General features: G+C 41.8%; 2 protein-coding genes, 1 long non-coding RNA gene and 1 pseudogene across 8 annotated transcripts; 1 reads left to right on the top strand and 3 right to left on the bottom strand.

Annotated features, from left to right (window-relative positions):
• SLC25A26 (solute carrier family 25 member 26) lies at positions 110,652-277,086 on the top strand. Of its 6 annotated transcripts, none has more exons than XM_021069195.1 (11): positions 110,652-110,928; positions 127,745-127,901; positions 131,593-131,702; positions 159,981-160,085; positions 162,076-162,123; positions 237,039-237,083; positions 261,970-262,039; positions 264,249-264,324; positions 268,977-269,041; positions 270,075-270,148; positions 274,354-274,516. In XM_021069195.1, the coding sequence occupies exons 1-11, from the start codon at positions 110,896-110,898 to the stop codon at positions 274,357-274,359; spliced, it is 789 nt and encodes a 262-aa protein (XP_020924854.1). In that variant the 5' UTR covers positions 110,652-110,895; the 3' UTR covers positions 274,360-274,516. The 6 variants fall into 6 exon arrangements, 5 of the variants coding, with proteins under 5 accessions (XP_020924854.1, XP_020924852.1, XP_020924853.1 ...); XM_021069193.1 differs by lacking the exon at positions 274,354-274,516 and adding an exon at positions 274,998-275,390 and having other exon boundaries at positions 110,654-110,928; XR_002337625.1 differs by lacking the exon at positions 264,249-264,324 and adding an exon at positions 274,998-275,390 and having other exon boundaries at positions 110,657-110,928; positions 274,354-274,522.
• LOC100623791 lies at positions 254,508-255,275 on the bottom strand (annotated as a pseudogene).
• LRIG1 (leucine rich repeats and immunoglobulin like domains 1) lies at positions 276,178-394,572 on the bottom strand. Its single transcript, XM_005669717.3, is given in 20 exon segments — positions 276,178-277,852; positions 277,963-278,250; positions 278,854-279,003; positions 279,614-279,739; positions 280,278-280,697; positions 281,278-281,559; positions 282,928-283,248; positions 287,326-287,489; positions 291,590-291,661; positions 292,423-292,494; positions 300,463-300,543; positions 302,550-302,693; positions 305,849-305,992; positions 308,476-308,619; positions 310,272-310,415; positions 312,366-312,393; positions 312,396-312,502; positions 342,817-342,891; positions 352,042-352,113; positions 393,713-394,572. Coding segments are annotated over 20 exon segments (3,321 nt in total). The 5' UTR covers positions 393,940-394,572; the 3' UTR covers positions 276,178-277,592.
• Positions 536,484-569,773, bottom strand: LOC110256263. The gene is made up of 3 exons (XR_002337626.1): positions 566,048-569,773; positions 565,270-565,355; positions 536,484-536,599 (listed from the first exon to the last, which is right to left on the bottom strand). It is a non-coding gene; the product is annotated as an uncharacterized LOC110256263 (long non-coding RNA).

Raw genomic sequence — 569,988 nt, forward strand, 5'->3', positions numbered from 1 at the left:
GGGAGTTCCCATTGTGGTTCAGCGGGTTAAGAACCCGACTAGTATCCATGAGGATGTGGGTTCAATCCCTGGACTCGCTCAGTGGGTTAAGGATCTGGCATTGCCATGTGGTCACAGATGCACCTTGGATCTTACATTGCTGTGGCTGTGGTGTAGGCTGGCAGCTGCAGCTCCAGTTAGACCCCTAGCCTGGGAACTTCCATATGCCAAGGGTGTGGCCCTTAAAAAGAAAAAAATAAGGTAGGGGGAGAGGTAGGTACCAACATCTCCTTCAACTTCTTTGTCATTAAAAAAAATCAATGAAATAAAAATCCCACAGTGTCTGCCAATTACAAGTGCCCTGGAAATGCTGAATTGGGCTGTGAATTTAATATGTGGTATCTCTCCTGGGGACTTGGTGTACTCATTGATAACACCATGTCAATAAATAGGACATTTCTGGATATTAGGAACCCAGCACAATGCAAATCACTGAGCATGTTTATCACTTTTACTTGGTTAAAGTTGATTGGATTCTTTTTTAAAAACACTTTTAAAAAATAGGAATAATAGGAGTTCCCGTCGTGGCGCAGTGGTTAACGAATCTGACTAGGAACCATGAGGTTGCGGGTTCAGTCCCTGCCCTTGCTCAGTGGGTTAATGATCTGGCGTTGCCGTGAGCTGTGGTGTAGGTTGCAGACTCGGCTCGGATTCCGCGTTGCTGTGGCTCTGGCGTAGGCCGGTGGCTACAGCTCCGATTCAACCCCTAGCCTGGGAACCTCCATATGCCGCGGGAGCGGCCCAAGAAATAGCAACAACAACAACAACAAAAGACAAAAAGACAAAAAAAAAAAAAAAAAAAAAGGAATAATATATCTATGGCAAAATGCATAAATCAGAAGCATAATGTCAGGGAAATTTAAATATGCATGCAGTCAAGTATCCCTAGCCAGGATCAAGACAGATATCCAATACCCCAAGTTACCTCATACCCCCTCCAGGTTGGTTCTTCTCCTGAGGGGAGCCAATAATCTTTTATGTTTTTTGTAACTTCGCATTTTGAAATAATCTCATCTTTACAAAAAAATTGCAAAAGTGGGACAAAGAATTCTTGCCTGTCACCCACTTTTCCCAAGTGATAGCATATTTCCTAATCAGGGACAGTTATCAAAAACCGGAAATGCACATTGATGCAATACTCTTAACTATTCCACCGGCCTTATCTCGATTATTTCACTCATGTTCTTTTTCTGGCCCAGGATCCAAGCCAGGTTCACACATTGTATCCTGCTGCCATCTCTCTTTAGTCTCTACCCCAGTCTGAGACAGTTCCTCTGTCTTTCCTGACGTTTTAAGAGACTGGTCCATTATTCTGTACAATGTCCCTCAATTTAGGTCTGTGGGATGGTTCCTCATGATTAAGTTCAGATTATGTGTTTTTGGCAAGAATGCCACAGAAATGATGTGGTGCCCCTGTTAGTGCTTTCTGATGGTCGCTGCGTAATAATGGCTCCTTATTAGTGAGATAATCCTCCAACACATGCTAAAGGTAGTATCTCCCACATTTCTCAACTGTAAAGTTATTTTCTCTTCTAATTAATGATTATCTTATTGGAGATATTTTGAGACCATGCAAATACCTCATTACTCATCAGACATTTACCCTCTCATTTGCCAAATGGTGGTTTTCTTTTTTTATCACTCCTTTTTTTTTTTTTTTTTTTTTTTTGCTTTTTAGGGCCGCACTTGCAGCATATGGAGTTTGCCAGGATAGGGGTCTAATTGAAGCTACAGCTGCCGGCCTACACTTCAGCCACAGCGACCTGGGACCTTAGCCTTGCCTGCAACCTACACCACAGTGCACAGCAGTGCTGGATCCTTAACCCACTGAGAGAGGCTAGGGATGAAACCCACATCCTCATGGATCCTAGTTGTGTTCATTAACCACTGAGCCATGAAGAGAACTCCCCTTCTACATTTATGAATTGAAATTCCACTGCACAGAAGAGGGTTCCCTTCTCCTCCATTTATTTCTTCACGTAATTGTTTATTAATATCCGTCTATACTCATGGAGATTTATTTTATTTCAAGTGTTATAATTCATTACTATCAGTATTCATTTATTTATTTATTTTGTCTTTTTAGGGCTTCACCTGCAGTATATGGAAGCTCCCAGACTAGGGGTCAAATCTGAACTACAGCTCTGGGCCTACACCACAGTCACAGCAACTCAGGATCTGAGCCTCGTCTGCAACCTATACCACAGCTCACCCCCACACTGGATCCTTTGCCCACTGAGTGAGGCCAGGGATCAAACCCACATCCTCATGGATACTAGTTGGGATCGTTACCACTGAACCACGATGGGAACTCCAGTGTTTATTTTTATTCTTGAATTGACCACTGGGCAGCTGAGGCCAGTGGAAGTGTCTTCATGTTGGCTTCTGTGTCCTTTAAACATGCCCTGTTATCTTTTTCAGAAGTTTCTTATTTTCTAAAACCATAAGAAGCTCCAAGCTCATCTTGTGTTTTCCTTGCCCCAGATCTGGAATTAATCATGTCTCTAAAAGTCCTGGTTCCTTTTATCAGGGAATGGCATAAAGAGAGGGATCTGGGAATTACATATGCTCATTGCCACTGAATGTCATTGTTTTCATTGCTTCATGATACACTCAGCAGAACATAATAGGGAATATATGTGTGTGTGTGTGTGTGTGTGTGTGTGACATATTAACACATACACACACATACATCTATTTCTCCATCTATTGTATAACTGTGTATATGTATGCATATACATACACACACACACACACACACACAGACATACCCCATGGTTTCATATCCACAACTAGTGCCAACCCAACACCACATTGGATTGGCATTATTCCTATTTTTCTTAGCTGTAACTCTTCTCTGACAGTGAGAAACCCATATCTTATCTATAATATATTCACTAACTTACTCAATCCTTGAATACACACAGATAGCTTCAGAATTGCTAACCATAACCCTGTTTAAAATGGTTCTTTAGTGCTTCAACATATAGTGAAAATGTTCTTTTCTAAAGTTACTTTGGGAGTTCCCATCATGGCTCAGTGGTTAATGAATCCAACTAGGAACCATGAGGTTGCGGGTTTGATCCCTGGCCTCGCTCAGTGGGTTAAGGATCCTGCGTTGCCGTGAGCTGTGGTGTAGGTTGCAGACATGGCTCCGATCCTGCATTGCTGTGGCTCTAGAGCAGGCCAGTGGCTACAGCTCCGATGAGACCCCCAACCTGGGAACCTCCACATGCTGAGGGTGCAGCCCTAAAAAGACAAAAAAATAAAATAAATAAAGTTATTTTATTTAAAAATTTTTTTATCATTATTTCCCCAATACAATTTTTTTTTCTACTGTACAGCATGGTGACTCAGTTACACATACATGTATACATTCTTTTTTCTCACATTATTATGCTCCATCATAAGTGACTAGACATAGTTCCCAGTGCTACACAGCAGGATCTCATTGATAATCCATTCCAAAAGCAATAGTATGGATTAGGAAGATGTGGTATATATAAACAATGGAATACTACTCAGCCATAAAAAAACACTTTAAAAATTATTTTATTTTTGTCTTTTTTTTTTTTTTTTAGGGCCGCACCTGTGTCATATGGAGGTTCCCAGGCTAGGGGTCCAATGGAGCAGCAGCTGCCACCTACACCAGAGCCACAGCAATGCCAGATCCAAGCCAAGTCTGTGACCTACACCTCAGTTCATGGCAACACTGGATCCTTAACCCACTGAGTGAGGCCAGGGATCAAACCTGTGTCCTCATGGACCCTAGTCAGATTCGTTTCCACTGAGCCATGACGGGAACTCCTCTAAAGTTACTTTAAAAAAAAATTTCATGGAGTTCCCATTGTGGTGCAGTGGAAACGAATCTGACTAGGAACCATGAGGTTTTGGGTTCGATCCCTGCCCTCGCTCAGTGGGTTAAGGGTCTGGCATTACTTTAACCTGTGGTGTAGGTCATAGACACGGCTTGGATCTGGCATTGCTGTGGCTCTGGTGTAGGCTGGCAGCTGTAGCTCCGATTAGACCTCTAGCCTGGGAACCTCCACATACTGCAGGTGTGGCTCTAAAAAGACAAAAACACACACACACACACACAAAATTTCACATGCCCCTCACTCCCAGCCATTCTGTTATGCAGTTGTAACATGGGTTGTTATTGTCTGTACTGTGTTTGGGTTCCACCACTTCCTGGTTGATTTGAATTATATGTTTATTTTCAAGAATACAAAATATTAGCATGGTTGCCAGATCCAGAGCTGTATGTACTCAGTCATGTCGTTCCTTTTGTGTTTCTTCCAGCCCCTTCCCTTTTCCCCATTTTTTCTACTCTGTTCTTACTCATCTCCTGTAAAGAGTCATTTTCAATAGTTTCCACTTTATCTTTCCTGTGTTTCTTTTATACAAGTGAGCAGACACATGTATGTTGTCTTTTATCTCCTTTGTTATGTGAAAGGGGGTAAGCTACAGATACCCTTTTTCACATTGCATTTTTCACTGAAAGCATACTCTGGAAATCATTTTACATCTGTTCATGGAGACCGTCCTCATTCCTTTCCTTCATTGCAACACGGCACTGTGCTGAGTGAGTGCACCTGGGCTCTTCATCCTGTCTCCTGTCTGGGGGCACATAGATAGTTTCCAATATTTTCCAAGTCCAAACAGGGCTGTAAGAAATAACTTGCATCTATGTGTTTTTGTATTCTTGGAGATGGAGCGTCCATGGAAATTCCTAGACAGGGGTTTGTTAGGTCCCCGGCATAAGCTTTTTGTCAGATGTTTCCAAATTCCCCTCTACAGGGCTGGTAGCAATGGACAGTCCCACCAGTGCTGCATGAACACCTACTTCCCCGCAACCCAGTCTTGCTGACAGAATGAGTTGTCATCACTTTCAGCTTTCACAAATGGACAGGTAAGAAATAGTACTTCACTGCTGTTTTAATTAATATTTAACTTGTTATCTAATTAGAAAGGAGTTTGAACATCATTTCATAAGTTTAAGGACTGATTGTATGTGTGTATTTCTGTGTATGTGTGTGTGTTTGTATGGTCGGTTCATGTGTCTTTTCCCTTGTTTTGTTAGGTTTTTTTTTTTTTTTTTTGGTCTTTCTGTCTTTTTAGGGCTGCGCCCATGGCATATGGGAGTTCCCAGGCTAGGGGTCCAATTGGAGCTGTAGCTGCCGGCCTACACCACAGCAACTCCAGATCAGAGCTGTGTCTGTGACCTACAACACAGCTCACCGCAATGCCAGATCCTTAACCCACTGAGTGAGGTCAGGGATCAAACCCAAGGCCTCACGGATTCTATTTGGGTTCGCTAACTTCTGACCCATGATGGGAACTCCTGCTTCTTTTTTTTTTGTTTTTTTTTGTTTTTTTTTTACATTACAAAATTTTATTAACAAGTTATGTCATCTTGTTGATAAGATAATTATTTTGTTTGGGTTTTTAAAAATTTTTGTTTTTTATTAAAGTATAGTTATTTAGAATATTGTGTTAATTTCAGGTATACAGTAAATTAATTCAGTTATACACATACATATATTCATTCTTTTTCAGATTCTTTTCCCATATAGATTTGTTACAGAATATTTGTGTGCTGTACAGTAGGTCCTAGTTGATTATCTACTCTGGATATAGTAGTGTGTATATGTTAATCCCAAATTCCTAATTTATCCCTCCCCCCTCAACTTTCCCCTTTGATAACAATAATTTTTCTGTTGAAGTCTGAGCCTGCTTCTGTTTTGTAAATAAGTTCTTCTTATCATTTTTTAGATTCTACATATAAGTGATATCATATAAAATTTGTTTTTCTCTGAATTACTTCACTTAGTTTGATAATCTCTAGGTCCATCCATGTTGCTGCAAATGGCATTATTTCATTCTTTTTTATGGCTGAGTAATATTCCATTGCATAGATGTACCATATCTTCTTTATCCATTTCTCTGTTGATGTTTAGGTTGCTTCCATGTCTTGGCTATTGGAAGTAGTGTTGTGGTGAACAATAGGGTGTATGCATCTTTTAAAAAAATTTTTAATCCCTATGTTTTTCTTCTGCCTTTAAAAAATTTTTATTGGAGTATAGTTGATTTACAGTGTTGTATTAGCTTTAGGTTTATAGCAAAGTGAATCAGTTATACGTATACATATATCTATTCTTTTTTCCCATGTAGGTTATTACAGAACATTGAGCAGGGCTCCCTGAGTTATGCAGTAGCTTCCTGTTAGTTGTCTACCCTATATATAGTAGTGTGTATGTGTCAATCCCATCCTCCCAATTGATCCCTCCCGCCACTGTTTCCCCTTTGGTAACTCTGAGTTTGACCTTGAATTCTGAGTCTGTTTCTGCTCTACAAATAAGATCTTTTGTATCATTTTTAAAATTAGATTCTACATATTAGTGATATCATATGATATTTGTCTTTCTCTGTCCAGCTTACTTCACTTAATATGATAATCTCTATGTCCATCCATGTTGCTGCAAATGGTATTATTTTGTTCTTTTTTATGGTTGAATAATATTCCATTATATAGATGTACCACATTTTTATGCAGTTCTCTGTTGATGGACATTTAGGTTGTTCCCATGTCTTGGCTATTGTAAATAGTGCTTCAATGTGGGGCTCATGTATCTTTTCAAATTATGCTTTTCTCTGAATATATGCCCAGGAGTGGGATTCGATCACTGGATCATATGGTGACTCTATTTTTAGTTTTTTAAGGAATTTCCATACTGTTCTCCACAGTGGTTGTACCAATTTACATTTCCACCTTCACTGTAGAAGGGTTCTCTTTTCTCCACACCCTCTCCAACATTTATTGTTTGTAGACTTTTTGATGATGGCCATTCTGACTAGTGTAAGGCAATTCCTCGTTGCAGCTTGGATTTGCATTTCTCTAATAATTAATAATGCTGAGCATCTTTTCATGTGCTTTTTGGCCATCTGTATGTCTTCTTTAGAGAAATATGTCTTTAGAGCTGCTACCCATTTTTTGATTGAGTTACTTTTTATAATATCGAGCTGCATGAGCTTTTTTTATATTTTGAAGATTAATCCCTTGTTGGTTGCTTCATTTGCAAATATTTTCTTCTAAACTGTGGGTTGTGTTTTTGTTTTGTTTATGGTTTCCTTTGCTGTGCAAAAACTTTTAAGTTCAGTTAGGTTCTGTTGCTGTGATTTATGTCAAAGTATGTTCTGCCTATGTTTTCCTGTGAGAGTTTTATAGAATCTGGTTTTACATTTAGATCTTTAATCTTTTTTTTTTTTGTCTTTTTAGGGCCACCCCTGGACCATATGGAAGTTCCCAGGCTAGGGGTTGAATCGGGAATGCAGCTGCCAGCCTATACCACAGCCACAGCAATGCTGGATTGTTAACCCATTGAGTGATGCCAGGGACTAAACTGCGTCCTCATGGATACTGGTCAGGTTCATTACCAAGTATTGGGCCACAACAGAAACTCCCTTTAACCCCTTTTGAGTTTATTTTTGTGTATGGTATATTTTGTTAGGTTTGATTATGATCTTTACCTTTCCATTTTTCCATTGGGCTCTCTAATCCATTTGAAGCTTTTTCTTATATATGGTGTAAATGATATTAAATTTTATCTTTTACAATTGGCTACTCAGTTGTCTCACCACTGTCTATTACACAATTATCTTCTGCCCTAGTGATTTGAGATGCCACTGTTATATGCTAAAATGTCATATGTCTTCAGTCTATGTGGAGGCTTTCTATTCTATTCTACAGGGCTATGTGTCTTTTCATTTGCAAGTACAACACTATTTTAATTATAAAGGCTATTTATCTGATAAAGCAGACCACACTTGAATTTCTTTCTAGTGTGGGTAGGAACTATTCTGACTACTAACACTGTAGATTAATTTTGCCAGTTTTTCATATTCATATAAAGTCACTGTATAGTGTGTATTATTTTGTGTCTGACTTCTTTCACTTAATCTTATAACTGTGAGATGCATCTACATTTTTGGAAGCATCAGTAGCTTGTTTATTTTCATTGTCTTTAGTATTTCTTTGTATGCCTTTGCCACAATTGCCTTAATCATTCTTCTTGATAGACATGTGGATTGTTTTCAGTTTGAAAGCTGCTGTGAACATTCTTATGCCTGTTCACCCACACATCTCTTTGGAATCCCAAGGAGTAAAATTGCTAAGTCATAAAAGAAATATATTTTCAGCCATAGTAGACCCTGCAAAATAGTTTTCAGAGTGTTTATATCGATTTGTATTCCTACCGGCAACGTATGAGATTTCTAGTTGCTCCACAGCCTTGTTAGCACTCAATATTGTTAGTCATTTAAGTTACCTTAAAGGAAAAGAAAGGAAAAGAAAAAACCTTCCATGATATATCCTTCTTCTTGACACTCAGGAGCTGATTCCAAAGCAAGGAATGCCTGAGATAGAGAACACACCACCTATACGGGTACCCCACCACCACCACAGCAGGCCCCATATCTCATCTCACCTGACAGTTTCCTCATGGCAGTGATGAATAATTCAGTTTTATAGAAAGCATAAAGTAGTTGTTAGCCTAGATTCAGTGTAGCACACAGTTTGTTGCCTTATTCCAAAGTCATTTCTTCTCTTCCTCCTTATTAGCAGGACCTCAATTTTGTTCAGTGGCCATCCTTCCTGGAAGGATGCATCACTATCTCAGGGGTGCATCCTGACCAAGCCAATCATGGCTTCCCTACTCCGCTCGTACCAGTAATTAGCTGAGGAATGAGCATGTGACTCATGTCTTGTCAATGAGAAAGGAATAAAGGTCAGCTAAGGGAGTGAGGGAGCCCTAGGAAAGATTTCCTTACTGTTAAGCAGGGGCTTCCAGAAGACATGAATCTCCCCCCCTTTTTCTTTTTCTTTTTTTTAAATTAAAGTATAGTTGACAATGTCACAGCAATTTCTGATGTACAGCAGTGACCCAGTCATACATATATATATATACACATTCCCTTTCTTAAATTATCTTCCATCATGGTCTATCCCAGGAGATTGAATATAGTTCTCTGTGCTGTATAGTAGGACCTCATTGCTTATCCATTCTAAATGTAATAGTTTGCATCTACTAACTCAAACTCTCTGTCCATCCCACTCTCTCCTCCCTCCCCCTTGGCAACCACAAGTCTGTTCTCCATGTCTGTGAGTCTGTTTCTGTTTTGTGTATAGGTTCCTTTGTGCCACATTTTATATTCCACATGTAAATGATGTCATATGGTATTTGTCTTTCTCTTTCTGTCTTACCTCACTTAGTATGAGAATTTCTAGTTGTATTCATGTTGCTGTAAATTTGCATTATTTTGTTCCTTTTTATGGCTGAGTAGTATTCCATTGTACCTCATCTTCTTCATCCATTCATCTCTTGATGGACATTTAGGCTGTTTCCATGTCTTGGCTACTGTGAATATAGCTGCTATAAACTTAGTGGTGCATGTGTCTTTTCAAAAATGCAATCCCTTTTTGCCTCTGGATGTGGTATATCTGGGTGCAATTGCAACAGCCATCTGACTGAGAGGCTGAAAAATGAAGCACATACATGAAAGAATCACAAGAAATGGAGACAAAACCTTAAATATAGGTCCTGGATCCTGCCTTATCCAAGTTCATGTGAAGTAGTAAGTTTACTTATGATTTAAGACCATGAGGGCTGAGTTTTTCTATTACCAGCCACTGTAACCATGGTATAGGGCTGTGTTAGAATAACAAAGGGATTCTCTTACTCATCCCTTACAATGAGGTTATAGCAACCTCCTCTTTGTCTAGATCAGTGGTTCTCAGTCTTTAGCATGCATTAGAATCACCCGTAAGATTTATTAAAACAGCTTGTTGGAATCCATTAAAGAATTTGTGATTTAGTAGGTCTGAAATAGGGCATTTTCCAAGTGATGCTGATGCTTCTGGTCCAGGGACCACACTTTAAGAACTGCTGTCTTGGAGTTCCCGTTGTGGCGCAGTGGTTAACGAATCCGACTAGGAACCATGAGGTTGTGGGTTCGGTCCCTGGCCTTGCTCAGTGGGTTAAGGATCCGGCGTTGCCGTGAGCTGTGGTGTAGGTTGCAGACAAGGCTCGGATCCTGCGTTGCTGTGGCTCTGGCCGCCACAACTCCGATTCAACCCCTAGCCTGGGAACCTCCACATGCTGTGGAAGCAGCCCAAGAAATGGCAAAAAGACCACAAAAAAAAAAAAAAAAAAAAAGGAGGCTCTGTGGAGATTTCATGGGTCACCTGCACATTGAAATGTTCCCCCTGTCCAGTGAAGCTTTCTGATGCTCTGGTTTGAAAGGATCACACCTAACATTCAGAATTCACCCTCTATCTTAACTTAAAAACAACAACAATACAACAATTCCTACCTCATGTTAACAGAATTCATTAGGGCAAAAATCCTGTGGACTTGTTCATTGCTGGTGTATGTCATTAATCAGTTTGCTTACATTTGGTCTAGGGTAATTTGTCAGTTATAAAGTCTATTTATTGGTTTCCTTAATTTTTTTTTTTATGACCACACTCATGGCATATGAAAGTTCCTGCGCTAGGGATCGAATTCGAGCCACAGCTGTAATCTACTCCACAGCCTTGGCAACATCAGATCCTTAACCCGCTGGGCCTCTCCAGGGACTCCTGTTCATTGGTTTTCAACAGAAACCAGGAGCATATCCTATAAATTCTGCAGCTGTGGAACTAAGGACATAGAGCTCTGCCTTCATTTTTTGGAGCATATATCACTGCAGTGGCTCCTCACCCCTCCACTTCAGGATAGATATATTATGTATGGAGTGCACATCCCATAAACAAAGTGTCTTACTTTCTTGACTCAGCAATCATTAGCTGCTAAGACAATGATTCATCTGGTCAATGCCAGCTTCCATGTGAGAAGGAAAAAAAGACAGCACATTAGGAAGATTTTCTCATAGGCTCTCTCTTACCATTTCTCCTCTGAGTCTACTCTTATAAAACCACTGGGTTCCAGAATCAGAATCTATGAGTCTGACCTTTCTAGGTCTTGACCCTCAAAGAAGTCAAAAGTGAAACCAGAGTCCTTTGAAGAGAATAATGAGGAAGGTGAGGTTGACTCATCTGAAGTTGTAGATGAATGAACAGGCTGGCTTCTGCCGAGCTATCAGACCACTCCTCTTAACTCACTGCCTCTCCCACCCTCCAGTCCAACTAGACTGCTCTCCTTACACCCATCAAATATTCAAGTTCTTTCATGATGACCTGAAACTCTTCACCCCAGATCTTCTCATGCCTGGCACTTTCTCAATGCAATGATCACTTCTTCAGAGAAGCTGCCCCAATCACCCAGCTGAAAGGAGTCCCCCACCTCACCCCCAAAATATTCTTTTTTTAAATTTTATGCCTTATACATGTGTATTTTTTCTCTCTTTTAAAAAAATTACAGTCAATTTACAATGTTGTGCCAATTTCTGCTGTATAGCAATGTGAGCCAGTCATACATGTATGTGTAGATTCTTTTTCTCATACTATCTTCTATCAGGTTCTATCACAAGCAATTGGATATAGTTTTCTGTGCTGTATTGTAGGACCTAATTGCTTATCCACTCCAAATGCAATACTTTGCATCTACTAACCACAAACTCCCTGTCCATTCCACTCTCTCCCATCCCCTGGCAACCACAAGTCTATTCTTCATTTCTGGTGATGTTTCTGTTTTGTATATAGGTTCACTTATGCCATATTTTAGATTCAACACACAAGTGATATCATAAGGTATTTGTCTTTCTCTTTCTGACTTACTTCATTTAGTATGATAATCTCTACTTCCATTCATGTTGCTGCAAATGGCATTATTTTGTTCTTTTTTATGGCTGAGTAGTAGTCCATTGTATATATGTACCATATCTTCTTGATCCATTCATCTATCAGTGGATATTTAGGTTGTTTCCATGTCTTGGCTATTGTGAGTAGTGCTGCAGTGAACATAGGGGTGCATGTATTTTTTTATTATTATTACTCAATGAATTTATTACATTTATAGTTGTACAGCAATCATCACAATCCAATTTTATAGGATTTCCATGCCACAAACCCAGTGTATTCCCCTGCCCCCCAGACTGTCTCCTTTGGAAACCATAAGTTTTTCAAAGTCTGTGAGTCAGTATCTGTTCTACAAAGAAGTTCAATTTGTCCTTTTTTTCAGATTCCACATGTCAGTGAAAGCATTTGATGTTGGTATCTCATTATCTGACTGACTTCACTCAGTGTGATAATTTCTATGTCCATCCATATTGCTAAAATTGCTGGTATTTTGTTCCTTTTAATGGCTGAGTAATATTCCATTGTGTATATGTACCATGTCTTCTTGATCCACTCCTCTGTTGATAGACATTTAGGTTGTTTCCATGTCTTGGCTATTGTAAACAGTGCTGCAAAGAACACTGGAGTACATGTGTCTTTTTGAGTCACTGCTTTCTCTGGATAGATGCCCAGGGGTGGGATTGCTGGATCAAATGGTAATTCTATGTTTAGTTTTCTGAGGCGTCTCCATACTGTTTTCCACAGTGGTTGCACCAAGTTACAATCCCACCAACAGTGTACTAGGGTTCCTTTTTCTCCACCCCCTCTCCAGCACTTATTGTTTGTAGACTTTTTGATGATGGCCATTCTGGCTGGTGTAAGGTGGTACCTCAGAGTGGTTTTGATTTGCATTTCTCTAATAATGAGTGATGTTGAACGTCTTTTCATGTGTTTTTTGGCCATCTGTATGTCTTTGGAAAATCATCTGTTTAAATCTTCTGCCCATTTTTTGATAGGCTTGTTTGTTTTTTTTGTATGGAGCTGCAGAAGGTGTTTATAACTTTTGGAGATTAATCCCTTGTCAGTTGATTCACTGGCAAAGATTTTCTCCCATTCTGTGGGTTGTCTTTTTGTTTTGTTTAGGGTTTCCTTTGCTGTGCAGAAACTTTTAAGTTTAATTAAGTCCCATTTGTTTATTTTTGTTTTTATTGTCATTACTCTAAGAGGTGGATCTGAGAAGATGTTGCTGTCATTTATGTCGGAGAGTGTTTGGCCAATGTTTTCCTGTAAGAGTTTTATACTGTCTGGTCTTATATCTAGGTCTTTAATCCATTTGGAGTTTATTTTTTTGAATGGTGTTAGGGAGTGTTCTAATTTCATTCTTTTCCATGTGTCTGTCCAGTTTTCCCAGCACCACTTATTGAAGGGACTGTCTTTTCTCCATTGTATGTTCTTGCCACCTTTGTCAAAGATCAGTTGGCTATAGGTACATGGGTTTAATTCTGGGCTTTCTATCCTGTTCCACTGATCTACATTTCTGTCTTTGTGCCAGTTACCATATGGTTTTGATGATTGTTGCTTTGTAGTAGAGTCTGAAGTCTGGGAGCCTGATTCCTCTAGCTCCATTTTTCTTTTTCAGGATGTCTTTGGCTATTCTCGGTCTTTTGTGCTTCCAAACAAACTTTAAAATATTTTGTTAGAGTTCGTGAAAAATGTCCTTGGTCATTTGATAGGGATTGCATTGAATCTGTAGATTGCCTTAGGTAGTATAGACATTTTGATAAAATTGACTCTTCCAATCCATGAGCATGGTATGTCTTTCTATCTATTTGTGTCATCTTTGATTTCTTTCATCAGTGTCTTACAGTTTTCAGAGTGCAGGTCTTTTGTCTCTTTAGGTAGGTTTACTCCTAGGTATTTTATTCTTTTTGATGCGATGGTAAATGGGATTGCTTCCCTAATTTCTCTTTTTGCTCTTTCATTGTTAGTATATAGAAATGCCATCAACTTCTGTGTATTAATTTTGTATCCTGCAACTTTGCCAAATTCATGGATGAGCTCTAACAGTTTTCTGGTAGAGTCTTTAGGGTTCTCTAGGTATAGTCTCATGTCATCTGCAAATAGCGATAGTTTTGCTTCTTCCTTTCCAATTTGGATTCCTTTTATTTCTTCTACTTCTCTGATTGCTGTGGCTAGGACTTCCAAAACTATGTTGAATAGTAGTGGTGAGAGTGGGCATCCTTGTCTTGTTCCTGATCTCAGTGGAAATTCTTTCAGCTTTTCACCATAGAGAATGATGTTAGCTCTGGGTTTGTCATATATGGCCTTTATCATGTTGAGGTAGATTCCCTCTATGCCCACTCTCTGAAGGGTTTCTATCAGAAATGGGTGTTGGATTTTTTCAAAGGCTTTTTCTGCATCTATTGAGAGGACCATATGGTTTTTATTCTTCAGTTTGTTAATGTGGTGTATCACACTGATGGATTTGCGGATATTAACTTTTGCTTTCCTGGGATAAATCCCACTTGATCATGATGTACAATCCTTTTAATGTATTGTTGGATGCGGTTTGCTAGTATTTCATTGAGCATTTTTGCATCAATGTTTATCAGTGAAATTGGCCTATAGTTTTCTTTTTTTGTGGAGTCTTTGTCTGGTTTTGGTACCAGGGTGATGGTGGCCTCATAGAATGAGTTCTGGAGTATCCCTTCCTCTGCAATTTTTTTGAAATAGTTTCGGAAGGAGAGGTGTTAGCTCTTCTCTAAATGTTTGGTAAAATTCACCTGTGAAGCCATCTGGTCCTGGGCTTTTGTTTGTTGGAAGTTTTCTAATCACAGTTTTAATTTCAGTTCTTGTGATTGGTCTAGTCATCTTTTCTATTTCATCTTGGTTTAGTCTTGGAAGATGGTACTTTTCTAAGAATTTCTCCATTTCTTCTAGGTTTTCCACTTCATTGGCATGTAGTTGCATATAGTAGTCTCTTATGATCCTTTGTATCTCTGTGATGTCTGTTGTTACTTCTCCTTCTTCATTTCTAATTTTATTGAGTTGAGTCTTTTTTTCTTGATAAGTCTGGCTAAGGGTTTATCAATTTTGTTAATATTTTCAAAGAACCAGCTTTTCATTTCATTGATCTTTTCTATGGTTTTCTTTGTTTCTATTTCATTGATTTCTGCTCTGATCTTTATGATTTCTTTCCTTCTACTAACTTTAGGTCTTGTCTGTTCTTCTCTCTCGAGCTGCGTGAGATGTAAAGTTAGCTTGTTTATTTGAGCTTTTTCTTGTTTCCTGAGGTGGGCTTGTATTGCTATAAACTTCCTCTTAGAATGGCTTTTGCTGCACTCCCATAGGTTTTGGAGTGTCATATCTTCATTGTCATTTGCTGCTGGGTATTTTTTAATTTTCTCTTTGATTTCTTCAGTGATCCATTGGTTGCTTAGTAGCATGTTTTTTATGACCACGTGTTTGTGTTTTTTGCAGTCTTTTTTCTTGTTGTTGATTTCCAGTTGTATAGCGTTATGGTCGGAAAAGATGCTTGATAGGATTTCCATTTTCTTAAAGTTAGTGAGGTTGGATCTGTAGCCCAGGATATGATCAGTCTTAGAGGATGTTCCATGTGCGCTTGAGAAGAATGTGTATCCTATTGCTTTTGGATGAAATGTCCTATAAATATCTATTAAATCCATCTGGTGTAATGCTTCATTCAGGGTCTGTGTCTCCTTATTGATTTTCTGTCTGGATGATCTGTCCATTGCTATAAGTAGGGTGTTAAAGACCCCCTGCTATTATTGCGTTAGTGTCAATTTCTCCTTTTAAGATTGTTAGCAATTGCCTTATGTATTTTGGCAAACTTAGGTTGGGTGCGTAGATATTTAAAATTGTTATATCTTCTTCTTGGATTGATCCTTTGATCATTATGTAGAGACCTTCCTTGTCCCTTAAAATATTCTTCATTTTAAAGTCTATTGTGGAGTTCCCGTCGTGGCGCAGTGGTTAAGGAATCCGACTAGGAACCATGAGGTTGCGGGTTCGGTCCCTGCCCTTGCTCAGTGGGTTAACGATCCGGCGTTGCCGTGAGCTGTGGTGTAGGTTGCAGACGCGGCTCGGATACCGCGTTGCTGTGGCTCTGGCGTAGGCCGGTGGCTGCAGCTCCGATTCAACCCCTAGCCTGGGAACCTCCATATGCCGCGGGAGCGGCCCAAGAAATAGCAACAACAACAACAAGACAAAAGACAAAAAAAAAAAAAAAAAATAAAGTCTATTGTGTCTGTTATGAGTATTGCTACTCCAGCTTTCTTTTGATTCCCGTTTGTATGGAGTATTTTCTTCCATCCTCTCACTTTCAATTTGTATGTGTCCCTGGAAATGAAGAGGTTCTCTTGAAGACAGCATACATGTGGATCTTGTTTTTGTATCCATTCAGCCAGTCTATGTCTTTTGTTTGGGGCTTTTAGTCCATTAATATTTAAGGTAAGTATTGATATTTATGTTCTTATTGCCATTTTATTCATTGCTTTGGATTTGTTTTGGTTGTTCTTTTTCATTTGTTGTGGTTTGATGACTATATTTAGTGTTGTATTTGAGTTGATTTTTCTTATTTGTTTGTGTATCAATTGTAGATTTTTGGTTTGCAGTTATTCTGAAGTTTTGATATAAGATTCTATATATATACAAGATTGTTTTAAGTTATTGGTCTCTTGATTGCAAGTGCATCTCCAGTGTCCTGCATTTGTACCCTCCTCTTCTCACAATTTCTGATTTTGGTGGCATAATGTGTGTGGATAATTTTGTATCTTTATGGTATATATACTTTTACTGGTGAGCCTTGTCATTTGTGGTATTTTTGTTTCTTGTTGTGGCCTTTTATTTTCTGTCTACAGAAGTTCCTTTAGTATTTGCTGTAAAGCTGGTTTAGTGTTGCTGAATTCTCTTAGCTTTTGCTTATCTGTGAAGCTTTTGATTTCTCTTTCAAATTTGAATGAGAGCCTTGCTGGGTAAAGTAACCTTGGGTGGAGGTTTTTCCTTTCATTGCATAAGTATATCATGCCACTCCCTTCTGGCCTGCAGAATTTCTGCTGAATAATCTGCCAATAACCTTATCGGGGTTCTCTTGTATGTTATTTGTTTCTTTTCCCTAGCTGCTTTCAAGATATTCTCTTTGTCTTTAATTTTGGTCAGTTTGCTTAGTATGTGTCTCGGGGTATTCCTCCTTGGGTTTATTTTATATGGTACTCATTGCACTTCCTGGATTTGAGTGAGTGGTTCCTTTCCCATGTTAGGGAAGTTTTCAGCTATTATCTCTTGGAATATTTTTTCTGTCCCCTTCTCTCCCTCTTCTCCTTCTGGATGCTGGTGCATTTAACATTGTCACAGAGTCCTCTAAGCCTCTCTTCATTTTTTTTCAATCTTTTTTCTCTTTTCTGATCTGCATCCGTAATTTCTACTAATCTGTCCTCCACCTCGCTTATTCGTTCTTCTGCCTCCTGTATTCTGCTGTTGGCTGCTTCTAGTGAATTTTTTATTTTGGTTATTGCATTTTTTTTTTTTTGCCTTTTCTGGGGCCACTCTTGTGGCATATAGAGGTTCTTAAGCTAGGGGTCCAATCGGAGCTGTATCCACCAGCCTACACCAGAGCCATAGCAACTCGGGATCCAACCCACGTCTGAGACCTACACCACAGCTCCTGGCAATGCTGGATCCTTAACCCACTGAGAGAGGCCAGGGATTTAACCTGCAATGTCATGGTTCCTAGTCAGATTTGTTAACCACTGCACCACAACGGGAACTCCTCGGTTATTTTGTTTTGCATCTCTTCTTGTTTAAGTTTTATATCTTGTATCTTTGCTCAGTGTTTCCTGTAAGTTATCCATCTTTGCCTCCAGTTTATTTCCAATGTCTTGCATCATCTTCAGTATCAACAGTCTAAAGTCTTTTCCTGGAGGCTGAGGATCTCCTGATCACTTAGCTGATTTTCCAGGTTTTTTTCTTTCTCCCTCATCTGAGTTATAGTTCTCTGTCTTTTCATGTTTGTAGGTTTTTTGTGTGGTGGCCTATTTATAGATAATAGAGTCATAGCCTCTTTTACTTTTGGTGTCTGCCCCCCTTGTGACTGAGATTGATGCAGGGGCTTGCTGTAGGCTTCCTGATGGGAGGGACTGATGCCTGCCCACTTGTCGGTGGAGCTGATTTCTATCCCTCTGGTGGGTGTGCCTTTTCTTTGGGTGAGATTAGAGGTGGCTGTGTGCATGGGGGGTCTTTAGGCTGCTTGTTTAGTGATGGGTGGAGCTGTCATCCCACCTGGATTGTTGTTTGGCCTGGGGCTTCTCAGCTCTGACTGGTGGGGCCAGATTTTCCCAAAATAGCCTCCTCCAGAGAAAGGCATGCTGCTGATTATTCTCAAGAGCTTTGCTTCCAATATCCTTCCCCAACAACAAGCCACATTCACCCCTGTTTTCCCAGGAGGTCCTCCAACAACTGCAGTCAAGTTTGACCCAGATTCCTATGGAGACTTTGCTTTGCCTTGGGACCCAGTACATGTGAAAGTCTGTGTGCACCTTTTAAGAATGGGGTCTCTGTTTCCCCCAGTCCTGTGGAGCTCCTGCACACAAGCCCCACTGGCCTTCAAAGCCAGCTGCTCCAGGGGCTCTTTCTCCCAGTGCCAGATCCCCACACGTGGGTGTTTGATGTGGGGCTCAAAACTCTCACTCCTGTAGGTGAGTCTCTGTGAACCAGTTAGTTTCCAGTCTGTGGGGCCTTCCCATCTGGGAGGTATGGGGTTGCTTATATCATGTAATCGCCCTTCCTACCTCTTGATGTGGCCTCCTCTTTGTCTTCTGGAGTAGGATATCGTTTTGAAAGTTTCTGGTCCATTTGGTTGAAGATTGCTCAGCATTTGGTTGTAAACTTTATTGTTTCTAGGAGAGAAGTTGAGCTCCAGTCCTTCTATTCTGCCATCTTAATCCAGGGGTGCATGTATCTTTTTGAAAAGTTTTGTCTGGATACCTGCCCAGGAGTGGGATTGCTGGATCATATGGTAGTTCTATGTTTAATTTTCTGAGGCACTCCATACTGTTTTCTATAGTGGTTATGCCAATTTTCACACCCACCAACAGCTGTAGGAGGGTTCTTTCTTCTCGCCACCAGTTCCAGCATTTCCCAACAATAGTCTTATAACACTTTACCCTGTTTTATTGTTTTCCTTATCCATCAGACTATCTGAAATTATGGCTTATTCACTTACCAGTTTGTTTATTTGATATCTTTCCCATCTACTATGTAAGGCCCACGAGATCAAGACCTCTGGTGCCTTGTTTACCACTCCATCCTCAGGTCCTGGAAGAGACCTTAGTCCTTAGTAGGTGCAAAGAGCACTTGGCAGGGGGTCAGATGATTTGGGTGACGTTTCCAGCAGTGGGAAAACTTGGTTAACCTCCTCATCTTCCCAAGCCTCCTTCCTTCTTCTGTAAATTGAGATAAAATGCCTACCTCAGAGAGTACTTGAGAAGACCATTGGAACAATGATCCTGAAAAATATATGTTTTTTAACCTGTTAGTATTACAAGTGGGAGAGATACCAGGCTTTCCTAAAGGAGCTTGGTTAGTGAAGGGATGAATGAAATCTCATGGTACTGGGAAGTGGGAGTCTTACCCTTTGAGACAGGTAAAATGTTAGATGCCTATCCTACTCAGAACAACAAAAAACTGGAAGTATCTACATCAAGAGACAACATTGATTGGAAGTGTCCTTTGTGGCTCAGTAGGTTAGGAACCCAATATAGTGTCCATGAAGATGCAGGTTCAATCCCTGGCCTCACTCAGTGGGTTAAGGATCCCATGTTGCCATGAGCTGTGGTGTAGGTCCCAGTTGCAGCTCAGATCCCACATTGCTGTGGCTGTGGTTTAGGCCAGCAGCTACAGCTCCAATTTGACCCCTAGCCTGGGAACTTCTATATGCCATGGGTGTGGCCCTAAAAAGACCAAAAAAAAAAAGGGGGGGGGTTCTGTCAATTCCTGCTGTTCATCAAAATGACCCAGTCATACATGGATATACATTCTCTTTCTCATATTATTTTCCATTATGTTCTGTCAGAAATTTGGGTATAATTCCCTGTGATATACAGCAGGACTCAAGTGATTTTTAGACTTGGATTTCTGGAGCCCTGGGGTCTTCTTGGAACCCTTTTGGGAGTCTCAGTGTGGCAGAGGGGAAGTTGCAAGGAAAGGGAGCCTGAGTTGACAGGAATCCATGACCCTTTTCCCCTAATTCAGTCTGAGTAACTCCATTCTCATATTTTTTGCATTGTCTGAGAAGCTCGTTACTTATTGCTCAATCTTCACCCCCTCCTTCCTTCCTACACCCTGATTTTGTGTGCAGTGGCACCAGGCCCAACCTCAAGCTGTGGGATATGATCAAAGTCATTCATGACAATCCTGTCCCTCAATTCCTAGTCTTGATGATGGCTTACGACCCAGCTTGGCCCATGAAACATGAGAAGTCCCTGATGCCACAGCTTTGGGGAAACTTTGATTTCCTTACAAGAAAGGGACATCTGTGGCTGGTACTGACCTTGCTTTTTTCCCTCCCCTTCCCTTCACTGCCAATATCATATCTGCTGTTTCATCAGCAATCTTATCCCCATGTGGCCATAAGCATGATGGGAATGCCTGGAATCACAGAGACAGGGAATTTGACCTCAATGAGCTACTGAACCAATGCCAGCAAACATCTGGCTCCAGAATTTTTGCCATGTGAGGAAAGGACCCCACTATTGTCTAAGTGACTTCATTTGGGTTTTTGTCCCTTGCCTCCAAAAAAGCATCCCTAGCAGATAGATAGGCACATATTGATAGGATTTTGGATAGGATTTTGTTGGACCAAGGAGTCTGAGGCTAAGAAGAATTTGAGACCATTTTGCTCTTGTCTCTTTTTCTCATCTGAATGATAACGAAAGAATTTTAACTGGCTATTGCTGAAGAACAGCTACTTTAAAGCATAGAGATTTAAAACAATAAGACTTCTGTTATCTCTTACAATTCTGTGCCTGACTGGGCTCAGCCAGACAGTTCTGCTGCTCCTAGTGACATCTGCTGGGCTACAGTTATCTGGGGACTCCACAGATTTACTTGTCAGCCTTGACAGGTACAGCTGGCTCAGCTGGGACCCTGGGTCTCTCTTGCAAATCTCAGAGCCTCTCCCTCACCACCTGGCCTCGCCATGTAGCCTCTTCTTTTGATCTCTAGGGCCAGGTGGGTGGATTTCTTATATGGCACCTTAGGGTGCCCCAAAGCACAAAATCAGAAACCACCAAGCCTTCCCAAAGCTTAGCATAGACCATAGGCTTCCCACGACCTGGCATAATGTCGCATTTGTCACACTGGTGACAGTGAGTCATGGGGCCATTTAGATTCAAGGGTAGAGAACACACCAGCAAATGTGCTTTACTGGGGACAATCTGCATGTTTTCTACCCAGACTGTGAAAGCTAGTGATCTAAGCTGCTAGAGTCATAACTCTTTAACTAAGTAGATCACTGAAATGCTGAGTGATGTGTAGTGAGATGGAATAGGTCCAGCTGGGGAGGACAGTGGGAAGGTACTTATCCCTAATCCAGGATTTTTTAAAAAATTAAAGATAATTGATTTACAGTGTTGTGCCAATTTCTGCTGTATAGCAAAGTGACCCAGTCATACATATATATACTCTTTTTCTTATATCATCTTCTTTCATGGTCTATCCCAAGAGAATGGATACAGTTCCCTGTGCTATACAGTAGGACCTCATTGCTTATCCATTCTAAATATTGCATCTACTAGCCCCAAACTCCCAGTCCATCCTATTCCTTCCCACCTCCTGCTTGGCAACCACAAGTCTGGTCTCCTTGTCCATGAGTCTGTTTCTGTTTTGTATATAGGTTCATTTATGCCATAATTTAGATTTCACATATAAGTGATAAATCATGTGTATTTGTTTCTCTTTCTGACTTACTTCACTTTGTATGATAATCTGTAGGTCCATCCATGTTGCTGAAAATGGCATAATTTTGTTCTAAAAAGAACAAAGGCCAAGTAAGTTTCCATTGTATATATATATACCGCATCTTAACCCACTCATCTGTTGATGGCATTTAGATAGTTTCCATGTCTTGGCTATTGTCCTAGTCCAGGGTTTTTCAGCCTCAGAGCTTTTGATATTTAGGACCAAATAATTCTTTGCGGTGGGGGCTGCCCTGTGCATTTTAGGCTGTCCCTGGTCACTACCTACTACATGTCAATAGCACCTCTCCTCTAGTTTGTAACAACAAAAAATGTTTCCAGATATTGTCAAATGTACCCTGGGGATGACAGAGCTGCCGCTGAGGACAGTGGCACTAGCCTTAGTGGTGTTTAGATGTTCCATGACTTCAGTGAAACCCAGTTGGGCTGGAGAAGCTGATTTTACATGTGGGCCAGTGGAGTACATTTATATTCTTAAATTCTACCTGTGGGAAATGTCTTTATGTGATAGAGAAAGATGGGACAATCAGTTTCACACACCAGGCTGCTTCTTTGTGAAGTCTTTGCTGTAGATAAAGGCTTTTTAATTTCTGCTATAAGTTCACCAGGGGTACTTTTAAGACTCTATCCCAGGGGATTTCCCTTCGTGGCTCAGCAGTTAATGGACCCAACTAGTATCCATGAGATGCTGCTTGGATCCCTGGCCTTGCTCAGTGGGTTAAGGATCCAGCGTTGCTGTGAGATGTGGTATAGGTCACAGATGTGGCTTGGATCTGGTGTTGCTGTGACTGGCATAAGCTGGTGGCTACAGCTCTGATTCGACCCCTAGCCTGGAAACCTCCATATGCCACTGGTGTGGGCCTAAAAAGCAAAAAGCAAAAAGCAAAAAAAAAAAAAGTTTGTATCCTCTGGCAAAATCTGAGGTGGTAATCTTCACTGCCACTACATAGTCTAAGCCAGTCTCTTTCTCTGTTTCCTTTCCCTTTACTGAGGGGTGTCCACAAATACATAGGTGGATTTTAAAGCCATGGAACTGGGTGAGATCAGCTAGAGAAGCAGGCAGATGAAGGAAGAGGAAAAGGTGGTGGCCTTTGCCAGGATCTACCCTGAGTCCTTTCAACATTTAAATGTGGGAAAAAAAGAAAGAAAAACAGAAGAATGTTTACACACACACACACACACACACACACATACATATACCTATACATACATATGTACAAATACATAGTACATATTTTTATATGCACATGTCTAAATTCTTCTATTCATTGGAAACCAATCAACTATATAAAGTAAAAGGGAAGAATCTAAAATAATTCTAGGTCACACCTAGATAAGGCAAATGAATCAGTCTATTCACTGCCAAGTCCAGACTTGTTTCTACCTCCTCTAGAACATCAGGGATCATATTTATGAGCTCTGTAAAACTTGCCTGTCTTGCTCACTCCTGTGTCCACAGTGCCTGGAAAAGTGCCTCACATGGAGTAGGTGTTTGTAATGTTTGTTGAATGAATATGTGTCTGTACTGGAAGGCACAACAAGAGCGCTAACACAGAGCCAGATGTCTGTTTGTTGAATAAATACGGTCTGTGCTGGAAAGCAAAGTGTTCATGATACGTTTTTTGAATGAATATGTGTTTGTGCTGGAAGGCACAATAAGAGCTCTAACACAGAGAGCCAGATGCCTTGGGTCATAGGTACAGTTCTGTGTGATGTCCCTGCAGTCTATGCTCTTGGTGCGCTGCGTACATCCCCTTTGCCCAGATGGGAGACTGTCTTCCCATGGCTGCACGCATTGGCTTCATCTGAGTGAGGGAAGATGATGACTTGGATCAGGGTGCTGTCAGTAGAAGTGTTAGAAAGGATCAGATTCTGGATTGAATTGTTTCTCTGTTTAAGTTCTTTATATGTTATGATATTTTTGACATCTTTAAAAAACCTTTCTGGGGAACGAGACTAGTATCCACGAGGATGTGTGTTCGATCCCTGGCCTCACTCAGTGGGTTAAGGATTCGGTGTTGCCATGAGCTGTGGTGTAGGTCACAGATGCAGCTCAGATCCCGTGTTGCTATGGCTGTACTGTAGGCTGGCAACAGCAGCTCTGATTTGACCCCTAGCCTGGGAACTTCCATATGTTGCAGGTGTGGCCCTAGAAAGACAAAAAAAAAAAAAAAAAACTTTCTGGCTGGGAAAAGACGGACCCTTCCAGGGCTTACCAAATTCTTGGAGTAAAGGGCTCAGCATGCCTTTGATATGCACATTAACCAATCCAGAGCCAGACCTCCTCTCTGTGGGCCCTGCCTGCTTCCTGGGAGACAATATTCCTCTGCCTTAATCATCCCAAAGCTAGATGCCAGGCAACTACACACCATCATTCTAGCTTAAAGTTCAGAGAAATTATTCAAAGTACCCAGTCCTAAGCTGGTTGTCCTACGCTGTCCTGCAGAAACTTCAGTAAAGGCTCTGGCCTAGATTTGCCCTCCTTCCTGTCTTCTTCCCCTTGACCCAAACCCAGAGTTCCTCCCAGGCCCCTAGGTGGCCTGCTCCACCGCCGCCTGTTTCTAAGACCTGTGAGGATATTAAATCCTGTTTTCCTGAGCCTCTCCTATGTCTATTCTTGGGACCATGCCTGACTGACCACCTCATAAAAGAACACAGGCCTGGGATACATTCTGATGATAGCCAACAGGATTTCCTGGTGGATGAGTTATGGAAAGTGAGACAAAGATCGCAGACAAGGATGAATCCAGGGCTTCTGGCCAGAGCAAATGGATAGAGGAAATGGAAATTTGCTGTGATATAGAAGACTGCATAGGGAACAAGTCAGCAGTGGGGTGGAGGAACAGAAGTTAAGTCTGCGTATTTCAACACAGCCCTTAGCAGTCCAAGAGGAGAAATTTAGTAGCAGTTGAAAATTGAGTCTGAAATTTAGAAAAAAGATCTGAGTGAGAGCTCCTGTTGTGGCTCGGTAGTATCCATGAGGATGTGGATTCCATTCCCTGGCCTCGCTCAGTCAAAGTATCTGGAGTTGCCTTGAGCTATGGTGTAGGTCACAGACGTGGCTTGGATATGGTGTTGCTCTGGCTGTGGTGTAGGCTGGCAGCTGTAGGTCCAATTCAATCCCTAGCCTGGCAACTTCCATATGTTGTAGGTGCAACCCTAAAAAAGACAAAAAAAAAAAAAAAAAAAAAATCTGAGCTAGAGATATAATTTGGGTGTTATTGGCATATAGGTGATATTTAAAGCCATGAGACTGAAAGAAATCACCCACGGACTGAGTATTTAGAGAAGCACTGAGGACCAAGGACTGAGATTTTAGATCATCAAAGGTTAAAGGTTTGTCCCAGTGGTTCTGTAAGGTTCATTTCCATTGTCTTATCCTATATTCACATGGCTACTAAGTTTCTCAGGCTCTTCCCAAATTCCACGTATTTCTTTTTAATTATTCATCATCTTAAGCCAGTTGTCACTGTTATCTCTTGCTGTACCCCAAGCTTCACCAAAACAGTGACATAAAACAACAATATTTTGGAGTTCCCATTGTGGTTCAGCATGTTAAGAAGTTGATTAGTGTCCATGAAGACACAGATTCAATCCCTGGCCTCACTCATTGGTTTAAGAATCTGGGGTTGTCAAAAGCTGTGAGCTGTGGTGTAGGTTGCTGAGGCAGCTCAGATCTGGCCCGGCTATGGCTGTGGCATAGACCAGCAGCTGCAGCTCCGATTGGACCCCTAGCTTGGGAACTTCTATATGCCGTAGGTACAGACCTAAAAAGCAAAAACATACAAAAAACAAAGAAACGAACAAACAAAAAAACCAGCATAATTTTATTATATCTCAGGATTTTGTGATAGGGGCTGCCTGGTTCTGATGCCGGTGGGGTAGCTGGAGGTCTGCCAGTGGTACTCAGCTGGGGGATAAGCTAATATTTCATTGAGGACAGATGTGAATTGGATCTTGCAGCCAAGAATGTAAGAGCCGATAAAAATAAGTTACACTGGAGTGTGCAAGAAAAGAGGGTGGGCACTGCCGGAGAGAAGACTGAAATCTTGTCAGCCCCTAGGGCTCTTCTAGAAGTTGGGGGAAATGACTAGAAGTTTGGTAAACTGCAGCATAAATAAGAAGAGACAACTTTCCCCTTGTACAGAAGAAGCCAAATCCCACCAGAGCGTGGGCCTTCCTCTGCTCGTCACTCTCATTTCACTTAATTGAGCCTTGACTTCATGACCTACGGTCCTTGAGCAGAAGCCACTGTTTGACGTGCTTCTCAGAGAATGATTTCCAGATTCCTCCAGGCAGAAGCTGTTGTTTGTTCTGCTGTGTCCCTGTAGTGCTTTGCACCCACAGGAGGTCTTCCTTATCTGAGGGAAACTGACACCAGACAAAAACTTCAAATGAGGTGGAAACTTTAGTGTATATTAATATTTGGTGTGAGGGCCGGCCTAGCAGGACTTGACCTTGAAAGAAATTATAAAAAGAAAATATCTCTAATTCAATAAAATGTTACTTCCAATGGCAACTACCTACACACAAGAAGTGAAGAATGAATCAAGCATTTATAGTTTTGCTTGGCATGCAGTTTTAATAAATAAAATTGCATGATAAAAGGTAAGACAAAGAGTTCCTGTTGTGGCTTAGTGGTAACAAACCCAACTAGTATTCATGAGGATGCAGGTTCCATCCCTGACCTTGTTCAGCAGGTTAAGTATCTGGTGTTGCTGTGAACTGTGGTGTAGGTTGCAGATGCAGACACGGCTTGGATTCCCCATTGCTGTGGCTATGGCATAGGCCAGCAGCTGCAATTTCCATTTGACCCCCAGCCTGGGAACTTCCATATGCCCCAGGTGCAGCCCTTAAAAGAAAAAAAGGTAATAATTTTTAAAAGGCAAGACAAGTCATCCTTTATCCAAGTGCCACTTTTTTTTGGCCAAATACAAAAAAAAAAAAAAAAAAAAAGATTTTTGCATGTGTATAGGCACACCTGTTATGTATATATAATGTTTTAGAGCTTCAATATTTTAAACTTTTCTGGTCTATAATGTACTTACGGAAGAGTCCACAACTTCTAAGTATACATCTCTGTGAATTTTCATTTTCTTTTCTTTTTTTTCGCTGCTCCCGCAGCATATGCAAATTCCCAGGACAGGGACCGAATGCATGCCATAGCCAGTGACTCAAGCTGCTGCAGTGACAGTTGGATCCTTAACCCACTGCGCCACACAGGAACTCTGATTTTTTTCATTTTTATAGACTCTTCACACCCAGGTAGGCAGCACCAACTCCAGAAACAGAACTTTCCTAGCACGCTGAATACTCCTATTGTGCCTAAAGCCAGTTATCCACTGCCCACATCCCTTCCGCAAGAAGTAACTCTCCTGTCTTCTGACAGCATAGGTGAGGTCTGCTGGTTCTTGATCTTCATATATATAAAATTATATTTTTTATCTGCCTTCTTTTTCTCCACGTTATGTCTGTCATTATATTTGTCAGTGCTGGTAGTGGTTTATTCATACTTATTGATTCCTGCGTATTTCATAAATGCACATTCTGAAACTTATCCATTCCACCACCAAAGGATATTTCAGAGGCTTGTAGGAAGAGGGTTACTGCAGATGTTTTAGTACCTGAGTTTTGGGTACACACAAGTGTGCATTTCTTTTGGGTCATGATGTAGGTGTTCTTACCTGTGAATCTGTTAGTTGGTCCTATCTGTTCAACACTGTTGCTCTAGCAACATTTTGTGCAATTGCTGAACTACACGTGTTGGGATTCACTGACATGCGATATACTTTACGAAAGAGCACATCATGATTTAGAATTAAAATTACACAGTTTTTGTGGATACAGGAACAGGGTAGCAGGGTGCAAAATGATGTGACTGAAACAAATATGCATCCAGGGAGGATTACATCAATTCTTTTAAATATTTGTCGAAGGGACCTAAGAAGACAGGTCCCTCAAGGAGGCAAAGCTGTCATCACACTCAAGTTCAGGAAGCATTGCCCATCTCACATCAAGCCATGCTGCTGAAGGAAGAAGTTGCGAATTTCCTTGAAAGAGACAAAAGTATCGTGTCCTGGTGTCATGGGGGACTGTCATTGAGGCCTAGGGTCATCGTTTGATTGGCAGTCTTTTCACTCTTTCTTGGAGGTAGATGAATAACAATGCATTTACTAACAATGGTGTCTTATAGTTTGATGATATCTGGTGATTAGAATGATAAGATTAGAGCTGTAATTTACTAGCCCAAACAATTGCACTTTGAAAATTCAAAAAACTGTTTTCAAACATCCTCTCCTTTAATTTGATCCTCCCAGCAGCCCTATGTCGTAGGTAGTATTTTCAGCCCTAGAGAAATTAGGTACCTTGTGCAAAGCTGCAGTGGTAGTATGTGAGGGAGCCAGGACTCCAACCCAGGCATGCGGGGCTTACTGAATGCTGACTCTGCCCAGAGCCGGGAGGTTTGCGGTTTTCCAGCTGCTCTACTTGGAGGATAAGTTCATCTAAGGTGCGGAGGACAGGAAGATTACTTTGGCTCCATATCTAGGCAGTATTCTTCACTCCACCTTAACAGCCATAAAGCTCCCGCTCTGGTCCTTGCTCTCATCATCTGTTACCTGTCTGAGTTGTAATAATTTCCTGCTAAGTCTCCCCACTTCCAGTATTAGCTCTTCCTAAAATCCATTCTCAACACAGCAGCTGAGTGAGCATTAAGACATCAGTTACAACACGTCACCCCTCTACCTCCAACCCTCCAACGGCTTCCTATCTCTGTTGGTGTAAAATCTGAGCATCCTCCAGGCTTCGTGCCATGTGACTTGACTTGTTCTCTGACCTCCTCTCTTGTCACTCCCTTTGCTCCCTCCCTACAGCGATATCAGCCTCCTTACCTGCCCACGGGGGTTTTTCTGGTTGTGTCCCCCAGGAGCTGACTCAGAGACAAGGATTTGAGAATAAATTATTTATTTGGGGGAAGCAAAGGAAATACCTGTAGGATGCCAGAAAGGGAGATAGCAAAGGGAAGACTCCTAACACAGGCTGTAATTAAGCCAGCTACCACTGTGGATGACTGATCTCTGTCTACTGGAAAAGTCTGGAAGCAGTGTACAACAGACACCTCAGCTTAGCCCTCCTGAGGGGCAAGGGACCTGGGGGGAGGTGGTGAACACCCTGAACTCTCTCCTGTCTTTGGCAGGTGTCGATCTCACCATTGCCAGCCAGGTGCGTGTGTGTGTGTCTGTGTGTGTGTGTGCTCGTGCGTGTCTGTTGAGGGGTGGGGGAGCATAGTAGGTTCCAGTGCCCAGAGAAAGCCTTCAGGCAAAAAGGATACAAATGCTGGTAATTTGACTTCCGACTGACACTCAAGAAATAAAGCCTGAGGCTTGTGGGCAAAACCCTGGACATATCCACTATTGGCCCATGCGTTTGCCGTTTCCTCTGTCTAGAACACTCTTCCCTCTGATATTCGCATTTTCACCTTTTAAGTCTTCACTCAAATGATACCTTTTCTGATCACCTTTAAATTGTCACCCAACTTCTAACACACACGTTTCTTGTTCATTGTCTTTCTTTTGCCACTACACAGAGGCACCACAAGGGCAGGATTTTGATCAGCTCCATTTGCAGCTTTATCTCCAATACTTAGCATGGTGGCTGGTACATAGGAGGTATTCAATAAATATTAAATTAATGGGGGAAATGTCATTTTAAAAAGTTTCTATTTGTCTCCTGTGTCTATTTGTCAATTGACTTGTAATCTCCAGAGATGGAAAAAATATGATTAATCAGCATCTACAAACACCGCTGTATACCTATTAGGACCTAATGAGGAATGGCCTTAAACAGCCCTCACGTTCTCACTTTCAAAAATGTTGACTGTCTACCACATTCCAGGCACCATTTAAAGGACTAGGAATACCACTGTACAGCAGCTAGGAATGGCTGTTGGCAGGAAGTGGCAGGAACACCAAAAGCAAGTCAGGGTTTTATTTTTCTCATGTAATTAGAAGTCTAGACATAGGCAGTACAGGGCTCCGACAGCTGCTCCAAGGGCCATCAGGGACTCTGTCTGCTTCCACCTTATCCTCGTGGTCCCAACTTGGCTGTTTCGACTCTGGCAGTGTCTGCATTCCAGGCGAGAAGAGGGAAATGGTGAAAGAATAGTGTGTGTTCCAGAGGATTCCTCATCCTATGATCATTCCTTCCTGAAAAGTTCCACTGCACAATCCCAGCTTGCCTCTTCTTACCCATCTCTTGGCCACTAGCAGCAGCAGAGCTGAGAAACATAGAGTTTTGTTTGATTTGTTTTTGTTAGTTGGTTTTCTTTGGGGAGGCTACTTGCTTCTATATACGACATTGGGAAAGAAAGCTACATGCATCCTTGATTAAATGCATCCTTGAGTAAGGGGCCAGCAATTATCTGGTGCCCTGAGATCTGTAAGAACCACACTCTCTTGAAGCTGTCACGGCTGTGCAAGTGAACAGAAAACCAGAGGTTAAACACACCCACTAATACATACATACCCACTAGCAAAAAAAAAAAAAAAAAAAAAAAAAAAAAAAAAAAGCCAAATAGCCACAAGTGCTGTGCAAAGTAGTAACTCAGAGTGATTCAGAATCTGCATTGTACCCAAAAGTTAGGGAAGCAGCTCTCCCAAGAGGTGACATTGCAGCTGACCTCTGAATGATGAAACAGAGGCCACCTTGCCAAGATCAATTGCAATTTTACCAATCCTTTCTTGGCTATAATTTAATCTAGGACAAGAAAGCTATAACCATGTCTGCCTAGTCCTATAAGTCCAGCTTTCAAGATATGGGATAAATCATCATTACTTTTCCTGAACATTCTCTCAAGGCTGCTATGAGTCCCTTCCTCTTTTTCAATATTCTTTTTCATCTCTCTTTTCTTTTCCCTGACACACAGAGCAAAAATGCTGCCATTATTGATAATATTGGTAAATGATCATGAGGTGGAGAGGTTGAAGGGAGATTTTTTTTGTTTGGTTTGTTTTTTTTTTTTTAAAGCCCAATAAGGGCTAATGCCAGGGGAAAAATTCCATAAAACAAGCCATATGTGGGCAATTTGTAAGACTGGGAGTAATTTGTAATTCTAAAGAAATTCTGTTCAAACTGTAAGTCAGTCTGGTGAATGCAGGTAATACTAAAGAAGATGAATTTTGAGAGTTCCATGTTTTAGCTTCAAGAACCTAAGATATTTGGTGAAACTCTCCTTTGCATTAGATTCTAAATCACACACAGCCTTAGAAATGTTCTCCAGCGTTCATGTGATATAAGACAGTTGTTATGTAGAAATGTGATTTGTACATCTAGAAGGTCTGCTGGCCACAATAATGGATTGAAATGTTATCAGATTTATTTTTTTCAGGAGACTCTGCTGACGTATGGTCTCTTGCAGCCAGTTCTTTTTTCCTAATCCTTTTTTATGCTATAATTGCACCTTTGTGCATGTTGACAACTATAGCACCTAAGACTCCTCACCTGACCCAAATCAGCAGGTGAGTTGAAGTCCACTTTCAAGAGCATCAACAGGGAGAAGGGTGGGAAAGTGTTAGTGAACACTAAGGCTCCAACATGGCTCTAACATACTACCTTCCTTACGTTCACCGGTGACTCTTGATCCTTTGCATTGAAATGTTTAAAACGCTTTCTATCACATTTCATGTTTAGGTTGCAGTTTTGTTGTGCTGTGTCTTGTACTCTTCTACCCCAGATTTTCCCAAGATTGCCCAGATGATTCAGCACATCTACAAAACTGCCACATCTAGATGATTTTTCATTCTTTATCTGGATGTTTTGGCACTGTGTAAATGCTGCCTAAGTGAAAAGTTTTCCTCTTTAATTGTGAGAAATCTGTACTGTAGTGGATTCAGACCCGCTAATATTTTTAGCACGTATTACTTTTGGGGGGTAATGATCTTCTCTTTACAGGAAGTCGCTGCTGTCTTTCTGTTGTACTTGCAACCGCTGACAACAAAACCCTATGCTCTTAGTTTCTGAATTCCATAGCTTCTTCAGGTACTAATTGCACTTACAGAATAAACATGTAAGGTGAAAGATTTTGATAATCAAAATGATTTTAACACATTATTTGACTGGTTTAAACAAAATGGTACATTAATACAAAGGAATTTGCAATGATTGGCAACAATGTTCTTGAAATATTAATCAGAAAGTGATGTTAATAGCATATTGAATAAAATAATGTAATTACTGGATCACCCCAATCTTGTAAGATGCAGAAAAAACTGGGAAACAAAATATTTATGTATTAATCATTGTATGGTGGGAGTCTGAGTAATTTTTCCTTCATTATTTTGCTTTTTATTGCGTAGTTTGAATTATTTTCATAAGGAACGGGTAAAAGCAATTGTAAAAGGCTTATCAATTTATTTTTTAGTGAGGAGGCAATGGATGAGGGAAAAAGAACATCAATTTAGGAACTGAATAGACGTGGGTTCAAATCCAACTGACCATTTATTGCATGTGCAGCCTAAACCTCTAAGCTTCAACATCTTTCCTCAGTAAGCCCAGGAGAGGATGAGTGGTTCTCCAAAGCCATGTCTTTTTCAATAAATATAAAGATGGAGGGTTGAAATGATAGTTGCTAGACTCCTAAAGAGAAGATGGTAGAAGAATCTGTGAGAGGGCATGAACATCAGATGAGACACAGAGAGGGGGATCAACATGAAGTCTTGGTGACGTCCATGGTCCCAGACCACCATCAGCACAGGCTTACTGTCTCTGTTTGCAGAGTGAAAATGAACACTCTATACAGATCGTGAGGTGATGCCAGTAAGACAATAACAGTGCAAGTATTTTTTTTTTTAGCACCGCACCTGCAGCATATGGAAGTTCCCAGGCTAGGGGTCGAATCAGAGCTGCAGCTGCAGGCTGTGGTGTACATAGCCACAGGCATGCCAACATGGGATCCAAGCTGCATCTTTGACCTACACCACAGCTCTTGGCAACACTGGATCCTTAACCCACTGAGCAAGGCCAGAGATCAAATCTGTGATCTCAGGGATGCTAGCTGTGTTTGTTACCACTGAGCTACCACAGGAACTCCTAGAATTGCTATATTCTAATGTTTGCTCTTGTTCCCCCACTGCCCCTCCCCTCCTACCCCCAACTGGAAGTAAAGAAGGGCTGAACATTAAAATTACCATTGGAGCTGGGATGGCAGCTGTAGGTATTTAGAAGTCTATTTTAGCAGACTTCCCTCCACTTGGAAAACAAAACAGGGATAACTCCCTTGACTTTGTCTCTTTATCTCTTGCCATTTAAACACAGATATCCTGTTGTGATAACCTCTGACACTTTATTACATGGCTACGGTAAATAACAACTGCTCCCATTTTCTATGTCATTCCTGGTTAAACAGTGCCATTAATTACTGAACATAAAAGTTGAAGTTTTTCTGAATAGAAGGAAATGTCATTTGGACTCCATTGCTTTGTTCACTAAATTTATTTGAGGGCTTGGGTGGTTTAAATGGCTAAGAAAGAATCATTGACTTGTTGATCTGTCACTGAGAACTGCCCCAACATTGACCATAGAACCAGCCAATTTGGGGGCCATGGTGATATGTTAGAGGACTGACAGAGCTTCCTTGGAAATCTGAGTTGACTGTGAAATTAAGGAATTAATAAAATTGAGAAATCAGCTTCCAAATATTTTCAAGCTACCTTAATTGCTTAGAATATGTATCTTGAGCTACCTTTTATACTGTATAAAACGACACTCTTTGTAATTGAAACAGTGTTTGAGAACTTACAAAGGAAGTAAGTTTAAAATATACAAAAGTAAGTGAGTTTAAAAATATTATAGGTTACTTAGAAGAAATCTTGGAAATTGTTTTACCATAAATTTCTGTATTGATCAGAACTTTGAGTTAGAGCTTTTGTCATCTCTCATTTTTGATAGTGTCAGTCTTTGTCATTCCTTTTTATTGTCTTTTGTCTTTTTAGGGCCATACCCGTGGCATGTGGAGGTTCCCAGGCTAGGGGTCGAGTCGAAGCTACAGCTGCTGGCCTACACCACAGCCACAGCAAAGTGGGATCTAAGCCATGTCTGTAACCTACACTACAGCTCATGGCAACGCCAGACCCTTAACCCATTGAATGAGGCCAGGGATGGAACCCGCAACCCCGTGGTTACTAGGTGGCTTCGTTAACCACTGAGCCATGACTGACAGGAACTCCTCCTTTTTTCTTAGAGCCGAAACCATGGCATATGGAGATTCCCAGGCTAGGGGCTGAATTGGAACTGTAGCTGTTGGCCTACACCACAGCTCATTGCAATGCTGGATCCTTAACTCACTGAGCAAGGCCAGGGATTGAACCTGTGTCCTCATGGATACTAGTCAGATTTGTTTCCTCTGAGCCACGACAGGAACTCCTTTGTCAGTATTTCTTAAATAAAGAAAAGCCTGGGATTGGATAAATCAGATTTTATTGAAAGTTGTTTTAATTTTGTTTTTCTATTATCAACTCAGTTTTTTCTTGACTTACATTTAACTTCAGAAAATATTTTTATTTCAGATTGATTTCTTTTTTAAAATGTGAATCTGGTGACATAATACACTGAAGTGTTTATCATCTTTTTCTTAATACAATTTTTAAACATTATACTCCATTTACAAAATGTTGGTTATATTCTCCATGTTGTGTATTACATCCTTGTAGCCTTATACCCAAATAGTTCATGCCTTTCACTCTCACTTACTCCTATATTGCTCTTGCCCTCCATCTCCCCACTGTAACCACTACTTTGTCCTCTACATCTGTAAGTCTGTTTCTTTTCTATTTTATTCTCTAGTTTGTTGTATTTTTTAGATTTCCACATATACCTGATATCATGCAGTATATGATATCATATACCTGCATGATTCGCTTCACTTAGCATCATGCCCGCCAAGTCATCCATGTTGCTGCACATGGCAAAATTGTGTTCTTTTCTGTGGCCGAGTAGTCTTCCATTGCATATATGTGCCGCATCTTTTTATCTGTTCATCTGTTGATGGACATTTCAAATTAGTGTTTTCTTTCTTCCTTCCTTCCTTTCTTTTTCTTTCTTTCTTTCTTTCTTTCTTTCTTTCTTTTGGATTTATACTCAGAAGTGGAATTTCTGGGTCATATGGTAGTTCTGTTTTTACTTTTTTGAGTAACCTCCATACTGTTTTCCACAGTGGCTCCATCAGGTTGATTTTCAGTTTCTGCCTAACTTTTTTGAAACTTAGCTTTCATAAAACATCAGTAAACATTGTGAACTGGTAGATGATAGGACCCCTGAAATTTAAGATTTGGAAGGGGGCTTTTCTGTTCCAGCTTTCCCATTAGTTAGATGATTACTATAGAATCATTAATATTGGTGATATTTTAAAGGTGAACAGTGTTTTACCCTACATCATCTATTTTGTATCTACATCTGCTATTTTCAAAAGTGGTGTTCATTTCTACAGATCAGGTCTGGACATAAGTGTAAGGAAAAATTTAAGACTGGGATAAACTAAAGGGCTGATTGGATGGTCTTTTCATCAAAGTGCTGAAGTCTCTGGGGATTACACACTCCCACAGGAACAGACATCTTTGTGACTAAGCTCTTTTACAAATCTGTTGAGATAAACGTCAGCCTAAAGACTGTATGACTATCAATCTCTGTATTGACCAGGAAAATTCAGAAGTTGACGAGAATACTGAAGTAATGCAAATAACTCTTGTCCGTAGACAGGCAAAGAAATTCTGTCCTGTGGATGGTCAATTGATTTTCTTCTCCCATTGTGGAAGCAGACAGCTTTGCGTCCATTTGTAAATAGAGTGTATATAGCCTTCTTAACTCTACATTGCTTCCCTCTTTGACTTCTTTGAATGGGTTGTCACATTTCAGTGATTCTCACTGGTAATGTGATAAATAAAATATTTAGCAGGTATTCATTTTATATTCGTATGAGAGTCTTGATTTTACCTTTTTGAGAAATTATCCTTTAACTTAAGGTGTTACACAAATGGCCCTTGCATCATAGAACACCACTTATCCTTCTCCCTAGGATTATCGATAAAGACACTGAGGCTTGCAGAAACTCAGTATACATATATACAGATATATATGTAAAAAATACACACATATATATGTATAGCTCATATATATGTAATAAATTGCTGAGCTGGATTTGAATCCACATCTATTCAGTTTCTAAACTGATGTTCCTTCCATCTCATAGCACTACCTTCTCATTAAGAAATATACTTGTATTCTTTAAGAATTGCTTTTTTTTTCATGTTCCAATTGAGGCTGATATTGGAAGTCAACAATTTGTTATCCAAAATAAAAGGGGGGCAGTTCTCATCATGGCGCAGTGGTTAACAAATCCGACTAGGAACCATGAGGTTGCGGGTTCGATCCCTGGCCTTGCTCATTGGGTTAATGATCTGGCGTTGCCGTGAGCTGTGGTGCGGGTCGCAGATGCAGCTCGGATCCCATGTTGCTGTGGCTGTGGTGCAGGCCAGCAGCTACAGCTCTGACTGGACCCCTAGCCTGGGAACCTCCATATGCCATGGGAGCAGCCCTAGAAAAGGCAAAAAGACAAAATAAATAAATAAATAAATAAAATTAAAGTGGGGATATTCTCATAATGTTGAGATTCATGGTAGTAAAATTTGATTTATATCATCTTAGACTTCAGCTTTGTCACTTTGTTTTTCTGACTGCTAGGTTTCTCTGTTCTGCGCTGGCGGGGATATTTTTCTTGGCTTTGCATCAAGTAATACCATATTTCTCAAAGCCTCGGTTGGTTTCACTGAAGGTATGCAGTAAATTGCATACATAGCTACTCCCACTCAGTGCTTGCTCAGGCCTTTTGATTATGTTGAGAAGAAAGCCTCAGTGAGGTGGCCATGTGTCTGTAACATCTCTCATTCTTGCCTTGCTCCTCCTTACAACAAAGAGAGAGCCTCAGAGCCCCACCAGCAGGGTCAGCATATAATTTGTTTTGGTTGTCTTTACTGTGCTTATTTAATGGTTATCTTTTATTTATGGAAACTCATTCTGTTTTGCATTTACATTCATAGTATAAAGCTTCCTTTAGAATAGGGTGCTGTTAAAAAAATTGAGGGAGTTCCCCAACTAGTATCCAAAAAGATGCAGGTTCTATCCCTGGCTTCGCTAAGTGGTAAGGATCCGGCGTTATACCACACCATGAGCTGTGGTGTAGGTCATAGACTAGGCTCAGATCCCAGGTTGCTGTGGCTGTGGTGTAGATTGGCAGCTGTACCTCCAATTTGACCCCTAGCCTGGGAACTTCCATATGCCGCACATACAGCTCCAACAAGCAAAAAAATATTAAGTGAGGATGATAGTTATGAGCTACGAGATGGCAAAAACTATGACTCTAATGCCTCAAATTTGAGATGGAGGAGAGTCTTTGGAGGTGGAAAATCCGGGACTGTTCCAATCAGCCATGTCCTGGTTAAGTGGCCCTGGGTCACTTACCTATACTAACCTATCCATCGAACTGAGAATACTACTGTCTACCCACAGATTCTTTGTGACAAGGAAATAAGATACTAAAGGTGAGTATAAGCTTCCCAAGGTTACAGAGTCTATAGAGTATATCTAGTTCATCTTTTTATCCTTCAGCTTTTGATACAGTCCTTAGCACATAGAACTCAGAGCTCATTTTGTTCTTTCCTTCTGTGGTGCTACTTAGTGTGATTACATATTATAAAGCAGAGGATATTACCTATGACCATATAAAATATATCCAAGCATTTCCAATCTTTTATTTTTCCCTGTGATTGTCCGTGTATACGCTGTATACATTGACTGCACACAGAATATACATTTGAAGTGTAGGAATAGATTATAAAGCAAGAAAAAAATTCCCTTCTTAAATCTCACCTCGTGATACTTACACATCACCCCTTGAAGTCAACCAGTCTTAACTTGACAAACTTCTATTTTTTTCTATAATTAAAAAAATGTGTATACTTGAGATACCTCTATAAACACAGCTTTATAACCTGTTATTTTCGCTTAATGTTAGATCATAAACCTTTTTATTCAGTGTTCAGAATTCTTTCATTCGGGTTTGTTTGTTTGTTTGTTTGTTTGTTTGTCTTTTGTCTATTTAGGGCCACACCTGCAACATATGGACGTTTCCAGTCTAGGGGTCAAATTGGAGCTGTAGCTGCTGGCCCACACTGCAGCCACAGACAGCAACCGGATTCTGAGCTGCTGTCTACCACCTGCACCACAGCTCACTCCAACAAGGGGATCCTTAACCCACTGAACAAGACCAGGGATCGAACTTGCATCCTCATGGATACTAATCGGGTTCATTAACCACTGAGCCACGAGGGAACTCCTGGAGTGATTTTTAATGTTTGAGGCACAGTGGGTCCTTCTTTTCTCCATCGTGGGATCTACCAGGAGAATGTCAGTCTGGGAATTCTTTGGTAGAATGTTTCCAAATGATCTGGGTGGCGAGGGCAGAGCTGTTTTGGAGGCGGGGTAGGGAAAGTGGGGAGATGGGGGAAGTGGGTAGGAAAGGAGGCTTGGGAGACAGAGTCACCTGCTCAAACTAGAGTGGGAGGCCCTGCAGAAGGGACAGGGTGGTGGCTGTGGTGAGGCTTGGAACCACCCATTAATCTTGTGCTCCCTCTGCTGGCTTCGCTGAATACATTCACCACCTGAAGAACGTGAGCAGGCACTACAGAGGAGCCAAGTCCTTTGAAATCACTTGTGACAGACGGAGGAGAAATGGCCACCCTTTTTGCAATTTTTAGAAGATCAAAGTTTACATCAACACTGATGGACTGATTGATTGTGCTTATTCAATTGAAACAAGTTGGACTCTGTCACCACTACTCCCTTGTCCCCAGGGTAATGGAATTCTAAAGGTCTCCCCTTTTCTTTCCAAGATCCTTATTATTCTCCTGCCAGGTCTCCGGTGATCTCTTTGGTCGTTTCTCTTAACGGTATCTTGCTGTTGCTTTTCTCAGTGTTTTTCCTCCTCTTGCCCCGCCCCGCCCCCTTGCTGGTGCCATTTGTGAATGAAAAAGTAATGGTAAAGCCCTGCCTTTGCTTTGCAAAGCAGGTCTCAGTTAGCTGCTCTAATTGTGCAGCCTGTTATTTCTCCATTTGTGCTTAATTCAAAGCTGTAAAAAGCTTTTCAAAATAGGTGTGTGCTCTCCTTGGCAGTTGTGCTAAAACAATGCCTCCAATAAAAAGAAAGCAAGACATGTTGGCAATTTCCTTTTCCATAATTTATAGTGATTTAGCTCCCCCCATCAGGAGATAAGAATTTCTTTGGGAACAATTTTCTTTTAATAGCACCATCTGAAGCAGCCAACATTTCTTTTGCAGTCATTAGAGCTCCTAGCCTCCAAAACAGTGACTGAAGATTGAATTAGGATTTAGAGAGTGGCTGCTTGCATCACATAAATAAACAATGTGGGCCCTGAACATTTCATTACAGAACTTAAATAATCAGTACAGATGGCCAGCTGCAGCGTTACACACGCATAACCCATTTAAAAGATGACATTGTGGGGTCAGGAGCGTTCATGTGCTCCCAGCGCTCTTCATTTACTCTACTTGGGTTACTTCTTTTACACTAAGCACCAAAGCCTGGGTCAGGCAAATTATTGCAAGCAGTAATGCAGACAGATGAGAAGATAAGGGAATTGTTGAACAATGAGAGGACAAGCACTAAATTAGCTTAAGGATTTATAGCCCCAAGCTTAGCCTAATAAATGTTATTTGCCTCAGTCCTTCTTGCTGAGTTGCAAGTGAACAACAAAAAAACAAAAAACAAAAAACAAAAACCAAAAAACCCCAAAAAAACTAAACCTCAAAAAAATTTAAGTACACGTAGAAAGGTTATTTATTATCAGCTTCAGATATAGCTGGTTCTAGACCCTCAGGTAAGGTTGTTAAGGCTGCTCCCTTCCATGCTGGCTTCATTTCTAGCATGATGCCGTTGCTGGTGTTCTCTGATGCTCCAGGCCTGTGTATTAACACCTCCAATTCTATGGAAAGTGATTCCTGGAGTTTCCATTCTGGCTCAGCAGTAATGAACCTGACTACTATCCATGAGGATGTAGGTTTAATCCCTGGCCTGGCTCAGTGGCTTAAAGACCTTGCATTGCCATGAGCTGCGGTGTAGGTTGCAGATGTAGCTGAGATCCCGAGTGCCTGTGGCTATGGTGTGGGCCAGCAGCTGCAGCTCTGATTCGACCCCTTGTCTGGGAATTTTCATGTGCTGTAGGTGCGGCCCTAAAAAAAAAAAGAAAGAGAGAGATTCTTTGTCCTAATCATTATAGGACGAGATTATTGTATCTCTTTAACATATTTTGAATATGTTTTGAATGCATGCATTTTCTGAACAGTCATTGTGTCTAGAAGAGTAGAATGCTTTGATGGAGTCCTTTCAGCAAGCCATGATTAGGGAGTGGGGGACAGGGGTGTGCTGTGGGAAAAAAGGGGGTTTGTGCATAGTTCCACCAAAAGAACTAGACTAGGGGAGGAAGTGAGTGGCCCTTCAAAGGAAAAATCTATGTGATGGAAGGGGTGTCAACTAGGAAAAGGAGATGTCTACTCCTTCAACCAAGGCAATATAGAAAGGAACATTCACTAGGACTTCCTAATGAATTCAGTTAACACAGAGAATAGACCCTACCATCATTACTGGCAAATGCCAAGTCTGTTTATTTGCCTGAGGTTCCAATTCCAAGTGTACATTTATTAGCAGGCTGATCTAGCAAGTGTTCTGTATAAGTAAAAACAATCTTACGAGCATCTTTTCTATGCTACCACTCCGGGTTTGCCAACTTTTTAAGTTTTCCATTTTCTCAAATGAAAGAAGAATGGCTTACTGAACACCATCCTCAGTCTGTTGAATTAACCAAAATGTGCTGCAGCTCTTCTGAGAATCCTAGTGCTGAAAGGGTCAAGCGAATGTAAATAAGGTACGGTTGAACTAACAGGTTCCAGACTGCTAAACTCCTGTTAAGACTTTAGAAATGTTTCTTTCTTTTAACTTGTTCTTGGGGCCATTTACTTGTGGTTATTCTGCTGGTGCCACAATCTCTCTGGAATGTTTTACTAGTCAACAGACTATAATAATACTAAAAGGAACTGTTGTTACATTTCTGTATAGAAACAGGACACAAACACACAACACACACACACACACACACACAACACACACACCCACCCACCCCCCACACACAAATGACTACATAGAAAACCATTGAATCTGAATGAGATGGATTGTATCAATATCGATTTCCTGGTTGTGATATTGTCTACATTTGTAGGATGTTACCATTGGGAGAAAGTGGGGGAAGGAACACAGGAGCTCTCTATATAATTTCTTTATAACTGCATATACATCTACAACTGTCTTAAAAAATTTTTATAGGAGTTCCCATCATGGCTCAGTGGTTAACAAATCCGACTAGGAACCATGAGGTTGCGGGTTCCATCCCTGGCCTTGCTCAGTGGGTTGGGGATCCAGTGTTGCCATGAGCTATGGTGGAGGTCGAAGACACGGCTTAGATCCCATGTTCCTGTGGCTCTGGCGTAGGCTGATGGCTACAGCTCCGATTCGACTCCTAGCCTGGGAACCTCCATGTGCTGCAGGAGAAGCCCTAGAAAAGGCAAAAAGACCAAAAAAAAAAAAATTTATAAAGAATTTAAAAAATAAAAATAAGACCAACAAACCCCCCCCAAAATAGCGAAGTGTTGACATTATGATAATATCCTGTGTTGTCTTCATGGAAGTAAACATGTGAAATACTTTTCCAAATAATGGTGTGAATGTGTCCTTATCTTCATGCAGACTGAAAAGTTTTGGACTGAAATTGTTGAAGCCATAGGCTGGCATACAAATACGGTGGACTTTGTTGTGGAAAGAGTTCTGGCACACAAGTTCTGTAAATATGTATTCATTCAACAAATATTTATTTATTTATTTATTTATTTTTTAATTGCAGTAAGGAAGTTCCTATTGTGGCTTAGAGGGTTAAGAACCCAGCTAGTATCCATGAGGATGTGGGTTTGATCCCTGGCCTCGCTCAGTGGGATAAGGATCTGGCATTGCCACAAGCTGTGGTATAGGTGGCACATGCGGCTCAGATCTCTTGTTGTGTGGCTGTGGTGTTGGCTGGCAGCTACAGCTCCAATTCGACCCTAGCCTGGGAACTTCCATATGCCGCAAGTGCATTTCTGAAAAGAAAAATAATTGCAGTTAAATTCACATAATATAAAATTAATCATTTTAAAACAAAAGCAGCTGTTTTGAAGCAAACAGTTCTAGTACACACATAATGATGTGTAATCACCATCCCTATCCATTTCTAACCATTTTTATCAAACCAAAATATTTAGCACTTACTTTCCATCTCTCCTCCCTCCTCTGCACCCTCTAGGTTCTGGCAGCCACCAATCTGCTTCCTGTCTCTACACATCTGTTTGTGGATATTTCATAAGATGGAATTATAAATGTGTGAACTTTTGTATCTGATTTCTTTAGCTTAGCATAATGTTTTGGTAAGGAAAACATTCATCAATGTTGTGGCATGTGTCAGTACATCATTCTTTTTCCTGGTTGAATAATATTCTGTTGTATTGATATAGCACATGGCTTATTCATTCAACAGCTGATGACCATTTGGGCTGTTTTCCCCCTTTGGGTTAGTGTGACTAGTGCCACTATAACGTATACAAGTATTTGCTTGAATATCTGCCGTCAGTGCTTTTGGGAATTTACCTAGGAGTGAAGTTGCTGGGTCACATAAAAATCCTTTGTTAAACTTGTCAAGTATTTATTGAACCACCAAAGTATTCCCTGTAGTATTCTAAGTGATGACAACACAATAGTGAACCAAAGACATGAAGATCCTCCTGTCCTGGGGCTTATAACTTAAGCTAGTGAAGACAAAAAACAGCAAGCAGGAGAGGTGTATAATTTGTAGTACAAAATGAAAATGCAGGTCTTCTTGGAAAAAAATGATTAAAAATTTCAAAACAGCAGAGTTCCCATTGTGGCTCAGCAATAAAGAACCTGACTAGTATCCATTATGATGTGGAAATTGATCCCTATCCTTGCTCAGTGGGTTAAAGGATTTGATGTTGCTGTGAGCTATGGTGTAGGTTGCAGACACAGCTTGGATCCCACATTGCTGTGGCTGTGGTATAGGCTGGCAGCTGTAGCATTTTGACCCCTAGCCTGGGAACTTCCAAATGCTACCAGTATGGCCCTAAAAAAGACAAACACACAAAGAATTTCAAGACGGCAGCAACAGAGCATTAAACTACATGTAGGACCCTTCTAAATATGAGGCCCTGAGATACTTTACATGTCACTCACCCTGAAGCTGACTCTGACAATAAAGCCATAAATATAGTAATTTCAGATGCTGAGCACCCACAAGTACACAAAATAGGGTCACATGATAAGAACAACTGGGAATGTGTGAGCTGCTTTGGATAGGTGGGGAGAAAGGCCTCTGTGAGAAGGTCATGTTCAACTGAGACCTGGATGATGAGAAAGAAGCAACTTATCAAGGTCTAGGGGCAGAGCATTCAGGCAGAGGGAACAGGATGAATAAAGCCCCCAAGGTATGAATGTTCTCTGGTTAGCTAAGGATGAAAACAACAGAACAAGGCTGGTGTGGCTGGAGCCTGGTGATTTCAGCCTGTATCTAAGTATGACTTCTTTTTCTTTTCTTTTCTTCTTCTTTTTTTTTTTTTTTTTTTTTTTTTTTTTTTTTTTTTTGGCTACATCATGCAGTGGCTTGATGTGAGATCTCAGTTCCCGGACGAGGGGTTGAATCTGGGCTGTAGCAGTTAAAGCGTCAAATCCTAACCACTAGACCACCAGGGAACTCCCAAAATGTTATTTCTAACATTATGCTCCTTGAAGAATGCCCCCAAGTTTTCACATTCCTAATCAATAAAAAGTGGGGCCTGGGGAGTTTCCACTGTGGCACACTGGGTTAAGAATCTGACTGCAGTGGCTCTGGTTGCTGCAGAGTCATGGATTTTATCCCCAGTCCCATGCAGTGGATTAAAGGATCCAGCATTGCCACAGCTGAGGTGTAGGTCACAGATGCAGCTCGGATTCAATCCGTGGCCCAGGGAACTTCCATACACCATGAGTATAGACATTAAAAAAAAAAAAAGTGGGGCTTGTTCTTTAGAACGAAGCCAGCAAAGCTGCCTTGGTAACCTCAGGATCTGGACCCATGGTTCTCAAGGAGCAGAGCACAGCACATGGGTGTTCCCTGGAGGACCCCATATTTTGCTGAATGTGTAAAATTTATGCTGCTTCATGAAGAATGCCTAGCATATGTGGGAGTTCTGAGCTGGGGGGTGACTGGATATGGTTTGTGTGGGGGACAATTTGATGCAAAAAAATGATAAGAAGCATACCATCATGTCCAAGACTGTCCCCTGGGATGTACTGAAAATGTGGGATTCTCAGGCACCAATGGTCAATTAATCATTGACAAAGGAGGCAAGGATATAAAATGGGAAAAAGACAGTCTCTTCAGCAAGTGGTGCTGGGAAAACTAGACAGCTGTATGTAAATCAATGAAGCTAGAATACACCCTTACGCCATGTACAAAAAGCAACTCAAAATGGCTTAAAGACTTAAACATAATACAAGACACCATAAAACTCCTAGAACAGAACATTTTTTTTAGGTCCGCACCCACAGCATATGGAAGTTTCTGGGTTAGGGGTCGCCATGGAGCTACAGCTGCCGGCCTATGCCACAGCTCATGGCAATGCCAGATCCTTAACCCAATGAGCAAGACCAGGGATGGAACCCTGGTCCTCAAGATACTAGTCGGGTTCATTGCTGCTGAGCCACGGTGGGAACTCCCACAAAACATTCTTTGACATCAACCATACAAATGTTTTCTTAGGTAGTCTCTCAAGGCAATCGAAATAAAAACAAAAATACACCCACGCGATCTATCAAACTTAGAAATTTTGTATAGCAAAGGAAACCATAAAAAAAAGAAAAGACAACCTGGGAGTAAATAGTTGGAAACGATGCAACCGACAAGGGCTTAATCTCCAAAATATGGGAGTCCCCGTCATGGCTCAGCAGAAACGAATCTGACTAGTAGCCATAAGGATGCAGGTTCCATCTTGGCCTCACTCACTGGGTTAAGGATCCAGTATTGCTGTGAACTGTGGTGTAGGTCACAGACATAGCTTGGATCTGGCATTGCTGTGCCTGTGGTGTAGGCCAGCAACTACTGTTCCAATTCAACCCCTAGCCTGGGAACCTCCATATGCCTCAGGTGCAGCCCTAAAGAGCCAAAAAAAAAAAAAAAAATCTCCAAAATATGCAAACACTTCATGCAATTCAATAACAAAGAAACAATCCAACTGAAAAATGGGGAGAGGACTGAATAGACATTTCTCCAAAGAAGACATAAGGATGGGCAACAGGCCCATGAAAAAAATGTCTAACATCACTAATTATTAGAGAAAGGCAAATCAAAACTGCAAGGAGGTATCATCTTACAGGGGTCAGAATGGCTCTCATTGATAAGACTACAAAAAACAAATGCTGGAGAGGGTATGGAGAAAATGGAACTCTCCTGCACTGTTGGTGGGAATGTAAATTGGAACAAGCTCTATGGAAAACCGTGTGGAGGTTCCTCAGAAAACTATAGATCTGTGGTAGGATCCAGCGATCCCACTCCTGGGCATGTGTCCAGACAAAACTTTCATTCAAAAAGATACATGTACCCCTGTGTTCACTGCAACACTATTTACAATACCCAAGACTGTGTTCACTGCAACACTATTTACAATACCCAAGACATGGAAACAACCTAAATGTCCATTGACAGTTGAATGGATTAAGAAGATGTGGTACATATACACACTGGAATACTACTCAACATAAAAGAGAACAAAATAATGTCATTTGCAGCAACATGGCTGCAGCTAGAGATTCTCATACTAAGCAAAGTCAGAAAAACAAATACCATATGATATCATTTATTTGTGGAATCTAAACTATGGCTCAGATGAACCTATCTACAGAACAGAAATAGTCTCACAGACATAGAGGGCAGACTTGCAATTGCCAAGGGGTTGGGGGAGGGAGTGGGATGGACTGGGATTTGGATGTGAATAGATGCAAACTATTACATTTAGAATGGATAAGCAATGAGGACCTGCTGTATAGCACAGGGAACTATATCCAATCACATGTGATAGAACGTGATAGAGGATAATGTGAGAAAAGTGTGTATATATGTATGACTGGGTCACTTTGCTATACAGCATAAATTGATAGAACATTGTAAATCAACTATAATAATAATAATAAAAAGAGTGTGGGTTCCTAACAGCAGAGTCCTGGAAGTAAAGGAGCCTGAACTGAGGCCAAGAGCTTAGAGTGATTTTTGTGCATACTCTGGTAGACACTGCCAGATATGGTTAAATGGAAGTAGACTGCATTGCCATCACTGCTGATAGCTTCCATGTCTTTCTATCTCTCTTAGGATGCCTTCAGAAGCTCAGTACTCATAAAGTTCTGGGAACTGGAAAAAACGTAGAGAAGATGACTCCAGACAACGCTTACAAGGGGTGAAAGTCATATGCCTGGCTGCCCTAGCAGTTCTTTCTGCAACCGGGGAACCCCAGCCCAAGAAGCAAGCCTCACACTCACGCCAAGAATTGTCTGGAGCCATAAAGGCAGTTGGGGGTGAGTCAGAGAGATGATACAGTCCAGGAGGAATCTTTTAGGAATTACTGTAAAATCAATGGTGTAACAGCCTAATTAAATGAGGCTGGAGACCGACTATTAGAAAGGAAAAAAAACCCTTATATTTGCACGTGTTCCCTAAGCAGTGTTAGAAATGATGAAAGAAGAGTGATGAATATCTAAAAGGAGAAAATGAAGATGTCAGATCACAGAAATGATTGAGTGGAGATGTAAATGCTTCATAAGGTTTGCAAGAGTAAATGTTGCCTAGTTCTTTTTGGTGGATAAATTCTGTGTTATCTTCGATCACTCTGAATAGCTTGGATCTATAAACGTGGTCATATTCCTTTTAAAGGATGCAGTCTTGGTCCGCTGACCTGCAATAACAAACGACTCTAGACCGAGTAACTTAAAAAACAAACATTTCTTTTTCACACTTCTGCAGGCTGGGGATCTGGAATGGGAGGGCAACACCTTGGGTTTTGGTGAGAGAGCCCTTTTCTGGGCTACAAACTGCTGTAATTCTCACTGCATCCTCACACGATGGAAAGAAGGTGAGAGAGCTCTCTGGGGTCCTTTTTATAAGGGCACCAATCCTATTCATGAGGGTTCCGCCTTCATGAACTAATTGCCTCCCCAAATCCCATCCCCTCTGCCCCCCAACTAATACCATCATATTGAGGGTTAGGATTTCAACATATGAATTTGGAGGGAGACAGATGAATTCAGCTCATTGTAGACCACATTGGCTTCTGAAATGGGGTTCATATTCATTGCCTTTGTGGAAGTACTGTCTGGTGAGAACATTTTGAGTTGTTTCAGCCATGCTTGGGGGTCCAGCTATAAGACAATTCTCTGCAAAATACAAAATCCCAAACTCTTTGGCCATGTTTAGCAGGCATTGCTGAATCTGCATTCCATTCAGATTGTACAACACATACCTTTTATTTTTTAAAAAATGCTCATCATTTGGCAGGTTTTTTTTTTTTTTAATATATTCTTTGAAAGCGAAGTACCTAGGGAAAATGTTATATTCTCATTTCAAGCTAAATATAACCCCTCCAGATGGAAATAGAAATTAGAAAAAGTTCCATCTCATCTCAAGTAGTTCTTTTTTTCCTCTCTGCTATGATAATAGAAAAAAGTCACTGAAAACCAGCTACATAAAAAAACATTCCCCACATATCTTTTTCCTAGTCTGAGTCAAATTTGAAAGTTAAGTCACTTCTTTATATGTGAGAACTCTGAAAATAATTATTTTGTAATTGTTGGAAAAAAAGTGAAGTTACAATAATTGTAATAATGTTCTACAAATATAAAGTTAATATTTGTATGACTGAAGTTTAATCTGAGAACATTGGCTTCCTATGACCTGTTTTAATAGGAAGGGTAGACTTTTCATTTTTGAGAACCTTCTACTTAAAAATTGAGTTCCCATCATGGCTCAGCAGTAACAAACCTGACTAGTATCCATGAGGACCTGTGTTCAATTCTTGGCCTCTCTTGGTGGGTTAAGGATCCAGCAACTCCTATTTGACGCCTAGCCTGGGAAATTCCATATGCCACAGGTGTGGCCCTAAACAACAACAACAAACCCCAAAAAGAATAATCAGGAGTTCCCTGGTGGCCTAGAAGTTAAGGATCCAGAATTGTCACTGCTGTGGCTTGTGTCACTCCTATGGCCCAGGTTTGATCCCTGGCCAGGGAACTTCTGCATGCTGCAGGTGCCACCAAAAAAAAAAAAAAAAACAAACCAACAAATAAGAACTTGAATAATCATTCCACTTTTGTTTCAAAAATTGCATGCATATGTATTCACATGCAAAAAAATAGAATATGGAAGAATATGTCCCAAAATGTATGTAATCATCACATCTAGGGGTAAGATAAAGTGTGACTTTTTCTTTTTTTGTATTTTCACATCTTTTACGATGACATTTATTATTTATTTAATATGCGGGGGAAGAGAAAACTAACATGGGCAAACTAGGGGTCGGAGTCTTGGCAATAAGCAGATGGCATACTCAAGAGTTTCAGCAAAGAAAGCTGAACTGAATTTAATCACTTTGTGGAGAGGAGCTGGCAGGGTTAGGAAACCAATAGTTCACACGATCAAGTACCTAAGGATGCCACGTGGGAAGGTGTCACCACCCTTACAAAAGGCCAAAGTGGGAGAAACTTGATTCCAGAGCCTGAAGAAAACTTGAGGCTGACAGGCACTGGCAAGGCGGAGGCAGAGCTGGGAGAAACAATCACCCTCGTCCTCATTTCTTTCCCTGATCTGATCCCAGTGGAACCCAGGTTAGGCCCTCCTAAGAGGTTGGTCTCAAGGACACAGAGTAGTGCTGGTGTCACCTGTAGTCACTGTCATGGTAGCCTTCACAGCAAAGAAGATGTAGAAATGGATTCAATCTAAGTCTGCCTGACCCAGGGCTCCGTCTGCCCCTCAGTCCCAAATAACAAGGGCGGTGTGAACATGCTAAGCTTTGCTGGTCCGCTCTCCTGGGTGAAAAGGAAAGGAGGGGGAAGGACAAGAACAAAAGGTGTTTAGACAAGGGTTCAAACTGTGCACATTCTCAGTTGATAAGCTGTGCTATCTGGGAAAGCGCTGTATTTCAAGTGCATCGGTGACTTCCTGCTCAGTAAAGGAAACCACCAGTAGAGCACAAAGAGTCCTGTGGAATGGGAGAAAATACCTGCAAACCACATATTTGATAGAGAAAAAAAAATTTTTTAAGCTGCATGTGTGGCATATGGAATTTCCCAGGCTAGGGGTCAAAGAAATACAGCTGCCAGCCTACACCACAGCCACAGAAACGCCAGAACCAAGCCACATCTGCAACCTATACCACAGCTCACAGCAATGCTGGATCTTCAACCCACAGAGCAAGGCCAGGAATTAAACCCAAATCCTCATGGATGTTCATCGGGTTCGTTAACCACTGAGCCACAACAGTAACTCCAGATTCTGCATTTCTGTCACACTCCTAGGTGATGCTGAGTCTGCTGGTTCAAGGACCACTCTTTGTGTAGCAATTCTTGTCAATCTAAGAAAGAAATAGAAATTTTTTATTCAGGATAACCTAAGGATTATAACCTGGAAGACAGTCTCTAAGAAATCTCTGAGGACTGTTCTACCTATTAGAGGTCTAAGCATAATTATATATGTTTTTGAGATAAAGGGTTATACATCAAACTAACATATTGACAGTTTACATAGTTCAAGGCAAGTAATGGGTCACTGTAACTCCTTACAAGGTTGAGAATGGAATGTTATCTCCTAAGGAGTTAACTTGCTGGTGCCAGGAGGAAATTTCCCTTTTTTTTTTTTCCCAAGTAGGCATTCCTGTGTCTTCTAAGAGGACCTGGTTAATGTATAATGCAGATGTACAATTCACACTAAAGAGAAGGCAGGAGTGACTTAAAAGGCTGAGAAATTCTTATGTTAATTTTTTTTTCTTGTCCTGCCTTAAAAATATTTTTTAAAATCAGCTTTAAGCAATATACTATATTGAGATCTTCCTCAACTTACGACGATGTTATTTCTGATAGACCTATTGCAAGTGGAAAATACCACAAGTTGAAAATGCCTTTAATACATCTAACCTGCTGAGCATGATAGCCTAGCCTACCTCAGACAGGCTCAGAACACTTATATTAGTCTACAGTTGGGCAAGATCATCTAATGCAAAAAGCCTATTTTAAGAGTTCCCATCGTGGCTCAGTGGTTAACGAATCCCACTAGGAACAATGAGGTTGCGGGTTTGATCTCTGATCTCGCTCAGTGGGTTAAGGATCTGGCATTGCCATGAGCTGTGGTGTAGGTCACAGATGCGGCTGGGCTTCTGCATTGCAGTGGCTCTGGTATAGGCTGGCTTCTACAGCTCCAATTAGACCCCTATGCCATGGGTGCGGCCCTAGATTAAAAAAAAAAGACCAAAAAAAAAAATCCTATTTTATAATAAAGTGTTGACTATCTCAGGCAATTTATTGAATACTATGCTGAAAGTGAAAAACAGAATGGTTCTTTGGGTACAGAATGGTTTTAAATGCATCTGTTGTTTACTCTTGTGATCACATGGCTGACTGGGAGCTGTGCTTGCTGTCTTGCCCAGCATCACAAGAAAGTATACTGCATATTGCTAGCCTGGAAAAGATCAAAATTCAATGTACAGTTTCTACTGAACATGTATGGCTTTTATAACATTGTAAAATTAAAAATCGTAAGTCAAACTTGTAAGTTGGGAACCATCTGTAGTTGCAAGAGAATACTGGCGTTGGTACATCAGTTAGGATGCTTTTGGTTGCAGGTAACAGAAAACCCACCTCAAGCTGGCTCACTTAAAAAAATAAAGATGGGCGTTCCCATTGTGGCTCAGCAGGTTACAGACCCAACGTAGTCTCTGTGAGGATATGTGTTCAAGCCCTGGCCTCCCTCAGTAGGTTGGGGATCCAGCATTGCCACAAGCTGTAGCTTAGGTCACAGATTGGACTTGCATCTGCTGTTGCCATGGCTGTGGTGTAGGCTTGCAGCTGCAACTCTGATTCGACCTCAAGCCCGGGACCTTCCATATGCTGCAGGTGCAGCCATTAAAATTAAATTAAATTAAATTAAATTAAAGATGATTTATATTGTCATGTAACTAAAGATGACTGTGATGGGGTGGAATTCAGGCACAATTTGATCAAGGTTCTAGCTCTGTTTCTCTGTGATTCTCTTGGCGTTGCCCTCCTCTATATGCTCTTTTTGGTTGACTTCCTCATGGCAAAATGACTGCAGTTTTTTCAGCTGTCCTATCTCTGTATTTTACCATCCAGTAGAAAAGAGGTTATCTGTTTTCCTAGCCATCAAGAAAAGTTCTATTCTTCACACTGATTTGACCAATTCAGGTTCTTTATGGGGTGAGGCGGGAGGAATTTATAATGTATTTGGCTAAAGTTGTCTGTTTGTTAGTTTCATAAGAGCTGGCTCATGTTGTCCTGAGTGCCTAGTCCTGATGATACATAGATGTTCAAATAATCTACCTTCCATGAAGTCACAGGTGGACCCGTGTCTCCAGTGTCTACCTAGAGCAGTGATTCTAAACTCTCCCACATAAGAATTATTTGGGAAACTTTAAAAACACAGATGCCTAGACTTCTACCCCAGATCAAATAGATAAGAGTTTCTTAGGGAAAAGCCTAAAAATCCCAGTTTTACGTAGATCTAATGTGCAGTGATTCCAAGGATTGGAAACCCCTTACTTAGAGCAGTGTCTCTCAGTAAGAGGGAAGGAGGAGGGTTCTGCCCCCAGAAGACTTTTGTCATTTGTCATTGACATTCTATTGATGTTTGTAGCTGTTTTTGGTTGTCACAGCTGGAGAGGAGTTGCTACTGGTATCTGGTAGGATGGTATGAAACATCTTTTAATGCACAGGACAACCCCCTCCCTCAAACATAAACTACCCAGCCCAAATGTTGATAGTATGGAGGCTGAGAACTGTTGACCCAGAGGGACAAGATGTTAGAGCCAACAGTTTATTTGCAACACATTCTGGCACACAGATGGGGGACATATAATATGGAATGGTAGTTTTCAGGCTTTATTAAGAATTAGCAGGAGTGCTTATTTATTTATTTATTTTTATTTTTGTGTTTTGGGCCCACACATTTGGTATATGGAAGTTCCCAGGCTAGGAGTCAAATCAGAGCCACAGCTACCAGCCTACACCACAGCCACAGCAACACCAGATCCTTAATCTACTGAGTGAGGCCAGGGATTGAACCTGCATTCTCTTGGATACTAGTCAGATTCGTTACCACTGAGCCACAACGGGAACTCCAGGAGTACTTGTTTAAAATGAAGCTTCCTGGGTCTCAGGCTCTTAAGTATTAATTCACCCAATCTGGAATGAGGTCCAGTCAATTGAACACTTATTCTAATAGAGTTGATTTAGATGTGGGTGTTCCACGGAGCACACCTTGAGAAGCAATAACAGAACATGCCCACCTACATCTCACGTTGTGCAGTCAGGTATGAACCCAGGCTGAGCCCAGAAATAGCCTCAGGAAAGGTGACGTCTGGAGCCAGGAATGCCCGCCTGCTGGTGGAATAGCTTGTGTCCACAGTAGATGGAGAGATCTCTGGAGCTGCTGAGGCCCTGGCAGTGACCCTTACTGTTCTTGGCTGGGCTTGGTCTTGTAAAGTCAAATGAAATCCCCAGTCAGTTCATGGTCTCATCTTCCTTGAAGGAAAAATCATCTGCAGACGGGATTGCTGCTTCCAGTGCAACGAGAAAGCTCTCAGGGTTTCCTGACGCTTGTTTTTAGAGCTCCAAGGGGTTATTTCTATCCTTTCTGTGAATGTTGTGAGATAGGTTGGAAAGAAAACAAGATTCTCCTCAGGAGTAGACAGTTTATTCAAATCTTTTCATGTAATTGTGATGAGCCTGGTCTAGAAGCTCCATGGCCAGGCTGTGTTTATCGTCTCACTGTGGTGCCTGAAAGTGAAACCTGGGTGCCAGATCCTGGCTGCCTGGGAGATCTGGGGAGGATACAGAAGGTCTGACAAACTTCAGCCATCCACTGGGTCTCCAGGGGGGCTGTGGGCTTCTGTCAGAGATCCAGCTCTGGGGACAGACCCACTCCCTTGGCAGAGACGGCTGACAAGATGCCTCTTCCCTTGGCTGCCTGCTACTGTTGTAGCAGCATTTATCCTAAAAATAGCACAGCCAAGTCCTGCCTGGATGCCTTCTGCGTGAAGTTTCCTCAGGCTTGTACAGTGTATAGGGTTCTTCCACACTTGCCACCTCATGGGGAGAGGCAACATTTCGTAAGAGGAGGGAAAACCAAAACAACAACCAAAAAACCCCCCAAACCACTGGCTTTGGAAACCGAAGACAGACGTTAAGTACTGGCTCTGCCTCTGACCAGCCTCATTGGCTTTGACCACCCCCTCACCCTGTAGGTGTGGCTCACTTTTACAAACATACCTATAAAATGGTCATCCTGTAAGACCAATCTTGTGAAATCAGTCCAAGGATTCAAATCAGATGAAACGGTTATTAGCTCTTTGATAAAGAGCTACACAGGGGTCCTCATTCTGAGCAGAGTGTGGCCCCCTTAACACTGATGATGACTTAAGTGTCGCTGTATAGCCTGTACCAGGTCATGTGTTAAAGTCACTATTTCTCTTTTCTTCATTTGGTTAATGGCTGTCTCCCAACCAGGCAGGGACAGTGTCTAACTTTTGGCATACCTGTTCACCTCTACTTCCTAGGCCAGGGCTCAGCTCAATAAATATCTGTTGAGGAAGTGAACAAATGAATGAGTGAATGAAAAATGAAGTCAAATCTGCAAAGATTTTGAGGATGCCTCCCACGTACTAGGGTTTGATGGTTAGGAATTATATGTGGGCAAGAAAGAGAAACATGACCAAACTAATGTGACCTCAAAGAAATAACCAGGAATTACACCCAGGTCTTGAGGGATGAGATGAAAAACCGGAAAATCAGCGAGTTCACTTGTCCAGACTGTCTTTCCATCCTTACCCCACTCCACTCTCATCTCCTCTCTTCCTCTCTGCAGTGTGTTTTATTCTCTCTACCTTCAGACTGGTTCCTTCTACTTTTTTTTTTTTTTTTTTGCTTTTTAGGCTATAGAGGTTCCCAGGCTAGGGGTCAAATTGGAGCTGCAGCTGCCACTCTACACCACAGCAGTGCTGGATCCTTACCCACTGAGTGAGGCCAGGGATGGAAATCGCATCCTCATGGATACTATTCGTGTTCATTACCACTGGGCCACACCGGGAACTCCTTGGCTCCTTCTACTTTGATCAAACCAGAGACCAGACCTCTCCAGCCTCTCGTTTTAAGCACCACCTTTATTTATTTATTTATTTGCTTTTTTAGGGCCACACCCTCAGCATATGGAGGTTCCCAGGCTAGGGGTCAAATTGGAGCTACAGCTGCTGGCCTACACCACAGCCACAGCAATGCCAGATCTGAGCTGCGTCTGTGACCTACACCACAGCTCACGGCAACATTATATCTTTAACCCACTGAGTGGGGCCAGGGATCAAACCCACAACCTCATGTTCCTAGTCAGATTCATTTCTATTGCACCACGACGGGAACTCCATCAGCACCTCCTTTTATTAATCAGAATCTCTGAGTGCCAAACCCTAACTTCCCAGAGCAAAATTAGGAGTGTCTCAGCTTAGAGAAAGGAGATACCACCTCAGGTCTAGTCAGCCATGATGGCCCAGGCAGTGTGTAGTGGGGGAGGCCCTCTGTGGAAGGGCCCCAGAAGCAGGGGTGCAGAGGGAAGGGGGAGTGGAGCTGAGCAGTGATTACTGGTAGAGGCCTGTCTAGAACACAGACACTGTGCTGGGTGCTGGGGAAGGACCATTCCTTCATTCCAGAAATAATAGTCACTGGTTGCCTACTATGTTGTTGTCACTGTTCCAAGTACTGGGGATCCAGCAGTGACAAGGAAGACAGACAAGAACTTTGCCCTCCTGGAACTCTCATTCTACAAGACAAACGATTGTACTTCACAGCAAACATGAACAGGAGCAGGATAACTTCAGTGGTGGTCAGTGCATGGAGAAACTGGCAATATGATTTAGGGTGGTGGGGCAAAAGGTGGGAAGGTTATTTTTAGTTGCCATTTAGAGTGTTCTATTCTGAAGTATTGGCCAAAATTCCCAAAATAATAGTGCTAAGATCTGTTTGTTCTATTTACAAAGAAGGAGGTAAGATTCCAGAAAGTTCCATGCGGTTCTCTCCGTGCTTGTCATGATATGAGGCATGATTAGGCCAAAACAAGCTTTGGATTAGGGACAACCAGCCTGGGAGTCAGCCTCTCTAATCCTCTTTTGGGACATATAACACAGCTCTGAGTGACTCAGGGTGTACCACATTTCAAGAGCCATCTGCCTCTGCTTGATTTGGGGGCCTGCCTGGTGCAGGCTTTAGGAGAAGTAGAGGTTGATAGAGTGGGAGAGCTATTCATCTGTTTATCTGAATTTCAAGCCACTTGGACTTTTCCCAAGTCTTTCATAGAAAGGATGGGATCTATTCTATAGCCATTCTCAGAAATAACAACAGCTAAGGTTTACTGAATGCTTAACATATGTGAGGCAATTAAGCATTCTGGTCACCAATATCAGAGTGAGGGAGGGTACCTCACACCACCAAGCAATTCAGACACCAGATGGATGTCCTACAATGCAATTCAGTTCTGACACTCTCTACCAAAGAATAGCACCAACTTCCAAAGGTTAAGGGCTCAATCCCACAATCACATTAACATAAAAAAGACACCTTTGTCACTCTTATCACTTAGGAGCTCTGTGTCAGAAATAGAGTTGAAGACAGAATATATATTTCTTAGTATAAATCACAATATCACAGCTATGTGCCAAAATCTCTACATACATTAACTTAATTTCTACAATTAGACCATGAGCTAGATAATGTTATAAGTCCCATTTTACAGTTGAGGAGATCAAGGCAGAGAAAGCTTAGATACCTTGGTCAAAGTCATGTAGTAGAACTAAACTTCAAATCTAGGCATTCCAGCTCCCAAATCCATGATTCTTACAAATAATATCTGGTCCCAGCTGACACAGACCCTGGTCTCTGGCTTACCTCAAAGTAAGTATTGAACAACTAAATGACTGCATCAACCTTACTGTCTCCATTGCTATATAAGTGCCATATGCATGTCCAATATCTTTCAAAACTCGTATTCAAATACAGAAAGGGAGAGGGAAAAATCATGGCTATCTACTCAAATGCAGAACAAGTTTTGTTTTTTTGTTGTTTTTTTTGCAACTTTTCCATCAAACCATTATAGTCTGAAACCTATCGAGGGAAGAAAGTATTGTAATACACTTGTCTTCATTTAGAGGTGAGATTAGACCCAGAGATTGTGCCCCAGGTATGGAGAGTAAGAGTGAAGTATTAAAATACTTTGACTAAAATTTAACCACAGTAGAGTTTCAGACACCAGTGTGTAGTCAGGAAAGTATTTGGAGGCAGGCAGCTTTTTGACGCTTCTAACCTAACTGCAATCCTTGGTAAATGTGGTGGAATTGATCAGTTGAGTCCAAGTCTGCTTCTGCTAGAAGGAACTGGAAACACTTTTCTGTTTCTCACTTAAGAAAAATTTTTTTTAATTGCAATCTAATTCACATACTGTAAAGTTAACCTTTTAAGGTCTAGTATTTCACAGAATTGAACAGCCGTCACTATGATCTAATTCCAGAACATTCTCTTCACTCCAAAAAAGATAACCATTAGCTGTCACTCCCTCTTCCCCCCTTCTCTGGCAACTACCAGTCAACTTTCTGTCTGTCTGGATTTACCTATTCTGGACTTTACATACAACTGGGAATCAGACAATATGTAGGTTTTACGTTTGGCTTCTTTCACTGAATGTAAGTGTAAGATTCATCCATGTTGTAATATGTATCTATACTTCATTACTTTCTGTTGCATAGTGATATTCTGTTACATGAATGAAACCCATTTTATTTATCCATTCATCAATTGATGGGCATTTTTTGACTGTTATGAATAATATTGCTATCAACATGTAGGTATAAGTTTTTGTGTGGATTTTTTTTTTTTTTGGTCTTTTTTATGGCTGCTCCTGAGGCATATGGAGGTACCCAGGCTAGGGGTCAAATCGGAGCTGCAGCCTCTGTCCTACACCACAGCCACAGCAACACAGGATCTGAGGTGCATCTTCAACCTACACCATAGCTCATGACAACACCGGATCCTTAACCCACTGAGCAATGCCAGGGATCATACCTTTGTCCTCATGGATGCTGTTCAGATTTGCTTCCACTGAGCCATGACAGAAACTCCTGGATGTTTGTTTTTAATTCCCTTGAGTATGAACTTCAATGGTATTGTTCCTCTTTTTGGCTATTGGCTGTTGATTCTTATAGGTAATTGGTTCACAAATTGTTATATCAGGTGGATTTTATTTTATTGGCTAAAGGACAGTAAGGATTTATTTCTCTCTTTATATGTGGAGAGGCAGGGGGAGAAGGGAGAGGTAGGGATGATACAGAGTTTTGTCATCTAACCTTGTCTAGTGAATTGGTCTTGAGTCTCAGAATAGAAATGAAGTAGGTAGGAGCCTAAGCAGTTCCTAAAACGCCTGGTAAAACTGTACACCATCAGGATGTTTTGGGACCCAAGGGACCAGGTTCAACATGGTGGGGACCTTCTCCCCGTATTGATACTGGAATGAGGGTCAATGGGGAGGGGCTAAGGGGTATGAGCTGGTGGGCAGTCCAGGATGTGAGGAGGCCAGGATGCAAGGACATACAGTTACAAGTCCTGCTTTGTGAGTCAGGCTGATTTGGAAATGACTGTTTCACCCCCAGTTTGGCAACCTCCAGACCATGTCTGTGTGGCCCTACCTCAAAGGCCCAGTGCAAACTGGGGTTGTTGCTTTTTGCCTTTCAGGGAATTTGAGACCTGACAAGTATAAGTAGCTTTGACCCTAATAAAAAAAGGAAAGATGGGAGCATCCATGACCTTTTAAATCCTCATGTTTCTACAAAGCCTGGTGTTCCTCATGAGTGTTTTACAGCCTGGAAGAAAATAGATTTTGTGTTGTGTAAATTATTTTGAGTTTACGGTCTCCAGCGGGAAAGCCAGGGCAGAGTCGTCAGAGTATGTTTTACGCCATCCATTAGAATGAGATCCTTATTGATGAACCAATAAAGCATGCCCTGCCTGAGCCTTGTGATGGAATCTCCTAATTCATAATTAGTATTCAGAAAAAGAACCACCACATTAATCTGATTTCCCTTCTTTGGTAATTGGTGTTTAATTTCTATTTTATTAGCCAAGATTGGTTAAATCTTGGGAGCTTCTGGTTCCAAGGGTTTACCCTGAAAGTCTGCAGTGTCCTTTAGCATTTCTAAGTTAATGATACCTTGCAGCAAACAAGTAATGTGGAAATGTTACCTTGTTTAACTTTCAAGAAGCCCCCTTCCATGATCTGATGTGGGCCATGTGCCCCCTCGGGAAAGTAGAATGAGGTAGGTATCATGAACCCCCATTTTAACTCATGAGGAAACTGAGGCTTCAGAAGGATCTTCAAGAATTCCCATGTGTGGCTCAGCAGGTTAAGACCTGAACATAGTCTCCCTGAGGAGGCGGTTTTGATCCCTGGCTTTACTCAGTGGGTTAAGGATCCAATGTTGCTGCAAGCTTCGGTGTAGTTCACAGACGCTTCTTGGATCTGGTGTTGCCGTGACTGTGGGGTAGGCCTGCAGGTGCAACTCTGATTCTACCCCTAGCCTGGGAACTTCCATATGCTGCAGGTGTAGCCCTAAAAAGAAAAAAAAAAGGGTCTTCCGTGGCAAAAAATGCCTTGATTCTAATTCTCTCAATTCTACACAAGCTTTGTGCCACATTTATCAGATACTAATAATGAAACTTGTAAGGTGGTTTTATTGACTTAACTTGTCAAATCAGTTCTGGCTCCTGTTTCTCCCCCTCCCCTTGCCCCTCAAAGCCAGTGTGTAAATAGAGTGCTTGAGAAGCCAATGCTGGGAGCCAAAACACTGTCAGGATGACAAATCCATTCAGTTAAAAGAAAATAAAGTTCTGCCCAAGCAAAATGACTTTTAAAATCAGACACTTATGTGTAAGGGAGATGCATTTATTCCCATTACACTTGGCCTCCCCTCCCCTCCAAGACCGCAGAAAATGCATTACTCCTCATGCACAGTAGTCTGTGACAAACTTGAATTGACATATTGGGTTAATAAACTATTATGAAAATCAATAGCAATTAAAGGGAACACTTCGCTGACAGAGTTGACAGAATGGAATGTATTTGCAAGTTCTTAATTTTCTTTTTTCTCCTAATTGTTCCCTCTGGCTGTCGTGGCTTTCAATTGTTCATTATCCAAATATCAAGAAAGCTGATCTGGTCTGGGTATTATTGGGTGATTTCAACTACCAGAAGCGCAAATTGGGATTTTTATTTTCTAAAGAACTTCTCTAATCTTGGGTTTATTCCTTTAAGCTCTTTATCATTCCGTGCTATGATTGGTGTTTACATAGAAAGCGGAGGCCAACTGCTTACCTGTGGAATCAGTATAAATGGATTTAGGCCCCAGCTGGAGATGTCCAGGTTGACACTCAGGAGTTACTCAACAGTTTCTAGACTGTGGATTCCTAAATGCACCAAGAACATCTTTTCCTTTCCATTTTCTCCCCTCATCACGACTTGACTTCTATGGGGAATGTGAGTGGAACAGATGGCGAGACACAGAAGCAAGATAAATAATGGAAAATCCACCAAAAAGTTTTCTTTGACTACCAGTGACTCTAGGACCAAATTTGGGGAACACTGGAAATGTATCACTTGATAGATCTAGAGAGGTATGGATACTTTTATTAGAAATTAGTGAATTTAGGTAAACTGAGCAGGAAAATGCCACTCCATGTCTTTTCTTCAATGAGTTTTTTGTTTACTTAAATTATCTGGATAACATGATTTTTTCATTCATATCCATCCATCCCTCTATGGAAAACATACTATATGCCTGCAGGCATTCAGGCAGGTCTCTCTCTCTCTTTTTTTTATCTTTCTTTCTTTTTAGGGCCTTACCTGTAGCATATGGAAGTTTCCAGACTGGGGTCCAATTGGAGCTGCAGCTGCTGTCCTATGCCACAGCCACAGTGACACTGGATCTGAGCCACATCTGCGACCTACACCACATCTTGTGGCAATGGCAGATCCTTAACTCACTGAGCAAGGCCAGGGACCAAACCTACATCCTCATGGAGACTATGTTGGGTTCTTAACCCACTGAGCCACAGTGGGAACTCTCTAAGTAGGTCTTCATGATATGGAAACACACAATCCCTGACCTCAAGACCTTCAGTCATCCACCCTTCAATCTGACCCATAAACCTCCACACACTCACACATTAAGGAGACAGAATGTAAAAAGGAGATAATTCAATGGGATAGGTGTTTGGAAAAGGAAAATCATGGAAGCTTCCTGGGGTATATTTGTTTGCTGGGGTTGCCATAACGAAGCATTGCAGACTGGGTGGCTTAAACAACAGAAATTAATCTCATAGTTCTACAGGCCAGAAGTCCACAATCAAGGTGTTATCAGGGTCAATGTCTCCTTGGCTTGCCGCCATCTTCACATGGGCTTCCCTCTGTGTATGTCTGTGTCCTAATCTCGTCTTAGAGGACATTATCCATATTGGATCAGGGTCCACCCACATGACCTCATTCCATCTTGATTACCACTGTAAAGGTCCTATCACCAGAAATGCACATTCTGAGAACTGGGAGTTAGGACTTCAACAAGTGAATTAGGGCTTCAACACGTGAATTTGAGGGGAAACACAATTCAGCCCATAACACAGGGGAGGTGACTTTTAAACTGGGACTTGGAAAAAAAGTAGGATTTAGTCAGGTGAGGAACTGGATACGGGGGAGAATGTTCTGTGCCAAACGTATCTATTTGTCAAGGCAAGTGAGAGAAAGTGGCAGATGCTTCAAGCTGTTTGTTCTTTGGGGTGACTAGCACCTAGATGTGCCATGGAAGGCAATAAGATTTGAGGCTGGAGCATGAAAAGGGCTGGAATGGGGACGTCCTTTCCGCCCAAGGTAAGGTTGGGACAATGCAGTACATGGGAGGATTTTTAAGCAAAAGACTGAGGACCCGCTTTATAGTAATTCATATCTAGAGGTTACTGATGAGAGCATGGGCACAGAGCACAAGCCTTGCGCAAGCAGTCTTGAGGCTGTTCATAGAAGGACATAAGTTGTGGAGATGATGAGGATAATAATCCTCCTTACATATGTAGGTGCAGTTAAGATATTTTTGTTCACCCTCCAAATTCACACCTGAGAAAACCAAGGCTCAGAGAGATGGAAGAATCTGCCTACCGGAGGTCACAAAGCTAGCTTGTGGGAAGCCTGGACTGGAACTTCAGCCTCTCACCTCTTTGCCCAGGCTCTTTCTAGGAAATCAGCCTCCTTTCTGAGTGGGCAAACTACCATCTCTGGCCTCCCTTTCAAAAAGCCCTGCAGTGCATATTTCTTTGTGGTCTACTCAACAGCCTTGTTAAAATGTTCACCCTTTTAAGGAAGAAAGAAAGCTGTCATTTGAGAAGCATTTACTGCCATAATTACAGATGCCATTTGGTGACGCTGAGCGAGAAAACCCCAATGACTTAAAAGACAAACCACACTCCATCTGCCACAATCTGTCAGGGGCCAGCATTTGACAGAAAACGTTTTGATGAAAACTCTTCTGCTGTATTTTCAAAAGAGATAGGCGTGTGGCAGGGAACCACCCTGATACAATGATTTTTTCTCATTATGTGTTTTTTTGTTTTGTTTTGTTTTTTGTTTTTGTCTTTTGTCTTTTTAGGCTGTACCTGCAGCATATGGAGGTTCCCAGGCTAGGGGTCTAATCAGAGCTGTAGCCACCGGCCTATACCACAGCCACAGCAACGCCAGATCCGAGCTACATCCGCAACCTACACCACAGCTCACGGCAACACCGGATCCTTAACCCACTGAGCGAGGCCAGGGATCGAACTCGAAACCTCGTGGTTCCTAGTCAGATTCATTTCTGCTGTGCCACGACAGGAATTCCTAATTATGGGGTAGTGATTTTTTAACCATTTTTTATGTGCTACCTCCTACTCTCCCCTTTAACCTAAGCCCATCCTTTATCCTTTGCGCCAATGGGCACAGCTTCCCTGAACCCTGGGAATCTCATTCCCAGCTTTCCTTAAAGGAAAGATTGCATTTCTTTCTTTTCATCTTTGTCATCAGAACTTTTGTGGCCCCAAGAGCGTTTTGTCTAGGACCCAGACCAAGGAACTTTTCTTATTATGCTCCAATGACTCCCACACAACAGAAAGGATCAGAAGAGGAAATGGAATGGTTATCTCTGTGCTCTGCCAGCTGGAGACACAGCCAAATTTCTGCAGTGCTTACCTCCCTCCTCTTCCTTTGTCTTTATGGTTCCCTCTTGCCCTCTCAATGTACCCATTGTCTCCAAGTCCTCTCTGCCTTGACCAGAGTCTGACTGAACCCCCATTTAATTGAAAGTTTTGCATAGTGAATCATTTATGCTGGAAATGAACATCCTGAGAATCATCCCATAAGATCAGTGGTTCTCAATCAGGAGTGACTTTGTCCTCTAGGGGACATTTGGAAATGTCTGTCACAACTTAAGGGAAAGGGTATTAGTAAAATCTAATGGGTGGAGGCTAAGGATGCAGCTAAACATCCTACAATCCATGGGACATCCCCCACAACAAAGAATTATTCTGACCCCAATTGTCATTAGTGCTGAGGTTAAGGAACCATAATTTTGACAGCTGATACTTCACACTTTATTCTATGGCAGGCCTTATTATAGAAATAAAGGGTTCTTAGACAACCATGCATTTTTTCCCCCTACAAGTTCACTGTCTAGAGGGGTATATATATAATTTACTGTGTTTTTAGCTGCAAGTAACAAGATTCCCAAAGATTGGCTTAAAGATAGTTTTAATTTTCTCATGTAACCAAAAGATGGAAGTAAGTTGTCTTACTATTATTTAACTGAGCAATTCAACAATGTCAGGTATGGGTCAGCTTCTCCAGAATATTTTTGGCTTTCCCCTCATGGTTACAAAATGGCTGTCACAGCTCTAGTGTCACAACCTCCAAGACAGGATAGATGAAAAGATATATGGGACTTCCTCTGATGCATTGATTTTTTTTTTCTTATGAAGGAGTAAAAAAAAAAAAAATTCCAGAAGCTCCCAAGCCCAGTAGTCTTTCTTGTTATCCTTCGTGCCAGAATTGAGATACTTGCCTGTTCTTAAACCCTTCAAGGAAAGTTTGAAATGAGATTACCATCAGTGACTTAGACCAGGAATTGGAAAACTTTTCCTGTAAAGGGACATGTAGAAAATATTTTAGGCTTTGTATGCAATGTATGATCTGTGTTGCATTGTCTTCTTTTAATTTTTATAACCTTTAAAATGTTAAAACTATTCTTAGCTCATTGGGTCATGGTTTGCTGATCCCTGGAAAAACTGCTTTCTAATACCTGAATAAAATCAAGTTTCTGTTATCAAGGAGAATGGGGACAATGACTCTTGGTAGGCAGACAACTGTGTATGTCACAGAAGGTCTGCAGGTAGAAGGTAATTATAATACATTGAGACAAGTGCTACAATAAGAATGTGTAAAAAAGGCTGTGGCCATTGGCCAGCCTCCAAGATGGCCTCCAGTGATCCATGCCTCCTGGTATTGATACCCGTATATTAGGTTGGTTTGTTGGATTAAGATAAATGACAGTATTTGACTTTAGAGCCTAGGTCATTAAAGACACTGCTGCTCCTACCTCATTCTTTTGAAGTGTCCATTCTAGGGGAACCAGGTGCTATGCTGTGAGAACAATGTAAATAAACTGTTGAGAGGCCCACATAGTGAGGGGCTGAGGCTTTCCACCCACTACCAGCTCCAGCTTGTCAGCCCTGTGAAGGAACCTCCTTGGAAGCAGCTCCTTCAACCCCAGACAAGTTTTCATTCGACAGATCCTCTGGCTGAGTTTGACTGTAATCTCATTGAGAAATCCTGAACCAGAACTTCTCAGCTAAGGTGCTCTGAACTCCTGACCTACAGGAATTGGAAAATAATAATAATACTTGTTTATTGTTTTAAGTCCCTTGGTTTTGATTGAGGTGGTTAGTTACTCAGTCATAGATAACACAGGCATCTAAGGGGGTGGATGGCAATGCTTTAGTCTTAAAACTTTTGGAATGGAATTTTCAAATATTAGTGACACAGTAAGGTATGGTGGTGGTGGTTGTGGGGGCTGTGGAAACCCAACAGCCTAGGATTCAGGAGATCTGGGACCTCTAATTCATTTGTGAACTTGGGGCAAATTTGTTAGCACAAGTTCCATATATGTGCCTGACGCACAGTGCGTCCAAACAAACTGAAACATCAGAATATGGAACAGAGAAAGGTTTAGTGCAGGGCCATGTAAGGAGGAGGGTGGCTATGCTCCTAAAATATCCCGAACTCCGAACTCTGGGAACAAAAATTGCAAAGCATTGTTTAAAGGCAAGGTGAGGAAGGGGCATGGTTGATTGTTGCAGACTTCTTGGTGCAGAAATCCTTTGTTCTTGTAGCTGTCCACAGAGGTCAGGTCACCATGTTCCTGTAAACCTCCAACATGTTACATGTATACATGTTATACTTCAGAGAGGAGCTAAAGCAGAGGATATGGGGGAAGAGTCTGCTCCCTGAAGGCCCCATACAAATGTATTCACTATGGGGAGCACAAGCACATCCTGGTAAGGAGAGGGTAATAACTATGAGAAAATTAAAAAATTAAATTAAATTAAAAAATTATCAGAAGTTTGTACCATAACCTATATATTATGATACAAGTTTCATTTCTTTTCTCTGAGATAGTAAATAACTTATTGCCCCCCTTCCCGCCCCACCCCATGCATTTTGAAAACAAAATTACAGAAACACCCCTAGTACCTGGAGAGGTTGGGTCCTACATTAGGAAAAGCCAGTCGTCAATGAAGCATGGTTCAGAACCAAGGACAGTAGCCTATATACCTCTGCCATTTCCCCCCACAGAAAATTTGGGGCTCGATATGCATTTTCTGGCATCCATTCTCTGATGTATAAAATTAGAGGAGTTGAATCATATGCTATTTAAAACTCAGCTATAGTCTGTAAACTCATGCTTTCAGCTTATTTGCATTGCTCTCAAATCCCTGTCAAACACCTTCAGTTTCTGCCAATGCAGAAGGTCAGTCCTGTCTATTGGATGGACATAGCATGGGGGGTGATATATTTAACTCCCATCAACTTACCAAGGAAAAGAAGCCAAGGGTGCTAATTTATTTCTCTTTATCTGGCTCACATTGACTGCTGTTTGCCCTCACTTGCCAAGCCCTGCAGGGGATAAAGGAGGGATGTCACAGATTCCTCAAAAAGTCTGCAGCCTAGAGGGGAAGTGACAAGGACTCAAATAACTGTCTTTACTGTGTTTCTCCTTCCTCCTTCATATATACACTGTACTTGTCTCCCTACATAGGACTGATTCTCAGACAGGGACTTTAAACTTCTTACTTCCATGTAAGTATTGCTGTGTACTTTAAACCTCATCTCTCTTATGGAATGAAGGCTAATGATTTACAGACATTTTTTAATTTGGTCAAGACCACTGTTAAAATTTGTTCATCTGCAAAATGGGACTAAGGGTTTTGGCTCTGCCTATTTGTGACTTTTGTCATCCCATCACTCCTCTTTCCATTGCAGCTTTGGCTGGACTGTCAATCGCACCTACTGTCAGGTCACTGTACTGGCCATAGACTTGAGCCCAGCCAATAGTGGTAAACTGCTCCATCGTTCATAGAAGTTGGCTCAAGGGATGTGTACGTGGCAAAGCAGGGCCACTTAGGATCTCTTCACATGATCTTATTTCTGTTTCATTTGCAAAGATGATGTAAGCTTTAGCTGCCTGTAGGAAGCCATCTACAGTCAGAGGAGATAACACTAATGCATTGAAGAAGAATGAAGCCAAGGTACAGAGAGAGGAGGAGTAAGAGAGACTGAGGAAGAATAATGAGACAGAGGGAGAGAGAGAGGTTGCTTGGTCTCTGGATCTAGTCAGGCCTGAATATAGCACTTTTTATCTATGCCAATACATTCTCTCTTATGCTTAAGATGTATTTTTCACTTACATCCTAAAAGAATCCTGACTAACATGCTAACTCTAAGAGTTATTATGAGGACCAAGAAAAATATTTGAAAGCCTTTTGTCAAACACAAAATATAAAAACTGCAGTAATACTCTCTGGAACTAATCCTTTAATTGCTTCACGTGTCCTTAAGTGCATAATAAATACTGTTCCTTCAATTCTGTCCTGCAGCCTTGATGCCCTGATGATGGGAAAAATGTTTAGTTCTCCTTCCTGTGATATTAACCTAATGTGTTTCACTTATTAAATTTCTCAATGAACTAAATAATAACCTGAAAGATCTCTGTGGTCTTTCCACATGGGTTAAAAAATGTATAGCTACCCAGAGTTAAGTGCAAACAGCTTTTTGCATTACTTTATAACAAGAACCTTAAGGAAACCAGGGCTCTCTTGATGTTTTGCTGAAATTGCAGTGAAATGGCTGCCACTGTGGATGATGGAACACTCCACCCCTCACTGCCCTTGATTTCATCTGCACTAGGATGAATCCATTACAGTGACATTCCTAAAATTCTGAGGCAGGGCAAAAACTTTTGCAGATGTTTTCTCAAATTAACTTCTTTTGGAAGGGGGTTTGCTCTTTAGAAAAACTTGCATTTCTAAAGCATTTTTAGGAAGGTCCTTCTGGAGCCTTGACTTAGAGTCAGAATTGTAATTAGTCTTATTTTTTCTCCAAACTTAAAATATCTCTGCTGGAAACACAAGATTTTGTCTTTTCTCTAATCATAGGACATTTTGGAGTATAATTTAGAGATATGGAAGTTTTGATGGTTGAAGTGAAAGCAGGGATCTAAAAATTTGGTGGATCTGAGCTTCCAGCCCTTAAGAAGCCATCCGGTTCAGTAATTTCTAAAAACTGATCTTTAGCTCATAAGTCTTCCTGATATGGTATTTAATCATTGAAAAAACGCTGGTCTTTTTTGAATTTTTACAAGGACTTTTGGTTTCCTAGATTTCAGATCTATTCCTGAAGACCTATTGGATAGTTACTAAGCAGTCATTAATGCTTACTCAAATTCGATATCCAGAAACTAAGCTTATTGCACTACTAGAGTTGCTGAGGCCTCAAATTTGGTGTTATTTTACTATATGCCACCTACGCTGGTCCCATCTCTATTCGTCAGTAAGACCACATTCATTGCCTAGGCAGTGAATTGCCTTTGCGCTTGCTATTTCCTTTGGTTTGGAGTGCAGTTTCTTAGTTCTTCAAACATTTGGCTCCACTGTGCCACTTAGGTATCAACTCAAATGACATCTAAGCACCTTCCCTGCCCACCCCATTAAAATAGCTACCCCCAGTCACCCTTGGCTATTTTATTCCATTTTGTTCTATTTGTTGCTTTTTATGTTTATTGTCAATCTTTCCCTTGGAATTTCAGCTCCTTGAGGACAAGGGCCTTATTTGCCTCCTCATCTTTATCACCAGCCTCTAGGAATTATGTCAGATACATGATAGGCACTCAATAAATATTAGCTGGATGAAAAAAATCTGGCTTCCACCCAACTTTACACACTGGCGTGCAGTTGTTAGATTCCTACTAGACATTGGGAGCAGGAGGCCTGGGTGTGCCTGTATGACTCAAGCATTTCAACCATTGCTTCTACTGTCAACCTTCAGTATGTCTGAGATTTTGGCCCTGAAGTCAGATGGATTTCTGTGCAAATTCAAGGCCAGTTGCTTTGTGCCACCAAGCACAGGCTCCTCTCAATGGACCTCAGTTTCAGCATCACAAAATGATGCACTAGCCTTGTAGGATTATGTTGAGGATCAGGTGGTACAATATACCAAGCACTATTTTAGCTACTTTAGATATAAAACTGGGTAATATAATTTAATCCTCATAAGAATTCTCATAATATAATCCTCATAAGAAGAAGAGATAGGGTGTTTAAAAAACACTGCCACTGTACAGAATGGAAGATTGATGCACAGAGGAGTTAAGTAACCTGACCAAGGACACATAGCTATTAAATATCCTAGTAGTATACAAACCCTATATGCTTCTCCATACATGTACAAATTCACTGTGTCTGACACATGGTGGGCACATCACATGGCCTCTGGCATTGCTGGAATGACTAAATAGGAGGATGAACATGGTATGGGGAGCCCAGCACAGAGCAAGAATTTAATTGATGTTACTGTTTCACTGAAAGCAATCTTTCTTGTCGAAATAGCTGGCAGCAGAGCTACCCCAAATGCAGCCCAGTTCCTGAAGACACTGACTATTTCAATTTTGTGGACCAGGATGGAGTACAGTAAACCAAGCTTGGACTGCAAAGTGTTTGTAAAATTTTCTCTCTGTCCTCAGTGACAGTAGCAGCAGAGCCCTCACATCTAGTTTTGTGGGATGATTTTGATGATGGTCCTGCCTGCTTGCTCTGGTCAGATTCTCTAGTCATCTCAGCAGTTATTTGATTTGTCCAGTATCCTTTTAATAAACCTTTGTTTTTGTTAAACACATACTATTGCTTGCAACTAAGACTCTGAGATTCTCATTTCACTCATTCGTCACATATTTACGGAGCAACCTACAGGTGCTGGAGATGCAGCATGAACCACACAGAAAACATTCCTGCTCTCATGGAGCCTATATGAAATAACCTTCGCCCTTTACTTCCTCCCTGTAAACTGCCATTCTCCAGCTCCAGCTCTTCACCTTCTCCTAGCTGCACAGTATTAGTCCCTTCACCACCCTGGTCCCCCTCCTCTAATGCTCTAAGAGGTTGACGGAGTATTTGTGAGGAATCTTAAGTACCAAGTGCTCAAAACACAATCATACTAGATTAAATTAAAATATATTGATTCAGGAAACAGAAAATTCTAGGGTGGGTCAACTTTAGGCAAGACTGGTCAGTGGCTCTCTATTAGTGTGCTATAGGGTAGCCATGATAATGTACTCCCTGCTGGGTGGCTTTCAACAACAGCTAATATTTTAGTTACTTTATTGAAGTATAGTTGATTTACAATGTTGTGTTAATTTCTGCTGTAGAGAAAAGTGATTCAGTTATATATGCATATATATATTTAATAGCTGAATATTAAATATATTGGGGAGATATATATATATATGAAATATTTTTCATATTCTTTTCCATTATGGTTTATCACAGCATACTGAATATTGTTCCCTGTGCTATACAGTAGGACCTTGTTGTTTATCCACCCTATATATACTAGCTTGTATCTGCTAATCCCAAACTCCCAGTCCATCCTTCCACCACTCTTCCTCTCCCTTGACAACATGTTCTCTGCATAGGTGAATCTGTTTCTCTTTGGTAGATAAGTTTATTTGTGTCACAGTTGAGATTCCAAATATAAGTCATATCATATGGTATTTGTCTTCCTCTTTCTGATTCACTTCACTTACTATAATAATCTCTAGATCCATCATGTTCTGCAAATGACATTATTTCATTCTTTTTTATGGCTGAGTAATACTCCATCTTTTTTATGGCTGATGTAATATATATCTCACATCTTCTTTATCCATTCCTCTGTTTATGGACATTTAGGTTAAACAACAGATAATTATTGTTAAGTCTTGGGTGCTATAAGTCCAAGATCAAGGGGTAGGCAGGGTTGGTTCCTTCTGAGGCTGTGGAGGAGAGTCTGTTCCTTTCCTTTCTCTTAGCTTCTGGTGTTTTGCTGGCAGTTTTTGGAATATCAAGTAGCAGAGAACAAACAGGGTGCTGCTATTCACTAGTCTACAGAATGAGACTTATGTAATTCTTCTATGACAAAGTTCTTAGCTGAATGACTCTCCCCAGAAAACTCAAGGTCTCCCCAAATTCATCAGAAATAAGGAGCAGTTTAGGAAGTTACACTTAAGTTATGGATCCCAGTGCACTCATGACTCCACACTTTAGCATTTATATCCTCATTTCTATCTTGAACCAACTTTCTAGAAGCTCTCTCACTCATGTAATAAGACTTTCATAAGAAAAGACATTGTGCCTTGAGCAGTTATTAATATTCATTATTATTTCTAAATGAAAACCAAAATGAGATGATGTTGTCAGGCTTATGAAAATGCATTATGAAAAAGTCACCAAATACTGCTATGCGGAGCATGCCACTCAAAGCTTTAAAGATACAGTCAGTACACTTTGGTTTACCTAGCATCCTACCTTGGTCAATCCAGAAAGTGAATTGAATTGCATGGGGGTTTCTTTGTTAAATGAAACTAATTGATACACTGAGCACACAGCTACCATCTGCAAACCTGGCCCTGGCTTTTGAATCAGAACAGAACTAGTTCTCATCCCAGCTCCAGCCCTTTTACTCTATAGGCAAGTAACTGAACTGCTCCAATTCAGTTTCCTCATCTACAATATGGACATAAATATACTTGGCTCTTAAGGTCGTTTTGAGGATTAAATAAGTCAACCTATGAAATCACAGCCTACGCTTAGACAGATCCTTAGCATCTGTTAAGGAAAGCACTCAGCAAAATGGCAACCATTGTGAAGTTAAAAAAAAAAAAAAAGCAAATCTTTCCTTTAGTAATTAGAAAACTATAAGTGCCCTTGATCCTTTGGCTTGAATATAATGTTTAAATAAATTGAATCTTTGAAAGACACACCTGGATAATTTTGTTTCCATCTCCAAAGAGATGCCCTATCAAATCGCATAGGGAGCATTTCATTGGGTATTTAGTCTGTGGTTTGTTACGCCTCCAAGTACTTGTTTTGAAAAGCCATCTATGCTTACATAGAGCACAGAGTACTTTAAGGAAAAAACTAGAGCAGATATTCTGGCATTTTCAGTCAAACCTGAGAAAAGTGGTGAGGTGCTATATAAGCACAAAAAACTAGGAATGATGTACGTCATTACAGCCAGAACGGGGAAGCATGGAGGGAGCTGGCGGATGGTGGCATCCTTTACAAGTGACAGTCCTTGTTCCTGTAATACACTGCTCTAATATAAATTCAGAGGATGCCTTGGAGCTTAGTAAATCAAAAATAGATTTGAAACTCATTGATTAAATAAAAAAAATCAAATCAGTCTTCTCCTGAAACCTTATTTGCAGTTACAGGATATTGCCTGAAATTTGAGATTACTAAGGAAAAAGCATCAGCCAAACACAGGGTGTTTGGCTGAGTTCAGAAGGTCTCAGACTTCTGTATTTATTTAACTCACCATTTCCAAGTCTAATATCACATTATATCTAACCAATAAAATAACTGGTGTTACTGTGGGCAGGAATCAAAGGACACCTGATATTGTCCTTTTTCTTTTCTTTTTAATTGAATTATCACTGACACACAATATTATATTATTTTCAGGTGCACACCATAGTGATTTTATCTTTTTATACATTAGGAAGTGATTACAATGACAAGTCTAGTTACCATCTGTCACTATACAGAGTTATCACAATGTTATTGATTTTGCTTCCTTCTTGTACACCACATCCTTGTGACTTATTTATTTTATAGCTGGACATTTTTACCTCTTAATCCTCTTCACTTCTTTCTCCCATCCCCCCACCTGCACTGTCCTATTTTCCTAAAGATCCCCCCATAATTTTTAGGATCTGATGAGGATTTCATCTTTGACTGCTTCAACTGGGGAAGCAGTGAAAGGTGGTAAAAGATGGAGCTGGGGGAGGATACTGAGAAATCCACTTCCCCCTATTCACAAAGCATGAAAAGAAAGAGGTGTCTGATATCGTTTTGTACCAGATAACTGAGCTTATTATCCTGATGATTAATGGCCTTCTTAGATCTCTTTCTAGCCCTATAATTTTGTAATTCCAAAGTCTCCCTCTAACTATCAAGGCCATTAAGGTAAGGATCACACTTCGGCAAAAGCGAGATTACGGCGAGAGTCATCCAGATAATTACTATAATCCTGGGCCTCCCTTTGGCACTGGAAGTCTGGCATAATTAGTCAAAAGACTGGCCCTCTTGATTGAGTGGACAGATGGATAGCAAAGTCTGCTGAAAAGGGCATACACGCTGGTACCACAGTGAGGGTCAGCTGACGTGATCTTTGCCTTCAGAATTTTGGAAGAGTTTACATAGCTGAACCCAGTAGATTGTCTTCAGGTTTGGACAATCTTAGTGATGACAAGGAACAAGAAGGCTCTGAACAGAGAAGTTATTCCAAAAACCACTCAAATAAATTGCCTTTGACAGGAGTTCCTGTTGTGGTGCGGAAACAAATCCAACTAGGAACCATGAGGTTGCAGGTTCGATCCCTGACCTCGCTCAGTGGGTTAAGGATTTGACGTTGCCGTGAGCTGTGGTGTAGGTTGCAGACTAGGCTCGGATCCCACATTGCTGCGGCTGTGGTGTAGACTGGCAGCTACAGCTCCGATTGGACTCTTAGCCTGGGAAGCTCTATATGTCATGGGTGTGGCCCTAAAAAAAAGACAAAAAGAAAAAAAAAATAAAAACAAAAATAACTTGCCTTTGACAAAAGGGAATACCCTGAGCAAAGTCGTGAAGATACAGAGAAATTTTTTCAGCAAGAATTCACAACCCTTCCTGGAGTAGCTCTCGCCCTTTGAGCTACTGACCCTTCCTAGCCAGCATCTCCTCTCTCCTCCACCTTATGGTGAATCCCCACTAATGCCTTTGGACCTATGTAGAGCCAATGCTATGGATCCCTTTATTTCTCTGTGATATGATCGCTCAGGAGATGGGAAGCAGGAGATCAATGGGTGACCTGGATGGTGTATGAAACCATCAGGTTATACACTTAATCCCTTGGGGAGTCCTGCTAAGTAAAGCTGGCCTTTTAGGCCCAAGGTGGGGTCAGCAGTTCAGAGACATTTCCTGAGAGTCTACTATGCGCTGGAGTTTTAGAAACAGCTGTGGTTCATTCCCTTTAACTCTAGTCTAGATGAGGCCTGCAAGGAATATATTATTGACTTTCTCACACTATCAGGCAGCTATTCTTTCATGCTACTTATGGAAAGGCAAGTGGTAAGATGAGTGGACTAAACAGAATTGATTTTGGCGGGTTGGCTTTTTGGGCTATATGAGACAAGTGACTTCAAAGACAGTGACCTCATGATTGGAATTTTCTGGCTGAGACTGCTCTTGAGAATTAGAAAACTTGCTTTTCCCGACAAGTGTTGAATTTGAGGAAGCAACCTACTCTCTCAAAGAGTTCCCAAGCTAGGAGTCTAATTGGAGCTGCAGCAGAGGCCTACACCACAGCCACAACAACGCCAGATCTGAGCTGCGTCTGCTACCTATGCTGCAGTTTGCAGCAATGCCAGATCCTTAACCCACTGAGCCAGGCCAGGGATTGAACCTTCATCCTCATGGATACTAGTTGGGTTCTTAACCCGCTGAGCAACAACAGGAAATACTAAAATTCTCATAAATATTTTATAAATGCCAGCAAGTCACAGGAGGAAAGACCTTAAGAAAGCATAATAAGAATGCAAAATTAAGTTGAAGACGGATATGGTAAGATGTATATGCAATTGTTTAAGGACATGCAAAGCAGTATCTTACATAATTGATGGACCACATATGCCTATGACTGAAGGATGCATTACAAATTCATGGTGGTGCCTACCACTGAGGAAGGAAACAGAAAAAAGGAGTTTTCAAGGACTACAGAGAGGATTTCAACTTATGTAATTTTGGTCATGTATTTTATTTATTTATTTATGGAGGTTCTCAGGCTAGAGGTCAAATCAGAGCTATAGCTGCTGGCCTACGCCACAGCCACAGCAACAATGGATCTGAGCTGTGTCTTCGACCTACACCACAGCTCATGGCAACGCCCGCCGGATCCTTAACCCACTGAACAAGGCCAGGGATCGAATCTGCATCCCCATGGATACTAGTCAGATTTGTTTCCGCTGAGCCATGATGGGAACTCCTTTTTTTGTTTTTCTTTGTTTGTTTGTTTTTTCAGGGCTGCACCTGTGCCATATGGAGGTTCCCAGGTTAGGAGTTGAACTGGAGTTGAATCTGCCAGAGTATACCACAGCCATAGCAATGCCACATCAGCAACCCACTGAGCAAAGCCAGGGATTGAACCCTCATCTTCATGGATACTAGTTGGGTTTGTAACCTGCTGAGCCACAACAGGAACTCCTGGTCATGTATTTTAAAGAAAATGTTGTGAAAAACTAACAAAATGTTTGGAGTTCCTGCTGTGGCACAGCAGGTTAAGGATCCAGTGTTGTCTCTGCAGAGATACAGATTTGATACACTGCCTGGTGTAGTGTATTAAGGATCTGGCGTTGCCATAGTAGAGGCATAGGTCATAGCTACAGCTCGAATTTAAAGAAGTTAACATTTGTTCATTTTGGTTGGGAAGTATGCACACTTTTATTATATCTTTCTGTATTATGTATTTTAAAAGTTTTACAAATTAAAAAGTTAAAGCAGTTTTAAATGTTTTCTAATAAGTCAGTGAATTCAAAGCTTTAAAAAAGAGTTAAGATGACCTACTTAAACTCAGCTCGAAGCAACAACCAGTATTGCCAATTTGATATATATTCCTCCAGATTCTTTTCTAATTTACAACTTGACTTGAAATACAGCTATTAGTCTTCTTTCTTCAGAAGCTCAGAACTTCTCTTGCTGACTATGGTAACCAGGGAGGCAGCCCTGCTAACAGAAAAATTTTTTAAATATAGTAATTTTGGAGTTTCTCTTGGGGCTCAGTGAGTTAAGAATCCAACCAGTATCCATAAAGATTCGAGTTCAATCCCTGGCCTCACTCAGTGGGTTAAGGATCCAGCATTGCCATGAGCTGCGGTGTTGGTCACTGACGGCTCGGATTCCCAGTTGCTGTGGCTGTGGTGTAAGCTGGCAGCTACAGCTCTGATTCAACCCCTAGCCTGGGAACTTCCATACACTGTGGGTGCAGCCCTAAAAAGATCAAATATATATGTATTAATTTATTTTCCAGAAAATGTGAGATTAGCACCACGAGAGTAAAGATGGAGTGTGACTTATTAATGGACAAAGTTCCTAGAGTAAAAAACGTTTGTTCTTGCCCCCAATGCCTAAACATCCGATCCATAATTTTTACTGGAAAGAAATCAAATTCAACTCTATTTCTAGCCTTCCTCTATCATTCGCCTATAAAAACTGTAACATATAAGCTTTGCTCTATCTTCCATAAGCACTTCTGATTACCAGGCCATTTTTTTTCTTCTTCTTCTTATGATTACAAATAACCTTCATTAAATGTGCAAACTGAACTTACTGTTTGGAATCGCCTGCCTGGCTGCAACTTAGAATTATTCAGTATTTTTTTTTTTTTATTAATCTATGTGTTGGGAGACAAGAGAACATTTTGATAAATACTCATGAAATGTGCCAGATCGTTGCATACTGAGAGTATCTATTTGCACAAAGCATTGACGTGAACATATGGCTCACAAGTTCTGAAGCCCGATCCTGTTAGATAGATAGATGCTGGTAATTCATCATGTGCCGCCAGGAGTAGGGAGATGAATCGTAAAACCCGTTAATGGGTTCTGGCATCCAGGCAACAATCCTTTCTGGCCTTTCTCTCATTGCCTTCGGACTCATCAGCATCTCTCTGAAGTAGGATTCAAGGATGAAGTGCTCAACAAGAAAACTTGTTCTCTAAGTTTTAAGGAACATTCAGGGAGGGCTTGGTTATGAGCAGGCCTAAAAGAGAAAACACTTCAGAGATAAAACCACGTGGTCTCTTCCTCTGAGGAATTTTTTTTTTTTTTTAAAGGACTTGTAGCTTCACATACTACAAATCTTTCTTTCCCATTTTATCCCCTTCTCCCCTCTCCCACTCCCATGGGAACCAGGAATAATACTTCCTAACGGCCCAGAAGTGGGTGGGAAGACAGGCTGCAAAGCCATGGAAGTGCTCTGGAAACTCTTGACTCCTTCAGACTCGCCAGAACCAGAAACTATAAATAGCAATGCCTGGCAAGAGGGGAACAAGGGACAGACCGTTCACTTCTTCAGAATACTTTTGAGCAGGAGGGAGGGAGAATGCCGGAACGTTTTACATATTTTGCAGAAAACCTGCGTCACTCCTTTCAAAGTGGAGCTGCTTGGCAATGTGGGAGAGCATTTATCTGGGCAGGACTCAAAGCTGAGGAATTCTGCAGTGGCTGCCATTGATCTTATGGGATTTTAGAAAATTCCTCCTTGAGAAGAAAAAGCCAACAGAGTATTATTTATTTATTTTTTTGGAGTGTGTGTCTATGATATGCCTATTATGGGCTGAATTATGTCCTCCCCAAATTCATATGTTGAAATCCTGACCCCCAACCTTCCTGTATTTGGAGGTAGGGTCTTTAGAGAGGTGATAAATGTTAACTGAGGTGCTAAGGGTGGGTCCCTGATCTAAGGGACTGGTGTCCTTGTAAGAAGAGGAAGAGCCACCAGAGAGGCCACTCTCTCTCCACACATGCAGAGAAAAGGCCCCGTGAAGACCCAGAAACAAGCTGGCTCCCTGCAAGCTAGGAAGCGAGCTCCCACCAGAAACCAACCCTATAGGCACCTTGATCTTGGGCTTCCAACCCCAGCACTAGAAGGGAATACACTTCTGTTGTTTAAGCTACCTGGCCTATGGTCTTCTGTTGCGGCAGCTTGAGCTGATTCATTCGATGTCGGCTAACACTGGGAGGTGGATTTCATCTCATTTAGGTATGTTAAATGACTCCAGATACACATTAAGGTCTGAGAGGTAGCAGCATCATTAAGAGAATTGGTTGTTGGATGGAGGCAATCCTTGTTCAAATCCCGCTTAACCACTTCCTAGGTGTGTGACCTCTGACAAATGATCATCCCTCTGCACCATTTCCTCATCCGTAGAAGAGGAATAATAATAGTTTATATCTACAAGATTGTTGTGAGGTTAAACTCATTACTGAGTGCAGAGCATGTCACAGTGGCTGGCAAACAACACTGCAAAATGCTAGCTCTGACAAGGAGGCTGAGAGCCCTGTGTGTTGACAGTATTTTTAGTTTACAAAGAACTTCCATAACCATGATTACGCTGGATTTTTATAGCCATCTAATGAGATTAGTTGGAAAGGAAATGTTACACCCACTCGAGGGAAGAGAAAACTCAAATTCAGAGAAGCCAAGAAACTTTCCCAAGATCGAATTTCTAATACACCTAATAAATCAAGCAGAGCCAGGCTTCAGATGAAGGTCCCCTGACTCCTAGTTCCATGCTTTCTGAACTAAATTTGCTATGTCTCTGAATTCCCCCCCCCCATTCCCTCTTCTCTGGTCTTTTTTTCACCAAACATATATTGAGTTTCTATTATGTTGCTAACATTTCCCATCTTTCCTTGGACCTGTGTTTCTTTTCACTTTATTCATTTTGACCTGCATGCTAAGTGGCTGCTGTGTGTGCATGTGCATGCGCACGCCTGCCTGGGGACACATCTGTGCCCCCACGCTGGTGCAGCCCATACCATCATCTTCTTGGGGGTGACCCTCTGCCTTGTGTTGCTCCTCTTAATCTGCCAGTTTTTTTAGCTCTAAGAAGACAGCACTCAGCTTTCAAGGACATATTATAAATAGAGCCTTAACAAGACTCTCTTTTCTTATCTGAAAACTGACACCAAACACAGGCAACCAGGACAAAAAGAAAGAGAACAGGGTAGTGGTAGAGCAGATAATCAATATCTTTAAATGATATGAGAGCAGAGATTCCCAAAAGGGAGGTGAAAAGAGATCCGAAAATGACAGCTTGAGACGGCTTGCTAGGCTCTTCTAAGAGAGTGAGGGATAGGGTGTCCTTTGAAAAAGCAGATTTCATATCGCAATTTGGAGAAAATGTCAAAAATATCTCTTATTCTCATAGCACAAGCTATAGAAATAAAAGCTCCACAGAATATCTGTGACCCCTGAAACTGTGTAGGAGGTGGACTCTCAATTGTGAGGTGAGGTCACTAGCCGGGGTTTGGGGCCATTTGGGATGCAAATTTTAAAAGTTGGGAAACATTATTCTGGAGTCTTTAGAAGAAAAGCAGGACCTGGAAGTTAGGAGTCAATGCCTGAAAGGCTCCCGTGGAGTTTGAAAAAACCATCAAATCCAAATTCCTATTTTACAGATGAGGCAACTAAGGCACAGGGAGACATCTCTAGCTGCAGGGCTAGGGGTTACAATGCCTCACCAAGCACTTGATTCGCCCTGAAGGTGGCGGATATCAGAGAAAGGCCAGGGAACTCCTAAGCAGCCATGCTTTAATTCTAATGTGGAGAAGTCAAACATGCTTGGAGGAGGTTGGGACCTATCCTGGGGCATTAAAGGAAGCCATTGCAATGGAGGGCTGTAGGAACACAAAAGCAGATTCTTCTTGCTGTTCTGGATGGGTTCTAAGACTCCACAGTTCTTCAGGTAGGTCTTCCCAAAGACCTGAAGTAGTAGATTGCACAGTAAAGGATGTAGCGGATCATGATGTAGTTATTGGCTTTCCGTGCATAAATAATGTCCTCTAAGGAACAGGGTTCTTATCCTGGAAAATCAACCACCCCCGAAGCAATGGCGATCCTTACCTTCACACTTACCTTGACTCAGATCCACACCCTGACCTTTAGCTTGAAGTTGAACTGAATCCTTTCCCTGATCCTTCCCCTAAGTCTGCCTCTGATCTTCACCATGTCTGAGCCTGACTCTGACCCAGACTCTCATCTTAATCCTGACCTTACACTGATTGATTCTCATCTTCACCCTCACATTGAACTTGTCCCATACACTGGCCTTGACCCTGAGGTTGACCCAACCCTCACCTTGAATCTGATCCTAATCTTGACCCTGAAACTTACTTGACCCCCACCTCCACCCTGATCAGGATCTTGAATCTTATTCTAACCCTGACCCTTACTGTGTCCCTCAGCCTGACTGTAACCCTTATACTGACCCTGACCCTATCCTGATAATGACCCTAAACCTTTCCTTGACATTTCCTCTGAATCTGATCCTAATCCTCAGAGTCACAAAAACTTAGATCCTGACCCTCACCAAAATCCTGACCCTGATCTTATTTTTTTTTTAATTTACCTTTTATTTATTTATTTTTTTCTACTGTACAGCATGGTGACCCAGTTACACATACATGTATGCATTCTTTTTTCTCACATTATCATGCTCCATCACAAGTGACTAAACATAGTTTCCAGTGCTACACAGCAGGATCTCATCATTAATAGATTCCAAAGGCAATAAATAGTCTGCATCCATTAACCCCAAGCTCCCAATCCATTCCACTTCCTCCCCATTCCCCTCTCCATTGGCAACCACAAATCTATTCTCCAAGCCCATGATTTTCTTTTCTGTGGAAAGGTTTATTTGTGCCTTATATTAGGTTCCAGATATAAGTGATATCATATGGTATTTGTCTTTTTCTTTCTGACTTGCTTCACTCAGGATGAGAGTCTCTAGTTCCATCCATGTTGCTGTGAATGGCATTATTTTGTTCTTTTTATGGCTGAGGGGTATTCCATTGTGTATATATACCACATATTCCTAATCCAATTGTCTGTAGATGGACATTAGGTTTTTTCCATGTCCTGGCTATTGTGAATAGTGCTGCAATGAACATTCAGGTGCATGTGCCTTTTTTAAGGAAAGTTTTGTCCGGATATATGCCCAAGAGTGGGATTTCTGGGTCATATGGTAGTTCTATGTATAGTTTTCTAGGGTACATCCATACTGTTCTCCATAGTGGTTGTACCAGCTTACCTTCCCACCAACAGTGCAGGAGGGTTCCCTTTTCTCCACATGCTCTCCAGCATTATTTGTGGACTTATTAGTGATGGCCATTCTGACTGGTGTAAGGTGGTATCTCATGGTAGTATTGATTTGCATTTCTTTAATAATCAGGGATGTTGAGTATTGTTTCAAGTGCTTGTTGGCCATCTGTATACTTTCCTTGGAGAAATGTCTCTTCAGGTCTTTTGCCCATTTTGCCAGTGGGTTGTTGGCTTTTTTGCTGTTGAGTTGTGTAAGTTGTTTGTATATTTTAGAGACGAAGCCCTTGTGAGTTGCATCATTTGACACCATTTTCTCCCATTCTGTAAGTTGTCTTTTTGTTTTCTTTTTGGTTTCCTTTGCTGTGCTAAACCTTGTCAGTTTGATTAGGTCCCATTGATTTATTTTTGCTTTTATTTTTGTTGTTTTGGGAGGTGTTTTGTTTTGTTTTGGGGCTGCATCTCTGGCATATGGAAGTTCCAAGGCTAGGAGTTGAATTGGAGCTGCAGCTACCAGCCTACACTACAGCCACAGCAACATGGGGTCCAAGCCAAGTCTGTGATCTATACCACAGCTCATGGCAATGCCAGATCTGTAACCTACTGACTAAGATCAGGGATCAAACCTGAGTCCTCATGGATGCTACTTGGGTTCATTACCACTGAGCCATGACAGGAACTCCCCTGACCCTGATCGTGACCTAGATACTCAATGCAAATCTCTTCCTGATTGAACTCTGACCTTTAACTTGAATCTCACACTGACCCTCATCATAACCTTGGGTTTGAATGTGAACCTGACTCTCACCCTGACCCTATATTAATCCTGACCATCGCTTTGACCTTTATCTGACACTTAACCTCACTCTCTTCCTGAACCTTACTTTTATTTTATGGGTACAATATTAAAAATTGAGGTATAACTGACATAACATTATATTAGTTTCAAGTATACAATGCAATGATTCAGTATTTGTATACATTGTGAAATGATCACCACGATAAGTCTGGTTAACACCATACATAGTTACAAAAATTTTATTTTCTCAAGATGAGAACTTTTAAGATCTATTCTTTTAGCCACTTTCAAATATCACAATACAGTCACCAGGCTGTACATTATATTCCTGTGACTTACTTATATTGTAACAGGAAATACATACCTTTTGATCCCTTTCACTCGTTTCATCCACCCTCAACCCTCACCTTTGGCAACCACTACTCTGTACTCTGAATTTATAAGTTCAATTTGTTGTTACTGTTGTTTAGAGTCAATATATGAGTGAGATCATGCATATTTGTCTTTCTCCTAAACCTTACTTTTTTAGGAGGAGAAGGAAGTTTGGCCAGGCCCATGGCATACAGAAGTTCCCAGGCCAGGGATTGAACCCACACCATAGCAGGAACACAAGCCATAGCAGTGACATCACTGGATCCTTAACCTGCTGAGCCACAGGAGAACTTCTCCTAAATCTTACTTTGAACCTGACATTCATCAAACCTTGATCCTGACCCCTGCTTACACTCTACACAGACTCTTATCTTGATGCTGACACTTACCCTCACTTTGACTCTGACATTGACTCTGAGCCTCACCCTGAGCGTTAACCTTCACAAGACCCTGACAAACATGCTGGTCATGACTGAAACTCTAAATCTGATGCTCATAAAGAGTCTGATCTTCATCCACAGTCTCACCATTGATATGACGCTTACTCTGATCCTTACTCTCACCCTCACTTTGTCCCTAACACTAAAGCTGACTCTGACATTGAACCTTATCCTAACTCTGACACTTAGATTATCCCACCCTCACCATGACCCTGACCATAATGTGATAAATGTAAGACCCAGACCCTAACCATGACCATCACCCTAACACGACAGACTTGATCTTGATCTAGACCATCACCCTATCATACTGACCTGAAGTTCATCCTCACCCTGAGCATCTCCTGAGTCCTGACATTCATCTTTATCCTGATCATGATTATCTTCACTCTTACCTTAACCCTGATTCGACTCTCAGGAAGACCCTGGCATTTGTGGTGACCATCAACTGACTGCAACTTCATTGTGACCCTAATCTTTATTCTGAACCTTACCTGACCCTGTCCTTTACCCTGACCTTAACACTGACCCTTAATCCGATCCTTACCATGAACCTCACTCCATCATGATCCTGACCCTTATATTCTCACTGAGCTAGACCCTTACCTTCACCAAGACCTTGCCTCACCCTCCTAATTCTTACCTTGAATTTATTGTACCCTCAACTAAGCCCTCACTCTGAATCTGACTTTTATTCTGACACCCTGAAATTGGCTCTCCCTTGCCCTGACTCTCATCTTCATCATGACCTTAAAACTATCTCTGACTCTGATTATCACCTGACATTGACTCTGACCTCCCTGCCACTAAGAAGTTACACTGACATTGAACTTCAGCATGCCCTGATCCACACTAAAACCGTGCTTATGACTCTGATCAACAACTTGACCTTGACCCTGTTCTGGACCCTCAATCTGACAATGACTGCAGCTCTCACAAAGACCTCTACATTCACACTGACAATCAACCTAACACTACCCTGATCTGACTTTAAAATATGGTAACAAACACATAATATTCACCATCTCAGCCATTTTTAAGTATATGGTTCAGTTGTGTTAGGTACATTCTTATTGTTGTACAACCAATATCCAGAAGTCCTTTCATTTTACAAAATTGAAATTCTGCAACCAATAAACAATAATTCCCCATTTCCTCCTCCCCCAGCCTCTAGCAACAATCCTTATAACTTTTGTCCCTATGAATTTGACTACTCTAGGTACTTCATGTAAACCAAATCATAGAGTCAAAGACATAGAGAATTTGTCTTTTGTGACTGGCTTATTTCACTGAGCATAATACTGTCAAAGTTCATCTATTGTAGCATATGATGGGATTTCTTTCTTTTTAAGGCTGAATAATATTCTATACTACATTTTGTTTATCCATTCCTCTGTTAATGAACATTTGGGTTGCTTTTATCACTTGGCTGTTGTGAATGTTATGAACATGGACTTACAATATCTCTTTGAGACACTATTTTCAATTCTTTTGGGTATATAACCAGAAGTGAGATTTCTGGATCATAAGGTAATTTTCAGTTTTTTTTTTTGGACCGCACCTGTACCATATGGAGGTTTCCAGGCTAGGGGTTGAATCAGAGCTGTGGTCGCTGGCCTACACCACAGCCACAGCAATACCAGATCAGAGCCATGTCTGTGACCTACACCACAGCTCATGACAATGCCAGATCTTTAACCCACTGAGCGAGGCCAAGGATCGAACCTGAGTCCTCGTGGATGCTAGTCAGATTAGTTTCCACTGAACCACGACAGGAACTCCAGTAATTTTTAGTTTTTTGAGAAACTACCATACTGCTTTCTATACCAGCTATGATTCTGATTTTTTTGTTAACATGTATATGATCCTGTTCTTCATCCTGACCTTGGTACTGAAACTTAACCTGATGTTTAACCTGAACTTCACCCTGAATCTGAACCTGAAACTTATCTTACTGTGTCTTTCATACTGACCTTAACATTAATCCTCAACCTGGTCCTTAGCTGAACCTCATCCCGAACCTAATCATCATGCTGACCCTAACCATGACAAAGTCAATGATCTTCACTATGTCCCTAAACTGTACCCAGAGCCAGACCATGACTCTCACTCCATATCTCATACACATCCTTACATTCACCCTGACATTTACTGCCTCTGACTATGATTTAGACCCATATTAGTATAAACAAGCTCAGTCTCAGACATTCTTCTCAAAATAACTCTGTATTGCTTTTCTGAGTAAAGCAAGATAAACATAAGGACAGCAAAACATTTTGAAAGGCAATTCTTATTAAAAAGAAAAAAAAAAGATAAAAATATACTGTTTTTTAAACAATTTTAAGTTGGCCCTTTATTTTTCAAGTGTCCATGGATTAAAAAAAAATAGGAGTTCCCATTGTGGCTCACTGGGTTAAGAACCCAACATAGTGTCCATGAGGATGTGGGTTTGATCCTTGGCCTTCCTCGGTGGGTTAAGGATCTGTCATCACCACAAGCTACAGCATTGGTCACAGACACACCTTGAATCCAGTGTTGCCATGGCTGTGGCATAGATCACAGCTGCAGGTCCAATTCCACCCCTGGTCTGGGAGCTTCCATATGCCGCAGATGTGGCCATAAAAAGGAAAAAAAAAAAAAAAAACCAACAGCCTTTTAAATAAAAATAAAAATGCTATCACAGAGTTAAAATCATACTTTAGACAGACAACTTTCAGAAATTAAGTCAGTTCAGATGGCTGGCATAATTGTCCTCATTCGGGTTTGACAGCTCACAAAAAATAAAAGTGCAAATATTTATACCAGCAAATGTGCTCTCAATGTAACTCACAAATTCAAAATCATTTAGAAACAAATGTGTTTCTAACCTTGAAACACCAAAATAAATTGGACAACACATTAAAGATCTGATGCTTTTGTTTGTTTGTTTTTGTCTTTTTAGAGCCACACCAGCGGCATATGGAGGTACCCAGGCTAGAGGTCCAATTGGAGCTGTGGCTGCAAGCCTATACCAGAGCCATAGCAACTCAGGATCCGAGCCTCGACTGTGACCTACACCACAGCTCACAGCAATGCCGGATCCTTAACCCATTAAGCAAGGCCAGGGATTGAATCAGCATCCTCATGGATGCTAGTCAGGTTCCTTAACAGCTGAGCCACGATGGGAACTCTGTAAGATCTGATGCTTTTTTGTTACCTAAGAAAAAAGCTATAACAAGAAATAAAAGGTCAAAGGCAAAGACTTAGAATCTCACAGTAATCCTTCAGCTGATCACTACTATGTTAAAAAATGTTAACCTAAATAAATACTGTCATAATCATACAGAAAAGAAAAGTCTTGGAGAAATTCAAAGAATGTCAGAAACAAGTCCCTAATTCGACTTAGGATGTTCATTACATTAAGTTTCTGGATGGCCGATTATGCCAAAACACTTGCAAATGGAGATTAACAACAATTCTTCATGACATTGCCCATGAAGCAGAGATAAATCAGCAACAATATTAAACCAGCACTAGTGGCCTAATTTTATTTTATTTTTATTTATATTTGGGGGGGGCCTTTTTGCCTTTTCTAGGGCTGCACCCATGGCACGTGGAGGTTCCCAGGCTAGGGGTCCAATCAGAGTTGTAGCCACGGGCCTATGCCAGAGCCACAGCAACTCAGAATCCGAGCCACATCTACGACCTACACCACAACTCATGGCAACGCCAGATCCTTAACCCACTGATCGAGGCCAGGGATCAAACCCACAACCTCATGGTTCCTAGTCAGATTCATTAACCACTGAGCCACAACAGGAACTCCAAGTGGCCTAATTTTAGAGGAAGACACCAAGGATGTTTCCAAAGCAAGTCTTACCTGCCAACCACACAATCCTGATAAAAACTGTCAAGGTGAGTCATGGGCAGGAACCAAGGACCCTAGACCACTTTAAATACCTCCAAATGGACTTCATACAAATGCTTTTTGCAGTGATTGGAAATTTGTTCCGTCTATTGTGTATTTATGATCAGGATATGCATAACTTTATCCTTGCTAGAGAGTTATGCCCTTACTTAGAGGAGGGAGCTTGGTTTTGTTTTCCCACCAAGTGAATGCCCCCTTACTCCTCTAATGACTGAGCCACTCAATTTACTATTACTCTAAGTACTTTTATACAGAAACTCCACTTTCCTTATCACCTATGAGTCTTTGAGAACAATCCAGAGAATTAGTGGATTTTTAAAACTAAAATGAACAAAGCTCAGAGTTCCCATTGCGGCTCAACGGTAATGAACCCTACTAGTATCCATGAGGATGAGGGTTTGATCCCTGAACTCTCTCAGTGGGTTAAGGATCCAGTGCTGCTGTGAGCTATGGTGTAGGTTGCAGACACTGCTAGGATCCAGTGTTGCTGTGGCTATGGTGTAGGCCTCAGCGGCAGCTCTGATTGGACTCCCTAGCCTGGGAACCTCCATACGCGGGGGGTGTGGTCCTAAAAAGAAAGAAAAATAAATAAATTAAAATTAAAAAAATAAAATGAACAACGCTCTCAAAAACTCTTGAAACACCACCACCCTAGATACCACTAGCTTTCAAATCTGTAGGCTTTCTTGGAACCTCATGTTTGTCCCAATTCTGCAAGGATGACAATTTCTTAAAAGGACAAACGGTTGGGTCCCATGGTCTAGCTGGGGTCCCAGTCCTGCTTCTAAAGCATTCACTCCTTGGGGGAAGGGATGGAGCTGCCACAGACCTTTCTTGCTTATCCCAAACCCACCTTCTTTACTCTTGACCCAGTGAAGAGCTGCAGGTTTTTACATTACCTGGTATCCTTCTGCAACTTAATTCTTTTGGTCTTCTTTTGGCCTAAGTCACCTGCCCACTGCTTTTCAACACATGTGCATACCAGGAGGCAGGCAGGACTGTGGTTTCTGGCCGGATTTGCAAGGAGAAGCCCCCGCCCCTGGACATTTTACTCAGAACCCGGGGAGGTCAGGACTCACTGTGCTGAGAAATGCCTGCTGCAATCCCCTTGACCCCGCCATGACTGACCTTAGAGGAAAAGTCCCGTCCGACTAATTGGCTGCCAAATTTGTCTTTGCGAAGTTCAAGCGCGAGGGAGCCCTCTGCAGCCCTTAGGAGTGCCTGCTGCGGAGGCCCCTCGGGGACAGGGGTTAGCGGGGAGATCTGTTGCATCTTCCTCTTTCCTCAAAAGAAAGAACGACACAGGAGGCAGGGACCACTGGGTTCAGATAAACATCCGACTGCGACCACCAGTTCCTTCAAGAGCGTGCCCTTGCTCTGGGCAAGCCCCAGGGCACAACTCAAAGGGTGAGGCTTTCCCGCCAGATTCACCCGTGCGCGGTGTCTCCACCTGCTGTTACAGTGGTCCATGTTTTAGGGGTGAGCTAAAAAGTGCGACGGCTTTAAAAAACATTTAACAAAATTAGATCAGAACTACCCAAGGGAATCTCAAAAGAGTAGCTGAAGGGTATGCATAAAGCATTGAGAATTAACAATAATTTGGTGACAAAAGGAATCTCTTGATCAGGGTACAAAATAATTTTTGCGTGAAAGACCTAAATTCTCGTTTATTCCTTTGAAATATTATATAACAAATTTTAGTAAAGGGTCTATTGATATACACTTATTTGTATGAATTTAATCATACATAGATATGCAGACATATAAATAGGTGGTAATTTAAAGTTTCTGACAATGGCTTTAAAATACAATTATCCTGCATAGAGACCTGTATGTCTGTGAAATTCTTGTACCTAGTATAATGAACATTTATATTAGTATCTTTAAGTATAGTAAGCAACCCTTTCTTTTTTTCTTTAGAGCTAAAAGATAGACAGAGGAAAAAAATTTAAAGCCATTCAGCTTTTTTAAAAATAGTAAGTATTTATCTCATATTATTTTAACATTTTGAAATTGCAAAAAAACACAAGGTACTCTAACCCTGGCCAACCTTGACTCCACAGGTCCTGTGTCCATGTGTACATTTGATTTGTCAGTGCCCTTGAGTCATTGACTCCTGGAACATACCTGTGACTGAATAAATTGGACTATTATTGATTGCACTGAGAGACAGTGCACAGCACTAGTATGCCAGGGGTTTTCTCAGAAAGAGACTGTTAGAAAATAACTATTATAGAATTTGGTCCTCTGTTGGGTGATTTGGGGAAAGTCTAAGGAAGTGAAGGGTTTGCTTTAGATTGGGTGTCATTAGAAAGTGGGGCCAATTCTATGAATGGGTTTTTTGTTGGACACATAAACATAATTAGTTAATGATTTAAAGTTTATACCTATAGCTTTAGAAGATAACTTAGAGAGTTCCTGTTGTGGCTCAGCGGAAACGAATCTGACTAGTGTCCATGAGGATGTAGATTCAATCCCTGGCCTCACTCAGTGGGTTAAGGATCTGGCATTGCTGTGAGTTGTGGTATAGTTCGCAGACACAGCTCGGATCTGGCAGGTATAGTTCTGATTCGACCCCTAGCCTGGGAACTTCCATGTGCCACAGGTACAACCCTAAAAAGACTAAATAAATAAATAAATAAATAAAATACAATTGTCAGTTTATTAAATAAAACAGTATATAGGTCATATTAAATTTATTATGTGAGTGAACTGCAAAAAAATTTTAAGCAAAGAGAAAATCAAGCAGAAACTATCTATATATATTAATTACCATCTTTAATTGAAGTGATCATTCTTTTCTTTCTTTTTCTATAGGCATAAGTGACACCTAGAGGACAGAAAGTTAAAAACTATCCACGTAATTTTTTGTGTGAGCGTTATCTCATATTAATTAAAAATATTGAGAAGGCAAATGCAAATATATATGTATTATCATCTGAAGGCATTTTCATATTTAAATTACTGATAATTTGAGAACTAAGTCAATTAAAATCTGTTTTTTTTAATGTTTATAGCAGGTTTTTTTTAGTTTTATTGGAATATGGTTGACTTCCAATGTTGTGTTAATTTTAGGTGTACAGCAAAGTTAATCAATTATATATATATATACAGATATACATAATATATATGTAATAATATACATGTATGTGTATATATATATATGTATATATATATATATATCCATTCTTTTTCAGATTCTTTTCCCCTATAAGCAGGCTGTCACAGAGTTCTGAGTAGATTTCCCCGTGCTATACATAGGTCATTGTTACCAATTTTGCATATGGTAGTGTTGTAAACAGTGTTTTATATCAATTTTTTTCCTTTAAGTAAGAATGTACCTTTGAAATAAATGTGTTTTGCTGTCCTTACATTTATCTCAGTTTACCCTAAGGAGCAATAAGGACTTTCTCATAAAAGGAATGTCTGAGGCTGAGTAAATTTGCATCAGTATAAATTGTTTTCAATACCACTCCTTGTTTGCCCCAAGCTGAGGCATATATAAGATTTATGTGAGGAAAAATAAAAACAAAACTCAAATGCCCTTCCTCTTAACTGCTCTTTCTTCCTATGATTTAGAACAGGGTAAAAGTAGCCTAAGCTGTGTGTGTGAAAGCGAGCTGGTATTTACACATTGTTCCCAACAGTAACCCTTATTGCAAGTTAAAGCAAACATAAGTGAAAGTTGAGTGTATGTGTATAAACAAGCTCTAAAGAAGAAATCAAGCTCAGAATCAAACATTCATTTCAAAAGAAAATTCTTAATCACTGTTAGAATTAACAGAGTTGAACCCATGCTCTGAGGCAAATCAATGAAAACCACATGTTCTTCTTAACTGCTCTTACTTTGAGGTAGACCATATTTACGCAAATCAAAGCAGCATATATGAAAGCACACAGTGCAAATGTAAGCAAGATCAAAAGTACACATAGTTCTCAGAAGTACATTCTTTTTTTTTTTCTTTTTTTTAATGGTCCCACCCATGGCATATGGAAGTTCTCAGGTCAGGGGTAGAATCTGAGCTGCAACTGCCATCTACACCACAGCTGCAGCAACGCTGGATCTTTAACCCACTGTTCCACAGTGGAAACTCCTCAAAAGTACATTTTTATTGAGAGTTACAAGGAATCTTGATAAAACCAGAGTGTAAATGTACAAGATTTCATATTCATAGGTGTCAGGGTCAGTGTATTTATGAGGTATTTCATGATGATAGAGAGCATCAGGCTCAAGATAAGGGTGAAGTTCAAGGGTGAAGTTCAAGGGTGTATTTATGAGGTATTTCATGATGATAGAGAGCGTCAGGCTCAAGATAAGGGTGACCTTGGTTAGGATGATGTTAATAATGAGGGTCAGGACCAAGCTTTGTGTCAGAGAGAGAAGCATAGACAACATGAGTGTGAGGTTCAGGGTCACTGTTGTGGTGTGTGTGTGTAAGTTTTAGATCACAGGAAGGGTCAGGATCAGTTTCAGGTTCATAATCAGGGTTAAAGTGTGTGTGAGGGTCAAAATAAGGGTCATGATCAGTGAAGAGTTTATTGTGAGAGTGAAGATAGATGTCAGAGTCAGGGTCAGGGTGAGTGTTCTGTTATGGGTGATAAGGTCAGGTTGAGTATCAAGGTTACTCTTGGGTTCATCATGAGAATTAGGGTCAGAGGAAGGTCAACTACTCTGACCCTAATTGTAACTTTCATCCTCATCAAGACATTGCAGTTCACACTGGCCTTCATCCTAACCTTGACCATGAAACTTGAATGCACCCTTTCCCTCACTCACCCTAATCTACCCCTCATCCTGAAACTAATCCCAACATGATTTTCACCCTGACCCTGCCTTAATTCTCATCCTTATCTCAATTCTCATACCTCACCTCTACCTGCCCTTTAACCTGACCATGATCCTCACCATGACCTGACATTCATGCTGACCCTGACCTGGAATCTGACCCTCACTCTCACACTCTTTTCTAGCCTGGCTATTGGTCTACACTTTACCACCTCTCTAACCCTCAGTTTCACTCTATGATGACCTTCATAGTGACTCTCACCATGACCCTAACCCTTACTCTTATTACCCTGATCCTAAATGTGATTGACATATGCATTCGCAGTGACTATAAATCTGACCTTTATCCTAACGAATCTAACCTCTTACACTGACTCTGATTTACCCTTATGCTGATAATAATTTAAAATTTTTTTTATTTTTATTTAATTATAGTTGATTCACAATGTTGTGCCAATTTCTGTTGTATAGCAAAGTGACTCAGTCATATATATATATACATATATATACACATATATATACATATATATACATATATACATATATATACACACATATATATACATATATATATACACATATATATATATATACACATATATATATACACATATATATATATACACATTTTTTTCTCATGTTATGTTTCATTATGGTCTATCCCAGAAGATTAGATGTAATTCCTTGTGCTATATAGTAGGGCCTCATTGCTTATCCATTCTAAATGTAATTGTTTGCTTATACTAACTCCAAATTCCCAGTCCATCCCACTCTCTCCCACCCCGCCCCTTGGCAACCACAAGTCTGTTCTCTATGTCTGTGAGTCTCTTTCTCTTTTGTAGATAGGTTCATCTGTGCTATCTTTTATATTCCACATATAATTGATATTATATGGTTCTTTTCTTTCTCTTTCTGACTTACTTCACTCTTAGTATTAGAATTTCTAATTTCATCCATGTTGCTGCAAATGGCATTATTTTATTCTTTTTTATGGCTGAGTAGTATTCCATTTTGTACACATACCACATCTTCTTAATCCATTCATCTCTTGATGGACATTTAGGTTACTTTCTTATCTTGCCTATTGTGAATAGTGCTTCTATGAGCCAGGTAATGGTTTTGAACCTTACCTGACCCTAACTGTCACCCTGACCTTTAGCATGACCAAAACTTTTACTGTGATATTCATTCTAACACTGGCCGTAAGCCTGATCCTTTTCATGAAATATACACTCACCCTGACTCTGAAACTGACCATCATTCCTCTCTGACCCTCACCCTATCCCTGGCCATCACCTGACCTTGACCCTTACTCTGACTCTCATGCTGAATCTGACCTTGACCTTCTCCTGAACTTTGGTATCACCTTTACCCTCACCATTTCTATAAACTTGATCTTTACCTACACATGAATACCAACCAAGAAACACCCCTCATCTCAAAAGGGGTGTTTTCTTGACCTTGACCTTCAACTTCATAACTTAACCTGTCACCATAAACCTAATGTTGACCCTTACCCTGGCTATGACTCTCACCGTTACCTTCATCCAGACTATCTTCTTTACCCTGCACTTGATTCTGATCCTCACCGTAGTCTGAACTTTATCTTCATATGGACCTGACTCTGATGTTCATCTTGAGAACTGATGAAGAGTGAACAACTCTCAGCCTTATCCTTAAGCTGACATGGACTCTGAAGCTTACCTGACACTGTTGATCACCAGCTACCCACTCTGATCACAACTCTTATTGTGACCTTGCCCCAGGTGCTTCCTGATATGGACATTTAAGTTTGCCCTGAACATAACCCTTACCTTTATGTTGGCCTCACTTAGATGCTGACCCTTTCTTTGACCCTCAACTTGATTTTCACCCTCACTGAAGTTGATCCCGATTTGGAACCTGACCCTCACTTTATTTATTTATTTATTTATTTATTTACTTATTTATTTACTTATTTATTCATTCATTCATTTATTTTTATGACTGCACCCACAGCATATGGAAGTTCCCAGACTAGGGGCTAACCCTCATCCTTACTGTGAGCCTGACCTTGATTCTGGCACATGTTGACACTGACCCTTACCTTGATTCTTCTCTCACTCTCACTCTTACACTCATTTTAACACTCACCCTCTGGCTAGGGAGGCCTCACCCACTGCTCATGGTCTTTACTACCTTTTCCTTGGAAAGTATTGGGTGCGGCAGGTCAGCTGGCAGCAAAAAGTGCTGATTAAACATAATTTTAGTTTACCTTTCTTTCTTTTTTATTTGTATTTATTTATTTATTTTTAAATGATTTTTATTTTTTCCAATTATAGCTGGTTTACAGTGTTCTGTCAATTTTCTACTGTACAGCAAGGTGACCCAGCACACATACATATATACATTCTTTTTCTCACATTAAAAAATTTATGGCTGCAAATGATGCAACCAACAAGGGCTTCATCTCTAAAATATACAAACAACTTACACAACTCAACAGCAAAAAAGCCAACAACCCAATTGAAAAATGGGCAAAAGACCTGAAGAGATATTTCTCCAAGGAAAATATACAGATGGCCAATAAGCACATGAGAAAATGCTCAACATTACTGATTATTGGAGAAATGCAAATCAAAACTACCACGAGATACCACCTTACACCAGTCAAAATGGCCATCATTAATAAGTCCACAAAGAACAAATGCTAGAGGGGGTGTGGAGAAAAGGGAACCCTCCTGCACTTTTGGTGGGAATGTAAGCTGGTAAAACCACTATGGAAAACAGTATGGAGGTACCTTAGAAAACTAAATATAGAACTACCATATAACCCAGCAGTCCCACTCTTGGGCATATATCTGGACAAAACTTTCCTTAAAAAACACATGCACCCACATGTTCATTGCAGCACTATTCACAATAGCCAAGACTTGGAAGCAACACAAATGTCCATTGACAGATGATTGGATTAGGAAGATGTGGTATCTATACACAATGGACTACTACTCAGCCATAAAAAGAACAAAATAATGCCATTCACAGCAACATGGATGGAGCTAGAGACTCTCATCCTGAGTGAAGCAAGTCAGAAAGAAAAGACAAATACCATATGATATCACTTATATCTGGAACCTAATATAAGGCACAAATGAACCTTTCCACAGAAAAGAAAATCATGGACTTAGAAAATAGACTTGTGGTTGCCAAGGGGGAGGGGAAGGCAGGGGAGTGGGATGGATTGGGAACCTGGGGTTAATAGATGCAGACTATTGCCTTTGGGATTGTTTAGCAATGAGATCCTGCTGTGTAGCACTGGGAACTATGTCTAGTCACTTAAGGAGCATGATAATGTGAGAAAAAAGAATGTATGCATATATGTGTAACTGGGTCACCATGCTGTACAGTAGAAAATTGACAGAACACCATAAATCAACTGTAATGAAAAAAATAAAAATCATTATATATAAAAAAAAATTTATGGCTGCACCTGCAGCATATGGAAGTTCCCAAGCCAGGGATCAAATCTGAGCTGCAGCTGCAACATACACCATAGCTGTGTCAATGCCAGATCCTTAACCCACTGCACAGGGCCGCGGATCCAACCTGTACCACCACAGAGACAACACTGGATCCTTAACTTGTTGCACTATAGCAGGCACTCCAGTTTACCTTTACTTCTTAAAGTGTTAGTAGATTAATAAAATGTGAAAATACCTTTAGATTATAGTTTATATATGTTTGCTTTTGCCTATTGAAACTTTAAAAATAATAGGAGGGAGTTCCCATTGTGGCTCAGTGGTAATGTACCTGACTAGAATCCATGAGGACATGGGTACAATCCCTGGCCTCACTCAGTGGGTTAAGGATCCAGCATTGCAATGAGCTGTGGTGTAGGTTGCAGACACAGCTCAGATCTGGCATGAGCTGCAGCTCCAATTTTACCTTTGTGGTAGGTGCTAAACTAGGTATGGGGATAATAGGAGACATATGCTCATAAAAATTTACCAGGACAGGTTTTAACTTTCTTTCCTCTGGGTATCTGCTATGTCTAGAGAAAAAAGTAAGGACTGATTACTTTAAATATGGTAATTATTTGTGGTGTAACTCATAAAAGTAGTGTACTACATTCAGAGTATTTACTGTGACAGTTCCACAATAAGTTGATTACGTTATTGAGCCAACTTATTCAGCTGATAGCATGAGCTCAGGCCCTAGTATCCACAGTATTACTCTAAGTTTACCCGTTTATGATTCCATATTCCCTGTTACACTGTGAGCATTACAATGGCAGAGAATGAAATTTAATCATCTCCGTATCCCCATACCTAGTTTACCACCTGGTACATAGTAGTCATGTATTAGAAAGAAGTAAAAAAAGGAATACTCCAGTTTATGTGCCTTCTTTCCTTATGTCTGAATTTTTATCATTAATAAGATAATTGACCTTATCATACAATGCTAGAATTACTGACTGTATACATGGAAACTTTAAAGAAAATATGAAGGATAGTTATTTGGTGAAGTATACAGTCCAAAACACCCATACCATTTATTCCTGAAGGTTCATTCTTTTAGCGGTTCAGAGTTTTCCATTTTCAAAAGCACTTATTAAAATGCTGGTACCCCAGGAACATATTGTCTCTTTTGTTCACCAATATATCAAGGACATGGTTCTTTCATTGCTGTATTCCTTAAGTGAGAACAGTGACTGGAACATAGTAACAGTTTAGTAAAGATTAGTCGAAGGAATGACGTTCATGTACCAAAGCTGATTGACTGCTGCTGTTTGCTGGCACATTTTGTTGGAGAGTGTGATGATGTTTCTGAAATGGATTAGCAATGACTGCCATGTGCACAATATGCCAGTGAGGGATTTTGTAATACATTTGCCATGAATGTATTCAACCATCCTTCTTGTCTTAGCTACCAGCTAACATTTTGGAGTTAGTTAACTCCAAAGAGGAAGACTATGACGTTAGGGGGAAGGGAAGTTATTCATCAGGAAGACTAAAGGGGCTCTGAGATGGAAATGAGGATTCTAGAAAATACTCTGCTGCTTCCATGTTTGGCTGAGGACTTTGGTGAAGTCAGGAGAATTTCAAGCCTTTTTATTCACTGGTTTTTTGGGTTTGTTTTATTTGGTTTTTCCACAAATTAAAAGGTTAAGTTACGCAACACAACAGTGTTTTTACATTTCACTAATTGAATGAGGGTAGCGAGGTGCAACAAAAAGGTTTTCATGTTTATTTGTTGAGATTGTGCATGCACTCTGTTAATTTCACACTCTTTGCACATGTATTCCTCCTTGAATTAGAGAGGGAGGAAAAGGCATTGTTGAGGCTCAGAGATAAAGGACTGATTTTAAAGAACAAAGAAATGTATTTATAATTCCCCGTCCCCAGAGTCTTATATCTTTCTCTGGTTAGGAAGCAGATGCATTCATCACTTTTCCAAAGCTAGATTATCTCAAGGCTTTGTGACCAAGATCAGAATGGGGTGTTTGCAGGTATCTTGTTAAGAGCTTGAAGAGAATTTGAGAGATAGAGAGAGACATTTTATAGCATAAATACAAAGGGTCTTATACTTCCCACTCAAAATTACAACGTGAACCAAATCAGTGCTGGATAAAGCAGCAGTCATTTGCATCTGGAATGGAGCCTGCTTTGTTGTATGTGTGAGACACAGTTGAGTTTTCTGTCATGTTGTCATAGGTACGGTTTGAGGCATGAAACTCACTGCCTAACTCGTTCTTCTTACTTCCCACCTTCCTGACCAGTGGTGTCAGCCCGCACCCTGGCAAGAATTATTCATTCATTCATTCAACAAGTATTTAGCCCTGGACCAGCACTCAGGTTGCAGAACCACTAAGGTCATTTGTTCCTAAGGGCATCTGTCGTAATTTGGGTTTCTTCTAAAATAGACTCTGAGACAAAGACTTGGGTGCAGGTAGTTTTTTGAGGAAACACAATACCCGGAAGCACAACAAATAAAGTGGAAAAAGTGAGACAGGAAAGGGGGAAGAGATGACAAAGTGTATATAAAACAGCAGCCTGGTGCTCTAGGCAGCTAAGGCTCACTTCTCCTGGGGAACCTCTGAGACACAATGTGGACATGTATAAACTTTCCCTGATAGAATGAAGGCTAGGGTATTGATGTACCCACACTTCTTGGTGCCAGCAAAGCTCCCAGTGCAGGAGAGAACAGAGGTAGAGGATGAGAGACACTGATTCCTGAGTTGAGAGGCTGTCCATTTGCCAGGGGATGTTTACCATAGCCACAGGAAAACCAAGGAGATCAGAGGCAGTGCATCAATAGCATTTATTACAAAATCCTTGTTTTCTCCACTCCAAGGGGTGGTGGTGGTCCACTGTGAAGCCAACAAACACCAGACTGAGGTAGATTGAGGGGCGCCGTATGAGGCTGTGTAGATTGTGCACTGTAACACTCCAAGTGTTGCCACTTACATAGGACGCAATGGAATTTTTGTCCCCCAGAGGCATGCAATGAAAATTCGATGAAATCATCACATGAACTGCTTTGTGACTGGCACTCTTTGGAGCCATGCCATGTAGAATCTGCAAAGATGTTTGCACTGCTTCTCTTACCGAAAAATAAAAATCCTCTTATGAGGGGTAGGTATTATTTTTGGAAGAGTGAATAAATTATTGTAAAGCATTAGACAGAGGACATCTCAGAAAAAAAGGGACTTCAGTTAATATATTTGTATCAGTCCAGTGATAGCTATAGGTTCTAAATGGCAATCAGACTCAGGAGATCCAGAAGGCTTTGCCTATTAAAAGTTGCTGTTATCATCTTTTCTTAGTTTTTAGAACACTTGTTATTGGAGTTCCTGTCGTGGCACAGCGGTTAACAAATCTGACTAGGAACCAGCAGGTTTGATTCCTGGCCTCACTCAGTAGGTTAAGAATCTGGCGTTGCCGTGAGCTGTGGTGTAGGTCGCAGACGCAACTCGGATCCCACGTTGCTGTGGCTCTGGCATAGGCCGGCGGCTACGGCTCTGATTAGACCCCTAGCCAGAGAACCTCCATTTGCCACAGGTGTGGCCCTAGAAGAAGCCAAAAAAACCCAAAAAAACCAACAAACAAAAAAACAAAAACCACACACACACACACACACACAAAGTATTATTTATTTATTTATTATGTATATGTTTATTTAGCTGCACCTATGGCATGCAGGAGTTCCTGGGCACCAGAGCCACAGCAGTGATAATGCCAGATCATTAACCCACTGTGACACCAGGGAACTCTTTTTCTTACCTTTTTAGGTGGATACAGATCACACACACAGCATCTGTACCTCATTGGGAGACCCAACTGCTACCCAAATTCCCAGCCCTTTGGACTTCCTCACCCACACAGGACAGATGTAGCCACTGTGTGGGCAAGGTGTCACATTAGCTCAGAGAGTTTGCAGCCTCAGTTTCCAAACAATCCTTTAGACCATTCTAGTCCAGTGCGGTCCCAATAATTCAAGGTTTTACAGCAAACTAGGCAGATACAACCTTCCACATGTATCTTAATTTGTTGTTTCCAGTGAGACAGAACTACAAGACAGACTCTGAATTTGTTTCAAAGGCTTGGTTCAGCCCAGGGCCCAATGCAATATTCTACATGATTTGTGTGCAATATTCTGCATGATTTATTTACAATATTATGCATGATTCTTTGATTAATAACAATGCAGTGCATTTAAAACAGTAGCTCTCATCTCCAAATTCCTGCCCAAAGCAATCAACAAATGTTACAAACTTTCATACAAATGAATACATAGTTAAAACAATGGATTTTTTTTAAATTACAAATGTCTTATTTATTTTTCTTTTTTTTAAAATCTTTTTAGGGCTCCACCTGCGGCATATGGAGGTTCCCAGGCTAGGGGGTCCAATCAGAGCTGTAGCTGCCGGCCTATGCCACAGCCACAGCAATGCCAGATCTGAGCCCCATCTGTGACCTACACCACAGTTCGTGGCAACACTAGATCCTTAACCCACTGTGCGAGGCGAGGGAGCAAACCTGTGTCCTCATGGATACTGAGTTACGGTGGGAATGCCAAGTTTTATTGTTAACTGTAAGATATTTGGGAAAGAAGATAGGCCATAGTATACATCTTAGAAATCTATTTCTTGCCTTAATTTTAAATCGTAATCGTGTTCTGTACCAATTGTCCATCTGAGCTTTCTTTTAGAGGACTATTTTAGAAGTTGAAGAGAAATATAGGTGGAAAAGAAAGGCAACATAATAGATCAGTCACTATTGCTATGGGATAATTGTTGAAACAGTTTATCAACAGGACAGTAGTTCTGCCTGTTTCTCATGAATGAAAAATTCATTGTACGCAAGCATAAAGTAATCATACTGAGGTACTTGTGTAAGCAGAGTACTCTCTGAGTACCTACTGAGAATAAATTACATGCTGCATAGGAAAAGACTTTATAGAAACACTATTGAAAAATTACTTTGTTTCTGAGGGATTAGTCAGCTGTTTTCTCCCTTTGTGGAAACTTACTTTTATTCTTTCTCCAGCTTTACTAAGATAAAAATCTAGGTTCTTCTTTGATCTTCTCATTTCAATCTGCAAGCAACACAGAGTCTCATTGATCATCATAATGACTTTTTAAAAGAGAGACCATTCCCTGCTTTTGTGAAGTAGCCAATCTATTGCCAACTGGGTCACAACAGAACTGATTTCCCATTGCCCTAGTTGGACTCAGCTGTGCTTCTGAGACAGTTCATTTCTTGATCGGATACCATGGCAGGCCAATGGCGGTGAACTACGAGAGGGGCAAGGATCAGAGAAATTAGGATAGGGATTGCCATACTGATTCCACATATTCTTTTGCTGGAAACACATGCAGTGAATTGACATCCTTTGTTTCCCAACTCACAAAAACAGAGGATGAATAGTTTTCCAGAGGAAGATTTCCATAGCATTACAAATCCTCTAGTATTGGTCTCTGGAAGTCTCGGATGCCTAACACACCTTCCCAATGCCCATCACTTGCTACAGGACTGAAGGTGCCAGGTGTCCTATGGCCTCCTCCTTTCCCTTGCTTCTGTCCTCTTTCCTCTCTCTTCTTTTCTTCATTCCTACAATTGAACTCTTACTATGTGTCTGGCACCGAGCACAGTGTTCAACTTGATAGGTATTGTCTTTGTCTTTATGGAATTTATAATCTAGTGGTGGAGGAGTTCCCACTGTGGTGCATTAGGTTAATGATCTGGATTATCTCTGTGGAGGTGCTGGCTTGATCCCTGGTCTGGTGCAGTGAGTTAAGTATCTGGCATTACCACAGCTGTGCCATAGGTCACAGCTCTGGCTCGGGTTCGATCCCTGGCCTGGGAACTTCCAAATGCTACAGGGGCAGCTGAAAAGAAGGAAAATAAATTTAGATTATAATCTAGTGGTAGAGACTGATGTTAAACAAAGGAACACACAAACAAAATTGCCAATTATGGTAAGTGCTGGGGAAAAAATATGACACTATTGGAGAAATCTGGTGGAAGAAGGGTGATATGAGGGAGAAGGCAACCACTGAGGAGCCTTCAGTGAAGGTCAAGTAAGAAGGAGGAATGAGGGAAGTGGGGGTCAGGCATGTGCACAAGCCCTGAGACAGCAGGAATGGAGAAGGTCAAGTCCCCTGGGGGACCAGGAGCAGAGAAAGGTGACTGGTGGGCCATGGAGTTGAAGCAATACTCTGGGACCTGATGACTTAGGTGAAAATATAAAATGTCTGTTGAGAAATAGAACCTGTAAGAAGGACAGAATTAAAAACAGAGTGCATGGGACTGCACCTAAGGGACACCCTCCCCTACAGGGGGTATCATACGCTCCCGTAATTATTTGGGGGAATGGTGGCCATTTTGCAATATCGGTAGCACTGGGCCTGAGAAATGACAAAACAAAGGTATTAACTCACCTCTTGCAAGTGATTCTTTGAGCTCTATGGTGTTTACCTGGGGACAGATGAAGAAGATTAATGTTCACTTGGTAGCACAAAGCCTGAAGTGTTCATTTAGGACCCAGGCTGGTAGCTCAGAGGAGTGAAAGGTTGTGCCCTTTTGAATGGAGGACTGCTCTTTGTTTGACGGAAAGTAATAAATAAAAAGACCACAGTTCCAGAGAGCTTGGGGGAAGGTTTGCAGTGAGGAAGAGGAAGGTTTCAAATGACAAACTGAGCCCTGAGCTGGGAGAGGGACGTAATGATGAGGGAGTCGGTGAGTAGAAACTCAAAGTAATAGTATCTTTCATTCTTGAAATGTTTTCTGTATCAGGGAGTTTTCTGGGGCCCTATCTAGTGGAATATCGCTCTTCATCTACTGCCCCCCCCCCATCCCCTGCCTTCCTTCCAGCTGCTCTGACCTAGGAAGCAAAATGGCATGGAAGGGATAGGGAACATTTTGAATATAGATTGATTAAAGGATGTCATGCATCAGCTTTTTGGTGAGACGGAGAAACGTTTCATCTTTGAAATGAAATATGTTGCACTCTATGTTCTATAAAGAAAAAGAGTGTTTTGTTTAAGGCGGTGAAATATACCTAAGATAAAAATGACTATTTTAGCAGTTCCCGTTGTGGCTCAATGGGTTAAGAACCTGATATAGTGTCCCTGTGATGTTGGTTCGATCCCTGGCCTTGCTCAGTGGGTTAAGCATCTGGTATTGCCACAAGCTTCGGTGTAGGTTGTAAATGTGGCTTGGATCTGGCATTGCTGTGGTTGTGGAATAGGCTGGCAGCTGCTGCTCCAATTGGAAAGTAGCCTGGAAACTTCCATATGCCACAGGTGTGGCCCTAAAAATAAAAAAAGAAGACAGTTTGAGCCACTGTATAGTCCAGTGAGATTCAGTTCATTCTCATTGTCCAACCACTACTACCATCCATTCCCAGAACTTTTTCATCTTCCTCAACTGAAATTTGGTATCCATAATATACTAACCATTTCCCCTCCCCCATCTCCTGGCAACCACTCTTTTACTTTCTGTCTCTGTGAATTTCAGGACTCTAGGTACATCTATGAATAGAATCCCACAGTATTTGTCCTTTTGTTACCAGTTTACCTTACTTAGCAATGTTGTAGCATGTAATGAATTTCTTTACTTTTTAAGGCTGAATAATATTCCATTGTATGTATACACAACATTTTGTTTATCCATTCATCTGTCAATGGATATTTGAATTGGAGAAAAGTATCTCCAACTCATGGAGCAGAAAAATACATTTGCCTTTTCTAATTTTGTCTTACTTTTCCTTTTTCCTTTTTTTTTTTTTGCTTGTTTTTAAGGCCACATATGGAAGTTCTGGGCTAGGGATCAAAGTTGAGCCACAGTGGCAACCTACGCCACTGCTTCAGCAACACTGGATCCTTAACTCACTGCACTGGGCCAGGGATGGAACCCATGTCTCAGCAGCACCCAGAGCTGCTGCAGAGACAATGCCAGATCCTTAACCTACTACACCACAGTAGGAACACCCTTTTTCCCTTTTCTTTCCTTCTTTCCTTCCTTCCTTTTTCCTTTCCTCCCTCCCTTCTCCCCTTCCTCCCCCATCCCAGCCCCTGTAGAAGAAAGATAGAGTTTGACTGAAATTTGTTATCATTGGGAATCTAATGCTGTAGTACAATGAATTCTTTTTGAAAATTATAATAGAATTTATCCTTCAGAGCAGTTTTAGACTCACAGCAAAACTGAGCAGAAAGTACCCAATTTGGAGTCCTCAGAGGAGAGTTCCCATGTACTCCCTGGTTCCCCTCCACCCAACCCCACAGCCTCCCCCAACATCAACATCCCTCACCAGCATGGCATGTTGTTACAACTGATAACATGGACATTGAAACGTCATTATCAGAGTTGCCATGGTGGCTCAGCAGGCTAAGAACCTGTTGTAGTCTCCATGAGGATTCAGGTTCAGTTCCTGGCCTCGTTCAGTGGATTAAGGATCCGGCGTTTCTACAAGCTGCAGTGTAGGGTGTAGCTGCGGCTTGGATCTGATGTTTCTGTGCCTGTGGTGTAGGCTGGTAGCTGCAGCTCTGTTCTGACCCCTGGTCTGGGAACTCCAATATACAGCAGGTGTGGTCCTAAAAAGAAAAAGAAAAAAAAAAGAGAAAGAAACAGCGCTATTTCCCCAAATCCAAGTCTACATTAGGTAGATCTCAGTATTTCTGTTCCGTGGATTTTGACAAATGTATAATGTACACACCATTATAACATCACATCGAATAGTTTCACTGCCCTAAAAATTATCTGTGCTCCATATATTCATCCTTTACTCTCTTTAAACCTTGGTCACCATTGATCTTTACACCATCTCCATAGTTTTGCCTTTTCCAGAATGTTGGGATCATATGGTATATAGCATTTTCAGAATGGCTTTTTTCACTTAGTACTATGCATTGAAGGTCCCAACATGTGTTTTCATGGCTTGATAGCTCATTTCTTTTTAACACTGAATACTATTCCATTGTCTGGGTATACCACAGTTTACTTATCTATTCAGTTGCCAAAGGATGTCTTCTTGGATGCTTCCACATTCTGGCAATTGTGCATAAGGCTGCTATAAACATCCATGTGCTGGTTTGTGTGTGGACTAAGTTTTCAACTAATGTGAGTAAATACCAAGGAATATGATTCCAAGATCTTTTGCTAAGACTATGTTTAGCTTTGTAAGAAACTGCCAAACTGTCTTTCAAAGTTTCAGTGACCTCCTTTTGGGTTTTGTTGTTTTCCTTTCAGAAACCAGGAGTCCAGACTTGACTATAATGCCCAAGTCACAGAGTGGCCTTTCGGATTAAGTGAGGAAGTAAATAGGGAAATAGTCATCTACATCTACATATAAAATGGTTCCTTTTTTTTAAATTAAAAAAATTTTTTTTTTTTAACTCACACAGGTTACAGAAACGAATCTGACCAGTATCCATGAGGATGCAGGTTCGATTCCTGGCTTCACTCAGTGGGTTAAGGATCTGGCATGGCTGTGGCTGTGGCGTAGGCCAGCAGCTGCAGCTCCAATTTGATCCTTAGCCTGGGAACCACCATATGTCATGGGTGTGGCCCTAAAAAGACAAAAATAAATGAGTGAATGAATAAATAAATAAACAAATAGATAAACTCACTCATGCAGAGCTGTGCAGATGAACTGGAAATGTGATGTCGAATCAGGATAAGGTTTTTATGACTGGTTCCATCAAGTTATGATTTTTGAAGGCCTAAACCAAAGTGTTTTGCAGAAAGGAGAGAAGGTGGTCCTCTGAAGGATTAGGTAATTGTTGGGACATCAAGGATAAAAAAGAAATCGGACAAGAGAGAGTCTTCTTAACTTAGCAGATTGTAAGAATCATGGAACCATGATAAAAAAAGTTGGGACAGTTAGATGTTTAGATAGAGAAAAGGCCATTGTGGACACACAATAAGTGGTTAGCACTTGCTGATGGAATTAATTTGAAGGATAACAAATGTTCTTATTTGTGATTAGCCGGAAGACTGCGGTTTAATGGTGGACTTTTGTTTAAAATTTCTGTAATGAGAAGATCATGAACCTTGGTTCTATTTTCTCATTATTTCCTCTGCTGCAGAAGAACAAAAAAGCTCAATTTGCCCTTGAATATAACAATAGTCAGAGGCTGAGAAAAGACATTTACTGTCGTCATCTGTGTCAGGTAAGTTGCCACTTCAACCGAGGGGAGCAATTACAGCAAGGGCACTTCTCTGTTAGATTTCAGTGTGACGGGCTTACCGAACCGATGGGCAGTAAATGCACAAGGCACAAGGCTTTAGGCAAATTTCCACATCAAATAGCATGGAGATCTTTGCCAGAGATTGTTAAAAAGTATCCGAGCAAATCTCATCTTGATTATTTTTACATATGTTTTGGAAACCTAGCCAGAGCTTCATCTTGGGTCAACTATTGAACAAAACCCAATTATGGGGGATAATTGGTTTATGCTTTGTAAAATCTAGGCGTGTTTATGTCAACTTGATCATGGAAAAAGCTAAGAAATTTGGCAATATCATGTGGGTGCCTGTCAGCTGGAGATAGGTCAGCAACAGTATACTATGGTAATCATTGCAGCAGTAGTGTTTATTCATTAGAAATGGCAAAACAAGACAGAGATCATTTTTAATACACCCAAAGATAACCAGTCATCATACAGATTTTATTCCATTTATTTGTAAGTCATATTTTGCATCTAAGATTGTTTGCATTGATTCCTGCTGCCTTACATTCATGCCTTTGTATAATCCCCTCCCCTTGAGTGTAATTAGGTTATGGAAGATTTAGGCTTCTATCTTAGATGTTCTCTCTCTGATCAAAGCCAAGGGCCATGTTGCAAGCTGCTATATGGAGAAGCCCATGTGGCAAGGAACCGAAGGAGGCCTTCACTCCAGCATCCTCTGTGGAACCACAGGAGTTAGCTTGGAGGTGGATTTCTATTTGAGCTATGACGGCAGTTTCATGAGAGACTTTGAACCAGCTATGCCTAGGTAGACCAGTTCCAGATTTTGGACCCAGAGAAACTCTGAGATAGTAAATGTTTGTTGCTTTAAGCTGCTAAGTGTTAGGGTAGTTTGTTATGCAGCAATAGATAACTTGTGTAAATGTTTACAAAAAGTGGATGATAGTGTCTTTTGTTAGAGTCCTAACAGTAAATAGAGGGCATTCAACTGAGATTTTCAAGAGAACCACAGGCAATGTTAAGAAAATCAGTAAGGTATGAAGAGGCAGCCAGGTCTTATAATAGTGGGAAGCAATTATCCTCCCTAGACTTGAAGGAGAAAGGGAGCCAAAGAGGGGAAACTGTTTCATAGGAACAGTATTTTGGAGGGCTTAACACCTGCCAGAACCACGTAGAGGGAGGAAAGGAGCAGAGAAGAAATGCCCTGATCTCTTTCTCCTGCCATCTTGCAATCTGCCCATGACTTTCATTGGCCAAACCCAACTGGAAACCAGGGGGTCAGCTCCCAAGAACAGAGAACAAAGTAGAGAAAGTAGAAGATGGTTATGCTGTGGCATAAAGAGAAAAACCAGCATATGCAAATACTCTTGTGCAACTGTTTTTATGTTTACCATCTTTCTATATAATTAAAGATTCTTCTAATCATGGATTTTTGTTTTGTTTTTTGTTTGTTTTTTGGTTTGTGCCCAGGGCATATGAAAATACCTGGGCCCGGGATTGAACCCATGCCACAGCAGTGGGCTAGTGCAGTGACAATACCGGATCCTTAACCCACTGTGCAACAAGGGAAGTCCTACATCATAGTTTTAAATAGCTACGTACAAGTACTACACCCAAATGATCTCAATCATGCAATGATGAACAATTTTGGTTGTATAAAAATTTTTATTTTGCTATGGGAAACAGTGAAATGAATATCCTTATAGTTATATTTCTATGGACTTAAAAAAAATAGTTCCTTAGCATATAATGCAGTAAGTAGAATAATTGATGAAAAACATTTTTTAGGGTTTTTATATATCTTCCTATATTACTACCAGAAAACTTGCTTTGATACCTCCCCCAGAAAAATCTTTTTCTATTTGATAAGTTTTTTAAAATGCTGTTTTTTTTTTTGTTTTTTGTTTTTTGTTTTTTTAGGGCCACACCCGAGACATATGGAAGTTCCCAGGCTAGATGTGTCAAATCAGAGCTGCAGCTGCCAGCCTATACGTGTCTGCAATCTATACCAAAGCTCACAGCAATACTGGATCCTTAACCCACTGAGCAGGGCCAGGGATTGAACCTGCATCCTCTTCAATACTAGTCAGGTTTGTTACCCCTGAGCCACAGTGGGAACTCTTAAAAGTATTTTTTTTTTTTTAATTATAGTTGATTTAGAGTTCCCCTGGTGGCCTAGCAGTTAAAGGATCTGGCATTGTCACTGCTGTGTCTCAGGTCACTACAGTGGTAAGGGTTCTGTCCCTGTCTGCATGCTTCAGGTGTGGCCAAAAAGAAAGTATAGCTGACTTACAATGTTGTGCTAATTTCTGCTTTACAGCAAAGTGACTTAGTTATACACATGTGTACGTTCTTTTGCTGTTGTTTTAATTTTCATCTTTTTTCTTTTTTTTAGCGCTGTACCCATGGCATATGGAGTTTCCCACCACTAGGGGTCAATTTGGAGCTACAGCTGCCGTCCTATACCACAGCCACAGCAAAGGAGGATCAAGCAGTGTCTGCAACCTACACCACAGCTCAAGGCAATGCCGGATCCCCAACCCACTGAACGAGGCCAGGAATTGAACCTGCATCCTCATGGATACCAGTCCGATTTGTTTCTGCTGCACCACAATGGGAACTCCTTAATTTTCACCTTGATGTTACTAAGTTATTTAAATTATTTCCACATGTTCATTAGCTACTTATTTTTCTTCCTTTATGACTTTTCACATTTTTTCAATTGATATTGGTCTTTTTCTTATTAATTTATAAGAGCTATTTAGTATCAAGACTCATTTTTTGTTTTTATTATTTTATTTCATTTTACTATTATTATTTTTTACTAGTTATTTCCCCAATACAATTTTTTCTCTACTGTACAGCATGGTGACCCAGTTACACATACATGTATAGATTCTTTTTTCTCACATTATCATGCTTCATCACAAGTGACTAGATACAGTTCCTAGTGCTACACAGCAGGATCTCATTGCCTATCCATTCCAAAGGCAATAGTCTGCATCCACTAACCCCAAATTCCCAAACCATCCCATTCCCTCCCTTTCCCCTTTGGCAACCACAAGTCTATTCTCCAAGTCCATGATTTTTTCTGTGGAAAGATTCATTTATGCCTTATATTAGATTCCAGATATAAGTGATATCTTATGGTATTTGTCTTTCTCTCTCTGACTTCACTCAGGATGAGAGTCTCTAGTTCCATCCATGTTGCTGCAAATGGCATTATTTCGTTCTTTTTTATGGCTGAGTAGTATATACCACATCTTCCTAATCCAATTGTCTGTTGATGGACATTTGGGTTGTTTCCATAAGACTCATTTTTTCATATGTGCTGCAAATATTTTTTCTAGTTTAAAAAATTTCGTAAATAGGGAGTTCCCGTCGTGGTGCAGTGGTTAACAAGGTTGCGGGTTCGGTCCCTGCCCTTGCTCAGTGGGTTAACGATCCGGCGTTGCCGTGAGCTGTGGTGTAGGTTGCAGACGCGGCTCGGATCCCGCGTTGCTGTGGCTCTGGCGTAGGCCGGTGGCTACAACTCCGATTTGACCCCTAGCCTGGGAACCTCCATATGCCGCGGGAGCGGCCCAAAAAATAGCAACAACCACAACAACAACAAAAGACAAAAAAAGACAAAAAAAAAAAATTTCGTAAATAAACCTTTTATTTACCTCAAGAATAGTAAAATATTTATCTTTTTCTCCTAGGATTTTAATGTTGAATTATGTTAAGAGAGAATATTAATCCATTGGGAACTATTTTTGGAGGTAGGGTGAGAGACAGGGATGAATCATAATTTTCTTTTCTTTTTTTTTTTTTTTTTTTTTTGTCTTTTTGCTATTTCTTTGGGCCGCTCCTGCGGCATATGGAGGTTCCCAGGCTAGGGGTCGAATCGGGGCTGTAGCCACTGGCCTACACCAGAGCCACAGCAACACGGGATCTGAGCCACGTCTGCAACCTACACCACAGCTCACAGCAAAGCTGGATTGTTAACCCACTGAGCAAGGGCAGGGACCGAACGTGCAACCTCGTGGTTCCTATCAGATTCGTTAACCACTGCGCCGCGACGGGAACTCCCATAATTTTCTTTTAGTTATCTGTCTCAAAGCCATTTATTGCAAGGATGGTCTTTTTTCTCTCATTGATTTGAAATGGAAACACAAATCTACATGACAAGTATCATCTTGATATTTATTACTTAAAAGAAGAATATCCACTAAAACAGGACTTTTAAGAGTTCCTGTTGTGGCTTCGTGGTAACAAACTGGACTAGTATCCATGAGGATGTGGGTTCATTCCCTGGCCTTGCTCAGTGGGTTAAGCATCCGGTGTCTGGTGTTGCTGTGAACTGTAGTGTAGATCGAAGATGCAGCTGGAATCCTGTGTTGCTGCGGCTGTGGTATAGGCTGGCAGCTGGAGTTCTGATTCGACCTGTTGCCTGGGAACTTCCATATGTTGCAGGTACAGCCCTAAAAAAAAAAAGGACTTTTATATTTTACATTGGATTTCCTTTCCACTATATACATTTGCTATCCTTTGCAGATGGGTTAAGATACTTCAATGAATATTTTAGTTGAAAATAATTCTATTACTTTATTTTTCAATTAGATCAGTAATGGTAACTTGAAGCTTGGGTCTAGTTCTGGCTCAAGAATATGTCCTTTATTTCCCCTAATCTGGACCTAATTTGGCTTTTGATGTATTGTTTTTGACCTCATGCTAATTTTTATAAGAATTACTAATATTTCAGAATTTGTTTAAAAGTAAACTTGGCCTAGAGTGGTAGATTTGAGAAAGACAATATAATAATTTCACACATCTAATGCAAACTAGTACTTACCTGATTTTCTATATCTTTTACAATAGAAGATTTGCGAATATTTACTCTGTCTGCATGTGGTGACAATGAGAATGCATTGAAATACGCCATTTAGAAGGCATGTACAAATGATAATGGATCTTTCCATTAGCATTTCATGAAAAGGAGGCCCCAGGTCATGTTTGTAATATTTGTATTTCCTGAAGGGTTTGTAGTGAGAATACCTGATGAAGCTTTTACCTTTGTATAATGGAACATAACATTTATGTCTTGCTCTCTCTTAGATCACGGACTCTGGGGAAACCAGCTGCCGCATCATGAGATCACTCAAGCAACCCTGTGGAGGGGTCTCTGTGATGAAGAACGGAGACCACCTGCCAATAGCTAGTACTAATTTGGCAGCCATGGAAATAAGCCATTTGGGAGGTGGATCTTCCAGACGAAATCACTTCTTTAGATAAAGCCCGAGAGTTGATGCCTTGACTGCAACCTCATCAAAGAGACCCCGAGACTGAACTGAGACAGGTTGGGACTTGGGACACTTTGCTGCAGTGGTTGCACCTGGACAAACCTCTTCTAGAGTAACAAGATAACAAAGAAACTATAAGGGACTAAAAATAACTGTATGCATGAGCAACTTTGGCAAATTATGAACAAGATACAAGAAGACCAAAACCCAATTGCCACTTCTCAGGAGTCAGGAGCAAAAGCAGGGTATGACCCATGAACCCTGCACAAACCACCACCAAACTACCCAAGCCATCTCTCAGGCCTGGCCCCTGGACCTGCCCCTACCCTCACCCCACATAAGGGGCCAGCTCCACCCTGACTTCCCCAGCAAGCAAGGGCACCTGTTACTTGTTTACACTGCCTCATGCTATAGCACAGTGCTAATAAAGCCTACCAAGTTTCTTGCTGGCCTCTTATCAATTTCTTTTGATTAAAAAAATCCATAAATCCTGGTCAATACCAGAACCACTCACGTAAGCCACTTCCAGATTCCTTGGGGTTCAGAATTTAAACCGTAAAAGTATTCTGCTCATCACTTCTAGATCATCTCAACTAGAAGAGAATAGCAACTAGAAGATTCTAGTAGTGGTATGAAGAACAGATTGAAGAAAAGCAGACAAAGAGCGTGCTAAGGCAGTTGCAGGTGTTTTAAAGAAAGATGACAAGGACATTAGGTAAAACTTAAAGATTGGGTCGGCTACTGAACCTCTTTGGAGCATCAGAGCTTCTGTAAAATAAGAATGGTAATGGTGCTTATCTTATAAAGTGGTTGTATTGAAGCATCACATCTGAGATGTAGGTGGCCCTTAATAGAAGGAAACTTAGAAAGTATTTAATAAATGTAAAGGCAGGTCTACTTCGAGAAGTCTTTTATCAAGTATTTAAATAAAGTGATCTTCGAGGTGTGCAACTGGTATCACAGCGAGCAAGATGAACAAGTAAATAACGCAAAGTATATAATTTTAAGTGCAAAACTGCCCTTAGATGATAATTTTTAGCTGTGCAAGGAAACTTTTGAAACATTTTTCTATATTTAATAATTTCCTGATAACGAGTCTGTTTAATGGCAGTTCAAACAAAATTTCTACAGATTAAACGAAGAGGTAAAGCCAAAATAAAAAAATCTACTAGAAACGACTGGCCTTTCACTTGAAACTAGTCCGGCTGCTCCACGGCCCCGCCTCCCACTATGGCCACGCCTCTTTTGGGTTTACACTTTGGCTTCACTATGCTCTCACTGGATGGCTCCGTGCGCCTTGCCCACGCTCATTGGCTCGCGAGAGTTCCTCTATTTAGCCTACTCAGAAGCGTTACGAAATGGAGGCAGAGAAGAGTCGCGAGATTTGGCTCCACCACACTTTCCAGGATCCTCCCTTCCTTCCTGGTTCCCCTTCGGCCCAGCTTCCCCAGTTGCACGTGTAGTTGTTGTGGTTCTGTCTCACGTGGCCACTGAAGGGCCTGCGTTACACGCCCCGCCCCCAACATGGCGGCTCCAGTGCCGCGGGCCGCGACCTGCCTCTGCTCAGCTTTGAATTATAGGCCTGACTGAGTCTTTGAGGCCATGGACCAACCTGGGTTCACAGCCTCGCTGGTGGTGAGTACGGGGCGGTAGGGAGGGGCGCTCAGAGTGCGGGAGTCCTGTGCTGGAGCCCGTGGTGACTGCTCTGCTCTAGCACCTTCTTCCGGTTTTGCGCGCTGAATCGTCCCCGGTCACCGGTTGTGGGAGGAAGCGCGCGGTTCCTGGGCCACACTGGGCCTCGTGTCACAGTTCTATATTTCCTACCCCTATGCCAGAAAGAGACGGGGTGGGGGGAGTGGGGTAGGGGTAGATACATTTCGTTGTATCTTTTTTCAGTTTTGGAAAATGACGGATCCATTCATCCAATACATAATTAATCTACTTATTCTACTTCCAAGCGTTCTTCTAGGCTTTGGGTATACTAATAAGCGCAAATAGCTGTGCTGTGGAGCCAGCAAGTCAGTGGTGTGTAATTCCTTAGAAAACAACGAGATTCAACGTATCTTAACTTCAAAACCCAAAAAGAAATCCTTTAATATTTTGAAACCGTTCTTACAACAGGTCCAGTAGGGCATACTGGACACAGAAGTGAACCAGACAGAAATTGGCTGCTTGTGTTTTCATTCTAGGGGAGTGGGCAGAGGCAGAAGATAACATGCCTTTTCAAAACTTCTGAGAAATGGAGATCTAGAGGAATTTCTTCATTTAATTATGAAGTGTTTTTGCAGGTGTTGGAGATAACATGGTGATCAAAATAGATCTGCACGGGTGGTGGAGGCAGAATAGTGAAATGATTGTTATCATAAATGATTTGAGGGTTAGTTTCAGAGTGTTAGGGAAAGATGTGGAAGGGGTATGTTACCCAGGCTTGTGGAATGATGGTTTTAAATCTAGATTTGCTCGGATTTGTGTAAACTAGGTATTAGAAGTGCATTACTTTGAAGGCATTTTCCTGTTAAGCTGGTAGTACTTGTGACAGTCGCTCTGCTGGGAACTGGGGTAAGCTCTTTACATACGTCATTTCATTTAACTCTGACAAACCATTGAAATCTTATCCAGTTTTCCAGATGAGGGGAGTGAGGAATAGTATATGAGTTAATTTGTCCAAAGTCACACAAGTAAGATCCTTTGGTGTATGTAAGTGTTGGAGCTCAGGCAGTGTAACATGGGATTCCATGCCCTTTACTGCTCACTGAAGCTTGTTGAAACTGTCTGGCAGTTGCTAAAAACAGGCGAATGTCAGTGTTAACAAAAGAACAATGGTTTTAAATTTTATTTAAAGTTTATTTTATTGGAGTTCTTTTTGTGGCAATTCTGTGGTAATGAATCCGACTAGTATCCATAAGGACTAGGGTTCAATCCCTGGCCTGTCTCAGTGGGTTAAGTATCTGGCGTTGCCATGAGCTGCAGTGTAGGTCCCAGAGGAGTCTTGGATCCTGCGTGGCTGTGGCATAGGCTGGCAGCTGCAGCTCTGATTTGAGCCCTAGCCTGGGAACCTCCATATGCCGAACATGTGACCCTAAAAAGCAGGAAAAATAATCATTTTATTAAAGAACGGTAAATAGTTCTTTTGTGGCACAGGGGGTTATTACTGTGGTGGTGCAGGTTCCGTCTCTGGCCCCAGAATTTCCACATCCCATGGGTGCCCCCCCCCCAAAAGAAATGGTACACATGCAGACTTCTTTCTTTCAACGTAGTTACAGAGGGTCAAATTAGGATCAATGGGTAGAGTTTCAAGGAAGTTAGATCACTCCAGCTACAGGCAAATCATTTTATTCATTTAGCATGCAGTTTATTTGTCATATATTCTGCCTCTTGGGAAGTGTGATTGCCCTTGGGGATTTGGTGGCAAACAAACCAAACCTGTATGACAAGTACTAGGGTACTAGTTAGGATAAAGAGAGAATAATCTTGAGAACCTACTTTGGATTGAATGACTGAGGAAGGCCCTGAGGTGCTGACATTTAAGCTAAGACCTAAAAGATGAGGGGCAAGAGATTTTAATGAGCAGAGGGGAAAGTTCAGAGGGAGCAACAGGTGAGAAAATCCTCAGGTGGAAAGAGTTCAGAATGTGAACTTGCTTGAGGCCTAGTGGGGAAAGGTAGTGTGGTGGGGGATGCTGTCAGAGAGGTAGAGAAATCCAGCTGAGGTGAGTCTTGGGCTGTGGAAAAGAATTTGGATTTTATTTGTAGCATAGTGAAAGCCATTAGAAGGTCTTCTTATCAAAGTATTCCAGGATGGAGTGCCCTTTTTAAGGTTGGGAGCTTCTTGGAGGTGGGCTGAGCTTCCCAGAAGGAGTTCTGTTTTGCTTGCCACTCTGTGACCAGTGGCTGACACTTCATTAACAGCTCAGTGCTACTTGTTGGGTGAATGAGTGAAACTTCAGATGTTGGCTGAAATCTTGAAACTTCTTGGGATAAAGTGAGATAACCTTAGGAGTACTGAGCCTGGCGAGTACAGATATTTAACTGTTTCCTTCCTGAAGTTTCTATGGGGAGAGCCTCTGGTATGTGAGTTTTCATTTGGAGCACAGAGCAGGTTATTCAGAAAGAAAGCTTCAGGAGTTAACAGATGCAAACTGTTAAGTTTAGATTGGACAGACTATGAGGTCCTCATGGAACTATGTCCAATCACTTGTGATGGAACATGATGAAAGATGCTATGAGAAAGAGAGTAGGTATAGATGTATGACTGGGTCACTTTGCCGTACAGCAGAAATTGATAGAACAATGTAAATCAACTATAATAAAAATTAAAAAAAACCTTCAAAGAGTATATTGACTGGTGCTTGCTTTAGTAGAGTAGCTTGAAGTATTAGTGACCTAAAGGTGTTCATAACATTTAACTTAGTGAAGATACTAGGATGCCACTTAAATGTGAAATAAAAGAGGAAGGGTTAGGTAAATGATGATTAGATGAATTTCATGGACTTTTCAGGGGCCATTGGCAGTAGTGCTTATGATGTATGTGCTATAATAGTAACATGGAAAATGCTTATGAGAGTAGAAAAAAAAGAAATACAATACTGTATATAAATACGTCTGTTCATGCCTAATTAAAACTATAAGGAGTCCCCGTCGTGGCTCAGCAGTAATGAACTCAAATAGTGTCCATGAGGACTTGGGTTTGATCCCTGGCCTTGCTCAGTGGGTTAAGGATCCAGCATTGCTATGAGCCGTGGTGTATGTAATAGGCCTGGGTTGGATCCTGAGTTGCTGTGGTTGTGGCATGGGCCGAGAGCTGTAGCTTCAATTCCACCCCTAACCTGGGAACCTCCATATGCTGCGGGTGTGGACCTAAAAAGACAAAAACAAACAAACAACTGTATAGAAATATTACATTCATCCCTGGGTATCCAAGGAGGGGCTTGGTACCAGGACCCTGTGGATACCAAAATCCACACATGCTCAAGTCCCTTTCATAAAATGGTGTAGTATTTGCACATACCTTTGTACATCCTCCTGTATGCTGTAATTCATTTCTAAATCATACTTAATACAATGTAAATACCATGTAAATATTTGTAAGTATAATGTAAATGTTACATGTAGTTGCTTTCATGCAGCAAATGGAGGTTTTGCTTCTGGGGACTTTCTGGAAATTTTTTGCAAATATTTCCTTTTCTTTTTTTTTTTTTTCCTTTCCTTTATTAGGTCCACGCCCACAGCATATGGAAATTCCTGGGCTAGGGGGCTAATTGGAGCTGCAGCAATGCTGGCTCCAGGTCTCATCTGCTACCTGCACTGCAGCTTGTGGCAACAGCAGATCATTAACACACCGAACGAGACCAGGGACCAAACCTTCGTCTTCACGGATGCTAGTCGAGTTGTTAACCCACAATGGGAACTCCAGCATTTATTTTCATTCTGCAGTTGTTTGAATCCAAGGATGCAGAATCTTGGGATACATAGGCCAGCATTATTTCATTCATAAAAAAAAAAAAAGTCTGGAGTTCCTGTCATGGCTCAGCAGTTAGCGAACCTGGCTAGCATCCATGAGGATGCGGGTTTGATCTCTGGCCTCTCGCTCAGTGGGTTGGGGATCTGGCGTTTCAGTGAGCTGAGGTGTGGGTCCCAGGTGCAGCTCAGATCCTGCGTTGCTGTGGCTGTGGTGTAGGCCAGTGGCTATAGTTCCAATTCGACCCATAGCCTGGGAAACTCCATGTGCCATGGATGTGGCCCTAAAAGACAAAAAAAAAGTCTTTATTGAAATTCTACAAGATTATACAAAAAGATTTTGATGGTAGCCTTTTTTCTTAAATGCAAAACAACAATACCACCAAAACAACCCCCTCCAAACCATTCTTTCCCCTTTATCTCTTTTCCTTCCTGCCTCTTTTCTCCCCTTCAGTACTTAACTATTTCATTGACCTTGTAATTCATCTGGCTTGTTACCTGAATGAAACCAAAAGCATCCTTGTCTCAGTTACTTCTTACCAGTCCTAGGTTATAAGTGAAAGAACTTTGGCAAGTGTCAGTGTTTTGCAGTGTAAAGTACAGGCAGTCTTTGCGTGTGATGGGGTGCTGTAAAAATGAACATCCAGACTTCCTGTTGTGGCACAGTGGTTAATGAATCCGAATCTGACTAGGAACCATGAGGTTGCTGTTTCGATCCCTGGCCTTGCTCAGTGGGTTAACGATCCGGCGTTGCCATGAGCTGTGGTGTCGGTTGCAGACACGGCTCGGATCCCGAGTTGCTGTGGCTCTGGCGTAGGCAGTGACTACAGCTCCATTTGACCCCTAGCCTGGGAACCCCATATGCCGCGGGAGCGGCCCAAAGAAATAGCAAAAAGACCAAAAAAAAAAAAAAGAACATCCAAGTGGAAATCATGCAAAGTGGTCTTAGTAATTGATAGGAAAGCTCTGTTACTTAATGACCTTTAAAAATTCTTATCAATGTTTTGGATTCTCTTACTGGTTCTTTTTTTTTTTTTTTAATGGCCACATCTGTGACCTATAGAAATTCACGGACCAGGGATTGAGTCGGAGCTACAGCCGTGACTTACATGACACTTATGGGGGATTGAACCTTTGCCTCCGCAGCAGCAACCCAAGCTGCTGCTTTCAGCTTCTAACTCACTGCATCATGCTGGGAACTTCAAGAAATCTCTTACTGTTGATTGTAAATGTATAGTGAAACAAACAAAAATAATGAAACCAACATTTAGGACATTGTAACTTAAACATTAAGATTGTATTTCTTTGTTGAAAAAAAGAAGCAGTTTGTAAGTCATGAAAATTAAGATACAGAACAAATGTCTTTTTAGTGCCTTGGCCAGGTGTCATTACTGCTTTCTAAAGTTTGGGTCAGCTTCCAACGTGTTGTCCTGTGTGCCTTCAGTGTTGTGAAATACCTCTCAGAGTTCCTTTAATGTGGAGATTTTTGCAGCACAACCTCCTCTGGGACATCTTCATCCTGGTTGTCAGAGCCACTCTTCTTATGTACGGCGATAAGTTCACCTTCACTCATTTCCTCTGCTGCATAACTAGTTTCTCTTGAAGGATAGTAGCATCAATGTTCCCATGGCCAGCGAGTTCTTTTCTAAATCCTTTTCGAATTTCAGTGTTAACCACTTGTCATTTATTTGCTGCACTTTTCATCTTTGTTGGCCAGTTCCCTCTTTCAGAGATCCGTTTTTGTGAAATGACACTGTGATCACTGTGATCGAACTGCAGTCTAAGGGGACTTGTGTTCCTTGTGGGTAACTGTGATTCATGCTTGTCTGTGCTCTGTAAAGCAGGGACTGCTTGCAATGGTTGTTTATTGTCATTGTGGTTGTTGTCTTACTTTAGTGAGAGGATTCTGAAAGAGCTTCTTTGTGATGCGCATGTCTTCTCACTGGACCTGCATTTCTGCTGAACGGGAGGGACTTGAGGGCACTGGCATGGATTACGTTGCCAGAGCTTCTTAGATGGAGTGAGAGAACAGAAGAAAAGAAAGACGTTTAAGCTCTGTTGCATTTTTTTCTGCCCCATGCTTTTACCTGCTGGAGGGCAGTCTCCTAGTCTCTTTTCTGGAGTCCAGGTAAGTTAGTATTTGATGATGAAGCATTGTTTCCAAATCTATAAGGGGTTGTGAATTGTGCTTCATCTGGGATCACAGTTGAGAGCTACTGCTGTGAAGGAGACATTTCTTCTGCATTTCAAGTACCAGTAGATGGGACTACTTTTTTGCATTTTTCTTTCAGTATAAGAGGGGGTCCTGAGAACATTTTAGCAACTAATAATTTAGCTTTAAATGACTTGTTAATATGCTTTTGTTATCACTTCCAAACCAAATGCTATGTGTTCAAATATGTTTTATTTTTATTAATTTTTTTTTGTTTTATTAACATATAGTTGGTTTACAATGTTGTGTCAATTTCTGCTCTACAGCAAAGTGACTGGTCATACATATGTATATGCATTCTCTATCTCATATTCTTTTTTTTTCTTTGACAGAAACTTTTTTTTGATTACACCCTTTCTAAATTTTAAATGATTTTTATTGTTTTCCATTATAGCTGGTTTACAGTGTTCTGTCAATTTTCTACTGTACAGCAAAGTGACCCAGTCACACACATATATATATATATATATATACATTATTTTTTTCTCACATTATCATGTTATGGCAGCTGCCCAGCAGCCCTGCACTGCAGCGTATCAGCTCTGGCAACAGCCCTGTGGCTGTAGCGTACCAGCTCCAGCAACTCTGTGGCTGCTGTGGATCAGCTCTTTTACCTGGTGAGAAACCAAGCGAGCACTCGGAGAGGTGGAGAACTCAGGTTTATTACGCCAGCGGGCTCAGAGGAGATCGCTCTCCAGAGTCTGAGCCCGGAAGAAGGGTTTCCCAAGGCTTTTATGGGCTACGTCTTCCGGGTCCATGCTTGGCTAGTTGGACCAGAGTGACGTCAGGCAAGGTGGTAGATGCGGAAACAAATTTACAGAAGCAGATGCATGGGGGAGGACTGGTTGGGGCAGTTGGCTAGACTTTGCTTAGTCATCATGGCTGGGGTCTCTCCTTTCTACATTTTTATTGGGACATTTTCTCCTTCAGTCATGCTCCATCATAACTGACTAGATACAGTTCCCAGTGCTATACAGCAGTGTCTCATTGCTTATCCATTCCAAAAGCAATAGTTTGCATCTCTTTTTTTTTTTTATAATTTTTTTTTAAATTTTCCCACTGTACAGCAAGGGGGTCAGGTTATCCTTACATGTGTACATTACAATTACATTTTTCCCCCACCCTTTCTTCTGTTGCAACATGAGTATCTAGACAAAGTTCTCAATGCTATTCAGCAGGATCTCCTTGTAAATCTATTCTAAGTTGTGTCTGATAAGCCCAAGCTCCCGATCCCTCCTACTCCCTACCCCTTGCATCTCTTAACCCTAGATTCCCAGCCCATCCCTCTCTCTCCCACCTCCTCCCCCTTGGCAACCACAAGTCTGTTTTCCAAGTCCATGAGTTTCTTTTCTGTGGAAAGGTTCATTTGTGCCCACATGAGGTCTTTTGCCTCATTTTCCAAGTCCATGCTTTTCTTTTCTGTGGAAAGGTTCATTTGTTCATTTGGGCACAAATATGTGATATCATATGGTAGTTGTCTTTCCCTTTTTAACTTACTTCACTTAGTGTCAGAGCCTCTAGTTCCATCCATGTTGCTGCGAATGGCATTATTTTGTTCTTTTTTTTTATGGCAGTGGTATTCCATTGTGTACAGATGGCACATCTTCTTAATCCATTCATCTGTCGATGGACATTTAGGTTGTTTCCATGTCTTGGCTATTGGGATAGTGCTGCAGTGAACATGTGGGTGCATGTATCTTTTTCAAGGAAAGTTTTGTCTGGAATATGCCCAGAAGTGGAATTGCTGGGTCATATGGTAGTTCTATGTATAGTTTTCTGAGGTATCTCCATACTGTTTTCTATAGTGCTTGTAGCAATTTACATTCCTACCAACAGTGCAGGAGGGTTCCCTTTTCTCCACATCCCCTCTAGCAGTTGTTATTTGTGGACTTATGAATGATGGCCATTCTGACTGGTGTGAGGTGGTACCTCATAGTAGTTTTGATTTGCATTTCTCTGATAATCGGTGATGTTGAGCATTTTTTCCTGTGCTTATTGGTCATCTGTATACTTTTCTTGGAGAAATGTCTGTTCAGGTTTTTTGCCCATTTTTCAATTGGGTTTTTTTTTTTTTTTAATGTTGAGTTCTATAAATTTGTGTATTTTAGAGACGAAGCCCTTGTGAATTGCATCATTTGACACTATTTTCTCCCATTCTGTAAGTTGTCTTTTTGTTTTCTTTTTGGTTTTCTTTGCTGTGCAAAACCTTGTCAGTTTGATTAGGTCCCATTGTTATATTTTTGCTTTTATTTCTGATGCTTTGGGAGATTGACCTGAGAAAACATTTGTAAGGTGATGTCAAGAGAATGTTTTGCCTGTGTTCTCTTCTAGGAGTTTGGTGGTGTCTTGTCTTACATTTAAGTCTTTCAGCCATTTTGAGTTTATTTTTGTGCATGGTGTGAAGGTGTGTTCCAGTTTCATTGATTTATATGTCTGTCCAGTTTTCCCAGCACGACTTGCTGAAAAGACTCTCTTCCCCATTTTATATTCTTAGCTCCTTTGTCAAAGATTAATTGACTGTAGGCATCTGGGTTTATTTCTGGGTTCTCTATTCTGTTCCATTGGTCTGTCTGTCTGTTTTGGTACCAGCACCACACTGTCTTGATTACTGTGGCTTTGTAATATTGCCTGAAGTCTGCCAATTCTGGGTCTTTCATATAAGTTTTTGGATTGTTTGTTCTAGTTCTGTGAAAAATGTCCTGGGTAGTTTGATAGGGCTTGCATTGAATCTGTAGATTGCTTTGGGTAGTATGGCCATTTTTACACTATTAATTTTTTTTAACCCAGGAGCATGGAATATCTTTCCATCTCTTTGAATCCTCTTTAATTTCTTGATTAATGTTTTATGGTTCTCAGCATGTAAGTCACCTCCTTGGACTAGGTTTATTCCCAGGTATTTAATTTTTGGGGGTGTGATTTTAAAAGGTATTGTATTTTCGTATTCCTTTTCTAATATTTCATTGTTAGTATACAGAAACATGACTGATTTCTGAATGTTAATCTTGTATTCTGCTACTTTGCTGGATTTGTCGATCAGTTTGAGGAGTTTTTGGGTTGAGTCTGTAGGGTTTTCTGTATATAGGGTTTTCTGTATATGTCATCTGCATACAGTGACAATTTTCCTCTTCTCTTCCAGTTTGGATACCTTTTATTTCTTTTGTTTCTCTGATTTCTGTGGCTGGGTGATACAGAGTTTGAGTAACATTAACAAAATGCCAAATAGAGGGAAGATAAAAGTTGCACCCACAGTTTTTCCATGTCCACAAATCAAGCATCCTTTACCTGTTTAACAAGACTTAAGAGCCTTTGCTTTGGTACTTGGGAAGAGTGCCTCAAAGATATGGTCCTTGCCCTCAGGGGTGTGCACTCAAGTAGGAGCAAATATTTAACAAAAAATAAAACAAAAATTAACTATGTAATTGCAAATGGTGATTAAAAAGTAACCATTTACTGAGCCCTGTATCCTGTTTTTGCCCAGTTTTTTTCAGAGCAGAAATCATGGTTACAATTTCATCTTCTGCTTTTTTTCCCCCCTTCCTATTCTATTTTAAAAAAATTAACCCATAAGTTCACATCCAACTGTTAGAAAGAAGTTTGAACAGTAGTATTTCTCAGGTTTTTGAGTTTGATGCTGAATCATTCCTGCTACACATTGTGTGATTTGGCTTTCTGTTGAGTGAATTTGTGGGTGATTCTTGTTTAGGCAGCAGAATTTGTAGAGAGCTTTTAATTCATTATTGCTTAGCAAAGACTTGACTTTATAGATTTTATTTTATTTTTTTTTTTAATAAGAAGCTTCTTGTTTATTTATTTATTTTCTTTTTAGGGCCACATCTGTGGCACATGGAAGTTCCCAGGCTAGGGGTTGAATTGGAGCTGAAACTGCTGGCCTACACCATGGCCACAGCAACACCAGATCCTGAGCTGTGCTTGTGACCTGCACCACGGAAGGCTGGATCCTTAACCCACTGAGTGAGGCCAGGGATCCAACCCGCATCCTCATGGACACTATTCATTGGGTTCTTTAACCCACTGAGTCACAACAGGAACTCCATTTTTATGATTTTTAATATTGGCTTGTCAGAAACGGGCATCAGCAAACTTGAAGGATATTGATAGTAATAGAATACTAAAAATAATAACTCATTTATTGATAGTTGATGAAGGGCAGGCTTTTTGCTAAGCATATAACAGGCTTATGTGATTGTATTTAGTTCTCATTTATTGTCCCTCAGTTCTCAAAAACTCCGTGACATATAGGCACTATTATTTTCCCTATTTCATGCATGAAGAAATGGGGGCTTACCTAGGGTAAATAGCTTTTTTGGGGAGACCAAGTTGAGATTGAAGCCAGGTCTGCATGTCTGATGTCAAAGCTGTAGTCTTACGCAACGTTTAATCTGAAAGAATATCTGGAGAAATGGAAATCAAATTCTGGAACCATTATTGCATTCCTGAGAATAGCCTCACTAAACAAAACTGATCCTACATGGTCTTTTCTGTCAGGAGGTGATGATAGGCAGAGAATTTCTGGAGAAATTACCCTGACTATACCACAGAGCTGTGAGTGGAGCTGTGGAATGCCAGGAAGTATAGCAGCAGACAGCACTGGCTTTCACTTGTCACAGTGTGCTCTAGCACACTGCAGCAGGGACAACCAAAGAGTGATTTGCTAGGTTTATTTTCTGAATGTTGGATCTTTTCATAAAGTGTTCTCTCATCATTTCTTCACATTCCCATGTGATTCAAACCAATAACAAGTGCAGCAGCCCTGTTCCAACACAGGCACTGGGTTCGATACTTAGTAGGACCAAGTGACTATCCTGGCTTCTACTCTGAAAGATCTTAATGTGAGATGTTGTGGTATCAGAAGTGAAATGTGAACAATCGGGGGAGTGAAGAAAGTAGCCTTAAATTCTGACTGGGAGGATAGGTTGTTTGTAGACTTTTTGATGATGGCCATTATGACTGGTATAATGTGATAACTCACTATTGTTTGGATTTGCATTTCTCTAGTAACTAGTGATGTTGAGCATCTTTTCATATGCTTTTTGGCCTTTTTTATGTCGTCTTTAGAGAAATGGGTCTTAAGAGCTCCTGCCCATTTTTTGACAGGTTTTTTTTTTTTTTTTTTTTTTTTTTTTTTTTTGATAACCAGCTTTTTTTTTTGTTTTTCTATTTTGGAGATTAATCCCTTATGAGTTGCTTCATTTGCCAATATTTTCTCCTTTTCTCTGGGTTGACTTTTTGTTTTGTTTATGGTTTCCTTTGCTGTGCAAAAACGTGTAAGTTCAGTTAAGTCCCATTTGTTTATTTTTGTTTTTATTTTCATTACCCTAGGAAGTGGATCCAAAAAGATACTGCTGTGCTTTATGTCAAGGAGTGTTCTGCCTATATTTTCTTCTAAAATATAGTGTCCTGTCTTAGATTTAGGTCTTTAATTCATTTTGCGTTTACTTTTGTGTATGATGTTAGAGAATGTTATTTTATTTTATTTATTTTTTGATTGTGACCACGGTATGTGAAAGTTCCTGGGCCAGGGATTGAACCTTCACCACAGCAGTAACCAGAGCCATGGTGGTGACAACACCAAATCCTTAACCTGCTGAATCGCCAGGCAACTCTGAAAATGTTCTAATTTTAAAATAAATTTAAAATTTTGTTTTTATTTGATCATTGATGGGGAAGGATATTTTCATAATTTTTTGGCTGTTTATTTTTTATTTTGAGAATTGGTTGGTCCTGTGTTTTGCAGTTTTGTTTTTGTTTTTTGTCTTGTTGCCATTTCTTGGTCCGCTCCCATGGCATATGGAGGATCCCAGGCTAGGGGTCCAATCGGAGCTGTAGCCACCAGCCTACGCCAGAGCCACAGCAATGTGGGATCCGTGGGATCCGAGCCATGTCTGCAACCCACACCACAGCTCACAGCAACACCGGATCCTTAACCCACTGAGCAAGGCCAGGGATCAAACCTGCAACCTCATGGTTCCTAGTCGGATTCGTTAACCGCGGAGCCACAACGGGAACTCCAGTTTTTTTTTGTTTTTTTTTAGGAAGTTCCCAGGTGAGGGATTGAATTGGAGCTATAGCTGCTGGCCTATATATACCACAGCCATGGCAACGCCAGATCCCAGCCATGTCCTACACTGCAGCTCATGACAACGCTGGATCCTTAACCCACTGAGCAAGGCCAGGGATTGAACTCACACCCTCATGGATACTAGTTGGATTCTTAACCGGATGAGCCACAACAGGAATTCCTGTGTTTTGCAATATTTAAAACATTTGGTATGCCTTTTTTAGGCTGCTTTGTAGGACCTTCTAAAATATGATTAGTAACCCTTTGTTATAGTCATCAATTTATGTATTCTTCAAATAGTACTGTAGTTACCATGTACTACTACGTACTGGTGCTGGGAACATATCAGTAAACAAAACAGGTATGTATCTTAGAGCCACGTGGGACATACAGACTGAAGAAATGGTCAAATGCTCATTGACAGAATTAAAATTCTGATCAGTGTGTGGAGATATGAGGGTCTAAACCTAGACTGCTAGGGAGCATCTGTATACAGTGCTAGAAATGGGGAAGATCAGACAACTTGAAGGAAAGGAAAGATAAAGGTGGAAGGAAGGTACCCAGCAAAGGGCTAATGGTAGAGTTAAAGATGGAGAGGTAGATGGGGGGCCGGAACTTCTAGAGCCTTATAGGCTCTGCTGTGGTTTTGCTTTTCATCCTTTTTTTTTTTTTTTTTTGGTCTTTTTGCTGTTTCTTTGGGCCGCTCCCGCGGCATATGGAGGTTCCCAGGCTAGGGGTCCAATTGGAGCTGTAGTCACTGGCCTACGCCAGAGCCACAGCAACGCGGGATCCGTGGAATCCGAGCCATGTCTGCAACCTACACCACAGCTCACGGCAACGCCGGATCGTTAACCCACTGAGCAAGGGCACGGACCGAACCCGCAACCTCATGGTTCCTAGTCGGATTCGTTAACCACTGCGCCACGACGGGAACTCCTTGCTTTTCATCCTAAGGGCTATGGGAATGTTCGCAGACTAGCAGGATGAAATTGAAATGTGTATTTTACCAAGTCAGCCCTGCCATTAGTGTAGAGGGACAAGGAACACTGCTGGGAAAATGAATCATGGATAGGGAAGAAGGCAGGTATCACACGAGGCAGAAGCTGCTCTGCATCAAGGTGGTTCGAGTCACAGGTGGCCACCTTGTTGTAGAGAAAACCCAGTAGGTCAGGGAGGAATGTTCCCTGAGAAGCCATGTTAATGTTCTGCCTGCTTCTTCTTAGTTGTGGTGTAGGCCAGAGGCCTTTGATGATTTTCTTAAAATAGACAGGTGGTTTGGATTTGTCCTGTCGTTGAGCAGCAGTGACACTCCCCCCACCGCCCCCACCCTGCTGCCCCACCTTTTTTGCTCTGTTTTGCAAGCCTTATTTGGAGAAATAAGGTTTGATAGCCTGTAATCTTGTTTTTTTCACCTGCCATAGGAATTTCAGGGCACTAATTAGGCACTTGTCTATAGCCTGCCAGCACTTCTTATATTTTTAAATTAAGGTCAAAGCTTAGATTTTCTCTATGTGATGTCAAGGTTTCAATAAATTGTTATGCTGTGGTGAGGCTGCTTGTTATCTGGGTTATGTTCTCTTTCTTTGGATTTTGCCTTGTGCTTAGGGTTTTCAGTGTAACTTAACATAAATACTGAAACTAATACTTTGCCTGATAACCTTTTTGGTAAAAGATCATAAGTACAACAAATATCAGGCTAAAGAAAAAAAAAATTTTGGTAGCTTTCCTTCTAATTCACTTGATGCTGGCTTGATGTAAAATTATAAGCATTCCTTAAATTTTTGTCTAAATCCTAAATATGTTGATATGTAACTAAACATTTATGGGTTTTCTTACTCGTATTCCTGTTGACTTATTTTTCAGCCTCTTGAATTTAAATATTTGTGATAAAAAGTTTGAAATCCACAGAAGCAGTTAGTAACTCTTGATTCACGATTTACTAGATAAGCAGATTGAATCTGGTCATTTTATTCTCAGACGATAAGAATTCTGATGAAAGAGTTAGAGAATCAATGGATGCAAAGTAGCCAAATAGATTAAAAGAGTAATTAACTTATTGATTAAAATTTAGCAGTAGATAACAAGTATCTCTCTGAACCCTCTCCTAAGATTAAAGAGAAAATTAGAATGAAGTGCAGCAATTTTTTTTCCCCCCTTTTTACGGCAGAATCCATGGCATATGGAAGTTCCCAGACTAGGGGTTGATTCACAGCAACATGGGATCTGAGCTGCTTCTGCAGCCTACACCACAGCTCAGGGCAATGCCAGATCCTTAACCCACAGAGCAATGCCAGGATCGAACATGAATCCTCACTACTGGTCGTGTTTGTTACCACTGAGCCACAATGGTAACTGAAGTGCAGCATATTTTTAAAGAAACCAGTCGTGTTAGACATTTTCACCAGGATTTTAGTTCACCTCATGTTTTGAGAAAATGAAGAGCCCAGCAAAATATTTTATTACAAACTGAATTTTATAAGACACTTAAACAAGTGATAAGAATGTTGAAAAAGGTTGGTTTTTTTTGACTTTGCTACGTTATGCGTGAACTTTGCCCCTTGACTTAGGAAAAGACATCTTTATATCCAGAAAGAAATCCCGTGTTTGTTACTCTTTTATTTCTATTTGTTTCTCTTCTGACACATCTCTCTGTTCTTTTGGTGACAACTTTTTAGGTCATTTGCAGAGTGCACCTGCATGGCCTTTGGGGTTCTGTCATGCCTTTCCGGCTGATCATATAGTATTAATGTTTATGGTAATGTACTTTTCTAGTGTACAGTGATTTTTAATAATTGACCTATGCTGACTAATTGAAAAATAGACATTATTGCATTTCTCATCAGAGTCATTTTCGTTTTTTCCAATGAAATTTTGCAATGGTTTCATGGTTAGCAGTAAGTAGAGCAGAAAGTGTTTGTTAGGCACTAACCCTTGTCCATCTCAGCATTTTGTAAACCTAAAGGATAGAAACGGGCCATTTTGAATTCTTCCTGTATGTTTTAATAGTACCAATGCTTTTTCTCTGTTATGGAACGCATAGTTGTTAATGTCTGCTTTTATTTTTTGAATATATTCACATGGTTCAAAATCCAAGATAGGAAGAGTTAGCAATTCAGTTTAAAAATTGCTATGTAGGAACCATATTAAGAGTTGCATCCGGGAGTTCCTGTTGTGACTCAGTGGTTAATGAATCCGACTAGGAACCATGAGGTTGCAGGTTCGATCCCTGGCCTTGCTCAGTGGGTTAAGGATCCGGTGTTGTCGTGAGCTGTGGTGTAGGTCGCAGACTCGGCTCAGATCCTGCATTGCTATGGCTCTGGCGTAGGCCAGCAGCTACTGCTTCAATTTGACTTCTAGCCTGGAACCTCCATGGGCCGAGGCAGCAGCGCAAGAAAAGACAAAAAGACAAAAAAAAAAAAAAAAAAAAAAAAAAAAAAGAGTTGCCTCCGTAATTCTTCTGTCTGCTTAGTATGAAATGGTGTTGATTCATATCTTTGAATGGTGCCTTTAGATGTTGTGTATTGACCTTTCTTTGATACTGTCTCTGAATTCATACTTTTTATTTTTCTGAATTTCTTTTTATTTAAAATATTCTACATATACTTTCATGTAATCATGAAGTGCTTAGTTTTTAATCAGTTTTTAAAGTGCAGCTTCTCTAAAGCAATGTGGCATCTCTTAGGAGATGACTGGTTTGGGCCAGGCTTTAATGTCCTCTTGAAATTCAGCTGTTTTTTTTTTTTTTTTTTTTTTCATTTGCTTAAATTAAAAATTATCAAGGAATCTTCAAATATACACAAAGTAGAGAAAATACTATAGGAATCCTTACATAAGGGATTTTTTTTTCTTTCTTTCTCTTTTTTTTTTTTTTTTTTTTTTTTTTAGGGCCACATTGGAGGCATATGGAAAGTTTCCAGGCTAGGGGTCGAATTGAAGCTGCAGCTGCTGGCCTACACCCCAGCTCATGGCAAGGCCAGATCCTTAACCCACTAAGCGAGGGCAGGGATCAAACCCACATCCTCATGGATCCTAGTTGGGTTTGTAACCTGCTAAGCCACAATGGAAACTCCAGATAAGTGATTCTTAAAATGTGGATCTAGATTCATATGGAACATTAATTGTTTAGAATGGAAATATAAAAAAAATTGATTCACTACTTACTAGTTAAAAAGACAGAAATATAGCATTTGGTCTGATATGAAAAGATTGCTAAGGTAAGTTGTCAAATGTAAAAAGCAGGGTGCAGCATACTGTTTTACTTTAAAAAAAAAAGGTAGAATAAAATATTCACATTTGCTTGTATTTGCCTCAATTAACTTTGGAAGGATACAATGAGAAACCAATAAAAGTGGTTACCTGAGTTTTTAGGTACAGGGAAGGAGACTTTGAACTCTTCATCTTTCTGAGGTTATCTGCTTTTTTGAACCCTATGAAACCACTAAAAATGACCTTAAAATTTATTTCAAAATAAATCTATTAAAAATCATTAAAAATTTAAAACAATGTGTAGTATAAAATTTACAATTTGAAAATATAGTACAATAATGGCTATTTTCCAGGACGATCTGTAGATTTCAGTAGGGCTTTTGTCTATATTGTAGTAGTCTATGGTATGTTTTAAGACAATGCTTGAAAGAAATGAGAGGTTTTATTTTATTGTAATCTTTTTTCTTTTTCTTCCTTTTTTTTTTTTTAATTTTAAAGGCTGGTGGGGTAGCAGGTGTCTCTGTGGACTTGATATTATTTCCTCTGGATACCATTAAAACCAGGCTGCAGAGTCCCCAAGGATTTAATAAGGCTGGTGGTTTTCGTGGAATATATGCTGGTGTTCCTTCTACTGCTATCGGATCCTTTCCTAATGGTAAAAATTATATTAATATTATTATCTCTGCTTTATATAAAGCCAAGATAGTGGAGTTTATTTTCAGAATGATATGTAGTCTGACCCTATGTAGAATTTCATATATGTTTGATGTTGATTTTCTGGATTTGTTCTATTCATTAATCTATTACTTTTGACTGAGCTAGTGCTAGTCATCCTAGTGTATTTGTAAAAAAAAAAAAAGGGGGGGGGCAATCTTTTTTAAAGTGGTTCTCGTTAAAACTCCTGGTTAGAATCCTTAAAGTTTTACTCCAGCCTAGAACAGTTGTTCTCAACCTTGCCTGCACAGTGGAATCTCTTGGGAAGCTTTGCAAGATGCTGATGTCTCACTGTAAATCAACTATATATTTCAGTAAAACTTGAAAAAATGAAAAAGCAAAACCGAAACAAATCCAAAATACTGATCCCTATGTCTCCGCCAGAAGTTTAATTGGTCTGGGCTTTGCCTGGATGTCAGGAGTTACATAGTAGCTTCCCAGGTGATTCAGATATGAGGCTGAGAGTAAAAACTGCTGTCTTGGAGATTCTTGTGGAGCAGATGAACCTAAGAAGCATTAAATTTTTGTCTTGACTAAATTCCTCTTAAATGATGCAACCCATTCCCACTAACCTCCTCTTTCCAATGTCTTGTTTTTGTTTTGAAGTCGTGTGATTTATGGCCCTCTTATTCTATAATCAATTTAATCTGTTTTACTTAAGCCATCTGTTGGTATACTGTTTTCAGACACTTATGTTAATAATTGTTTACTGATGCTTTGACTGGCTCTCAAAAGCAGACTAAGCAAACAGAAAACCATCGCTATCAAACACACACATAATTTTCACAAAGCGCTGCTCCAGACGATTCTTAAATCTTAGGGTTCGATTTCTTTTTTCTCAGTATATTTCATTAGAAATTCTTTCTGTTCACTTGATATTAAAATGTCCATGTTCACCTCTGAGCAGAGCATTCACATAAAGATCTGTAGTGCAGATCGTTTTTGTCCTTTAGTTTCTCCCTTCTTCCCTCATACCAAGCTATCCTTTGAACAGCCAACTGTTTTGAGGTTATTCTTGCCTTTTTGTGTGTCTTCATTTTTCAGTAATTGATGAGAGCAAGTTGCTGTTGACCACCCCCTCCATGCCAAGTTTTGTTTTATATGAAGGAAATGGGTCTTGGTTCCTGACTTTGTCCACATTGCAATCACCTGGTCACCTGAAGAGATTTTTTTTTTTTTTAAGAATTTTGCTTTTAAAATTTTTTTAAATTTTAAAAAATTCCTGCTGCCTGTGTCCCACTTTCAGAGATTGGGATGTATTGATCTGAGGTGTAGCTTGAGTTTTGGAGGGTTAAAAAAAAAAAAAAAAGTCTCCAGGTGATTTTAATATGCAGACAAGTTTGGGATCCTCTGACCCCAAGGGAACCTTGGGAACCACCAAGGAATATGTTACTAAGTCCCTATCTCTTAGCCATTAGTTCTTAGGATATCTTCTTCATCCTTGTAAATATTTTCTCCCTCCTACGTGTCACACATAGGAATTGTTTTTGTTTTTGTTTTCTTTTTAGGGCTGGACCTGCAGCATATGGAAGTTCCTGGGCTAGCAGTCAAATCAGAGCTGTAGCTGAGGCCTCTACCACAGCCACAGCAACACCACATCTGAGCTGCATCTGTGATCAACTCCGCAGCTCATATCGATGCCAAATCCTTAACCCACTGAGCGAAGCCAGGGATATCCTCATGGATACTAGCTGGGTTCTTAACTTTCTGAGCCACAGTGGAAACGCCACACATAGGAATTGTTGATAAGCTGAAGTGTTAGTGGGTACCTGGTGCTACCTTAAGCTCACAGGGTTGGTATAGAGTGTCAGTAGGAGTTTACATACAGAATGGGGTTTGAATTTTGTGTGTGTATGATTAAGTAGTAGTCTTGCCCTGCTTTTCTTTTTCGCCATCCACAGCACCTTTCAGTGGGGGCGCTGGGTCAACAGTCAAAGTGCCAGAGTTTCAGAAATGGCCTTTTTTTTTTTTCTTTTTTTTCCTGCAGGTTTTTAGTGAATGGAAACTTCCTGTGTGACATTTTTTTTTTTTCTTCTTGTTTTGCTTTTGGTTAAGGTTTGAGTCTGAGTACAAGACACCAGTGTAACATTCAGAGGCTGTAGACGTTTTGAGAACGTATTCTACAGGGGGCTTGGGAGGGACTGAAGGTTGAAAGAAGAGATGAAAAGACCTGTATTGAAGGCCTCGCTCCATATTTAGAAGGAAATTAGAAAAAATATAGTTTTTTGTTTTGTTCTCAGTCTTGGGGAGTGCCGATGGGAGGATGGGGTATGTAGCAGGTGGAACTTAGAGGTGAATGCAATTGTAGATATTCTAGCTGTGCATTTAATGAGTGGGCCAGCGTAGGAAGAACCTCCTTAAGAATCACAAGTGGGAACAGGGACCTTTATTAACTATGTAAAACTGCTTGCATGATCATTTCTCATCCAGGGACAGTGTGCCTCCTCATTGGGCCTGCAGTTTATTTCTTAGCAGCTGAGGGGTGTTGACCCTAACTGTGGAGAACTGATTTTTACTATCAAGCTCTTCTTTTCCTGAGTGTTTCTTTCTTTCTTTCTTTTCTTTTTTTTTGGTCTTTTTAGAGCCACATCCATGGCATATGAAGGTTCCCAGGCTAGAGCTGGAATTGAAGCTGTAGCAGCTGACCTATACCACAGCCGCAGCAACGCCAGGTCTTTAACCCACTGAGTGAGGCCAGGGATTGAACCTGCTTCCTCATGGATACTAGTCTGATTCATTTCCACTAAGCCACAACAGCAACTACTTTTCCTGAGTGTTTCAGTCTCTACCTTGACACATTCAAATGTCCTTCGAAAGATGACTTTGCTACTTATTTATCTTTCATGCCTCATCTTTTATGTGAGTGATAAACATCATATGATTAACTGTACATGACAAGTTGTAAAGCCTTGTGCAGTTAAGATTAGCTCATGGTGATGGGGGTATCTTTTTGGAGATTTTGATTTCCAGTTTTAATTAAATGGTTGATTGTTTCTTTGATGTAAAGGTGAGTAGTAAAAAGTAGCCATGGTTATTTTGAGTAACTAGCAATAAAATGTTGTGGAATAGACGTTTTATTTATTTAAGGTATATGTTTGCAATTTTAATCTTTTTATAAATCAGGGTAGCTGATTGTTTTATGACCATATTAAAGATAGTTTGGATCACAGAAATTGATGTATGTATATATATTTGTGCTACACCCATGACATGTGGAAGTTCCTGGTCCAGGAATTGAACCTGTGCTGCAGTTGGGACCTGCATTGCAACTGTGCCAACACTGGATCCTTAACCTGTTGTACCACAGGGGAAGTTCCATATCCTTTTCTAAAAAGCTTACTAAAATGGTATTGACATGCCAGTATAGACTGGTAAATAACAGGTTAGCTGTTAGGCTTCCACAGGGCAGGAATCCTGTCTTCTGCATTTTTGTAAGTCCAAGGTCAGGTATGTAGCATGAGCTTAGTCAAATCTGCAAGAGTAAAGGGGTGGGGAGGAAGAGTACATATTTAACTATTTATCAGTTATCTCATAATTTAATAATTAGAATTGTAATTTTTTTGAGAAACATTTTGTAACAGTTTGCATACATGTTTAAAGTTTGTGAAAGACTGGCTTGTGTTAAATTTCAGCTGCTGCCTTTTTCATCACCTATGAATATGTAAAATGGTTTCTGCACTCTGATTCATCTTCATATTTGATGCCTGTGAAGCATATGTTGGCTGCCTCTGCTGGAGAAGTGGTAGGTAATGTTATGTATATAAAATACTTCAGAAATGCAAAGCATGTGTATATCTTCAGTACAGATATTACTTTATTTTTAAATTATGAAAAGTCATAAATTATGAATGTCGTAAATCCCAATAAATGTACTTGGGTTAAACATACTAGTTGAAAGATAGTCTAAATAGGATGAAAGAAAAATCCAGCTATATATTATTTACAAGCAACATTCCTCAAACATAATTATACAGAAAGAACAACATTAAAGAGATGGTTGAAAATAGCTGTGCAAATCGTGGTGGCATAATTGAGCTGGAACTCTATTTCCTAAAACTCCCTTTCCAGGAGGGTTCCAGGCTAGTCTGGCTATAAGAGAAGTTTGCTCAAGATTTGCAAGGCGAAAATGAAGCAGCAGTTGTGTTTATAATCAGAAGGTTGGTGTGGGGTCAGGCACTGTTGCAGTTCATACCCCTCATCACTGATCTCTTGGCTTTAGGCAGCTGCCAGGCCTCCAGCTCTCCCAGCTCCCACTAGATCTTCTCTTTCAGCCTCTCTAAATTTTGAGTCAGATGTGTGGGTGTTTATACTGTAGGTCCCCCACACCATCAGAATGGTTAGGGAGAATGTGAGTTCCAGTTGGTCCTTGCTCTTCCCCATTTCACATTCACTGTTTCTTCCTAATGGCCTGCCATCTAAATTTCAATCCCAACACTAGATGCAAAAGCAACAGGTCTACATAAATTGCTTAACCAGCTCTGTCAATTACCACTCATGTCCCTTCACTAGCTCCTTATTCTTATCATTCCTCATGGTTCTGCTTCTCTGATTGACCTTGATTTCAGAAATGCTAGCTGAAATATTTAAAGCAAATAAGAGACAATAGTATAATGATGCAAGGAACAGTTCTCCTGGGAGATGTAATAAACCTGAACTAAATAGCATAGTCTCAGAATATAAAGCAAAAAATTGCCACATTTAACGAGAAATGAATATTACCTTTATTGGAGATACTCACACCTATCTGTAAAAGTCTTAAGACTAGGCAAGTGTAACATGTTAAGACCATAGAAAATTTGAACAGCATGATGGCAGGAATGGTCTAATGGATGTGTATAGAGTTCTGCACCTGTTACAGATTATTCCTTTTTTTCAAGCGTACTTGGAACATGAATAAAAGTTTATGACCCAGTACTTTCCAAAGCAAATTTCAGCAAATGGTGTGGAGAACATGTCATATAGATCACTTGTTGTCTGGTTATAATGAAGTGAAATTGGAAAGTAGTGACAAAAACATAGGCAGTCCATCCCTCCCATGGTTTTAAAAAAACATTTAACTTTTTTTTTTTGTAAGTAATTCATGAGCCAAAAAAACATGATGTAGGTGATAAAATATTTGTAATTAAAAAATACAGGACTATATACTTTTTGTAAGCTAACATAGAGAAGAGTATATAATACCAACAAAAGCTCCCCCTCTCCCCTCGCCCACTTACCTTTCTCCAGCCCTTCTTGCCCAATATTAAAGGACAATCACATGGTCTTGTATGTATGTATGTTTGTATCTGTCTGTCTATCTATCTAATCTGTCTATCCCTCTAATCTTTGTTACCTAGGCAACCACTAGTCTACCCTTTGTCTCTGTAGATTTGCTTATTCTGCATGTTTCATGTAAATGGAATTCTACAATCTTGGTCTTTTGTGACTGGCTTCTTTCACTTAGCATAGTATTTTCAAGATTTCATCCATGTTGTAACGTGTATCAGAACTTCATTCCTTTTTTTTTTTTTTTTTTTTTTTTTGTCTTTTCGTCTTTTCTAGGGCCACATTTGCGGCATATGGAGGCTCCCAGGCTAGGGGTCTAATTGGAGCTGTAGCTGCCGGCCTATGCCAGAGCCATAGCAACACAGGATCCAAGCTGCATCTGTGACCTACACCACAGCTCACAGCAACACCAGATCCTTAACCCACTGAGTGAGGCCAGGGATCGAACCTGCAACCTCATGGTTCCTAGTCAGATTCGTTAACCACTGCTCCACAATGGGAACTCCAGAACTTCATTCCATTTTATTGGCAAATAATAATCCACGTGATATGGCTTTACCACATTTTGTTTGTTCACACATAAGTTGCCGATGTTTTCAGTTTTCTTGGGTATATACCTAGGAGTGGAAATGTTGGTCATATGACTTTACCCTTTGAGGAACTGGCCAGGCTGCTTTCCATAGTGGTTGCATCATTTTACATTCCCTCCATCAGTGGTAAGGGTTCATGTGGAAGTTCCTGGGCCGGGGATTGAACCCAAGCCACAGCAGCGACCAAAGCAACTGCAACACCAGATCCTTAACCTGCTGCACCAAAAGAGAACTCCATAGGTTCCAATTTCTACTGCGCATCTTTGCCAACTTCCTAGTATTACTTGTCTTTTTAATTACTTGTCCTTTTAATTACTTGACTTGCCTTTCCCTGAGAACTAGTGATTTTGAGCCTCTTTTCATGTGCTTATTGGTTATTTGCATTTCTTTTTTGGAGAAATATCTATGACATCTCCTTTGCTCATTCTTTAAGTTGTATATAAGTTGTAGAAGTTCTTTAAATGTTCTAGATCTTCAAAATTTCTGTCCAGTTCTATGTGTTTTTTCAGTTTCTTAATGTTGTCCTTTGAAGCATGTTTTCAATTTTGATGATGTCCAGTTTATCTGTTTTATCTTACATTGCTTGTGCTTTGATATCATAGCTAAGAAACCATTACCTAACCTGGGATCATGAAGATATTTATACCTATGTTTCCTTCCAAGAGTTTTATAATTTTAACTCTTCTGTTTAGGTCTTTGACCTGTTTTGAGTTAATTTTTGTACCTGGTCTAACTTGATTCTTTTGCATGTGTTTATCCAGTTGACCTAGCACCATTTGTTAAAGACTCTTCTTTAACCATTGAATGGCCTTGGCACCCTTGTCAGACACTAATGGACCATAAGCTTAGGGCTTATTTGTGGACTCTGTATCCTGTTCTGTTGTTCTATATGTCTCTCCTTAGGCTAGTACCACACAACCTTGATTACTGCAGCTTTGTAGTAGGTTTTGAAATCAGAAGTGAGTCCTCCAACTTTGTGCTTCTCTATCAGGATTGTTTCTGCATCTTCTGGGTCTTTTGCATTTCTATGTGAATTTTAGAATCTGCTTGTCAATTTCTGCAAAAAAGGCAACTGAGATTTTGGTAGGGATTGCACTGAATCTGCAGATTAATTTGGGGAGCATTATCATTGTAACCGTATTAATTTTCCAATCCATAAACATAAGCTGTTTAATTTTCTTTAGTTTCTTTTAACAATGTTTTGTAGTTTCCTAGTATACATTTTATATTTCTGTTAGATTTATTCCTAAGTAATGTATTCTTTTTGATGCTATTGTACATTGAACTTTTTTCTTAATTTTATTTTCAGTTAGTTTATTGCCAGTGTATAGAAACAAATCGATGTTTGTATACTGATCTTGTATCCTTTGGCATTGCTGAACTCAATTACATGTAAAGTTTAGTGGATTCTTTAAGATTTTCTACAAATAAGATCATATCATCTGCACATAGAGATAGTTTTACTTCTTTCTATACAATCTGTATGTCTTTTATTTCATTTTCTTGCTTAATTGACATGGTTAGAAGCTCCAGTATAGTGTTGAATAAGAGTGTTGAGAATGGCCATCCTTATCTTGTTCCTGATTTTAGGAAGAAAGTATTTAGTGTTTCAGTTAAGTATAATGTTTCTATTCCTATTCTGATAAGTGAATTTTTTTTTCTATTAGGAATGGTTACATTTTGTCATTGATTTTTATTTGTCTGTTGAGATAATCATGTGATTTTTATTCTTTATTTTACTGAGTCTGTGTTTTGTATTAATTGATTTTCAAATGCTAAATCACTCCTTGATTTGCAAGCCAGATGTTAAATCTTGCTTGATCATGGTATATAATACTGTTTATATGATGCTAGGTTTATTTACTAGTATTTTGTTGAGGACTTGACTTCTTTATTTGTAAGAGATGCCTATCTATAGTTATCTTTCCTTTATCTTTACTGGTGTTGGTATTAAGGTAAAATTGGCCTCATAGAATGAGTTGGGAAGTGTTAAGGTAATTTCTTTATAAGTTACTGTAAAGAAAAAAGTCATATTTATTATATCAGTTTGGTTGATGAAAACATACCAGATACTAGTAACTGAACAATTCAGGAGAAAAGGAATTATGGAGAAAATAATCTCAGTTCTAAAAAAAGCAGGGGTCTCCCTATTCATGTGATACTTTGAATTGTTGAGGTTATGATGTTTGGTATGCGAAGAAAAGATATCTGGTCCTCTTTGATATTTTTGCGTTTATTTATTTACATCTGGGAGTATATATGGTTTTATATTTTCCAGTACTATACAGTGAATTTCTTGATTTAAGAAATCTTTTGGATGGTTCCTTGAAGAGAATGTTGAAAGAAATTAGCCTGAGAGACATTAAATTCACTGTTTTCTGTAAAACTTTTTTGATATTGGTTTAAAAATGGTTTTTCAGAACCCAAGCTAATTCTGGATTTTATAAAATTGCTTTAATAATTTACTGAACTTGAAAGTGTGATGGGACTAAAAATATATTAATTCTTGAATAGCAAAGAGCATAAAGTAGTAGTTCCTTTTACGAGCTAGAGGCCCCTTAAGGCATTTAATGATACCCATGGTTGTCTCCTCAATAAAGTGAGCATATGTACAGTTTGCATACGATTTCTAGAGATTTACATTCCCTCCATTCTTACCCAAAATAAGGACTCTGGTGCTTGAATTCTACCTGCAGATCACTTTAGTCTGTGATTTAAGAGCAATTTCTGTTTAATTAAAAAAAATCTTTTAACCTGTTACTCTTGGTGTAGATTGTGTTTTTGTGATTATGTTCTGATATAGAACCTCCATTGCAATGTAATTATTTTCGAGTTTATATACTGAAGAATAACAAATGGTGTGTGAGAGTTTCACTGTCTCAGGTTGTAAAGCTTCTATCCTTATGATTGCTCTTGCCTGTTGTAGAATTGCCAGTTGCTTTGATTAAGTTTAAATATATTCTCATAAATTCAACACTTGGTTTACATTATTTGGTATGTTACTGAGAGTAAGCAGCAAAAAGAACCTGGCCACTTTTTTTCATTTCACACAGGGCCATCCTGCCTGAAAGTTCTTGCCATGTTGGAGAATAGACTTTCTTCAATTTATAAAATTTCTGTCTCTTAGATGGACCAAGAATGTAACAAGTGATATAATTAAGTAGGGCAAAGGGTAGTTGTTACATCACTTATATTAATTATACAGCTTTACATTTGTAGAAAATACTGTGTATTCTAACATGTCAGTATGTATAACAGATATTTTTTAAAAATTGGGGATTTTTAAACATAATATTCTGTGTGTGAACTGTTGGGCATAGGAGATGGGGTGGGTGGACTTAAGAGTTAGGACCTAAGGATAGGAAGTAGGTATCCATAAGACTGGAAATAAATAAATAATTCTAGGACACCCCCCCCCCCTTTTTCTGCCTTTTTTTAGGGATGTACCTGTATCATATCAAAGTTCCCAGGCTAGGGGTCAAATCAAAGCTGCAGCTATAGGCTTACGCCACAGCAACAGCAACACTGGTCCGAGCCTCATCTGCAACCTGCACCACAGCTTATGGCAACTCGGGATCCTTAACCCACTGAGTGAGGCCAGGGATCGAACCTGCATCCTTGTGGACACTAGTTGGGCTCATTACCACTGAGTCATAATGGGAACTTCCTAGGACACTCTTATCTTTATTGTGTCTCTTAAGGTTTCACTGGCCCTTAGGAGCTAAGGCCTAATGTCAGGTGCCTTTTATGTAGTTTCTTTGATACTTGGAGAACCTTAAGAGTAGAATTGATCAGCATTAGGTACATAGATCGTGGACTTGACCGGTGCAGCATCTCTTGATGTTGACTTTGATTTTAAATTCAGTTACTGTTTAGTATGCTAAAGTTTGCCACATTTATGAAGTTGTGAAAATGTTGGTTCTGGTGCTCCAGTAATCTTTGAACTTTCTTCAGTAAAATTATCAGTGGGAGTTCCTGTTGTGGCTCAGCATGTTAAGAATCTGACTAGTATCCATGAGGACGTGGGTTCAATCCCTGGCCTCCCTCAGTGGGTTAAGGATCTGGCATTGCCATGAACTGTGGTGTAGGTTGAAGACGTGGCTTGGATGCAGCTCAGATCCAAGTTGCCATGGCTGTGATGTGGGCTGGCAGCTATAGCTCTGATTTGACCCCTCGCGTGGGAACTTCCATATGCCGAGGGCACAGTGGTAAAACAAAGAAAAAAAACTTCAGCAACATGCTTCAGTTTTGTAGAGTGTAAACTTATGGTTTCAGATTCATCCAAGTGTGGCTACTGTAAGTAAGGGAAAGAAACTGGTGCATTTAGGAGAAACAAATAGATAAAAGGAATAGAAAGCAAAAAAACATGTATAGTTGTCAGTGGTCAAAAAAGTATAATGAGACCTAGAGAAAATCAGGTACAGTTTAGCGCAGTCATTGTTGTGGAACACATTTGGCTTGATATAAGATAGTTATGATGCAAATGGATTCCTTAGAAACCGTAATATATTTTGTTGGTATGTGTCCACAGTTATCTTGTTGTAGTGATAAGTGTGTGAAACTTAGAAACAAAAGAACACTGTCGTGATAACCATTCCCTGTAGCAGCAGCTTGATTAAAAGTTAATGACAAATCAATAAAACTATAATTACAACCTTCTACCGTATGTTTGTAATTTGGAATACAGTAAAATCGATCAAATAAGATTTAATATGTAACAACAGTAGGAAGAGTCCCGTTTGTGCCATTTTTATTAGGAAGTTTGCTGTACCAAATCTCTAAATCCCTACCTCAATTATTTTACAGCTCAGTTTTCATCAGGCACAGAACAAGCCCTGTGAGAAGTGGAATCTGTAATTAGATCAGAAGGGTTGGTGCAGGTTTACTTTAATATAACAGATGCTGTAACATAGCAGAATTTTTTTTTTTTAAGGCTTTAGGATTTGCCTTTCCCTACTTATACCCTTAGTTAGCATGGTTTTCAGAGATAAAAGAACATTGAAATTTCTTTACCATTAAAAATGGCCCCTGTGAATTTAATGTGCTCACGGGTGACGAGGTTGCATGTCCTCACATAAATAAATGGTGGCAGATTTTACTTTTCAGCCCCATTCTAACTTGGGATTGAGAAAGCTAGGAATGAAAGGATACCATGTTTTGTAAATGCTTTTCTGACAGCCTCTAACAGTACTTCCCTACACATCAGTGTGGCCCACGGAGCACCTGCTTTACAAGCAATTGCCTGGGCAGCAGGTTATAAACGAAGATTTTTTAGAAGTGGCTCTTGGGGGCCTTGCATTTTAAACAAGATTCTTGGATAGTTCTGGTATTTAGTGATACTTAAGCACCACTGAAAGATTATCAAAAATGTTAATTATATCCCAGAAGTAAATATTTTTACTGAGTTGACTTGGCAATTGGGTGCCGAAGAGTATTTTCATAGGTGTGGAACACCATGATAGAAAATGTAATTATTCCTTTTGGCTTTCTCAGAATGACATACTTTTAGGCTTACTAAAAAACCCTCATTAATGAATTGGTTAGTTTAGAGGGTGGCGGTGTACTCAGACAAGTAGATTTGGATTTTGAAGTTAGGGTGAGCCTAGTGTATCCAGCTCTGGCCGTTTTCTTCAAGGTGAGTGCCATTGAAGAGCCTCGAAAGTGAAAGCAGCTTAGGCTGTGATTCAACTACTCTAGCACCTAACATGGTCTGTGGAGCTACTTTGTACTGTGGACATTCAGGGCCTTGTTGAGTATCAGAATATGGGGTGAGCACATCATTTTTATGCGGCTTTCCCACTGATTTGGCTGCTTGAAGAATTACATGTGTTTGTTGTCAGGGGTGTTGTCAGCTATACAGTGTGACACGTTTTTTTATCATTGTGTTTTCCCTAATGGGGATTAAGCTATTTTCTACTACATTCCTAGTATCATGTTCTAAAATGTGTGTATAGTGTTTTTCATGACCTTTACTGGACTTTTCTGGGAAGAACCACTGAGCAAGACAATAAAAAAAAGGTGACAACTTTTGAAACATGTTTTTGCTTTTGAAGTGATCATGGTGGATTTTGAAATGTCCATACATTAATAGAAATGAGCTCTCTACAGTTGTGGTCATAGTCCATCAGTCTCTGGTGCTGTTGTACAGTCGAGTCATGGGAGATAAGCCAAGTGAAAAATAAGATGGGTGTCACCCAAGTGCAGGATTGCTGTCAGGTCTGAAGGAAGCTGGCAGCCATACCACAGATGAAAATGCTTGTGTACCTCACGATGTCTGCAGGCAGGAATGTACAGATAGTGCTAGGAGATCTGTACTTTAATTAGGAGCTGAAACCGAGCAGTCAGATACCCCACCACACTCACCCAGGCACTTAGCCTTGTGATACCTCCAAGCACATGCCTCTGCCAATGGGGGCCTCTTGCCCTATTCTCCTGTCTGTTCGATTTCCATTGTGCCTGGAACCTTTTTTCACTTTAGGACATCACGTACATAAGATGGATGGACTTGGTGACTCATTCTTAGGAATGCAGAACTGTAATAATCACACAAGTTAATCTCCAGGGAGTTCTATTATGGCTCAGTGGGTTATGAACCTGACTAGTATCCATGAGGATGAAGGTTTGATTCCCTGGCTTCCCTCAGTGGGTTAAGGATCCGGTGTTGCCATGAGTTGTCGTGTAGGTTGCAGATGTGGCTCAGATCTGGCATTGCTGTGGCTGCGGCGTTGGCCAGCAGCTGTAGCTCTGTTTCAACTCCAGCCTGGGAACTTCCATTTGCTGCATGTGTGGCCCTGAAAAAAGAAAGTTAATCTCCAGAATATAAAAAATAACCTCCTGGAGTTCCCGTCGTGGCGCAGTGGTTAACGAATCCGACTAGGAACCATGAGGTTGCGGGTTGGTCCCTGCCCTTGCTCAGTGGGTTAACGATCCGGCGTTGCCGTGAGCTGTGGTGTAGGTTGCAGACGCGGCTCGGATCCCGCGTTGCTGTGGCTCTGGCGTAGGCCGGTGGCTACAGCTCCGATTCGACCCCTAGCCTGGGAACCTCCATATGCCGCGGGAGCGGCCCAAAGAAATAGCTAAAAAGACAAAAAAAAAAAACAAAAAAACCTCCTTTTCCATTGTTGCCATTAAACACTTTCCTTTTTACGTCCTTTCTTTATTTGGACCTCTTTGACTTCTATTATTTTATTTTTTAAATTGAAAGATAGTCAGTTTACTATGTGTTCATTTCTGGAGTACAGCAAAGTGATTCAGTTATACTATATATACATACTCTTTTTCATACTCTTTTCTATTATGGTTGACTACGGGATATTGAGTATAGTTCCTTGTGCTATACAGTAGGGCTTTGCTGTTTACCTATTTTATATATAGTAGCGTATACCTACTAACCCCGGGGATTCCTTTTGTATCAGCTGCTTTTATTCAGAAGCTCTTCGTTTCCTCTACCACTTTTGTTGTCCTCACCTGGCAGTATGGGTTTAGATCTTAATGTGTTCTCAGCACTGAAGAGAAAATGACAAAATACTGCCTTTAGAGGCTTGCAGTCTAGAGGTGTAGATGGACGTGTAAGTGTGTAAGGGTTACAGTTATTTTAGGACAGTAATAAGCACAAGGTGCATTGAGAGCCTGAAGGGGAGTGGGTTGGAGTAGGTAGATGGGTGTTGACTTAGGAAAGGCCTTGTGGAATAGCTAGTCCTCAAGCTGCATTTCAGAGTGCGATTGTTAAGTGAACCTGCAAAGAAGTTACTGAAGTTATGCAGAGCCCTTGTTAGACGTTTTCAATTTCTACATGGAATAGACATAGCCAGGTCATTGTCAAGGCCCTGCCTGCTATGGCGAGGAGGTTTTGGCTGTTATTCTCTGAAGGGCTGAGCAGAAGAACAGCCCTGGCTGGTATTTTAAGAACAACCTCTGCCAGCTGTGTGGAGGTGGATGTGATGTGTGAATGGAGGTGAGGAGAGTGTTCTAGAAATTGCTGGAGAGAGAGAGCCTCCCTTGAGGCAAGGCTGGGGCTTGCAGAGGGAGAAGGTGAATTCAAGTTCATGAGAATTGGCCAGAAGGTGGGGGTTCTTTTCAAAGCTCTTCCAGCAGCCTTCCTTCCTCCAGGGTCTGTTTCATGGTGGCTGTCTTTTTACTCATCGTGTCTGTGCGTGTTGTGCACATGCTTGAACTCTCCATCAGTTCCTGAGCTTGGCTTGCTAAGCATACCCCAGCCCTCCAGCTGGCCCGGCCCTCTGGGCCGAGCTGACAGAAAGGAGAGGAAGGAGAGAGAGGGCAGGGCCTGGCATGACCCTTGTGTGGGCATGATCCTGCTGGTAGTTATTTGTTTCGAGTCCTGGCATGGATGTGCTGAGATTTTCCAGTCAGGTTCTTGTTATGGAACAACTCACCTCACCCCACCCCACCCCCCGACCCCACCCCCTTTCCTGCTGGCTTGATTTCTCCAGCACTTTTCAGACTGTCCTCTGTTGTCTGGACTTTTCTTCTCCCTACTGTGGTAGCTGCGTTTGTTCAGGTGATTATGACTCGTGACCTTATAATTGGCCAGGGTCGGTCAGTGATGATCTTGTGTGGTTAGTAGACAGGAGGGAAGGGGAGCTCTCTGTTGGCTTTTTTATTAAGAGCAGTGTCAGTTTATGGAACACAGATTAAGTTCAGCTTTACAGAAACAATGAATTTGACTTTCATATAGGAAAATGGATGAAGTTGAAGAAACCTTTTTAAGCCAGAAGAGTGTTCCTTGGCCAATACTACCACTCCATTGTCAGTGGAAAACCAAAGACTTCTTTCCAAGAGCCAAGCTATTAAAGTTAAGAGTAGCTCTGTCTTGGGGTTCTGCACTTTGGCAGGGACAAACCTTTATTATTATTATTTTTTACCACATTATCTTGTTAAGAGTAGGATTCTTGGTAGCATAATGAATTAAATTGCCAATGTTACAAGCTTGCTTTGGTTTGTAATTTTGTACTTTGAGATATCTGAGTGCTTTTTATGTATCCAGCATTGCGATTGCTGCTCAGAGACTTAGAATAAGAAATTTTGACCCCTGTCCTTGAGGAATGTGTGAAGAAGTTGGATCCATTTATTAAATAAGTAGAGAATATTTGAGGAGGTCTCGGTAAGGAGACAGCATGTGGGTCATGAGCTGTCAGGTTACACAGATCAGGGTCGGAATTGTGACTTGTCTGTGTGTTGCTGTGTGTCTGTAGGCCGTTTACTCAGGCTCACTGAGCTGCTGTTTTCCTTCTCTTGAAATACTGGGTTCATGCTACCCCGTCACAGTTCTTGTAAAGATTAAGTGATACAGTGCTTCTAAAGTGCTCAGCCTAGCATGTTACACGTGAAATAGCCATTAAATTTGTTTCTGGTCCCATGTTACACAGATTATAGTTGGTGAGCACATTTTAGAATTGTTTTGGGAAGGCTGTTGTTTCAGAAGATGAAGAAATTGAAATTCACAGAAGTTGAGTGATACATTGAAGGTTTCCCAGCTGCTATAGATGATAAGACACCATTGCAGAGTGAAGAGAGAAATATTAGACCTTAATTTTCTCCTTTTTATGTCGTTTTTAAAAATGGCAGAACTGATGCCAAGCTGGAGATGGGAAGTATACTGCTTGGGTTATGTCAAGAACTCAGATCACTCTGGGTTTCTTAAACTAAGACAAGGTCAGTGTTCTAAAATTTGCCTTTGGTTATGATGGTCTGCAAAATAATGGTCTAAAGATGTCCAAGTCCCTGTAGCCTGTGACTGAATTACCTAACATGGCAAAAGGGCTTTGCAGGGGTGAGGAAGTTAAGGATTTTAAGATGAGAAGGTTTTCTGTGTCATTCAGGTGAGCCCAGTGTAAGCACAAAAGTCCTTATAAGAGGGAAGTGGCAGAGTCAGAGAGAGAGATGTTAGGATGTTATGCTGATGGTTTGAAGATGGAGAAAGGGTTCCCAGACCAAGGACTGCAGGTGACTTCTAGAAACAAAGATGTAGATGCTCCTGGAGTTCCCGTTGTGGCGCAGTGGTTAATGAATCCGACTAGGAACCATGAGGTTTCGGGTTCGATCCCTGGCCTTGCTCAGTGGGTTAAGGATCCAGCATTGAGGTGAGCTGTGGTGTGGGTCGCAGATGTGGCTCAGATCCCACATTGCTATGGCTCTGGCGTAGGCCGGCAGCTACAGCTCTGATTGGACCCCTAGCCTGGGAACCTCCATATGCCGTGGGTGCGGCCCTAGAAAAGGCAAAAAGACAAAAACAAAACAAAACAAAAAAACAAAAAAACCCCTCCCCCCCCCCAAAAAAAACGATGTAAATGCTCCCTTAGAGTCCCCAGAAGGAATGCTGCTTGGCTGATCCCTGTATTTTAGCTCAGACCCATTTTGGACTTCTGACCTCCACAATTATGAGAATAGATTTGTGGGGTTTTTTCTTTTTTATTTTTTTGTCTTTTTAGGGCTGCTTCTGACGTATGGAGGTTCCAGGCTAGGGTTCGAATTGGAGCTGTAGCCACTGGCCTGCCCTACATCACAGCACAGCAACGAGGGATCTGAGCCGCATCTGCGGCCTACACCACAGGGTCATGGCAACACCAGATTCTTAACTCACTGAGCAATGCCAGGAATTGAACCTATGTTGTCATGGATGCTAGTCAGATTTGCTTCCACTGAGCCATGATGGGAATTCCCATTTGTGTTGTTTTAAGCCACTAATAATGTAGTAATTTGTTACAGCAGCAATAGGAAACTAATGTAGTTAGCATTACATTCGCCTCCATTTTCAGATTTTATATTGGTTGAGATCTAGAAATGCATCCATGAGACATTTAGCATCAAATGTGCGATCCCAGCTCCATTCTTTTATGGAAAGTTACAAAAGTCAGAAAGCCATTTGGGGCTTGGGCTTATCTCTGGGGTGTATAAAATTCTGCAAACAACTTCTAGACACAGGGCCCAAGATAATTATTTTTGGTGAAAAAGACTCTTAACTTTGTGTGTAGAGTCTGTATTATCAAGTATGTTAGTTTTGTTAGGCAAGAGAAGACCTATACTTCAAAAAATAAAAAATTTTCGTTCTGTACCTATTGGCTATTTGTATATATGGAGAGTCTTATAAGAAAGAAAGGTATGATGAACTTATGCCTCAGTATCAGTGGGTAAAATTTATTTTATTTTTTTTTGTCTTTTTGCTATTTCATTGCGCCGCTCCCGCGGCATATGGAGGTTCCCAGGCTAGGGGTCTAATTGGAGCTGTAGCCGCTGGCCTACGCCAGAGCCACAGCAACGCAGGATCCGAGCCTTGTCTGCGACCTACACCACAGCTCACGGCAACGCCGGATCGTTAACCCACTGAGCAAGGCCAGGGATCGAACCCGCAACCTCATGGTTCCTAGTCGGATTCGTTAGCCACTGCGCCACGACGGGAACTCCAGTGGGTAAAATTTAAACCCTAAGAAAGGTACCTTAAATTTATCAGTTGCTGTTTATATTATTTTTATCAGCAGCTGCGATTCCATTTACAGCCAGAAGATGGCAGACTTGACAAACAGATAAACTGTTCAGTTGTAGTGGTTTTGAATTTAAATGGCGGTGTAGAAAGATATGTTAGGTATTTTTATTTTGGAAACCTTTCTAAAAAGAATTTTGGAATTACATAAAGAATATAGAATAAAATACAAGTTAATAATCTGCATTTTAAAAATCTTTAGAGTGCTCTGAATTCTCATTGTTTCTGTCTGCCTCTCTTTCATTAATTTGCCACCTGCAGTTTACTCTACAGTCTTAAACAGCTTTTATTTTGTATGTGATTAAGCTTTGATTGGCTCTATTCACCTTATTTAAGTTTCTCTTGAACTAATTATAGAATTGCTGGCTTAAACATGAAGAATTAGCTGATAATTAAACCTGGAACCTGGAAAGTTCATTAATCGAGTGTAAATATCATATACTTTTGATGAAAAATAATTCTGGCTCAGTATCCCAAGGCAAATAGAAATAAAAGCAAAATTAAACAAGTGGGACTAATCAAACCTATAAACTCTTGCACAGCAAAGGAAAACATAAAATAAAAAGGCAACCTACAGACTGGAAGAAAATAATCTGCAAATGATGTAACTGACAAGAGCTTAATTTCCAAAATATATCAACAGCTTATATAGCTCAATAACAACAACAACAACAAAACCACAATCAGAAAATGGGCAGAAGACCTAAACAGACATTTCTCCAAAGAAGACATGCAGATGTCCAACGGGCATATGAAAAGGTGCTCAGCATCACTAATTATTAGAGATATGCAAATCAAAACCACAATGAGATTTCACCTCACACCAGTCAGAATGGCCATCATCAAAAAGCCTGCAAACAATAAATGCTGGAGAGGGTGTGGAGAAAAGGGAACCCTCCTAAACTTTTGGTAGGATTGCAAATTGTTGCAGCCACTGTGGAAGACAGTATGGAAGTTCCTTAAAAATCGAAAAATAGGACTACCATATGATAGAGCAATCACATTCCTGAGTATCTATCCAGAGAAAACCATAATTTGAAAAGATATATGCGCCCCAATGTTCATTGCAGCACTACTTAAAATAGCCAAGACATGGAACCAGCCTAAATGTCCAATGACAGAGAAGTGGATGAAGAAGATGTGGCACATGTATACAGTAGAATGTTACTCATCTATAAAAAGAATGAAATAATATCATTTGCAGCAATGTGGATGGATCTAGAGATGATCATACTAAGTGAAGTAAGTCAGAAAAAGACAAATACCATATGATATCACTTATATGTGGGATCTAAAAATGACGCAAATGAACTTATTTATAAAACAAACAGACTCAGACATAGTAAATGAATTTATGGTTACCACTGGGGAAGGAGTGGAGAAGGGATAAATTAGGAGGTTGAGATTATCAGACACAAATTACCATTATATAAAGTAGATAACAAGGTCTGACTGTATAGCCCAGAAAACTAAATTTAGTATCTTGTAATAAACTATAATGAAAAATAGTCTGAAAATGTGTATGTGTGTGTATGTGCGTCACTGAATCACATTGCTGTGCATCAGAAGCTAACACAACATTGTAAATCAGCTACAATGAAAAAAAAATCTGGAGATGATAATCAAAAGTTTTAGGTTTTACCCTTGCATCCTAATCCTAACCCTGACCTTCAGCAACTTCTATCTCAGATTGATTATCATTATTTTTTAATGGCTGAACCTGCAGCATATGAAAGTTCCCAGGCCAGGATTGACTCTGAGCCGCAGCTGTGACCTGAGCAGCAGCTGTGGCAACGCCAGATCCTTTAATCCACTGTGGAGGCTTGGGGTCAAAGCTGCTGCAGTTGGATTCTTAGCCCCCTGCACCACACCGGGAACTCCTCAGATTGATTTATATATTACATAATTGACTTCTAATATGAGGTGAGTATTTATAGGCTGTTGATTAAGTTTCTTAGGGAGAAGACTTAGGTAATTTTTTGTAAACTGTGGTAATAGTTGAGTAAAAGAGTGTCAATACAAGTTACTATTGGTGATGTCCAGCAACTTTGAAGAGCATTTCAAGAGTGAGGGGATGGAAGGGAGACTGTGAAACATTGGCAGAGGATGCAGGAGGGTGTGGAGCTTGGCTGTGGCAATGAGAGAGCCAGAGGACTTAGCACCATCTCTCTTTCCTTCTCCCTGCCTGCGTTCATTTTACCTAATCGGAGAGTAGTGTTCACTATAATTTTTTTTCCTTTCATACACTTAGTCTTAGGACTTGTAGTTTTGCATCTTGGTGTTTAATAAATACTAAAAGGAGACGTTCACTCTCTGTTTTAAAAATTAACAAAAAAATAAAATAAAAATTAACAAACATTCAAAACGTTTCTCTTTATGCCAAAGAAAGAAAAATCTTAGTAGCACCTTTAATATTATAATCATTCTTAATCTAAAATTCATCAGATTTTTCGTATATTCAATCCCACTGAGGTCAGTGTCATATTTTAGTATTGATAAAAAGATGGGGACATGCATTTTCTTTATGGAAAGCCTTATTTGTTTTATTTTTTCGATACAACTTTAACATATATGACATTTTTGGGGTTTAATGAAAACGTCACCATTCCTGTGTCCTGGATTAGTGCTGAACCCCATGTGTCCAAGGAAAAGATGCTCTGAGGAATGGATTTACCCTGAGACCCACAGATGACATTACCTTTATTTCCTTTCATAGAAACATGAGACAATATAACGTGTGTTTGTTCTTGTGCAGTGAAATACTCTGTTGTAGCTCCGTTTCAAATCTAGGAAAGATCAGAGTTAATAGAAAACCAAATGGAAGGCAGGGGAGCTGCTGAGGGAAATAGAGGCATTACTTTGTGGCCTGGCTCTTCCACACAGAGGAAGTCAGGAAGCCATGCTGTGTGCTTTGTACCTCTTCTCTTAGTTAGATTGCTTTTCATCTGACATCCTTTTCAAAATTTCTCTTCTGCTGCTGTATTTTTAAGAAACAAAAACTTAATGTAAGAACATGGAGGGTGATGAAGCATGAAGATCCATAAATATTTATGCCAAGCCACAAAATGGACAATTCCTATTTTCTTGACATATTGGGGTCATATTTCTCTCTCGACCTCTTGAGTTGAAAAGTACAAGGAGCTAGTGTACCCTTTTCTTTCCTTTCTCTTTCTTTATTTTCATTTCTTTAATGAGTTTTAGGTGCTGGGAGCTGACTTGTTGCAGGTTCATGTAAGTTTCAGTGGACTTTATTTTCTATCCTGCTTTACAGGAATGGTTTTAAAAGTTTATACTCTTACCAAAAGTAACATAACTTCTACCCAGTTTTAGGCCTTAGTGGTAAACTGTTTAATCTTTGTGTGTGTATATTATTGTCACTAAATTAAAACTGAATGTAGTTTTTGTCAAGGCTAATAATAAGTAGGATTATATCTAAAAGCATATTTAAAATCAGTTCTTTAATTTTATTTTCTACCTCACTTGGAATCTTTGGTCCATAGCAAATGTTTTTGGCCTTTGAAGTTATTTTAAAGAAACTTAGGAGGTAATAATATATGTTCATTGTAGAGAATTTAGAAAATACAGGTGGGCAGAAAGGAAAAAACATCACCTGTAATTCCACTTTATTTTTTTCTAATCTTTATGTAACTACATATAAAGATATTCTATTCAGTTCAGAGAAAAAATATGCTTTAAAAATTCTGGAGTATTGGTAAGGTATTTCCGTGGAAATGGTTAGTTTTTGGCATTTCCCCTTCTCTTTGGTGGTTTTATTTACTTTCTACATAAAATAGCACAAAAAAGTAGATACAATTTTGTCAAACCTAAAAAAAGCTTGTGAAAAATATATACTGGAGCCACTCCTATACTCCCCCCAGTTGATTTGTAAAATTAATGCATATTTTTCTTTCTGCCCTCACAGTGGTTATGTTTAATGGAAGAGAAAGTAATATATTTTCAAAACTGTATGGTATAAGTTAATTAGCAGAAACTTTGACATGAGATAGTGGTTTCTTTGGAAATAAGAATAATGTGGAGTTTGTTTATTTGGAGAATAAAGAGAATCTTTTGAAATAAAGAAGAGAAGGTATAATGGGAGAAAATTAAGAATTAGAGAAATCAGGAGTTCTCTGGTGGTTCAGTAGGTTAAGGATCCAGTGTTATCACTGCAGCAGCTCAGGTTGCTGCTGTGGTGCCAATCTGAGCCCTGGTCTGGGGACTTAGGCATGCTGCGGGTGCAGCCAAAAAAAAAAAAAAGAAAAGAAAGAAAGAATGATAGACGTCAAAACCTAAAAGGGCACCATAAAGATTTCTTGTCCAAGTCATGTAAGAGAAATGAGAGGCAGGGATGTGATGGGAATGTTTCAGTGTTCACTTACACAGCGGTGGCCACAGTCTGGGTCTGGAGACCTGCAGCCAGACCACTGCTCCTTCCCTCCTGGAGTTGGGCTCTGAATGAAAAGCCCAGTTTAGCTGCAGGATAGCACCCTATGCTGAGTGGCAGCATAGCCAAAGGGAGGTCGTCCTGGTGGTATATTGCTAGGGCTCCTGACTCTACCTTTTCTCACAGCCTCTGGGGTCTTCATGTGTTAGCCCATTTCTTTCCTAAATTGTCAACCTCTGCCTTACTCTTACCACTTTCCCCCATCCTATGTATACATACTTAGCATCCTGAATAAAACATGACAAATAATTGCCTTTAGCCATGACCCATCTCTCCTAACGTCTCTGCCAGCTTCCTGTAGTAGCTGTCTACACTTGCCCATCTCTGTCTCTAAATAACTTGGGAATAACCTGTAATGGGTCTCCTGGCCCAGTCCATTGCTGAAACAATTCTCGTGCACTCCACTAACCCTCTCGTGTGCACTGGTTGAGACTCATTGCTCTGCAGATCTCTGAGACTCCTGGTCCGCTTGCACATCAAGTAGCATTCTTGGTTGCTTGCAGCTGAAATTGACTTTGGCTAACCTGTGGATTCTCTTCTGGAAAATTGACAGACACTGTTAAGTTACTTTCCTTTTCTCCCTTGATTTGGTTTGGGTGGCACTGTCCCTGACCCATTGTTCTATCTCTGTATTCTTGGCCTTCCTAACAAGAGGTGGCTGTGTCACACAGTTCTGGCCAAGTGGAAACCCTTACCCTGATGTTACTCCTCCCGTTTCCCACTCCCCACCGGTAACCACTAGTATGTTCTCTCTGTGAGTCTTCATCTTTTTTTGTTAGAGTCACTAGTTTGTTGTATTTCCTAGATTCTATGTTTTTTTTTTTAATTTTTTTTATTACTCAAATGAATTTATCACATCTCTAGTTGTATAATGATCATAACAAACTGATTTCACAGGATTTCCATCCCACAGCCCAGGCACATCCCCCCACCCGCCAAACTGTCTCCTGTGGAGACCGTAAGTTTTTCAATGTCTGTGAGTCAGCATCTGTTCTGCAAAGAAGTTCCGTCTGTCCTTTTTTCAGATTTCACGTGTCAGTGAAAGCATTTGATGTTGGTGTCTCATTGTATGACCGACTTCACTTAGCATGATAGTTTCTAGGTCCATCCATGTTGCAAAAAATGCTGGTATTTCATTCTTTTTAATGGCTGAGTAATATTCCATGGTGTATATGGACCACATCTTCTGGATCCACTCCTCTGTCAATGGACATTTAGGTTGTTTCCATGTCTTGGCTATTGTAAATACTGCTGCAAAGAACATTGGAGTACATGTGTCTTTGCGAATCGTGGTGTTCTCTGGATAGATGCCCAGGAGAGGGATTGCTGGATCAAGTGGTAGTTCTATGTTTAGTTTTCTGAGGCATCTCCATACTGTTTTCCACAGTGGTTGCACCAATTTACAATCCCACCAATAGTGTACTAGTGTTCCTTTTTCTCCACCCCCTCTCCAGCACTTATTGTTTGTAGACTTTTGGATGATGGCCATTCTGGCTGGTGTAAGGTGGTACCTCAGAATGGTTTTGATTTGCATCTCTCTAATAATGAGTAATGTTGAACATCTTTTCATGTGTTTCTCGGCCATCTGTATGTCTTCTTTGGAGAATTGTCTGTTTAGATCTTCTGCCCATTTTTTGATAGGCTTGTTTTTTGGTATGGAGCTGCAAAAGTTGTTTATAACTTTTGGAGATTAATCCCTTGTTAGTCAATTCACTTGCAAAGATTTTCTCCCATTCTGTGGGTTGTCTTTTTGTGTTGTTTAGGGTTTCCTTGCTGTGCAGAAACTTTGAAGTTTGATTAGAGCCCATTTGTTTATTTTTCTTTTTATTGTCAATACTCTGATAGGAGAATCTGAGAAGATGTTGCTGTCGTTTATGTCAGAGAGTGTTTGGCCTATGTTTTCCTCTAGGAGTTTGATATTGTCTGGTCTTATATCTAGCCCTTTAATCCATTTGGAGTTTATTTTTGTGTCTGGTGTTAGGGAGTGTTCTCATTTCATTCTTTTCCATGTGGCTGTCCAGTTTTCCCAGCACCACTTATTGAACAAGCTGTCCTTTCTCCATTGTATATTCTTGCTTCCTTTGTCATAGACGAGTTGGCTGTAGGTGTGTGGGTTTAATTCTGGGCTTTCTATCCTGTTCCATTGATCTATATTTCTGTCTTTGTGCCGGTACCATGCAGTTTTGATGACTCTTGCTTTGTAGTATAGTCTGAAGTCTGGGAGCCTGATTCCTCCAGCTCCATTTTTCTTTTTCAGGATGTCTTTGGCTATTCTGGTCTTTTGTGCTTCCAAACAAACTTTAAAATATTTTGTTCAAGTTCTGTGAAAAATGTCCTTGGCCATTTGATAGGGATTGCATTGAGTCTGTAGATTGCCTTAGGTAGTATAGTCATTTTGATAATGTTAACGCTTCCAATCCACGAGCATGGTATGTCTTTCCATTTATTTGTGTCATCTTTGATTTCTTTCATCAGTGGCTTGTAGTTTTCAGAGTATAGGTCTTTTGTCTCTTTAGGTAGGTTTACTCCTAGGTATTTTATTCTTTTGGATGTGATGGTAAACGGGATTGCTTCCCTAATTTCCTTTTCTGCTTTTTCATTGTTAGTATATAGAAACGCTCTCAATTTCTGTGTATTGATTTTGTATCCTGCAACTTTGCCAAATTCGTGGATGAGCTCTAACAGTTTTCTGGTAGAGTCTTTAGGATTCTCTAGGTATAGTATCATGTCATCTGCAAATAGCGATAGTTTTACTTCTTCCTTTCCAATTTGGATTCCTTTTATTTCTTCTACTTCTCTGATTGCTGTGGCTAGGACTTGCAGAACTATGTTGAAGAGAAGTGGTGAGAGTAGGCATCCTTGTCTTGTTCCTGATCTCAGTGGGAATTCTTTCAGCTTTTCACCATTGAGAATGATGTTCGCTGTGGGTTTGTCGTATATGGCCTTTATCATGTTGAGGTAGATTCCCTCTATGCCCACTCTCTGAAGGGTTTCTATCAGAAATGGGTGTTGGATTTTGTCAAAGGCTTTTCCGCATCTATTGAAAGGACCGTATGGTTTTTATTCTTCAGTTTGTTAATGTGGTGTATCACACTAATGGATTTGCGGATATTGAAGAACTTTTGCATCCCTGGGTTAAATCCCACTTGATCATGATGTACAATCCTTTTAATGTATTGTTGGATGTGGTTTGCTAGTATTTCGTTGAGCATTTTTGCATTGATGTTCATCAGTGAAATTGGCCTATAGTTTTCTTTTTTTGTGGAGTCTTTGTCTGGTTTTGGTACCAGGGTGATGGTGGCCTCTTAGAATGAGTTCTGGAGTATCCCTTCCTCTGCAATTTTTTTGAAATAGTTTCAGAAGGAGAGGTGTTAGCTCTTCTCTAAATGTTTGGTAAAATTCACCTGTGAAGCCATCTGGTCCTGGGCTTTTGTTTGTTGGAAGTTTTTTAATCACAGTTTCAATTTCAGTTCTTGTGATTGGTCCATTCACCTTTTCTATTTCATCTTGGTTTACTCTAGGAAGATGGTACTTTTCTAAAAATTTATCCATTTCTTCTAGGTTTTCCATTTTATTGGCATATAGTTGCACATAGTAGTCTCTTATGATCCTTTGTATTTCTGTGATGTCTGTTATTACTTCTCCTTCTTCATTTCTAATTTTATTGAGTTGAGTCCTCTCTCTTTTTTTTCTTGATAAGTCTGGCTAGGGGTTTATCAATTTTGTTGATCTTTTCAAAGAACCAGCTTTTTGTTTCATTGATCTTTTCTATGGTTTTCTTTGTTTCTATTTCATTGATTTCTGCTCTGATCTTTATGATTTCTTTCCTTCTACTAACTTTAGGTCTTGTCTGTTCTTCTCTCTCGAGCTGCTTTAGATGTAAAGTTAGCTTGTTTATTTGAGCTTTTTCTTGTTTCTGAGGTGGGCTTGTATTGCTATAAACTTCCTCTTAGAATGGCTTTTGCTGCGTCCCATAGGTTTTGGAGTGTCGTATCTTCGTTGTCATTTGCTGCTGGGTATTTTTTAATTTCCTCTTTGATTTCTTCAGTGATCCATTGGTTGCTTAGTAGCATGTTTTTTATGACCACGTGTTTGTGTTTTTTGCAGTCTTTTTCCTTGTTGTTGATTTCCAGTTGTGTAGCGTTATGGTCGGAAAAGATGCTTGATATGATTTCCATTTTCTTAAAGTTACTGAGGTTGGATCTGTAGCCCAGGATATGATCAGTCTTAGAGGATGTTCCCTGTGCACTTGAGAAGAATGTGTATTCTGTTGCTTTTGGATGAAATGTCCTATAAATAACTATTAAGTCCACCTGGTTTAATGCTTCATTCAGGGCCTGTGTCTCCTTATTGATTTTCTGTCTGGTTGATCTGTCCATTGCTGTAAGTGGGGTGTTAAAGTCCCCCACTATGATTGTGTTATTGTCAATTTCTCCTTTTAAGGTTGTTAGCAGTTGCCTTATATATTTTGGCGAACCTAGGTTGGGTGCGTAGATATTTAAAATTGTTATATCTTCTTCTTGAATTGATCCTTTGATCATTATGTAGTGACCTTCCTTGTCCCTTAAAATATTCTTCATTTTAAAGTCTATTTTGTCTGATAGGAGTATTGCTACTCCAGCTTTCTTTTGATCCCCATTTGCATGGAATATTTTCTTCCATCCTCTCACTTCCAATTTGTATGTGTCCCTAGAAGTGAAGTGGTCCTCTTCAAGACAGCATATATGTGGGTTTTGTTTTTGTATCCATTCAGCCAGTCTATGTCTTTTGGCTGGGGCGTTTAGTCCATTCACATTTAAGGTAATTATTGATATGTATGTTCTTATTGCCATTTCATTAATTACTTTGGATTTGTTTTTGCTGCTCTTTTTTCTTTCCTTCTTTCTTCTCTTGTTCTTTTCTGCCTATAGAAGTTCCTTTAGTATTTGTTGTAAGGCTGGTTTAGTGTTGCTGAATTCTCTCAGCTTTTGCTTATCTGTGAAGGTTTCGATTTCTCCTTCAAATCTGAACGAGAGCCTTGCTGGGTAGAGTAGTCTTGGTTGGAGGTTTTTTCCTTTCATCACGTTGAGTGTATCATGCCACTCCCTTCTGGCTGCAGAATTTCTGTTGAAAAATCTGCTGATAGCCTTATTAGGGTTCCCTTGTATGTTATTTGTTTCTTTTCCCTAGCTGCTTTCAAGATTTTCTCTTTGTCTTTAATTTTGGTCAGTTTGATTAGTATGTGTCTCGGGGTGTTCCTCCTTGGGTTTATTTTATATGGTACTCGTTGTGCTTCCTGGATTTGAGTGAGTGATTCCTTCCCCATGTAAGGGAAGTTTTCGGCTGTTATCTCTTGGAATATTTTTGCTGTCTTCTTCTCTCTCTCTTCTCCTTCTGGCACCCCTATAATACGGATGTTGGTGCGTTTCACGTTGTCCCAGAGTTCTCTGAGACTCTCTTCGTTTGTTTTCAATCTTTTTTTCTCTTTTCTGTTCTGCATCCGTAATTTCCACTAATCTGTCCTCACCTCGCTTATTCGTTTTTCTGCCTCCTGTATTCTGCTGTTAGCTGCTTCTAGTGAATTTTTTATTTCAGTTATTGTATTTTGCATCTCTTCTTGTTTAAGTTTTATATCTTGTATCTCTTTGCTCACTGTTTCCTGTAAGTTATCCATCTTTGCCTCCAGTTTATTTCCAATGTCTTGTATCTTCTTCAGCATCAACAGTCTAAAGTCTTTTTCCTGGAGGCTGAGAATCTCCTTATGGCTTAGCTGTTTTTCTGGGGTTTTTCCTTTCTCCCTCATTGCGTTATAGTCCTCTGTCTTTTCATTTTTATAGGTTTTTGGTGTGGTGACCTTCTTACAGATAATAGAGTTGTAGCCACTCTTACTTCTGATGCTGCCCCCCTGTGGCTGAGGTCAGTATGGGGGGCTTGCTGTAGGCTTCCTGATTGGAGGGGCTGATGTCTGCCCCCTGGTAGGAGGAGCCGATTCTAATCCCTCTGGTGGGTGGGGCTTAGTCTCTGGATGGGATTAGAGGCAGCTGTGTGCCTGAGGGGTCTTTAGGTAGCCTGTTTACTGAGGGGTGGGGCTGTGATCCCACCTGGGTTGTTGTTTGCCCTGGGACGTCTCAGCAGCTGGCTGACTGGTGGGGCCAGATTTTCCCAGAATGGCCACCTCCAGAGAAAGGCACTGCTGCTGAATATTCCCGAGACCTTCACTTTCAATGTCCTTCCCTCACAACAAGCCACATTCACCCCTGTTTTCCCAGGATGTCCTCCAAGAACTGTGGTCAGGTTTGACCCAGATTCTCTTGGAGACTTTGCTTTGCCCTGGTACTCAGTGCATGTGAAAGTCTGTGTGCGCCTTTTAAGAATGGGGTCTCCGTTTCCCCAAGTCCTGTGGAGCTCTTGTGCACAAGCCCCACTGGCCTTCAATGCCAGATGCTCTGGGGCTCTTTCTCCCTGTGCCAGATCCCCACACGTGAGAATTTGATGTGTGGCTCAGAACTCTCACTCCTGTAGGTGAGTCTCTGTGAACCAGTTAGTTTCCAGTCTATGGAGCTTCCCACCCAGGAGGTATGGGGTTGTTTATATCGCGAAATCGCCCCTCCTACCTCTTGATGTGGCCTCCTCTTTTTCTTCTGGAGTAGGGTATCTTTTTTAAGGTTTCCGGTCCATTTTGGTGAAGAGTGCTCAGTCTTTAGTTGTGAATTTTGTTGTTTTTAGGAGAGAAGTTGAGCTCCCGTCCTTCTATTTTGCCATGTTAATCCCCAACCAAAAAGGTAACTCTAGATTCTACATCTAAGTGATATCATACAGTATTTGTCCTTCTCTGTCCGATTTATTTCGTTTAGCATCATGCCGTCTAAGTCCATCCATGTTGCTGCATATCCTCTGCCTAAAAATTTTCGCTTGCCCCTGTCAACTCTGCATTGACATCCAAGCTCCTTGCATGACATACAGAGCCTCCTTGACGGCCTATCCAGTCTTACTTCCTATTACTGCTGACCTTAAACCTGAGGTTTTGGTAATGTGGAATGAATGGCATGAGTGAATACAAACTGTGGAGTGCTGTCTTCATGCAGGTTGTCTCTGTCACCCCTGAACATCCTGCTTTTTTATTTGTGTGCTTTTCTTTTTATTGTTCCCATCATGCCCTCTTCTTTCTTGTCAGCTAATTCTGACTCATTTGGAAGGTTCTATGAAGGCCTAATCTCTGACAGTTCTCCATGTGTCTGGAGGTTGGACTAAGTACCCCTCCTCTCCATTTGTTATGGAACTTGTTTTTGCCTCTTTTTAACTTAATCTCTTTTTGTCATGTATTATTGAAACTATTCCTATGTAGCTGTGGGCTATTTGAGGTCAGAACATCGTCTTACTGTCTTTGACCGTGCAGCTTTTTGTGCTGTATCTGGCTCCATCTTTTTTTTAATTAATTTTTTAAATTGTTGATTTACAATATTCTGTCATTTTTTGCTGTATAGCAAAGTGACCCAGTTATATTTATAAATATATAAACATGTATACATATATAAACATATACATAAATGTTCTTTTTCTCATGTTATCTTCCATCATGTTCCATCGCAAGTGTGGCTCCATCCATTTTTGTTGTATGGAATCAGGTACCTTTGAAGGGAGACTGTGGGTGGAAAGATATATTATCCCAAATTGCAGGTATCATTGCAAACAAAAAAATATTTAAATGTTTGATGAATGAATAAATAGAAATTAGACTATGTCATTTTGTAAGTCTTATCAGTTTTGGAGGAAAAATAACTTTGAGTAATATATCATTTGTTATCCTAACCATATTAGTTGGAGTGCCATCTTTCAGAGGTGATATGTCCATGTTAGCTGACCCCTTGACATCTGGAACCACATCACATGTCATCTCTGTCCCTTGGATCTTGGGGTGCTAAAGCCTCACTTGTTCTCTGCCTACGCTGCTCTTGTCTAGGCTGATACCAGGGAAGGGTTTGCCTGTGTTTATACCTAGAGAGGGGTTGGCAAACCTTTGCCTGTTTTCTTCATAAATAAAGTTTTATTGGAACACAGTCACTCCATTCATGTACATATTATTATCTATGTCTGCTTTTGTGTTTTCACAGCGTAGTCAAACCTTTGTGCAGTCTGAAATGTTTACTATTTGATCTTTTACCTAAAAAGTTTGCTGATTTGGGAGTTTCTCTTGTGACTCAGTGATAATGATCCTGACTAGTATCCATGAGGACATGGTTTTGATCCCTGGCCTCTCTTAGTGGGTTAAGGGTCTGGCATTGCCGTGACCTGTGTAGGTTACAGACATGTTTTGGATCCTGAGTTGCTGTGGCTGTGGCATAGGCTGGTGGGTAATAGCTCCGATTTGACCTCTCGCCTGGGAACTTCCATATTCTGCAGGTGTGGCCTAAAAAGACCAAAAAAAAAAAAAAAAAGTGTGGTAATTTTTACTTTAGAGCTACTTAATGTTAGAAAGACAAAGCCTTAAATAATATCCGCATTGGGTAGTCATCTCAAATTAGGAATTAGGAGAGTACATATTGAGAAGGACAAACATCTTTGGAGTTTCTGTACCCTTCTTGATAGGATGGCTTTGTTAAATTTCTTGTTGTTCTTTCCATTTTGCTTCATGTATCATTGAAAGATTGTCCAGATGTTACTGTGCCTCGAACACATACATTTATATATGATACACATATATTCTAAAGGTTTTAAAATTAATCTCAATCATGTACAAAACATTGAACACCAGAGTCAGGTGTGTGAATTTCAGGTTGGAGGAAAAGTTTGTATCCTTGGCAGGCAGCTTAGTGTGGGGAAGCTTAAATACAAGAGCTGCACTGAAGCAGTTTAAGGTATCAGTTTATATGTCTCCCTCCTTGTTCTCTGCCTCCCTTTCCCTGTCTTCTGTCCTTCATGGGCAAAGTCCCTTCTGGTTTAATCAGTTCTTTATTTTTACTATTTCTTCTTTTTTTTTAATGGCTGCACCTCACCAGGTGGAAGTTCCAAGGCCAGTGATTGATTCTGAGCTGCAGCTGTGACCTTCACCACAGCTGTGGCAATGCCAGATCCTTTAGCCCACTACACCAGGCTGGCGATCAAACCCGCACATCCACAGCAAGCCAGGCCACTGCTGTGGTAGGATTCTTAAACCACAGTGCCACAGTGGGAACTGCTTTTGTAAAAATTTTTTAATTTTTAAATTTTAGAATTTTTTTATGGTTCCTATTTCTGAAGATTAGGCTGCTGAAGGCAGAGTCCTGGAAGACTGAGTGTGAGTTGGCACATCACTGACCCTGGCCTATCAGCAAGGGTGGTATTAACAGTTAATTGTTGACTGGTCAGGTGTGAGTACAGACCATTCAGGACCTATGTCCCCTCTAATGCTGGAGGAGGATCCAGGATGCCTGCAGTTACTCCTCAGCTGTTGGGTGGGCGTGGGGGGGAATTGGGGGATGCTGGGACTGGGAGCTGGTTGAGGCTGGGGGTGGAGTGGCATGGCAGATTCGGGGTCACCAGCTAATTTTCAGTCTTGCCTCTACCAGTGTGTGTTTTGCTCCCATAAAGCTAAGGCCCTTTTGGTCCATCTCTTGACCATATTTTTTAAATAGCTGTCTTGTGAATGCCAGATGCTGCCCCAGGAGCTGGGAGTTCAGAATGAATAAATGTGCTACTTCCCATCAAGAGACTTCTAGACATGTGCCTGGAGCAGTGAGACAGGAGGTGGGAGGATCTGTATGGGACATGGGAGGAAAGCTTCTGGGCTGATAACACAGTGCATGTCCATTGGTGTTTTAGGTTTAAAAAGAAAATTTTTGATGTCTTGCACCGAACCTGTAACATTATGCTTGTTTTAAAACTATTCTTTTTGCTTTGGGAGTTCCCGTCATGGCTCAGTGGTTAATGAATCCGACTAGGAACCATGAGGTTGCAGGTTCGATCCCTGGCCTTGCTCAGTGGGTTAAGGATCTGGTGTTGCCATGAGCTGTGGTGTGGGTCGCAGACGTGGCTCAGATCCTGCATTGCTGTGGCTGTGGTGTAGGCCGGCGGCTACAGCTCTGATTGGACCCCTAGCCTGGGAACCTCCATGTGCCGCAGGAGTGGCCCTAGAAAAGGCAAAAAGACAAAATAAATAAATAAAATAAAATAAAAAATAAATAAAACTATTCTTTTTGCTTATAAAAATTTTCCATTTTTGTAGCAGTTACTTCTCTTTTAGGATGCAATTAAATTTTTATGTTTTAGGTTGCCTGCCTGATTCGAGTTCCTTCTGAAGTGGTTAAGCAGAGGGCACAAGTGTCTGCTTCTTCAGGAACATTTCGCATTTTCTCTACCATCTTATATCAAGAGGTGAGACTGTGTTTTTAAGCTCTTTTTTATTTGTTGAGAAAAATTTTATGGTAGCTAATATGAAGACTGTGGCCCTCATGCCAGGAGCCTTAGAAGAAACTTTAAGGGAGTTTGCTGTAGTGGCATAGTGGAAATGAATTGGACTAGTTATCCATGAGGATGTGGGTTCAATCCCTGGCCTCATTCAGTGGGTTGGGGATCTGTTGTTGTTGTGAGCTATGGTATAGGTTGAAGATGTGGCTTGGATCCCTCGTTCCTTCGGTGGTGGTGTAGGCTGGCAGCTGTAGCTCCGACTCAACCCCTAGGCTAGGAGCTTCCATATGCTGCAAGTACGGCCCTAAAAAGCAAACAAACAAAAAAAAAAGAGACCTTAAGCCTAAATTTATTATCTAATTATAGCAACTTTACCTTTCTATTTTAAATTTCTAAAGACACACACATGAGTGCTGCTACTAAGTATGTGTCATATATTGTAGTTGTCCTTTTATTCCTTTGGAATCAGATATGGATAACGAATATGTAAAGTGAAGAAAGATTACATGTTAGGAGTTCCGTGGCGGCCTAGTGGTTAAGGATCCCGTGTTGTCACTGCTGTAGCTCAGGTTTGATCCCTAACCCAGGAATTACCATGTGCTGTGAGTGAGGCCAAAAAAAAAAGATATTATGTTAAAACATTGCTACAGAATTTGAGGACCCACAGAAGAGACCTGTGGCAGTGGGCTAATACTAGTGAGCAACATCATAATGTTTATATGAAAATTAATTCCTCTTGTACTGGTTCATTTTAAGCTGTGGGTCACAAATCTTGCCTGTTTGCTATGTGACCAGGGACTAATGAGTGGATTTTTTTTTTTTTTTTTGAATAGAAATCAATCACACGAAAAAAGTTACTCTTAAAATTAAAAAAAAATTTTTTTTAATTGGCTGTGGCATTCATAAGTTCCAGGCCAGGGATTGAACCCAAGCCACAGCAGTGACAGTGCTGGATCCTTAACCCACAGAGCCACCAGGGAAGTCCTAGAAAAGCTTTTTTTTTTTTTTTCTTTTTAGGGCCACACCTGCGGCATATGAAGTTTCCCAGGCTAGGGGTTCAATTGGAGCTACAGCTATTGGCTTTACACCATAGCCACAGCAACATTAGATCCGAACTGTGTCTGCAGCCTAACACCACAACTCATGGCAACGCTGGATCCTTAACTCAGTGAGCTAGGCCAGGGATTGAACCTGCAACCTCATGGTTCCTAGTCAGATTCATTTCTACTGCACCATGACAGGAACTCCTAGAAAAGTTATTCTTAACGATCCCTCTATCACCTGGGTGGAGGAGACATTGAGTATTTAATCCTATGAAAGAGATCATTCCAGTAAAAGATCCCTATTGAATCATGTGGATGGTTAAATACATCAGGTTTGACCAGAGGTATTTATCACTACTGAGAGATTATTCATGAATTTGTGATTTCTTATGATTGAAACTATTAGATGTAATTTTGTTTTTACATGAAGGGGTTAATGACAACTCTGTGGGTTTGCTTTTGAAAATATGTTTGTTTAAAAGCTTCTCAAGAATTTTTTTCAGGAGAAGAAATATTGAAAACTAGTAAAGCTTAATTAGTATGTAGTCTGCTTTTTTTTTTTCTTTTTGGCCACATCTAAGCATATGCATGTTCCTGGCCCAGGGATCAAATCTGAGTGGCAAGTTGTGTGACCTCCTAATGCCAAAGCTGGGATAACACCAGATCCTCAACCTGTTGCACCACAGTGGGAACTCCTATAGTCAGCTTTATTGTTAGAAATGTTCCTATTTTAAAGAGAGGTGACTTGAGCTCTATATAGCCAGTTTAGAACCTTTACCTCTTATAGAACCGTGGTCATTGTGAGTATTTTGAACATCAAGCTTCAAAAAATGTACATCTTCTTTATGCAGAATGTCATTTAGAAGTCTCTGCTATTCTAACTTACTGAGCTCTTGGCCCTTTGTTTGTTTCAGGGCATCCAGGGATTGTATCGAGGCTACAAAAGCACTGTTTTAAGAGAGGTAACTATCTTAACTTCTAATATTAAAGTACCAAAGAGTGACAAGTTTTGTTCAGTAAATTTATTTGGAGAAATGAGTTTAAAAAGTTATAAAGGGAGGTTATGATCACTTTATAAAACACTGTTGAGTGTTAATCTTGGTTCTTAGGTCTAGTGGGTGGGTAGGTGTTCTGCTGAAATAGTAGCATCAGCAGTCAGAGTGGCCCATCCATAGCTTCATTCTTACCTAAGGTGGCTCCATGTCTGTGATAGCTGAACTATGAAGAAGTAACCACTGATGATAGGAACCTTGATTGCTTGGCTAAGAAGTCATTTGCCTCAATTCTTCATTGTAACCTTACTATTTTCCCTCTTGTAATTATTAAATATTTTGGAAGAGATAGAGTTCTTCCAGGTTGGCTCCTATGGTATGTCCTTTCAATAGGTAAACATCCTTTTAAAAATCCACTTCCTTACTTTTTGGAACCATACAATGCTAAAATATCCAAAGAAATGTTTTTATCTGCATATTTTTAATTTAAGCATATGTATATTTATTTCAATGGGGCAACATATTTCATGCATTGATCTGTTTATTTTAAACCTAATTTTATCTTGGAGATTATTCCATATCAGGACATATAAAAATAAACCATTTAATGATACTAAGTAATATTCCAGTATATAGATGTTGGGTGACTTATATTTTGATGGGCATTTAGGTAACTTGTAATCTTTTGCTATGAAAAGCAATGTATGTGAGGGGACATTTGTGGGATGAATTCCATCCTAGTAAAGTGGTTTTTTAAAAATTTTTTGATATTTGGTCATTCCCAGAAATGATACTATAATTTTTTGTGTGTGAAATATAATACTCAAGTAGGAAAATGCACAAAACATGAATATATAGGTGGATGAATTATGACAATGTGATTATCCATGTAACAGCCTTCTCGGTTGAAAGAACTTGACCCTTGTCAGCAAGCACCTGGAGACCCCACTGTGCCCGACCCAGTTGCTTCCCTCTTAGCAGGAGTTTTCCCTTATGGTGATCACTTCCTTGTTTTTGTTTGCAGTTTTATCATGTGGGCATTCACTCCTAAACATTATATGTAACCTTTATGAAAGAGTAGAAAAATACATATTTTATGATTTCATGTCCAGCATTATTTATTTGGCATGATGTGTGAGATTTATTTTGTTGCCTGCAGCTGTGTTTCATTCTTTTTTCCTTATCACGTGGTATTTCATTGCTTAGATATACCACCAGTCATTTATCTATTCTAAAAAAGAAAAAAAATAAGTAACTACTAAGGGAAAGATGTCAAGGTAATTATTGTAATACACAATTTTAGGGAAGATAGGAGACAGGTGTTTCAAAAATCTGTTTTTATGTGAAAAGCCATGCAGTTAGCTCTTGCCTTCCTGATAATACAGTATGTTGAGTTGAGAAGTTCAGTCTGGACTGGAGTGCTGGCCCTCCCATGACTTGCCGTTCAGCGTGTCTCAGAGCCACCTCCCCTCCCTGTGCCTTCATCTCCCAAATTCTGTGGTTCAAAATGCAGTCAGTGTTTTCTCTTTTTTTTGGTTGGAAAAAAAGTGATTTTAGTATGTACATTACTGCAGAAAGCATATTTTAATTTTTGCCTCACATGGAAGAGGGTGTGTTGAAGTTCAGAAGTTGTATAGATATGTGAGATATAGGAGGAGTCTTTGATGTGTAACTTTTTTATGAGTTTAAATCCTAGGGCTAGGGTTTTTTAGTTTTTTTTTTAGCTTCTTGAGATAAAATTGACAAAATTGTGAGGCATTTAAAGTGTACATTGTGATGATACAGGTTGACATTGTGAAAAGGATTAAGACCTGATTTTCTATTTAAAGAAAAAACAGAAGAGAATCTGCACAGCTCTGCTCTGAATCCTGGTTTTCTACTTAGAATTCCCTTGGATGCTAAAACATTTTCATTTATAAAAATGTTTTTCATTTAAATAATTATATTGTCACAATTAGGAGAATATGGAAATTCTTTGGAACAGAGTTTTATTCCCAGGTAGTCTTATTATTTATTTTATTTTGTTTTGTTTTTCTTACTACATTACAATCTTTTTTATGAATCCCCAGCACTGTTACATGTTATTTAAAGCTTTGTTTTTTCCACAAAGTAATAACCTTTAGTGTAGTACAGTTGATGTATATCTTTGAAAAACTTCTTTTGAAGGCTGAGTGAATGTTTAAAAATGAGTTATTTGTGTGACGATGACTTCTGCCTTTCAGAAATATTACCTGCACTCTATCTTCATTCAGTACTCATTTTCTGACTCACTCAACATGTGTTATTTACTCACATTTCACCTGGGTGCAAGAAAAAGGCAGGGGGCAATAAACCTTTTTTATTTTTCTGAGGGATCTTGAATAAATGAATGTATTTACATGCCAGAGAATACTGGTTGTGCATACAAACAAATAGTTAAAATATTACAATTGCATTGCATTCTATTCTTTTAAAATTTGTTTTGACATGTCACACTGGTAACTAATTTCTAGGCTGCAATTCCTGCAAAAAGTGTGACCCTACTGAGATGACTTTGTGTACTCAAAATGGCAGTGTTTTGTTGGAAATTTAATTGGGGTCTTCTGCATTTTGCATTTTCATAAAAGATCCTTCAGAACCGATTTTAGTTGAAATACTGCTTTTGTACAGATTCTCAGGGAGAATGAGAGAAGAGTTATTGCTGAATGAAACATAGCTGCTTTTCAAAATGAGAAAAATAAGAAGCGATGTATCTGCTTTAAACAAATTTTTTGCATTATAAATAGTTTGAATTCTTCCATCGTTCTGACAGCAATATCAAATCTTTTTGCCAAGAGCTTGTTTGATTGTTTCAATAAGAAAATACGTTGAATCCTTGGTGAGAATCACCAGGAAACTTACACGTTTATTCTCTGTACAATTTTCTTCTTTAAAATAGTTTTATTTCCCATGCAGTAGCCCATTAGAATGAGATTGAAGTTTGAATCCGTGCATTATAAAATAGATTATGTGTATGCTTTAGACTTTGTGAATGCTGTCGCATGGTTTTTACTACATTTGATGTTTGTGGAGATTGCACACTTATCCCTTCTGTTCTCCTAAATTATTTTAGTTACTGTGAATTTTAGACAGAGTCTAAGCAAGGTCAACAGATTATGCTATTTACCTCACCCTTTCAGTATTCATTTTCCTCCTGATCTAGGCCAAATTAGATGTAGACATGGCCAAGCATTGTGGTGCAGTGCTGTTATTTTGATAAGATGGAAATGGAGAGCACAGTCACAGCTGCCTTCATAGCCAGGCTGATTTCAGAGGGTCCATTGTCCTGAAAGTTCTATGGAGAGCAGCCTCCTGACCTTGGATGTGAATTAGAAAGGATTTTCTGTAACAAAAGAGAGCAGAGAAAGGCAAGTTGTTTCCCAATAATAATAAGACGACGACTAAGTTAAGCTCAGCAAATGCATTTTCCCTACAAATTCTACTCGACAGTTGTTTTAAGGGCACCTGCTCTGTGCTGGGCATTTTTGCCTTAAAGGATTCACATGCTGGTGGGGAAGCAACCAGGCGAGTAGACACTTGACAGTGCAATGTAACAGGGCTGTCATGACATGTATGTACAAGATGCAGCCAGTATTGCAGAAGAAACAGCGCTTGCATGGTCCTCAATTAGCATTCATTGCATTAATAAGAATTAGTCATGACTTAATTCCTGAAGGAGGGGCAATTAGAAGTAACGCAAGCAAAGACCTCAGGGTGGGAAAGAACCTGCGTTGTGTGTACGTTGCTTATCGAAGCAGAATTGAGATTTTTACACCCAGAGAAGAGGCAGGAATGACTCCCCTTTACTTCAAACCTACTGAGAGCGCTTCGAGAAATCACTTACCCCCCTGGGCTGTTTGCCAGGAGTGAAGGGTGGACCTCTCACTCAGGCTGCATGTCTGCCAGGAGACTGGGTGGGCACACGGGAGCCCTTGAAAGAGCTTGACATATGTCCACTGTAGTTTGGAGAATAAGTTACTTGTTTTTGGCTATTATCTGCATGAATCTGACAGTGAGGTGCTGATTGGAGTGGCCTCAATGCAGGATGCTGCCATTTTGGTAATGAGTAACTCCTGGCCTCTTTTTGGTAGATGGTAGATGCGTGTAGCTGCTAAACAGATTACAGATAGCTGAGGATTGTCTCCCCCTCTTGCTCCAATTTCACTCCCAGGGGTCAATAACTGAAGTCTCCCATCCAATTCTGTTGCACATGCAGTCAAAATCAAGCACTCAGGCGGGCCAGAACAAGCCACTCATCCTGTTCTGTAAGTTCCCTGAGGCCCTCAATCTGTCCCTTTAGGTGCAAAATTCCCCACTCTGATTGCAGAGTTCACTGGCAAGGAGACATGACAGCTGTCCAAACCTAGTTTCCCCTTTTGTGTATTTCAGGCAGTGAGAATTTCCCCTAATCTAGTGGCTGGAAACAGAAGACTTTAGGAATCAAGCTTTAAGGATTACCCTTCAAATTGGCTTTTCCAGTGCTGTTGTCTACCCACTCAGTTCCTTTTTCCCAAAAGGTTTCATGTTATATATACATCTCTTGTGTGTTTTTCTGGAGCCACCCTATCCTAGGTGTGCAGTTATTTCTTTTTTAACCAAAGTGTTTTGGAGATCATTTTATATCACTTTATAAGAAGCATGCCCTCTTTTTTATGATTGGATAGGACTCCATTTTATAAACGAATCCTTGTACCACTACTTCCTCATTGGTGAGTGTGCACATGTACTACAGTGAGTAGTATTGTCCCCATATCATTTCATTCATGGTTGAGGGTGTTTATAGGTTACATGCTGAAGAGTGGAATTTCTTGGTTAAGATGTATGGTGTTTGTAATTTGATGCATATAATAGAGTTCTTGTTGTGGCGCAGTGGCAGTGAATCTGACTAGAAACCATGAGGTTGCAGGTTTAATCCCTGGTCTGGCTTAGTGGGTTAAGGATCTGGCATTGCCATGAGCTGTGTTGTAGGTCGCAGATGTGGCTCAGATCTTGTGTTACTGTGGCTGTGGTATAGGCTGGCAGCTGTAGCTCCTGGGAACCTCCATATGCTGCAGGTGCGACCCTAAAAAAAAAAAAAAAAGAAAATTTGATGCATATTGCCAAATTGCCCTTCCTGTTAAGTACCAGTCAATCATTTTGCCCACACTGTGGGAGTTCTCTCTTTTCCTCTGCCTCAACAATGGTACAGGCAATCTCAAAGGTGTAGAATGTTCTCACTGTAGTTCTAATTTTAAGTGAGACTGGTCATGTAGACGTGTATCTGAGAACGATTTTATTCCTTTACTGTGAACTGATGAATAACATTGAAGTTATGGTGAGAATTAAATGAAGAGATCCACATGAAGTGCTTTCCTCAGACCCTGTCACATAGTTATGTGTTCAGAAAATGTTCCCTATGATTAATAGTGTTCTTGGTAACCGAAAGGGCTTTTGGCAGGAAATGACATCTCTGTGTGGAATGGCACTGTCTCTTGCTGGCTGACTGCTCTTGGCAAGTTACTTAACCTCTCTGAGCCCATGTTTGCCCATCTGCACTAGGAATTTTGCATAGATTGTTCTTGCCTGCTGGGAGGCTCAGAGATGAAGAAACCTGCCTCTGGGCTGTCAGGTTCTTGAACAGGTATACAGCCTTGATCTGTCGCATGTACACGTGTGAGTGCCATTTCATGATTCCGAATAACAATAGGTATATTTGAACTAGAGGCCAGCTTGCTATTAGTGCTTATGAAACTTCTCAGCTACAGTGGGAGAGTTTTTTAATCCAAGTGTCTTGTAGAATGCAATTGTTTATTCAGTTAACAAATTGCATCCTGCAACTGATTTTATGTTCACTGGCTATTTCTCTAGGAAAAACAGCATATTGCTTGTAATAATGTACAGCTACCCTAGTTGATGGTTTAACTGATCAAAAATCACTGATGTAAGTGGGTTGGAAAATGTTTATGATTATTCTTTTTGGAGTGAGGTTGGTAATTTACTGGAATTTTTTCTCCAAATAAGATTACCCACTTAGAGGAAGGCTTTCTTTCTAAGATTGCAACACTTGAATGTTTTCCACTGAAAATGTTTTCAGGCAGCTGTAGCTGTAACTTCTACTTATTTACTATTCTTAAGTATGTGTATTTTTTTTCCTGCTTTGATGATTTTACGAAGAGAAAACAAGGTGTTCTCTCATTGAGAACTTTCCTCCTTGTGTCAGCACTGTGTGTATCTCTGAGTGCCTTTGTATGAACCTGTCTTGGCTTTATCTCTAACTTTTTCTTTTGGTTTGTCTTTCCATTGCACTTCTGGCTGGCTACATGTAATTATGCTTTCATGTCCTAGACAGCAAGCAAGTTCCTCTTGAAGGTGCAATTAAGCTCTTACTTTTGGTCATATGCGCAGTCTCTGGCCCAACTTCTTGCCCAGAGTCAGCACTCAGTCAGTATTGGTTGTATTTTTCATTCATTTCAGTTTGATTGGTTTTTGTTCTGATGCAGCTAGACTCTAGGACCATTTCAGGATGCTGGGTGAGCTCTGAGGGCACTTGGAATTACGCCGGTTCATGGCTCTCCTTTTGATAGATAGACCATAGTGTGAGACTCTGTGTTACATAGGCAGTGAAGTACCAAGGAGTGTATACTTTGCTAAGATTTCGGTCTTCCTAAACCTTGAACAAATAGTTTTTAGAAGCCTCATTTCATTAGAAAACTCATTAATTGACTGCCCCCCACATCTTAGCAATTCACTGTAAAGCTGAAAATAAGTGATTATAAATCTTTCCCAACTTTTAATGTGAAATTGTTTTTCAGTTAAAATCCAGTGCAAACATATTGAACTTTGTTTTAATCCTATGTAATTCATTTTATTAACTATGACCAAATAGAACATCTGTTAAAATTCCATACTGTTGGCTTCATGGGAAAAGAAAAAAAATCCGTTTGCTCTTGGAATTTGGCCATTGTATTATTGTTCAGGCTTTCAGTAAATGTGCAATGAGACATTCTTATTAATGGGAATATTAAACAAATGAAAATGAAATATTGCCTTTAATCACAAGCAGTTTATAAAATGAGTCACCTAATTAGATTTACTTTATTGTAACTTTACCATAGAATGGTCTTTGAGGAATGGACAATAGTTCATTCTTTAAAGAACGTAAAATTATTACTCCTCAAATATAGATTTTAGCCTACAGTTTTTCATCATCTCTTAAATAAACAAGCATTTTTAGAAAGAACAATTTAGTAAAATTATCTTAGTGTAGAAAAATTACTTTAGCCCTTTAGTGCATATTTTCTCATGTTTTGTTTACATGGAACCAGCTGCTATTTACTTTTTTTGTTCTTTGGACAGATTTCATTTGCACTGTACAGTTTTGAAAAGGCCTCATATTTCCATTGTTGCATGTTTGCTGTGTTGTCTGGAAGGGGTACCAGTTCCTGTGTATAGGGTGTACTGGGAAGTAAATCAATACCGTGAGTCTTCAGTGTAAACATATAGGAAAGCTCTTGGATAAAGGGGGGAATTTTCTTAAATCTTCTTTTTAAATGTTAGCATCATAAACCATAGCATCATCAACCATAATGTTGAAGTAGCCTCATGATGTTCCTTTATGATTTTCATCTCTTGAAATACTCTGTTTCTTCATATTTGTGTGTTCATTTAGACGGCATATAGGCTGTAAATAACAAAATGTGACTACAGTGGTTGAACTAAATATGGTTTTTCTTAAAATTTTTTTTTTTCTCATCTTGTAACAAGAAATCTGGAGCTGGTCACTCTCACACTGGTATAGGTTAAATGAGGACAGCAAAGATCCAGGCTATTTCATTCTGCTTGGCGAACCTTAATACTCTTGGCTGATTTACTCATGGTGTCAAAATGGCTGCTTCACCATTAGGCATCATGGCCCCTTTCCAAGCATGGAGAAGTGGGAAGGACAGGAGGCATCCTCTGTCATTGTGTTTTCTTAGAAAACAAAAGGTTTCATAGGCCAGGTGTCTAAGGCTGTCCAGAGTTGTGTGGGTTGGGAAGTTGAGTGTGTGTGCAGCTTTTCAGTGTGGTAGGTGAAGGCAGGCAGAGAGGGGGTTGGGACTCCCTTTGCTGAGTTGCCATCCTACAGTGTCTGCTGTATTCCCTCTATTCAAGTCCTTGTATTTCAAACTCAATTCCTTCAGGAGGGACATTATTTCATACACCCCTTGACTTCACCATAGTTGGGGCCCCACTTGTTCACATCCAGGGCACTTGTCTGGATTGCAGTTTTTTGCACAACTAATTCCCCTCTGTAAGTTGTGATGTCTGTTCTCATTCTTTTCCTTCCACTTTTGTTCTTGTGGGCGTCAGTGTGGGAGGTCTTTTTAAAAATACTTGTTATTCTCTTTGTAATTATTATTCTGAAAACAGTTTATTTCAAAGTTACCTTTTTTTTTTTATAGTTTTCATTTTAAAATTAAGATCTCAGAATATCTCCGTGGATATGGTCATAGGCAGACCCTTTCCTTAAAAAATATGTAAACGCAATAGAAATAATAGCAGATACTTTCCAAGTATTTACAATGTTTCAGTCATTATGCTAAGTTCTTAGCTTCATACAGTCTTCACAGTGACCCAGAACATGATCCCTGCTTTGTAGAAACTGAGACTTAGTAAGGCTGTGGTTCATCCAGTAAAGGGGGAAACTGAGGACTTGAGAGCCCATGATATTAGCCCCCATGGTGAGCTGTGTATTTTGCATTTTATATGCAGACAGATTTTTCAGAGAAGAGAAAATACGTATGTTTAAAATGAATCGTCCGTATTTTATCTTTCTTTTTAAAAAAATCTTTAAGTAGATCTTAGTGCCAGGAGTTTGGGGAAAATAAGTTCTCAGTAACCAGAAGTCTACATGAAGAAAAGTTAATCAGAAGTTTCCTGGGAGGGGGAGGGAGTGGGAGGGATCGGAAGCTTGGACTTATCAGACACAACTTAGAATAGATTTACAAGGAGATCCTGCTGAAAAGCATTGAGAACTATGTCTAGATACTCATGTTGCAACAGAAGAAACGGTGGGGGAAAAACTGTAATTGTAATGTATACATGTAAGGATAACCTGACCCCCTTGCTGTACAGTGGGAAAATAAAAAAAAAATAAAAAAAAAAAAAAAAGAAGTTTCCTCTGTGGTGCAGCAGGTTGAGGATCTGGTGTTGTCTCTGTGGCAGTGCTGGTTTGATCCCCTGTCTGGTGCAGTGAGTTAAGGATCTGGCATTGCTGCAGCTGTGGCTAGGTTGCAGCTGTGGCTAGGTTGCAGCTGCAGCTTATATTCAGTCCCTGGCCTGGGAACCTGCGTATGCAATGGGTGCAGTTGAAAAAGGAAAAAAAGAAGTTAATCCGAGGACATAAACAGAAAATCCGCTTCGGTAGTGATATCATGGAGAACAGTGACTTAATACATACATGTCATTCTACTTACTTGCATTTGTTCTCATCCTTCAGGTACCCCAGCAGGTACCAAGATGATCTGAAATCATCTTCATTTCTTGTTTACAAATTTATTTCCTGCCTTCCTCCCTGCACAAGAATATCTGCACATTGAGGGCAAGTGCCTCTTGCATGTTTTCCTTCCTACTATTAATCCAGCACCTAGTAGAGTCTTTGACATACAGCACACTCAGAAAATAATTAGTGAACAGACCAGTTCCTTGATCCCACTTTTCAGAAGTAGACCAACTTTAAGTACTTGGATATTTAAAATCGCCTACGGATGCTCAGGTGCGGATGAATTTGGCAAGAATTATGGAGTCCTCACCTAATTCCCAGGCATGTTAGTGGTTTTCTGCCGTCTCAACTTTCTGCACTCTCAGTGAGCTTAATTTTCTCCTTGTCTTTTCTCATCACATTTCCTGATATTCTTGTGCCTTCCACACATAGCCCTTATTTTAATTTTGTCATTTCTTGTTAGAGGTTGTTTCTATGAATATTTTATATATGTAAAACACTTTTTGAAATGACATATGAAAATAGCAAACAGTTTATTTGTGATGAAAATCTTTTGTCAGGTATGTGCAAATTATGTACAGTGAACACTGGGTAAAAATTACTTTTGAGGTTCTTAGGTTTGAACACCGTCTTGCAATATGAGCACACAGCATCTTATAAGAGGTATTAAAAAAGAAACTATCTGTGTTAAGAAAACCAAATACGAAGGTAAAATCAGTAATTTTAATGTGTAAAGTCAAAGATTGTGGTTGCAGGGAGTCATTTCAAAGAACTATTTTAAGTGTTTACCTGTGGGTTTTACTACCTGGTAGCATATTTCCCTGGGGTCATATCATGATAATAGTTCTAATTTGAATTCTAGGATCATGTACTTTACTTAATTACATTTTTCTAATCTTAAGATTAAACTGTAAGGTATTAACCTTTTTATTTTTGTTTTTTAGCCTATCAGTAGCCTGAGGCTTGGCAAAGTTAAACAATACAGCTAATATGTATAGTATATTGTCAGCTCTGGAAGCAGAGGCACAGCCTGTGTTGATTCCAAAGCCTGTATTTGTGGTTACACTTGCTTCCTGTTCATGTTTTGCAGATAAATTCACTGTTCGTTGCTCTAAGATTTTTTCAGTAAACCGTGGAAAATAAAATATTAGTATATTTGTGAGACTTGGACCAAATCTCTTAACTTGGAGTAGAACACAACTTTTGAGTGTTAGAGGGTACTAAAAGAAATGGAGGCATCTGTAAAGGCAGAACACAATGAACTGTGCCTCTGAATTAGGCAGCGATATTGATTGCAACATCTTTCCTCTGGCCTTTGTTAAGTTTGCTTAAAAATGCTTTGGCTGATTTTAGCCTTCTTTTGTCTTTTCTTCCCGGGGCTTTCACAGATGTTCTGAGAACCCAATAGATTAAAAAAAAAGATGATAAACTTTGGGATTGAAATGTTTTTGGTACTTAACCAAATAACAGATAGTTTATTGACTAGTGGAGAAGCAGAAATTGTTGAGAGGGGATTTTCTTTGCCTTTGTGAAAATTCTTTGCTTTTTGTTATTGAATTTGTCAATATAAAAGTTGTGTTAGAGAAATACACACTAGAGGGCGCACAAGGCCTGTGTTTTAAATGATGGTGGCAGGAACTCCAGTATACCTGAACCTTGAAGCTCTTGAGTTGACTGCTTGGCACTTTTAAAAAAGTCATTTGAGTTTTAAAAAAAAGAAAATCCAAGCATAATAAATACTGCTTTCCAATCCATGGTTCCTGAATAATACTGTTTTATTTAATCCATAAATACTTCATTATGTATCTCTAAAATGTAAGAACCATTAAGCATATTTATCTTGCCAAAACCAAATATCAGTCTTGAAGTATCTCCTCCAAGCTATTTTTCAGTTACAAAGGGAAAAAATAGTAATTTTGCAGTGGGAGGAACTGGCAGATTTATTCAAGTGATGATGGTTAACATCACCAGTAGTAAGATGTTTTGACATCATACACCCCCAATATGATGTACAATATCACTTCTTAGTTCTTCTTGCCAAAAAAATGTATAGTCTCTGACTGATCACGAGGAAACATCTGACAAACCCAAATTGAGGGACATTGTACAAAATCGTCAAGGTCATGAAAAACAAAGATAACAGAATTGTCATACACAGGAGCAAACTAAGACACAACAGGCAAATGCAGTGAGGGATTCTGGGTTGGATATTGGTTGAAAGAGAAAATAATATTAGGGGGAAAATCAAATAAGGCCTGTAATTTAGCTGTTAGCATTGTAATACCAGCAGTTGATTTTCATAGTCCTACCCTGGTTATTAGAGAAGCTCTGTATAGTGTGTATGTGAACTCCCTATATCATTTTAGCAACCTTTATGATAGTCTATAAATTGATTTTAAAAATAAAGAGCTGCAAAAGAAAGAATGCCAGATTTGGACATCGTATGAAATATTTAACCTGATACTGAAAATGATTGTCTAAAAGAATGACAACTTAAACTTACAACTTAATTTTAAAAAATTTCTTTTTTCTGTCTTCCAGGGCTGCAATTGTGGCATATGGAAGTTCCCAGGCTCAGGGCCAAATTGGAGCGGTAGCTGCCAGCCTATACCACAGCCACACCAGATCTGAGCTGCATCTGTGACCTACATCTTGCGGCCATGCGAGATCCTTAACTCACTGAGTGAGGCCAGGGAACAAACCTGTGTCCTCATGGATACTAGTCAGGTTCCTAACCTGCTGAGTTACAGTGGGAACTCTCAATTTAAAAATTTTTAAATCAAAGTAATAACAATTGAATAATACATAAGAATTTATGATGAAAAGCAAGTCTCCTGCTTTTTCCTTCAATTCTAGTCCTCTTTTCTAGAGGTAATCTCTTTTAACTGTTTCCATTTTTAGTTCTTATTACATCCATATTTCCAAATAATGTTTAAACATATAACTTGTCAGTTTTAGATGCAATCTCTCAAGTCTTTGGAAGGGAAGATGGACTGAGCTCCCTTGATGCTCCTCCCAATCTTGTGTCATTCTAGCAGCCCAGTTACATAAATCTCATTCCTCTGATTATTTTAGAAACCTTAAGTCGTATATTTGATAATCTTAGACTATCAAGATGGCTGACAGTTTCATTGTGTCCTTCCCTCACAACCATTTCTTTCATGACTTTTCTGGGTTGACTCTAATAAAAGTTGAACACCAATAAGCTAGTGTTTGTGTCATTTGAGACTTGGTGCACCCATCACTAGTAGCCTTCTGGGGTTGTGCTTCTGCTTGTGTTCGTCCCTGCCTTACCCTGCAGAAGATATTTCCAACATCAGAATCAAGTGGACCATCTCCTTGCCTTCTACCATGTGCAAAAATTTGTCCTGTGTTTTAATTTGCTGAACATTTAGAGCATGAACTTTCTCATGTTTCCTCCCACCCCCAGAGTTTCTAAATGCCATTTTTGGGTGCATCGTTTGACTTTTTTGTGTATTTAAGTGTGACAACCTCAAAATCATACTGTTTTTGTAGTTCTGTGTTCTGGCTTCCCTTGGGAATCTCAGAATTTTCTGTCTTCTGCTTCTAATCCACTGTGATCCTTCAGTGTATCTGGACTTTTCCTCACTGCCTTCCTAACCTGGATTCACTGTTGCCTGGAGCCCTCAAAACACAGTGGTTCAGACCATGGTTTTGGTAGCCAGATAGCTTAGGTTGACTGTAGCTCTGCCTCTCACAGTCTTACACCTCTGGTTCCTTACTGTCCTCATCCGACCGAAACATTGGAATGCAAAGTAAATATAAGGGTAGAGCTCCTTTTTTTGAAGGCCTTTATTTTATCCTGATTTTTTGTTCAGGTAATTATCTTTACTTCCTAATATAACTTTCAGAGGTTCTTACTAATGCCACTTGATGATAGCCATTCATGAGTCTTTGGCTTTACCTGTGTTTCACTGATTATTTTTTTTTATACAAGAAGAAATTATGTTGGAGTTCCCACCATAGCACAGAGGGTTAAGAATCTGACTGCAGCAGTTCTGGTTGCTGTGGAGGTGTCGGCTTGATCCTTGGCTCAACACAATGGGTTAATGGATCTGGTGTTTACTGCAGCTGCAGCATGGTTTGCATCTGTGGCTCAGATACAGTCTCTGGCCTAGGAACTTCCATATGCTTTTGCTGCAGCCATGAAATTAAAACTAGTAAGAATACTAACAAAAAAGAAGGAATTATGTTAAGATGCTAGATTCTTAGAGAAGCATGTTGATTTTATCAGTTCAGTGTGTATCTTAGTTATATTTGGGAAGTAAGTGATTGAATTTGTATGGAGTCTTTTAAGCTGATTCCAGGTTTTCTAATAAAGCTCCCCTATATCTTTTTTTTTTGCTTTTATTAAAATTTTTTTATTATAGTTGATTTACAATGTTCTGTCAGTTTATCCTAATCCACATGTGTTGAGTCCTCTGTGTTGTTTATCTGTGAGTTATTCCATACTTCCGTTCTGCGAAATGGAGTGATGAGCAAGTTAAAAATCACTCTGGAATGAAGTTTGTTTTCCTCAGAGGGTAAATAAAGTATGTCCTTTGCCTGTTAGAAGGTATCAGTGATATCCATGTTTAGGGGAGACAATGATATGTTTTATATTGAGCAACCAAGATCCTATGGAAATTACACTCTGCTGATTCGTCTGTTGGTTCACACAACTGTTTACAAAGATTCTTTCGTCCTCCTTATGGATGTTTAATAAGAGTCTGAAAAAGTTGTGTAGATAACACATCTTACTCATTAAGTTTTAGATTAGTTTTTTTTTTTTCTTTTCTTTTTTTTTTTCTTTTAAGGCTGCATCCGTGGCGTATGGAGTTTCCCAGGCTAGGGGTCCAATCAAAGCTACAGCTGCCAGCCTACACCACAGCTCATGGCAACACCAGATCCTTAACCCACTGAGCAAGTCCAGGGATCGAACCCACAACTTCATGGTTCCTGGTTGGATTCGTTTCTGCTGCTCCATGACGGGTACTCTAGTTTTTAGACTAGTTTTAAGTGAAGGCACCAAATAAAGGGTCTGGCTCATTGTAACCTCAGTAAATTCTCATCACTTAATTTTTCTGTATTTGAAGGAGGAATTTACAAACAGTCCCATAACCTGGATTGTCTGATTTCTTTATGATTCTATTCAGATTATATATTAAATTTTGTGTGTGCCTGGATGATGCAGGGGTCACATGTTGTCCCAAACTTGGTGGACCCAAGTTTAATCATTTGATTAGGTTGGCATTTCCTAGCTTTCTGTTCTCCAGAGGTTCATTTCTTCTTTGTGAGAAGTGATCTGTGGGGTAATATTATGCAACCATGTGATTATCCTGTTCCCCAATAATCTTTCACCCAGTAGTTCTGACATCTGCAGATGCTTCTTGCCTGAAGCATTTATTACATTGGTAATTGCAAAATGGTGATTTTCCTAATACTATCCCTTTTCTCTGAGTTTATTAACTGGCATTCTTCTATAAAGGAGAGCGTTTTATCTTTACCACCTCCCTCGCTTTCTACTCCGTCCTCTCCCCACCCAGGTCCCTTTTTAAATATGCCTATGGACTCATAGAATCTCTATCTCTCTCTCTCTTTTCTTTAATGGCTTCATTGCAATATAATTCACAATGCCAGATAGTTCATTCATTTAAAGTAACCATTCAGTGGGTTTTAGTTTTAGTCTTTTCAACGATATGTGCAACCATTACCACAATTGTGGATTGTTTTTTATTTAATAATTATAATCCATTGCCATTCTTCTTTTTTTTTTTTTTTTTTTTGTTTTGTTTTGTCTTTTTAGGACCGCATCTTCAGCATATGGAGGTTCCCAGGCTAGGGGTCCAATTGGAGTTGTAGCCACCAGCCTAGGGGTTGAATCAGAGCTGCCAGCCTATACCACAGGCACAGCAATGCCAGATCTGAGCCACATCTGTGACTTATAGCATAGCTCACGGCAACACAGGATCCTTAACCCACTGAGTGAGGCTAGTAATTGAACCTGCGTCCTCATGGATGCTAGTCACATTTGTTTCCGCTGAGCCACGATGGGGGCTCCGCCATTATTATTCTTTTTGAGGCTAAAGCTGCAGCAAATTTGACCGGTGGGAGCCTCTTCAAGCCTTTTGTTCTTACATACTTCCCGGTTAGTATTTGAGAACTTCCTTGTTGATGTAGCTAGCTGTCCCACGCTTACTTTGTACTTTCCCAGTCCTGTCATCAGTGCCCTCTCCATGGAGCCCTTGCTTCCTTTTAGTGGGGAGGTATATAGGAGTGATAGAAACCAAGATCTGGATCCTGGGTGCCTTACTGCTTGTGGGCTCTTTTATTGAGCAGAAGAGCTTTTAAAAATTAAATGCATTGCTTTGGTTCCTCCTTCCCATCTGCCTGTACTTGTCTCAGGCAAGAACAAATAATTAATTTTTTTGTTGTTGTTGTTATCGTATTGTAAGTTTGACTTCTTTTTTTGTGTACAGAGCTGTCCACTGTAACACATGTATGGAGTCACGTAACCAGCAGTACAGTCAGGGTCCAGGATATTCACATCATCCCCCAGACATCTTGTACTATCCCTTTGTAGTCATACTCATTTCCGTGCTTCTAATCCTTGGCAATGACTGATCTGTCCTCCATCATTATGGTTTTTTCCTTTTGAGAATGTCATCATTTGTATGGAGTCACATTATGTAAAACCTTCTGAGACTAGTTCCTATGATTCACTGTACTGATGCTGAGATTCATCCTAGTCGTTGCATGTCTCAGTGGTTTGTTCCTTTTATTTATTCTATTGTTTGAATATACCACAGTTTGTTTCTATATTCACGCATTGAAGGACACTTGAATTCTTTTCAGTTTAGGAGCCGTTATGTAGAGAATTGGTATAAATATCCATGTACAGGTTTTTGTGTAAACATAAATTTGCATTTTTCTAGGGTAGGCAGAAATGGAATTGCTGGGTCATATGGTAAGTGTATGGTAACTTTATAAAAAACTGCAGAACTCTTTTTTTTATTTTAGCCATTCTAATAGGTATGTGATGATGTCCCATAGTGGTTTTAATTTTCATTTCCTGAATGGTAATGATATTGAACATGTTTGTGATCCTTAGATGTTCTTTGAAGTGTGTCTTATCCATTTTTAAGTTAGGTTGTTTGTTTCTTACTGTAGTATTTCAAAAGTTCTTAATGTGTTTGAGATGCTAGTCCTTTTGTCACTTGTGTGATTTGCACATATTTCCTGATAATGTATATAGCTTGTATTTTCATTCTCTGAACCACATTATTTGTAAAATCTTTAAATTTTGTCAAAGTCCAGTTTTATCACTTTTTTGTGATTGTACTTCGAGTGTCGTGTCTAAGATCTCAGCCCAACACCAAGTCTTTAAGGTCTTCTCCCATGTTTCCTTTTAAAAGTTGTATAGGCTTAGATTTGATGTCTACATCTGTGATGCATTTTGAATTGTTTTTATTTCGGGGTGGAGTTTAGGTTGAGGTTTGTTTTTTGCACATGTTCAATTGTCCCAACATTTGTTGAAAACAGTTATCTTTTCTCCATTGAAATGCTTTTGTATCTTTGTAAAAAATCAGTTGGCGGAGTTCCCGTCGTGGCGCAGTGGTTAACGAATCCGACTAGGAACCATGAGGTTGTGGGTTCGGTCCCTGCCCTTGCTCAGTGGGTTAACGTTCCGGCGTTGCCGTGAGCTGTGGTGTAGGTTGCAGACGCGGCTCGTATCCCGCGTTGCTGTGGCTCTGGCGTAGGCCGGTGGCTGCAGCTCCAATTGGACCCCTAGCCTGGGAACCTCCGTATGCCGTGGGAGCGGCCCAAGAAATAGCAAAAAAGAGCAAAAAAAAACAAAAAAAAAACCAAAAAAACCAAGAGCTTAGTTTCTAGGAGCCTTGGGAAACCATAGGCCTCAAACAGGTAGTTTCCACATTTGTTTGAAGAGAGGACAAATGCTGAACTTTGTTAGCGTGATAGAAAAAAAAAAAAAAAAGAAATCAGTTGGCTATATCTGTAGGATCTGTATCTGGAACAAATTTGTATTGGTTCCTTCTTAGGTGCCAAGCAATGCATTTGTTTTTCTTTCTACTCAGTTATTTGTGTTCACATTTTTGACCATTCCACTATTGGAAGGTGTTGTTTTGATTTTCTAAGATATTTTCCTTTTTTTAAAAAATTTAAACTGATAAGAATGGCTGTATGAAAAACCCGGAAAACTTATGTTTTCTACCTTTTTTCTTTCTAAATCACCTCTTAAAAAAACTGATAGGAAGGACTGACTAAAAATATTCTAAAATTTTAATGTATTTTTTATCCTTTTTTCTTCCGTTTTTGTAAGAATGACCTATTTCTCTTGAATTACTGTACCTTTAATATGTTACATTAGTGAATTACAAGCTTACTTCTTCATCTTACTTTGATTAAGCAGACAGTGGTATTTCCTTTTTTAATTTGGACCACACGTTTGTTGTTATTGCTGTTACACTGCCATATAATGTAGTCTTTTTTTCATTTTTTAAAGCTTTATTGAAGTATAGTTGATTTATAATATGATAATATCTGTTGTACAACAAAGTGATTCAGTTTTACATATACACATCATATAGTTTAGTCCTAACATTCACATGAAGAAGGAAAAGGTGCTATGTGTTTTATTTTTATTTATTTTTGTTTCTAAATTTTATTGGTTTTAATTATAATTTTATTTTTTTATTAATGATTTTTATATTTTCCATTATATCTGATTTACAGTGTTCTCTCAATTTTCTGCTGCACAGCAAGGTGACCCAGTTACACATACATGTATAGATTCTTTTTTCTCACATTTTAATGCTCCATCACAAGTGACTAGATACAGTTCCTAGAGCTACACAGCAGGATCTCATTGCCTATCCATTCCAAAGGCAATAGTCTGCATCCACTAACCCCAGGTTCCCAATCCATCCTATTCCTTCCCTCTCCCCTTTGGCAACCACAAGTCTATTCTCCAAGTCCATGATTTTCGTTTCTGTAGAGAGGTTCATTTGTGGTGTGTATTAGATTCCAGATATAAGTGATATCATATGGTATTTGTTTTTCTCTTTCTGACTCACTTCAGTTAGTATGAGAGTCTCTAGTTCCATCCATGTTGCTACAAATGGCATTACTTTAGTCTTTTTTATAGCTGAGTATATATACCACATCTTCTTAATCCATTCATCTGTCGATGGACATTTAGGTTGTTTCCATGTCTTGGCTATTGGGAATAGTGCTGCAGCAAACACGAGGGTGCAGGTGTCTTTTTCAAGGAAAGTTTTGTCTGGATATATGCCCAGGAGTGGGATTGCTGGGTCGTGTGGTAGTTCTATGTATAGTTTTCTGAGGTACTGTTTCCCATAGTGGCTGTACCAGCTTACATTCCCACCAACAGTGCAGGAGGGTTCCCTTTTCTCCACACCCCCTCTAGCATTTGTTCTTTGTGGACTTATGAATGATGGCCATTGTGACTGGTGTGGGGTGGTATCTCAACATGGTAGTGTTGATTTGCATTTCTCTAATAGTCGGAGATGTTGAGTATTGTTTCAAGTGCTTGTTGGCCATCTGTATACTTTTCTTGGAGAAATGTCTCTTCAGGTCTTTTGCCCATTTTTCAGTTGGGTTGTTGGCTTTTTTGCTGTTGAGTTGTGTAAGCTGTTTGTATATTTTAGAGACGAAGCCCTTGTGAGTTGCATCATTTGACACTATTTTCTCCCATTCTGTAAGTTGTCTTTTTGGTTTCCTTTGCTGTGCAAAAGCTTGTCAGTTTGGTTAGGTCCCATTGTTTTGTTTTTGCCTTTATTTCTGATGCTTTGGGGGACTGACCTGAGAAAACATTTGTAAGGTCGATGTCAGAGAATGTTTTGCCTGTGTTCTCTTCTAGGAGTTTGGTGGTGTCTTGTCTTACATTTAAGTCTTTCAGCCATTTTGAGTTTATTTTTTGTGCATGGTGTGAGGGTGTGTTCTAGTTCCACTGATTTGCATGTGGCTGTCCAGGTTTTCCAGCAGTACTTGCTGAAAAGACTGTCTTTTTCCCATTTTATATTCTTGGCTCCTTTGTCGAAGATTAATTGACCATAGGTGTCTGGGTTTATTTCTGGGTTCTCTATTCTGTTCCATTGGTCTGTATGTCTGTTTAGGTACCAGTACCACACTGTCTTGATGACTGTGGCTCCGAAATATTGCCTGACGTCTGGGAGAGTTATGCCTCCTGCTTGGTTTTTGTTCCTCAGGATTGCTTTGGCAATTCTGGGTCTTTTGTGGTTCCATGTGACTTTTTGGATTGTTTGTTCTAGTTCTGTGAAAAATGTCCTGGGTAGTTTGATAGGGATTGCGTTGAATGTGTAGATGGCTTTGGGTAGTATGGCCATTTTTACACTATTAATTTTTCCAAGCTAGGAGCATGGAATATCTTTCCATTTCTTTGCATCCTCTTTAATTTCTTGATTAATGTTTTATGGTTCTCAGCATTAAAGTCACCTCCTTGGACTAGGTTTATTCCCAGGTGTTTAATTTTTGGGGGTGTGATTTTAAAAGGTATTGTATTTTCGTATTCCTTTTCTAATATTTCATTGTTAGTATACAGAAACATGACTGATTTCTGAATGTTAGTCTTGTATTCTGCTACTTTGCTGAATTTGTTGATCAGTTTGAGGAGTTTTTGGGTTGAGTCTGTAGGGTTTTCTGTATATAGTATCGTGTCATCTGCATACAGTGACAGTTTTACCTCTTCTCTTCCAGTTTCGATATCTTTTATTTCTTTTGCGTGTCTGATTGCTGTGGCTAGGACTTCCAATACTATGTTGAATAACAGTGGTGAGAGTGGGCATCCTTGTCTTGCTCCAGATTTTTAGTGGGAAGGCTTTCAGCTTTTCTCCATTGAGTATTATATTTGCTTGGGTTTGTTACAAATGGCTTTGAATATGTTAAGGTATGTTCCCCCCATACCCACTTTGGTAAGAGTTTTGATCATGAATGGATGTTGGCCTTTGTCGAATGCTTTTTCTGCATCTATTGAGATGATCGTGTGGTTTTGACTTGTCTTTTGTTGATGTGGTATATGGCATTGATTGATTTGCATATTTTGAACCATTCTTGTGAAGCTGGGATGAATCCCACTTGGTTGTGGTGTATGATCTTTTTTATATGTTGTTGGATTTGGTTGTCTAAAATTTTGTTGGGAATTTTTACGTCAGAGATTCATCAGAGATATTGGCCTATAGTTTTCTTTTTTGATGGTATCTTTGTCTGGTTTTGATATTAGGGCTATGGTGGCATCATAGAATGTCTTTGGGAGTGTTCCTCTTTCTTCAACCTTTTGAAAAAGTTGAAGGAGGATGGGTATAAGTTCCTCTTTGTATGTTTGGTAGAATTCGCTTGTGAAGCCATCTGGTCCTGGACTTTAATTTGTAGGGAGTGTTTTTTATTATATATTCAGTTTCATTTCTAGTGATTGGTCTGTTCAGTTGATCTGTTTCTTCTCGATTCAGTTTTGGCAGGCTCTAAATCTCTAGAAAGTTATCCATTTCTCTAGGTTGTCAAATTTGTTGACATACAATGGCTCATAGTATTCTCTTAGGGTTTTTTGTATTTCTGCAGTATCCATTGTGATTTCTCCTTTTTCTTTTTTTATTTCATTTATTTGGGTTTTCTCTCTCCTCTTCTTGGTGAGTCTGGCTAGAGGTTTGTCAATTTCGTTTACCTTTTCAAAGAACCAGCTCTTGGTTTTTCTGATTTTTTCCTATTGTTTTTTGAATATCTATTTTATTGATTTCCTCTCTGATCTTTATGATCTCCTTCTCCTGTTGACTTTCGGTTTCATTCTTCTTTTTCTAATTCATTTAGGTGGTGGGTTAAGTTATTGATTTGAGATTTTTCTTCTTTTTTGAGGAAGGCCTGTATTGCTATGAATTTTCCTCTAAGCACTGCTTTTGCAGCACCCCATAGATTTTGAGTGGTTGTGTCTTCCTTATCATTTGTCAAGGTATTTTTTAAATTTCCCTTTTGATTTCCTCATTGGCCCATTGATTTTTTAGTAGCATGTTATTTAATCTCCATGTAGTTAGTTTTTTCTCACTTCTTTTCCTGTGGCTGATTTCTACTTTTCATGTCATTGGGGTCAGAGAAGATATTTGAAATAATTTCTATACTCTTAAATTTATTAAGGTTAGCTTTGTGCCCCGGTATGTGATCAGTACTTGAGAATGTTCCATGTGCACTTGAGAAGAATGTATTCTGATTTCTTTTGGATGTTATGTCCTGAAAATGTCAATTAAGTCTAATTGTTCTATTGTGTCATTTAGGGTCTCTGTTGTCTTATTGATTTTCTGTCTAGAGGCTCTGTCCATAGATGTGAGTGGGGTGTTAAAGTCTCCTACTATTATTGTCTTCCCAGCTATGTATTTTATTTTATCCAAGCATGAAGCACCTTTACTTTGAGAGTTATCCTGGTCACACTATTTTATAAAATACAAGACCTGCAATGAAGTACCAAGATCACTCTGTTAGTCTGTGGTGAAGTAAGCTGAGAACCCAGATTCTTTGATTCTTATTCTAGCGCTGCCTTCCTACAGTGGAAAGTCTACAAACCATGAAATTAATATGATGTATTTAATGCAAAAGACAGATTATGTAAATTTTCTTTGTACCCTGCAACTTAAAAGAAGTTCCCCATGGTCATGAGATATCATTACTGAGGTGATGACCCAGTGGTTTGGGCTCACTTGAGAATATTCATTGTGGGCAGAGTTCAGAGCTATGGTCTTAGCAGTGTGTGGCTAAGACAGAAGAGGTCAAAGATTCTACCCTCAGAGAGCTTTTGCTGTTGTGTGTGTGGAGGGCCACATGCATGCATTTGTAAAGCAGTTCGTCAGTATTTGAAAATAATAGTCCAAGTGCTGGCAAGTATAAGAATGAGTAGTCATTCATGGAATAAACCTTCATCTTTGGATGTATTGAATTTTAAGTAATCCTTTTACAAAATAGAAGGTCGAGGACAGTAATGGAATCCATGGGTTGATAAGGGGCAACATTCTTAGAAAAGGATGCTAGCTGCCTTTTAAAGAATATTTTTTATGCTTCAAGTGGTGCTAAAACACTCAGTTTGAGTGTCCTGCTTGTAATCACATGTACTGAACCCCCTTTTGTGGTTGGGACCTTTGGTAACTTTTTTTTTTTTTTAATTCCTATTTCTTGCCTCAAGTAAGAAAGGAAAAATAGAATTGCAAGTCAAGATGGAACTTGCTTGGAGGGCTCTCTGTAATGTTCTCATGTAAATTATAGCAATGGGTCTCAGAAGAACCAAAAAAAAAAAAAAATCTAGTACTAGGACCCCCAGAGTCATGACAATATTAGCTAATTAACACTCTGCATAATACTGAGTAATCTATTTACTTTAAGTTTTTTGGCGACGACTGCCAGCTAAATGTTATGAAGATCTTTGTAGGAAATGTGTCCCGGAGGCTCACTCTGCCCTTAATGCTTAGGTGTGGGATTTCACTTCAAAGATCTTGAGTGAAGTGACTCTCAGTGCAGTTAAAAAAAAAAAAAAAAAAGTTAGTTTCTTATCAGTAACACTTAACTATGATTCCTTATGTTGAAATAAGGTTAGGTATATACTCAATCTCGTTGAAAAATGACTGGATACAGAAAAAAATGTTGAATTCATTTCATGCAAATCAAAACCTCCAAATCATTTACAACCATTCAGTAGCTTAGAGAGTATTAAACAGGTGTCACCCATATTTGGGGGCTTTTTGAGGCATTATCCAACACATGTAAACTTGGACTAGCTTTTGCACTTTTTCAAATTTGCTTGTGTGTGTTTTTAAAACCTTTAAAAATATTCTATTTTTTAAAATAAAGAATTGGAGCCATAAATTTGGCAAGCATTAAGCATGCTAATTAGTTCAACATACTGACCAGTTCTCTGAATTATTAGTTCAAAGAAGCATGTGGACAGGGATGAAATTAGATTTGGGCATTTTTCACTCTAGTTGTTTTAGGATACTCTGTGTTGCTTTGATCTGTAAATAACAGATGCTTTTTCATGCATGGTTCAGGATACATCAAACATGTCTCAAACTTTGCCTCAGATTTAGGACTCATCATTTGTATCCAGAATTGGATATACACACTTGTAACTATTCAGTAACTTTAGAAAAAACTTTTTTGGATTTGTGTGTGATGGTTAAAACATAGGATATTTTACTCCTCACAGTATGTACTCACTGCCTTATCATTTTTTATAAACTGGCATAAATAGTTATAAGGCAGCACATAAAATTTACTTTATCGATTGCTAAAGTATATTTACTTACTCAAATGTGAGTTTTAAGACCAAAAACTTAGGCCATGATGAAAGCTAGTGAGCGTGTGTGTGCATATGCGTGTGTGAATATGCATGTGTATACAGGTATATACATATGATCACATTTTAAATTCATGGTAAAAAACATACATTGGCTTTATTTTTATTTTTTTGTCTTTTTATTTTTATTTTTATTTTTTTTTGCTATTTCTTGGGCCGCTCCCGTGGCATATGGAGGTTCCCAGGCTAGGGGTCTAATCGGAGCCGTAGCCACCAGCCTACGCCAGAGCCACAGCAACGCAGGATCTGAGCCGAGTTTGCAACCTACACCACAGCTCACGGCAATGCCAGATCGTTAACCCACTGAGCAAGGGCAGGGACCGAACCTGCAACCTCATGGTTCCTAGTCAGATTCGTTAACCACTGCGCCACGACAGGAACTCCTGGCTTTATTTTTATTAGCTAAATAATCTATTTAATAATTGTCTAATAACTGGAATTAAGAGCAAACCTAGTTGTCTGCACAAAACATTGTTCTTAAGTTCTATAATTTGATACCTCTTTTGGCTTTTATGTGGGAAGCCTTTAGTGTCATCAGGAATAATTTTTGTAAGGAATGGCACCGAATAGATGGAGGATTGGATGAGAAGTGTTTAAGACCAGGAGGGTCAGAACCGAGAAACCCATGACTCCCCATTTCCCCAGCCCCAAATCACAAGGCTCATTCAGGAGTTCCTGTTGTGGCTCAGCAGTAATGAACTTGATTAGTATCCATGAGGACAAGTGTTGGATCCCTGGGCTCCGCTCATTGGGTTAAGGATCTGGCGTTGCCGTGAACTGTGGTGTAGGCCGACAGCTACAGCTCTGATTCAGCCCCTAGCCTGGGAACTTCCATATGCCATGGGTGTGGCCCTAAAAAGACCAAAAAAAAAAAAAGGCTTAGTCAGAGGCCATGCTTCAGCCCCGTGTAAATGCAGAGGGATGAGGCAGTGTCCTCTATGTGTAAGCCTCCTGTTTAGAAATAATCTTGGAAAGATCAAACAATAATGTCTTGCATTAACTAGAGAGTATTAAATATACCCTTTTAGTTAGTAAAATCATTTTTTCTATTTGGTCATTAAACCACATGAGGTTTCATAACATTCTCTTATCAATATCTTTATCAAAATACTTTTTGGTCATTAAACCACATGAAGTTTTATAACATTGTCCTATCAGTATCTTTATCAAAATACTACTTTAACAGTAGCTTCTTTATGACCTCAGGTATTAGGATACCAAAGTTCTGGTTATAATTATGTCACTTACTATCATGTGTCTTAAAGTTGTTTAATCTTCCTGGGCATTGGCGTTCTCATTTTTAAAATGTTAGGTAAACTTTTGAGCTGTTTCAGACCACACCCTGTTTTTGGAATATAGTCTTGATGGCACAGAGTCATGGTCACCGGTGTATGAATGCCTTATCTGTGGCTGCTTTCCCACTGCAGTGGCAGAGTAACGGTGACAGAGACTGTATGGCCCGCAGAGCCTAAAATACTTACTCTCTTTACATAGGACGTTTGCTGAATCTTGAACTAGATCCATCTCTAAGGCCTATCTTTGATTTCTTTTATGTCCACTTCTTCTTAGTTCTTAGAGTCAGAAGTCATTATTCCTATTATGGATGTAGCTAGCGTTATGATGTACCACATTTCATCATTCCTTTCCCCCCATTACCAACTTTTCTTCTTAACAAGAGAAAACATTGGCCAGATTATTATGTTCTCAAAGTGTGATTCCTGGACCAACTGCAGCAGCATCACCAGGGAACTGTTTGGAAATGCAGATTCTCTGGTCCCACCCCCAAAACCTTCTGAATCAGAAACTCCGGGGAGGGGACCCAGAGCTTGTGCTTTAACAGGCTTTCTGGGGGATTTTGATGTACACTGATGTGTGAGAACCACTAGGCTAGCTGATACCAGCTTCAGTTACAAGATTTTCTTGTTCTTTTGCTGTAAAGAAAAACTTAAATTCTATAACTATTTGATAAATCAGGAGAAAAATGAAACTGGACAAATTATTTTTTCTTCTACAAGAAAACCTTTTGTCATAAATCATGTATAATATTTTTTAAGATAATGAGAAACTTCTAAAAGATATGTTCATGTCACATTTAGCATAATTTTTTTTTGTTGTTGGACAAAAATGAAAGTAACCAATATGATTGGCTATTTTCAAAGAATTTCTTTTTTTGGTAGGGGAATACTTTGAGTTATTCTGAAGCTACCAATTTGAAATCAACAGATTCCAGAATAAAAGGATTGCATCAGCAATCTTTTTTGCTTGTAAAGCGCATGCTTAAAAAAAAAAACAAAAAACCACATTTAGGGGTACACCTATCTGCTGTGACTTCATACGCAGATCCATGTTGAATTGACTTTTTTCTAATGCCAGAAACCACTGAAATTCAGAATACCCATCAGAATGCTCGTCTCTCTTAAGAATGATCACAAGCATAATGCTGTGTATTAAATCTCAAAGAGAGGAATAGCAAAATTGTACATGTCAAGAAAGCATTACAGGATGACATTGTTATTTCGAGAATTGCTTTCATCTTTGAGATATCTCACACCTGCTTCATTTGGCACAGACTGTTTCCATCTCATGAAAAACAGTCTTTGCCCTCCTCCAAATCCCGAAGTATATAGATACAGCAAGGTAATAAGAGAAAACTCTTAAGATAAAGACTCACTTAAAGGTGCCTTCTAAAAATGCAGGGTATATAAACTGAATTAATTAAAAATTTTGTTGAGAAGAGACCTTCAGTTTTATGTGTGTATGTAATACAACATACACATACACACACTTAACTATTTTATTATATACACACACATTTATATATACATGTGTGATATATGTGTGAATGTGTATAAACACATTTCCATACATGTGTGTATATTTAAGCCTGCATACAACAAACTTTCATATATCTAACCCTCTAATAATTTTTTTTTGTCTTTTTTGGGCCGCACCCACAGCACATGGAGGTGCCCAGGCTAGGGCTCAAATCGGAGCTGTAGCTGCCGGCCTATGTATATACTACAGTCAAAGCAGTACCAGATCCAAGCTGCATCTGTGACCTACACCCAGTTCACGGCAACGCTGGATCCTTAACCCATTGATCAAGGCCAGGAACCAGACCCGCATCCTCATGGATATGAGTCAGATTCATTTCCACTGAGCCACGACGGGAACTCCCTCTAATAATGTTTTTTAACTGCTGCTAAAATCTGTGTTAACCCTCAGAAACTAGCAAAATTCTGGGCCGAATTTATTATGCTCTTTGTTTTTACTCTCTCTTTTAAAAATTTAGAAATATTTATTTTCTGCTTTTTTAAAATGTACTAGAAGTATAATGTTATTTAAGGGGACAAAACGTGTGTGCACGTGTGCATGTATATGTGTGTGTAACCATCCTCTGAGATAGAGAAAGAGTTAAATATTTCCAAATACTAATATAAATTCTGTGAAGCCTGCTTTCCTTTAGATAGATAGTTTGGCTTTTTAGGTTATAGGTGTTTTTTGTTTCTTTTTTTTTTTTTTTTGATTAAACGTCATGATTATTTCAATGTCATATAACTTTTTGCGAAGCTTCTTCCATGCTTGTGATTTTTGAAAAGGGAATATTTTATTTGCTTCAGTTTTTCAGTGGGTAGAGTCAGACTTCTTTTTCACCTTTTATAGATGACACGTTTGGCTATCCCTGGGCAAAATCCAGTTAAAAATAATAGTATTTAATATTTAATAAACTGCCAAGCTTTTGGAACCATCTGGAACTTTATTTTCTTTGCACGCAGCATCTGAGTTTCAGCTGTTAGCATTTCTCCTTTGCTCTGGGAAGGGTCAATTGCTTTTAAAGTCTTTGATGCTTGCTGTGTCAGCCCTTTTCATATTTTCAAAATGCCCGTGTAAAAGGGCTTTTCATCCATTCATGCTGATAATTCTTTTGAACTTGAGGTTTGAACCAAACTAATCAAATTTAATTATAGCTCAAATCCCGTTACAGTGAACTCCAGTAGACTTCTAGGCTAGGTTATTATTATTTTTTTTGTTATACTGGAATTCAGCCATTACCCAATGTTACTAGAAGTGAGTGGGCCATCGACTGTATTTGAGGAGATCTTTTAGTAACGTCCAGATTTATTGACATTGGTAAATATGGTTTGAACTTTTATTGTTTTCTAAAGAAAATATTGTATTAGTCTCAGGTAAAATTTTCTTTCTGTGTATTTCAGGTGATCTTTTCCTGTTATCTTTAACACTTTGAACAATTGAATTATGAAAACTATGTTCTTAAGTCCTTTGGGGTTTTTTTTGTTGTTGCTAATGTTTATTTGTTTGTTTGTTTCAAAGATCCAAGACTGAGTGAGGATTTAAATATATCCTCCTGGGAGCACCACTGTGCTTTATGCATGTTTGCCTGCTATTCTGAGAGAGATTTGTTTTTTCCTATTTACCTTATTGACAAAAAGTTTGAGCAGTATCATTTACTAGAGAGACAGTAGGAAATAGAATTTTTTAGACTGCAGCACATATTAAAGGGAGGTGGACTAAAATGATATTTTTAGCACTTTCAAAATGATTGTTAACACATGTATATTACCTGTTAGTGTCCTATTAAATTTATGTATTAATTTGTATTTATGCTTCAGAGTTGATTCCCCCACAGTTTAAATTTGTCTATTTTTGAAGTAAGATTTTGTTTGGATTTCTAAGCAGATTTGGAAGTAATGGCATTCAAAATACTTTAGGTTCCTCTTTTTTTTGGCGGGGGGAGTTATTTTTAGGACTGCACCCAAGGCATTTGGAAGTTCCCAGGCTATGGGTTGAATCAGAGCTACAGCTGCCAGCCTACACCACAGTCACATCAACAGAGGATCCGAGCCGCATCTGTGACCTACACCACAGCTCACAACTCTGGCAACTCGGAATCCTTAACCCACTCAGTGAGGCTAGGGGTCAAACCTGTGTCCTTCTGAATACTAGTTGTGTTCATGCCACTGAGCCAAAACGGGAGCTCCTAAGTTCCTTTTCATTTCTAAATAGTCTATACATTTTAATAATATTGGACCAGTTTTTGGTCTGCAGAAATAAAATGACATCTCATTTGTTCCTTGGAGCTTTTGATTCTGAAATGGAAAATAGGCTCAGTGAAGAAGAGCAAAGAACAAAGTTCCTATTCAAGGTAAAAACTGAATTTTCTTTTTTTCAAAATCCTACTCAAAATTGTCAGTTTCTCTAAATTTATTACAGCGAGGGCTCTTATTTTAAAATGAAGTGAGCTGTACAGTGGGAAAATAAAAAAAAAATGAAGTGAGATCTGAGTTAATTTACATACTAGCTGCTTTGAAGTGTAATTTTGCCTGCTAAGTTGTTATGGCTTTCAAATCCATACATCTAAAGGAATTTTAGTTATAATGCTGCCACGTGTAATGTCTATGCAATTGCCTTGTGTAGGACAAGTTTGTGCCATAAATCTCTAGTGGGTTTAGAACTGTTTGTTCTCATTCTCACTCTGGTCAGAGAGCATGACTAATCCTTATATGCCTTTTGACTTAAATGCCAGAGAGTGTTACATCTACAGCTGATTGTCAGTATTCTTACTGTAAGCAGAGGCACAAGCTTTGATTAAGAATGTAAAGGTCAACTAACAAGAAGGACTGAATCTTGCTAGGCTAGTGTAATTTCTAGAGAGCAGAGAGTTAACATGTTTTTTGGAAAAAAAAATGTTTGCACTTCCATTCATGTTCTGACAAAGTACACTGAGCCTTGTTTCAGCTTTTTCTTATCTGAATGTTGGCAGGTAGATAAGAACTTAGATGAAGCACATTTTATCTGTAGGTACAGGTAGGGAGAGAGATGGAACTTAATGCCTGCAGATGTCAGCATGAGAATCGTGATGGGTGGTGGTTGGGAGCTTGGCCTCTGAAGGGAGCCTCCCTGGGTTCAGATCTCACACCCACTACTCACTTGTCCTGTGTCCTTAGGCAGTTGTTTAATCTCTCTCACCACATTTTCTTCATCTTTATGATGAGGATAATAATAATAATAATACCTCATAAGGTTGTTGGAAAAATTATATATGTTCATTACAGAGGTGCCTAGGCCAGTGCCTAAAATACATTCCTCAAGAGTTGGTTATGATTTATTTATTTATTTTTTAAATGATTTTTGTTTTTTCCATTATAGTTGGTTTACAGTGTTCTGTCAGTTTTCTGCTATACAGCAAAGTGACCCAGTCACGCATGCATATATACATTCTTTTTCTCACATTATCCTCCATCATGCTCCATCACAAGTGACTAGATATAGTTCCCAGTGCTATATACAGCAGGAGGTTATGATTTATTGTTGTAGTTGTGATGTTATTGTCATCATCGCCAGAGTCACTCTGGAACTTGCTGGCCTCACCCAGGAGCCTTACCATCTAGCTTCACCCCAAGTGTTCCTAGCCTTCCGTCTGATGTCTTGAGCATACCCTGAATATGCCCTCAATTCCATCTGTTTGGAGCCTCTTCATTTGCTCAGACCATCCATTTCAAAGAGGTTGTCCAAAATGTTAGACCCATCAAGTATTTTAAAAGTGTAAGCCAATGTGTTAAAATTGAGGGTTCCAAACACAACTCTACATACCCAAGTAGTCTTGGAAAGTCAGAGTTTCTGGCAGTATGGAGCCCACATTCCTGCCTGGCAAGAGTTGGCTTGAACTGAGTAGCCGCTCTCTCTTTAGACAGCGGCTTGCCCTCCTCTTCACCAGAGGTGCTACGCTTCCCAGTGTTTGGACATTTTCCTCATGTCAGCCATTTCTGTGATATGCGTGTCATATCTGTAGTATTTGCTGTCAGCGGTTTAGACTAAGCAGCAGTTTTCAGCTCTGTGCCATGCCCACTAATGCAAGTTGCACTGGTCCTTCACTGGTATGTCACCAGATTTTGACCAGTGTATAAAACACAATGTTAAAATGAAGCACACAAGCCAGTGTTTTGGTTTTGCTTCTAAAAAAGGAACACTGAGCCGTGCAGATGGGTCTCTGCTGTCAGAGCAGGATGCAGCTTGCTGAACCTAAGTGGTGAAAACTTGAGCCTGTGTTTCAGGTCAAAGAAGAAGATCATTAAAGCCCAAGCCAAAGAAAATTGTGCCATGGGTGTGCTTTGTCTTCCGAGGGTGTAAGAGGTCATTCGGGCATGTCACAGTGCTGAGGGGTCACCAGGGTGGAGAGGGACAGCTGTGATGCCTTCCAGCAGGCCTCACCTCTGGCACTGATGACATTTGGGGCCTGGCAATTCTGTGATGTGGAGGCCATCCTCTGCCTTGTTGGATGTTTAGCTGCATCCCTTGCCTCTACCCACTAGATGCCAGAAATACTTTCCCTTCTCCCCCAGTAGTGAGAGCCACCTGTCCCCTGGGGGGCAGAATTGTCCCTGGTGGAGAACTACTGCTTTAAAGATAAGAAAGACCTTATTATAATATAGTAGTTGTTCTCTAGTTACCCTTGACAACCTCAGTGCTGCTTTTATTCTTTGAATCTTTCCCAGTATCTACTTTAGAAACCTGTTTTCTAAAACGCACAGTATTTGTTTTGCGGGCATTTGAATGCAATCGCTAAGAAAGGAGATTCTCTTTTTCTCTCGCTCTCTACAGTCCAGCCCAGCTACCAGTATCTTTAGGAAAAGGGCCATGACAAGCTCTGCTGTGTGCTGGGGACCTGGCTGCCCACTCTTACTTCACTGTTCTTATCCCTGTGAGCCTGGCAGGTCAGCACCCTCTCTACAGCTTGTCCAGAAAATGAGGTGGTGGCATTCGATAATGAGCATGATGCCTTCTGGGTCAAATTTAGGCCATGTGTCAGAAAATAGTATAAGATTTCTGAAAGCTTAACAGCTTATATATATAGAGAGAGTATATGTAGTAAATGTATATAATGTATATATATATTTATATATAAATGTGTATAATGTATGTGTATATATAAATGTATACACTCACACGGACGTGTATAAAATATATGTTATTTTAGCTAGTCCCTGGTCTGAGGTCAGACATTTAAATAATAGTCAAGATCATTTAAGCAGAGTATCTCACATTTTTCACTGTGAAAATGAATGACCTCAAGAATGTGCCATATGATGTCAGATTCACTTAGGGAACATCTAGAGGTGCTTTAGATCAATGTGTTAGTTTTCTGTGGCTGTGTAACAAATTACCACAAACATAGTGGCTTAAAACAACATATATTTATTATCCCACAATTCCCTAGACCAGCAGTGCGGCTGGGTTCCCTGCCAGGGTTTCACAGGCCGCAGTTGAGCCGTCAGCCAGGGCTGGGATCTCATCTGAAGCTTAGGCCCTCTGCCAAGCACATGTACACGTTGTCAGATTTCTTCCGTTGTGGCTGTATTGACATGCTATTATAAAGAAGATGATTTATGACATGTTATGATATTTTAGGGCCAAAAAAAGACCCTCTAAAAACTTACCAACATTTTACTCCATAATGTTAAGAAACATGAAAGATTTTGTCATTGAAAAGTTCATCCTAGGGTTTTTGTAGCAAGGTGGTATCAATTGTTAGAATCCTGGGAATTTTTTTAATAATGTTTTAAAATTTTTTTTCTCATTATAGCTGGTTTACAGTGTTCTGTCAATTTTCTACTTTACAGCATGGTGACCCAGTTACACATACATGTATAGATTCTTTTTTCTCACATTTTAATGCTCCATCACAAGTGACTAGATACAGTTCCTAGAGCTACACAGCAGGATCTCATTGCCTATCCATTCCAAAGGCAATAGTCTGCATCCACTAACCCAGGTTCCCAATCCATCCTATTCCTTCCCTCTCCCCTTTGGCAACCACAAGTCTATTCTCCAAGTCCATGATTTTCTTTTCTGTAGAGAGGTTCATTTGTGGTGTGTATTAGATTCCAGATATAAGTGATATCATATGGTATTTGTTTTTCTCTTTCTGACTCACTTCAGTTAGTATGAGAGTCTCTAGTTCCATCCATGTTGCTACAAATGGCATTACTTTAGTCTTTTTTATAGCTGAGTATATATACCACATCTTCTTAATCCATTCATCTGTCGATGGACATTTAGGTTGTTTCCATGTCTTGGCTATTGGGAATAGTGCTGCAGCAAACACGAGGGTGCAGGTGTCTTTTTCAAGGAAAGTTTTGTCTGGATATATGCCCAGGAGTGGGATTGCTGGGTCGTGTGGTAGTTCTATGTATAGTTTTCTGAGGTACTGTTTCCCATAGTGGCTGTACCAGCTTACATTCCCACCAACAGTGCAGGAGGGTTCCCTTTTCTCCACACCCCCTCTAGCATTTGTTCTTTGTGGACTTATGAATGATGGCCATTGTGACTGGTGTGGGGTGGTATCTCAACATGGTAGTGTTGATTTGCATTTCTCTAATAGTCGGAGATGTTGAGTATTGTTTCAAGTGCTTGTTGGCCATCTGTATACTTTTCTTGGAGAAATGTCTCTTCAGGTCTTTTGCCCATTTTTCAGTTGGGTTGTTGGCTTTTTTGCTGTTGAGTTGTGTAAGCTGTTTGTATATTTTAGAGACGAAGCCCTTGTGAGTTGCATCATTTGACACTATTTTCTCCCATTCTGTAAGTTGTCTTTTTGGTTTCCTTTGCTGTGCAAAAGCTTGTCAGTTTGGTTAGGTCCCATTGTTTTGTTTTTGCCTTTATTTCTGATGCTTTGGGGGACTGACCTGAGAAAACATTTGTAAGGTCGATGTCAGAGAATGTTTTGCCTGTGTTCTCTTCTAGGAGTTTGGTGGTGTCTTGTCTTACATTTAAGTCTTTCAGCCATTTTGAGTTTATTTTTGTGCATGGTGTGAGGGTGTGTTCTAGTTCCACTGATTTGCATGTGGCTGTCCAGGTTTTCCAGCAGTACTTGCTGAAAAGACTGTCTTTTTCCCATTTTATATTCTTGGCTCCTTTGTCGAAGATTAATTGACCATAGGTGTCTGGGTTTATTTCTGGGTTCTCTATTCTGTTCCATTGGTCTGTATGTCTGTTTAGGTACCAGTACCACACTGTCTTGATGACTGTGGCTCCGAAATATTGCCTGACGTCTGGGAGAGTTATGCCTCCTGCTTGGTTTTTGTTCCTCAGGATTGCTTTGGCAATTCTGGGTCTTTTGTGGTTCCATGTGACTTTTTGGATTGTTTGTTCTAGTTCTGTGAAAAATGTCCTGGGTAGTTTGATAGGGATTGCGTTGAATGTGTAGATGGCTTTGGGTAGTATGGCCATTTTTACACTATTAATTTTTCCAAGCTAGGAGCATGGAATATCTTTCCATTTCTTTGCATCCTCTTTAATTTCTTGATTAATGTTTTATGGTTCTCATCATTAAAGTCACCTCCTTGGACTAGGTTTATTCCCAGGTGTTTAATTTTTGGGGGTGTGATTTTAAAAGGTATTGTATTTTCGTATTCCTTTTCTAATATTTCATTGTTAGTATACAGAAACACGACTGATTTCTGAATGTTAGTCTTGTATTCTGCTACTTTGCTGAATTTGTTGATCAGTTTGAGGAGTTTTTGGGTTGAGTCTGTAGGGTTTTCTGTATATAGTATCGTGTCATCTGCATACAGTGACAGTTTTACCTCTTCTCTTCCAGTTTCGATATCTTTTATTTCTTTTGCATGTCTGATTGCTGTGGCTAGGACTTCCAATACTATGTTGAATAACAGTGGTGAGAGTGGGCATCCTTGTCTTGCTCCAGATTTTTAGTGGGAAGGCTTTCAGCTTTTCTCCATTGAGTATTATATTTGCTTGGGTTTGTTACAAATGGCTTTGAATATGTTAAGGTATGTTCCCCCCATACCCACTTTGGTAAGAGTTTTGATCATGAAGGGATTTTGGAAAATCCTGGGATTTTTAAGTAAGCAACCAACAATTTTCTAGGAGCTAAATTTTACACATGCAGCTGTTAGAAGCAACTCCTTTTCCCAAATGATCTTCCTCCCCTCCCCCAAAATAATAGTTCATAAGCTCATTGAGTTTTTTGGGGTTCTCATGTAATTTTTGGTGTTCTCATGGATCGGGGAGGTTTGGAGAAGCAGTGTCTAGATTTAGAGAATGGAGCTCTTTTATATTATCAAGTGTATTGCTGTCATTTAAAGGCACATGAGAACTTTTTTTTCTCACATGGATTTGTTTTCCTTCAGAGAGGTTTTCTAGGGATTTCCCTTGTGGCACTGAGGGTTAAGGATCTGGTATTGTCACCTCTGTGGTATGGGTTTAATCCCTGGCCCAGGAACTTCTGCATGCTGTAGGTGTGCACATAATAGAAAAATGATTCCCTAACGGTAACATGATTGGGATAATTTAATTAGTGGTGTAAACAGTTGAACTCCTGGTTAGAACTTGATACTAAGACACCGAGTTTGTGTCTTAAGGATAGAAGGATTTTTAGATTCATTATTTGCTTGACCCTCACCCCACTCTCCCCCCCATGTAAACTTTCACTTAACACTGATATAATCTGTATATGCCAGAGGCTATGGATGCAAGGAATGAAGGCAGAGTCACAGCCAACTTCAAGGAACTTACAGTTTTGAGGTTGGAAATCAAGTGTCTGCATCATTTAAAATAGGTTAGAGATTGTAAAATCAGTGAAGTAGGAAAGTATATCAGATGTACATCTTATTACAGATTTCCTCTGTAGTAGGACCCTCTATATAATTTGAGTCTAAAGTAACTTTTTAAGTACCAAAAATTTTGAACATTGAGGGGTGCCAGAAGCAAGCAAGACCAAATGCAACTGGAAATTCATACTATGGCTCAGCAAATAAATATTATGGACAGAGATATTATTCTGATATATGACTGATATGCCAGTCTGTTTATATTCAATGTGCCTTCAGTAGACAGTTTATTTTTCATAAGATTGGGAGAAGATAAAATCAGAAAATTTCTCGTTGACATAAGACTCTACTTATCTAGCATTCTTGTACCTTTTTGGTTTCTGATTAGTCACCTGTTCCTGTTACTTTGTTTTGCAGATGATTTGACTAAATTTGTTTAAAACTGTTGCCTACACTCCTGTTAAGTAGGTTGTCTTTGTAAGCATATAAATACCATAGACAAAACAGGACCAATATGACATGTCTTTATCATTTCAGGGCTCAGCTAAACTGAAGTCAGAGTACTGACATCAGCAATTCAGTCTTCAGTCAGATTTTGGAACAAATAATTGAGATTAAACTACTTCACCTTTCTTTTGGCAGTGACATTTATATAAAATAAAATTTGCTTTTTAACCATTTTAAGTCTAAAATTCAGTAGCATTAATTACATTCATTGTGTTGTACAATCACCACCGTCTGTTTCAAAAACTTTTTCAATTACCCCAAACATAAACTCTGTAGCCATGAAGCAGTAACTCCCCATTTCACCCACGCCCCAACCCCCAGTAACCTCTCATTTCCTTTCTGTCTCTGTGAGTTCGCCCCTTCTTGACCGTTCATGTAAGTAGATTATAAAACATTTGTCCTTCTGTGTCTGGCTTATTTTACTTAAGTATGGCATTTTCATGGTTTAGCCATATTGTAGTTTGTATCAGAACTTCATTCCTTTTTATGGCTAAATAATATCCCATGTAAGTATGTACCTCATTTTGTTAATCCAGTCATCTGTTGATGGACATTTGTGTTGCTTCCTTCTCTTTGGCTGTTATAAATAATACTACAGTGCCTTAGTCCATTTGGACTGTGTAACAAAATGTCACAGACTGGGTGGCTTACAAACAGCAGAGATTTATTACAGTTCTGACAGCTGGAAATCTGAGATCGGGGTGCCAGTGTGGTCAAGTGAGGGCCCTCTTCTGCCCTGCAGGTTTGTCAGTGTCACTTCACCTGGTGAAAGGAGCTAGGGAGCTCTGTGGAGTCTCTTTTATAAGGGCACACTAATCCCATTTACCAGGACTCCACCCTCATGACCTAATCACCTCCCAGAGGCACCATCTAAAACCATCACAGTGGGCGTTAGGCTGCCAGTGTGTGAACATTGAGGGGACATGAACACTTAGACAGTGGTGTGCAGTGAACGTTAGTATGCAGTTATCTGTTGGAAACTCTGCTTTCCAGTCTTGTGTATACACCTAGGAGTGGAATTCCTGGTTATATAGTAATTCTATGGTAAGCTTTTTGGGGAACCTCAGTACTTTCTTACAGTGGCTCCACTGTTTTACATTACCACCAGAACCATATGAGGGTTCCGATTCCTCTCAATACTTGTTAGTTTCCGGTTTTGATTATAACCATCCTAGTAGGTATGTCGTGGTATAAACCACTTGAATGTTTAAAAGTAAATTGAAGAAAATTGTTTATAAAGCTTTAAACTTTGTTTTAAAATGCTGAGTTCAACAATTTAAAAAAAAATTGTTGCCTTTAAAAATATTTTACATAAGTTATTGTTAGACCCTCTAGTTCTTTTCAATATTAACATTGGCCGTTTTTTATCCCAGTTGTCATGGTCTTTAAAATGTATGTAACTCATCTAAAAAAAAAAAGAAAAAAAGTAAACTAGTGAAATAGAAACAGTTTTTTTGGGAAAAAAAGAAACTTATTATAAATTAATGCCAGCCTGTAATCCAACCTTGGGAAGATAATGGGATTCTCCAAACAGGTTATATATATCGGCTTATACCTGCAGTTCTCAAAGTGTGATCCATGGACCAAGGGCATCAGCATCCCTTGGGAATTAAATTTAGATGCAAATTTTCAGGCCCTCCCTAAGTCAGAAGTGTGAAGGATACGCCTAGAGTCTTTATTTTAGCACAGATAATCTATTCTTTTATTTCATTTTATTTATTTATTTTTTTAGTTCTGCACCCACAGCATATGGAAGTTCCCGGGCTAGGGATTGAGTAAGAGCTCCAACTGCAGCCCATGCCACAGCCACAGCAACACTGAATCTGAACTGCATTTATGTGGCAGCTTGCGGCAACATCAGATCCTTAACCCACTGAGTGAGGCTAGGGATCAAACCCTTATCTTCACAGACACTATGTCAGGTGCTTAACCCAATGAGCCACAACAGGAACTCCAACACAGATAATTAAGATGATTATGATGCATGCCAAAGTTTATACCATTCTCTTTACATAGAAGACTTTTCTTGTCATGGATAGAATGGTAAGAGTCTGTGACCTCCAGTGCAGTAAGTACTACTGCCCTTTCTTTTTTTCTTCTTCTTCTTCCTTTTTTTTTTTTTTTTTTTCCTGCACTGGTGGATTGTGGAAGCCAGGGCCAGGGATTAAACCTGAGCCATAGCAGTGACAATGTGAATCCTCAACTCCAGGCCACCAGGGAACTCCAGTACTGTCCTTTCTAGGAGGCCATACCTCCCCAACCCCAGCTGCCTCCTGCTCTGGGCTGCCAGAGTGCCATACTGTAGAGTGCTGATCATTTGTTGGGAGTCCCCTCCAGTGTGAGAAGCCCTCCAGTGTTGGGGTTGCTTCTTTTATTCATAATAATGCTTAACAAATTATAGAGGGTCTCTAAAGGCTTGTTCATTTGAATTGTGTGCCCAGTGGGTGGGCACAGGGTACATGAGTGCTTACAGAGAAGGAGTGCAGAAGCCAGTTGTTATTTAATTTGTGGGGTAATGGAAACCATGGTAAAAGGAGGTATTACATTTTTTAAAAAGTTAATAATTTATCCTGCATTTTATTATACTTTCTTGCTGCTTAACTTCCTGTCCACTTCATTGCTTTTTACCTTATGTTAACCATGGTATGCTATGAAGAATTCAGAATTGTTAGGAGGAACTTTCTTTAAAATACAAGGTTGTCTGAAAGGCACTTTGGAGATATTTTTGTCTTTAGGGTATAGCAATGTGTCTTTCAAGAAAGGAGTCCTTTTTATTAATATTATTTCATTGTTCACTAGTTTGATATATGCTTTAGATTTTTTTGCAAAAAAAATAGAACACTTTTACCCTGCAAAATTTAAATACACAACTAGTTGAAGATGTCATTGAAAGCTTTGGCTCACTTTGTCTCAATAAACAAGTAATAGGATCCATGTTTTCCAGTTTGGGGGCTAAAAATAAAATCTTGATGAGTAATTGCTATAGTTTCAATCTCATTATAGCTGCAGTGGAGCTTTCTTATTAAGACAAATATCTCTTCAACCACAGAGACACTTCGAGGCTTCAGAAATCCTCATAATTGAGGTTGCATTGGAGTTGAGTATCTTGCCTTTAACAGACTTCTAGGACTCTCTTTTGTTTCCCACAATTTTCTGCTGTTTGTCTCTAATGAACCGTAAAATGATTCAGTGCCAACATATGGTTTTAATAACAAATAAGCCTGGGCAAATGAATGTGGAATTTGAATGTGAAGTTTTATATATATACCATGACTTTAACTTCTAAGTCAGTTTATAGTCCAGCACTCAATGTTAAATAATCTATCAGTTATTATAGAAAATTTTCCTTATCTGCATCAGTTATTTAGGGGTGTCCATCAGTGATTGAAAATCACATATTTGTTGATGAACAATTTTCTGCAAATTTTCCATAGTAAATTTCTAGTCGGGTTTTATGATTAAGTGAGAGTAAATTCCCCCCAGAGCTCTTTTTTGCCTTCTTGGTTTTATAAATTATTATGGTTTATATCATGTAAAAATGTCAATTTCATAATTATGTGCATTTTATAAAACTTACCTTTCTACTGAAAATGAGGCTTTTAAGTAGGAAATTGGTCTTGTTGCTGGTCAGATCATTAGAATTAGGATTTCTTCTCTCTCTTGGGTGGAACAGCTTGAGGCAGTTGTCTGAGTAAAGTTTCTTCCCTCAAACGGATTGAAGTTTTGCTTAATTTAAAGCTTATAACAATAAAAAGGACAGTCAAGCCTAAAGTAAAGAAATAATGCATTATATCCAAAAGATGTTTTCAGTTGTTAAAGTTCATTTATTAACCCAGTTTTGTTCCCTTTTTTTTTATTTTGTATCTTACCTTTCTTTCTTTCTTTCTTTCTTTTTTTTTTTTTTAACTCATTGGACTCGTATTTTCTTTTTCCTTCGTGATTTATTTTCTTCAAAGTTCTTGTTCCTTTTAGGTCAGTTTTATTGAGGTACAGTTTGCTTACAAGAGGTCCATTTTAAACATACATTTCAGTAGGTTTTGACATATTCATACAACCTTATAGCCCCATCATTTCAAGCAAGATAAAGAACAGGTGTCAGAAACTTTTTAAGTAAAGGGCCACATAGTAAATGTTTTAGGCTTTGTGGGCCATAAAATCTTATTTGCAGCTACTCAATTCTGCCCTTATAGTATAAAAACTTCCATAGTTCACACATAAATAAATGGGCATGGCTTTGTTGCAGTAAAACCTGATTCACCAAAACAGGCAGCCAGCTTGCAGGCCATAGTTTGCCAATGCCCAGTACAGAACATTCTCATCATCTCCAGAAATGCTCTTCACAGTCATATCTTCAGCCAAATACTAATCTGCTACATAGCACTTTAGATTTAGTTTGTGTGTTTTAAGGAATTTATAATAAATGAAATCATATAGTATGTACTCTTTAGAGTCTGGGTTCTTTTAGTCATCTTAATATTTAGAGTCCGTCCATGCTGTTACACGTATCCGTAGGTTGTTCCTTTTGATTGCTGAGTTGTAGTCAACTGAATAAATAGACCACAGTTTGTCCCTCTGTTCTCCTACGGGTAGCCATGTGTGTTGTCAGATTTTTGGCTACTGTAAGCAACTAGGAGTATTCTTATGCAGGTGTTTGTGTGAATGTTTGTTTTAACTTCTTTTGCACAAACACCTAAAAGTGGAACACATGGGCCATGTGGTATGTATTTAACTGTTTAAGAAACTACCAAACTCTTTTCTAAAGTAATTGCATTATAATACACTTAGACCAGCTATGTGTTATTGAGTTCTAGTTGCTCCACATCCTTGCCAACACCTGCTATGGTCAGTCTTCTTACTTTTTTACTTTTCTGTTCCAATATACATTCTTTTTCTTTTTTTCTTTTTATTGATGTGCTATACTGGCTAGACCTTCTAATAAAATGTTAAATAAATGTGCAAGAGTGGACATCCTTGCCATTTTCCCAGTCTTAAGGGGAAAGCATGCAGTTTCTTGCCATTAACTATCATGTCAGCTGTACGCTTCTTATAGATGTTCTTGATGAGATTAGAAAAGTTTCCTCCTATTCCTGGTTTGTTTATAATGGGTGTTAAATTTTTTCAAATGCTTTCCTGCATCTAATGAAATTATCATATGGCTTTTCTTCTTTATTCTGTTAAAATCAAATTTTATTGATCTTAGAATGATGAAAGAGCCTTGTACTACTGGGATAAATCTTACTTGGTCATGATGTATTATCATTTTTTATATATTTCAGCATTCAACCTACTTCTATTTTGTTAAGAATTTTTATATCTATGTTATAACAAATATTGATCTGTAGATTTTTCTTGGAATATCTTTATTTGGTTATGGTATGAGGCTAATGGAGGCCTCATAATACAAGTTAGGAAATATTCTCTTATTTTCTCAAAGAGCTTGTGTAAGATTGGTAGTAATTCTTATTAATTGGTAGAGTTCAGAAATGAAATCACCTGGGCATAGGTTTTCTTTGTGAGAGGAATTTTGATATTCATTATGTTGAACAGGTATAGGGCTATCTATCAAACTATTCTGTTTATTTTGTGTCCGTTTTTTTTTTTTTTTTTCTTTTTTCTTTTTAGGGCCACACCTGTGCCATATAGAAGTTTCCAGGAAGGGGTCAAATTGGAGCTACAGCTGCCGGCCTACGCCATAGCCACTGCAACTCAGGATCCAAGTTGCATCTGCAACCTATACCACAGCTCACGGCAGCACCGGATCCTGAGCGATGCCAGGGATTGAACCCACATCCTCATGATTGCTGGTTGGGTTCACAACCTGCTGAGCCACAACAGGGACTCCCCTCATAACCTTTTTTTTTTTTTTTTTTTTTTGTCTTTTGTCTTTTTAGGGCCGCACCTGTGGCATATGGAGGTTGCCTGGCTAGGGGTCACATTGGAGCTGTAACTGTTGGCCTACACCATAGCCACAGCAACGCTGGATCCTTAACCCACTGAGTGAGGCCAGGGATCAAATATGAATGTTAGTCGGGTTCGTTAACCACTGAATCATGGGGGGAACTCCTATCCTTTTAATATGAGGATCCCTCTTTCATTCCCAGTATTTGGTAATTTGTGTCTTATCTCTTTTCCTTTTGGTCATCTTCGTCTTCTTAGTATAGCTAGAGGTTTGTGAATTTATTGATCTATTCAAAAAAAGTTTTTTAATAATTGATTTTATGTATTTTTGGTCTATTTTCTGTTTCATCTTTTATCTTTATCATTCCCTTTTCCTTACTATCTTGGATTTACTTTCCTGTTTTCTTTCCAGCTTCTTAAATTAGAAGCTTAGGTCATTGATGTGTAGATCTCCCCAACCGTGTAAGTAAGCCTTTACATTTATAAAATTTCCACTCAGCACCAAACTAGCTGTATCTGCCAAACTCTGATGTGTTGTATTTTCATATTCATTCATTTCACATTACTTTCTCAAGTGCCCTTTCACTTAGGATATATAAAGCGACAAGGAGAAAAAAGCCAGGTAATATGTAAAATCATAGTTCTTTTCCTTGAGCCCATTATAGCTGAGATTCTAAGGCAGCCAGGCAAACTGAATTATTCAGGGTCACAAGAAGAGACTAGATGGACACACACAGACTGTTTTACCTTTGGTAGATAGATGAGGTGACAGCCATAAGCATGGGTAAGAAGGAAGTCACTGAAATCTTAACACAGTGTTAAAGGCTCAGTGTCATCTATCATGAGTGTTAAGGATTCCTGGAAGTCTCAGATACCAGGAGAATCCGCACCCATTCGTTAGCTCTTTCCACATTACTCCATCAGGAACTTGTAACAAGGGTTTGGGGGCAGGCCAGGAGACCTGAGAGAGTCCCCTCCTGACAGAGTTCAAGGGTAGAGCAGGAGTGTCCTGGAAAAGCCCTTCTGTGCTCTGGGCCCTTCCTGAGTACTAGGTGTTGATCAGATGTTACTGGCACAAAACTCACCCAACATCTGAGAGCCTTGACTGAGATAGAGTGGAAGTCACCTGCTGGGGGCAGGGCAGGGACCTCCCTCCTCCCCCGCCCCAGGACTAGGCAAAGATTGCCTCCTGCTGGTGGAGGAAGATAGAAACCCTACCACAGACTTTGTGATTATGCTAGGAAAATGCCATCTCCCACTAGGAGGGGGCCAGAAAATAAAACCGAAGTACTGCATTTCATGAACTTGTTGCTAGGAAAATGACTGATTTCTGGCTGACTCTGATTTGGGGCCTTGTTACAGTTCATATTAACTTGGTACACTTACTCTGCTTGAGATTGGTGTACAGGGTTCACATCAGCTTCTTAGTGTTTTCTTGGAGAATTACTTGGTAACAGCCTTTATTATTTTTTTTTCTTTTGAGATTTTTTTTTTTTTGAGATGTATGTCCCTGAAGGTACATATTTAGGATATCAGTCTTTTGTCATAGGCCTTGTAAATATATGCTTAGTTGTGTCAGTTGCTCTTTACTTTTCTATAAGATTTTTATGTTCCATATGGAAGTTTTACATTTTTATGTAGACAGATGTATCATTTTCCCCTCCATTGTTACTTTTTTCTTTGCTTTTATGAAAAGGCCTATATTAATTTCTCTTCCTCGAGGTATAACTTGTACATTTCAAACTGCCCAGATCTTAAGTGTACAGCTTGGTGTGTTGCACTTAGGAACATATCCCTACAGAATTTTTTCATCACCCAGAGGCTCTCTTGGGCCCCTTCCCATTTCATGTTCACACCTCTGACCCCAGGAGTTAAACTACTGTTCTGACTTTCATCATCATAGATGTTTTAATTTATTCTGGCCTTCAAATAATAGAATCACACACTATTTGTTCTTTTTGTGTTTGCCTTCTTTCAGTCTGAGATTCAGCCATGTTAGATGTATAGTAGTTCCTTTTTTTATTGTTTTCTTTTATAGATTCCATTATATGATTATGGTACAGTTTATATATCAGTTCTCCTATTGCTAAATGGTTAGGTTTTTGGTAGTTTTGCGCTTTTATGAATACTCTTGTACATGATTTTTTGAGCTTAGGTACTCATTCTTGAATATATTCCATGGGGGTAGAAATGCTGTGTCATAGGGCAGGATGGATACAGTGGTCCCTTGATATCTGTGGGGGTTTGGTTCCAGGACCCCCCTGTGGACACCAAAGTCTTTGGTGCTTGAGAGACATATAAAGTGGTGGAGTATTTGTATATAACCTAGGCACCACGTCCCCTATACTTTATTTTATTAAGGTATAATTCATGTATGATATTATTTAAGTTTCAGGTGTGTCTCCCATATACTTTAGATCATCTCTAGATTATTTATAATACCTAATACAATGTAAAAGCTGTGTAAATAGTTGTAAATACAATGTAAATGTTATGTAAATAGTTGCCAACAAATTCAAAATTGGTTTTTGGAACTTCCTAGAATTTTTCCCCCAAAATAATGTTGCTTGGTCAATTGAATCTACAGATACAGAGGGCCAATTATATTTAACTTAATAGATACTGCCAAACTCTCGCCCAAAGTGGTTGAACAAATTTGTGCCTCCCCCTCAAAAAAGCATATACTCATTGATTCTTTTATTGTTGAGATCCTTTTTGTTTTACATATTTTTAGCAAAAGTTCTGTTTTGGTTCATCTTCAAATTAGAGTATTCACTTTTAGAAATACTACTTTGTATAATTGAGTGACAGAACATAGCTCTATGGAATATGACAGAAGGTCAAGTCCTAGTACCCCTGGCATATCACAGTATTCTTAAAATACTGCTATTTAGGAAAAGCAGTTATTGTTTTCCAAGGGCAATACATTCCTTTAAGAACTTCATTTCAGCTTATATAAATTCTCTTTTGTCTCTTTGTCTTTTTAGGGAGACACCCATGGCATATAGAGGTTCCCAGGCTAGGGGTCCAGTCAGAACTTAAGCCACTGGCCTATGCCACAGCCACAGTAATACAGGATCCGAGCCTTGTCTGTGACTACACCACAGCTCATGGCAATGCTGGATCCTTGACCCACTGAGCGAGGCCAGGGATCGAACCTGCCTCCTTCCTCATGGATGCTAGTCGGGTTCGATAACTGCTGAGCCATGACGGGAACTCCGTAAATTCTCTGGGTAGTTTAGAGGTTGTAAAATTTTGTTGTGATTTTAAGTGTCCTGTCATAGAGTGACTTTTTGTGTATCTTATTTTGTTCATTATGTTTAAATGAAAACAAACAAAAAGTTTTACTCTTTCTTTAAGGATACGGGAGGATAGTGGTCTATTGTTTCTAAGGTCTTTTTTTACATAGAAATCTGGAAGTCACTTCTTTAATGTATTTGAGACACTCAAGCCTGTTTGGATCTAGAGCTCTTCTTGTGCTCACATCACTTGTACTTGGCTTGATGAATGAAACGGTGTGATTGGAGAGAATTGTTTAGCAAATGTCATTGCTACAGGGAAAGAGGTTAGGGTGTTATCATTTATGGAACAGTTGAAGTACTTAGAATGTCCTTTAAATCAAATTCCATAAAGAGCATAGGATTCTCCAAAGAAGAGGGCCACTGTCTCTCTTAGTTACTGACATGGGGGTTTTCACACTGGCTTAGGTTCTCCAAATAGTTTAGTCCTGCTGGAGGGATCAGTCTCCAGTCCCTCATTTTGCTCAGTGGCTTTTATGTTTCTAACCTCTAAATATAAAGGACATAAGGACATTCATGAAGACACAAAGACAAACAAGAATTTCTCATTTTCTCCTTTCTCGCTCTTGGACACACCACCATTGACCACTTGTCAGGTGAGGTGGCAAGAAGAGCGAGGAAGAGCCCCCATGTCCACCTGACCTGCAACTTGGATGCTGGGTGTACTCTGATTCCTGACCACAAATCCAGACTTCTCCTGTTCTCTGCTGTTTTTACTTGCCTTGGTTTCTCGCAAGAAGTTCCCCCTACATAGAGGAAGATTATGTATTTTTTTTAACTTAACCACAGACCTGTAGAGCCTAACCCCTTGTAAAATGGGACTCCACTGTGACAGTTCCACAGGCCTGAGGGTCGTGGTCTTCAGTGGGAATGTGGTAAGAAAAGCCAACCAGGAAAAGAGAGGAAGCAGTTGACTGCACTCTTTGCTACAGTTTTCCAAAGAAAAACACATACATGGCTTTGATCTAGCAAACCATGGATTTAAAGTCCAGTACCTACTATGTTCTGGGCCCTATGTTAATACATTCCACAGGCAGATGCTTGTTGAATCATAACACATCATCTATCTATGAGCATATATTAAGGTTGGAGAGGTTTAATAATAAAACAAATCATAAAATAAACAATGAGATAAACTCCACAGGCAAGCCAGTCACTGGAGAGTACTGTTCAATCTTCCTTCCACCTAGGAATGTGATAGCGTCTTAAAGGCAGAATGGTTTGAATACTCACAGACCTGCACATGGCTTTATTCTTTCCTAGGACTTAGGTCACTGATTCCCATACTTTAGTGTGCATGCGTTACTCTGTGAGGTTGGTTGTATAAAACCAGGTCTCATAAACTCAAAGGGCAAGCTAAGAGAAATTGATGGAAATTTCGAGCTGTCCTTGTGTTTTCTTTCTTCTTTTACTATGTACCACGATTCAGCTTACTAATTGGCTTTCCACCTCTACATCCCCTGTCACTTGGATTTCTCTTTCTTTATGCTGGAGGGTTGTTTTAACCACCTGCCTTATCTTAGTTTCCTTTGATGTTTCCTAATTCCAATGCAAACATTTCCATCAGGACACTCATGAAGTCCTAGTTTGTGGGAGACTGAATGCATGTATTTGACAAGAAAGAAAAAATAACTACAATAAAAGAAAAAAATTCTAAGGAAAGATGAGATGGTGAGCCCTATCCTGTTTGTATATCAAGAGTCAAGTCTGGGAGTTCCCTGGAGGATGCTCAGTGGTAACAAACCCAACTAGTATCCATGAGGATGTGGGTTTGATCCCTGAATTTGCTCAGTGTGTTAAGGATCTGGCATTGCCACGAGCTGTGGTATAGGTCACAGATGTGGCTCGGATCTGGTGTGGCTGTGGCTGTGGTGTAGGCTGGCAGCTGTAGCTCTGATTTGACCCCTAGCCTGGGAACTTCCATATGTTGCAGGTGTGGCTCTTGGAAAGAGTCAAGTCCAGCTACACAAGATATTACAGATAGATTGGTGGATGGATGGTTAGTTTGTTGATTCACTTGTAAATGTACACTCAGTCTTTTATTATACAGGGCACTTTGCCCATAGTGATGTTCATTAGCAGCAGATATGGGCCCTGCTCTTTGCTCATAATCAAGTAGGTGAACCAAACACTAATTTGAACATAATGAGTGTTTCAAAGGAGAAGCGCATGTACTATGAAAGTGTCTGAGGTGGGACACCTGGTCCAATCTGGCATTTTCCTGGAGCAATTGCTGTTGAGTCTGAGTTCCAAGGAGTAAATAGTAATTAGGTAAAAAGAGGTTCATTGAAGACTGAACAGTCTAGGCAGAGAGAAGCCTGTATGAAGGCTCAGGGGTTAAGGAGAGTGTAGTTTAGATTTTAGAGCATGGAGTTGGGGGTCAGGTGGCTTGAAATGAGCCATTTCGTGCTGAGCCTTAAAGACCATGGAATGGTGTTTTACTTTATCCTAAAAATAATAGATCATTGGAAGTTTTATGTAGAAAGTGACTACTGCTGTTTTGTTTGTTGGTCTGATGTTTTAATGCTGCCTCTGGTTCCTCTCAGAAATGAACCATGATGGGGGAATGAGAAGTTTGGACACAGATGAATCAGACTGTTAGCTTGGATTAGGGATGCTGTGGGGAGAAGTAGATACATTAAAGAGGTATCCAGGAGAGCAAATTGACGGGTTAGGATTAGCTACTAGCTTGTGCAGACAAAGGAGGTACCAGGAACAACCCACAGGTCTCTGGCACAATCACCTGGTTGTATAGTGTCTCTGCTGATGGAGATGGGGACCCCAGGGGAAGGATGGGCTTCAGAATTTGGGGGTTAGACTTTGAGGTGGATTGTGGGACAAACTGAGTTCGAGTGAGTTGCCTGTGAGATAGTCAAGTAGAATGAGTAGTTGAACATATGGATCAGGAGCTAGAATTGCTGTCTGGGCAAGACAGAGACATTTCTGATGGATTTTTTTAAGAAAACATTTATTTGGATTGGCCAGCAGCCTTGTGAGTCCTGTAATTGTCAGCGGAATGTCTGATATTGCAGAAATTTGCAGACACCACAGATTATGGTAATAAAATAATTTCTCCTCTTTTTTTTTTTTTAAAGTAAGATATCTTGCATGACAGCAACAGCAAGGGAAAGTGGAAAGATAAAAGTCTTAAAATAAAGTCATCTGTAGAGCTGTCAGTAGGGAAGCTACCAGCCTAACTTGCTGCCTAGCTCTTTATGTCTCTAATCCTCTCAGGCAGTGCCCCTCTTTTATGGGTTAAATATTGAGGTTTAGGGATATTGAATAAATTTACAAGTCGATTTGGCAGATATGGATTTTAAAAAGAGTCTCTCCGGTCTGTAGTTTTTGCTCTTTGCACTAACCCTGTTGCAGTTCAAAAAACAGTGAAACTAAATTATGTTTTTTGAAGCATCTGTGGTTCCACAGATACCTAGAATGTCCTGTATTTCAGTAGCTCACCTCTTCACTTCCCTGTCTTATACCAGAGTTCTCTCAGCCAATAAAACTTAAAACCTGGGAACTTTAGAATTCTACGAAGGGTATCATCTCACACCGGTCGGAAGCTATTATTAATGTCTACAAATGACAAATGCTGAAGATAGTGTGGAGAAAAGGAAACCCTTCTACATTGTTTGTGGAAATATAAATTGGTACAGCTACTATAGAAAACAGTATGGAGATACCTCAAAAGACTAAATATAGAACTACCATATGATCCAGCAGTCCTACTTCTGGGCGTGTATCTGGACAAAACTTTCATTCAAAAGACACATGCACCCCTATGTTCACTGCAGCACTATTCACAATAGCCAAGACATGGAAACAACTTAAATGTGATCAACAGAGGAATGGATTAAGAAGGTGTGGTGCATATACACAATGGAATACTACTTAGCCATAAAAAAACAAAATAATGTCATTTGCAGCAACATGGATGGAACTAGAGATTTTCATGCTAAGTCAAGTAATTCTGAAAGATAAAGACAAATGCCGTATGATATTACTTATATTTGGAATCTAAAGTATGGCACAAATGAACCTGTCTACAAAATAGAAACAGATGCACAGCCGTAGAGAACAGACTTGTGGTTACCAAGGGGGAAGGGGAGGGAGTGGGATGGACTGGGAATTTGGGATTAGTAGATGCAAAATATTGCATCTGGAGTGGATAAGCAATGAGGTCCTGCTGTATAGCACAGGGAACTATATCCAGTCACTTGTGATGGAACATGATGGAAGATAATATGAGAAAAATCCTGTATATGTATGTGTAACTGGGTCATTTTGCTGAACAGCAGAAATTGACAGAACATTGTAAATCAACTATAATAAATTTAATAAAAGATTCTAGAAGGTTGTGAGATCTTTGTGAGATCCTGATGTCTATTACCCTTGCTCTATAGGTAAGGAAATAGTCTGCACAGGTCACAGATCCTGCTAATGGGAAAGGCAGACTGTAGCCCAGGCATCAAACTCTCAGTCCCTCCTTTCACCGATGATCTTATGTTTAACTTCTCCATCAGTACTAACGTTCATTTCCCAAAGCCCCATCCACCATTCTTCCCTAAGGCCTTTCATACCCACTGCTGTCTCTACTTCTTCTTTCTGGTCTAGTTCAGTCTCCCTTCCACTTCACTTCCACACTACTGCGGTGTCCTCCTAACTGGTCTTTTCCTCAAGCACCACTGTCCCCAAGTCCCTCTCCAGCTCACACTGAATTCTCCCCAGAGCCTCTCTGTTGACATCAGAACTCCTCAGACTATTCTTCATGGTGCCCTGGTGTTGGGCCCCAGCCAATGTTATCCCCATCTGTTATGCCCACTAGTTCTCATCCCTGAACTGCCAGCTGCACTACACGAGTTACTGCTCCCTGATGGCTTTTCCTTACCTCTGCTTCTCTAATTTGTCCCTCCTTCCAGAAGATCCCAGTCCACTCCCACCTTCACCATCCAAAATATTACCAATTTTTCAAAGCCTGGTCTGCATCTTCATCAGCTGGTACCGTGGAGCAGTCCTGCCTGAGGTCTCCTCTTACACTTGGGCCCCTACTCACTCATCTTCACTTCCACCATGGGGATGGAATCTTGTAGGAGGTGTATAAATGTTTGTCCGATAAATGCTGTGTCATTCTTTTTTTCTTGATGGTTGCGTTTTTTTAAGAGGACATTAAATTGGTTTCAGATACTTGGATTTTAAAAGTATAAATGTCTTCAGATTTCTGGTAACTTTCCTGGTATACACCTGTGTTTACTGTGCTTCTTGTCCAGTTTCTAGTTTTCATATTACTCTGGACACTGTTCCAGATCATGAGGGATGGGGTGCTAAATGATGGTAGCTGGAGTTACAAGGTTTGTGGAGGAGAGCCTGATTTGAAAACTGAAATCAATTAATTGGGAATATATTACCTTGAGATATTGGTATTTCTTTAGTCCTGTTGAGGTTATTTAGTAGAGACCATTACTTCAGTGTTGTATTTTCTGTACCTTATTGAAAAAGACTTCTAAATATAGCATAATATAGGCATACATGTACCTATAGGGAATTATCTCTAAGCACACCCTAAGAGGGTTAATTCATGAAATATCTGACAATAATAGTTTGCATTTGAAGGACCCTGATCAGGCATCCACATTACAGAAGTAGCTATGGCAAGGACTTCAGATCTCACTATGTAAACCTGTGTTGGAGGATTTATTAGTTAAAGGACCTTTGCTGGGTCTCTAGCTCACCACTTAAAGGAGGATTCTCTTGCTTGAAGGTAAACTTTGGACATTGTTGCTTTTACCTTGGCCTTACTGACTGCATAAAACAACAATGGAAACCTTACTAAGCTTACAAATTAGATTTTTCAAACTTTTTTTTTTTAAATCACTGATTGCTAATAAATATCTGTTTGCATATTCCATTGAAATTGCCTTTTTCATTGTAAATGTCACCTGATAAAGAGTTTGTTGGGAAGGAGACCTGTAGCCCAGACCCCTTGCCTACTGGACCTTTGTTGGCCCGGCTAGTATTTAAAATAAAACAAACAGACAACAAACATAGTCAGATTGGCTTGGTCAGAACATAGAAACAGAGGTCACCACTCATAAACCTCACTGCCTTTCTCACACCCCCTATTAAACACATACACACAGAGGGTGATGGCTGGAGCTGGTCCAGGTAGCATGAGATCTAGGACTGGAGCTTCTTACTGCTCTTTGACTTACCTTTACTATGTCATCCACTTAGCAATTAAAGTTCCTGCCTGTGTTAGGTGGACCCTTGAGCTTATTTCTCTATTATTTGGCAATGAATTTTTAGATTGGCATGTTGTAGCTGTGTGTTTCTTAAACAATCAAGGATTTTTTTTTTTTTAAAAAAAAAACAGTTCTTTACACTGAAGAAATCAATTACAAAAAGGTTCCACTGAATATTTTCCTTATTTTAGAAAATAAAACAAGCAAATTTTGGGGTAGTTCTCCAGATTCAGCACAGCAAAAGTAGAAGATGCATGTTTAATCCTGTCTACAATGTGTCTTAAAGAGTTTTGTATACATGTATACAGGTGTACTTATACACATATGTACTTACATATATAATTATATGTATATATATATATACCAAATATGTAATCATTTAAGAATAATAGTATCAATTTACACACACACACATATAACATATATACACACACACCAGCAATGTATATAGCCCCTTGCCCCCCCCATTCTCCTTTCCTTGTTTCTATGAACTTTTTTGTAAAGTTACTTATTTGTGAATTCTTTCCCTTTTTTTTGGACCAAAATTTACTAGATAAATCTTCAGTGTCATTGGCTCACCTTTCTTGTTTTCCTAGTGTATAGATAAGTACAGCTGAACAATATGGAAGCACATCCACTTCTCATCTTTGTTATTAAACCAGTAGCTGAAATAGGCTGGTATTTTTTCCTGTGGTCCAGAATCATCTGACTTCCTATCAAAGGGCACCACAGAACTGGCACTTGGAGAAGAAACTTCTTAGAAGGAGTTGTTTCAGCAGCTGTGTGGTGTTGGGATGAGGGAGGGCACAAAATCAACACCCATCTTATTGTTTTGTCAGCTTTGGAATTTGAGAAGGGTCAGCTTTTAAGTGTCAGTCAACCTCTACCTGTATGCTTTTGACCTTTCAAGCTTTGCTGCATTCACCTCCGTTGCTTCTGCCATCATGTATGAAGTACCCACAATGGACCAGGCTCTGGGATAGTCATGGGAAGTGGAACCAGCAACTTGAAATTCAATAGAGTAATATTTCTTTTATTTAGAAGAAAAATTACTGTTAGAGTGGAGGCTTCTTGAGGCCGGACATCTTGTTTTAATCATCCTTGTATCCCCAGGGTTTTGCGTAGCAATAGAGGCTTAATGAGCCTTCAGTAAATGTTCCTAGTGATCATAGAGATTGAATTAAATTAAGACTTTTTGAACTTTCATATTCGGTTTTACTTAATATTTTTTTTCTGTAAAAGACTTATATATTTTTAAAGTTCTCTAAGTTTTTTTTTAATTCTGTCATGAATGTCCTTTCCATTCATTTATTTTTCACTTAATTTAATGATGGAAAGGCAAGTAATGGTTTAGTTATCAAGAAAGTAAAGGGATTAACATATAATAAAATCTTTTGTTAAAAAATCTTTTGTTGTGTTGAATTAAAAAAACACATAACAAAGATAATATGCCTTGGGTTTATATTAATAAATGTACTGTGCTTTATTAGGAATTTGAAACAGTAAATATTCTATAAGAATATTTACTATATTCTCTTATAGTATTTGACCGTTCCTTGTCTCTTATCATTACATTTTAATTAGGAAGAAAAGTTTTCACAGATTCTTTTGATTATGTACTCTTTCTTAGCATTGTGATGATGTTGCATTCTTTCCATAATGGTATGGAAAGAGAATAAAAGTTCTATTAAGATGAAAATTCAAAGAATGACTTACTTCATAGCAAAGGTTTTTCTTTATAGTTAGACTTCAACCCTTTTTCCTCTGAAGTTTTATTAATATGAAAAACTGTTTCAATGAGGGGCTCCTCGTGTGATTCACAGTTAGACCTTTGTGGTTTTAAACTCAGCACATGTGATCTACTGCATTACCTACTAGTAAGTAGGAGATCAGCCTTGGCTTATATATATTCCTGAACAGCTCACATTATTTTCAGATGGTTCATTGTTATCCTGTTTCTTTTAACCATGGGACTCTAAAACGTTTGCTATCTGACACACTTATGTTTCCCTGTTTAATAGTACTTCTATTCATCTTGAGTTGCTAAAGTCATCTATTTTATACAAACTTTTATGTTAAAGAAAACTCAATGTTCAGTAGATAGCTTAGGTGTCTTTAAAAGAGTATTGAAACTAATAAAACATTGTGAATTAACTATACTTAGATAAAATTAATTTTTTAAGAAAAGAGTATAATACATTCTTTAATCAATAGAATTGTGTTTCAGTAAAACACCATTATGCTTCTCTTTACAAGTTATTCTTTTATAAGTATTTGCATTTATATTTGAATCTTAATTTTCTACTTGTTATCTAAAAAGCGCCATTTAAAAATATTAATATATTCTTACTGGATTATGGAAAAAGAAGATCTTGAAGGAAAAATTGAGCAGATGAGTTACAATATTGCTTTCTCTTGGCTAACTTTTGTTAATATCCAAAAATAAATGCAATTTTTTTTTTAAGTTGCTATAGGTTAGCCACAACTTGTCTGGTATCCATGAGGATGTTGGTTCCATTCCTGGCCTCACTCAGTGTGTTTAGGATCCGGCATTGCCGTGAGCTGTGGTGTAGGTAGCAGATGTGGCTCAGATCCCTTGTGGCTGTGGCTGGCAGCTGGAGCTCTGATTTGACCCATAGCCTGGGAATTTACGTATGCTGCTGGTGGGGCCCTAAAAAGCAAAAAAAAAAAAAAAAAAAAAAAAGAAAGAAAGAAAAAGTAATAGTTCTGTTAGAATTAGTTATGTATTTGAACCTATTTGTAGGGTATATCAAGTGCTTTGAACAGTGCCTGGCACATAGTGACCACTAAGAGTTTGCCATCATTACTTTTACCTTGATTTTAAAGATTGAAAGGATGGAACTGAAGTGTCTTTGTTTTAATGGCTGCTCCTGTGGCATATGGAAGTTCCCAGGCCAGGAATTGAATCCAAGCTGCAGCTATGATCTATGGCTGTAGCTGTGGCAACGCTGGATCCTTTAACCCACTGCATGGGGCTGGGGATCAAACTGTGCCTCCACAGTGATCCGAGCTGCTGCAGTCACATTCTTAACTCATAGCACCATAGCAAAAACTTCTGAAATGTCTTTTTTTTAAATTCTTACTTGGAAATTCTGTATTGTCAGTAGTCATTGTGAATAAAAGTATTGTTTCCTCTAAAGTTCTCTGCAAAAGATTTTCTTTCTACAGTTTACATGTATGCAATAATTTTTTTTCACACTTCCTCCTTTTGAGATTTCTCTATAGATTTTTTTTAACTTGGCTTACTTTAGAACCTCTTCCTTTTCTTAAAATTCTACATCCTTCTGTAAACCAAATAATTTATAATGCATCTAAGTGGCACTAAATTTGTGCATCTAAGTGGTACTAAATTTGAAAAGCAAAGGATTATTTTCCCCAGGAGCAAGTTATATTGAATGCCTGTTTAATAATGAAAAACATTGCAGTGAATTTGCTTTAAAAAAAATTGCCCCTTTTGTCCTCATTCTCCTCCTTCCTAGAGTGAATGTGAGGGTTAGACAAAATTGAGATGAGTTTCTATTAGAGTTTTTAAAGGAATTTGTCACTGTAAAGGAATTGAATATTTATTACATTTTAAAATACAGGTAAATTGATAAAAGAGAACCACTAAAAGACAATTAGTTTTAATATTTTGTGGCCAATTGTTCCATTATTTTTTCTCTACTTTATTTTACTTTATTTATTCATTTACTTTTTAATTTATTGCTTTTTAGGGCTGCATACATGGCATATAGAGGTTTCCAGGCTACGGATTGAATCTGAGCCACAGCCACAGCAACTCAGGATCCAAGCTGTGTCTGTGACCTACACCCCAGCTCATGGCAACGCTGCATCCTTAACCCAGGGGTCGAACCGCATCCTTATGAATACTAGTTGGATTCACTTCCGATGTGCCACAACGGGAACTCCTCTCTACTTTATGTTAATACTGATTTAGATGGTAATTGTAAGTCAGCTTCTAGAATTAATAGCTATGGCATTTATCTTCCTATTTTAGTATGTTTTTTCTGAGATACCTTCATTTATTTACTGAGAACCTGTTATATGTCAGATGCTGTTCTAGGGATTTTGATTCATTAAGACACTTCACCATTCCCCACCCCATATTTAACTTCCCTACTTTCTCCTAATATTCCAGTCTACTCCTTACTTAAGGAGTTTCCAACATATTGGCCAGAAAAAGGATGTTGTTTGTGAGAGGAAAAGAGCCATCAAAGATGACTCCAGGGTCCATCCAGTTGTCCTGTACAATTGGACTTTTATAGTTGCCTTTAAGGTGGGAGAAACACTGTAGGTAGAGTAGGTTTGGGTGGAATACCAGGAGTTGTGTTTGGACATGCTCAATTTGAGATGTCCATTAGACATTCAAATGGAAATGTTGAGTAGGCAGGTGCGAAATAATAGAAAATATATATGTTGGTCATGGTCCCTGGATTCTGGCATGGAGATTCTAAAACACTTAAAAATTCCCAAGTGGTAAGAACACCAAGAGCATCTGTTCTAAAATTTTGGCCTTTGACCCCAGTTCATAGAACTCCTAAATCTCTTAGAATTTCCTGGGTGATAAGAGTGTCTTTTGTTCTAATGAGACAACTCTTCAGAGGCTCCTGGATATCCCCTGGATGAGGGTTGATCTCTCAAAAGACCAAACCGTAATTAAAATCTTGGAACTTTCCACTTCAGCCTCCATCTTCCATCCTCCAAGGAGTAGAGAGGGACTGGAGACTTGAGCTAATGATCCATCATGACCCTATGATGAAGCCTTCACAAAAAACCCAAAGTACAGGGTTTGGGAGATTGCAGTTGAATACACATATATACAGGGAGGCTGGTGCACACTAGCTCCATGAGAACTCAAGATTCTTCAGACCTCATCCTGTATATCTTTTCATCTGCCTGTACTTATGTCTGAGCAGAAGTGTTTTCCTGAGGTCTGAGAGCTGTTCTAGAAAATGACTGGATCTAAGGAGGCTGGGGGTGAGGAGAGGTGGGGGTGTTATGGGAACCCCAATTTCTAGCCAAGTTGGACAGAAGTTGTGAGTAATTTGGGCACCTGTTCCTTGCAATTGGCGTCTGAAGTGGAGGGCAGTCTTGGGTTGAGCCTGTAATCTCTGGGATCTGCTTTAACTACCTGGAGTTAAATCAAATTGAATTACAAGGCATCCAGCTGGTTTCACAGAGAATAGCTTCTGTGGGAAGAAACCCCACACATCTGGTGTCAGAAGCATTGTGAGTGTGGTAGGTATTTCTAGAACTTGGTTCTAGTTCTGATAATTTATTTTTTTACAACAATTTTAGGTTTACAGAGTCATTGCCAAGATAATATAATTGCCATATAACGTGTACAGTTCTCTGTTATTAATATCTTATGTATCAGTATGATGCATTGGTTGTGGTTAATGAACTAGTAGTGATACATTGTTGTTAACTAAAGTCTGTACTTGATTCAGATTGCCTTGTTTTTACCTATTTTTTTTTCTCTCCTAGGCTTCCATCCAAGATGTCACATTACATTTAGTTTTCGTGTCCCCATAGGCTCTTAGTGTGTGTCCGTTTCTAACACTTTGTATTTGATGACCTTGACAATTTTGAGGAGTTGTGTTCAAGTCCTCTGGTAGTGGAATGCCTGTGGGAATTAGTGTAATATTTTTCTCATGGTTAGACTTATGTTAGGATACATATTACCTACACCACTGATTACTGTTTATGTTGACCTTGATCACCTGGCTGAGGTAGTGCTTGTCGGGTTTCTCCACCATGAAGTTATTCTTCCCTTTTCCCACACTGTCCTCCTTAGAAGGAAGTCACCATGTGCAGCCCACACTTAAGGAATGGGGTCTTAGGCTCTACCTTCCTGAGGACAGGGTATCTAGGTGAATTATTTGGAATTCTTTATGGGTTAATCTCTTCTCCCTAATTTAATCATTTATTCAATCATTTATTAGTATATTTATTTTATACTTTGGATTCTAATTCAATACTGCTGTATTTACTTTATACAAATAACTAAGTGTTCTAGTCTAGGCTCTTGGGTGCTTTCACTTGGCTCCTTTGTTCCTCCCAACATAACCCCATCAATGGCAGTATTGGGGTTTTAATTTTGATTTTTTTTGGTTTAAGTATTTTCTTAATTTCTATCCTTACAAGACGCTCCTGGCTCATCTTGTAAATTTCCTGCACTGGTTTTTCCCCTTCTTTTTCTCCAGTATAAAACATTTTTTTGAATGCCTGTAATGTGTTCACAATTTATGATAGGCATTGGACCTCCACAGGACAAATTTCATATTTTTTTTTTTTTTTGACATCTCAGACTGTAAAATCCTGTCTTGGTGTAACTTAATAGTTTTCAGCTTTTCTTCTTAAATTATAATTTTTTTTCAGGTATTGACATATGTAAATTAAAAATGCTGAAGGATGATCATATCATACCTGCCCTGAGTTGAGTTGTATTTTTCTCTTTTACCTTTTTGCTTAACTTCCCCTCCCCATTTCTACCTCTTATAAGCCAAATTAATTAATATGCATATATGATTTGTGTGTGCATCCTTTTATATTTGGATAGTATAATATCCAAGACTTAAGTTTTATGCTTTGTAAAAGATGGCTTACTTGTTACATATTTTTCTGTATTTTGTTTTTCTTTTAAAAATAGCTGTAGAAGGCCCTTCATGTCAATTGATAGTTTCTAATTCATTCTTTTAAATGGCTTACTGTTTTGTGGTAGAGAGTTATTTTAATGTATTTCCCTGTTAATGACATTCACATATTTTGCTTTGCTTCTAGGTTTTAGCCACTATGAACAGTATTGCAGTAAACACCTCTGAACAGAAATGCTTTATTTCTTTTATTTCTTTTTTTGGCCATGCCTGTGCATATGGAAGTTCTCAGGTTAGGGATCGAATTGGAGCTGTAGCTGCAGCCTGCGCCACAGCCACGTCAGTAGCAGATCCGAGCTACATCTGCACTATACCACAGCTTGCAACAACGTGGAATCCTAATCCCCTGAGCGAGGCCAGAGATCAAAACCTGCATCCTCATAGAAACAGTGTCAGGTCCTTAACCTGCTGAGCCACAACGGGAACTCCAGAAATGCTGTATTTCTCTAGAATGAATTTCTCATAGTGGGTTTGCTGGGTCTAAAGACAGGTTTTAAAATAGATGTTCCTAGATTACAGTATTCTTTTAAAACTAGTAATTCACACATCGCCTGGGAATGGCTGAGAGGACCCTTTTCCTTGCATTCCTGTCTATACTAGGTAGAATATGCCTTGTTGATTGTGCAGATCTGATTTATGTTTGACAATGCTTCCTTTGTAGTTCAGTTTGCATTTCTCTGAGTTCGTGTGTCTTCTTGTTTGTTGGCCACCTGGACCACTGAGAATTGCCTTCTATGAATTTGCTCCTCTTATGAGTTTTGCCATTTTTTCCCTGGATGCTCATCTTTTCCCTTTGTAAGAGTTCTTTCTTTGCATTTGTGAATATTAAGCCTGTGTTCACTGTGTTGGAAATACTTCCTTTAAATCTTTTGTCTGTTCTTTTGCATTTTTCATTGTTTGCTATAGAAATTTACAATGTTTTAGGTAGTAAATATGCCTGTCTTCTCATTTATAGCTTCTGAGTTTGTCTCTTAAATTTTTTTTCTGAGGTTTTTATCAAAACAAAATTTTTTACATTAATGTGTCTAGTGTCGATATTTTGTGCCTGAAGTAACATGGGACTCTGTTTTCTTCTAGTTCCCCATAGTGTATTATGCTAGGCGCACCTTTCTCCACCTTTTCATAAATTAAATTCTCATGTGCTGAGATTTATTGCTTGGTTCACTATTCTGCTGTGTTAATAGTTTTATCTACTTTTAGGCTAACAATGTATTCATTTGTTTAAAGTAGCTTTATAATATATTCTGATATCTGAACCTGAATTCAGCTTCCCCCCGCCCTTGCTCTTCTCTTTCAAAATTTTTATTTTTATTTTTATTTATTTATTTATTTTTTGTCTTTTCTAGGGCCGCACCCACTGCATATGGAAGTTCCCAGGCTAGGGGTCTAATTGTAACTGTAGCCACTGGCCTACGCCAGAGTTACAGCAACGAGGGATCTGAGCCATGACTGTGACCTACACCACAGCTCACAGCAACACCAGATCCTTAACCCACTGAGTAAGGGCAGGGATCGAACCCAAAACCTCTTGGTTCCTAGTCGGATTCGTTAACCACTGAGCCAGGACAGGAACTCCTCTTTCAAAATATTCTTGGCTATGTATATGCATATTTTCTTGTATATAAGTGTTATTTTAAGCATTTCTTCATTTTAAACAATAGAATACTATCCTTTCTTTAATGGAACACTATTCTTTCTTGTTGTATAAATAATAGTTTGATATGGTTTGGCTCATTTTTCTATCTCCTCCTTTCACCCTCCTCAATAAGGTGCGAACTTGAGAATCTTTTCACTCTTCTGCCTGTCTTATACCCAGCCAAGACCTAAGGATACTTTCACTGCCATTCTTTTTAGTTTCTCTCCCAACTCCTAGATTTTTCTAAGACAGTTTAGTACTTTTAGTTAAGTGCTTAGGAGATATTGCTTTGCTGTACATCTGTTTTGTTTCAAAAATACTTCTTTTTTTTTTTTCGTCTTTTTAGGGCTGCACCTGTGGCATATGGATGTTCCCAGGCTAGGGGTCAAATTGGAGTTGTAGCTGTTGGCTTACGCCAGAGCCATAGCAATGCGGGATCCAAGCCACCTCTATGACCTATACCGTAGCTCATGGCAACACTGGATCCTCAGGACACTGATCAAGGCCAGGGATTGAACCCCCATCCTCATGGATGCTAGTCAGGTTTGCTAACTGCTGACCATGATGGGAACTCTTCAAAAATTCTGATTTAGAATTTATTACATGCTGCTAGACAGTTAATCATTACTCATTTGGACAAAACTGTATATGAAACCACCGTATTTCCTAATTATAAAAAGCAGCATTGTTTTCGTTTTTTGTTTGTTTTTGCATTTTAGCAGCTCTGAAGTTAAGATGTGCCTTATAATTGATGGCTTCCTGGAATTAGATTTACAGTTGTTGTTGGCAGCATTTGTCTTTCTTGTGGATAGTAGAGTCAGTAGAATTGCTACACATACATGAAACTGAATTTAGGGAGAGGAAGCAAGGGTATATGCAAAGTTTATTTCTTACTACCATTCTCTCTGATACCCTCCCCCAGATGGTCTCTGTTCTAATACACTTGTTCTTCAGTCAGATTTCTTTGACAGGTATTTTCCTCTATGAGACATGTGAGTGGTATGTTTTCTGAGTATTCACCTATCTCTTTTAACTGCCAGGTGTAGTGTTTGGGCATCACCATTTTCCTCGCAGTAGTCTGTTAGAGCCATTGCTCTAGCTTCTGACATTGTAGATGAGAAGCCTGATGCCTTTCCGAATTTTCTCCTCCTAAGTTCCTGTTACCTTCAAACTTGTCTATTTTTTTTTTCTTATATAGTTCAGGAACTTACAAGATTATGTGTATATCTGTGCCTGGAATAAAGTGAGCTCTTTAAAAATCTTCAAATGGGGTATTTCTTTGATCCAAGGAAATTTTTCTTCTGTTATGTGTTCTTTTAGTGTCTCTCCTCTATCTTCATCTTTCTTCTGCCACAACTGCTGTTCATCCCATTAAATATGTCTTCCAAGTCTCTTATCTTTTCAATCATGATTTCAGTTTTGCTGCTTTGAGCTATTTTTTCCATTTGATCTTCCAGACCATAAATTTGGGCTTTTTCCACAATACATTCTTTTTTTCAGTTAATAAACTATGTAGCTTATTTGGAAAATATTGTTTTCAGATACAGGAAGATTTTCTCTGCTGAAGTTAAATCTATCTAATTCCTTTATTATTTTTCTCCCCTCTGTTGGCTTCTTTCACTTCAAGCAGCTCTATTTCGTTGTAGGTTTGTTCCCTTTGTCCTGACTGATCACTGTCTTTTTGGGTGCCCAGCTTCCTTATGTGTTGTCATATTTTCCCTCTCAGCTCCTGAAGATCTAGTTCTGGTCTTAGCCTCTAATGATTTAGGGAGACATGCTTCCCGCCTGCCCATTAGATCTCCATGGGTCCAGGCTTTTCTAGAGCCATTAGTTTACAGTCCTCATTCCAGGCTAGTTCCAAGAGACTAGTCCCCAGGCACTTGGGCCAGCTCCTAGAAAAATAAAAAAAACACATGTCTCAGTTCTGTCCTCTACACTCCAAAGAACCCAGGCCTTCACTTCCATTTAGCTGTCTGCAGGCTCCAGGCCTATATCTGTTGCAGCAGGTAGATTTAAAATGGAGTGTAGGTAAAGGGGGGGTGGAGGAGAATAAGTTCGTGTCATCATATTTCCAGGAGTCTGTATTTTCCATTTTTTCCATTCCCTTAATGGTTGTGGTTATATTCTTTGCCTAGACTTAGCAACAATGAGGAGAAAAGCATTAGATGTCAAAGTTGGAAGGTCTAAATTACCTCTTAGTTCTCACTTCTGCTTCTTTCCCTGTAAGAGGATCTATTTTAATTCCCCTCCTGAGGTTAAGTGATTTGCAGTGCGCCTCTGTCCCATGGTCAGGGTTGGCATTAGGAGTTGTTTTGGTCAGTGAATGTATGTGGAAGTGACAGTGTTCTAGCTCTGAATAGAGCTTGAAGAGGTAGAAAAAATTTCTATCAGCCCTCTAGCTTCTGCCTTTTGCCTTGAGGATGGCATGTATCAGATAAGATCTATTCCTTCTGATTGGGTCTTGGAATGAGACTTGCGAAGCAAAAGCCACAGCCTGGGGTCAGCCATAACTCACCTAGAGCTGACATGTCAAGTGAGTGGGAAGAGCAGCGGGGAAAACCCTGAGATTCGAGGGTGGTTTTGTTACTACAGTAAAGCTCAATCTGGTTTAATTTCTTGTTCTTTTTTAAATTAGCTAATATTCTTTTCTGTCATCTTTTAAAGTGTGTACCAGACCCTGAAGTTTATTTTCTATCTCTCCTAAATTAATCTCTTAATTGGATGGTAAGCATAAACTAGTGTTATAATTATTGTCAGACATAAACTAGCTGTAGTAGTATATCCACAAGTTATGTCATAGGACCCAACCCATGTAATTGAACTTGAAGAAAAGGTAACCAGTGAATTAGGACAGTGTCTTGTGGCAGTGTATTATATTCAAAATGCCTTAAACTGTACCCTGACTTATTCTTGTGGAAGCATGTCTTCTCTCTAATTGTACAAAGTAGATTATTTATAGTTCTACACCTAGGCTTTAATGCTGCTTTCCATTATTAATGAATAAGAGTTCATTGGAGAAGCATTTATAGAGTGGCTTTCCAGTGCTTCTCTTTCCTGGGGGGGTGTGTGTGTATGCATATTTATCTGACTTACTTCACTGACTAATGTAATGAATGGAATCTATTTTTGTTTTTTTCCCTTTTGTATTTAATTGATACTCACTTTTCTTCTTTTTTAAAATTTTTATAATGATTTTTTCATTGTAGTTGGTTTACAGTGTTCTGTCTGTACAGCAAAGTGACCCAGTCACACATATATATAAACATTCTTTTTCTCACATTACCCTCCATCGTGCTCCATTACAAGTGACTAGACATAGTTTCCAGTGCTCTGCAGCAGGATCTCATTGCTTATCAATTCCAAAGGCTATAGTTTGCATCTATTAACCCTAGATTCCAGTCCATCCCACTCCCTCCCCCTCCTCCCCCTTGGCAACCACAAGTCCGTTCTCCAAGTCCATGAGTTTCTTTTCTGGGGAAAGGTTCATTTGTGCTGTTTATTAGATTCCAGATAGAAGTAATATCATATGGTATTTGTTTTTCTTTTCTGACTTACTTCACTCTGTATGAGAGTCTCTAGTTCCATCCATGTTGCTACAAATGGCATTACTTTAGTCTTTTCTATAGCTGAGTATATATGCCACATCTTCTTAATCCATTCATCTGTCGATGGATATTTAGGTTGTTTCCGTATCTTGGCTACTGGGAATAGTGCTACAGTGAACATGTGGGTGCATGTGTCCTTTTCAAGGAAAGTTTTGTCTGGATATATGCCCAGGAGTGGGATTGCTGGGTCATATGGTAGTTCTATATTTAGTTTTCTGAGGTACTTCCATACTGTTTTCCATAGTGGTTGTACCAATTTTCATTCCCACCAACAGTGCAGGAGGGTTCCCTTTTCTTCACACCCTCTCTAGCATTTGTTATTTGTGGACTTACGAATGATGGCCATTCTGACTGGTGTGAGTTGGTACCTCATAGTAGTTTTAATTTGCATTTCTCTAATAATCAGTGATGTTGAATATTTTTTCATGTGCTTGTTGTCGTCTTATTATTTAGCTCTCAGAACATTATTCTGACAAACACTTGTCTATCAATAAATGATGAAAGAAGGAGTATTCATTGGAAAAGAGTATTCATTGGACTGGGAGCCAGAAGATCTGAGTTCTCCCCTGATGCTGTCACCAGCCTCAATGGCTGCCTTCTCCTCTTTTGTTCCATTCATTCATGTAATAAATAGTTACTGAGCACCATTCAGCCAGGCAGTAGGAAGTACTCAGACACCTCTGACTTCCTGCCCTTATCAAGCTTACTGCCATCTTCCCTTCTGCTCCCCAACTCCTCTTCAGTCTGACCCTTCTGTAACTTGGTGAGTGCCACATTCTGCTGAGGCTCTTGGTTGTCATTTTATGTTAATGGGGCTGCTTTCAAATTTACTTTTACTACCACTGGATTAATTTGGGGAGGTTGGGAGTGTTGCTGGGAGAGGGAAGGAGGAATGGAGGGAGCACGTCAGCCACCTGCAGAGGCCAACACTATACAAACATCTTTTTACTTTTGTGATTCTTTTCAAGTTATAATTTTACCTAAATGCCCAAAGGACGTATCTGTACAAATGTTTGAATGGTAGGTGACATATGTATTGCTTTTGGCTAGCCTTTTAAATCTTAATTTATGTGACTTTTTTTTTTTTAGAGTTTGGGAAACCATCAGAACATCTTTATTACCAAAAACCAAATTGCTTCAGAAATGAGGAAATCCTAGATAAATAAGCATGTGCCTTAGTTAACAAGGACAGCTGATGATATAAGTTGAATAATTCACTTTGTCTTTTTAGGGCCACACCTGTGGCATATGGAAGTTCCTAGTCTAGGGGTTGAATCAGAGATGTAGCTGCCTGCCTGCGCCACAGCCACAGCAATGCAAGATCTGAACCAGGTCTGTGACCTGCACAACAGCTCACAGCAATGCCAGCTTAACCCACTGAGTGAGGCCTGAGGTCAAACCTCCATCCTCATGGATACTAGTTGGGTTCATTATTGCTGAGCCACAGCAGGAACTCTCTAAATAATCTACTTTGTATTGTAGAACTTCTTGAAGGGATTAGTTATTATTTTTCCTGTCCCTCTTACTTGCTTTCTTAGGAGCTAAGTGTGTTGCTGAAAGGGAAGGAAGGAGTTGTAGGTGGGGAAAGACAGCTGAACTGTACTTGCTAATGCCATTTTCAGCTGCAGAGAAACATCTTAAGAACAACCTGATTATATTGTGTAATGGATTAAAGTTGCGTGCAAATTCTGAGAACATCTGTTTTCTGACCCTGGGCTAGAGTTCTACCATCTTGACACAAATTCTGGTTTTGAAATTCTGTGTCTTAGGCACCTCCCTCAACTACTTCCTGGCTCTTTTCTTAGAAGATGTAAATCAACAGTGCCTAACATGTTGGAATTGACTATGTGAAAAATGGAAAGTGAACTTCTTCATTTACTTTGTAAACACAAAAAATAAAATTTTAGGTTTTGTTAGGAAGAATGATGCCAATTGCTGAGTAATGATCCTAAGAATTGTGGGGTGATCCATAGGTCTGTTGAAGACCGAAAGTAAATGGGAAGGAATCAGTGTATGTGTGCATACATTTGTATATGAGATTTATTTTAACTTTTTGAATTAAGTGGAAAACTTTAAGAAATATTTCTAATTTTCCTTCTTCAGTATCCCTGCCAACAAAAATAAGTTCCTTTTTCTTTAGAAAGGGCGCAACTTGTATCTACTTCTGGCCTTGTATTTACATTCCACTAAGCCACACATATGTTGATAATTCTTGATTACCATGGTTCCACTGCATAAGTAACGTTTACAGACCCCTGGAAGGAGGATTAAATCTCGAGGCAAGTGTTGGACATTTGCTTGGAATCAGTTAATGTTGAATGAAGTTTTAGAATTATTCATTGGTTGTGTGAAAGCCAGCGTGATACTGTTTTCCATTTGGATTAATTTGTTAAATGATACCTAAAGGAAAGTTTCTTTGTACTCTCATGTTCCTGACTGTTGACACTGGTCTTAAGTTATGCTGATGAAGGATTAATATTGGGCCTTAGTCTTCCATGTTGTTATTAGGTATGTTTATAAGTTAAATACTTACAATATGTATGTCATATCTAGAATCTTCTATGAATTAGAAATGATTGATTAAACAAAAAATAGTGTTTTATGAGGGGAGAAATTAGAAATAAACCATCTTGGGATAGTTAAATGTTAAAAAATATTACACAGTGGTCAGAAATGGCAGATCTATATTGATCAATATGGAATATCTCTAAGACATTGCTTAGGGAAAAATTTGGAACTCTATGTATACTAATCTTTAATTGGAAAAAAAAACTACTCAAACTAAATACGTTAAGAAAAAAGGGAATCTGTATCCCAAACAATGTCTCTTTAGTTAGGTGGAGAGAGGGAGCTTACTTTGACCTTTAGTTCTAGGCTTCTGTATATGAATTTAATAATGAGAAGGTAATTGTGCTGTACTTGTACACTTTTTTTCAACTTAAGGAAAATTTAAGTCATGCACAAGGTAAACAGAATAGTCTAACAAACCTCAAAGTATCCATCACCAAGCTTCAGCAGTTACCAGTATTTTGTCATTTTTATTCATCTATATTTCTATCCACTTTTCACTGTGATTTCTACTTTTAATAGTGTTTTTGTAGGTAAATTTTGTATATGTTGAAAGGAGATTATACACTTTGGAAGAATATCACTTCATCTATGAAGTGTGCATAGATGTGCACCTTTGAAGAGTGGATACACTCCTGTGGTCACACCCCTATTATAATATTGAATATTTCCATAACCTTAGACCATTTTCTGATAGCCCATCCCAGTTATTCTACCCACTCAGGCTAATTTTGCCTTTCCCTAGAGTATTCTCTAAATAAGAGTCATGAAGTATAAATTCTCTTGGTGTCTGGCTTCTTTTACTCAGCATAATGTATGTGAGGATCATCAGGGCTGTAGCGTTTATCAGTTCTTTCTTTTTAATTCATGATATTCCATTGTATGACTATACCACAGCTTGTATAGCTTTTCTTCTGTTGATGGACATTAACTACTGGGAATAGGGCTGCTGTGGCATTCATGTACAGATCTTATTGTGGACATATATCATCATTGCTCTTGACTAAATACTTGAGAGTGAAGTTTCTGGATAAAGTAAAAACTTGGCATACCCCTTTTGAAAGTGCTTGTCCCATGTTAAGTTCCCATTGACAAAATAAGGGCATTGTGGTTGCTTCACATCCTTACCATTATTTGGCTTTGTTGATCTTTTTTGAAATTCCAGCCATTTTAGTGGTGTTGTATTGGCACTTCAATATGTGCTGTTTAAAAAAATAGTTTTTAAATTGTGGTAAAATGTGTATCACATTAAATTTGCCAGTTTAACTTCAAGTATGCACTTCAGTATAATGACATTGTGGGGCCATCATCACTAAAATCTGCTCCGCAAACTTTTTCACCATCTCAATTGGAAATTCGGAACTCATTAAAAAATAATTCCCCACTCTGTTCTTTCCTGAGCCTCATAAATTTTACGCTTGTTTTTGTCTTTGTGAATTTCCCTATTCTGACTATTTCATATAAGTGGGATCATACAATATTTGTCCTTTTGTATCTGGCTTATTTCATCTAGTATAATGTTTTCAGGGTTAATCCATACTGTAGCATATGGGAGTTCCCTGGTGGCTCAACAAGTTAAGGACATGGTGGTGTTATTGCTGTGGCATGGATTTGATCCCTGGGCCCATGCCAGGAGCCAAAAAGAAAATATATGCATACATAAATACATACATATTGTAGCATATGTATACAAGGACCTCATTCCTTTTTATGGTTGGATCCTATTCCATCATATGAAGAGACTACATTTTGTTTACTCATTAATTTGTTGATGATCACGTTGGTTATTTGGTTATTGTGAATAATGCTGCAGTGAAGATTGGTATATAAGTATCTTTTTTTTTTTTTTTGCTATTTCTTTGGGCCGCTCCCACGGCATATGGAGGTTCCCGGGCTAGGGGTCGAATCGGAGCTGTAGTCACCAGCCTACGCCAGAGACACAGCAACGGTGGATCTGAGCCACGTCTGCAACCTACACCACAGCTCACGACAACGCCGGATCGTTAACCCACTGAGCAAGGGCAGGGACCGAACCCGCAACCTCATGGTCCCTAGTCGGATTCGTTAACCACTGCGCCACAACGGGAACTCCTGGTATATAAGTATCTTTTATACAAGTATCTTTTTGAGTCCCTGGTTTCACTTATTTTGCCTGTGTATCTAGGAGTGGAATTGCCAAGTTGTATGGTAATTCTGTGTTTAACTTTTTGGGGAACCACCAGATTATTTTCTCAGTGTGTTTTAATTAACACTTTCCTGACGAATAATGATGTTGAATATCTTTTCATGGGCTTATTACTTATGATTTGTATAACTTTGTGAAGTGCTTGTTCAAGTCTTTTGTGCATTTTAAAAATTGGGTTATTAGGAGTTCCCATTGTGGCTCAGGGGTAGTAAACCTGACTAGTATCCATAAGGATACAGGTTTGATCCCTGGCCTTGCTCAGTGGGTTAAGGATCTGGTGGTGTGGTGAGCTGTGGTGTAAGTCGAAGATGCAGCTCGAATCTGGTGTTGCTGTGGCTGTGGCATAGGCCGGCAGCTGTAGCTCCGATTTGACCGCTAGCCTGGGAATTTCTACATGCTGCAGGTGTGGCCCTAAAAATAAAAAAAATAAAAATTAGGTTTTTTTTTCCTAATTGTTTACTGAGTTTCAAAAGTCCCTTATTCTGAATAGAAGTTCTTTTTCTGAAGTATATTTTGTGAATCTTTTCTTTTCTTTTTCTTTTTCTTTTTTTTTTTTTTTTGTCTTTTTGCCTTTTCTAGGGCTGCTCCCTGCGATATGGAGATTCCCAGGCTAGAGGTCTAATCGGAACTGTAGCCACCAGCCTATGCCAGAGCCACAGCAACAAGGGATCCAAGCCGAGTCTGCAACCTACACCACAGCTCATGGCAACGCTGGGTCCTTAACCCACTGAGCAAGGCCAGGGATCGAACCCGCAACCTCATGGTTCCTAGTCAGATTCGTTAACCACTGCGACACAACGGGAACTCCACATGAATATTTTCTTTCAGTCTGTGGCTTGACTTTTTATTAACACTATCTTTTAAAAATTAAAAAAAATTTTTATTAAAGAATAATTGAGTCAATTTCTCCTGTATAGCATAGTGACCCAGTCATACTTATGTATACATTATTTTTCTCGTACTATCTTCCATCATGGTCTATCTCAAGAGATTGGATATGGTTCCTTGTGCTGTACAGTAGGACCTCATTGTGGTAAAACACAGTGCATACCATTTTAACCATTTTGAAGTGCACAGTTCAGTTGTATTAAGTGTTTTCACACTGTTGTGCAGTTGTCTTTAAAACGCTTTTCATCTCGCAACCTGAAACTTTTTTTTCCTTTGGGGCCACCCTTGTGGCAGGTGGAAATTCCCAGGCTAGGGGTCAAACTGGAGCTACAGCTGCCAGCCTACTCTAGAGCCACAGCAAGGCCAGATCCGAGCCGCATCTGCGACCTACACCACAGCTCACGGCAACGCTGGATCCTTAACCCACTGAGTGAGGCCAGGAATCAAACCCACATCCTCATGGATGCTAGTCAGGTTCATTAACCACTGGGCCATGATGGGAACGTCTGAGCATCTTTTCATATGCTTGTTGACTATCTTTTTTGTAAAAATGTCTATTCACATCCTTTGTTCATTTGAAAAACAGAATTTTTTTTTTTTTTTTTTTTTGTCTTTTTGCTATTTCTTGGGCCGCTCCCGCGGCATATGGAGTTTCCCAGGCTAGGGGTCCAATCAGAGCTGTAGCCACCGGCCTACGCCAGAGCCACAGCAACGCGGGATACGAGCTGCGTCTGCAACCTACACCACGGCTCATGGCAACGCCGGATCGTCAACCCACTGAGCAAGGGCAGGGATCGAACCCGCAACCTCATGGTTCCTAGTCCGATTCGTTAACCGCTGCGCCATGACGGGAACTCCTGAAAAACAGAATTTTTTGATGTTGAGTTGTAGAAGTCCTTCATTTTATATATTCTGAATACTAACTAACCCTTTATCAGATATATGATTTGCAGGTATTTTCTCCTGTTCCATAGGCTGCCTTTTCAATCTGTTCATTGTGTCCTTTGATGTCAAGTTTTAAATTTTAATGTAGTCCTGTTCTAGTTTTGCTTTTGTTGTCCGTAGATTGGTGTAATAGCTAAAATCGTTGCTCGGAGTTCCCGTCGTGGCGCAGTGGTTAACAAATCCGACTAGGAACCATGAGGTTGCGGATTCGATCCCTGGCCTTGCTCAGTGGGTTAAGGATCGGTGTTGCCGTGAGCTGTGGTGTAGGGTGCAGATGCGGCTCAGATGCCGCGTTGCTGTAGCTCTGGTGTAGGCCTGTGGCTACAGTTCTGATTGGACCCCTAGCCTGGGAACCTCCATATGCCGCAAGAGTGGCCCAAGAAATGGCAAAAAGACAAAAAAAGAAAAAAGAAAAAAAAAAAGAAATCGTTGCTGAGTCTAGTATCATGAAGGTTTCCCTCTGTTTTCTTCTAAGAGTTTTATAGTGTTGTGTCTTTCATTTAAATCTTTATTCATTTTGAGTTAATTTTTGTATTTGGTATAACGTAAGGGTCCAGCTTGATTCCTTTGCATGTGACTATGCATTTTCCTAGCACTACTTGTTGGAGAAATTATTCTTTTCCCATTGAGTGGTCTTGACAGTCTTGTCAAAGATCATTTGAACCTAAGTGCAGGGGTTTATTCTGGGGCTCTCTATTCTATTCCATTGTCTATATCTGTGCTGCTGCACCTACCACAATGTTTTGCTTCTTGTGTCTTTGTGTAGTAAGTATTGATACTGTCAATGTCCCTGCCTCTGAGATCTAATCTTACTTGAAAATCAAATTTCTCACACTCATTTCCTTTTTCTGTTTTAGATTTTGATACTCTTGCGTCCATTTAGTTTTTTCTTTGGAGATGCTTTAGGAATTTTGTACGGTTTATAAACCTGAGGAATAAGCAAGTCACTCTAAATTTTATCCACTTTTAGGTTAATTTCCTTTAGTAGGTATACAATGTTTTCCTCTATGTACAGTGCATATAAATGAATTATAGTTGCTAAATTTAAAAATCAACATAATATATTGTTAGAATTCTTTCCTGGTATGATAAATGTTGGCTGATCAGATATGAATGGGGTCTCTCTCTCTCTTTTTTAAAAACAGTAGTCACTTTGGGGCAGAATGTTTGTAGGTCTCTTCAAATTCACTTGTCCTTGGTTACCACCGTGGTTAAATGGGAAGAGGCAGGGTATTAGAGGAGAACTGGCTTTTTTTTTTTTTTTTTTGCTTTTGCTTTTGAGGCTTGTACCCATGGTATATGGAGGTTCCTAGGCTAGGGGTCAAATCAGAATGACAGCTGCTGGCCTACACCACAGCCACAGCAACGTAATATCCAGGCCACATCTGTGACCTACACCACAGCTCATGGATCACTGACCCACTGAGCAAGGCCAGGGATTGAACCCGCATGCTCATGGATACTAGTCGGATTTGTTTCTACTGCACACAACAGCAACTCCAAGAACTGGCTTTCTTAGGTTTGCAACACTAGAATGGAAGACCCGAAATTCAGCACACATATTTGGGCACTCTCAGGGAACCAAAAGGAGACTCCCCTTTGGGTCGCTTGTAGGATCCCTTGCACTCTTTGCAGCTTACAATCGTCTTTTTTTTTTTTTTTTTAATGTATTGGTATTCTAATTTAATCTTTCCATTGAGATATGAAATTCTAGAGTTAAATGATACTTTAGAAATTTTATCTTCATATCCCCCCAGTTATATTATAAACCTCATTATTATTTGTTAAAGGACTAGAAGGTTACAGGCATTTACTTTAAGATCACAGGATTATAAGTATTGATTGGCTTCAAGGATAATTCTAGTCCAAATACGTGGTAATTGGTAAAGTGTGCTTAAAATGTTACTTTGCACATTCTTTATTTCATTAGTTTTGTCCAACACTTCCTTCCCCTGTTCACCACCCAGATTTCATTTCATCCACTTGATGCGGAATCCTCACATGCATTCTTGTAGAGAATGACTGCTCTGCTTATTACCAGTGGAATCCATGTTGAATTTTAGCAGGTTTGCTCCCCTCTACATCTGCTTCTTTGATGGTAGCTGGGTTTACTGCTGCTCTCTTATTAGTGTCCTGGGTCTTAACAACCTTATTCAAACAAAACATCTTAAATTGAGGCATTAAAAAGGTCACAGCAGTGAGCCATTTTGTAACTTTTGGTGCAATAAAAAGGGTAGGTTGTGTTTTGGAATATAAGACCTCTGAGTGCAGCTATTCATTTTCTTCATCTATAAAACATTTTAGAATAACAGCTTACATCTGTTTAGGGTTTAAAATTCCACGTTTTGAAGAAACATCACTGTTTTGAAACCCCAAACCAGAGATGGGGAGGGAACTCACTTTCTGACTGGCCCATGTTCTGTGAAAGCTGGGAGAAGTATTTGTTTTAGCTGTTTAGCTGTATTTGCTGGCAGTACTACTAACATGTGTGGAGCACATTTTCATTATTTCTTCATGTTGTAAATGACAAAACACATTCCATGTGATTGTGACTAGAATATTTGAAACATTTTCACACCTCAGGAGTTTATCTTAGGAATATTTCACTACTAGGAGCCAGAAAGGAATATTTCACTACTAGGAGCCAGAAAGGAATATTTCACTACTAGGAGCCAGAAATATATTTAATTATTCAAGTATTTACAGCACATTTAATTACCTGAAACTGTCAATCTTGTTTTTAGAGGGTACAGTTGGGATATACTGTTCACTCACTTTTAAAAATAAATACCCAGTGGAATAGTTTTAGCCATTTCAAATTTTAAAATTACTCTTTTAAATTGAAGGAACAATTTCATTAATAACGTTTAGTAGAGGACAATGGGTAAAATGCTTGTCTATAGAATTCAGAATCTGGTATGATTAAATACCCAAAAGGTGCCCATAACTTATGATGCAGTCCTCTAGGTTATTTTAATCAAGAAGTGAAGAAGGCTAGCATGGACCATGAAAATAAATCATAAGACCTTTTTCGTCTTATAAATGTGAAATATTTATATTCTTATTAAAATGTCATATATTTACATTTGGGAGGGGAAGAGTACAAAGAAGAAAATTAAAGTCATCTGTGATTTTACTGTTCTCTGGCGTATTTTATTACGGATGATAAATTTTTAAAAATTTAGAAAAGCTTTTAGAAAGCTATAGTCAAATTTGGGGGTTTTGATAATTTAATTGAAAATAGAGCACTATAGTGCCAGAATGGACAGTGTCAGATGTTTTCATGTCTTGGTGACAAAACTCAACTAAATTTGTCTCCTATTATGGAACTTTGATGTACAAGGTGGGGCGCTGCTTATTTATGGAGATGACAAACTTCTCCGAGATTCTAGTTTGTCACCTTAAACTAGTTTATTGACATTGATTTTTTTTTTTTCCTCACTGCCATTTCCTGCCCTTGGAACACAGATTTTCTTTCTGTGGCCAAGCCCAGGGCCATCATTTATTCCAGCAGAGTATGGTTGCTAGATGAAGCTAGACTCTGAGTTTCTGATTAAATATAAATATTTTAGAAATTCTTTAGTGCCCTTAATTCATGGGAAAGTAAATACCCACTGATTCCTTCTACATTGTTATCTGTAAACACACACACACACAATCTCCCTCTCTCTCTCTCTCACACACACAGTTATATGCATACTGTTGATGGTCACAGTCTGCCTTTACCTTTCATTTACAACTGAACTGAATACAGGGCAGCAATACTGGGCCTGTGACCTCCTTGAGCAGCATTGTCCCTCACACAGGCCCAATGGGCATTGAGTGGATATTTCCTAGGCCAGTGGGTAGGGTCCCCTGGAGTTCAGGTATTTTGATTTTAGGAAATATGGAGGTAGGGTTCTATTTTAGAATTTTAAGAAGTTTGATTAAAAACAAATAGGTGATCGTATGGGTGAGTTTATATGCAGATAAATCCCATTAGATGTCTTGTAGGTATAGTCAGATAGGGCTCTAGAGTCAGATTGTCCAGGTTTCTTACTTCCTAACTGTGCGCCTTTAGGCAAGTTATGTGGCACCTCTGAACCTCCATTCCCTCCTCTGTAAAATGGGTATAGTCATGATACCTGTCATATGGGGTTGTGAGGATTCAGTGAAATCCAACTGATTAAGTGCCTGGCACAGTGCCCGATAGGTGAAAAGTACTTGGCAGCATCTCTAACTTATTGTTACAAGGCTGAGTATAAATCCTTACAGTAAGTGTGCTGATTGGCTTTGCTGCTAGAGATGATGCTTTCTGACCAAACTAGGGACTAATTCAGGCCCCTCTATGCCCACCTCTTTGGAGCCCTCACTCCTCCAGCTTGCTCAACCTCCTTCCTTTCCCATGCCCTGCCCTCCACCATGCTCTGTTACCCAGTGCTGCTTTTCAGCTTCCTCCTACTCTGTCTCCTCCACCTGCCTTGTCTCCCCTGTCCCTCGTGACTCCTGCCCCCTTCCTTCTCTCCCCCTTCTTTTCTCTCTCCTTTCCCCGTCCTGCCCGCTTCCCTCCTGGCTCCCCTTCTCCCATCTTTCTCCTTCTCTCTTCCTCCCTGTTTCTCATTTCAGCTCTGACACTTAGACTGCTAAGGAGGCTGCTCAATCTCTTAAGAAAATAATAAAGTCTTTATTACTTGTGATGGAAAATATTTATTTTCTCATTTCAGTAACCAGACTCTGTTCATACTGTGCTTCTCTTGCCCTTTCAAGAAGGCTTCACAGCATCTTTTTATGTCCCTTGGGCCTCCAAAGTTACTAGATGCTACAGACAGTTACAGTTCAAGTTTTTCTAAAAACTATGCATACTATACTTATAAATTTGTTTAATGGTAGCGTTATTATTTACCTAAAGTTAAAATGAAATAACATTTCTAAGTGATAATTATAGGCTCATATAGTAGTGCTAAGCAAACTGATCTTTCCTGCCTAATTTGATTCTTTTTGCCTCTTCAGATTCCTTTCTCATTGGTCCAGTTTCCCCTGTGGGAGTCCTTAAAAGTAAGTTTGCCAATCTTCATATGAAATTTCACTCTAATTATCATAAATATCCACTAGTTTCAGTGTGGAATAGTAGACTGTAATGTTGACTAGCAGTTTTAAAATTCAAAATTATTAACAGTTGGAAAGATGTTGGGATTGTGATTTTGTGCCAGTTCAGTCTTTAGACTTATTTAGTTGTCTGTGATACTGGGAAATAAGCATAGCAGGCATAACTGAAATCTTGAGATGTTAAAGTAAAACTTGATTTTCTTCTGTTTTGACACTCTTTTTCCACCCAGTCAAATTTTATTTCATTTCGTTGTGTGTGTGTGTGTGTGTGTGTGTGTGTGTAGAGGTTAAGGAATAACAGGGAGGGTAAATGGAAAAGGGAGAAAAGCAAAGTTCTGAATATTTGTAGGCCTAGAATGCTGAGGGCTCTTCCCCCGCCCCCCAGGCAGGAAGTGGGGAACAGCAGGGGGCATGGTTTCTGAAGGTCCCTTCCATCTTTGCTGCTCACCCCCACCAGGCTTAGGAACCCCCACTGAGAAGGAGCAGAGTGTGGAGGAGTTGTGAGTTAGCCTTGGGGAAAGTTACTTATATGTTTAAAAACAAACAATTAGATGAAAGTTTAAAACCCTTTGTTCAGAACACTCAGAAACGTCATATTTGTTTTTCATCTCCTGGTGCCATGGTTTTGAAAATTGTGAGTAAGGAATTATTCTCATAATTGTAAGGCATTAGTAATCATGGAGCGCTTATAGAAAATGTCTTTTAAAGAATAACATTTATTTAGACTTGGAAAAATACTCTACTGAGGTTATATACTAAGGGTAATAAAATGAGACAAAACATTACTCAATAAAAAATGAACTCTATATTATTAAGTATTGAAAAGTAGTTCTTGTAAGTGACCTGATTTTAAAGGGTGGTACAGTTCATTTAATGAGGGCTTTGGTGTCTTTCATTGTTGTTTTGTTTGTTTTTGTTTTTACTCTTTTCCCTGTGGTGCACGGTGAAAATGGATTTCTCCAGCAGTGTTTCCGACCATGATGTAACGGCTATCCAATGAGAAGGTCACATTCCATAAGCATAACAGCTCTCTTTCTTTGTGTCAACAAAAGGACAATGAAGCAACAGCTGTCCAGCAAACAAGACTCACTTTATTAGTGTCTCAGTGACCAGCATTCACGTGGCTTCTGCACACTCTCTGACATCCTCATGCCCCGTCTCAGCACAGGAATGTTTGAGGCCCAGGGAGGGAAAAAGGATGGAGTTTCTTTTCAATATTCAGAACATTTGCAGTATTCTAGCTAGTTGAGAAATGTCTAGAATTTTTCAGAGTAATCATAGATAACAATGTGGAGCTTTAACAATTTTCTTTGGTGTTAAGATGCTATAATAGGCTTTTTTTTTTTTTTTTTGGTCAGATTTATTGAAGAATAATTTCCACATAGGAAAATTCACCCTTTATAAGTGTACATTTTTTTTAGGCTTTGGCAAATATGACTACCGCCCTAACCAAAATACAGAATATTTGTAGGTTTCCCTTTTCCAGAATATCATGTAAATAGAATCACTCACTAGTATTTTGTGCTTGGATTCTTTCATTTAATATGATGCTTTTGAGATTCATTCCTGTTGTATCCTATATAAGTAGTTTATTCTTTTTGACACTGAGCAGTATCCCAAATTATGGTGTACTGTAATTTATTTAGTTGTTTAATAACTAAATTGATACACACTTGAGTTGTTTCCGATTTTTCATGATTATAAATGAAGCTGCTATAAATGTTTTGCATATGGGTATTTGTATGGACATAGGTTTTTGTTTTTCTCAGGTAAGTACCTAGGAGTGGAATTGCTGGGTCAAAGGGAAAATACAAGTTTAATTTATAAGAAACTGTCAACATGTTTTCCAAAGTGGTTGTACCATTATCCAACAGTATATGAGAGTTTCAGTTGTTCTGCATCCATGTCATTACTTGTTATTATTAGATTTTCAAAAGTTTAGCTATTTTAATAGTTGTGTACTAGTGTCTCGTGGTTTTAATTTTCATTTCTCTCAGGGATAACAGTGTTGAGCATCTTTTCATATAATAGATTTTTTTTAACATACAAATGTGAAATCACGGTGCTTTGTAAAAGTAGACAATTTTTGGCATGTCTGTCATTTTTGTATTATGATTTTATCCATTTGAATTTAACTTTGCAAACATAGGGAGACTTTAGTATATTGAAGGATTTCTCTATTATGTTGAAATGGAAATACTGCTTAGGAAAATTTTTCTCAGCAAGTACTCTAGCAGATTGCATGCACCTCAGCCTGTAAGAAGTGGGAATCTGGAGGTAGGGGGTGGCCACTATCATCTTGATCTTATTCCTCCTAAAATCGATGGTATTGCCTTCTAAAATCACTTCCTCCTGCTATCTCCCTGATTTCTAGTAATCATAGTGTTATTTTCCTAACCCCTTCTCTCAGTTCCCAGATTAAATCTGATTCTCTCTTTCTTCATCACTCACCAAATTGCATTGACTCTGACCTTTTGGAATCTATGGCTTCCTTTTTTTGCTAACTTTAAAAAAAAAAAAAAAAAAAGGAGTTCCTGTTGTGGCTCAGTGGTTAACAAACTTGACTAGTATCCATGAGGACGCGGGTTTGGTCCCTGGCCTTGCTCATTGGGTTAAGGATCCAGCATTTCAATGAGCTGTGGTGTAGGTCACAGGTGAGGCTCAGATCTGGTGTTGCTATGGTGTAGGCCAGCATCTGCAGCTCCAATTCGACCCCTAGCCTGGGAACCTCCATATGCCGTGGATGCAGCCCTAAAAAGATAAAAAAAATTCTTACCGAATTTTGGGTGGACTAGGTTAACACTCATCCATTTTACACGTTGAATTTGTGTGATCTTTCTTAAACATCTCTTTGAAATTCTCAGAAATGTGTAACTTTCTAAAACTCTGAACCGTGAAGCTGTTGCCACTCAAGGATGTCCACATTATATCTTTGATTTTTCCAGCTCCCTTCCCCTTATGCCAATTTTTTTTTTTTTCCTATCTCTCCATTCCAGCTTTTCCCTCCAACCAGAATAGGCTCCTTATGCAATAGCCCCTGTTCTTGGGCTCCTTTCTGAAGCAGGCTTTCACGGGTCCACTACTACGCATCTTTTAAAACCAGCTCAGTTTTTTTCCTCCTGCTTGAAGTCTTCCAATCCAAATCCTGAAGATTTACCCTTATACCTAACATTTGTCTGTATCACTGGTTGGTATTAAGTAGTGTACTATATTGTGTTTAAAACATCTTAGAACTAAGCCTTAACGTATTCTAGTAAGCCTCAACCCCTTCTGTTTACAAAAAAGTGACAGATGCAGGGACTATACATGTATTTCCTGCCTCCTCTGAGGTAGACATTGTTCTTTTAAAAATTTTTTTTAAATATTTATTTTCATACAATTTTCAGGGTTACTTTCCATTTACACTTATTACAAACTAGTGGCTACATTCCCCATGTAAAGGCTAGTACATCCTTGAACCTATATTACACCCAAGAATTTGTACCTTTCACTCCCCTACCCCTGTGTTGCCCTGGTAACCACCCATTTGTTCTCTGTATCTGGGAGTCTGCTTCTTTTTTGTTGTTATATTGACTAGTTTGTTGTGGGGTGTCTTTGTTTGTTTGTTTTTGGTCTTTTTTAGGGCCACACCTGCAGCATATGGAGGTTCCCATGTGAATTGGAGCTGTAGCCACCAGCCACAGCCACAGCCGTGCCAGATCTGAGCCACGTCTGCAACCTACACCACAGCTCATGGCAACACCAGATCCTTAACCCACCGAGTGAGACCAGGGATCGAACCTGCAACCTCATGGTTCCTAGTCATATTCATTTCCACTGCACCATGATGGGAACTCGTGTTGTATTTTTTAGATTCCACTTACAAGGGTATCATACAGTATTTGTGTTTCTCGTAGGACCTTCCTTTTCACAGTAATTCAGAGATGAATAAGATGTGGATAATACCCTTTAGGAGCTTATGGTCTATCAGAGAGGCACATAACTCCAGATTACTGCAAGGAAGTGTGCCTGTAATTGAGGACCACTCAAGGCAATCTGGGAGCCAGCCCCTGATTTATCAAATCTTGTCACTACACTGCCTCATTTCTTTAATTTTTATTTGTTTATTTTTTTTTTTCTCTTTTTAGGGCCACACCCACAGCGTATGGATGTTCCCAGGCTAGGAGTCGAATTGGAGCTGTTGATGCCAGCTTACGCTATAGCCACAGCACTGAGAGATCTGAGCCATGTCTTCGACCTACGACCTACACCACATCTCATGGCAACACTGGATCCTTAACCCACTGAGTGAGGCCAGAGATGAAACCTGCGTCCTCATGGATGCTAGTTAGATTCGTTTACTCTGAGCCATGGCAGGAACTCCAACACTGCCTCATTTCTTATGATGCTTTCATCTTCTTCTAATAGTAAATGTACTTACAAAAAGATTTAGATAGAAGACTAGATACTGCAAGAAGGAGGGGGAGTAAATGGGATAGATCATCATATCCACAACCTCCGAGAAGATAATTTTCCTTTAATATTTAAGTTGAGGAGTTCCCGTCGTGGCGCAGTGGTTAACAAATCCGACTAGGAACCATGAGGTTGCGGGTTCGGTCCCTGCCCTCGCTCAGTGGGTTAACGATCTGGCGTTGCCAGGAGCTGGTTGTAGGTTGCAGACTTGGCTCGGATCCCGCGTTGTGTGGCTCTGGCGTAGGCCGGTGGCTACAGCTCCGATTCGACCCCTAGCCTGGGAACCTCCATATGCCGCGGGAGTGGCCCAAGAAATAGCAAAAAGACAAAAAAAAAAAAAAAAGATTTAAGTTGAGCTTGGAACTTTGTGGCAGCTAAGCAAGAAGAGAAAAATGTTAGATTACAGGACTCTGTTACACAATAAATGACCAAAGCTTATTATTTTATCTCATCCTTTAGCTTAGGATGCCATCTTCATGTAGGTAACTTGCAATTTAAAGCTCTGCCGTGGACCACCTCCTGAGTTACAGCCTCATGTGACCACTTTCTTAGGTGACCTTACTCAGGGTATCTCCAGGGAAGCAGTTCAGAACAGAATGCTTGGTTTTTATTTCCCTTTCCCCCAGCCTGTTCCTTCCCAGGTGTCCCCTTCTCAGGACAGACTTCACACCTGTTGCTGGCTGAAGTGGAAACTTAAGAATGACTCCACAGCTCTGTCTTTCCTTCATCCCTCATAGTTCAGCTCATCCACAAGTCCACTGTTCTGACTGAAGCCTCTGACTCCCAGCTTGCCTGGGTTGCCACATTGGCCTCTCCATGGGCTCACTGGTTCCATTCTTGCTTCACAGCAGCCATATCTTTTAATGAATCAGACCAAATCACTCTCTGCTGACACCTCTTTGAAAGAAGAGTAAAATGTAGAGTTTGAACTGTAGTTGACAGGGTCCCAGGTCATTGATGCCCTCTTACCTCACTGACCTACCCCAGAGTGCCCACCCTCTGCCTCTCCAGCCACCTGTGTCAATGTGCCGAAGCAGCCCTGCTAGCCTCCCTCTCTTCTGTTTGGACCCGCAAGGCTGGTCTTCACTGAGGGCATTTAAGTTTGTTGTCCCTTGCCAGAAACATTCTTTTTTACCTGACTGGATCATTTTGCTGTATAGCAGAAATTGGCACAATATTATAAATCAACTGTTCTTTAATAAGAAGTGTTCTTTATTCATTCATTCTTTATTTTTTCATTTTATTTTTTTCATTTTAGGGCTGACATATGAAGTTTCCAGGCTAGGGGTTAAATTAGAGCTATAGCTGCTGGCCTATATCACAGCTCACAGCAACGCCAGATCCTTAACCCACTGAGCAAGGCCAAGGAGCAAACCCGCATCCTCATGGATACTAGTTGGATTCGTTTCTGCTGCACCACAATGGGAACTCCTCATTCTTTACATCCTTACTGAGTACTTACTTTGTACCAGGCATTTTCTGGGGTCTGGGGACATAGCAACACGAGGACTCAACAAAAATCCCTTTCCTTATTTAGGTTTTATTTAGGTTTTATTCTGGCTCTTTTCCTAGGCTTTTCTCATCTCCGTCTTTCTCATTCCCTAGACCTGAGATCATGTCACCTCAGACAGGCGTTCCCTGTCCACCCCTCTTTAAAGTAGGACCATCCCGTCTTCCCTGCCTATTACCTGTTTCCTTCCTAGCATTTCAGTAACTCAGTTTGTTTAGTTATGCACGTATTGTTACTAAACACTTATAACAAAAAGCACAAGACGTGTGTTGAGCAGATGTTACATGCCAGGCACTGTGCAAAGCAGTTTATTATATATTCCTTAGCATTTCATTCACATGATAGGCAACCAAGGGAAACAGGCTCTGATGCCATCCCCACTAAGACAGTTTCCTGTCCAGCACCCTTTTACTGTGTTAACATTGCCTTTGGTACTAACTGTAGTAATAAAAACAACCATAATACCTAACATTTCTTGATGTTCCAGTGTGCCTGGGAAGTGTGATAACACGCTTTGTGGATTACACCTTGATCTCTGGACAGCTCTTTGAGGCAGGTGCTATTACCATCTTCATTTTGTAGACATGGAAACTGAGGGAGGCACTGATTTTTAGGGCCTTGTGTAAGACCTCAGGAATACCAGTGTTAAGGGGTACATCCAGGATTTGAATCCAGACAGTCTGACTCCAGAGTTGATGCTCTTAATCATTTTGTGCATAATTTTGCACATAGTGCACAATGTCTTTAATAATGTTATCGAGGTTTCATAGGCTCAGAAGTTGATAAAAAGTTGAGGTATTATTTCAAATCAGCTTATTTCAGGCATTTCTGCAAATTATGTTGATTTTCTAACTTGATGACATAAAACTTAATATGACTACCATATTTCTTAGACCAGCTCCCTCCCATACTCCTGGTTCTGCTGTGCTTGGGCAAGGGTTAAACAGTGTTCACTTCAAGAAAAAAATCACTTCCAGATATCAACACAGGAGAGTGCAGAGAGTTAATGGGGAGTCAGACCACATTTCCCCATTTTTTTTTTAACCTCAAAAAAATTATAGTTGATTTGCAATGTTGTGCCAATTTCTGCTGTACAGCAAAGTGGTCCAGTCATACATCTATATATATTCTTTTTTTTTTTTTTAAGTATTTTTTTCCATCACAATCTGTCCCAGGAGATTGGATACAGTTCCCCGCGCTATACAGTAGGACCTTATTGTCTGTCCGTTCTAAAATGTAGTAGTTTGCATCTATTAACCCAGAAGGCCCAATTCCTTCCACTCCCTCCCCCCACCCCACCCCTGCCCCCTTGGGGAGGTGAACATGTCTGTTCTCCAAGTCTGTGAGACTGTTTCTTCATGTTTGTGTTTTAAGTCCTTGTAGGACTTTCCTTTTTTGGAGGAAGAAATTTTGTCTTCCGATCATTTATTTTTATGTTCATATTCTTTATAGTTCTGTCTTTTACATAGCAGGTCTTTATAACTATTTACTAATTGTTTGAAGGTTAGCATTCTTTCTTTTTCAAGGTCAGTGCAAAGTTGAATAACTGTATACATCAGCCATTTTATTTATAATTAGCTTCTTTTTTAAGTGTGATCACAGTACATATAGATGTACTTTTAGTGAGCCATAGGTAAAAAAGACATGTAATTTGAAAAGATATGATATAGTTTCCTATAAGAATGTCACATTTGTTCTAGTGTCTGAATATTTAACATGTATATAGTGCAGTGTAGAATAATTTGGAATTCTGTCAAGTCTAAATAGTTTTGCTTCTAGCCACAAGGTGTTACAAAGTTGCAAGGCAGTAATAGAAGTAATGAGTACTTTAATCTCACATGCCACATTTGAAGCCAAGTGAAAATAAAATCAGTTTAGTTATGTAAGATTTTCACATTATGCTGGTGATTTTCTAAGATGATGTCATAGCTTTGGAATCGGAAGCCAGTGAATTATCATTTCGGTTAAGGTACAACCTATACCATAAGTACTGGGATTTTTCATTTACATTTTGTAAGTATTTTAAACAGCCATTATTTTATAAAAACTATATATTTATTCCAATTGAAGAGTTAATAACCTGTTTATTATTAATTCTTATTTTAATAATAGTTTTGTCTATTATCATTCCACCTACAACAAGCTGCTCTTGCACCTTCAGTAACAGAAACAAAATGATAGTAATTTAGAAACTGCTCAGTGCTCATTGTCTCCACTGTACTCTTTCATGAGACAGGGACCATCTCATGTCTGCACAGAGATGTTTGGTCAGAATATAGATTCCTGGGTGTTCCCGTTGTGGCTCAGTGGAAACAAATCTGACTAGTATACGTGAGCATGTGAGTTCGATCCCTGGCCTCACTCAGTGGGTTAAGGATCCAGCATTGCTGTGAGCTGTGATAGAGGTCTCAGGTGTGGCTCGGATCTGGCGTTGCTGTAGGCGGGCAGCTATAGCTCCAATTGGACCTCTAGCCTGGGAACCTGTATATGTTGCAGGTGTGGCCCTAAAGACAAAATAGACAGATAGATAGATAGATAGATAGATAGATAAATAGATAGATAGATTCCTGTAAAGGTGTGTTAAAGATTGAGAAGGGAATGGTAACAGTAAATATGTGTGGTATGATTTTTCCTTCACTAAGCTTATACCCTAAGTTAAATACAACATGTCAACATGGAAGAAAACACCTGAAAATAAGAGCAGAATATTTTATGTCCAGATTACCAGCAAAGTCAGTCTAACAGGCTAATATTTTAGCAAAATCATAGTATAATGGAGACATCTTTTTTTGTTTGTTTGTTTGTTTTTGTTTTGTCTTTTTGCCATTTCTTGGGCCGCTCCTGCGGCATATGGAGGTTCCCAGGCTAGGGGTCTAATCGGAGCCATAGCCACCAGCCTACATCAGAGCCACAGCAACGCGGGATCCGAGCCGCGTCTGCAACCTACACCACAGCTCACAGCAACGCCGGATCCTTTAACCCACTGAGCAAGGCCAGGGACTGAACCTGCAACCTCATGGTTCCTAGTCGGATTCCTTAACCACTGAGCCACAACGGGAACTCCTGAAGGAGACATCTTTTAATAATTCAAAAAATGTCAGAACTTTTGAATTCTTAAAGACCGATGGTGAAAAAGACACGTCCTAGAGAACTAAGTATGCAAGGAATGACGTCATGTGTAGCAAAGGCCTGACTGGATGGATAGAAAGGGTGTGGCTTCTGGGACTCGATTCCTCTCCCATCTCCTCCTTTGGACTGGTATACTCAACTGCCTGAAGTCCTGCTGTAGTTAAGAGTTGCTAAACCAAAGCACTAGCAACACCTAATATGTTCCTTGCCAGATCCGTTACTTTCAACCTAGTTTAAGATTTAACCATGCCTCCTGGGTCCTACAGCCTAGAGGGTAATGGGTTTGGGTCCTTTGCCAAAAAAACAATAAGAAACACACCAGGGTTTCTCTTTTGTCTTCTTATCTTAGGCATTTCTCTTTGCTTATGCAGATTTGTAACTAAAATGAGGTAAATATGATCCATCACATACAGCACTCCTGGGTCACATCAATTTGTTTTTTTGGTGTGAGACAAAGAATGAGAAAGGGGAATTTACCACATCTTATTTTAATCAGATTGTCAAACAAATATACATTAAGAAGCACTTTAAAAAATGCTTATAATGATTCTCAGTTCCCTTGGAGATATAAAACCCTGCTGGTATTTTATTTCAAGGGAGCCATCTGTAGATTTACGTGTTACCTCCTTTAAAAAATGGGAAGAAAAGGAGTTAGCTTGGTTTCTATTTGTTCTTTAGACCTGCCTCCTGGTTATTTGTGAGTGTTTGGGGTGTTTAGTATATTTGGTGATAATAGGCACTATGATACTGTTTGTGAGGCTCTGGTTTCACTCTTTCATCACCGGTTGTGCATTGCCCCCACTCCACCTCTTCCCTCCCCATACCCCCACAAGAAGACAAACCTAAACTAAACCTTGAGACCATCTCAGCCCAGCTCATTAGTTAACCTTGTCCAGTTAAATAAATGTTAATCCTTGAGGTAGAACCTGTTGGCTGTTCACTACTCAGCCAGAAATGAAAACTCAGGATTACAACGTTTGGCTAGTTCATGTTTTCCTCACTCTCTACCCAAAAGTAAAATAACCCAACACTGCTTGCATTATAGGTACTCATGTAGCTACCAACTATGTGCCTGCCTTTTTGGTATAAGCAATTGTGCAAGGCCCTATGAGACTCCAGAGATGAAGATAATGAGGTCCCCGTCCTATAGGGGTCAGATGAGAGTGCTTTTGAAAGTTAATGAATACAAGTGACTCCTTATTATTCATATTTTTTGGTACTTTTGTTGATAGAGGCTTATTAGTGTACCTGTTTCCAGATAAATGGAGCTTGTTAGTATATGTCCCTCAGTTCTTCCATTTGAACCATTTTTGATAATATTTTTATAAGATGACTCCATCCTTAAACATAGCAAGCCAAGTGTGCATTTCCAGGCACAAATATGAAAAATAATCACACCTTTTCTTGTTGACTTAAGATTTCCATGGCAAGCATCAGTTATAGTAATTTGTTTTCTAGTAGTGTTACTCAGTGATATGTTTAGATATTGTTAACATGAGGAGGACCTTTTGTCCCAACCCCAAACTAATAAAAGACATCAAGCCACAGATCCAGGGAGCTCAGAGAACCCTCCAATCATAATAAATACCTCCCCAATAACACCTAGCCATACATATGCACAAATATTATTCTGCAATTATAAAAGCTAAATATTACTCAACAAATTCAGTATTTGAGCCCATCTTGCTTTGACTCAAGAATAAATGCAATTTCTTTTCTTACAATTATCAGCACAATCATTCATTTAAAAAAAAATCTTAAGGAGTTCCCATTGTGGCTCAGTGGAAACGAACCTGACTAGTATCCATGAGAATGTGGATTCGATCCCTGGCCTTGCTCGGTGGGTTAAGGATCTGGTATTGCTGTGGTGTAGGTCAGAGATGCAGCTCAGATCTGGCATTGCTGTGCCTGTGGTGTAGGACAGCAGTTGCAGCTCCAAATTTGACTCCTAGCCTGGGACTTCATATGCTGCAGGTGTGGCCCTAAAAAGACAAATAAATAGATCGTAGAAATTATTATTTGTACTATACTAATTATCTAGAAGGTAAGCATCTAAATATCTCAACCAACCAAAATACAGTTTAACAAAAAAGTAAATATCAACCACATAAAATTGGTGGTATTTACACATCTCAGAATAGTTTCAATCCAGTTGCCACTATAACCAAGATGAGTTTATCTACTGTAAATGTTCCCTAATTATCAGTTAGATGTATCCAGTTTTAATTACGAAAATTAGTTTTGTTTAAGAGACATCCATTTTGCCCTTTGACACTTGGTTATATTGCTACAGCCATGGAATGGTAGAAGTAAAAGCTTAATATATGGTTCCCAATTATATTCATTATTCTTTTCACTTTACAACTTTGGAAATCTCCTTTTTTTTTGTCTTTTTGCCATTTCTTGGGTCGCTCCTGCGGCATGTGGAGGTTCCCAGGGTAGGGGTCGAATCGGAGCCATAGGCGCTGGCCTACACCAGAGCTACAGCAATGCAGGATCCGAGCCGTGTCTGCAACCTACACTACAGCTCACAGCAACACCGGATCCTTTAACCCACTGAGCAAGGCCAGGGATCAAACCCACAACCTCCTGGTTCCTAGTCGGATTCGCTAACCACTGAGCCAAGATGGGAACTCCTGGAAATCTCCTTTATAAAGTCATGTTTTTATATGAGCACTTGACAGTGAGATGCTTCATTTGATTGAATAATAAAATTGTATGCAACTGTTGCTTTGTTTCTTATAGTGTATGTGCCAAAGCTACACAATAGCTTGATCAATTACAGTATGGAGAGCAATTGTGTGAAATTAATTGTCTGCTATCTTTAATGTGTTGTAAAATGCTGTTGCTGGATGGACAGCAGTCAGACCTACACAGAGCACTCTCTTTTCTGTTGTCTTAAATAAATTATCAGTTACCATGGTGTTATGCATGTGGGATTGAGTAGATGACTCAGTACACATACCTATTGTTGTACTGTCAAAGTCATGGTAAAGTTTCATCATCTTGCACAATTGGAAGCCATAGGAATATTTTTGAGTGCAAAAATGGAAGAATTTCCAAATTTGAGTTTCCCTGCACTGAAGCCAAAACGTTTATTGTCAATTTATTGTTCATTCATAAGACAGCTGTGCACATGTGGCCTTTTAAAGTGATAAAGCCTTCTCTTCATGCTGTACTTGAATAGAAAGAAGACCCTTGGCTCAGGCTTGATGCCCAGTATTTCCTAGTATTGGGCCTGGTGTTTGCTCTCTGTGCTGTGAATGACAGGTGCTAAGAGCTCATACCCTGGCAGAGGTATTGGGGGAGTGGAGCCTTAAAATTACTTCATGTTGTCCATCCTCTGATAGGCCTTGAGCAATGAGTGAAGAACCACTTGGGAAATTAGAACAACCTGATTGTTTTTGTAGTATTACCTCTGAGTATTCAAGATTCCTCATAATATCATATTGGATCATAAATGTGTCATTAATTCAAAAAGAAAAAAATACAGGCCTGATGTTTAAACATCATACACCTTTAGGAAGTCCCCTTGTGGTGCAGCAGGTTAAGGATCTGGCATTGAAACAGCTGTGGTGCAGGCTGCAGCTGTAGCTCAAGGTTTGATCCCTGGCCCAGAAACTTACACGTGCCACAAGTGTGGCAAAAAACAAAACAAAACAAAAACATACCTTTAAACAATATGAGTGGTGAAATTCAATTACAGTCTGTATCTTAGTAGTATTATACCTATTTATTTATTTGGCCATGCTTGTGGCATGCAGAAGTTCCCAGAACAGGAGTCAAACCATCACAGCAGTGACCTGAGCTGCTGCATTGACAACACTGGACCCTAACCTGCTACACCACAAGAGAAAACTCCCTGTACCTATTGTAATTTCCTGTTTTGGTAATCATACTTGGGTTATATGGAATCAGTCTTAGGGGAAGCTGGCGGAAGGGTATATGGGACCTCTACTATTTCTGCAAGTTTTGTCTAAACTTATTTCAAAATGAAATTTTCTGTATAAGCTATTAGAAACCACTTCCAGTCATCCTAAGGAAACCTACTTAAGTAAAACCATAGAAGTGAAATTAAGATTTCTGATTACCTCTCTCATTACTTGAAATTTCTCATTAACATGAGATATAAACAAATATGCATGGATCCATCTGATAATTTCATTTATTTGAAAAGAAAATGCAAAACCAGACTTTGAATTGAGATTAATAAGCAACATCCGGTTAAATATGGTTGCCTGATTTTTTTAGCCTTACTTATTTAGGTTTACAACTTCTGTCACAACACAGTGGTTCCTCACATTTGGGCCCTCTTTCTATCCTCTACACAGTTATTTACTTGCCTTTACAGGAATGGTCATTAGACCTCTGGGGCAATGGAAATACTTATTTAGGTTGAGAAATAATGGCAATTTAAAGATTTTTGATGTCCTCCATTACAAATCCACATTATTTAAACAAATTTTTTTTGGCATCAAAATATTATTTAATAACTTAACATATTACAGTATAGCTTCTCTAGAAGTTGAGTTGTGTATTGAGGAATCTTATAAACATTGTATATCAACTATTCTATCTACAAGGCATATGGCTTTGAAGGGGCCATAACAACCAGTATCAGCTCCTCCACTTTATTTTTTTTTTTTTTTGTGGTTGTGTAATTATGATTTTTATTTTTTGACTTGAGGCATTTTTTTTCATGTGAGGCATTTTTTCAATTAAGGTATAGTTGATTTACAGTGTTGTGCCAATTTCTGCTGTACAGCAAAGTGAGTCCGTTATACATATATATTCTTTCTCTTTTTAATATTCTTTTCCATCATGGTCTATCCCAGGATACTGGATGTAGTTCCCTGTGCTATACAGTAGGACCTTGTTTAGCCATTCTAAACGTAATAGTTTGCATTTACTAACCCCAAACTCCCAGTCCATCCCTCTCCCTTCCCCTCCTCCATGGCAACCACAAGTCTGTTCTCCATATTCATGAGTTTGTTTTTGTTCTGTAGATAGGTTCATTTGTACCATATTTTAGATTCCACATATAAGCGATATCATATGGTATTTGTCTTTCTCTTTCTGAGCTTGGTGTAAAAATATCTAGTTGCTTTCATGTTGCTCTGAATGGCATTATTTCATTCTTTTTTTTTTATAGCCCAGTAGTATTTGATTTTATAAATCTACCATATCTTCTTTATTCATCCATCTGTCAATAGATATTTAGGCTGCTTCCATGTCTTGGCTATTGGAAATAGTGCTACTGTGAACATAGCAGTGCATGTATCTTTTTGAATTACAGTTTTGTCCGGATATCTGTCCAGGAGTAGGATTATTGGATCATACGGTAATTCTTTTTTTTTTTTTTTTTTGTCTTTTTTTGTTGTTGTTGTTGCTATTTCTTGGGCCGCTCCCGCGGCATATGGAGGTTCCCAGGCTAGGGGTCGAATCGGAGCTGTAGCCACCAGCCTACGCCAGAGCCACAGCAACGCGGGATCCGAGCCGCGTCTGCAACCTACACCACAGCTCACGGCAACGCCAGATCTTAACCCACTGAGCAAGGGCAGGGACCGAACCCGCAACCTCGTGGTTCCTAGTCGGATTCGTTAACCACTGCGCCACGACGGGAACTCCGGTAATTCTATATTTAGTTTTCTGAGGAACCTCAATACTATTTTCCATAGTGGTTATACGAACTTAAATTTCCATCAACATTGTAGGGGAGCTCCCTTTTCTCCACACTCTCTTCAGCATTTATTGTTTGTAGACTTTTTGATGATGGCCATTCTGACTGGTGTGAGGTGGTACCTCATTGTAGTTTTAATTTGCATTTATCAAATAATTAGTGATGTTGAGCATCATTTCCTGTGCCTAATGGCCATCTGTATGTCTTCCTTGGAGAAATATATATGTAGGTCTTCTGCTTACTTTCTGGTTGAGTTGAATGAGTTGTTTATATATTTTGGAGATTAAGTCCTTGTCAGTCACATCATTTGCAACTATTTTCTGCCATTCCATAGGTTGTCTTTTGTTTTTGTTTTTATGGTTTCTTTTGCTCTGCAGAGGCTTTACATTTGATTAGGTCCTATTTGTTTAATTTTGTTTTTATTTTTTATTGCCTTGGGAGACTGACCTAATAAAACTCTTGTACAGTTTATATCAGGGAATGTTTTGGCTGTGTTTTCTTTTAGGAATTTTATGGTGTCATGTCTTATGTTTAAGTCTTTCAGCCATTTTGAGTTTATTTTTGTGCATGATCTGAGGGCGTGTTCTAATTTCACTGATACAGATGCAGCTGTCCAATTTTCCTGACACTACTTGCTGAAGAGACTTTTTCCCATTTTATATTCTTGTCTCCTTTGTCAAGGATTAATTGTTTATAAGTGTCTGAGTTTATTTCTGGGCTCTCTATTTCTGTTCCAGGCTCTGTATGTCTATTTTCGTACCACTACCAAGCTGTTTTGATTACTGTAGCTTTGTAATATTGTCCAAAGTCTGGGAGAGTTATGCCTCCTGCTTGTTTTTTTGTTCTCAGGATTGCTTTGGCAATTCTTGGTCTTTTATGTTCCATACATTTTGGGGTTGTTCTAATTATGTGAAAAATGTCATCTCTAGATTGCTTTGGGTAGTATGGCCATTTTAACAGTACTAATTCGTCCAGTCCAAGAGCATGGAATATCTTTTCACTTCTTTAAATCCTCTTTAATTTCCTTGATTAATATCTTATAGTTCTCAGCATATAAGTCTTTCACCTCCTTGGTCAGATTTATTCCTAGGTTGTTGGGTTGTTTTTTTTTTTAATGCAGTTTTAAAAAGTCTTTTTTTTTACATTCCCTTTCTGATAGTTCATTGTCAGTATACAGAAATTCCACTGATTATTGGATGTTAATCTTATATCCCACTGCTTTGCTAAATTCGTTTATCACATTGAGTAGTTTTTGTGTGGGATCCTAAGGATTTTCTATATATCATATCATGTAATCTGCATGTAGTGACAATTTTACCTCTTCCAATTTGTCTACTATTTATTTATTTTTGATGATAGATGCATTTTGTTATTTAATGTTTAAGCTCTCACAGTAGATTTTTACAAGTTAGTGAACACTGACAAATTATTTCTCCCATGGAACTATAACCACATGTTCCTGGACAGTATAAATATATGGTTGAGCTAACATTAATACACATCACCGTTTTATCAATTATAAAATAAAACAAATTGTCAAGTATCCAAATATTAAGTTACATAGCTCAAAAGGCATATAAAATATTAAATGTCTGCTCAGTTCTTTAGCAGAAACCTACTTCTTTCTGCAAGAGAGGTTGAGAAGCACACTTCAAAGAAAATAAGTTGATAAACAACTTCAGATAAGTATGGAAAAAAATTAACAAGAATTTCAGAAATTTTATAATTAAGAATTGTTTTAGCTACAATAACAAAGTATTTCTACCTTTTAAAAATATTTACTAAAGTGTATATTCTACATGTTCTGCACTAAGGCACCATTTTATTAAAAATACTTAAAATCCCTCTCCTATTCTTTTTGTGGGCCCTCCCTGTAAGTTGCTCCCCAATGTGCAAACATTAAAATGAACTGTAAGGCTTTTTTTTAAGACATTAAAGACATGGGCTTCTATACAATATAGATTTTCAAAATGGAGGTCTTCTATAATAGCACAAAATGTGATTTATAGAAGGACATTAAATGATCACTCTAAGACTTTGTTAATAAAAAGGAAAAGAAAAAGAGCAAATCTGATATACCAGTGTGAATGTGGGAGATATAAACGTCCTGTGAGCAAATAACCACATAAGCCCTCCTTTTTATGTCTGAAATGATGTAAGAAATAAACCACATCATGTCCAGAGTATTCATAGCTCCTGGGATTTTAGCTCTATATGATACTAAAAATAAAAAAATATTGTGCCAGGCATTTTGGCACCTAGGCTTTCTAAATTTCTTGTTGATAAGATTCTGGCATGGAACCATATTTAAAGACATAACTCAGTACTGCATGATTTCAGGAAAGGTCGATTGGTACAGTGATAAGCACATTCTAAATGCTGAACACCAAAAACTCTTTGCTAAGTGTCCAAATACGTTGATCATAACCCAAACATAGAGGTTGCAATTCTGCCAGGCTTGTGGCCTGGTAAAATTGCTTTTCAACACTCCCGTGGAAGCTTCATTACACTTATTCACCAAGCCAATGTGTTGGCTAATGTGTACGACAAATTCAGCTGTGTCTCAAGTTCCACTTCAGACCAGTGGCTCAAGCACCTCAGTTTATTGAATGCAGCAGTTGTTTCTTTGACCATTGGAGTATTTGAAGCACAGCTTCATTTTTAGGATGATACTTCTCCAAATACAAAAGTTGCTTGCTGTTAAAGTGCCCATTGTGGCACAGTGGAAATGAGTCTGACTGGTATCAGTAAGGATGCAGGTTCGATCCCTGGCCTCGCTCTGAGGGTTAAGGATCCGGCGTTGCCGTGAGCTGTGGTGTAGGTCACAGACGCAGCTTGGATCCCACATTGCTGTGGTTGTGGTGTAGGCAGCAGCTGCAGCTCTAATTTAACCCCTAGCCTGGGAACCTCCATATGCCACAGGTACGGCCTTATAAAGCAAAAAAAAAAAAGGCTTGCTGTTAAAAGTTCCACGCCACTTTTGTCTTGGGAATTGTACTGCATGTTCATATTTCATTCCACCTTCAATTAATGCTAGGGTGACAAGCACTAGAGCTCTGGATGCAACACAATGAACAGCAATACAACAACTAGGATCTTCATGAAATTCAGTTTTCACAAGACTTAACCAGTCATCCAAAGTCTGGTTGAATGGTGGTGCACCATCATCAAAAGGCCAATCGAGAACATAGATCCTCCACGGGAGTAGTGTCCTAAGTTGTTTCACATACTCTTACTGTTGCGGTAACTCCATACTTCTTAAGTTCCTCTGTAAATTTCTTTAAGGTCGCATTAGTTGAATGGTGTGTAATAAGATATCTCATGTTCTTGTATGTGACTTCCACAGAGCTGGGCGGTTCATTCAAGCCATGCTAATTTAGTTAAACAATAGGGTTATGAAAAAATTTAAAGCTCAGTACAGAAATGGTGCAAAGAAACAGAGTCTACTTCAACATACTCCACTTGAAATTCTCAGTGCTTCTGAGTGTGAAGTTGGGAGTAATGGGAAATGAAATGAACCTCCTAACAAGATCAGCAACTATTCAACCCAGTAATAGTGAGGCAATAGAAAGGAAGTGCACTGATGTTTACCCCATCCAGGTCAAAATTTTTGTAAAAAATCCTCTGTGGATTTCAACTCGGCACTTCTATGTCCAGGTTAACCACTCTTATGGGGGCTTCTTGCGCAGTAGCAATGAGTTTTTACAGTTCACTCATCTGCATAGAGGCCATGCTGTACCTGGCAGTAGTCTCCACTGCCTTTCAGAAATTCTGTAAATGTGTGAACAAGAACACTACAGAACTGAGGTGTGTGTCTACTCATTGAAGACTGGCCTAATCATACAGCTGGTCCTGAGGTGATGGTGACACAGGTAGTGGCAGGGCAGGGTTACAGTGGACATCATAGGGCAGTGGCTTTGAGGGAGGCAGCAAGGGAAGAGCCTTTTATTCCTTTTGTTTGTCGGAATGCTGTGGCCAGGACTTCAGGACTGTGTTGAATGTAAGTGATGAGAGTGACATCCTTGTCTTGTTCCAGATTTTAGTGGGAAGGCTTTCAGCTTTTCTCCATTGAGTATTATATTGGTCTTGGATTTGTCGTAAATGGCTTTTATTATGTTAAGATATGTTCCCTCTACCCACTTTGCTAAGAGTTTTTAATCATGAATGGATGTTGGACTTTGTTAAATGCTTTTTCTGCCTAGATTGAGATGATCATGTGGTTTTTTACTTTTCTTTTGTTAATGTGGTGTGTAACATTGATTCATTTGCATGTGTTGAACCATCCTTGTGAACTTGGAATGAATCCCACTGAGTCAGGGTGTATGATCTTTTTTATGTTGTTGGACTCACTTTGCTAAAATTTTGTTGTGAAATTTTGCATCTATATTCATCAAAGATAATTGGGCTATAATTTTCTTTTTTGGTAGTGTCTTCTGGTTTTCGTATTATGGTGATGGTGGCTTCATAGAATGTCTTTGGGAGTGTTGCCTCTTCAGCCTTTTGGAAGAGTTTGAGAAGAATCAGTGTAAGTTCTTCTTTGTATGTTTGGTAGAATTCATCTGTTACAACCATCTGATCCTGGACTTTTGTTTGTAGGGAGTTATTATTATTACATGTTCTATTTCACTTCTAGCAGTTGGTCTGTTCAAATTATCCAATTCTTGATTCAGTTTTGGTGGGCGTGTGTGTTTCTAGAGAGTTGTCCTTTTCTTCTAGGTTGTCTAACTTGTCGGCATGTAATTGTTAATAGTATTTTACTATTTTTTTTAAATTTCTGCATTATTAGTTGAGATTTCTCCTTTTTAATTTCTTCTTTTGTTTATTTGGATTCACTCTCTTTTCTTCTTGGTGGACCTGGCAAGAGGTTTGTCAATTTTGATTACCCTTTCAAAGAACCAGCTCTTAGTTTTACTGATTTTTTTTTCCTATTGTTTTTTAAATTTCTGTGTTATTTATTTCCTCTGTGGTCTTTATTATTTCCTTTCTTCTGCTGACTGTAGGTTTTGTTTATTCTTTTTCTAATTCTTTTAGGTAGCAGCTTAGTTTTATTATTTGAGATTTTTCTTGTTTATTTAGGAAGGCCTGTATTGCCATGAACTTCCCTCTAAGAATTGCTTTTGTGGCATTCTATAGAATTTTGTATGGTTGTGTTTTCATTGTGTGTTATCATCTGTATGTGGAAGTGAAGTGTCTTATAAATACCTTCTGTTTGCTCTGAAGACACCTATAACCTATAGATCCAAGTCCACGTATTTATACACTGTGTACCTACCTGTACAAGTTACATAACTTCTCTGAGCCTCAATTTTCTTGTTCGTAAAGTGAAGTTAAGTGGAACATACCTTAGAAGATTAGGATTACATGAGTTAGAGTATGTAATATGTTTACTGCCTGGAGCATAAGAAGTTCTGTATAAGTGTTTATTGTGGATACTGTTTAATCATTACTTCTCTTATGCTCTGTTGTTGGCCATGGAAGTTTCTCATTTGAATCTAAACCTTTTGGTCCCAGAGATTTTTTGGTTTAAGATATTTATTAGTATCCTTTTCTAATACAAAATAATTTCTTTGTATGTTTTTAGGCTAAATTATTCTGGCCAGGTGATAGTGGAAAGTTATGCTTTTCTATGGAGATTCTATTTTTAAACTGTGTCTTCAGCCACCTGAGTCTGTTTTGATCAGTGTTTTTTTCCCCCAGCAACTATTTTGTTTCCTTCCCTTCATTACAGCAGACACTCTGTGAAGCCTTCCTTATCACCTCCCTTCTATTATAACCCTCTCTGCTCCCACTATACTCCATCAAATGTTAGACTTGGCTAATGCTATTTTTTCCCCTGAGCCCTACACTGCCTGACACCTAGTAGGTATTGAGTAAATGTTGAACTTAATGAATTATGTGGTGTCTTTGATTTTTTTTCTCCCTCCTGTATGATATGTAATGCACATCTTATTACTTGTTCTTTACTACTGCTATGAACTCAGCATTATTCATAGTATTTTTAATCTGTTTGGAGTAAACTTCTGCTCTTTGGAACCCATGAAAGTATCAATAGGTTAACAGACAGTGACCTTCAGTCATCACCAAAACTCTTGTTTTATGTTTTGTATCCCTTTTTTTAAAAGTCAGCAAAGTAAATAATGGTGTTAAAATTGGCATTAGCCTGATAAAATACCCATTTTTCCACCTTTAAAGTAAAAAGTTGATGTTCTACTAATTTGCTTCTTTTGTGTCTTCAGTGCTTGTGAGAGTTCTGTAGAAAATTGTTTTCTACAAAAGCACACAGATATATTTGCGAACATTAGAGCATTTGTTTAAAAAATACCAAATACTCTGCTTAATGGCAATTCTATCTTTAGAAAGCTGTTTCTGATAAAAAATTTTTTTAGCTCATCTATCTCCACAAGTAAGGTTACAAAAGTCTGTCTGACAGCTGTACTCTTAGTCCAGTGATTTTAACAAATACACTTTCCAGGTAACCATTTTCATTAGTTAGGTGGAAGGAGATGTTGGAATCCACAGACACCACAGGTTACTCTCTAAGTTATTAGTTAGTTAGTAGTTTACATAGTTAGGTGTCTGACTCAAGAAAAGTGGTTGAAGTTAACAGATGGGGCTGTATGTGCATTGATTTGTTTATATGGCATCTTCTCCATGTCTGAGCAGCCCTTCCAACCTTCCAGGTTTATTTTCAGTGGGGAAGTGTTGCGGGTAGGAATTTAGCTCTCAGTTTGCAGGTCTTCTTTGAGTTGTGGTATATTTGATCATCTGTAAAAATATCATGCCACCATCAGTATTAGTATACTGATTAGTATACAATATTAGTAACCATTGTAATGAACATATTCAAGGAGTCTTATTTCTATTATTTTTCATGATTTTGCAGTACCTGCCATGGTGCTAGAGGTCCTACCCAGTGCAGTAAGGCAAGAAAAAGAAATAAAAGGCAACAATCTAAATTGGAAAGGAAGAAGTAAAACCGTCTTTATTCATAGACAACATGATCACTGATGTAGAAAATTTGATGGAATCTACAACGAAGCAATTAGAGCTGATAAATTTAACAAGGTTACAGGATACAAAATCAGTATGCAAAAGTTAATTATATTTCTACATATTAAGCAACAATCAGAAACTGAAATTTAAGAGTTCCCTCTGTGGTGCAGTGGGTTAAAATCTGACGTTGTCTCTGCAATGGCTTGAGACACTTCTGAGGTGCAGGTTCGATCCCTAGCCTGGCACAGTGGATTAAGGATCTCTGGTGTTGCTGCAGCTGTGGCATAGGTTGTAGCTGCAACTCAGATTCAATCACTGACCCAGGAACTTCCATAGGGTGCAGGTGCAGCAAAAAAGAAAAAAATAGAATTAAATTTAAAAAACAAGCAATACCACATTTAAAATAGCATCAAAACACAGGAAATAAGAATAAAACTGACAATACAAGTTCAAGACCTATATACTGAAAACCACAGAACATTGTTGAGAGAAAATAGTAGAGGCCTAAGTAAATGGAGACTCAGTACTGTTAGCACCTCCATTCTCTCCAAAGTGATTGATACATTCATGGCAATTCATATCAAAATCTCAGCAGGCTGTTTTGTAGGAATTGACAAGCTGATTCTAAAATTCATGTGAAAGTACAAAGAATCTAGAATAGTCAGAACAAGTTTGAAAAAGAACAAAGTTGGACAACTAACATTACCTGATCTCAAGATGTAAAATAGAGCTATAGGAGTCAAGAAAGTATTGAACTGCTATTAAGGTAAATCTGTAGATTAGAGCAAAATAGAGTCCAGTAGCAAATCCCCATATAAATGGAAAACTGATTTTTGACAGAAGTGAGAAGGCAGTTCATCGCAGAAAGAAGAGTCTTTTCCACTTGCTGGAATGATTATATATCCGTATATAAAAACAAAACAAAAGAACTTCAAACCTTGTAGCATACATAAAAATCAACTTGAAATGGAAGATAGATCTAAATATAAAACCTAAAGATAGAAAATTTCTAGAAGAAGACATAGCTGAAAAATCTTTGTGGTCTAAGGTAGGCAAAAGATTTAGCTGTGTCACCAAATGCGAGATGTATGAAAGGATAATTTGGACTTTAGCAAAATTAAGTAATTCTGTTCTTGGATAGACACTGTTAGGAGTATGAAGAGACAAGCCACAGACAAGGAGAAAATAATTGCAGGTTACTTGTAACTAGAACATATAAAGAATCCTCAAAACTCAATGATTATGAAATTAGACAACCCAATAAAAATGTCTAAAACATTTGATCAGACACTAAGGAAGACAGACTATGAATGGCAAACACAGTACATGAAAAGAAGCTCAGCATCATTAGTTGCTAGGGAAATACACATTAAAACCATGATGAAATACTAATACATACCAATTAAAATGGTTAAATTTTTTAAATACTGACAATATCAGGTGTTGGAAAGATTGTAAAGAATTTGGAACTGGTCTGAATGTAAAATGGTACAACCACTTTTTAAAACAAATTTGGTAGTTCCTTAAAAACTATAGCTATATGTACCTACCAAGTGGTTCAGCTGTTTCACTCGTAGGTATTTCCCCAAGAGGAATGAAGGCATGTGGCCATATGAAAACGTGAATATACACTTCACAGCAGCTTTATTTGTAATAGGCAAAAACTAGAAAAATCCTAGAGTCCATCAGCAGACAAATACATAATGACCCAGTGGAATATTACTTACCAATAAAAAGGAATGAACCATTGATATCCACACTAACATGAATGAATCATAAGGAACTCTGAAGGGGGAGTTCCCGTCGTGGCGCAGTGGTTAATGAATCTGACTAGGAACAATGAGGTTGCAAGTTTGATTCCTGGCCTTGCTCAGTGGGTTAAGGATCCGGCATTGCCATGAGCTTGGTGTAGGTTGTAGACGCAGCTCGGATCCCGTGTTGCTGTGGCTCTGGCATAGGCCGGCAGCTACAGCTCCAATTTGACTCCTAACCTGGGAACCTCCATATGCTGCGGGAGCGGCCCTAGAAAAAGCAAAAAGACAAAAAAAAAAAAAAAAAATCTGAAGGAAAGCATTTGGGTTAAGAAATTTAATGTACCATTACATTGATATAAAATTCTAGAAAAGGCAAACTAGAGTGACATTAGATTGTTTAGGGGGTGGTAAGGAAGAACAGGAAAGGGGGATAATAAAGGGACATAAAACTGATTTTGGCTGCTTGATGTGTTCATAATTGTGGCATGATTTCATATGCAGGCATGCTCTAAATATGTGTAGTGTATTGAATATCAATTATACACAATAAAGATAAACACAGAGAGTGTAGGCTCTGCTGTTAGAAAGCCTAGGTAAAAGGAGGCTGATAATAGGACCCAGCTCTCAGGATTGTTATGAGGACAGTGGGCTTTAAGCTATGCTCAGAGATGAGACCAGGACCTGACTCAGCAATGTTCTCCATTTGATGTGACCACATCTGGTTGTTTGCTAGATGATAAACTCTCAGCAAGCAAGGCACCATGTCTCTGCCACCATTTTGTGTAGTTTGAAACTTAAGATGGATCATTTACTTGTGTAATGCTTTCCTTACTACATGAGCAGTGCAAACAGTGTTTTGACGAACTTAAAATTGCTAAGTAATAGACTTAGCATCCTTCAAACATGTTCAGGACAGATAATGATTGAAAAAATAACTGAGGAGTTCGATATTCACTGCTCTGGACTAATTTGTGAATTATTGTACTTTCAGAATTGTATGGGAAATGTTTAAAAGGTTACATTGAAAGATGTATCTTTATTTGTATACATACATATAAATTCTGTGTGTGTTTGTATCACACATGTTCCCTGAAAAGGGTTTCCTTTGGGTACTCCAGTGTAGCTGTCACCCTTGTTTCTTTGACTTATTTTTATTTAGAATGCAGTTAAGTCCTTGGGAAAATCACTTATGTCATCAGCGAGGAATGCCACCAAAATAGCTTCTCACTTAAGTTCCCATCCCCAGAGCTAACCCACAGAAGGTTCCGATAAATTCAAATATTTAATAACTTATATTTTTCTTTCTCCTAAACACAGGCCCTCTGGTCCTGGAGGCAGGATCATGTGGTGGATTCTTGGCAGTCAGCAGTCTGCGGAGCTTTTGCAGGTGCAAAGGATTATATTATACTGGGAAAGACCAAAGAGGGGGAGAAAAATGTGAAAATATTAACTATGCAGAAACAACATTCCTCAGAAATTCCAGATTGTTTAGAAGAAGAGCGTTCCACTGGTTGAGAAAAGAGCGTCTTGGGGCGGGGGGAACCCTACTAAAAAGGTGTCTGCTTGAAAGACAGCCAATTTGTTTTTGACAAATTTTTCTTTTTCTTTTTATTAAAGCCTTCACTCAGGCCCTTGGATTATCTTAAATATGATTTAGCGAGGCCTCCGTGGGAAGAGACTGGCTGTGGGTTCAGGGTTCCTGGTGCAGCTGTCTGCCTCGAGCAGTGCTTGGGGGGGGGGGTTATGCAGTTTCTGCAAAAGGCAGTGATTCACAGTTCCTGTGACATGTTTGACAGCGCTGTAGATTAACTAGTGTCAGGAGAGCAAAGGCCGCTCCACAACTTACCGAAGGCTAAACTGCTTGGTATAGAGAATAGGGAGAACTAAACATCTGGGCACATTCTAGACATTAAACCAAGAGCAGAGTGACAATGCAGTGTCATGCTGTCCATCACTAAGTCATATGCATGTTGCAGTGAGGTTTTAATGAGAATGCAGAAGCTTGAAAGAATAAGTGACTGAGTAACAGTCTGAGAAGAAACACATTTGGTTGTGCAGATAAAGGTGAGTGAGAATTGCAGTTGAAATAGATAGAAATGGAGATTTGCCAGAAAATTGTAAACTTCTAGTTTAGATGTGAAGCCAGTAAACTGACATATACACATGGGCTTAGGATATCAACTTTAGTAGAAAACAGTTCTTTTCCAATTTGTTTCCTGGTCTCTGGATAAGTTTTTTTGGGGGATGTAGTGATTAGGGAAACAGAAAACATACATTCTGTAGGATTCTTTATTAATAATTGGACCCATCTGACTGGTAGAATTGATAATCCAAAATAAGACTTGATTCTAGACACAAAGCCAGCTCAGATTGATTATCATGGGTAATTGTTTCCACATGATCTTTAGTCCTTAGCTGTGTTGGATGGGTAGGTGGTCTTGATTGATTTGCCAGAGTTCAGCAGTCTTTACTCCCCACTCCCTGAGAGAAATGTGTGTTTTTGTTGACTCCCTTCTGGACCCTGGGGACTGAGTGAACATTTTGGAAACTGAACCATACTGGATAAGGAAGGCCACCTCTGAAAGTTAACATACCATAAAACTTCCATGCGTTGAAACATATATATACATATATTCATTCTCTGGTCCTTTCCTTGAGTAGCCAATTCAAAGATTCACTTGCAGGAGTTCCCTTTAACAAACCCGATTAGCATCTGTGAGCACACAGGTTCCAGCCCTGGCTTTGCTCAGTGGGTTAAGGATCTGGCATTGCTGTGAGCTGTGGTGTAGGTTGCAGACACAGCTCAGATCCTCCGTTGCTATGGCTGTGGCGTAGGCCTGTGGCTACAGCTCCACTATGACCCCTAGCCCGGGAACCTCTATATGCCATGGATGCGGCCCTAAAAAAAAGACAGAAAAAAAAATTCACTTGGAAAGGCATTGTTTCTATTAAGGACATGTGCATTCATTATAATTCCTTTTTCTGAATAATGCTGTGTAATAGGCACTAAGCGCCTAGTTCGGTCAGAGTTGTGGCTCGGGGGCAGGGGTAGATGGAGGAATCTTGATAGCAGACAGCCACCCACTGTTTGGCAGGATCCTGTGTCTGGGCCCTTCGGTTCAGGTGGCTCACCTGAGGCATGAGCAGTGCCCCACTGCCTCCAGGGCAGTGGGAAGCTGCCATGTGGGGCAGGAAAGGGATTTTCCCAAAGCTACATGACCTAGCACGGGCTGACCTGTCTCACTTACAGAGCAGTCAAGTCTCTGTTCTGTTCCTGAAGAATGAAACTTTGGGGTCTTATTGAGCACCGGTTTCCTTACCTGTGACATGGAAGCAACCCTCCCTCCATTAAGGAATTATCTCTGGGATAGGTGAGATACTGTTTGTTAGTATTTTGTAGACCTCCATTTAAGGAATCACTACTTTCTCAGTAAAAACAACCAAAACCCACAAAATGAAAAGCTGTCATCATCAGAGCAATTCATATTCTTAATAGCATTGAAAAAATAACACATTAATAAATTTACTATACGTAATCGCCTCTAATAGGGTGTAGATTTAAAAACTCCTCCAATACAGTTTTCTTGTTTTTCCAGCTGAGGTTCTGATAGGAATTTGCCCAAGGTCTGCAAAAAAGCCATTGTCAATAGATCTTTGTGTATTTAGCAAAAGGTAAATCACATACATTTCTTGTTTCTACCCCTTTTGTTTTGAAATTTCACTTGGTACAAATGTTGATCTTGAGGAACAAGGTTATTACTCTTTTAAAACCTTTGTGAAAGATAAACATAATTTGAAAACATATCAGATTATAAGAAAAAATGATACTCTGTAAGCGTTTGTTGCAAGATTGTGATTACACTGTATCGAGAAATGAATGATGCCTTGTCACCTTGGGCAGCGCTCTAAGCTCTGCTGTGCTTACCCACTGCGCTTCAGATGCTTTTGCCTTAGATGGTCATAAAGGCAGTGATGAAACTTGCCCTTAAACCAGAAATCTGATTTCTCATCCCTGTGTGCTTTTCCAAGTTTAAACTGGTTAGATCATTGTAGACAATCTCCACTCTCTGACCATCCTCGGCACTCTTTGGCACCCGTGCTTGCTTTATAAACTGCTTGGCACAAATACCCAAAAGTGTCCCTTGAGACTGGAGGTGTTGATGGCTTGTCATGTTCAGAAGTCCCCTTGGCTTCTAGTCAGGGCAAAATTAGGGGTAAAATAAATAAATAAAAAAACGGCTTTGCCAACTTCCTCACTTCAACTTAACTTCCAAACATAAAACCATCATTCAGTCTAATTCATTAGGACGTCTGCTGTTATAGCGATGTTTGCTCTTCTGGTGTGTTTTGATCACTTTCTTGTAACTTCCATTCTCTAAGAGAGAAGTTCTTGAATAAGATGAAAGATTATCTGGGTAACAAATGACAAGGCCTGATATAGTCTTTAAAAAACAAGAGCAAAAATATGTTTGTCACCGTTGTGCTCAGAGCCCTCTTAGTCTGGACACTTCTTTGGAGATCATTGGTGGGGATGCTCTTCCTGCTCCCAGCTGATATGGGGAGGGGAAGCCCTGGGGACACTGAGGGGCAGCACCGCCCACTGCTGCCCCCTCCACATTCACAGCTGCTGTGGGAGGTGACAGCTCCAGACCTCTAGCAGGGGAGGTGGCCCCTTTGTCTGGAGAAGGCAAAGAACCTGCATTTGTTCCCTAAGGACACATGAGATGTAGTTTCATTGTAAAAATCTAATTTCCCCTGAATCTGGTCCTTGAAAGCAGTTAACCTAACATTCAGTCAAAACCTAACTCTAGTGGAGCCCATAGAAAATTGTTTCACGTGTGATTTGAGCACAAAAGTGGCCTGCAGTTGCTATACCAGATAATTATTTCCTGTCTAATATGTTAGCATGTTCCTAGTATTTACTACCAGCAGTTTACAGTTCCCGTAAGTAAAATGTAGAAAATAACTGTATTTTAACTGAAAGTGCAGGTCTGCCACTCCCTCCCTGTTATGACTAGTTATTCTATTACATGATCTTCACAAGTCCTTCTTACAGCCTCATAAAAAACATTGTGAGGTCTGTGAATTAAAGTGTCTTTGATATTTGAAGACATTTAAATTGACTTATTAATAGCTTTCATTAAATAAAGTTTCCATCGTGGTAGTAAAATTAGGACCTATTTCAGTATAGGCATTTTTGTCTCATTACTTTCATGAAACAGAAATCGCATAGAGAATATTGGCAGGCACCTATAGTAAAGGAACAGTGAACTTTTGCTAATGGCCAAAATAAGTTCAGTTTACAGCATCCAAATTTGGTAGAAGACAAATACTTTTCAACATAGGTGACTCATGAGAGCGTTGAGTAGTCAGACAGGGGACAGATAATTGTCAATTTCAAAATCCTTTTAGTTGGTTTCGGTCAGTTTGTGAACATTTTCAAAGAGGAAAATGGCGTATGCACTTCTGGATTTTAACTGTCAAACAAATTTAAATGTCTTATTCATATATCAAAGTCATTGTGCAGTGAAGGACCATAACCTTTGGAGCCAAGATACATGTGACTGAATCCAACCTCCATACCAGTTGTGTGGCCCTGGGCAAGTTGTCTGTAGAATGGAATGGTGTTATCCATGCAAAGGAGGTAAAATAATCAGTGAAGGTAGCTAGTACAGACCCAGCATGCCAGATAAAGTGAGTGCAGATGTTACCAGCTCCTTCTTGGAGACAGCTTGAAATCGTCAGTTTGTGAAAAACATAGTCACTTGTCCAGGACACTCAGTAAGCATTTTTGAGTGCCTGCTGTGTGTGCTGGGCTGGAGACAGGAAGGAAAATTGCACATGAGGTCTGCCTGCCCAGAGAAAAGAGGATTCCTTTGAGTGCTAGGGTGGAGCCAGGCCGTGTTCTAGACACTCTGCACAGACTCATCATTCATGCCATGTGTCAGACTGCTGTCTGCATTTCACAGATGGAAGAACTGAGGCCACTGGAAGACCCAGTGTCCAAGAGCTGAGGTTCTGGAGGTAGTCACATTCCCATCTCAGCTCTGCACTGAGTAAAACCCTCCATGAGTTCATCAGCCCTTCTCAGCTTCAGCATCCCCACCGGAAGCAGAGGGTAGTAAGACTACCTGTCCAAAGGGTAGTTTAACTACAGAATAAGAAATGTATTAGCATTCCCTTACATTAAGGATCTGGCATTGTCACTGTAGCAGCTTAGGTTGCTGTTACCATGTGGGTTTGATCTCTGGCCCAGGAACTTCCACATGCCCAGAGTGTGGCCAAAAAAATATTTTTATTGAAAGCTTCTCAACTAATAGAGCAGGGATTGAGGCCTTGGTCTGATTCTGAAGATGCTTTTTTTTTTTTTTTTTTTCTCATACTGGGCCCTGCTAACTCTTGCAGCCAGCAAGGGAAACAAAATTGAATGAAAGATTTGGTGTGTGCAGTTTGGAATATGTGTTCATCACCTTCATTTCTTTCTTTCTTTCTTTTTTTTTTTTCCTCTTTCCTAAGGATAGAAAAAAGTTTATGGATGTGAAGTCTTCCTGGGCCCCTTCTTTATGGCAGAATATGTGGTTTAAAAAAAGTAAGGGTAGGAGTTCCCGTCATGGCTCAGTGGTTAACGAATCTGACTAGGAACCATGAGGTTGCGGGTTGATCCCTGGCCTTGCTCAGTGGGTTAGGGATCCAGCGTTGCCATGAGCTGTGGTGTAGGTTGTAGGCGCGGCTCAGATCCCCGTGTTGCTGTGGCTGTGGCGTAGGCCAGTGGCTACAGCTCCGATTGGACCCCTAGCCTGGGAACCTCCATATGCCATGGGAGCAGCCCAAGAAATGGCAAAAAGACAAAAAGACCAAAAAAAAAAAAAAAAAAAAAAAAAAGGTAAGAGTAGGATTTCTGGATTAGGTCCACAAAACTTTTAAATACTTGCAATTTAGCAGGTCTCTGAGTTTCAGGCAACTTTTGAATGCAGACGAAAACATTTAATAAGTCAAAGCTGGCTAAAATGGTCTTTGCTCTTTAGCCCTGAGATTAGTGTCACTCTGGGTACATCTTTCCAAAAGTCAGCATCATAATAAATGTTACTAAAGGGACAGGGTTCAGATTAATGATCTTATTTCAGCAACATATTTAGAGAGATATTTGGCAGAAGTCAGATGACCTTGTCCACACACCACAGATCTTAGAGGGAGAGGTATGCCATTTCTGGGGCATCTTTCACATGTGTATTCTCCTCAGTTCTCAGACAATTCCCTGTTTCACCCAGACTCAAGGAAGCTGAATCTTTAGAAGGCCTTTTCAGGCTTGTTACTTCTATCTCCTTTTGGCCTTTTGAGGTTTAAAATACACCTTTGTATCATAATTAAATAAAATATTGATACCATATACTATTATTTCTGTTAAAAAATTGTCCTCCAGGAGTTCTCTTGTGGTGAAGCAGGTTAAGGATCCAGCATTATCAATGCTTGGGTCACTGCTATGGCTCGGGTTTAATCCCTGGTCCGGGAATATCCACCTGCTGTGGGCGTGGCAACAACAACAACAAAAGTAGTCTTCCAGTTCCTCTGTCTGTAGATATGGGCCCCTTTAAAATGTGTGGATTTTTACAAAAAATCCGTTGGCCAGTAACAATATTTAAATAAAGAGGACAGGAGAGCAAAAGTAGAAAGGAAGCTGTAAGGAAGGAGGTGGGTGGGCTTGAATCAAGACTGACTCCAGTGAGATGTGGAAGGGACTTTTAAAGTCTTGTTACTCTCACTGACCTGTTGATTAGAAGCCTGCAAATACAGAAAAATATACTCTTTTAACCCTAAGAATCCAGCTATTTATCCCCCAAGTCCCTACAGTGACACACATATTTCTGCTTGCCAGCTTTGCCCCAGGGCAGAAACCAGAGCAGCATTTTGCCATCAGGTTAGAGAGCAGCGGCCCATGGAAGGCAGGACTCCCGGGGACCAGGGTGCCTCTCATACGGGAATGGGGTTCTGACCACAGACACACCCCTGTGTACACACACGGGCTGCTCTGCTGCTCCCCCAGCGAGCAGGACACATTGTGAGGCCTTGTTTTCCTACCTGCGTGTGTAAAACATGATCTCGTCATCCCTCTTTTATGTCTGGTGAGGCATCACCAGAAAAGCAGGGAAGCGTGTGGGTAAAGACTTTGTGCATGAGCATCCTATTCTTCAGTCAGTCAAGCAGACTTAATGATAAGGACATATTTGGAGCAGAGTTATGAGGAATTATAAAATAGAAATTATGAAATACCATGCGACGCAGTAAACAATACCTCACTTATGTGTTGGGTGTTTTTATATGCACAGGTGGGTTTGCAGCTGCAGTCACCACGCCCCTGGACGTGGCAAAAACAAGAATCATGTTGGCAAAGGTAAGTGGTCAAATAACGTAATGTAGATGCCACAGATGCTTGTCTTTATTAGCACTAGGGCTTATATGTATATAAAGTGAACAAAAGTGGCCTAACGCCTGTAATTAGCAGTGTTGTGCTGCCTGTTGAACCAGTAGTGAAACTGCCATTGGACAAAGCAGCATCCAGTGGAATCCCTGTGAAGGATGTCTGGGCAGCATTTTGCCTTTTCAAAGTCATTCTCACCTGTATTATGTAAGCAGGTAGGGCTGGTGGGGCCTCTGCCCGGTAGTACTAGCTTCAAAGAATGTTTTCACAGACCTGAGGCTCTGAGAGTTGGCCTGCCCCACGCCCTGCAGCAAGTAAGCCAGAGGCTCTATCCTTCCATCATGCTTGTTAAGCCTTAACTGGATGAATTAGGACATTTTTCTGAATTGCTCAGAAATGTCATTAAGAAGACAAAAATTTTTAAAAGCTGGATTGAGACTTCAGGGAATGCCATATATAATAACCTACCTGGACCAAAACAGTAAAAAATGAAAAGTCATACCCTTTGTGGAAAAGTGGAACAAATAAGGGCAGAATTGTAGTTTGTAGGTTGATAGGGAAAAGCCTGTTTTAAATTGAGCAGAGTACTCTTTATTAAATGCGTTTATTAACCACTTGGATAAGTTGCTTAATTGTACCATTTATAATTATTATTATTCCCCATTCTTGTCAGATCAGTCAGTTAATACCACTTTTGATCTTTTTTTCTGTTAAATAGTTGTACATGAATTACCTGGGAAAGCTCTGCTCCTGGGTTGACAGTGAGAAAAATTACCTGCAGAAGCTACTTCTGGTGGGGATTGAGCCGAATCAGTGTGAGTGTGAATGTGAGGACTTCTGGTCTGTAAGACCCAGAGGTCCTGATGCCTGAGAAACTCCAGTCTGCCTGAAACTGTGTCTTCAGTGAGGGTGCAGGGGGATCCGTGCATCTGAGGGTCTCTGGGCACCTGCCGTAAGTGGGGGAGTTTCAGAAGGTGATGGCTTCCTCTTTTGTCTTTTTGTGCAGGCAGGTTCCAGCACTGCTACTGGGAATGTACTTTCTGCCCTGCACGGGGTCTGGCGGATGCAGGGGCTGTCAGGGTAAGTCCAGAAGGGAAGGCCCAGCCCTTCCTCCTTTAGCCCAGCATCAGAAGAAAAACAAACAAACAAAAAAAACAAACCACCTTTCTTTCCTTCTGCTTTTGTCCTGGTTGATTACTTTTTGTTTTTTTGGGTTTTTTTTTTTTTTTTTTTGCTTTTCGGCCATACCCATGGCATATGGAAGTTCCCAGGCTAGGGACCAAATCAGAGCTGCAGACTGCCAGCTTATGCCACAGCCACAGCAGTGCGGGATCCGAGCCGCACCTGTGACCGACACCACAGCTCATGGCAACAGGGATACTTAACCCCCTGAACAAGGTCGGGGATGGAACCTATGTCCTCATCGATCCTAGTCAGATCCATTACCACTGAGCCAGACAGGAACTCCTTACATTTAATGTTGCTTGTGTGAGATGTGCAACATTAACTGCACAGCCAAGTTGATGTGCTGTTCATTTTCTATTCTCGATGTTAGATGACTTCAGGGGTATGGCCCCTGCTGGATTCTGACTGCAGCAATATAACGCAGGAGTAGCATTGTTAGAGGAAAGCATTTGTGAGAGTTCCCATTGTGACTCCTCCAGTTAAGAACCTGACATAGCGTCTGTGAGGATGTGGCTTCAATCCCTGGCCTTGCTCAGTGTTAAGGATCCGGCATAGGCCGGCAGCTACACCTCTGATTTGATCCCTAGCCCAGGAACTTCCATATGCCACAGGTGTGGCCATAAAAACAAAGGGGGAAAAAAGAGAAAGTATTTGTGGTTTGGGGCACTTTTAACTATTACTAGTTATTACTTTCAACATACCATGGTGGGGGATCATTTCCTTGAAGCCCACTGCTTTTTTATCAGCTACGTGTTTCAGCTGCTAGAACAGTGTCCACAAAGCTGTCTTCAAAATGCTATTTCAGCATCGCTTTTACAACATGAACTTGTACACCTGTCTCAAGGCTGGGATCTGTACAGGTAGTGAAATCTCTTTGGAATCATCTCCCAGGGATGTTTCTGAGAGAGCAAAGCAGCAGCCTCCTTCAGGGGAAGGTTGGGGGTGCCTAGCGACAAGGCTGGTCTGAAAACAGTAAAGCCACAGTGGTGCCACCTCCTCTTCCTGGTGCTGTGTCCATTTGACTGTAGTTTTGTGTCCACTTGGCAGATTTTTTTTCAGCTAGTTGACTGTCTAGGGCACATGACACAGGTTGGTCAGGTTGCAAGCAAGGTTTTGCAGAATGGCCTCATCCTCTATTTAAAATAGGTAACATTGGAGTTCCCGTTGTGGCTCAGTGGCTCAGTGGAAACAAATCTGACTAGCTTCCATGAGGACGTGGGTCCAATCCTTGGCCTCACTCAGTGGGTTAAGGATCTGGCATTGCTGTGAGTTGTGCTGAAGGTTGCAGACACAGCTTGGATCTCACTTTGCTGTGGCTGTGGTGTAGGCCAGTGGCTACAGCTCCAATTCAACCCCTAGCCTGGGAACCTCCATATGCTTCAGGTGTAGCCCTAAAGAGACAAATAAAATAGGTAACATTGGGGAGATTCTGGTGGCCTAGCAGTTAGGGATTTGGTATCGTCACTGCTGTGGCTCAGGTTCAATCCCAGGCCCAGGAACTTCTATGGCCATGGCTATGGCCAAAAAAAAAAAAAAAAAGTAACGCTGTATATAGTTGTGTTGAATGTGCCATCTCTCCTGGCTTAGTGCTGGTTGCCTGCAGGACAAAGTATTGGAGATGAGGATTGGGTTTACCAGAGAGGACTGACTGAGCCTGGGGGGCAGGGGGATCTCTCTCTGTCCTGAGTCAGTGATGCATGCCACACAAAGGTGGTGTGTGAAGTGGCTTTTAGGGTCATAAAGTCAGTTGCTGAGTGGTATTCTCATTTGTTTCTATATAGTTCTTATTAGAATCTCTGGCAACCATTGGTCAAACACATGCTCTTGACCTTGGCCGTGGAGTCAGTGTGGAGCTGCAGCCCATCTGCCTTTCCTGAGATAGTTGTGACAGCAGAAATGGCAGGATTGCCAGAACCATAGCCACCAAAAGCTTGTGGAGAAGGAATTACCTCACGGAGATGATTGAAACTAAATCTTCCTGCCCCAGGGGTGGTAATACTTGGTGTTAGCTAACTAGGCAGTGCCTGAATTACCCACAGAGGCCAGGTGTCATCAACATGCTGAGGGCCTATTCCTGTCCCCACTGTCACCCCTGAAAGGGTAATTTGGATTCTCACTTATCCTAAGTCTTGGGTTCTCGTTAGCAATCACCACGTGGTCCTTGGCAGAGTATTTCCAGCAGCTAACCACACTGTTCATTAGCTTCCTATTAACGTGATAAAAGACAGCCAATAATTTGACAAGAGAACTGTAATGAGAAGCCAGCAAACACTGCCCCCCCACCTCCAAACAGAAACAGCCGGTCCTAGGCCTCCCTGGCCTGGCCCAGCCATCCATCCCCCATGCAGAGCCCTTGCGACCCTGACACACTTGCCAGTTTATTCAGGTCACCTTGCCAGTCCGGGCTGCCCACCTGCGGAGGGCTGGTGCTGTCTTCAGCACAAATTAAAGTGGTGCTGCTTCGATCTCTTCTTGTTGGTTACCCGGGGGAGCACCACGTTCCGGCACAGATTTGGAAGCTGTGCCCTTGGGCCAGCTGGCTTCTCAGAAATAAAAATACCATACGCTCATCCAGTCCAACAGCCTGAAAACAGATGGGAAGCCGGCTTATCACGAGTTGCTCCCACCTCCTTTCTTCACCTCATCACCTGGCCTTTTGTTTTTCTTGCTTGTGCCCTCCCTGTCCCTACTGCTGTGCCCTGCATGGTGCCTGGCCCTCTGCTCAGGGCACGACCGTTTGTTCCTTTAGCCCTGGTGCGGTCCCTCCAGCACAGCCCTGCTCTGCTCCAGTCTTTGCCTCCGAGTCTGGTTGGGGTGCTCACTGAGCAAATTACTCTACTTTAAGGCTGTAATTATCTTAACAGACTCAATTGTCATCCAGCGAAACCATAAACTGCTTCCATCTGCCCCTCGCTTGGAGCAGCTGAGCTCATTAGCAGTGGAGCCTAACAAGGCATTGGCTGTAGAAGCAAGTCAGGGAGGCAGGGTGAGTTTTGTGGCAAATGTGCTCTTGCACAGCCGGGTTCCTACTATCCTCCCTTCCAGCATTTCTCTCTGTGGGGTAGAGGCAGGTAGATGAATCTCTTTTCTGAGCCAGAAGGCACAGTGGCCTCAGAGCAATAATTTAGGGGTTTTTGCTTTCACCAGCCACTTCGTGCAAAAACAATTTGCACAGCGTTGAGCTGAACAACTTTCTTCCTTACAAGTGTATTTTGGTCTTCTGTAGAATCTTCATGTAGACAAGAAATAGAGGTTCTTTTGTGTAGGACGTTACTTGATGATTTAAGTCCTTAATTAGCTAACTAAAATCTGGGCCCCCTGAAACTATTCTCAGGTCCATTTTCCTCAGAAGCGCAGAGTGCTCCCTGGGGGTGGGGGTCGGGGGGCACATTGGCCTTTCCCAGGAGGTACGCAGAAAGGAAGCATCCAGGCTACAGGGGATTCCTTCCTGGCCTGTTTCTTGGGAAGCCACCCATTCCCTTTAGCTTAGCATGAAGGTCTCCCCAGACCTTCAAGGCTACACAGAATCCTGTTGGCCTAACCCTCATCATTTTCAGTTTTCTTCCCTAGATTCCATCCCTCTTTTCTGTAGTAAATCCACATGTTCTGATTTTTTCATATTTTTCATTTTGTTCTCTGCTTACACAAGTACTCCTCTTGGTAAAACAGTTTCCATTATTACAGAAGTATAGGTAGGGAGGGTGTCCTGTCCTCCCAGCCTCCAGAGAACGTTGACACATCATGGCCATGTTTGTCCAACAAGCAGTCGTATTATATGTACAGCTTTGGGCTTTCTTTCAGAACCTATTTTGTGCACGTTCTGTGTTGGTCCCCAGGAATGACCTTATTCTTAAAGCTGTGTAGTCTCCCATGTATGTATAGCATACCCGAATTTATGTGACCAGAGAGCAGGTTCTTTGCAGTTTTTTTCTCTTACCAGCAATGCCACAATGACCATCTTTGAACAAATACCTGTGCACCACTGTGGGTTTTAAAGTTTGCCTCCCCAGTAACATTGTTCTTTTACTTTGCATTTCTTTGCATATTTCGCAAGTTGTAACTTGTTCTTTTACTTTGCATTTCTTTGCATATTTCGCAAGTTGTAACTTGATGGTGACTGGCCTTGTGTGGTGCATGAGGATCAGCCTGTAATGCGGCGCCCCCTCCCAGCTGGAGCCCATTGCCTTTCCTGTCCTTCAGGGAGGGAGAACCGAGAATCCCTGGAGACTCTATGCCCTTTGTGGCATCACGCCATGGGTCTCTGCCGGAGTGAGTCCCAGGGAGGAGCAGCACAGTTGTCCAGGAATCTCCCCAAAGAGCCGGGGCCCACCTCAGCTTCCTGGGGTGGGCGGAACCCTGCAGCCTTCGCTAGGATTCAGCCTTTTGACTCCTTTATTAAAAAGTTGATTTCATCTTCTCTCAAAGAAATGGTGTGAAAGACTTAACTATTGCGGGGACAGAGTTACTGCATCTCGACTAATTGCTGGACCTAAGTGTAGGTGCTCACAAGTAAGCTGTTTGGTATTTGGCTGATTCAGCCAGCAAACAGCTGGGCTCCAACTTCAGCAAGTGTATTTGGGAATGTAATTCAGTGCCACTCTGAAAGGAAAAACACACATTTTAAGTGCTGTGTGGGGTTTAATGAGCTGGTGTGTGGAGTTGAGCAAGCTGTGGGTGTTGGAATTTAACCTTTTTTATACACACAATTTGAAAAAAATCTTTCCTCCTGCCTTTTCCCCCCTAGATTATTTGCAGGTGTCTTACCCCGAATGGCAGCAATCAGTCTGGGAGGTTTCATCTTTCTTGGTGCTTATGACCGAACTCGCAGCTTTGTCTTGGAACTTGGCCGAGAAAGGCCGTGACTCAGAGACAGCCCCTTCTCTCAAGAATGGGTCCTGCTGTGAGAACCATCTCCCTTCCAGTGAGCAGCTGTTCGGCCATCGGAACAAAACACGGCGCGAAAACCCAGTTCTACTCAGATTTCGACACTGAGAATGCATCTTCCGTGCTACAGGCTGGTGGGAATGACGTCATTAGCCTCTTTGCCAGAGAGAGAAAATGATGTCCACAGCGGTACTTGGAACAATTTTCTCAGAACCCCTTAATAAATAAGTGTGGCAGCGCTGAGTCCAGGCCCTACAGAGCCCTCATTTGATCTGTATCTAATCTTTCGCTTCCTGCCACCTGACGGTGGCTGCAGCCAGAGGCAGAGATGGTTATAATTTTAAAAGAATGGGTAAAGGATGGAGACCTAGGGGGGAAAGTTGGGGATGTGGGTGGGTTTCTCCCCTGGGTTAATTCCAATTGCATAAGCTCACAGCCTAGTGTAAAAAGAATGAACTACAGGTGCACAGTAAGCTGCTGTTCTTAATTACCCTCAGATTTCACTCGTAAAAACACAATAGTGTTATTTCACAGGCAAGTGTGCAGCAAGCAGCCCATGTGGGGTGTGTGTGAGCAAGAAACCAGTCGTGGCGCAGGGACTAGGTGGGCCCAACAGGCGATGGACCCGCTGTCTCCACACCAGACCCACAGCAAGGGCTGGGACTGGCTTTGCCAATAGGGTGGTTTCATCATCCCAAATCAATCAGGTTTGTTGCTTGGAGTTTTAAGCTCAACCCTGATAAATCTAAGAGATGAAATGGGAAGGTCACCCCTTTGGAGCGCAACTAATAAGCTCCAGGTGTTAGAAAAAATTCAGAGAGAAATCTCAGGAATCCAGTGGTGGTGTCCTGTCTTCCCTGGAGCAACTGTATATAATTCTGCTTTGACTAAAATTTTTTTTTCATTTTTGGGAGCGAGCAGTGGGGGAAAAAGGTAATTAAAGGCAGAATGTCTGCTTTTATAAGGGAATCTCTGGAATTAAATGGGATGAAGCAATGCTGGTTAATGTAAGTATAAGAATACCCTGACCACACACCTAACATTTTATAAATGAACCTTTATTTATTAAAGACACTTCAATGCCACTTGTTAGACACTTCAATATTTTACATGTTTTTCAATGTACATTGTACCAAAATTTCTATAAATAAATAACTTTGTACATAAAAGTAATACTTCCTCTTTCACATTGCCTCTCAGAAGCAGCAAATTCACATATTTTGTGGAAGTAACATTTTAATTAGTTAACTGTTGAAAACAAAATTCTAAATGTGCTTGCTTACCTCTTGGAACAGTGATGACATCTGACAGTAAAACTGAACATACGTAACCGTTTTGTCAATACTCCTTCAGCTTTTTGACTAAAGGGAACTTTGCTTTCTGAGATTTTAAGGGCCTTTGTTTCAACTTAATTTTTCCTGAAATACACACTGGCACTCACAAGATGGTTAGCTACAGGTCTCAAAAAAGTGCAAATATACCCAGAACCCAGGTGAAAGGCTAAATCTCTTCGAGTCCAAACCCGGGTCCCTCTGTGCGAGGGAAGGATGCGGCTGGGCTTGCTCGCAATCCTCAGTAGAGACACCCTAGCCCTGAAATGTAGGGACTCAGTTGTTTTTCTCCCCCAAGGGCCAATGTAAGATTAATTATATTGGCAGAACTAACACATCACTATTGAAAAATCCACAGGTACCAACACCAGCAGCCTCTATCTTATTAAAAAGCCTCAAATGACAGGTGAGTGACAACTGACAAAACCACATTTGCTTTCACCACAGAAGGAAGAACGGCAGCACGTCACTGTTTGAACCAGTTGCTTGTGGTGGATTCACAACCCCTGGTTTTGCTTGTTACAGAGAGAACTTAAACCTACGAGAAGTCCTTCACGGCAAAGAAACACGACATCCGCACCTCGGCTCCATAGGAAGGTCGCCACAAGGTCATCCACACACGAGCCACCCGGACATGAAGTTCCTTCCAAAGCAAACAAAGTCTCCGGCAGAAAAACATCCCTTCTCTTTCACCCACCGAAAACTCTGCCCACAAGTGTGGTTTGTAGCCTCTAGGAACTCCATCCTCGCAGTAAGGCACCAGAACCACCCCCCTTCCAGAATTAAACAGCAACCTGGTATGAAAAATAACATTGTCAAAACTGTACGACTTTTTCTGTTAACCATGCACTAAAGATTAAAATAGCCTCTGTAAAAGATATATAATATATATGCCATCTCTGAAAAAACTCTTATGTACAAGGGTATCAAATACTTTTTTGCCTTTTGTACACAACAGCTTCTTGCATTTCTGTGCTTCAGCTGCAAGTCCTTCAAACTGCTGACACTCCCCATGGAAGTGAAAAAACTATGTACAAATCAGGGACGCTGGAAGCCGAGCCTCCCCGCTGCCTCTCCCACCTCTCCTTCCTGTATACGTGGACGCGAGCCGAGGTAGACAAAGCCTAGCTTTGCGGTGCAAACAGCAGCCGGGCGCTCTGGGTCCCAGGGAGCTGCCCCGTCAGGGGTGGGCACTCAGGGCTGGGGTCATGTGCTTGGGGGAGGTGTCCGTTAGAAAGAAGCAAGTGCTGGCCTTCACCAGGGACATCAGGAAGGCCCGAGGTGGCTTCTGTGAGCTCAGACTTGCCTGGAGCTAACGTGGAGGGAGGCTGGAGGTCCAAGGAGTCCAGCTCACACAACCGCGCCAAAGTCCAAGAGGAGGCCCCTGGAAGAAGAAAGGAGAGGCCAGATCAGACCCTCCCGCCAGGCCGTGTCCACATGCCGTGCTCTCCCCACCCGGCTGCTGACAACCCTTTGGAGCCCGTGCCAAGTTACCTTTCCCATCCAGAGGCGTCACTGGCTGCTGCTTCTGGGCCGTCAGCATTCTGTCGTGGTTACTGGGGTAGACAGATGCCCTGCAGCTGCTGCGGGACCCATCGGTGGGCCCGCTGCTCAGAGGCTGGGCAGCATTTTGGTGGTCCCTCTGGCTGGGCTCCTGGCTGCTTGGAGTCCCTGGCTGTGCGCTGTCTCTGGACACAGGCTGAGGATAGAAGACCTCTTCCTTGGAGTGACTATCCGTGTCAGTGCTGCCGTCACCGCACACCACCGCCGGGCTGCTGTGCTCTGTGGACAGGGCCGGAGGTGGTGAGAGCTATCCCCACGACGTCCCCGTCCCACGCCAAGAACAGGATGTTTTCCTCTACGGCTGTGAGGCCTGGGCCTTGCTTCAATCAGCTCTATAAAACCTCCCCCTGCCCCCTCCACGTAAGTAAGCAAGGCTCCAGCGAACACCAAGCCATTAATGAAGAACAGAGGGCTTCCATGTATAAACATTTCAGACTAATTTCTTACTCAAAGCATGAAGTCATACACTCTGATCACAAGGAAGAAAATTCCCATTTGCATGAGGTACCATGTAGTGTCAGGAGTCTTCAGGACAATGAGAAATTTAACCTCAGAATCGCCCTGGGGAAAAGGTATTTTGGGCCTTGCCTCTTATTTTATTTACAAAAACTCAGGCTCAGGCTTATCACAGCAGTTTTATTGATACATCCTATTCTGGAATTAAAAGAGAGCCAAACCAGAGCTTCCTGTTTATACACCAAATGCCAAATTCTGAGAGCCTGACGTCAGGCATGCCTCCACCCACTTTCATTAATGAGTCGGTCAAACCAAATTTTGATTTCAAGCACAATATATCCTTTCCCTGAAGGAAGCCTCTCATACCTGTCATCTTCTGTGGAGCAGGTGTGCCATCGACTTTCTCCACCATCTTCCATGGCTCCTTCGTGTACCCAACGCAGAGCTTGGGCTGCCTGCACGCAATGCCACGAGTCTCCACCTCTGGAAAGAGGCCTGCGTCTCTCGGACAGACACCTTTAATGAAGAACAGAGGGCTTCCATGTATAAACAGACCACCTTTAACAGACCACATGGTTAGAAACGCTCGCCTCAGTGCGTCACAGGAAGCCTTGGGAAATGGAAGGCAAGGCCCCCAGCTCAGGGACATTTTTTAGAAGGTTCCTTCCAGTAGTGGATTATTGGGCTAACCAAGAGGTCCAGCAAGGAGCCTTTCCTACTGCTGCCTCCCAGCTGGCGTGGGACTTGCAGCACTCAGAGCCATGGCGATGAGCAGTTCTCTGTAAACTTGCCCCAGATGTGGGCTCAGTCTCCCCCACCCTCGTGGGCACATCCCCCTCCTTAAGGACTAGACTGGTTTCAGGACCTTAAATATCCTTTGCAGCTCTAATTTCAGCAGTCCTACCTTCTCCAGATCAGGAGACACTAAGCTCAATATAGTGACTCCCTGGGATACAGGGATTTTAAAACCCTGCACAACTTGCATGGGCAAAGTCCATAAAACCCAACAGAAAGCCTAGAGTCATCCAGCATGCCAGGTCACCACTGTGCATGATGTGATGCCAAACACCTGCCCCAGGAGGGGCAGCTCCTGGGAACACAGCTGCATCAGGTGCTGAGGCCTTACCATTGCTCTCGATGTGCCCATTGGCCTGATGACCACCCTCAGTCCTGACCACAGTTTCCTGTCGGTCAGAAAGGGTCCCCTGAGAAGAGAGGTAGCTTGGAACATCTGGTGGCACGATGGTCTCATCTGCAAGGAGAAAGGAGAGTCAAACACTGAGATCCTTCATGGGGGCCAGGAAGGCAGACTCAGGTACCCCAGCAGCATCAAGGCTGCGGAGATGGCTGTGTGGAGTGTGTGCACTGGAGAAGCCCTCCCAGAAGCTGCTGGCCACGCTTAACACCCAGGTGTGAGACAGTGGGAGTCAGGTGTCTGAATCCACAAAAGACAGAGCAGTGACTATGAGGGGGACAGAAGAGAAGAAGGGCCCTATGATGTTCCTGCAGCAGCAGTCCACTGTGTGGCCACAGAGCATGTGCCAAGGGTGCCTCAGAAAACTGCAGAGTTCATACTGGACTTATATTTGACTAGACTTGCATCTAACGTGCAATCCCTGAAAGACAAAATGGTGTCACCAAGACCAAAGCCTCAGCTGTCCTGAGTGACTCCATGTCCCCAAAGGTTCTGGGGTTCTGGATACAATGAAATGCTCAAAAGAGCCTCTGGGCCCAGCCTCCTTCACTGGTGTCACTGCTCTTCTCCTTCCCTGCAAGTGACCTCCGCTGACCTGTGTTGGTGACACTGTACTCCTCGCTCTTCTTCCTGGTCTGGTAGATGATGCACACCCAGACCAGGGATGTCAGCACGATGCTACACACCACAGCGATGGTGAAGATGCCCACAGTGGTGCCGTCCTTCCTGCAGCCTGGAGTGGGCAGGATGCTCAGCTGGCTGTGGGCGCGTGCAGTGCCCAAGGCGTTGGACATCTCGCAGGTGTAGCGGCCCGCATCTTCCGCCACCACGTTCTGAACAACCAGCAGCTGGTTGCCAGGTGTGAAGTGGTGCCGTTCGGTGAGACTCAAGGGACGGCCCCCCTTGAGCCAGGTGATTCGGGGTGGAGGGCTTCCGGTCGCTTTGCACTGGAGAGCCACTGTTTCTCCCACAGATACCACACGGTCCTCCAAGGGCACAGCCAAGGACGGCGTTTCTGCAAGGGGTCAGGGGAGACTTTATGTTTTACTCTGTGGGCCTCAGTAGCTACAGATCTGCCTCATTTCCCGGATAAAGGACAGGCCAACGCATCAGTGAAAGGCTGTGTGAGGTTTTCAGAAGACCTTCTTCCACGGGGACCAAATCATTATTATTCTGGGGGTGGCTTAGCAGGGAGAGTGAACTAACCCTCCAGCCACAGAAACCCCTCTGATTCCCAAAGTGCCCTGTGACTGGCCAGAGTTTATCCTTGCCCTAGACCACACCCAGCCTGCCTGATCAGAGGGCAGCTTTTTTATGTAGAGTTTTATACCTAAACCTTTGGAAGGCTCTGCTCATTCGCTCACTTTTTTGCTTTTTTAATTAAAGAGATGGAACCACCTTTTTAAAATTATAGGCTGCTTGCTAAGGTTTTCTTAAAATAGAAATAGCCCCTACACTCACCTCCAGCTTCACACCACAGTCTGAGAACCTTGCCTCTTGGTACCATGACGTGGAAGAAAACTTCTCTCTCACATGTACACACACGCACATAGCCACACACACGTATATATACTTAGCACTATCAACAGTCGAACCTAAGACTGTCAGGGTGGCATTGGCAGAGATGGAGCCAGCTGAGTTCTGGGCGGTACAGCTATAAACTCCCATGTCATCAACTTTCACGTCAGTGATGAAAAACACGTCGTCGTCTGGCATGACATGCATGCGTCGCTCACGAGCTGCAGGGAAATCCGTGCCTCCGTCCTTCTGCCAGGCAATCTGGGGGTTAGGGTGGCCGGTGGCAGCACATTCAAGGCGGGCCATGGTGCCAGTCCGGATGGCAATATCATGGGGCATTTTGGTGAATGATGGCAACACTGCAGAACAGACAAATCCAGGGTCCAGCGGTTGGAAAGCTAGATGCAAAGGCTGGAAATATCCTCCGTCAAACTCACAGCCGCACCCCCCCCCGCCCCGCAAACCATGGTGTCAGCTCATCACACCGTGCCGCCCTTCGTGCCAGCATCTGCCCAGAACCACTGCTGCCCACTGTGGGTCAGAAGCAGAAGTTCCCAGGGGCTACCCAGCTTCTCCCAGGTCCCTCTGTGGCTATAGCCCCTCAAATGTAAGGCTTCCAGGAAACATTTCCCTGCTGTCCCTGAAGGAAATCAGTCTGTACAGGGAGACCCCATAAATGCCAGGGCCTGAAGCTTGCCTGCCTTAATCACCAGGAGTGAGACTGGGAAACAAAAATGTTTGCTCCTGCAAGACGCCAGGACAGAGGAAAGCAACAGAATGGCTCTTCCCTCTTGAGGAAAGCCCGTTTAGGAGAGGTGGTGTTGGAACTGTATTCCTGTATATGGGGGACTGAGAGCATTCTGCCAGCTTGTTTATCCCGAATACTCCCTGATACTCGTAAGCATCCAGCCAACTGTCGGATGGCACTCCAGTTCCCATTGAGATTGCTCTGGTGGGAATCTAACACTGCCCCAAGTTTCTGAGAAACAATGAGGACATGCTCATAGTAAGACAACCAGCCAAAGTGTGGTTTAAAAAAAAAAAAAGGAATTTTTGTGGTAAGAGCTTCCACAGCAGTTGAGCACTTTTTAATGACAGGTTCAATAATCAAGAGAATCCTAAGTTACTAGGATGAGGGGTTAACTTCTCAAGCTATTTACCTCTCTCCTTCTACCCTAAACTCACTACAAAATGAAAGCCCTGAAGCAAGCCATCTTGACAGACTCTAAAACTGGTGACTGAGTACAATCCTTGAAACACCTGCAGGCCATTCTTCCAGCAAGCAGGCACTCACACTTCCTTGCCCTCCTCAGCCTCTGGAGAGGCAGGTGCCCAGCTGTCCCACCCAGGTTGGCCTCTGGCCCCAAGGCCATGCTATCTCAAAGAAGAGCAGTTTTCCCAGCATCAGGGCATACTTGGAATCTGGATACCAGACATCCTGCATTACGGAGAATGAAAAAAAAAAAAAAAAATACAAGGCTTGGGCCTAAATGTCACTTGACATAGTCACTGGATTAAAAAAAAAAATCACCCCAAACAAAGAATCCACTGAAAATAACCCTGCCTGCCATCTACACCACTGGCTCTGGGCCCAAGCCAGGAAAGGGTGCAGTGGAACAGTGACACAGTGAAGCAGGTGTGTCTCCTGCCCAGCCACTGCCACATGATGGTAGAACAGTGTGGCTTCGGAGGAATGTGTCACCCCAATGAAAGACAGCACTTCCTACCGTTCACAGTGAGCCTGGCCTTGTGGGAGTAGGTAGAGCCAAAGTGGTTGGTGATGACACACTGGTAGCGGCCCTCATGCCCGAAAGTGACGCGGCGCAGGTGCAGGATGGTGGTGTACTCCATCACCTCCCCATCTTGGGCGCGGACGTGGGCGAAGTTCTCCATGTCCGCATTGGCCAGCACTTCGCTGTCCTTCTTCCAGGCAAACGTCATGGGGGAGCTGCTGCTGCTGGCAGCCGAGCAGGTGAAGCGGATGTCCCTGCCCACCACGGCTGTCGTCGTCTCTGGCTGGGTGATGATCTGTGGCTTGGGTAAGTCATCTGGGGGAGAAAAGAGCCATGCATAAGTCGCTCGGACTCTTTAGGACATAGGGACCAGCTGCTGTTCAAGTTGACAAGAAACTGAGACACTGTGCAGGGACCAGACCTTCCTGGGTCCTTGTGCCCCCTCAGCTCCACTAACACTATAAAGGACTTGCACCACAGCTGTCAGACCATATCCAGTTACAGATCCACGAGCACCTTCCTTGGTTACAACAAACACATCCGCCAGTACTCGGTTATCAAAGCAGTCTGCAGTTTCCACAAGAAGACTGGAGCTCGCTTCACTTGATTACTGTCATAAAAAACCCACTCACACAATTGGGAACCATTGTGATAGCAAGGGCCTCACCTACCAAAGCTGCATCCCCAGGGCTGCATTTGTTTGACACAATACAGTTTACTTTGCAAGAGAAGCCCAGGGCATGTGGTGAGAGCAATCAGCAATCAGGGATGAGGCAGGAACATCAGCTGGAAGCAACTAGAAGCTGTCCAGAAAATGACAAAGGAAGCTGGTAAAGATTCACCAGAGGGGCTTTAAAAAGATCTAACACATTCTTGAGGACAGAGAAGGCCACCTGCAAATGCAGGCCTATGTGTAGGCCCAGGGAAGACCTGAGAGGGTCCTGATTGCTTCTCTGTGACTGACCCTCATCAAAGATCAGTGCAAACTGATCAGCACACAACAGAGATGCTGGGCAAAGGATGGGAGACTGAAATCTCAAGTAATTTAAGGACTCTGTCCAGTCATTATTAGCAAGCCACATAGGGACTTCCATGGCTGTACAGAACAGATAATACAACATTTATCCAGAAAAGTCACCAAATAAATACACTGTAACAGTAAACAGAACAAACCCCAGGGAAGGACACAAGGAGGATGTGATTTCCAGACTTGCCACATTATTTTAAATACTCAATTTTCAACAACAACCACAAAAACAAAACATGCAAAGAAACAAGGAGAAAGCAGTCAATAGAAAATGTCCCTGAGGGAGTCCAAATCTTGTACCTACTAAATAAAGACTTTAAGTTGACTTTATAAATACATTCAAAGAACAAAAGGACACCAAGTCTAAAGGAAAGTATGGGACCATTTCCTTCCCCACCAATAAAGATCTAGAAATTGTACAACTGAGCCAAACGTAAACTTTGAGGTTTAAAAGTACAATAACTGACATGAAAAATTCACTAAAGGGGGCCATCAGCTGAAATGAGCTGGGAGGAAAGTCAGGGAAAGTGAGACAAGTCAGCTGAAGTTATCCAGTCTGATAAAGAATAAAGAAAGGGAGCAGAGCCACAGAAAGCTTGATGAGATAGCATCAAACGTAATAACACACACATAATGAGAGTCCAAGATGAAAGAAAAAGGAACAGGAGGAGTATTTGAAGAAATAATGGCCCCAAACTTTCCAAGTTTGAAGAATATTTTTCATCTACACATCCAAGAAGCTCAACAGAGTCCAAATGGAATAACTCAGAGATTCACACCCTGAAGCTTCACAGTCAAACTGTGTAAAACTAAAGACAATCTTAAAAGCAGTAAGAGAACAGCAACTGGTCACATACCAGGGATCTTTTATTAACAGCTGATTTCTCATCAGAAACCTTGGAGGTGAGAAGGTAATGGGAAATGTTCAAAGGCTCAAAACAGAGACTGTCAACTAAGAATCGTATAACCAGCAAAACTATCCTTTAAAACTGAAGGAGAAATTAAAATGTTCTCAGATTTAAAAGCAAAAACAAAAAAAAGCTGAGAGAATTTATTGCTACCAGACCTGCCCTACGAGAAATACTGAAAGGGGAGTTCCCATTGTGGCTCATCAGAAATGAATCTGACTAGCATCCATGAAGACACCGGTTTGATTCCTGGTCTCCCTCAGTGGGTTAAGCATCCGTCACTGCCGTGAGCTGTGGTATAGGTCGCAGACATGGCTCAGATCTAGCGTGGCTGTGGCTGTGGCACAGGCAAGCAGCTACAGCTCCAATTTGACCCCTAACCTGGGAACCTCTATATGCCGCAGGTGCGGCCCTAAAAAGACACAAACACAGACACACACACACACACACAAAAACCTAAAGGGAATCCTTATAGCTGAAACGAAAGGACACATCAGTAATGGAGTCATATAACACACAATCTTTTGTGACTGCCTTCTTTCACTTAGCATTGTATTTCAAGGTTCATCCATATTGTAACATAGATTCCGCTTTATAACCTAATAGTCCCTTGTATGCCTATACCACATTTTATTTTTTCATTCATCAACTGATGGGCATTTGGGTTATTTCCACTTTGGGCCCATATGAGTAAAGCTGCTGTGAAGATTCATGTACAAATTTTTATGTAAATTTTATGTGATTCTTTTGGGTATTTACCTGGGAATGAAATTGCTGAGTCGTATTGTAACTTTATGTGTAACTGAGATACTTCCAAACTGTTTTCCAAAGCGGCTATGCTAAGTTGCACCTACACCTGATGAGTAGAGGGTTCAGATTTCTCCCCATCCTCACCAACTCTTGTTGGTATCTGACTTTTTGATTCTAGCTATCTTAGTGGGTATGACGCAGTTTTATCTCTATTTTATAAGAAATGTGACTCCCATAGAGCTTGAAACTTTGAACTCCTACCAAGTGTTTTCATCATTCCTTTTAGTATTTGATGACCGTATTTTTTTGGAGGGGGGGTGCTGAGCAAAGGGGTGGAGGTGGATCTGAGAAATGCACCCTAACTGCTGCAGTCCAGAATATGCCAGGGCCATAGTGCAGAGTCTGGGTGCAGCCTGTCTCAAGTCCCGCCGTGGCTCCTATCCACAGGGAAATAATATGCGCTAGGGCAGGAAGGGGCAGAAAGCTCAGTTTCAGGGAACACTGTGACAACGGAACGGTCAGGGACCAGGAACCTGAGGAAAAATGGGTTGCACAGCTATTCTGTCCTTGACAAGGGGGGCCATGCCCACAGTTCCCAAGGGAAGGACAGTAAGGAAAGCTCACTTTGGAGGGCAGCTACCACATGATTAGTGTTTTTAAAGCTTCCTGCTGGACTGGATCAGGAGAAAGGAAGGCAAGCCTGCTCTGGGAAGTGGTGGAGATAGAGAAGGGGAAGATGGGAGGAGGGCACCAGTATCTGAACTTCAGGAGGCACACTGGCTAGAGCTGTGCCCAAAAAGCAGGGCAGAGAAGTGCACCACGGGGGGTCCATATCCTCAGGGTGCCCCAGCTTGGGAACTTCACAGCTGAGGCTCAGAGACGACCAGGAAGATGAAAGGCGGTAGGATGCACACCTGCCCAGCAGCTCCAGTCAGGCCTGGGAATGCCACTCTCGCTCCTGCTTTGAGCAGAAACCACCACCAACTTGAAATTCATCTCCTTCTTTGACTATGGGGTTGCCTCATTTCCACTTGAGTGTGGTGTGTGGTATGAGTACATGCCTGTGTGTGTTTTCAGCTATTCACTGTTTTCTGCACTCTTTGCAACCAAACTTGGATCCCAACCAGGCCTGGTCAAAAAGATGTGGCAAGACCTACATGCCAGCAATCACAAGGAAAATAGAATTTAAAGCTACAAGCACCCATTCCAGTGCATTGGAGATGCAGCAAGAGTGCAAGTCAAAATGAAGGAATTATTTTTACTATAGCAATCGTTCTCCCGAGACTTGTTCTTCCTGTATTTAACCTTTCATTCTTGGGGCTGGAAAGAAACACACATGAAAACCCCAGCCTCATATGCTGAGTAAATCCACAGCTCAATCCCAGGCACCAGCGAAACAACACAAGCATCTTCCTGTAACTGATTATTCCGCCGTGTAACTGAACCAGCTCATGCTCCCTCCTGATTAAATGCCTGCACTCCAAGAACCACATAACGAGGTGTCGGCACAGTAAATACTATGTGTGGTTTCAGTGGGAAATAAATTGCATCCAGCAGCTGATTGGTAACCATGGGTTGGGGTAGACTCCGATCTCAGCAATCACTCCTGTAATGAAGAGTTCCTCCTGGACTCCTTGCCCTTCACACTCACACTCACACACACACACACACACACACACACACGCAAAATCACAGAGACAATCTTACCACACACGAAACTCTCTGGTGGCACAGAGAAGATGCTCTGGCCCTTCAGTGACTCTGGGTGGGCACAGGTAGCCGTCACAAAGCCTTGCAGCATCCTGCCCAGCAGCCACGGGGGCAACCACTTCAGCTGGCAGTCGCACAGGAAGCTGTCGCTGCTGATGTGGCTGAAAGCAAAGCACAAAGGTGGTGTGAGGTGTGACTGCTGAGAAGGGATGTACCCCCCAGGGCCTGGAGTGGCCCATCGCCCCCAGGCAGCTCTGTCAGCAAGCTCCAAGGGAGATGGCTTTTTCTCCCAGCTGCTCTCTGGTGACCCAGAGTGATGTGCACAATCTACCTGGACGTTCCAGAAAATGCAGCCTTTAGTTCAGCTGGTTAGAGTTTGCATTGCTAACGGGCCTCCGGGTAATGGGAGGCTGACCTCACTGGTCTAAGGGCCACACTTCAAGTAGCAACAACCTGGAGCTCACCTATGTTCAAAAACAATCCCCCCGCGGGTGCTGTCTGCCAGCCTCTGACCATCCAACAGCTGAGGCGCGGGGAGGGGGGCACTACCTCCCCTCCACTTTTCCCACCCCTGAGAGGCCACATGGAGCGTGCAAACTCGGTCTGAGGCTCTGATCTAAATTCTGAAGGGCTCTCTTCCTACATGGCTGTTGAGTTTTGATGTGGCAGCGGCATGCGTCCTCGGGCCTGGGGTCAGCCTGGCCACCACCCCTGCCTGCTGGTGTCACTTTCTTCCACACCAGCGCTGCTTTGGAGGCCGCTCCCTAAATAGCGCCCCTTTAGTTCATTGCTGCTGCCCGGGGAGCATGAGAACGCACAACTTGGGTTTTGTGAGGTTCCAACCCAAACAGAGAATATTTTCTTTTTCATTTCTCGGCAACTGAGGATAAGCTTTTTCAACAGAAATCGGAATCACCATCTCAGCGGACATTCCTTCCCGAGGAGTCACTGGAAGATAAGTCAGCCGAGGAGCTGGGCTGCCTGTTCTTGGAAGACCTCAGGCTGGGGCGGAGGTCAGCCCGACATGAGGCCGGAGACGGAGGAGTTGGTGCCAGGGCCTTCCTGGACACAGTGACAAAAAGGGGGCGCTGGAAGCTTAGAAATTCCAAAAATACCACGTGCCCAGTGTTCCAGCAACAGCATGCTCTACTCTCCCCCCCCCCCCTACTGTTTTCCTCAGGCCCTTTTTTCTTATTTCATTCTAATGAGCAGAGAAGCTGTCAAACCAGTCAACAGCAAGGCAGGAACCCAAGGCTGGTGGAATCACGGAGATTCTGCTCTTCCCTCCCGTTCCTCACTGTTCCCCCGTGAGCTGGGCAACTTTTTTTTCTTTTCTTTTCTTCTTTGGCCATCCCATGGCACATGAAGTTCCTGGGTTAGGGATCAGATCCTGAGCCACAGCTGCAACCTATGCCAGATACCTAACCCCGTGCGGGCCTGGGAACTGAACCTGCATCCCAGTGCCCCAAAGACGCTGCCCCAATCCCATTATGCCACAGGGGGAACTCACGAGCTGGGCATCTTATTAACCTATTAAAATAATTTGAGGAAGTGCTCTTTCAAAGACTGAAATAACTGGGCTCAATGGGATGCTTGTCCATATTAGACCTTAGCATCAGCAGTAGGTTTTGTATTTTTATTCGCTGGGCAGGTAGGTCTGTGCTGAGAGCTTTCTGGAGGGCTATTCTGGGGAGGAGTTACTATCAGTGGTGGAAGGGCCCTCATACTAAGTGAAGAAATGGCACCTGGAGAGCTTCCTGGGCCGCGCTGAGGGGTGAGAGGGAAGGCTGCTGCCAGGCAGTGGACAACCCAGGTCAAGAGCAGCATGGGCCTCTCCCCCTCTTAAAGGCACCTCCAGCTTCCCATCAGGGGGGTGCCTGGGGTGCCCACCCTTCTGCAGGAAGGCCTTGGCTCTGCACATGAAAGTCTGTAGGGAGATGCTGGGCTGTCATGGGAGACTTCAGGCACTTATGTCGGCTCACAGACATACTTCATTTCAACCACAGGAATAACTGGAGCAAACAAACCTGACCAGTTTGTCCTTGAACCACAGGAATAACTGGAGCAAACAAACCTGACCAGTTTGTCCTTGATCCAAGAAGTGTACGGGAAGGGTTAAGCTTCATGTCACCCCTTCAGGGCGTTTGCTGGGTTGAGCTCCCCCAGGATGATCTCCTACCTCCTCCTCCAATGAAACCCTCCCTTGACAGGGTCCAGACCTCAGAAGACAGCAGGTCCTGGGGGAGGACAGAAGGCTGTCCCAGAGCGTGAGTTAGGCTTAACGGGACGGGGGTGGGGGGGAATGGAGGCACGGGGAGGACACCGACCTGCTCTCCACATAGTCCCTTCCAGGACCAAGCCTGGCCTGAAAGGATGGGGTCCAAGGGTGACCCCAGGACTCTCTGTGCAGCTTTCCGCCGCTCCTCCTTCTTCACCAACTCAAAGCGCAGCCATGTCTGCTGCTGACAGGCACGGCCGGGCCGGCTCCCACCTGCAGCCATCCCACACTCCCTGGCTGACACCATGCATTTCATTGATTCCAAGTGTGTTTCTAATCATCGTTTGTGGAAATTTACCCAGAGGATGACTAAGTGCACAGCACAACCTGCCTTGATCCGAAGGGGGAAGAAAGTGACCAAGGGGGATTAACCGTTTCTCCCATCTGAGGCCTGGGCCCAGGGCCAGCCCCAGCTGGGTACATGCGGCGACTGATGGGAAGCCCAGGGAGGGGCCAAGGCTGAGCCTCCAGAACCTTGTAGGGGCTGGGGGCAGGTGGTCTAAGCACCTGGAAGGATCCAGTTATTCCCAAGTAGGAAACTGCCCTAGGAAACCTGAGTTTTCAGGAGGCCAAAAGAAAAATCTCCCCCTGTCCTGCCCTTTTTCTCTTAAAATACCCTCTTCCTTTTAATCAGATCTTCTTTACTCCAACTTTGTACTTAGAAAGTTTCAAAAACAGAAACATGGAAAGAAATGCACAGTGCAGACCATGGACTCAGCACTTCCATTTTACAATGAAGGTTTTGTGAGTCTTCCTTTATCACGTACCCATCCACATATCCGTCTTTCCACGAACTCCCACTCTAAGACCATGACCCTTTCTGAGAAAGGGCAACAACTCTGCAGGCTCCCGTCTCACAGCACACTGCCCAGTCTGCCCACCTCCCCTCACCCATAGGAATGTCACCTCGTCTCTTCACGCTTTAGTTTCCAACTATGGGGACTGCACATCCCTACTTCTGCCTCTGCCCCCTCACCTTCGCCCAGGAGTGGCCTCAGGAACAAGGATGAGGTCAGGGAGCAAAGATGGCCACTGGCAGCAGTGGGGAGAACCCAAAGCCACACGTTGAGGGAACTAATAGTATAGCTAGGACTGAGGGCTGCAGAATCAGATTCACACACAGGAAAAAGAGAGGAACCCTGGGTATTGCTAACCTGAATTCTAGACGAGACTTGGACACAGGTAAGCTCTTCTAACCCTTGTCGCCCACGGGCCCACAGGGAAGGCCTGCAGTGGCAGCACTGCCACTTATGAGCTCCACGAGGGCCTTGGAAACAGACACGGCTTCACCAGCCCAAAGCACATGTGACCATCCCATAGAGGGCCCTGCCCTGCTCACAGCCCACCCAGCTCGATAAAGAAGCCCCTCTCGGAGTTCCCTTGTGGCGCAATGGGTTAAGGATGCAGCATTGTCACTGTTGTGGCGCAGGTTTGATCCCTGGCCTGGGAACTTCCACACACTACAGTCACGGCCAAAAAAAATAAAAAAAATAAAGAAGCCCATCTCAATACAAGCACCCCCAAATGATGAAAACCTGTCCTTTACATAATTCAAGAGATGACTATCTATTTTCTAGAAGAGAGTTTCTTTTCCATCATCTAGAAGAGTGGTTAGTCAACTACAGCCTGCAGGACCCACTGGCTGTTTTTGTAAATAAGAATTTATAGGCAGACAGCCACACCCATTTACTTATGTATTATTTATGGCTGCTTTCTGCTACAAGAGTCAAGTTGTCATGACAGAGGCCCTGTGGTCCACAATGCTGAAAATATTTACTGTGCCCCTATAAGAAAAAATGTACTGACCCCTGATCCAGAATAAGTCCCCATAGGACATTTTTTACAAAAAGACAATTTAACTTACACACAGTTATAAACAATCACAACCATCATATAAAATGAGGCATAACGCAATGAAGGTGCTTCTTACTCTGAAACCCTCTACTCATATGTTAATCATGCCATGGATTCCCAAACACTTACAGCTCTTTGAGATTCTTCATCTTCACGAAGGCATCAAACTGGACAGATCTGATTGCATTCTCGCCAAGGTTCCTGCAAAAGAACATTCTTTGGGCAAAGAAACTCCCAGGTATCCTTCAAGACAACCGCATGTTTGAGCCAAGACACTGGGGGGTTTTTCCTGACAGCCCTGGTATGGCCGATGTCCCAAGTCCACCGTAAGTAGCTATTATGTCACCTATGTTGATACAAGCACATGGAATAACTTGAAAACCAAGCCAGCCTTAAGGGCAGCAGCAAAGCTAAGTCCAGGCCTGCTCAACAAGTCGACAGGCAAAATTTCCCAAGAGAATTAAGGTTGTAGTGGATTCAACAACAAAATTCACTAAGAATCAAGTACCAGAGGCATCCGCCTTAGAGGGTGAGAATAGGAACATGGCAGGGCTGGCTCTAGGCTCCTCTGTCCAGGCTCTCAGAGCTGAACACATTGGAAGGAAAGCTCCCAGCTAAGCCCACCATGTCCCCAGCTGAGGTGCTCTGGGGGAGGCTGCAGCTGAGGCAGGATCAAGCATCCTGGTGGAAGGGTAAGGGGGCCCAGGGCCCGAGCAGTGCCTGGCAGTCGGGTAGCCGGGCATTTCTCTGAACACCAAGAGGCCATATGTCCATAACGGTCCCTGGCATAGGCAGGATGAAGGCCAAAGTTGAAGCTGACTTGTAATGAGAAGGAAGCAGCTGGCGTTTCCAAATAGCCTGTTTCTCGGTTTACAAAGATGCGATTAAATTGCGAGCAGACTTCCCCCGGCAGCCGCGTCTGGCAGGCCTGCGGGTCAGGGAAGGTCTGGCAAGATACTCACAGGTGCTCCAGGCCTTCCAGCCCCGAGAATGCTCTCTTAGCCACAGACTTGATCTTATTTCCAAACAGAGTTCTGCAGTTTCCAAACATCCAGAAATGGGGGGTCAGGGAGATGGGGGTGGGAAAGGGGGGGACAACAAGGGAGAGGGGGAGATAGAGAACACACAATTAGGGTGGTGCCATCTGATAATTCTGTCCAGGGAGGCAGGTGGAAATCTGACCTGCGCTGAGATTATGCGTCTGAAGTATGTGGGCCCTCCCCCTTCTGAAATGAAATACCTTTATCTTTATTAGAATTTAACAGTGATGACAGGTAGGAATTGCATGCACTGTCTCGCCAAAAGGCCCCTTGCGGTGCTAAATGGAAATCACCTTGTTCGGCCTGGGCTGCCTCTCTGCAAGGACCACCCACAGGTGGGGTAGGGGTGGGGGTGTAGCCACAGCCTCGTGTCGGGGGAGGAGGCTGAGCTCTGCTCCAGCGAGAGGAAGCAGAGTCAGAGAAGCAATGAAAACTCATGCAACTAAAAACTACCAGCCACTTCTGAAAACGGCACCCTGAAGATAAAGGTGCCCAAAGGAGGCAAGAAGTCAGGACAAAGGGCATCCAGGGAGATGGCTGCCTGGCTCTTTGCTGCAGTCAGGACGCAGGCACAGCGAGCTGTACCCCTGCTAAGAGAAGGCCCCTCAGCTCTTTAGCAAAAGTCCGGATTTTAAATGATGCCAGTGCCCCAGGTTCACTAAATCCAACCTAGACTGGTCCTCAAAGGTCAGCCCCCAACGGTATCTAATGCCTGTGCCCAGACTGCCTTCCCACGAGGAGGGGGCCCTGCTTCCAGTAATTGCCAATCACAGCAGTGACGGTCAGGAGTTTTTGCAGAAACCGGATTTCCCATCTTGGCTCAGTGGTAACAAACCCAACAGTGGTAATGTCGTGGGTTTGATCCCTGGCCTCACTCTGTGGCTTAAAGATCCAGTGTAGCCATGAGCTGTGGTGTAGGTCGCAGACTTGGCTTGGATCTCACGTTGCTGTGGCTATGGCACAGGCCAGCGGCTGTAGCTCCCATTCAACCCCTAGACTAGCAACCTCCATATGCCACAGGTATGGCCCCAAAAAGACAAAAAAAAAAAAAGTTTTTGCAGAAACCAAAGTCTGGCCCCCACAATCCACATGGGAGAAACAAAGGCCTCTTCACAGCTGTGTCATCCAAAGGGCTGGATGTGGGGAAGGGGGGATAGGTATCAAGGTTCCAGCTTTCCCTTCTTGTTATCAGAGGCTCAGCTGAGAGACCCCCAAGGTGTTCCATCTAACTGCAGCCAGCACGGGAAACTCTGCCAGCCAATGCCTAAGGTAATGCTGACAAGGACAGGGCTCTCTGACTGTGGTCACCACCAGGATTCTCCAAAGGGCAGGTTAAGAAAGACGGGGGCTGCTGGGAGCCGGCTCCTGAAAGTCTCAGAGCTGCAGGGCTAGGATGGGGCACCAAGTGCAGGTGGTCAGGACAGACAGCCTTAGAAAAAGGCAAGTGGGCTCAGCCCCTCACTAGGACAGGGAATGCCATGCCGAGATCCCTCTATGAAAAAATGGAATGATCTCAACTTTCAGGAGGGTCAGCTCTACCTTGAGACTTGGGTTAACATGGGGACCCAAAATAAAGGAATCCAAACTGGAAAGGAAGAACTAAAACTGTCACTGTTTGCAGATGACATGACACTATACCTAGAAAATCTTAAAGACATTACCAGAAAACTGTTAGAACTCATCAATGAATTTGGTAAAGTTGCAGGATAGAAAATTATTAATCCATAGAAATTGACTGCATTTCTATCTACTAACAATGAAAGATCAGAAAGAGAAATTAGGGAAACAATCCCATTTACCATCACATCAAAAAGAATAAAATACCTAGGAATAAACCTACCTAAAGAGACAAAAGACCTATACTCTGAAAACTATAAGATGATGATGAAAGATACCCAAGATGACACAAGTAGATGGAAAGATATCATGCTCATGGATTAGAAAAATCAGTATTATCAAAATGACTATACTACCAAAGGCAATCTACAGATTCAATGTAATCCCTTTTAAATTACCAATGGCATTTTTCACAAAAGTAGAAAAAAATATTTTGAAGTTTGTTTGGAAGCACAAAAGACATAGAATAGCCAAAGCCACCCTGAGAAAAAAAAATGGAGCTGGAGGAATCAGACTCCCTGACTACAGACTATACTACAAAGCTACAGTCATCAAAACAGTATGGTACTGGTACAAAGACAAAAATATACATCAGTGGAACACGATAGAAAGCCCAGAATTAAACCCACAAACTTATGGTCAACTAATCTACGACAAGGGAGGTGAGAATATACGATACAGAAAAAAACAGTCCCTTCAATAAGTGGTGCTGGGAAAACTGGACAGCTACATGTAAAAGAAATTACAACACTTCCTAACACCATACACAAAAATAAACTCAAAATGGATTAAAGACCTAAACATAACAGCAGATACTGTAAAACACTTGGAGGAAAACATAGGCCAAACACTCTCTGACATAAACCTCAGCAGTATCTTCTCAGATATACCTCCTAGAGTAATGACAACAAAAACAAAAACAAACAAATGGGACCTATTTGTTTTTGCACAGCAAAGGAAACCCTAAACAAAACGAGAAGACAACCCACAAAATGGGAGAAAAGCTTTGCAAATGAAGTGACTGATAAGGGATTCATCTCCAAAATATATATAAACACCTTCTTCAGCTCAGTACCAAAAAAAAAAAAAAAAAAAAAAAAAAAAACCACCAAAAAATGGGCAGAAGATCTAAACAGACAATTCTCCAAAGACTTATAGATGGCCAAAAAATACAAGAAAAGATATTCAACATCACTAATTATTAGAGAAATGCAAATTAAAGCTACTATAAGGTACTACCTTACACCAGCAGAATGGCCAACATCAAAAAATCTACAAACAATAAATACTGGAGAGGGTGTGCAGAAAAGGGAACCCTCTTGCACTATTGGTGGGAATGTATATTGGTGCAACCACTATGGAAAAGAGTATGGAGATTCCTCAAAAAACTAAAAATGCAATTACCATTTGATCCAGCAATCCCACTCCTGGGCATCTATCCAGAGAAAACCATGAATCGAAAAGATACATGCACTCCGTGTTCATGGCAGCACTATATACAATAGCCAACACATGGAAACAACCTAAATGCCCATCAACAGAGGAGTGGATAAAGAAGACGTGGTACATATACACCATGGAACATTACTCAGCCATTAAAAGTAAATAGATAATGGCATTTGCAGCAACATGGATGGACCTAGAAATTATCATACTAAGTGAAATTAGACAATAAGACACCAATGTCATATGCTATCACTTATATGTGGAATCTAAAAAAGGGTTACAATGAACTTCTTTGCAGAAAAGAAACTGACTCAGACTTTGAAAAACTTATGGTTTCCAAAGGAGACCTGTTGGAAGGGGAGGGATGGGCTGGGGGTTTGGGATGGACATGTAAAATTGGTTGTTATCATGGTTGCACAACTATAAACATAATAAAATTCACTGAGTAAAAAACAAACAAACATGGGGACTCACAAAGGAAACCAGAAAGCATCAACCTCTCGCCCCAAAGAGGAAAGAAACATGAGCCCTGAAGAAAACCAAAGATGGCAGGGCAGCCTGGCAATGTTCACCACCTGTGCCCCGAGCTCCTGCCTAACTGCAAAGGGCTCCTGGGGCCATGGAGGCCAGTACCAGGAGGCTGCTTCCAGGAAGACAGGACCACATGGAGAGGACACAGACCACGCCAGGTGACAAAGGAGGCAGCTGGACCACAGGGCTGCCCCACCCCCTGAGTCAGGATAGACTCCTTGTTCCTGGGTCCTCAGCTGAAGCAGTCCCATCAGGAACTCTGAGCTCTGCCCTTGACCACACCAGCTCTGTCACCAGCCTCCAGAGGGTAGAGGAGCACAAAGGCCAAAGACCCCTTTGCCTGTTCCTTCCCTCAGAGATAGTCAGCATGGACATGGAAATAATCTCATCCTGAAAGAGTTTCCACAACTGCTGTTGGTCTAAAGCTTTTATTCTAAAACAAAAAACCCCAATACCTGGAAGCCCAGTGGCCGTGCTAACTGGGTTCCCTCACCAGAGCAGCCAGCCCCAGCCCATGGGCACCGGAGCCTGGCACTTCTGAGAGCGCTGTCAACCTCTCACTTACTCAGATCCCCCCGGGCCAAGTCAGTGTGGGCTCCAGATCCTAGTAAAACGTACTGAATTGTTTAGTGAAATCTTCCGTCAAGGAGATCCAGGAAAAATGCTGTGCTTTATTTCACCCGTTAAATATTAGTCACGTTGACCTCTTTTACAACACGGGGCAGGCTGTTACTTCTAATGGTGATAACAGCAATAAAACAAATTCTCAAATTCTCAATTATGCAGGAGGCGAATTGTCCTGTTGGTGGATTAAAATAGGTCCTCACATTCCCCCAGCAGAGGTCTGAGGGTGGGGGCTGAGGCTCGGCTAACAGCCGCTGTGTAGGGAGAGGGGAGCTAGGCCTGGGGGCCAGGAGGAGGCCACTCTGTCCCACGTGCTAGTGGGCACCTGATCATGGGCTCCCAGAGAAGGGACAGCGGGCCCACAATTCTCCACACCACTGACTTGGAGCAGGCAGCAGCTATGGGAATCAGCCTATCACACTTTCTCCCTCATCCCAAACCGACCCAGCCAAGGGCCTTCCAGGCAGCCTTCACCCCTGAAGACTGCAGGTCACAGGCCACCACTGTGACATTCAGCCCCCGCCCCCGGGAACGCCACAGAGAGCTGGAACCATGGCGAGGCACCTGCATCCAGTTGTGCACACAAGTGACTGAATGCACCTCTGCAGCTCACTTGTGCCCCAGAAATCCTCCCTTCCCTCGTACACACTATGATGCTCTGTGGGCCCCCAGCAGGTGTCCCATAAACATTCTAGAAGGGGGCCAGGTGGGTGGGTGAGAGTACTAACACCTCGCCAGGAAGCCCCAGGATGAAGAACCATATACATTGGGTGGAAGGGTGAGGGCAGAACAGGCTGCTTGGCTCAGGTGTTCCTTTCCTGGAAAACGTTTTACTTCTGGTCTGGCCTCGAGCAGGGCAGGGAGGACCCTAGGTCCTCAACCAAGTGAACACAGGCCAGGGAGCCAGCCCACTTTCTCGTCGGAGGGAGACCCCTGGCCTCTAGCCCGCAGGTGCTTCCATGGCCGTGCCACCCAGGTCCAGGGGACTCCAAGCTGCAGCAGCCCACGGCATGGCCTGGCAGCTTCTGAAGAGGGGGAACAGACCCCCACATCTAGAGGGGCCAAGAGACTTGCCAGCGGGCCACTCAAACGGGGCAACGCAGTTTGACAGTCATGCTGCAGGGCGTCCAGGCAGTGCCCTGCAGAGACTAGAGCATGAGCGGCACCTCTTCCCTTTACTCTGGGCTATGTACGACATGGGCCGGTTCATGCAAAACCAGAAGCCCAGTGCCTTGCAGGGCCAGCCACTTCACAGGTGCGAAGAGCCTCCAGATGCTGCTCACAGTGGTTTTGGTCACATGCAGCAACTTGATATGGGATCAGTTCCAGACCAGGGACTGAGCTTGGGCTACAGTGGTGAAAGTGCTGAGTCCTAACCCCTAGACCACCAGGGAACTCCCAGCACACGGTGGTTTTAACTGGAGATATTCACTAGCTTTGAGGGAAAGCATCTGCCTTCCTTTATTGCTTTTAATGTGGCAACTTCATACACCATCATAGACACAGAAGAGTGTCATTAGCCCCACATGCCCGTCACACAGCTAGTCATCATCCTTGTGCCAATCCTGTTTCATTTCTGCCCACTTCTCATTCCCACCCCAGCTGGACCACTGGGAATGTGCAACCTATCATGTTCTTTTTATCCAAAAAAGGGTTGTTTCTTTTGCAAAATAATCATAATGCCATTTCACCTAAGTGACTGCATATATTTAATCATGTTAAGTGTTGTTACTGTCCCAATTTCACAACTGTGTGTATCTCTCTGTTTTTTGGAAACACATACAAGAGCCCCCAGACCCCAGATCCTGACAAGTGGGGCTCGGCAGAAGGACACTGGACACTTAGAGGTCAGGGTCACCCCATGCTTCCACAGAGCCCGTATCAAGCAGCTCAGCACAAGTGAGGGACACAGACGCCCATGCTGACTTCTGGGATTTTACACAGGAGAAAATGATGGGGACAGACAGCAAGCAACCGGGAAGGAGGCTCCAGGCTATAGACTGTAGGATCTGGTTTATGCAAAACCAGAAGCCCCATTGCCCTCAAGAGTTGCTGCCCCTTACCTGGCAATAAAGAGCCTCCTGGAAGCTAAGACGCCCAAGAAACGGCTCCGGATTCCACAGCAGGGACACGCCCCACACAGGACCCCACCCTGACCCCCCTCAGTTACACTGAAGCCAGGCAAGGTGCTGAAGAGTGAGGCTTGTGCTCAACAGCTGCTCAGGTGCCCACTGTCTGTGCCCCCAGCCGCCACATCAGATCGTGGAGCTCCTGTGGTCAATGACAGTCCTCTGTCCCACCTCGCTGTGCTGTCCTGCCTCTTCCCAAGCTTGCTGGGTAAAGGGCTCAGGAGGTGGAGAAAGAAGCATTTTCTCAGGGGAGAAAAAGAAGGCTGACAGGTATGTGTGACCCACTATCAGAACACAGGATGCTCCAGAAGAGACAGGAGGCTCAGGGATCCAAAATCGCTTACGCTCACTCAGAAGCCCCAGAGCATCAAAGGTGTGAAAAACCCCACTTTTCAAAACAAATTGGAAACCTTTATAGTATGGCAAGACCCTCCCATCAGAGGCTTTTCTGGAGCTTCGCCCTCCGCTGCTGCTTTCAAAATATTTACTTTATACGCGTGCTCTCCCTGGCTTGCCATCACTAAGACAGGCTGGGGAACACGGAGCAGTGACCATTTTGTGTCTTGTCCTCATACAAACCCTCCCTCGAGTGGCTAGTAAACACTAACAACACCTCCCACCCCAACTCCTGCATGCTCCTGGGCAGCATCTGCACAAAGCGCTGGTAAGACAAAGAAAAGGGTAGGACAGGGGAGCTACAACATGGGCTTCAAGGCAGACAGGTGACTCCTGGCCCTGCCACCGGCCAGCTGTGTGGTCTTGGGCACAATCCCTTCACCTTGGTGCCCCCAACTACAGAAGAATTGCATAACACAGCCTGCCCTCCTGAGACAGTTAGATATGACACACATGCCTCAGAGAATAACTAGCAAAGTACAGGAGCTTAAAAAAACAAACCTCAAACACCGGAAACTGTGAATAAAAAACAGCTACTATATTACCCTTGGTAATGATTGTTTCTGTTGAAGATCAGAATTGACAACAAAAACACTACCTGAGACTCAAAACCATCAAGAGTTACTTGGCTTCAGATGTTTAAAACTTCTAGAGATTGGGTAAGAGGGCAAGGCTCCTTTGATCAAAGAACAAACTGGGCTCTTTTCACATCACTTAAGAACTGAACAGTAGAGAAGATCCAACAGGTCTAACACCAGCTCTCCAGCCCCGGAAAAACCAACGCCCAGGGTTACAAGGAGCCTGCAGGCCTGAGCACCTCCGATAACAAGAAGGGAAAGCTAGAACCTTGATACTTTTCATTAGCAAGGTCCAGCCGCTGCAGGGGTCACCCTCACCCCTTCCCCATGTCCAGTTCTTTGGATGACACAGCCAAGAAGAGGCCTTCGTTTCTCCCATGTGGATTGTGGGGTCCAGACTTTGGTTTCTGCAAAAACTCTTGATAGTCGCTGCTGTGACTGACATTTCCTGGAAGCAGGGCCCCCGCCTCATGGGTAGGCAGTCCAGGCGCAGGCATTAGAGAACCTGGGGGCTGCTCTCCTGTGCGGATGCCTCTTCCACAACAAGAGAAGATAAAGGAGCCAGTGGTGCCGTGGGAGAGCCCAGAATGGGGGTGGTGGCGGCAGGGCTGTAAGGGACCTCCCAGGGTCCAGATACTCACAGCTTGCTGAGGCTGTCCAGTCCTGTGAAGGCGCCACTGGTGTCTTCGATGGTGCCCGAAATCTCGTTGTGGTCCAGCTCCCTAGGAAGGAGATGGACAGAAGGCTCACTGCCCAGTCTGTCACTTGCAAGCTCAAAACATCTTGACACGTTCTAGATGTCCAGACATAATGTCAAGTTGTGCTGAGAGGCGTGACCAGCAGGCACCCCCTGCCCTGTAGCCTGGCTTTCTCAGGCACTCAACAAAGCTGACATGTGTCTCAGACCAGCAGCTTCCTGGCTGCATCTGCCGCTCCCCAGTAGGCTCAGCCAGACCCAGGGAAGGGCTGCAGATGGCCCATGGGAAAGCATGCTTTTGATTCTGCCCCAAGAGCAGACTTCTGGCCTCTGCTCTGAGAAGGAACCCGAAAAGTTCCCTAAGGTTCCTGCCTGCTTTCACACCACCCAGGGGCCCTTTTCTGAACTTGACCAGGAAAATGCAGAAGGCACCGGAGAAAAGGGACAAGGAAAAAAGAGGCCCCTGCCTAGGGCCCTCCCTGGGCCACATCTAGGCTGGCAGGTGGGTCTGGAGCCTGGAGCCCCCGTCTCCCCCTGCCTGGGGCCTGCACAGGTGCTGACTCCCCGCCAGGGACGACATCTGGGTGCTGAGTCAGCCTTGTGACCCACTTGCCAGGACTGGAGCATGGGGCCAACTTCTGAGCCGAGTCTTCTCCAGCAGCACAAATCACAAGGCCAATGACTCAGCTTCCTCCCCCAGCTTCCAAGGGCAGGTCACCGAGCCAGGCGAGACGCCCCACCTGGTGACCAGGCCCCTGGGTTGGCCCCCTCCAACTTTCCACAAGGTTTCCTCCGCCCTCCTCTCCTGAGCCCCTGCAGCAGAGGCAGGCCAGGAACAGAAAGGGATGGTGCTCTTGGCTCCTGTGAGCTCCAGCAGGGAGGGGAGCATGGCCTGCAGAGTGAAATGCTGCTCGCTGTGACCTTCACTTTACAGCAGGAATCTCAGAGTGCTGTGACTCCAAGGCTTCTGAAGGGACTCCTCCTGCCGCGGGTTCCTCCCTCTCATCTTAATACTGAAAAGCCCGGACCCGGCTTTGTGTGCCTGTCCCCTTGCTCCTCACCGTGGCTGCCAAGGATTTTCTCTTTTCTCTGGCCCGCTCAGTCTAAACGTTCCAGCCTTGTTATGCAGCCCTGCAAGGGCTTGGAGGCTGACCTCGGCTTGAATAGCCTGGCATCTGGGCTCTTTCACGCTCCCCAACGACGGCCTGGCGTTAACAATCTCCGTTCGCTCTGCCAGGTGCAAGTGCAAAGGCCTTCCGCCCTGTCACTCCCGAACAGGCCGCTCTTTCTGGGAAGGAGGCCTCAGAACCCATGGCAGCCACTGTCTGCTCAAATCCAAATGCCCCCCCCCCCCGCCCCTAAAATAGCTGGTTTTTCTCTATTGGCTGGAAGTTCTCAGAAACCCACAACTAAAAAATTCTAAGTCCTAGAAAAGCACCCCACAGCAACTTCTGGCAACTTTCCCCACCTCGTTGAGAACTTAGAAGGAAATGACACGGCCACCTCTGTTTTGTTAAACGACCCAGAGAAGGCTTAGGGCGAGACCCAGTACTCCCCAGTCACCTCTCCTGGAAGCAGGTGTCCTGGACTCAGGTGCACTACAGGAATGCTGATGCCAGCCCTAGACAGGAGCCTCGGTGTTTGCCATGGCTCAGGTAAAAACATATTCAGGACTTAAAGTTGGAAGTTGCATCAGGAAGGCTCAAAATGGGAAAGACGGCCCTACGGCCGCTGTCCTGGAGTCTGCAGTGGGAGGCCAGGGGAAGCAGGATTGACTGCCAAGGCACTGCGAGAACCAGCGCGTGGTAACCAGAGCTCTTTGTCATCGTCACCTTAGGCACCACCCTGGATGGGAATGAGGGACCTTTTCCTCCTCAACCAGTTCTTGTTCCTATTACATGAAAGTTTGACACCCTGCACACATCACATGTGAGCTCTGGATCCAATTCTGACTCGATACCAGCGAGAAAGGAATTTAGTGAAGCAGCTGGTCTGCTCTATTCTCCCATCAACCCAACAATGAAGACGTACAAGACACGGAGGCTTTTGAGTCCCCTGAAGGCGCCTTCTGCGATGTGACTGATGGAATTATGGCTGAGGCGCAGAATGCTCAAGCTACTCAGGTCGGCCAGGCTCTCCTCATCCAGCCGGGTCAGATTATTGAAGGACAGAATCCTGAGGAAGGGGAGGGGAAAGCAAACATCACCATGAGATGGCAGGGGATGGCCCTCCCTCTCCTCTTCCAAACATGGAGCCACAGTTGGCCAGTCATCTGGGTCCCAGTGGGAAGGGACACCCACAGGAATCCTGAGGACAGAATGGTCTCATTGCTAGAAAACCACTGAGGCCCGATACTCCTACAATCTGACTCCTAGAAAGAGATCTTTAAGTTGTAAGGACTATTAAGGTCATACAACAATGACCCACAAGGCTCCAACCCCTTCATGCACCTAGTGTCCATGGCTGGTCCTGGTTTATGCCAGGCAAGACCGCTCACATCTGTGGCCTGAGACTCTGTGAATGGGATCCCAGTGGTTTCTCACAGTGAACAAGGGAGCTGTCAGCCACCCAACATTGGCCAGCAGAGGGCACCACTAGCTACTGCCTGGAACAAGCCTTCCTCCCTGATGTGTGAACCTTACCTGGGCAGCAACACAGGCCTAGAGTCTCCCATCCTGACTTCCTTGTGCTCACCCAAGCCAGCCTCTTAGCATGAACCCCTTACTGTAAACAGGACAGGGACCCCCATCCCCCACGCAATTGCAAACCTTCCCCAAGTATCAGAATGAAACGTTCCTTCCTCCCAGCACATCCCCTGCATCCCTGACAAAGCCCTCGGTGGGCTAGTTAGATATTGGTCATCTATCAAGAAAAGATGGGAACTCTGGCCTGGGGCAGGAGGAAGGAAAATAAATTCAGAGAACACTGGTAAGTCTTTAAAGCCAGCAGGGAGCGACAGTCTTTCTTTACTGAAGAAATAAGTCATGGTGTCTGTCAGCTGCAAAAAGCTGGCAGGAGATCAAAATTATATCCTCACCTGCAATTAAAGAATTTAGCCTTTTAAAGGAGGGGTAGGGCACATACGAAGGGAAGCAAGCCTAAGTCTGGCTCCAAGGTTACTTTGCTACTATCGGAAAAGTGATAGGCTGGTCAGGGCGGACTCCTGTGACCTTCCCTGCCCCTTCTGAAGGGCACAGGGGGTGTGCCCCCCGCCATTGCTGCCTCAGCACTGGGGTGCACTCACCCTCCTAGGCTGTGCAAGTGCATGGAGTCCAGCATGGGGGGCTGGACACAGAAAACCACAGGTCCTGGAGGTCCCTAGGGTCCCAGCCTGAGCCAAGAGCCTTTCAGGAGCCTCCAATTCCATGTGAGAACCCCGTGCAGCTGTGCTGCCTGGAAGGGTCAGGAAGCTACACCCAAAAGGTTGAATGCTAACACACGCACACTTAGACTCCAAGGAAAGCCAGTTCTGGGAAAGAGGCAAGACTATTGATTTTTGCATTAGGTGGTGATGGATTTGCCGAAACATAAACTCCAGGTCAGTGTTGGGTGGGTATAGAGGGGACTGGAGGGGGAAGGAGGTGGGGGAGCTGGGGCAGTGGGGGGAAGGGGAAAGGGAGAGAAAACAGAAGAATAGATAAAAATACTAGCTGTGAGACTCAACACTGAGTTTAAACATTCCCGTAACTTGCCTGGTGAGGTCAAGAAACAGACAAGGGAGACAAAGGCTTGGCACTCTAGTATTCATGGTAGTTGGTGAATCTTTTTTGGGACGTTTTTTATTCCTCCAAAAAAACCCAATCTTCTAGACATGAGATGAAAAGCAACAGACATGGCTGTGTCTACCAGGTCCCTGCAATGCTGCTTTTCATGAGCAGCAACCCAAAAGGACCCAGGCAGGACCCAGCCCCTCCCACCAAGAAGAGAACCTGTCACCAGCTCAGGGGTGCCCGTCCCATCCTGGAGCCCTATCCGAGACATCTCTTTAAAGGAAGTGGGGGGCACACGTTCATGTTAGCATGGGAGCCCCACTACCAGGTCGAGGGAGAGCACGGGGGCGGCGGGGGGGCGGGGGGCTGGGTCCTGCGCCTCATGTCTAAGGGAAAGACAGCGGCAAGGACACATGAGTAATTCCCCAACCTTCAGGCCATTACTGTCTCTCAGGTTCACTGTCATTTCTGCGTTTGAGCCCAAATACAGGCATACCTTGTGGTTTGCTTTACTGCACTTTGTAGATGTTGCATTTTTTTTTTTAACAGATTGAAGGTTTTGGCAACCCTGTGCAGTCAGATGATGGATGGCATTTTTTACCAAGAAGGTATTTTTCTTCTTCCTTTTTTTATGTCTTTTTGCCATTTCTTGGGCCGCTCTTGCAGCATGTGGAGGTTCCAGGCTAGGGGTCGAATTAGAGCCATAGCCGCCGGCCTACGCCAGAGCCACAGCAACGTGGGATCCAAACCGCATCTGCAACCTACACCACAGCTCACGGCAACGCTGGATCCTTAACCCACTGAGCAAAGCCAGGGATCGAACCCACAACCTCATGGTTCCTAGTCAGATTCGTTAACCACTGCTCCACAACGGAAACTCCTAAACATTTTTTTAGACATAATGCTATTGCACTCTTAATAGACTACGGTATAGCATAAATATTTTTCTAGGAGTTTCCATCGTGGCTCAGTGGAAACGAATCCAACTAGTATCCATGTGGATGCGGGTTCGATCCCTGGCCTCACTGCTCAGTGGGTCAAGGATCTGGATTGCCATGAACTGTGGTGTAGGTCACAGATGTGGCTCGGATCCTGCGCTGCTGTGGCTATGGCGTAGGCCAGCAGCTGTAGCTCCAATTTGACCCCCAGCCTCAGAAGGAACTTCCATGTACTGCAGATATGGCCCTAAAAAGAAAAAAAAGAGATACTTTTCTATGCACAGGGAAACCTAAAAGTCTGTATTACTCGCTTTAATGTGGCACATGCTTCACTGCGGTGGTCTGGAACTGAACGTGCAAGGTCGCACACAGAGGTCTGCCTGTGGCCCCCTCACTAGACCAACGCCTGTCATGTGGTGCAGCGACATGAACAGAGGTTCTCAGAGCAGGTACCCTTCAATAGTAGCCCTACTAAACCCAAGGTAAGCCACAGAGTAGAGGTAAGGTGGGAGTCAAGCTCTGGTGAATGGGGCCCAAAAGGTCTCCGGTTCTTCCTCTGCAGGGGCTCTGGCCCCCTGACCCACTGTACTGTGGGATGCTGCCAAGAGCTCCCCAGGCTCTAGAGCCTTCCCATCCAGGCCATGTCCCTAAATCCCACACAGAGCCAAGCAGGGACACTCACAGCTCATGCAGCCTCTGGCAGAAGCTCCAGCCATCACGGTTGATCCGGGAGATGGAGTTGTTGCTGAGATGGAGCTGGTGCAGAGCCGTGAGGCCGTAGAGCGAGCCACTGTTCACCTCTGCCAGGCTGTTGAACTCCAGGTGCCTGCAAAGACAGGATGCTGAGCAGGGACCCCAGGGGCTCATGCACCTGCCCCACAGGTGGCAAAGAAACAGCCCACTGGCGTCCCACTCTGGTCCCTAACAAAATGCTGGAAAGATCTATGAGCAGTTTGCTCGTGTGTGTGATGTATGTGTGTGTGTGTGTGTGTGTGCGCGTGCATGCATGCACCTAAGTGTGCATGTGTGTGCACTTATATGGGTGTGTGCACCTCCACCTCTGTGTGTGTGTGTGTGTGTGTGTGTGTGTGTGCGCGCGCCTATGTAGGGGGTGAGGGAAGACAGGCGAGGCAGCACGAATGATGGTGAGGACCCAGGCCAAAGCAGAGCTCAGGGGCCAAGTAGAAGCTGCTGAGAAGCAACCTGTTTAGCCAAATAGCCATAAACCAGCACACACAGGAGCTCTGAACAGCAGGCAGGCCCACGTCAGGAAGAAGAAGGGAAAGATGAGGAGGTAGCTCTCATCGTTATCACCATCTTGCAGATGAGCAAACTGATCCTGAGAGATGCTAGGGAAACTAGCTCATTCCAGGGCTTAGCCAGTAGTTAGGGCCCAGCCATCAAACCCAGGTTTGGCTAATCAAGTCTGGGCTCTGGACCACTGAGCCCACAGGCATGGCTTGAGCTCTGGGGTCAGACTACTTAGATTTTGTTGCTGTTGTTGTTGTTTGCTTTTCATGGCCGCACCTGAGGCATATGGAGGTTCCCAGGCTAGGGGTTGAATCAGAGCTACAACTTCTGGCCTACTACACCACAGCCACAGCAATGCAGGATCCCTGCCACATCTGCGACCTATACCACAGCTCACACAAAAGCCAGATCCTTAACCCACTGAGTGAGGCCAGGGATCAAACCCACATTCTCAAGGGTACCAGCCGGGTTCATAACCTGCTGAGCCACGATGGCAACAATGGACTACTTGGATTTAATTTGCAATTTTACCACCTGGGTGTTTAAATGAGCCTGAACATCCTGAAAGTGGAGTGACTCAAGAAGTATCAACTCCACAGGGCTGGTGTGAGAGGGAAGAAAACATGGGTCAGAATTTAAGCACCCGTGCTGAGAACTTAGCTCCTGCTGAGCTTACAGAGTAAGGATGCTACTATCATTCCACTTCTGGACGCAGCACAGCCCAGCCTGGGACAACGCTGCCCCACATGACTGGCCTCAGGAACAGCAGCTACCACTGCAAATGCTGCTCCACACTCACTATCACAAAGGCTTCAGGCAACCACACAGTGTGTGCTAATAACTCCACTTTCCCTTGACAATTCTCTTTTGACTCTCAGGCCACCCAGCACACCACTGCCGGGGTTTCAACATCTAAAATGACAGTTTTTAAGGATTCCGAGGAAAAAGGGTTCCTGAATATGTAAAAACAGACGTAGAGCCACTCCGAGGTGAACAACAGAGAGAGGAACAAAACAGTAGCACTAAGGCCATCATTTCATAAATCAAAGCGTGTGTGTGTGTGTGTGTGTGTGTGTGTGTGAAGGTGTGGACACTGAGGGATGCTTCTGATCATGAGGACGGCACAAGGAGTAGATGGAACTTGAATTCAAACTTTCGTTTTTTGGTTTCAGTTGCCAAGATAACTGATAAAGGACATAAACGGAATGGTGTAACTTTGAGAGTCTGGGAGGGAGTCAGGGTTGGGGGTGGATAACAGGTTAAATCATTGACCATAAAGCAAGGAATCTCATGTTAACTTATCAACATAGTGGAATAAGTGTCTTTGGGAGTAACCACCAGCAAGACTGCCAGCAGAGAAACACAAAAATGGAAATGGTGACAAGCAACTGCCTGCCTCCTGGGAGTGGAATTGGGGCAGAGAGAGAAGAGGGAGCTGGAGGGGGCTGCTATGGCCACTTTCCTCAGTCCCTGGTATTGCTCAACTACCAGTATCCATTTCTTTTGATTAAAAAAATAAATTTCAATGTTTAAAAATTGAAGATCAGAAAACGGCCTCGTCTGCCCTTTTCCAGATGCTTCTCTGCCGTGGTTTTCCGTGACTCTGGCAGGCGGGCAGCAAGCCCCGCAATTGTCCACATCTGGCTGGAGCGAACACTCCCTTGATAAAAGTGGAACATCTGCACCACGTGGCTTGACTGACTCACAAAACATAAATAAATCTCTCGGGATGAACCCGACATTTTTGGCCCACCTGCACAGCAAGAAAGACCATCAAACCTGAGGCAGGGAGAGAGGACACTTCCTGTGGTATGGGGGAGAGGGCAGAAAATGTGGGAAGGAGAACCCACGGTCCATGAAGGAAGCAGGGGTGGGCAGCAGCCCAGCAAAACAGCCCCTCCCTGCGCCTGGTCTACTGACACCTCCGCCCCCTAGAGATTTTCCTAACTGGCAAGGAAAACACCCTGAGGTCTGGCCACGTCCCCACAGACACTAAGCAGGGCCAAGCTGACGTCCCAACAGGCAGGGCGCTGGGTCCAGCCGAAGTCCCACACTCACAGCACGTGCATCCTGGCCAGCCCCCAGAAAGCCCCGTCCGTCAGCTTGCTGATGTTGTTTCGCTGAAGCTTCAGCACCTCCAAACTGTCGAGCCCCTGGAACGTTAGGCCCTCGATCAGCCGAATCCGATTCCGATTGAGGTCCCTACAGAGACAAAGCCAGCGGTTCAGAGCATCCCCTAGTCACCCCACCCACAAACACCCCCATACAGCCCCTGGGAACAATTCAGGAAAGAGGTCCTGCAAGCCCAACCCACAGTGGGGGCCACGTGCATGCAGACACTGACTGGTCCCTGCTAATGGGTAAAAGGGGGACCCACCACGTCCACAACTGAGTGAGCGTAGTGGCCATTTCCTCCCTAAGCACCCATGACTCCACAGTGAGCAGGAGTGACTCAAGATGTGAATGTCTTAGGCGAGTTGTCTCTTGGCTCCACTGCAAAAATTCACACCAGATGCCTCAACCTAGGGAAGATCTAACCACTGGGTTTCAAAAGGCAATGACACTTCTCCCTCAGGCAGTACTCGGGTCGCTAGCGACAGAGAAGTGAGTGCACTCAGGAGGGGTCATCTGGATACACATACACACACACACACACACACAGCCTTCCAGCTCCAGTATGATGAGACCTCAGTGAACCCAAAGATTTCAGGAATTGGGTAGACTGGCCCATCAGTCACGCTCAAGGAAGGGGCGGGAGAACACAGCCTCACCAGAAAGCCCCTGGTTTTCCCCAAATACTTCTGCAGTGTCTCATGAGCTACCCAAGTCCTGAGCCCAAGGAGCTCCTCCAGGACTGGAGAGAGCACAGCCAGGACCCACCATGCATGTGTGTGCAGGGTAAGAACAGCAGTGAGGAGGCTGAGGGGCACCTGGTCTTGCCCCCAGTCCTGGCCCTGAGCAACTCTTTTGTTGTGCTTAAACCAAATCTCCAATATCGGCTTATTTTCCTGTGATACACTCTTTTGCTATAAAAAAAAAAAAAAAAAAAAAAAAAAAAAGACAGAGGAAAACCAAAAAACCAAGGAACAAACAGTCCACCAGGTTCTGGTAAATAGAGGTTTTCTGGACTACAAACCCTAGAACTTTCTAGGAGGCCACTCAGCTGTGCTGGTCAAAAAACTAAACAAATATATCTTTATTTAAAAAAAAAAAAATCAATCAACTACTTCATGAGATTAAGTCGGCTCATCTTCCACTTCCCACCTCTGGTTATACTAACTTCCTCTCAAACCACTTAAGCAACATTGGACCCCATAATGGTCACAGCACAGGTTATACAGTTCCTTAAAAAGAAAAAAGAAAAAAAAAAGCCCCACAGAAACTGGAGTTCCCTGGTGCCCTAATCATTAAGGACTCAGTATTGTCACTGCTGTGGCCTGGGTTCAATTGCCGGTCTGGGAACTGCTGCATGCCATGGGCGGGGCCAAAAAAACCCCAAAAGACCCCACGGAAACCTCAACAATAAATAAGGAACCCAAGCCATACAGGCTAAGCATTAGCCAGGATCAGCTAAGCAACACAATTCCTCATGGCATTTTGCAAAGTGCCAACAAGGACATGCGTGAATATCCTCCATGGATGGTTCTCAGCAACCTGAGGCAGACTGCAGGCACCAGACCCAACTTCTAATTTGCTTTTATTAGGTGCTGCCGCACAGCCATTAATGGTAGTTTATGCAGAGCCTGATGGAGGGGGAGCTGGGAAGGGGGTGCATTTTGGATGAGGTCCTGGGGGAAGCCTGGCCTCGGTAAAGTTTAGATAAGCTTAATTAAAGTGCAGGTCTCTGTACTCACAGTTGTGTCAGCCGGGGTAACTTGAACGCTTTCACAGGAAGCTGGGTGATCCTGTTTTTGCTCAGCCGGAGTGTCAGCAGTGACCGTGACAGACCATCAAATGCTCCCGACTCTAGGGTGCTGATCCGATTGCTTGCCAGGTTTCTGGAATGGTTTGGGAGACAAAACGCAGTGGTTAGTAGCCAAACAAGAACCTCTAAATAATTTTAAATGTGTCAGAGAGGGAAGAGGGGGAGGGGCACGATGGGGGGCAGGGGATCAAGAGGTACCAACTACCATGGATAAAATAAATAAGCTACAAGGATATATTGTACAGCATTGAGGATATAACCAGTATCTTATAAAAACTACAAATGGAGTATGATCTATAAAAAACTGAACCCCTATGCTGTATACCTAAAACTAAGGTAATATTATAAATCAATTGTATCTCAATAAAAATTTTTTTAAAAAGGGATCTGTGAGTTCCCATCATGGCGCAGCGGAAACAAATCCGACTAGGAACCATGAGAGTGTGGGTTCAATCCCTGGCCTTGCTCAGTGGGTTGCAGATCCGGCGTTGCTGTGAGCTGCAGTGTAGGTCACAGACACAGCTTGGATCTGGCATGGCTGTGGCGTAGGCCAGCAGCTATAGCTCCAATTCAACCTCTAGCCTGAGAAACTCCATGTGCCATGGGTGTGCCCCCACCAAAAAGGGGGGGGGCAGAAAAAAAAAAGTGGGGGGGGATCTGTATAGAATCTCTTTAAAAAACAAGCAATATTTCATAGGACATCCACTCACAGGATATGTAAGGGGAACCTCCCGTCATAATGCACTGTGCTGGGCAGTTAGGAACTGGGCATTCTGTTGTGTGCAGATTATATCAAGAAAGAAGAAAGAGAAGGGGGGAACAATTTGGTCATTCCTATGAGAAGTTACCCCTCATACCTCCCCTTCCACTTTCCCTGGACCAGTGCTGCTTTTTTGTGGCTTAAGCAGCAAGGAAAAAGAACAGAGAGGATTTTTGACATTGGGGAAGGAAAGGGGAGAAGGCATTTTTCGTCTCTGTCAGGCAGCAGCCCAGGACAGGGCACATGAGGATTCTTTGCAAATGGAGCTGGACTGTTTGTTCTTAACACTCCAGATTAAAGAAGAACAGTCTGTGTGATGAAGATATACCGGCCAGGATCTGCCAAAATAGAAAGTTCCCCATGCCTTTATGCCAAGAGAGAAGGTCACTGCAATTCAATTTAGCAGCTGTGGTTCCTTTGTCCCAAGCAAGGAAGTGCCAGGTAGCAGCTGGACACCTTTCGAAAGTCCTCTCTCGGGGCTGAGCACCACTACACTGGCTTAAGGAATAGCCAAGGCACTTTTCTCCTTGGTGGTCTTAGAAAATCTGTGTGCCTAGCTCTGACCTCTGAGTAGATGGATCACAATGCCCCCTGAACCAGCCTCATGAACAAGCCCCCAATAATGCAGGGAATAAGAACCCACACGTCACATGAACATGTCTGTTTAGCCTGAGTTTTCAGTTTCTGACCCAAAGCAACATTTTCCTACCTATTTTCATTTCCTATCGAACAAGCAGTGAGTTCAACAGGCTTTGATTACTCTTCTTCTGCCTACTATCAACTGGGTATGAGATGGGACACTGGATGGGCAGGAGAGAAAAGGACCAACAAAGAGATGGAGGGGTCGAGGGTGCTCAGAATGGGTATGCCCTAGCCGGTTAAGCCTCAGAGAGAATCTCCCTCCTGTCATTTGTCAAACTACCTCCAACTTTTTTTCTAACTTTCCCGAAGGCAGCCCAGTGAAGAAGAAAGCAAACAGGCTTTGTGAGCCACGTACATTAAGAGCTAGATCACGCTCTTACATGATGGTCAGTCTGTAGGTGACTTGACCTCTCTGGGCCTCAGCATCCTCACCCTTTTGCACAGTCAGAACAACTTCTAGATTTGGAGATGCTCTAGAAATGGGCTCACAGAGGACAACGGACCTGGGTCCCCTGCCTGCTGAGGAGGCTGAGAAAGGAGGGGCATGACCATCCCACTGACTCAGCGAAGAGCAGGAAACATCCACCTGCGTCCGGGCCTGGGCAGAGCCGAGTCACTTACAGCTCCTTCAGGGGCAGTCCGTGTGGAAGCAGGTGCTCCGGATCTCTGTGATGTTGTTGGAGCTGAGATCCAGCACTTCCAAGGAAAGGTAAGCCTTCAGCTGACTCCCCTCCACGCTGCGAATCCTATTGTGCTGCCTAAAACACACAAAGAGAGGTGGCTCTAACATGTCATTTTGCAAAGAAAATACTATTTTCCTCGGACTTCTTCCAGACATTTTTTCCCTAGCTGCTTTGCAATTTCAGAAAAACACAAATGCAGTGACACTCTTAAAATGAGCTCTCCCATTCCCACTGTGGCTCGGCGGGTTAAGGACCTGATGTCTCTCTGAGGATGTAGGTTCAATCCCTGGCCTCGCTCAATGGGTTAAGGATCTGGTGTTGCTGTGGCTGTAAAAATAAAAAAAGGAAAAGAAAAAAAGAGAGAGAGATCTCCTATTCTTCCCCTCCAGTTATTACCTGGTAGACCAGGAGCTAGGTAGGTCAAATTTTTTTGTGACAAATTTGTCTGCCCAAGCTCTAAGCCAGGCTACTCTCCTCAGGGACCAGAACTCAGGAGTGAAATTTGCGAAATGTGAAGAGCAGCCTGACACAAGTGGTACCCAGAAGTCACTGGTACACGTTTCCATAAAGGATGTGCCTAGGCTGACCTGCCAGCTTCTGATATGGCTCTCATCTAGAACCTTCAGAACCCAGAACAAACCCATCTCTTGCAAGAGTGCAGGCCCCAGAGCCCAGAGTTCCATGTAATCCAACTTGATGCATCATTTCATGCCTCACATTTTATCCACACCTGCCATGTACCAGGTGTGGTGACAGGCACAAGGGATGAACAAAAAAAAATTACAAAATCTGACAACCTGGTAAGGGAAATGGGAGCTTGGTGCTGGGTCTAACTGGACTCTACCCCCGCCCCCTGACAGCTCTGTTCCTCAGTTTCCTCATCTGGAAGATGGGACCGTGCCCCTAACTGCCCTGACAGGCACAAGGGGCATGGAGGGGCCCCCGAACCACACTGACAAGTCTGGCAGATGGTTGCGTCTGTGTTCAGTGTTTACTCCCTTCCACAATGCATTCGTCTTTTAGTCCTCTTTCTGAAAACCCCACAGTCTAACCCACCAAACTGCGTTTATTCATTAGGAGATATTTGACAAACACTAACCAAGGCTGGAGGGAACCGGTAGGCCCCTCATGGGCTTGGCTCTGCCTGGCATATTCAAACCAGCGCAGCCGAATCCCAATATCCTCCAGAACCCAAAAGTCTCTGGGCTCCAGGCCCTCACTTGGGCCAGCTTCTGAGTCAACAGTGTCGGAGGCTCCGGCCAATCCAAGCAATTTCGAACACGACACAAGTGAGCCAGGCGTCGCTAACCAAGTGGCATCCCTTTTAAACAAACACTTGACCAGATCGGTTCCAGCAGGCATAAACAAGGCCCTCTTTCCCAGAAGCTCCAGGGCTTCTCGCCGACGCCTTTGTTTTCTTCCCATCGCTCCCATGCCCAGAACCCAAAAGTCCATTGACAAGGGTTCAGCTCTCCACACGGTGAAATCTCCCCAGAATGAAAGGCCACTTTTCCCTCCATGCTCCCCCCACCCCCGGCTGCTTCCTTCCAGTTCTTTATTAAGTTCTTAATAAAGATAGTCTCTTCAGTTTCCTGACTCTAAAAGAAAAAAGGGAAAATAAAGAATAGAGAAGAAAACCTTTATTATGTAAAGTATGGGAAAAAAAGAATAAGAAATAAAGGGAACAAGAGCTGAGCCTCATCCAGAAACACTGAATGCAGTACCAGGGAGCCAGGAAGAGAAGGTCTGAGAAAAGAAAGGAAGGGGCGCCTTGATGTTGGCCCAAAGTCGCACACAGAGGGTCTGTATGGTGCAGTCCAAAGGACCATGGGACAGCTGCGAGCCCCCCCACTTCTCCCACTGTCTCTTTCAGCTTACACCTTCCTCCTCCTTTCTGTGTATCTATTCATTGAATCAGACATGTTCTGGGCCCCTACTCGGTGCCAGGCCTGGGCTGGAGGAAGGATGCTGTGATGATGACGGGTCTCTTTCACACACTGGCCAGAGTTCCCTGTTGAGCAGAAGAGGCAGCCACGGAGACCAAGAAACAACGGAGCATGGGAGTGAGGGTGGGTGAGGAATAGTAAGTGTGGGTAAGGATGTGCAGAAACTGGAATCCTGATGCAGCTGCTGAAGAAAATGGTATGGTATTCCTCAAAAAATTAAGCACCGAATTACCAGCAGGTGACCCAGCAATCTACTTCTGGGTATACATTCAAAAGAACTGAAAGCAGATCTCAAAGCGGTATCTGTATACCCATGTTCAGAGCAGCATTATTCACAGTAGCCAAAAGATGAAGCAACCCAATGGCTGATGGGTAGATGGACAGATGGATGGATGGACAAACACCATGTGGTATACACTTACAATGGACTATTATTCAGCCTTAAAAAAAGAAGTTGTGACACATGCTGCAACATGGATGAATCTTGAAGACACTGAGCTAAGTGAAAAAAGCCAGTCACCAAAGACAAACACTGTATGACTCCACTTCCATGAGGTACCTACAGCAGACAAATTCGTTGAGATGGCAAGTTCAGTGCAAGTCACCAGAAGCTGGGGAGAAGGGACACAGGGAGCTCTTTAACAGGCATGGAGTTTTCATTTTCCAAGATGCAGAAAGCTCTGGAGCTTGGTGACACAACACAAGTGTACTTAACACTACTGAACTGTACACTTCGAAAATGATTAAGACGGTAAATTTCACGTGATGTATATTTTACTACAATTTAAAGACAAAACAAAGCAAAAATCAAGTCAGGACTTTTTTGCCTAAAATTCAAACAACGGCTCTCCTCACTTAGGACTGAGTCCTCACAAGGACCTCCATAGCCCACGTGATCTGCCACACACCTGCCTTACCGCTTCACTTCCTACTCTTCCACTTGCACTCTGCCCCACAGACATAGCGGGCAGCCTCCTGCCTCAGGACATTTGCACTTGCCTTTCCCATTGCTTGGAATGAATGCTCTTCCCCAAGATGTCTCTCTCTCTCTCTCACAGACAGACAGACAGACAGACACACACACACACACACACACACTTTCCATACCTCTTGCCTGCTTTATTTCCCTCAATACTTCTAGTTATCATCTAATATACCCAGTATTTTGCTTATTTCTACTTTAACATCTTCTCTTGTACCAGAATGTGGCTCCATGAAGGCTAAGAAGTTGTCTGTTTTGACCACTACTGTGTCTCCAACCAGTGGAACAGTCTGAGGTCCATAGTACATCCTTAATAAGTAACTGCTGAAAGAATCACAAAGAATGAATCACAGCTGAATTCAGAAAGGCTGAGGCTAGACACAGATTTGGGACTCACCAGTATTTAAGCAGAAGGAAACCATGCGAGTGGATGAATTTATCCAGAAACATGAAGGAAAGAAAAAGTATGTCAACTGCCTTGGGTAGCACTGCAGAGGCAAATGACCTAGCCCACAGTGACTTCAGAGCTCCTTGGGCCTCAACAAATACTCATATCATCTCTTCCCCAGGTTTGGTCTCTCTGCTCTACTCTAGCCCAGCGCCCTGATCAAACTCTTCCTGAATTCCTTACATTCAGGCGAGGTGACCACACAGCTCTGTGCTCCTGGAGAGGTCTGTTTCCCTTCTCTCAGAAAGCAAAAATCAAATCTTATTAGATGTCTCAGGCCAGGAGTTCTTTGTGGGCTGGAACATGCCAAGGGCATCACTCTACCTAAGTTCAAATCCCCCTTATACCACTACAGGTGTGAACCACTATAAAGTAGGCTATTAAGTTCCCATGCCCCACGGACTGATGTGACCTGACATGTAGCAGTATTAAATAAAACAAGTTCTCTAATTAGCTACATTGGTATCCTCAGAGCCAGCTCAGTATCTAGCATGTAGGAGGTGCTCTGGAAAAAGAAGGAATGAATGGTTCCTATTCCTCTGCCATATTTCAGTGCAAACAGGCAGGTCTGACTCCTCTCTCAGGAACAAAAGGCTGACTCAGAACTCTCACTCTTAGCTTGAAACAAGCCTGCTCCAGCTGCAGAGTGTCAAAAACCCAGCCACTGGGAGATAGGGCTACTTGAGAAGCTGTGCATCAAATTAAATCCTAGGCTGAAGTTTCTACAGGACTCAGAGGGGCTAGAGATCTGATGGTTCCCAGCCAGCTAGATTACATCCCCCGTCTCACTCCTGCAGCAAGTGAGACTCAAGCCCAACCCCTGACCCCAGCCCACCAAACCCTACCCCAGGGACATCCATTCCAGATGCTCACCAATCAAGCTTAGATCAAATAGCCAGTATTCAGGGGAAGCCTCCCACTTCCTTTTTGAGAGGTGTCCCATGTTCATAAGACTCCCCACGTTTCTGCTTTTGGCCACACCCATGGCATGCACAAGTTCTCTGGCCTGGAACTGAACCTGGACAACTGCAGTGACCCAACCCACAACAGTGACAACACCGAATCCTTAACCCGAGCCACCAGGGAACTCCAAGCTCTCCATGGCTTTTTTTTTAGGGCCACATCCTCGCATTATGGAAGTTCTCAGGCTAGGGGCCAGATTGGAGCTGTAGCCCCCACCCTACACCATAGCCACAGCAATGCAGGATCCAGGCAAGCCCTGTCTGCAACCTACACCACAGCTCATGGCAACACTGGATCCTTTAACCCACTGAGTGAGCCCAGGGATCAAACCTGCATCCTCACGGATACTAGCTGTGTTCGTTATTGCTGAGCCACAACAGGAACTCCACTCTCCATGTTTTTTATGCCACGTGCAACATGGTGGTCACATCACTCCTTTAATTCACTGTCCAGTTCCCAAGAAGGTCCACAGTCATCTTTACAACCTCTGAATCCTAGTCCACATTCTTTTTAACAATAGCCAACCAATTACTGAACACCTCTCTGCAGCAGGCCCTGTGAAATGATAACCTCATGAGGCAGGTACCAGCATCATCTCTGCTTTACAACTGAAGACATCAAAGCTCAGAGCTCTGCTGGATTTTGCCCGAGGTCACACAGCTGGGAACTGAGAAGAGCCAGCATGTAAACCCAGGGGGGAGCAGGACTTTCCAGCCCATTGGAGAGGCTCTCCAGACAGAATTTTAAGTGCACTATCCCAGATTCAAGCCATAATCCTTCAGCAGAGCTTGGCTAGATGTGAATGCTGGTTGGCCTTTCCTGGGTCAGCTCAGGCTGGTCTGCGTCACTGGCCTCAGCCAGGCCTGCTTCTGTACCAGCCTCCCCGAGTCCTCCATGTATAGTGTATCTGCAGAAGGCTGTGCAGGGCAAATCTCAGCAAATAAGGCAGAGGAAGCTCCGGTTCTTACTTAAGGATATTCTGAATAGAAAGACGAGAACAGTGCAGATAAGCTGCAAAGCGATGCTCGTGGGTTTACCAAAAAAAAAAAAAAAAAACAAACAAAAACCCAAAAAACAAAAACAAACAAACAAACAAAAAAACCGTGAGGAGAGGGAAAGGGAGAGAATAGTGGAAGTAGTCTTATCAAAGAAGCAGCCCAGCCTTTCCTCTACCACCAAACAGAAGTAGAATGACTCTGTTGGTGACAGGAACTGGGGGAAGGGGCTGGTGGCCAGATCGTGCAGCCTGAGCCTCCAGCCCGTGTTGGTTTACCCCTCAGGCTGCCCTCTGGGGCGTGGAAAACTTAATACAGCAGGAGTCTATTAAACCAACACCTGTTAAAGGCTTCACAAATGAAATCAGGCTTCAAAGGCAGAGAGCAGGCAAGATAAGCTCTCTCCACTTGGCTACATTTTCCAAGCCGTAGTTAAGACAGTAAAACAGACGGAGGCATTTGAAACCAACGTTTAAAACTTTTTATCATAAGTGATTTTTTTCCACTACAGTTCTGTAAACAAGGGTTTATAAGGTATTCCCGTTCGTGGTGGAAAAGATCTCATGTCCCAGATAACAGCTAGGAGGAGTGTGCGAGGAGATCAAAGGAGACAGGGTCAAGGTGGGTCAAATGCGACACAGCTGGTTGCTGAAATTATGCACCTACTGTCTACACTAGGGATCAGTGGTATATTCTATAAATGAGCCAGATTTTAAACATCTTCAGCTTTGTGGGTCATTTGGTTTCTATCATGACAATTCAACTCTGATGCTGGGGTATAAAAGCAGCCAGAGACAATATGTAAACCAACTCATGTGGCTGTGTTCCAATAAAACTTTATTTACGAAAACAAGCTATGAGCCAGATCTGGCCCCCTGACTAGTTCACTGACCCCTGGGTCTACACTATTGCAACCAGTCTGGGTTTCTGAGGGATAGGGACCCAGATTCTAATTCTAGTTCTTGTATAGTTTTGGAATGTGTGTAAATTACTCTTTCTGTATCTGGTTGAAACCCCTGAAAAACTGAGCTAAATGCCTCTCTGCAGCAGAGAGAGAACCCTCCCAGGCTCCTTCAAGAGTCCAGGTCAGACATCACTAATTGCCCCCAGTGATGTCTTTTCTACCCCTTCAGGAAGTGAAGTGAAACTTAAGTTCACATCATTAATATGGTCCTCAGAAGATGATCCAGGTTCCTCACTGGAGCCAGAGGAGACAGGCTGGCAAACAGCATGATCTTACAGAGAACCGAGATTCACACTGTACCTCCTTAATTTTTTTACCTCTTCCCATGAGGGAGAAAGAAGCATATTGAAGCTGGCCAACACACCAGCCCTAACATTCAAGCAGGCATGCCCTTCGGCTCTCTCGGACAGTTATGGTGACTCACAAGAGTCCATGTGGTCAACCTCTGGAGCATCAACTCTTACTAGAAACAGCGAACATTCCATAATGTTACTTCAACATTAAGCTTTCAAAAATCAGCAAAATTCAAATTACAGCTCTTGCCTCATTTGAACTAAGAAAGAGTTTCACACAATCTAGCCCAGAAATGAGGGGAAAAAACAATACATCTGCCACCACTCCCATTCCTTCCCTCGCCATTCCCCAGAGTGACACCAGCATACATAGTTAATCAAACTCCACACCCAGCAGCCTGAGTACCCATGGCACTTTGCACCTGGCCCATCACTGTGCTGCCCTGGAATTCTTATGCCTGGAATAAGAATTCTTATTTTTATTCTCTGGCTTTACACCATAGCACCTAACCCCACTGCCACACGTACCAGATGCTCTGAGGGCTGATGAAAATGATCAGAATGAAGGTGTGTATACAATATTTCGATTGAGTACAAAAGCCAGTGCAGGGCAGAGCAGCCCTGGTGTCTACCTAAGGGGCTTCACTGTATTACTGCAAGCACCCAAAGATGTTAATCATTTCAAGAACACACAAGAAGATGATGATTTCTCCTCTGTTGAAAAATACAGCACTATCCAACAGGTCACAGCATCCGGGGTGGCTGCTGTTCTGTTTGTTTGCAGATGTTTTCATTAAATATTGCAGGCATACTGAAAAGGGCATAAACGGTAAAGGCAGAACTCGGTGCATTTTTATAAAATGTCTGCGCCCATGCACATGACAGATATAGAACATTTCCAACATCCCAGCCAGCTCCCTTCCATCACTTTCCTTGTCATTTATTCTTTCCAAAAAGAACCTTAATTTCTACAACCTGTGATTAATTTTTCCTATTGCTATACTTGATCTATTTGGAATCGTTCCCTATATATTCTCCTGTATCTGGCTATTTCAACTCCACATCATGAGATACATCCATGTAGTTGTACTGGCAGGACTTAATTCTTTTTCACCATTGTGTAGTATTTCTCTTGAGGGACTACATACTATATAAAGCAATTTGCTTTTCATTCTACTGCTGATGGACACTGAGTTATTTCCAGCTTGGGTTATTGCAAAAATCACAGTGATGCACAGGGACACGCATTTTCCACGTATCTTTTGGCACATATTTGCATGCATTTGTGCTAGGTGTCAATGTCTTGGGTGGCCCTGCTACACAGCTTTCAAGCACGCACATGTTTGGCCTCAGCAGACACCAGCGGTTTTCCTTTAAACCAAATTCCCCAAGGCTGAAATGAATCGGAAAAGCCATCTGATCCAAGGTGCCATGTTTCATGCAGTCTAGACCAATGACCTTTTTTCTCTTTCTCTTTTTTTTTTTTTTTTTTTTTTTTGCCACACCTGCAGCACATGAAAGTTCCCAGGCTAGTGGTCGAATCTGAGCTGTAGCTACCAGCCTAAGCCACAGCCAGAGCAATGCCAAATCTGAGCCACAGTCTGCGACATACACCACAGCTCACTGCAACGCTGGATCCGTAGCCCAGTGAACGAGGCCAGGGATTGAGCCTGAGTCCTTACCACTTTAGCCATAACAGGAACTTTTTTTTCAACCACTTTCTCAGATGCCACCACCCTTGTGTGTCCCTCGCCCTGTATCCCTCCCCCACCCAAAGCATTAGGAACACAGCCTAGGACCACAGAGCATGACAGAGCACAATCTCATCTTGTCCAGGTGTCAGAGTGATTTTATTATAAGTGGGGGCCTCATGAGCACCCAAGGGGGGGGGTGGGAGAGAATTAATAATTCTAAGTCCCAAATTGGTAAGAAAACTGACTGTGCCTGTTGTTGGGACCAGGGTCCATATGCACCTTGAAAATGAAGCTAAGGGAATTTTTAAAATAACACTTGAACCCAGGAGAGCTTTCCTAGGCCCAGGGAAGAAAAGTCTCTCTTCGCTGAATGACAGTAGAAAACATCACCTTCTCACAAGGCTGCTTTACATTCATCTCCTTAAAAATGAAAACCAAAACCATCTGTGCTCTTGCATACATCGATAATGTGCTCGAAGACACCAGTGCCTCATAAGAATGGCCCCGCCTGGGTTATTTGCTGGACAGGAAATGAGACTCCGAGTAAGCAGGTCTCCTTCTGTCTCTTGCTCACCCCCTCTCCCCCACAGCGGCTGCTGGTGAATCACCAGTTCCCTGGGGAATTTTGGCCGATTCTCAGCCTGGCTGCAGAGGACGTTCCGGATCTGTTTATTCAGGTGGAGATTGGATAAAAAACAAGAGCAGCCCAGTGGCGGGATAAACAGCCTCCGCCAGGCAGGGTCAGCCCCTTCGAAGGCAGGATGGGGCCACGTCAACCAACCTCCTGACCCATTCACTTCCTTCGGGGTTACTTTCCCCTTGGGGTCTTCAACGGACTGTTTCCATGAAGTCCTTGTGAAGGGGACCTAAGGTCCCATCCCTATGGAGGAGCCAGGCCCCAGACGCCTCAATACACCAGATCCTGCTTGCTTCTCCCACCCACCGGCTTATCCACAGGGAGCTGGAAAGCCATGATCTGGAATGAAGAAACCAAGGCACAGCCAAGAGTCAGCCACCACAGTTCTGTGAGGTTGAGAGTGACCCAAGCCACGAAGGACAGCAAATCATCAGGATCCAATCCAAACTACAGACACAGAACAAAAACAAACCTGCTGGGGAAATGCACATTGCCAAGTGAAAGATGTTAATCAGAAAAGGCAACCTAGTTGTATGCTTCCAAATACAGGACATTCTGGAAAAGGCAAAACTATGAGGACGGTAAAAAGATGAGTTGTTGCCAGGGACTTGGGAGAGAGAGAAATTTGAATGGGTGACACACAAGGGACTCTTAGGACAATGAAACGATTCTGTGTGATAACTGTAATGGTAAATACATATCACTGAATGTTTACAGAAGCCCCCAGAATGTCTAACACCAACAGTGAATTTTCACCAACACTATAGGTTTAGATAATAATAATGTATCAACACTGGCCCTTCAACTGTAACAATGCACCACACTAATGCAAGATGTTACTAACAAGAGTGGAAACTGGAGGGGGAAGGTAGATGCTTCCAAGGTCTCTGTACTTTCTTCTCCATTTTTCTGTAAACCTAAAACCGCCCTAGAAGTCTACTAATTATAAACAGAATGAAACAAAACCTCCTAAGGTATTAAGGAGTCCCAAGATCATTACATCATTAGGATGTAAGCTACACAGGGCTGAGATTTAGCAGGTTTTCTTTACTGCTATGTCTTTAGCACCTAGAACCATGCGTAGAACATAAATGACACTCAGACACTCAATAAATAGCTGTTGAACAAGCAAATGAATTAAGACTTGAGTTCAGTCTCCTATGTTCACCATTGCATTCTAGAACAGCAGAGTGTTATTCAGAAAATAAACAAACAAGGAGTTCCCGTTGTGGCTCAGCAGTAACAAACCCGACTAGTAACCATGAGGACGAGGGTTTGATCCCTGGCCCTGCTCAGTGGGTTAAGGATCTGGTGTAGCCTTGAGCTGTGGTGTAGGTCACAGGTGAGGCCTGGATCTGGCAAGGCTGTGACTATGGCTTAGGCAGCCATCTGTGGCTCCAATTCGACCCCTAGCCTGGGAACTTCTTTTTTTTTTTTTTTTTTTTTTGCTATTTCTTTGGGCAGCTCCCGTGGCATATGGAGGTTCCCAGGCTAGGGGTTGAATCGGAGCTATAGCCACCGGCCCACACCAGAGCCACAGCAACGCGGGATCCGAGCCACGTCTGCAACCTACACCACAGCTCACGGCAACGCCGGATTGTTAACCCACTGAGCAAGGGCAGGGACCGAACCCGCAAGCTCATGGTTCCTAGTTGGATTCGTTAACCACTGCGCCACGACAGGAACTCCCTGGGAACTTCTATATGCCACAGGTACAGCCCTAAAATGCAAAAACAAACGAACAAATACCACTCTGAGGAAAGACCAATCAACCAAATTAATTTTTTTAAGAATTTTAATGTAATGTAGAATTAATTTTTTTAGGTAGATAAGCTGATACTCGTTATAAGAAAATGTCAAGTGCAATGAATTTTCAGGTACACCTCCCAGGTTCAATTTGACCCCAAATCCAGACACCCGTTGATGAGCCAGGGATGGCAAAGCCAAGACAACTCCAGCCATTCACACAGTGGCCAACCGTCCCTCCCTCCCCAACCCCGCAGCAAGAGTCAGCTCAGCCCTACTGGTGTCTCCATCTCCAAACACACCCTTGCCCATGCCTGCCTGGCCATGAAACAAAAGAGGGAGGAGAAGTTCAATCAGGTAAGTTCCACCTGGACTCAAGTGACCTGAGTAAGCCCCAGAAGCCATGTCTGGTCGGCACCCCCAGGGAGAAGGGCTGTGGCATTTCACACTGGCAGGGACTTCTGAGGGCTGGCTGGGGACTCAGTTCTGTGACCACGGGGAGGTCACCTGCCCCATCTGGGCAGGGCAGAGCAGCACTGAGCTGAGTCAGGAGAGGGAAGGTCAGGAACCATGAGCTGCTCCACCTAATTGCCATCCACAGGGGGCACCTGGATCAGAAAACCAAGGCTTTCTCTCTTGTGGTCAAAATGGACACGACCACTCTTGGCTTTATCTTCCCCTAAATGAGTCAATCCTGCCTTTTCTCCCCCTTTCCTGGCAACCTACCACCTGCACACTGCACCACTTAGATGTGGTCCTGTCTACCTCTCAGATGAGGGGTCCGGCCTGGAAGCCGGCAGAGCACCCAGCTGTCAGAACCACAGACCCAGTGCCAGCAAGGAACCCATGGATGCAATGTGGCTCAACTGGACTTGCCCAATTTCTCTTCCTCAGTACAATTTTCAAGGCCCCTAGGTCCGTGCCTGTTTGGCTCTGCAGAGAGGGCCAGTGGCAAGCCTAACTGCAAGCTAGAGGCTCACATTCTCCCAGACTCAAGGGCTGCGCTACCGTCCCCAGCAAAGAAAGGTGGGAAAGATGGAGGGATGGCAGCCATCAGGAACCAGGCAGTCAGAGCACCTGTGAAGGCTGGGTCCTATCAAGGGGTATCCACCCAGCCCTTCCCAGAGGATGCGAAGACGCTGCAGTGGGGAGGTCCCCTTTAACTGACCAACAGAGAAAGCACCTCTATGACCAACAGAGAAAGCACCTCTCCCTAAGGTCCATAAAGGCTGGTCAGTGGCTGGTGGGGTGGTGGGAGCATAGGAGATCATCTAGGGATCTAAGACCAACAGGCTGGGTCATTAGTTCTTCCCAGGCCTGGTGTTTTTGCTTCACCTCCACCTCATCAAACAGGACTTGGGAGGGGAAAAAAAAAAAAAAAAACCCACAACCACCAAAGAGAAACAGCATGGAGGCCTCACTCAAGATTTCCAAAGGAGGAGTTCCCATGAGGTTTCAGGTTCGATCCCTGGCCTCGCTCAGTGGGTTAAGAAGCCGGTGTTGCCGTGAGCTGTGGTGTAGGTCACAGATGCGGCTTGAATCTGGTGTTTCTGTGGCTCTGGCATAGGCCGGAGGCTACAGGTCCAATTAGACCCCTAGCCTGGGAACCTCCATATGCCATGGGTATAGGCTTCAAAAGACAAAAAAAGACCAAAAAAAAAAAAAAAAAAAAAAATTCCAAAGGAAAGTACCTTTGTCCCTCTCAGGGCCAGGTTCCCCTTTCAGCCTCGGGCATCAAGCTGCCCAAAACTCACGTACTTGGAGACTGTCTGTGCGGCCTGCTAAAGCAAAAGATGGGATGACATGGGCAGGAAAAGGCAGGGAGAACTGTAACTTGGAGCTCTGGGACAGTGGGCTGATATGGGAATTTCCTACCTCTCTTTTACATCATCTTTTAATGTGCTCTTCAATTATGTAAATCAAATAAGTGATTATTTCACAAAGCAACTAAGAACAACCTTAGACACTAAACTTTGGGACCTGATCCTTAAAAATACAAACACTTGGCCCACCTGATAGTCCTGAGGTGGAGGGCCCTGGATGTGGACACAGCCAAGGGGCCCACGTGCAGAGCAGGGGCCTTTCCTGAAGGGGTGCTGGCAGGGCAGGGCAGGGCCCCAGGGCCACCCCTTAGAGTTCCTCCCCTCATTTATCAGGCACCCTTCACCCAAGCAGGAATGGTGTTAGTTCTACCCTCAAATCCCAGCCATCTCCAGGCCTGCTGTGGATGGAACCCTGGGGGCCTCTGCAGCTACCAGGAAACGGGTCCTATGCCCAAGTTAGCACCCTTGCCACTTGGCCACAGAGGAAACACACACTTTCTTCTCAGTAGACACAGTGCTGGACCAGGACTAACAAATCTAGTGTTTCATTCATGCTCACCAGGAACCAAGCTCTGGCTCAGCTCCTTGAATCCTCATGACAGCCCCAGAGGCGGATACTGTTACCATCCCCATTTTACAGACAGGGGTGATAAGGTGTAAGAAGGTGAACTGGCAGGAAGCAGCAGGGCCAGAGAGAAGCCCAGACACAAAGCCTCATCCCACACTCCTACTCGAATGTGGCACTGCCTCATGAACAGAAGTGGGCAGAGCCACCCCAAGGGAAGAAGGCTTCTCTGGACAGTATCCTGTGCCTCCCGCGTCTTCTCAGAATCTGCCAGAGCCACCCCCCAACACCCCCCTGCCTCCCCAGCCTCTGATTCAAATGGAGGAGAACCCAATGGCAGATGAGGGAAGGCATATCCTGCCATCGCCCACAGCTAATGGCCCTCGCCCTGCCCCTTCCCCACATACACGTGGGCCTCTGAGACCTTCGGCACAGTGCATCAGTGCACAGTTGCTGCAGGGTTCAGATCTCCCTTATTTATTTTTAAGATGGCTGGCATAGCCCCTAAATAGGTGAGTCAAAGTGGCTCTTCTATCCTCAGGCAGGAAGTATGACAAGACAAAACTGGGCACTTTTCAGGGAGCAGAAGAAATCTGTTCACCCACTGTGCTTCCCCACAGAAGGCACCTGCTCATCCAGTCTCAGAGAGCGTAAGACACTGGTCTGGGGTCACCCAGCTAAGAGGCACAGGAGCCCCTCTGACTCCAGGCTGTGTGGCTCTCCATGGCTAAAAGAACAGAGGACTATGGGTGCTGGGATGCTCCTGAAATTCCCTCCGCAAGGCCGGCCACTGGTACATTTCTGGGCTTCCAGAGCCAGCTTCCCGGCAGCTCTGCAGTTCCAGCAGCAGAGAAAGCTATTCAGCACTTGGTTGCAGTCTCCAGGACTGCCCCCCTGCCTCTGGGGAGTTATACCATTGCCGTGCCTTTAAAAATAAAACCAGGCTGGCTTCCTGCCCCATCTGGAAGACTTTTGATCTCCGGATCATATGATTTAGGATATCTCTTACCACGCAATTTCCCAAGCCCTCAGCACACAACCTGACTGCACTTGGGGAAGGTTAAGGATGTGTATGGGTGGGATTAAGGAGTAGACCCTTTAATGCAATCCTTCTTATCCACCCTGAGATAAGACCTGCTACAACATCAAAGTGGTACAGACTCCAGCACCTCTGAACCACAGCAAACCCTCATCTTTCCCATTCTGGGATCCTTCAGGAGCCAACACTTCCTCTGTTTTTTTGTTTTTTATTTTTTCTGGCTGCTCAGCGGCATACGGAGCTTCTGGCCAGGTATCAGATCCAAGCCCCAGTTGCGACCTATGTTACAGCTGTAGCAATACAGATCCTTTAACCCACTGTGCAGGGCCGGGGACTGAACTTGCCTCCTGGTGGTGCGGAGTTGCCCATTCCACAATGGGAACTCTGCTCCATTTCTTTCTTGAAACCACAAGCTTCAATTTTCTCCTTTGCTTTAAGTTTTAAAAAACAGATCACAGGCCTAAATTGTCAAATGTAAACTAAACACTTTTAAGAAAAAACACAGGAGAAATCTACTTTTGAGATCTAAAGGTAGGCCAAAGTTTTAGATGTGATATTAAAAGCACAATCCATAAAAGGAAAAACTAATATACTAGACTTATACCCAAACTGAAAACATTTGCTCTAGGAAAGATTCTGTTTAAGATGCAAAGGCAAGCTACAGACTGGGAGAAAATATTTTCACACCACATATCCAACAAAGAACTAGTAACTAGAATATATAAAGAACTCTCAGGGAGTTCCCTTTGTGGCTCAGTGGTTAACAAACCTGACTAGGTTTCATGAGGATGCATGTTTGATCCCTGGCCTCACTCGGTGGGTTAAGGATCCGTATTGCCGTGAGCTCTGGTGTAGGTTGCAGACATGGCTCAGATATGGCGTTGCTGTGGCTGTGGCGCAGGCCGGCAGCTGTAGCTCTGATTGGACCCCTAGCCTGGGAAAGTCCATATGCCACAGGTGTGGCCCTAAAAAGCAAAAAAAAAAAGAGAACTCTCAAAACTCAACAGCAACTCCACCCACCCCCCACAAACAACCCAGTTAGAAAAGAGACAAAAGACATGAACAGATGTTGCTCCAAAAAGAATATACAGATGAGAAGTAAGCACATGAAATAATGTTCAACATCATTAGCCATTAGGGCAATGCAAATTAAAACCGCCATAAAAAAATCAATATGCACCAACTGAATGGCTAAAATAAAAGCATACTGACAATACCTAATGCTGGCCATGATGTGGAGAACCAGATCATTCCCCCATTGCTGGGAGGAGTACAGGCACTCAGATAAGGTATGGCACTTTCTTAACAAAATCAAACAAATAACTACCATATGATGCAGCAATTACCCTCTAGGGCATTTCTCCCAGAGAAATGAAAATTTATGTTCGTACAAAGATGTTCACAGTGGCTTTACTCCTAAGAGCCAAGAGGCAAGTGGTTGACCAAAGTGTGTTCCACCCACATGATGCATACTACTCAGCAGAAAAAAAAAAGTGAACTACTGATACACACAACCATCTAGATGCATCTCCAGAGAACGATGCTGAATGAAAACAAGCCAATCCCAAAGGGTTAGATGCTATGACTCCACTTATATAACATTCCTTAAATAACAAATTATATACATATGAAGGACATACTAGAGACTACCAAGGGTGTGGGTATGAAAAGGTAACACAAGGGATCCTTGTGGAGATGGAAACATTCTGTGTCTTGATTGTATCAAAGTTGTATCAAAGTTGATTGTATCAAAGTTTTGCCAGAGGTTGTCACTGGGGGAAACTGGGTTAAGGGTACAAGAGCATCTTTCTACATTATTTTTTACAACAGCATGAGGCTCTACAATGATCTCAAAGTAAAAAGTTCATTAAAACGACAGGAAGACATGGCAAGACATTCACAATGGAATCAGAGAAACCCTGGTGGAATCAGATAGCCTACTCGCTACCCCACATGGGCTCCAGCAGAAATGCATAACCATCTCCAAGAGCCAAGGACCAGAAACTGCTGCGCTTTGCAAAATTTCTGCAACCTAGGGACAGACACAAACTCTTTAATTACGTTCCACTGATTAGGAAGGAATTGGGAGCCAGGACTCAGAGAAAGATGTCACTGATAATGTTTACTGGAAGACCAGTGGCCCCTGCCTGGCATATCAGGAACTCCTGCTCAGTTCTGCATCCTGTAATTTGGCTGAGCCCTAACACTACGTTGCCAAGCAGGAGGGCCTGCTGGGTGTCCAGACTGTGACAGCAGGGGACACAGGTCAGGCTTGTACGGCCAGACCTGAGGTTCTCCAAACACCATCCCTGGAACACCAGCCTTGGGAGGAGCTCTAGGAAAACGTTCTGGAATGACTGCATCTATTTCTCTCTTGTCATTCCTGGAAAACTCTCAAAGCAGATCCAGAAAAAGATACCTTTTCATTCGGCATATGCTAAACTCACATGACTGCAATTGTTAGTATCTCATAGAACAAAGGTCAGGGTGGCTCATTTTATGTGGGAAACACCATGCTTCCCACCTACGCCCCTGGCTCTCCATATCCCATGGCAAAGAAGGCTGTTTAATTTTAGCTCTGGGTTTTCTGAACTTTCTGACTACAGAGAAGTGGTCAGAAGGGGCTGCATGCGGGCATGTGCACTGATTCTCAACCTCCACTCTGGAAAAAGCCTTTGCCCAGTCCACCTGCAAGCCCCTCCCAGGTGAGCAAGGATCAGGAAAGCCATTCTAGCACACCCAGGGAAAGGGTGATTTCACCTCTGTGCAAACCGAGGCTTGGAAAGCTGCTGCTGGACAGCAACAGGGTGAGGACTCAAACCAAGACAATGGACCCAAGGGCCCGCACACCTCCCCTTAAACTACACTGCCTTCCTTGGGGTAGTTTCTATGATTACCTGCTCTCCTATAACATCTGCTCGGCTTATCAATACATCAAGGAAAGCAAGTTCTCTCTCTCAGATGAAAAGAGCCATGCCCTCAGGTAACTCCCAACAGACCATTTTTGTTATTACTTGTCCCAAATGTGTGCCTTCACCTTGCCAACAACATCTATCCCAATATCTGCCCTATACATCAAAATCACTCATTCTTGGACAGACTCATTTATTTAGTCCTTTACTTTTTCTTTTTTGGCTGCCCTGTGACATATGGAGTTTCCGGGCCAGGGATCAGATCCAAGCTACAGTTATGACTTATGCCAAGGCTGCAGCAACGCTGGATCCTTAAACCCACTGCACTGGGCTGGGGAGCAAACCTGCTTTTCCCAGTGCTCCAAAGACACCACCGATCCTGCTGCCCCACAGAGGGAACTTCTAGTCCTTTATTCATTCAAACATGTGTGGGGTGCCTGTTAGGCGCAGCTGCTGTAATAAAAAGGTAAAGTGGACTGCAGTATGGTTGATCCCCCAATTCCCCAGTTAAGCATGGCTGATATAGACTGAGCCCCTTCCTAACAGTTGAGGCAACAAAAGCCCAAAGTGGAGAGGTGACTGGTGACAGAGCCTGGAGGGCTTCTCTGGCAGAGGTAGGGCTAGCAGCCAAGGGGGAGGCCACAGGCATTGGAGGAAAGGATGCTTCCTCCCCAGCCCCAGGGACCAGCGCCCACCTAGCAGAGAACGGCTTGCACTTGGAATTCAAGAGGTAGAAAGCGCCTTAACAGGTGATGTCCTGACAAGAGGACAGTGAGGGGGTTTTTCCTGCCAGCAGAGAAGTCACCCTAACACCCCAATGTCCAGCTGGAGGTGGACAGAGAAAGGACCAAGATTTTCTGCTCAAACATCCACAAAGGAGCAGCCATTCAAGAGGCAGGAGGGGGCTTCACCAATGTGTTCTCTCTTCCTCAAAGTGACCCACAGGGCCACCGAAGCAGGGACAGGATGTACCCTGGCTCTATCAGGAAATGGCGCTGACTATTCTCCCAATGCAGAGCAGCACTTTGCTTTCTTTCCTTTTTTCTCTGTGTTTTCTTTTACAGCTGCACCTGTGGCATAGGGCAGTTTTCCATGCCAGGGGCCGAATCAAAGCTGCAGCGGCAGACCCACGCCACAGCCACAGCCAAGCTGGATCCTTAACCCACTAAGCGAGGCCAGGAATCAAACCCACATCTTCATGGACACTGTAATCAGTTCCTGACCTGCTGAGCTACAATGGGAACTCCCACTTTGCCTTCTCAATCCATTTCCTTACTGGGCTCCTCGGGAGCTGGAGCGAACTCTCTTTCAGGGAACGAGGGAAAGTGAAGACAGATGAGAGACTCTTACTTGGAATCACACCATTGCTGGAGGACCCCCAAATTGGGGCTCTTGTTAAACACATGAGAGAATGAGGGAGGGGGGCAGGGGCCAGCTGGGCCTGTAAGGAGCCTCGGGTGGTGAAAGGGTTTATCAGCGAGGTCAGTGAGGCCAGGAGACAGGGGAGCCCCTGGAATGGCCAGTCCTCATGCCAACTCCCAGAACCGAACAACAATTACGAGGCAGAAAAACTTCGCTGTGCTGATAACCACTGTTTGTCTACTTATAAAAAAAAATTACTCTTGATTTGGAGGAAAAGTCCCATCCCAAAAAGGACCAAGGGAACTTCTTTCCACTCATTTCCAAATTTTGTGACTTGCCGAAGGGTCCAATTTCCATCAGATAGTTATCCAAACTCAATGTCAGCACTAGAATTTTACTATATTACAACACAGCTTTTGGGTGGGATTACAGGGAATCTTTACCTTCTATGGCATATATTTACATCTTTTTTTTTTTTTTTTTTAAAGAAGGGCAAAGTCTTACTTTTGGAATTACCAAGAAAAAAGTTTTTAAAGACACTGAAATAAGTTTTGCCTATTGTTTTACTGTAAGGTTTTTTTGTTTTTGTTTTACCATCATGAGACATGTCTGATTTACAGGCAGAATGCAAGAGGAAGATGGGTGGTCTGGCTTTCAGGGGTAAAAAAAAAAATGACCCAGATTAGGCAGCAAATTCACAGTCAAGTTTTGTGATCACCAAATGAGGTGGTCATGCCTCGCCAGAACAAACACACTGCCCACACACCACAAAGGCAAAGCACGGCTTGGTCATTTTAACTTTGAAGGACCTTTGGCTAACTTTGAAGGACCTTCCCACATCAATGGTAAAAGAACCAAGTAAAATCTCCAGTAGAGACCCCAAAATCCTAAGGGCTAAACTAAAGGTCAGTAGTCTTCATATTTATTTTTCCTCCCCTGAGAGGGAAAAAGAAAGTAAAAAAGAAGGTGTTAAGGGCAGAAAGGTAGGGGAGCCAGGGTATATTAAGTAACAGGTATCAGAGGGCAGGAGAGAAGGTGACAGAACCTGCCAACTGCAACTGCCCAGCTGTGACTCATTAAAACTTTTGCCTGCACATCAAAAGGACCTGGAAAACTTTAAGATACCAATGTCTGCACCCAACGCCCCTCCCCCAAGAGTACCCCAGCCCCCACGTTTTCCTTTAACCTGGTTGGGATGTGGCCTGGGCACCTAGGCTTATTTTATTCAAGCTCCTCAGGTCATTCTACTGTGTAGCCTGGGACTTGAGCCCCTGCTGAGTGAGGTTTGCTGCCTGCTGTACCTACCCCAGGGAGAGGAACTACAAGAGAAAGAGGAGGGAAATCAACTCTCTTCCAGGTGCACACAACAGTTCCACGGCAGGAATAAATACTCCAGAAAGCTAAGGATCACACACACACACACACACACACAAGGCTGGAGTCTATCTATCACAAGAGAGCTAGCCACAAGGTGTGTGCGCAAGTAGAGTCTGTTTCCAGGGGATGACCCTCTGCCTCCAGGTTACATGGAGAATAACCATCACACCATCACAGCAGGCAATGCAGAGCCAGCTCTGCCCACACAGAGGGGACGGGGCCCTGGATGGTCAGATATAAAGTAGTGTCTCCAACCTGGTGCACCTTCACTAAACCTCAGACATTGTACTGAGATGCACAGTATTCAGTGAACCTTCACAGCCGAGTGTATCAAAGAGCATGAGCGAGCAAATTGAGGGCCGAGAGCACACAGCAAGGGCGATGGGAGAGGACTTGTACCCAGATTCAACAGGTCCCAAGCCTTCTCTTAACCCCTATGCAGAATCACCCCCTCTCTGTACAGTGGGACATTCACTGGCATCTCCCTTCTTCCTATATTACTTGGAGAAGGCACCCTAGTCTTTCCAAACTGATTCACAACAGCCCATCTGACATACCCCTCCCCATGCATACAGCGTTTCTTTGCCCTCCAAGACTCTACAACCATATAGCTGAGCAGAGACCTGGAACCCCCATGGAGGACACCACCACCCCCGTCCCAGAGTGCCATCTGGCTGCATCCCACACATTTGCATCTCCTGGTTGAAGGACCTGGGAAGCAAAAACCACAAGTTGGCACCTTTATCTCAGCTGTTTGGGTTTGAAAGGCATCCAGGAAGTGAGGAAACTGCGAAAGAATTTGCCTTGATGTGATATGTTGAAGGGCAGATGGCCACTATTGGAGAAGCTGCTGGCACAAGTGAACACGCCTGGGCTCTGCGGTGACCAGACCATTGGGCCAGTCTTCCTCACTGTGCTCTCACAAGACTGACAACCAGTCCTGCTCAGAATAACCAACCTGTGGGTATGATTAGGACATGAGGGCAAGTGAAGCTAATCCTCAGGGCAAGAGGACTTCCTGTAACTGCATCAGTTAACAAAAACCATACTGAAGGCTGAGCAGCCTTCCAAGGGAGGCAGACACACGGTGTGGAGAGACGCCCCTGCCTGGGGCGGAGCCTCTCAGCCACACCCCAGAGCAACATCAGAACCTTCTGGCCACAATCCTGAGGCATCCCCTCTTAACATGATTTGTTATCATCAGCATGTGAAGTGACAAGACCCTCACCTAGGTTCCCAGACCACACATTTATCCATATACAATGAGCACAAACTCCAGAGGTACAGAGAAATGAGATCAAGACTCACCTCTATCACCTTCTGTGTGACTTGAGGCAAGTGCCTTGGTCTCTGTGTGCCTCAGGAGCATCATTTATAAAAAGTGCTTGACAACAGACGCTGTGCCTCCTAGGACAGCAGAGGCGACACAATGAGATGAGGCCCAGGGAGGCAAGCAGAGCAATGCCTGCCAACATCAGGGTACCACATACACGGGCCGTCACAATTTCCCATGTGGAGAGGTTGAACCATGACGACACTGCAACGTTTTGACCATTTCTGAACTATGAAACCCAACAATTTTACACAACTCGACTTAATACACTGGGTAAACTAAACGAGCTTAAAAAAAAAAAAAAAAAAAAAAAAACCGCCTTTGAACAGGCAGGGTGAATAGAATATTCCCTCCCTATCGCCCAACAATGACAGGCCTTATGAAAGGAAGGCCCGGTATAAATGCAAACACATTTCTTCCACTTGGGCTGTAAAAGCTGAAAATGGCTCCCAGGTGTGAGCAGACACAATAGGCCCAGCCTCCTCTGCAAGGTCACTGCAGGGGTCAAAGTCGAGCAGGCCATTTTCGGATTAGGTGCACACGCTGGTGAGGCTTCCCCCGGGGTAAGTGGATTACAGAAGCCACCTGCAGGAAGTGGGCGTTCGGGAGAAGGGGGAGGAAACGGCTGGCTGGAAGGGGGTGGTGGATATGGGCAGGGGCCAGCTCCTTTCACGCGGGAGATTGTGCAACTGATGAAGTGGCCTGCCACCCTTCCTGGCTCCAGGACTCCAGGTCACAGGGCCCTGCAGGGCTTCCAGCACCCATTGCTAAAAGGAGGCACTCCCCTCCAAGACCATCCATGGGCGGCACCAGCCACCCCCTTCCCACTGGAACTTGAACTCTATTTAAAGCTTATATGGTCATCAGAAAAAATGAGACGGGGTGGGGAGACATGGGGAAGAAACCAAACACACAACAAAGCCCAACTCTCAACTGCAGACCCTAAGCTACCAAGTTCCCCACAAAAAGGCAGTGACCTCTGTAACCAAGTTCCTATTCCACGGGCTCACCCCTTCCTCGGCTCCCCAGACCCCACAGCTGCTGTTCACTTTACTTTCCTAGCAAATGATTTGCAGATGGACCGCTCATCTGGCTGCTTCACCACCCCCACTCTCTAAGAGAGGGGACAAAAAGGAAAGAAAAGAGAGAAGGAAAATGACAAGTCAGGACTGTGTGTGATTTGGCAGGCTCGCGGCAAAGGCCTCGGCAGCTCCTTTCCCAGCGCAAGGCTCCCTGAGACTCGGGGCAAGAGGCAGTCTGCACTGCAGAACCCCTGGGAAGCTTCCGGGACAGAGAGCTGCTTTCTTTGTAAATTGGGTGTTTAACTTTCTATTTTCAGGCTCACTGGTGGTGTCCAGCTTCGGATGAGGCTGCAGGTCTGAGAACCAGGGGTCCTGCTCTGCCTTCCGGCAGAAGGTTGCTGGCCCTTCATGGCAGCCTGCCTGTCGACAAAGGGAAAAAGGAGGAGAGGGGAGCTAACTGGCCTTGAAATGGAGGCAGCTGGGTCCTCTGAGCACTTCTCCGTGCAGTTCCAAGAGCCCAGCGTGTTGGCTGAGCACGGTGGCGCCCATCAGATGCCTGTAACTGATGCTCAGTGGAAGGTGAGGGGGTTGGAGAGAGAGGAGGTCCATGCAATGTCGCTTCATCTGGGAACCTTCCCCACCTTGTGCCCTATCAGTGACAGCAGTGAGGAGCCCCTGAGCCATTCACCAGCCCTTGCCTGCATCACATCTGTCTGTTGACCCATCTTTCTCTGCAGCTAGACTGTGAGTCCCTTGAAGGCAGGGACTCCTGGCTTGTAGCACATTTGTTGGACCTGGGCTGCATGTTTGTTGGACCTGGGCTTCTCATGGGGCACACGCCCGCACACCTCCCAGTGGCTGTGAGCATGAGCCCCTAGGCCCCAGTACAGCTTCCTCCCCTCTCCTCTCATTTCTTGTGCCCACTGACAACCAAGTGGCACAAGGCGGGGAGAACAGGAGGTGAGTAACTGGATTACATACAACTCAGGGTGGGGGGCCAGTGTGGGCCCTCAGTTCTGATTTCTCCATCAGGGCAGAAAAGCATTGCTTTGCTCACCTGTGAGATGCCCCTTTTAACTTCCACCTGGAACAAAGCCCCACCATTCAATCTTAGTGCAGGGCAAAGTTTTATCTGATAACAAGGACTAATAATCAGCAAAAAGGTAAGTGGCGCTAAAAGCAGCTCCCTGCGCCTCCTCCTGCGCAGGCAGACGGGGCTTCGAGGTGAGCTGCTGATACCCACTCATGGAGACTGAACAGGTGTCCCACCAGGAGGGGCTGTTCACTGGAACTGGTGAAGGTCCGATGGGGAGACCTGGGGGACCACCACTAAACAGCAGATTAAGCAGAGACAAATTCCTAACAGCCATGGGCCTCAAACCCACAGCCACACACAGATCTGTGCTGCCTGTGTTCACTCAGTGTCCACTGCCCCCAGCACTTTCCTCAGAAGTCAGAACCAGGGCTTGGAATACCACCATTCCAAATATGTGCCTCTTTCCACACCAGTGACATGGGGCATTTGTCTAAATAATCTAATGCCTTCCAAAAGCTCAGCAGCTTGGTCAGTAAAGACTCCATACACAGCACATGTCACCCTGCCCACCACATCACTATATAAACCCAGGCAATGGTTCTCAAAGGGGGGGTTCCCAAACCAGCGGTATCAGCATCACCTGGGAACTGGGGCTGGGTCCCAGCCACCCTGTGTCCCAGAGAGTCTTTCAGGCGATTCAAGTAAATGGTCTAGTATCAGACCCAAACAGTTGATGGAGAAGCCATGATCTCCCAAGGTAAGGGGCATGGCCCTTTATCTAGAGGAAAGAGTGTTCACACCAAAAGAAATCTGGGCAAACAAGGCAGAAGGTGAGCATGTCTCTAAAGATACAGAGGAAAGAATTGCAGCCCCCATTCTACATCTGTTTTCCTGTTGTGCTATTTTCTGACCAGGTCCACAGCTTTCCTTTAGCATCTGGGAACTGCACCCACCACAGGCTGCTCAGGGAACGAGGACATTCACAGTTGACTGAGGGCTTTTTATTTATTTATTTATTTAAAGTTTTCTTTGCTTTTTTTGGCCACCCCATGGCGTATGGCATTCCCAGGCCAGGGATCAGATCTGAGCTGCAGTTGCGAGCTATGCCACAGCTGTACAATGCTGGATCCTTAACCCATTGTGCTGGAGTGGGGATCGAACCTGCATTCTTGTGCTCCAGAGACACTGCTGATTCCGTAGGGCCACAGCAGGACTTTGTTTTAAACCATAACTTTTAAACCATAACTTTGTTCACCGATTCTCCCTAAGGTGTTTCAGTCACTACTAACTCCACGATCCTTCAGAGGACGCGCCCAAAGGCTCACAGAAAATAAGACGCCAAAGGCCCAGGTGGGTTGACTTACACCAAGGCCCAACCTGACCGGCCTTCCTTCACCAGCAAAGCTAAACTGGGCTCTCAGTGGAGAATGACGCTCAGAGGCAGAATGGACAAAGAACTGTCCATTTCCACATTTGCTATCCAACTTGACTAAGTCCACTCTTAACCTGATGATCTTTGGATGGCCCAGCAAACTGCTCCACAGGAAGGACAGATGATCCCTGACCTTGGAGGGAACTGCCACACCCACTTCACCTTGTGCACATACATAGATAGCATCTCCACAGGTCCAGCTACACATCCATATGTAAAGAGCTCCACTGCCCAAAGTTACCACACAACTTTTTAAGACAAACTATGATTTCACACTTAAAGGGGAGAAGCAGGGTGTGCAAGAAAAGATTTAACATCAGTTTGGTTATGTTTGCAAATGATGACCCTCTTCCAGGTGCTAAGGCAGCAGAGAAAGTGTTAAGGGCAGCTGAGTGAAGAGAAAGGTGAGAGGCCTGAACGCAATTCCTTAGGGTAGAATAAAGCTACAATCTCTCTCACACACACACAGTTTTAGCAATGCCAGTCAGTGTAATTTCACCTGATTATTAGCAATCTCAGCTCAGGTCTGGAGCCGAGTCTAATCTTCTAAAGTTGAATTGAGGGGCCCTTTGTCCCTGGCTTCCAGGCTGCCCCCCCACCACCGCCTCCCCAAGAAAGACATTCCTCTCCGCAGCCCCAAGCAGCAGCCCAGAACTCTCTGCCTCCTCACTCAGGCTTGCTCTTTAATTACGCTTTAATGTGAATTGATCTTCCCATTAATGAGCCTGTAAAGAAGATTGATTTGGCCCCTTTTCTTCTAGGGGAGAGTTAAGTATTGCTATTGATTTTGCTTCTCCAGCAGATCCAGCCAAGAAGAGCCCCCTCCATCCTTCCTGGCCTCAGGCCCCCTCAACGCACCCACACCCCAACTCCAGAGCTCCTTCCATTTAACTGGCCTCGAGTAGGGTCACAGCCAGGACACCAAGGTTCCTTCTTCCAGGTTTTATTCACCAGAAGTTAAAATAAAGAGATGTGAAACTCCCCACCCCTTTTATTTAATCATCATTTCTTCAGTGAAGATGTCACAGCAAAATAAAGAATCCTGTAGCTAAATCTGCCTCTGATCTTTTTATTTAAATTTTTCATATTTTAAGTCTTTCAGGTATGTTTGCTAACATAAAAAGTCCTTTCCTCAAAAGTTTAGGAAAAAAAAAAAAAGATGAGTTTTCAGATTACTGGTTGCCATGGAGCTGGGAGGAAGCGGGGGCAGTGACTGTTTAAGGGTAGGGGGCTTGTTTTGGGTGTAATTACATGTTCTAAAGTTAGGGTTGTGAGGGGAAAGCACTGAGAATGCACTAAAAGCCTGCTGAAATGATTAAATGGGTTTTTTATGTTAATTTTCTCTCCGTTTAAAAAAAATTAGTTTTCAGTAAAGTTTTTTTTCCCAAGATCTGAGGTGACAGGTATTTCACTGCATTTTCAAATGCACCATAGACCTAAGAATTTTAACAGCACAATTACAAAGTCATGGGTAATTGTGTGCAAAGATTTTTAGCCTTGATCCCCTACCTGATGGAGGTCAACGGGGGGTGGGGGAGGGGGTGACAAGACAGATAAGGGACATGGTCTAAAATATACACCAACACAACAGGAGAAGTTATCTGGGAAACACCTACAGCTACTATGTATGAGACAAAGAGCTGCCCTGTTTTAAAACTAAAGTGGATTTCACAGCAAGCTTTTTCACTCCTAAAACTTAAAGGAAAAAAAAAAAAAGGCAACCATTTCCACTGGAACCAATCTTCTGAATGATACAAGTGCAATAACTACAGGGAAGACAGAAATTTTTCTTCTCCAGAAATGTCACTTATGCATCACACAAAATTACTGTTGCTGTGGGAATTTAACTTGAGTTTCCTGGACTTCAAATTAGAAAAAAAAAAAAAAAAAAAAACCTACCGGCAGATTCTGCCCCTGGTAAACAAAAGTCTGTTTCTTTTTCTGAGGACTATTTTATCAAATTGAGCTCCTTCACTCCAACCAATCCTATTAAAAGCTTTCCTTGAGTTTAATGCTTTTCTTGTTATTAAGGACAAATGGCTTTGGCATTATCCTCAGAACATGATGCAAATAAAAATCTGCTCTTTGACAAATACTTTAATTGAATTGGATTCCTTTAATCAAAGTATTAACCAAATGAAATGTTTCTGAAGGACTCCAATTTCCCAAACTCTAGAAAACTAGGTTTTGATGCTCCGATAGTTAACACGGGCCTCAGCCTTTTCCTGTGCAGCCCTCCCAACTGTGACCTGAGCAAACCAGGGTGCCAGTGCCCGGGGAATCAGAGCACTGTCAGTAGAGCAAGGAACCAGCGTTACTGACATGGAGAGACAGAAAACTAAACAGAGATCAAGAGCTGAATTCTACAGGAGAACAAAATCCAGAGGCCAAAGTCCCTAATTACAGATGTCTGTGCTGAAAGCCACAAAGCTGCTACTTCTGCTAAAAGACAGAAGGCAGCAACAGTGGTGATGGGACACTGGGGTCCATGATTCTTTTGCGACATTATTACCCTGACTTTGTTTCCGAGTCACAGAAGGAATATAAAAACTGTGAGAGCAGTTCCCAATGTGGCTAAGTAGGTTAAGAACCCGACTAGTATCCATGAGGATTCAGGTTCGATCCCTGGCCCCGCTCAGTGGGTTACGGATCTGGCATCGCCATGAGCTGTGGTGTAGGTTACAGACGTGGCTCAGATCCCACGTCACTGCAGCTGTGGCTTAGGCCTGTGGATGCAGCTCTGATTCAATCCCTAGCCTGGAACTTCCATATGCCATGGGTGGGGCCCTGAAAAAGCAAAAAAAAAAAAAAAAAAAAAAAAAAAAAAAGCCATGAGGATACTTTCACCACGTGTTTCAACTCCTTCATTCAACAAATGAGGAAAAAAGCAACACCAGCATCAGAGACAGAGCTGGATATATGCCCTTTTCCTTGACACTCCTACCTATAACCTTGTCCTATAAACTTGGCCCCAAAAAGTTGCCCTGGCTCATCTGATTCAGATGGCCTCTGCCATCTGGCCCCTTGCACTTTCTCATTAATTTTTTCATCCTTCTCCTGCCCACAAAGGGGAGACTTTGGAGACTAAGGGCTACCAACATGAACATGATGAGGCTAACTGACTGCACACATTTTGCAAAGCGTCAGGAACTTCCATAGTGATACCGTTGAATCCTTTCAAGGTTACTCTGGTACACCCTTGGGGCCCCAAGTACAGGAGCACAGAAGGTACCCACTACAGGTATGTTGCACATGTGACACCTTTTAATACTATGGTTCTGAAAAGCCACAAACCCAAGAGCGAAAGAGGCCCTTCAAAGCCTGAACAGCTGGAATCATCACATGGATGGAGATCCTGGGTGTGTCTTCTTCACAAGCCAGTGTGAGAAAGCAACATGCACCTGCTACCACTCTGCTATCTTCTCCCCTGTCCTTTGCATGGTTCACGTGGCAAACATAGGAAGGCATGAAGGCCAATAGCATGATCCTTCGACCCCACAGTCATGCTACAAACCTAATTTTGCAGGCACTAAATCCAAGCATCTAAGATCACAGCCCCTCAGAGAAAAAGACGATAGAAACCTTTCAGTGTGTGCTGATTCAGAGGAATAACTGCCCAAGTCCAATGGAGACCAGCTTCAGGCCAAAGGTGATGGCCGGTCAACATGAACCTGCATCTTCCAAACTGAATTAAAACCAGGAGGAGAGTGTCTTTTTTTTTTTTTTTTTCCTTTTCTACTTTACATATTTTAATGCTGTCTAATGGAATAGCAGGAACAAGGCCAACCAGCCCCACTGCTCCGGGCACTTGGGCCAAGGAACAAAAATGTATTTTTAGTCTGCAGAGTAAGGCGTGACTTAGAGCACCACGGGCCCTCAGGGTGAGCTGGGGGCCCTGCCCACCACTGGCACAGGGCTGGTCCGAGTCACCAGCCATACTCCCACACCCAGTGCGGGGTGGGGTGGGGGGAGCAGTACATGGGGACATGGGTCCGGTCTCAGTCCCACAGCTCAATTCTGTAGCTTCCAGGAACTCAGGCAGCCTTGGTTTCCTGACTTGGAGCACAAAGATGTTCTCTGTGGCACTGGCTTCCCAACTGAGGAGCAGGGGGAGGGAAAGCAGTGTTTCTCAAACTTGAATGAGTAGGCAACTGGCCAAGGGACCTGTTAAGGCAGCTTCTGATCCAGCAGGGCTGGGGTAAGGCCTGAGATTCCACATTTCTAAAAAGCTCAGCAAGGACATAACATTGCTGGTGCAGGAACTATCCTTTATGTTGTAAGGAATTAAAAGCATCTCCCGGTACATTGTTCTCTGAACACACCAGAGACTGACAAGTCCCTAACTGGCCTGAGGTAAGGGAGACTCATTGAATTTAACCAGCGATGAAACACCTTCCAGATGCTAGACACACAGGCTAAATGGGTACAAAAGAAAGTCAGATCCTTGACTATGCACCTTGTGACAAAGAGCTACAACCATCATTCTAGCATTTCACAGGTACAAGACTTGACTCAGATCCTGTGGCCTTCAAGGTGTGATCATGCCCAGAGCCAAAGGGCTAGGTGACAACTAGCCACCAGGGAGCAGCAGCCACCATCTGTCACACACCTGCTATGGGGCGTGCAGGATGCTAGGAGCTTCATATACATCATGCTCCCCGAGAGTCTCATGCTCACTTTCCATATGTGGACAATGGGCCAAGAACACATTATGGAGATGAGGAAAATGAAATGCAGAGACATGAAGCTGTCTGTCCGGGACTTGAAGCTGGGCCACAATTCTAATCCCCGGCTTCCCAGGAAAAGGGTTAAGACTGACACTGTGTTTCACAAAGACAGGGCATCTCCTGGATGCTAGGCCCGTGGCCAGCAAAACCTGGAGATCTGAAGGCTGCACCAGCTATCAGATGGGTCATGCCTTCCTGCCCAGTCCCTCTGTTCAGCTCAGAGTTGAGAAAAGATACAGATAGGTGAGCAGATGAGTTATAATGCCAGCAAACTCAAAATCAAGTAAAAACAGGCAGGGCTGGAAGGGAAACAGGAGATTCAGAGTGAAAAGGGAGGTGCTATACTGAGGGAGCTGCCAATAAAATCTGGTCTAGAAAACTGCTGGACTCATGACTGGCTGGTCTGGAAAAACCTACAGGCCAGTTTTAAAGAAGCAAGCACCTCCATCTGACTGCTGAACAGGTGGGGTAACTCAGAGCTTACCTGCCCAACAAAGGCTCTTCACAGCCTCAATGATGACATTCCCCTCTCCCCGCACCTCCTGCCAGCATCCTCACTTTCTTTCCCTTCATACTCTTTTTCATTTCCAGTCTGTTGGCTATAATAATCAACAGGCCCTGTGTTGGCTAACACTTGACCATGACAACCAATTCCTTCCTTTTATGTTGATTTCAGAAGTCTAATGATTTGTCTTTTTTTTTTTTAAGCCATGCAATGGGCTGACTCACATTCAAATCCAAATTCACCTCCACAAAGTTCTGTAACTCCACATAGCTTCCTTTAAATCCAGTTTATTCACTGAGATTGCAGTTTAACCACTAGAACCAAGAAATTTAATTCTGTGTACCCCTGGGCCTTACAAAGACCAATCTACCCACCCACTCCCAAATTAGAGATGAGACAACACTTGAAGGTTTTAATCCTACACATCCCATAACAGCAGGCAATTGTCATCATCATTAGAGCTACATAGAGGAAGGCCATACTTCACCAGTAAGCCTAGGAACACAGCTTTTCCTGCCACCAAATGTCAGCAAGATGACCCCACGGTCTCATCACACAGCCCAGGGTCTCCCACATGGCACTACTTACAGAAAGAGAGAGACGATGTGAGAGGAGGCAGGGCCCAGCGACGGTATGGCTGCCAACTCATTGTTACTGAGGTACCTGTAAGGACAACCAGGAGACAGGAATCATTTAAGTCATTCACATTGCATACAAGGGAAATGGGGGTAAACCAAAACAAACAAACAAAAACAACAAAAAACAAAACAGTGCTGAGCTGGCCTGGGGAAGACTACTACTTTGTAGTGCTGAACACAAGATGAAGCATTTAAAAGCAAGTTTTGAATGACAGAGAAGGTCGGGGAGGCCACAAAAACTAATTACTGACCACACCCAGAGTTTGGGAATAAACACCAGGATGCCTCCTGGCTTCCAGAAGCTTCCAATCTATAGCTTAAAAATCGACTCACAGACAAGGAGCAGTGAAAACCAGCCAAGAGGCAGGACACAGACAAACAGTGCCCAAACTCATCAGTCAGAGAGCTCCTGTGGGCTGCAAGTCAGTAAAGGATTAGAGCAGGAAAGCCCACCCCTTCCTGGTTGCTTTTCACACGTCCGTGACATGGCTCTGCCCTCCCAAAGGGCATCACCCTGAGACGCAATGCCAGAGACTCCCTCACACCCTAGGGGCTCCCGGGGCTTGGGACACGTGGGCCAGTTATTCCACTAGCTCATCTGTGCTACAGCAAAGGAACTGGGCTTGAGAGTGCAGCTTCTCTGAACTCGGACGAAGCCTCCAGACACGTTTTCCAGGAATCTAGCCACATACACACACGCTTTTGCACGTAGACAATTTGAAAATCCTCTGCAGACAAGAGATGCTCTCTAAGCCCCCTTCCTGCTTGAACATTCTGAATGTGAACTTCCAAAACTCACAACTCTTAATTTAAGGGGAGGCTGGAGAACCAGAACACAGCTTGCCTGGTCCGCCCCCAGAGACTCTGCAATCTGGCCTCCTTACATGGACATGTATTTCCAAATCTGGAAAGAGAATCCAAAAATCAGACTTGCGAAGGGAGCCCCAAAATCCTTAAGAAAGCCAAAGTGCAGTGTTCGGCCCTTTTGCCGGGTAATGGGCTGGAAAGAAACTGTATCTGAGATGCAGAATCCAGGATAAAGCTGGGTTATATTTTTCTCAGTGATGACCTGCACAGGGAACTCTACCCAATATTCAATGATAACTAAGTGGGAAAAGAATGGATGTGTGTACGTGTATAACTGAAACATTTTGTTGTACAGCAGAAATTATTACAACATTGTAAATCAACAATACTTCAATAAAACTTTAGAAAATGAAAAAATACTAAAAAGAGAGTATGTCTTACATAGACCGTCTTGAGACAGTTTGAAGACAAGGCCACTGATATGACAGCTGGTATTCATACAAGAATACAGCTAGCATTTGCTTGAATAGAACAATCCGTTTGTCTGTCATCTTTTATAGAAATGAAAAGAAGAAAAAAAAAAAAAAGAAAGAAAAGGCCTTGAATTATCCCATTTCCCTTTCTTCAGTGCCAAAGTCAGTTAGAGACAAGCTTGGCAATTACTGGGCCGAGGGACACAGAATGTCTGTTTCAATAGCTTCATGACTGAAGCATCTGGCAGAGAGAAAGCAGATCCGTATCATGTGGCAAATCCTTTCTCCACTTAAAGGGCCCTTGTTTGTGTGCTGAAGTAGACAATTAATTACTTTAACAGTCTCTTATCTGACGGCCCCCTAAATCAGATTGCTTCTGCTTCACCTTTTATCTCTCTACCCCCTCTGTGATCCATTTTCCCATCTAACAGGGATGCTGAAAATCCTCCAACAGTCTGAATCTCTACTAATAAATTTTCATAGCACCATAAATGTACATATTACTAGCAGAGACCCTCAGATCTTATCAGAGCAAGGAAAACTAAGGTCAGGGCCTGTTGCCAAGAAGCCAGCTTGCTTAAGAACTCTTCATTTCTTAGAGATTTAGTCCAAAACACAGACGTTGGGGTCATAATAATAATAGTGGTAGCTAATTTACTTAGTTAGGGCTTATCATGTGCCAGTCACGGCTCTAAGACCTCTTCAATATATTAACCCATCTTCAGAGCCCTATAGATAGGCCCTATGAACATGTCCATCGTACCAATGAGAAAACTGAATCACTCAGAGGTTACGTCCTTTGACCAAGGTCACCAGTTGTAAGTGGCAGTGACCCTGGGGCGAGGGGAGGGGCTACACCCAACTCTAGGTTCTTAACCATGATTTCTATTTCTCTGTAGCTGCAGCAGCAACTTTCCATGCATTACATAGCTGCATCATTACAACTCTAAATTAGGACCCAGACACTAGCACTGTTCCCTACCTTATAGGTAAGTTTTTTAAGTCAAGTCTCAGTTTAAGTCACAATCCCAGGGTGACACAGAAAGAGAGTGATACAGCCAAGGGCTGAACAAAGCACAACTGCAACTCAAGGAAAGCCACAAGCAGAAAAGCCAGCAGGCGGAAACTCCTAAGCCCTTAGATAACATGGTAGCTGTGTTTCAGTTGCTTGGGATCCGACTTGATCTTAAACCAGAGATAAACAGTAGGGACTTCTCTGCAAGGCAACTTTGGCTGAACGAGCTTGGTCTCAGGTCACCCCTACTGCACACACGACAGATTGCTACACCCAATTTCATGGAATAAGAAATGAGCAAGGAAAAGGGACATCATGACAACATTTCAAATCTTGACAAAAACGCTGGGAGCAGAGTGTAGAGCGGCCTCTGACCAGGGCTAAAGGTAACAGCATTTTATGTCTGGATCAGCAGCCCGGAGGCAGAAAGGGCAGGCTTTGAGCTCCACAGGGCTGCTTGGTTTATGAAAAGGAGAGTTGAAGCCCGGAGGAGATCTGCCAGGCCAGCTTAGTGCTCAATCATTTCTATTTAAAAAGAACCTCTAGTAAATCTAAGACTTAGCTCCACCACCACTGGCTCTCTCCTTGTTCGCTCTGTCCCCTGCTGAAATGAGAACACTATCCTCAAAAGGCAATGGAGGCCCACTCGCACTGAGACCAACTTGCCAGACTGAAATAGAGACCGGTCAAAAATAGCACTGCCAGAGCCGGGCAGGGAAGGGCCTTCGGGAAGCTCAGCACAGTCTCCACACACAAGGACGCTGTTGAAATTTAGGACAGCGTTTGATGAAATCTTCTGACTCTTGGGCTCTTCATCTTCCCCCCTTGACACTCCTCTCCCTACCCTGAGATGTGCTTCTATCCAAGGCCCTAAAAATCCTCCTAAAACATATGGCTTCTATAACTGAACCCTTTCCTGATGATTCAGGACCAAGAAACAGTGGAGAAGCTGCAGACATGAATAGTGGCCCAACCCTGGAGCTGGAAAAGGTGTGAAAAAGGCACATAGGGCTGCATGGACTGACTCCCTGCCTCCCTACCCACCTCCCCCTCCTGGGTCAGAACCTGGAGGTGGGCCTTTCCCAACCTTCTCAGCCTCCATTTATTTGACTTGGTTAAAGGACATATTTCCATTTTGCAAGATGTAAAAGGTTAGGATATTTCAGAGGACTTTCATTATTATGATTGTCTCAGTCAAATGAGGCATCAACAAACAATGAAAAACAAACTCATGGAGTCATTTGAGTTAGAGCGCTTGGGTACATGTGTGTGTTTTTTTTTTAATGTTGGGCTATATTTATTTACTTAAAAGCTGATTTAAGCACGCAGTACAATTTTCAAATGATTTCTCAAAACACACACCAGGAATACATATATATATATATATATATATATATATATAAACATACAGCTTCCTTGCCCTTCTGCCTCCAAGAGGAAGCTCCTGCTGTTGGCTGCTAGAGATGGACACGTGTTTTTCTTTCACACAGATGCTTGTGTGTTATACAGACTGTTCTGTCCCATTTCCCCACTAGTAATAGATCTTGGAGAGCTCCCCCCCCCTTTTTTTTTCTTTTCTTTTTACAGCTGCACCTGTGGTGTATGGAATTTCCCAGGCTAGGGGTTGAATTGGAGCCACAGCTGCAGGTTGACACCACAGCCACAGCAATGCTGGATCCAAGCAGTGTCTGTGACCTACACTGCAGCCTGCAGCAACACCAGATCCTTAACCCACTGAGCAAGACCAGGGATCAAACCCTCATCCTCATGGACACTATACTGGGTTCTTAACCCACTGAGCCACAATGGGAACTCCTCCCTAATTCTTTTAACAAGCAACCGAGTGCTCCTCCGTAATTTATTCAGCCAATCTGCTACTCCTAGACACTTTGGTTGTTTCCAAACACAAAGTGAGATGCCATTAATAGGCCATCCAAGTTAGGCCAAGGGTTGGAACATCAGTTCTACTTGTTTTCCTTTTTTCCTTTGGTCTTTTTGTCTTTTTAGGGCCACACCATTGGCATATGGAGGTTCCCAGGCTAAGGGTCCAATCAGAGCTGTAGTCTCCGGCCTACGCCACAGTAACTTGGGATCCAAGCCACGTGTCTGTGACTTACACCACAGCTCATGGCAATGCTGGATCCTTAACCCACTGAGTGCAGCCAAGTCCTCACGGATGCTAGTCAGGTTCTCGAACCACTGAGCCATGATGGCAACCACAGCAGTTCTTCTTGTATTTCAAACAGGAGAAGGTCATCAGTAGCAGTTAGGAGCACAGTCAGGGCTATTTAATCAATAACTGCCACTAGTGCTTTCAGCTACTTGAGAATAAGGCAGACTAAATAATGACTTTCCCAAGACTGAGGATATAGTCTGTACACCAGATGGCCAGATATAGTTATTTTAATATCATGATATAGGATATGTTGCTTTAAGGCAACACTTACAAACAATAATAATCAGGGAGAATGCTGTTCTATGTGCCAGGCTCTATGCTGAGGGCTTTACGTGCTGCATCTCATTGAATGACATGTCAGCCCTTTAAAGAAGGCACGAAATGATCACTTCACCTTAAAAGAAGAAATTGAGGCCCAGTTACAGCATAGCAGAGCAGGGACTAAACAGCTCAGATTTTTTTTGTTTCTTTTTTGGTTGCCCCACAGCATATGGAATTCCCAGGCCAGGGATCAGATCGAGCTGCAGTTGTGACCTAAACTGTAGCTGTGGCAACGCTGGATCCTTAACCCACTGTGCTGGGCCAGGGATCCAACTTATGTTCCAGTGCTCCTAAGATGCTGCCGATCCCGTTGCACCACAGCAAGATCTCCGTAAACAGCTCAGATTTTTAAATGAGACAGATCCAGGTCCATTCAACCCTGAGCCTACTGCCTACCAACTGAATGGCCTTTGGCAAGTCACTTAACCTCACTGTGCCTTAATTTCCTTCTCAAAAAAAAAAAAAACTGCTGAATGCAAGCACCAACTTTGTAGGGTTTTGGCAGGATCTGGCTGAAATAATTAAATCTAACAGCCGAGGAAAGAGCCAGATATATAGTAAATGCTTAACAGGTGGTAGTTAATTCACAGCCAAAAAGCAGCGCCTCAAATGATACCCCCTTGTGATCTCACCCCTCCCTGAACATACCACACACGTGCGCACACAGGCGGGGAGCAGAAGCCTGGGACACAGAGGGTGAGCCATAAATACCTAGGGGCGGGGCACACCCCGGCTTTCCTTGCCGCCTTGAGGAACATTTTAGGTCAACGGCCCTGGAAAGCACACGGCAGCACCCACATGAAGCACTCTCAGGCCAGGCAGCGGTAACGCGATCTGAGGGGAGTTTTTCAAGAGGAGGTATAAATAGCCCCTCTTATTAATAGAGGGGCCTCTCTGGCCAGGACCCCTGGCTGGAGGCCCTCCCTGGTGGGCTTTCCTCAGAGCTGTGGGCAGTGAGGACCATGTGGCTTGGCAGCAGCTGCACAAATGTCCTCATGTCCTCCAGGGGCCTCTGATGGCTCACTTCTGTTCTCCAACTGGCCCACAATGGCCTGTGGTTGCCGGCCTCCAGAGTTAAACCACTGGCTAAACCACTACCCACCGCCCTGCCAGCCTGTGGTTCCCTTTGCGCTGAGGCTTCCAGACTCAGACGGCTGCACAGGGTTCAGGAGAACCAGCAGCTCCTGGGAGGCCCTAAAGCCCCAGTTCATTCGGAAGCAATGCTGTGTCCACTGTGATTCCTATCTTTTCTTTGACATCCTTCTCCACTTCCCCACCCCTCACTCCTGAAGGCCTCTTTCTGCCTCCAATGGACTAGAATTCCCTTAGGGAAAGGTCTGGATCTTTTACCAGTGAGAAGTTCCACTGCTCGGGGCCCCAGGCAATTCCTTCTGTCCATCCACAATGTGACACCACAGGCCAGAGGCAGTCATGGTGGTAAAACGTTCAATCTATCAGCCCTCAAGGATTTGCGTCCTAACAAAGCACCTAGCTCAAGGGGAGCTGCAAGGTTCTGAGAGTAGCAGAAGAGAAATAACACATGGCGAGGCTTCCTCATGGACAAGGCTCTGAACATCAGATCCAATGAATAATTATTATGATATCAAGAAAGTGTAATTATGTCCATGGTCTAGAAGAGGGAAAAGAGGTGAGTCACTTATAAGTAACTTGTCCAGGGGCACAGTTCCGGAAAGGGGCAGAACCGGAACTCCAACCCAGGCCCGTGTGCTACCAAAACGTACCTTGTCCCTAGAACACCATACTGCATCCCTGAAGTGCAATTCGTACTTTTACCACCCCCACACTCAGGAAGGCAGTGCTGCCACAGAGAGACTGGGATGGGAGTTAGACTGGTAGGTGCAGGCCCAGCTCTCCCACGTACCAGCCGTGCAATTCTAGCCAGGTTCCCAGGCCTCCAGCTATTGGAAAATGTAGGATGAGCATAAAGAATCAAGGGCTTATGAGCAGAGTGGCTGGCTGTGGTCACCATTCCTGAGTGTGTTAGCAGGAGGAAAGAGGGAAGTCAAACACCACACAGACAGAGCAGAGGATGGGGCACCACCCCGTCCCTAAATGCAACAGGAGTCCAGAGGAAGGGAAAAGCCAGGGTGCGAGGGTTTAAAAAAGGAGACTGGGCTTGGAGGGGGCTCTGGGATCAGGACAGGACATTTGGAAGGAGTAAGGAGTAAGAGGAAAGGTACCTAGAAAGAGAAGACAGGTGCAGGAAGAGTGGCACAAGGAGATATACACCAGACTTTCTGCCCTTTTTCAATCTTAGGTGGAAGATTACAGGTTAACATGAGGGGTGTGGGCCAAGGGGGAGGGAGACTGAGTGGGATGGACTGGAAATTCGGAGTTAGTAGATGTAAACTATGACATTGAGAATGGATAAACAACAAGTCCTACTGTACAGCACAGGGAACTACATCCAGTCTCTTGGATAGAACATGATGGGAGATAATATAATAAAAGGAATGTGTGTGTGTGTATATATAAATAAAATTAATTTAAAAAAACAAAAGATGAGGGGTGGGGGGATGGAGGGCAGTACAGCTTCTGCAGCTTCATGGGTCCCTAACACCCAGGCCCTGGCCAGGCTCCTGCCCTCCTGCATGCCTGGCACAGTGGCCCTAGTCCTATTCCTTCCATCCTTCCATGGGCACCTGTATTTGCAGCTTTTCCTGTTCATATCACCCATGTATGCTTGACCTGACTGTCACCATCCTGGCTCTGTTATCATCTCTCTGAAATCAGAAAACAAGAAAATCCTCCAATGATCCTGTCCTACCCCCCTCTTAATACTTACCAACAGGACATCCTACTGGTTCCTTCATTCCCACTGCATCTTCCCCATTTTTTTTTTTTTCCCCAATGGCCACACCTATGGCATATGGAGGTTTCCAGGCTATGTGTCAAGTCAGAGCTGCAGCTGAGGCCTACACCACAGCCAGGGCAACACCGGATCTGAGATGAGTCTGTGACTTACACTGCAGCTTGTGGCAACATGGGATCCTTAACCCAATGATCGAGGCCAGAGATCAAACCCATGTCTTCATGCACACTATGCTGGGTTGTTAACCCACTGAGCCATGGAAACTCCACATCTTCCCATCTTAACGCAAGCTCTGTGAGAGGCGAGGTTTATCTAATGTAAATATCTAACAACAGAAGCACGGGATGAATGATTATGGTATTATATTCATAGGTAGTAGTTTTACATAAAATTGAAGTGGGGCGGTAAAAAAAAATTTATGTGACAAAAAAAATCTCAAAATGTAAGGATAAGAAACTGATATAAACTGCTAATATAAATACAGCTTAATTCCAAAATTATATTTCTAGAGGTATATCTTTTTCACTTAGTGTTCACAATGGTTAGGTCTGGGTGATAACATTGTTTTTTTAATTTGTTTTTGCCTGTTTCTTCAGTTTCCAAATTTTCTACAGTGGGTATGCATGATTTACACAAAAATTTCTCTAAAGTTCCTATGGAATTAAAATCCTGATAACCCTAATATCCATGTTAAAAGCAGAATTCTTTACATTGAAAAGAAGAAGAGGAGTTCCCATTGTGGCTCAGCAGTAATGAACCCAACAAGTATGAATGAGGATGTGGGTTCAATCACTGGCCTTGCTCAGTGGGTTAAAAGATCCAGTGTTGCCAAGAGCTGCAGTGTAGTTTGCAGACATGGCTTGGATCCTGAGTTGCTGTGGCTGTGGTGTAAGCCAGCAGCTACAGCTCCAATTTGACAAAAATTGTCAAATTGGAACTTCCATATGCCACAGGTGTGGCCCTAAAAATAAAATTAAATAAATAAATAAATAAATAAATAAGGAAGTAGAAAAATTGAGGCCTGATTTGAAAGACACTGCAAGCATAGAGTTCCAAAGGCAGTAATGCCTTGTTCTGTCTGGAGGTAGGAAGAGAAAAGCCAGTCTTACTGCCCATTTCTCTCTACCATGGCTTCTTGGGGAACAGAAGGGGTGGACTGGCTCATATGCTCCAGCAAGCAGGCTGCTCTATCTCCTAGGGAACTGAGGCAAGTACCAGCCAGGGCTGTTAACACAGCTGGTCCAAAAGGCTTCCCACAGGGGAGGAGAGTCTCTAACACATCTGCCGTGGACCTGTCATTTTCCAGTAATTCCACACCTGCTGGACTGTACCACCATTACTGACTGCCCAAGAAGAAGAGAGGGGCTGAAGGGAAGGAACGCTAGGTAAGCAATAGTTTGTCACCCACAGCCCCCACATGCAGATGTTCCTACTAACAAGTTTGGACCAATGATGTGGGGAGAGAGCAATAATGCTAACATATGAGAGGGTCTTCCCCAGGAGCTCTCCATCTCGCCCTCCGCCCCCGAAATTTGGAGAAAAGCACTCACACTTCTTGGAGATTCGGCAAGTCCTCAAAACCAGCAGGATCAATCTCAGAAAGTTTGTTATAACTTAGGTTTCTGGTAAAAGAAGGGCAAAAAACAAAACAAAAAAAACAAATTAATCAACATTTGGGATTATATTCCAAATTCAGGAATCATCTACCCACCCCCCATCTCCCACTCCCCGAAATAATCCCTCTCTCTCATAACTGCCCCTATCTCATGTGCTATCTTATTTTTTTCTTTTCAGGGCTGTACCTGCAGCATATGGAAGTTCCCAGGCTAGGGACGGAATCAGAGCTGTAGCTTCAGGCCTATACCACAGCCACCGCAACACTGGATCCGAGCTGCATCTGTGATCTGTTCCCCAGCTAGTGGCAATGCCAGATTCTCAACCCACTGAGTCCAGGGATCAAACCTGCACCCTCACGGAGACTATGTCAGGTTCTTAACCCACTGAGCCACAATGGGAATTCTTCATGTACGATTTAAATACCCTTCCTGATACTGAAATTTATTGAGATACCTTGTCCCCACTGGAAGCTATAAAAAGTCACTGAAAATCTCAGTCACTTGAGGCTGGCTAAATCTAAATGGATTTCCATCAAGCCCATTTTGCTATTTTGCAACTTTGTAAGAAATTCCAAGGGTAGACAGTCCTCCTACTCTATGTCAGAGTGTGCTGGCCCAAATGCTTTGTACCGTATCAAGTCCAAGACTATTTTAAATGGCATTTTTAAAATTAATGTTTTACTAAGGCATCAAACAAAAAGAAGTAGGAAAGGGAAAGACGCTTCATGGGAAAGAGGGGAACTGACCCTTCATTGTCTAAAAACCAGTGGTCCTCAATCACAGATGATATTTGGCAAAGTCTGGAGACATTTCCAGTTGACAGGACTACAGGGAAAACGAGGGGTGAGGGTTGCTACTGGCATCTGATGAGTGGAAGACAAGGATGCTGCTAAACTTCCTTAACAGGATAGCCTTGAACAGCTGATGGTTATCCAGCTTGCGAAGTGCCAACAGTAATACTCAGAGGTTGAGAAACCCCGGTCTAAACAAGAACTTAAGATTAAAAATCGCTCTGATGTACAATCAAAGTTGAAAGGACTATTCAGAAGGTGAGCACTGTGAAGACCTGAAACATAAGGGATAAATGAACATGGCTTTCCTAGCATCAATGGATAAATTTATCAAGTGGTCATCATCAGGAGAGAGGAGCAGTATCACAGGAAATCAAGTTGGCGTTAACCAAAGGCAGCAGCGGAAGCCTGACCTGACAGCATCCTTCTCAGGATGACAGCCTGTTTCACAATTCTACAGTACATCTTTCTCCCCTTCATCCTCGACCCCTCCCTCACAGGCAGATGAGGAGTAAGCGGCACAGTGTTTGATCAGCTGAGCTTCCCCAATCACACCCTTAACCAGACCAGCTTAAACCTTGCAAGAACAGAATCCAGTCACGTGGTCCACAAGGGGCCTCACTTCTCACTGTGCACCGTGCCTTGCTCCCTGCCACTGAAACACACCTAGTCCTGTGTATACTAAAGGGGCTGGTTAACAGGTTTCATCTCAGCTATTAATCCCACTGCCATCACTGCCAATTAACAAGTACTGCAAACCATGAGCTTAAAGTCTGTCTCTTAAGGGGCCCATGTCACATTAAGTGGCAACTTTCTTTTAAGCTTCCTCCAGAGACATTCCTTCCAATCAATACTAACCCGGAGCTGAGAGCCATTCACTGTCAACCCCAGACATTCATCTAAATAAAAGTCAAACTACCCTTGAAATTAATGGTACATCTGCATTCAGGGCACAGCTTGAATTAAAAGCAATTTGTCCAGGGATTATGTTACCATAAAAATTGAAGGTGGTAATTTTTAAACCATCTATTGAAGTCAAGTGTGAGCTTGTCTGTTCCATGGGAGTAGTTACAATGGGATACACAGAAATCAACAGGTTGGACTTGGAAAAGAAAATCCACAGATGGAGCGCATTCTCTCACATCACAAAAAGGACTGGAGGGACTGAAATTTTCTGCTTTTGTGAGTATAATATCAAGACCAAAAAGGGTGGAAATCTTGTTTCTGGGTCTCCAGATACTGTGAGATTATAATGATGGTGACATTTATATCATCATAGATAACAGGAGTTGTTGAGCAGGAAGAGGCATGAGAGATTCAGAAACTACCAAGGCAAAAGCCTGTAAAGGTAATAAGCAAGGAATGCAGGTGGTCATCTGCCAGGTGTGGAATGAAGTCACACACACAGCAGGGTGTGCCCCGCTCCCACCCGAGCCTACTCAAACGGGGCATTTGCTCCTGTTTCCAGAAACAAGAGTGGCACAGACCAATCTCCTTCATTTTCAAGAGAAGCTCAATCTATGAATGTTTATGTGAAATCTTTTCAATTCTTTTTTTTTTTTTTTTTTTTTTTTTTGGTCTTTTTAGGGCCACACCCTTGGCATATGAAAATTCCCAGGCTAGGGGGCAAATCGGAGCTGCAGCCGCCAGCCTACACCACAGTCACAACAATGCCAGATCCGAGCCACAGCTTTGACCTACAGGCCAGCTTGTGGCAACAAAGGATCCTTAACCCAAGGAGCGAGGCCAGGGATCCAACCTGCATCTTCATGGATACTAGTTAGGTTCTTAACCCATTGAGCCACCCTCAACTCTTAATATATACATTTGAATATATAATATAAAATATACACATTGTATATAAATATCTTCAGACCACATTTAACCTGAGGACCACCATTTTTCAACCTCTGATCTAGGTTCAACATGAATGACTTGTTTCTGGCTTTGATGCATGGGCAGGGCTGGAGCTGGGACTCACAGGACCCGGGTCTCAGGCAATTCCTGGTGGCTCAGTTTTGAACAATCTGTAATTAAATCACTTTCCTCAAATCCCATCCCAGGAGGCTCCATATCCTTCAGCAACTCAGTATTAGACTAAAACTATTTTCAATCACAACACCCCTTGGGTCCTTCTTTCCCTTAAAAGCACACAAAATTTATTTAAATTTCAAAAACACTGTACAAATTCTGTTTTTCAGATAAGGCAACCTGAGAAAATGAGCTTCCAAAAGCTAGTTTGATCAAGAAGGCAGACAGTATCAGGACTTAATACTGAGATTCCAGAGAGGAACAACAAAGCTGGAGATATTTGGAAGTGGAAATTTAAGTTCTCGCTGGGTCCGCCTGGATGCAGCAACTTTTTCAACTTTCAATGAACTAGAAAAGCCATGTATCAACAAACAAGGGTCAGCAGGCTGGCTCTGAAGACTAACTCTCCTCTTGGCACCTTTCAGCAACACAGAGAGAAGCTCAGTTCCCGTGGAACAGCTCTTGGACACAAAGCTCCCCCAGCTTTTACATCTGAGAAATAAATCCTGGTACAAGCTGCTCATCACCAACTGCTTTATCAGGAAATGGGGGAAATATTTACTCTCCCGGACACATAAATATAATCTGAAGTAAAATCCTCAGACATTTTTTTGTTTGCTCATTTCTGGGGACCCATTCTCAGCATAATTATTTTTTGTTGTGCTAAAATATACATAACATAAAATGTGGTCTCAATCTCTCTCTCTTTTTTTTTTTTTTTGGTTTGTTATGTTTTTTGTTTTTTCTTTTTGGCTACACTCACAGCATAAAGAAGTCCTCAGGCCAGGAATCGAACCCTTACCACATCAGTGACCCGAGCCATAGCAGTGACAATGCTGGAAACTTAACCCGGTACGCCACCATAGAACTCCCCATCTTAACCATTTTTAAGTGTACAGTTCAAGGGTAATAAGTATACTCTTACTGTTGTGCAACCATGACCACCATCCATCCCTCCCTAGAAGGTCTGCATCTTTTCCAACTGAAACTCAACACCTACTCAACACTAACTTCCCATTCTCCCCTCCCCCCAGGCCTGGCCAACCTCCATTCTACCTGATATCAGTAGGAATCTGACTTGTTATGTATTTCATATAAGTGGAGCCACACAGTATATGGCCTTTTCTGTCTGGCTTATTTTGCTCAGCACAGTGTCCTCAAGGTTCTTGCATGTTTTGGGGCCCGGGGGGGGGGGGCGGTTCTTGAGCCCATCGGCAGCATGTGGAACTTTCCATGCCAGGGATCAAATCTGCACCACGGCAGTGACAGCACTGGATCCTTAACCTGCTAAACCACCAGGGAAGTCCAAAGTCCACTCACGTCACAGCATGTGCCAGAACTTGTTTCTTTTTGTGGCTGAATAATACCCCACTATTCTACTGTATGGATGTGTGTGTGTGTATCACCTATTTTGTGACTGATGGTCATTTGGGTTGTTTCCATCTTTTGGCTATTGTGAATCATGATCTTATGAACACTAGTTTATTTATCTACTTAAAAGAAAAGAAAGAAAAAAAAAAAACCTTTGAGGAGTTCCCTGGTGACCTAGTGGTTAAGGATTTGGCACTGTCACTACTGTGGCCTCGGTTCAACCAATGGCCTGGGAATTGCCACACGCTGCAGGTGAGGCAAAAAAAAAAAACCCCAAAAAATCAAAAAAACAAACCCACCTTTGACTGCTATGCTTTCTGACAACCTTCATTTCTCAGCGATTAAAGAAATCCATTTACTCAGCCCCAGAACAGTACAGAGGGATGTGAGTTCTCATCTGTGGTCTCAAGAACAACCCAAGAGTTACTCGGTGAAAAATCTTTACGCAGGCCTTTCTTTCAGGCAGCAGCTGACATGCAGGCCAGGCTAAAGCATCTCACTTATTTCTACCAAAACGATCACCCCTTACCAGGCCCAACATCTAAATGTGTCTTGGTTGAAGGTTTCAGATTCTCCTGTCAAAACAATTCATCTGTCAGCAGGACAGATGCTGTCAGAAGCATTTCTGCACCTTTCAGTAGCAAAGTGGAGGGGAAAGAAACCTCAGGGAATTTAGTTACTGCCAATTGCAGCTTTCATTAAACAGTTTGTCAGCCATTGTCATAACACACATTTCCCTTGTTCTCGCACAAAGGGTGCACAGATCTTAGAACAATGGAGCCAGGCCATGGATATTCTTTCTGCTAATCTGCTGAAAGATGACTGTCCGGCCCACCATTTGCCAAACACACAAGAGGCACCTCCACAGAGACCAGCTCAAATTTTGACCAAGTTTTATCTGAGAATAAAAAGCAAACGGTTCAACAGCACATGACAATAATCTGCTTGCAGCGCCTTTTTTTCCCCAGCAAGACCCCCTACCCAGACCCCACAGACTGAGAAGAGCTAAGTCTTTAACAGCCAAGAAATCCCCACCATTCTGTAAAACCTGTGCCCTCCAATTAGGCAGCCACTAGCCATGTGACTATTGATTTTTTTTTTCTTTCTACACCACACCAGTGGCATATGGAAGTTCCTGGGCTAGGGATCAAATAGGAGCTGCAGCTGCAAGCCTATGCCACAACCGTAGCAACCCCAGACCTGAGCCTCATCTTCGACCTACACTGCAGCCTGCAGCAACACTGGACCCTTAACCCACTGAGAGAGGCCAGGCATCGAACCTGCAACCTCATCGATACAAGTCAGGTTCTTAAACCACTGAGCCACAACAGGAACTCCACTATTGACATTTATACTTAAATTAAGATTACAGGAGTTCTCATTGTGGCTCAGTGGGTTGTGAACCTGACTCGTACCCATGAGGATGCATGTTCAATCCCTGGCCTTGCTCAGTGGGTTAAGGATCCAGCCCTGCTGTGAGCTGTGGTACAGGCCACAAATGTGGCTCGAATCCTAAGTTGCTATGGCTGTGGTGAAGACTTGCAGCTACAACTCCGATTTAATCCCTAGCCCAGGAACTTCCATATGCTACAGCTGTGGCCCTTAAAAACAAAAGCAAAATAAATGAAGATTACATAAAATTAAGATTTCAGTGTCTCAGTGGCACTAGTCATTTTACAATTGTCCAACCACCTGTGGCCAGCAGTGTTGACTGCGTAATACAGGAAAAAGCCGATTCTACCATCCCTGAAATTTCTATTCATCTAAATCATGGAGTAATCGACAAACAAATCTAGAGCATGAAATAAGCAACAAATATTTAGAGTGAAACAGCACCTGAGAAAAAAACTTGGATTTTACAAACAAATTCGAGGAGTTCCCATCATGGCTCAGTGGAAAAACAAATCTGACTAGTATCCATGAGGATGCAAGATCAATCCCTGGCCTCACTCAGTGGGTTAAGGATCCGCACTGCTGTGAGCTATGGTGTAGGTCGCATAAGCTACTCGGATCTGGCATTGCTGTGGCGTAGGCCAGCTACTACAGCTCCAATTCAGCCCCTCGCCTAGGGACCTCCATATGCTGCAGGTGTGGCCCTAAAAAGACAAAAAGACCAAAAAAAAAAAAAAATGTGATGGGGAAATGGGCACAGATCTCAGCCCCCATCCTTGAGGCATACAAAGTTCTCAGCCAATCCCAGTAGAGCAAAGGCCCTTTGAAAGCTCAATCCACTAGGAAGACACTCTTCTTTTTAGAAAAAAAAAAAAAAAAAAAAAAAAAAGCCCTCTGAATGTAATTCTATAGGCTTAATCAGTATTTACATAATCTGACCAGCATCTTCCTGGATTACAACCAGAACCACATATTACAAACTTGGCAAACGCTATTCAAAGCTGGCAAACAATAATTCATTGACTCCTTGGAAGTTAAGGGATAAAAAGTTCCGTTTACTTTTGAGTAAGCTGTGGTGAGGAAATAACCCTAACATCATCAGACAACATAATTAGCACTTTATCCTGAAAAACAGGCCCTGCTCACAGACCACAGCCTCTACAGGCCAAACCTCTCCCTGGGAAGGGAAAGGGCAACGCGAGGCTGTATTTTTCAACTTTAATACGAATAATAATTCAAAGTGGAGGGATCTGTGACAAGCATTCCCTAGGGAATGAAGTTTTCCCATTCAGTTTGGTTTCTAGGCCAGCCTATTTCCCATTACTCAGCCCCCTCTGGCCTCCTGAACGTCACAGGACTTTGCATATTTTCAGCTTTCGGATGCTTGCTAAAGTGAAGAATACAGCTGGGAAGAAAAGTGTGAAGCAATCCAATGATCCAACTGCTGAACACAGTTGGAGCACCTAGGACTAGCCTGGGAACCTCTTCTTTCTCTAGGGAAAATGTGGGCTCTGGCCGTATGTCTCTTTTACCCTCATAACCTGCCCTGCAGACAGTCCATTAAAGGAGTCACCTGCTTAGGACTATCTGAGAAAAAATGATCAATCAGTCCTTCTAAATCTCAAGAGGTGCGAATGAGGATGAGCATGTGACTTTTTGAAAGTTATTTAATGCCTTAACCTTTTAAGGTTTTCTCTGCTGCATTTTTACCTTCTGAGGAACTGCATGTTGTACACATCAAGATCCAAAGAAATCACCACACTGTGTTCCCGAGGCCCACATTCTAAGGTTTTATAAGAATAGGTTTCTTTTTAAATCTAGGATATCAGATGTCCTTATCTTTTTTTTTTCTACTGTGATGCAAAAGCCACAACTGAACACCCTGATAATACATTAAAGGCTTATATAAAGAATGATAGGGAATTCCCGCTGTGGAGCAGCGGAAACGTATTCGACCAGTATCCATGAGGAGGCAGGTTCAATTTGTGGCCTCACTCAGTGAGTTAAGGATCTGGTGTTGCTGTGAGCTGTGGTGTAGGTCAGAGAAGCAGCTCAGATCTAGTGTTGCTACATGGCATAGGCCGAAAGGTGTAGCTCTGATTTGACCCTTAGCCTGGGAACTTCCATATACCTCAGATTCGGCCCTAAAAAACAAACAAAAAAGACTGATAAAATTGCAGCTTAAACTGGAATCATCCTCACCCAGGAATTCCCATTCAGGTGGCTCTGAACTTGCTGTCTTTTTTCAGTACACTGATCAACTACACATTCCCTAAAGTGAGCCCTGGAAAAAGAAACACATTCAACATATCATCAGATACAAAAGCACTTGGGATCTGCTTCATACAGATGGCTCACCCTGTGAGCTTCTGGTCATTTATCTTGAAGAAAGTTAGTAACGAGTCATAGTTACCGCAATTTTCAAAAATGTTACACAGATGATTCTCTACACAAATGAGGCTGACAAGCAACTCAAAAGAAGAGATAAAACACACTAGCCATTACAAAAACCCCAGAGTCAGTCACTCCTTAAAATCAACTTTAGCAATCAGCGTGGGTCTGTGAATCCTGATGCCTAAGATATTATCCGAGGGAAGGTAGCCACGTGCATCTCTGCAACCCCATCAGTCTTAAGTGTCCTTCCTTGCCTAAGTGGCTTACACAGTTCCCAGGCCGGGGGTTAGTTTGAATGCAGGGTTAAGTCCTTGTCCTGCTGCACCCAGCAGATGTCAAATTTGACAAATATTTATTGGGTGTTTGTCTACAATGTATACTGCGCTGTGGTTCAGATACAAACTGGGATAAGACCTAGTCCTTGACCTTAAGGAGTTTACAACCTACAGGTCAGATAAAGACCCTGGACCAAATAATTCCAGCCAAAGGCTCTAACAGGGCAAGCATCTTGGGAAGGGTGGGCCAGGAAGTGTTTTTTTGTTTTTGTTTTGTTTTTTTGCCTTTTCAGGGCCACACCCTTGGCATATGGAGGTTCCCAGGCTAGAGGTTGAACTGGAGCTATAGTTGCTGGCCTACAGCCACAGCAATGCCAGATCCGAGTAGCTTACGCAACCTATACTACAGCTCATGGCAACACCAGATCCTTAACCCACTGAGTAAGGCCAGGGATCAAAGCCGCAACCTCCTGGTTCCTAGTCAGATTGGTTTCTGGTGCACCATATGGGAACTCTGTTTTGTTCTTTTGTTTTTTTGGTTCAGGAATTGTAAACTGAAGGCTCTCGGGCCAAAGCTGGGCTGCACGGAAATTTGTTTCTGACTGAAGAGTGTTTGGAGAAGCCTACAGTTTTCGGCAAAAAATAAAAACTTCCAGCTTCTCTTGAAATTACAGGCATGTCTCTGAGATGCTGCGGGTTTGGTTCCAGACCACTGCAATTAAGCCAATACGGCAATGAAGCGAGGCACAGGAATTTTCTGGTTTCCCAGAGCATACAAAATTATGTCTTTACACTGTACTGAAATCCACTCAGTGTGCAATAGCATTATGTCTAAAAAAAAAAAAAAAAAGTATATACTTTATTCATAAAATAATGCTGCTGGAAAAAATGGTGCCAACAGACTTGTTTGATGGAGGCTTGCCTCAAACCTTCAATTTGTAAAAAATGCAGTAAAGAACAAAAGGAGGTATGCCTGTCATCACTGGGCCAGCAAGCATCCTGAGTGCATGATCAGCTACATTTATTTAGCAAGTACCCCAGCTGACCAGAGACCTCACCGCTCCAACTGTTTTCACTCCACCCCACCCTGTCCTTTACTCTTTTGCAGTATCTCCATGACTCTGCAGGCATCTGAGATTGTTCTCCTGGTATGGATACCACAGAGTCTGGATGACATTCGGGGCAGAGAAAGTCAGCTGTGATAAGAAAGGTTTATCAAAAATGCAAGACCTGGAGTTCCCCTTGTGACTCAGCAGATTGAGAACCCAACATTGTCTCTGTGAGGATCCGGGTTCAGTCCCTGGCCTTACTCAACAGGTTAAGGATCCAGCATTGCACCAAGCTGTGGCAGAGGTCACAAATGCGGCTCAGATCCAGTGTTGCCATGGCTGTGGGGTAAGCTTGCAGCTGCAGCTCCTATTTGACCCCTAGCCTGAGAACTTCCCCATGCCCTGGGTGCCAGGGTAAAAGAGAAAAATTTAAAAAAAAAAGCAAGACCTTAGCTAAGCCTAGAACAATATGAAGAACAGCAATTTTTTTTTAGGGCCACACCCAGAGGCACAATGGAGTCAAACTGGAGTTACAGCTGCCAGCCTATGGCACAGCCACAGCCACAGCCACAGCAACATAGGAACCAAGCCTTGTTCGCAACCTACATCACAGCTCACAACGCCAGATGGCCAACCCACGGAGCAAGGCCAGGTATCCAATCTGCATCCTCATGGATACTAGTCTGATTCATTTCCACTGAGCCACAACAGGAACTCCAGGAACAGCATGATTTTTGAGGAAGTCAGAAATAAGCCCAGAAAAGTAAAGCATAGAGGGCATGAAACTTTAAAAAAGAAAGAAAGAAAAGCCAAGTCAGGCCCTCCTAGAAAGGAGAGGGTCAAAAACACAAGTAGTTTTAGGGTAAAGTCGAGACAAGTAGCCCATGTTGTCAGATCTACAACCCAGTAGGTGACGAAGTCAAGGGTTATACAAACCTTCACAAACCCCAGTGCCAGGTCCCTCCTGAACGTTAATCAACGGGGTCATTAAAGCTGATTTCCACAGAGAGATACTATCGCCTTGTTCATCTACTTCACGTTTTGATCCAAACAGTCGAGAGGCTCACCACCCCTGAGAGCAATCAGTATCTGCTTTCTACAACAGCCCTTAAAACACGAGATCCTAGGATCTGTTTTTCCTGTCCAAGTCTTAGTCTGGCTAAAGAGAGACAAAGTAATTGGATATGCTATGGTTTTCTTATTTAAGCAGCCTCATATTTGATTGTGGGGGATGTATGGGGGAGAGGAGAAGCCCACCAATTTCCCCGAACAGTCACTCATCAAATACGGTATGTGCATCACTGACCCTTGAAAATTAATTAATTTCATTAAGAAGAGGCACTCCAGCCACCATGGCTGCTACGCAGTTGGGTGAGGACCTCACAAAGAGAATTTGAGCAGAGAGTAGCTACTAGCCATAGGCTGAGCACCCCCCCCAAACCTGCCACAAGGAGGCCACTACCCATAGCCACCCCAGCAGGAAAGAGGCAACTCTGGCCACCATTTGGTTTTACTATTAGAGAAGGCACTTTGCAGAGACTTGGAAATGGGGAGGGGGAGGCGAGGGGTTAGGAGTCTGGTCACCGGCTCTTTCCTTTATCACCTCCGAAGAGGGATCACAAATTTGCCCGTTCAGACAGTTGTTAAGCTCTATAGGACTTTCCAAACCCATCACCCCTTGCCAAGCACCACTCAGCGCACAGCTTAATCTTTCCCTCCTCAAGGCCCAGCTGCCCTGCAGGACCAGAGGGTGGAGGTGCCTCGGAGCCAGGGGCACCCACCCCCACAAAGCTCTCCTCTGCTGTGACGCCCTAAGGCACCAGGAGCTCCAGTGAGAGCAGAGAACTCACCAATCAGAAACTTAAGGGGACAGAAGTGCCCCCCGAAATGCATGCTCACCTCTGGCGACACAGAGGCTGGAGTTCCTTCAGTTTAAAAAAATGGAGGAGGATTTTCCTAAATGAAAACCATAGTCTACTGAGGAAGGAAACAGAGAGAAACAGAGGCTCTTGCTTCTGGAATAGTTAAAACCAGTTGGGCAAAAGGGACAGGAAGTGAGAAACACAGTGGATAAATTTGGAATGCGAGGTTTGCCAAAAGCTTTGTAAAATCCACAAGTGCCCCTCTGGTGACAGATGACTGTTTTCCTGTCCAAACACCTTCACCTGTACCCTTTTCCTCTACCAATATCCTCTTTCAGGAGATTAGCTTTCTGTGGAACCACCCACTGCAAAATACGGGTGTTTATTAAAGGCATGATGTGGCACTAAAATTCATTAACTTTGCGTTGACCTATGCAAGATCCAAACTAGTATCATCTCAGGAAGAGTTCTTTGAATGTGTCACCCAGCAGAATTTAATGGTGTACATGTGGCATCATCACCACCCGTAAGTGATACTGTGATCAATTTCCTTTTCCAACACACTGACACGCTTCTCCACTGAGCCCTGAGTGATTTCCCACACTTTGTACCCACACATAGGGACCCTAGGAGGAATGTCACTATCAGAGAGGAAAACAACTATTTTAACACAGCCCCATAAAAAGGTGGCCAAATTCCAAGGCTGTGTTATTGGCAGAAGGTACCACCAAGGATTTCACTGGGATAAAGGGATCAAGAAATTCTATACCAGTGGCTCGAGATTCTTCGGAAACGAAACCTCCAATAACGGATTACTTCCCCTGAGTACAAGAGACACACAGTGAAATATTAAAAACAAACAAAAAAATCCCTTCCCTCAATCTGAGTCATCACACATCATTCTAAACACTCGCATCTAGATGTTTCCTAGAACCAGGAAAGGATCAAGGCATTCAGTCTGCGGCTTTTGGAGCCCCCGTTCTAAAAATGCACTCCCTAACAGAACCCAGTTAACAAAAAATAATAGTACACAAACCTCACATTACAGAAATGTATGCCAAAAGGTGAAAATTAAACTGTAGACATGTGATGGTTAGAGTTCACCAATGCTGTTTTTAAAAAGTATTTTAAAGGGTGATTTTAGGCAAATATAATTTGGGATTACAAAAGAGCAATATATGGTAAGTTGCCTATTCCCCTTAAAGGGAAAGAAAAAAGAAAATGAAAGGCTTTGTGGGTGTGTGCATGTGGGTGTGTGTTTTAAAGCAAATTTATCTGTACGAGCAACAGCTTACCTTAGGGTTATCAGTATCTCTTTCCTCTTCTGCCCACACGCACAAAATTTTAAGGGATAAATGACGTACATAGCCACAGTTACTTATCGTATTCTACCCAGAATACAGCTGCTCATAGGAAAACCCTTTCTGGAAAGCCAAGTGTTCCTAGGGCTGTGCTCTGGAATCCTCTATGAGCTTTCACTGAAGTTTACGTGCATCTTTTATTTTTCCAACTGGTATTATATATCATACCTGGTTGTCACTAATGTTCCAGGCATCTCTTTGTGCCTGTGCAAGGCCCAAGCATCCATCATCTACAAAGTTAACATAAAAATACAGGTTTATGGGAGTTCCCATTGTGGCTCAGTGAGAATGAACCCAACTAGTATCCATGAGAATGCAGGTTTGCTCCCTGGCCTTGCTCAGTGGGTTAAGGTCCAGTGTTACTGTGAGCTGTAGTGCAGGTCACAGACTCGACTTGGATCCTACATTGCTGTGGCTGTGGCATAGGCCAGCAGCTGCAGCTCTGATTCAACCAACCCCTAGCCTAGGAACTTCAAAGTGTAACCCCAAAATCAAAAAATAAAAATAAAAATACAGGTTTATTTGCATTTACCATGATATTCTGCAGGACAAGCAGATTAAGTGTGAAGTTCTTCCAAATATTACCAAACATTCTCTTTTCGGTTTTCTATATCCTATTTCAGATTTCAAATAGTCAAATATTGTCTTCTAGGTTTATCCTCCTTTCCTTTCCCAGCTACCTCTAAACTTAAAAATGCAGATCAAACACAGAGAACAGATCCCTAGTATGAAGTCAGCCAAATTCAAAAACTCCATGTGCCCACAGCTTTTCAAGAACACATCCGCTGTATTACAGGGACTCACACAAGTGTCTCAAGCTAAGCATTTTAAAGAAAAAGCAGTTTGCAAAGGTCAATCTCCTGGCTAACAGTGAAGGCGCTGACTTTATTAGCTAGCTTATCGACTTGGGATGTCGTGCTGTCAATTTTTCCATTGGGCTTTTTAAAGTTTATGTGTGTCATGAAATGCTCAGCTGAAGCCAAAAGGCAAAGTTTTTCTACGATGCTCAGACGTCATGAAACACTGTAAAATTAAAAGCCCATCTACATCCTTGTCCTGAGGCTGTGGCGACTTCTCCGGCTCTGGTTGTTGAAACATCTGAATAGATACTAAGTCAAGGTGTGACAGCTAAGCAGTTTTTCAGCACAGCTTTTTAACTCAGAATGCTTTCTGCTGTTGCAATATGGGACCTTCCTCTTCAATGCAACTACAAACACAAAGGATCAGATGATGCCTGTGACCTGCACCCTGCATGTAGTAAACTTTCATGACATCAAATAGAAAACGGGTTGTGAAAACGACAGAGCTACTTTGGTTGCTTCTTTTTTTTTTCAATCATTCATCAAGGTTTCTCTGAAAGATGCTGCCCTCTTCCATGTGGTCCTTCTACACTCGCCGAAACCCACAGCAACCTAACAGCAAGCCCTCCTCACAGTCACACTCGTCCCCTCATCTGCCTCTTGAAAGTGTGGAGTTTCAAGTCATTTACTCCCAAAGGTAACTCTTAAAGGTTGGATCCTAGTGGCAGATTCTGCTAAACTATACCTCAACCAAATAACATCCACCAGGATCTATGGGATGTGAGGCTGTTTTTAAAGTAAATTACCAGCAAAGGAACCTAAAAGCTCTACCAAAAGTCATTCATAAGTGACTCCCTTTGGAGTCCTGATTATAGCCTGGGGAGCTCTCAGAAATACCACGTGAATGTCCAGTTACTCTACATCCTCTCTGGGTGCTAGGGAGAGACAAAGCCATTCAATTCCCATCTCAGCAGGAAATCAGAGCCCATGATCCTACCAAACCCAGACATCCACAGCACCAGCTACAGAAAAGCAGGTGCCCTGTGGATGGCTAGCACTTCTTTGCCTAGCACTTGTTATCCGTTGAACAGACCTACTCTACCCCCAGCTTCTACCATCACTCCCTTTTAAAGATGATGTAAGAAAATCTGAATTGGTCACAGTCTCTGCTTGGCTTGCTCCAGTCAGCTCTTGGTGTGACTTGCTCCTGCAGACTTCACACCAATTAAACTGGCATCCCAAATCCTCTTCAGCTGGAAGCCAGTTGGGTTCCATACATCGAGATACAGGGAAGCAAAGCAGAGTTCAGAGTGTGGCAGAGTTTGCACAACAAGGCCTTCAGCCATGAGACCCGACCTGTCCTCCAGCTAAGCCTCTCACAGCTGGCTTTCCTTTCTCCTTACTCCCCGACACGGAAGGACCATCCAAGCAATGAAAAGGTGCTCTGGGCCTAGGTCGGGTCCACATGACCACACAAGCATGACTCTGCACAACTGTGCTGGCAACCACAGTCATCGGCAGCCGACAAGGCCATGATCGATAAGCCGAAGCAAGTTAACCTTGAACAAGCCCGGGGAGAGAACCACCCACTCTCTCAAACCCAAGGAGCTCCTGCAGCAAAGCACCTGCACAAACTTGTCAGGGAGGTTTAGAAGGTCACAAGTGCCTCAGCAAAAGATCTTTTCTTCCCAAGAGGCAGGAGACAAGTGGCAGGCCGGCTACATTGCTGGTGTCAATATTTACCTAAGCCCTAGGTATTCACCATGGCAGAAACCAGGCACTTTTTCAATTCACTCATTCACGTAATTTGCCACTACAAAACCCCCAAACGGAGATTCATTTACAGCTTGAATTTCTGGTCTTCACTGCCAGGGAGGAGGCTGAAGGTGGGGCCCACGGTCTCTATCAGCCATAATCCCAGCAGCTTGAGAAGAAAGCATTCAATGTGTTTCAGAACCACCGGTATCAAGTGAACTTGCCCCCGAGGACAATAAAGGGATGGGGAAATGAAACAAAGCACCTGCTTTCTCCCTCCCCGTGGCAGGCAGGTTTTCTGCCATGGAAATGAACAAAGCTTGCAGTAAAGTAACTGAACCCCAGGACCACGCCGAGGCATCTCAAGGTGTGACTTACACTGCAGGATTAATCCAGCAACCAATACCCAGAGGTATGTGCAGCTCAAAGGAAGCCATGTGCTCATTTCAATAGCCCTGCTTGGTCAGCTCCGATTCTCCCAGGGCCCCCCTTTCTCACCTCTTAAGAAGTCTTGCTTCCTTAGCCTCCCCTCCACCCCCCCATAAAGGCCTGTACACAATCCCCTCCCCAGAGAAAAGTCAGAAGGGATAACTAGCTCATTGATACCAAGGTTAGGAGACCCTTAGGACTTCTGAAAATAGCTGTGGGTTATGGAAACCAGGTTCCTCCAAGTCTCTCCCCACCCCTTCAAGTCTTCAAATCCCCTGTCCGCAAAGGATGCCCCTGTCCACCAAGAAGCCTTGCTGCAGTGGCCTCATGCGGGAGGCTGCCTTCAGGTGTTCACACCAGGGAAATGGTGGCACAGAGAAAGATGGCTCTCTCTTCAGGGACAAATTAAAGAGCCTGCTACAAAGCCCTCTTGTATAGCTGCTGGGTAGTGACATCAAAAAGACTTCTTGGAGTTCCCGTCGTGGCGCAGTAGTTAATGAATCCAACTAGGAACCATGAGGTTGCGGGTTCGGTCCCTGCCCTTGCTCAGTGGGTTAACGATCCGGCGTTGCCGTGAGCTGTGGTGTAGGTTGCAGACGCGGCTCGGATCCCGCGTTGCTGTGGCTCTGCTATAGGCCAGTGGCTACAGCTCCAGTTAGACCCCTAGCCTGGGAACCTCCATATGCCGCAGGAGCGGCCCAAGAAATAGCAACAACAACAACAACAAAAAGACAAAAAGACAAAAAAAAAAAAAAAAAAAAAAAGACGTCTCAAGCCCGCTTCCTATGATCCACTAATTCTATTCTTCTTTTTTCTTTTTAAGGCTACACCCATGTCACCACTTCCTGGGCCAGAGACTGAATCTGAGCTGCAGCTATGACCTACACCTGCAGCTGAGGCACCACTGGATCCTCTAACCCACTGGGCCAGGCTGGGATCGAACCCATACCTCCACAGCAGACAGCTGCTGCAGACAGCCACTTAACCCACTGTGCCACAGTGGGAACTCCCATTAACTCTACTTTACTGATGTCATACAAGCAATGCTTTCCAACTAGACGGGTATCCCTCCAACCCCCTCCCTAGGATTCTAGATTCTCCAGACAGCCTGATGAGGATCTTCAGACTTCTATCTGCCAACAGGCGGCAAATCACGTCAGTTCCTTCTCTAGCAAAACTGTGAGGCCAAGTAAGGAGCTATGATGCACGTGTGCTCTGTGAGGGGCCCACATTCCTACCTCTGCTTTAAATACGCCTGCTGAGTGAAAGCGGGCCAGTGAAGAGCCCAAAATGGTAGCAGCTGAGGGTGTGGTCAGTTTTATTTTTTTCTTACATAAAAATATACAGGACACTTAAGAGGCCAGTATTTCCTCATGCAACAGTGAAGTTAATAATTCACAAACCAACTGACATTCATCAAGGCTCAGAAAATGTAAAGGTGGTTTGTGCAAACACTCCTGTTCTTGCTCCTACTTAACAGCTGGTTTATTTAACTGATGGCTTATGTTGCCATCAGAGGCAGGTAGCACTTCAAAAGGTTATGTGTGAAGGCAGATCCATCACTTCCCAGGTCACTTAGCCTCTGGGTTACATGTTATCCAAAATCTTGGCAAATTATTTTCCTCTTAGGTGGACAAGTTAGACAAGTCTAGTAGGGCGGGAGAAAATCCAGGAAAAAAATCGTCTTGCTCTCTCATTTCTCATCTGGACCCTCTAGATGGACAACTGCCTAAAATGCCAGTGCATGAACAAGCAGGAAGTAGGGTGGACAGATAGTACATGTGCAAGAAAGAGGCCAGCTGCCAGGATGTCAGACCAGACTGTCACCCCCTAAGAAGGAGGGTCTGATTCCCTCTGCCTTTAGACCTTACTCTCTCCTCTCCCCCTCATTTGATCTCAGCTTCACTATCACAGTGAAATCTAGCATATGTGTGTTGAGGATGGAGAGAGGAGGCATCTAGGCAGACTTCTCCAGCCCCTATCTGAGGGTCTCCAACCTGTCACAGGGAAGGGCAGCTGCCAGTGGTTTTTCAACCAAGAGAAATTAAACCTCGGGGGTCTGTGTTACCCACAAAGCCGTGAACTTCCTACCAACATGGGATCCACTTCCTGGGCTTATGAACCCACAAGAGCTCTAAGGCCACATGAATATCCACATAATCCTTGTTTAAGAGGTTACACATTAACCACATATCTCAAGGAAGATCCTATCACCTCCACCATCTCCACGCCTTTGACATCACACCTTCGAAAGGGCTTTCTGGAAGTTGCTACTATGGTGTTTGAAAGAAAGCAAGCTGGGTCCCTATTTGGTTTTAGTTTTTAATAAGCAGCAATGCCAGTGGGCACAACTGGCCCTCAAAAGGCATCCAGCTAACCCCGAATGTGCAGAAAATAAGAGTAAGCCTGAAAGGGCAGACAGACGAATAGGAAAACCAACCTGTGGGTATTTCTATAGGTGTTTCTGAAACATGGGGAAGCAGAGCCTAGGATAATACCGCACAGCAGAAAAGCTGGAGCTGCTCACACTTGGTTTGGAAATGAATGAACACACACGGGTTTATTAAGCACCTGCTCTGTGCCAGGTATGGTGCTGGACACCAGGACCAGAGGGCAGTAAGGCCACCTCTACCCTCAAGGAGTATACAACAAAGAGGGGAAGACATGCTGAGCAAGAAACCAAAGATGCGTCCCAAGGGCCATCCTGGGACAAGGCCACAGTCACCCTCACCTGGGCGTTCAGGGAGGTCCCTCTGAGGAATGGTTTCACCTGAGACCAGAAGGATAATACAAGTCATGCAGAAAAGACACAGGGATGAGGGCATAGCAATGGCCCTTAAGGGAGGAAAAGGCTCGGATGGCAAAGGAAACACCCAGTCCTGCATCATCCCCAGCTCAGAAAGTACCTGGTGTGGAGCCACTGCAGAGGAGGGCAGGAGGCAGGGAACAGAGTCCTGAGACCTTGAGGACGTGAAGCTGGGCCTAAGGGAGTGAGATGTCCCAGGGAGTATGCCTCGCCCTTAGGACTCAAAAGCCAAGGCCCCCGCAGAGCTGTTTAAAATGAAGCTTCCCAGGCCCTGGCACCACAGATTCAGACTCCAAGGTTAATGGAAGGGTGAGAAAAACACCTCCTGGCTGCCCAGAGGACCACAAGACAGCCACCAGGTAATTATTATTTCCCTGTTTAGAGAGATCAGTCCACTGGCCAGTCCATCCTGTCAGGGGGATTGCCCAAGGTGGGCTATCAACATCTTTCCAAAGTCTATACCTGTCAGCCTCTCACGCCACCACCTGGGATCTCCACCTCTAACCACACAGCTCATCTAGAAGGGGACTAAAGAGTCAGAAATTAAAAACAAATAACAGGGAGCTCCTGCTGTGGCTCAGCGGGTTACAAACCCAACTAGTAACCATGAGGATGTGGATTCAATCACTGGCGTTGCTGTGGCTGTGGTGTAGGTCACAGATGCAGCTCCAATTCAACCCCTAGCCTGGGAACTTCCATACACCACAGGTGTGGCCCTAAACAGTAAAAAACAAACCCCAAATAATAGAATATCAGATCCTCTACACCCAGGCTTAAGGTTCTCAAGGCCGGCTGAGCTACAGTGCTGACCCTCTGGGAGGCCCCAAGAGCCACTCTCACTCTGGCTTCTTGCTGTGAAGGAAACTGTGGCAAAGCCTCGGCTTCCTCCCCCATTAAAAGCCACCAGGGCCATAGTTTTCAATTAGCTGTGTCAGCCTACCACCCTGAAGCCGCCCAAGTTCAATATGTCGTGTCCCTCCCCCCAGCTTCCGGTCTCCACCAAGCACTTCACACCTCCCTATTGTAAACCTGTCCAGAGCAATTACCCGCCTGCCTTCGGACAGCCCCGGGACGGCATTTCTGTCTAATTTATAGCTTTGAGGCTCTGGCGGCAAAGGAAGCCTTACCCAAGAGCAGAGGAAGTGCAGGGGAAATAGTCAGACCTGGCTAAAACGCATACGCACAGCAAAATTTCTTCCAGGAGGGCAAATTCTTCCACTCTCGCTGTGGCAGACATGGTGGGATCAGTAAACTCCCCAAGAGTCTGAAATCTGGACTCACAGCAAGAATAACTGCCATTCTGTTCTGCTACATTTCCTCCTTCCCTTGGGATTACGAACAGGGAGACGAGTGAGGCAAATAAACAAGGCAAGCATTGCCCATTATATTTCTACCTGAAGATATTAAAAATCTTTAAGACCTCAAAAGTAAAATTCTGCTCACCTAAGGAAGCCAAGACAGAGAAAACTCACTATCTGGGGAATTCATCAAAAATTGTATGACCTCTTTTTAAAATGTGCCTTGCTGGAGTTCCCGTCGTGGCGCAGTGGTTAAGGAATCCGACTAGGAACCATGAGGTTGCAGGTTCGGTCCCTGCCCTTGCTCAGTGGGTTAACGATCCGGCGTTGCCGTGAGCTGTGGTGTAGGTTGCAGACGTGGCTCGGATCCCGCGTTGCTGTGGCTCTGGCGTAGGCCGGTGGCTACAGCTCCGATTCAACCCCTAGCCTGGGAACCTCCATATGCCGCGGGAGCGGCCCAAGAAATAGCAACAACAACAACAACAAAAAGACAAAAGACAAAAAAAAAAAAAATGTGCCTTGCTTATAAGTCAATAAAAAGACAAATGACACCACTGAAAATGGCCAAGGAAAACAAACAAACAAACAAAAAAGGAGTTCCAATTGTGGCTCAGCAGAGATGAATCTGACTGGTATCCATGAGGACACAGGTTCAATCCCTGGCCTCACTCAGTGGGTTGAGGATCCGATGTTGCCATGAGCTGTGGTGTAGGTTGCAGACACAGCTCAGATCTGGTGTTGCTGCAGCTGTGGCATAGGCCAGCAGCTACAGCTCTGATTAATCCCCTAGCCTGGCAGCCTCCATAAGCCACAGGTGCGGCCTTAAAAGACAAAAACAAACCAATGAAAAATGGGCAAAGAAAACGAATAAATATTTCTCCAAAGACATACAAGTGGCCAATAAGCACATGAAAAGATGCTCAGCCTCACAAGTCATAAAGTGAAAATCAGAACCACAATGAGATACCACTTCATGTCCACTAGGATGGCTATAATGAAAAAAGACAATAACACGTATCAGTGAGACTGTGGGGAAGTAGGAACTTTCAAACACTGCTGATGGAAGTGCAAAAGAGGCATGGAGCTTCTATGCCAAACAGCCTAGCAACTCCTCAAAAAGTTAAACAGAGAGTTAACATAAAACCTAGCAATTCTAGTCCTAGGTACCTACCCAAGAGAAATGAAAATATGCACTCACAGCAATGAGGTACTACTGCATACCACAAGGAACTACATCTAGTCTCTTGGGACAGACCATGATGGAAGATGAGAAATGGAATGTATATATACTTATGACTGGGTCACTTTACTGAACAGCAGAAATTGACACAACAGTGCAAATCAACTATACTCTAATCAAAAAATTTTTTAGAAAAAGAAAACATACATTCACACAAAAACATGTAGCCAATGTCCACAGCAGCAGTATTCACATTAACCAGGAAGTCTAAACCACCCAAAGACCATCCACTGATGAATGGATAAACCCAATGTGGTATATTCATACCAGGGAATATTAGGCAGCCATAAAAGGAAAGCATGGCTGACGCATGCTACCACATGGAAGAGCCCTGAAAACACGATGTTAAGTGGAAGAAGCCAGACACAAAAGGCCATATATTGTATAATTCCATTTACAGGGTTTTGTCCTTGGGTGATGAAGATATGGTGGAATTAGTAGTGATGGTTGTACAACTCTGTAAATACACTAAAAACTCTGAATCACACAGTTCAAAAGGATGATTTTTATATTTATAGTTCAATAAATCTGTTATAAAAAAACAAAATACAAAACGTTTTGCTTTAGCAGGCTTTCAAAATTCAAAAATGAACATATAGCTACTTCTATACCATACAAATGCAGAGATAACCCTTTCCTCTTAAGTGCTAGGAGATAAAGAATGTGGCGAGCAGGCAAAATACAATTTCAGATTGTAAAGGCATGATATTTCCTCTAAACCCTTTCCACTCAATCAATTCCTTGCTCCCTAAACTATGATCATAGTTCTGCCCACAAATCCATCAGAAGTGGAAAACCTACGTTGGAGTTTATCCTCCGGCAGAAAACAACTTCTCAGGATTTCGAAAGAGCATTTTTCTTCTTCTTCTTTGAGTAATTATTTAATAAGGCTGTGGAAAGCAGGGTTTTCCCAATGGCCAGCCATTCAAAAATTAAGAACAAGCCAGAGGCAAGAGGAAATGACACCCCAACGGGAAGAAAATAAATTAGTTAGATTAAGATCTAACTGATTAAGATTTGACCCCTTTCTGAGGTTGGGGCAGGCAGATTTTAGAAAAAGGGCATGCTATTTCTGGAAAAGTCGGTGTGTAGGGGGGGAGCTGAGTCTCTATGTTTCAGTTTTTTATTAAAATTTGTTGAAACTGATTGAAAGCAGATACAAATGTCCAGACAGTTCACTCTGCCTACCACCACCATCCCCCCCAGCCACAGGTATGCTGGTCCTTACTGGTCAAGAACATACTTCCCTAGACTGCAGGTACCACACCACAGCACAGCCCTGGCCAGCAAACATGCAGTTAACTGGGAAGTCCAAAAGTCTAATGGGGCAGGATGCTAACCAACATCAAAGAGATTCCAGTTGCTCCCCTTATGCAATAAACTTCTTTCGGCCGACATCATTCACACTTTCAGAGTGCAAAGTTCACTCTGATATTGGTGGCTTTCTCACTCTGTAGCTTTTTTGGCAAGTGTTCCTTGGCCTGGTTGTTCATTAATATATGATCAGAACATGAAAAGCATTGTTTGACCTGCTAGGGAGGCTGGGGCCAATTTAATAAAGCCGACATTGTCCCTTGGAGGAACTACCTTGTAACCGACAGTCAATTCAAAGATGCACGTGTCCACACACTCACACAGAGATATGTGTTTCACAAGAGGTTTTTGGTATTCCTACCTGGCAAAGGGGTAAGATTAAAATGTTGACCTTGCTGCAAAAATGAACGTGGCAATTTCTTTCCCTTTCAACACACCAAGTTACTCCTTAGCTTTAAAACCTTTCCAGGAAGTTGTAATATCCATGGCAGGAGGACAGAAGAGTGAGAAGGGACGTCTCAAGGGCGATGGGATTCTCTCTGAGGATGCTGGGGCGGGTACTACTTTTACTTTTCAAATCAGACCCACACGAGGACAACTCACTTTCGAGACCGTGTTTACTTTGCTGCAAGCCACATTCTAAACACCGGCCTGTTGGTGGAAGGGAAGCAGCTTACAGTCCAATCTTGTTTATGCTCCAAGTAGGTTTGACAGAAAAACCACATCAATTTGTTTTAAAATAATTTCCATTTGCTGGAAGCTGTTCCTGAAGAGTTCTCCGCCACAGTAATCTGCTCTGATTCCTACCAGCTGGAGGTACCAGGGAGGCCTGCCACAGACCAGGCAGGCCGGGCACAGGCAGGCTGGCCCTGCAGGGGCAGTGGACAGCGGGCAAGGTGACTTCTGGGGACCCACAAAGCTACTGCGACCTGCCCCTCTGGGACACACAATCAACTTCAGTTTAAGAACAACATGCCAACATGTCCTAGTAGACAGAGGCCACACAGACAGCTATACCTGGAAGGAAGGGGCTTTTCATGTTCTCAGAAACACATCACCTCTAAGGATTAGGGATATGGATTCTCATTCAAGTCCACAGGTGAGGACACTAAAGTAATTAGCTAACTGAGCCTGAGAAAAAGAAGGAAACTTAAAAAGTGTCCATGAGGAACAAAGGCAAAAATCTTCAGCCTCACCATCTGAAGAAATTCACATTAAAGGAATCCAGTGCCATTTTCATGTATCAAACTGGTGTCTGGTTAGAAGAAAAAAGCCATCTCATATTTGTTGGGGGAAAACAGGCACAATCTCACATATGAATGGTTAATCCGTGGCCTCTTAGGAATAGCAGTGCCAAGTCTTAAGTATCTCCCTTTCCAGAGTAATTTAGATTTAGCTCCTTCTAAGGAATTAAGAAATATATAAACATATAGGTATAAGGATGTTTACCACAGTTTAAGAAAAAAAATCTAAATACCCCAAATCAATGGAAGTTATCAATTATGACAAACTTTACTTATTTAAATGTTTAAAACTGGAGAAAATATTCATGATACTGAGTCTGAAAAACACACATACACACACTAAAACACCTGAAACTAATATAATGTTACATGTCAATTATTTATCAATTAAAGAGTTTTTTAAAAGCAGAATTACAAAAGAACAGTAATTCTTTTAAAAATATAACTTGAAATAGTACTCAACCACAGACACTACTGGAAATGTATTACACCAAAGTGATAATACTTATCAATGGATAATTAGGTCAATTGCTCTTTTTTCTTGTGTAGTTTCCTTTTTATTCAATATACATGTCTACCATGTGTCACCAAAAAATTAAAAGAAATTAAAATAAATGCACGTAACTAGGCTGAGGTTAATGGCACAAAACCCCTTTAACATCAAGACACCTTCTTTAGTTTACCAGGAACAAAAGGGGCTTCCTACAGAATCACAGCCCAAGACTTTGACACCATTACAATAAACACTTGAGGGAGTTGCCACTGGGGCGCAAGTGCACTGGCAGCGTCTCTGGAGCACTGGGACACAGGTTCCATCCCCAGCCTGGCACAGTGGGTTAAGGATCTGCTGTTGCCGAACTGTGGCACAGGTTGCAACTGTGACTCAGATCTATCCCTGACTTGGGAAATCCATATGCTGTGGGGCAGCCAAAATTTTTAAAAATAAAATAAAAATAAATAAGTAAACACTTGAGGCAGAGCTCACCAGGCGGCACACAGCCTTCCCACGGCCCCTTCTTAGCATCTCTGGGAGACTGCCCACACCTGAGGTCCATGTTAAAAGCGGTCAGATTTAGAAATCTATCTGCCTAAGGCATCGCCTGCCACTGGAAGTTTTTATCACCCTAAGTTTCTCCTTTGGACTGAACCACTAAGGGCACAGTAACCTGCCCTTGCTGTTCTTACAACTCGTCTGGTGAAGGAGAGCAGTCTTTCCCTCCACCAGCAAAGAGGGAGAAAAAAAATAAGTGACCTCGGCCTGATCAGCCTTTTTGTCAAAGCAGAGGTCTTAGCAAAGGAGAGCCAGGCAACCCAAACCAGCTGCCTGGCCAGGGCTCAGCATAAACTAAGCAGAATAACCACAAGGGGAAGGGTGTCTAGACAGCCTCGGTCTCTGTAAGAAGCAACCTTCCCCTGCAGTGTCAACTCTGAAAAATGGACTCCAAATGTCGACTCTAGAAAAAGAGCGATTGAGAGGCCATGGAGGCGGTGGGGTAATGCACTATGGGCTCCATCACTGGACGTAACACGGAGGAGAGGTGCTGGGCCTGGCCTACCAGCCAAGGGCAGCCACCAGAGACCAGGAAGGGAGGCAGGGCCCATGCAGGGGAAACCAAAAAGGGGTGTGACAAACAGTATTTGGATATGGGGTTTATCGGCCGCCCTCCCACAACAGAGGGACTAAAACGACAGTCAATTCTCTGTGTGGAACAGAAGTTGCCTGTCTGTCATCTTTCTATGGTCCATGTCTTTCTTCTTCCTTTCCCAAGAACTTTCTCAGTTCCTCAGCACTAATATTCGGTGGAGGATGGAGGAAACTATCAAATACACAAGGTATGGAAATGATAGACAGATGAGCACCTGGGATGCCTAACTCACCCCGCTTGCCCGGGAAAGGCATTTCTATAGGGCTTACAGGACTACAGAGAATGATCCGTCCTGAGCATTTCCTGCATCTCAGGCTCTGTGCTAGACTCTTGGGACCGTCATGGTGGCTCAGAAATGAAGCCAGTCCCTCCTTCCAGGGAGCTGACAGTCTCCCGGGGGAGTGAGACAGTAATCAAATCAGGACTTGGAACTTCTGTATCAAGCACTGTGGGGTTCCAGAGACAGCACTCTCACTCCTGAGAGAGGGTCAGCAACATGCTCCAGAAGAGATACTTAAGGGAGAGGAGCTGGAAACTGCAACACAGAGAGGGAAGAAAACCCTTCCAGGCAGAAGGAACAAGATGGAAGGGACATGTGACACGGGCTAGTATTCTAAAAGCCTGGAAAAAGTCTCACGTGGTGACCAGGGCACATGGAGCCAGGGAGGAAGGAATAATGAAGCTAGAGAGGCAGGTGGACGGCTAGAGCGTTAGGCAGGAGGAGTCCATATATGGAAAGCAATTTGACTGCCACACTTATTTATTGGGACCCCTCCCTTTGAGACAGATGACAATTTGGGACTCTGCCAAGACCCCCCTCGGTTGGGAGGAGAGCAAAAGAGACAAAAGTAACAAGTTCTCTACTTCCCTAAGGTCTGCCTAACACAAAGAAAGAGTAAAGAAGAAACGCTGAACACAGAATGCATCGGCCAGATCACTAATGAATTCCCATCTCTCTGCTGTCGTCCTTTTTTAAAATGATGGGCGGGTGGGGGGGGCAGGGGGCGTGGCCAGGGGAGGTCACTGCTGGCCACAGCAGCCTCCCAGGACCACAGAGAGCTCAAAGGGCCACACAACCCAAGGCATGCCAGGGATTTCAGGCAGAATATAAACTCCACCGGCTGGCTAAACTGTTTATATGTTCTTGAGTTAAAAATACACCACTCAGGTCAGCGTTAACACCAGGGCCTTATTACCAAGGCTGTTTGTAAGCCAGTTACACAAGGCTCGCCCATCTTTTAAATGTGCCTCAATCTGCAAATTGTCTGCCGATACATCAGTGGGATTATAATAAAGCCACCAAATATACACGCATTTGAGAAAAACACTTTCCAAACCCAAGGATACTTTACTGTTTATAAATAGTTTACTTTTTTTGATCCCCAGGCATATAATATTCGCAGTTGCTCCAGAAACCAAAGAAACATGGAACAGGAACACAAACCACAACCTCACAGAAACAATAAACAACAGATGGCAGGACATATGCACAAGCTGCCACCCCCTTCACCAAAAGCACACACCAAAAACGGATGCTGACACACCAGCCTGCCAACAAAGACACGTGCTCTTCCAGATCACACTCGACACCATTTATGGAGCACCTAGAACCTTGTGAGGTGCTCCAGACCCCCAAGGAGGTGAAGGGCCAATCCCAGGCCTCAAGGAATTCACCGACTTGAAAGGGAGGCAAGACAAACAAGAAAGAAGGCAACACCGGTCTGACTGTATTCTTCCTAGAGACAGTCATGGAGAGTCAGGTCTGGGTTCTAACTGGCAAGTATGAGACTCTGGGCATGTTATTCAACTACTCTGGGTCTCATGCGTTAAGACAGAAGTAAAGTATTTCATAGAGTTAGATAATTAAATGAGCTCATGTCCCTATGCCCTGGTGCAAAAATGCAAACTATTACTGTTAGGTTGGGCCTTCTAAAATTACAAATTATTTCCATTTTGTCCTCATAACAAGCTTAAAGAGGTGGGCACTAGGATTATCTTATGTAACATTAGAGGAAATGGAGTCAGAGGGAAGCTAAGTAAATTGCCTGAGGTCACCCAGGAAGCTAGGTTCCAGAGCCACCACTGCTACTACTGTGCCCCCAAAAGCATGGCTGCCTCCTCACCACCACCATCATCATGACGCATGTGACAGGAAGGTGGCTTTGCAGAGGACAAGGACACAGCATCAACCTCCCCAGCAGACCCTGAAACACTGCACTGTTCTGGCCTCTTCATGGGTTAACATGACTTGAATTTACTTGAAAAGTTCAAGATAAATGCTAAAGTCACATTTGCCTTAATGAATGATTCTGATTAGTTAACTTTAAAAAAAAAAAAAAAAGTTTAAATGTCATCTGTCTCCAAACAAAGGGAGGGGTCCCAGCAAATAAGTGTGGCCATCCTGTTGCTTTCCATAGATGGTCATGTCTATTTTAGGGATCATAGTCTCACGTCCAATTAGTCTGCCAATTTCACCTCCATGCTCATTTTTTAAAAACTCTGACTAGAATTTTCCAGCTCCACTGTAACTTTAAGCTTTTGTGTTCCTTCTGCATTTAAAAAGAATGCCATTTCCCAATATATAACTCCCAGATGTAGAATTCACAGATGATTCATCTCGCAGAACAAGTGTTCAGAGACATCAGCTCCAAATAGAGCAAAAACTTGGAATTCCCTTCTCCTTCAAAGTAAGAACTTGCCTAGATCAGCTCTGCTCAGCAAAGTTTGTTTTCAATTATATTTCCAAATTCTTTTAACAATAACTGCATGGCGTCTGGCACCAACACATCTGATTCTTTGAAGTGGTTCTCAAGCCGAGAGTAGAAAATAAGGATAAAGGGAAAAGGAAGGGCGCCTATCCACAATTTTTGTTTTAGGTCAAACATTCTCTCCAAAAAATGCTTTTTTGGGGGGCCACGCAGACGGCATGCGGAAGTTCCTGGGCTAGTGATCAAACCTGCACCATAGCAGGAACCATAGCCACACAGTTAAAACGCCGGATCCTTAACACACGGATCCACTGGGGAACTCCCCCAAAGTGCTCTTTGTTATCCAAAATCAGACAAACTGCAAGCTATGACTTCTCACCAAAGGTCCATACTGCAAGAAGCAAAGAGAGCTCCTGAACTGATCCCATCGGCTGGCTCTTTATGAGAAAACAGATCATCAGCACAAAGAAAACAGCCCTTTACTCCTTATATCCAAACCTCAAACACTTCTGCTAAGCCCTCTACACAGGTCAGTGAGGAGAAATCACACTTGGAGACTAAATTTCAGAAACTCCTTTGGGAATCAATGAAAACATGGGATCCTTTTTGCCCAGGGGAAAAAAAAAAAATGCACCGAGCCCCAAGAAAAAGAGTTCTAGGGCAATAAACAAATACTTATCAATGAATTCCCAGGTACATGAAATCGAAAACTCCCTGCTGCTTGAAGTCTAAATGGCAAAGAAAAAAAGACAGGGATGAGTGAAAACTTACCTAACCAGAGAGCTTTTGCAGAGGACAAAATATAAATAATAAATCCACGGTAACAAGGTCATGTGAACAACAGTGAGGGTCTAATATTGACAAAAGAAGTTCTTTCATGGAAGGGTGGGAGGGCTATGTGGCTTACTTTGATTTCAGAAAGCACATGGCAAAAGGTTACCTTTAGGTCTTAATGGGAGAATATTTATTTAAAAAAAAAAAAAAAGGGAGGGGGAGGCTCCCACTGTGGCCCAAGGGGATGGTCGGCATCTCTGGAGTGCAGGGATAAAGCACAGCCCCAGCCCAGCACAGTGGGTTAAGAATCCAATGTTGCCACAGCTGTGGCATAGGTTGCCACTGCAGCTCAGATCTGATCCCTGGGCACTCCATATGCCATGGGGCGGCCAAAAAAGAAAAAAAAAAAAAAAAAAAAAAAAGAGGTCTAGTTCTTTGGACTATTTCCTTTAGTCATAAAAAAGTAGTCCCTAATTTCTGTTAAACATCATGTCAAGAAGTTCCAAATCACTAACTGTGCCTTCGACTTCACTGCATTTTAGCTATACCTCCAAACGAGGTTCCAGATTCCAAGAATTAGCTCTAGAGAAAAAAAAAATCCCAAGTTTCCACTATATGAAAGCATACATGATCGGAAGAGAAAAGCCCAAAAATTTCCACCGAAGGCGCTAACAAACTCCACGTGGAGGTAAGATGGATATTCAGAAAATGGAACATCAAAATTCCCAGCCTCCCTTGGCATGGCAAAGTCTTTTAAGGAATCCAAATGAGAGGGATCACAATTTTCAAGACCAGTGTTTGAGCAAGAGGGAAGCAATGAAAACCCAGGCAGATGGGTAATTTGGGATGAACTTGACCAAAAAAAAAAAGTGAAAAAAGACTTCAAAATTTGAGAAAACAAAGCTCTGGACTGTACATATTAAGCTGCTGAGTTTCCGCCTTGAAAGGCACACTGCTAAGAGAATAAAAAGCTGCTCTGATGCCCCCATGTTCCCTGCACGTTGTCAATGGTGAGCCAGCTCAAAAAAGGCAGATGAGGTTGTGTGTGGCTGCCCTTCCTCAGGCAATGACCAGTGAATCTGCTACAGGTGGGTCCATCAAGTCATGTAAAAGGCAGCTTGTCCACAGTGGCTACAACTTCTCTCAATGGAACTATGCATGGAAGGCCCACTTGAGAGAGATGCTGCTGTAGTAGCCCTTAGCAGGGCAGAGCTCCGTGACTCTGAAAAAACCAGGCCCTTAACTTATTTGCCCTTTTGGACCTAAGATCTTAAAAAGCTAAATCAAAGATCTAAAGTAGGTCTGCAACAGCTTCTATAGCTTCCTTTGAGCCAGAGTGGAAAAGAGGCAACCATCAAAGAAAGACAGTGGAGTACTTGCTCCTCTTCAGTAATACCTAAAGGCCCCCAGGAATTCCCTCACTGAGAGCCCCCCAGGCACACCCTGCCTCCCTCTACTGCCAGGGCAGCCCCCTGAGGTCCCACTCGGAAGCACCAAACATGCAAAGGGGACTTTTAAGTTACTATCCTAAACATACAGATTAAGTGACTAATGCTTACCATCCAGTGAGTAGTAAGGTTATTCCCCCTCTGTTTCATTTCAGATAGAATTATATACCTGAAATTGAGCAGCCTTAGCCATCGTACACTCCTTCACAGAAAGGAAATTAACTGATGAGTTCAAGGTCACACTCCCAGGCAGGGGCAGAGCTGGGACAAAACCTCAGCTCAGGACAAAAACCTCCTGATACCCAACCACGGGCTATTCTCTCATCCATCCACATTCCTGCCTTCACAGCTTTAAGATAACTAATTTTTTTCCTTTTAAGTCAATAGTTTGTATTCCTTTTGTTCAAGAACTTTTAAGAAGCATAATGAAAATGTGGGCTCCCTTCTGACCAGAAAGATGTACTGGGCTCCAAGATTTCATACATAAGAAAGTTCCGGAGTTCCCGTCGTGGCGCAGTGGTTAACGAATCCGACTAGGAACCATGAGCTTGCGGGTTCGGTCCCTGCCCTTGCACAGTGGGTTAACGATCCGGCGTTGCCGAGAGCTGTGGTGTAAGTTGCAGACGTGGCTTGGATCCCGCGTTGCTGTGGCTCTGGCGTAGGCCGGTGGCTACAGCTCCGATTGGACCCCTAGCCTGGGAACCTCCATATGCCGCGGGAGCGGCCCAAAGAAATAGCAAAAAAAAAAAAAAAAACAAAAAAAAAAAAAAAACAAAGTTCCCTAGGACCCCCCCCCCCACCCCGCTCCGCATCCCACTCCTCCCACACACAATAGTATTTGAGCTTAGTCAGTCTCTCTTTTAGGACAGTCTGGAATTCAATATAATTTAATCAAGTCAAAGCACTGTTTCAAATGAACTTGTGAAATAATAATAATAATGTAAAAAAGTCTCCATAGAAGATTCTTCTCTTGTCCAAAACACAACCACAGATAAGGCCAAACCATCGTGGCCAAGAGTCCCACACAGACACCAAATCTGAGAAAACATTTAGAGGAATTTGGGATGAGGTAGACCTTAAGAACTACAAAACATTTCAGTTTACTTTCTGGCTCTCCTCTCTTGTGAAGACGATGAAAGGAAACCCCATCCCATTTGAGCTGCAGCTTCTGCATCCATCACTTTGCGGGATCAACAACCAACTTCCTGGAAGCAACAAGCTCTTCGGGCTGTTTATAAATTGTGCAAGCACTGATAGCTTGTATGCCAGAAACGCACACCAGCCCAGGTGGAGGACAGAAATCACAGGAAAAAAAAAATTTTTTTTTAATTGAAAACTAAAATGAAGGCAAGATGCACGGTGCTGGACCCAGGTACTACACTGCTGAAATCAGATTCAAGGATGATGTTCTCCTGATTTACGAAATAGAAATTAAACTCAGAATTTTTCAGTTATAAGTACCTCTGCCGCCGCCCAAATTTTTCTTAAACCCTTGGGTGTGTGCTTCCACTTCCTGAACAGAGAATCCACTGCAAGATGATATCTAATCAAATATCATATAAATTTAATTAAGATTACTACATCCGTAAGTTTAACCTGACCATAGTGGACAGCTTTTGAAACCAATGAACACTACATAATCTATGCACAATTATATTTTCACAAACAGAATAGGTAAATCATCCCATAAACTTTGATAAAGCAGATGACTCCCATTGGAATTCCTAATTAAGCTGTAACCAGTGTGAAATCTATTCTCAAACAGTCTACTAACCAACAAAGTAACAGGCTGGGGAGAAATTAAACTCCAGACTTTGACAAAACCAAGACAAACCATTCTGCAGCTACTTGAAGAAAAGCATTTTTCAAAGCTGTGAAGTTTAAATCAAGCACAGAGGGTTCCAGGAAGGTAGTTCTTTGCTTTTGGGGGGATTTTCTTCAGGGTGCCTCTAAATCTATTTAAAGCAGCCTCAAGTAGCCACAGCTGGAGGGTCAGGCCTTACAAAGTAAACAATAGTTAACTCAATTCAGACTCAGGACTTAACTACAACCAGTGGCTAATTACTCCTCTATTAACCAACAGTATCTGAACTATCACTTTTTAAAAGACCCATTCAGAATTATGTTTGTTCACTAAAGGATTCTAATCAGCAATTAATAGCAGAGTAGAAACCTCCCAATTAAGAGCTACATGGGGAAAGACAAGAGTTTGTCAGAATTACACATTTCTGGCAAAGGAATCTAGGACAAAAAATTTTCTAAGTGCCTCCCACTGGGGAGAGGGGAAAAAACGTATTCTGAGAACATACAAATTAAGTGTGTACACGGTGTATGCTCAATAAACATTCTTTAAACGTATAGCTTACCAAAATTACCTCTGGAAAAACACACTTAAAATAAATGCTAATTTTTTTTTCAAAGGTTGTTCAAGCTCACATGTTTTGAAACTACCCTATAGTGAATGGCATGATATGTACATTATATCTCTCCAATTATATCTTAATTTTTAAAAACCTATACATTTAGAGATGTAATGAAATGCTTAGATTTGCTTCCAAAAAACATGAAAGGGGACAACTGCATTAAGGTATAGATCAAACAGGAGGAGCTATTATCATCAAAAAGAACACAGGAGTTCCCTGGTAGCCTAGCAGTTGGGGGTTCAGTGTTGTCCCTGTTGTGGTGCAGGTCCAATCCCTGACCTGGGAACCTCTGCATGCTGCAGGCTGAGGCCAAAAAATAGTAATAATAATAATAACAACACCAAGAACAAATATTGGCAGGGATGTGGAAAAAGGGGAACCCTGGTGCACCCTTGGTTGGTGGGGATATAAACTGGGGCAGTCACTATGGAAAAGAGCATGGAGGTTTCTCAAAAAACTGAAGACAGAATTACCATATGACCCAGCAATTCCACTCCTGGAAATATATCTGAAAAAAACAAAAACACTAATTTGAAAAGATACACGTACCTACCCCAATGTTCACAGCAGCATTATTTACAACTGCCAAGATAAGGAAGCAACCTAAGTATCCATCAACAGATAAATGGATAAAGATGTGGTATATATACATACACACAATGAAATACCACTCAGCCAAAAAAAGAATGAAATGTATTATTTGCAGCAACATGGAGGGACCTGGAGGGCATGATGCTAAGTGAAATAAGTCAGATAGAGAAAGACAAATACTGTCTGACATCACTTATATGTGGAATCTAAAGTATACAAGAAACTAGTGAATATAACAAAAAAGAAGCAGACTCACAAAGAACAAACTAGTGGCTACCAGTGAGGGGAGAGGGAGGGGCAATAAAGACAGGGACACAAAAACTACTGGGAGTAAGATTGGCTCAAGGATGTATTGCACAACTCAGGGAATATGGCCAGTATTTTGTAATAACTGTAAATGGAAAGTAACCTTTAAAAATTGTACAAAAAAAAAAAAGATTTTTGAAAACAGGAGGAGCTATCAGCTGGTATCTGTTGAGACTGGGGTACATAAAGTTCATGACATTATTCTGTCCAACTATGTGGATGTAGGCTATCTTCCTTGCAAAAAGGTTAAAAAAAATAAATAACATGTTATACCAAGAAAAGTGAGTTGGCTTTTTTTTTTTTAATACCTGGCTGCATATCTAATGTTGCCTTAATGCAGAATTTTTTCTTTTAATCAGACTTTTCAGTTCTTCCCCTCACAAGAAAAAGAAGCTAATCTGCAATTGCCTGTGTGAATGCTGGAGGTACAAATGCTTTCAAAGAGTGTGGCAACTACAAAATTTGGAACTAGAGCGAGATTATCCATCCCCCAGTTTGAAAGTGCTCAATTCTTCTTCTTGTCTCAAACAGGCTATCATCAAGTAGATAATTAGCGAGAAAGAAGTTATAGTGCAATGTATGCTCTGACCAAGGTAAGTGGCACATTATTTGAAAGGCAAATTATAAAGCAGTAGAAAGGGCAAGAGATAGGAAGTGGAGATGGGAGAGGCATTACTAAATGCTGCATAAAGCAGTCTTATAAAATGAAGTTATATGATTTGTTTTTAATCAGCTTAAAAAAAAAACCCTCCATTATTTTGTTTCTCAAGGTTTAGGGAATTCTGCTGCAGGATAGACCCTCAGTTATTCCATTCATTCTCTTCCTAACAATAAGAGACCTTTGAGAAAAAACAAAACAAAACAAAACAAAACCTGCAGATCATAAAAGATTAGAGAGCTGGGCACCATAAAAGTTTAAAGAATAATCAATGCAAAGTGCTTAAAAAGAGACAGGACATGATTTTCTTTCAACTCTCTGAATGCCACCTTTTGCCAAAACAAACTGAACAAGCAGTGATTGGAACCTGCATCCTGGTTCATAAGGAAATCAAGATGTATTAGGACTTGAAGAGATGAACGGATTGGTTGTTCGCACAATGGGCTTTACCGGTTATGCTAGATTAAATAGTAATAAAGACGCAAACAATCATAGCCGTTCATGTGGGCAAGGCTGTGAATCATGGCCATTCACTGGGGAAGAGATGCAGGTACAGGTGCAGGAACGAAAGGAAACGGCTTTTCAGGTGGCATCCTTGCCAGATTCCTCTGATGACCCTGTGCTCACTGCCTGTGTCCCCTGCAAAGTTACTGTACAATGGCAAACAAACCAAAACAAAGGACAATGTCAGAGCTCTCCTACTCTCTGCATACAATCCAGCAATCATCTTGCCCTACACCTCCTCCTCCTTCAAACATTTCCAGAGAGAAGTGGGTACAGTGCAGGATTCAGCTGGCCAGGGAGTCTGTAACCTAACCCGTGTTAGGAAGAGTGCACCTGCATGTTTCTGAGCAAATGACCAAGCGTCTTGTAGGGGCTCAGTTTCAAAGAAACCTTGGGAAATAATAGGATAAAATTATTAGTTCAAGGGCCTCTCATTTCTCTGCCTCCTTCCCACCCTCCACCTTCCAGAAGTTATAGTGGAATGCTCCAGAGACAGAAGTATTTGCACAACTGGAATACATTTATAAACCACCTCAATCATTTCTGCTAATTGTATAATTCGTATAATTTGTTGCAACTGTTCAGAGCTGCCCCCTACACTGGTTTGAGATTCCCAAGGGCACATAAAGTTTCATTCTATTCATATTATCAAAAACTTTATGGCACAAGGCTGCTTGGGTTGTGAGTCCTGCCACCTGCTTACTCCAAAAGAGGTGTACATATTAGAAAAGTAAACTTTTCCCAGGAGGCCTCTGTCACCAGGAACCCTGACTTGGAGAGACTGGCCATGAGAGGATGCAAAATTTGAGTTACTGGGGCCTTAGCCTTCCACCTGTGCTCAGAATCCTCAGCAAGTTGACTGACCTACATTGGATTGGGGGAAACACATGTGTCGTCTAACTTTGTCTTCACGGCAGCCTAAAATAGGATATTAGGATCCTCTTTTTAGAAATAAAGGAAAGAGGTTCGGCACATCACACACACGGCTGTAGGGTGGTGGGGCTAGGAATGGACCCCAGAAATAACCTCCCTTCTCTTCCTCACTATTCCCTTGTGAATGGCGAGCACTGGGTGTGATGGGCAGGCATGAGGCATCCAAATAATTAACAGGGTCAGAGTAAAGGAACCTTCACCCTCCCCCACCCGTCTCCCCATCAACAACCCAACCCAGGACCTGGGGTTCAATCAGGAAGCAAATGCCCACCTAGAGGACAAAAGACCAGCTGAAAGCAGGTCGTGAAAACCACGACACCCAGGGAAAGAGGGAAACAGCTTTAAAAAAAAAAAAAAAGAGCAACTTTTATAAGCAGACTGTATGGTTTATAGCTTGCATTTCAGAAGATTATGCATTAAATACTTAGATTGAAACCACACGTAAAGTATTACTAGAAATGTATAAAGCATAAAGCCTTTGGATAAGAAAAATTCCTACGCATACCTTCTCCAAAAAACCCCCAAAACCAAAAACACAGGACACCAATTGGCAACTTTCAATTAGACCAGAGGCCAATCATAATTTTCAATTTTTCTACAATCCTGATTTAACTATTCAATCTGCTTCATGGCAACAATGGTCCTGTATCACATTCTTCAGTAGAAAATTTCTCGGTCTCAGTCATATAATTGGCCAATTAATAGGTCACTTTAGACTGCTGTTCTAAACCCTGCAATTATATATATTTATAAAAAAAAAAAAAAAAAGTGCAGGTTCCAAGAGGCTTAACTACTGTGAAAATTTTAACCTCTGGTCTTCAAAGTCCTGCTTTGCGTGGGGAGATAAGAAGTGATCTGAGTTTCTGACTGATTCCCATACTTTTATTCGAAACAAAAGCAGAGGACAACCACATTACTGACAGTCCCCAGGAACTGAAGCCAATGAGGTAGATAAAATGGACTCAAAGGCTCCACATCATGCTTAAGACACCAAAAAACAGCACTAACAGTTCCTAAATTTCCCACCAGCCAGGGAACATTGAGGATTTTTAGATTTTTTTTCTCTGCCTGGGAATTTTCCTTCCACCCCTCCTCCCTCCTGTCTCAAGACAATGCCTTCAGCCTTTGAAACTGCATCCATTGTAAACAGCTCTGAATATTAACACAGCCCAGAGTCCCGCTCTAAAAGACCCCCAGGGTTTCAAATTGCAGTTGCTGAGAAGGGAAAAGGTCCCCAGTGAGTAAATGTCACCAAGCTCATTCAAAAGCAGTTGAAGATCTGGCCTGCTCATGAAACTTGAAAGTCTTTCAACTTTGGGGGTAAATCAAAAGAATCCCTTTGAGTTTTAAGCAGATGATCTTGGTACACCCAACATCCTTTATTGCTCATGGCGACTTTCAATTCAACAGATCCCTTTTCCAGATTTCCCTCTCTGGTGGATGGTGGATGTCACTTTTAAAATAGCCAATGGCTCTTTTAAAAAACAACCTCCTTCCCCTGATAACAGAACCTTCGGGGCTGTAGCAGGTGCACAGAACTGGGCCAGGTGCGTTGTTAAGTCACACAAAACCCGAGTGGCTCTCTCTCGCATTTCTGTCCACCCTCAAAGGGAAGATGCTGAAAAGGCTTTGCACCAGGAAGACACCTCTGCAAAATGGGGGAGAGGCCTTTTCATTGTGAGTATGGTGTCTGAGGGGAGAAAGGTCAGCCAGAGGCCATCCCAACGTGCTCAGGGAAGGCTACTTGGGGAACTGAGGCCAAGGCATTAACACTGCAGGGAGAGGAACTTTGAGCCCTCAGAGGAGAGACGGAGGGCCAAGCATGGGGACATCCACTGGGAACCAGCGCTCATTACTCTGCACTAAATCATCATCTTTTTGGAGATGAAGAATTAATTACTGCTGACAGTATATTCAAAAAGTCCAAAGTTTAGGGACTCTAGTGACCTAATACAATTACGGAAAGGGATGCACTTCTTTTTAAAACAGTCCCTTGAAAGGACAAATACAGCCCTGACATATACCATAAAGGCAAGCGACACTGTAAGGAAGGGAATATATATACACATGACTGGGTCACTTTGTTGTACAGCAGAAATTGGCACAATATTGTAAATCAACTATACTTTAAAAAATAAATAAGTAAACAAAAAATAGACACTGTATGCCAACAGGGTTCATTTGCAAAGGGACCTGGGGGGTCTCCAGGCACTTCCTAATTTCACAGTCCTCAAAAATTAGATTTTTATGGCCCTAATTTCATATCAGAGGAACTTACTGTGTGCCTTTAAAAGGCAATCAACTGTATTTCCCAGAGACATCCCCTCACTGGGAAAAAAAAAAAAAGAGGGAGAAAGAAAACTCCTAACAAGTAAGTGCTCCATCACGCAGAGGAAGTGAGGCTTCTGACACCAGTTGCAAAGAAAAGGACTCTGCGCTCAGATCAAAGCTTCTGAAAACTTTAAATGCACTTGCACTTTTCAGATTTTCTCCCTGCCATTACCCACTGTTCAAAAGGCTCCCTCTTCAGAACAACCCTTTGTCCATCCCGGGTCAGCCCAGTTCTTAAGTGATACAGAGATACAAATAGGAAAACAGACAGAAGGGAAGACCTCAGGGCCAAGAAGACAATCATCTACTTCTCTAAAAAATGAAAAACAAACACACATACAAACACACACACACACAAAAGAATCTCCGATTAAGGTTCTAGAACAATTTGGTCATCTGCAATTTAATTTGCATAAACAGGATGGGGAAGCATTTTCCAAGCCCTTAATTCACAACACCCTGCACACCTGGGCCTTCCAGCACAGCTGTAAAATTTGAAAGACAAAGGCCCTCTTTGCTTCCCAACTACAATGGCAACCACCATGGGCTTATGTTTATTTTCTAAAGTAATCATAAGCACCACTTAGGTGCCAAAACCCACAGGGTTTGATTTAAGTCACCCGCATTTGGTACTGCAAAGACCAAAAAGGAGATAAAATGAGATCCAAAATCAAGCCATTCGTCTTAAACTGACTGTGAATAATTCACACTGGTGACCTTTAGAGACGGTCCTTGTTTCTGAATACCTGGGCATCATCCCTCCACACTGAGCAGGAGAATCATTTGTTCCTGCTGCAGGACCTGCCTGCTTTCCTATCAGAATCCTATTAGGTCCTCGTTTAGCTGCCAGACCCTTGAAGCAGGCAACACTGGGCTCAGCTTTTTGTCACAGAGTGGAAGGTAGATTGCGTTTTAATGCATCTTAGCTCCTGAAGCCATATGCTCAAAAACAATTTCAAAGAAAGCAAACATCTGAGTTCTAAGAAGTTCAACTTCTCCCAAGGTTCTGGGAAGGTGGAATAGGGCTTGGCAGTGCTGGGTGCTATTTATGAATGTGCTGGTTGAACTATGCCAATCTCACCTACGTAATGGGATGGCAGACTCAGTTATGGCTCCAGTACTACAACTATAAGCTATTGTGTTGAATAAGTTATCCTCAGGCCCCAGGAATGAAAGTATTTTCCCTCTCCCAGCACCATTCCAGTTCTTCTCTTCAAACTACATTTACATTCACTATTAAGAAGTTGTACTTTCCTTAGGCTGAGCCTAGGAGCAACTTCAAAATTAGATTCACTATTTGCAAAAGCAAAAAAAAAAAAAAAAAAAAAAAAGTCCCATAAAGCCACAGGTCCTCTTTCTATCTCAAACTCACAGCCTGAAATTGTTTGAACTAGCTGCAGTAAATCTACTTCATGAGGTTATAAACTAGCTCAAAGGATTTTCTAGACACAATGGACTCGGGGGTGTAAACTTGGTGAAACCGTAAGATATTTTATTATATTATTTATATTCAGAGACTTTCTCCCCTAAAGTCTTGCTGAATCATAGCCAGGAATATAAAACATAAATATCCTGATGGAAAATTCAGAACAAGACTAATGACTTAAATGGAGAAATCTGAAGTCCAGGGGAAAAAAAAATATTTGCTTGATTTTTTTTAATTAGAAAAAAACTTCACAAGTATTTGTCAAAGGATACACATTTCTGTACTGAAATATCTTACAGCTATCCACACACAAACTAGAAGCCATACTACTCACATCTTAAAATATTATCAGTTAACACCATAATCAGTATAATCAAGTCTAGTGAAGCTTAAAATAGCCAGTTTGGTATTTACTGATCATCCAATGTGTGAGGAAAAGAGAAAAGACCGCAATTTTAAAGGTATTTATGACTTGTGAAATGTCACTCCTTAGGCAACAGAAAGCCCCCAAAACAAGCAGTAGTTTTGTTCCAAAAATTAAAGGGCAAGGCAAAGTGGATCTTGTGACCATAGCAAAGTGCAAACAAGAGGACACTGTGTCCTCTCCAGGAAGCCACCACTTCTGAACGAAATACCTTCCCCACAACGCCACTGACACATGGCATTAGGAGTCACTCTTCCAAGAGGTGAACACTTAAGAAATTACCCTGATTCTGCTCACGTGATTTTACTTTTTTAAAAACTCCTTTAAGAGTATGTAAGGGAAAAATCACAATACCCCAGACCACCCCAACTAAATAAAACAGTACCTAACAGCAATGCTGGGCTCTACCTCCCACTGCTTTACACTTTGACCACTGGTTGTCCCTAAGTCAGGGAATGCCAAAGGAGCAGCAGTACACTGAAGAGAAATCCCACCCCTCAGTCAAGGGTCTAGTTTCAGAACTCTGTAGGACTGGATCACTGGTCCAAGTTAACGCTCTTTGCCCCACTCTCACAGGTACAGGGTCTACACATTAAAAAGGAATTAACTTCCCTCTCTCCCCTCCCAGCAGCCAGATTCCCAGACACATGTTCTTAGATCAAGCCACAGGTGTTGGTTCAAACTTGTGTCACCAGTTTTCTCTCTTTTTTGAATGCTGAATGCCATGACAGAGGTTACTACTGTGCCTCTTCTATGTCCTAGGAAAGAGGTTCAATTATTCAACTGAAAAGCAGACTGTTCAAACTAGGCCTCTTCTGCAAGGTACTAACAGTTCTGCAGAGATGCTAATTACTGATAACCGGACAGGATTCTGACTCCTGGACCAGATTTGTTAGAAATTGTAAAAGGCTATATTATTCTCCCTTGTTTACAGAAATTTAACGTATTTTTTTCCTGCTGAAACTCCCGTAAGAAGTGTCCCACTAAGTCTACATAGGCCAAAATCCTGACATCAGAGAAGAGCTAGGTTAATCTCACTCTGTCAACCCAGTCTCTGGCACCCTCTCCAGAAGGAGCACTACTCCAAAACTAATTTGCACCATTTATAGAGAAGAAATGCTAGAGGGTGGACCCCACTCCACTCCACTACATCTCAAGCCCAAATGGTCCCCTAGAGAACAGACAGGAAGGGTCTGGGACACAGTTCCCTCAAATGCCAACCAGGCGGAAAAGGACAAACTTCCAGCAGTTACCGACCCCCAGAACATTCAGAGCCCCCTAACTCGGGGATCCTCCAGGAAAACTGCCTTCTGCCAGGGGCCAGAGCCAAGTCAGGCCACCAAGGTCCTGGGGGATGATGAGGCGGCTACACACGCTCTCACTAATAAATAATGTAAATACAAGACTGGAGCCAAAAGTCACCTCCATTCATTATCCGCTGTAAGGCCAAGCAGCTCACACACCAGAGAGTTGAGTTACGGGAGAGGAAAAAAGAAACACCCCCAGACACACTTCCTCACACTCTCCCCGCCAGATGTTTCCCACTCTCCACCCACACACATTCCCCTTACCTCCACAGTCTTCACTCACATTCTCTTACTTACCACCTCCCAGATCGCCCTCACGAGAGCCATGCTCGCTCACCTCCAGACCCCCACGACACTTCTCTTCCCTCCAGAACCTCAAGACCCACATCCACTCTCCCTAAGACCCCTTGACCCACGCTCGATCAGATCCTTCCCAACGAGGTACACTTTCCTCCTCCACACCTCCAAAACTCCGACTCGCGCAGCACCAGACCCTAGCGAAACGCACACTTTCCCCATCCAGACAAGTTCTCACGCACGCCCTCTCCCCTCTGGACCCCCGAAGGGGAGCTCACGCTAACATTTTCCAGCTCATTCAACTTCACACACAAGCAACTCAACCCGCAACTCCTCTCCCGGGGGAACAACCCCGCCGCCCCGTCCCAAGTGACAGCGCCCGGGGGGCGCGGGGAGGGCGGAAAGGGCGGTACTCACAGGCTCCGCGTCCAGGCGGGCAGGTCTCCTGGCAGCGCTGCCAGCCCCCGCCCGCCGCAGTCCAGCGAGTCCCCAGCGCAAGCGCAGGCGGCAGTGCAGGGCGCCCGCGGGCCGGCCGCAGCCGATGCGGGCTCCAGCCCGAGAAGCAGCAGCAGCAGAAGCAGCCGGAGAAGAGGACAAGGCGAACTGCGCGGGGCCCCGAGCGCTCCCCGGACCGGCCGCGCCATCTTGTCTGGAGCGCGCTGAGAACTCCGGGCGCGGGGGCTGCGAGGTCTGGGGCGACCGCAAGCACTGGCGGGCCTGAGGGGACTCTGCTCGGCACTACGCTCCGCGCCGGGGCATGGCGGCCGGCACAAGTTCACTCCGCAGCGGCGGCGACTCCGGCACTCAGCGGGCCCCCAGTGCCCGGGCCGCTCCGAAACGCCCGGAGGGGACAGAGAACCCCGCGCCCATCCGGGCTGACCCGCCCGTGCTCGTTGTGAACCTCAATGATCCGGGCAAGGGGTTCGGCCGGCACTCCTCGTCCTCCCGCCGCGCTTCTGTCCAGGCTCCGGGGTCCCCGCACACGCCAAGTGCCGCCGCCGCCCCTGCAAGGAAGGCGCTCAGGCTCACAACCGGAGCTCTGCGCCCGTAGGCATCTTCCTTGCGGCTTCGAGCGCCTGGCTGCAGACCCCTGACTGGACGGCACGTCCACCCCCACACTGCTCCAAGGGCCCCGTGCGCCTAGCTGTCCCAGCGCCGAAGGCAAAGGGAGCGCGCGCAGTTCCGGGCTCGGCACGGCACCTCCGCGCAACGAGAACCCTGCAGACCTCGCGGCCGAACAATCAGCCGCTCGCCGTTCGCCTCCCCGCGGCCCAACCCCGGCCGGTCCCAGAGGCCCCGCCCCCGGCCTCTCGCCCTCACACACCCCCTGGGCTCCAAGCCCCACGGCCTCCTGCCGGCCCACGTTGGACGCTTTGCAACAGTGCCCCGCCACGCCCCCCCGCCTGCTGCTTATTGGCTACCGAGGTTCACGGCAGACAGCCTGGACGCCCATTGGAGCGCTAGTCATGATCCCGCCCCTCTCGCTTATCCGGCCACCCCGCCCCACTCTCTTTTCCCACCCAAGGTGTGAAGGGCGGGGGACTGGGAGGAGAAAAGGAGAGACGTCCTCCGGTTCTTAAAGTGGACGTGCTCACTGAGGGTGGAGAAAGGGGATGCGCGCGGAGGGGAGGAGGAGTAAAGATCTGCTCTCTAGGTCTAGGGAAGGAGAGAAAAAATGGTAATGAGAATAACGCCCCCGCTTTGAAAAGGCCTAGCCCCAAAGATTTTTCCCTCCTGCCCAGATTGCTAACAGAACCAGTGATTTAGAACAAGTCTACACCCATTTTCCAGATGCCCTCTAGGAGCAAATATGTAAATAAAAATTCACAAATTTCATACTTATGGGGGCATCTTTAGTTATTTTGTTAGGAATGGCCGCCTTCCTCTCTCACAACCTGGAACTCCTTTCGGCTCCTGACATGTTCTTGATCTCTTAAATCCAGCAGTATGTCCTTGATTACCAAATGAATGTCTACCGCCTGTAGAAAACCGAGTCTCCAAGGTGCTCTTACCCCCTCCTCAATCTCTGCCCTGGTAAGTTGAAGAGTACTCCTGCTAACACTCCAGGCTTTGATAAAGGGATTTCTTTGTTTAAATCCGAGCATTTTAAAGCCACTTTTCAAGAAGCAATACATCGAAACAGAGTAAAAAGAGAAATAATAATTGTCACAAAGCTACCGACTTTGGCTCCTCCAGGTCAGAACATAGTAGCCATGTGTTAGGGTACTGCACTGAAACAGTAAGACAGGCGCGCGCACGAGCACGCACACACACACACTCACAGAGTGAACAAGTTAAAAGATTAGCATAGTAAGAAATGGCTGCTCCTCTCCGCGTTTTGGTTTGCTGATGTCTCTTGTCCCTTCCCAAAAGTCTGTACTGTGAGTTTCTAACAGAACAGGACACACTGTCAGGAAAGCAAAGCAAGTCAAATCTGTTCAAAAACATTTGCTCCAGTAAATGAAATCTTACCTCTCCGTGTTAACGGAAACAGGGGAGAAAATATTTCCCAGAAAGAAAAAAAAATTAAGGGTTTTGTCCCATTTTTGACACATTCTAAGGGGTTGCTTTAATTGAGATGTTAAGCTTTTCCACAGTTAGGCACCGCTCTTCTTAATCAAAATTGGGTTTGGGCTTGGTAATGGTGCGGTTCCTTTCTTTTTATTCCCTCCTTTCTCTCTTTATCCTCCTCCCCCTTCTTCTGATTCCTTATGCTATCAGATACTGATACCTCGTTTTTTCCTTCCTTACTTTCTTTCTTCCTCTCTTTGCATGATCTCAACAGTGAGTACCAAAGCAATGCTCAAATATGTTTGTAAATCAATTCAAATATGATTCCCAAGAAGCATTATCAGAAAAAGGTGGCAGCTGACCCATTCTGCTTATGCCTTTAACTAGCTTTTAGATTTCATTTGTAATCCACATTAAACCTAACACCTTCCACTTGGGCAAGAAGATATATCTCTATTTGTTGCAATGCCTTTCCATAAAACAAAAATAAGCCGAGGGATGGAATTTTAAGGATCCCAATGCGATGTAGTCCTCTAAGTCAAGATTTCTTAAATTTTTTGTTTAATGCAGCATAACCGGGAGCATTTCCTTAAGGGAAACTGTCAGATCTGCCTTGCCCCATCCCCACCTCAAATAAAACAGCATAGGGCAGCAGAAACAAATTGACTTCATTGAACTCCTTGAGATGCTGACCTAAATCATCGACAGGTTTGTTCCATTGCTGGTATTGTAAATATCAGATATTTATGCTTAGGAGTTCCATTGTGGCTCAGCAGTAATAAATCTGACTAGTATCCATGAGGATGAGTGTTCTATACCTGGCCCCACTCAGTAAGTGAAGGATCCAGTGTTGCCTTGAGCTGTGGCATAGGTCACAGCTGCCACTCAGATTCCTCAAATGCTGTGTTGCTGTGGTGTGGCTGTGGTGTAGGCCAGCAGTTGCAACTCCGATTTGACCCCTAGCCTGGGAACTTCCACATGCTGTGGGTGCAGCCCTAAAAAGACCAAAAAAAGATTCTTATGGTCAAATATGTTTCCAGATGCTTAAGGCTGCACCTGTGAGATGCTTTCTTTCAGGATAGGAGGATAGGAGTTGAGAATCAGCCAGGTAAGGGCACGGTCACAAATCTGAAACAGCCCCTGTGGTCTGATTACCACTCAGCCAGAGAGAAAGATTCCAAAACCGAGGAACACTTGCGGGGACTGGGCGCCTGAGCCTTGGCAGTTCCCCTCGTCTACAGCAGAGCATGAAGTCATGTCTGCTCCCCACACCATGTATGGAAGTTTGCCCATACACTAGCAACCTGCTTGTGATTGAAAGGAGAGCGTGGGCTTGGAGATCTCAGGGGAGAATTCATCTGGGGCCACAACCTAAAATCACGAAGACCTGAATCACCACAAAGGCAAGTTTTCGAGGGAACTCTCTATTCCTGCTTATAAAAGAGCAAATACAGGTCCACTCAGCACCAAGAACCAGTTGACTGGGGCCCTCTGGGTTCTCATTTCCCTCAACCAACACTTTCACAATTTTAGAGAGCTACTTATTCCTTGAAGGGTGTCATCCAGGGACTTTTAGGTTTTTCCCATTCTTTTTAATCTACCAGTGACCAAACTCCAGGGCCAGTACAGATAGAAGTCCCCCCACCCAAACCACTTGCAGGGCTCTTAAATACAGCAGCTCTAGGAGTTAATTATCCTAAACCCACAAAAGAGAAAAACCTCAAATCTAAATAGCCTGAAATCACCAAGTAGGAGAGAAGCAAATGACAAAGTAACAAGAAAACAGAGTGATCCCATGGATCTCTCTCTCTCTCTCTCTCTCTCTCTCTCTTTTTAACACAAATTCCAGGGGACTGAATTTTGGCCATTTAAGAGAGTTCTAGGTGGTAATAATTGGTGGTTTTCAGGAACACTGAGATTCAGACGTGCTTTCTTACTATTAGGAGAGATTTTACATTATGTTCAGTACATTAAAAGAACACCAGGCTGCATTCAGAAGACCTGGATTCTAGCCAAGCCACATTACCCATGAAACCTTTGCCCAGTCATTTCCTTTTTTTAAGCCTCAGTTTTCTCAAACGGAAAACAAGGAGAATGATACTTCTGAGTGCTAAGACAGTTAAGGAAAGACTCATTTTGTTATTGGACCTGGAGGGATTTAGCACCTGTTTAGGACTACACACTTCTAAGTCTTATTTTTAAGGTTGTTGTTTTTTTAAAATTTTATTAGAGTTGATTCACAATGCTCTGTCAATTTTAAGGTATTTTTGACTTTAACTCTGAAAGAAATTGACAGTCCACATACATACTGTAGATGGAAGATCTTGATAGGTCCTTTGAGCATAAAGGGTTTCCTCCCAGGCATGCCACAAAGGGTTAATAATTACCTGTAAAACCCCTGAAGACTTGCAGGGTGATGACAGCCCTGCTTTGAGCCTGTTTTGTGTCTCTCTTCCAAGGAAAATAAAGTTGTGTACTCATTAACTCCTTCCTCGCAATAATCCTGTCAACAAGATGGCTAGAGAAAGCCAATGAGTCCAGGAATGGAATAAAATATCCTATAAAATTTGATTGTGATGATCATTGTACAACTATAAATGTAATAAATTCACTGAGTAATAAAAAAATTTTAATTATAGAGTTTGAAAAAAAAAGAGAGATCATTTGGAGATTTCTCAGTCCACCGTTCCATTCCAATGTTTTCCCTTGGTGTGGGGGAGGGAAATTTATGTTTATTGTGCCATCACTGGCTATTGGAATATTGGCTAATGCCAAACAACAGCAAGCTGCAGTGACTGCATTTCCACAACAAGAATGGTGGCTGCCTGGAGCTCATCTGTGCCTCTGCCCGTGTCCCCGTCCACTTCTATAGCAGCATCAAGCAGGGGCCCCAAACCGCTGGAGTCCGTCTTCTAACACAAACTAGACCCTGCACCCCTGTCTTTGCCTTGTGAATTTGCAGTTTTAACTGGTTCACTGAAAGGATAAAGAAAAAGTTTATGAAAGCTAGAAGAACTTCAGAATTATGACATTCTGGGAGTTCCCGTTGTGGCTCAGTGGTTGGCGAATCCGACTAAGAACCATGAGGTTGCAAGTTCAATCCCCAACCTTGCTCGGTGGGTTGAGGATCTGGCGTTGCCGTGAGCTGTAGTGTAGGTTGCAGACTCGGCTTGGATCCCATGTTGCTGTGGCTCTGGCGTAGGCCGGCAGCTACAGCTCTGATTAGACCCCTAGCCTGGGAACCTCCATATGCAGTGGGAAGCGGTCCTACAAAAGGCAAAAAAAAGACAAAAAAAAAAAAAAAAAAAAGAAAAAGAATTCTGACATTCTGGAGTGATGATCAGTATGAGGCAGCCTCTTTATTCCAGTGATGAAGAAGCGGGCTAACTACATCATCATCAGAGACTGTACCTCTCACCACCAAGCTGTTGCCTTTCCAATTATTACTTGGAGCCACACATGAAAGAGAAATGGGCCAGGAAATCAACGTTTATGCTGTACTGCCAGCAACTCAGATGCAACACCCAAATGTATATATAGAGCAGCACATTTATCATAACGTATAATAATAAGCTTCATGAAGTCATATACCTTATATTTTTCAAAGCAATATCACATCATAACAACAGCTGTCATTTACAGAGCACTTACTCCATGCCTGTCATTGGGCAGAGTGCTTTATATACTTTCTTTCCTTGAGGCAGAAGTTGAGAAAAATGCCCAGGGCCACACAAGCTATTAAGTGACAAGGCCAAGATTTCAAGCTAGCTCTAAGGACACCAAAGACCCAATATGGCATTTGAGCCTCATAAACTTTGAATATGACAGTTGTTATTATTCCCACTTTATAGATGAGAAAACTGAGGTTAAATGATGTGTCAAGGTCCCATAGAGCCAAGAATAAATAGAACCTTAAATCAAAGTTCCCTCTCAACCATCGTTACACACACTTTACATTCAGAAAATGTCTTAAGAATGGACATAATTTCTTTCCTTTTCCACACCAGCTAGTTGCTTTCCTGAATATCCTCTGATTAATAAGCAAAACTTTTAAAAGATAAATTTATTGGCCTTTTTCCCACCACACATGGCAGCACTTGTGTATTAATAAAGGTTAGTAATTACTGAGCACTTACTCTGTGCTGCTAGGCATTATTTCACGTTATAGCTTAATTTCACTGAAATCACAGAAGAATTTCATGAGGTCGACATCATATAGGTCCTTTTATAGATGAAGATACAGAGACTCTAGTCAATCAATTTACCCAAGCCACATCCTCCTTAGAACCCAAAGCCTGTGCTAATTAACACTTAACCCACCGCAATCACAGTTAACCCTGCCACCATCTCAGCACTCTTCACTGGAATTATTTTTTGTATCTATCACTCCTTCTAGACTAGCAACTCACTAAGGTCAGAGCCTGAGTCTGAATCCCATCTGAGCATTCCTGTTGCCTAGCAGTTTCAGGCACATGGTAGGAATAGAGGCAACAGATTCCATACAGCCAACCCATGCGCCACGACAGGAACTCTGCTGTTCTATGAAAAAGGAAACATATCGTGCAACCATGCCCCCTGCCCCCATCTCATACAAGTTTGCCTTTCCAATCCATGCCCCAGAGACATCAAGAGTACCTAAAGCTTGTCAGAAACTCGAATCTCAGCTCCCACCCTAGACCCACTGGATCAGGAGCTGCTTTTCTTCTTTTTTTCTTTTCTTTTCCCTTTTTTCCTTTTTTTTTTTTTTTCCCTTAAAGCCACTGGAGTCAAATCAGAACTGCAGCTGAGGTCTACACCACAGCCACAGCAATGCCAAATCCGAGCCACGTCTGCAACCTACAACATAGCTTGCGGTAACGCTGGATACTTAACCCACTGAGTGAGGCCAGGGATAAAACCCCTCACCCTAAAGGACACTATGTCAGGTTCCTAACCTGCTGAACCAAAACAGGAACTCCAGGATCTACTTTTAAACAAGGTCCCAAAACACAAACTATTGCATTTGGAGTGGATAAACAATGAGATCCCGCTGTATAGCACAGGGGACTATATCCATTCGCTTATGATGGAACATGATGGAGGATAATGTGAGAAAAATAATATATATATGTATAACTGGGTCACTTTTCTGTACAGCAGAAATTGACAGAACATTGTAAATCAACTATAATAAAAATTTTTAAAAAGAAAACAAGGTCCTTAGGGGATTTGTTCACACATTTAAAGAATTTAGAAGCACCAAAAAGCATCTTATACATCCTATATACACACCTCCTGTGACTGTCCCATCACTGCTCTAAGGATAGACCATACTCTTTGCACTTTATGTATTTTTATGTGGTCATGTGTATGTGTTTACATTTTCCACATTTTCACCAGCACTTAATAAAATAACTTCCAAAATATAGACAAGCATGTGGTTGGTTGGCATTACTACCCCTTAACTGAAGGGAATTTAAAACATCTGCTGCCCATGAGATTTTGGTAAAATCCTCTTGTGCCCTTCAACTCTTTTTCTTTGAGATGCATTCAGTCTAATAAGTAGCATTTGAGAATTTTATGACCTGTTATATGCATTTCCAAAAGGACAGTTGGGTTTTTGACACATTTCAAATTTATCATAAATATATAGCCAGACACATATTATATGCTTTTAATATAATAGAAGACTGCCATTCTTCTACATTCTTGAGGTAATCATTTAAATATCCTTAAAGTTCTGACACTCTTCTTGGGTTTAGTTGCTATAAATCAAAGAAAAAGACTTGGTTCTCCTTCCACCCATGCACCCTCACCAAAAAATCCACTATTTTTGCTTATTTGAAATGCATCAGCTAAGATTTGGAAAAAGGAAGTATGTAGATTTATCACCTGCAAAAATAGCACCAATTATTTCTTCCATCAAGACGTGAAGTATTGGGGTTCCCGTTGTAGCTCAGCGGGTTAAGAACCCAACTAGTATCCATGAGGATGTGGGTTCAATTCCTGGCCACACTCAGTGGGTTAAGGATCTGGTGTTGCCACAAGCTGAAGCATAGGTTACAGATGAGGCTTGAATCCAGTGTTGCTGTGGCTGTGGCATAGGCCAGCAGCTGTAGTTCCAATTCAACCCCTATAGGAACTTCCATGTGCTGCAGGTGCGGCCCTAAAAAGAAAAAAAAAAAAAAAGACATGGAGTATATGTCCCCACCCTCCTTGAATCTAGGGTGGCCATGTGACTTACTTTGACCCAAGGATGTGGTGGAGATGACACAATGCCAGCTCTGACACGTATGCCAACACCACATGAGCAGAGATAAGCCACCTCCACTGAACCTTGCCCAAATTCCTGACCTACAAAATGGGAACCAATAGGAATGGAACTTGTTTGAAGCCACTGAATTTTAGGGTGATTAGTTATGCAGAGATATCTGAAACAAATGTGGCCAGGTGGACATGCAATAAAATGTGAGTTGATTGGGGGGGGAGAATAAAGTCTAATCAAAAAAATCTATCATTGGGGTTGCATGCAAAATTAGTGTTATCAGTTGATCTTCCTGGCATGTTTGTCAGGGCCCTGGGATTGCATGCAACACGCCAGCTGGTTGATGTGATTGAACAAAACTTCTTGTGTAATAAATGTTCTGGCTCTTTAGGAGGCCACAGTGAGTTCTCTTCCTCCTGGCATAGAAATAGGTATGAGAGAAATGCAGGGCATCTGCTCGTTTATAAACAGTAGCTTCTGGAATTCTTATTGTGGCTCAGTGGGTTAAGAACCCACCTAGTATCCATGAGGATTCAGGCTCCAATCCCTGGCCTCTCTCATTGGGTTAAGGATCCAGCACTGCTGTGAGCTGTGGTGTAGGCTGCAGACACAGCTAGGATCCCGAGTTGCTGTGGTTGTGGTGTAGGCCAACAGCTGTAGCTCCGATTTGACCCCTAGCTTGGGAACTTCCATATACCAAAGATGCAGCTCTAAAAAAAAAACTATGTTCTCCCATGCAACAGATAGCAAAATAAAAGAACAAAAAAGGATGAAATCTCATGTTCTTCTGGGGAAAAAAACAACAACAAAAAACAGCTGAGGCTTAAAGTGCCTACCTTATTTTTCATAAGAGACCAATGGATGAATCTCAGAAAATGGAGTCCCAGCCATAAAACTGACATTGAGATAAGAAGTTGGGGTGTGGCTGTTTGGAAGGGGGTTGTAGCTCTCGGGCACAGACTAGCTCAGCCTCCCAACAGCTGTCTGCTTACATTTAAGGTGTGTAGGGCATAGCTTACTGCTTCCTTATGTGTTATCTTACACCCTTCTCCAGCTCTCAGTTCTTCAGAACCTTCACTGTGCATGATATCAGGGAGGGGCGGGGCAGTGCAGGGTACAAAGCCCAGTTAGCTAACTCCCTGCTATCACAGCTATGGTTCTGTGGACCGCTAGGTCCCCAGCAGCTAGAACAGCGCCTGACAAACAGGTGTTTGAGAAATGGTATTGAATGAATAAATTACCAAATGAATGAATGAACAGTTTTCTGTCCATGAACCTCACTTTCTCATAAAGACTGTGAGCAGGTCACAGGAAGCACAGGCTGTTAGAAGACAAACAGGAGTTCCCATCGTGGTATAGTGGTTAACGAGTCCAACTAGGAACCATGAGGTTGCGGGTTCCATCCCTGGCCTTGCTCAGTGGGTTAAGGATCTGGCATTGCCATGAGCTGTGGTGTAAGTTGCAGACGTGACTCAGATCCCGCGTTGCTGTGGCTCTGGCGCAAGCCGGTGGCTATAGCTCCGATTTGACCCCTAGCCTGGGAACCTCCATATGCCTCTGAAGCAGCCCTAGAAAAGACAAAAAAAAAAAAAAAAAGGGCAAACGGGGAGTTCTCTTATGGAATGGTGGGTAAAGGATCCAGCATTTTCACTGTGGTAGCTCGGGTCTTGCTATGGATGCAGGCTTGATCCCTAGCTGGGGAACTTATGTTAGAGCATTTAGAAAAGAGAGAGAGAGAGAGAAATAAACGGACCTTCGTGGCCATCTAGTGCTGTCAGTCAGGCCCCACAGCAGATCAGAAACTTTGGGGTGGGGCCCAGCATTCTGTGTTTTAACAACAGCAGATTTTCAGTTTACAAGAGTAAGGCTTCTACAAAAGGGTAAACATTGGGCTCCATGAGGCTAGATTACACTTTAACAATTTTTAGTTGATATGCAACATTGTGTCAATTTCTGCTTAGAGCAAAGTGACCCAGTCTCATACACACACACACACATACACACACACGCATATATATATAAATTCCCTTTCTTATATTATCTTCCATCATGATCTATCCCAAGAGATGGTTCCCTGTGCTTATAGCTTATCAGTTCTAAATGTAATAGTTTGTATCTACTAACCCCAAACTCCCCATGCATCCCTTTCCTCCCTTCTCTCCTCAGCAACCACGAGTCTGTTCTCTTTGTGAGTCTGTTTCTGTTTTGCAGATAGGTTCATTTGTGCCATATTTTAGATTCTACACATAAGTGATATAATATAGTATTTGTCTTTCTCTTTCTCACTTCACTTAGTAGGAGAATCTCTAGTTGCACAAATGTTGCTGCAAATGGCATTGTTTCATTCTTTTTTGAATGAAGTAGTATTCCATGGTACACATGTACTTCAGGATAGATAACACTTTTGAGGACTTGTGCTATAAAGGGGAACAGAGAAACAGGGTGGGTGCTGAAGAGGGAAATGGAGCCAAAAGAGTCTCTGCTTTTTTTTTTGTAATAATGGAAATATTCTTGTACAAAATGAGAAGAGTCAATAAGGTACTAAGGGAGGGAGAGAAATGTGGAGCTTTGAACTCAAAATTTAAATAATTTTGAATAGGCAGCAGGGGATGGAAACTGGTGGACAAATGGAGAGGTTGGTCTTAGCAAAGATCACAGAACCCTAAATGAGCTGGAAGGCAGTTTATACAGCAAAGAAGCAACCAACTCTGGTGGCAGGGATGTGCGGACACTGTTCTGAGTGCTTCTCTTCTTGAGTGAAATTGGGGGAAGATTGTTAAGAAAGAGAATATGGGAGTTCCCGTCATGGCTCAGCGGTTAACGAACCTGACTAGAATCCATAAGGACGTGGGTTCCATCCCTGGCCTTTCTCGGTGGGTTAAGGATCTGGCGTTGTTGTGAGCTGTGGTGTAGGTCACAGACATGGCTCAGATCCTGAGTTGCTGTGGCTGTGGTGTGCTGGCAGCTGTAGCTCTGATTTGACCCCTAGCCTAGGAACTTCCATATGCCTCAGATGTGGCCCTAAAAAGCAAAAAAAAAAAAAAAAAAAAGGAAGAAAGAGAATAGGGTAGAGGTGCTGGAGATTCAATGAGCCATGACAGGGTATGAAAAAATTATCTATGGGAGTGGGAGTAGAAGTGAGGGACATGGAGTAAGATGACCAGGGAATAGAGATATCCGCTTGGAGTCAGAGGGCATGAATGAAAGTGGGCACAGCTGTCCGTGTCTCTTCGGTCAAATTCTTGTGCTCAGGGACAGTCTGGTGCAGGATTGGACATCGTCAGGACTCAGGTTTTGCTGAAAGGTCATCACGAAGCAGTGAAGGGGCAGGGGCACTTGAGACCACATGCTAAAGAGTAATTCTAACAAGAGGCCATGGCATTTAAGCTAGGCAGCCTGGGACATGAAGACAGAAAGGAGCAAGGGACAGTGAAAAAGGTGGTGGGAGCATCAGTGGACTAGATCCAAGGGTCTGGCATTTATTGAAGTCAGAAAGCTACAGGAAGTGAGCAGGGAGGCCTGATTGGATGGGATTACTCTAGTTGGCAAAGGCTGGGATGGGGATTACCCTGGCAGTTGGTAGCTGAGTGTGGAAGAGGGCTGTCTGCCACTCAAGATACTGTTGATTGTTGAATAAAAGCAAACCCCTGGAGGTGATCTAAGATCTGAGAGGTGGTCAGGATAATGGAAATATCATTTATGAAAATGATTATGAAAACTACCAAGAATTATGTTGGGAAGATTACTGAGAGAGTGACAGTGAGCCTGTAGCTAACATTTTCAGGGATCAGTACGTGGCTGCCACATGAAGCGGGAGTGGATGAGAGAATCTAAAATCATGAGTTTCAGGAGTTCCCACTGTGGTTCAGTGGGTTAAGAACCCAACTAGTAACTATGAGGATGTGGGTTCAATCCCTGGCTTCGCTCAGTGGGTTCAGGAATCCAGCACTGCCACAAGCTGCAGCATAGGTCACAGAGGCATCTTGGATCGGGTGTTGCTATGGCTGTGGCTCAGCTGCAGCTCTGATTCAACCCCTAGCCTGAGAACTTCCATATGCTGTGAGTGCAGCCCTAAAAAGAAAAAATAAATAAATAAATAAATATAAAAAGTTTCAGAGCTGTAGGGATTAGGGGCAGGAAAGAAGAAAGGTCTGAAAGTAGCAACTAGGATCAGGAAAAACATCTAACCCACCTCCCAGCCAAGTAAAGTAAGAGGTGTGAGAGAAAAACAAACAAACAAACAAGCATCAGCCATTAACTTTCCTTGGAATTAAGATAAATAGGTACTTGGCTAGACAGTCATCAACACCAGGGTCAACAAACTTTCCCAGTTAAGAGCCAGATCTAAATATTTTTGCCTTTGTGGGTCATAGAGTCTTTCTTGCAACTAATCTTCTGAGCTACTGTAGCCCAGTAGTAACTGTAGACAATATAAATGAACAGGTATTACTCTAGTTCAATAAAACTTTATGTACAAAAAATAGCTTGCAGACCAGATTAGGCCTGAAGGAAGACATCTGCTAACCTCTGACAAATACTGCTGAAAAAAGCTCAACTGGGGGAAAGCCTAATGAATGAATATAGCACATGTTTATCTAAAGACCAAAGATTTAAAAGGATTTAAATTTAGGATCCTGGTTGCAAGCAGAGTGCCCTTGGACAGTTGTAAAGTTTGGACACTGCGCAAGTCCTGAAAGCGCTGTTCACATTGGCCGCAATGTCAATGACTGCCCCAGAGATTGTGCAGGGCATAATCTGAATGGTTACATATAACAGCTCTAGTTGGAAGAAGAGTAACTGCAAGGATTTTAGTCTGATGAAATGGTAGAGAAGTTATCTCAGCTTGAGATGCTCTCCCCTCTATTTCTAGGAAAATAATAGCTACTTTTACTGAACATCTGCTTTGCATCATGCACAATATTTGGGGATATATAAATATTATCTCATAAATTTCCAGCAACCCTGTAAGGTATATATTTTCCTCTTTTGAGATTCAGAAATGCTAAGCAATTTGTCCAAAGTACCCAGCTAGTAAATATCCAATCTGAGGTTTGCCTGACATCCAATTCCTTCTATTCTTCTCCTTTCATATTGGTTACAAGGTTCTTTAAGGATGACCTAGTAAAGCATATATTAAGAAATTTTCTTCTGAAAACCTAATTAGAAATAATTACATACCTTAAAAGACACTGAAAATATGGCAGGCACACCAACAGGGAAGACAGTTCTTATTATATCAATGTCTTTATGGATTTGGATTCTGTTCAGAAAAGCTCAGACTCCAAAGGTAATTGCTGGCAGCATGCAAAATCCATCAACCTATAATTAACAAATGACAATTATTCTAATTGCCTCAGACAACATTTCTATGTTTTTAATTGTAGAACAATTTGCCAATCTCATCATTAATTGGCAGTTCATATTAGAAACATATAAAAGACAATGGGTCTTTATTTCTTTTGAGGTAACTCAAACACATTAATTGAATTTTAAAAATATAGTTTTCTTCTTTTCTCTGACCACAGGACCCCCTTCAGATGGTTCTGATTGCAGTTTCTTCTGGCCAAAGTGTATTTTCTCTGGGTAACTTAATCTTACTTTAGCACTTTAATGCATTTTCCTAACAGTTCACTTAGGCCAGATCCTTGTTTCGCTCTAGACACCCTGAGCAGGGCTCCTGTTGACTTCAAAGGGAAAATCATGGGTGCAGGGGAAAAACTAGGGATCTGGTTCCTGGTTCAAAAACCCTGCACACACTATAAAAACTCACTGGTGTCTTCCTGTGTGTTTAGGGCCAATTAATACATGTGAGTGAAGCCTTTGTATGAAACCACGCTGGCAACTTGTGAACTTGCTGGAAAGTCCAGCAGCTAATGGAAAACAAAGTTTAGTGGACCTGGCTCCCATACTGACTCCCTATTTGCTCATAGGGAGGGAGGCAGAAGAGTAAGAACTGCCTCGTAAGACAGAATGCAGCCAAGTTAGCCAATGTCTCCTCCATGTTTTCTTTCTCATCTCTCTCTCCCTCCTCCCCAACTCCATTCCTTCAACGAGCTTCCATAGGCCACCAGGGGCCAAACCTGGGGCTAGGTATTAAGGATGTTCATCACTCAAGCATCAACCCCACCCCAGCCCCAACTTGAGCTGTCATTTTCTTCTGGAATACTGGGGCAAGAGGTGAAGCCTTTACTCTGCAGCTCAGGCAACCTGACACAACTTCTCATGTTGCAGGATCTTCCTTCCCCTGGGAGCTGATGGTCACCTGGAGCTATGGGGCTTCAGCCCCATCAGGGTGAGGCTGCTTCTCTGTGTGGCCACCAGTGGAGGAGAATAGGAGGAGCAAGATGCCTTTACCTTGCCCCCTATTCCCCTTCCTACCTCTACACAAACACCATCCTCTCCATCACCTGTACTAGGCTATAAGAATTTAGTCATGGCCTGCCGGCATCTGATGGAAACTGGAAGAATAAACTTTAATAATGTCCAGCTCTTCATAGCTGTTTGTATGACTCTGACACAGAGCAGGGGGAGCACAGAAACTTCATAGCCTGACAGGGATTTCTCACCTGGCCTTGTTTTATAGACTTCTGGGCACTCTGTTCCCAAGACCATCTCCTCCTCCAGACATAGCCCTTTGCTCTTGCCTTTGCCCAGGGGAGCCCAAGTCTGCTCCCTGGGGCACTCCACCTAGACCAATCCGATCAGAACCTCTGGATATGGAGCTGGGCATCCCTACATAATTTTTCTCTTCCCAGGTGACTTTTATGCGTAGCTGAGGGTTGAGAGCCACTGACCTGGGAGAGAGCCTGTCCTGACATCAGGCTACGGGGCAGGATGGGAGTAGGGGTGCAGGTCCCAAACCTTGAATTATTCAGTCTAGACCAGAGTTTGCAAATTGGAGGGCCACCCACAGGCAATATCCGGCCAGCAGATGTGTTTTGTTTGGCCTGGATGGGGTTTAAAAAAACTGAATTACTTGCCAACATTTATTAATGGGGATATATTACGTAAAAAAATCTGGATATCTGGCTTCTTTTAGAAAATAGGATTCTCTGGCCATCCTGGGTTTGCATTCCTATGTGACCACAACTGGCTGGAGAGAAGGAGCTGTCAGGCCCTGAGGTGCAGCGTGTGCTCTCTGGTTCACCACAGTCCTCAACACTCCCTAACGCCTCACTCATTTACCTTCTAGGCCCCTATGGCTCTGACTAATGGGGGTGGGAGCATGGAAGGAAGCCCTGTCTCCCTTTGTAATATCTATCCCATGAAGTACAATACAAGGACTGTCATCCACAAGATAAGGGTGGTGATAAACTCACCGAGATTCCTGGATTCCAGAGCATTAAGAAAGGGAACTCTTTTTTTATACACAACCTAATCTTCACAGGCCCCTGCCCACAATGGGACAGTACTTAATATTATTTTCACAGAGTGGGGTTGGTGTGAGGCCCACCCCATCTCCACCCTTACCTCCACCTCCATTTCTTTGTTTTAATCTCAGGCTTGGACTTGCATAGAAAAAAGTAAATCCCACCCCCAGACTCCCTACTCATTCAGTGATAGTAGTTACTGTTTATCAATGCCCTAGGCCCCACACCTGTCTTCCTAGGGCAGAATTTCTCAATGGCAGATTTCTGTGCCCCACCCTAGACTTACTGAATCAAATCTCTGGGGGTGGGGCCAGGTATCCACATTTGCCAGTGATATTCTTCCTTAATAAGAATCTGAGTCACAGTTAATGGCTCCACTTATTCAGTGCTTTCTTAGTATTATCATTTAATCTTCACAGAAATCCTTAAATTGGGTAGAAATAACCCCACTCTTTACCAATGAGGAAAGTGATGCACAGAGAAGTTAAGTAACTTGCTCAAGGTCACACAGTCAGTAAGTAGCGGTGCTGGGATTCTGATCATCTGTTCTAGTTGAGAAACCACATCTGTAAAATCTAAAAAGGAGAGAGGAGGAAGATTCATGAGCTCCCAGACCAAGCAGGTCAAACAGGATGGGGTAGAATTTTGTCCGTTTACAATTATAAAGCACTGACCTTACTTTCAGGAACTGGAAACTGTTTGAGGTAAAGACCAGTTAAAAGCATGTTACTCATAACATATGGTAGCATATGATTAGATGAGAAATAGATCCTGTGTCCATAGGATCTGGTCTCTGTCCCTCAGATGTCATCTTTCCACCTTCTTCCAGCTCTGTGGTCCCCCAGGTCTTTGTGCTGGGCTTAGCATGTGCTGTTCCCTCTGTCTGAAAGCCTCTCTCTCTCTTTTATTTTTAGGCCATCCTGTGGCATACGGAGTTCCTGGGCCAGGGATCAGATCTGAGCCATAGCATAGCTGCAACATACGCTACAGCTGTGGCAATGCTGGGTCCTTTAAACCCACTGTGCTGGACTGGGGATCGAACCTGGCGTCCTGGTGCTACAGAGATGCCACCCATCCCATTGTGCTACAGTGGTAACTTCTGAAAGCTCTTCTTTTAGATAAGAATCAGCATGCTTTCTCCTTAACAGGCTAGATGGTGACTCTTTTAAGCTTTGGGCACCTGACTCAGTTCTCCAATGTAACTTTGTCATTGTAGCAGGAAAGTAGCCATAGATAGTCTATAGGACTCTGAACTGTGAGTTTCCTATGATTTTTCTGTGTCACATTTTCTACTTTAAATTTGTTTTCAATCATTAAAAAATGTACACCCTAAAAAAAAAAAAAGAGTTCTTATGGTAGCTCAGTGGTAATGAAGCCGACTAGTATTCATGAGGACACGGATTTGATCCCTGCCCTTGCTCAGTGGGCTAAGGATCCTGCACTGCCTTGAGCTGTGGTTTAGGTAGCAGACATGGCTCGGATCTGGTGTTGCTGTGGCTGTAGTGTAGGCTGGCACCTCTGATTTGACCCCCTAGCCCAGTAACTTCCATATGCTGTAGGTGCAGCCCTAAAAACAAAAAACAAAAACCAAAACACTTCAACCAGTCTTACACAGACTGCACAAAAACTGGTCTGAGGTAGAGTTTAGCGAAGGACCATCATATGCCACCCTCTGCCTTAAATCTCCTCCTGGGGAGCTCTTGCTTGTGCCTCCAGCTCAGCTCAGCTTTGCAGAGGCCTTTTCTGCTCCCCGCAGCTTATGCTTTCTCTCCCCCATCTCTCTCACCTTTTAAAATGACTCAATAACACATATTTACTGTTTTAATATTTTCCCGCTTGTACATCAGTGTATGGGCTCAATGTGGGACTCCCTCTGCTAGAACACACCTTCTATGAAGCCAGGGATGTGGTCTGTATTCTTGGCTATATCCTCACTGTCTAAACGTCACTTACTGATGCTCATAGGGTGAGAACTTGGACAAAGGACTACACAAAACTGTCCCGCAGTGCAACTCACAGCTCCTTCAACTTGTCTCTTGCAAACCTTTCATTAGGCTGAGCTCAGTGTCTGTGGAAGTAAAATATTACCCAGTCACTGCTCACAGGGATGATAAGTCATAGGACAAGAAACCCCGAAACCAACGACAACCTGATTTTTCTTATTTAAATACCAGTCATGGTTACAATGGAACAATGGCCATAATTCTCAGAGTTAGGCACACTTATTTTTCAGAGAGCAGAAATTTCATCTTGGGCTTCAACTAAGGGTTTCCACATTTCCTTAGGAAAAGCTTAAACAACCAAGGCTCAGGATTTTCTCTCATGTAAACAAATACGATAGTGAGCAACTCTCAAATGCTGTGCCTTGTGGGGGAGCAAAGGAAATGGACTTTTTACAAACTGGCCTTGGCACATATATGTGAGAACAAACTTGTGCTGTTAAAGCTGTTGTGAGCGGGGGGTATCGGGCCCCATGATCACAGAAGAAGGTTTCCCTGAGGCCCTTGGGATCAGCCAAGCAGCCCAGATGGGCAAACACAGTGATGCTCATCTCTTTGAGAGAAATTTTCCGTAATTCACAATCTTTCCTTTTTTTTTTGTCTTTTTCTTTTTTTCAGGGCTGCACTCAAAGCATATGTAGGTTCCCAGGCTAGGGGTCTAATCAGAGCTGTTGCTGCCACCCTACACTGCAGCCACAGCAACGCCAGATCCAAGCCACATCTTCGACCTGCAGCACAGCTCATGGCAATGCCAGATCTTTAACCCACTGAAAGAGGCCAGGGATTGAACCCGCAACCCCACGGTTCCTAGTCGGATTCGTTTCTGCTGTGCCAAGATGGGAACTCCCACAATCTTTCCATTTTAAGCTGCAATTTTTCCTTCCCACTGAGAACACCCGGGAGAGACCATGGTCCTCCCAACTGCAGAATGAAAGTTGGATGAGGGCGGATTTCAGCATCTCAGGGTGTGCACCCTGGTGAAGACTACACAGGTGACAGTCACCAGGTCCCTGGTGCTGTCAGCCCTGTCAGTATGATACCGAGTAGTTCATAAAGGATAATTCCTCGGAATCGTCAGGCTGAAGGGGATTTTGTAAACAAACAAACAAACAAACTAATAAAATCATAGCCATGGTTCTACCCCAGAGAAAGCTGAGGCAGAGGGCTGGATGCTGTGTTCTGGGAGCATCTATTTCAGACATCAAGTCCCAAAGGGCCGTGTGTGGCATTAGAGCAAAGGTGGCAATGCCTAAATGCAGAATTTTGAAGTTAAGATCTCCCCTTGCCTTGGTAGAGAACCCTGCAGCATTAACTCAAAGCACTAACCATGTTTCATTCATCTCATTAATTATAAGTCATTAAAATGATTCAAGGATCCCTCCTTGCTACTCGGGGCCTGGCGTTTAACTGAGCTTCAATTGAGCCTTTACCACATACAAGACACTAGGCTGATGGAGGAGGGCAGCAGTTGGGAATGTAACTTAATGAAGAAAACAGGAGGGTCTCCTCCAGGCTGAGTTCCCAACTGAGAGAAAGGATGTATGTGTGGATAATATATTTAGGTATTTAGATACTTAGAATTGGGAATTTAATGCAAGTGTCATCATCACTGGAAAAAAGTCAAGTAAACTACCCCCCATTGGCCACCAATGACTATTGTTTTGTTTTTATTTTTTATTTTTTAAAGTGGGGAAGAGGTGAGATAGGGGTTGCAATTTTATTTTATTTATTTATTTTTGCTTTTTAGGGCCGCACTGGTGGTATACAGAGGTTCCTAGGCTAGGGGTATAATCAGGGTCACAGCTGCTGGCCTGTGCCACAGCCACAGCAGCGCCAGATCCAAGTCATGTCTGCGACCTACACCACAGGTCATGGCAATGATGGATCTTTAACCCACTGAGCGAGGCCAGGGATTGAACCCGAAACTTCATGGTTTCTAGTCGGATTCGTTTTTGCTGTGCCATGATGGGAACTACCAACTATTGCTTATTGAAGACATAATTTGTCTTACCTTGTTTAATTCTCACAGGCAACCAATAAAGTAGTTTCTCTTTTTGCCCCAATTTATAGATGAGGCAGCCAAGGATCAGATGTATTAAAGAAAAAGGTGTTAGTTCACATAGCTGGTAAATGGCTAAGCTGGGGATCGAACTACGGTTGGTCTAAAGGCCATGTACCTGACCACTACATCTTTTTGATAGTGCTCCTCCTGGGCATAAAGGTTTTTACTTTTCTTCTGTAACTCCACCCTGCAGTCTTATTTCCAAGAGCTGTGATTTTACCATTAGAGATACATTGTTTGGGGGAAACTAGGTTTCCTGGTAAACTATAAATACCCCCCTCAGAGGAATTGTCTTTATGAACTGCTCAGGGTCATACTGATAAGGGAAGCATAGAAAGAATGGGCTGAGAGGTAGGAACAGTTTAGAGAGTGGTCCTCAGAGGAGTCCCTCACAAAGCTTGCAGTTTGGGGTTCCTGGGGCATCTGGCCATAGGATAGGGGAGGGAACAGAGATGAGCCTTTCCCTCTACACTGGGCTTCAGGCCATCACCAATGTGTTCTCACCTTCTTCCTGGCATCCAGATCTGCTACATTTACCTGCCTCCTTTAGAACAGGTGTGGACTCACTGAGTCAGACCAAGGAACTCTGAGCAGAAATGAGACGAGACTAAGATGGAGAATCCTGGGTCCCTAAGCAAGTAGGTGCCTAGACCCTTGTGCTGCCCCCTCCAATGAACTATGACATGAGTGGGAAATAAACTTCATGTGTTAAGCCATTAAACTCTGGGGACTGTTTGTTACGACAGATAATTACCAAACTACACATTCTATGTTTTCCCTACTATCTTGCCCCTTTCACCCGCCAACCCTTGGCTATCATCTTCACGTGTCATGTGGAAATAAATGTCTATTTACTTAAAGTTGGCTATAACAGGTGCACTGGGTTGGATAGTGTCCCCCTCCCCCATAAATTCACATCCATTCCAGAACCTCAGAATTAGATCTTATTTGGAAACAGAGTCTTTGCAGATGTAATTTGTTTAGATGAGGTCATATTTGGACTATAGTGGGTCTTTGACCCAATCTGACTGGTGTCCTTACAGGAAGATGAGAAGAGACACAACCAGACACACACAGGGAGAGTACCAGGTAAGGATGGAGACAGAGATTGCAGAGATGTACGTACAGACCCAGGAGTGGCAAGGGTAACCGGCAATGCAGAAGCCAAGAGAAGGCATGACATTTTCCCCTAGAGCTTTTGGTGACAGCATGGCCCTGCTGGTACCTTCATATAGAGCTTCTAGCCTCTAGAAGTATAAGAGAATAAATTCCTGCTGTTGAAAGCCACCAAGTTTGTGGTAATTTGTTATTGCGGCCTTAGGAAACCAAATACACAAGGGAGTCAGCCATCATCACTTGCATTTGACAGAGATTCAAATGCTCTCAGGTCAGTAGGACATGTTTATAGTGAGGGAAAGGGAAGGCTTTAGGTGTGCCCTGATGGTTGGCCCAAGAAGGTGGGGGATGGTTAACTAGAAGTGGGGCCATTGATGCGATTTGAAAGTATATGTAGCTTTCTCTTTTTAGTCCTGAGCTGAGGCTGGGAGCAAAAAATAGAGCTGTTGGTGGCCACTGAGGCTTGACTGTCCTGGGCTGATGATCTCAGAGGTTGTGTTTTGGCTTCCTGAATGAATCTTGGAATTAGAGGCTGTGATTAGGCTTCCTAGGGTGGTTGCTGCAGAGGCTGTGGGTCAGAATTCCATCTACATATATATAATTCTTACCATTGTCCATTTGTATATTCGATTGGGGTTGAAACCTTTTAAGGCCAATATCCTCTGAGACATTATTGATCCCCACCAGCGCCTTCAAAGCATCTCCATGGACATCACTTACCTGCCTGTCTCTTCTAAATCTTTCATAATTTCCTGCCTTCTTCCTCTTCCTCCCTCTCTCCTCCTCTTCCTTCTTTTTCTCTCCCTCCTCTGCCTGCTTTTTTGTCATACTTTTGTTTTCTTTTTCTTTATTCCTAGAAAGTAAGTTCTTTAGGGAAAGTATCCTCATTAAGAAACCATCAAAAAAAAAAAAAATTGGAATTCCCATCTAGGCTCAGTGGGTTAAGAACCTGATATAGTCTCTGTGAGGATGCAGGTTCAAACCCTGGCCTCACTCAGTGGGTTAAAGATCTGGTGTTGCTGTGGCATAGATCAAAGATGTGGCTTGGATCCAGTGTTGCCAAGGCTATGGTATAGGCCTCAGCTTCAGCTCCACTTTGACTCCTAGCCTGGTAACTTCTATATGCCACAGGTATGGCCATAAAAAGAAAAAAGAAGAGTTCCCGTCGTTGCTCAGTGGTTAACGAATCCAACTAGGAACCATGAGGTTGTGGGTTTGATCCCTGGCCTTGCTCAGTGGGTTAAGGATCTGGCATTGCCGTGAGCTGTGGTGTAGGTCGCAGATGCGGCTCGAATCCCGAGTTGCTGTGGCTCTGGCTTAGACCAATGGCTACAGCTCTGATTGGACCCCTAGCCTGGGAACCTCCAAATGTTGCAGGAGCAGCCCTAGAAAAGGCAAAAAGACAAAACAAACAAACAAAAAAAGCCATAAAAAAAATAAAAATGATAATAATAGCTAACATTTACTGAATACTCACTAAGATACCAGAAATGTACATTTTCCATTGACTCCTTTCAACAATGCTGTGAGATATTAGTTATGGTTTGCAGATGAAGGAAAAAAAGCTCAGAGTAATTAGGCAATTGGAGTACTCTTTTTCAAGCTGTTGACAAAGATCTCTCTCTTTTAATTCCTCAAACTGCCGTCTAGTAATCTTCTCTTTGTAGAACTGTAATCGCTATCTTATTATGATGATTATCTTATTACTATTATTTATTTTTGTTAAGTTTCTCCAAAACCTTTTCAATGTACTTCTTACAAAACAGAAAGTTTTTTTTTTTTTTTTTTTTTTTTTTGTGATACAGTAATGGTTAAGATGGGAAGGGATAGTGTTAAAGGCATTTTGGAAGGAACACTGTCCATTTAAACAATGAATTTTAATTTCCAAAAGCTGATACAATGTAACCTCGAAGCAAAGAGCTGATAAAAAGCAATTTTACGGCAAGCACTTTATTTGGTCATTACAGATTTACATTTAGATCGAATCAGCAAAACAAACTATTAAGCAGCATTGAAAATCGATGTGAAATGGGTTTCTGTGTGACTTGCCCACTCATGAGCTGGAGTTTGACAAAAAACAGGTGCTTCATTGGAATCCAATTAGAAAGATTGGTTCAATACAACCCCAAATTGATTACTCATAATTCACATCACAAATACAGTAGTCATATCCAAGTCTGCCCTCTAAAGAACATGGTCATCTATTTTATTTTATTTTATTTTTATTTTTTTATTCCGAAGTCTTATTTTTTAATTTAATTTTTTATTTTTTTTGCTTTTTAGGGCCGTACCCACAGCATATGGAGGTTCCCAGGCTAGGAGTCAAATTGCAGCTACAGCTGCCAGCCTACGCCACAGCCACAGCAACACAGGATCCATCTGTGACCTACACCAGCTCATGGCAATGCCAGATCCTTGACCCACCAAGCAAGGCCAGGGATTGAACTCGCAACCTCATAGTTCCTAGTCAGATTCATTTCTGCTGCGCCACAAATGGAGTTCCTTGGTCATCTATTTTACGTGTGTACATTTTCCAAGTCTTTTAGATGACTTAAAAAAAAAAAAAAAGAATTCTAGTCACCCCCTCTCTCCCCACCACCTGCCAATCTTTTCTCACGCTATAGTATGCAAAATTAGGTTTGGTTACCTTTGGCAAGAAGAACCAGCTAAACACATTTGTTCATTAACACAACAAAAAAATTGCTGAGTGCGTGTTATGGGCCCATCTATGTGCTAGATACCATGGTGGCCACTAAATGGATCACACTCCAAACTCATAATCTTGGAGAAAAGATCAGGAATGTGCCAAAGAACCCAGAAAATGATTTGAGTTATTTCAATAATGTGCTCAAATTCTTTGACATTGGAGATTCTCCTCCCCTTCTCTTGAATCTAGCGTGTGCTGACTCTGGGTGATAAGGTAAGATAGAAGTGATGTTTTGCAGGGTTCAAGCGTGCCACTAAGAGCATCCCTTTTGGTCTACTGGAGCCCTGAGCTGCCAGGTTAATATTTCAGCTACCCTGAGGGCCACAGGCTGTGAAGAAGCCCAAGATGGGCAGGTTGGGGAGCTTCGTGGAGAGACTGAGCAAGAGAACCCACCAACTCAGCTGAGCCTCCAATGAACGAAGATATGCCATCCCTGCTATGCCTTGACCACATTTTTGAGCTAGAGAAATATAATAATAAATTTTGAGTTAAGCCACTAAATATTGGTGTAGTTTGTCATGCGGCAAGAGATAAGTAGAAATGCTGAATGTCAATACAAAGGGATAAATGAGGACCGTGAGAAATCAGAAGAAAAATCCATTTCTAGCCTTAACGATGGTGGGAGGAAACAGGGAAGATTTCAAGAAAGTAGTGACATTTGAGTTAAGTTTGGAAAACTTGAGGATGAGGAAACTCAGAGATGAGAGGATGAGGACAGTCCAGGCAGAGAAAACAACGCTCTTGTGAGAAGGTGAAATGGGCACAAAGGTGAGAAGGTGTCTGCTGAATGTGGGGAAAATGGAGTGGTCCATCTTGACAGAAGAAAAAAGGTTGCAAATGAGATTTGTTTGGATATGAACAAAAGAGAGGCTAGAGTCAAATACCACATCACCGAAGACCTTAATGACAGAGTGAGGAGCTAGATTCAATTAAATGGATAAGGAGGCATCATCCACTATTTTGAAGAGAAAACTGATGTTGTTAACCCTGTGCCATGGAGGAAGTGAATCCAGTTGGATTGGAAGTGGGAGGTGATGAAAGGAAGAAGGTCTGCTATGAAGGTCCAGCAGATGGAGATTTGAAGTTTCATCCTGACATCTCATCCAGTAGAGGTGGGGTACTAGAAGTTATGGACTAGCAAGAGGACTAATGGCTCCCAGAAACGTCCACGTACTAATTCCTAGACTCTATGCATAGGATAACTTAGGTGGTAGAAGGGACTTTGCAGATATAACCAATGGTAAGGACTTTGAGATGAGAAGATGATCCTGGATTACCCGGATGGGCCCACTTTAATCACATGCATCCTTAAAATGGAGAGCCTTTTCAAGTTGTGGTCACACAGAGATGTGACCATGGAAGAAGGGTCCCAGGGATGGGAACAGGATGAGAACTTGACCTGCCATTACTTTGAAGATAGAGGAAACGGTGCTGTGAGCCAAGGAATGTGGCATTTGTAGAAGCTAGGAAGGGCTATCAGCTTGCAATCAGAAAAAAAGTCTGGAACCTTGATCCTAAAACTGTGAAGAACCAAACTTTGCCAACAAGCCAGAAGAGCAAGGGAACAAACCCTCCCTTGTAACCTCCAGAAAGGAATGCAGCCCTGCTGACAGCTTAATTTTAACCTCATGAGATTTTAGCTTCCATTTCTAAATTCTAGAACTGAAAAATGATATGTGCGTGTTTAAACTGCTAAGTTTGTGGTGATTTGTTACGGCAAGAGTAGAAAATGAGTAAATATCTGAGTGATATTGACAGAGCACCAAGAGTTGTCAGGTCTCTCATGAACTTCATCTTCCTTTAGGCTATGGTTCTATTTTCCTGCGATGGGGAAACATTTCTGTCTGGGTGTGGCCTCTACCCACCTGGATGATCTTGAACAAGTTACTTAACCTCCCTGATCTTTGGTTGCCTCCTCTGTTAAACGAGGGGACTGAACAAGGACAGTTGCTCCAAACAATTTTTTTTTTTACCATGACATGCTTGATAGAATATGTTCCCATCTGCCAGGCATGCATGGGCATAATCTGAGTTTGAGGAAATTTCCAAAGTTCTAGAGATAGCATTTTTTCCTCTCCTCATCAAGAAATCATCTCGAATAAAATTATGCTTTAACAGGAATAACCGTATACTTATTGCAATTTATTGAGCTTAGATGCTGGGCATGACATTTTATCTATGTATGTTCTCATATTTTACAATGGAGGCACAGAATTTCATTAATATAACAGAAGGTCAGAAACAGATCATATATTTTATAAGTATCAAGAGTGAACTGTTACTATTAGTGTCACAATAATAATAGCAGTAGAAACATCAAAATTAGTTGTTGGTCACGTCCTTCCTGGTACTAACATAGAACAGTTTTAGAAGGTGAAGAGTGGCCTGAATCAGTTGAGGGTGAACCACTTTTAGTTGAGAAGGTGGATGGATGGTGAAGGGGGGAAAAAGTTTTCTAAACCTTAAAAAAAAATCCCCCTCTACCCACCATACCCCCACTGTCAAACAAACAGCATGAACACATCCTTAATATGGAAATTATTAGCCTTGTAATTATTTCATTAGAAAATGATACTCAAAATGTGATCCTAACTTTGTGGAGGGGACAAGGGCCAAGGACCTTCTAGTAACTCTTTTTTTTTTTTGTCTTTTTTTAGGGCCGCACCAATGGCATATGGAGGTTCCCAGGCTAGGGGTCCAATCAGAGCTGTAGCCACCAGCCTACACCACAGCCACAGCCATACTGGATCCAAGCTGCGTCTGGGACCTACACCACAGCTCATGGCAACACTGGAACCCTGACCCACTGAGCCAGGCCAGGGATTGAACCCGCAACCTCATGGTTCCTAGTCAGATTCATTTCTGCTGCATCACGATGGGAACTCCAATAATTTTTAATGAATTTCTTACTGAATAAGTAAGCCGAAAGGAAGTAGCAAGGAGCCCAGCAATATCGACCACAGACCGACCTGAGTTGTGGAATATTTAATGATCCAGGAGCTGTTTCATGATGAACAGCTGTGCAGGGAAAAATTCTAAATCTGAACATTTCAATATTTTCAAGGTAGTTCAATTTGAGTTAGGCATTGTGGCACAAGGCACGTGAATTTCTCAAAAAAGAGCCAAGAAGTTGCTGAAGGAGGAAAGCCCTTATGTAGTATAACAGCACCATTAAGGTTGTGGGTCCCTGGGGTCAGATACCCCTGTGTGTACATCTGGGTTCTACTAGTGACTATGAGTATGACATGGGGTAAGTTACCTCTCTCAACTTTAGTAGCCTCATTGGTAATGTGAGACTCACACCTCTTTCTTCATGTTCTGAGGGTTTAGACTGATGCCTGGTGGGCATTAAGGCCTCACTATCAGTTCTCACTATGGTTAATAAGACCACAGACACCACAAGGAAAAACCTGCCAAGTGGACTAGATTGTTTCATGATATGCATTATATTAATGAAATTCCTTGCCTACTTTGTGAAATATTAGGGCTCCTCTACATAAAATTCCAAACCCTGCTTCTATGCTTCTAAGTACCTTTTTGGAATGGCTTTCATGTGTCATTTCCATATTTATTTTTCAGCCACACCCACAGCATATGGAAGACCCTGGACCAGGGATCAAATCTGAGATAAAGCTGTGACCTACGCCAAGGCTGCGGCAATGCTGGATCCTGACACATTGTGCCAGGCTGGGGAATGAACCCATACAGCCGCAGAGACAAAGGTGGATTCTTAACCTGCTGTGCCATGCCAGGAACTCTCATTTCTGTCTTTTATTCTAATCTTTAGAATGTCTGAATTGAGTATATATATATATATATATATATATATATATATATATATTTTTTTTTTTTTAGGGCAGCACCCACAGCCTTTGCAGGTTCCCAGGCTAGGGGTTGAATTGGAGCTACAGCTGCTGGCCTACACCACAGCCATAGCGACACCACGTCTACCACAGCTCACAGCAACACTGGAGCCTTAACCCGCTGAGTGAGGTCAGGGATCAAGCCTGCGTCCTCATGGATATTAGTCAGATTTGTTTCCGCTAAGGCCACGATAGGAACTCCTGTGCTGAGCAGACTTTTTGAGGACAGGATTACACTGAGCACTCTTGGTCCGGTTCTCAGAGCACAGGACATGTTTTTTGTTGGAACTCTGAGGGGTCCAGGTTAGAAGACCTTTCCCCCCATTCCATAGTGACTTGTGGTAGAGATAATACAGATAACTAGCCCAGGGAAAGGGCTTTTTTTTTCAAGTACATGACATTGGTAGTTCTAAACTGATGTTTGAGACATGAAATAATTAGAATAACACAAGGAGTCTCTGGTAGGAGTGACTCCAAGTGGTTGCCTTGCTTTCTATTAGCACTGGTGAAATTTGAATCATGCAAAGAAATGCATTTGGATGAGGATTCAAGGGCGATGGGCTCTAACCCTTGCTTTGCCACAAATAGTTATGTGACCTTGGGCAACTCACTTGCCTTTTCTGGGCTTTGTATTTCTCCTCTGTAAAAGGACTAGATCAGTGCTTCCCTTTCTGTTACACACAAAATACCAGTGGTTTGCAACACAGTTTAGGTAATTTTATTACGTATTTAATATTTACCTGGGAAATCCACTATGTATATCACCTTCATGATTTCATGGATATGGTTTTAAAAATGGGCAAAATTGTTTAAGTTTAGAAAGAAGCAAAAACAGATAACATTTTATATTAGAGACTGGTTTGATTTTCTAAGGTGTGTATCCCAGCTGATGACCTTGACTATGTTTATTAGTCATGTTATTTTTTCCATTTTATGATGTTCTGACATCTCGGGGGCTTGCAGAGCTAGGGAGGGACTGCACCTATAGGGTTAGTTAATTCCTAGAGAGGGCAAACAACTTGCCTGAGAGCATACCTTTCATGAGCAAATCTACCCATCCTGAGTCCAAATGGCTTACTTGTTCCCTTTTATGAGCCCCCTGCTGGATGGGACATCATCCCCTGCCTAAGTCACCCCAGAGCCAGGTAGTGGAAAACTAGGAACCACTCTTTTAGTTTAAAATTGTTCAAACTATCCAATCCTAAACCTGCTCAGCTTGTCTACCCTAAACTCAGCCCTTCTACAGGAAACTGCAATCAAGGCCCTGGCCCATCTTTTTTCTCATTTGGCCTCTTGACCCATGCTGCTGCTTCCCTGTATAGCCCTGCATGGTGTGGCCACCACACCTTGCTCTTAGGAACCATGAGAAACAAACCATCTTTTCAAGGGCAATTGTCTCCTGATTTACTCTTATGGTATATGGATTCAAGCTCAATTTAAAAAAAATGTCCTCTTGACTACAGTTTCTCTCCTAATTCATAATTATCCTGCAAGATTCAGTTTAAATGTCTCCTCTTCATGCAAACTTTTTACATGCCTTGCCTATTTAAATACTGGTTTAAATGGGGGAAGTGATTAAGAAAAAGAAACACAGAATTCCCGTTGTGGCTCAGTGGTTAATGAATCCGACTAGGAACCATGACGCTGTGGGTTCCATCCCTGCCCTTGTTCAGTGGGTTAAGGATCCGGCATTGCCGTGAGCTGTGGTGTAGGTCGCAGACGAGGGTTCGGATCCCGAGTTGCTGTGGCTCTGCTATAGGGCAGTGGCTACAGCTCCGGTTAGACCCCTAGCCTGGGAACCTCCATATACTGCAGGAGCAGCCCAAGAAAAGGTAAAAAGACAAAAACAAACAAACAGACAAAAAAAAACAAAAACAAAAAAAAACCCCAAAAAACAAAAAAAAAGAAAGAAAGAAAAAGAAAAGAAAAGAAAAAGAAACACATTTGGGAGACCCCGCTCTACTGCCTGTGAAACTTGCCATTTGACACTTTGCTTCTCCTCCTTCCCACCTTGATCTGAGAGTTGGTAGGCAAAGGCTACCAACTTTGGGCTTCAGCAAAAACAAAATCCCAAATGTGTTTTTTTTGCTTCAACTTTTCCCACAAATTTCCTTGGGGGTAAGTTTTGTTTTGTATTGTTTTTGTTGTTTGTTTTTTTTTTAAGGAGAGAGAGAAGGGGAGGGAGAAGAGACTCTGTTTTCCAGGCGGAGCCACTGCTTTTCAAAGATCTGGGGACAGATGAGTTTGGCAGTCAAGTGTGGTTCTTTTTCTTTTCTTTTTTTTTTCTTTTTTCCCTATTAGCTTACACTGAAAAGATAACTATTTCTCATCAAAGCCCATGACTTTCAGAAAAGCCTGAATCCAAAAATGCCCATCTGAAGGGCCATGTTTTAAAAAAATTTAGCACATGGGAGTTCCCGTCGTGGCGCAGTGGTTAACGAATCTGACTAGGAACCATGAGGTTGCGGGTTCGGTCCCTGCCCTTGCTCAGTGGGTTGACGATCCGGTGTTGCCGTGAGCTGTGGTGTAGGTTGCAGACGCGGCTCGGATCCCGCGTTGCTGTGGCTCTGGCGTAGGCCGGTGGCTACAGCTCCGATTGGACCCCTAGCCTGGGAACCTCCATGTGCCGAGGGAGCAGCCCAAGAAATAGCAACAACAACAACAACAACAAAAAAATTTTAGCAGATATCGACTCTTTGAAAGATTAACTGAGAGCTTTGATAGCTGGTTTCATCAGCCTGGGGAGGGGAAAACCAACCTTACTATTTCTACTTATCTATCCATATCATGTCTATGCTAATTGTCTATTATCTTTTTCTTTGAAAGGTACAGTAGCCCCACTCATGAAAGAGATTCCTAGAAACAGTGACTAACTGTAATGATGCGTGGACGATAAGACAAGACTCTCCCTACCCTTTATTCTGGTAAAGAAAGCCACACTCAAACCATGATCTTGAAGAGCATCTTCCTGGTAAGTGAAGGGAGGATCAGTTAGTAGTCAAATAGTGGATAGAATTAAAGGAGGTGAGGAATAGGGCAGGGGGGTCACTCTTCCTTCTACGCTAGGGAGATTCTAGTGCTTCTTAAGCTGTAATGTACACAGAAATCACCTGGACCCCTTGTTAACATGCAGATTACAGTCCAGCAGAATGGAGGGGAGCCCAGAATCCTGCATTTCTTATTATTTTTTTCTATTTATGGCTGTGCCTGTGGTACATGGGAGTTCTGGGGCCAGTAGTCAAATCGGAGCTGCAGCTAATGCCTACGCCATAGCCATGGCAACGCCAGATCAGAGCTGTATCTGTGACCTAGACTGCAGCAATGCCAGATCCTCAACCCACTGCATGAGGACAGGGATCGAACCTGCATCCTCACAGAGATGATGTCAGGTCCTTAACTCGCTGAACCACAATGGGGTTTTGAATCCAAAAATGCCCATCTGAAGGGCCATGTTTTAAAAAATTTTAGCGGATGTTGATTCTGCCATGATCCTGCATTTCTAATAAGCACCTAGGTGATGTTAATGCTGCTGGACCAGGGACCGCAAGTGGCAAGTAATATCTGTGACTTCCTAAGTATCTTCAAAACTGCGATCAAAAGAAGTTCCTGAAAGTTGATACCTTGGGCTTTTGTTTTATTTATTTATTTATTTATTTATTTATTATCTTTATTAATGTATAGTTGATTTACAGTGCTTTGTCAATTTCTGCTGTATACAAAAGTGACCCAGTTATTTACATACACATATATATATATACATTCTTTTTCTCACATGAACTTCGATTATGTTCTCTCTCCCAAGAGATTGGATGTAGTTCCCTGTGCTGTACGATAAAATGTCATTGCTTATCCATTCTAAATGTAATAATTTTGGCTTTTTTTTTTTTTTGGCTGGTCCTAGTTACATAGTAATGATAGCAACAACAGTGACAACTGACATTGATGGAGGGCTCAGTATTCAAAGGGCAAGCCTAACCTACCTATAACTGTTACATTAACTGTTACTCATAAAAGTACCACCTATGGTTTGGAGACACTAAAGAAATTGCCGGATGTCTCTTTGCTAGTAAGGAGAGCAATAACTTACACACTGTCTGGCTCTACAGGTGGGCTCCTAAATTTGACTGTCTCTCATTTTCCATTGTCTTATTTTAGGTTCAATGAAGCCAAGCATGCAAAGGTTGACATTTGCTTTTTAAAAAAGGAGCATTTTCCTCATGCTACAGGCTAAGCCACTAGTGCAAATTCATCCATGAAATCGGATGGTAAGTACAGGCAGACAATGAGTGACACATAGGCAAAAACTCAACTGATAGTGGCCTACTGGCTTAAGCTGCACTAGTAGCAAAGTGCAGTGACTTTTTATCCTGCAAAGCAGATACTAGATTAGGAGACGGTTACCACCATAATATGAGGTGAAGAGATTAGAAAAATGTATCTATTATATATTTTTACATCAAAATTATGTTATCTTCCTCGAACAAAAAAGAAAATGCCTGGAAATGATACAAAAAGTACAATCAATAGAAGAAAACATTAGATAAATTGGACTTCATTGAAATTAAAAATGTACATACTTCCAATGGCACCATTAAGAAAGTGAAGTGACTTAGAAAAAATATTTGCAAATCAACTCTCTGACAAAGGACTTGTATCTTTACAACTCAGTAATAACACAATTAAATAGTGACCAAATGATCTGAATACACATTTCACCAAAGGAGATATACAGACGACAAATAAGCACATGAAAAGACATTAATATCATTAGGCATGAGGGAAATGCAGATAAAAACCACAATGAAATACCACTTCACACTCACTGGAATGGCTGTAATAAAAAAGAGACACTAACAGGCATTGACAAGGATGTGGAGAAACTCCCATGTATTGCAGGAGCAAAGGTAAAATGGCTCAATTACTTTGGAAAAACGGTATCCTTTAACATCTTTTGAAAATAGAACACATAGGAGTTCCTATTGTGGTGCAGTTGTTAATGAATCCAATTGGGAACCATGAGGTTGCGGGTTCTACCCCTGGCCTTGCTCAGTGGGTTAACGATCCGGCGTTGCCTTGAGCTGTAGTGTAGCTTGCAGACTCGGCTCGCATCCCGAGTTGCTGTGGCTCTGGTGTAAGCCGGCGGCTACAGCTCCGATTACACCCCTAGCCTGGGAACCTCCATATGCCGTGGTAGTGGCCCTAGAAAAGGCAAAAAGACAAAAAAAAAAAAAAAAAAAAAAAAAAAAAAAGAACACATGCATATTTCCATATGCTTGTGTTTGTTAATTTGCCTTCCCTTTCTTTTCCATACAATTTTTATATTCAATGTGCTATGGTGGTTAACTTTGAAATTGAATCCAAAGTTTTCAAAATACTGACATGGAGTCCAAAAGAATTAGAGGAATGGTCATCGTGCAGAAGTCCTGGACTTTGAGTTGGGGGATGCAGAAACTGAAGAGACTAGGTGTTGCCTTCCTCTGGGAAGTGAATGAATGTGTGTGGCTGTATTGGATTTGTTTGTACAATGTTAGCTGGAAATTTAAAAAAAAGAAAAAAAGAAAAAAAAAGAAAGGTGTGGAAAGACAAGGTGGACAGTTAAGGGAGTGAACTGTAGCAGACATTGTTATTTGTCCAGCAGCTAACTCTCTAATTTGGGGGAATCGCCAATTGTCTGCTCCACCTCCTACAATAGAAGTCAGAGAGAGGACAGGTTGTTCCTCCTTTCTTCTTCCTTCTAGATGCCAGGGGAGGAGTATATGAACCTGGAGAAGCCTCTCAGCTACATCTGCCCAGGGTTCGGAATCTTGATTGAGTGTCACAAGAGAGTATTAATATTCACTTGTGGCAGCAGTGCATTCATATCCTGGGGCCCTGGTACTGACGCTGCACCCTCTGCCCAGCTTGCTTTGCTCCCAGCACACCGTCATTTCTCCTTTCCTTCTCCCAGGTCTCTTCTCGGGTGTCATTTAGGGAAGAGACCACCTCATCTGAAATAGCTACCTCATCTGCCTGTTATTCTCTAGTCTTTAACTCTATTTTTCTATATGGACACATTACTAACTAGAATTATGTATTTATTTTTAATTGTTTATATTTTTTCTATTAAAAATGTTCTCCTCAAACATGGAAGCAACCTAAATGTCCATCAATAGAGGAATGGAAAAAGGAGATGTGGTAAATATATACAATAGAATATTATTCAGCCATAAGAAAGAATGAAATAATACTATTTGTAGCAACATGGATGGACCTAGAGATTATCATACTAAGTGAAGTTAGTCAGTGAAAGACAAATGTCATATGATATCAATTATATGTGAAATCTAAAATAAAAGGATACAAATGAACTAATGTGCAGAACAGAAACAGACACAGACTTTGAAAAACTTATGATTACTAAAGGGGACAGGTGGCAGGGGGTGGGGGGAAGGACTGGGGGTTTGGGATTGGCATATGAACACTGAGGTGTATAGAATGATTGGCCAACAGGGACGTGCTGTATATCACAGAGAACTCTACTCAATATTCAGTGATAATCTATTTGGGAAAAGAATCTGAATGAGAATGGACGTGTGCACATGTATTACTGAGTCAGTTTGTTGTAGAGCAGAGATTATGACATTGTAAATCAAGTACACTTCAATAAAAGTTTAAAAAATGGGGAAAAAAAAGTATTCTCCTCCACAAAAATAAAAAAGTCTGTCTATCTCCAGAGCCCAGAAAAGTGCCCAGCACATGTAACTGCTCAGTACGCTTTCATTAAGTGAATAAATAAATGAAAATTAGCCCAGGATTTGGCAGACTAATAAAAACCTGCTAAGCTGCATGGAATTAGTATGACTTTTATATGAGGTTTACTTGGGAGAAAGATTAGTCTTGAGTGAGTGACACAAAGGTGAGGGCACGCTGTTAGAGTTCACTCCTAGCTGCAATTCAATTCCTGTGTTAAGTTATGAAGTTACTTATTTATGAAGTTATTACGTTATTATCCTTTGAAGCATGAACATCTGGCCACGCAGACTCTAATTTAAAACGGCATCTGCCTTCAGGCCCCAACACAGTATCTGCCAACTTCCGCTCAAATACATATGAAAACTAAGGAAAAGAGAAACCAGTCCTGATAGTCAAATGCGGCATATCAGGGGAATTTTCAGGAATCACAAGTCAAATGGTACTGTATTAGGAAAACAACTCATGGTTCTAAGAAAGGGCACAGCCTCCTTCTTCAAAAGAAAGTAAAAAGCACTTCCTTCGCAACTAATTGTCAAAGGTTGAAAGAGCACAAAGCAAAATACACACCTAAAAGGAATTAAAGAGAAAAGGTTAGAAGTAAAAAGATGAGTAAGATTTTTCCTGAAAATGCAAACAAAAAAGATCACAGAGGTGGCACACTTATGTTTTGGCAGTTTAGAATCAGAGTCAAAAGACATTATTGAAACAAAAGAATCCATTTTATACAGATAAAGGTTACACTCCATAGCAAGGATAAAACAGTCAATAACCTAAATGCATCATTTATCAGAGATCCAGAAAAAAGGTGAAATGGATAGGAGGCAGGTGTTGTGGGAGGTTTCTTCACATACTTTTACAAATCTGTTTGTTACAAAATACAAATAGATAGAGGAAATAATCTGAACAATAAAGTTAGTAAGAATCAATATGTATTTTTGTATACAGTAACTATATCCTCCTCTTGGGCATCCATTAATGTTCATAAAAATTGACTATGTGTTGGCACAACGAGAAAATAACTTCCCCAACTGAAAATACCCAGGTCAAATATCCTCCACATAGCGCAATAAAGTTAGAAATAAATAAAAAAAATGTAAGATAGAAATCTTAGAAGTAAATAAAAATATTTTCTCCAAAAATATTGAGGTAAAGGAGAAATAAAATTTATACATAACTGACAATTTGAAAACTAATGAAAAGAGGATATTTTCAGAAAACCACCAAACCCAAACTCTGACAAAACCATTGCTTAAATGTTTTCATTATTAAATAAGAAAGAATGTAAATAGGAGTTCCTGTTGTGGCACAGCGGAAACAAATCTGACTAGTAACCATGAGGTTGCAGGTTTGATCCTTGGTCTCGCTCAGTGGGTCACAGACTCGATGTTGCTCTAAGCTGTGGTGTAGGTAGCAGTCGCAGCTCAGATCCTGTGTTGCTGTGGTTGTGGGCTGGCAGCTGTAGCTCTGATCCCACCCTTAGCCTGGGAAACTCCATGTGCTGTGGGTGCAGCCCTAAAAAGACAAAAGACAAAAAAGAAAGAATAAAAGTAAATGAGGTGAGCATTCAAGACAAACCCTTCTCACAATGACAAAACATATATGTTGGAAATGAAAGAAAAAATAATAGATATTAGGGCAAAAATTAGCGGATCTGAAAATGAATAACTGTATGATTGATAGATAATTCTACGAGGTTTTTTTTTTTAAAAAAGGTAAAATAGAGAAATCTCAAGAGATTTCACCCAGAAAAAAGAGAGAAAATACAATAAGTAAAATTTCGCATGGAGAAGAACAAAGGAAAATCAGATGCCCTTTTCTCTATTAATGTGTTTGAAGATTTTAAAGACATGTATGAATATCTGATAGAATATAAAACTAAAAAATAATCATGGAAGAAAATCAAACTCCACGCAAAAATATTATCTCATATAGCTTCCAAGGCCAAACAAAATTGTCAAACCTTCAAAAAATATATGATTCCTATGTTTAATACATATACATGGGGCTGCCATGTAAAATACTATAGTCTGGGTGGTTTAAACAACACACATTAATTTTCTCACAGTTCTGGAGGCTGGAAGTCCAAGATCAAGGAACTGGTAAGCTATTGGGTTTTAGGGAGCCCTCTCTTTAGCTTGCAGACAGCCTCCTTCTTGCTGTGTCCTCCCCTGGCCTTTTCTCTGCAACACTCTTGGAGTTTCTGCTCTCTCTCTCTTTTTTCTTCTTCTTAGGGCCACATCTATAGCACATGGAAATTCCCAGGCTAGGGGTTGAATCAGGGCTGCAGCTGCTGGCTTATACCACAGTGACAGCAACACCAGATCCACGTCATATCCATGATCTACATTGCAGCTTGGGGAAACACCAGACCCTTAAGCCACTTAGCAAGGCCAGCGATCAAACCTGCATCCTCATAGATACCTATAGGATTCTTAACCCACTGAGCCACAATAGGAACTCCCTGAGGTTTCTCCTTTTATAAGGACAATGGTCCTATCCAATGAGGCCCATGTTCTTCTGACCTTCTTCAACCTTAATTACCTCCCCAGAGGCCCTATTTCCAAATAGTCCCATTGGCCGGGTTAGAGCTTTCAACCTGTGTGTGTGGCAGAGGTGGGGAGGGGGCCCCAGGGGAGACATGGTTCAATCCGTAGCAGATATAACTGTGGATGAAGAGAGAAATCTAATATTTATAGTTACATCTTGCAGAGTCCCTACAGATACTTATGCCATTGGAAGTAGCAATAATAAATAGTCTTTAGTACTTTGCAGTTCATAAAGCTTGCTCAATTATATTATTTCTCAGATCACTCACATGCCACATCATCACTGAGGCTTCTCTGCATAGCACCTCCGTGGATCATGTGCTTTCATGTATATATAACCATTTCCCCAGCCATTGACCTCTGACTTGTTTCCTGGCCCTACTTTTTAACATTTATCATTTGCTACATCTAGTTGTTCAGTTAGCTAGTGCTTGTCTCCTCCACTAGAAAAGACTTCCTGGGAACAGAGACCATGTATCTGTTTTGTGCACTATTCATTCTATCTTAGTGCCTACAACTACTCCTGGAGCACTGTATGTGATCAGAATATTGTTACATCAAAGACAGTTATCCTGTGATTGTCTCAATGAACCTTTCATAGTTGTATTAATAGATGAGGATTCTCAGTTTCCCATGGTCATAGGAGAGGGCTTCTGATTTCCCATCCCATACTCCTTCCAGTATCAAAAATCATTCTTCATGACTCATGTTCTTGTTATATGTGACTAAATAAATATGCTTTTTGAGGGGGAAAAGCTTCACTGTACAATTCAGTGGTTTTTAGTATATTCACAGAGTTGAGCACTCTTTACTGCAATAGATTTTAGAACATTTTATCACCCCGAAAAGAAAGTCTACCCTTTAGGTCACATGTCTTGATTCTTCCAATATCTCCAGCCAACTCTAAGTAACAACAATCTATTTTGAAATCCTTATAGACTTGCTAATTAATATTAAAACAGATATGACTTCTAAATTTTGCTTATTGGAATTATTTCTAGGTAGTTCATTTTTATTGTCATTTCAGATGGAATTTATGCTCTAGAGCTATTTTGCCCAATATAGTAGCCACTTACCACATGTGGCAATTGAGAACATTAAATATGGCTAGTCCTGTTCCCTTTTCCTTTGTTTGAAGTGACTACCATACATTGTAGCACTATTTACAATAGTCAAGACATGGAAGCAACCTAAATGTCCATTGACAATAGGTGAATAGATAAAGAAGATGTGGTACATATATACAATGGATTATTACTCAGCCATAAAAAAGAATGAAATAATGCCATTTGTAGTAACATGGATGGACCTAGAGAGGATAATAATAAATGAAGTAAATCAGACAAAGGCAAATATCATATGATATTACTTATATGTGAAATCTAAAAAAAGGATACAAATAAACTTATTTACAAAAGAGAAACAGATTCACAGACATAGAAAACAAACATATAGTTACCAAAGGGGAAAGAGGAAGAAAGATAAATTGGGAATTTGGGATTAGCAGATACACACTACTCTATATAAAATAGATAAACAAGGACCTACTGTACAGCACAGGGAGTTATATTTAATATCTTGTAATAACCTATAATGGAAAAGAATCTGAAGATAAATGTATATGTAGAGAAATTGAGTATATAGATACATGGAATTGAAAATGAACTCTTGGTGGCATCTACATTGCCTGTGCAATTTAATTTGTTCATATGCTGTGGGTGTGGCCATAAAATAATATAATATATGTGACTCATTATGTTTCTATTGGACAGTGGCATTATAAATTGGACATAATTTTTGTAATAAATCAGTAAATATGATTCTTCTTTTTTAAAGGCATAAAATAAAAAGATCTAGTAGCAGATAAGATATAACAGTTATAATCCTGAGATAGTAGTAATGAACTTTTTATCCATAAAAAGCTTTAGACAAATTCATAGGTATTGCTAACATGACTGTGATTTGTTGCCTACATCAATAATTAAAAGAAATACTAAGTTTCAGTTAGAATTGGTGAAAACGAAAATGTAATCTTTTTCCCCATCCAAATTCATAAATCTACCCCTAACCCTAACTCCTTATTTTCTAAAGCAGAAGTGTTTTCTCCTCAGGGGCACAGCACATGGGCAAAGGCCTGTCTGGTTTTACAAAATTTACAAGAGGGAGGAGTATTTCTGTCTTCTTCTCTCTGTACGTTATAAAAATTCCAGGGAAGAGCTCTGATTGGCTTCATTGAATTACACCCCCACCTCATGAACCAATCACCAGTCAGGGAGATGACATATAAATAATGTGCTCACCTCTGTGTTCAAGGGATATGTGTTTTACCACCAGAGAAAGGGTGGGAAATGGACAGAGGGCAGTCACAAGAAACAGAAGGATGTGAAATTGTCAGCTGTCAATCACAGACATAGATTTTGAAATGTTAGTTGTAGACTGAATATTCAGAGTCATTTCCTCCAAGGCCCGATTTTATGACTATACAAGTGTAGCCCTAAAAGAGTTAAGGGACCTACTCAAGATCACTCAGTTTTTATAGTAACAGAGATGAGACTAGGAAATATACTGAGAGGATTGAGTTCAAAATATGCTCTGTGTCCTGGCCAAGCCCTCCCCTACCACCCACTGAGTGTTGTAATTCCTAGGCTCTTTTGATAAAGATATCAAGCTGGAACAACAATAATGGCAATGAGCTGAGCCACCTCCTATGTGCCAGCCACTTTGGATATTGATCACCCCGAGTGGTTGGCATTATTTTCCCCATTTTTGCTGAAAACGAAGATTGAAACCTGGAGGCCATCCAATCAGAGGTCCATGTGATGAAACCCATATCAGATGCTAGAGCTCACATGGATTCCACAATACCCACTGCCTCCTCTCCTAAGCAAAGCTGTCTTTACTAAAGACAGGAATATATGTAAAGTAGAGGCACTGGAGGGAGGTTTCTGTCTTCATGTGCTTTTTTTTTTTTTTTTTTGCCAAATGAATGCTGCTTCTTGGTAGTGACTTTAAGAGTAAATCAGAGAGGAAGGTTGGGGAAGAGAGTTCAGGTGGAATGAAAAACTGCCCCCTGCAGTTGAGGAGAAGGGAGGTTTGGGCAGGGTTGATGCAGGCTGAAGGGAGGTTGGGACATGGCGTAGGGTGGAGATCTGGTTGGCTCCCAGATAAGATCTCTTGGGGAGTCCTTTCTCTCCTCTGCACTCCCCTCCAGCCCGCTAACCATCTACCTCATGATGGTAAGAGCACAACACCTATCATTCTTCTGTGGTTGCCAGTGTCAGGGCAGTGCTATTCATGTGAATAAGGACCAATCAACTACAACAAACAGATCTGACAGAATTTCCTTTAGTCCTCTCCAAACCTAGTGAGGTTAAGAACTTTGATGAGACCCAGAGGCCCAGCAAGGCGAAGACCTTTGTTCAGGGCAACACAGCTGGGCTGTCACTTCCCATTTACCTCTGGGTCTCAAACGTCCATCCCCACCTCATCCCCATCTGCCTACTTCTGACTCCGTGCCTTTGCTCCAGCTGAGCCTCTGCCCAGAACGCCATCATCACTCCCCCTGTGCGTAGTCATCCATCAAGGCTCAGATGGGATTTCCCATCCTGCGGGGGAAACACATCTGTGACCACTTTACTCCACAGAACTTTCCCCCTCCTCTGATGCCTGAAAAAAATTCTCTGAACTTTATTATGAATGGCTTATTACACATATCTTGATTTATTTAAGTCACCACTTCACATAAAAAAATACACGATTTTTAAAAACTTCTCAAAATAGCCCCAGAAGGCCACCACTTGCTAGCTATGCAACTTTGTTCAATCACTCTCAGAGCCTCAATTTCCTCAGTCTCCCAAATGGGGACAATCTCATCCAGTCCTTGATGGATAAGGGTTCTTGAGAGGATTAACTCAAATATGGTACAGGAAAATGTTTACTGTCATTTTCTGGGCTAGGAACTGGGAAGCCAAATGCACATAGGAGTTAGTTAATGTAAATGAGAGAAGAAGGCTAGAGGGAGGCAATAGGGATTGGGGGGGACTATGGTACCCAGAGACCACATGTTTCGTCTAAAGGGAGCAGTTGTTGCCCAGCTCCAAGGAATTTGTTGTTATGTGGGAACAAGAGACTAGTGTTGTGGGAGCTTAATTTTTGAAGAGAAATCAGAAATATAGACATTTTTGTAACATTTCTTGGTTTCTGAAGCACCGTTTATGCCAAACAAAATCCAGATCTTTCCTATTGAAAGCCAATGTGTAACTCTGCTCTATGTATATGTATTTTGTTCCAAACTAGAACAGGCATCTGGACTGGATCCCTGAGTTTATTTTTCTCTCCAGTATTATTCTTTATTATGTGCTTTGTGAGTCTATGTTTTTTGTTTGTTTTTGTTTTTTTCTCTCTGTAAGACTATAAAGTTTTTGTGGGCAGTTCACATCTTCTCTATTGAAGTACAATTCAAACCTGATCCATCTTGGCAGATAGTACTTGCTTGTTTGTCTAGTTGTAACGGTTCTTAAAATTCAGCATGAGTCAGTGTTAAAAATGCTAATTTGCCCCAGCACTTCGATTCCAAGGTAACTACCTATCACAAATGTGTACATATATTCATCAGTATAATGTTCTTAGCAGCATTATTCATAAGAGCTACAAATTGAAATCAATCCAATTGCCCATCATCAGTCTCAGAATAAATCTAAAAATTGTGGTATCTTCACAATAAAAAACCATAGAGGGAGTTCCCGTCATGGCGCAGTGGAAATGAATCCAACTAGTAACCATGAGGTTATGGATTTGATCCCTGGCCTCGCTCAGTGGGTTAAGGATCTGGTGTTGCCATGAGCTCTGCTGTAGGTCGCAGACGTGGCTTGGATCTGGTGTTGCTGTGGCTCTGGCGCAGCAGCTATGGCTCCAATTAGACCCCTAGCCTGGGAACCTCCACGTGCCGTGGGTGCGGCCCTGAAAGGAGAAAAAGACAACAACAACAAAAAACCACAGCAATGAAAATGAATGAACTGCTGCTACATACAGCAACAGAGATGAACCTTACAATCATAATGTAGCCAGAAACTGAAAATTACACATATTTCCACTTATATGAACATAGAAATTGGCAAAACCTAATCTATGGATTCTAGGTCAGGTTCATAGTCACTGTTGGAGAGAGACAAAAAGGAACGAGGCACTTCTCATTACATGGGTGTGTGAAAATTCATTGAGCTGGACACCTACTTGTACTTTTCTGTACATTAACATTGCAATGAAAAGTTACAATGCTAATGCCAGGGCCCCACCCCAGACCAACAGAATCGCTTCCTGGGGCACTACTGATGTGGGTCATTAGAGGACTCCCCCTTCGAGAAAGACGCTGCGCCAGAAGGAACACACACTTCTTCCTCCTGAGGGTTTCTACAAGCATTCTAGGCTAGCCCACCCAGCACCTGCCTTTCCTATATTGTCCATTCCCACATGTAACTAGAAGCCAAGAGTGACATAAAACTGAGGGATTATGGGTATATTCAAACAGTAGCACTTGAGGCAAGAGAGAGAGAGAGCGAGCCCTCTGATAATGTGCCAGCTTATAAAATATAACTAAATAAAATTAAATGTTTATGGGGTGACTAATGCACCATATCCCCAGGGGAAAAGTCAAGTGTTCACTGTTGCTGAATGCCAGTTGAATCCTGGTTTCCCTGTAGGAGGAGAGCTGGGTGGAGGCTGAAAAGATCTGGGGCTTTTCCTGGAAGGAAAAAAGGGGAGATTCTGACTGAGGTAAAGACAGAGAATGGCCAGCATCGCAGATGTTTTGGGAGCTGCGTTTGCAAACTTTCTGCTGGTGTGAGAAAGATGAAGCTGAGAGATATGTCCAGGTGACAGATATTTACATTTTGTGCCCTAGCATTAAAGAATCCAGAGATAAGGAATTCGCTGGTGGATAGGATCCAAAGTCACTGTAGCAGCTTGGGTTGCTGTGGTAACATGGGTTCAATCCCTGGCCTGGGAACTTCTACCTGACATGAGTGCAGGAAAAAAAATCTAGAAATAAATTGAATGTCAAAGGGAAACCAGAAATGAATCCATTAATAATCTATAGGTAGGCAAAGATTGTATCCATCAGCTTCGTCTTTCAATACCCAGCTCCTCGCGCCATGCCTGGCACATGAGAACACTCAATAAATTCATTTATTCAACACCTATTTATTAAAACTTACTCTAGGTTAGGTATCCTTCTAAATAGTTGAGACAAAACAGAAGTCCTGGAGTAACTGGTGGCTCAGAGGGTTGAGAACCCAACTAGAATCCATGACTATGTGGGTTTGGTCCTGGCCTTGCTCGGTAGGTTAAGGATCTGCCATTTCCATAAGCTGTGGCGTAGGTCACAAATCTGGTTCAGATCTGGTGTTGTGGCTGTGGTATAGGCCTACAGTTGCAGTTGTGATTTGAACCCTAACCTGGGAACTTCCATATGCCGTGGGTGCATAAGAATAAAAAATATACAAGCAAACAAAAATAAAATCCCTGCCAATGGCTCCTGTCTCCCTCAAAGCCTAAGCCAGAGTCTTCATAAGGAGTGACCACAAGCCTGAACTGGTAGCCAGAACCTGGTAATAATCTTACATTTAACCTGAGTATCTGTAGGTCTGCAATTCTGTTGTGTGCACCATTTTCAAACTTGAAATATAATTTTTTTTAAAAGAGAAATTTTCTTAAAATTGCATGATTTTCTTTTTTTTTTCCTTTTTAGGGCCATATCTGCAGCATATGGAATTTCCCAGATTGGGGATTGATCATAGCTGCAGCTGCCTGCCTACACCACCGCCACAGCAAATGCCAGATCTGAGTGGTGTCTATGACCTACACCACAGCCCACATCAATGCTGGATGTTTAACCCACTGAGAAAGGCCAGGGATTGAACCCACATCTTCATGGATACTAATCCAATTCGTTATCACTGAGCCACAATGGGAACTCTGAAATTACATGATTTTTAAATAAACTCCCCATAAAAATAAAATTCACTTGTATTACTGCGATCATTTTTTTTATTAAAAAAATCTAAAATTGAGTTTAAAAGGAACTTCAAAGGAAAAGATTATCTAGATACCATCTAAAGTCATCCTGCAGGTTCCCCAGTGCTTACTTGGAAAACTGTGGAAGGAGGACACCAGGGATGGAAAGGAATAATTTGAGGATCATATCTCTTGTGGGAATTTTGGTCTCAAGGCTAGTATGTGGCCTGTTGCCTGGGGCAGGGAGGGGGTAGAGGGATAAATGGGTCGGTTCCTTCCTGGAAGGCTGAAAATAGACACGGTGGTGCCAAGCTCTGGAACATTTACACAAGACAGGAAACTTTATCAAGCATAGGATGACTTTTGCCTATTGAGACCTGGCAACCAATTAAAGTGGTTGTCAAGCTGCAGGGCTTGGAGTCTTCAAAATAGAGCCAAGGGGGAAGCAGGGGGGAGGGAGTGGGATGGACTGGGAGTTTGGGGTTAATCGATTCTGCTGTTACATTTAGAATGGACAGACCATGAGGTCCTGCTGTATAGCACAGGGAACTATGTCCAATCACTTGTGATGGAACATGATGAAAGATAATATGAAAAAAGAGTGTGTATAGATGTATGACTGGGTCACTTTGCTGTACAGCATAAATTGACAGAACAATGTAAGTCAACTATAATAAAAAAAAAATATATATATATATATAAAAAACCCAGCCAATCCACAGTTTAGGATTTATGCTCCAGGACCACAGGAGCCCCATTCAGAATACACAATTCACATGGGTTCTAGCTGACTCCTCCTGGGTCCTATTGCTTTTTCTCTGCCTTCTTGAGTTAAAGTATTATTCAGGTATTTTTAAAAAGGGAGCATTAAGACTTGGCTGACATCCATCATTGTTCAGTGGAATCAACTTGTACCAAGCCTTGAAATATTCTGGAATACTGGTTGTGTTAAGTAAGTGAACAGGGAATAGAGAGAACCAGACAGAGTTACAACCAGCAGCAACTTTTTTATCAAGCCCATACCTTACACCTAGAGCCTTTTAGAGGCATTTTACTGTTAGCTTACACACAGTGGCTTATAAAAGGAGGTCACATGAACCCCACTTTAAGGATGATGGAATGTATGAAGGTTAAGTGACTCGCCAGAAGTCACACAGCTACTGGATTCAAATCCTGACAGGCCTTGGTTCAAAGCCCCATTATGCAGGGTTTTCAAGACAAAGAGGAAGACAGCAAGGCTCTGGAGAAAGGCTGCTCTATCTTAGGAGTATGTGGAAAAGAATTTAATGGTATCTGTTTGGTATTGATTTGATGGAGTTAAGAACATATGTGAAACAGAGCTGTACACAATGCTGGACCAGCCACTGGGGGTCCACCCCTAATGGTGTAGGGGAATCATTAATACCAGGAGACAAGGAGGCATGTTTTTGTAATTAGCTTCTTTGCCAGCTAGTGGCATACCTGCAGTGAGTCTGTTAGCATCATGCCACTGATGTCCTGATAAGAGTGTGCACCAGCCTGGCTGTGCCCCCATACAATGGGGCAGTTTGGTAAGACTGGGGAATGCTAATCCATTTCCCTATCAGTTGCTCATACAAAATGCCCATTTGGCTGTCAGTTTCAACCTTGAAGGATGGTCATGTGCTCAGGTAAGATTCTGATGTGAAAACTGTTCATCAGCGCCTTGGCCTTTGCAGATGTAACACTGAATAATAATGATGATATGAATGTAGCACTCAACCTGTACCAGACATTATTCTAGGCATTTTTTTCTTTTTTTCTTGGCTTCACCCATGACATGCGGAAGTTCCTGGGCCAGGGATTGAACTCTCAACACAGCAGTAACTGGAGCCACAGGAGTGACAACACTGGATCCTTAACTTATTGAGTCATAGGGAATTCTGGCATTTTTCATGCAGCAACTCATTAAACCTCAGAGGACACCACTATTAGCCCCGTTTTACAGATGAAGAAAATGAAACAGAGATGTAAACGCATCACACACAATCACACACCTACTAGCTGGCAGAGCTTGAACTGAAACTGGGCCAGGATGTCTTCACAATTTCAGTCTTCAAGAATCACTGAAAACTCATGATATAGACTCATTTGTCATGCTTCAGAGGTAGGAACTGAAATTCCTTTGCTATGAGGGGATTTGTGCAAGAAGCAAGACACTTAGGTAGTGACTGAACCCAGCTTATTGAGCAATGTTTTAATATCAGAAAGTTCTGCTCTTTTCTAGGTAACCAAATGTGGACCTTTTGTGGGAAAGTTAGATATAGTCAACTACAAGTAACAAAAATACCAAATCACAGCAGTTTTTAAAGTAAAGACAATTTTATCATATAACATGGAGTCTGGAGACAGGTATTTCCAGGTTGGAACAGTGGCTCAAAGATTCTTAGGCTCTTGGTGATGTTTTCCCTCTTGGACCCAAGATGGATGCACCTGTTCCAAGCATCACATTTTTACACCCCAGCATTCCCCAAAAAGAAAAGAAGGAGGTGGGGCAAAAAATTTTCTCTTTTTAAGAAGGAAAATTCTTTTCTAGATGTTCTCCCATCTCCTTCGTGTCACATTTCATTGTCCATTCTTTTTCTTTCCTCCTTTCTTCCTTCCTGGCCACACCCATGGCATATGGAAGTTCCCAGGCTACCGGGTCACATTTCAGCTCCCAGTACAGTGTGTCTTAACTGCAGCCTTGTTGACATTTTTGGCCAGATAATTCTCTGTGGTGGGGGCTGTCCTGGGCATTGCGGGAGTCTATGCAGCATCCCTGGAAGCTGGGCACATTGCTGCCTGGAAAGAGTTCTGCTTAAAGCTGGAGCAGTAATGGCTCTGGGTTTGGCAACCATTCTCCTTCCTCCCTTCCTTCCTTTTTCTTTCTTTCTTTTCTTCCTTTCTTTCTTTCTTTCTTTCTTTCTTTCTTTCTTTCTTTCTTTCTTTCTTTCTTTCTTTCTTTCTTCTTCCTTCCTTCCTTCCTTCCTTCCTTCCTTCCTTTCTTTCTTTCTTTCTTTCTTTCTTTCTTTCTTTCTTTCTTTCTTTTCTTTTTCTCTTTCTTTCTTTTTCTCTTTCTTTCTTCCTTCCTTCCTTCCTTCCTTCTTTCTTCCTTTCTCCTTTCTTTCTTTTTCTTTCCTCCTTTCTTCCTTCCTGGCCACACCCATGGCATATGGAAGTTCCCAGGCTACCGGTTGAATCAGAGCTATAGCAGCTGGCCTATGCCACGGCCACAGAAACCCTAGATTTGAGCTGCATCTGCGACCTACACTATAGCTTGCAGCAATGCTGGATCCTTAACCAACCGACTGAGGCCAGGTATCGAACCCTCATACTCATGGATACTAGTTGGGTTCTGAACACCCTGAGTCACAATAGGAACTCCCCATGTTGCTTTCTTATCATTCAAAAACAAAAACAAAAACAAAAACAAAAACAAAAAAAATGCTCCTTTGAAAGTCCAAGGGATAAACTGAAAAGGAGGCTTTTCTCTCATCCCACAAACAAGAAAGCACTTCATGGGCATATGAGGAACAATCAGGTCATCAAAATGGGAATCTCAAGGATATCCATTCAGCAGTTCTGGTGGCCAAAGGAAAACAATCAGGAGGCAGGGTGGCCAGTCCTCTTCTTATCTAGAGATTCTACACCAAGCTGCCTTTCTTTGAGGGCATTCCTTTCTTTACTTCTTGCCCCATCTCCCTCTTTAAAAAAGACAGACCTGTACTTGTCCAGGGATATTTGTTAAGCAAGGACCAAGAGAAAATTTCCTATGGTTGGAGTTCCTGTTGTGGCTCAGCCGGTTAAGAACCTGACTAGTGGAGTTCCTGCTGCGGTGAAAGGGATTGGTGGCATCTTGGGAGCGCTGGGACGCAGATTCAATCCCTGGCCCAGCATGGTGGGTTAGGGTCTGGTGTCGCCCCAGCTGCGACTTAGGTCTCCACTGCAGTGCAGATCTAACCCCTGCCCTAGGAACTCCATATGCTGCATGGTGCCCCCTCCCCAAAAAAGAACCTGACTAGTATCCATGAGCATGAGGGTGTTATCCCTGGCCTTGCTCAGTAGGTAAAGGATCTGGTGTTGCCGCAAGATGTGGCATAAGTCACAGATGTGGCTTGGATGTGGCACTGCTGTTGTGGTGGCATAGGCCTGCAGCTGGGAGCTTCCATATGTCACAGGTGTGGCCCTAAAAAAAAGAAAAAAAATAATATTTCCTATAGCTGTTCCTCAATTACATGCCCTGGGCATTTAAAAATACATGTTGAGGAGTTCCTTGGTGGGAAAGATTCGGTGTTGTCACTGCTGTGTCATGGGTTCACTCTTTGGCCTGAGAACTTCTATGTACTGTGGGCACGACCAAAAAATTTTTTTTTTTTTTTTGTCTTTTTAGGGCCTCACCCACAGCGTATGGAGGTTCCCAGGCTAGGGGTCTAATCGGAGCTGTAGCCACCAGCCTATACCACAGCCACGGGAACGCGGGATCCGACCCAAGTCTGTGACCTACACCACAGGTTAAAGTAACGCCAGATCCTTAACCCACTGAGCGAGGCCAGGGACAGAACCCACAACCTCATGGTTCCTAGTTGGATTTATCTCCATTGTGCCATGATGGGAATACCCCCCAATTTTTTAAAAAATAAAAATACATGTGGGTTAAAGTATAATTGGCCATTTTATTCCTAAAGTGAAGACTACCATCCATGGTAAAGACGATTATTGGAGGGTACAAGTTTTAAGAACCACAGGCAACTTGTTTTGAGCATTATTCCAGGCACTCTGATAAACTGTTGGATGTGGATGAATGCTGTGCACTAGGTGTCAGAACTCCGTTTTACAGAGAAAAGCCACAAAAATTCAGTGACTATCTTGATTTACACAGTCAGGCAGATGAAGCACTAATCTCTGGACTTATAGAGAGTTTGAATCAACACATTTTATTGTTTTAGAGATGTATTTTTGTTTATTTGTTTGTTTTATCCTGCCATCAGTGAGGCATATGAAAGTTCCTGGGCCAGAGAATGAATCCGAGCTGGAGCTGCGACCTATGCTACAGCTGTAGCAACCCTGGATTCTTAACCCACTGCACCAGGCCAGGGATTGAACCCGCACCTCCACAGAGGCAAGCCAGATCATTAACCTACTGTGCCACAGTGGGAACTCCACCTTTATTGTTTTAAAGCCACTTTTAGAAATTACCATTATGTCGCAAACCACTGTCAAAAAAAAACTATATCAAATCTCTTGGGATAAAACATGATGGAAGATAGTATGAGAAAAAGAATGTATGTATATGTATGACTGGGTCACTATGCTATAGAGCAGAAATTGATACAATATTGTAAACCAACTATAATAAAAAATAACCAACAAACAAAACAAACCCCACCAAAAACCAGTCCATTTTATGACTAAACACTCATTCACACACCAAATACAAACCACCAAACTTTTAAAGTGGGTGCTTGAAAAGTATTGGTAAATTCTAACTGGCTGCTCAAGATCATTTAAATCTCACCCTTTCTATTTTTAAAATTTCAATCAGTCCTACATGGAAGATGAGATTCAGAACTTCAAGCTAGAAAACACTGCTTGCATTTAAAGTGTTATAGGTGTGACTTCTCTGGGTTTTAAGAACTGTTCTTCAGATCATGGTTTTCATCAAAGTCATTTTCTACATTTTTGTGAACATGTTTAATAAGAAAAAATTTAAATAGCAAAAACAATATGAAAGATCGTGCTAAATATGGAAACAGTGGAATGAATGTTATGTTTTAAAGGCTCTCACTTGTAAAAACATTAATTAAAAAACTCACACTGTGTATCTTAGGGAAGGGAGACGCATCTTTACTGTTTTCTAAAAAAACATTTTTCCCACTAGCCCTTAGTAAGAATGAATGAATATTGAGAATTCTCAAGTGGGAACCCAACTTTTATTATTAATGAGAGAGGCCAGAGTCAATATGAAATTAGTTACCATAAAGGCCAGACACAAATGATGGCTGAAAACTAATTTTAATAAGAGAAAAGTCTGTTAGTTTAATCCCTTCAAAACCCTGGAGGTATAAAAGCTTCAGGAACTGGTTAATTTTCTTTTGCTTGGATACTTTATAATGATTCAGCAAAACAAAGTTATAAATACTTCAGCACTGAGTAACATTAAATTGGGAGCAGATTTGAACCTATCCCTCAAAGCCAGCTTTCCTCAGAAGAGTCAGCAAAATCAGGATATGCTTCAGTGGAAAAGTTTATCCTGAATTGATTCAACCAGAGAAAACGAAATCATATATATGGGTGTGTGTGTGTGTGTGTGTGTGTGTGTGTGTGTGTGTGTGTTCATCATGGGTCCAGTGCATTTTCCCCCTCCTTGCAATTAAAGAAATCTGATTCAAAATATTTAATTTGAAAACAAACTTAATCAGATTTTGTAGAACTGAAAAAAAAGAATAACCCTAAGGCGAGTGTATATGTATAGACAGTTGAGTCTCATTATTTGCGGTAGTTTTGTACTGTAAAATCACAGCAAACACTGAATTAGTGAATAGCAAACCATTATTCCTGGGGGAAATCCTCCCTGTGAGTCCTTGGCTGTAGCATTTTTTTAAACCGGTCAATGCATAACCTTGTTTTATGCTTTTCTGTTTAAAGACATCTTATTTAATATATATTGTTGATTCATAAAAATTGAACTTGCAGCCAACAGCACTGTAACTCATGTCTGAACGAAGCTTATCTTGCATATTTTTTCTGTAAGGCACATCAGATAACACTTCAGCAATCTGCTTGGGGGCCACTGTAAACAGCAAAACCACCAACAAAAAGCACAAGAATGTGAAAAGCGTGGTGCTAAATAGACTGTGAAAAGGATACTTGTTTGGCGGCTGAGAGCTGAAAGAGGAAGGTGGAGCATTTCTTTCCTTGGCCTCAGCTGGGATGGTGCTTGATGGCCACTCAAATTTTTTAACACTCTGCATATGTCTGGGAATGATGGCCAACGTGCTCCAAGTATTGGTTTGGTATTACAAATGACTTTATATATAGATGTAGATCAAAACAGATCAGCTCTCTGCTTACTGTAGATAAGTGAAGGGAAGCATTCTCTGTACTAGGATCCATACACAACCCTCACGTTAGCACTGATGATGAAACATGATGGAGGATAATGTGAGAAAAAAAATGTATATATATGTAGACTGAGTCACTTTGCTGTACAGTAGAAATTGACAGAACCTTGTAAACCAACTATAATGGAACAAATAAAAATCATTAAAAAAATACAACCCTCAAGTTGGGAGCAGGTAGATTCTCAGGCATGAGGATGGTTGTAAGCGAGGCTATGGAACATATAGAAAAGGAGAGGCCAGAATAGATCACTGCCTAGGACATAGGGTCCTTAGGGACTGGCAGATAGAAACTACCATCCTGTCCATTTTCCAGGCATGTTCAGAAGGCTTCCAAGTCAGAGAGCTACTTACCGGATGCATGAACTTGGGCAAAGCATGTTACTAGTCTAGGCCTCAGTTTTTTCAACTAAAAAACAAATGCACAGGGAACCATATCCAATCTCTTGGGATAGACCAGGATGGAAGATAATATAAGAAAAGGAATGTGTGTGTGTACACACACACATACACATATATATACACATACATATGTATGTATGTATGACTGGATCACTTTGCTGAAGTTGGCACAAAATTTTAAATCAACTACATTTTAATAAAAAATGTAAAAAAAATGAGACTAATTTTGGAACACACCTCTTTGAGTTGCTGCAAGGATTAAAGAAGATAATTCATGGAATGACTTAAAAGCAGAAATTTTTCTGGGGACAACCAGATGCATGCTCATGCCTGATGAGATGCAATATGTGAAGCACACAAGCTGACATTTTGACATGTTATTGCTAGAAAAAGGCGAACACTGATCAAGCCTCTACAGCCAGCCAAGAGGGAGAGAAAAACACAGTCAATACCTCCAGGCTTTGGAAGCAATTGGATAAATTCAGAAAATAGGACAGTTGACTTTTTCCCCCCTTATTTTGCAATAAGGGAATGAAGAAAAGAAAGGGAAGGGGAAGCTATTCTAGATTATGAACTGGAAGAGTCCTAACAGTCAAGGGTGATACTTGGAGAAACTGATCATAAAAAGATACTTTTGAGACAGTTCGGGACATTTGAATACTGACTGGCTAATAAACCATAGTCAATAATTGCAGCTAATTTACTAAGTGTGATACGGTATTGTATTTTTATAGGAAAATGTCCTTATATTTTAGAGATCCATCCAGAAGTGTAAAAGGGTAAATGACATGTTCTGAATGACAGGGATCCACTTTAAAATACTATGGAAAGAAAAAGAAAAGAGGAAAGAACTGGGGAAAATGGCTGCTAAATTAGTTGTGTGATTAAAATTAGGAGTCATTTCCTCCTGAGTCATGGCTATCTAGAGTACTTTTGGGGCTCAGGAGAGAGGTTAGCCCAGTTATTCTATGTGGTTGCTATTACTCTGTAGTTGCTATTGCTTGAACAGTTTTGTATGGAAGAGAGAGAGGTAGAAATGGTTAAGGCACAGTTGGTAAGTAAAGCTCCATCTGAAACCTCTTAAGATCTTTGAAATGATTTGTGAGTTCAAAACTCTTCACAAGAGGAGTGTCCGTCATCCCTCAGCAGGAAAGAATCTGACTAGTATCCACGAGGACGCAGGTTTGATCCCTGGCCTCACTCAGTGGGTTAAAGATCCTGTGTTGCCGTGAGCTGTGGTGTAGGTCGCAGATGTGGCTGGGATCCCGCATTGCTGTGGGTGTGGTGTAGGCCAGCGGCTACAGTTCCCATTTGACCCCTAGTTTGGGAACCTCCATGTGCTGAGGGTGTGGCCCTAAAAAGACAAAACAAACAAACAAAAACTCTTCATAATAATACTAACAAGTTGATATAAACTGAGACCTAAAAGTAAGAAGGCGTTGTTCCACGTAGAGGGAATAGCAGAGAGCACTGTGCATATGTGCCTGATTTAAAGCTGGGAATGTATAGCAGATGCACTGTTGAGAACAAGAGCTGATGGAATGCTTTGTGTTGGGGAATGCCTTTGCCTTACAGGTGCTATTTAGCATGGGGTCAAAGCCTGGAGACTGGGCTCCCAAACTCTTACAAAGAAGTGGCAGCCTGTCAAGAGCTGGGAGGCCTACCTTCCAGGTATCAGATATTGCACATTGTCTCTCTCCACCAAACACCTAAGCAGATTGTTCTTAAAGATACTCAGGTTTCGCAAAGTAATAGTAATCATCCCAATACATCCTCTAAAGCACTTGAGAGTTTATTACAAAGCTCTTTTTTCTAAGCATTTCTGCATTTTGATTTTGAGCCTATGAGGTAGACACGGTGGACACTACTAACCCCAACTGACAGAGCAGGAAACTAAGGTTCTGAAATACAAAGTGTCTTGATCTGAGTCACCCAGTTAATGGGTGGTCAAGCCAGGTCATGGAGCTGGGTCTCTGGCCACCAAATAATTCGTAAATGAATCAGTTCGTAAAAAGGCTTATTGATTTTGTGTGATTCTGTTGTAGGTGAAAACTAAGCTTGAGTAAGATGAGTAAACTAAGATAAGTAAGACCCAATCCTTCCTCTCACAATCTTAGCCCTAGGAGAGTACTAAGCACAGTGTCTAGCACACAGCAAATTACAGACCAGCAGAGCCCTATGTACTTCTATCACCCATTCCTGATTCTTTGCTTTCACGAACGGTTGCTAGATTCTGATGGGTCTGAGACTGGATATTAATCGTGAAAACCACTGGGATGATAAGAAACAATTGCCCACTGGCATTTCATAATAACCCATTCTAAGAATTACGTGCTTTAAGTAACACGTTCAGGCCTCCTTTCTTGCCCTTTTCTAAACAACATTTCATACAACCGTATGTGGAGTCCAAAAAAAAAAAATGGAAGTCTATATTTGCCCACTACCTCAGAGGTGTCAACAGCTCCCTACTTTCTAAGGCAGAATTGGCAACATGGTAGGCTTACAGGCCAAATTCAGACCTCAGGATAATTAGGCTTACTGATACAGGACTGGGCTCCCCACCCCCACTTCTGCATCTTCACTGTGTTTTAAATTTGAATTAGTCACCAACACTTACAAGTAGAGAGCATGGGATATAGGGGTCTGGATCTTGCTTTCTCTTAATGGGAAGATCTGGCAATGCTTGTCCTACATTCTCCCATGATAACAATTGGCTGGAATACTGAGTGGCCTCTTCAGGTGACTTGAGTGCATTCCTACTTGCCACAGTCACCACCATTCCCTATTGTCTCTGGGGGTGCTGATTGATTCCCATCACCTGCCTTCAGTTTTAGCATTCACGTGCATGTACTCAAGCCTAAAGGATCAAAGATGGTTTCTTTCGTGCTATATCCATGACCTTCCACCACTGGCCCCAACTCACTTCTCCTACCTTGTCTCCATCCCATTCTGAGCTTTACGCCTTGGCAATAAGGTGATGATTTGAGTTTCCAGAAAGCAGACTGCTTTTGCTTCCCTGGAATGCTGTTTACCCTCTTCTTAGTTCTGCAAAACTATTTGGACCCTTTAAGTCCCAGTTTAGATGTCATTCCCTCCAAGAAGCCTTCCTTGATGCTTATGGTTGGATAAGGATTTCTTCATGTTCACCTAGTTGCTTGTATCTCCTTTAACCTGTGATTTGGGATGACCTGCCTATCCAGCTGACTCCCCACTTGGGAAGCAACCTTATCTGCCCATATTCACTTTTGTACCCTAGCAGCCAGTACAGGGCCAAGAACATTTAGGAGTGAATATTGTAAAAAATCAGTCAAAGGCTCTGAGCCCAAATGCCTCTGAAAGAAGATGCCTTGGTGGGGAGGGGGTCCCAGACTAATGAACTTTCTTGGAGTCCATCCCCTTCTGCAGCCTTTCCTTTCTTTTCTCTCTGTGTCTATACCAAAAGCCCTAGGCCATGAAGGAAAAAATCAGTAGTTTTGGTTGTATTGAGTACTTTGGGCTTGACATAGGTGATAACAACCAAATATTCCTGGCTTTTTGTCTTTGGACAGCTTGCTGAGGTCTAGGTGAGAGTGCAGGTCAGCTACTGGGTTGCCTTTTGGCCCTGCTGAGTGTGAAGCTGAGGAGGCCACTCCCCGAAAAGGGTGATCCTGGTAATTTGGGGCTGGGAACCAATTCAAATATGCCAGCCAGAGGCCAGAATGGGTTAATAACTCTAATTGGTCATTGCAGCTATTATTAATCACCAGTTATGTAGAAATGAAGTAATTAATTCACCACTTGTTAGTGGAGGTACTTGGTGAGGAATTAAATACCTACTTCAGGCCATCCTGAGAATAAAGGCAGGGAACATGTCAGTCTAATTTAGAGACTGCTCAGGGAAATTCACCTGGGTGATAGGATCTGCCAAGGATGTTATTCATTACTTTATAGACCGTCCTCAGTGTGCTCCAAGGGAGACATTGATAGATTCTTATTTAACAGGAAGATTAGAGTTTTCCTGGATGATGTAAATTATGGAGATAATCCCATTTCCTTTAATGTGTGAATTGCTGTAAAGCTCAGAGGCAAATTTGTGACTTGCCCATTTAAGTCTTCATGCTATTCATTTTTGGAGTAAGCCTCATTCTTAACTCCCTACTCTATTTTTCTTTCTTTTGGTTTGCCAAATAAAAAAAAAAAAAAAAAAAAGAGAGAGAGAGAGAGATGATTTTCCCACCCTCTTCTTCTACAAAAGTAATATAAGCTCATTTTCAGAAAATGTAGGAAACATGGAGACATAAACACATATTAGCAAAAAATCACACAGTCATACCTGGAGAGAAACACCTTTTATGTTTTAGCATTTTCCTTCTCTCCTGTGCTCATGGTATACATATTTTACAAAATGAAATCATGTCATATATAGTGTTTTATAACCATCACCTCAACTCGCTACCTTATGAATATCTTTGATCTTGTAGTTGTCCCATAATTTATTCAACCAATACAGGATTGGTAAATTTTAGGCTATTTTTAAATTTCTCCTTTTGTAAAAAGAAATATTTTGATAAACACTCTTGTAGCTGAGTCTTTAGATAAATATTGACCATTCTTGCAATGAAAATTCTTAGAAATTCTCATTGGCTTCTAATTTATGTCATTCTTGCTTTACTTAATGTGTCCTGTTGAGCACCCTTACTTTCTGGAACAAACAGAGGCACAATTAGAGAGAGAAAGTCAGACACGCCTAATCTCTAGTCCTGAGATTAGCAGAGGCTCAGCACAGCTATCCATCAGTCAATGAGATTAGTGCCTTGCCTTTACATTGTTTTTCTCTGAGGACTCAAGATACAAAGAACAAGAGATGCTCTCTGTCTTCAAGAAGTTTAAATTATACTAAGGGAAGAGATGAGTGATACAATGTGCAACAAATCACCAAATGCATGTTGGAGAAGATTTCTATCAACAAGGAGGTAAGGTGGCATCTGAAATGTGCCAAAGGCAACAATCCCAGAAGACCAGTGGGGGCATTAAGCAGGAATTTACTATGCCAGGTGCTGTATGTGAACTTGGAGATACAATGGAGATTAAGACACTCAAGGAGTTCAAGGTGTATAGTGAGTGAATGGATGAAAGAGAAGGGGGTCCTAGAGTACTTAAAACAAAGAGGTAAGTGCACCTAAAGACACATACAAGATCTTCTAGAAGCTTGGAGGCCAGCTTCTTCAAGGGGAAGAAGAGACCAAAACAGTCTTCCAAGAGTGTAGCCTAAAGAATGGAGAGAATGCCAAAAAAAGAGTTAAGAGTGTCTTAGTAACAAGCAGACCTTTTGCAGAGAGCAGTAGACTCAGACCTTTGACTGTGACCCACCCTTAAGAAAGTCACTTAAAATTTTGATTTAGTATAGACTCAGTTTTTGTATATAAGTGGAAACAAGTCCACGCAGATGTCATGTAAAACATGTAGAATACTGTTTTACTTTCTATTTTAATCCAGCAAAAGAGAGTAGGATTTCCCCACCTACCAAGTTGTTGTTGCGACCCACTGGAGAACACTGACCACTATCTGCCTAAACCCAAAGCAGGCTTAGTGGTCAGACTCCAAATCTCCTAAACAGATCAACCTGGTCAGGAAAAGGCCCTCTTAGTGTGAAAATGAAAGTGTGAATACACTTCCATTGTCTTGGAAAAAGAGAGTAAAGAATGTGTGTTTGCTCTTTTGAGTGGTTTTCCACAGCTGCCTCATCCTTGTTACACAGAGCTAGTGCCTGGGGAGAATTTGTGCAAACTGCTCCCAATCTCTTTTACTTTTTTTTATTTAAAATTTTTTTTGGCCATGCCGCAGCATGTGGAAGTTCCTGGGCCAGGGATCGAATCTGTGCCAAAGCACAGACCCAAGCCACTGCAGTGACAATGCCAGATCCTAACCTCTTGCCCCTCATGGGGACTCCAGCTGTCAATCTCTTTTAGAGAGTTCTGGGCCTTTCAGAATGGCCCCTATTAATGCTGGGACAGGGCCATGGAGTCCCTAAAATAGTTATCTTCAGGAAATTTATACTAAAGATTAAGTCCAACCCCAAAGGTTCAGAATCTACAGAGGTGGGCTGGTTTTGGCACAAGGGTATGGGTGCTGAGATCAGAACTCTCCAGGACCCACTTATCTTAGCACATGGCTTTGGTGAAACATGGCTACACGAGAGAGTGTAAACGTAAAAAAGCTGTAATATAAAGCCCCAGGAGTTCCAGTCATGGCACAGTGGAAATGAATCCCACTAGGAACCATGAGGTGCAGGTTCTATCCCTGGCCTCACTCAGCGGGTTAAGGATCTGGCCTTATGGTGAGCTGTGGTGTAGGTCCCAGACGCAGCTCAGATCTGGCATTGCTGTTGCTGTGGCTGTGGTGTAGGCTGGCAGCTGTAGCTCCGATTAGACCCCTAGACTGGGAACCTCCATATGCCACAGGTGTGGCCCTAAAAAGCAAATAATAATAATAATAATAATAATAATAATAATAATAATAATAAATACATAAGTAAAGCCCCAAAGGAGACTTCAATGTGCTTCAGCCATGCTTAGACCAGTCAGGACAACCCAGTAATTAATGCTCCCTGGCTGGTGCAGGACCAGTTTTCAACAGCGTCTCGTGTGTTCAAGAGAAGCAATGATAGTAAATGATCCCTGTGGAGTTTCTTTGCTGGTGGAGGAAGAACTCCTTCCTGATTCAGTAAGATTCTGGGGTTCTTGGTCAGTTGTGCATGTAGAGAGAGGTCTCAAAAGAATAACAGAGAACATTCTGCTATTATGGCAAGATTAATTAAAAATATAAAGGTGTAACCAGACTTGAACTCTGAATTTGGACTCACTCCAGTAGCCTAGGTCCACCCTACTGAGCCTATATGCTTAAGCACGCCTCTAGTGTTCTCCAAGTCTGGCCCACCACTAGGAGCATCAGTACTACTGGTGAACTTGTTAAAAATGCAAATTATCACACCCTACCACCAGGAAATATGAATCATCAGCTCTGGGGGTGGAGCTTGGCAATCCTTATTTTACAAGCCCTCTAGTTGATTCTGACCCTGCTAAAGCCTGACAACTAGTGCTTATTGGTTCCCCCCCGCCACCGCCCACCTTTCTCTTCTTTCGTCTTTCCAATCCTGTGCCTTGGCTGGCTGCTGAAATTAAAACAACAGTTGAGACAAGTTCATTAAGAAGTTGGAAAAGGAGTTCTCATTGTGGCTCAGCAGTAACAAATCTGACTAGTATCCATGAGGATGAAGGTTTGATCTCTGGCCTTGCTCAGTGAGTTAAGGATCTGGCATTGCTCTGAGCTCTGGTATAGGTCACAGATGTGCTTCGGATCTGGAGTTGCTGTGGCTGTGCCATAGGCTGAGAGCTGCACATGCTATGCATATGCAACCCCTAGCCTGGTAACTTCTATATGCTATGCATGCAGCCATAAAAAGAAAAAAAAAGTTGGAAGAGAGTAAGACTCTGCTGAAGAGCTAGGGCTTGGTTTGGGACTGAAAGTTGGTTGAATTTGACCAGGTAGAGAGCAGCCAGGACAATAATTTAGGTGGAGGAAGAGAGGCTCATTGATAGAGGGAGGACAAGGCATGCTACAGGACAGGCAGGCAGCCACTGCAGCTGCAGGGGGAAGTGAATTTTTCCCTGCAGAGGCTGCAGAAGTAATTTAGGGTCATACTGAGAAGAGCCTGAATTCCAGGTTTAGATGCTAATACTTTATCTAGTAGACAATAAGGAAGCATGGGAGGTTTTGAGCAAGGGAGTCCTAACAGTGCATTATGGGGATGGGGGTGGGGGAGGCAAGCACTAACATGAATTTGGTAGCTTACTATACGACAGACAGGCTTCCATATATGCTCTCTTTGTTTCTCCCATCAACCCCAGGGAGCACTAGTGTAATCCCCACTTAACAGAAGACACTGGAAGCTTGGAGGTCACACAGTGAGCAAGTGATGGATCTGGACTCAAACTCATGCAGCCCAGCTCTGAAACCCATGCTTTTCAAAGGTTTCTGGACTGAGCTTCCGAATCAGAAATGCAAATTGCACCACGATCCAGGACACACATACCAAAGTCCTAGGAAACAATACTCAACTGTCACGTACTTCGATTTGTTTCTCCCAGTCTATGTTCTTCTATGCTTGTCTATCTTATTCTTTGAAGGTTTTTAGTTATGGTAAAGTTATGATTTAGTTATGATTTCATACATCACTAAGGATTGTGTTTTAACCCACAGTTTGAAAAACATTAGAACACACTACATGACAAAGAAAAAGGCAACTGATGGGAAGTAGTGAAGTAGCAAGAACGTAAGGCAGGATAGATGGGACTTTAAAAACGTAATTCCTAGGAGCAGATGAAAAGTGTTATGGTCAGGCATTGAGAAAAGAGAGAGATGGAGAGAAAGAGGCAGAGAAGGAAACTGCAAGGGTTGGAATCACTCTGGAAGACTCCAAAGGTGAGAAGGAAGACAGAATTCGAAAACTTGAGAATACATACAAATTGGAGGAAAAAAACCAGGGATGAACATATCTACAGAACACTCCAACAATCCCCAGGCCCTGAGGGATGAAAGTCAAAACTACTGACTCTCAGTATTGTTATCTATAAAATGGGGTAAGAGCTCTCCTTACCTGAAGAGGTTACTGTGAAACTAGAAGGAAATCATGCCCGTGTCATGCTTTATGCTTGGTTACTGTTCACTAGAGATATAATGAGAACCATGTGAATTCTTGAAAATTTTCTAGTAGCCACATTAGAAAAAAGTAAAAACAGGTGAAATGAATTTTTATAATATATTTTATCCAGCTCAATCTGGCTAAAATATCATTTCAATATGCAATCCACATAAACATTAATAAGATAGTTTACTTTTTTCATATTAGATTTTGTAATCCAGTGTACACATTTATATGTAAAGCTCATCTCAGCTTTTTTTTTCTTTTTCTTTTTCTTTTTTGCTTTTTAGGGCCACACCTGCAGCATACGGAGGTTCCCAGGCTAGGGGTTGAATTGGAGCTATAGCTTCTGGCCTACACCACAGCCACAGCAATGCCAGATCCTTAACCTGCTGAGTGAGGCCAGGGATTGAACCTGCGTCCTCATGGATCCTAGTCAGATTTGTTAACCACTGAGCCACGACAGGAACTCCTCAATTTTTTTATCTTTTTAGGGAATTTGGAAATTCCCAGGCTAGGCGTCAAATCAGAGCTGAAACTGCGACCTACGCCACAGTCACAGCAATGCCCTATCCTTAACCCATTGTGGCTGAGCCACAAGGGAACTCCAAGCCCATCTCAATTCTGATTAGCCACATTTCGGGTGTTGAACTGCCCCATGTGGCTAGTGACTGCCCTGGTGGACAGACAGTTCAAGTCTAGTGCATAAGAAGTGCTCCTTAATTATTATTATTGTTGTGATTAGGATCATCGTTGTTGTTCAGTGTAGAGTGACGGGATCGGGACTTTTTTTGCAGGAAGGGCTGGTTGTGTGGGTTGGAACAGAAGGGTATCTTATTTCCCTGCCTTCCTAACATGCGCTTGTTGGGTTTTCAACACAGTTGAAGCCCCGAGCTGGTTAAGCTCGTGGGTTCTAGAGTGTGGCCAGTCGGGGCCCTCAGCGTGACACACAGACTGTGTGAACATCATGTTTCTAATACACCATGTTTATTTTATTTTTAAATTTTTTGGCCACACCTGTGTTCACCAGAGATTGAACCAGAGCCACAGCAGTGACAATGCTGCATCCTTAACCTGCTGAACCACAAGGGGACTCCAATATGCCATGTTTAGACTTTTGTTTCTGGTATGAATTTATAATTTACATATGATATTTAATAAATGCCAGACATCCCTCCTTAGTGTTTAAACAAAAAAACAGCACTATTCATCTTAATTCTGCTGAGGTCTTTTGCTTTGGGGTTCAGAGGGTGGCGGGAGGGAGTGGGCAGGCAGCCTGTGGGGTCTTGTGTCAAATCGTCCTCGGGCCTCAAGGTGTTGGCTTTGCCTCTGGGTGGGTCACAGGTAGGTCGCTGGTAAAAGCAGGACAACGGAGTGGGGCCTGGAATTGGGGCCGTAGCTGGACAGAGGGGGAGAGAGGTGTGCATATTCTAGAAAGGTAACACTGGTACAGAGCTCAGAGTGAGAGCTTGGTAGGTACCAATCACTTTATAAACATGCTCTCATCTGCTCCTTTCTGCTCCCTTCTGAGGTTCCTACTTTACAGAGGGGAAAACTGTAGCTCGGAGAAGTTATGCATCTTGCCTAGCTCCCTAACCGCTTTTACCCCAAGAGTGTCTGACTCCAGAGTCTGTGCTCTTGACCAATTAGCTGTGCTGGAATTTCCTCTTCTGACCTCCCTCCTCAGAGCTGTGTTCCCCTTGGCGTGGTCTTCTCCTGACGTGGCAGCTGACCATAAGTCTAGCTATTATGTCTGGTCAAACTCTTTTCTTCTTCTTAAATGAAAACTCCTTTCACAAGCAATGTGAACAGATGTGTGTCTTGTAGTGGATCCAAGGTCTCCAGCACTCAGCGGGGAGTGGGTTGGAGTCTGGGTTCCAGCCCCTCCTTATTCTGCTGAAGGCCAGTGGCATCCTTGTTGGGAGGAGCCTGAGGGCGGATGCTGTCCTATCCCATTTCCAGGAGGTGGATCTCCTGTTACATGCTCCAGCCATCCTCTTGTCCCTTTCTTTTCTTTTTCTTTTTTTTTTTTTTTTGCTTTTTAGGGCTGCACCCATGGCATATGGAGGTTCTCAGACTAGGGGTCGAATCAGAGCTACAGTTGCCAGCCCACATCACAGCCGCAACAATGTGGATCTGAGCTGAGTCTGAAACCTATACCACAGATCACAGCAGCATTGGATCCTTAACCTACTGAGAGCCAGGGATCGAACCCGCATCCTCATGAATGCTAGTCTGATTCATTTCCGCTAAGCCACAAAGGGAACGCCCTTAATTTTTTTTTTAATTGAACTATAGTTGCACAAAATTATATAAGTTTCAGGTGCACAACATAGTGATTCACAATTTTTATTTTTTAAAATCAATTTTTTTTTTTGTATGGCTGCACTTGTCTTGTGGCATAGGGAAGGTCCTGGGCCAGGGATTGAATCTGAGCCTCAGCTGTGACCTACCCTGCAGCTGTGACAACAATGTATCCTTTAACACACTGTACTGGGCCAGGGATCAAACCCTTGCCTCCACAGAGACCCAAGCCACTGCAGTTGGAGTCTTAACCCACTGTGTGTGCCCCAGCAGGAACTCCGGTTCATAATTTTTAAAGGTTATACTCCATTTATGGTTATTATATCGGCTATAGTCCCTGCTCTGTACAATATGTCCTTGTAGCTTATTTTATTTTATTTATTTATTTTTACAGATGCACCTGCAGCATATGGAAGTTCCCAGGTTAGGGACTGAGTCAGAGTTGCAGCTGCCAACCTGTGCCATAGCCATGACAACACTGGATCTGAGCTGCATCTGCAGTTTATGGTAATGCTGGATCCTTAACCCGCTGAATGAGGCATCCTCATGGAAACAGTACTGGCTTCTTAACCTGCTGAACCACAACGAGAACTCCCCCTGTAGCTTATTTATTGTACACATAGTATTTTGTACCTCTTGATCCTCCTAGCCCGTTATTACCCCCCCACCACTGGTAACCTCTAGTCTGTTCCCTATAAATGTGAGTCTGTTTCTTTCTTGTTATACTCATTAGCTTTGTTTTATTTTATGGATCTCCCATGTAGGTGATATTGTTAGGTAGGATAGGGTAGGAACTTAGACCTGGGTAATTCAAAACAGGCCATTTACCGTTACCAAAAATGGGAGGCCTGCGATCAAACAATGAAGACATATGCAGATACCAGAGGAATGCTCTAAGGAGTATCTCCCTATAAATTTTTTCCATGCAAATAAGGCATCCTTGCCCAAAACCAATCGGAGGATCCAAACATGCCCTCTTATGCATGCAGGGCGCAGGGGGGTTGGGACAGGAAATTAGTGGGCATGGGGCAAGAGAATAGAGGTTCCCAAACAGGTCTGAGATGCAGGAATATAAGGAGAGACTCAGTTGCAGCCAGTGCCAATTCCAACCCAGGGTGGCCCACTCTCTCTCAGGGAGCAAATAAAACTTCTTTTACACTGCTACTTGACTCTTGATTGTGTCTGTGTTTTTGGCTTGGGGCAATGGACTCATTAAAAGAGCCTAGGTCAGACCTGTTACATTAAGCAGTTGGTTTGAGGGGAAACTCCCTTCCACCCAGAACCACTCCCATCCTGAGCTGATTGCTCCTGCCTGGAGAGACTGCTTGGCTCCATCCCTGTGTGGCCAGACCACTGGGTCTATCCTGGTGCTGCTGCAGCACCTCCCCGCTGGAACAACTTCCCACCAGACTGCCTGCCTCCATCCTTGGGCGATGAAGCCCACTGGCTCTATCTGGAGGATGCTATGGCGCTTCCCAGGTTGCACCTCCAAATCCTTGCCAGTAGGCAAGGACCGAGAGAGATAGTGCAGAGTAGATGAACCTGACGAGATCATACAGTATTTCTCTAACTTATTTCACTTAGTAGAATACCCGCCAAGTCCATACCTGCTGTTGCAAGTGGCAAAATTTCATTCCATTTATTTTCTTGAATTTTCCCAGCTCCTACCTGTCTTGGGGGACCTTTTCAGGTCTCCACTGAGAATGTCCCCTCCTCAGATACCCCAGATCAGTAGCTCTCTACCACTGCACTCTGATCAGTTCTGGCGCATCACATACGCATTTGTTGGTTTCCTTGACTGTGGGCCTCCCGGGTGAGCTCTCTATGGGGCAGAGAACACACCAGTTTGCCGCCTTCTCCAACACCCGACACTTAGCACAGTGCTGGCCCCAAACAGACTCTCTCTAAGTATTTCCGGTACAAGTGAATCCACATTAGGCTGGAACTCTTTCAAGATTCATGCACACCAGTGTGAACCTGGTAAAACTCCTTCCCTCTCTGGTCTTAAGTTATCTCATCTGTGAAATGGCCTCGAGGTGACCTCTAAGCTCCTCTCTGGCTCTGAAATTCCACAACTCTCAGCTCTGACACTGGAAAGAGCTGCGCCGCACCCTGTGCAGTTATTTTGCCTTTATCGCCCCAGTACTTCTTTAGAAAAAGGGGCGGGGAAGTGCTGGTAGAACCTTCATTCCTTTTTGAGCATGTGGGCAGTTTTCCAATTCTTGTAATTGGGTTAGAAACAGGGCAAAGTTAACTGAGTTATTGATTCTAGAGTTTCGGGTCTCTGTTGGCGAGACCAAACCCACCGGCTGGCAGCTCGCTATGCTTTTTTCTTTCTCTCTGTCTTTCTCTCTCTCTCTTTTTTTTTGGTAATGTTGTGAGATTATAGGCCAGTCCCTGAGTCAACAATTCCTTCAGCCTATAATAAAGTTGTATTTTTAAGTTTTGCTTTTGACTTTAATTGCAGCCAGGCATGAAACAAGAGAATGAGGGTGCCGTTCCAGATGAGTGCACATTCAAAATCATTCAGCCTCTACTTGGACAAGGAGAGGCAAATTAATAATGAGAACAAACAGGCCTTTGGAACCAGCCTACCCCCCTTCTCCCTTCTTTGTAAAATGGAATCCTTCTCCTGACAGTGTCGATGGAAAAAACACCAGAGCAAACACACCTCAGCAGGCACTGGCATGGTTGGTTCTTTTGGTCTATGCAAACCCCAATAAAGTGAAGACTGAATTATGTACAAATAAAACCAGATATCTGGGAGTTCCCGCTGTGGCTTGGTGGTAAAAAACCCAGCTAGTATCCATGAAGAGGCAGGTTTGACCCCTCTCCTTGCTTGTTAAGGATCCAGTGTAGCCATAAGCTGTGGTGTAGGCCACAGATGCAGCTCAGATCCCATTGTTGCTATGGCTGTTCATAGGCTGGCAGTTGCAGCTCTGATTCAACCCCTAGCCTGGGAACTTCCATAGGCTGTGGATGTGGCCCTAAAAGGCAAAAAACAAACAAACAAAAACCTCCCCAAAACCAGATAAACCAGATAACTTCAACATTCATTCATTCACTCATCCATTCATTCATTCATTCCTTGTTTCTTTCTTCCTCTCATCCAACAAATGTTTGTTGAACACATATCCTGTACCAGATTTGCAGTGGAAATGGATATAAAACAGTGAATAAGGGGGATACAACCTCTGTCCTAATACAACACCTACTATTCATGATACTAACACTAACTGTTATCCTATCCTAGGTGCTTGACACAGTAGAAGTACTTTTCATGAATTTTCTTGTGCAGTCCTTACACTGTCTTTTGGAAGTAGGCATTACTGTGAGTCCTATTTTAGAGAAGGGGAACCTAGGAGTTCCCTTGTGGCACAGTGGGTTAAAGACCCAGAGCATCTTTAAGCTGCAGTGGCGCAGGTTTGATCCCTGGCCTAGGAAATTCCACATGCTGCAGGCATGGCCAAAAAAACCAAAAACAAACTCCAAATAAACAAACAAACAAAAACAAATCTACTATAAGAGAAGGGGACTCTGAGCCCAAGGGAATAAAGTGGGCTGTTCAGGATCATGTGGCTGGAAAGGGAAGCAGCAGGGATGCCTCTGGAGGTTGAGCTCTTAAGCAATGGAGTTTAGTGGAGCAAGCAGGTGAGCAAACAGATGATGCAAACATGGCTTAGAAGTGACGATTTAGGAGACACAGAGAAAGGGCTGGAGGGAGAGGCCAAAGAAGGATTTGGTCAAGACATGATGTCTCAGCACAGATCATGGGGTATGTGGAAGAGCAGAAGGTCTTTTGGGCTGAGGGGAGGGCAGCAGGACTGGAGAGGAGAGGGAGATGAGGGGGGCTGAGTTGTGACGGGCCCAGGCTAGGCTGAGTCCTCCGTGACCCAGCAGCGGTGAGAAAGTGGCAGTGTCAGGTTCACCTCTTAGAAAATTCACGTCTAACTGCTCTCTGCACAGAGAGTACCAGACGGTTGGAGGTAGAGAGACAAATTAGGGCTGGGGGGAGGTAATGGGGGCGAGGGGATGTCTGTCATGAGACTGTGGGCAATGACAGAAAAGAGAAGTGCATTGTTTTGAGAGTATTTTGGATGCATAAATTGCAGGACATGGTGATAATTCGAATCTGATTCTTCAAACCAGGCAGGAGACTAAATTTAATGACTTTGGTTGCCTGAGAGAACTGATAACGCTCCACTTTGTGCTATGCAGATGGGGTTACACGTGAGGAAACTAGGGAACCTTCTACCGGGAAAGATCATCTCTTCCCAAAGACCCAAAGTTGATATGAAGAACAAACCTACATCCAGGTTTCAGGCTTTGCCCTTGTTCATTATACAGTTTCCAAAGGCCCTCATATGGATTCCTCTGCTACTTTATAACAAGGATCTAGTCATTTTTTCTTTAACTGGTGGTTGAAAGGGAATTAGTTCATGTTTTGCTTTTGCCTTGGCTATTGAGAAGTTCAGTGTGAATTTTTATATTCATATTAAAGGTATTAGCTTAGGGGCTTGATCTATACCTTTTTATCTTCTTTAAATTGAAATTCTATCATTTCCTACATGTATCTCCTTTATAGGCATAAAGACTTTTATGGGCCTCCAATACTGTTTGGAAGAAGTGGTGTCTATGGTAAATACACATTGCTCATCTGAGAATGAAGGCAGAAGGTCTAGCTTCTTTTTTTTTAGGGACAAACCCATGGCATATGGAGATTCCCAGGCTAGGAGTCGAATCGGAGCTACAGCTGCCAGCCTACACCACAGCTCATGGCAATGCCAGATCCTTAACCCACTGAGCAAGGCCAGGGATCGAACCTGCGTCCTCATGGATGCTAGTCAGATTTGTTTCTGCTGAGCCACAACGGGAACTCCAGAAGATTTATCTTCTAAACCAACTTCACCCTCTTCCAAAACAGGTCCTGAGATTCCCCAATTAGACTCTCTTGTGTTGGGGAATCTTTTCCATAAGACCCATGAGAAACAAGCATATGTTGTTTTTGATGTTAAGTTTTCTGCACTGAATAGTAAGACAGATTAGTGTGTTGAATGTAATGTCACACTCAGCACAGTATAGGACTTGGAAGTGATGGGAAATAGGACAAGGGTAGTTTTGGTGAAGATCTGGAGGTTAGGGATATTTTGGAGGTTGGAGCTTTGTGAAGGCCAAGTAGTACCAGGATGGACCTGAGTGGGAGGCCATGGAGGGACTGGCCAGTTCCCCCAAAGGAGGACAAGAGTCATTGACAGGGGAAATGGGAAGCCAGAAATCTGGTCACCCAGCCTTGTTTTCTGCCATTCTGTTGACACCGGCTGACCAAGCCATACTTTGGAATGACTTGAACAGCAAATCCAAAACACCATGATTGGAGTTCCTGTTGTGGTTCAGCAGGTTAAGAACCTGACATAGTGTCCATCAGAATGCAGGCTTGATTCCTGGCTTTGCTCAGTAGGTTAAGGATCCAGCATTGCTGTGGCTGTGGTGTAGGGGGACAGCTGCAGCTCTGATTTGACCCCTAGCCTGGAAACTTCCTATGTGCCACAGGTGCAGCAGTAAAGAGAAGAGAAAAAAAAATCGCAAAGAAAAAGCCCCCCAAGACACCATGATTAGGTGACTATCCGTGCTGAATGATGTTTAGGAGGCTTGGAAATAGAATTCCACTTTCTCTGGTCTGAATATCTTTTATTACCTTTCCACTGTTGGTGGTTTATTCACTACACCAAGTCATTACTATTTCAGGAGTCTCTGCTAAAATGTGATGCCTCCGGTGGTGTCATGCAGCAGGGATGAAATATTAGAAACACAGGTCTTGGGGCTGGAAGGGATCTTGGAAAAAACATATGGCAACCCTAAGGTCTCCCAGCTAACCCCATAGCTACCCCTGTAGCTGTTAGCTAACCCTCCCAGCTAACTCCTAGCTTAGCTGGGAGACTTTAACCACAAGGAGGTTAAACTAATCAGACCAAGATCACCAAGCCAGTTTGTGGAAAAACTTTGGTTAGAATTCAGATCTCAGGAGTTTCCCTCGTGGCGCAGTGGAAACGAATACGACTAGGAACCATGAGGTTGTGGGTTTGATTCCTGGCCTTGCTCAGTGGGTTAAGGATCCAGTGTTGCCGTGAGCTGTGGTGTAGGTTGCAGACGCAGCTTGGATCTGGCATTGCTGTGGCTCTGGTGTAGGCCAGCAGCTGTAGCTCTGATTAGACCCCTAGCCTGAGAACCTCCATATGCCTCAGGTGCGGCCCTGAAAAGACAAAAGGCAAAAAAAGGATTCAGGTTTCTGGCTACTAGCAGAAGCTCTTTCCGTATTACAGGATTAGAGGCTGGTTTGCATCTGATTCCTTTCTAAAGTAACAGCTAAATAAAGGAAACTGGAGATCCAGAGTGAGCAGGTTTTGAAAGGAACAGAAATAAAAGAGACTAACAATAATTATGTGGACTTGTTTACAGAGACCTGAACTGTTTTTGTGAACCTATGTTGTGTTTGTGGAGAATTGTCGTTTGTTTACCCCACAGATTCTGGTGGGACCATCAGTCAAAGATCCTAAGGTTGGCCAACACCCTACCTCTGAGGGCATACGACCAAGCCTGGTTAATCATAGTTCTCCATGTCCATTTTGTAGATATTGATACAAGCAGGAGGTGGGTTCCAGACCCAATCAGAGTCCCTCCATGAAATGGGACAGAGGGAAGACTTATTTCCTTTGTAAAGACTATTTGGCCTGGAATTGCAGGAAGCTATCTTTCTCAGGTGATTTGAGAAAGCCTGCCTGATTATGAAGCTCACTCACCAAAAAGCAGAGCCCAAAACAAGAAAGAAAGCATAAGAACCAGAGGAAAGTAGAGAGAGGAGGAGAGAGGAGGGAGAAACAGAGAGAGAGAGAGATAAAGAGATTGAGAGAGAGAAACAAGAGCAAGCAAGCATCTGGAAGAAATAATCTGAGTAACTGGATCCAGCTATGCCTGAAGCCAGACACACTCCAAGACTTTTCAGTTGATGGGAGCCAATAAGTACCTATAATTTTTTCTGTTTAAACTCATTCAGGTTGGGGGTCTCCTCCTTTTAACTGTGAAATATTGTTTATAATGCACTTTTATAGAAATCATCCCACTTAATTCTTTCAACCATCCTGTGAGATAGATATTAGCATAATTACCATGTTATAAATGTGAAAATTGAGGCTGAGGGATGGTTAACAATTGGCCTAAGGTTATGGGGCTTTATGAAAGCAGCCTGTGTTACTCTTTATAAGATCTTTTCTTTTTATCTGCTAAATCCTGGCTGTTTAATGGTGTAGGCTGAGGGGCCTGGATGCCATCTCTGTCTTTTTGTGCCATGGTGAGGGGCTAGTCCATCCCCTTTGCTGGCTGTCCTTCCTCAGCTGGTGTGTTCACACACTGTTAGTGGCTCAGATAATGCAAAGTAGATAATTACCTCTGCCATGAGAAGTGGATTATTTGAATGGCTGAGTCTGGGCATGGTATGTTCACTAAGAGTCAGGGGCAGGCACATCTCCAGTTTTGTGTGGGTGGACTCCGTGCCAGCACCCAGGCCACCAGTGCTTCCTTCAGGACCACAGGAGGCCTCAGTGGGAAGTGCAACTGCCAGCCGTTCTCCTTTGAGGTCGGCATGTGGTGCAGCTGGGAGCCTTTGGTCAGCGTGTGGCAACTCAAATAATATGCTCCCAATGGGGTGAGAAAGCCACAAAATGGCATGGGGGAAACTGGCCACCAGAACATTTGACCATAGAAAAGGTGGTCTCTGTGGCTGGGGTTTGAGCAATGCCTCTGAATTTCACCCATCCATGCTCCCCAGAGAGTGGTGTTAAAAGCCAGGTAGGCCTCCTTTAAACACAAGCTTGAAAGGCCTGATGCTTCCTGACTGGATCACCTTCCCCGGCCTTGGGGCTGGATGAGAACAAACAGACCCATCTTTTACTTTCGGGGCATCTCTCCATTCCCCCAGAGACCACGCCAAGTCCTGCACGTCCTAATGCAGACACCCGGCTGGGTGGGGTGGGACGGGATTGCTTTTTGGAACCAGCTCCTTGGCTAACTCGGTGTGTCCGCCTCAGTCTTCCTTCTGAGCGCCTGTGAGCCTCCTGGTCCTGCTCCACAGGAAGAAAAGTCTGGGAGTGACCGTTCCTCTGACTGGGGAAAAACACTTCGCCTCTGATGTCTTTTTCCTGAATGCCTTTCAGCTTGACTCTTCTGCTTCTCTCCTCTCCCATCTGGTTTCTATCGAACCTGAGCAGCTGCTTTTTCCATTTAAAATAACACACTTACCTCTTTCTTCTTGACATGCCATGTTTTCAGTTTTGAAATGCTTTTTCATCCAGACTGAAACACATGGAGGTGTATTTTTAATTTTTTTCTTCTTCCAGAAAAGAAGTACCTGCATTTGGATTTGGGCATGTGCAAATCCTTTCAGCAGATGCAAGGACAATTGCAATGAACCTCTCTCTCCACCCCACACACCCACGATCAGCATGATCTCTGCACAGACAGACTTTAAGCCATGACTAATATTAGCAAAGCACAGTATGTATAACATGGCCGGTCATGTATCATAAATATTTATAAAGACTATAGGAACCTTTCTTAAAATGCAAAGGGATGTGCCCAATAAGAGTTGAGCAGCAGTGTTGGAGGTTTTTTGAAAATGAAGAATAGATGACCTTTTTCCCATGTGACAAAATGCTTTCCCCTACCCCCTACCTCCTGGATTTCAAAGATAGCTGGGAAAGTGAAGCTCTGGAATTTTCTCTGCTGATTGAAGAGTGGGGCGAAACCCTTTGCCATCAGCAATGGAAGAATTTATTCCCATTTTAAGTAATGTTTACACTATCCTCTACACCATAGGGAAAGGAAGACGGGGAGAATTTAAGAGTGAGGCTCAATATTCGAGACAATGGCCGATTAAACAAGGGGCAGGGTAAGTAAGACACTGGTTAGAAGGAGGATTGAATACTCAGGCTGTGATTTGTCAGCTGTGTGACTTCTTTGGGTCTCTAAATTTCCCTTCCTTCTCAGGGTCTTCGTACATGTTGTTCCCTCTACGTGTAACACCCTTCCTGAATTTAGCATGGTGGCTCCTTCAGGTCACTGCTTTGACCTCATCTCCTCAAGAGGGTTCTTCCCTGACTACCCCATCAACACAAGCCCACCATTTGCCTTGTTTATTTCCATCATTACATGAAGAACTAGTTCTTGTTTTGTGTTTATTTCCTTGTTTTTTATCTGTCTCACCCTCTGTAGATTTTCTAAAATTAAATTAATTAATCCATTCTTTATTGGCTGTGCCTGTGGCACATGGAAGTTCCTGGGCCAGGGATAGAACCTGAACCACAGGGGTGACAAGGCTGGATCCTTAACTCATTGTGTCCCCAGGGCACTCCTGTAGGTATTCATAAGGGTAGGAGCTGTGGTCCTCTTTCCATTAAAAAAAAATAGACTATATTTTTCTTTGAACTGCTTTAGGTTTACAGAAAAATTGAGTGGAAAGGTCAGAGAGGTCTAGTATTTCACATCCCCCCCATCTCCCCCAGTTTCCCTATTATTAACACCTTGCAGTAGTGTGGTGCATTTGTTACAACTGATGAGCCAATGTTGATATTTTAAGATTAACTAAAGTTCATAGTTTAGATTACAGTTCACTCTTGGTGTTGTACCCACTATGGATTTTGTCAAATATTTAATGATACGTATCCACATATCCACAGTGTCATACAGAACAGATTCACCACCCTAAAAATCCCCTGTGCTCCACCTCTTCATATCTAACTTCCATTGAACACCTGGCAACCACTGATCTTTTCTCTGTCTCCATAGGTTTCTAGAATGTCATATACAGATGATTCTTGAACAGTATAGATTTGAACTGTGTGTGTCCACTTACATGAAGTGACTCATAGTAAATACTGGAGTACTACACAGGCCATGGTTGGCTGAATCTCAGATGAAGTACCATGGATACAGAGGAACCACAGACACAGAGGAACCTCGGATACAGAGGGCTTGAAGGCTAAATTTTCAAATGCATGGAGGTACCGTACCCCTAACTCCTGCATTGTTCAAAGGTCAACTGTAGCTGAAATCATTACAGCACGTATCATTTTCAGATTGGCCTCCTTCACTTAGCAATTTTTTCCCCCTGCCTCATTTTATTTATTTATTAAAACAATTTTTTCTTTTTCATTTTTTTTCTTTTTACTGCTGCACCTGTAGCATATGGAATGCTGCATAGGGGTTGAATTGGAGCTGCAGCTGAGGCCTATACCACAGCCACGGCAGCAGTGGGTTCTTAACCCACTGAGTGAGGCCAAGGATTGAACCCACATCCTCATGGACACTGTATCAGATTCTTTATTTTATTTTATTTTTTTTGTCTTTTTGCCTTTTCTAGAGACACTCTGGCAGCATATGGAGGTTCCCAGGCTAGGAGTCTAATCGGAGCTGTAGCCACCGGCCTATGCCACAGCCACAGCAACGTGGGATCTGAGCCACGTCTGCGACCTACACCACAGCTCACGGATGCCAGATCCTTAACCCACTGAGCAAGGCCAGGGATGGAACCCGAAACCTCATGGTTCCTAGTTGGATTTGTTAACCACTGTGCCATGACGGGAACTCCTCTTTTTTTTTTTTTTGTTTAAATTAAAAAAGTGTTTTTTGGAGTTCCCGTTGTGGTGCAGTGGTTAACGAATCTGACTAGGAACCATGAGGTTGCGAGTTTGATCCCTGGCTTTGCTCAGTGGGTTAACGATCTGGCGTTGCTGTGAGCTGTGGTGTAGGTCGCAGACGTGGCTCGGATCCTGCGTTGCTGTGGCTCTGGCATAGGCCAGCAGCAACAGCTCTGATTAGACCCCTAGCCTGGGAACCTCCATATGCCGTGGGAGCAGTTTTTTTTAGTTATTTCCCCAATACTTTTTTTTTTTTTTTTTTTACTGTACAGCATGGTGATCCAGTTACATATACATGTATACATTCTTTTTTCTCCCATTAAAATGCTCCATCATAAGTGACTAGACATAGTTGTCAGTGCCACACAGCAGGATGTCATTGCTAATCCATTCCAAAAGCAATAGTTTGCATTTATTAACTCTGAGCTCCCAATCCATCCCACTCCCTCCCCCTCCCCCTTGGCAACCACAAGTCTATTCTCCAAGTCCATGATTTTCTTTTCTGTGGAAAGGTTCATTTGTGCCGTATATTAGATTCCAGATATAAGTGATATCATATGGTATTGGTCTTTCTCTTTCTGACTTACTTCACTCAGTATGAGAGTCTCTTTCTTAACTCACTGAGCCACAGTGGGAACTCTCCTACTTCATTTTAAACCACTGTCTTCCAGAGTGCCTGATATGGAAGGTGTCTGGAAAATATTTACAGAATGAATAAATGAATGAGTCTTAGGTTGTCGTAATTTATAAAATGAGTCTACTTTATAGGCTTGTGGGGATGCATGAAGGGCTTGGTGAGCTTTTGACCCCTGCTGAACCCTCAAGAGTGTTGTTTACTATTTTTCATATTCTGGGGGTATAATCTGGTTTTCATGATGCTGGTGTGTGAATGGGGAGAGTTTAGGGGTTGACAGTGTAACTATGAAACTTGGGCTGTTTTCAAAGCTCTGACAGGTAAAACTACAATTTCTCCATCACTCTCTATCTCAGGGCAGCTATCCCTCAGGGCCATTGGGAAGTTTTGGGGACTGCAATAGGATGTCTCTGGTCTTTGTTTTCCACGCAAAATATTTCCACTATTTGCAATTAGTCTGAGAGATGCTTCTTGCATAATGATTCTGGGGCTCTGTATTGGAAATGTTCTTATTTCTTCTCTCTGACATGCTCTTTAGTAACCCCAGGTTTTCTGGAAGAAAACCTTCACATAGTGATTACAGTTCTACTTCCAGTTGCTGTGGAGTGGAAATTCTGAGGGCTCTCCCAGTGGGAACTTGATGAGACTGGCCTGGTCATAAAAGTGTGGCCTGCACGTGTGAAATCTTTGTATTCTAAAACTCTTCAATTGTCTGAAAATTCCACATTGCCAAAACAACTTCTGAAATGCAGAATGTGAAAAGCATCTTATAAGAGCTCCTCTCCTTATTTAAAATGCTTTTGGGGAACGGAATATTTCTGCGGCTCTTTTAAGCCAAGATAGAAGTTGTGTCTTCAATTGCAATGTTTTGTCTATCTAATGCCATCCATTTGGATTATCGGGGATGGCCAAGTGACCTGGCATTTTCTGGACTATTAGAATCACTGTTTTACAAAAAAATGAAATGCAACTTTAAAGATACTTTGAATGGCTTGTGCTAAAAAGAACTGGTTACAAAAATGTAAAGCCTCTGTCATTTAAACTGGAGAAAAAGAAAACAAATCTATCTTTAAAAAAATTTTTTGGAGTTCTGTTGTGACACAGCAAAAATGAATCCGACTAGTAACCATGAGGTTGCAGTTTCGATCCCTGGCCTCCCTCAGTGGGTTATGGATCCAGTATTGCCATGGGCTGTGGTGTAGGTCGCAGACTCAGCACTCCTGCATTGCTGTGGCTGTGGTGTAGGCTGGCAGCTGTAGCTCTGCTTCAACCCCTAGCCTGGGAACCTCCACATATGGTGGGTGCAGCTCTAAAAAAGAAAAAAAAAATTTAAGCTATGCCTGTGGCATGTGGAAGTTCCTGAGCTAGGGATCAAACCCACGCCATAGCAACAACACAAGTGGCTGCCATAAAAATGCCAGATCCTTAACCTGCTGCATCACAAGAGAACTCTGAAATCCATCTTTTTTCTCCAGTAAGAAGAAAGTGATAAATACAAATTAACAGAGGGCAAAACAAAAAAAAAATTTTTTTTCTCTTTTGGCCAACCTGTAGCATATGGAGTTCATGGGAAAGGGATCAGATCTGAGCTACAGTTGCGACCTATGCTACAGCTGTGGCAACACTGGGTCCTTGAACCACTGTGCTGGGCTGGGGATTGAACCTATGTCCTGGTGCTATAGAGACCCACTGATCCCATTATGCCACAGTGGGAACTCCTGAAATCTCTTCTCTTAGATCAGGGTCAGCATACTTTCTCCTTAACAGGAGGAACAGATCCTTTAGTCCACCTTGCCAGACCAGGGGTCCAACCTACATCCCTGCAAAGATGCTGTCGATTCAGTTGTGCCACAGCTGGAAATCCAGGTGACAAATTTTAAAACAAATTTCATTCAGGGAATAACCTTATAATCTTTCTAGGCTATTTGTTCTAATAAATTAAAATCTGAGTTGTAGTTTTTCAGCTTTAGACATAAATGGGATCTCTTCTTGGGATCTGAACTGTGTGAAGGTCAGATGAAACACAAAGGGGAGAGTAACTGGCTGTGGGTTAGAACAGAGGTTGTCAGATGCTTTTGCTTGGAGGGATCATTTGGGTGTTGGGTGCTCATTAAAAATGTAGTTGCCACCCCTACCAAGATTCTGACTTAATTGCCTGGTGTATGAGATGGTGTTAAAAAAAATCTTCATGCATGTGAACTCCAGAAATCTCTTGGATTAGAGCTGTCTGAGCTAATATTTACAGGGTACTGCTCCAAGAGATTTGCATGTATTTATTTATTCAATCCTCGGAGTAAGCCTCAGAGGTGGGTACTTTTATGACTCTCACTTCAAAGGGGAGGAAACTGAGGCAAAGAAATTATACAGCTCACCCAAAGTCACCCAGACCTAGTTGGCTAGAGCAGACCTGGGGTTCCGACTCCAGCAGTCTGATGCCAGAGTTCAAGGTTTTAGCCACATTGCCTCCTATGGGTTTTGTTGTTTCCTTACTTTGATGTGGATGAAAGTTTTTTTCCCCACTTCTTGCCTAAATGAAAATTTGCATCCTTCTGTTAACTAGTTCAGCCATGTTGTATAGAGCCATCAGTTGATCCTATCAAGATGACCAGGGATACAGACATAAGATCACTTAAAAAGAAATGGACACACCTATTAGGATGGCTAAAAAGTATTGGGGAGGTTGTGGAGAAACTGCAATAGCAACTACACTGCTGGCAGGGGCATGTAAAGCAGTACAGCCACTGTAAAAAACATCATGGAAAACAGTTTGGCAGTTCCTCAAAAAGTTAAACAGACTTGCCATATGACTCAGAAATTCCATTTTTAGGTGTATAACCAAAAGAACTGAAAGCAAGGGCTCAAACAGATTCTTGTATACCAGTATTCACAGCAGCATCAGTCACAAGAGCTAAAAGGTAAAAATACCCCTAATGTCCGCCAATGGATGAAGAGGTGAATGAAATGTGGTATAGCCATAAATGGAATATTATTCAGCTAGCAAAAGGAACAGGAAATTCTGACACATGCTACAACATGGATGAAACTTGAAAACACATGCTAAGTGAAATAGGTAGGATACAAAAAGACAAATATTGTATGATCCCATCTATATATATATAGTACCAAGAATAAGCAAATTCATAGAGACAGAAAATACAAGAGAGGTTACCAGGAGCTTGGGGATGCAGGGGGATGATAATAGGAAATTATTGTGTAATGGTATAGAGTTTCTGGAAATATAGATATTGATGATGGTTACACACATTGTGGATATACTTAATGCTACTGAACTGTACACTTAAAAATGGTATAAGTGATAAATTTTATGTTATTTGTATTTTTCCATGATAGGAAAAAAAGAAATAAATGGAAAAGAGAGACCACCAGCCAAGTGAGAAGAGACAGTGAGGCAAAGGCACTTTGGATTTGATTCAGATCCTTATCGCAGCTTTTGGCATTTTCTCCAGATAACTATCCCTACTGTTGACCATTTCAGTGTGTACAGAGGCAGAGTTGTGATAGTTGTACAGAGACATCACAGAAATTCATCAAATGTTTATCTCCCCATATAGAAGACAAATCATTAATGTTAGAAAACTACTGAAAACTATTTTAAAACACTAAACTTCTAACAAATCCTAAGTGGTACAACCCAGACTTCATGATCCAGGAATGAAGGAGTGGCCTCTGCTTGCTAAAGGGAATGCTCACAGGGTAATAAGGCTATGGTGAGTTCTAGGACGTACATTCTAGCACAAGGCAGATAAATAAACTCAGAGTGTCTCTAGCCTCTTCTATAGGCTTTTTCAACAATTCAACTGAAGGAGCATTGTGCTAATCTGTGAGTCAGTTTATGACTTAATGCTAGTGTCAACGTCTAGACAGCTAGCATTTGCCAATCAACAGTGCTGAGGAGAACAGTGAATCAGAATAATTTAGGAACCCCTTCCCTGTAGAAAGAAAGAAAGAAAAGAAGGAAGGAAGGAAAGAAGGAAGGAAGGAAGGAAGGAAAAAATGAAAGAAAGAAAGAAAGAAAGAAAGAAAGAAAGAAAGAAAGAAAGAAAGAAAGGAAGAAAGGAAGGAAGAAAGGAAGGAAGAAAGAAAGAAAGAAAGAAAGAAAGAAAGAAAGAAAGAAAGAAAAAGAAAGAAAGAAACTCTGTAGAGCTACGAATTACTTTATTTGGTTATCTAAATGAACAAAAGCCATTATTTACTTTTGCTCCTAGCTGTGTCTATGGTTTTTCTGCTTGAGATATAGGGAGAGTGAACTAGTATTTCTCAAATCTCTCAAACTGTTCATCTCTAAGTACCACCATAATGCAAGCTACCCTCAATGTACACCTGGGCTGCTGCAGTAGTCTCCCAACCAGTCAGTCTCCCTAAGTCCAAACACGCTCTCTTCAAGCCAGTCTGCGGTCGGTCCCCAAAATGAGTGATCTTTTTTTTACAATGGAGGTCTCATCATTCTAGTTTCCTGCTCAAAACCATCAAATAGCATCTCATTTCTTGTTCTTACAAAGCTTTAAACATTTATTAGTCCTGTTGGATTCAGTCCTTCCCTGGCATCCTGGTGTCTGGTGCCTGGTCTTGACTTTGACCCTGTACCACATTGCTAACCTCACAAACCCCAGTCTGCTAGCAACAGCCCCACCAGCCTAACTTAGCCTGAACTCACCTAACACTTTCTAGCCTCATAGCTTTTGCCAATCTAGTTCCTCTTCCCAGAAGACACTTGAGATCAATTTTGAGTTGGCCCTCTCTTATTTTGCACTCCTACTGGATGTTACTTTCCAAGAGAGGCCTTTCTGAGGCACCCTATCTAAATGAGATGCTCTGTGCATTCTCTCTCTTTCTCTCAGATCCTTTTCTCCCAGCACTTATTATTGCTGGCGACTGTATTTTCATCTTAGTGATTATATACTTAATGTCAGTTGTCTACTGCACTCTTGGCTTAAAAGGGGCAATGTGTATCTTGCATATTAAAGCATCTGGCAGGTAGGTAGCCTGATATGTAAGAGTTCCTCAATATATACTTGTTGAATAAGAAATATTTAACCATAATAAGCTCACTGCAGTCAGAAAGAAGATGTAGGTGAAAACATCTCATAAACAAACCACATACATTTTTTGGGGACTCTGAATTAGTGTTATTTACATCCAGATACCTTGTTAAATTCAAAAATCATGACACGGCAGGGGGGGAGAGATCTGATTCATTATTTAATCTACATTCATATTTAATGTGACTTTTCCAAACACAAAGGGAGAACTGCCAGCCTTGTAAATAGATTTGCAGAATTTGCACGGTCGATATGCACACAAAGCAATTCTGTCATTTCCCCCCTTTTCTGCTTTTATTATCCGTCAACTCATCATGACTAAAAATCAGACCAATACTTGGCAACAGGAGGTGTGGACATGAACTGAGGATGTGGATAACAACTGACATGGAATCCCTCAGAGCTCCCATTAGACCCACTTCCTAAGGAAAGTCAATGTAAGTAGTGTAGCGAGGAAGGACAGAAGGTATTAAATATCTCTTCTAACCATTCCTTAATGTTTTTAGATCCACCTTGAGCAGGGCAGCCAGAACTGTTTTAAAAAACGACCCACTTGATTCTTAAAGCTCGCCAAGAGAAAGAAATGCCACAATCTCCACAGGGAATAAGATAAAGATGAAATCAGATAATACACAGAAAGGATTGAGCCAAGCCATATGTATCCAGCGCTCAATCACACCGTTGCCAAGGATTATTACCGTTCAGCGACTCTGGGAGAGCCTCTTTCAAACCTTTAGCTTTGCAACCTGTGCTAATTATCTTAGAATACTTGTGGCCAAAAAGTTTTTGATAAATCAAACCTAGATTCCCTTCCTTGTCATTCAGCAGTCTTGGGTACCCTTTAATATTCACTCTCCTTAAAATACGAAATTGGAAAGTAAGAAATAACTGCTTCATGTCGACTATGTCTAAGAGAGTTGAGGAGAATTGCAAGATCCTAGCAATTAGCCAAACAGCTAAGCCTAGATTTTTCTCCTCCTTTCTATCTTAGCCTTGGTGTTTGGGTAATTGCATCAATTCTACACTTCATTTTGCATCTATCCCCAGAGTCTTCGCTGTGCAAAAAGGGATGTCCTTTAATGATTTCCTTTGAATAGCTTTCCATCTGGGGAGGAAGAGGGCCCCTCTTGTTCAAATACAAAGGAACCATCCATCCACCAAGACCTTTCTTCTCGGCTAAGTATCTCTTGAATTTCAAAGGAGGACTTGGAATTTTCAGTCCCAATCTTAACCGGCAGCTCCAGAAGGGCGGTTTCTTTTCTTTGTCTCTTTAAAACCAGAAAACACCACAGGCAGTGAAATAACCGTTCTGATTTTGCTTGGGTTCAAAACAAGACCAGATTCCAACCTGCTAACGCTTTACCATTTCACAGTAACCAAGCGGTTTACGATCATCAGCCCAAGCATACACTTTCCTTCCAAACAAGGATATGGCTACTAGCGGCAACAGCTGTATTTTGCTAGTCAATCCTCATGTTAAAGATTTACAGTTTTCAATTCTGTCACTTGGTTTGCCAACTGTTCCTCTTCCTGGAGCTGCCCAGTTGTTTTTGAGGGGCCTTGAAGTGGTTTCCTAGTTATTTAAACTCCCCCTGAATGACAATGCGGCTTTAGAGTCGGACGGAAGAATGGAATTCCCTGTTTATATCCACAAGACTTCTCTGCTCTCCCTCTTTTAAACATATGCAGAGTCACTGCCGAAACTGGAACCAGATTAAAAGAAACACTGGCTTTTAAGGCGAGTTTGAAAAATGGTAAAGCTGGGAGCTGGCTTCGCGCTCTCTCGCCCTCTTCCCTTTCCGCGTTATGTGATTCATTTGCTCAAATCCATCACCGATTCATCATGCTCGTCCGTCAGAACCTTCAAAGCAAACCCCACAGCTGCTTTTGCCATTTATCAGTGGGAAATAAAAGAGAAAGGGGGGAAAGTAAGGAAAACACATCACCCTGTTCCAGGGCCTGGGATAATGGGTGTGAAAAAAGGGTGGAGGGTAAGCTTATCTAATGAAACCCAGAGCCTTGCTAGCATGTGAATTCTTGAACAAAGGATTATGAGCGAGAGCAAGCCCAGCAGCCAGTCTGCAAGGAAGTTTCAGAGAGAAAGCCTGGCAGAAACGAACACTTTAGTGGGAAACTAGAGGAATGTTTCCAGCATGGTACCCATACTCCAGAGGGGTTTAAGACTCGCAAATCTTTGTAGAAATTTGTTCTCTGGGACCAGTCTCAGCTTTCTTTCAACCGCGCAGTGTAACTGAGGCACTGGGGCTGGGAAACCAACATTAGACCTTATTGTCCTTCCTTGCAGGCTGGATCGAGTAATTCACAGTTATCATTTCCAGAAGATGTCTTGCAAAGCACCTGCCATTGAAACATGGCTAATGAGGGTCTCAGTCTTGAATTGGTGAGGCACCAAGTTTTGCTCTCAGATTTGAGAATCAAAGAGCAAGGGCTGTAGGACTCAGTGGTTTCTCTTCTAGGAGCACAGTCTCTATGTTTATGATCCATGTGAGGAAAGCTTAATCCTTTTTTTTTTTTTTTTTTCCCTTATGGCCACACCTGCAGAATATGGAAATTCCTAGGACAGGGATCGAATCCGAGATGCAGCTGCAACCTATGCAACAGCTGTGGAAATGAACCCACTGTAACAGGTTAGGGATCGAACCCATGCCTCTGCAGTGACCCAAGCCCCTGCAGTTGGATTCTTAACCCACTGTGCCACAGCAGGAACTCCAGGAGAGGTTAATCTTTTAGTCATAGCAGAAGAGAGGAACAGCTTCAATGTTCACCAATAATAGCATAAGATATAGTTATGAAGAAAAAAGAGGAGGGTAAGCAAACTGTGGGTATTCTAAGGACCCTGCTCCTTACTGTGGGAATACTCAGAAGTAAAAAGGAACCAGGTACTGGGATATGCAACAATATGGATGAATCTCAAAACCAAAGGAGTACCTACAGTATGGTTCCATCTATAGGAAATGCTAGAACAGGTACAGATATGTTATGGTAGAAAATGCAATAGTGGTTATAGAGGATATGGGAGTGGGAATTGACTGGTGAAGAACATGAGAGAGGGGATTATATTAACAGCCTGTATCTTGACAAGAGTTTGGGTTTCACAAATGTCTCAAGTATCAAAACTCAGTGAATATACATCTAAGATTTTTGTGTGTGTCAAAACTCAGAATATTCATTTAATACCTGTGTATTTTTTTATAGGTATATTTTACATTAAAAAAACTGTAAACAAATATTGAACTCTAGGAAACGATACCCTTGCTTAAGAATTTAGGTAAAAGTGTACTGATGTCTTCAATTTATCTTGACATGGATCAAAAAGTAATATGGTTTGATGGATGGATAGAAGGATGGCAGGTGGGTGGATACTTGATAAAGCAAGCACAGTAAAATGTTAATGGGAAAACCTAGATGGTGAGTGCTTACAGGTATGCACAGTAAAATTTGCTCTGTTTTGGAAATGTTTATAAATTCTTGGGGGAAGAAAGAATGAGGAAGCCTTTTATGTTCTGATAAGGATTTATCTCCAGTTCTATTGTTAAGGGAAAAAAATTACAATATTCACAGTGTGCTACCAATTGTAGGGAAAAAAAGAACAAACACATATGTGTATTTGTTATTATGTACAAATAGAAGACGGAGAAATGGAATATTGAGAGGTGATAATTCTAGAAACACTTACCTCAGAGGAGGGGAGGTAGGAAGGAGAGGACATATTTTAAAACATTAGGTAAATCATTTTATATCTTTGGATTTTGTATATGTGAAGGGATGACCAACTTAAAAAAAAACATGGAAAAGGATATATATCTGAACTGTCTCAAATATCAAGGCTGACACTTGGAATTTACTGATTTTTAACATCCATTCATTCATTTGATATCCACCCATCTCTTGTGTGTCAGGCTCAGGACAAGGGAAGGAACAAAAGCCACAGGTGGTCCTGGCTCTCACCGAGTTGACTGACTGGTAGACCTAACTAAAGTCCAGATAGATGTCCTAGGTGACCTAACCTAGTCTGCAGTGGGGTGGGATGGATTGTGGAAGGTGTTCTGGGTAAAGAGAACAGCCTGGGCAGAGATTGTGAAGTGGGAGGGAGCATGGTGGTTCGAGCCTCAGGAAGAGGATCATGATGGAGGTACCAGAGAACACAGAGGGCTGAGGGAGGAGGCAAGGAGATACTGGTAGGGATCAGACATTCAGGGTGTTGATCGTTATCTTCTTCTTTAACATCGTTACTTACTTTCTGAATATCCTTTGTATGCCAAAATACGTTTTTTTTATCTGTATCTGCAAATTTTTTTTTTCACAAGTTCTAAGAGGCTGTCAGGGCAGAGCTCGTGACAGCTCTTTCCAGGAGAAATGAAGCATAGCACTAAATCTCCTGGCATATCAGACACTCATATCAACTTGTCCTTTCCACCTCAGGACACACTGGCCTGCCTTCCCAGGACCAAAGCCTACGTTTCTTTGCCTGAGGGCTTTCTCTGGCTGTGGAATCCTCTCTGCTCCCTGAGGCAGTCAGGTGCGTCTCCAATAGGGTTAATGCCCCAGAGAGCAGCCTTCAACCAGTGACTGATGAGAGTTGGGATATACATACCCCAGCCTCTCCGCTTGGACTTTCACCAGCCTTTCTCCCTTTCCTCGGTGGGAACTGAGCAGAGCTGCTTTGATGAGCTCAGTTACAGATCTGGATTTGGTGAGATCTTAGGTCTTTCAACTTCATCTTGAGTCTCATCAGAGGAGCGCCTATTACTTGTCACATTTTCTTCTCAAGAACACAGCTGCTGTTTCTTTTACCTTTACTCTCACTATATACAATCACAGAAGAGACACTCACTTCAAAATTCTCTCAGCTTCTGTTTTCTTTCAAGATGGTGGACTACCTCATACTTCTAGCAAATGGTCACTTTATATTCTTCTGGGAACCAATATTGATACTGTAATTATCAAGAGCCACCATGCGCCCACCCAACCCGCCAAAAAAAAAAAAAAAAAAAAGAAAGAAAGAAAAACAAAACAAAAAACCCCCTCAGATGCCAAGTAGTCTGGTGGAACAAAAATATTACTTTATTTGATTCATTATTTATGAAGAACTTTTACCTTTAAGCCTTTAAAATACAGGCTCGGTTTGGCTAATTCTCCACATCCTGTCTTTAACACACTCTGCTTGTTACTTTTGGAAAATCAATGAAATTTTTTCTCAGAGATCAGATGTGAAGAACTCTATGGCAAGGTGACATTTTATAGTCTGGATGTTGCCTTTTTATGAAGGTGTCATTTCCTTTCCTTAAGAAGAATGAGTCTGTTTTAGGGTGGGTCTCTGCAAATGACTCAAACCCAAACCCTTTTCGTTTAGGAAGTCTAAGCACAAAGATAATTTTCACACTGGGATTACTTGTCCAGATGGTTTGAGTGCTGTTTTCTTGGCATGCTTGTAAGAACACAGGAATTTTCAGGGGAAACCAGAGACCAGAGAGGGAGGAGAATAGGTGGGAAGGATAAGCCATAGCTGAGAAGTCAGAAAAAAGTCTTGGATTCCAAAAAATGGCACTCGCCAGCTGAACTGGAAACGGTCCTAGTTACATTTGGCAATGGTATTCCTCTTCATTCTCCAAGAGCACAGACTTTCCTTCGTCATAGAGGGAACTACCTGGCTCTTCAAACAGAGGACAGAGGATGAAAGAACCAGAGGGAAGTTCACAGTGCTGGTGGAGGTAATAATGGAGGTACAGCACAGAACATCGCCACCAGGAGACCAAGGGTAAACTCCTGAGTGGAGGCCTGAGTTGGGTGGGGAAAGAGGGCCAAGATGTTATTTCTACGAGCTGCTTTCGACCTGAAAACACAGTGTGGGCAGGCCACTTTCTCTGGCTGCCTCAGCAGCCACTGTTTAAAAAAAAAAAAAAAGCTATGGGGATAGGGAGACCTCTGAGTGGGCCCACAAAGTTCCCCTGGTGGACACACACTTTCTTCCTGTCATTCAATTGACCACTGTTCTAGGCACTGCTGTGAATTTCACAGATGTAATTAAGGTCCCTAATCAGTTGACTTTAAGAGAGGGTATGGATCCAGTGGCATCTGAGCTAGTCACATGAATCCTTTCAAGATAGACAGTGGCAGGGATGGAAGTCAGAGAGAGATGTTTCTGTTGACCTGGAGGAAAGCAAACACCCTACGTTTGTGAAATGCCCATGAGGGCACCTGTCAAGGACTATGGGTGACCTGAGGGAGTTGAGAATGGTTCCTGGGTGACAGCTAGGAGAAAAACGAGAACTTCAGTCCTAAATGCAAGAAGGTGAATTCTACTAACAACTGCTGTCTTTGAAGAGAGGCCAAAGCCCCAAATGAGAATTGCAGTCTGAGCTGAGGTTTTGATTTCAACCAAGGGAGACTCTGAACAAAGAACCTGTGCTCAGATATCTCACCTACAGAAACTGGGAAATAAGAAGCTTGTGGCAATTCGTTACTCGGCAAAAGAATAGTCAGAAGACAACAGTTAGACTCACAGCCAGACAGTCAGTGTGGCTTGGAGATCAAGAGAATGTGCTTTCTTCAAATGCCTCTGATCAAAATCCTGGCTCCATCACTTACAGCTGTGCCATTTGGAATAAATTACCTAACCTCCTTAAATCTGTTTTCTCATGGTGTAAATCAAGATTAAAATAATGGATAAGATTAAAATAATGTTATGAAGATTAGGGAAATAATACATATCAAGTTCCAAATATGATGCATGAAATTAATGAATGCTCAAAAAGCAAGAGTTAGCAGCAGCCAAAATTTGTGCAACACATAGCACGTGTCAGGCCCTGTGCAAAGGCCTTTAAAAGATTTATTATCATAGATACCCCAAGAAGATGGAATTATTATACCCATTTGACAGATGGGGAAACTGACTCATAGAGTTTCAATGATTTATCTAAGGTTATGCAACTAGTAATGGAGGAGTCAGGGTTAAAACGCAAGGTTCTTTGGGAATGTGGGGTTGGTAGATACAAACTATTATATTTGTCTTTGTGTGTGGGGGGGTTGTATTTTTTTGAAACTATTACATTTAGAATGGATAAGCAAGAAGGTCTTAATGTATAGCACAGGGAACTATACCAATCTCCTGGGCTAGACTATTACGGAAAAGAATATAAAAAAAGATACATATATATGTATAAGTGAGTTACTCTGCTGTACAGCAGAAATTGGCACTGTAAATTAATTATACTTTAATTAAAAAAAACAGGGCTCTTTAATTCTAAATACCATCTACTGAACATCTTACTATTTTAAACTCTATTCACGGCAAAGAGGTCATAACTCTTCGGATTCTTCTTTGGAGGAGAACCAGGGTGACAGGGTGGGATTCTGGCCTGCTGAGTGTCTCAAAATGGAGCAGAAATGATGCCCAGTGCTCTAGCCATGGTCTCTGATTATAGGACGCTCTCCCCTTTGTTTCCTTGCCCCCCTTGTTTGGGTCCCTCCTGCTTAACTTCAGAACTCAGCTTGAATATTACTTTCCAAGAAGGCCTTCCCTGACCCCACAGGCCAAACCAGATCCCCGTCATCACATTCTCATAAAGTTCCTCTCCTTTGTGATAGTTCTCACATTTTATCATTATGTGTTACAAGAGTGGGGCAATCTGGCCTTCCTGGGCACATGTGTCTATGTCTGGAGACTTTTTTTATTGTCACAACTGAAGGGGGGTGCAAATACTGTGAAGAGGTCAGGGATGCTGCTAAACATCCCACAATGCTCAGGTTAGGGACCCCAGAGTGAAAATTATCTGGCCCTAAATGTCAACTGCACCAAGGTTAAGAAACCCTGTCCTGTAGTTGTTTGTATTTTTATTTATTTATTTGTTTGTTTTTGTTTTTCGTCTTTTGAGGGCTGCACCCGTGGCATATGGAGGTTCCTGGGCTAGGGGTCTAATCAGAGCTGTTGCTGCTGCCCTATGCCAGAGTCACAGCAACACCAGATCTGAGCCATGCTGTGACCTACAGCACAGCTCACGGCAACTCCAGATCCTTAACGCGCTGAGCGAGGTCAGGGATCAAACCCGAAACCTCATGGTTCCTAGTCAGATTTGTTTCCACTGCGCCACGACGGGAACTCCCTATTTATTTATTTTTGTTTATATTTTTAAAATAAAATTGAGGTCACAATTACATATCACTTGCTTTTATAAGTTAAAAGTAATTCCTGAACATTTCTTTATTCCTTTATCTAATATTACTTGTTTCCTCCCAGTGTGCCAGTACATACAGGAGAGGGAAAATTATTTCATGCCCTCATCCAGCTTTCCATAACGCCATTTTCTTTAGGACTGCATGTCATTAATACCAACCAGTTCTCTATTACTGCACATTTAAACTGTTCCTTATCTCTGTTTTTTTATTTGTCTTAGTTTTTTTTAAACAGCCAGACCTGTGGAAGTTTCTGGCCCAGGGACTGAATCTGAGCTGCAGCTGTAACCTATGCCATAGCTGTGGCAATGCCAGATCCTTTAACCCACTGCACTGGGCCAGGGATTGAACCTGTGTCTCTGCAGCAACCCAAGCTCCTGCAGCAGATTTTTTTTTTTTTTTGTCTTTTTTTTTTTTTTTTTCCTTTTTAGGTTCGCACCTGCAGCATACAGAAATTCCTAGTCTAGGAGTTGAACCTGAGCTGTAGCTGCTGGCCACATGGATAGCAACCTGGGATCTGAGCTGCATCTGAAACCTACACCACAGCACATGGCAACACCAGATCCTTAACCCACTGAGCAAGGCCAAGGATCGAACTTGCAACCTCATGTATACAGGTCAGGTTCGTTTCCGGTGAGCCACAATGCGAACTCCCTGCAGGTGGATTCTTAACCCACTGCGCCAAAGCAGGATCTCTGTCCCTGATTATCTTTCTCTTCCTTTCTCTGTCTCTTTCTCTCTCTCTCTCTCTCCCTCTCTCCCTTCCTTTTATAAACACCATCATCATAAACATCTTTGAGGCTTAACCTTTACACCCATCTCTGATGACTTCTTCAGAATCAATCAGACCCTAACTGCTTTGAAAATTACTTTGCGTCACTGAATTTAACCAAGATTCCTTGGCCAACAGCAAACCCACAAACATTTCAACTGAAAAAGGCAAGTGTTTTCCCCTCCTAGTAACACTGATAGGAGAGCCAAAGTTGTAAGAGAGGAGAGGCAGGATGGCCAATTCTTACTGAGACGTGGTTTTCACATTGTCTCAACCTGCTGGGGCAGGCCAGCCTTTGGCAGGAACTAACTTTATAATCTCTGCTGCCAGAGATTTCCAAAAATTCTCAACTTCTTTCTGAGTTCCCAGTGAAGATTCTTGATGTTCACAGAGAGTTAAAGAAGAAAAAGACGTGCTTGCGGACAAATTAACACAGCAAATGCCAACTGGCTGGAAGTCATTTTTTCTGTGTATGGAAGGTGGGGAGCCCAGTCAAAGCCCTAAGTAAACAGCTTACAGAGACAAAAGACAAAATGTTTTCTTCCCTGAGCACTGGAAATTCAGGAACAACTTGCATAAGATTTTGCAACCTTCACAAGAGTTTGGCTATCACAATGTAATGATCATACTCCTGGACCAGTCTCAGAACCAATTACCAGGTTCTTTGGCCTGGAAGCCCAAGATGGCCATGAAGCCAGTCTAAACCAGGTTTGATTTCGGGACTGATAGCGAGAAAAACAGGGTTGGAATAAAGGTGTTGAGGACAACATGGCCTATTTGTAATGATACCCAAATCCTGCCCCTTCTCAACTCTGACAATTGCTTGATTCTCAGTTGAACTTGAAGCACTCTTCAGGTGAGCACAGGACAAAGGGAGAAAGGATATGTTCCAGTTAAACAGAGAACATACCTTGTAAATATGGGAGGTACTTCTGGCATCATGTTCCCAGGACATAAGGGACTGAGATGCAGGAAGAAGCCACTCAACCCCAAAGCATTTAGGTTGTGTGGTTTTCCTGGGCATAAAGCACAGGAAAGTGTCCAGGGGAAGGGAGGAATGTTTTGTTCATAAAATCTAAAGCTAAGCAAACAGTGCAGGTTGGAAAGGAACTGTAGTGTTTTAATATTGTGCAAAAGAATAGATGATAAATCCATTTAGAATTGACAGGACCAGCCATGTGAATAATCTAAAAGGCACTGCTCAGAGTCCTGAGAATGAATAATGTGATGTCTTGCCCCGGCATAGTTCTCTTTCTAAATATGTTTCCTGTAATTTATAGTTAAAACGAATGAGCATTCCCTGAGTGGTTGGAGAAAGGGGACCTGTGTGTTGGGCAGCACAAAGAGATGTCCCAGAGGTCAGAACATTCCCGTGGATAACTAACACAGGCACCAGTGAGAGTTGACTGGGTGTTTTATTTTCTAGGATTTTTTTGAGTTAAAAAAGCCCCTTGAATCCACTATTGTCCATCCCTATATTGAGTGTGATTTTTTCTAGTGCCCTGCACCCGGCTAACAACTTAGCTTGCATTCCCTGACTGAGCAGGCATTCATTGCATCCTGTCACCCAGTTTCATTTTCTTATTTTCTTACCACTGGCTAAAACTATCTTATTTAAATTTTTTTTTTTTTTTTTTTTTTTTTTACAATTTTACTTAAACTACAACATAAGCTGTGAAGTTCAAAGGAAGAGGAATGCTTCAGTAGTATTCTCTATGCCTAATACACTACTTGGCACATAGTAGGTGCACAGTAAATATTTGCTGAGTAAGTCAACACATTTCCACCACATGTATTTTCTAGAAAGAAAGTCAGGGCTCCCTGAAGACTCCATACCAGCTGATCTCCTTCAGATGACCTCCTACCTTCACATTTTCTTTTCTTCTTCTTTTCAAAAGTGAAGATAGGAATTACAAACAGTAAACTCCACCGTTCTTAATGCATAGTTCCACAAGTTTTTTTTTTTTGTTTTTTTTTTTGTTTTTTTGTTTTTTTTTTGTCTTTTTGCTATTTCTTGGGCCGCTATCGCAGCATGTGGAGGTTCCCAGGCTAGGGGTCCAATTGGAGCTGTAGCCGCCGGCCTATGCCAGAGCCACAGCAACGTGGGATCCGAGCCACGTCTGCAACCTACACCACAGCTCACGGCAACGCCGGATCCTTAACCCGCTGAGCAAGGCCAGGGATGGAACCCGCAACCTCATGGTTCCTAGTCAGATTCGTTAACCACTGCGCCATGACGGGAACTCCTAGTTCCACAAGTTTTGACAAATGCACCCAGTCCTGTAACCATTATAACCAAGATACAGAAGAGTCCTATCACTCGTAACCCCCATGGCTCATGCTATTAGTTGTTCATCACTCCCTGCTCCCCTGCTCTGGGCAACCACTGATGCGATTTCTGTCCCTGCAGGAGCAGGCCTTTGGAACCTGGCCTCTTTCACTTAGCCTAGTGCATCTGAGACATATATGGTTGTATCATTAATTCATTCCTTTCAACAGCTGAGGAGTCTTCCTTTGTGTGGATGTACCAGAGTTGGTTTCTCCATTCCCCACTTAAGGTATTTCACCTTATCTCTTCTTATATGGAAAAGTTCTGCTCTCACACTGCCTAAGAGCTGAGGCTCTGGGGTTAGTCAAACACAGGACTAAATTCTAGGCCAGATATTTTCTAGTCATGTGACCTTAGGACAAGTCAGTGAAATACTATGACTCAGATTCCTCAGAAGAGCACTGAAATAATTTATACAAAGCACCAAGCAAAAGAGCTGGCAAATACTAAGTGTACAATAAACAGCAGCTCCAATCATTGTGGGAGGAGTGGAGCGAGGTCATGTTCAAATTTCCCTTCCTCTGATCACCTCACCCATTTTTCTTTTTATTTTTTTTTCATTTTCTTCTTCTTCCTTTTTTTTTTTTTTTTTCAGGGCTGAACCTGCTGCATATGCAAGTTCCCAGGCTAAGGGTTGAATCAGAGCTGCAGCTCCTAGCCTATGACACAGCCATAGCAATGCCAGATACAAGCGGCATCTGTGACCTAGGCCACAGCTCACAGCAATGCTGAATCCTTAAGCCACTGAGCCAGGCCAGGGATCGAATACGAATGCTCATGGATACTGGTCAGGTTCGTTCTGTTGAGCCATAACGGAACGCACACCTCACCCATTTTTAGTCACTGAGTCATTACTTAACTTGTCCCAAACTCAGTTTCTTTAACTGAAAAAATAGGGGGTGAAGGGTAACACCAACTTCACAGAGCTGCTTTGCAGACTAAGTGGGAAAATATATGTAACCTTCCTCACACAGTGGTGCCTGGCCCAGAGGAGGTCCTCCAGAAATGGCAGTTATAAAATGGGTGCTTTCTACATATAGTATCATGTCATCTGTCAGTAACAGTTTTACCACTTCTCTTCTTATTTGGATGCCTTTTATTTCTTTTGTTTGTCTGATTGCTGTGGCTAGGACTTCCAGTACTATGTTGAATAACAGTGATGAGAGTGGGCATCTTTGTCTTGTTCCAGATTTTAGTGGGAAGCTTTCAGCTTTTCTCCATTGACTATTATATTTGCTGTGGGTTTGTCATAAATGGCTTTGGTTATGTGAAGGAATGTTCCTTCTCTACCCACTTTGGTAAGAGAGTTTTTATTATGAAGGGATGTTGGACTTTTTCAAATGTTTTTTTCTGCATCTATTGAGATGATTATGTGGTTTTTGACTTTTGTTAATATGGTGTATGACATTGATTGATGTACATATGTTGAAACATCCTTATGAACCTGGGATGAATCTCACCTGGTTGTGGTGTACTATCTTTTTTTTTTTTGTCTTTTTGCCATTTCTTGGGCTGCTCCCATGGCATATGGAAGTTCCCAGGCTAGGGGTCCAATCAGAGCTGTAGCTGCCAGCCTATGCCAGAGCGTACAGCAACGCAGGATCCAAGCCGCGTCTGCAACCTACAACACAGCTCACGGCAACACCGGATCCTTAACCCACTGAGCAAGGCCAGGGATCGAACCAGCAACCTCATGGTTCCTAGTTGGATTCGTTAACCACTGCGCCATGACGGGAACTCCGGTGTACTATCTTTTTGATATGTTTTTGGATTTGGTTGGCTAAAATTTTGCTGAGAATTTTTGCGTTTATATTCATCAAGGATATTGGCTGATAGTTTTCTGTTTTGGTGGTGTCTTTGTCTGATTTTGGAATAAGGGTGATGGTGGCGTCATGGAATGTCTTTGAGAGTGTTCCTTCTTCAGCCTTTTGCAAAAGTTTAAGGAGGATGGGTGTAAATTCCTCTTTGTATGTTTGGTAGAATTTGCCTGTGAAGCCATCTGGTCCTGGACTTTTATTTGTAGGGAGTGTTTTTATGACATATTCAATTTCATTTCTAGTGATTGGTCTGTTCGGTTGATCTATTTCTTCTTGATTCAGTTCTGGCAGGCTGTAAGTCTCTAGAAAGATGTTCATTTCTTCTAGGTTGTTGAATTTGTTGGCATATAATTGTTGATAGTATTCTCTTACTTTTTTTGTATTTCTGTAGTATCTGTTGTGACTTCTCCTTTTTCATTTCTTATTTTGTTTATTTGGGTTTTTTCTCTCCTCTTCTTGGTGAGTCTAGCCAGAGGTTTGTCTATTTTGTTTACCTTTTCAAAGAACCAGCTCTTGGTTTGATTGATTTTGCCTATTGTTTTTTGAATCTCTATTTTATTGATTTCCTCTTTGATCTTTATGATTTCCTTCCTTCTGCTGACTTTTGGTTTTGCTTGTTCTTCTTTTTCTAATTCATTTAGGTGGTGGGTTAAATTGTCAATTCAAGATTTTTCTTCTTTTTTGGGGGAAGGCCTGTATTGCTATGAACTTCCCTCTAAGCACTGCTTTTGTGGCATCCCATAGATTTTGAGTAGTTGTGTCTTCATTATCATTTGTCTCGAGGTATTTTTTAATTTCCTTCTTGATTTCCTCATTGACCCATTGGTTTTTTAGTAGATGTTGTTTAGTCTCCATGTAGTAGCTTTTTTCTCACTTCTTTTCCTGTGGTTGATTTATAGTTTCATACCATTGTGGTCAGAGAAGATACTTGAAATAATTTCTATACTCTTAAATTTGTTGAGGTTAGCTTTGCGCCCCAATATGTGATCAATTCTTGAGAATGTTCCATGTGCACTGGAGAAGAATGTGTATTCTGATTTTTTTGGATGTAATGTCTTGAAAATTTCAATTAAGTCTAACTTTTCTATTGTTTCCTTTAGAATCTCTGTTGCTTTATTGATTTTCTGTCTGGAGGATCTGTCCATTGATGTGAGTGGGGTGTTAAAGTCTCCTACTATGATTGTATTCCCATCAATTTCTCCTTTTATGTCCGTTAGTATTTGTTGTAGGTATCTGGGTGCTCCTATATTAGGGGCATATATGCTGAAAATTGTAATATCCTCTTCTTGAATGGATCCTTAGAAATTCCTAAGGACTCAACCCCAAAACTACTTGAACTGATCAACAAATTCAGCAAAGTAGCAGGATATAACATTAACATTCAGAAATCAGTTGTATTTCTGCATACTAACAATGAAATATTAGAAAAGGAATACAAAAATACAATACCTTTTAAACTTGCACCCTGTGGATTGGAAGAATTAATATTATCAAAATGACTATACTACCTAAGGCAATCTACAGATTCAATGCAATCTCTATCAAATTAAGAAGGACATTTTTCACAGAACTTGAACAAAATATTTTAAAGTTTGTTTGGAAGCATAAAAGACCCAGAATAGCCAAAGACATCCTGAAAAAGAAAAATGGAGCTGAAAAAGAAAAATGGCTCCCTGACTTCAGACTGTATTACAAATCAACAATCATCAAAACCGTATGGTACTGACACAAAGACAGATATACAGATCAGTGGAACAGGATAGAAAGCCCTGAATTAAACCCATGCACCATGAATAGGATAGAAAGCCCTGAATTAAACCCACGCACCTACAGCCAACTAATCTATGACAAAGGAAGCAAGAATATACAATGGAGAAAGGATAGCTTGTTCAATAAGTGGTACTGGGAAAACTGGACAGCCACATGGAAAAGAATGAAATGAGAACACTCCCTAACACCACACACAAAAATCAACTCCAAATGGATTATAGATATAAGACCAGACACTATCAAACTCTTAGAGGAAAACATAGGCCAAACGCTCTCTGACATAAACAACAGCAACATCTTCTCAGATCCACCTCTTAGGGTAATGACAGTAAAAACAAAAATTAACAAATGGGACCTAATTAAACTTGAAATTTTCTGCACAGCAAAGGAAACCCTAAACAAAATGAGAAGACATCCCACAGAATGGGAGAAAATCTTTGCAAATGAATCAGCTGACAAGGGATTAATCTCCAAAAGTTATAAACACCTTCTGCAGCTCCATACCAAAAAAACAAACAAGGCTGTCAAAAAATGGGCAGAAGAGCTAAACAGACAGTTCTCCAAAGAAGACATACAGATGGCCAAAACCCACATGAAAAGATGTTCAACATCACTCATTATTAGAGAGATGCAAATAAAAACTACTCTGAGGTACCACCTTACACCAGCCAGAATGGCCATCATCCAAAAGTCTACAAACAATAAGTGCTGGAGAGGGGGTGGAGAAAAAGGAACACTAGTACACTATTGGTGGGATTGTAAATTGGTGCAACCACTGTGGAAAGCAGTATGGAGATGCCTCAGAAAACTAAACATAGAACTACCATTTGATCCAGCAATCCCTCTCCTGGGCATCTATCCAGAGAACACCACGACTTGCAAAGACACATGTACTCCAATGTTCTTTGCAGCAGTGTTTACAATAGCCAAGACATGGAAACAACCTAAATGTCCATCGACAGAGGAGTGGATCCAGAAGATGTGGTCCATATACACAATGGAATATTACTCAGACATTAAAAGGAACGAAATACTGGCATTTTTAGCAACATGGATGGACCTAGAAATTATCATGCTAAGTGAAGTCAGCCATACAATGAGACACCAACATCAAATGCTTTCACTGACATGTGGAATCTGAAAAAAGGACAGACTGAACTTCTTTGAAGAACAGATGCTGACTCACAGACATTGAAAAACTTATGGTCTCCAGAGGAGACAGTTTGGTGGGGGTGGGGGAATGAGCTGGGATTGTGGGAGGAAATCCTATAAAATTGGATTGTGATGATCATTGTACAACTACAAATGTAATAAATTCATTGAGTAATAAAAAAAGGAAAAAAATTAAGAAAAGTAAAATAAAATTTCACCCCAAAAAATCGAATACCTGGGAATATACCTGACCAAGGAGGCAAAAGACTTATATACCAAGAACTATAAAACATTAATCAAGGAAATTAAAGAAGATGTAAAGAAATGGAAAGATATTCCATGCTCCTGGGTTGGAAAAATTAATATTGTAAAAATGGCCATACTACCCAAAGCAATCTACAGATTGAATACAATCCCTATCAAATTACCCATGACATTTTTCACAGAACTAGAACAAACAATCCAAAAATTCATATGGAACCACAAAAGACCTAGAATTGCCAAAGCAATTCTGAGGGAAAAAAAACCAAGCAGGAGGCATAACTCTCCCAGACTTCAGGCAATATTACAATGCCATAGTAATCAAATACTGGTACCAAAACAGACATACAGACCAATGGAAGAGAAGAGAGAACCCAGAAATAAACCCAGACACCTTTGGTCGACTAATCTTTGACAAAGGAGGCACGAACATAAAATGGGAAAAAGACAGTCTTTTCAGCAAGTACTGCTGGAAAACCTGGACAGCCACATGCAAATCAATGGAACTAGAACACACCCTCACACCATGCACAAAAATAAACTCAAAATGGCTGAAAGACTTAAATATAAGACATGATACCATAAAACTCTTGGAAGAGAACATAGGCAAAACATTCTCTGACATCAACCTTACAAATGTTTTCCCAGGTCAGTCTCCCAAAGCAACAGAAATAAAAGCAAAAGTAAACCAATGGGACCTAATCAAACTGACAAGGTTTTGTACAGCAAAGGAAACCAAAAAGAAAACAAAAAGACAACTTACAGAATGGGAGAAAATAGTTTCAAATGACGCAACTGACAAGGGTCTAATCTCTAAAATATACAAACAATTTATACAACTCAACAGCAAAAAGCCAACAACCCAACTGAAAAATGGGCAAAAGACCTGAATAGACATTTCTCCAAAGAAGATAGATAGAAGGCCAACAAGCACTTGAAACAATACTCAATATCACTGATTATTAGAGAAATACAAGTCAACACTACCATGAGATACCACCTCACATCAGTCAGAATGGCCATCATTCATAAGTCCACAAATAACAAGTGCTAGAGGTGGTGTGGAGAAAAGGGAACCCTCCTGCACTGTTGGTGGGAGTGTAAGCTGGTACAACCACTATGGAAAACAGTATGGAAGTACCTTAGAAAACTATGTATAGAACTACCATATGACCCAGCAATCCCACTCTTGGGTATATATCCAGACAAAACTTTCCTTGAAAAAGACACATGTACCTGCAGGTTCACTGCAGCACTATTCAGAATAGCCAAGACAAAGACATGGAATCAACCCAAATGTCCAGGGACAGATGATTGGATTCGGAAGATGTGGTATATATACACAATGGAATACTACTCAGCAATAAAAAAGAAGAAATTATGCCATTTGTAGCAACATGAATGGAACTAGTGACTCTCATCTTAAGTCAGAAAGAGAAAGACAAATACCATATGATGTCAGTGATATCTGGAATCTAATATAGGGCACAAAGGAAACTTCCACAGAAAAGAAAATCATGGACTTGGAGAATAGACTTGTGGTTGCCAAAGGGGAAGAGGAGGGAGTGGGAGAGACTGGGAGCCTGGGGTAAATAGATGCAGAATGTTTCCTTTGGGATGGATGAGCAATGGGTTCCTGCTGTGTAGCACTGGGAACTCTGTCTAGTCAATTATGATGGAACATGTAATGCAAGAAAAAAGAATGTATACATGTAAGTGTAACTTGGTCATCATGCTGTACAGTAGAAAAAACATATATATATATATGTATATATATATATAAATAAAAATAAAAGATTTAAAAAAAGAAAATGGATGCTGAGAGCACGTGGTTGGGTGACTCTTCTTCCATCTTCAGGGTCTGCTTGAATTAGAAGACAGAGCTGAATGGGTGGGGGGCGGGGGCACAGGCTCTGGAGTCAGACTGCCTGGGTTTGATTTCCTGATCTGTGCCTTCCTAGCTGAGTGACGCTGGACAAGTTACTTAACCTCTCTGTGTCTTAGTTTCCTAATCTGAAACACAATAATAATCCCCACCTAGGGGTGTTCTGGAGATCATATGAGATAATGCCAGTCAAGTGCTTAGAAGAAAGTCTAGTACATAGAATCTGACACATGTCAGCTGTGAAGATGTGGCTGCTGCTGGTTAGATTTTACAACTGTCTGATTCTCCTGGATCACCTGAGCTTTAGGTATCTCTGCATCATCACAGAATAGCACAGCTCTGGGCACACGGTAGGAGTTCAACCCATGCTTGTTGAACTGTTTAATTAGTTTGATTAACATTAGTCTGATTAATTAGTTTGAATAGCATATGTCACTTTGAGTCACATTAAGATCTCAACTTTTATTATATATATTGAATTGCAAAGCAAATTTTCAAAAGGATACATTCTACCAAACTACCAGCAGTGAGATTCAGAAAAGCAGCTGAAGACAAGTATTACCATTATAAGAGCCCTTTCATTAAGATGATCATGTAAATTTTTTTCATGCTGGCATCTTCTTTTAGAGAATCTTGCTGCTGATTTTTCTGAAAGCTCTTTCACAGTTTACTTGTTTTTTTTCTCCAGAGAGGAACACATTGAGTTTTTTTGTTTGTTTGTTTTTTTGTTTTGTTTTTTTTTTTTTTTGCAAGGGTTGGGTTACCTTTGAAAACGTCAGATATGTCTGTTTTCTGGCTCCAGGACTGGCCTGCTGTGTGACTCCAGATAAAATGATTGCCTTCTCTGTGCCATAGGTACTCCTTTAGCCACTTTTGTGCATTGCAGAGTTAAATCAACAATTCTTGCGAGTTCTTGTCATGGGTCAGTGGTTAACGAATCCGACTAGGAACCATGAGGTTGTGGGTTGATCCCTGGCCTTGCTCAGTGGGTTAAGGATCCGGTGTTGCTGTGAGCTGTGGTATAGGTTGCAGACACGGCTCGGATCCTGTGTTGCTGTGGCTCTGGCGTAGGCCAGCAGCTGTAGCTCTGATTCAACCCCTAGCCTGGGAACCTCCATATGCCACAGGAGCAAGAAATGGCAAAAAGACAAAAAAAAAAAAAAAAAAAATCTTGTTTAGTTGTCTGATATCCATAAATGTGATAGGTGTTTGGTGGAGGGGGGGAAGGTATTGTAAAAATTATCATCATTTATTATAAAGATGTGAGGGGTTTTAGACATTATTTGGTAAAAAGATAACTCTTGTATTGACCATACATTCAGTGTGTCAAGTTAGTAAGCCTACCTTGAGGTCTGTTTATTTATTCATTCATCCATTTTACACTTGTCAAGCACCTACCATGTGGTCTAGTTATTAATGAGACAGTCTGCCCCACTGGATGGGGCACATACCCCTGAGTGGGGCCTAAGGCAGGTTTCACATCGAATTCTGCTGGTGACTTTGAACAGTCAGGGATGCTTGGGGTCAAAGCTGGTCCAAGGGGAGTGAATATATAAACTTCAGTGGGAACTGCCAGAAAAGAGACTCACTGTTTCCTCCTGGACCTGACACTGGAAGCAGCTGCTGGTGGCCATCCTGCCACCCAAGGGAGATTGTCCAAGAATAGAACCAGACAGAGGAAGCTGGCTCAGGAACAGAGAGAGAGAGGGAAAGGGAGAGGGAGAGGGAGAAAGTGAGGTCCTAGTGACAGTGTTGGAGGCCTGACTCCAAGTGTAGCTGAAGACCACACCTTCTAGCCATGTATTTTTCTACTGATGTGACTATTGATGACATTTTTGATTTTTAAGCCAATCAATCCCCTTTCCACCTTTTTTTTTTGTTTGTTTGTTATCTGCTAGTTTGGGTTGGCTTTTCTTTTGATACAAAGAGTTCTATTTAATATCATAACTGCTTATTTGTTATGAAACATACGGTTACTTAACCACTCTGAACTTGAATTTCTGCATTTGTAAAATGGAGGTAGAATGTATAATATGTAGCTTTATTGTGAGAATTAGAAATGACCCTAGCAGATAGTAACATGCAAAGAAAGCAATTTTTTCCAAATGTCACCTTCCCAGGGGGACTACCCTGGTCTTCCTATTTCAAATTTCTATGCCTCAGCACACTCCATCTCACCATGTCTGCTTTATTCCTGTAGAACTTATGGCAAAGTGATTCGTGTAATTTTTCCAACTAATGGTTTCCCTGAATCTGCTTCTTTTGCTCTCTCACTTTGCAATCCTCTCCACTGAGTCTGGGCTCTGTCATGTGACTTTCTTTGATCAATGGGATATTAGTAACTAGGATGCAAGTAGAGACTTGAGAACTGTGTGTGTATTTTCAGTTTTCCTTTTGCAGAACTCAACAGTTCACCTCTGCATGTCTGCCTAGCTATGGGAACTTGCTGGAGCTAGTCTGCTGGAGGGGATGGGAGAGACACATGAGCCAGAGTGGTCTAGTTTGCTCCAGTTGACCCTAGATGACTGAGCCTCAGCGCAACCTGTCAGCAAGCCCAGCTGAGACCAGGAAAGGCAACTCGCCTAAATTGCTGGCCTGCAGAATCAGGAGCTAAAAAAACAGTTCTAGTTTTAAGAAGTGAGATTTGGGGTAGTTTTTTATGCAGAAAAACTACCTGATACATTAACATACCATTAATTTACCTATTTGCTATGTGTACTGTCTCTCTCCCTCAGCTACCCTCCTCCAAGAAGGTAGAGATTTTTACCTGTTTTGTTCAGAGGCATGTCCTGTATCATTGAATGTTAAACGAATACCATAGCAAGTTCCCTATGAAGTGGCCTGTGAGTTCATATTTAACAAATGGTAGCTATTATAATGATAACATTAAATATTTTTATGATAACGACAACATTTTCCCTCAGGCTCTCCTGTTATTTTTCCTGCTGATATTGTCCAAAAAGGGGGGAAAAGACAGGAGACTCTCCTTTGGGAATAAGATGGAAGATGAGGGCTGGCAATAATGTCAGATACAAGCTTTAATTCTTCTTCTTACTAAACTGACTTGGGATTGTGGGCATTATGGAGACATTTTTTAATTCTGTTGGTGTCACCCTAGCAGCCCCTGGTGAGGCAGTTGGGTTAGTATTTATGTGAGTAGGTGGAATAAAAGGGTGTCCAGAAGGCAGACTTACAGTACAGATAATATTCCCTTTAAAATTACCATCAGGGAATTCCCTTTGTGGCTCAGTGGTTAAAGAAGCTGACTAGGATCCATGAGGATGTGGGTTTGATCCCTGGCCTCCCTCAGTGGGTTAAGGATCCAGCATTGCTGTGAGCTGTGGTGTAGGTTGAAGACATGGCTCAGATCCTAGGTTGTTGTGGCTGTGGAAAAGACCAGCAGCTTTAGCTCTGATTTGACCCCTAGCTTGGGAACCTCCTTATGCCACGGATGCAGCCCTAAAAACAGAAAATAAATAAATAAATAAACAAACCTACCATCATATTGGAGTAATTCATTAGTTACTGGATTATATGGTTTTTTTTTTGTTGTTGTTTGTTTGTTTTTTTTGTCTTTTTGCTATTTCTTGGGCCACTCCCAAGGCATTTGGAGGTTTCTAGGCTAGGGGTCTAATCAGAGCTGTAGCCGCCGGCTTACACCAGAGCCACAGCAACATGGGATCCGAGCCGTGTCTGCAACCTTCACCACAGTTCACGGCAATGCCGGTCCTTAACCCACTGAGCAAGGCCAGGGACTGAACCTGCAACCTCATGGTTCCTAGTTGGATTCGCTAACCACTGAGCCACTACAGGAACTCCTAGATTATATGCTTAATTCCTCTCTTCTCTGCAGGCTATGTGCTCCATGAAGGAAGGGACCACTTCTATTTTATTCACTATTATACCTGCACCATCTACCACAGGGCAAGAATCATGACTTGGTTCTTCCTTTTTTTTTTTTTTTTTTTTTTTTTTTTAAAGCTGTACCTGTGGCATATGGAAATTCCCAGGCTAGCGGTTGAATTGGAGCTGCAGCTGTCAGCCTACACTACAGCCACAGCAAAAATGGATTCAAGCCACATCTGTGACCTACACTGCAGCTTGTGGCAATGCGGGATCCTTAACCCACTTGAGTGAGGCCAGTGTTCGAACCTGCACCCTCACAGATACTATGTTGGGTTCTTAACCCACTAAGCCACAAGGGGAGCTCTAGTTTGGTTCATTTTGAGAATGTAAGTGTCCTGAACTGAGGGACTACATCTTCCCACAAATATGGTATGAGCATGGCACTATGGTAGCACGTCACATGTGCAATCACTCTCAATTTGGGGCAAAGGATAATAAATTTTCTTGAGCTATTACTGCATGCCAGGCACAGTTCTAAGCACAGGATACATGCATTCATTGTGGAAGAAGGTGATGTAAAAAGTCTCATTTTATAGATGAGGAGTCAGAAACAGAGTAAGCCTCTCTTGCAATATGGTGATATACCTTGGGCAAGTCACTTGTCCCTTTGAATCTCTGCCCCAAACTTGTCATTTAAAGGGGTTAGGTTAGAGAGAACTTTCCTCCTATGGGTATAAATTTGAGATGTTCTAGAAGAAGAATAAAGACATCTGTGGATGTTGTAGCACTTCGCTCTGGCCCCCCTTAGCTTAGGGCAGCTGTATGGCAGTTCTGTGCATGATGCAGAGTTCCATGTCAAGTGTTTCCCTCAATGTCTCTTTACTTTTTTGCCTTGGAACTTTCCCCAAGGCTGTGGTTGGCTGCTCTGCCAGGATGCCAACCCAGGAAGTGCAGGCACCCACTCTCTCAGAAACAACTTTCAGCCAATGGGGAACAGGTGCTCTAGTAGCATTGACATTTAGTGGGACAATCCTGAGGCAAATTTTATACGGCTCCTCAGATGTTCTCCAGCAATACTGAGTGCCAGTCATTCACATTCATCATCAGCCTGTTAATGCAGCTGAGACAGGCTGGGACCTGGGACCCTTTGCTGCAGTAGCTGCAGTGCTTATACCTGGACAAATATCTCCTTGAGTAACAAGATAACAAAAAAACTACAGGGAGCTGAATAACTGTATACATGTTCCAGTTGGGGCAAGTTATGGACAAGAGATACAAAAAAGCTTAAAACTCAACTGCCACTTCTGAAGAGGTGAGAGAAAAAGCAGGATACCACGCATGCCCCCTGTACACACCACCACCAAAGGGGTGCGCGAACCACCTAAGTCATCCTTCTGGCTGGACCACTGGACCCGCCTCTATCCTCACCCCACATAAAGAACCAGGTTGCCTCCCTGTTGTTTGTTTTCACCCCCAACCCTGACTGCAGCAGGTGCCCCAGTAAAGCCTTGTTTGAATTTTCTTGTCTGGCCTCTTATCAATTTCTATTGACGAAGAAGGCCAAGAGCCCTAGATGGTAACACATCTTATTCTTTCCTTGTTTCATGCTCCCCACTCCTTCACTTTTCATCACTGGGATCAACTCCAAAATAAGCTATACCTGAACTCAAGCTTTCATCATTCCCTTTGGGAGCATTCCAACTAAGACGTGTGGTCAAATATGAGGAAACATAGCCTGCTACATTCTTCTGCCAGACAATCCAAATTGACATTAACATATTCAAGTCTCTGACAAGTCCTTGAGCAAAGTCAGCCTTCAAGCTCTCTCTCGCTCAGCGATTCCCAAACTGATCTGCCCACAGATATTTTTACTCCTAAGATATTTAAAACTTTCCCAGAATGAGTGTTCCACAGAATCTGCTTTGAGAAATGCTTATCAGGGTCATTTCCAGGATCCTCTTGTTCACTTGCATCCTCCAAGTGGATGGGTGGATCCGGCCTTGGCTGCCACAGACTGGCTTGGAGCCGGCAGCCAAAGAGAACTCCCTGGATGAGAGATTTCTGAGTAGCAGGGAGCAGAACCTTCAGACAAAGCCTTTGGGGAAACGGTCTCTTTCCCTTTTCCTTAGAAACGGGATGGCCAGCCTGCTGGCAGGGCCAGGAATGTTGGCTGACGGGGCTGGGAATGCAGCTGTGGGCATCCTGAGAAAAAGCTCAATTTGCTAATGACGCAGGAGCCCCAATGAGATGAACAGGAGATGGATGCCAACCAGCCCGCCTCCCCCAGGCTCTTCCGCTGACAAGCAGTCATGGGAGAATTTAATTGGCATTCGTCCAGAGGGGATAATTATTTCCTGAGGTGGTGCACAGAAGGGATCTCAGGATACCCGGAGGGACCAGGAGGATGTGCATGGAAACATGGGGACAGGGCTTTGCAGCCTCTCAGTCGGGGGCTGGTTGGTGGGAGTGGAGGGGCTGACCAGCAGCTGATCCATCTTCCTTCACCACTCAAAGTCTTGCATTTAAGTAACAGTATTGGGGTTCTGGGGTTTGCTGGATCAGGTTAGATGTATTTGAGAGACAGCCTTGACAATGTTTTCATTCTCTTAGTTAATAAAAGTAAAACCAATGGAAAGAATAACCAGAACGGTAATATCAATTTCTGAATTCTTTGTTGAAGGATGTACACATATATCCTTGTATCATATCCTTTGGAGTCAATGATTTATCTCGGTTATGCTTTCTCAACTTAAGCACTATTGACATTTAGGGCCAGATGATTCTCCACTGTGAGGCTGTCCTGTGTGCTGCAGGATGTTTAGCAGCATCCCTGGCCTCTACTTACTTAATGCCATTGGTACCTCTTTCTTCCCAAATCGTTGCATCCAAAAGTATTTCCAGCCATTGCCGAATATTCCTTGTGGTTTAAAATCAGTCACAGATGGGAGGTACTAGTCCAGGTTAAAGAGGCAGCAGGTGTAGTGGTTGCAGCACAAGTTTCCAGCTAGGCTGCCTTTGTCCAAATTCTGGTTCTACCATTTATTAGCTTTGTGAATTTAGTTCCATTCTTTAACTTCCCTGTACCTCAGTTTCCTCTTCTGTACAATGAAGATAATTAAAGTTCCTATCTGATGGAGTTATTGTGAAGATTAAAGAGGCTCATATACACATGCATATAAATATTTATAAAGTGTTTAGCACAGCCTGGTACATAGAAATCTGTCAATAAATGTAAATCCTCCTCCTCCTCCTTTTTTTTTTTTTTTTATTTCCTCCCACCCTGTAGACTCCCTGAGTGCAGGGACCAAGCCGTTTTACTTTATTTTTAAAAAACTTTGTTACTTTTTTCTTTTTTGTCTGCCCCAACATAAGGAGTTCCCGAGCAGGGATCAGATCCAGCTGTAGTTATGACCTAAGCTGCAGCTGTGGCAATGCTGGATCCTCACCCACTGTACTGGGCCAGGGATTGAACCTGTGTTCCAGAGCTCCTCAGACATGGCCAATCCTGTTGTGCCACAGTGGGAGCTACACAGCTATTTTATTTTTAATTCATGATGTCCAGCACAGGCACATAATAAAGACTGAAAATGGGAAGAAAGGGGGAAGGGAGGAAAGAAGGAGAGCTTCCTTAGAAGCTCCACTTAGAAGTGAAGCTTAGCAATTGAACTTCTGATGTGAAGGCATCAGAGAGGAAGATTGAGAGCCTTCCAGACAGCTGGCCTGTGCACCAGCACCTGGGGCTGGGGCTCTCACAGTTTTAGACCAGACAAGGGGCAATTCCATACAAAATGCCAGGCGACGATGTGTAAAGTCAGCTAAAGGTGGATAGACACATGCAGGGGACACGTGTGAAATTTCTTAGGGCTGGAGGTGGCAGGTGGGCTCTGAGCTAACAGAAGTGATGGCTATAACCTGGAAGAAGCAAGAAGCAAAGTAGGAATGTATTTTGTCTACTTGTGCTTCAAGAAGGATGGAAATATTACTGAAAGTGTATTATTTAGTCCTTAACTTATTAATCTTGTTAAGTCCATTCAGGGACTTGGGGTAGAACTCTCTCTTTAGAGGTAAAAATAACACAACAGAAGAGACAAGGCTTCTACTGCCCACAGCCCACCCTACCCCCAACCCAGAAGAGTGTTTTTTTTTTTTTTTTTTTTTTTTGGTGGGGGGTCAGGGCTGCATCTATGGCTTATGGAAATTCCCAGGCTAGAGGTGGAATTGGAGCTGCAGCTTCTGGCCTACACCACAGTTCATAGCAATACTGGATCCTTTAACCCACTGAGTGAGGTCAGGAATCAAACCCACAGCCTCATGGACACTAGGGATACTTAACCCTCTGAGCCACAGTGGGAAATCCTAGGAGTGTCTGCTAAGTCCTAGGATGAGAGCAGGCCCTTGAAAAGTACAGACCAGCTGAACTTTCTGCAACAGTGGACATCGTTTTTATCTGTGTCCAATACGGTAGACCTTAGGCACATGCAATGATGGAGCACTTGGATTGTGGCTGATGTGACTGAGGAAATGAAATTTAAATTCCATTAAAATTTAAATAGCCACATGTGGCTAGTGCCTACCACATCTGGCAGCAAAGGTCTAGAAGAAACTACATGCCTCTTGATACTCAGTCTCTCCAAGGACACCCTAAGAGATAGTAGGTGAACTGCTCTCAGTGGAGAAGGATGAAGTATAAAATCCCTATGACTGCCTACTCCCTCCCATCCACCTGCCAGCCAGGCTAAAACATTTTCCTTTTCTGGACCATTTCTTTTTTTTTTTGTTGCTATTTCTTGGGCCGCTCCTGCGGCATATGGAGGTTCCCAGGCTAGGGGTCGAATCGGAGCTGTAGCCACCGGCCTATGCCAGAGCCACAGCAACGCGGGATCCGAGCCGCGTCTGCAACCTACACCACAGCTCACGGCAACGCCAGATCGTTAACCCACTGAGCAAGGGCAGGGATCGAACCCGCAACCTCATGGTTCCTAGTCGGATTCGTTAACCACTGCGCCACGACGGGAACTCCTCTGGACCATTTCTTTTTCTTGGTCCACAAGCTACCTGATGTAAGGGGAGAGAAAGACAGACAGGCACTTAAGAGCAACAAGGACAGAGATTATATTACTATCACCACTGCAATCATGAACAATATTTGGGGAGCATTCAGTACTTTTCTAAGCATTTCACATGGACCATCTCTCCAGGGAAGCTTAATCATTATCCCTGTTTCATGGATGCAGAAACTAAAGTACCAAGAATTTACCCACCATCAACCAACCAGTGCATGGTGGAGCTGGGTTGTTAAGAGGTTAGAAATACAGACTTGGGAATTAGTCAAGCTTAATGTGAGACTGACTCAGAATCTCTTTTGGAAAGGGAACATGAGAAAGTGTTCATATTGGCTACTTTTTTCTTTTTTTAAACTTTATCGGAAAGGTGAGTGGCAGCTGCAGGTATAATGCTGACCTGTGCCATCAAAATCTGTCCAAGTCTCATTGCTTTTGCAGGCTCTTGTAGAGTGGCAGCTACCTTTGCAAAGGCCTGGGGTTGAGGCTGGGGGCGGGGGGAAGATTTTTTTTTCCTTTTTCTGTCCTGACATCATGCTGTATCATATGAAAACACAATATACCAGTATATGCCAGGCATTCAGTTAAGGAAAACTATACCAGCAGGCCTTATCTTATTATTGGGCTTGTGGGCTTTTAAATTTTTTTTAAATTTTTTATTTTTTTGCTTGAAAGTAGTCATTTTCTTTGGTGATGGAGAGAGGAGTCACTTGGTGCGTAAGTGTGACAGTGGGGAAAGTTCAGTGGGGCTACTCACTTTGGGGGGTTTGCATTTTCCTCTTGCTGAAGATGGGGCATGAAGGGGAACCCATGGTAGACAATCCCATTTATACCACAGAGGTTTTCTAGACTGCTGACCTTGGAAATGATAAAAACTATCCTAGTTTGCACACGACTGTGGAGATTCCTGAAACCCAGGACTTTCAGTGCTAACTGGGTAAGCATGAGGCAAATTAGGATAATCTGATGAGCCTTTCTGGAGACTTTGACCAACATAGTTCCTACAGGGATAAAACGCTCCCCACAGGTAAGATTCAGCTGGATGAGGGGGTTGCCAAATCAAAGACATGACTTATCTTCCTGGCCTGGCTTGCTTTACACTTAGAGTTTCAAAGATAGGGCTTTCCAGAGGAGGAAGCACCACCAGTGCTGCACCAGGAAAGGCTGCCTAGGGCTCCCATGGGGCCCGCCTCCTCCTTAAAAAAATATAATGGGAGTTCCCACTGTGGCACCATGGGTTAAAGATCCGGCACTGCTGCAGCTGCAGTGTAGGTTGCATCTGTGGCTGGAATTCGATCCCTGGCCCTGGAATATCCATATGTTGCAGGGGTAGGCAAAATAAATAAATAATAAAAATTATCCTTAAGATTGCATTTGTATAACGATAATCCTGGCTGGATTCATGATCAGATATCCATTCTCATTATTTTCTTTTACTACTAATTTGAAAAGAAATGAAAAATGAAAATCTTTTTATGAGCCTTTAAAAACATCCTGGGCCTTAGGCATTGTATCTACTGTGTACCTGACGGGCATGTCAGCTCTGGTTCCAAGGCTTGAAAGAAACAGAGTTTTGGAAGGCTCTCAGCAGAGGTTCTCAACCTGGATGAACTGGGATGGAAAAATGTGTTAATTTCCTACCATCTCTGCTTGAAATTGAACATTTCCTCCAGTTAGGACTTGAGCCACAAACCACACCCACATGGCGGTTCCTGGCACTCTGTCACCAACAGAAATGACAGGTATTTTCAGATCATGTTACAGGTGTGGTGTGAAATAGCATTTCCCCCATCACATCTTCAGAACGATGATGGATATCAGACTGGCTGTTGGATCATGTTATTCAGTTATTCACTAAAGAAACTCAAATACTATCTATTACAAATTTTAAATGTAAACACTGTATCTTAATATAATTTTTCCTTTTATGATCCTACGTATTTTGTTTTATGCATTTCAAAGCCTTATTCTGAGAAGAGGTCTGCAGCCTTCTGCAGGTTGCAAAAACTTCCACGGAAAAGGAAATGTGGATGATTCTAGACTAAGGATTCTAAAAGGTCTTGAATCTGGCCCTTTCCCTAGTTTTACCCCTCCAATGGGGAAACTGACTCGGCCCCACCCACCTGAGGGGAGCTGTCCATGACAGGGTTAAAGACTGGCTGGTGGAAAACAAAGTCACACCCCAGGTGTGCAGACTAATAAGGTGTTAATTGGGAACCAGCTGAGCTGGGAGAGGATGCCCAGGCAGGTTGCATTGGATGCTTTTTCTTGGGGTTTGATTGTTGACAGAATATCACCAACCCCTCCTCCTGGAGGGGAACAGGCTGGGTGTCTCCCTTTGCAATGCTTCTTGGGCAGAAAATACCACTTATGCAGTCCTAGGGTAGACCCTGAATTTTAGCTGAATACGTCTCATTGATGGAGTTGTTGTAAACCTTCAGTGAGCACTTCCTGTTTGCCTTGAAGTTTGCAAGGGCCTTATGTGATGATCTCACCCAGGCTTCAGAACAACTCCATGGGGAAGGTCCTCTTGTTATTTCTATTTTTACTTATGAGGCAATAGAGGGAGGCTCACAAGAGCAAGGGACTTGCCTAGATCCACACAAGCTGCACATGGTGAGCTGGGATCTGAACTTGGTCCGACTCTTTTGCAAGTCTCTTTTCCTTTGAACTTTTGGGTTGTGTGGTTCTTTGTTTTTACCCCCCAGAGCTTTCTCAGTGTTAAGGAGCTGCACACCTCCGCCATGTCGCTTGATAGGCAGTGAGCACAAAGGCAGCAGCTTGGGAATCAGAGGCCCGTGATAACATAGCATGTGGCTCCACAAACACAGTGGGGGCTTTCTTAGAATTGCACACCCCCAGAGTGGAGGACAACTGTGGCACTCCAAACTTTACTGTCCTATGATAATCACAGAGGCTGACACTAGAGAGGCCGTGTGTGTGTGTGTGTGTGTGTGTGTGTGTGTGTGTTGGTGGGGTGCTGAGGCTCAGAGAAAAAGCGATCCTTTTATATTGAGATAAAGGTCATACAACTCCTGCACATATCTATCCTTGAATGTTTAAGTCAGGGGGTGTTAAAAGGTATAAATTTCCAGTGAGAAAGTAAACAGATCAGGGAGGTGAGGTACCACGTGGTGACTGTTGTTAACAATACTGTATTGCATGTTTGCAAGTCGCTAAGAGAGTAGATCTTAAAAGTCCTTATCATCAGGAAAAGACAATTTTGTAAGTAATAACAGTAATGGGTGTTAATTAGGCTAACTGTGGTGATCATTTCACAATACCTACAAATATTGAATCATTATGTTGGACACCAGAAACTGATATAATATTGTATGTCAATTATACCTCAATTTAAAAAAAAATGTCAAGGTGGAGTTCCCGCTATGGTGCAGTGGGTTCAGAACCTGACTGCAGCAGTTTGGGTCACTGTGAAGGTGTGGGTTCAATCCCTGGCCCGGCACAGTGGGTTAAAGGATCAAGTGTTGCTGCAATTGCAGTGTAGGTTGCAGCTGAGGCTTGGATTCAATCTCTGGCCTGGGAACTTCCATATGCTGTGGGTGTGGCTATTAAAAAAAAAAAGTCAAGGGGAAAAATGTAAGCTCTCTGTTCCCTAAAACTGCCTAGTCAAGTTCAAGTCTTGGACTGCTAGAACTTGGAAAGAAGCAGCTGATTTTTCTCTGGGACACTCCAGGTTAGATGGGTTTGCCATCAGGGTTGCTCTATCCCAGGTCTGGCATCAGCTTTTCTCTGCTCTCCCTTCAATCACCTAGAAACATCAATGTTCAGATGCAATTTCTCCACAAGGCACCTACCCTTTGTCACCATCTGTTTAGATCCCGGAGAAAGACTTGACATTGCAAAACACTGAAATTTAGAGTAAGTGGAGTAAGGAACAGTCCATTCCTTGTTTTAAATCAAGTTGTCATAATCCAAAGGCAAGCTCCAACTTTAATAACAAACACCCAATGTTATGACATTTTACCTTTTTCATCTATTTATGTAGGCACAAATATTGTGTTTAAATTTTAAACTACACGGTTAACATAAAACAGTCCACTCACTTACATCGAGTAAAAATAAGGTGAGTTATGCCAATTTTGTTTCCCTTTTAGGCCTCATTCTTTAAATAGATCATTCATTCAACTAACGTCTGCTAGGTGCTCAGTGTCAGACACTGAGCTTGGCACAGCACTCCCTGAAATGAATCAGAAACTGTCCTTGTGCTCTGAGCACCAGAGGGAAACAGCCAGAAAAGCCTGGGAGCCACATTTATGCTGACCTGTGCTCTGCCATCTCTATCATCTCAAAAAGAGAGCTCTCGGAAATGATTTCCATTCCCTTTTCATTCTCCACACAGCCCTGCTCCTTCCAGTCAGACTGCAGTGGAGTCTAGAAGTTGTTCCTGTGCAGTATAGTTTTCGAGCAGTTTTAGGAGCTTTGACTGTGAGAGGTGAAATGAAAGTGGTGGAGACAACAGTATTTCACAGCATTTCACTCAAAGAAAGACAACATGTGTGACGCCTAGGGCTTGGCATCCTGACGCTTCATCCCACACTCAGATGGCAATTGGATTTTAACAAGGAGTGGGGTTTGTGGTTTGGGAAATAGGGCATTTTTACTGCCTTGGGTCATATTTGAAATATTTGCAGGCGTTTAAAATAGCGTAATGTTATTTTTTCCCCTGTCTTCAAAACAAACCCAGTGAGCTTTTATAAGTCATAACAACAAGCATAAAATTGGGACATTGGAAGACCCATGGCTAGGGATTTGAGAAAACCATTCTCCCCCAGGAGGAGTGTTCGGATTGGGGTATGGAGAATCATGAGCTTCTTGGGGGCCCACCTGACCTTGAATGACTTTGGGATCTTGAAAGAAGGGGGAAGGGCTCTGGTGGGATTCTCCGCCCCCCACCCCATGTGCCACAACTAATCTTCAGGGCAAAGACTGAAGTATGTACAGGGGCTTTGGGATTTTCCATCTAGCCAATTTTATTCTGGAAGTTTCTTTGAAAGAAAAAATAAAAATAATCCAGACGCTGATATTTATTTAAGCAACCAATTCCCAAAACCCATTGCCCTGGAATTCTGTTCCATGAGCCTTGCTGTCTGGGGCCTCTTCCTGCTAAAGGGCCTCAGGTGGGGGCAGACACTAAAATGAAGATGTAAACTGGCCTTGGATATCAGGATACCTGGCTTTCTACTTATTAGAAAAATTATTAGAAAAATGAAGGGTACACAGTCTGCCCAGAAAGAAATGTGTAAGTTAATATATACAGATATATTAATAATGGTCAAGGTATAGTTACATAATAAGCATAAAAGTTACTATTTCTTGAGCATCTAGTCAGCAATACCCCCATTAATCCACATAACAATCCTAACAAATGTGTGTGATTACTGTCTCAATCTTACTGGTGGAGAAAACAGAGAGGTTAAGTAACTCGCCCAAAGTCACACAGCTGGATGGCAGTAGGGCTGGGACTTGGCTTTAGGCAGCTCTGTGTAGGGAAGGAGTTTCTGTTGTCATTACTCACCCTGGATTTGCTTGTCAAGTCCACCTTTAAGTACATCCACATCTCATGTATCAGACATGCTAAAAACCTGATGGCAAAGGAAAATGTTTGATGGCTTTCCTTTTGATGTTTGTTATTAAAGAGAAAAAAAAAGATAAGTCTAATTCTCAGACGTGGAAGATACAAGAAGAGAAAATAAATCAAGAATGAATGAAGCCAAGTTTTCCCTATCTCACCCTTACAATATCCTTCCCCAAAGAGCAAAAGAAGCTAGAAAAAGAAGAGGAAGAAGCCCTTGATTTGTCGCTATTTTCTGAGATGATTTTTTTTTACTAGCAATATTTTTTTAAGTTTTATTGAAGTATAGTTTATTTACAAGATGGTGATAACTTTTGTTGTACAAAAACCAAGAGGATCTTTTCCACCTCTTAAATTCCTGGTCTTAGGAACGTGAGAAGAAGAAACAATACAAAACCGTTTTCTAGTGGAAAGCAGCAGAACCCAGCAAGCTGTGAACGGCGGGGCAGGGCGGCTGGGCGGGAGTGTGGGAGAATCCTCTTTGGGAGAAGGACACGGGAATGTGCTCAGCATCCCAGGATAAAAAGACTTGAGAAGAAAGGCGCCTCTCAATAAATGGTGCTCAAAACGGGCTAGAAAACAGGGGAAACAGCCCTCTCACTGAAAAGCGGGGAAAGTGTCTCTTTTTGTTGATTCTCTCACTGCGAGAAGGGCTGCTCCCCCTTCTTACCCCCTCCCTCCCTGACCCCTTCCCCAGCTCATCTCCCTGGGCTCAGAGAAAAGGCTTCTTGTTGAAATACCATCTGCCTGCTGCTCATCCACATTTTTTTTTTTTTTTCTTTATCTCTGCCCAGGGCTGGCAGATGAGACCAGGCTTTCAGCTGCCAGAAATTTGGGGTTGCACATCGAATCTTCCCAAGATGGGCATCTGAGAAATGTCACTTTACATCAAAATGGCCTTCTCTAGCAAAGAGCCAGAAAGCTTTCTTTCCCCAGCAAGGTCAGAAAATAATTCTTTTCAAGATGGTGCCAATACAAACTCTCATCCACATTTGGGATGATGGATCTGCCTTAAAGGGACAGGGACCGGTTTGGTTTCACACTCAGGGGGGAAAAAGATTTAATTTTAAAGTTGAACTAAAGATGGAAAATAGGTAATGTTTCCTTTTTAATAGGGCTTGGTGTAACAGGGAATACTGTACTGTAAAAAATTCTTAAGAACAGGGTTTGTGGCTCTGCTTAGAGAGAGCAATTTGGAAGGAAGTTAAAAAATCACCACTAGACAAACTCCTCTTGTGCTTGGCAAGTAAAAAAAAAGATAATGGGGGGGGGGAACGGATGGAGGTAAGAGGATAAAGGAGTAAAAGAAGAATCTTTTGGAGAATTTCATTGATCTTTAGAAAGTTCTGGAACAAAGGAAGCAAAGCATTCTTTGACATAGTGCATGGGCCCTTTCCTAAGGGTTAGAAAGCATAGGAGAAATTGGGAAAAAGTCTGTTTTTTTTTAAACCCTGCAGGACATCTCTGCTCAAAATGATCATTTCAAGCACCGGTACATCTGTCCTAAAGGGTGGATTCTGGCTGTCTTGCAGAGGGAAATCCAGGTGCAGGGATGGACAGAGCTGTTCTGACTCTGCAGTACAGGCATCCACATGGACCACTGCCGGCTCCTTAGTTCCAAATCGGATGAGCAAAGCATCTAAGGTGATAAAGGACCTGGTCCCACAGGGCAAACCCTATTTGTTCCCTGCCTTTTCCCTGGTTGAACTTTGTTAGGTGGCTTTTTATCTAGGGGTGGGTATAGGCAGTGGGAGGGTTGGAAGAGGGTGGAGGGTGGGGAGGAGGTTGGGGGTGGGGATGGAGAGGTGGTTAGGAGATGGGGTTGGGAGTTGGGAGGGTTGGGGAAGTGGGGAATGGGGGGAAGTAAACAAAACAGCCATCCTCACTACAACCTTAAGGTGAGGGCCTTGAAGTTTAGCACAAAGATCCTGTTAGGTTTCAAAGGCTCTGGCTGTCTTCTCCCCACCCCCATTTTTCCCCCTTCCCTTTGTGAGGAATAAGCAGTACTTCAGGTCAGCTTATTTTTCTTTGAGCAATAGCTCTAATCCCTGAAGCAAGCAAGGTCTTTTAAAAATAAAAATGAGGAGTTCCCGCTGTGGTGCAATAAGATCAGCAGCATCTCTGCAGCACCAGGATGCAGGTTTGATCCCTGGCCCAGGACAGTGGGTTAAAGGATTTGTTGTTGCCATAGCTGCATCATAGGTCACAACTGTGGCTCAGATTTGATTCCTGACCTGGGAAATCCATATGCCACGGGGTGGCCAAAAAAGAAAAAAGAGAGAGAGAGAGAGACACTAACACCTTAACACTCTGGCCAAAAATCCTGCAAAGGATGGCCCACCATCCTCAGGATTTGGTGGGATCCTCACTCTGGCTCAAGTGCAGGGGGACTAAGTTATCTTCTCAATGAGGGAGTTGCTCAAAGGGAAAGTGAATGCAATGGAAATTACGCTGGTGCAACGGATATACCCAGGGGCTGTCCCAAGCAAACCAAGACGTGGTCACAACCCCAAAGGCTGTCTGGCCCCTGCCTACTTCTTCGCATCTCCTTTGACCCCCTATTCTCTTCTCCATCCAGGCTGGACTACTTTTATTCCATGTACCTTGTCTCACTTCAGGGTCTTGATTCAGCCTGCCTGGCACACTCTTCCTTAGCCATCCCTCCTGGCAAGTGTCTATTCATCTTTCCCTCAGAGTCCCACTCTGCCCAGGGATGCTCTCCATGGCTACCACAACCACACCAGACCCCTTGTGACCAGGGGTGAGAGCCAAAATATGTCATCACCACTGGGCAATGGATCAATGAAAAATGGATGCAAGAATGAGTAATAATCTCCCTCTGTCTTAGTCAGCTAGGGATGCTGTAACAAAATAGCGTACTGGGTAGCTAAGCAAGAGAAATTAATTTTCTCATAATTCTGGACACTGGACATCCAAGATCAGGGTGCCAGCATGGTCGGGTTCTGTTAAGACCACTCTTGGTAGCTTGTGGACAGCTGCCTTCTTGCTGTGTCCTTGCATGGTGGAGAAAGCAAGAGTGAGTTCTCTAGTGTCTTCTTATAAGGGCACTAATCTCCTCATGGGGGTTCCACCCTCATATCTCATTCAAACCTAATTCCTCCCAAAGGCCACATCTCCAAATACCCTGAGTGCTTCAACACGTGAATTCTGAGGGAGACGCAATTCAGTCCAGAGCACCCTTTATTTCTCTACAGAATTTCAACTATACATTGAGCAAATCTGCTTACTGAGTGATATGTTGCAGTAGAAGTGTTCCAATAATTTCCAAGATACTTTTTAAAAATTACTGTTATTTTTTCTTTTATAGCCATGCCCATGGCACATGGAAGTTACCCAGGGATCGAATCTGGGCCACAGCTGTGGCAACAGGGGATCCTTAACCCACTGCGCCACAGCAGGAACTTCTAAAAATTATTTTGCAATAATTACAGATTCACAGAATGTAATGAAAATAATACAGAGAGGGCCTGCGTCCCCTCCACAGAGTTTCCTCTTGTGGTGGCATTTTACAAAACTTTAGCACAAAATCAAATCTGGCACACTGGTGTCAGTGCAATCTACAGGTCTTATTCAGATTACACTAATCTTATACGCACTTGACATTTATTTATATGTGGAGTATGAGTGTGTAGCTTTATGCAATTATATCATAGGGTGTAGATTTGAGTAACTAGCACCACCATCAAGACACAGGACTGTTCTATCACCACAAAGATCTCTTGTTCTCTCCTTTCATAGAAAGACTCAATCTATTTCCTCACCACCCCAACCCTGTCCCCAGTTCTCGAAAGCATGAGTTTGTTTTCCATCTCTGTAATTTGGTCATTTCAAGAATGTAACATCAATGGAATCAAATTGTAGGAAATCTATTTTATTTTTTTGTCTTTTTTAGGGCCAAACCCATAGCAGATGGAAGTTCCCAGGTCGAATAAGAGCCTCAGTTGTCAGCTTACACCACAGCTGCAGCAATGCCAGATCCAAGTCTCATCTGCGAACTATACCACAGCTCACAGCAATGCCACATCCTCACCCACTGAGAGAGGCCAGGGATTGAACACACACCCTCCTGGGTACTAGTCGAGTTAAAAAAAAAAAAGAAAAAAAAAAAAAAAAAGAAAATCAATCACACACCTGAATTTTAAAAAGAGTTGGCATGGGGTTTTCTTTGACATGTCCTCCACAAGCTAAATGTGTGCTTTCTGGGCTATGACTTGACATCAGAATTTGGGTTGATGTTTTCTGACAACTTCCCCATTAAGTTGATAGGGTGAGGTACCTGGTATGCTTTGTTTCAGTGAAGGATTCTACCTCCATATTCAGGTAGAGTGCATATGTGAATGACAGAGCTTCCCATGTATATAGAACCCCTGCTTCAGGTGCTGACAACAATTGCACCTCCAACGGTCATTATCTGTTCCCATCCCCAGAGATGCAGGCCATCCTGGAGCTGCAGGTGGGCACCTCAACACCACGCCAGGCCCTGTTCAGGCCCTGGACACCTCTGGATTACAGGAAAAAAACATCTTCACCAATTAGTGCAGAAATATTTCACATTTTAACAATCTTCATTTGTACTGGTAGAGTCTTATTAAATATCACCTTTTCAAGGTCCTATTCCACGTCTGTCCTCTAATCATCTTGAAGTCAGGTGCCTCCTTGACTTGTCGTATTGCCTGCACCTGGCTCCATGGCAGCACACAGTAGGTACATAAGGCATTTTTGCTGAATAGATAAGTGGGAAGGTGTTTTATGACTAGACTGTTGAATCCAAACTGATTTCTCTTAAGAGATTATTCATTCCTTTCCCAAAAGATACTTTCCCCTTAAAGTCCACTGTCATTTTTTTTTTTTTTAAGTCAAGAAAGATGGGGATGTGCCAGCAGCTGCTAGCCTAAAGGGTCCAGTTGTGGTGTTCATGATGCCTCCTGCCTCCTGACTATTTTGAAATAAGCATAGGAAATTACGTAAATTGGCAATAAGCATCCAACAGTTGGGATCAGGGAGGTATGCATATTTACTTTTCCAATTTTCTGCTCCCCTACCAAGCGAACACATGGAGCTTTGACCTTCCATATGGTTTTAATGCGTGTCGGAGATAAACGTTCCAACAAGCTGGAAGCAACAGGTTGGGGGCTCCCCCTTCCCCACTCACTCCATCTGAAACTGCTTCAAGCATCAGGCTATGGGCTTGAGGGAGAGACAGAACAATGTCCCCGGCACTTGGCCTCAGAAAGTTCTGGACTCCTATCCTCTTGAGTTGTTTGCTCTGGAAATTTTCCCTGACTTGCAGGGTTGGATGAGTGAACCCTTTTCCCCAGAATGCTGTGGGGACCTCTCATGGCGCTGGCTGTCCTGGAATTCACTGTTTTCTGGTCTGTCACTCACATTGGATTGTAAACCCAAGGGAGACTAGGGCCACATTTCTCTTCTTCTCCACCAGCATCTGGCTTATTATCTGACCCAGGAGAGGGGTTCAGGACTTATTTGTTAGATGAATGAATGGATAATGGGAAGGGAAATGGGAGCATTCATCAGAGCTTTATGACAGTCAAAAAGTCACCTGGACTTTTGGACTTTTGGTACTCATAGGATCTGTGGTTCCTATTGCAAGAATTGGCACAGGCCATTGTCATAAACCCTGTGATTCAGTCATTCTCAACTTTGTTGTGCATCAGAACCACCTAGAGGATTTGTTCAAGTCCAGATTGATAGGTCCCCTTCCCAGAGTCTCTGATGCAGTTTGTTTCTGATGCAGGGGGGCCTTGAGAGCTGAATTTCTCACATGTTTCCAGGTGATGCTGATGTTGCTGCTCTGTGACAACAGGGTGAGAACCACCTCCCTAATAGCGGAATTGTGCTGTAACTGCATTTCTTTTAATAATGAGGTTTGCATTGCAGTTTTTTTTTTTAATAATTTTTTTTTATTTTCCCAGTGTACAGCAAGGGGGTCAGGTTATCCTTACATGTATACATTACAATTACATTTTTTCCCCCACCCTTTCTTCTGTTGCAACATGAGTATCTAGACAAAGTTCTCAATGCTATTCAGCAGGATCTCCTTGTAAACCTATTCTAAGTTGTGTCTGATAAGCCCAAGCTCCCGATCCCTCCCACTCCCTCCCCCTCCCATCAGGCAGCCACAAGTCTCTTCTCCAAGTCCATGATTTTCTTTTCTGAGGAGATGTTCATTTGTGCTGGATATTAGATTCCAGTTTTAAGTGATATCATATGGTATTTGTCTTTGTATTTCTGACTCATTTCACTCAGTAGGAGATTCTCTAGTTCCATCCATGTTGCTGCAAATGGCATGATGTCATTCTTTTTTATGGCTGAGTAGTATTCCATTGTGTATATATACCACATCTTCCGAATCCAAGCATCTGTCCATGGACATTTGGATTGTTTCCATGTCCTGGCTATTGTGAATAGTGCTGCAATGAACATGCGGGTGCACGTGTCTCTTTTAAGTCGAGTTTTGTCCGGATAGATGCCCAAGAGTGGGATTGTGGTTTTTTTTTTAAATGGTAGCATTGCTATTTATGATGTAAAATGTGCATCATTAATTAAAGTGTGATTTAAAGAACTTAGGAATCTGTATCTATGACCATGTGGTAGACAGATAGATGGGGATTTCACCAGCACAAATTCCATACTTAAAAGCATATGGAGAAAAGACCCATAAAAGCCAGAAAGTATTAGTCAAAGTATTACTATTTGACTAATCCAATTAGTCAAAGATTAATTGGATTATGAGACTAAAAATAGTCAATCTGTATAGCTTTTTGAAGTTATTGGGCTCCTGAATTTTAGGTAGTGAGGATTTTATTGGAAAGTTTATCTCAATTTGTTTCATTATTGAGCTTAGATAGTAAGAGTTTGGATGAAGAAGATATTTGTACCAGAGAATTTTTACAGAGTAGATGTTCAAAAAATGATAGATACATAGGTATACCTCATAGAGATGAGAGATTGCGGATCTGATTCCATACTACCTCATTAGAGTGAGTATCGTGATAAAGTAAGACCCACAGATTTTTTTGGTCTCCCAGGGCATATAAAAGTTGTATTTACCCTATACTGCCATCTACTAAGTGTGCAATATCAGTATGTCTAAAAAAAAGGTGAAGTACATACTTTAAAAATACTTAATCACTAAAAAATGCTAATCATTCTCTGAGCCTTCAATGAGTTGTAGTCAGAACATCAAAGATCACTGATCACAGATAACCATAACACACATAGTAATAATAGAAAAGTTCAACTACTGTAAGAATCATCAAAATGTGAAACTGTGACCCTAAATGAGCAAATGCTGTGGTGCCAGTAGGCTTGCTCAGTGCAGGGTTGCCATAAACCTTCAATTTGCAGAAAAAAACTGCAATTTCTGTGAAGAATAGTAAAGCAAACAGCAATAAAATGACATATGCCTGTAACAGAAGAGTGAATGCAAGAGAATAATGTATGCATGAGAAAGGTAGATGCATCATATCTTCATTACCTGAGTTTTCGTTGTCTGAGAACCTGTAAGTAGCAAGTTGTGAAGGGAAACAGACCATGGTAACATGGAAAATATCTACCAATGACACAAATGTTTCAAAGTTAGTTCCTACTCAAGCCCTTCCTTGTCCATCTATTTTGCTCACTAGGTCACAGTCCTAGTTGTTTCCCCTCTCTTGCTGTCTATGGAGTGCCCACCTAGCAAAGAAACAAACACAGTGAAAATCTACTGGAAAGTGAACAAGTTTTACAAATAGCACAAGGTTTTACAAAGTTGAGGAGAAGATGTTAGAGAACCAATCATGTCATGTAGAAATAGGATCTAGCAGAGTTAGACAAATTCATACCTGAAGAAGAGAAAATCCAGAAGGAAATTTTAACCTGAATAAAAGAAATCCAGAAGGCTGATATATATATTTTTTTCATTTCTTTTTTTTTTTTTTTTTTTCTTTTTAGGGCTGCACCCTCAGCATATGGAAGTTCCCAGGCTAGGAGATGAATTGGAACTACAGCTGCCGGCCTACACCACAGCCAGGGCAACACCAGATCCCAAGCCATGTCTGTGACCTACACCACAGCTCACAGCAATGCTGGATCCTTAACCCAATGAGCAAGGCCAGGGATGGAACCTGAATCCTCATGGATACAAGTCAGATTCTTAACCTACTGAGACACAATGGGAACTCCAAGGAAGGAAGATGATCTAATGTTTTCAAAATAATAATTATTTGGCTATGAAAGGATTGTGAGAGACACTGAGAAAATGAAGAGGCCCACAAACATTTTTGCACAAGGGACTCTCTTTTTGATAGAACTGCCAAAGTCAAACAGGAGTATCTTTCTCCATCCAAACTCTTACTATCTAAAGTCAATAACCAAATAAACTGAGATAAATTTTCCAATGAAATCCTCACTACAAAGTCAAAGTATTATGTTAGCACATATATATATACATACACACACACATACATATAGATATATATATGTGTGTGTGCATATACATATATATGTGTATATGCCATGGGTGTGGCAAAAAACTGCAAATATAATAAAGAGCAATAAAATGAAATATGCCTATATTAGAAAAGTGAATGCAAGAGAACAATATATGCATAAGAAAGGTAGATGCATCATATAGGGCCATGCCCATGGCGTACAGAAGTTCCTGGGCCTGGAGTTCCCGTCGTGGCGCAGTGGTTAACGAATCCGACTAGGAACCATGAGGTTGTGGGTTCGATCCCTGGCCTCACTCAATGGGTTAAGGATCAAGCGTTTCTGTGAGCTGTGGTGTAGGTCGCAGACGCAGCTCGGATTCGGAGTTGCTGTGGCTCTGGCTTAGGCCAGCGCCTACAGCTCCGACTGGACCCCTAGCCTGGGAACCTCTATATGCTACAGAAGTGGCCCTAGAAAAGACAAAAAAACAAAAAATGAAAAACAAAAAAACAAAAAACAACAACAAAAAAAGAAGTTCCTGGGCCAGGGACTGAACCCGAGCCAGAGAAGTAACCAGAGCCACATCAGTGACAATGCCAACTCCTTAACTGCTAGGCTACCAGGGAGCTCCCATTAGCATTTATTCTGTCAGAAATACTATGAAAAAAATCCCCATAGGATTCTTGATTTTTGTAAGAATCAGTATGCATTACAATTAAGACACAAGTCAAGGGTCTGGTAACTATAGCTTAAGAGCCAAATCTGGCCCATGACCTGATTTTGTAAATAAATACTGGGGCACAGGGATGTCCATTTTTTAACTTATTGTCCATGGTTATTTATACACTACAGCTGAAGCCTTGAGTAGCTACAGAAGCAATCTCATTGCCACAAAGTCAAAAATAAATTACTATTGGCCCTATACAGAAAAAATGTGCTGATTCTTGATCCATTTTTTTTTAAATAAATGTTTCCTCTTCTTATTTATTTATTTATTTTTGCCTTTTAGGGCCCCACCCTAGGCATATGGAGATTCCCAGACTAGGGGTCAAATTGGAGCTACAGCTGCCAGCCTATGCCACAGCCACAGCAACGCAGGATCAGAGCCACGTCTGTGAACTACACCACAGCTTATGGCATTGCTGGATCCTTACCCCACTAAGCGAGGCCAGGGATTGAACCCACAACCTCATGGTTCCTAGTCAGATTTATTTCCACTGAGCCACGGTGGAACTCCTCCCCTTTATTTTTTAATTTTATTTTTAAAAGTCACTTTCCACTACATCCCCCCCTTTATTCTTTACAGTGGCATTTTGATTTGTTTTAAGTGGATTTATTCTTGGTGATGCCTGCCCTTCTCCCTCTCCTCCCCAAGTTATCCTTCACTGATGAGGTGTGTCTGTAATTCAGGACCAAACATGACTGTTCATAAAGATAAGTTCTTGCTTGTTTCTGATTTAAGAGTTCAGGGAACCGGACTGGTAGTGTTTTTGTTTGTTTGTTTGTTTTTCTCTTTTTAGGGCTGCATCCACAGCACATGAAAGTTCCCAGGCTAGGGATCAAATCAGAACTTCACCAGCCAGCCTATGCCATAGCCACAGAAATGTGGGATCTGAGCTGCATCTGCAACCTACATCACAGCTCATGGCATCGCCGGATCCTTAATCCACTGAAGGAGGCCAGGGATGGAACCCACATCCTCGTGGATACTAGTCGGATTTGTTACAAGTGAGCCACAATGGGAACTCCTGGGACTGGTAGTATTTGAACTGCAGTACTACACTTCCTAGCTATGAGTATGAACAAGCTTTTAAACCTCTGGGTCTCAGGTTCCTCCTCTGTCAAATGGGGGTAATGGCATTAACCTAAAACAAGATATTGAGATCAGGTTCTTACCCCACCACTGGTGCGTAGCACACACACAAAAGGGCAGCTGTTGTGATTTCTATGTTCTACTTTCTCTTTGGTTTGGAATGGCAGTTCATGCAGTCTGGGTTCTGAACTCTAAGTTCCTGCAGACATGCTCTGAGTTGTTTGCTGTAAGGGCCTCTGCTAGTATCTGTTTCTAAAGTCCCACTAGGAGCGGAGGCAAGCCCTTTACCAAGCCAACTAATCTGCTCTGTTTGCAAGAGTAAAGGGATAAGTTAAGAATTTATCTTAGCTTTTAAAGGTATTTCCTTTAGTGAGTTGATGTCATAAATATCTGTGGCAGCAGCCAGGAGGAAACTTGTCACAACAATCCGACTCCAGCAGGGAGAGTCAGCCCGACACAGCTTGCATATAAATATTCCCAGATGCTCTGACTTCAAGAGGGGCGGCACTTTGTCATCAGAAGTGGACAAACATGACAGCAGTACGGTGGTGATGGTAATGAGAGTGGTAGTCAGCCGGCCAGGGGAGAGCAAGATGATTTCCTGACTGGATCACAGGTGGGGAACAATACCGGCTTTATTCCCCCAGATCTTGTCCTCATTTACAACACTAGGAACAATCCTCATTAAGCTCCCCTGGTGGGCACCTTCTAAATCAGAGCCCTCATGATCCCACCTCTTGTATTCATGCCACAGGGTAACCCCCTGCCCCTGAGTGTGACCTGGACCTCGTGACTAACTTCTAACCAGCAGAAACGGCAAAGGCAATGGGACATCACAGCCTCGATAAGGTTACAACTGTGCTCCTTATCATAACCTTAACCTTAACGATAAGGTTAATGTCCATCCTGCCAGAAGACTCTCTACTGCCTTGTTTGTTTTCATGAGAAAACTTGCCGTAGGGAGAGACTCACATGTCAAAGAAAGAAGGCCTCAAAACCCTCCATGAACTGCATCCTGCCGACAACCATGGAAGAGAATGTGGAAGTTGATTCTTCCCCAATGGAGCCTTCAGATGAAACCCCAGTCCTGCCCAACACTTTGACTGTAGCTTGTGAGTGACACCCAACTACGGCATGCCCAGATTCCCGACCCACACAAACTGTGGGATAATAAACATGGGCGGCTTGTGTATCTGTCAACTGCTCTAGTACCTGAGGTCCTTGGATCACCCCTTATTCTCTACTCATTCCTGTCCCCCAGTGTCTGGTGCAGTGCCTGCTACTTCATGGGTCCCCCAGATATCTGAGGAATGAAAGAGCTCTACTTCCTTGCCACTTCCCAAGCAGCGTGAACAAGTAAATGTCCCCCTGTGGGATGCAGACGTTTCTGCCTCTGGGCTGTGGTTCCTACTGTTCCCTCTGCCTACATTTACTTTTTCGCCATTATCTCACTAAAATTTTTTCTTAATTTTGTAATGATTTTTATTTTTTCCATTATAGCTGGTTTACAGTGTTCTGTCAATTTTCTACTATATAGTAAGGTGACCCAATTACACATACATGTATATATTCTTTTTTCTCACATTATCATGCTCCATCATAAGTGACTAGATACAGTTCCCTGTGCTATATATAGAGCAAGATCTCATTGCTTATCCATTCCAAAGGCAATAGTTTGCATCTGTTAACCCCAAATTCCCAGTCCTTCTCATTCCCTCTCCCTCCTCCTTGGCAACCACAAGTCTGTTCTCCATGTCCATGATTTAAAAAAGTTTTTTTAGTTTACAATGATTTTTATTTTTTCCATTATAGCTGGTTTACAGTGTTGTGTATTACCTCATTTTTGAATTTTCCTTATTTTGCAAGGCCTAGCTGGAATCTTACCCGAGGAAGTCATCTTCTCCTTCTCTGATGTCCTATATAGAATGATAGGGGATTTTTAGACCCTTTCTTTTATATTCAGTGTTGGCAAACTACACTGCCTGGCCCATGCCTGTTTCTGTAAGAGAAGATGCTCCTTCTCCTCCGCCTTGCCTCTGGCTGCTTTCCTTCACTATGGCAAAGCTGAGTAGTCCCAGTGGACCCTCTAAGGCTGGCAAAGCCAAAGATATTTCCTATCTGGCCCTTTACAGGAAGAGTTTGTTGACCTCTGACCTAGATCATAATTATATCTATTGACTCTTCTGCTCATTAAGACTTAAAATGGTACAGAAACTTTGTGTTGGATACAGCCATACTCATTACCCCGGCAACAGGCCACCCAGTCCTCTTCAGAGTGTGCTGAGGACCACCCCATGGGGATTCTCCTACCCCTGGAGGCCCTTGCATCCTTTCCTGCCTCAGGCTGGAATATGCTCTCTCTCCCTGTCTGGAACTCAGCCTTCCCCTGGCTGGCTTCTTCTTGTTCTCCTAGTCACACTCAAGTCCTGTGCTCAGAGAGGCCTTTCTGGACTGCCTAGTCTAGGTAATACCACAGATAGTCTTTGCTGCAACACTGGGAATTCTTTGTTGTTGTTGCATCTGTAGCACAAGCAAGTTCCTGGTCTAGGGATCAAATCCATGTCGCAGCATAACCAGAGCCACAGTAGTGACAATGCCAGTCCTTAACCCACTGAGTCACCAGGGAACTCCAACACTGAGCATTCTTAAAAGGCAATACTGCAAACTTCAATTATTTTCACTAATTTGTAGAATTCGTCTTCTCTCCTACAGGACCATGAGCTCCTTCAGGGCAGAGACCATGTTTATCTAGCTTCCCACTATATCTGCGGTGTCTAGAACAGCGGCTATCACAAACAGGGTAAGGACTGTAGGAAATGTACCATTTACTAACTAAAGAGATGCACAAATGAACACATCTTCATCTTCATCAGAGTGACTACCTGAGTGTTTAATAGGCACTCAAATCTATTTGTTGAATGAATGAATAATGCAAGAGAGGACATTTAATCATGATAATACTGATAAAGGAAAGTAGCTCATTGCATGGTTCTCTCAACCCTTTAATATCAGCTCATGGAAAAGAATAGCTTCCTTCAGTTCCCTTTAAATTATTCAGGATAAAAGAAAGGAAGTAGGCTCTCTAGGGACATGCAAGAATAGCCTGTGACTGTGTGTGTGAGAGAGAGAAAGAGAGAGGAAGAGAAAGAGAGAGAGAGAAAGGGAGAGAGATATACATTGGTTTGCAGGTCTAACTGTCGGTCAGGCTGCTGTCCATAGGCTGGGGAACAGGGGAACAGACATCGCAGATACGCTGCCAGTGGACTGTGAAATCTGTTTTTCCTCAAAACCAGCAGTTCAGAAATTGGAGTACTCATTCAGTATGTTTTTTAAAACAATACTGTTTTGGATCATAAAACTTAGGTATGCATTTTAGAGAATTTAAAAGCTAAAGAGAGTGTAAACAAGAAAATAAAAATTATCCTTAACCTCACCATCATGGTTGTCTATTTTTTCCTTATTAAAACGTGTATACTTGTTTTAGACTCCTCCCCCTTCTTTTTCTCCTTTTCCTCTTTCTGTCTCTCTGTCTCTCACACCTACAAACGCACGCGCATGCTCGTGCACACACAGGATCCACTTAGCATTCTATCCTAAACATTATCTCTTAACATTAATGTATTTCGTATATCCATATGCCTCAGTAAGAAACAAAACAAAACAAGTTAAATGTGTTTTGACAACATTTTGAAGAACTACATCCTATTCCAGTAAATTTACACTAATCTCTTGTATCAGTTGTTTTTGTTTACTGCTCTTCTCAGTCTACGACTAATATGTAATTCTACAATGAATAAATTTGGTAACTTTTCATTTCCTTTACTCAGGTTTATGAAAGTGGTATTATTGGTTAAAAGAGTATAGAATATTAAAATACTGTGTACAGGTATGGACATACTAGTTGTGAGGGAATGATACAGGTTCACCATCCTAGCTTCATTCATATTAATCATACCCTACCCTCACCATGGGTTTTCACCAATATTATCACATTGTTAACACAATAGTTTTATATTTCAGTAGGAAAAAATCCATTAAAATATTGTTTACCATTTTCACCTCTTTTCCTATAAATTTATTTTCCCTATCCACATATGCCTTTTGAAGCTTAAATATACTAAAATTCAATGAAATAATTATTAATATCACCTATGCACTTGGTTACATTTCTGATTAAAAGTAATATATTAAGTATAACATAGAGTCATTTGAAGTAAATATTCAGTAAATAATTTGAATAATCAATAAATAATTATTATTTACTTCAAATAATGTTAATAATTATTTAATAATTAATTTATTCAAATTATATATAATTTAAAGTTATATATTACTTAAAATTATATAATTAATTATTTAATATTAATGTTATTTAATAATATCATATTACTATTTGAAGTAAATAATAATTTGGAATAAACTCCAAAAACAAAAACTTGTACATTAACAGCTCACTAGTAAGTCAGACAGCAAATGACAAAAATCATATGATATGACTTATACATGGGATTTGAAGAAAGGATACAGATGAACTTAGTTGCAGAACAGAAACAGACACACACAGACTCTGAAAAATTTATGGTTACCAAAAGGGAAGGTGGTGGTGGGAGGGAAGGATTGGGGTTTGGGATTGGCATATGCACACTGAGGTACATGGAATGACTGGCCAGTGGGACCTGCTGAATAGCACAGGGAACTCTAGCCAACATTCTCTGATGATCTATGTGGGAAAAGAATCTAAAGAGAATGGATGTGTGTACGTGTGTATGTGTATTTTTTGTAGAGCAAAAATTATCCTATCATGTAAACCAACTGTACTTCAATAAAACTTTAAAAAATGAAAAAAAAAAACCCAGATCACTTCCCCTCAGCTGATCTACTGATCCATTTGAAGCTTTTGGAATACTGAATACCTGGATAGAAACAAAATAATGGATTTGAAAAGTCTAAATCAGTATCAAGGACCGTGTTCCAAGGCAGCCATCCCTAAAGTTTGGTGGAAGGACAAAACACAACCAAATTACCTGGTGGGGGCTGTGCTTTACCCCACACTCACCAAGTCAGATTATCTTATTGTCAAAGCCCAGGAATCTTAATAAGAATTTTAACAAGGATGCTGCAATTTAGGAATGGCTATCGACTTCTTCCTGATTGGGCCTGATGTGGTACATATATTCTGAGTAAGATGGCCCTCGTTCACACAGAATCCTGACCAGGGGTACCTGCCACTAGGACATGTTTTTCCTCTTTGGACATGAGATCTTGACCATACTTAGAGATGGACCATGTGCCCTAGAATATAGGTAGAGTTAAGTACAATACCCAAAGGATAATTCTATTTTTTTTTTCTCTTTCAGCCACACCTGCAGCATATGGAAGTTCCTGGACCAGGGATGGATTGAATCTGAGCTGCAACCTATACCACAGCTATGGCAACACTGAATCCTGAACCCACCATGCTAGGCCAGGGGTTGAACTGGCACCTCCACAGAGACAAGTCGAAGCCTTAATCCACTGTGCCATAGTGGGATCTCCCCCAGAGGATAATCTTTAATTTGAGAATCAATGAAGATGAAATGGATTCTTTCCTACGCCTGGGCAAGGCTAGTCTTGACTTGGGGGCAAAGCCACACTGGGGGGAGGAGTGGGGTCTGATGGGTGAGCAGGGCTCAAAAGTAAGGTGAAGACAAACCCTGGATGAGAAGTAAAAGTTGGCCATAAGAAATAGAAGGTAAAGACCCAGAGAAACTCCATAAGTAATATACGTAGAGAAAAAGTGTCTTCTGAGCAATATTCTTCAAATATTGTTGCTCATATGATCCCTAAAATGTTTCTGAAAAATTACTCATCCCTCACATTTTAAAAATTAGAGAGAAAATACATCACCATAAGGTAAATAGTTTTCTGGTACACTTTAAATGTTGATGTTATAAAACAAAAATAGTATTATTTAGTCTTTTTTTCTTAATCGAAGAATAGTTGACTTACAATATTGTATTAGTTTCAGGTATACAGCAAAATTATCCATATATTTATATATACACACAGACACACACATACATTTCTTTCAGGTTATTTTTCATTATAGGTTATTATAAGATATTGGATATAATTCCCTTGCTATATGGTAAATACTTGTTGCTTATCTATTTTATGTATAGTAGTTTGGATCTGTTAATCCCATATTCCTAATTTGTCCCTACCCTTCTCTCTCTCACTTTTGATAACAATAAGTTTGTTTTCAATAAGAAAATGTGTTTTACATACAATGGACTATTACTCAGCCATAAAAAAGAATGAAATATTGCCATTTGTAGCAACATGGATGGACCTATAGAATATTATGCTTAGTGAAGTCAGACAAAAATAAATATCATAAGATATCACTTATATATGGAATATAAAAATAATACAAATTAATATATACAAAATAGAAAGAGACTCACAGACATAGAAAACAACTTATTCCTTTTTTAAATTCATCTAGGGTATGCTAAATATCACAGGGGTTTGAAACATTGTTCCTTTTCGTGATTGCATTCCAGTCCTGGCCCAGAAATGACTATAATGTAACATATTTTATCTCTTAAATCACTTTTATTCCTTGATCTGTCATCTTTTTCTGTATCAAGATTCTAAACAAAGTAAAAATTTTAAATCATCAATATTTTTGTGAATTTGATGCTCTAAATGATAAACAATTTCATTTGTGTTATTATTAAAATTAATTTTATTTGTATGTAATTGGTCAAAACAACAAATATATTATATTGTAAATTTTGGTAAGCAATTACAAAACTTCCATGATATATGGAAGTTCCTCGGGCAAGGATGGTACCTGAGCCACAGCAGTGATGCAAGCCATAACAGGACAACACTGGATCCTTAACCCATTGTGCCACTAAGGAACTCCGAGAAGAAAAATTTTAATGGAAGTATATATCTTAAATGAGATGGATGGAGCTTTTCCCTCCTATTAACTCCAGACTATTTCTTATGGTTCAAATGAAATTGAATTCAGCATCAATTTTATTCCTTTTTTCCCCTTTAAATCATAATTGTAAGGACTGAAGATCTTTGTTCACATAAGTAGATGGGGATGGAAAGAGTTTTGTTACAGCATCATCACTCAATTCTTTAAATGCTTCCAAGTTTTTTGCCAAAAATTACATGGTGATCTATCATCAAAAATTATTTTTAATGATCTACCAGCTGACAACTCCATCAGATCCTTCTTCAATTTTGTTGAAAGCGAAGAACTGAGAAGGATTTGTAACCCAATCATTAGAACATTCACTTTCTCAACACTAACAGCTAGATTTTGAATCACTCCTTTGTTTGGAGTTCTGTTTTTTTTTTAACCCTGGGGGAATGCACCACAGTAAGATTCAGATGGGTGAGAGGTAGACTTTTCTCTGGTAAAAGGGAAAAAAAGGTCGCTATGGCTGTGAAAACGGAAGTGGGAGAAGGGACCAGCTGGGGCCCCTAGCACAAGCCCAGGCACACTCCTTGCTTTGTGCTTGTGATGTCCCACAGTGAGTGTCCCCAAGAATTTGCAGCTGGACCTCTGGAAGGAGAACCAGGATGCCACTGGCACGTTCTTGGACAGAAAAGTCTAAGAAGCATTGAGAGAGGAGCTGACAGTCTGGAATTCTTCAGTGGAGGCTAGAACTGGTGGGGGCAAGTCTGCAGAGGAAGAGGACAGTTACAGTCTCTAAGAACCTCCCCACAAAATATATATGATCACTAAATACAAAATAAAGTATCGATTAGAGAAACTGGGAAGCACTCCATGCAGACAAACAGTGGGTCCCCACAGATAGGATGCATGGAGAAAAACACGGCATCATTTTCTCTGATATTTCCACCTGAAAAGCACACCATGAATCGCATCTTGGGGAAGCATTTAGACAAACCCAAATGGAGGGGTGTTCTACAAAGTGATTGGCCCATACACTTCAAAAGAGGTCAGCCACAAAAGGTGAGGGAATCCTTAGGGACTGTCCCAAATGGAGGGAGCTAAAAAGATCTGAGAACTAAATGCAGTATGTGATTGTGGTTGGATCAGGACCTATAAGGGACATTATCAGGGTGATGGGTGAAATGCAGAAGAGGTTGTTTATGGCTGTTCTGTGACCATGTAAGACACAGCCCTTAGTTTTAGTGAGGAGACAATGGAGTATTAGGGAGAATGGGGTATCACCTCTGCGAGGTGCTGTTTTCTTTTCTTTTCTTTTTTTCCTTTCCTTTTTTTCCTTTCCTTTCTTTTCCTTTCCTTTCCTTTCCTTTCCTTTCCTTTCCTTTCCTTTCCTTTTTTTTAATGGCTGCACTTGCGGCATATGGAAGTTCCTGGGCCAAGTATGGAATTCGAGTCACAGGTGCAGCAATGTTGCTTTCTTTAACCGATTGTGCTGGTCTGGGGATCAAACCCATGCCTCCACAGCAACCCCAGCCGCTGCAGTCAGATTCTTAACCCACTGTGCCACAGCAGGAACTCCTGCAAGGTACTTTTTTATGGCTCTGGAAAAATATAAGTATACAATTGAGGGAGTGATAAGGAATATGTGAAGAATGTGAGTTAAGAGTATGCACTAACTCACTGTATGATTATTGAAGTTTGTCTGAAAGTTTGAAATTATTTTAAAATAAATCATCACAAAATTATATTCTTCTGGGGGAGGCGGCAATCCCACAGTGTAAAAATCACCATTTTTTATTTAGAAGCTCCACGGACAAAGATGAAGCTTTCAGGAGTCCAAAGCCAATGTGGAGACACACAAAAGGACTCATTAAACAGAAGGTCCTTGAGTTCCCACTGTGGCACAGTGTGTTAAAAGGATCTGGCATTGCTGCACCTGTGGCATAGTTCACTGCTGTGACTCAGATTCAGTCCCTGGCCTGGGAACTTCCATATGTGGTAGGTGTGGCCTTAAAAAAAAAAAAAGAAAGAAGAAGGAGGTCCTCAGGATGTAGTAGGAATAAAACATGAAGGGATATGTGAATGATTCTCAAAGAAGGGGAAGTGAAGTTCCTTTGCACACAGGTACTGAGACTTTTAAGTTTATTCGAAGACAGAGTGGGTGGAGAAAGGTGGAAAAACTCTACTATAGACATAAGCAGAACACCCCCAAATCAGAAATAGGCATAAGACAGAGACAAGGGTAGGTCATGGCATCTGATGTCCATCTCTGGTATTTTTCATGGATGAAAATGACAATAAGGCAAAATTCAGTGTAGTCAAAGGAATAACCTCTGTGCTGGTCAGGATTTCTTGTGTGTGTCTAACCATAATATGATCTGATCTCACATGGGCTCTTGCATGCTTTTCTTTTCTCTCCCTTACCCTCTCTCCCTACTTCCTTCCTTCTCTTCCTCCCTCCCTTCCTTCCTTCCTTCCTTCCTTTCTTTCTTTCTTTCTTTCTTTCTTTCTTTCTTTCTTTCTTTCTTTCTTTCTTTCTTTCTTTCTTTCTTTCTTTCTTTCTTTCTTTCTCTCTCTCTCTCTCCTTCCTTCCTTGTTCTTAAACAATAGGCATATACTGTCTCACAGTTTTGGAGGCTAGAAGTCTGAAATCAAAGTGTTGACATGGCTGATTCCTTCTGGAGGCTCTGAAGGAAAGTCTAGTGGTTGCTGGCAATCCTTGGTATCCTTTGCCTTGTAGCTCCATCACTGGATCAGAAACCTGCCTAATTCAGTATAAGTTCATCCTAACTTGTATATCTCTCTTCCTCTACACAGTAGGACTTATTCCCCTGCACTATCTTCATTCATTGATGTGCCTTTTCTGAGTTGAGCTATTAGGAAAGACTCTGTCCTCTTCATCTCTGGAGTCTTAGAGCCCAGCTCAGGGTCCGGCATGTTGCGATGAGTTAAATTGCTGGTCCTAGAGAGTTTCTTGCAGAGGCAACAGGCAGCTGTGGCTCTCTCCTGGGACATAAAAGCTGGGGGTGAACACATTTAGGGGTATTCATCTGAAGGCTGACATCTTGTCTTGGACATCAGCACCAAGACCTGGCCCCACTCAACAGCTCATAGGCTCCAGTGCTAGGATATCTCAGGCCAAAACAACCAAGAAGGTGAAACACAGCCCCACCCATCAACAGGCTGCATAAAGACCTCAGATATGTATTTCTTGATTCTTGGTTCTTATTTTGAAGTATTTGTCTTTAAGACATTATCAATTGATTTCTGCTATCAGCTTTGTTTCCTTCTTATTGACTTGGCCAATGATAACTATCATTGTGTCATGTTGTTTTTTTTCAAACTACAGCCCCTGTTTCTGTCTAGAGTCTAAATATTTTCTTCATTGCAACTACTTGGAATGGTTAGTGTTTACGTAAGAGTAGGAAAGTGGTTTTATCTCACCAATTGATTAATAAGAGTCCTCTTACAGTCTTCTATGAGGTAGGATTTTGAAACTTTTTCTAGGCTCAGCAGGAGAGCATGCTATGATTGATTAATGATGTTTGCTATGGCTTCTGGGAGAAATATGATGATATGCTTGATCTGTGTGGTGAACAGCCTCTGTGAGGGCCCCCCATCATCGTCTTCCTGATATTTTTCCCCTTGAGAGTGGGTGGGACTTATGACTTGCTTAGAACCAATGGAAACAGCAAGAGTGATGGAATGCCACTTCTTTGATTAGGTTACAGAAGACTGTGACTTCCATCTTGCTAGAAGACACTCTCTTGCTGGCTTTGATGAAGCTAGCTAGCTGCCTTGTTGGAAAGACTTGTGTAACAAGGAACTGAGGCTGGCCTCCAGCCAACAGCCAGCACAGAACTAAGGGGCTCAGTCCAACAGCCTTTGAGGAGAAGAATCTTGCCTTTAGATGGGCCCCCAGCCGTGGCCAACACCTTGATGGCAGGCAGTCATATCAGACACCCTGAAGTAGAGGATCCAGATAAGTGTGTTGATTCTTGACCCACAGAAACTGCATGATAATAAATGTATGTTCTTCTTGTGGTTTCCGAGGGGGAGGGAGAGGGAGTGGGATGGACTGGGAATTTGGGTTTAGTAGATACAAACTATTACATTTAGAATGGATAAGCAACAAGGACCTGCTGTGCAGCACAGGGAACTATATCCAATCACTTGGGAGAGAATATGATGGAAGATAATATGAGAAAAAGAATGTGTATATATATATATATATATATATATATATACATATCTATGACTGGGCCACTTTCCTGTATAGCAAAAATTGACATAACATTATCAACTATATTTTAATAAAAAATGTGTGTTCTTCTAAGCCAGTAAGTTTTGGGGTGATTTGTTATGCAGTAATAGATAACAAATATGCCATCTTTAGTTTAATCACTTTATGAAATTACTGAGTAACAGAAAAATTGCAAGGGCAGCAGCACGTGCTTAGCAAGCAGTAAGAAAAATAGCTGAATTTAAGGGAGGAAGTACAGATATTATCAAGGCCAATTACAAGAACTCAAGAGACAGCAAACAGAGTACACTGAGTGGTGAGCAAATAATTCTGGAAAATTCAGCCAATTTGAATTCAACTGTTTTGCCACCCAATTCGGTGACGTTCACAATAGTCTTTATTTCTCTTATCCTGTCACTTCAGTGTGATTCTTTGTTTTTCTCTCCACCAGAACAGAGGTTTTATAAGGACAGACACTCTGTCTTTCCTGTTTACTGTTTTATTGCCCATAGCTGGCACAGTGCATGGCACATATTAGGCTTCAATAACTATTTATTGAATAAATAAATTTTTGTTTCCTTGAATGTCAATAAGTCATGAAATTTGCCATACATTTTAGAAAAATAAGCTCTGAAATGGTTACAATAAAGATTTTTTCAGCCCAGGAAGAGAGTGAGTCTTAGTATCTGGCCAATTCACTCATTTAGGGCATCTAATTCCCTGATACTGTCAGTTAAATGGGACCTTCCTGTATTAAGTACCATTAATTATTCACAGCTAACATACGGCTCAAGGTCAAGTGAAATCTGATGGAAATCTCTTTACTGTGGAAAAAAATCACTTGCTGGTTGTTATCACAACTTTCACCGATGCAGTATACAGCTTATCGCCTTCCAGCATGATCAACAGGGATCATAGCCACTAAGTTTATTTTATGGAAAATAAGACAATTTCATTTATCTGATTGTATGTTTCTCTGCAGTTAGGAATTTCCTTATTCTTGTAAAGGATATTATTTTTGCTTTTGAATTATTATAAAGGGAAAGAAGTTTTGGTAGGATAGAGGAAGAATGAATGAAAAGTAGATTATCTATGAAAAAGAAACATAGAAAGTATGTATTGCCAAACTTCTGAGATGAAGCTTTGAACTGCCAAGTAGAAGGTAACCAACATAAATCCAGAACCTACACTAAAGAGTTGATTTAGTATTAGCTTGGCTGGCAAAATGGCAAATGGTGGTGATGCCTTTAATCACTTTAAGTGGCATTTAGGCTTCTCCTCTTGTTCTGTGTTGAGAAGGATTCTGAGGTCCAGTGGAGGAGCTCTATGATTGATTAATGACGATTCATAGTCTAAAGCAGACATATTAATTGGTGTACTTACAAGTCTTAGATTTCTGAAATGTAACACAATTAGTCAACTTCAGGATAAATTATGTCAGGGAAATCTAATTATAATTTTTCTTTTAATTGCAATAGTGTGACCAGATGTGTTTCCAAATTCAAGAAACTTATAAAAAATCTTTGCTCCTCTACCTTAGATTTGGTTTCACCTTACTTTCAACAGGTTATTTTAGCTTAGGGAAAGATTTCAGGCTCTGAAATGTTATCAGGTTTCCCATGAGGGTAAAACAAAGCCCACAGAAAAATGAATCATTTTTCAAAGGTGACAGAATCCCCTGATGCCTTTGGCTTACGTGTTTGCATTTCACCATAAAGCAATAACTACACGTCCACTGGTGATTTGCTTTAATCTTAAGACAAATAAAACCTGTTGGAGCAGAAACTGGGAACAGGGTGGTCAGAAGGTAAACAGTGTTGCGAGTACTTTGTTCTCACACTGCCCACAATTTCCTTGGGACATCTAGCCTTCACTAACCTCAATCAGTGCACCAAGCCTTTAGAAAAAGTCTATGAGAGAAAATGAGCTGGAAACCTTCACAACATGGTCCTCAAACTCAATGCATGTAGCCTGCATAAGGGCAGTGCATATTTTCAGACAACCGTTGCCTGTAAAACTCTTTTTCCTCTCTTCACTGTGAAACCTGAACTGGCCTGACACCTTGGAGAGCAGGACCACAGGTGCCTTCCATGTGGCAACTCTATACATTACCTTGACTTTGTTTTCTCCAGTTTCCATTAAATACATCAGCTGCATAGGAAAAATAATTGAGCTCCCTCAAATATAAGGTGTGGAGTAAATACATTCTCCAAGGATCTGCCTTCTCTTTATTGCTACGTACTAGTCATCCAGCTTGCTAAACTTTTTTCATTAATTCATTCATATATAAATTTAAGAGAAATGTATTGAGAGTCTAATGATGCCAACGAGGTGCTGAAGATACAAGGGTGAAGACAAGAAAAGGTTTGCTTCCTTCATAGCAGATATACTCTAAGGAGGCAGACAGAAAATAAACAAGTCAACAAATAACGACACATTGTGTGTTACCAAGGAAATAAATAATGGAGTGAGAAAGAGAAGAGTAGGGAGGGTTTTTTATTTCTAGTTGTATGGGAGACTAGATGTTTGCAGACAGCTCTCTCAGTAAAGTGCAACAATTTTAATGCTTAATAAAATAATAGACATTAAAAAATGCATAGCTTTCTGTGCAGGCAAGTAAGGGAAGTCTGTGGAGGCCAGAAGTGACCAGAAAGCAAGAATCATCAAGGGAGAGGTAACTCTGGAGTTGGCATTTGCCTTAGGGGCCAGTTGTATTTCTGGTAGCTGAAATCCTGAGTTTCAACCACTTGCATGTGGGAGAGAAGAAGGGCAGCACAAGACTGAGCAGAAGCTGCACTGATGGACCTCAACACGAGGCCAGGAGACAGAAGGGCAAGAGTCTTAGTGAGTGAACTGAACAATCAAATCAGATCCTGGCCATAAAAGAGACACTGGGGGTAGGGTACTTGCCTCCACCTTGGCTTCGTATGAACAAAAAAGAATAGAATCCTTTTAGAATTCCTTACCATAAATATATGGTAAGGGCGTTGGCAGGTTTGGGTTTGGAAACCATGCTATCAACAAACAACATCACATCAGAAATGTAGTTTTAGGTAGTTCTAAGGTGGTTGGGAGAAGGAAAATCTCAAATACTCAGTGCAGAAGTGCAGCCTAAGTCTCAAAGATTTTGAACCTAAGTCTCAAAGAAAATCTAGAAATAGTATTCACAGTCAAAACCAATACAAATATTAGGAAACAAAGTCATCATGAATGTAAAGATCAACAAGACTATATTTAAAATTCCCCAACTAGTCAAGGGGAAAAAATGGAATTAGGAGTTCCTGTCATGGCTCAGCGGAAACGAATCTGACCAGCATCCATGAGGATGTAGGTTTGATCCTTGGCCTCACTCAATGGCTTAAAGATCCAGTGTTGCCATGAGCTGTGGTGTAGGTCACAGACATGGCTTGGATCTGGCGTTGCTGTGGCTGTGATGTAAGCCAGTGGCTACAGCTCCCATTTGACCCCTAGCCTGGGAACCTCCATATGCAACGAGTGTTGCTCTAAAAAGACAAAAAAAAAAAAAAGAAAAAAAAAAGGAATTAGAAAAGTCTTGTCCAGTCTGAAATGGAATACAGTCAATATAAAGCTTAAAATAAGATTACAGATACAAAGTCAAATAGAGTAGTAATCACAATCAAATAAGTGAAAATAAACTAAACATTTCAATAAGAAATCAAAGGTTATAGATATCACTAAAAAAAATCCAGCAACATAGAATGATGGAAAATAAAAGGATTGAGAAAACGTGACAAGTATGTACTAATCTAAAGAAACACCTGTATTTGCATTTCTGGAAACAATACTTCTAGAGACAAAGAGGGTCATTATATTTTGATGAAAGTTTTAATTCATCAGAAAGATAATTCTAAACTCACATTTTTTATTATAACTTCAAAATACCTAAAGTAAGTAGAAAAACCTATAGTAAGAATTTCATCAATAACTGATAAAGGTAGATAGGAAATAAAAACTAATAAAGGAAATAAAAATGAGATTTTAGATTTAAACAACACAATTAGCAAGAATAACCTAAAGAATACTATTCCTAAAAAATGAATAAATCTTTTTTTTTTTTTTGCATACATGCAAGATACATAAAATCTGGCCATGTCCTGGGGCATAAAGCATGTATCAACAAATTTCAAGTAACTGGTATCATATAGACAACGGTATGCTGTCGGAAAAGAAAAAAACCTTGATTTGTAATGTTTCTCGATTTCTGTGATATAAATACCCCACCACAGCTGATTCCAAGCTATTGGTTTGTGAACAAAGGATTTGCAAAATTCTGGAATCTTTAACAATTACATCTTGTGAGTCAGCACGAATTGGCTGCAGCACTCTGATTATAGAAAACAAAATTGCTATTAATAATGAATTTATCACTACCCCATTCATTTGAATATTAAAAACATACCTTGTAATGGCTCAAATATCAAAGAAAAAATTATAATGGGCACTCAGACTGAGTGATAATAAAAACACTATACTGTGAATTTTGCAGGATGCAACTAAAGTGTTCTTCAAAGAAGTTTGTATCTTTAGATGATTATATATAAAGATAGGAAAGGCTGAAAATAAATTAGCTAAGATTTACATTAAACCGAACAACACAGAAAAAAAAAAAAAGTAGAATGAGGGACATAATAATGAAATGGCAAACATTAATGAAGGATAACACCAATAAACAATAGAGATGATCTCCACAGACAGCTATTTCTTGGTTTTCTGATGTGATTATAATTGACAAATCTTCAACAAGATTGATCAAGTAAAAAGCAAAGCAGAATTAAAAGAGAAAAAAGGGAATTCCTGCTGTGGTGCAGTGGGTTAACGATCTGGCTTGTCTCTGTGGAATTGCCAGTTCAATCCCCTGCCAGGCACAGTGGGTTAAGGATCAAGCATTGCTGCAGCTATGGTATAGGTCACAACTCAGGCTTGGATTCAATCCCTGGCCCAGGAACTTCCATATGCTGAGAGGTGGCTAAAAAAAAAAGTAAAAAAAGGATAAATACATTAAAAATTAAAATATAAAAGAGACAAAGATGAATAATTTTTCTGCTAATACATTTTTAAAATTCAGAGGAAATGAATATAATCTTAGAAAAGTATAAATTGCCCAAACTTATTCAAGAAACAGAAAATACGAATTATCCTATTCATTCGTTATCTACTGCTGAATAACAAACTACTCTACCACACCATGGCCTAAAACAATAAACATTTGTTATTGCTCAGAAGTCTATGGGTCAGCTAGGCTTACTCCTATGTCTAGTCAGTTGCAGGTTAAGTAGGTGTCTCTGCTGATTGATGCTGTCTCTCCCTCACACATGTTTCAAGGGCAGTTGGCTACAGGGCAGGATAGTGTGGGCTCAGATGAGTCAGCTGAGCTGACTCCCACGTGGCATCTCATCCTCCAATAGGCTAGGCTAGGCTAGGCTGGGCTTGTTCATGTGGTAGTGGCAGGGTTCTGAGGGAGTGAGTAGTGGGGTGAAGGACCTTTAAGGCCAAGGTTGAAACTGGTGGCGTGGAAGAGCTGTAGCCTATTGGCTAAGAAATTTGCAGTGCCAGCCTAGATTCAAAAGATGAGAAAATAGACACTTTCTCTTTAGTGAGAAAGCATGGAAATAGTGAAAAATGAAGGACTGTAGCCTTTATTTGGTAATCTATCATATTCTAAAATCATCAAGGATGTGGATTCAGCAGTTAAAAAAATCTCACTAAGAAAATGCTAGGCCCAGATGCTTTTACTGGCAAATTCTATCAAACATTCAAGGAACAGACAAATTCGATTATACAGAATCTTTTCAAAAACAGAAAAAGAGAGGTTATATCATAACTCACTTTTATGAGGCCAGTAAAACCTGGACAATAAAACTAAACAAAAACAGTATGAAAGAAGAAAATAAAAGCTCAAATGCACTGATGATCATAAACACAACATTCTAAGCAAAATTTAGGGAAATGAAATCTGTCATTGTATGAAAAAGAGAACACATCATAATTAAGAAGGGCTTATTTCAGGAAGCAAGGTTAGTTCAACCTTGGAAAATCTATTCACTACATTATCAAAATATAGGAAATAAATCAACTCTATTAGATGAAGAAAAAATATTAAGTAAAATTAACAAATACTTATGGTAAAAACTGGTAGTAAAAAATAAGAATAAATTAAGAATAGAAAGAAACTTTTTTTTTTTTTTTTTTTTTTAATGGCACAAACAAACCTATCTACATAAAAGAAACAAACTCATGGACATGGAGAACAGACTTGTGATTGCCAAGAGGGAGAGGGAGGACGGGGGAGGGACTGGGAGCTTGGGGTTAGTAGATGCAAACTATTGCATTTGGAGTGGATAAGCCATGAGATCCTGCTGTATAGCACAGGGAACTATATCAAGTCATTTGTGATGAACACGATGGAGGATAATGTGAGAAAAAGAATGTATACGGATATTTGGCTGGGTCATTCTGCTGTACAGCAGAAACTGACAGAACATTGTAAATCAACTATAATAAAAAGTTAAAAAATAAAAAAATCATATAGCCTAAAAAAGAAACTTTTTTAATTAAAAAAATCTAATATCTACAAAAAAATCTTTAACCAAACAGCAGACTCAATGTTGAAACACTAGAATACTTCTTTTGAAATCAGAATCAAGAAAAGAATGATAGTTATTTTATTCTGCTACCTACACCACAAAGTAAGAAAAGTAAATAAATGTATAAACATTAGAAAGGAAGAAACCAAACTTCCATTACCTTTTGGTGATACATATGTCTATAAAGAAAGCAAACACATAGAATAATCCACAAGAAACCAGATATAATATGAGAATATAGCAAGTTTGTGGAGTATCTATGTCTAGATACAATTAATGATATTTCTTTGTACTAGCAACAAACAGAAAATATAAAATTCTGTTTATAATAGCAAGATTATCTATTTTAAGAAGAAATACAACGAATATGCGTAAAATCTGATAGCAAAAATTATAAATCAAAAGAATTTAATTGAATGACCTAAATAAAAGTACCGAATGACCCAAATAAATGCAACATTAATCTTCATTTATGGTTTTATGCTTTGAAAGACACAAAAGTACAAAGATGTCAATTCTTCCCAAATTAATGTGTAGATATAAAGTAACTGTAGTGAAAACCTAAGGGTTTTTTTGGTGAAACTTGACAGGTTGTTTAGAAATTTACCTAGAAAAGGAACAATTAGCAAGACACTCCTTGAAAAAAGTGAATAAATGAGACTTGCCATAACATATATTAAGACTATGTTGGAGTTCCCACTGTGGCACATTGGGTTAAGGATCAGTGTGGCTGCAGCTGTGGCATAGGTTGCAGCTCTGACTCAGGATTCAGTCTCTGGCCCAGGAACCTCCATATGCCATGGGTGTGGCTTAAAAAGGGGAAAAATTACAGTAAATAAGGCAATATAGTATAGGCCCAGGGATTGGCCCACAGAACATAGATACAAAAGGTCCATGTGGAATCTGTGGGTGGAAATCAGGTAGTTTAATAATGATGTTAAGACACCTAGTTATCCATATGGAAAAAAAAAAAAAGAAATTCATAACTTTCACCTAAGTCAATTTCAGATGCACCAAGGCCTTAATGTGAAATGGAAAAATTCAAAATATTTAGGAAGAACAAAAGTTTATCTCCATGAACTTGGAGATGAGGAATGATTTCTTAAACAAGAAACAAAAAGCACCAACTATCAAGGAAAAGATCAACCAGTCTGACTTATTAAAATTAAGAATTTTGCCCACTGAATGATTCTCTAAAGTAGGTGAAAAGATAAGACAAAATCTGGGAGATGATATTTGCAATACTCAGAACCAAGAAAAGGACTGATATATAAAATATGTAAATAGAACTTACTTTGATGAGTTAATCATGGAAGCCCTATGAGAGGCGGTGACAGGAGAGCAGAGGTCACAGAATGAGAAGCAAGTGAGGGGAGGATGAGCATTCCAACAAGAGGAAAGAGGAAGTTCAAAGGCTGGGAGGTGGAGAAAGGAGACTAGTGTGGTCAGAAAGTAGAGAAGAGAGAAAGGGAAGAGATGAACCTGGAAGGGAGGCAAAGCCCAGAACAAGCAGGATGGTACAAGGGGAAGCCAACAAGGGATTTAATTGAGCACCCTTGGCTGCTTGTGATGCTCGGGTGAGCCGCTGATGTTACTTATGCGAAGACTGTAGGGCCTCTAGAATCTGGAGCTTTCACAAAATATCAGAGAGGCAGCCACAGGATCCTGGTGACAGGCACGTACTTTGGAGCCAGATTACCCAGTTTCCTATTCTAGGTGTGGTCCTGATAAAATCTTTGCTCTTGGGTAAATTATATAGGCTTCCTGTGCCTCAGCCTCCCAATCTGTGAAAATGGGTAATAATAGAATCCACTAGGTGTTCTTAATCTTTTCCATGCCTTTAACTCTTGGGTAGTAGAACCCATGCTCTCTTCGCAGAAAAAAATATTTTTCCATATATAAAAATGAAATACATAGATAGGATTCCAAAGGAAACCAAAAATATTCAAATACAGTTATCAAAATATTATATTTAAATAATATACATATGTACATATGTGTGTATATATGTATGTACATAATATATATGTTGTATATGTACACATATAATATATATAATATCTATGTTATATATATATATACACACATACACTGCGTCACATCAACAGTAAGAGCTATTTAAGGGTATGATAGCTCTCATAATTTTGAAGTTGTAATAAGTGAAAATAATATTTCAAAACGTATATAACTGTAATGTGACACTAAAAATTATTTCTACAAGTTACAAAGTTTTAGGTACTCCCAATTCTACTATATGGTTTGTTGCCTATATTCATAATTGAAAGAAACGGTAAATTTCAGTTAGCAGTTACTGAAAAAAAAATTTAAAGTATATTTTCCTCATCCAAGTTAATATACAAAATATATAAACTTTGTTCAGGCTGCTATAACAGAATACCATAGACTGGGTGGCTTATAAACAACAGAAATTTATTTCTCACAGTTTTGGGGGCTAGGAAGTTCAAGATCAAGGCATCAGTGCATTCAGTGTCTGGTGAGGACTTGCATCCTGGAGTTCACAAATAGCCTCCTCCCAATGTCCTCACATATGGAGGAAAGGGTGAAGGATCTCTCTGTGGTCTCTTTTATGAGGACACTAATTTCATTCATAAGGGCTCCACCCATATGACCTCATCATCCCCTAAAGACCTCATCTCCTAATACTCTTTCATTGGGAATTAGGTTTCAACTTATGAATTTTAGGGGACACAATCATTTGGTCTATGGGATCACTGCTCTTGAAAATGCATTGTTAAAAAAATAGTTATTAAAAATTGAAGAGGTTAAAAAAAATCCAAGTACTTTTGACTTTCTACGGTAGAAAAAGAAAAAGATTACTTGACATGAAGCAATGCCTTTAGTTCAGTTTCTTTTCCTTCTATTACATTCAAGTAGCATTTAGTTTAATGCTTTCATTTAAAAATAGAATTGAATAGTTCTATTTTGGTATAATTCTACCAGATGATCAGATTGTCTCTCCATCTGTCCATATGTGACAGACTGCATTACTGGTCCTAATTATTCACTCCCCTATGAGGAGAGTTAAATATCCATTCCTTTGCCTGGGCCTCAGGGTAGTAGTCAACTTACCTGATTCTTGACTTTGGATTTAGCAATAGGACTTGGCTTTGCCTAATGGGATGTGGGTAGACAATACAAGCAAAGGCATGAAATGTGACGGCACAGTTTGGCTTGGCTCTTTGTGAGAAACATAACCTTGTAGCCACTGTCCCTCCATTCTGGGCACCAAAGTGAAACCTAAGAAGCAACATCTCCACCTACCAGCCCTGGGACCTGGGTAAGGGAGGTAGTCTCCCTGAGCCTTGCGCCCTGCCCCCAAGGTACCTCTCCTAAAAATCTTGAGAGAAAGCTAAGGAAGGGGACGAAAAAGGAGAAGACAGCTCTAGGACAGTTGTGCCAGTTAGCCTTACCTTACGATGATCATTGTTCATTGTTCATTGATAAGCTGTTAACTGCTCATTCTCTGGATTTTATTGATGGTTAAGAGCTGAGTGTAACATCTTAATTAGAATCAGGAATTGGATGCCTAAGAAAGAGACATGGAGAACATCTGAAATTCTGAACCTAAAATAAAAATCTTCAAACAGATTATTTCTGAAACAATATTTATATGCTCATTAAAAACTTTTTTTTTTTTTTAAATTTTGAGCCTGTGAAGTTTGTTCTGAACTCAATGCTTTCATAATTCAGAGTTTTCCTGCTTCTTGGAAAACTGCAATCTTAATTGGGTACTACCAGATATTTGTACTTATTACTTCAATATTTAAAAATATTTTCATACCTTCTATTTTTACTATTTAGCTTCTTCCCCAAGGGCTTGTAGGGTAGATATGATCACCTTTTGCTAGAGATTGCTTACAACTTACATTTCTCTGTTACAGTCCTTCTCAGAGCCTATGTATATTTGTTTTCATTGGGAATCCCAGAAAGAGAAAAAGAAGTCAGAATTTCTCCAGCTTGTGGGACATACTTTTCATCTGTGGCATTTCTCATAGGGCTAGGACCTGCTGCCTTAGATACACACTCTCAAAAAAATGCCTTTTTTTTTTTTTTTTTTTTTTTGTGCTTTTCAGGGCTGAATCTATGGCATATGAAAGTTCCCAGGCTAGGGGTCGAATTGGAGCTACAGCTGCCAGCCTACATCACTGCCACAGCAATGCCAGATCTGAGCCATGTCTGCGACCTACACCACAGCTTGCAGCAATGCTGGATCCCCGACCCACCGAGTGAGGCCAGGGATCAAACCCACATCCTCATGGATGCTAGTATGGTTCGTTAACCACTGAGCCATGAAAGGAACTCCAAAAAGTGCTTTTCTTAGAGGGTGTTTGCAGCTACCATACATATAAGACAACCAAACAGAAGAGAAGTCAGGAAAGTCAGGTAGGTGGCATCTTGGGGGCAGGGCGTGAGGCTCAGGGAGGCTCTCTGCTTCACCGAGGTCACAGGGCTGGTAGGTGCTAAATCTACAGTGGAGACCGAGTGGCCTTAGAAAGAAGATTCTGTGGCACTTTTTTTTTCTTTTTAGGGCTACACCTGTGGCATATGTAAGTTCCTGGACTAGGCATCGAATCAGAGCTGCAGCTGCTGCCTGCCACCTACAGCCACAGCAATGCCAGATCCCTAAACCATTGAGTGAGGCCAGGGATAGAACCCACATCCTCATGGATACTAGTCAGCTTCTTAACCCACTGAGCCACAACAGGAACTCCAGATTCCTTGGCTTTTAAAAAAGATCATCTTATTTGCCTCATTCATCTTGTGATCCTTATAAGGACTGAAATAGCCCCAAGTAGCTTGTTCTTGCTTCTTTTGGTTTTGGCGGTATTGGCGAGGCCTTGGATCCATCTCTAAAGGCTCTGAACGGCTCTCTCTCATCCGGGATCTGCCAGATAGTAGCTCTTTCTTCCTTCATCTCTTCAACCCCCCCCCCCCAAGGTGTGTTTACCTAAACCAGGTGGTCTCAAGGAAGAGCTGGCTGGCCGGCCTTGTGGAACAGGGCATGTGGGGGTAAAGACAAGTCATGGGGAGCTGCAGAGAGCATCTGGGCCATCAGCGACCTAAAGCTCTATCTCTGCCCAACTTGAAAGGAAGCAGCCATAGAACATTTCCCAGATGGGGAGTTGGCCTGGCAGATTACACAGAAGAATAGCTTTTTTTTTTTTTTGGATTTCCCTAGAGAAGTGTCAACTGGCTTCTCACTTGCTGAAAGTAAGAAGTCAGTATTTTGCCCTACCTCTACCCATGTGACCAAGGTCAACTGACCATGGCAGAGCACAGGGTCTCACAGCAGGACGAGTTTTCCCCCAGGGACAGAGGGCAATGTCTGGAGATATTTATGGCTGCCACAGTGGCGGTGGGTGGTAGGTGGGTAACACTACTGGCATCTAAGAGGAAGGGATGCTGTTAAACATCCTACAAAGCAAAGGACACCCCACCACAAAGAATTATCCGGCCCCAGATCATCAGTATTGTCAGTGTTGCTGAGGTTGACTCCAGCACATGGGAGTTCAACAGGTTCAAATCCTGGCTTCATCATCTCCTGTTCCTGTGACCTAGGCAGGTCACTTCACTTAATTCTTTCATTTTTAAAATGAAACTATTAATACCTGCCTCATAAAGTGCTCAGTATAATACGGGGCACTTAAAATGATAAGGCTTACTATCATTGCTCTGTAAAAGGTTGTGAATTGGCCTCATGGAAGACAGGGAGTTGACAGATGAGGACAGAACTTCATATGCCAGGCACAGTGGCACGTGTAGGAGATGGTGGGGGAGAGTTTGTGGAAGAGATAAAGCAGAAAGATGCTCCCTATGTCTTTTAGAGTCTAGAATGGTGTGGTTCAATAAAACTTTCTGGGGGTGATAGAAATGTGCCCTATCTGTGCTGCCAGATAGGACAGACACTAGTTACATGGGAGTATTGAGCAACTGAAATGTGGCTACTGCAACTGAGGAACTGAATTTTAAATTGCATTTATTTTAATGACTTAAAATTAACATGCCGCACATGGCTGGTGGCTCTGGACAGAGCCACTGGACAGAGCAGGTTTAGAAGAGGAGATGAGATGGATGTAAACCACATATTGACATGGGAGAGGGGCACAGCTGGGGCACAGAAACTGAGCGAAGGAAGGCATCACTTCTGAGCAGGCACTTCATGGGAAAGACTCCAGGAAAGGTGGCCTGAAGGATGGGTAGGTTTTCTGATAACATGAATTATGGCCAGAGATGGGGATCAAGTTCCAGGTAGAGGAATTATGAGGGCAAAGATGTAGGCATGGGGGAAAAAGCTCAGCATGTCTGTATAGATGAAGGTCTGGTCCTAAGACAAGAACACAGTATCTTCTAAACGCAATACCCAAGTTCATTACTGACAGAACATCTTAAACCCAGGACACCTAACATAAAAAGGAGTGACTTGGAAAAATTAAAAATGCCGTGTTTTACAGGGTCAATTTTTACTGAATCCTTTGTAAGTTGGTGGGTCTTGAACCTACGTCCATGGGACTTCAAGTACAATGCTTTCCAGTCTACTTCATGAGAGCACCAGGTCTGTGTGAGCACAGAAATTGTGGAAATAATATGAGAAGCTGGAAGAATGCCAGGGACAAATTTTGACAATTTGACAATCTGCCTCAGGCTGCTCTGGTTTCTGAAACCCAGTTAAGGACTGCTGACATGGATGGGCAGAGGATAATTGGTACTGGGAAACTCCCTCTCTCAGTCCAGTTTTACTACAGACACCCAGACACTGCCTAAAACTTTTCCTAGAAATCTTTTAAGTACCGTGGCTCTAATAACAAGCAGTGCTTATTTGGTGGCAGCTAGGACTGGACCAAGTGCAGCAATTGCTTTGAGGATTTCACCACGAGGGGAGGCGAAAATAACCTTTGCACATGAAACCTGAGTTTTTCTGCTATAGAGAGGAAAAATGATCTCTTAAGGAACGTTCGCAGAAGATGTCAGGCTGCAATGTCCACTAAAGACAAATAAAAGACTATTTTTTTTTTGTCTTTTTGCCATTTCTTGGGCTGCTTCCCGAGCTATATGAAGGTTCCCAGGCTAGGGGTCAAATCAGAGCTGTAGCCACCGGGCCTACGCCAGAGCCATAGCAACTCGGGATCCGAGCCATGTCTGCAACCTACACCACAGCTCACGGCAACACCCGATCCTTAACCCACTGAGCAAGGCCAGGGATGGAACCTGCAACCTCATGGTTCCTAGTCCGATTTGTTAACCACTGAGCCACAACAGGAATTCCAAATAAAAGACTATTAATAAGGCAAAGAGTTTCACAAGACGAGGAAATCACCTGTGCAAATCGAAACTTTGTCAGCTTTGGTTACTGGCTTGAAACAAGGATTCTTATATAACCGGAAAACAACTATGGCTCCCCAAACCAGGTAGAGTTTTTCAAGTTGTAGATCTTAAAATAGCTGACTCAGTCAACAGTGGCAAAATTGGGTAAATAAATTGGAAACAGACATTTTATAGTCTGTGGATGGTCTGTTAATCTTGGAAGAAAAAAGATAACACGATATGTCTCAAAATAAATATTTGAAAGAGAGAGAAAACGAGAGAGAAGGAAGAATAAGGAGGAGAAGGAGGAGGGGGAAGGGAAGGGGAAGAAGAGGGGGAGATATCCAAACCTGGAAAACATCTTTGAAAACTAAGCATAAAAGCAGTCCCACAAAAGATTTAAAATCATGTTAGAAAAAAAGAAGCTCTATGGTATTATCACTCTTTGGGTAGCTTAATTCATGATTGTAGGCATCTTGTAGTAATACAATAATTTCATAACTTAAAGGGAAATTTCAATATAACTTACAGGTCTCCACTCATTTAGGAGCTAAGGTGTGTAGAATTCTTCTCTGGCCGCATCATAGGACAAGAACTCCAGGTAACGAGATTACCGTTTTTCACCTTCTTGGTTCGCAAAACCCTAGTCACTTTCTGTGGTCAGACACTTTGGATTAAGACAGATGTGTTTTCCAACTACTTTGCCTCTTAATTTTTAAACTCTGTTTATTTTAAAGAAAATTTAATCCATATGTTTCTGATTCATTTACACTTAACTCATCAAAATGCTGTTTCATAAAAGCTCTTTGATGTTGAAATTGCCTTTGGAGCTATTTTTAATAAGATTTTTTTTTTTTTTGAAAGCTTCCCTACTTAGAAACTTTCATTTCATTGCTATTTAACAACTTGGGGCCCAAAGGGTTGGGTTCAGTTTATTATTTAAATGAAATAATGTATGCAAAATGCTTCATAAATTCTAAAGCAATTGACGGCTGTTAGCGATTATAGATGCTATTGTTATTACGACCACGCAGAAGACATAAGGTTTGAGGTTTCACCCTCCCGCTGTGAGCTGGACTAGATCATCTTGTGGCTCCCTCCTATTTATAACATTTTCTTTTTCTGTGACTTTCTCAGCCTTAGTAACACATACAATGAACATATCAAATGATTAAGTAGTGATGGAGCATATTAGAGTGAGAGCCACCCACCCAAATTGGACCCCCTTTTAGTTGCGCTCTCGCTTGGACATACTGTGTGTAATGCGTTGATCTTTTTATTTTTTATTTTTTGATATTTAGGGCCACACCTGTGGCATATGGAAGTTCCCAGTCTAGGGGTGTAATCAGAGCTGCAGCTGCTGGCCTACACCACAGCCAAAGCAATTCTAGATCTGAGGTGCATCTGCAACCTACACAGCAACTCACGGCAACAATGGATTCTTAACTCACTGAGCAAGGCCAGGGATGGAACCCAAATCCTCATGGATACTATCTGGGTTCTTAACCCACTGAACCACAACAGGAACTTCCTGTGTTGACCTTTATTGAGGTTCAGGGTCTGATTAGGTTTCATTGACTTGGGGTCAAGGTCTTCCTATTTGCATGAATTGATAGACTCTGTCAGAAATATAATTTACTAAGAGGGGAGTTTTGTGAGCAGACACTGAGGGGCAGGAGGGGGACAATAAAGGCAAGGCAGGGTCTTGTTCCAAATCCCATTGATGTATTCGAAACCTTGTGGAAAAGCTACAGGGGAAGGTTGTAATTGTTGTCAAGTGTGGGGGGTACCTCTGGGAATGTGGTCAGATATGCTATTGCTCAGGGTCACATGGCAAAGTGTGAGACAGAACATTCTCCTAGTTTTAAGTGAACCTGCATTGGCTTCATGGGAGTCTTATACATTGATGATAGCATCTGGAACAGTGGGACAGTGATGGCTGAGATTCTGTTGTCTGGTAGGACATGGCTGAGACATTTAGGCAATGCACAGCAGTTGCCTAGAGCAGCAGCATCCTGTTAAAGTTGGCTTCAGCACATGTGAACCTCCCCTGGGGTCCCTAGAAACACTGGTGTATGTGTGTGGGTGTCCCAGGGGTCTCCATGACCTCATTCCTCAAGTCTAATGAGGCCAGGGGCCATACAGATTGCATGTGAAAATGGCAAAACGGCCAAATGGCTTCTCCTGTCTTGATAACTGCACCAAAGATCTCGACCACGCTGACAAAAGGGAACAGGAAACCTTTGTCTCCTGGAAGTTGACCCTGATCTTGCATGTGAAGCGTGTGCTCAGCTTCCTCACGCTCTCCCTATGCCTCGGCCTGTTGCACACCAGGCTGCCTTTAGGAATTTGGAACCAAACATGAAATTCCTTGTCACACAATGGAGGGACCATTGCTGTGCCCTTTCGCACATCAGTCTTTCCTGGTGAATGGCTCCCGACCCTTGTGATTCTTGCCGTATGGAACAATTGGCCCCTTCAGTTAACTTGCCAGCAGCAATCAGTTATTTCTCCTCACCATAAATTTTCACCATTCTTTTTGGAGGGGGAAGAAATTAAAGTAACAAAGGGAGGTGGCTATAAAGAACAGAACTGTCAGGATTGCAAATGTTTGAGTAATTTGTTGGGTCCTTGGTTTAGGGTTGACTGATTTCAGCACTAATTTTGGTTTGGAGTATTTCTTGGGACTAAGAGGCCTCATTTTTATCTGCATCTCCAGGGGAAGACTGGGACTACAAGTGAGGAAAAGATGGTAAGAGAGGTTTTATTAGGATTCAACAACTTCATTGATTTTGGGGGTGGGGGTGGGGGCAAGGGAGAGAACAGGGCAGTTATCTTCTTGGCTGTCTCCTTTTTCATGAAACAAACCAGATTTTTGACAGCACTCACTGAACTTGGTCCACTACAGACACTGCCCAAGAAACCACCTGGTCCAACTAAATTGTAATAACTGCTCCGAGCATCTAATTCCACCAGGTCTCGTTTGAAAAAGAGGAAAAAATTTTCCCAAATGACTAATGCTTTTAGGTCTGGCAGCCGTTTTTCATTGTCCTCAAAGCACCTGGTGTAACCTGCTTGCTTTCAATTCTTCTGAGAGCCTGTGGATTTGAAATGAAAAAAGAAAATAGGATCCTCTAAGTCCACAGGGCAAGGTAATCTACTTTTATAAAGAAAACACTGAACATTTTCGAACATGTGGCCCTGCTAAGCTCCCCCTGTCAGGGTTAGATTTATGTATTTGCTCTGGAACCAAAATTTTTGTACACCAGGCACAATACCTTGGAGTATTTACAGTGTAAGCTGTTTTCCTAAAACAAACAGCTGCATTGCTGGGCTCAGTAAACCCACTCCTACCCCTGGTCCCCAGACATAGGAGTCAGAGCTTTCTCGGGGAGCAGGTGTGCCTTAACCAGGAGGAAACTTTCCCTGGGCCTGAATCTCCAAAAGTTGGAACACTTTCCCCCTTTCAGAGATGTAATCTGATGATTTCTGAAGCCTTTGAAAAGGCAATTCTTTTCTTATTTCCCCCTTGATAAGAAAAACTAAAAAAGGGTCCAGTTCTTACAATCTAAAGGGAAGGGATGGGTGGCTTCCAGGAGAAGCCATAGATAAAGCATGACCTATTACAAAGGCACTTTATCTTCTTATTCTTCTTAAAAAAGAAAAAATTCCCCTCCCTCTTTTCTGGCAAGGAGGGTGGAAGCCTTGGTCTTGAGCCGGAATGTGAAAGGGAAACAAAAGGCAAATCCTACAGCTGCTTTTCTGCCTGGAATCCCAATGGCTTCCTTTGCTTGTGAGAAACTCCTAGCTGGCCTCATCAGTGAAGGTGAAAACCATCCACATTCCTGCAGAAGAGACTTTACAATAACAAGCAGAGGTGGCAGGAGGGGAGGGAGTGATTCATTTACTTATTCAGTTCATAAATATTTATTATGTGCCCACTAGGTATGGGGGGCTGAGGTTACTTTTGTAAAGGAGTTGGACAGCATCCCTGAAAAGGGTCAGAAGTGTCCTCAAAACCTTCGCAATTTCATTATATTCAGTGGAGAAAAGCTGAAAGCCTTCCTGCTGAAATCTGGAATAAGACAAGGATGCCCACTCTCACCACTTTTATTCAACACAGTATCTGAAGTCCTAGCCATAGAAATCAGACAAGAGAGAGAAATAAAAGGTATCCAAATTGGAAGGGAAGAAGTAAAATTGTCACTATATGCATATGACATGATTCCATATATATAAAACTCTAAGGACTCCACACAAAAACTACTTGATCTAATCAACAAATTCAACAAAGTAGCAGGATACAAGATTAACATTCAGAAATCAAATGCATTTCTGTATACTAACAATGAAATATTAGATAAGGAATAGAAAAAAAAACTTAAAATTGCACCAAAAGGGATGTAAATTGGTACAACCACTATGGAAAACAGTATGGAAATTCCTTAGAAAAATAAAATGTAAAACTACCATATGATGCAGCAATCCCACTCCTGGGCATATACCTTGACAAAACTACAATTCAAAAAGATACATGCACTCCTATGTTCACTGCAGCACTATTCACATAGCCAAAACATAGAAACAACCTAAATGTCCATTAACAGAAATGGATTAAGAAAATGTGGTACATATATACAATGGAATACTACTCAGACATAAAAGAGAACAAAATAATGCCATTTGCAACAACATGGATGTAACTAGAGATTATCATACTAAGTGAAGTAAATCAGAAAAAGAAAGACAAATATCATGTGACATCATTTATATGTGAAATATAAAATATGGCACAAATGAACCAACTTACAAAATACAAACAAATTCACAGACATGGAGAACAGATTTGTGGTTGCCAAGGGAGAGGGAGAAAGGAGTGAGATGGATGGAGAGTTTGGGGTTAGTATATGCAAACTATTACATTTAGAATGGATAAGCAATGAAGTCCTACTGTATAGCTCAGGGAACTATATCCAGTATCTTGGGATAGACCATGATGGAAGATAAGAAGGGGAATGTGTATATATGTATGTATAAAAGTGACTAGGTCATTTTTCTGTATAGCAGAAATTGGCACAACACTGTAAAGCAACAAAAAAAAAATTTTAGAAAAACCCCCAAATTTAATAAAACTAATAAAAATTTAAAAATTAATAAAACCTGACCAAGGAAGTGAAAGACTTATATGCTTAAAACTATAAAAATATTAATAAAGGAAATTAAAGAGGATTAAAAAATGGAGAGCTATCCCATGATCCTGAACTGGAAGAATTAATATTGTTACAATGGCCATACTACCCAAAGAAATCTACAGCTTTAATGTGATTCCATCAAATTACCCATGACAATTTTCACAGAGCTGGAACAAATAATCCAAAAATTTATACGAAACCCTAAAAGACCCAGAACTGCCAAAGCCATCCTGAGGAAAAAAACAAAGCAGGAGGCATAACTCTCCCAGACTTCAGACAATTATTACAAAGCTACAGTAATCAAGACAGTGTGATACTGGTACAAAAACAGAATATAGATCAATAGAGTAGAATAGATAGCCCAGAAATAAACCCAGACACCTACGGTTAATTAATCTTAGACAAAGGAGGCAAGAATATCAGATGGGAAAAAGGCAGTCTCTTCAGCAAGTAGTGCTAGAAAAATTGGACAGAGGCATGTAAATCAATTAAATTAGAACACACTCTCACACCATGCATAGAAATAAACTTGAAATGACAAAGACTTAAACTTAGGACATGACAACATAAAACTCCTAAAAGAGGACGTAAGCAAAACATTGCCTGATATGAACCATACAAATGTTTTCTTGGGCCAGTGTCCAAGGGCAATAGAAATGAAAACATAATTAAACAAATAGGACCTCATCAAACATACAAGTTTTTGCACAGCAAAGGAAACCATAAACAAAACAAAATGATAACCTACAGAATGGGAGAAAATAGTTGCAAACAATGTAACCAACAAGTGCTTAATATCCAAAATATACAAGCAATTTAACAACAAAAAACAAACAACTCATTCGAAAAATAGGCCAAAGACCTAAATAGACTTTTCTCCAAAGAAGACAAGAAATGGCCAGTAGGCACATGAAAAGATGCTCATCACTAATTATTACAGAAATGCAAATCAGAACTGCAATAATGTACCACCTCACACTGGTCAGAATGACCATCATTAATAAGTCTATAAGCAGCAAATGCTAGAAGGGGTGTGGAAAAAAGAGAACCCTCCTAGACTGTTGGTGGGAATATAAGTCAGTATAACCACCATGGAAAACATATGGAGGTTCCTCAGAAAGCTAAAAATAGAACTACCATCTGATCCAGCAATCCCACTGCTGGGAATATATCTGGACAAAACTATAATTTAAAGATACATGCAACTCTAAGTTCATAGCAGCACTATTCACCAATAACCAAGACATGAAAACAACCTAAATGTCCATCAACAGATGAATGGATTAAGAAGACGTGGTATATATATATAATAGAATACTACTTAGCCATAAAAAGAATGAAAACGATGCCATTTCCAGCAACATGTATCCAACTCATGATAAGTAAATAATCTCATACTAACTGAAGTAAGTCAGAAAGAGGACAGGAGTTCCCGTCGTGGCGCAGTGGTTAACGAATCCGACTAGGAACCATGAGGTTGCGGGTTCCATCCCTGGCCTTGCTCAGTGGGTTAACGATCGGTGTTGCCGTGAGCTGTGGTGTAGGTTGCAGACGCGGCTCGGATCCCGCGTTGCTGTGGCTCTGGCATAGGCCGGTGGCTACAACTCCGATTCGACCCCTAGCCTGGGAACCTCCACATGCTGCGGGAGCGGCCCAAGAAATAGCAAAAAGACCACAAAAAAAAAAAAAAAAAAAAAAAAAAAAAAAAAAAAAAAAAGAAAGAGAAGGACAAATACCATATGACATCACTTATGTGTGGAATCTAAAATATAGTACAAAGGAACCTGTCTACAAAACAGAAACACTCACAGACAAAGGGAACAGACATCTGGTTCCCTATGTCTGAGAGTCTGGGAAAGGGGAAGGTGGGGGGATTGGGAGGAACTGGGAGTTTGGGGTTAGTAGATGTAAACTATTACATTTAGAATGGAGAGACAATAAGGTCCTACTGTAGAGCACAGGGAACTATATCCAATCTCCTGGGACAGACCATAATGGAAACGAATTAAAAAATTTTTCAATTTAAAAAAAGAATGCATATATATGTATAATTGAGTCACTGTGCTGTACAGAAGAAATTGACATAACATTGTAAATCAACTGTTCTTTAATTTAAAAAGTTAAAAAATAAACATTATCCTGAAAAAAATTTTTTTTAATTGGATCCTTATCTTACATGACACATAAAAATCAACTCAAAATGGATTAAAGACTTAAATGTAAAACATCAAACTGTAAATCTCCTTGAAGTGGGAAACTTCATGGCATTGGTCTTGCTAATGATTTCACATACATGACCAAAATCACAGGCAGCACAATAAAAGATTTTAAAAAATGGGATTGCATCAAACTAAAAAGCTTGTGCACAGCAAAAGAAACACTCATCAGAGTGAAAACGCAACCTATGGGATAGGGAAAAATAATTCCAAACCATGTATCTAATACAGGGTTAATCTTCAAAACATAGAAGGACTGCCTACAAATCAATAGTAAAACAAAACAAAAAAACAAATAATCCTAAGAATTCAATTTAAAAATGGGCTAAGGACCTGAATAAATATTCTGTTAAAGAAGACTTTAAAATGGCCAACAGGTATATGAAAGATGAGGAATGTAGCTAATCACAGGGGAATGCAAATCAAAACCACAATGAGATACCAACTATCAAGAGGGCTCTTACCAAAAAAAGAAAAAACTAGGAGAATGTGGAGAAATTGGAGCCCTTGTACACTCTTGGTGGAAATGCAAAATGATGCAGCCATTACAGTATGGAGTTTTATCAAAAAATTAAAAGCAGAACTGCCAAATGATCCAGCAATTCCACTTCTGGGTATTTATCCAAAAGAACTGAATCAGTAGCTTGAAGAGATATTAGCACTCCTGTGTTCATTGCAGCACTATTCACAACCAAGATGTGGAAACAACCTAAATGTCCCTAAGAGATAAATGGATAAAGAAACTGTGGTATATACAAATAAAGGAAGACTATTCATCTTTTTTTTTTTTAAAAAAAGGGAGGAAATTCTGTAATATTCAACAACAGGAATGAACCTTGAGGACATTATACTAAGTGAAATAAGCCAGTCACACAAAGACAGTTACTGCAATGATTCTATTGATATAAGGTATCTAAAATAGTCAAATTCAGAAGAATCAAAGAGAAAAATGGTATTTTCTAGAGGCTAGGGGGAGAGGGAAATGGTGAGTTACTAATCAATGAGCAAGATGAATAAATTGCATTCAAGCAAGATGAATAAATTCTAGAAATCTGCTCCACAGAATTGCACCTGGAGTCAATAACACACTTAATATGTGTTAATACGTAGATTTCATGTTGTGTTCTTTCCACCATAAAGTCAAATAAAAATAAATACTAAAAAAAGTGTAATTATAGTACAAATCAAGTTGAATGCAGATATATCTTTTTCACTCATTTTCTCAACAAATATTCTTGAAGATCTGTGTATAAGACTTTGCCTAATCTTTCAATCTGCAGCTGGAGAGGCCCCACCTGATCATGACTTCTTTAGCCCCCCTCAGAAGTGTTCCCTCTTGTCAGCATCTGCCAAGAGCCTGGCCCACAGTAAGAACTCCTTAACTGTCAGCTGACTTTATTTCAATTATTTTTTCTGTGTCTCTCCCCTCTTCTAATTTCTAAGCCATTATTCCCCAAAGCACGTTTCACAAAACACTTATCACATGAGATTATACCCCACAAAAACTGTTGTAAGGTCAAAACATTTTAGAAAACACTGCATTTTTTTTTATCATCCCTTGAGGAGATTCATGGCGCACATCAGCATATTAAAGGCTCTGAGAAGTCCTGCAGTGTCTGGGGTGGAGGTGGGGTTAATTTATCACAGTGTTTTTCAAATTTATTTGCCCAAGGAATCTCTTTTTTTCCCCCATTTCTTTTTCTTTCTTTTTTTTTTTTTTTTTTTTTTTTTTTTTTTTTTGTCTTTTTGCCTTTTCTTGGGCCGCTCCCGCAGCATGTGGAGGTTCCCAGGCTAGGGGTCTAATCAGAGCTGTAGCCGTCGGCCTGCGCCAGAGCCACAGCAACGCAGGATCTGAGCCACGTCTGCAACCTACACCACAGCTCACGGCAACGCCAGATCGTTAACCCACTGAGCAAGGCCAGGGATGGAACCCGCAACCTCATGGTTCCTAGTCGGATGTGTTAACCACTGCGCCACGACGGGAACTCCCTAAGATTTTTTTTTTTTTTTTTTTTTTTTTGGTCTTTTTGCCATTTCTTGGCCCGCTCCAATGGCAATATGGAGGTTCCCAGGCTAGGGGTCTAATCGGAGTTGTAGCTGCTGGCCTACACCATAGCTCATGGCAACACCAGATCCTTAACCCACTAAGCAAGGCCAGGGATCAAACCCGCAACGTCATGGTTCTTAGTCGGATTCGTTAACCACTGAGCCATGATGGGAACCCCCATTTCATTTTTAAAAACACTACTCTAAGTTCTTGGGGTGAGAACTAAACTGTATCCTCATATCTGTTGTTGCTGGTCTGTCCCTGGGAGGTAGTTGATAAGTATATGTTATACAAAGGTATTGAAAAAGGGAAAACAAAGTTGATAAGACAGGATCTCTTCCCTTAAGTTGTTAAAAATGAATAAGACAAATGTATAAACAATCATTCACACAGTAAGTAAATGAAAAAGTGATCTAATCCAGGATTCTTAATAAGAAGGAAAAGATCAAATCCAAATGTGGGAAACCAGCCTAAGAGTTAAACAAAACTGGGGCAGGTAATTCAAATGGCCCTTTGAACTTGGTGGACTGGCCTCTGTACAAGAGGAAATAAGAAAATTAGATCTGTGTTGCACAAAGAGAAATGGAAAGAAATAGCTGTCTTCAGATAAAGAATGAAAATTATTATAGAAAAGATTAAGCCAGGACTAAAACCCCAAGTCAGGTCTCTATTGTACCCCAAGTGATGGCTGAGAACCTGGACTCACATCCAATTGTCCCTGTGAACTGCAGCCATTCACTTTCAGGGAGTGAACCTGTAGCTTCTTGCCAATGGCTAGATATGAATTTTTCAATCCTAACCACTGTCATTTATCAGCAATGAAAATTCTCTTAGCATGGGAATCAGAAATGGCCCCATGTCAAGGCCAGGGCAATCACTGGTTGGACCAGCCATTCCAACAGCTGCTCCCTGGCCTTTCTGGGTTCCTCTGTTAGGTGACACTGAGAGCTAATTCAACCAACATCATGAAGGGGCAGAAGGAAGTCTTTCCTACATGCTCTGCTAAGTCATGATGTGGCGGGGAGAGAAGCAAACAAAACTAGTTCGAGCAAGAAGAGAAAGAAGTTGGCATGGTTCAGTGGAAGGCGCAAAGGGAGGCCACCAGAATGATTTGAATTTGAAATCCTGGTTCTGTCAACCCTCATCATGTGTGCAAGTGACTTAACATCTGTAAGTCTGTGTCTTCAGATAATATATTGCAATATACCTTCTTTGTGGGGTTGTTAAAAGTCCTGGAAATAAGGTTTATCAAGGGCACATACTAGGCACTCAACATATAATAGTAGGGTAGCATTTATAATAATGTTTATTAGTTAATATATAGTAATATATATTATATTAATGTAATAAAATTCAATAGTAAAATATAATAAATAATAAAACCTATGTTTATTATAAATAAATCATAAATCATTTATCAATGAAATGGCAGGGTAACATCTATGAATCACTCATCTTTTTTCCCCCAACTTTTTCCAAGTGTTTCTTTTTATCCCATAACCATCTTCCTCATTTGGAAAGTTGTCTATTCTGGGTTCATTGCTTCAGGGAATAAATGGACTAGCAGAAAAACAGATAAAAAGGAGGCTCTTCTGGAATTTACATTCCAAAAGTCAGTCAATGAAGGAATAGAAAGGAAGACTCTTGGCATCGACTTGTGCTGACGAATATGGCAGCCACTAGTCTTAAGTGGCTATTGAGAGCCTGAAATGCAGCCAGGCTGTGTGCTGTAAGCATACACTATACACTGAATTTCCAAGACTTAGTACCAAAAAAAGGGATTTGAAATACTTCATCAGTAATTAAAAAAAAAATGACTACAGGTTTAAAAGCTGGTATTTTATTGGTTTAAGCAAAATATTCTCTTAATATTAATTTCACCCATTTTTTTTTTTTAAAATGTAGCTACTAGAAAACTACATATGTAGTTCACATTATATTTTTATTGAAAGCATTGGCCATGACAATGAAGGAAGAGAAGAGGCTCATGGCACAGACAATAAATTCAGGAGAAAATGTATTCAGTTACAGCAAGGTTTTTTTGCTCCTAAAATTTGAAAAGAATTCCAGGAAGGGTGAGAAGGGTCAAAGGCACACCATGAGAGCTAAGATGCAGATTCATTCCTTTGAACTGTATGACCTCTAACTCTCTAGTTTGACCCCGAAGAAGAGAATACACTTTCCCCAGGTAGGGTTTTGGACCAAGAAGCAAGAGTTCCAAACCTTGCCAGAGAGAGTTCTGATGCGGCAGCAAGATTCCGGAAAAGAGATGACCACATGGTCATCTCAGCAAACTGGGTCTTAGCAGCCTCATTAGGTTCACCATGCTGCAGGAGAATTTCTCTGCACCCTGGAGCAGCACAGACAGAGGAGAGTGACTGCTAGATCAGAAGTTTTACAGGTAGGACCAGGGACCAATATAGCAGTGACCTGAACAGACTTTTCGCCTCCTGGGCTGGCAAGTGCTTCACACAGGTTCTTTTATCTGCCTACTGCTCTCATTTACCTGCTGGAGCTCACACTTATACCCTTCTCAGCAGGATAGCCCTTCATGAACTGAAAACACTCTTCCCAGAGCAGCCTATAAGTTATGGAGGGGGCACCCACTGTACATGCTACATAGACAAAAGGCAATAGGCAGCAGATGAACCACCTTTCTTGGCCTTGACATTACATTTTTCTCATCCTTAGAATTTAGCAGCAACCCTAGGGGAAGAGGGAAGATCCTAAAGTGGTGGAGATCAAGTTTCTTCCATTCTTGCACAAAGGAGATTTGAAATCATAATTAAGGCAATACGTAGAAAATTAAAACTATATTCTTTGCATACCTGAATCTTTGGTTGAGATTCTCCCTTTGCTATAATGACTACTAAGGGACAATAGGGACAAGGTACAAATGAGAGAGAAAAAAGTATGTCTAATGAAAAATATATATGACTTTATTCACAAGTGGAAAAAAAAAGTTACATGGTATTAGTCCAGTATGAGCTATTGGTAATGCCAGTGAGAAATAGTTACACATTCCAGTGGTTACATGATGCAATGTCCAGGTGGATATTAAATGTCCTGTGACAAATCTGGAATGATGGTATGGACACCATAAATATCTCATGAACACAGTGGCACAATCTATAAAATGAAAGCTGTTACTGACTATGCATGTGGTCACCATATTTTCTAGAGAGCTTTATAAACATTTAGATTTGTTTAATTCAAGGGAAAAACAGTCCATCATGGAGGAAGTTGCCAACTGTTCCACGTATGTCATTAAGTAAGAGTCCATTACTATGGACCTTTATTTCTTGCATTTGTTTTTTGCTCATATTTGTTTTATTGATTAATTAAATCAATTCCTGTTTACATTTTTATCCCATCCTAGTTTATAAAGCATCAAAGAAGGACTTAAAAATCCAAAATTTAAAAATAACACAAAAAAGTCAAACTCCCAAGATTGTTTAAAAAATAATTGCCATTTTGCCAAATATCTGCCAGCATCGAATGTGCTAATGAGCTCTTTCTCCCACCTCCACCAAACTCTCCTGATCATTTCACTAGTTTCCCCTAAGTTTGATTGAGAACTCTCATGCAGTCTCTACAATAACGTGCTTATCTGTTTTCTGCAAAATTTATTGTATCCCTTTGGGTCATTCACTCATTTAGTTCAACAAAGGTTTCTTTAAATACCTTTTACATGCCAGTGGCCATGCCAGGCACCAAGGATCCAGGGGCCCCAAAAGGTCCTGCTTCTGCCATTGTGAAGCTAACAACAAGCAAATTGTTGCTAACAGAGCTAACTCTGGGCTAATGGAGAACACTGGATCTACATTTTGAATATGGTTTCTCTTTAGTGGCTTTTGTTCAACCTAATATTTGCAGCTAGACATAGAAACATTGGAGTAATGTTTACTACCCATCAAGGCAGGGGACCTGTGGCTTTAAAACATGCTCACTATTTTTATTTCTATTTTTTTAACAGCCATGCCTACAGCATATGGAAGTTCCCAGGCCATGGTTCGAATTGGAGCTGCAGCTAAGGCCCATGCCACAGCTATGGCCACACCCAATCTGTGATGCATCTGCAACCTACGCTGCACCTTGCATCAACACCAGATCCTTAACCCACTGAGTGAGGCCAGGGATCAAACCCAAATCCTCAGTAAGATAATGTCAGGTCCATAATACACTGAGTCACATCAGGAACTCCCTGCTCATTATTTTATAACCCAATTATTCCTTTTTTATGGATGAGGAAAAATGACTCCAGGTTCACATAGCTGACCAAGATCAGTCCTAGCTTCTGTTTTTATTGCTTTTCTTCCTGAAATTATTAAGTGGATTTATTTATTTAGTAGTATTTATTTGCTGTCTTATTCCTTCTGTTTTTTGTTTGCTTGCTTGTTTTTTGTCTTTTTAGGGGTGCACCCATGGGATATGGAAGTTCCCAGGCTAGGAGTCAAATTGGAGCTGCAGCTGCTGGCCATCGCCACAGCCACAGCCACAGCAACATGAGAACCAAGCTGCGTCTGTGACCTATACCAGAACTCATGGCAAGGCCAGATCCGTAACCCAGTGATCGAGGCCAGGGATCAAACCCGCATCCTCATGGATAATACTTGGGTTTGTTATTGTTTAACCATGACGAGAATTCCCTCCTTCTGGTTTTAGAACCATTCTGTCTCTTAGTGGTAACATGACCTTCTGCCTTAACAACCTCTTAATCTTGAGGTCACACTGCCGGCTGAGCAATCATGATGGCACCTGCCAGAGAGGTGGGTCTGTCACTGAGGATCTTTTCAGAGCTAAAGGTCTGCATCTCAAACAATGGACTTTCAGATGCTTTAGCCAAAATTGATAGTTTCCCTATAGGCCAATTTGCCCTTTCTTCCTAAATAATGGAATACCTATTTTTAGCTGACACCATGACTGTTCAAAAGAAAGATTACACCTGCCATTCTCTCTTGCAGCTAAGGTGACCATGAAGCTGAGCTTTAACCAATAAGATCCATAGAAATTGTTGTCAGTCTGTGCCACTTCTAGGAAGTGTCCTTAGTGGAAGGTGGTCTTAATTTTTATGTCCTTTCCTATTGACTAGAACACAGATATGAAGGCTGCCACTCAAACAGTCAGGTTGGATCATGAGATGGGAGTGTGTTGATGATGGTGAAGCAGGAAGTTGGAAAAAGCTCGCATCTGATGAATAGGGAGCACCCCACCAGTCCTGGGTAGCTTACCTTTGGACTTTGTTTATGTAACAGGGAATTAAAGTTCCATTTGGTCTCTGCTACCCAGAGAATAACAATGAAGCAGGTACTATGACAGGCTGGTGGGAAAATGAAAACATAGGTAAGTGACTTCCCTGACATCCTTGAATCAGGGGGTTACTGATTCTCCCTACTTGTGATGTTTTTCCATATACTGTTCTTAAGCCAGAATGAAATCTGACAAGAAAACAGTTTATTAATGATCACAATGTACTGTGACAACCACAGTGTGGGGCAAAATTCCTGCTCCTGGAAGATCCTGGGAGAGACACCCTTCCCTCAGTATGGCTTGTGTACAGCTTTCTCTCAGGAAACAAGCCCATTTTTGTGACAGCAGCCACCACCTCTAATACCCTAGCCTCTGGAGTCACTTACTCAGCCCTGAAGAGTTATGAACTACCCCAACTGCATGAAACTCAAGATGACTTTGTAAAGAGAAGCCTAGAGGATAGAGAACAAAGAACAAATGGGATCAAATTTGCAATTTGGAAACACTGGTAAAGAACAAATCGAAGTGGGGGGGATGTCAAATTGGGAGCAAGGAGAAAAATTAGGAAGGCACAGAAATAAAGCAGAAGACAAATGATGAAAGTTGGGGCAAAAACATTGCTAGTGAGGATGTAAAAAAGCAAGATTTCCCTTATAATTGTGATGGGTATGAGATTTCATAGTGATTATTCCTGGAGGGGAAAGTGTAGGTGACTGTTAATGAAGTCCCATTTCAAGTGGGCAGAGGAAGGAAAGTGGACACAGGAAATACAGAAGGTATAACTATAAGGACAGATGGAAAACCAGGAGAGGAGGCCATTGTAGAGCAGGGTGTGTTTTTAAAGATGGGGTGGGAACAAGGTAAAAATTACCAAGAAGTCAAGAAGTATACAGAGGAAAATGGCTTCAGTAACATGGTGGTCACTGGAAACTCTATTCTGAGCAGATCTGGTGGATTGATGGGTGTGGAAACCAGATTGCAGATGACTGAAGAACTCAGCTAATGGAAAGTGTTGGGTGAAGGGTTGTTTCTAAGGAATTACGGAAACTGCTGGAACACAAACATCCGATGAAGGCAATTCTTATGAGAAGCTTAGTTTGATAACATAGAACACTTCCAATTCATACTTATGTTGTCTTTGGCTTCATCAAAATGGCATGAATGCGAAAAACCTCAGCATTGTGACTGCTCACAACTGTTTGGACATCTTGACGACTACCCAGTCACTTGGGCCAAAATCAACTAAGAAATTATGCACAAGGGTGTGATCACAATATACCAAATGTTTATCATCTACAACCAAGAGATAATAATGAAAAGTTCTGCTAATTAGACTCTGTTTATATTTCCATTATCATGGCTAATTACTTGTTTTATTCAATTATATGTTATTTATCACTGGTGCACTTGATTGTCAGCATATTTTAAGCATCTTAGAATGCTTTCTCTGTCTTCCAGGTGTCCTGACCAGCCAAGATTTTGTTTGTATTAAAAAAGCAATTGAGGATGCCCACTCTCACCACTGCTATTCAACATAGTTTTGGAAGTCCTAGCCACAGCAATTAGACAAACAAAAGAAATAAAAGGCATCCATATAGGAAGAAAAGAGATAAAACTGTCACTGTATGCAGACAACATGATACTATACATAGAAAACCCTAAGGACTCAACCCCAAAACTACTTGAACTGATTAATAAATTCAGCAAAGTAGCAGGATATAAGATTAACATTCAGAAGTCAGTCGCATTTCTGTATACCAGCAATGAACTATCAGAAAAGGAATACGAAAATACAATACCTTTTAAAATTGCACCTCAAGGGAGTTCCCGTCGTGGCGCAGTGGTTAACGAATCCGACTAGGAACCATGAGGTTGGGGGTTCGGTCCCTGCCCTTGCTCAGTGGGTTAACGATCCGGCGTTGCCGTGAGCTGTGGTGTAGGTTGCAGACGCGGCTCGGATCCCGCGTTGCTGTTGCTCCGGCGTAGGCTGGCAGCTACAGCTCCGATTGGACCCCTAGCCTGGGAACCTCCATATGCCACAGGAGCGGCCCAAAGAAATAGCAAAAAGACAAAAAAAAAAAAAAAAAAAAAAATTGCACCTCAAAAAATCAAATACCTCGGAATACACCTGACAAAGGAGGTAAAGGACTTACATGCTGAGAACTATAAAACTTTAATCAAAGAAATTAAAGAAGATGTAAAGAAATGGAAAGATATTCCATGTTAATGGATTGGAAAAATCAATATTGTAAAAATGGCCATGTTACCCAAAGCAATCTGCAGAGTCAGTGCAATCCCTATCAAATTACCCAGGACATTTTTCACAGAACTAGAACAAACGATCCAAACATTTATATGTAACAACAAAAGACCCAGAATTGCCAAAGCAATTCTGAGAAACAAAAACCAAGGAGGGGGCATAACTCTCCCAGACTTCTAGCACTATTACAAAGCCACAGTCATCAAAACAGTGTAGTACTGGTATCAAAACAGACAGACAGACCAATGGAACAGAATAGAGAATCCGGAAATAAACCCTGACCCCTATGGTCAATTAATCTTTGACAAGGGAGGCAAGAACATAAAATGGGAAAAAGAAAGTCTATTCAGCAAGCATTGCTGGGAAACCTGGACAGCTGCATGCAAAGCAATGCACCCTCACACCATGCACAAAAATAAACTCCAAATGGCTGAAAGACTTCAATATACGACAGGACACCATCAAACTGCTAGAAGAGAACATAGGCAAAACACTCTCTGACATCAACATCATGAATATTTTCTCAGGTCAGTCTTCCAAAGCAATAGAAATAAGAGCAAAAATAAACCCATGGGTCCTAATCAAACTGAAAAGCTTTTGCACAGTAAAGGAAACCCAAAAGAAAACAAAAAGACAACTTACAGAATGGGAGAAAATAGGTTCACACGATGCAACGGACAAGGGCTTAATCTCCAGAATATATGAGCAACTTATACAATTCAACAGCAAAAAAGCCAATCAACCAATGGAAAAATGGGCAAAAGACCTGAAGAGACTGTTCTCCAAGGAAGATATACACATGGCCAGCAAACACATGAAAAAATGCTCAACATCGCTGATTATAAGAGAAATGCAAATCAAAACTACCATGAGATACCACCTCACACCAGTCAGAATGGCCATCATTCATAAGTCCACAAATAACAAGTGCTAGAGGGGGTGTGGAGAAAAGGGAACCCTCCTGCACTGTTGGTGGGAATGTAAACTGGTACAACCACTATGGAGAACAGTTTGGAGGTACCTTAGAAATCTATACATAGAACTTCCATATGACCCTGCAATCCCACTCTTGGGCATCTATCCGGACAAAACTCGACTTAAAAGAGACACATGCACCCGCATGTTCATTGCAGCACTATTCACAATAGCCAGGACATGGAAACAATCCAAATGTCCATGGACAGATGCTTGGATTCGGAAGAAGTGGTATATATACACAATGGAATACTACTCAGCCATCAAAAAGAATGACATAATGCCATTTGCAGCAACATGGATGGAACTAGAGAATCTCATACTGAGTGAAATGAGCCAGAAAGACAAAGGCAAATACCATATGATATAACTTATAACTGGAATCTAATATCCAGCACAAATGAACATCTCCTCAGAAAAGAAAATAATGGACTTGGAGAATAGACTTGTGGCTGCCTGTGGGGAGAGGGATGGAGTGGGAGGGATCGGGAGCTTGGGGTTATCAGATACAACCTAGAATAGATTTACAAGGAGATCCTGCTGAGTAGCATTGAGAACTATGTCTAGATACTCATATTGCAACAGAGCAAAGGGTGGGGGGAAAAATGTATACATGTAAGGATAACTTGATCCCCATGCTATACAGCAGGAAAAAATAAAATAAAATAAAATAAAATAAAATAAAATAAAATAAAATAAAATAAAATAAAATAAAATAAAAAGCAATTGATAGGAGTTCCTGTAGTGGCGCAGTGGTTAACGCATCTGACTAGGAACCATCAGGTTGCAGGTTCAATCCCTGCCCTTGCTCAGTGGGTTAAGGATCCGGCGTTGCCGTGAGCTGTGGTGTAGGTTGCAGACGTGGCTCGGATCCTGCATTGCTGTGGCTCTGGCATAGGCTGGCAGCTACAGCTCCGATTCGACCCCTAGCCTGGGAACTTCCATATGCCGCGGGAGTGGCCCAAGAAATGGCAAAAAGACAAAAAAAAAAAAAAAACAAAAAACAAAAAACAAAAAAACAAAACAAGAAAAAAACAAAAAAACCCAATTGATACCTGGAACATGATGTGTAAATTACAGAAGCTATTTCCCATTCCCCCATTTCCAACATTTGATCTTTCATTGAGGAACACGGTCATAAGGATGGTCAAATTTTAGTGTCAGAAAGGATAAAATTAAAAATATTAAAAAAAAAAAAAGAAAAGAAAAACAAAGGAGTTCCTGTTGTGGCACAGCTGAAATGAATCCGACTAGGAAACATGAGGTTGTGGGTTCCATCCCTGGCCTCACTCAGTGGGTTAAGGATCCAGCATTGTCATGAGCTGTGGTGTAGGTCACAGACACAGCTTGGCTCCTGCGTTACTGTGGCTGTGGCATAGGCTGGCAGCTGTCGCTCCAGTTTGACCCCTAGCCTTGGAACTCCACATGCCGCTAGCGCGGCCCTATAAAGCAAAAAAAAAAAAAAAAAATTAATTAATTAAGTGCTCCACTTATTATTATTAAGTGGAGCAGTTCTTAACTCCAGGAGTGGGGAGAAAATTCTTTGGTGGAACATGGGAAATTTATTCCAGTTATAAGAAAAAGCTGAGTATCACCATTCAAATCATTTCTGCAAGACTGCTCCAATTTAGGCCCTTAAAATTTATCATATGTAGCAGCTATGACAAGAGCAAGCCCATAAAATTGTGTTTCTCATAAAAAAAGGAGACTTTTGGTTTTTATCGTGGCAAGTTCTAAGTTTTTGAAAGAGGGATCGGCAGTTGCGAAGGTAACTTTTAGGTGTCACCGTGACTGGGCCAAAGGATTCCTGGCTAACTGGTAAGACATGATTTCTGGGTATGTCTGTGAGGGTGTTTTGAGAAGAGATTAGCATTTGAATCTGTAAAGGGGGACACTCTCACCACTACTGGTGGGCCTCAACCAACCCATTGAGGGTCTGAATGGAACAAAAAAGCAGAGGAGGGAGTTCCCATAGTGGCTCAGCAGTAACAAACCCCACTAGTAGTCATGAAACTGCAGGTTCGATCTCTGGCCTCACCCAGTGGGTAAAGGATCTGGCGTTGCCGTGAGCTGTGGTGTAGATTGCAGACACAGCTTGGATCCTGAGTTGCTGTGGCTGTGGTACAGGCCAGCAGCTGTAGCTCCTATTCGACCCCTAGCCTGGGAACTTTTAGTTGCCACAAAGTGCAGCCCTAAAAAGACCAAAACAAAAACAAAAACAAAAACAAAAAAGAGGCAGAGGAGGGACAGATTTGCTCTCTTTTTTGCTGGAGTTGAAACATCCATCTTCTGCCCTTGGATACTGGTGTTCTTGGTTTTCGGGACTTCGTACTAGGACAGGGACTTCTACCATTGGCTTCCCTGGTTCTCAGGGCTTTGAATGTGGACTGAATTGCATACACCACCAGCTCCCCTGATTCCCTATTGTAGATGGCAGGCTCTGGGACTTCTCATCCTCCATAATGGCAGGAGCCAATTTCTGTAATTCATTTATATTTCTATATCTATCTATATCTATCCCTATCTAGATAGATATAGATACATATCTCCTATTGGTTTTGTTTCTCTGGAAAACATTGATATAGTGGGATATCTCAGGCTCTGGGGTCACTTGGATCCTACTTTGAAGTCTACATCCACTCTACACTTCATGTGCCTCATTGGAAGAATGGGATCACAGAAGTAACTGCTGTCCTGGGATAATTTTCATGGTTACATGAGAAAATGTATGGGAACTTTCCATTCTGTGCTTGGCACATGGTGATTACCCAACAAATGTCAATGTCTTTTAACAACACAGACCCAGAATTGGATGTGACTGTGCTGGGACTGTCCCAGTCCAAGGGGGGAAAAAAGCTGGAATTTCTAAAAACTGAAACCTAATCTGTCTTCACCAGATTGTGATCTGTTTGCTCTTCAGACACTTGCTGCTGATCAATTTCAACTTAGACCCAGTCATAGGCATAGTCAAACATCAAAGGCATGTGGGCAATAACATACTCCCTTTTTGTTGTTTTCCACATGTGTGTATCTAACTGAATTAATTGGTTGGCCACTGCCACATGGGGACCTGTAACTAACTGGGGCCAAACCTCTGAGGCTGTCGAGCAGAGCATTTAGGATATAGTATCGTGTTTCCTAACATTGTCTGAACACTCTGGGAAAATCCCTAAACCTCTCTGTGCCTCTGTGTCCTCATCTACAAAAGGCGAATAAAAGAGGACCTAGCTCTTAGGTTGTGAAGATAAAATGAGACGCTGCACCTAACATGCTAAGCCAAAGAGAGCCCATCCTAGGTCCTCAATTATTGGGCCATCAGTATGATTTGAATTTCCCCTGCCATCCTTACCATCTTGCTGTGGAACTTGGTTCTAATCAAGAATAGGATATAAAAATGTTACCTGCAGCTGAAGGCATCATGATTTTGTATTAATAGCCATCAGGCAGAATGAGAGGAGGCCCAGGCTCTCTACTTTAGCCTGGCTGTCTTTTAGCTAAGCAGGTGGGATGAGGTAGGGGGATAAGACCTGCATGTTGGGGTCTCTGGGCTTTTGAGCTAATAGGCATGGATTTCTTACATAAACCAAGCTTCAGAGGATTACGCGTGGGAGACATTGTCCCTCTTGACTGTAATTTCCATTTCTCTCTTCTCTCAACCTTTATTTGACTGGTGGTAAGAGATTTCCCATTGTCTGAATGCTTGTGTGTAAGGGCTCCATTTTGATTCTGGGTGCCAGTTCTAAAGGTGATGAGGATCAGAAAAAGCCATATATGGAAAGCAGAAATTTCAACTTGTCCTGTGCCTGTGGATCCCAGGGTGGAGTTGTTACCCTGTGGATGGCTGGCTCTTACCTCCAAATCTCTGGATTCAGCCAGTCTCACCCAGCAAGCAACATGTCTTCTAATTACCAGCCAAGAGGATTTGATGCAGAATCATCCCTGAACCTCACTGTAAGACATGTGGTTCTAACCCATACTTGATTCAATATTCTGTTGCTTTTAAACTTGTTGCTTAAGTAAGAAAATATTGGCTGTCATGGAAACAATCTAAATGTTGACTAACAGAGGAATTGATAAAGAAAATGTGGTACATATGTACAATGGAGTATTACTCCACCATACAAAAGAATGAAATGATGCCATTTGCATCAACATGGATGGACCTAGAGTTGATCATAAGAAGTGAAGTAAGTCAGAAAGAGAAAGACAAATACATATGATGTCACTTATATGCGGAATCTAACACATGACACAAATGAACATATCTATGAAACAGAAACAGACTTACACAAGTCCATGGAGTATGGACTTGTGGTTGCCAATGGGGGAAGGAGGTGGAAGAGGGAAGGACTGGGAGTTTGGAATTAGCAAACTAGCATATATAGGTTGCGTAAACAACAAGGCCCTACTGTATAGCACAGGGAATTATATTCAGTTTCCTGTGATAAACCCTAATGGAAAAGAATATGAAAAAGAAAAAAAAAATATATATATATATACACACATATATTTATACATATATATTTATAACTGAATCACTTTTAAGTACTTTTAAGTACTGCGAAACTTAACACAATATTGCAAATCAACTATACTTCAATGAAATAGATTAGAAAAGAAGAAAAAGAAAATATTGGCTCTGGTATTGCAGGTACTGAACTCATATTCAATGCACATGACTGCACAGTTCATCCTCCCCTGGCCATGTTGTTTCCTAAGAGAGATAAACTTTAATATAAACACTTTTAAAGTCCACCTTTTTTTTTGCTTTTTTAGGGCTGCACCCATGGCATATGGAAGTTCCCAGGCTCGGGGTTGAATTGGAGCTACAGCTGCTGGCCTACACCACAGACACAATGGGAACTCCAAGAAACACTTTTAAAGTCCATTCTTAAAATCACTTTGACTTTTTAACCAAGAGAAGAAATAGAAAAAGAGCATACGATTTTAGAAAAAAGATACCATTTAAATAACGAAATTTAAAAAATTAAATTAAAATAAAAAAATCATGATCTTAAGATGCCAAATTTATTAATTTGGCCAAGTGAAGAACACAAGCTATTCAAAACCCACTGGCCAATTTGGTGAAAATTTAATTTAGGATTGGTTTGTACCATGTAAACAAAACTCCTGAAGGAGGAAGGTAGCCTTGTGTAACGGAGATAGCACAGATATTCCTATCAGAAGACTTTGATTTGAATTGTGGCTCCATCAATCCAGCCATATGATCCTAACCACTTTAAAGCTGGTTTCCCAATGGGAATAAAGGTATGGTAACCATTAATGATAATGCTCATAACCTACTTAGCCCAGTTATTAATATTATTCGTGATTGCTGCTATTGTCATTTATTGTTTCTTACCTTCAGTCAATAAGAGGTGGAACATGATGCTATGTAATAATAATAGCCCTTTGTTGTGAGGGCTATTAAATTAGATAATTCATAGGTTACACATTTGGTATATATGATGTGTCAGCTACTGTTCAAAGTACTTCACATGCATTAACTTACTTAATCCTTACAACACTGTGATGTTCTCCCCATTTTACAGATGAAGAAACTGAGCTCAGAAAGACTAAGTCCATTACCCAAGGTTGCACAGCTATGGGGTGGGGAGGTGAAGCTGGACTATAGTATGTGAGGAGCTCAGCTCAGAACCTGGAACATAGTAGAGTATCAATAGGAGCCAGTAACCATGGTGTTGTGTGTACAGAGAACCTTTTCTGGGGGGCTGCCTTGGGAGTATTAGAATCATGGCTGGCTGGAAAATCCATATTGGTCAGCACGTTAGTACTGATGTAAGTTCATTCTTGCACGGAATATGGGTTCAAGGTTGCCCTGGTGGAAAAAAAGAACTATCTCTGAGCTACAATCTACAAACAGGAGTGGACATATATTTAAACAGGGGTTGGGTCAGATTCATCCCATGTGGTCCCCAAATTAATGATACCTGTCTACAAAGAAACTGAACAACTGTCATCCTTAGAAAATTTCCTTTTGAGTCCTGAGAGAACAATTATGTTGCAAAGAAGCAGTTCTGAAGACTGGCTGGGGAAAAAAAAATCTTATAAGTTATATTTTGATGGGCCAGCATTAGACACAATAAAGGCAGTGATATTTAAATTGATCAGGGACAGATGTTTAACATATTTTACGTAAGAACTGTAGACACAGTTGACTGCCAAAACAGACTGTTTCCTGAAACACTGGACAGATGGAACTCAGAAGATGTACTCCTGAGGAGTCTGAACTCCTCAAAGTGACCCTAATTTAAAAAAAAACAGTTTTGATCAAAGCACTTCAGTAACTTTCTAATTATTTTGTTTCTGTACTTTGTTCACTTTGTCGTGGCTACAAAGGTATTTGGGATGCAAGATTTTTCTCTCTTTCTGTGTATATGTGTGTGCGACACATATGTGACTATTGCTGGTTTCAAAAGCATGCTTTGTTTTACTTTCTATCATTCTCTGTTGGAACACCGAGTGTGCTGTACACATTGTTGGCTGTCTCCCCAGCATCTGCTCCCCTCCCTTCTCCTCAAGAGTCCCTAATTTCCACTGGGGGATCTGGGGTTCCGGGGATGTTGATTCTACTTCCAGCTCTAGATATTGTCACTATTCTGTAGGAAAGTTTTTGATTGTTCTTTTTCTTATTCAGAGTGAAAAAACCCAAAGTCTTTCCACTGGGCTGCAAGGCTTGATGCAGTCCAGCTCTGTTGCCCCAACCCCATCTTCTACTGCCTCCCCACCTCTTCTCCTCTCCTTTATAATGACCCCCTTGCTAGCAACTCTATGTCTCACAATGTACTCCCACCTCTAGGACTTCTTTAACTCTGACCTGTTAGAATAAAGCAAATGAAGATTGACTGAGTTGAACAATTTCCCCCAAATCCCTCATTCTGGCGCACAGGAAAATAAAATCCCAATAAAATCAGATTAATTTTAAGCATTCACCATTAAGTGCTTCAAGAGGAGTGTTGACCAACATTCTGCTCGGGTAGGAATTGAAGAGGATGTGTATGAAGTCTTTCTTCTTGTTCCTAAAGAACAATATGCAATTCAGTTGTGCAGAGAAGGCTTGGTTGAAAGCAATTGAAAGAGTTATTTGCTGGGTGGGGTTTGGGTCTGCACTCACTATTCTGCTGATATTCACTTAATGAAACTTAAAAATAAAAACATCTGGAAAGTATGCCAACCGATGTCTGCTTCACCATTTCAGCTTTCTGGCTTGCCTCAAGTAATTTTCATAAAATATGTGAACTCTACCAGGGTCTTGAAAGAATCCATGTTCTATAATCTGGCCCTCTCAACTGCTCCAAGTTTTGGAAATAGGCCCATGAATTTAATGAACTACTTAAAATAATACTCCAGGAGACTTAAATCTTGATAATTACACAAGGAGCTGTACTTTGGGTATAATGCATGTTTCTAAAATGATGCATTTTGCTTCAAATTCTGATTGTTGCACTTTAAACGAGTTATGGTTGCCAGGATCAAGTTTAAATAGAGTGTTCGATGCAGAGATGACCCAAAATGAAATTTATTCAACTAACAGTAGGGAAGGATGGTGCTACCACTCTCTTGAGTTTGCCTTATAATGACTCTGTTTAATTTCCTGTTTTAAAGAAAGAACGTGAATGGAATTTCTTCTTAAGGGATTGTTTGGCTTAAACCTGATCCTCTCAAATGCTTTCCTAAATCCCTCCTTTGAGGATTTGGACTCCAGACTCACCTGAAGGTATCATTTCAGTTCTTGGATGAGAGACATGCTCTTCATCATTCCAGAGCAATCTGAGAAATTCCCTCTCTGCCACAAATGGCACCAACAAGTGTACAAAGCCCACTTTGTTCTATAGAAAAAGGAAAACGGATTTTTTTCACAGTGCATCCTTGGACTGAAATAGGAAAAGCCTCTACCTGGACATTAATACAAGTCAGAATCATTCATGTTCATGACAATGGTTACCATTGCTGTTTATACAGTTTGTGTTCAGTGTATCTGGGTCTTGTTTCATTCTAAAGCACACTATCTGCATTCACTAGCGCCCCTGATCTGGACTTTGTGCTATTAAACTCACCTAGGAAAATCAGTAGTCAAGCCAGAGAGTGTAAGGTCAAGGCCTTCATACTTTTTTTGCCCTGGGTGGTTAGCAGAACAAGACTTCTCAGCCCATCCACGCAAGCTCTTCTGTCTTTCCAGTGGAAAGATAGCTCAGTGATAACAATGAAGGGTCAGGGTCTATGCAAATTCTTTGGCATTATGTATATGTTGGTTTTAGCAGTTCAGGTGAGGATGACTCAATGTGAACCACCATACAAAAGATCTGTGCAAGTCGAGTTATTGCAAAGTTATAGGTTACACATACTGCTTACAGAAATAGGAATTTCTAGGCAATGTCAAGCTAAGCAAACATCTCCAGCAAACTCAATTAATCGCTATGAAGCTAAACCAAGAGTAATTTAGGATTAAAAAAAAAACCTGAAAATTTTAGTCAGGTAAGATATCACAGTACAATGTATTCTACCCTTATAGCTCAGAGTTTCCAAAGACCAGATGGTGCTTACATGCACAGCAAGAGCTTCACGGCTCTGTGAAACCCTACCTGGCAGACAGGTTTCTTAGTAGAATTCAGAATTAAAAGCCAGAGTAATCTAGTTCTAATGAATAAATATCAAGTTTTAAGAAGTCTAAATAACTAACTTATTAGGCTACTACGAAGTAATGCTTAATCATACATTGAAATAACACTCCATAGAATTTCCAATCATTCATCTAGAAGCCCCCAAAGGAAAAAAATATATTAAAAAGTTTAACTCCTTATTTTGAGGCAATCAGAGAGTCATATACAGTTTTAAGAAACAGTATGAAGTTCAATGCACCCTTCACCAAGTTTCCCCCAATGGTAATATCTTATTAAACAATGGTACAGTGTCACAACCACAATATTGACAGTGATACAATAAAGATATAGAATATTTCCACCAACACAAGAATCTCTCATGTTGTCCTTTTAAAGCCATATCCACTTCCCTCCTACTATTGCTCTCTCCTTCACACTGGGCTCCCAGTAAACCAGTCCCAATTTCTATAATTTTCCCATCTCAATAATGTTAGTCAATAGAATAATGTAGTATGTAACCTTTTGGGAAAGTGTCAAACTGTTTTCCAAATGACTTTACCATTTTACATTCTCACCAAAATGTATGCATGATTCAGTTTCTTTACATTCTCTTCAGCACTTGGTGTTACCTCTATATTTGATTTTAGCCTCTCTGATATATATGTGTAACACCTCATTTTGGTTTAAATTTGCATCTCTAATGGCTGATGATGCTGAACATCTTTTCACACATTTGCTAGCTATCAGTATATCCTCTTCAGGGAAATGGCTTTTTATGTCTTTTGTCCATCTTCTAATTGGATGGTTTTTTTCCTTTGCTGAGATTGAGAAGTCTTTTATAATCTAGAAATTAGTACTTATTGGATATGTATTTTGCAAATATTTTTTCTCAGTGTGTTGCTTATTTTTTTCATCCTCTCACAGGGTATTTTTTTTTCCTTTTATGGACCATACTTTTGAGGTCAAGTCTATGAATTTTTTGTCTAGCCCTAGGTCCCAAATATTTTCTATTTTTTATATTGATTTATAGTTTTACATTTAATTGATGATCTAATTTGAGTTTCTTTTTGTATAAGGTGTGAGATTTAGATTGAGGTTCAGCTTTTTTGCATGTGGGTGTCAACTTCTTCAGGCACCATTTGTTGAAAAGCACCATTTGTTTTTCAGTGAATTATTTTTACTCCTTTGTTAAAAATCAATTGGGCATATTTGGTTGGATCTATTTCTGTGTTTCTTCAGTTCCATCAATCAATGTGTCTATTCTTCTGCCAGTATCACACAGTCTTGATTACTGTAGATATATGTTTTGAAAACCAATAGACTAATTCTTCCCAGCATTTCTTATTCAAAATAATTTTAGTTATTCTAGTTCCTTTGCTTTCAATACAAATTTTAGAATACTCTTTTCTGTATCTACAAAGAGTATGCTGGGATTTTAATATGAATTGCTTTCACCTTGTATAAAATTTAGGGGAAAACTGACATCTTTTCTATAGTGAGTCTTTCAATCCATGAACATAGTATGCCTCTCCTTTTATTCAGGTCTTCTTTGACTTCTTTCATCAGTTTTTTAACTTGTTAGCAAATAAGCATTTGAACATATTTTATACAATACTTTGATTTTTTTGAGTGATTTTAATTTTTAATTTTAGTGTTTGTATGTTCATTTCTTGTATGCAAAAATAAAATTAACTTTGTACATTTATTTTGTATCTTGTGACCTTGATAAACTCCCTTATTAGTTCAAGAAGTTTTTTGGTAGATATCTTGGGATTTTCTAAGTAGACAAGTGTGTCATCTATAATAAAGAATGGTTAGATTTCTTCCTTTCTGATCTGTATATCTTTCCTTTACTTATCACACTTGGGAGAAACTTCCAGCAGCACTTTGTATAAGAGTGGTGAAAGTGAACATCCTTGTCTTGTTCCTTATATCAGGGAGGATGTATTCAGTTTTTCACCTTTAAGCACAATGCAGCTTAGGTTTTTGAAGATACTCTTTATTGAGTTAAGGAAGTTCCATTCGCTTCTATTTCTCTGAGAGTTTTTCTTATGATAGGTATTGAATTTTGTCAATGTCTTTTTTTTTGCATCAATTGATATAATCATGTGATTTTTCTTCTTTAGCTTGTTAATATTATGCTTAATTTTTGAAAAAAATCAACACTGCATCCTGGAAATAAGCCCCACTTGGTAGTGTTGTATGTTTTTGGGTATTTTTACATTACAAATCCAATTTTCTTAAGTTTCAAGGCTATTCAAATAATCTATTTCATAATGTGTGACTTGAAATAGTTTGTTCTTCTTGAGGAATTAGTCCATTTTATTTGTCATATTTGTGTGTAGAATGTTTATAATATTTGCTTATTATACTTTTGAGTCTGTGGAATCTATACTGATGTCCCTTGTTTCATTCCTGAGATTGGTAATTCATGTCTTCTCTCTTCTTTCTTTGTCAGTCTTGCTCAAGGTTTGTCAGTTTTACTGATCCTTTAACAAGACTATTACATTTTTTTCATAGTTTTTTTTTTTTTTTTCCCATAGAATTTCCTGCGTCCAATTTCATTGATCCCTGCTCTTATGTTATTTCCTTCCTTCCAATCATCTGGAGAATTTTTCTGCTATCTTCTTTCTTGTACTGATTTGTAGTTTAATTTCATCATTACCTGAGAACATACTTTAAATTCTTTTAAATTTGTTATGGTTTGATTTATGACTTAGGATAATAGTGCCTCTTAGTAAATGTCCCATGTGTGGTTAACAGAATGTGTATTTTTTAAAACTATAATTTAAATTTTTTCCATTATAGTTGATTTACAGTGTTCTGTCAGTTTTCTGCTGAACAGCAAGGTGATCCAGTCACACATATATGTATACATTCTTTTTTCTTACATTATCATGCTCCATCACAAGTGACCAGACATAGTTCCCAGTGCTATACAGTTGGATTCCATTGCTTATCCAAAGGCTGTAGTTTGCATCTATTAACCCCAATTCCCAGTCCCTCCTACTCCCTCTCTCTCCCTCTTGGCAACCACAAGTCTGTTCTCCAT

Source organism: Sus scrofa, chromosome 13 (assembly GCF_000003025.6).
Source record: "Sus scrofa isolate TJ Tabasco breed Duroc chromosome 13, Sscrofa11.1, whole genome shotgun sequence".
Classification (NCBI taxonomy): Eukaryota; Metazoa; Chordata; class Mammalia; order Artiodactyla; family Suidae; genus Sus; species Sus scrofa.

Excerpts from the sequence above, each read along its gene's own strand:
- SLC25A26 (XM_021069193.1), top strand. The coding sequence starts at position 110,896 with ATGGACCAACCTGGGTTCACAGCCTCGCTGGTG. Across the intron at positions 110,929-127,744 it reads GGTTCACAGCCTCGCTGGTG|GCTGGTGGGGTAGCAGGTGT; the intron begins GTGAGTACGGGG and ends TTAATTTTAAAG. Across the intron at positions 131,703-159,980 it reads CTGCCTCTGCTGGAGAAGTG|GTTGCCTGCCTGATTCGAGT; the intron begins GTAGGTAATGTT and ends TTTATGTTTTAG.